The following is a 575,943-nucleotide window of genomic DNA, read 5'->3' on the forward strand; positions in this document are numbered from 1 at the left end:
ATTTTATCTCTTCGTATGGTCCACTTCTCACTGCCTTCAGTTTTCAGGGGGAAAAAATTATGTTAGTGGAAAAGCTTTTCCCCAACCATCATATTTTAAATAGTACAGCTCCTTTACCACCACCATTCTCTATCTGTGGTGGATTAAAGATGGCCACAAAGTCTTTGATGCTCCTCCTGTTGAGAGACCGGGTCTCTGTCCACTTAAAGACAGGTTCTGTGGTTGCTTTGAGCGATAGAAGAGGCAGATGTGGTGCCGGGACAGTTTCCAGGCCCAGGCCTTAAGGGATTGGAAGCTTCTACTTCCTGCCTCTTTGAGCAGTTTGTCCTAGGTTTTATTATTTGAGAACCCAAGCTGAAGTGGCCCTCTGCAGGTCCTCCAGTCCATGGTTCCGGCTGAGCCCAGCCTTCTAGTCATCCCCACCAGGACACCAGACACATGAACAAAGCCATCCTGAACCCTAAAGACTACACCGGTTGCCAGTTGATGTTACTGATTAGAAGGACTGCCCTAATTTCTGAGCCCTGCCTAAATGTCTGGCCCCCAAAATTGCGAGATGCAGTAGAATAGTTCTTATTCCAAACCACTAAGTCTTGAGGTGGTTTGTCACGCAGAAATGGATAGCTGGAACACCCACCCTCCACCTGCTTTTATTTTCTTCACCACCAGTAGACTCAGATCTGGCTCTCACTGGCTCGTGAGAGCTCATTATTCAATTCTCGGGAATCTTGTGAGCCAGGTATTAAACAAAGCCATCGTTAAAAATTATTCAACTTACAGGGCGCCTGGGTGGCTCAGTCGGTTGAGCGTCCGACTTTGGCTCAGGTCACGATCTCGCGGTTCGTGAGTTCGAGCCCCGCGTCGGGCTCTGGGCTGATGGCTCAGAGCCTGGAGCCTGCTTCCGATTCTGTGTCTCCCTCTCTCTCTGCCCCTCCCCTGTTCATGCTCTGTCTCTCTCTATCCCAAAAATAAATAAACGTTAAAAAAAAAATTAAAAAAAATTATTCAACTTACAATGAAATGGATTATATCTTAAAAAGGTAATAAATCCTCAAAATGCATCGCTTCCTGGTTATTTTATTACATTTTACTCTTGTCTATACCCTAGAGGTTGTGTCTCTTTTATCTACCTGTGTGGTGACGCTACTCTGCAATGGGATGCCACTGCATGTTTCTTTCCAAACACAAGTTCAGTGACATCACATTGGTAGTTGACCATGGTGGAAGTATTCACACTACAGAAATAATCCATTACCTTCCAGGAAGCTAGTTATTTAACATTTACCAGAACGCTATTACAACCATTTATTGTACTTATTAACCATCTGATACATTAGCTCTTTATTGATTATTTGCTTACCGTTCTCCCCACAATGGAATTTAAGCTTTCCAAGAGTAAGAGCTTAGTCTTTTTTTGTTCACTCTTATATCCCCAGAACCTAGAAGAGTGTCAGGCACAGAGGAAGTATTCCATAAATATTTTTGCGTGAAGGCATTCTGCTCCGTTACCATTTGTGTAGTGAATGTAGTTTGCCACATTCCTCTTCTCTGGACACTGCTGGCATCTCTCTTGGCCTCTGTGTGACTGCCACAGACACCTGATTTAAGCTGTACCAGTGCGTATCACCAAACTATGCATTTGGAATTGAGTGAGAGAACCCAAGACGATAGTTGATTGTGTGCAAGAGGGAGAGTAAGAGGCTAGCTAGTAATTGGATGGCTGTTTTCTTTAAAAATTTTAAATCTTTATTTATTTTCGAGAGAGAGAGAAAGAGAGAGAGCAAGAGAGAGAGAGGAACTCTGAGTGGTCAGCACAGAGCCCGACACGGGGCTCAAACTCATGAAGTGAGAGATCATTACCTAAGCCAAAGTTGGATGCCTAACCACTGGAGCCACCCAAGCACCCCCGATGACCGGTATTTTAAAGTGTGTGAACTTGAAAGATATTGATGGCCATTTCTTATTTATCATGAGGCCTGAATAGCAAAGAAAGCCTTCTTCTAGGAAGAATGAGCCATACTCAGAGACAGGAAAGGAGAAGATTCTCTGATGTTAGTCCCTCCTGAGGTCTCCTATATTCTTGCCTTTCAGGTCTGGGAGACTCCCCGTATCACAAACATCCTTGTTGTGTGTATTCATTTACTAAAGTTACTTGCTGTTACTTGCAACCCAAAGCATCCTAAGAAACACAACCTCCATGTTTGTTTTAAATAAGCTCTTAAATTACTTAGAAAAAAAATAACAAAAACACTTCCTGTGGGTCTCTTTGGTAATTTTGGAGGGATGGGTCACATTTAGTCTCTATTGTCTGAAAACACGTACGTCAGGTTTGGCTTCCACAATTTGTGTTCCCTTCTCAGAGTCACGGTGTGTTGAAAATTAGGTTAATACATGATTGTGGGTTCAAAGAGCAACAGTTTTATTTTCCACCGGTTCACAATCTCTACCAGGGCCATGACTATGGAGAAGATGCTAAGAACTGACAGGTTGTGCAGGGCTCGTCAGAGGAAGTTTTCCTTAACTGTATCTTCCTCAGGTCAATTTGGGGGAGAAAATCTAAGTTCAGATGGTCTCTTTTGGGGGTGTCAGGGTGGCCCAGTCAGTTGAGTATCCGACTCCTGATTTCAGCTCAGGTCTTGATCTCACAGTTCATGGGATCAAGCCCTGTGTCACAGTGCTGAGCCTGCTTGGAATTCTCTCTCTCTCTCTCTCTCTCTCTCAAAATAAATAAACATTTAGAAGAAAAAAAGTCTCTTTTGCTGTATCAGAGAAGTACTGGTCAGAGGGCTGTTTTGTGAACAAGGTTCGTTGTTGATGCTATTCTTTTCCTGCCACTTATTCCCTGAAATTTTCATCACAAGGAAATGAAGGTCTCAACCAGCTTGAGGTTCCCCACAATCAGTACTGTGTGGTTTTTCAGATTTCAGTTTCGCCACAGCAGCCTTCTTCTGAGCAGGGAAAGTGTTTAGAGTCTGGCCTGACACCAGAGGATGGCGTGTGCGGTGCCCTGGGCAACATTTGCTGAATAAGCCGGCTCTGGGAGGCACTGTCATGGTGAGGGGGAATGCGGAATTCATTCGTTCACTCTGTCTGGGTTTTTCTGCTTTGTCCTGATGTGTCGTTTTTCTTCTTTGCTCGTGAAGAAACATAACAATCCAATTCTGAATTTGTATCCCGACCATGTTTTCTTGGTTATACCCACCGATGTTTTCGGAAAAGAGGGTTTTCCAAGTTACTTGCCATTTCATCACCATTTTGTCTAAACCAGTTGTTTGGTGTTATTGCCTATTTGTTCGCTTACTGCGAATGGTATTTCCTTACCTCGCTGAAGCCGGGAAGAGAAGCCAGGGGCTGCCACTGGTGAGTTCAGGGGCGGCTTCCCTTCCTACAGGCCACAGTCCCAGGGCTTCTGCTCCTTTAACTTAAAACACATTTGGCCGCATCAAAGGGAAAGGTTTTCCCTTTACACGAACTGCTGGGTCCAGAGTCCTTTTGAATTTTTTTTTTTTTCCAACGTTTTTTATTTTATTTTTGGGAGAGAGAGAGAGACAGAGCATGAACAGGGGAGGGACAGAGAGAGAGGGAGACACAGAATCGGAAACAGGCTCCAGACTCTGAGCCATCAGCCCAGAGCCTGACGTGGGGCTCGAACTCACGGACCGCGAGATCGTGACCGGGCTGAAGTCGGACACCTAACCGACTGCGCCACCCAGGCGCCCCCAGAGTCCTTTTGAAAAGCTACCTCAAAGGAAGCTGGCAGCTACTTCTCATTTACTCTATTTGCTTCTTATTGTGCTGTTTTTAGCAAAGACTCCTCCCTTGTTGGTTGCCAAAAACCCTGTTGCCTTTCCTTCAAAATCTACACAATTATCTAAAAATATTTTGGAAGTCTTTTCAACATACAGCCAAGGGCAGAGAGAAACACAGCAGATACCTGTGACTCATCACCTAAATATAACAGACATCTAGCACGTTGCCATACTTGCGTTAGGTCCTTTTTCTTAAAGAAATCCAAGATTACAAATGGCAGTAAAGCCCCTTTTGTAGCCTCCCCTTGCCTATTCCTCTTCCTTCCTCCTAACTGGTTTTAAAATGTCACTGCACAAGTGACAGCTTCATGCTGTTATTCCTCAGGGCTTTCTCACGTGAGAGATGCTGTGATTTAGGCCCATTTACGTCTTCATGATAATAAAACCCATATTTGAAATGAGCATCCAGGTACGGATCCTCTGCTTCGTAGAGTGACTAATTGTAGTGGGGACTGTGCTATTCTCTCCCTTATTCCCAGTGCACGTGAGGGTCCTCAGGCACCTCGTGTCTGTCACAGTCTTCAGTGGTTTCTTTTGATTTTGAATTTCTCTTGTGTTCCACAGTTTCACCAGGGTTCAGTTTATGCTTCAGACTTCCTCCGACCCATGTTCCCAATTGAAATTATTACCCTGTTAACAAGGTAGATGAAGAATGACATTAAGTTTACAAAACTGAGAATTTCTGGTACCTATAGACTTGAACCAGCAAGGGGGAGATAGCCAAATGCTGAATCACCTGATTGTCTTCAAAGTGGATTCCAGGGGCCGGCTCAGCCTCCGCGAGTCCTCCCTTGCCAGCTGGCCATCATCCGGTCATCTTAGGGGCAGGAATGCTATGCTTACCAGGCTCTGGGCTCAGACCTACCTCCTAGACCTTTCAGGCTGTATCAGGCTGTGACCATATGAGAGAGAGAGAGGGCAGCCGTGAGCCCAGGAAAGAGTGTCTGACAATGTATACTTTTCCTTTGGATTTAAGGAAGACATTGTTTCCTGTCTCCCTCCAGCCCAGCCCGAGAGAAACTGTGTGTCCTTTTCCCCACATCCACCCTTACCTTAATCTTGGAGTCCTGCCCCCATTCTAGGGGATATTGACACTGCCCAGAACAGGGGCCCTGGATTTCTGGGGGTTTTACATAGTTTTAAAAAATAAGATACATGTTGGGTTTTTTTTTTCAAAAATAAAATCTAAAGAATTGCAAGAAAAAAATGTAATTTTCCACACAGACCAATATGCTCTTGTGTTTCAGCTACAAACAGGTGGCATAAGGCAGCCCGTGTGCTCACTTTCAAAAAGGTGGATCCCATTTAAGATTAATGAAGAATCTGGAAAAAAAATTGCACACAACCTGCCGCGGGGAATAATTTCAGGTGCCGTCTACCCAATCTCTGATCCTGAAGCTATAAAATATGCAAAAGGTGTCGGAAACAGGGACGCCAATTCAAACGGTACGCGTCCCAGGTATCTAATATTGGCACAAAGCACTCTGTATCTCTAGGAAAGAAAGTACTGACTTCAAGAGGGCTTTGTTCCAAGGGACAACTTTCCCTTCACCACGTAGCACGTGGCCTCCGAGGGCCAGCCCTTCCAGGGTCCCATTCACTAGTCCTCTGGGTGATTCTGGCCTGGGCCAGCTCCCTGCGGGGCCTTGCCGAGGAAATCCTCACAAAAGTAGCAAACATTGGCGGAGTGCTTAGCAAGTGCCTGGCACTGCCCAAAGTGGTTCATATGCCTTATTTCTCTTAATCCTCCTAATGGCCCCGGGTAGGCAGGTATTATCATCCTTGGGGTCCCACAGGAGTGGGTTGGGAGGGAGGCAGTGTGACCGGGAGCTGAGACCCCGTGGTGGTATTACTGTGCTCCCTTCCACCCAGCCCTCGTCCAATTACCATAAAACCACCTCAGCAGCCAGACACTCCTAATAGCTAACTGTCTAGCAAAGGCTGCATTGTCTTTGGAGCTTTAAACACAGCCCTTTTAATTGGAATTGCTTCCTAATTCAGCTTCATATATCTTCTCTCCTCCCACACAAAGAATCCATTGTGTTGGTCTCAGGGACGAACTGGATGCTCCTTTGATATACTTTGCATGTAAATGTAAGGAACAAGACTCATTTGATTTCATTATATCCTTTATTGATGCGCCTGCAGCATTTTATTGTAGGTTTTTGTGACTGGAATTCCTAACAAAGGAGAGAGAGGGCTTCTAGGCTGGCAGCTCCTTCGGAGAGATGGTTTACCACACTGGGCTCTAAAGGGACCCTCACTCATTGCTGTTGTCATCTCTAAGCTTTTCAAAGGGCTGGGTGTTTTCGAGAGCGGCTGCTATTCTGTAACTGTAAAGTGTTATCAAGCATGAGGCAAATGCAAGACATCATCCTTGCCACTATGCAGCGGGTGGGGAGTTTACTGAACCTGCCAGAAAAGAGGCTGGATGACATCCGTATCACTGGGGGAAAGACGCTCATGTGCCAAGACTGACAGAGCTGGTACCTAATCCTTCCTACCTGCAAAGACAGGCTCCTGGGACTATAGAATGGGGTTAATTATTCCCAACATTCTTCATTGTAATTCTAAATGAGATAATGATTGGAAATAGTACATCGTCATTGAACTGAAAATGCCCGAGGCATTCTCCTGCTGGAGAAACTAGCATTTTTTCCTATGGCGTGTTTATTTCCTTCAGCACTTTTTTTTTTTTCAGGTTTACTCAATGTTTTTAATAACTGGAACCTCTATCACTCCAAACAGAAGCAGCTAACACTGATTAACAACTTAAAAAGCACCCTGTACTTTATTGCGTTCTTGCATTTAATCCGAGCAGTGGCCTTATGAAGTTGGGATTTTTAAAAATTTCCATTTTACAGGCAAGAGATGGCAGAAGTGCTACTACCCCCGGGGGACACAGCAAGTGCCCCGAGGTTCCAGGACTTGAACCCTTGGAATCAGACAGCAAAATGTAAGACACTGTCTCCTAAGACCTGAGCTTTCTTTCGTTAACATCCTCATTTAGAGGTTTGTTCGTATCCCACCTAGAGGCCTCTGGCATCCATGGCCCTCCTGGTGCACATGGCTTTTAAATGGCCCATCAGCCTTCTCTTTTCCAGCCTTCTCTTTTCTAGATCAAACCGCGTTCATATTGCTGTCTTCCAACAAGGCCCATCTGGGACCGTTCCACATTAGCAGAGGCCTCTGTGGGCACCGCGCTTCGCAAAAACGAAACGTTTGTGCGTAGCGTTTGGTGACCCAGTTCTCCACTGTAAAAAGGCTTGATATATAAAAATTCATATCAATACAACAGAAGCCTTGGTGTTGCCTAAGTATATACTCTACAAAAAGCTAATTTACTTTACTTTGATTTACTGTAGTGTTCCTCCAAATACTGAGCTCCCTGATGCATTTAAAATGAGATTCAACTGATGACAAAATTGATTCACAGCTTTTCAAGAACTAAGGCATAAAGAAGGCAACCTGCTTTAGGTAAACTCTTTCATATATATTCATATATTTCCTTTAGCCTGGGAGCTCCAAAGTTAAACATGACTAAAGGTTTCTCCAGGTTTCCACACATGAGTGGAGCCCGATTCTCTCCCCTTCTCTTCATTCTAGTTCCCGCTGAGCATCAGAATGTTAGCAAATCAGTGACCACGTAGTGCTTTTCAGTGATCCCAGGACTCCCACACTGCTCTCTTTAACTCTCTGAAAGAGTATCTTCAGATTTTCTAGCTGATTAGAGAGTTGGATGGGAGTGCAGTAGGGTCTAAATACTATTGTCTTTCAAAGACATTGCAAAGGAGCCAGAGTTGCTGACTGCTGCACATAAACACTTTTGAACATAATCAATAACCTTGAGATTATGTTTCTGTTTTCCCTTCACTCTGCAAAAAGAAATCGGACTTAAATAGCAAACTAACTATGATTATGGATGCACTTCAGATGATAATCAGATGAGTGGTGGTATTTATTTCAGATCTGAAAAGAAATCTATTCCTGCCTTTCTCACTTCTGTTTCCCTGTCAAGCAGGCAGTCCCATGCTGGGCTTCTTAGTGGCTGAGCATTTCTAGTTAGCTTTATCATCTAGCTCATGATTTCCTTGGTAGGTTGGGTTTCCTATTTGACCCTCACTCCTAATTTTCTACTCTTCTCTATTAAGTTTCTATTGTTGTGTTGCAGATTACCAGAAACATAATGACTTAAAATGGCATACATTTATGATCTCACAATTCCATGAGTCAGGAATCTGGGTCCTGCTTAGCTGGCTTCTTTGCTCACAGTCCCACAAAGCTGAAATTAAGGTGCCATCTGGGGGTATGATCTCACCTGAGGCTTGGGGTCCTCGTCCAACTTCTGTCATTGCGGGCAGGATTCATTTTCTTGCAACCATAGAATCTACAGCAGCTTGCTTCTTCAAAGTCAACACCTCTGAACTATAGCCTCTTTTAAAGGGCTCACCAACTTAAATCAGGTCCACCCAGGATCACTGCCTTTTGATTAATTTAAAGCCAACTGATTGTAGACCTTAACTACATCTGAAAAAAAAAAAAGCTCTTCATCTTTACTGTGTAATATCATCATGGGAGTGATGTCCCATCACCTTTGACACATTGTGTTGGTTAGAAGCAAGTTACAGGTCCCACTGACACTCAAGCATGTGGGGCACTGAAGGTCATCTTATATTCTACATTCTCCTTCTGGATAAGAACTAGAACGAGGCTAGTGAGCATCCACTGGCATGCATTCAGGACTGTATAACATAGATTAATGCTCAAGCAAATGCCCTATGTTGTCTGTGTACATCATTGAATCATATTCCAAAGTTGAAGGTCCTTGTTTCAAGAGTTTAAGGTTTTCCCTTATTGTACAACTTTGACATTAATGTCTTTCCATGTAGTCATCCTGGACGTTGAATTGTTCCTTTCCAGAGGATATTAGGGAGTAAAGAAAGCCGAGTCTATTAGCAGGACTTTCTTCAACCTCAAATGGAAAAGCAAAGGTGTTTCAGGATAAGAATATTGATAAGAGCCAAAGATCCAAGGGAAGGACTCAGCCTCTCCTATGTTTGGAATAAACTGAGTTCTTTCTGTTCCCTAGTGTCCTCAGAGGAAAAATGCCCCAATCATGATGTTTGCAGTAAGGCTGGGCCATAGCTCTACTATTTGTGTTAAAAAACATTTCTCCAGTGGTGCCTGGGTGGCTCAGTCAGTTAAGCATCCGACTTCAGCTCAGGTCATGATCTCATAGTTTGTGGGTTCGAGCCCCACATTGGGCTCTGTGCTGACAGCTCAGAGCCTGGAGTCTGCTTTGGATTCTGTATCTCCCTTTCTCTCTGCTCCTTCCCTGCTCACGCTCTGTCTCTCTCTCTCTCTCTCTCTCTCTCTGTGTGTGTGTGTCTCTTTCTCTGTCTCTCTCTCTGTCTCTCTCTCTCTCTCAGAAATAAAATAAACATTAAAAATTTTTTTTAAACATTTCTCTGTAAACACTTAGAGTAGTATTACTTTCACTGCCTGTACCCTTCTACTTTCCTATAACACTTTCTTTTCATTGTAGGTCTGGCCCTGGAAATCCTGGTATTAGAGGGGCACCCAAACACATGTGTGCACACATGCAGGCATTATATTCATACTTTCACACTTTCTCATTACTGCTATAAGTGTGACCCTAAAATGACAATAATACCAGCCATTTATTGAGCATAACCAGAGAACAGCCATGTTGGATACAATATTGCTAATATATATAGTATATACTGCCAATTTATATAATTATATATAATAATTATGTTATATTAATTATATATAATAAATATGTTATATTAATATAACATAACATATATTAATATAATATTCTCTCTCTCTCTCTCTCTCTCTCTCTCTATATATATATATATATATATATATATATATATATATAGTTGCTAATGTAATATAGAAAACATTGGACTTGCCTACTTTTGGAATTTATAAAATTGGGTTGAATGTCCTAATAGTCCATGGAAATCCAAAGCTGTTACCAAGATTGGGATAGATTCTTGTGGTCATTGTTAGCTCTGATTCAGCGTGCCTACTGAATTCTCATTCTGGCCTTTTGGAGCTCTTCCTTTATCTGCCCCACAGACCCATAGACCCCAACAAAGATATAGATCCTCTTTCTGGAACAGAACAGGCTACCTACATAATTTGGAGCCCCTTGGCCAAAACTAGTTAAAATTTCAAGATGGCAACAAGAGAGCATTAAAGCAAGCCTAGGGCCTTTCTAAGCTTGGAGTGCGATGCAACTGTACAGGTCACATACCCACAAAGGTGGTCCTGTTCTAGAATTTCCCAAAACACAACTCCTACAAGGCAGTCACATGGACCACACATTTGCTAAAGTGCCTAGAGTAATAGCAGGAGAGGGGTGGGGCTGGGGACCACGGCAGCTCATAGAAGAGAAATTAAGATTAAATAGTTCCCATAAATTGCTGTTTGTATCTGAAATTTAGCCTCTCTATAATTCCCCCTTTTTCTCTGATATCTTTCCAAACCATGGCCCATGCTCAGGGACAGAGTTTGAGGCTCCCATCAAAATATTTTGCTGGGCAAAAACTTGAACTACTCCTAAGAGAAAATTGTTTCCTTCCCTGGGATGGAAGTAGGAATAGTTGTGTTTTAAATAGCAAATCCTCCTCTCTGCTGCAAATTATTCTCTTACATATAAGGTATTATAATTATCATTCTCATTGTACAGATAAGGACTTCCGATGCTCAAGACAACACAGCTGGTGAAATGGTATCTAACTTCAACATTTATATTCTTTCTACTATGCTTGCTGCTCTTTAAACCTGGAAAGTTTGTGTGAAATTACAAATTAGCCCCACAATGTGCCAAGACTATCTCAGTGGGGTGCAGTCTGGTATAAATCATTCAGTGGCTCCACTGGAACGCAACAGTTTGGACTATTGAAGGGAGATTATCATGTAAAGCCTGAGGGGTATCATGGAAGAAGTTTCGGCTGTGCCTCTCCTTCCCTCCTGGGCTTCATGGGTTTAAGGACTATTTGCGATCCCTTTCTTCAACTCTTCATAGAACTGAAGATCATCTCTGATCCCCTTATGCTCTGTGTATGGTGAGAAATATAGCATTCTCTGGGGGCTGCCAGAGCCACTTTTTAAACTGAGTTTCATTCTTTCTCCACAAGGCCGGAGGAACCCTTGAACACTTACTTGGTGGACATCGTTGGAGGCATTTTGTCCATTGTTGGTGTAGTCAGTGTTTTGTAGTCCACCCATTACCTCATCTTAGGATCACCTAACTCTGATCTAACTGAGCCACCAAACGATCTGTAGTCCAATTTTTGCAATAACTATCAGTCCGAAAATGCCTCTTTATGGAAAGAGTGATCACATAATTCATCATTTAAATCTTGACAGTTTTGTCTTGTTTTTTCAAATCTAGACACTTAAGAATGACAGGGGTACTAAAAATCATTACGTATTTTTAAAAGTGTGTGTGTATTGACCTACATGTTAATTTTATTAGAATGGCAGATCTATAAAGTCTGTTCACAAATGATTTTTTAAAATGAAATTATGGGGCACCTGGGTGGCTCAGTTGGTTAGGCGGCCGACTTTGGCTCAGGTCATGATCTCATGGTTTGTGAGTTCGAGCCCCACATCAGGCTCTGCTCTGACAGCTCAGAGCCTGGAGCCTGCTTCAGATTCTGTGTCTCCCTGTCTCTCTGCCACTCCCCTGCTCATGCTCTCTGTCTCTCAATGATAAATAAATGTTAAAAAAAAATTAAAAATAAAAAAATAAAAAAAATAAAAATAAAAATAAAAATGAAATTATTTCTACACAATGAAAGAAGAAAGATATCATCATACATAAAAAATTTAATTATTTATATCTATTATCTGAACTTTAAAAATGACATATTCTTGGTATATGTTAATGTGCTTTAATCAGTTTCATAATATTCTAATATTCTGCCATTGGTATTTTTCTGATGAATATATTTTGTTCAACATGGTCTTAAGTTAAAGTTTTACATATAATTACAATCATCTTAAAGATTGCATCTTAAAATTAATAAACTTTAAAACTGTTAACACCTTTAATTGACTTTTGTCTGAGAAAATACTCACTGTACCAATGCTGAGGCACTTGTTAAGCTCAGAGTAAATTTTGCTAAATGAAATATTTTTCAAATTAATTTTTTACTTGTTCTCAACTGAAATATCCAGTTGAATATTTCAACTCAAATATTTTCATATGGACCATCTTTTTGTCTCTAAAGTAACTATTTCAACAAATAATTTTACAAACCAAAGCCCACTGAATAAAGTTTTCTCTATTTATGACTCTTTTGAATGTTTTGCCAAGTTTAGGTGTTCCAAAACTATAGACGTTCTCAAATTTCTTTCCATCCTGGTACAGTATATAAATTTATCCTGATAAAAACAGGAATTTTATGAAAAGATGCTTCGTACAAAATGAAATATTCCCAACCACAATGATAGAATTTGAAATCATATCAGAGAATCATTTAAACTCTCCTAAATTGTTCATTTCCTCTCTTGCTTATATAACAATACATTTCAAAATCTTTGCATTGATAAGCTTTGGTTTTCAATAGATATGATTTCATTACACTTCAGAAGCTGAAATATTTGGCATTCCATTCAATAAATACTCTGATTAAATATTTCCAACTAATTTTTAATAAAATGCAACCCAAATTTAGAAAATTTCTTATAAAAGTGTTCAATGTCATTGACGGGCATATAGGTGGATACAGAAAATATTTCTTCAGAGGCTTCAGCATTTCTGAAATCTTGTAAATATCAGAAAAGAAAGAATGCATGTAGTACCATGCTGACATAATTTAGAGTGTTCAACATCAGCTTTTTGTGGTAGTTCAGCAAAGTTATGTATATGTAATCATATGTGTCCATTTTGTTAATTGTAGCTTCTTTTTCAATTGGTAGAATCTAATTTGTTAGAATTGATAGAATCAGTTTGTTTCAATATGGCTACAAGATATATAAACACTATCATAATTCATAGTACATTTCTGCTCAATTACTGGAGAACACTGGTTTTTACCATGATGTTCTGCCCCACCAAAACTTGTACAGTTGGCCCTTGGAGAACATTGGCTTGAACTGTGCAGGTCCATTTATACACAGATTTTTAAAAAAAATTTTTTTTTAACGTTTATTCATTTTTGAGACAGAGATAGACGGAGCATGAATGGGGGAAGGTCAGAGAGAGAGGGAGACACAGCATCCGAAACAGGCTCCAGGCTCTGAGCTGTCAGCACAGAGCCTGACGCGGGGCTTGAACTCATGGACTGCGAGATCATGACCTGAGCCGAAGTTGGACACCCAACCGACCGAGCCACCCAGGCGCCCCGATACACAGATTTTTTTTATAGTACAGTACTATGAATGTGTTTTCTCTTCCTTATGATATTTTTAATAACACTTTCTTTTCTCTAGCTTACTTTATTGAAAGAACACAGTATATAATACATATAACATACACAATATATGTTAATTGAATTTATGTTATCAATAAAGCTTCTGTTCAACAGTAGGCCATTAGTAGTTAAGTAACACTCTGTGGAGAGTGTCAGTGCCCCATACCTGTGTTGTTCAAGTGTCCATTGTGTTATTACCATCATAAAAATAATTTTAGTTTTAGTTTCAAACTTTTTTTTTCGGTAATCATTTTTTTCAATATATGAAATTTATTGTCAAATTGGTTTCCATGCAACACCCAGTGCTCATCCCAAAAGATGCCCTCTTCAATGCCCATCACCTACCCTCCCCTCCCTCCCACCCCCCATCAAGCCTCAGTTTGTTCTCAGTTAGTTTCAAACTTTTAAATGGAATTTTCAATAGCATTCGCAATAATATCAGGTGTGGAAGAATTAAAATCTAAAAGCTTTACTCTGATTCCATGAATTGGATGAAAAATATTGAACCAATATTACAATTAAAAGATTTCTTGGGGCGCCTGGGTAGCTCAGTGGGTTAAGTATCCGACTCTTGATTTTGGCTCAGGTCATGATCTCACGGTTCGGGGGATAAAGCCTCGTGTTGGGCTCTGTGCTGACAGCACTGAGCCTGCTTGGAATTCTTTCTCTTCTCTCTCTCTGCCCCTTCCCCTGCTTGTGTGCTCTCTCTCACTCTCTCTCAAAATAATGAAATTAAACGTTAAAAAAAAAGATGTCTTATTTGATGTAAGTGAGGACACTAATATAAAACTGGTGACATTTAACTATGATTCTGTTCATGGGGACAACACATAACATCTCTTGTTTTACTTTATGTACGCAAGAAGACTTGGAATACAAAAGATATCGAAACACGTTTAGAAGAACAGTCATTTGATTTAAACAAAAAGTCATGCTTCACAGAGTGATGTGTAAAAGCATCTCCTGAAGCTTTAGTAGTAAACTTTTCTTCCAGCACATTCTTCTTAACATAACGATTACCCAGGGTGCCTGGGTGGCTCAGTTGGTTAAGAGTCTGACTCTTGGTTTTGGCTCAGGTCATGATCTCGCGGTTTGTGAGTTCAAGCCTGACATGCTGACAGTGCAGAGTCTGCTTGAGATTGTCTCTCTCTCCCTCTCTCTCTGCCCCTCCCCTGCTCACACTTTCTCTCTCAAAATAAATAAACTTAAAAAATATAACAATTAAGCATTGGTACTGTTTCCTTAGCAGATTTAGTGTTTTGGCTGGCATCTCATCAGTGATATCACGATGATCTCCATGAAGAATGGTAAATGTCAGCAAGCGTTTTGTCTGAAAAACATGTTCATGAACAACTTTCACAGACTTTTAGTACTTATTGTTTTTATTAAATTTACTCCTATTGAGTTCATTGCTGCCAAAAGGATTTATTGCAGTGTAAATACATGTTATCAAAATAAATAGTTGCAGATTTACAATAAATGACAAAACCACCATGTTAAAACTTTAATTTCTAGACTCTCTCACACACAGTTACAGTCGTGTGTCCCTGTGTTTCATGTTACTCATTGTTGATCCCACCATCTCTCTGGCTCTGACATTGGCCGTAGCACCACTGGCTGGCATACCAAGTGGCAAGCAGGTCAACGACTTCAAAAAACTTCTCCTGCCATCCCTAGGATCTGAAATAGTTAGAAGTCCTTGGTTACTTTTGTCTCAGTTGCCTTTGTTATATCAGTCAGTGCCCTGTGTACATCCTTCAAGGGAGATGTTAGTTACGTTTCACATGGAAAAGATCAGGAGAAGAGAGACAGAGTGTCACTAGTGGTCTTTGAGATATAACCAGGGGTTTCAGTGAGAACTCTGTTCACTGAACATGCATCTCACATACTGTGAGATATGGCCTGACAGAAGCTGGAAATACGAAGTGTGGGGGCCTCTTGGATCTACCCCAGCTTATTTGAATGCAGCTAACTATATCTCTTTAAGGAATGAAAAATCTAGGGAAAAAAGCTAAACCACATGATATATTGCACAACGAGCATAAATCAGGACTGCCGTAAGCAAAATGAGACATAGGGATATCCTACTGATGAAGAACCCAATCCTGCTCCCTGATATTCTAGTATTCACCCATAAACCCTGGACACTTGTCAAAATACCTTCAATTAATGTTTTTACAATGTGACACACGAGTGAGTTAATTGCCAATGCCAGACTGAGCTCTTCTATTATTTTTTTTCAAGTAAGAAAAGCTAAAGAAATATTTAATGGTATAGAATCTGATATAAACATTACTAGATAAAACTTTGCATATTTGAAGTGAAGATTATTAGTCTTTTTTTCAAAAAAAAAAAGGAGTAAGAAAGTTAAATTTCATTGTGTTCATCTCCAAGCTTTCTGAGATACTATTGCTATTAGAAATGCCTTTGCTTGGATGAGCTAAAATAAAAATAGTGCCAATACCAAATGCTGGTGAGGATGTGGAGAAACTGGATTTCTAATACAGCCATTCTGGAAAATAGTTTGGCAATTTCTTATCAAACTAGAAATGCATCTATTGTACAAACTAGCAATTGCTCTCAGGCATTTATTCCAGAGGAATAAAAACTTATGACCAAACAAAAACATGTATACAAATGTTCATAGAAGCTTTATTTGTAATAGCTTAAATCAGAAACAACCCCACTGTCCTTAAATTGTTAAACAAACTGTGGTATATCCATAACACAGAGTAGTACTCAACAATGGAAAGGGATGAACTTTTGATACATGCAACAAATAGGAAGGCTCTCAAGGGCATTATGCCAAGTTTAAAAAGCCAGTCTCAATAGGTCATATACTGCATGATTCCATTTCTGTAATAGTCTCAAAAGGGCAAAATTATGGCTATGTAGAAAATATTCATGGTAGCCAGGGATTAGAGACAAGGGTGATGCCAGTGTAAAGCAGCATGAGGTGGTTCCCTTATGGTTATATGAATCTGCATGTGATAAAACTGCATAGAACTACACACACACACACACACACACACGCACAAATGAGTGCAATTTCCTGGTATTGATAGCACACCATAGTTACGTAAGATGCTGATAGGAGGAAATTGTGTGAAAGGTAAATTTCTGCAACTTTCTGTGAGTTTATAATTATTTTCAAATACAACGTTAAACACACAAAAGTGTATTGGCCCTTTTATATTGTACGTGGTATTATGATATCTGTTTATCTGGAGAGAACAAGTCATGATCAAATGATTTCAAACACCAATTGTCTTTATTTTTTCTTCCCATCTGTATTTCCTATTTTGCAGTGAGAATGTATTATTAACATAATAAAAATACTAAAGGAGGTAAAGGTTGAACTGCTAACTGTCAAGTTTGAGGTGAGGGACGAAGCAGCAGCAGAAGTCGTGGCCACCAGAAATTTTTCCGTGCCATGCAGAATGCATGACCCCTAGTAGGTGCCCGGTGACTGTTTACTGAATGAAAGAATGAATGTTCAAGAGGGACTAGACAGAATGCAGAACAGATGGAAAGACATTCACAGAGAGGCTAGAGAGCCAACAGCTAGCAATAAGATGGCTTCCTCTTAAACCCGGGCACATAACCGGAATCTGTCAAGAAAGGACTGATAATCTCCAAATGTGGATGAAACCTAGGTCAGAACTGTCTACAGGCTTAAATGCCCAATAAAATCTCGTTAAATTCAGGGGTGCCTGGGTGGCTCAGTCAGTTGCACACCTGACTTCGGTTTAGGTCATGAGCTTGCAGTTCGTGAGTTCGAGCCCAACGGGCTCTGTGCTGACAGCTCAGAGCCTGGAGCCTGCTTCAGATTTTGTGTCTGCCTCTCTCTCTGTTCCTCCACCACTTGCGCTCTGTCTCTCTCTCAAAAGTAAATAAAAATTAAAAAAAAAATCTCACTATGTTCAGAGAATAAACCTTGGGCTACTAATACACCTACTTCCATGTTGGTAAGCCAAGATTATGTCAGGTAAGAAGGTAGCTTTGTATTATTAAAAGCTAACTAATCTGAAGCCTCATTAGGCATAGGTGCCATAACTTAGAGGAAAGACCAAGATCCCAGTCTAAAGAAGGAAAATTCCAAGTCCCTCAGAACAGAGCTGTGAAAGTTTCAGAGTTTCTTGGAGCAAATCATTACCTTAATCCTACAGGTCACGTTGAGTTTATGACGAGGTAAGAATGGAGATTGGATTCTTTGCTGGGCTTAACTAACATGAGATTGTCCCACAAAGAGTCCCATTAGCCCTGTGTTCACTACTGCTTGCCCTACCACCAATAATAATTTGTGCCTCACCTTGGTGTCCTCAAGGATGCCCAGATAAAAAGCTCATCTTGTGCACCATATGTGGTGTGGGCTTCTCTATTACTCATACATCAACTGTACAGGCACCTGAACAATGCCTGCCTTCCCCTCTTACAGTAATTGTTATGCAAACAACCTAATCTGAGTGCTGATACATGTAATTTCAACTGAACTGACAGTAATGAATCTCGAATGTGCTGTTTCACCAACTTGCCTCTTTCCTAGGTGTGGGGCAGCAATAATGAACATCCCATTCTATGACCACATGGCATGTGTGGGTTTTCAAAGTTTTCAAAGGGGCAGGGAGTACCTTTTTGAAGGAGCACATGCATTCAGGTCAGTACCTCTTTTCTTCATGAATGTTGAGTGAAAATTGTAATAAAACATCTAATTGGTGGTAATGGAGAAGCAGGATACTGTAATTCAAGAGCAGAATTACAGACGTTTAGAATTATTTTTGGTGGCTCTTAGGGACATTATTCTGGGTGAACAATTATTTCCTGGGAGCATGACTTTGTAAGCCAACCTGGTTTTACCAAATAAGCTACCAAGCTTCACATCTAGCGTGTGGTCAGGTAGCTTTAACAGTTAGTGCCCTGGCTGACTCATATGCTTGGATTTTTGAGTTCCAACCCTTGCATTTGAGAGTTTAGAGAAACTGAGGCCATAGATATAGTCGGGCAGAGCTAATCCCAGAATTTGTCTCTTCCTTCTCACTATAGTGCCATTTCTCCTAAGCCATGCTCTTTATTGAGGCCCCACCTTTACAGGCTGCAGAACACTGGAGGATCAGAATCTGATTATTAGGAGTGAGGTGAGTAAGACAGTTGGAAGTGATATTATTTGGTGGCCTCCAGACCTATGAGGAATGATGGTAGCAAAATGTATTCATTCAGTTCATTCAACAATGATTTATCGAGTACTTTCTATGTGCCAGGACTGTTTTAGGTGCTTGGGATACAGAAACGAACAATACAGCAAAATCCTTGCCCTCCTGGAGGCCACATTCTAGTGACAGTAAAAGGAAATACAAGCACTGACTATGCCCCAGTGCTGTTCTCCATGCTTTACGTGTGGTGCCTACCGCCAGACTTCTCTGGCTTCTCAGTCCCCACCCCATTATACCCTGCACCCTGCTCAAAGGCTTTACAAAAACCCAGAGAAGAAGTATGGAAAACTAGAGAACAAACCTGTGTAGGTCAGTCCTAGGAACTTAAAGGCGTTGTAGTATTAATTTTAGCAGAATAACCCAGGACTTTGTGTCTACACCCCGAGAGCGTGTGTTTGGGGGCACTCTCTTACCCTTTGAGAATAAATGATGCTGTGGTGGTCTTCTGTGACTGATGGGAGAGAGCTTTATGGGGGAAAGAGGGAGAGGTTGAACGCATATTAAAAACACGGGGATGCTTTCTCCCCCCACTCTCATAATTCCTTCCCACCTCATCAGTCTCTGGCACTGCACTCTAAAGCCACAGACAATGCCAGAAGAGGCCTCACAGCGCTCAGGCTGATGGTGTATATATCTATCTGAACATCCATTGAGGTCAAGGTCTCATGGACTTCAAAAGGCTACTATGGCAGTAGTAGGTGCCATCATTTCATCATTGTCTTCTAAAAATGTAGAATAAATCCTACCTCTCTTCTTCCCAAGAAAGCCTGCCCAACATTGCCAGATTCAAAGAGCAGGCCTCCGGGGCAGTGTGTGTGGTGTTTTGTTCTGGAAGGTCCTTGAGTGAACAGCTGATGACGTCATCTCACTGGACCTTCCTCCCCTGTTCCCAGCCCTCAGTCTTCAGCGGGGAGTTTGGAGATGTCTTGCCTGGGGGCAGCTGTTCCCCTTTGAGTTGTTCATTTCTTCCCTGAAGGCACATCCTAACTTTGTCAGCAGGTCTGACACTGTCTGGCTGCTTGCTTGAAGAGAGCAACTAGCACCAGTTAGGTGACAGCAGTGTTCTGGGCATGGGAGACACAGACCGGGAAAGAATCCTTGTGCTAAACTCAAGTTGCCCACAGTCTAGTGGGGAAATGGCCAGGCGAATACGTAAATATACCATGGTGTGATATACTGTAATTGTCAAAGGAAAGGTGGAGAAGGAGAGGAACTGGAGGAGGTCTAATCTGCTTGGGAGAAGGAGGGAAGGCTTTCTGGGGTGGAGGTGGGGGGCAACCTAGAGCTGAAACTTGGAAGAAAAGAAGAAGCTTCCAGGGGTGTATGGATCATGTCGGAAGAAAACCATTACCAAAGGCTGTGTGGCATTACGCCATATTGAAGGCACTGGGCTGTGCTACGGAAAGAGAGGCAGTGATTTCCTATTCCTGCCTGTCTACAACAGGCGCAATCAGAAGTCTTTAGTTTAGAATTTGATCGTTGCTTCGAATTCTCACCCAAACCTCCTTGAGAACAGATGCTTTCTAAAATGTCACTTTCCCCCCCTGCCTATCCCACCTCACCCGAGGGATAAATACAGTGCCTTTACCAATTAGCACTAAATAATGGGAGTTGAATAATGAAACTGAATAATGAATTGATAATGAAAGACTAAAATGGGAAATAAAAGTTGGAGAGTGGCTGGGTCAGACTGTAAAGAGCCTTCAATAGCAGGCTGTGGAAACTGGGCTTAGTTGGTTGGCAGAATTAAAGTCTGCCGTGGACTAGGATTTAGGAGACCGGTCAGAGCTAGCGATATGGTAGAGGCATCACCAACATGCTGCTGGGCCATGAGTTGAAAACAGTGAAATGGAGACCTTCTCAGGGAAGAGAGAACCAGAAAAAAAGTGAGGGCTACAGCTAGAATCTTGAGGGCACCACAGTTAGAGAACAGACCGACCCAGAAAATTTATCTTTTTTTTTTTTTAATGTTTATTTATTTTTGAGAGAGGCAGGGAGAGGGACATTGAGAGAGGAAGACACAGAATCCGAAGCAGGCTCCAGGCGGTCAGCACAGAGCCTGATGCGGGGCTCGAGCTCACAAAGTGTGAGATCATGACCTGAGCCGAAGTCCAATGCTTAACCGATTGAGCCACCCAGATGCCCCCAGAAAAATTTGTCTTTAACAAAAGCTGCCTGAAGCTTCGGCTTCCGCATCCGTATGTGGATATTAAAAGCACTACCTGGTCTGGCTGCTGCAAGGATTCAGTGAAATAATGCAGGAAAAACGCTTAGCACAATGCCTCAATAAATATTAATTATTATTATTGTTACTATAAGAGAATGATCCTCTTTTCCTTGCATTGGGGTAAGGTCAACCGATGTAATTAACAAATACTAATTGTTAATATATGCATTGATGATTTGTTGCCAGGTGACTACGATATTTGAAGTGACAAACTCATTTCAGTGTTTGCCTTTTAATTAAAACGGGTATTTCAGCATTCTAAAATTCATTTTCGAAGGAACCCCCTACTGAGCTACAGCATCTCAGGCACAGCAGGGGTATACTACCATTTTTAAAAAGCCAGCTAACCATTAATGTCATAATTTTATATTTATCCTGCTAATTACAGCGGAGACAAACCCCAGTTTGTCCACGATGACTGTGCAAACAAACAAAGAAGCCTCAGCACCAAGGGGCAAGTTATTTGCAAATTTGCATATTAATTACTGTTTACTGCCTTTGCCCCCGTGGCTGATTACTTCTAACAAAGTGCATGGTGTTTACAGTGGCTTGGATTGTCTGAGACAACCTGAAATGCAGCTTGTCACCCTCTGAGCAGGCAAGGAGAAGGCCACGGTGCTTACTTGCTAGTGGTGAAATGACTAGAAGGAAACAGTCTATGCCTCTGGCTCAAGAGATCTTTCTGTAAGTAGCCACAAAGAGTTCTGAGGTGCATTTGAATAAAGACCAACCGAAAAAGACAGTCCTAGAGAGTCTTAAATAAGACGATCTTTGCTTTAACATATTGCTTTTTTTAAATGTTTATTTAGTTTTGAGAGAGAGAGAGAGAGAGAGAGAGCGCACACGGGCGCGCGCGAGAGCACAAGCGAGGGAGGGGCAGACAGGGAGGGAGACAGAGGATCCAAAGCAGGCTCTGCACTAGGCAGAGAGCTCAGTGTGGGGCTCAAAGTCACTTGCTGTGAGATCATGACCTGAGCCCAAGTCCGAGGCTCAACCGACTGAGCCACCCGGGCAGAGGGCGGGGGGGGGGGGGGGGGGGGGACCCACTTTAACGTGTTTTGGAGCAATGTTATTCTTGATATGTGCTATGCAATGTGAAAGATAATATACATTGTTTTGTATGCTTTGAAAGGTTACTTGTGCCTTACAATTAAACTGTGGTCACAGTGCCCTGCAACGGAAGATTTCCTGAAGGTCAGGAATGGCCTTTGTTTCCTCAGCGCCTGCACCAGCAGTCAGGACAGGGTGCTCTGGGAGGAGCCACCCGCAATTCAGTTCTGTTTTCTCCTGAGGGCATTGGATAGATGGGGACACTCTCGTGCCTAGCTTGGGAAGGGAAGTCTAGTGCGTACTGGAACATTTTAACTTGGTTGTAACTGGAGACAAAAATCACATTCGTTGGCTTCAAGGCACCAAGTCTGAAAGAAACTCTTTGTGCTCACAATTCGGAGAAAGCAAGAGCAGCCTCCTCTTGACACAAAGTCCTGTCTGACAAAACCCTGATGGAGGCGGGAGAAAAATCAATGGAAAAAAAATTTAATCTTGACATAAGCATAATACATTATGCATGATAATCTTCAGAATTTGAAAGCCACTTAAAGGCAATCATCTGAAAAAGCGGAGACTGGTTTACAAGGTGAGTTCAGCTTCCAGTAATGTGTGAAAAATGTTTAGGAAGTACAAAAGTATAAAAACAGAACAACTCCTCTCTGTTTTTAATCTCTAGAAGTAAGAAAACAAATACTCTCACATATTGTATCAATAGCTGCTCTTTGGGAAATTTCACGGTAATACAATGATAATAATAATAATAATAATAATAATAAATAATAATAATAATGATAGTTCATCGTTTTTCGAGTGCTTGCTTTGTCCCAGGTATTTAACATGCATGGTCTCCCTTAATCCTTCCTTTTTTTTTTTTTTTTTTTAGCGTTTATTTATTTTTGAGACAGAGAGAGACAAAGCATGAACGGGGGAGGGTCAGAGAGAGGGAGACACAGAATCTGAAACAGGCTCCAGGCTCTGAGCTTTCAGCACAGAGCCTGACGCGGGGCTCGAACCCACGGACCGTGAAATCATGACGTGAGCCGAAGTTGGCCACTTAACCGACTGAGCCACCCAGGCACCCCTCGATTAATCCTTTCAATGAAGAAGGTTATATTTTTTATTCCCATGAAAACAGCTGAGACTGAAGCTCAGAGAGATTAAGGAACTTGCCCCAAATCACAAAAGTAGAGGGTGGCAAGGCTGAAATTTGAACCCATGCAGTCTGACTTTATGGGCCACCATGCCATCATGCGTCTCATTTTATGCATTAGGAAACTGTAATTTATTTTCCTAATGCCCCAAGATTTGTTGTAAATTTAGGGTTCTATACCAGCTTTCTGAGCTCCTTAAACTCATTGTCTTTATATTCTTCTACGCTACTCCTCTAATTAAAACTGAGTGTTGCATTTACAATATCCTAACATCTTAGAGCAGAGGTCAGTGAACTGTGGGCCGAATCTGCCTACCACCTGTTTTTATAAATAAAGTTTTATTGGAACACAGGCATGCTCACTTGTTTATGTGCTATTTGTGGCAGCTTTTGTGCTGCAACTACAAAGCTGAGTGCTCGTGACAGATAGTATAAGGTCCACAAACCTAAAATATTTGCCGTCTGGCCATCTGCAAAAAAAACTTGTTGACTCCCGACTTACAGAAAACATTTCCTTTCTTTTTCTAATTAACATGTGACCAGGTCTTCAGGAGCAGCAGCTCTGAGCAAGACTGTTGGCATAGTGATGCCTAGCCTGGCTAGCTGTGCTTATTTTCATTAAATCTGAGGTTGTTTGGGGCTAGAAGTGGCCAGGTGGACTCCAGGACAGAGGCTGTGGGTGGCTTGTTACTGGTTATCGTTACTGGTCTTTGGTGCTTTCTCCTTAACTGTTCCCAGAACCCCACCAAATAACTACTCTCCACTGTATCCCCAGAGATAAGGTGTGCACATGATAGATTATTACTGAATTAATAGTTAGAAATATCTTTTTGAATTAATAGTTAGAAATATCTTGCAATTAGTTAGTCCATGAATTCTGGCTATAGCCAGTCTCCCTTCCAATGGCACCTCCACCCCCTCGCCATACTATGTTTCTGAAAACACCATTTCCGTCTCGTTGTTCTCCTGATGTACGTGACTTCTGGCGGCTTGCCCTTCTTGGCTTCTGGGATGGGGTTCAAATTCATTAGCCTGGCCGTTATGATCTCTCCTCTGCTCCTTTCTCCACCCCTACTTACCATAATTCATTTGCCATGCAACACTTTCTGCTTTTTCAAGATTTAACTCCTGACCATTTGACCACTCAGGGAGGTCAGGTTTGCTGGGTGGGCCAGATCACAGCCAGCTCTGGAAGAGGATTGACATGTTCAAAACGATGCTTATGATATGCAAAAGAACCTGTAGGGGGGAGAGACTAGAGGCTAGGAGGCCAATTAGGAATCTATTTGAGGTGATAATTGTGTAGACAGGGGATATGAGAATAGAGAGGAAGGGACAACCTGGAGAGATATTTGAAGAAAGCATCTTTAAGGATTTGATAAATTAGTGATCTAAGGGATGAAGGAGAGGTAAGGGTAATAGAACAAGAACTTTAGTCTTAGGAGTAGTCGATCGTGTTGTCATTGACCACAATTGATACTCTGGGGAGAGAGACAGGGTAGAGGGGATGAGAGAAAGTGAAGAGCATCTGGAAATAAGATTGAGATAATCCTTGTGACAATTTAGTGGTCTATATGGAAAAGGACATGTGACATTAGTGTTAATTTGGGGGTCAGGACTAGAGATTTTGATATAATAAAGGGCTGACAAACTGATTCATTCACTCAACAATACTTATTTGGGCAAGCATAGTATACCAGGTACAGTTCTAGGTTCTTGGGGTACATCAGGCAACAAAACACAGATCCCTGCTTTGGGGGCATGCATTCTGGCAAGGGAGACAGGCAATAAACAATGAACATAATAAGTAAATAAATTATATAGTGTAATAAGGTATTAAACACTGTGGAAACAGAACAAGGGAGGGCAGGGTGAGGGCTGTTGCAATTTTAAAGCTGATCCCAGACAACACCTAGAGCTTTTTTCTATGACCACTGGTTTGTTATTCATATTCTAACTACGGTGACACAGGAAGAAATTATAAGGTACTGGCTACCGTGTGATATTTTAATAAAGATTCTTCTGCGTGTCACATCTGGAGGCAATTTGGAAAAATGGGAAACTTCTCATGGGTTCCATTTCCTGAATGAGTAGCACTACAATGAAATTCAGATGAGTTGGGGCTGATAATTTCCAGCAATTTAAATGTCGTTGCCTTTCCTAGAAGGAAAAGCTTTGTTTATAAACAGCTAGGTCAATAGGAAAGGTAGCGTCATTATTCACATTCTTCTGATAGGCTCCCAGTTCGGGCACATGGGGAGAAGGGGGTACACAGAAGACTGGAACATAATCACCTGGCTTGGAGTTTTTGTTCTTTTTGATAACATGGGGGAAAGGTAAAAAGCTAATTTTATTCTTTCTTGGAAGACAGATTTTATGGGATGACAAATTTTTTTGTAAAGACTAAGGATTGGAGCAAGTCCCTAGTGATGCCTGGGAATACAGACTCTGTGTTACCTGCACTCTTCCCCTCTTGGGTTATTAATGATCAAAGCCTGCATTGGGGTCACATGATCTCTGTTTTCTGGGTTTCTTCAACAGGCTCTGTTGTGCCAAAGATCCACTTTAGTTTCCATGGCCTTCCATTGCCAAGCTGCTGCTTATTTGGGATCCGCAGAGGAGGGGAGATACTTAAAGAGGAAGGAGGGGGTAAGGGTGGGATGAACATGATTTGGACAATGTCAGATGGCACACTGGTGTAGATAACCAGAGTGGTATGTGTTATAATTTGAAAACTGGCTCCGCTCTATTGAAAACAGGGAAACTTAATTCTTTGATGTGGAAATGAGCTAAAAGGGAAAGGAAAAGGTGTGCATGTCAACTCTGGGCTTTTTTAAAATCCGTGTTGTTTTTTTAAGCCTGTGACTCCCCCAGGTGCAGGTGCGTGGGGCAGCCTGATGCATAAAGGGACACCCGTTGTGCACCAGAACCAGGTTTCCCTCCCTTTGTGCTGACTCAAGCAGCTGCAGCCACAGCAGCCGGCAGTTGGCAAGGTAAGCTCTTGGCTTCCTGGAAAAATCTTGGGAAGAGCCCAGCGTCAGTCAGTCAGAGTATATATGGGTCTGCCAGGTACATGTTCAGTAGAACAGAAGGACTTGGGGTTTGAATGTTTTGGGTTTTTTTTTTAAGTATTTATTTTAATTCCAGTTAATTTACAGTGTTAGATTAGTTCCAGGTTGAAGAGTTTAAAAAAAAATCTTTTTAACGTTTATTTTTGAAAGAGTGAGCATAAGTGGGGGAGGGGCAGAGAGAGACACGGACAGAGGATCCCAAGCGGGCTCTGTGCTGACACAGGGGAGCCCGATGCAGGGCTGGAACCCACGAACCATGGGATCATGACCTGAGCTGAAGTCAGACGCTCAACTGACTGAGCCACCCAGATGCCCCAAGGTTGGACAGGTTTTTTTGTTTATTTAAAAAAAAAAGGTTTTTTTTTTTTTTTTTAATGTTTATTTATTTTTGAGAGAGACAGAGACAGAATGTGAGCGGGTTAGGGGCAGAGAGAGAGGGAGACACAGCATCCGAAGCAGGCGCCAGGCTCCGAGCTGTCAGCACAGAGCCCAAAGCGGGGCTCGAACTCACCAGCAGTGAGATCGTGACCTGAGCAGATGCTCAACTGACTGAGCCACCCAGGCGCCCCGAGGTTGGACAGCTTTTAGTGTAAACCTTTCTGTGCTCAGAGAAGTGGGCTCCCATGCACCCATTTTCGGAAGGAAACCACTTTCAGTTAGAAGGGGCCTCGCCGGAGTATATCCTTGGTGGAAATGGCATTTAATATTTTGTTAGTGATTTCTACCTCTTGCCCCTGTTTAATTCAATTACATTTGTTAAACTCCTAGTAGGTGCTTAGGACTCTGGGAGGTGCTCTGGATTATCACGAAGGAGTAAATCTGAATGAATGACAAAACAAAAATGAAACCATTTTTCAAGAATCTTCATCGGAATTCCACTACCAGAAGTAATGAGAAAATATGAACCCCAAATTAGTGATAACCCCTTCCAGTCCTCGTCCTTACATGTACACATGACACAGAGAAGCCCTCAGGTAGAAGTGCCCTCTGGATGAAAACCCCCGGGGCTCTTTGCACAGGGCCAATTGGCTTGGCTGGGCTACCTGGTGTTGCCTCATTGATGAAATGCTGATTAGGTTGCTTTGTGCTCCATAATGGACCGATGGGTCATTCCCTGTTTCTTGTCAACTTCAAACAGGCTGGGCAATCTGAGTTTGTTTTAACTCTACTGACCTCAAATGCCTTTTGTCTTTATCAGACTTTATTCTTATCTTTTCAGAAATGGAACCGTTTCTCTTCTTCCTGTTTCCTCATTTTTTTCCCCCAGAGGCACAAACTTAAAAAAGACAAGAAGAGCACCCAATTTTGTTTTGTTTCTAAATATCTATACATAGAATTTCCAAAGTCCTTTTGGTGTGTCATAGGCAGGGGATTCCGTCTCAATCTACCCTGAAAGGTGATTGAATTAAGCAAGCATTTGGTGAGTGAGTATCTGCTTTGTATCCAGCTTTGTTCTGAGGGAGTTAGAGATGCAGTAGGATTTGGCCCTGCCCTTGAGGAGTTTAAAATCTAATTGAACAAGAGAGGCAACACTAATTAAGCCAAGATTTACTTCTGAGTTTTTGAGGTCGCATTCTTGGCTTCAGTGTTTCTATGCATAACGGCCAAAAGGATCTGTTAGTTTTAGTCTATGTATCAGTAGATTTAGTTGTTCATGAAAAAACATCTCTCTGACCCAAACAAAGGGAGTGCAATTTAGACACTGGGGATGCTTTAACTAATTTTCAAGTTATTTTGGTTTACCTAGTTCTTTTCCTAGTAGTTCTTTGTTCCAGACTCTACGACTTTAAACAAACAGTAAGCACTCCCCCGGTCGTCCTGCTACTTGTTCTGGAGGGTAAAATCGCATCAGGCATGAATTCAGCTCTCAAGGAGCTCACTTCCAAGCTTAGTGGGTGAGACAGGACAGGAGACAGGAGGGAGAACGCCACTGGTGCACGGGAGTTAGGACATGAGCGGGGAGGACGTCGTTGGTGCACAGCAGCAGTCAGAACCATGGGGCCCGTCCCTGGGGTCTTATCCTGGGAGGCTGGGAGAACCACTTCACTGCTATTGCTTCAGGGTGACTTCATCTTCCCACATCATGATATACTGTAAAGATTGTGGGAAATGCTTTGTGTCCTCTGGATGAAAGGTGTATTATATAAGGTCTGTAAAAAAATTTCTGGATAAGTTAAAAAAAAATGATAATGATGATTATAATAATATCTAGCATTTATTGAGTGCCTATTATATGCTTGGCACTAAATTAGTGATGGGGATACAGCTTTGACCTGTACGCTGTTTTATATCTGCTAGTCCCCAAATTATGAAAATATGCATTTCCAAATGGGGCCTGTTTATAATCTGTCCATAATTGTTAATCTAGGTCGCGGTTTCATGCAAACTCATTATACTGTCCTCTCTACTTTTGTGTTTTGAAATTTTCCATAATGAGAGGCAATGCCAAAAAAGGAAGGAGCTAAATAAACTTCAGTAACCTAAATAATGCCTCAGATAAAAGATGAAGGAGAAGAAAGAAGGAAGTCAACATTTGCTCTAGTGTTTACTAACGTGCCAGGTCCTTCACATTTACTCTTCGAGAATGAACTGTGAGCCCATTTTACGGATGAGGCTCAGAGATATCACAGGACTTTGTTAAGGGGTTGAACCCTGGTCAGAGCTTATGCTCTTTCCAATATGCCACGTTGCTCTAGTGGTCCATATGATTTCTAAGGGCAGATCCTCGGGTCCTACGTGGGCAGGCCAAAGTGCTGGTGGAAGAAAGAAACCACAGTGCTACTCCTCAGAAATCCCTCGGACCTACTTCCAGTTCAAAACAAAATGGAGTGTTCTGAAACAATAGGACACGTAGGCTTTAAGAAAAATTTCCAAACAGTGTATGAAAACTGCCAAAGCACTGGTTAATTATGATTTCTATCTGATGGGGTGTCTTTCAATGCTCATCCTGTGTGGGCGTGTATAACATTTGGGACTTTGGGGTAACCAACATTTATTCCCAGACGTTTCACAACCTCTCTCCACGGTTAGCTATGAGCCCTATTTTACAGATGAGAACAACGAGGCTGAGAAGGGTCAAAGTTGGCAGTACGAGCGTTCCTGGCTAACGCTACCCAGGAGCCGAGCCGGGTACAGCTGGATTCAAATTCAGGCTGGCCTGACCCCGACTGTTTAGACTCTCACCACACCAGTAAGTGCCGGGTTAGAATCAGCTTCTTGGTCCTGTGGAAACAGCTTCTATGAAAGGCAAGAGAGGGTCAACCAAATTCCTCCATTGGGCCTGGGAGGCGGAAGAGTTGGCTCTAACAAAATGTCAGTTTCTTCATCATCAGGCAAAACTCCCTCAAGACTCTGAATTCAGTCTGCAGGAACCAAAGCGAACAGAAGTGAATTGTCCCATCTGTTGTCAAAACCATCCTCCCAGACTTCAAAGGATCCTGGCTCTGGAGGGAGAGACCCCTGAGGTGCAGAGAGAGATGGAAATGGAGCCCCCAGCCCTCCTATCAGCCGCTTCAGTCTCTGGGGGCTGGAGCCGCATACAGCCACTGCCTGTCATCCCAGCTGACTTCTCTTTGAATCTGACGCTCTTCTCAACCCCCAGCCTTCCCCTCAGCCCAAACATACCCAAGGCCCAACTTCTGTTTGAAGTAGATGTGCGACTCTTCACACGCTGCGGCTGCAAAGGTGCAATGGGATTAGAGGAAGCAGGCTCCCCGTGGGGCCACCTAAGCCTCAGCCCGCAGTGAGAGCTTTCAGCCTCTCACAGGGTGATAATGGCATTCTGGGCTTTTCCACAGGGATCCCTCGGCCCTGAGGGATCTTAATTAAAGCCGCTTTGTGGGTGTTGGGGGGAAACATGGGCCCAGAACTCAGTGTGGAAGCTCGTTTTGAGTTCTGGTTCGGTTTCTGCCTGGCCTCAGAGAGGCTAGGTTCATAGGAGCCAAGGGAACGAAGGAACTGGACCAGTTGTCTCTTTCCTAAAGCAAAAGCCTCTGCTTTCATGTTAGTAACCTAGAGCTCTGCTGCTCCTCAGTCATTTCTCTTTGCTGGTGTGGAAATGATCCGGAAACCACACTGGAAATTGCTCATAATACTATGGGTTGGAGTCATGCTTTCTCTTTCGCCTTTCTGAGATTGTTCTGAGGAAAAGGTAGTCGATTTGTAATTCATTATCTTGAAGTTTATTTGTACATACTAGTTACTACCTTTCAATGAATGATATTTAGGTGGAAATATTGAATTTTGCTATACAGCAAGTATCTCCTTATAGACTTTTTTTTTTTAGAGAGAGAGAGAGTGAGCATGAGAAGGGCAGGGGGAAAGAGAGAGAGAATCTTTTTTTAAAAATGTTTTTATTTTATTTTTGAGAAAGAGACAGAATGCAAGCAGGGGAGGGGCAGAGAGAGAGGGAGACACAGAGTCTGAACAGGCTCCAGGCTCTGAGCCATCTGCACAGAGCCCGACGTGGGGCTCGAGTTCAGGAACAATGAGATCATGACCTGAGCCGATGTCGGAAGCTTAACTGACTGAGCCACCCAGGCACTCCAGAGAGAATCTTGAGCAGGCTCCATGAGCCCAATACGAGGCTTGATCCCAAGACCTTGGGATCATGACCTGAACCAAAATCAAGAGTCGGACGTTCAACTAAGCTACCCAGGTGCCCTCCCTATAGACATTTTAAGTATAGCTTTTAGGGGAGTACATTTTTTTTAAGACAATAAAAAGTAAAATATAAGATCCCTTTCCCTGTAAAAAACATTTTTTATAAATGCCATAATTTTTTTGTGATTTTACTTGAGTATGACTTTTTAGATATAATTACAGCATATATCTGCTTTGAAAACATTATTTTGCTGATTCAGTGGTAGTTTCACAATTTGGAATTGTATATAAATTTGGAAATATATTTAGAAATACAGGTATTTGAAAATATATGTAGAAATATGTATATATTTGAATATATATCATACATATATGTATATAATTATTTAATTAGTGCCAGTTAAAATCCTAGACCATAAACTTCATGAAGGCAGGAATTATGTCTGATCTGTTCACAACTGTATTGCCAGTGCCTGTCATGTATTAGAAATACATATCTGTTGAATAAATGAATGATTACTCCAAGAGGTGTAAGGCAAGGATAATGGCATGTATTTGTTTTTATCTTATAGGAGCGCCTGCTTTAAAATGTCTTTCTCTCATGAAAGCGACTCAGGCTATAATTAGATTTTGTTACTTTAATTAAGAAATCACTAATGCTCATCTACAAATAAATACGATTGAAAATGTTCTGTGGGTTATCAAATTACATGTGTAATAGTTTGAGTTCATGAGGTGGAGAATTTCACTGAATTAGGGATCAGTCCCACTACAGCAGAGTAAGGGCAAAACCCACTGACCAGAATTGTTTCAAGTGACTACTTGTCTCTGAAACACCTTTAAATTTTGCCTGGGAATGAAGTAGTTTCACGGTGTTAGTAAAGGCCATGTTCTAGGGTGTTTGCACTCTTGGTACACACCAACTTCCATCTGTAAATGTCAGAGCTAAGGGACTGAACTCTGAGGTTGGTGGAGACATCAGTGATGCAGACCGTCGGGGGATGCACGTTACCCCCACAGTGAGAGTCTGCAACTTAGGGTGTGCTGTATCAGGAAGCTGAGCTTCCTGAAGAACTCACCCTCAAACTTCATGGAATCATCCAGTGCTTCTTCAACAGAAACCCGGCGACAGGGAACCTTTATAACGACGCTAAAACAGTTAACAGATAACCTTTTCTTCCAGGAGTAATGAAGTGTGTGGTTGTGCACGAGTCAGTGAGGGTGGAAAGAGCTGTTTCATGGGCTTGCAAACAAGACCCGCATTGTCACAAGTTTGCTCTTTCCACCACCATTCCCTGATTCCCCCCTGCCCTCAAAAGAGTTTTAAAGTAGTCAGGGCCATGATGTTGCCCAGTTTTGCTACCAACTTTTCCTTTTTCTTGATCCTTTGTTTCAATGTCTGCTTTCTTTCCCCTATGTGCTCACTGAAGACTGATTGTGGGGTCAAGCTATAATTAGTTTATATATGAAGTTTAATTCACTGTGGCTCTTTTGGCATTAGACTCAAATGGGCTTTGATGTCTGGCTGGAGCTTTGATCCCAGACCCTCGAATGGTGGTCATCACCCCAACTCAAAGGATTGCCCTTTATTTTTCTCCCTCCTATTTGGAGACAGCTTTTCCCAATTACATCATTTGTGTTTGTTTGGCCATAAAAGCTGCAAGGCATCATTTTGTTGCTTTGCTGGAGAGCAAAACGTGCAATTGATGCTCCTTATTTTTCCCGGCTGCAGTAGAATGTTCACTGGTGGAGAAGGCATTTGTAGGATTCTGAGACTTTGGTGGGGGTGCTGGTGGGAGGGTTCTGCCCAAGGGCAAAGGGTCAGACTGTGTGATCTGAGGGACTCTTCCTGGCTGTGCCCAGGAAATATGTTGAAGCATAAACTACCCAACTACGACATATTGAGTCAAGACTTTTCCATGTTAGCAACTTTAATCTTACCCCCCAGGTGCCCCAGGTGGCAGATCCACTCCATCTTGAGTGCCACACTCTCAGACTGGGGACTAACAGCTTTTCTGAGAAACGGAGGCTTGGGTGGGGCGTGGAAGCAAAAGAACTAACTAGGGCTGACCAATACTAGAAAGGAGATAACAAAGTAGCATCCGTGGAGGAAGAAGCACCCAGCACCTGCTTTAAAAAGTAGAGAAAGAAAAATCAAAACAGTAGGAGGAAGTGAGATCCTTCTGGCAGCAGAAGGGAGCTGTGAGCAGTGGGTGATTACCTTCAACTGCCTCCGGAATACCTGCCACCAAAACAAAGAATCAAAGAGGAAGGAAAAGCCAGGCCTAGACTGGAGAGGAGAAAATTTGGCTGTTAAGAAGAGAATAGGGGCAACCCAGCTAGTCACACTTAATCTGATGACGTTGGGAGTTTTCAGAAAAAAACCAAAACAAAACAACCTACACAAACAAAGAGCTACAGCATTGAGCTCCTTGCTTCTAATTTCACTTGACGGCCCAAGTTTGTTTTAATTGGCATGTGAATGAACAGCATTATTTATTAATGTGTAATGGATACTTTGGAAAGCATAACCTCTTTTTCCTATTTGTGACCATTTTACTGGTGGAACCATTTGAATACATTAGTTTTAATACTTAAACTTGCTGGGAACACTTTTTCATGGAGATGTACAAGCTGTTATGGCAAATGGTTTGCTTGGGACTAATGAGCCAGCTCCAAGTGGCATTTGGTGGGGAGGGGGTGGGATGGGGTGGAGGTTCCGAGACACAGTGACTTGTCTGTCTGCTCCAGCAAGATTTATTAGTAGGGTGTAAAACATGTTTCAGCTTTTCTCCCCCCTCAACTATATAAATATAGTTGTCGATGTGTGACATAACCCAGGCCACAATAATAGACTCCACCCAGCCAAAAGGAATCTAATTCAGAGCTAGAAAGCAGGAAGCTTGCTTAGAAATTAATAGAATGAGACAATGATGAGGACGTGGGTGAGTGGCCTTTGGCATGCAGGATCTGTCATTATTCCTCAGCGCCTCACTGAAGTTATGGAAGAAAATTAGTTCCTGTGTTACCGAGAAAAGTGTTTGGCACACAGTTGGCATAAAGAAGAGGTGACCTGAATAGAAGTGATTTTGTATGCTGATGAACACTTGAACAGAATTCTGTTTTTAGACCTGATAAACAACCTTGTTAATTATGAATCATGGTTGTAGTTATAGTTTCTTTTATGTCTGTGAGGGACAGCAATGGAGAGGTCAGTGGAGGGTGGCAAGGGAACTTTTGTATTTTTGTTTTGTTTTGTTTTTAGTAAGTATTGAGTTCATTCTACTTGTCGCAGAGATTAAATGGGTGCTATTAATTTAGATAGTACGTTAAGGTAGAAACAATTGACAATCAACCTCCATTTTTTTGAGTCTCTAGAGAACTCAAAGTTGGATCCTTGCAAGGCACTGTTTTGAGTACAGTAATACTAAGAGGGTATTAAAACAGTCTCTGCCTTCAGGCAATTTTTATAACATAATTGGAGAGAAGAAATACACATAAAACCCTACATACGTAGATATGTATGTACACACCCAGATAAATAACCAAACAAATAGCATTTGGTAAGAATCAGATATTCATGCAATTAACCAGAGTGCAGAAGAGGGAAGTGAACTGATCTTGGAGGGAGGGTTAGACCACACAGGGTAGAAGGGGCAGCTGGGCAGCGGTGGTCGAGTCTGACATAATGATATAGGATGCATTCCTTCACACAGCACTTTGCCTGAACTTCAGCAGATTGTAACTTGTTGGATTTAATTTATGAGGCTTTTTGATGTATTGCTTTTTAAAACAGATACGTTGCTTTTCCATAGACAAGCCAGCTAGTGGCATTTCCAGACCTCTCTATCCCACTGAAATTCCCCGTGACCAGTGTTCCAAGAGGGACAGAGGTGACCATACCACAAATGCTACTTCAGGGGGAAAGTTTATAGGTCTCTCTGGAGTGGGGGGGGTGGGGGGGTGGGAGAAGCCACAACTCATATAATCCTTACTATCTACGAGCTTGCCACGTGGTAAACGCACACGCTCACCCCGCCCCACAAATACATATTATATAATGTATATTACTTATAACAGTAATGTACATTACTTATACTTATAACAGTATATTACTTATATAATGTAATTCTTAGAACAGGCAGGTTCTGTTAGTAGCTCCATTTTACGGTTGGGGAAAGAGAGGCATAGAGAGGCGAAGTAACTTGTTTGCACAGCTAGTCAAGGCTGGAACAGGATTCACATTCAGACAGCCTGATTTCGGAGTCTGAGCTCTTGTGTTTGCCCAAGATAGCAAATAACAACAATAAAAAGCCCAAACAAAAACCAAAGCGCGCAGGCGCGCGCGCGCACACACACACACATGAAACCCCAGGCTTGTGAAAGAATGGATGCAACCCCTGGCTTTACAGCGACATCCTCCTGCCTAATTTTATATGCCTTTCGTGAAAAGATAAAACAGCAACAAAACTAAGACTGAGACAGTTTTAGAACGACATCGCACTGTGCTTTGGGCATTGCCTGTCTTTACAGAGCGGAGCCAAAGAAATGGTCTTTGAATGCACTCTCAGTACCTTGCTCGGCAAGGTGAAAGAAAGCGAAATCGGTGTGAGTGGATGTGAACAGTGGACGTGGGGGGAAAGGGTTAAGATTGTGTGCTGCAACTCGGTCGAGTTTCAGAAAGTTCTCTGGGGAGCCCAACTGCCGCGTCCCTTCGCGACCCTGCCTGCGAGGCCGACTGTAACAGGATGCTGGGGCTCGAGGCGCTCGCCCCTTGCTTTGTGCGAGGGGAAAAGAACCAATAAGGAGCGAGGCAAAAAATTGGGTGCAGTAAACCCGAAAAGGGGGCGAGGAGGCCCGCGGGAAGAGCGGGGGAGGAGAGAGGGAGGAGCGGGGAGGGCGTAGCGAGGAGGAGGCCGGCGCTGAGCGCCAGCGGCGTCCCTGACAGGAGAGGGGGAAGCCTGGGGGAGCGGGCCTCGGAGCGGAGGGGCCGGCGCGGGGAGGCGGGCGCCAGGCGGGGGTTTGCCGGGCCGCCGCGCGTGACGTAGCGCCGAGCAGGGCGTTATCAGCTGCGGGGCCGCGGCGAGGGACGCGCGGCAACAGCGGACGGCGCCGCCCGGGCCCGGACGGCTGCAGCCCGCGGCCGCGAGCGGGTCCCGGGCGCTTCTGGCTGTCGCCCCGTCGCTGCGCCCCGACTCGGGGGCGGCATGAGCCCCCGACCGCAGCCCTAGCGCCCGCTCCTCCGCCCGGGCGGCCCGGCTGCGGTGACGGGCGCTCCTGCAGGGGTGGGGGCCATGAAGCCGAGTGCGGCCGGGACCGCGAGGGAGCTGGAGCCGCAGGCGCCGGCCCGGGGCGAGCCGCGCGCGGCGGAGCCCGAGGGGCGCTGGCGGGAGAAGGGCGAGGCGGACACGGAGCGGCAGCGCACCCGGGAGCGGCAGGAGGCCACGCTGGCCGGGCTGGCGGAGCTGGAGTACCTGCGCCAGCGCCAGGAGCTGCTGGTCCGGGGTGCCCTGCGTGGCGCCGGGGGCGCGGGGAGCGCTGCGCCCCGCGCTGGGGAGCTGCCGGGGGAGGCGGCGCAGCGCAGCCGCCTGGAGGAGAAGTTATTGGAAGAGAATATCTTGCTGCTGCGGAAGCAGTTGGTAAGCGGTGCCTGGAGGAAGGGGCACGGCTGTCCCTGTACGGGGACTGGGGTTCGGGCAGGTGGCCTGGGGGTGGGCGTGAGGGCGCCTCTGGCCGGCGAGACGCTCCACGTTCCGGGACCCCCATTCCTGCGTGGGCGCGCGCGGCGCGTGGGCCGCCGTCGCCCACGCGTTCCTGGCGTGTCCCCGCTTTGTGTCAGGTGAGGGGCTGGCGACCCCGCGCGGATTGCCGGGAGGGGTGGCAGCCCTCCCCTCCCGCTCTGCCTTCGGGATTCTTGGAGTCGCCTGGTTGTAACCTTCAAATCTCTCCACTTCGACGAATGCAACACGACGAACGCAATGCAACGTTCGAATGCAATCCCCGAATGTTTGCAAACCCTCCTTTAAAATACCCTATCTTTTGGAGGTCTTAGCTTCGTGTCCTCCCGCCGAGAAGGGACAAAAGCCGAGGAGGGGGCTTGTGGCGAGGTTAACTGTCCAATGCAGAATTTTACGATTACGCGGAAGCTCACGTAGGGCGCCCTGCCACTCCCAGGGCTCTCCCCCGCATGCCAGCTTTTGCCCGGGCTGCTGCTTAATTTCATATAGAAGCCCTTTGTATGAAGTAGCTAACGCAGATGCAAATGATAGAAATTTGGCTGGGGAAAGTGCCCCGTCCCCTCATATTTTATGTGACTGGTGGTGGAAGGGGGAAGAAGAGAGAACCTGCTCTTAAGACAGCGTTTATCTTACTGGATTTCCGTCAGCGTCTCAGCCAGCCATCCTGTGCCATCTTCGTTAATGGGGAAGGAAAAGAACTTTGGCGCTTAATGTATTGATGAACAGCTTTTGACCCCGCCTCAGAATAATGGCGGCAGCTTTGTTACGGTGACCTCAAAAATGTAGTTTTAAAAACAGAGGAAAAAAAAAATCTTTTTTTGGCCATGTGATACTGTCTGAAACTAGACGCATGCTAGATAATGTCCCTCCTCCTACAACAGCGAACATAGTGATGCCGTGTGGTTATTTGTCAAAGGGTTTCTTGTATTATCTCTTTTCAGATAATTTCTCTCTCCAGTCTCTCCCTCTCTGTCTCTCAGCATCACAGGACTTTTACTGTGGTTCATTTCTCCTGAAGAAACTCATTGTAGTCAAAAGGCATATAAGGTTTTTGCCTACAAGCTTTTTAAATCAAAGGACAGACAGGAGGAATAGATACTCCTGTTACATCTGTTTTTCAAGGATGTATCCTGCTTTGTACAATACCTGTTTGGCATTTTACCTTTTCTTTGGTCGCCGACCAGATGTGCATGTAACATTGGTTTGACTCCATTCTTGCTGGTGATGCCTTGTCATTGACATTTTTGTGCATTGTCTTTTACAATAGCCCCTTTTTGTCTTCACGAATCTCAAGATTGTGAGTGGCACATTCCTGTTGTCCCCTGGAGGGGAGCAAGGCAGCATGTCAGGAGAATTTCAGTCCAGTCAGTGTTTGTGGTACTGTTTTCATTTGTAGACTCGGCATTCGCGATTTGAACCAGATGCCTTTTTAGTCCTTTTGCTTTTCCAGCAATAGGAAGCACTAGGTGGCAGTGTGAGTTAGCACTGCAGATCTGTCATCTTTGGAAACCTGAGTTGAGTTCAAATCTTGATGGACCTTCCCTTGAGGGTTTTGGATTTTGCTAGCTCACATTATACTTGGCACTGGCTATTAGTATTCGTTTCTCGCTTTCAAAGGCCCTAAGACTGATTAAACCCCACAAAGCAACTAAGAGAAGACAAAACTCTGCAGGACATTTGGCCAGAAAACCTCACCTAAGTAAGGGTATAGTGTATTGTAGGGAATCTGTTACACTCTGACTTCAAATTAAAGAGTCTGCTGTGAAGCACTGGTTTGCAAGAAATTGGGTGTACATAGAGGATTTAAAAGAACCTCATTGTGTTTTCTTATCCTTAACCTATACAAAGTGAGTTTGTATAAGTTGAAACAAAAAGCAAGTCCTGTTTTTATGAAGAAACTTTATAGCACTGCAAAATGTGAGAAAGTGAAATGAAACATAGGACATATTCTTGAACTTTTTTTTGTTTTGTTTTGTTTTTTGTGTTTTTTTTTTTTTGTGTGTTTGTTTGTTTGTTTAATGTCAGGTCATCCAGTAAAAGTTTTGGTTTTGGAAGATTTAGTGAACTTTCCAAATGGCAATTTGAGTACTTAGAGCAGACTTTCTGATTCTTTGTCACCAAAATGTGTTCATTTCTGCCCCCCCCCCCCCCAATCAGAATTGTTTGAGGAGAAGAGATGCTGGTTTGTTGAATCAGTTGCAAGAACTTGACAAGCAGATAAGTGACCTGAGACTGGATGTAGAAAAGACATCCGAAGAGCACCTGGAGACAGACAGTCGGCCCAGCTCAGGTGAGTGTGTGACACTAGGACAGAATTCTGCACTTGAGTTCTACTTCATTCCACTGTTTAACTTTCCCACACCTGCAAAAGGCAATGGAGTTTGTTTCTAGTGCAGAGAGAATAAAAAAAAGCAGTCTGCCATTCAGTTGTATGAGAGGGAAATAAAACCAGATGACCAAATTTTTAATAATGAGATTGATCTGACTGGAGTCTCCTGAGTTTAAAAATAAAAGCTTCTATTCAAATTTCTGGAAGAGCAGTCCTCCTTTGAAACTTGAGAAAGTCAGAACTGGGCTAGAAAATTAGTCACACTTCAACTTCCTGAGACCACTTCAAAAGTTTTTTTTCTTCTTCTTCTTCTTCTTCTTCTTCTTCTTTTAAGCCATTTGGCTCCTTAAATAGATTTTTTTCTTCAAATTATTCTTTCTGAAACATTTATGATAAAGTTGGGGCTTTGACAGATCTAAGTCTCTTTCCTTGCACATCTTTAAAGGTGGGGTCAAAAAGGCAGGTCAGTTTGAGGGTGAGAGTAGCTTTGAAATGTATCCATAGATATGGGCTCTTTGCCTTTTCCTAAGGATTACTTGAAATAAAACTTGAAATTCACACTAAATCCAGTGAACCAGAATCGCTCCCCACCCCACCAAAGTGTCCCCTTCCTACCTTTTCTAGATGATTAACCCTTTTCCTTTTAAACACAAATGTATGCTATTGCTTGACATGATCTTAATTCCAAATGGTGTTTTTATTTGTAGGGTTTTATGAACTGAGTGATGGGGCTTCAGGATCCCTTTCCAATTCCTCTAACTCGGTCTTCAGTGAGTGTTTATCCAGTTGTCATTCCAGCACCTGCTTTTGCAGCCCCTTGGAGGCAACCTTGACTATCTCAGATGGTTGCCCCAAATCTGCAGGTAAGACTTTTTAGAATTGATAGACATTTTTAGCTGGAAAAGGTGAAAGGCCCTTAACGGTTATCTAGCTTTAACCCCTTCTACTGACAGAAAAACAAAAGGTCAGAGAAGTTCATCAACTTGCTACGTTTCATGACATAGCTTTATATTGTGATGGTAGCAAGACAGCTTCTCTTTAGAAATCCTGTCCCAATATTATAGGTTTTGAGCTCTGTTTGTGAGCCTTTGCTGTGAGTTTGACTTGTTTGTATTTCTTTGGAAAGCCACTTTGGATCTCTTTTTTTATAATCATTTAAAGCTAAAGCTTACAGTAAGTTAAATATGTCTGTCAGGCTGCTTGGCACTTCAGGGAGCAGTGGTCCCTCCACATTCTCCAGAAAGTCTTGCGTGATGGCAGCTTGTCTTTTCTTTTAGGAGGTGGGTGGGATGAGATTCCCGTAGGCCATGTGCCATTGTTTCCACTTTGGGCTATCCTTGGAGTGACCTCAGGAGAGAGTCATGCTATTGTCGGTATTGGAAGTTTCTGCATTTCCACTATGTGTCAAACACGTACTGGATGCTCTGCATATATTTATCTCCTTTGAATCCTCCCAGTAGTTCTGCAGGGTGTGCAAGTCTTGTTAGCTCCCGTTTGTATGTCAGAAAAATGAGGTCTAGTTAGGTTAATTAACAGGTTCATTGTTTAAGGTTAATATACTAGCAAGTGGCAGAGGCAGGATTCAAGCTCAGGACCAGTTGTCAGGTCCATGTTTTCCCACCACACTAGGAATTCAGAAATTTCTGTGTTCAACCTTCTCATTGAACAGAGGAGGAATTTGGTTTTATAAAACAGTTCTCCAGGGGCTCCTCATTTTCTGAATGGCAGAATTGTTGCTGAAACTTGGGACTCCTTTCTTAGTTTTGCTTTACTGTGATTCCTCAGAAGAGCAGAGAGGATATGGAGAGCTGTAGGTGCTATAGCACAAGTCACTGCACTCTTGGTTTGTCTGTGTTCTCCACTTGGGCCTAAGGCTGAACTTTTGAGATCCAAGCAATGCAAACATAACGCCAAACAACTGAGGCTGCTAAGTGGCTGGTGTCTTTGAGTTTGTACACTGTGCTGTCAGCAGCAATCATTTGGGGAAGCACACATCTGTGTTATCTAGAGTGTCTAGCCCTCAAGTTCATTGGTAATTGCTCCCCTTCACTCTGCAGATCTGGTTTCAGAGGGAAACTTTAAAACCCATTAAAGGCGTTTGGTATAGGTTTTCTTTGAAGACAGACTCCTGATCTCCCAAATGCCACATCTTCACATAATTGAGACAGTTGTACTGGGCCTTGGAGACTGAGATGTCTGTCTTGTTCCTTAACTGTAAGTTGGGAAAAGGGACAGAATAGTAAAGTGTGGGTAAATGTAGGGCAATGCTTTAAGTAGGGCGAGTATATGGTAGTACAGGAGGAAAGATGAGCGACGATATTAGCTAGAAAGGTTTCTTCTCCTTGTTGCCGTAAGCTATTGGGAGTGGAGGTGGGGGGTAGGGACACAGCACATTTTATATTATAATAATCTTTGCTTTACAAATGAATCGTATCATTACTGGGTCCAGACTGTATTTTTCCCCAGGACTTCTAATTATCATTGAAGGTCATGGAGCTTTCCCTTAACTTAAATAATTTACATAGAATCCGGCACATAGTAAGTTTTCAATATTTGAGTGAATAAATATAATATAGGATATCTTAAGTAGTGATAAAAACTTTGATTTTCTCTAAGTTCATTAAAGGGATTTGATATTTACAACAGTCACCAAGGAAAGACATCAAAATCATTTAATTCAGCAAGAAAGCTTGATTTCATTGTATTTTGGCATTTACATTTTTGAGATGTGAAAATTTATTCATTAATACAACGGCTCAATCTCTTAAAACCGTATCAAGAATTCCTTCCCAGTTAAAGATATTGCCTTATTGGGGCGCCTGGATGGCTCGGTTGATTGAGCGTCCAACTTCGGCTCAGGTCATGATCTCATAGTTTGTGAGTTCAAGCCCCACGTCGGGCTCTGTTCTGACAGCTCAGAGCCTGGAGCCTGCTTCAGATTCTGTCTCCTTTTCTGTCTGCGCCTTCCCACTTGTGCTCTGTCTCTCTGTGTCTCAAAAATAAATAAATGTAAAAAAAAAAAATTAAAAAATATTGCCTTATTTTTTAGTGTCATTCTTAAAAATATAAAGTGATTATTATACATTTGGTTACTCTCCAGTGAAATTTGATCAGTTTCTTTGACCTTTCAACTGACTGTTATACTGGAACATATGTCATTAAGAATGGAGCCTAAAAAATAAAAAAGAGAGAATATGAGGAGAAAGCTCAGAGAAAGTACAGTTTATCTGCAGTATTTCAAAAGGAAACCAGGAATAGAACACAGAGGGCCCAGAGAAAGAATGACTCAAAAAATAAGGGTTTTTTTTTTCCTAGTTATAAATGCAGTGCATACTTACTGAAAATTTAGAAAATAGAAAACGAAGAAGAAAGTAAATCTCACTTGCTTTCTCACTACACTGCAGTGGTATTGGCATCTTGGGGTGCTTCATCTCATACTTTCTTTCTTCACATATATAGTCTGGCTAAAATTGTAATCATAGTCTGGTATTATATCATGCTTTTCACTAACCTTTAAAGCATATCCCCGTATTATTCAATAGTTTGAAAGGATTTTTAATGGCTGAATATTTTTCCCTCGGAGGATGGAGGATGTATCATATCTTGTTACAAATATCTTTGTTAAATATTTGTTTCCCTCATCCAATAGTATGGGCTGTAGAGCAGATTGCTCTCTCTGTCTCTCAAAAATAAATAAACATTAAAAAAATTCTTTTTAAAAAAGGGGCGCCTGGGTGGCTCAGTCAGTTAAGCCTCTGACTTTGGCTCAGGTCATGACGTCATGGTTCGTGACTTGGAACCCTGCGTTGGGCTCTGTGCTGACAGCCTGGAGCCTGGAACCGGTTTCCGATTCTGTCTCCCTTTCTCTCTGCCCCTCCCCCGCTCTCTCTCTCTCAAAAATAAACAAACATTAAAAAACAAAACAAGACAAAAAAAAAAAACCTAGAACAGCTTGTAGGAATAGTTGTTGATTCTTTACCATTCTGTCTCTCCCCCAGTGAGTGTGTTTTCGTAGAAATTGGCCTGAGTCAAGCTGGTGCTGACCGATTCAGTTCTTCAGAGTGTATCCTTTAAATGTTTTTCAGATCTCATAGGACGGCTGGAATACAAAGAAGGCCGCTGCGAAGACCAGGCCTCAGGGGCGGTTTGCCGTTCCCCCTCTACATCACAATTTAATTCCCTTGGTGTCATTGCAGATGTGCATCCCAAGTACCAGTGTGATCTGGTGTCTAAAAACGGGAACGATGTGTATCGCTATCCCAGTCCGCTTCACGCCGTGGCCGTGCAGAGCCCCATGTTTCTCCTTTGCCTGACGGGCAACCCTCTGAGGGAAGAGGAGAGGCTTGGTAACCATGCCGGTGACATCTGTGATGGATCTGAGCCGGACGCCATCAAGACAGCCACTTCCTTACCATCTCCAAGCAGTTTGTGGTCTGCTCCCCATCCTTCGTCCAGTAAGAAAATGGACGGCTACATTCTGAGCCTGGTCCAGAAAAAAACACACCCCGTAAGGACCAACAAACCAAGAACCAGTGTGAACGCTGACCCCACGAAGGGGCTTCTGAGGAACGGGAGCGTTTGTGTCAGAGTGACCGGGGGCGTCTTACAGGCTAACAGCGGGAACCTTAAGAATCCTAAACAGGTGCTTTTGCCCCCTGGCGGAGGCCCTTCTTTGGACAGTGGGACGTTCTCCCCGCCGAAGCAGTGGTCCAAAGACTCAAAGGCAGAACCACTGGAAAGCAAGAGGTTGTCCCCGCCGGAGGGCGCTGCCACTGAACTTCCGAGTAAGCATCTGCCCAAGAATGCCAAGCCAGCTTCGCAGGAACACGCTCGGGGGCCCGCCGCTGTGACGGGGGACTCCCCCAGAGACAGCATTCAGGTCCTCGCTGCCTCTCCGAAGGAGAGCCCTGGGAGGGGCCCGGCCCCGCCGCAGGAGAACAAAGCTGGGCAGCCGCTGAAAAAGGTGTCCCAGAAAGGCGGCCTGCTGCCCGCCCCTCCGGCAGCGCCCCCTGTCGCCCCCGCGGCGCTGCTGGCCGCGGCTTTCGCGGTGGAGGAGCGGCCCGCGCTGGATTTCAAGAGCGAGGGCTCCTCTTCGCAGAGCCTGGAGGAAGCGCCCCCCGTGAAGGCGCAGTCGGGCCCGGGCCCGCAGCCCGGCGGCCGGCCCCATCGCGGCGCCCGGACGGCGGCCGGGCCGCGGGGCTGCGGCCCGAAGCACCGGGCCCAGGCCCTCCACGGGCCGGACGGCGCGCTGCCCGCCGTGAGGGAGAAGAGCCGCGCGGCCGGCAAGAAGTGCCGGTTCCCCGACGACGTGGATACAAATAAGAAGCTCAGGAAGGCCTCGTCGCGGGGCAGGAAGGGCGGGGGCGGCCAGCCCGAGGCGGGCCTCCCCAGCCGGCCGCTGGCTGGGGGCCACAGGGCGGGGGCGGCCAGGGCGCACGGCCACGGCCGGGAGGCGCTGGTGGCCAAGCCCAAGCACAAGCGAACCGACTCGCGGCGCTGGCGCTCGGCCGCGGAGGTGTCCCTGGAAGAGGCCCTGCGGCGGTCGCGGCGCGGCCGGCGCGAGCACGTGGGGCTGTACCCCGCCGCCGTGCCGCTGCCCTACGCCAGCCCCTACGCTTACGTGGCCAGCGACTCGGAGTACTCGGCCGAGTGCGAGTCGCTCTTCCACTCCACCGTGCTGGACACCAGCGAGGACGAGCGCAGCAACTACACTACCAACTGCTTCGGGGACAGCGAGTCCAGCGTGAGCGAGGGGGAGTTCGCGGGCGACAGCACGAGCTCCAGTGACTCCGAGGAGAGCGGGGGCCTCATCTGGTCCCAGTTCGTGCAGACTCTCCCCATCCAGGCGGTCGCAGGCCCAGACCTCCACGGCAACCCCACGAAAACCTTTGTCAAAATCAAGGCTTCCCATAACCTCAAGAAGAAGATCCTCCGCTTTCGGTCCGGCTCCCTGAAACTGATGACGACCGTTTGAGGGACATCATTGGGGGGGGGGGGGGCGGGGGGGGAGGATGGGCTGTTGTCTAGTTACCCAGGAGCAAGGTGGCAGCTTCTTTTTCTGTGTGACAGTTCCCTGGAATGCTTTTCCTTTTGTTGAGGTAAATTATGTCTCGTCTTCATCATGTAGGGACACTAGTGCCTTTAATGGAAGGTAAAGAATGTTTTGCTGGTTAGGAGTAAATACTGAGTTTTGCTGGTGGTGGTAGTGAACGAGTTTTGTGGTAGCAGGTGATTTTTATTTGAAATACTCTGAGCATCGGTGAAGGCGCAGGTTTCGATGCTCAAGTCTTACTGGGATGAGATTCAGATTACTTTTGACCTGAAGGTCAGGTGGATGGAATTTAGGACATACATTTGCTTCTTGGGTCTTTAGGGCAGTGTCTCCACGAGAGTTTTCCGGTTGAGAGGCATCACATACAAGTGTGTGAAGTAGGTACGACGGACAGTCATTGTTTTCCGGAATTTTTTATATCGTCTCCCTTTCTTAGCTGTATCCCCATTCTGTTTTCTTCCCAGAACTGTTTGGTTAACTGGACTCAGAACTCGAAGACCAGACCCTAGATCCAGAGCTGGTGACCTGGATAAGGGAGGCTGGTAATAACCTTAAAAGGATTCACTAAAACTTTTGCCGCACTTGGTGCCTAGGCCCTGGTTACAGTTACCCTTTTAGGGCCGATTAGCCAACATTTTGATGCCTTTCTCCTCCTCTCTGAGTTGCAGCAGATCCAGCCATTTCTTCCTGGAAGGTCTTGCCTTTGGGATAACATTTTGGTCCTTGGGTACAGAAAAATTCACTTCTAATGACATAACCTTTGAGTGCGACTCCAAGCCCAGAATTGCTCACTGAACACTGTGCCACCTGAACATTGGCCCGAACATATTAGTGCAATCCAGTCCAGATTGGACCACTGACCCTGTCTGGAAGGGCTTTTTTTAAAAAAAAATTTTTTTTGGTAAACAGTATTGTGTAAAGCTGTTTTTTTTATACCAATATATGCATGTTTTGTGCATGAGTAGTAAGTGTTTTTTATATTTCTATTGATGTTAAATTACTGTTTGATATAAACAGTATGTGTTTTTATATATCATTGTGTAAATTTAATATAACGCATTTTATGCTGTAATAAACAATTTGTTTTACTGCTGTTAAGTTTCTTATTTGGGTATAAAACCAGTTACGCATCTAAATCTTGTGCTGATGATTTTGGTATTTCTGTTTCTATTCTAGCATTAGAATATTTGCAATAATTAAAGCAGGTTTTAGGTGTAGTCTTCGAATGAATGGTGAGTAAATAAATGAGGGAAAGCAAACCACTTCTTTAGAATAGTTAAGGTAGGGGCGCCAGGGTGGCTTAACTGACTGGCTCAGGTGGTTATTTCCTGGTCCCAAGATCAAGTGCATTGGGCTCTGAGCTGATTGTGGAGCGTGCTTGGGATTCTCTCTCTCTCTCTCTCTCTCTCTCTCCCTCTCTCTCTCCCTCTCCCTCTCCCCCTCCCCCTCCCCCTCTCCCTCCCCCTCTCTCTCCGTCTCTCCCTCTCCCCCTCTCCCTCTCTTCCTCTCCCTCTCTCTCTCTCCCTCTCTCCCTCTCTCCCTCTCTCTCTCTCTCTCTCTCTCTCTCTCCTCTCCCTCTGTCCTGCTCCCCTGTTCTCTCTCCATAAAAATAAATACCCATTAAAAAAAAAAACTAGTTAAGATACTTCTTCAAAATTTGAAGTAAATTTGGTAGATGTTTTCTAAGGAAGATAATTTTTGAGAATTTCACCCATCCCCCAACTTTTTAGTACAAAAAAATTTCCAACATGGAGAAGTGGAAATGATAGCACAGTGAACACCTGTGTAGTAATTCAGCAGTTGCTAACGTTTTGCTATACTGCTTTAACTCTGTATATATTAGGTTAAACCATATTGCTGATTTTAAAGATCAAAGACAGATTTTGGCAATCCTCCTTCCACCATGCTACTGCATTATTTTAAAGTAAATTTCAGGCATTGTGATATTTCATCTAAAAACTTAAGCATGTATTTCCTAAGAATAAGGAGACTCTTTTGTATATAACTACATCATGATCACACAAGGAAAACTGATAATAATTCTTAATATCATCGAATATTTAATCTCTATTCAAATTTTCCAATTTGTTTCAGAATTTTTTAACAGCAGCTTCCTCCCTTTTGTCCCAGCCAGGATTCAGTCAGTATATTGCATTTGGTTTTAGATCTCTAGTCTTTTTAGCCTAGAATAGTCTCCCCTCCTTTCTTAAAAATGACATTGGGCTATTAAAGTCAGGACAGTTGTCTTGCAGAAGGGCCCACATTCTGGATTTGGGTGTTTCCTGATGCTGTCTTTTAACATCTAGTCCCTCTATTTCCCATGAACCCAGTAAAGCTTGATTGGATTCAGGTTAAACATTCTTGGCAAGAGGATTTCACTAGTGATCTTGTGTGTTTTCATTGCTTCATAGTGGGAAACAATATCAGGTTGCTGTACTATTACTGAATTTAAGAGTGATTCCCTTGATTAAGTTGGTGAGCAGAGATTTCTCCATTATAAAGGTATTTTTCCTCTTTGCAAGTGGTTAGTATTTGTGGGTGATTCTTCCATATTATATGGATATTCTTCACAACCTTCCACTTGATGGATTTAGCTGATACTGCTGATCCTTGCCTGAACCAGTTGTTGCCTTAGGGATTCCAAATGATGGTTTTCTAGAGAACTTTCCCTCTAGCTTTATTAGCTAGCATGCTATAACATTCCCTTTTTCTTTTATGAATATCACAATGGACTCCTAGATTTTTATTCACTTGGTATCTTGCAATCATAGTTACTGTTTATTTTTGATGCTCAACATGTCCCAAATTTGGCCAATCGGAGGATGATTTTGTGAACAGGAAACTAGAATCAGCTCGATCTCATAATTCTTATGTTTAGAATTATGTCAGATACTAAATTTCAATGTGACCAAAATTCCTTAACTATTCGATTTTTAAATTTTGTCTTGGAAATATTTTATATGCCTTTTATCTCTAAGAAGGTTTTTAACTTTGGAACATAGCAAGTGATTCTCCATGGCTTATAAAGGTAAGATATCTTTTTTTTAAACAAGACTTTTTTTTTTTTAGCAAGACATCTCAGACAACTCAATTCTTCAAAATGTTGTTAGTCTTTTAGTATTCATATGTTTTTATATGCAGCCAATCATTCTGCTTAGACTAGAATTTCTTTGACTATCTGATTAATTTAAGCCAAGCACAAGCAAGGAGATGATCTCACCATCTTTTCTAATGCTGTGATCCCATCTCTTTGGGGGGAGGCTATAAAGTTTATCGTGTAAGGCAACTGTGACCTGCAGTCAGTTTTTGAATCATTTCCAAGTTGTTCTCAATGAGCATTATTCTCGGAAGGAGACGCTTTCTGAAAACCAGCCTCTGAATAATTACATTTTAGGTGACAGAACGCCAAACGAAGAGAAGCGTGAAAAACAGGATTTTCAAAGAACCCTGGGTTTGTCCTCCTCTATCTACTGCTTGACTTCTCTGTACCCAGCAGTTGCACTGCGCTTGGAAAATTGGGTTTTGTCTGTTTCAGTGACGAAAATAGTTGCCATTGTTGTCACACACACAAAAATCTCTTTATTTTCCTTTATTGAAATAAATTACAAATGCTCATTTTCAAAAGAGAAAAAATAATATCTGAACAAAGCACAGGTGTTTAAATTCTCTGTTAATCCTCCTCAAATCCTACTCCAGCAAGTTTGGTATATATATTTCTATATTATATGCACATAGAAATATATAATCTTTATATTTTTTCTTCAAAAAGAAGTCTCAAGCTATATGTATTATATATTATTCTGTAACTTGCTTCCTTCATTTCATGGACCTGTATAGTAGATATATTTCCTAATTCTTTTTAGTGGGGTTCTAAGTGTGTCCTCACTGAGAAAAAAGGCACGAGATTTTATGGCCTACTTGTTTGCTCTGCTTAGAAAAATTCTACTCTTTAGCAACAAAAGTGTTAACCCAAGTGCTATACCTTTGCACACACACTGCCTTTCTATGTTTCTAGTGTATTTTGTTATTTTGTATTGTGAGCTCACTTCCAGTGGGGTATTATTGGGTGCATCCTGTGAGGCTTGATTCAAGATTTTACCATACATGGAAGTTTTGTGTTTCTTTCCCGTCAGGTGCTTCAGGGACATTTTCAGCCTGGGCCACATTTTATTTTTTTAATTTAAAAGATTTTTAAAAGTTTGTTTATTTATTTATTTATTTTTAGTAATCTCTACACTCAGTGTGGGGCTTGAATTCACAACCCTGAGATCAAGAGTCACATACTTTTTCCACTGAGCTGGCCAGGCGCCCCCTGGGCTACCTTTTAGATTAATTTCTTTACTTTGGTTTACCTGACTGTGGAGGTAGTATGTATTCAAACCCTGAGCCCACATGAGGATAGGCATGTTCTCAGAGAAGACCTTTTCCAAGGCAGAAGAGCTTCCTCATTTTCATCCTGGGCTAGCAAGTAGAATGTTTTCCTGGACCAACCTTTTACTGAGGGTGTAGCCCTTCATTGCTTTCAGGATTATGGGGAAGTCTCAGTCCAAAATCCAAGCCAACTTCCTGTCCCTGAGCGCCTGTCTAAACCAAGGCCCCTTGCTTAAGGCACCAGCAACCTCTCTCCCAACTCTTTCAGAGTAGACTAAACTTGGGTGTCTTTCTTTTTAGTGAAGTTAATACACAGGATATTTGTTAATAATTTATCAATCATTTCTAACTGTTTTGCAGTGAGATGATTAGGTTATCCAGTTCACCATATGGCTGGAAGCAATGGACTAACTACTTGTTGCCTTTGTCAATAAGTTGGATTTTCCCTCCCCCCTCTTATTTTTGGTACAAGTTTATTGAGATGCAATTGAAGTCCAGTACAACGCACATATCTGAACTGCACAATTTGAACCGTTTTGACATATGTATACACCCATGTAACCACTACAATCAATGCAACAAACATTTCCATCATTCTCAGAAGTTGCCTCTATACGTTTTCTAACCCGTCTCTCCCTCCACACCTTTCCCCAGGCAACCACTGATTTGCTTTCTGTCACTAATGATTACTTTGAATGTAGTGTACTCTTTTTTTGCCTGAATTTTTCATTTCACATAATGATTTTTGGATTCTTCCATGCTATTTTATGCCTCAATAGATCATTCCTTTTTTATTGCTGGGTTGTATTCCTTTGTGTAGATACATGACAGTTTGGTTATCCTATTTACTTGTTGATGGACATTTGGGTTATTTCCAGTTTGGGGCTATTATAAAAAAAAAAGCTGTCAAGAACATTCACGTACTGGTCTTTGTGGGAAAAGACGTCTTTGTTCCTTTTGGTTAAATGTGCAGGAGTAGAATGTCTTAGTCTTGTGGCAGGTATATTTTTAACTTTTTAAGAAATTACAAAAATATATTCCAAACTGATTGTACCATTTTACATTCCTACCAGGAAGGTAGGAGAGTTTTGTTTACTCCACATCCTTGCTATTGTTTGACATGCTCAGTCGTTTTCATTTCAGCCACTCCAGTGGATGTATAATGGTAACTCATTGTGGTTTTAATTTGAATTTCCCTAATAACTAATGATGGTGAGTATCTTTTCATGTGCTTATTGGCCATCTCTATATATCTTCGGTTAGTTGTCTGCTCAAATAGTCCATTTAAAAAACTGGGTGATTGGTCTTCATATGGAATTGTAAGAGTTGTTTATAAGTACCATGTACAAGTCCTTTGATAAATGTTGTGAATGTTTTCTCCCAGTCTGTGGCTTGCCTTTTCACTTTCTTAATGGCGCCTTATGAAAACAAAAGTTTTACACTTTTATCAAGTCCAATTTTCTATCTTTTCTTTTATGGTTTGTGGTTTTGGTGTCTCATCTAGGAAATTTTTTTTAATCCACGGTTGCAAAGTTTTTCTTCTAGAAGTTTTATGATTTTAGGTTTACACATAGGCCATTGACCTTCTTTTGAGTTAATTTTTGGGTATGATGTGAAGTAAGAATAGATGTTCAATTTTTCCAAACAGATATCCAGTTGATCTATAACTATTGTTGAGGAGTGCCTGGTGGCTCAGTCGGTTAGGTGTCCGACTTTGGCTCAGGTCATGATCTCGTGGTTCATGAGTTTAAGCCCCCCATTGCACTATGTGCTGACAGCTCAGAGCCTGGAGCCTGCTTCAGATTCTGTGTGTGTGTGTCTCTCTCTCTGACCCTCCCCTGCTCGTGCTCTGTTTCTCTCTGTCTCCCAAATATAAAATAAAACATAAAAAGTTGTAATTATTTGTTGAAATAACTTTCCCCTATGAATTGACACTTTTGTAAACACACACTCAACCAAACAATTGATACATGTATGTATCTATTTCTGGATTCTGTTGTTGCATTTATCTGTATGCCTTTTTTAATACCAAACTGTCTTGGTTTTTGTAGCTTTATAGTATTGAAATCAGGTAAGGCAAGACTTCCAACTTTGCTTTTCTCATTCTCCTTCTTAATTCCTTTGATTGGTCTAGATTCTTTGCATTGTCACATACATTTTAGAATCAGTTTGTCAATTTCTACAAAACAAAAATGAAATAAAAACCCTGCTTAAATTGTTATTGGTATCAAATGGAATATAGTTTGCACAAGTATACTGCCATTTTAAAAATAATGAGTTTTTGGGTGCCTGGGTGGCTCAGTCATTTAAGCATCTGACTCTTGACTTTGGCTCAGGTCATGATCTCATGGTTCATGAGATCAAGCCCCAGGATGGGCTCTGCACCAACATTCCAGAGCCTGCTTGGGATTCTCTCTCACTCTCACTTTCTCAAAATAAATAAACATTAAAAAAATTAAAAATAATGAGTTTTTAATCCATGAGTATGCTGTATCTTTCCATTTATTTAAGTCTTCAATTTTCTTCAGCAAGGTTTTGTAGTTTTTAGTGTACAGGTCCTGGTCATCTTTTGCTAGATTTATTCCTATGTATTTTATGATTTTTGGTGATAATATAAATTTATTTTTAATGTGTATTCATTTTTGAGAGACACAGAGCATAAGCATGGGTGGGGCAGAGAGAGAGGGAGACACAGAATCTGAAGCAAGCTCTAGGCTCTGAGCTGTCAGCACAGAGCCTGACACAGGACTCAAACTCACAAACTGTGAGATCATGACCTGAGCTGAAGCCAGATGTGTACCCAACAGAGCCATGCACGTGCCCCATGGTGATAATATAAATGGAAGTTTTGTAAATTTTATTTTCCAATTGCCAGTGGTATAAAAGAATACAATTGATACTGTATATTAACCTTGATCTGTGTACCTTGTTAACTTCATTTATTTGTTTAGTGATGGGTTTGTAGAATTCTAATCCTTGGCTCTTTGATATTATCCTAAAGATCTGGAAAATGTTCATTTTTTTTCAATCTTTTCTTTGTTCTTTAGTTTGGGTAATTGCTTTTGATCTATCTTCACTTTGCTTTGTTATCTACATTCTATCGGACCCATCCAATGAAAAGTTTTTAAATAATTTTGGATAATGTATTTTTCTGTTCTAAAGTTTCCAAATGGGAGTGTTTTGTTGTTGTTAATTTCTATTGCTCTACTGAGATTTCTGTCTTTTCATTCATTTCAAATGTGTTTTCCTTTACCTCATGGAGCATAGTTATAATAGCTCCTTTGTTTTTTATTTTCTTTTTTAAAGTTTGTTTATTTTGAGAGAGAGTGTGTGCACGTGAGTGGGGGTTAGGGAGTGTGAAGGAGAGAGAGAGAGAGTGCCAAGCAGGCTCTGTGCTGTCAGTGCAGAGCCCGACATGGGCGGGTCTCAATCCCATGAACTGTGAGATCATGACCTGAACTGAAATCAAGAGTTGGACACTTAACCGACTGAGTCACCTGGGTGCCCTATAGTGGCTCCTTTAAAGTCTTTGGTAGTTTCACCATTTAGGTGATCTTCAGGTTGGCATCTATCAGTTGTTTTTCCCTTAAAAATTGATTACATCTTCCTTTTTTTTTTTTTTTTTAGTTGTCAAGTAATTTCAGATTGTATTCTGAACATTGTCAATGTAATATTATATGGGTTCTGTCTGAGCTTTTTATAATCCTTAGGAGAATATTGATGGTTTTGCTTTAGCAGGTAATCAACCCATTTAGACTCTGACCTAAGTTCTTCACACCTTTGTGGGCAGTGGTTTAAGTCTCAGTTAATTCATACAAGCTTTTGCTGTACCACTTTGTCCTGCACGTATATAGTTCAGGGATTAGATTGCAACTTGTGCACGTGGTTCATATCTCATTTAAATTCTCAAAGCCTTGGGGCACCTGGGTGGCTCATTCTGTTAAGCCTCTGACTCTTGATCTCAGCCCAGGTCATGCTCTCAGGGCGGTGAGTTCAAGCCCAGTGTTGGGCTCTACCCCTCATTGGGCTCCATGCTGGGCATGAAGCCTACTTAAGACAAAAAATTCTCAAAACTTTTGCTACATCTGTACCTTGCATGCTTGGCTCAGATGGTAGATGGAGCCAATATACAGAATTAGGGAACCTCTTTCTATACTTCATTCCTCTTTGGGAATTTTTCCCACTCACTCCACCCCGTAGGCTTAACATTTCCTGGTTCCTCTGGATAGAAAAGACACATTTCTATTGGACGTTTAGCTCCCTATAGCACACACTGCTCTGAAACTGGGTCCTGTCCTCAGGATAAAGCGGCATGAGAAAAGAAAGCAAATGGAAAACTCACCCATACCCCCAGAGCCACTTGCTTTTTGTTACTTTCACAGCGTTCAGGTAGTTCCTTCCAGCTCTCATATTTTTATCAGAGTTTTTAATTGTAAACATTAGGAGGGCTAGGCTATAGTGGACTCACACTGCCATGGCAGAACCAGAATCCACTGACCCGTTTATCTTTATATGGATGGAATTCAAGGACCCAGAAGAGTTCTACCAGAGAGCCCATCAATGTGCGCTTCCCCACCCCCCCCACCAAATTTCCCACCTACTCTGAAAACACATAAACACATATAGGCTTTCAGTGTTCTGGTTTTCAAATGTCATATAATTGTATGAGTCATTAAAAGCAAGAAAATCTTTTATCAAAGTTGAGGAGGGGAGTGTGTTTAGGATTGGCACAGTCAATTTTGTTTTACTTATATCTAGGTGGAAACCTTTAATTTGGAAGGTAGAGGGCAGCTATATAATTTATTTCTATACTACTTTTTCTTTTGGGGCTAATATATATATATTATTATTATATATATTATAATATATATATATTATAATATATATATACATTCTTTATACGTACATATAATGCTGGAAAGGTGACATAAAAGTGCCTTTTGTTTCCTTGGGATCATTTTGTTTGATTTTAGACTTGTCGCTTTTAATTATTTACCTGATCATCGTATCTCTAACTATAATATAACTATGGTATATTATTATGCTTTTGAAAATGGTTATTTACTCCTTGGCTCATAGTGCTTTTTTGGAGCTGATACAATCTATCTGTTAAACATAAGGAGTAGCAGCACGGAGCCAAGAGCTGATTCAGAGAATTATTTTAATATGAGGACTGTTGCCTAGGTAAATAACAGCTGCTTTAGAATCATTATAGCTGAAGTGGTCAATGAATAATTTACCTTTATATTTAAGTATAACAGATGAATATTTCAGGCTTACCAAAATATGAAAAATGTCCTATATATCACTAGTTCCTCTAGCTGTTATATTTTAAAGGGAATGCTATAAGCAGACATGAGGATATAGAGTTGCAGCCTAGAGAGTTTCATGAAACAAAATGATCAGAGTAGAATTTGGTTTTCGTAAACAATCCTAAAGTCTATGTATTTATTAAATTCTTATGCAAAATGTGTTAAGTCTTTGAACTGGCAAACTCGGGCAGGGAAATCTTGCAGAAGCATCTTTTTCCCCATGAGATTTTCTTTTTAAATTTATATTCCTTAAGTGGAGGCTATTCCCACATTTCTGGCTTTCTAGTGGGTTCTAACATTTTATTCTGAATGTTGTACTTAGCTAGAAGCAGGAAATAAATCTATTTTCAACAGTAAGAGGAGTTTTTTTTGACAATAATCTTTTATGATTACAAATACAGTATATGTGTATTATAGAAAATTTAAAAATACAAATAAGCAAAAAATAAGAATATGAAACACTATTTTTATTATTCAGAGAGGATTCCTATGTACCTTTTGTTGTATATCCTTCCAGACCCCTAGCCAATTATGCATATATATGTATTTTGGTTCTTAGAATGAAATCATACCTTACTTGCTATTTTGCCACTTGATTTTTAAAGTGAAAGGTCTCTGCCTTCCCATGTAAATGCATTTATATGTAATATCTAGGACACATTTACATTTCCTCAAGTGTTTAGAGGAACTTTTAAAAAAATTTAAAAATTCAAATAAATAAAATTAAAAAATTAAATTCAAAATCAATCCTTGATAAAAGGATGCTATTCTAAATATTTGCCTAAATTCAGTTGATTCAGAGCATTCATGGGAAGTGTTTAGTAGGCCTAATGGTTGAAATTGATAATCATGTGGTGAATCTGTTGTATGGATTGATTGATTCTGATCATAGCTACAGAGTTGACAAAATCAAAGATGAACTTGTGCTCTGGTGAATTCAGAAACTGAAATGACACCCATTCTGTCAAGAAGTTCCTAATAGGAATGAAAAGAACATACAATGTGATGAATGTAACAGTCCTTATATTTGTAACCTTTGCTTTCTTTTGTATTTCTTTATGTAATGTGTGAATAAGGTTTACGAAGTTAGAATCTTTGGAACGGACCCACTGATTTGCTGGCCACTAGCAGTTATCCCATAAATGACTTTTTTGAGCTTTGTCTCCTAAATGATATCCCATGTTAGGAAAGAGTTACAGTTATTCCCCCAAAGCCAAAACTAGGCCAAGGGAGAAACATTCTTTCTCCAGAATCTCATTAGTTGATATTTAGAGGAAAGGATTTAAGAGGTTGAAAATATGGCTGATTGCCTAAGACACACATATTTTATTCTTAAAAAACAAATTTGTGGAAGATAGCATTGTAACATTTAGATAAATGTGCCTAATTTTCTGTTTGTCCTCACACCCAAGTTTTTAAGTTAAAAGTTATTTAAAACCTACACATTAAATAAAATTTAAAAAAAGGCAAATCAGGGTGCCTGGCTGGCTCACTCAGTTAAGTATCTGACTTCCGCTCAGGTCATGATCTCATGGCTCATGAGTTTGAGCCTCACTCAGAGCCTAGAGCCTACTTCAGATTCTGTGTCTCCCTCTCTCTCTGCCTCTCCCCTGCTTACACTCTGTCTCTGTCTCAAAAATAAGGCAAATCAACATTACTCTACTAATCAAACAATTCTTAATATTTTGATGTGGTTCCTCTAAGTATTTTTTCTATGCATATGCCATAGTTGCTATCCTATACATAAAAATATGTATATGTATATACACATACATATATATGCTTATATATAAACTTATATATAAGTATATACTGTATATATGTGTGTATATATATTTATATATATTTATATTATATATTAAATATATATATTATATACGTACTTAAATGATATATAATATTTTATTGTTGTATTCAATAGTTTATTTAGCCATTCCTCCCATGATGGAAATTTATTTTATTTCTATTCAGGACCCAGCAACTCTGGCCCACCCACCAACTGTGCCTGAGATGTTCTTCCTTCCTTTCCCCACCCGTTCTCAGGGCATGTCTCCAGAATCCACATTCTAGACTGTTCCCTCAAGGAGCTTGATCTCAGAGGTCAAGCTTCATTTTGGCTCTCTTGCTCTGCTCTACCCTGATGTACTTGACATTTTGAACTGTTCCTTCTGGTAAGGCTAACTTGCCAGGAAGCTGAACTTAAATTCTCTGTTCATTTTGCTTCTAACCCTGTCTATATTTTCCCAGCTAGTCCTAGGTTTATAGATCTTGGCTTGGGCCAGAGCACAAGGCCTCAGCTCTCCACTGGATAAAAGTCAGGGTGGCAGGGAAAGGCCACTAAATCTCTGGTTTGTGCCTATTAAAAATGACTCTGGGATGAGCAATTTTTTTTCATAAAATTTCCCCTCATACTTAGGATTATTTTTTTAGGATAGAATCCCAGAAATGGAATTACTAAATTAGGGACTATGACTATTTTTAAAGCTGTTAATATTAATTATCAACTGAATATAGCTAACATTTATTAACTGCTTCTGAGACATTATCTCATTTACTTCTCACAACAGTCATATACATATCCTCATTATGGATAAAGAAATGGATGCATAGAGAGTATGTTTAACACTACAGTGCATTATTTTGAGCTATCAAAATGGCTCTGTCATTGTTTATTATAACTCAAAAGGCAACAATAGGCTTTGTTAATGTGTTTGCCTATTTTTGGTGGGGGAGGTATGGTAACAGGAAAGGTTGGTTAAATAATTTTGTTTCTTTTTAAAAAAAATTGTAAAAAATGTTTATTTATTTTTGAGAGAAAGAGAATGCAAGTCGGGGAGGGACAGAGATAGAGGGAGACACAGAACCCAAAGCAGGCTCCAGGCTCCGAGCTGTCAGCACAGAGCCCGACGCGGGGCTCGAACTTATGAACCGTGAGATCACAACCTGAGCCAATGCCGGACACTTAACTGACTGAGCCACCCAGCCACCCCAATGATGTTTCTTTTTAAAAAGTAGTTGTGAATTTTCCCTTTGAGCGTTATTTGTACAAAGGTTGTCAGATTTATGAACACAAAATCAGTTTTAAACCAAAAGATAAACAGGAGGGCTCATTGTTGAATTATTCATCAGGTATTTCAGTACCTCCCATATGCATAGCACTGTGTTAGGAGCTATGTGGATGCTGAGCTAGAATGTGGGCTCCATGAGTGGAAAAGAGGAGAGGGATTCTCTCTACTTTGTTCAGTGCTGTATTACAGCACCAGGACAGTGCTTGGCACACAGTAGGTGCTCAAGAAATATTTGTGGAGTGAATAAAAATGTGTTCATCATTTTTACCAGTTAGGATTTGGTTCATCAGTGAGTGACAGAAACTTCAAAATAACAAAGACTAGGGGCACCTGGGTGGCTCAGTCAGTTAAGTGTCCAACTCTTGGTTTCAGCTCTGGACATGATCTCACTGTTTCGTGGGTTCGAGCCTCATGTTGGGCTCTGTGCTGGCAGTGCAGAGCCTACTTGGGATTCTCTGTCTCCCTTTCTCTCTGCCCCTCTCCCACTCGTGCTGTCTCTGTCTCTCTCAGGATAAATAAATAAGCTTAAAAAAATTTTTTTTAAGTAACAAAGACTTAAGCTGGACGGAAATCTATTTCTTACATGAAATTAATCTAGAGGAAAACAACCCAGGCAATTAGGGAAGGCTCATAATATCATCAGGGCCCAGTGTATCCATGTCTTACCGCTCTGTATTCTCTGGCATCTGACTTTCACTTCAGGGTCCCAGCTGACTGCCTGAGCTCCAGCCATCACATCAACATTTCCAAGAAAAAGGAGAAAAGAAGAGCACGCTTCCTTTCTTGAAAGGCACTTCCTGTAAGTTGCACACAGCTCTTTTATTTCTCTCACACTGGCCAGAACTTAATCACATTGTGACTTCTAACAGCAAGGAGGCTAGAAAATGTGGACTTTGTTATGGCTGGCTATGTGCCCCAGGTAAAATTGGAAGTCCATTACTCTGGAAGAAGGAAAAAATGTATTTGGGGACAGCTCGCAAGATCTCTTGGTAGTAAACTTAAATCTTCTTAGGAGATGAAGCCTCCTTCATTAAATTTTAAATAATCACATAAAGGTTTTATATTATTGAAACCGAACAAGTTGTATAGATGATAGGAAGCACAGAAAGAATACAGTTAAAAACAGCATCGTGGGTGAGGCGTGGGCCTGGATACATGGAGGGTAGTGGGCAAATTGGAGGATAGTCCAAGGGCAGCAGATGTTTTATATTATGTAGTGGTGGTAAAAATAAAAAATGAAAATTATGGTGGTTATGAATAAAATTCTGCTTTTGATCATCAAGAAAAGGTCATAGTCAAGGTTTCAAAATCAATATATTTTATTTAAAGGGTACTTTTATTTCCTTTAAACAAATTTTTAAAGTCATGTTACTTGGACTTCTCCCTTCAAGCCTCCTGCAATTCTGCTGTGTTTAATCAGTGGTTCTCCAAGGCCTCAATTTTCTTTATAAGGCTCCACTGTTCCTTTGTGGGGCACAGTACTCTTAGGGAACTCTTGTGGCCAATGGAGATTTCTCCCAGAGTTAGGGAACTGTAGTGTCCCTGTTCAACAACTGCTGTCTCAAAAGTCCCTAATGTAAAAAAAAAGGGAAAAAAATTGTTCCACATATTTAGAGACTGGATTTCTTTCTCTTAACTTATTTAAAAAATTATACACACAGTACACATTCATCAAAGAATTAGAAAACATGGGTGGGCAAAATGAAAAAAATAACCTGTAATTCCACTCTCCAGAGATGACCATGGTTAATATTTTTTATGCCTCAAAAAATATTCACATAAACATTTATTTAAAAAAAAATACTGTCAGATCAACGTTCACTACACTTTCAATTTAATGATCTAGCGTGAACTCTTTTTTGGTCAGTAAGTATAATTGCATCATCATTTCAAAAGGCTACATAATATTTTGTGGGGCAATGTGGAAAGCCTGACTTTCAGTGATATGAAATATGTCTGTGTTCCTTTTTATCAGGAATTTAGGAGAACTGCTTACTTACAGGAGCAGACAGGGAGCAGAAGGCTTGAAAGAAGGTCATCAGAGAAGGTTAGTTTCACGCTTGCCTGAGGGTGAGAGACTGAATCTGATACCTGGACAACTGGTCGCTCCCAAAGGAGGCCCTCTGGAGAGGTGGCTATCAGTGGGGATCAGTATTGCTCATAGCCTGGGGCTCCCCCAGGAAGCAGCCTGGAGCCCAGGTGAGAGCCTGTTTGGAGGCAGATGGTGTTGGAGAAGTCTCGTCAGGCCAGCTGGTGTTCTGTAAGCAGCCCTCATTTGTTGGATCCTTCCTTTTTCTCCAACTGGCGTTAGGGGGTCAGAGCTCTGTCGCACTGGGTGTAGATTTGTGCCTTCTTTGACTGCTACCTCATTCCTCAGTTACCTCACCCCCTTATTCACCAGTTGCTCACATTCTGCTACCAATATCTGGTGTACATTGAATGCAATTACTTCATGAGCTAGGAATGTGCCAGCGCTTAAGTCTTCCCACTCAGGAGCCTCTAGAAATAAAACTCAGATTAGGTAGCAGCTAGGGTGGGATAATCAAGTACATTTTTTAACAGTGACATAATAACTTTTCTCAGTGATTTCCTATTGTTTGAAGGGGATCATTATCTCTCTGTGAAACCACATCTGACATTGAGGCTGAAGTGAGTTGCTCAAATGCTGGTCCTTACCTCTGAATGGTAAGAGCCCACCTGCCTCCATCTAATGGGCTTTGTACCATCAGGGCACCAAATGGATGCTGGGCGCTTGCAGGCTGCCCTGATGTTGTGCATTGAGGGACATGTCTTATAATATGAGAACTGCACCTGAAATAGATTCTGCTCCACAAGACCAAACTTGTTCTTTCTAGAGGATAAATGACCTCAGGGATCATTGGCTTTTAAGTGTTATAAATTTTTATGACATTATGAAAGAGATGGGGCTGCAATAAATCACTTAGAATTAACTATTTCCATTTTCTGGATAATGGATTGGGTGTAGTGTCCCAGCAACTGTGGGTAGACTACAGAGGGGAGTCTAGAAATAGGATACAAAATGTGTACAACAAAATTGTCCAAGTAAGCCGTGTTACCTCTCCCCTGATATGGCTGATTATTTAAATAGAAGTTCACTGCTCAGGAGCAGTGCTAATCATTGATGGGAAATTAAATGAAACTAAAACCTGGTTAAGTTCTTAGAGGATCCCAGAATGGGAATTTGGAAAGGTAAGGGTAGCCTTAGGCTAGATAAGCTGGGGAAGTAACTGAAGATAAAAACAGAAGAATTCAGGGGGGATTAATGCAGAGATATAAACTTGAGGGAAATGAAAGAAAGAAAGGAAGGGAGGAAGGGAAATAATTGCAGATATAACTTTTACATAGTATGGAAATAAAAATATTTCAAAATGCTAAAAATGGTTTTTTAGGTAAAAGAGCCAGAGTTGGAGTAGGTTTCACATGTTAAGTAGAATTCTGCATATTCAGAAGGATCCTTTTAATTTTTTTGGTAAGGGAAAATTCAGAGACTGAGAAAGATGCCACATGTTTCCAGGGGACAGTCTTTTGGAGGTGCGTTGCCTGGAAGCTATTCTGTCTATTAATAGTCATGGAGTTTAAGCAGCTTTTTAAAGGGGAATTGAGATCAGGGACTAAGGGGAGTCTTGTGATTTGACAGTCAAGGCTATTGGCCACTGGGCTATGTGTCCATAGGTGCCAGTGCTGAGAGAAACCAAAAAAGTCTGAAAACAGATGAGGAAACAGAACTAGAGAATCATAAAGCACTTTGTTGAAGGTTACACTGCTAACTATTGGCATAGCAAATTCCTTGATGATTTAGATATTGCTAAGGAATCCAGTGACTTTGGGATAAGTTGTGGATCAATCAGCAGAAGGCAAGTAGGTAGGATGTTTTAGGCCCAGACAGTGAAACGTACTTTATATTTTTCTCAGCTTCTGTGAAATGTTGGCATCGAACAGGTGGTTGTAACCCTAGCAAAGGCTGGGAAAGGGGCCATGGCTGTGCAGTTGGGAATGTTGAGTTGGGTGTTATCGTCCAAGATAATGGACCAGTCATCTAGGTAGAGCTAGCTAGAAGTATCAAATCCTCAGGAGTCGTGAAGCTTAAGTGGTGGTGGGTCAAAGACGGAAGAGGCAATATCTGGGATAGAGTCTCCAGAAAGGGTCAAATGGTCAAATGCTTTAGCATTTTGCTATTAAGAACTTCTTTCTGCCTTGCTCTGTACCTGGGCCTTGTCAGTCTTAAAGCAGCCGTATTTGGAAGCAGCTGTTAAACACAGATGTTGTACTTGTGAGAAAAAGTTTGCAAGTGTCAGAAAATAGTGAAGTCAACCTAAGCAAAAGTAGCTATTATTAGGAGACAAGGTGCCTTGGGATCTTGGGACTAGCCTAGAAGCAAAGACTGGAAGCCTGTTGGGCCTTTCTGTCTCTAGTGTTTGTTCCTCTCTGTGTCTCTGCTTGGTGTGTTGGGGAGCAACCTTATTCCAATCAGCACTGTCAGCACACCAGTGGAATACAGTGTCCAGGCCTGCACTCCGAGTTGGGAGGGGACAGCATGAAGTCTGTTCGAAGGGGAGCCATAGGTACGATTGAAGAGCTAAAAACAGTTAGGTCTGAGAGGAGAGGCTAAAGGACTGGGAATAATTCATTGAGAAAAAGTCCACAATTCGACAGCAAAATCATCTTAAGTATATGATAGATTATCAGTGTGAGAAGATGGCGACAGACTGACTGTTCTTTGTCTTCACTGAGGATAAACCAAGAGGGAACAGACTTGAATCATAGCAAAGACGGATTCAGGCTGGATGAAAAGTAGGAGGTAGTGGCGGTGGAGGCTGCAGGCATCTTGATGGCTTTTGGGAGAAAGTGGAGGAGCTCTTTGGACAAATGGGTGATTCTTGTCTCTCTGGAATGATGTCTGCTCTGTCTTCAGGCAGGGTGGTGACCTGGAAGGGCCTGTCAGCCCTTCTTAGTTTGGGGACAGATTGTTTGTTGGGTCAGAGAAGCTCTTGTTTTGTCTGGCCAGTGTCTGAAGGGACTTCTTAAGCTCTTTGGTATTTTCTCAGGGTTACAACCATATTGTGCCATTAAATAATTTTCTACCTTCTGTTCATTAGTCTCAAGTTTCAGTGTCTAGCTGACAAAGTACATTTATGTTAGACTTTTAGGTTTGGGACATATGTTGCTGTTTATTTAGAAAATGATTAAATAATATGACGTCCAAGCTGCTTCCTGCCTTCAGAGCATCCAGCGACTATTTCACAGATATGAGACTGAAATGCTTATTTGTTTTGTTTCCAATCATATGATTTAATTTTTAAAATAAAATTAATTAATATATACCTTCCAATTGCAAAAGAAAAATGATTTATATCTCCTCCTCTTAATTCTTTAAACTCAACATTTACCTTATTCAGGTACATGTGATTTAAGTCTACCGCTCGGCTCATAAAGTGAAGGTGGTGGGGGGGGAGTAACATTTGGCGATGAAATCCTCAAAACTAGCTTTGAATGTTGGCTGTCTTATGCATTCAACGGAAACCTTCAGATGATAGCAAAAAGTCCACTGAAACTTGAAACTTTCATCTAGTACTTATCAAGAAAAATGTCTTCAGATGTTTCCCAGCCAAAGACACCATGGCAAAAAAAAAAAATTACAATGAAAGAGGAGTGTTGTAATGGGTTGTTTAGCGCCTAGAAAGTCATTAGAGTAAAACTCAACCTCACATTTTGATTCCTCTCCCGGGCCCATTCATCTCTCAACTGCAAGTCCTTCTCTAGGTTGCTGGTGTCTCTGACTAGCTGAAAGTAGTTTAATGGTGAGCAGGATTCTTTTCTAGAAGAACGAAGCTGTCACAAAAAATAAGGCCTCAGAATAATAATAAACAACGTCTGTTTCTGATAATTACCCACAAAATTTGTATGCACCACCCATTTTGACACCGATAGACTGTTTTGCTTCCAGATGGACGTCAATTTAAATCACGCTATATAATGCCTTCTCTTCCATTCTACTGACTTCCTCACCATTTTAGTCCTTAATGATAGAAACTTCATATCTATCACAAGTTGTTATGGACCCAATAGTATATTTACTCCCGTTTTGTTTTATTTCTCTGTATTAGGTTTGGGTGAGATTCCAAAGAATTGTGTACAGAGGTGTGCTAGTGTTGCACAGCACCCATTGCTCAGGGGAGATGTATCTTTGAAGACAGGGTGCTCCTTGAACCCACCAGATGCCAAAAGGGTTGGATGACAGGGGACAGCAGAGGCGTCAAGGCAGCCTGGGCTGCTGCAAATGGCTTGTGTGGTCCAGGAGTATATAGTGGACCCAGATCTAAGAGGCTAGGGAAGTGTCTTCCCTTTGGGGTGGGCAGGCAGTGAGAGGCCAGAGAAAAAGTCAAAGGCCCAGTGAGGGTGCCAGAAGTGGAATTCAGCCATTCTTTTTTGTTTTGTTTTGTTTTGTTTTTAATGTTTATTTATTTTTGAGAGAGAGAGAGAGCAAGAGAGCGTGCTGGGAAGAGGCAGAGAATCCGAAGCAGGCTCCAGGCTCTGAGCTATCAGCACAGAGCCCCATGTGGGGCTCGAACTCACGGACTGCGAGATCACAACCCGAGCAGAAGTCGGATGCTTAACTGACTGAGCCACCCCGGCACCCCACAGTCATTTTTTTTTTTTGGACGAATAACTGATGTTGGCGTCGGAGATCTGGCTGCTACTCAGGCAATGTCTGCCCTTACAGCCCTTCACCCAGAAATCTTTTTAGAAATGTTGGTACTCTCATTAGACAGGGCATTTCATACTAATTTCAGATTATCTCCAAGGACTAGTCTTAAAACCGTTAAGCTTCTCTTGTTTTTCTTATGATAATGTTCTTTATCCCAGTACCAATGGTTTCCAGCTTACAATCTGACTTAAGATTTTTTGACTTTATGACGGTGCAAAAGTGATGCGCATTCACTAGAAATCATACTTCGAATTTTGAATTTGGATCTTTTCCTGGTCTAGAGATATGTGGCACCATACTCTCTTGTGATGCCGGGTGGTCACAGCCAGCTGTAGCTCCCAGTCAGCACGGGGTCACAAGGGTCAACGACCCATACACTAACAAGCATTTTGTACCCATACAGCTGTACTGTTTTTCACTTTCAGGACAACATTCAATACATTACCTTGATTGTAGAATGGGCTTTAAGTTAGCTGTTGGTTCAGAACTGTTGATTCTGAGCATGTTCAAGGTAGGCTAAGCTAAGCTATGATGGTCAGTTGATTACATATATTAAATGAATTTTCAACTTATGTTTTCAACTTACGATAGGTTTTTTGGGATGTAATCCCATCATCAGATGAGGAAGATTTGTATGACAAGATTTCGCAAGTGGCCCAAGGCAAAAACTGAGTGTCAGGTCTCCAGTATTTATCCAGCCCTATATCCCTTGGGTGCAAGGCCATCCTGGGAGTTACTTAGATACTCTCCCTCTCCCTTATCATGCTTAGGCTTTACTTTCAGTTAGGCACCCCAAATCTAAAACTAAGGGTCCTTTGAAAGCAACTCCTGTCCTATGTAAAGTAAGTCCATGGCACTATGAATGTGAGGCTGTCTCGATACATTATACTTTAGATGACATACATTCCCTTAATTGGTTAAAAAGGTAAAATTAAGGTGATTACTTTGTAAACATTTTTACAACAAATAGAAATGCACATTTTTGTGCGTGCGTTTCTCTCAGCAGGGAAAAGGGCGCAGATGTCATGTAGCCATTGAAGCAATAGTGCTTTTCCCGAGTCCCCTGGTAAGGGGAGGCAGTGTTCACGTCCTACCATTAAACTGTGCTGTGCTGTTAGGGTCTGTTGGCTCTAAGCACTGAGGACACAGAGTGAAATAGGAGTGGGGGTGGGTGAGTGGAAGTAATTGGCAGAATCCTGAAGTAGATATGCTTAGCTTTAATCTCTTCCTGACGTCTGTTTTTAGGTTCGCTAAAGAAAGAAGCTTTGAGAGGGAGAACAATGCAGGAGAGAAAGCATCTTGTTAAAGAGGTGTTGGGGTGATGAGGTCAGATGGCTTCAGGAGAGCAAAGGAGTTGTTCCTAGAGGTAGGGCTGGTGTACTTTCGGGCCACCTATGGGCTTGTGAGGAGTGAGCCAGCCAGCCCAGAGACAAAGCAAAATGAAATAGGGAGGACTGTGGGAATCCTCAGCAGTTGGACTGACCCCCTACTGCCTGACCTCTCAGGTCTGGTTCTTAGCACAGTTGAACTCAAACGTTCTAAGTTGCTGATAGCATGCCCTCCCAATTTGGAGCTAGGGAGGGAGGGTTGGTCAGAAGAGGAGTCAGGAAAGTCAACATTCCAAGTTCTGGAATAAGTAGAAGACAGCCTTGCTACCCTGCATAGTGACAGCTGAAAATCCCAAGGGAGACTTCTGTTTGGGCGTCATGACCTTTCCTGTCACATCTCGACATTCTGGCAGGCTGTTGAAGAGACTTGTGTGACAGGCTCACCTTTCAGCGGGCCTCCATCACACCACAGACTGCAGCAGGGAAGAGGCAGGAGAGAGAAGAGAGCTGGCCCCTGCTTCCTAGACACTTTCATCCCCCAGAGTCGGGACCAGGTCACAGAGGTCACCAGTCATGTGGTAACATCCTGATGATAAAGTGGAATGCCTCTCCCCTAATCCTCTGAACGTGGTCTTTGCATGGATTATTAAAGAAAGGATGTTTATCTCACTTGGGCCATCGTCCACACACATCCCAGCCCCTTTTCCAACTCCCTCGGCAGAGACACCTGCCACAGTTAGAATCCTGGCATCCTCAGGGGGAGCTCTTGATTCTTAATTATGCGTAAAGCCTCTCTCTCTCTCTCTCTCTCCCCTTTTAAAAATGATAAATGACTTAGGAGAAGCAGACACAACCATGTCTTCTCAGGATTGTTTAGTAGGAGATGTGGAGGTAGAAATATGATGGATTGGATTCAAATTTGCTTAGCTCTGACAAAGATAAATTGTCACTAAAACCATAAGTTTGCATATTTTCACAATCAAGCCCATTTCACTTTTGAAACTAGCTATTCTCTATAGGCTTTTTGTCAGCAATGGAAACGGAATGGGGTAATAATGATCAGATTAGAGGAATCTCATTAAAAGCACTAAGGCAGTTGGTTTGCTTGGTTGAAATATTTGGTTAAGCTGCTTGTGTCGTTGCTTCTCTTGCACCAGGAAGAGTGAGAAAACCACTGGTGCCTGCGGCCACCATGACAATGAAATAGACACATACCTGTTGTGGCAAGCATCATGTTTTTCCACAATAAATTGAAAGTGACTTCTGTTCACATTATGTAAAAAAATACATTTTGAATATATTTTTATAATACTCAGATAAAAACAATGGACTTGTCATGGGCAACATTTTCTCAAAGATTATATATTTATAATTACTTTAATGTATAGGCTACCTCTGAAATAATATGTATAAAACCTGATAAGTTTGGTTGCCTCTGTGTCAGGGAACTGGATGATTGTGGGAATGGGCTATTATTAAATAATTTAAAAATTACCTATTAGAATATTACCTATGAAAATGAAAATTAAAGGGCTCCTAGGTGGCTCAGTCAGTTAAGTATCTGACTCTTGATTTTGGTTCAGGTCATGATCTCGTGGTTTGTGGGTTCGAACCCCGTGTCAGGCTCTGCCCTGAGAGCACAGAGCCTGCTTGGGATTCTCTCTCTCTCCCTCTCTCTCTGTTTCTTCTCTACTCATGCTCTCTCTTCCTCTCAAAAATAAATAAATGAACATTAAAAGAATTAAAGAAAATGAAAATTTAAAAAATTTCTCTTAAAATATTTCCTTTATTGTGAGGTGAACACCAGGCCCGCTGGCGTGCTTTGTCTGTTAATGTGCATGATCTATCCATAGTATACATTCACCTGCCCTGGCTGGTGTTGAAGACAGGTACAAAGGCATAGGCACAGGGGTAGCAAAGGGCTAACAGAAAGCCAAATCTATCAGGTTCATTGTCCCATACCTCCCTGGAAGGGCCATGATTGTGATTGGTTAGAGACTGCTAACTCATGTTAATTTGAACATGAACTTAAGATCAACCATCTTTTATTATTTATTGTATAAATATGCTATCTGTTTAGAGCAGGACATTTAGAAATGTGAGAAATAGAAGTCACCCATAATCTAGCTACTCAGAGATCATTCTTGCTAACCCTTCGAAATATATCCATATATATCTGTAAAGGCCGTTTCTATGTTTATCTGTTTCCATATATGGCTGTGTCTGTGAGTGTGGGCATGTGTGAGGCTGCCAACTAAATTCCCCCCAAGGGCCAGGCAGATAAATGTGTGAAATCAGCTGGATATAAGGCTAATTAGAGACTGACAAGCATTATGCCGAACTGGAGCACTTATACTTCGTCTAAAGATATTCAAAGTTTCAATAATATGTGGCCACATACAACAATCTGTAGGCTGCATTTAGCTTGTGGGCCATCCGTTTCTTTCACAGCAGGTAATCAGGGTTATTATTTTCTTCTCTATCCTTTTAGTGATATTCTGTGTGTATGTCCATATTGTATACATGCAAAAACACATAAATCCATGCTTTCTCCCACTTTTTTGTAAAGCAAATGATAGCATGTCAGTTGCAATTTTAACTCCAGACTCAGTTGAACCTTTTAGATGACAGTTTGTTGTCTTGTTTGCATGAACACTTGTTACCTCTCTTCTGATCATCTTCTATGTTCTTCTTGGTCCTCTTCCAAGAGTTTAGGGGTTCTGGGGCGCCTGGGTGGCTCAGTCGGTTGGGCGTCCCACTTCGGCTCAGGTCACTATTTCATGGTCCGTGAGTTCAAGCCCCATGTCGGGCTCTGTGCTGACTGCTCAGAGCCTGGAGCCTGTTTCAGATTCTGTGTCTCCCTCTCTCTCTGACCCTCCCCTGTTCATGCTCTGTCTCTCTCTGTCTCAAAAATAAATAAACGTTAAAAAAAAATTAAAAAAAAAGAGTTTAGGGATTCTTTCCTACTACTTTCTTTTCTGGGGAAAAGTTGGCCAATTTTTTTTTTCTTTTTAACTGAAGTTTAATTGACATACCATGTCATATTAGTTTCAAGTGCACAGCATAGGGATTCAACAATTCTGTACATTATACAATTGCATTTCTTTTTTGGGTGAAAAATGTTTTCACGTTTTATGCATTTCTTCAGTTAACATTTTAAAGTAATCTCTATACCCATCACGGGGCTTGAACAACAACCCTGAGATCAAGAGTCGCACACTCTACCGACCGAGCCAGGTGCTTCCTAAAAAATGTTTTCACTTTAAACCTGATGCAATTCCTTACCCTCACTTCTTTTCTTTAAACCTTAAACCACATCAACCTCCTTTTACTTTCTTTCCCCTGCCTTGTTAGTATATTTCTCTCACCAATCAGTTAAGATTGTCTTCAGATTCTATTAACATTTGGTTATGCATGCTGAAAGAATCACAAGAAATGATGAATAGGACTAAGCCTGAGTTTGACCCCGGGGTCACCCTGTTAGGCTCAACTACCTTCCCCAAATTGAATATTATGTCGTCCATCATTGTACATTCTAATGCTCTTGCCAACAGCTTTTAGCTGTAAGGAGCTGCTTTCGATACCTACCATCTGCTACCGACCCCCATCTAACCATGAAACAAATTTAGTGAAGAATCTTGTTCAACTAAGAAGATTATTAGGCATGATTCTGTTGACAGCGCACACGTTGGCAGCGTTTCTCGAGAGCTTTAAAAAAATTGCTTGGCTGCATGTAATTTGTGTAAAGTAGCACAATCTTCCAAAGCGTGTAGTGTGAACAAAACGAGGTGAAAAGAACAGAGTTCTACCTTGAGTTGATGTACCACCTTGGAAGGCCTTTAACTGCAGCACCTTGATTTCTTCATTTACGAAACGTAATTAGTGAGATCCATCCCAGTCGTGTCACAGTTATTGGAATGAAGTTACCAAACAAATGCACAAGCAACCTTATTAAATGCTATGTAAATCGATCCTTTTTACTCCAGGGCTGCTTGAGAATCAATTGAGAAAATGGAGTAGCAGTCGATTTCACTTCTATTTAAAATCGCAATTTCCCCCTCCACCTCTCTTTTTTTCAGCTTGTGCCCTGTACTCTTTCTTCAGCAAATGACTTTGATTCTGACCTCCCAGAGACTCTAGGTGAAGGCTTCCTCTGTGTCTCTCTCCTCTGTCTCCCAGATCCTCACTTTCCATCTTTCTCTCACTGCTACCCTTGAAGATGGTAGGTTCAGTTCTTCCTCCTGGTGCACCTCTCCATCTATGGCCTGCATTGTCTCTCAGCTCCTCCCTGGCTTTCCTCCATCCTGCTAGAGTGTACTTTTCCCTCCTTCTCCATTGGCTCCTTCTCTCCTACAAGTGTGCCCATGTTTCTTTTTCTACAGTCCTTCCCTTTAAAAAAAATTTTTTTTAATGTTTATTAATTTTTTGAGAGAGAGAGAGAGAGAGAGTGAACAGGGGAGGAGCAGAGAGATAGGGAGACAGAATCAGAAGCTGGCTCCAGGCTCTGAGCTGTCAGCACAGAGCCTGACGTGGGGCTGGAACTCAAAAGCTGTGAGATCATGACCTGAGCTGAAGTCTGACGCTTAACTGCTTAACCGACTGAGCCACCCAGGCACCCCTACAGTCTTTCCCTTAGTGCAGCTTTCCATCAAGGCTGACGCTCACCCACCTTCCTCCTCCTCACCTCCACATATCCATTCCTTTTCTTCATTCCCACTCACTTTGGCCTTAGCTTTTTGCAGTCCTATCCCTCCCTAACTGTCCTGCTGAATCCGATGCCTTGAAGGCCACACACCTAATAACCACGTTTGCTGGTTTTTACTTAGTTCTCATCTTTCTTGAACTCCTTACATCATTTAACAGTACCGGTAATAAAGCATAATTCTGTTTCCATTTCCACCTTCCCAATAAAGGCTCTTTTCCCCGCTCTTTACATGTAGGTATTCTCCAAGGTTCTAAGTCCACAAACCTTATCAGGTCACACGTCTTATTATAGATAATCCCCAAATACCCAGGTCATTTGCTAATAGCAGTCCCACATTCCAGTCCTGCATTTCCAGCTGCTGGCAAAACTTCTCCACTTGAAGGTCATGATGAAGCCATTTAAGTTCAGCGTTTCAAAGTTCAGCTCATCATCTCCTCACAAATAGTCTGTACGCTTGATTTTCCTATTTTTGTTCAGATTTTTTTTTCCCTACAACTTGACAATTACTTCTAAAGCTGCAAAATAAGCTAACCCATAGACCTCTAGGCTGGCGAGGAATTAGATGGAAAGCAAATCAGGAAAAATATTAGAGTAGTAGCAGGCCCAGTGAAATTAACATGAGCCAGGAGAGAAAACCAGCAGGGGGACAGGAAATCAACATCATGCATTTTGCTTACAAGAGAGTTAGAAGACCAGGGCTACCAAACACATTAGTGTTCGAATTTCTAATTTTCTATCAAGGCTCCTGGCAGATACAAACCCCTCACCACAGTGACTCATTGTTTAAAACTTGCTCTGTGATTACAACATCTCTTTAGACTCTCTAATTCTTTACAGTCAGATTTTAGGTTTACCCATCCTTCATTTTTTTCTTACCATAAAATATTTTAAATACACAGAGTATAGATAATAGATACTTCCTTACCATTAAAACTTTTGTCATATTTGCTTCAGCTTTTGTAAAACATTTTATTTTGAAATAATTATAGGCTTAAAATATTGCAAAAAACAAGACAGAGACTATATAAACCCTTCACTTAGATTCCTCAAATGTGTTAACACTTTACATAACCATAGTACAAAGATCAAAGGCAGGAAATTAACGTTGATACCATACCCTTAACTAGTGCACAGACCTCAGTCAGATGTCACCAGTTTTTCCCCACTGAAGTCCTTTTTCTGGTTCAAGATCCTACGTTGCATCTAGGGTTGCTCCTCAGTCTTCTTTTTTCTTTTATGATCCTATGCTTTTGAAAAGTACTGGTCATTTGTTTTGTGGACTGACTCAATTTCGATTTGTCTGCTGTTTTCTTATGTTTAAATTCATGTTATACATTTTAGCAAGACTACCCAGAAGTGACTTTGTGTCCTTTTCAGTGCGTCGTATCAGGTTTTCAATGTTGATATGTTCCACTAGTGGTTATGTTCACTTGGATCACTTGGCTGAGGAGATTTTTCCGGGTTTCTCCCCTGTGAAGTTACTCTTTTCCTCTTTGTAATTAGTAATATTAATAAATATCTTGTGCAGAATACATCGAGACTCCAAACATGTCCTCTTTTTCATCATATCTTTTACCTACAAATGTAAACCCCAATTTAGGCATCCATTGGTGATTCCTGCATGCAACAATTATTACTTTGGTGTTTGTCAAATGGTGATTTTTCTATTTCCATCATGCTTTCTCTCCCATTTAGTTAGTTAGTTACATCAATATGGACTTATGGAATTTGCTTTATCCTATAAGCTATGTCCCACTACTGTCATTATTTTGCCACTCAAAGTATCCTAGATTTGGCCACCGGTAGCTCCTTCCAGATGACTTCTACATCCTTTCGAGATGCCCCATCTGTTTTGAGTACTTCCTTACTTTCTGTTATCACAAGGTGTTCCAGGCTCATCCTCTTTTTTAAAATAAACAAAACATCATGGAAATCCCCTATGCCCTGTAAACACTTTCTTATTCAGATTTCCTAGCTTCCTTCATCAGATGTTTCCACTCTCCTGGTATCAGACACATCAACCCTAAATACATTCTGGTCCATGACTTTATATATTAGCTACATGTATATGTATCCATAAATAATATAGTTCTTTGCACATTTTATAGCACTAGATAAATGAAATAATATTATAAATACATATGACTAGACATTTATAAATTATTGTTGGTACATGTGGCTGAAAAAGCTCATTCATTTTGTTTTTACTTATTACTTAAAATTTTCTATCTGAGTATAGTTGACACACAATGTTATATTCGATGTATAACATAGTGACTCAACATCTCTATATCTCTATGTGTTTTTTAATGTTTATTTTATTTTTTATTCTTTTTTTGGGGGAGGGGCTCTTTTATTTTTTAGTAAAAAAAACATTAAAAGGGGCAGAGACAGAGAAGGACAGAGGATCCCAAGTGGGCTCTGTGCTGACAGAGGAGAGTCTGATATGGGGCTCAGACTCACTGTGAGATCATGACATGAGCCAAAGTCAGACAGTTAACAGTGTGAGCCACCCAGGTGTCCCCATCTATATCTCTACATGTTGTGCTATGCCCTACACACTTGTGGCTACCGTCTGTCACCATACAACACTATTACACCATCATTGACTATATTTCCTATGCTGTGTTTTTTATTCTCACGACTTATTCATCCCGTGACTGGAACTCTGTGCTCCCCATTCCCCTTCACCCATTTTGCCTCTTACCCTACCCCCTTCCCTCTGGCAACCATAAATTTGTTCTTTGTGTTTGTTGATCTGTTTCTGAAAAGCTCATTTATTTTAACTTCTGCGTAATATCCCATTATAGGATTATACCAAATTTATTTACCTTTTCATTATTTGATAGACATGTTGATTGTAACCCATTTTCTGCAATTGTAAATATATTCTTGTAAGCTATCAGCTTGAGCTATTATGTTAGAGTGTCCCTGAATTATATACTTAGGAATATAATTACTAGGCTTTAGTGTATGTATGTCTTCCACTTCATTAGATTTTGTCTCCAAAATGTTTTTTTTTTTTAAATTTCTTTAATGTTTTTATTTATTTTTGAGACAGAGAGAGACAGAGCATGAGCAGGGGAGGGGCAGAGAAAGAGGGAGACAGAATCTGAAGCAGGCTCCAGGCTCTGAGTTGTCTGCACAGAGCCCGACATGGGGCTCGAACTCACAGAGTGTGAGATCATGACCTGAGCTGAAGTCGGACACTTAACTGACTGAGCCACCCAGGTGCCCCTAAAATGTTTGTTTTTGTTTATACTGTGACCAGCCATGTGTATCCCTATGTCTACACATCTTCACCAACCCTTGGTATTGTCAGTCATTTAAATTGTTGCCGAAGTGATAGCAGTGAAATAGTCTTTGTTGTTTTTAGCTGCATTTCCCTGATTATTAGTGAGGCTGAGTATTTCTCTGAAAATATTTTTTAATTTTAGTGTGTTTTTTTTTTGAGAGAAAGAGAGCATGTGCACATGCATGTAAGGGAGGAGCGAAGGGAAGGGAAAGAATCTTAAGCAGGCTCCATGCCCAGTGCAGAGCCTGACTCGGGGCTTGATCCCAAGACCGTGAGACCAAGGCCTGAGCCTAAATCAAGAGTCAGAAGCTTAACCGACCCAGCCACGCAGGCACCCTGATGCTGAGCATCTTTTCATGCTCATCGGTCATTTCTCTCTTATAAAGTGTAATCTTGTGCCCATTTTTCTTTTGGAGTGTGGTCCCCTTACTGATTTGCTGCTTTTTTTTTTTTTTAATTTTTTTTAATGTTTATTTATTTTTGAGACAGAAAGAGACAAAGCATGAACGGGGGAGGGTCAGAGAGAGGGAGACACAGAATCTGAAACAGGCTCCAGGCTCTGAGCTGTCAGCACAGAGCCTGACGCGGGGCTCAAACTCACGGAACGCAAGGTCATGACCTGAGCCGAAGTCGGCCGCCCAACCAACTGAGCCACCCAGGCACCCCTGATTTGCTGCTTTTAAAAACATGTCTCAGCTACTAGCACTTTACTCGTTGTCTGTGACGCAAGTACTTCTCTCAGTGGATGATTTGTTTTCTCATTGCTCAAAGTGTCTTTTCACCCTTCTACTTTCAATTCCATCTTCCAAGTGGGTTTCCTAATTGAACATGTTAATGAAGTGACCTCTGGCATGCTACTCATAAATCATTTCTTTTAACTAAATTTGTTCACCAGGATTTTGAAACAACTGGATGAGTTTAAAATGAATTTTTGGACTCAAGGATCAGAAACCCACTCAGGAATGTTTAAAAAAAAGAGAAAGAAAGAAAGAAAGAAAGAAAAAGAAAGAAAGAAAGAAAGAAAGAAGTAGCTTTGATCCTTTCACAAGTAAGATGTGGCCTTCATCTGTTTCTTTGTAATAGAATCTGAGGCTGGGAAGGGGGCTCTTTGATATCTGTAATATCCAATTTAAAATTCACTGAATTCTAGAAATAAAGTACTAGAAGGAATCACAGGGACCATCTGGTTCAACCCTCTCATTTTACAGGAAATAGAAGCTCAGGGAGATGAAATAAAATATTCAGGGTTGAGATCTAGTTTCTTTTCCCCCGAAGATTCCAATTTTTAAATGCATGGATTTAGACCTTCATTCTACCAGGGGAATGGGACTCTCACAAGTTAGCTTGGGCACACATAATCTCTTATAAGTTTCTCCCTTCTTTTGAGGTATAAGGACACCCACCCCCATTTATTATCACTCTTGGAATAGAATATAAGTCCTGGTCAAATGCTTTGGACACATAGCAATTCATATTCCTCTGAACCTAATGGGTATTATAAATCAGTCTGCAGAATGGATGGGGGACTTCCGTTTTCTCTTTGTTTTCTTTCTTTTTTTAAAAAAAAATTAAGATCCATTTCCCTTCTCTAGAGAGAGAATACAATAATATTCTTTCTTGGATTTAGGAAACCTTGGTTAGAAATAAATCTCTCCAAATGGTTAGGTGAGAGTCCCTTGAGCAAGACTAAAAAGCTTCAATATTTTTTTCCCATTTATTTTTCTTATGCACAGTCCACATCTAAATGGCCTAAAAATGTATTTTGGTTAATCAGTTTTCTTTTCTAAATAAAGTGCTAAATGAAAGGTTATGTTTCTAGTTAGAGTCCTTTTTAGCTCTAAATGTCCATGAATCTAGGATAAGGTATATCAAAAGGACTTTGAGAAAAAACAGAGCAAGCAGCTGAACCACTAGTAATGGGAACCCTAGTAATGACCATTGATCTTAACTGCTGACTGTTGTTCAATCACCCCTGGATTTCCCTTAAGCTACCTTCTGTAGTAATTGCCAGCTTTCTCTGGATCCTTTCTTTAAAACACAGCTCTCCACAAACAACTCAGCATGCTAGAAATCAGATGGTTAGCTCCTACAGGACATTGGCGTTGTCACCTTTGTTTACTAGTGCTGCCTGATGTTGACAATGATGATGACGATGGTGTAGAAATAAAAATACAATAATTATGCATACCACATACCAGGCATTGTTCTAAATATCTCACACATATTAATGACTCATTCAATCCTCAGAAGTCTAGGAGGTAAGTTAGTATTATTATCTCCATTTTATATAGCTAGAGGCATGGAGCGGTTATATAATTTATCTGGAGTCACACAGTTTATCACTCAGGGTCCAAACGGAGTACAGATGACACATGAAAATAGTTAACTTGGGAGGGTTTGTTTACAAAATGGGCTAACTCAGGAGGAGGGAGATGTGTGTGAAGCCAATTGCACTTTGTACAGAGCAGTGAACTCTGGGCAGGGGCACTGTTAGCCCGTGGCAACCTTGCAGAGAAAGAGCCCAGGGAATAAACACCCTAATCTCCCTCTCCTTCCTCCTGTGGACTCCTGCCAGGAAACTTCAGAGGTGGACTTGGGCAGAACTTAATCAGAAGTTTTTTGAAGCCTATCGATGTCAATTGTACAGTCCAGCATCAGGGCAGAGAGCCGGGTCCATCTGGCACACACCCCATAGTAAGTAGCAGAGCTGGGATTTGAATCCAGGCAGTGTAACTCCAGAGTCCCAATTTCTGGCCACTGTGCCATATAGTGCCTTGTAGATTCAGGGGGCACAACTGCACACAGTGACTAGAATATAACTGGGATGTGTAACTCATGTAAGAGGTAGCGTGTGGTTCAATAAATCACTGGACAGGTGCACATGATGGTGATGTTTGTTCTGAAGGCAAAAGAACCAACAGCACCATGTTGATTTCATCATTTATTTTTTTATATGTTGCTAGCTTGATCTGGGAGGGATTTGAAGCTGTTGGACTCATCTTCTCCATCATTAATTGTATATTGATTTTTGCTTTTTAGGTTGAACAAAAATCTGATTTCCCTCCAATTATATATAAATTGCTTCCTTTTAGTTTCCAATTTTGGGGGAGATCACATAAATTGAGCTGAAGGCAGAATCAAATTTTCTTGACTCCATTACTTGAAGAATCACCCATCACTAGGATAAAATATTTTTATGTCGTTGTTTTTTATTTAGTTCTCTGTGTTACATAATGGGAAAATTCTAGGGCACTGTGTGATGGTTTGGGAGTAGGAAACCTGGCATAAGGAATTTTGGGTTCTCTATGAAAAGTAATTGAGGCAGGAATGGAGGGTGAGTTCCATCTCGATAAAGTGCCTACAGGCAGATTTCACATCAGAGACTTCATCAGGGAGGGAAAGCACAGTTTTTAAGGCAGGGCAAAGAAAATAGCATTAGGAGGAGAAGGCAGAGTGCTGTTTTAGAAAGATATGTATGCCTTTGATTTTCTTTTTTAAACTTTGGGAGTTGAGAAATTGCCAACAGGAATAAGAATTCTAATTCCAATAAGACTGTACGGGTTGCAATTTATTCTGAAGTTTCAAAAGCAGAGTGATGCAAGAAAGGCAACTACAACATTCTCCAGCTTTAATTGTGCATCCTGTCAGCATTTGCCCAGAAGCTCCACCTGGGACTCAAAACCCCTGGGACGCAGGACAGATAGTTCTCTTTAAATAAAGGAACTCCCTACGTGAGAAAAGAATAGCTAAGGTGCTGTACTTGAAGATCTTTCCTCTCGATTGGAGAAACACAAAGCAGAGTACTGAAGTGTGATTCATTTTACTGTTTTTGAGGTGTGAGGTACATTAAATTGCCAAAGAAGGTGGGGAAGTGTTTCAGCATCGTGGGCTGCAAAGCCCATTTTGAGTCTAAGTAGCATTATTCGGTGAAACTCATCAACAATGATGGTCTTGAGAACTGGGGTGTTCAGTGGGTGACACCCTGCTGGCAAGGTCTGGCGAGGGGAGCAGAGGCTCTGGAGTGTGGTGGGGTGCTCTGCCAGAGAAGCTTCTGGCCAGAGATTACGTTTCTGTGGCCCCCCACCTTCCCCTTTCTCCAGGAAGAGGAAGCTGCCAGCCGCTTCACATGTAGACCAGTCCAGGACAGAATTTTGAAGCATACTTTCCATGCTCTTTAACAGAATCAAGCTCTTCTTAGTTGAGTGTGTGAATGAGTGGGTGTCATGACCTGAAGAGAGGGATGGGTGAGATGTGGGAGCTGGTCTTCATTCAGCCCTCCTAGGGTCAGCTTGCTCACTCAGATATAGATATTTATGTGAACTGAAACAACTGATCACTAAGAGGGAATTGCCTGGGGACCAGGCCTTTTGAGGAGGGATTCTGGTGGGGGCGGAGGGAAGGGTCATCATGCCTTGAAGAATTCTCATGATGGAGTTCTCTTTGGCATTCATGGTGGCCTTAGCTGTGACACCTTGATTTCTACCCAACATTTTGGATAGCTTTCCTGGTGCAGGTAGCAAGCCCTTCCCCTCCTCCACTCATATCTTCTTGGCTGACCAGAGCCTGCATTCCCATTTCCTCACACCTGTAAGAACTGACCTATAAGACCTCCCCACCTGACTTACTTGGGAAGAGTTGGCTCCTGATGGATGGAACAGGGTAAGAAAATGAAAAAGTCTGAATCCAAAGGGTAGTGGCTGTTTTGGCAGAAAGCTTCTCTTTAAAAACAAGTTTTTTTTGTAATGTTTATTTATTTATTTATTTTAAAATTTTTTCAACGTTCATTTTTTTTTTTGAGAGACAGAGCCAGAGCGTGAGTGGGAGAGGGGCAGAGAGGAGGGAGAAGCAGAATCTGAGGCAGGCTCCAGGCTCTGAGCTGCCAGCACAGAGCCCAGTGAGGAGTTCAAATTCACAAACAACGAGATCATGACCTGAGCTGAAGTCAGATGCTTAACCGACTGGGCCACCCAGACGCCCTGGCAGAAAGCTTCTTTATTTATTGAATTTAAACGTGAAGAGTGGACAGCCCACCCCTGAAGAATTGTTACCAACTTAGCCCCTGTGGTTCCTGTGGGAACTGGAGATATAGCCCATCTTCTCTGCACTTGGGAAATGATTCATCAACTGTAGGCTACCAGCAACCCTCAGCTTCAGTCTGTGCCTTGTGATGGGGGTCTGCTGGGTTGAACTTGCTCTTTATTTATTTATTAAAATTTGTGTGTGTGTGTGTGTGTGTGTGTGTGTGTGTGTGTGTGTGTGTGTTTATTTTTTTTTTTAATTTTTTTTTTCAACTTTTTTTAAATTTTTTTTTTTATTTTTGGGACAGAGAGAGACAGAGCATGAACGGGGGAGGGGCAGAGAGAGAGGGAGACACAGAATCGGAAACAGGCTCCAGGCTCCGAGCCATCAGCCCAGAGCCTGACGCGGGGCTCGAACTCACGGACCGCGAGATCGTGACCTGGCTGAAGTCGGACGCTTAACCGACTGCGCCACCCAGGCGCCCCTGTGTGTGTTTATTTTTGAGAGAAAGAGAGACAGAGCATGAGCGAGGGAAGGGCAGAGAGAGACAGAGACAGAATTTGAAGCAGGCTCCAGGCTCTGAGCTGTTAGCACAGAGCCCAATGTGAGGCTTGAACTCACAAATCATGAGGTCATGAGGTGAGCTGAAGCTGGACACTCAACTGACTGAGCCACCCAGGCACCCCTGAACTTGCTCTTTAGACACCTTAAGGGCCTGAGCAGTTTGAGGGCACAGAGTAGAAAGGGTGTCAGGGCCTTGCATAGATCAGAATTCCTGCTATCGTCACCATATGGTGTTTCAGCCTCACTCTTTAGGAATTAATGGTGTGTGTTATTTGTACCCCAAACTGTACAGATTGGTCCTTGTTTATAGAGCATATAATCCCCACTCCCATAAAAGATGCACTATTTGTAAAAATCGTTAGTGAAAAATATAAAGCATAGTCACACATCTCATCCTGTGTCAAATGACTTGAATCCCTGGTGCAAAACATTAGGTGAGTTAGTTTTAATACATTTTTTAAAACACATTTTAATAGGACATAGGTGCAGGAACAAAAGCCTTTATAATATCACTGTCTTTGCAGATGCTCATTTGACATTTGGTTGAAAAACTTCTAGACTTCTCTTAAAAAGGTTTTTACCGGCCTTGACATTTTCCAGCCAGCATTTGTGGGGAGCTGGTCGGTGTTTCTTGGCACAGTTCGTGATGTAGACATCACAAAGAGCATATTTCCACTTGACCGAGTGGCTTAAGTGGTCAACATTAAGTGGGTTTGGTGGGGATACCCAGATGAAATAATGCTCTGCTTTATGATTTGGGGCTGAGCAGCAAAGCAGAATCAGAATTGGACTCAAGGAGAGTCCAATTGGGCACTAATGTTTTTTTCCATGAAATCATTAAATCAAAGAGAAGGCTAGAGTATTAAGATTTAGGGACAGTGGGACTGGGCTGAATCACACAATTGCACACTGTTCTAGGGAAAAAGAAATCCATAGGTATGTTCTGATCAACTGAGAGAAAGTTGCTTTTTCCATGACTTAGAAGAGAGTGAGCTTAAGCACCACAGTATCTTCTTTTGTTTCCTTAAGATGAGAGGGCAAGTTGTAATCTCTCTCTCTCTTTTTTTAACGTTTTATTTATTTTTGAGACAGGGAGAGACAGAGCATGAACAGGGGAGGGTCAGAGAGAGGGAGATACAGAATCTGAAACAGGCTCCAGGCTCTGAGCTGTCAGCACAGAGCCCGAGGCGGGGCTCGAACTCACGGACCGTGAGATCATGACCTGAGCTGAAGTCGGCCGCTTAACTGACTGAGCCACCCAGGCGCCCCAAGTTGTAAGCTCTTTTGAGGTGACCCAGAGGCTCTATCTCTGGACTTGAAACAAGAGGTCTTCTTCCTTTTTTTTTTTTTTTTTTTAAAGTTTATTTATTTGAGGAAGAGAGAGAAAGAGAGAGCAAGCAAGCATGAGTGGAGGAGAGGCAGAGAGAGAGGGAGAGAGAAAAAAATCCCAAGAGGCTCTTCACTGTCACCTTAGAGGCCAACGTGGGGCTTGAACCCACAAACCGTGAGATCATGACATGCGCTGAAATCAAGAGTCGGACACTTGACCAGCTGCACCATCCAGTCACCCCAAACAGGAGCTCTTCTAAAGTAGGTCATTTTTCCAGACATGGGCATTGGGTACTTTCTCTTCCGTAAAGTGGAGATCTCGTAAAAAAAAGTAGGGCTGGTGAGACAGGCTGGTCAGTGTCAGTACCCTGTGGAATGCCTGACCCATGCCTGGTCCCAATTCAGTGGGCATTTATAGATCATCTGTGTCAGGCACCGTGAAGATTGTAAGATATTATCCTTGCCCTCAGGACACAACTTTTTGCTTTCTCCTTACAACATTTTTGGAGACCAGAAGTCAGTAGTGCTACAGTTTAGTGATAACCAGATTCCATTAAACTCAAAGTATTTATTAGGTGTCTGTCTAGGAGCTGCACCTGGCTCCACACTAGTACTCTTCAGATATTTGGCAGAAAGTATCCTAGCCTTTGGGGCATCTGGGTGACTTGGTCAGTTAAGTGTTGGACTCTTGATTTTGGCTCAGGTCAAGATCTCACAGTTCGTGAGATGGAGCCCCACAGTGGGCTCTGTGCTGACAGTGTGGAGCCTGCTTGGGATTCTCTCTCTCCCTCTCTTTCTCCCCCTCCCCCACTCATTTTCTCTATCTCTCTCAAAGTAAACAAACATTAAAAAAAAAAAAAAAAAGAAAATTGTCCTAGCCTTCAAGAGACTTGAACTTGAGAAAAGAAAGCATCAGAAAATAATATCTGAACAAATATCGTTGAATGCTTTAGTAATCAGGCACCCAAAGGCTATTATTGCTTAACAGTTTTGTCCACAAGAACATTATTGTACTTTCTGAAGGAAAACAAATCTCTTTAATCTTCTTTTCCTCTTCTGCTCCTCAGATGCAGAGTTCCTTTACTGGCTTTCTTTGTGTTAGTGATTGGCCCTGAACACTTTCCATTTATTCATGAGCTCATTTAATCTTGTTATATATTCAATAGCTACACAAGAGCCTTCCATATACGAGGTATTGTGCTAGGCGTGGGAGAAGGGGTAGAGAGCAAGACAATGCTTCCCTGACCCATGGAACTTACTTTCATGCAAGGAAGACAGATGCTAAACACACAATTCTGTACTGAGTTAATTGTGTATGTCAAATGGGTGAAGGCAAAATACCTGTTGTTAGAACATATAAAGAGGACTTCCCTTGTTTGGTGAATCAGGGAAGATTTTTAGAGTGAAGGATGCTTGCGCTGAGCTTTGAAGGACAAGTAGGAATTAATTAGACAAAAGAATAGGGGGGAAATATTTAAGCCAGAAAGAATAGCATGTGCAAAGGTCTGGGGAAGGCAACATCATAAAGGGACTTGACGGAGTTTAAGCTTTCGTTGCTTTTACAGTGAGAAGCCTTTGAGAGTTTTAAAGTATCACAGCATCATGAGTCAATTTGCATTTTGAAACTATGGTTCTGGGCACAGTGAGGAGAGTGGGTTGGAAGGAGGAGAGGGTGGAAGCTATTGTGTCAGTGCAGGGAGGAGATGAAGGTTTCTTAAATAGTGTGGAGAAGATGGAAGGAAGAGAACTGATTTGAGACATGCATGGGGGTAAAATAGGACTTGGAGATCGATTAGGTCCAGGGGTGAGGGAAAGAAAGGAGTCAAGGAAGACAAGCCTGGTGTGGAGAAGGACCAGGCTTGCTAGGAGGGTGAAGATGATGAGTTGAGAGTTGGGTATGGTGATTTTGAGGTGCCTGGCACACAAGTGGAGATATTCAGCAGGCACATCTCCATTGGAAGCACATTGTTAGTTGGATGATCCAGTGGTCATCCCCAATTCCTTTCTTCCCTTTCTCAACTCCCATAGTAAAATAAACCAGGAACATTTATCAGTCTTTTCCAGTCTCATTAGACAAAGGTGATCATTCAAGTGAACTCTGGCCAGTGAAAAAAGAGGAAGCATATTGGCAAGCCTTTGACTTCTCTGATAAAAGAAACAGATACAAGCGAGGAATTGCTTCATTAAGAGAAATGAAAACATATCTTCATACAAAAATTTGTACCTGAATGTTCACAGTAACAGTATGCATCATGGACACAAAGTAGAAATTACATACATGTCCAAGGACTGCAGAATGGATAAATAAAAATGTGTCCGAGTGTGTGACTGGCTATTTTAGTTTCATTGTCTTGTCCAATCCTTCCATTGAAAACAGATTCTCACAGGTTGAAGTGGGAGTAGGGGGTGACGGACCGAGAAAAGAAAAGGGATAAATAATGGGAGGAAAAAATCAGTTAATATTTTAAAATGTGATATTATCTCACGCATGGCAGTTTGCAAACAACACTCTTCTCACTGTGAGGTACCAGTTGTTAATAAGATGAACCATGTGCTTTTCTTTGAGGAAGGTTAGAATCTTCATAGTCTGTGCATTTTCCCCTGAGATATATTACAAAGCAAATAATTCAGAGACACTGATTCAGCCTTCCAATGGGATGGTTCTACCTGAAACAAGGTGTTTCACAGCTCCCCTATTACAGCTGACCTGTCCAAACAGCTATTTTTTATGCTGGGAGGACTGGATCTGAGTCCCAGTCAGAAACAGAGGAAATCCACGACAAAATCAACATCTAAGTGTCTAAATCAGGAATGGTAAATATGTGGCATGGATACTACTAACACACAACTCTCCTCGCCTGTGACAGACATCACTATCTGTTGATTTACTTTTCCCATCAAACCCAGAGGTATTCTTGGAAACTGTCAACATTGGGCTTAAGACAATTGATCAGATTAGCTCCTGGGGAGAATCCAGTTTGCCCTCATTGGTCCAGGAAGTCAACTTAAGAACTCCAATTTTTCAGGGGCACCTGGGTGGCTCAGTCAGTTGAGTGTCAGACTTGAGCTCAGGTCAGGATCTCACAGTTTGTGAATTCTAGCCCCTCTTTGGCTGGCTGCTGTCAGCGCAGAGCCTGCTTTGGATCCTCTGTCCCCCCCTCTCTGCCCTTCCCCTGCTTGCATTCTCTCAAAACTAAATAAAAACATTAAAAAAAAAAAGAACTCCAATTTTTCATAAGTACAAATGTATGCTAAATAATTTAGTATTGTCCATTTAAGAGTCACGCACTGCAGACACTTTATCTTTGAACGCTTTCTCTCCAGAGGTCCCATTCTTTTTGAATTAGGAGCAGTGGGTGCAGGGGAAGGCTGCTGACCTTTGGGTTAGGATGCCTCTGTGACTGAATCAGTTACTTAATGCTTCCTGACCTTGCTTTTAATCATCCACAAAATGTGGAGTCTTCAGTGGAAATACTTAAGTGTGTCTGGTCATTGTCATTTAAGTAAAAGTCATAATATGTTGTTTGTATTTGTTGGGGCATGAATAGCTGTAAAGCACCCTATTTAGCGTTAAAAAAAATGATTTAGAAAGTTCTACCTCAACTTGCCAATTCTTGGTCAGATTTTTCTGTCCTAATAGTCTTATTAAGCTCCATTTAAAATCTAACCAGAATCCAGGATGCTTATTAACTTTTAATCCTTATATTAACTGCATATAGATTTGCCAACATGGCCCTATTTACTTGAAGCTTATACCCCTTTTCTTTTCATTGGCATTCATCAGTGTCTTTAGAATCTAGTCATTCTAAAGAAGTGAGAAGTGAGCTGAACTCCCCTTAGCTGAATGCTTTCTGAGTTAAGCCTATTGACTTGTTTCCTAGGTTAGTTTTTATATATTTAAAGTCAGACACTTATTGGCCTGCTACTTGCATGTCTCAGCATGGATACTAATCCCAGGGTCCTGCGAGATAAAAAATAATAATAAGATCAATAATCATATTGATTCCCTTTTTGGTGCCTATAGCCTTGTTCTCAGATACTGTTTTGGTGACTTCCCAGGAGTATCGAGTGTCATGGTTTGGAGGTAAGCAAGTTTGTTTTAGAGACAGGATTTCACATTTCTGTAGGTGGTGTTTACAGTGTAGAGCCCCTAATCAATTATTTAATTAGTGAGTACCCAGTAAATCCTGCTAAGTTTTACACATTATTACAGGGTCAGAAGGAAAGTCAAGGTCACCGTCCAAAGATGTATAACTGTCAGTTGGGTTGTGTCTAATCAATAACAAAAGCAAACAATTTATGCATACACAGGTCTGAATGTCGGACATGTACAGAGCATCTACCATGGGGAGTCATGCCAGGTCCTCGGGATATAAAGTTTTACAAAACATGACTTCTGCCTTTGAAAGGCTAGCTCTCTCTGGATATGTGGAATGTGCATGCAGAGAGAGGACAAGGTGAGGGATGTATCTCAGTTTGTAGAGCCTGTATCATCTGGGTGCAGAGACGTTTGGGTTTCTCCAAGATTTTGGAGAAAAGATCATGAGAGGTTGAAGGGCATCTGTAGCAAGTGTGGGGTTGGTAGGTGGAGGAAGGAAAGTAGGAGAAGAACTATTGAGCTGGGGGAGGCATCCCAGTGTCCTGAGGAACAATGAGGGATTGTGTCTGACTGGAGCCGGGGTTCATGCAGGGAGTTACAGGAGAGGAGGGGGCAGAAATTGGTTGGGGCCAGGCCTTAGACGCCTTTGACTTCCAGCCATGGCGCTTGGAGCTGCTTCTGGGTATATGGATAGCCTCTGATGATAGTTTTTAGGTGGCATTTAAAAAAGATGAAATCTACCATGTTATGTGGAAGGAGCTGGGGTGGCAGAGACACTAGATGCAGGGCAAATATTTAAGAGACATCTAGCTACCACTTGAGTTGCAAGATCAAAAAAAAAATTTTTTTTTTCACTCTAAGGACAAAGAAATAAGTTGAGTGTCACTAAGCTGCTGGGATGAAGCAAAAAGAGAGGCAGACAAGCATTTACCACTGTGAAAAGAGGTTTTCCTTACGATTTACTACTTGTGAAAAAGAAAGGATTCGATCTGGACTGCCATAGACCTGTGTATCCACAGGTCATCTCTGATTGCAGGTGGGCTTTTAGCATTAAGTTAGGGGTGTTCCCGTTGCTGGAAGGTGCAGTGAGAGCATGGTGGGCTCTTCAGTGACTGCGTGTGCTGTGCCCATCTCTGTGCCCTCTGGACTGCAGAGTGCGTTTCCTGGTGACCTTGTGGCACTTGACAATCTTCCTTGAATAACTGAAAGCCATTAAAGGGAAAAGTGGATAAACAACAGAATTGCCCGAGGAAAGATGAAGGAAGAGAATAAGGAAGCCGTCCACAGGAAAGAGGCCACTAAACATCCCCCGGGTGAGGGAAGGTGGAAAATAAAAAGTATATAACATGTCAAGGCCATTGTGTTGCAAGTGGCAAGGACAGAGCCAAGTCTGCCTACCTTAGTGAAAGGGCGTAAGACAAGGATTCAAGGGAGAATCAAGGAAGACAGGAAGTGATCCCGGTATAGTCAGTCCTTGATTATATGGTCACCTGTTCATTTATTCCCCCAAAGTTAACAAGGTCTTCTCTGAGGGAAACTAAGCAGCTGGAATGCTTGGATTGAGGGAATAGCATTTGCAAAGGCACAGAGGTATGAACAAGCAAGGTGCTGGTAGACACTCCAAGTGTTTGGGTATTGCTAGAACATACAGAAGTTATAAACAGAACTTCTGGGGGCACCTGGGTGGCTCAGTTGGTTGGGCAGATGACTCTTGGTATTGGCTCAGGTCATGACCTCACGATTGTGAGAATGTGCCCTGAGTCAGGCTCTGTGCTCAGCGTGGAGGAGTCCACTTGGAATCCTCTCTCTCCCTCTGTCTCTGCCCCTCCCTCACTCATTCTCTTTCTCTCTCTCAAAATAAATAAATAAACTTTAAAAAATTAAAAAAAAAATGCAGAACATCTGGCAGCCCACGGAAGTGTAGAATTTGGCTGAAGCAGTGTTTTGTGTTCTAAATTTGTATTTGTCAATGCTGTAATTGGAAGACTTCACACAAAAGTAGCTGTTTCATAAGACATCATCACAAAACTTAGTGATTTGAAATTGAGCCATTACTTTAGTAACTCTCATGGTTCTAGGAACAACCGGGCTCAGCTAGAGATTCTCATCCAGGGTTTTTCATGTGGTTGCAGTCAGCAGGTGGCTGGCATTGGAGTTGAAATGGAAATTGAAAACATCTCACCCACTTACCTTGTGGTTGCTAGGACTTTAGCAGGGGCCATTAGCCAGAACACCTACACATGGTACCTCCACATGGCCTGAGCTTCTTCAGAGCATGACTCTTGGGTTCCAACAACAAGTTTGCAGAGACAGGAAGAGGCAGCTCCCAGCTTTTTAAAGTTTGGGCCTAGAAATAGAACATCACATCCACCATATTCTATCGGTCATGTTCTATCGTGTATGAGCTGAATTGTCCCCTTACCTGTTCGTATGAGTAGGAGTGTATTGGGAGATACAGTCTTTAAAGAGGTACTTAAAATGGGATTATTAGGGTCAACCTTAACCTAGCGTGACAGATGCCCTTGTGAGGATGCCAGACATGTGGTACCTACAGACTGAGGGGTGACCATGTGAGGACATAGCAAGAATGTGGCCATCTGCAAGCCAAGGAGGGAGGCCTCAGAAGAAATCAAACCTGCTGACACCTTGATCTTAGACTTTTAGCCGTCAGAACTGTGAGAGTATACATTTCAGTTGTTTAAGCTACTCAATCTGTGGTATTTTATTTTAGGAGCCCGAGTGGACTAATAATATACCACGGAAAGGTTTTGGGTCATAGGGTGACATGACTCTCTCAATCCTTCTCTCTCTCTCTAGCCACTCACCCATCTGTCTGTCTCTCTAGTGACAGTGTGAAGGTCATACTAGAAGTTAGTGGCCAGAGGCAAGAATATAGCTAAGCAGTCTTTCAGTGGTCAGATGAATGGGCAGGTGATGAGCAGTATATTGGGAATGGGAGAAACAGAAAAAGCAGGTGTCCAATTCTGAGGTGTAAAGTTGGCAGTGTTTGGTGATGGGATATACGGGGTGGGCGTTCCTCAGAGGGAAAGGCCAATGAATGCCAGATGCAGGGTAATGGAATCCTACGGAGGGGGGGGGGTTGGCCACATTTAATAACCCCTTTCACTGGTGGAAATTTATAATGGTGTGAAGTACCGTGAGATGCATATGCCTGTGCCCCAGAGCTCAGAGCCTCTGACTCCACCCTCTTCCTTCTAGGCAAGGTGGACTAAGGCTCTGTTTTGCAGAGGAGAGGGTGACTGGCAAAGGACATTCTTTCCTTTTTCAGATAGCCCTGTGCCAAGGGGACTCTAAGCACACCCACACCACACCCGGGATGCACCAGCCTGCAAAAGTAGCTCTGTGTCGAGCTGGGCTGAGCTCTGGCCCCACAGACATGTCCAGAATCAGGGGCACACAGGGAACATTCTGCGTCTCACTGCTGTTGCCACCAAGCCAGTCCTGAGGGTCCCTACGTCATCATCCTCTCAATGACCTGGCTGACTTTGTTCCCATGGGAGCCTATTAATAAAGCACCATTATACAATAATTATGATGGTAAAACCATGTGTGTGGGGCAGTATTTAACCAGTGAAAATAGATTAATTTGAAATATGTGATCATTCCCGATAGGAGTTAAAGTTGACCTTTTCTTGACATATATCAGGAAAAAAGTGGGAGGGAGGATAACCAAGTGAGTAGAAAAGGTAAGATATCAAGAAGTTTACCTCCTCCAGGATAAAATTTTCTAGTGCCTTTAGAAGAAGTCCTTTGCATATTGTAAACAAAGCCCTTTCCAGCTGAGGCCAGCCTGGCTCAAGATGCTATTTTAGAGTTAATTATAAGTCCTTTTTCTTCTTTAAAGCATGTCTCTTCCACTGCACCTCTCCTGCTTTGATGCCAACCGCATTTGAACTTGAAAAAGCACATTTCCTTATCCACAAACACCATTTCAGACTTTCTCAATTTAAGCAAGTCCTCTTTCTCAAGAACTGGAATACAAATTGGGGGTGGGATGGGGTGGAAAATGGATGAAAAGAATTTACAATACAAAACTTTAAGTACAAATGAATGTTGTTGGATCTGCTGCCCCACCACCCCCACCTCCCTTAATTTCTACTTGCTACTTGGAAGGCCCGGGCAGGGTGCGGTGCCCTGGGCTCACAAGAACATGTCACAGCCAGCCAGAGGGGTCCTCTTCCCACATTGTGTCTCTGGCAAGCTGTAAACCCACTATGCCTTACATGGGAACCATGCCAGGAATTTTCCCCTTAAAAGATGCACAGAGATGGTGTATTTTGATTAAAAGAAAAAAAGTCTGGCTGGTTACAATGAAGATTACAACACGCTCTACTCATGTTATTCACATCCACAATGCCACTGCTGTTTTCTCTCCTTGATCCTTAGATTCCTGGTCTGGCACTTCCATTCTAAAGTTTGAACATGAACACAATGACTTCTGAATCACCACTCTGGGCACAAACAGCCCTCAAGCTCTCGCCATGTTTTTTTTTTTTTTTTTTCTCCCTTATATCTGTTTAAACATTTCAGCTCAGAGTGCAGTGCTTAGGTCTAAAAACGGCTTGAATGTAATTACTAACAATGTTACCTCTCTGCCGAAGCCTGTAATTCCCTCTTGATGAAGATGGCGATATTGATTTGGCTGGGATTGCGTGCAAATAAACCGTGACATTGGGAGAGGTGTAGTCTTTCAGTTTGCAGTGTGTCTGTGATTTCACTGTAGTGGTCAAGTTTCCCCCACCCATATGGTTTGGCTACAGCATTTATAGGGATTAATACCTGTCTGCTAGGCTCAGATGTAAACTGTAGCCATCAGAAGTTCTCAACTGGAGCCTTTGTTTAGGTTGTGCCTATCAACTGCAGCCATCTCTGCTCTTACATTTATCAAAGTAATTGAAGAGGAATGGGCTCTCTCTGTCAGGCTGGCTGTCCAAAGGTCATGGTACTTCAGAAGGAGACAGGTGGAGGAGGGGATTGGAAAATATTTTCAGGCAGTGAAGTGATTTGGTAATTCACCACCACAAAAGAATCTGTACCACTGTTCCCCAGTCAGGCATTGAAGAATATGTTCTCTTAAAGTAAATGGTCACCACTTCATGTTGATTTGCAACAAAGTTTCTAGCCATGAGTCCTTTTAAGGCTAAGGGGGAAAAATGTTTGGGGAGAACATAACTATACCTACCACTCAAACAGATTCTGTGTTGCCTGGCAGTACCGTGTAAGAGAGGTCAGACAGGATGAGTGCCATTGAGGGCAATCTCCTGGCAAAACTAATTTGGAAAGTGTGTAATTCAAATGAAACTGATGTCTAAATGGAGAAGGTATGCCTCTGTGTGTGTGTGTGTGTGTGTGTGTGTGTGTGTGTGTGTAGCATAAATTAATCCTACAAATTAGCTGCATATAAAAGGAGACTAAAGAGACATAGCAACTAAATGCAATACCTGATTCTAGGCTGGTCTAAGAGGAGAGCAGTGTTACAAAAGACACGATGCAATCAACTGGAAAATTTGGAATATGGGCAATAGATCATATAAAATTATAGCATCATCAGGTCATGATCTCACGGTTTGTGAGATTGAGTCCCGCATAGGGCTCTGTGCTGACAGCACAGAACCTGCTTGGGATTCTCTTTCTCCCTGTCTCTGCCCCTCCCCTGCTCACATGTGTCTGAACATAAATAAATTAACACTAAAATTTTTTTGAATAAAAAAAATTGCTGAAGTTGATAGACAACTGTAGTATGGCTACATAGAATATCTTAATTTTGAAAAATACACATGATATACACAACTTATTTTTAAGTAATTACAAATTACATATATGTTTTGCATATATATTTTTACATATGTATATGAGAGAGAAGGGAGAAAGGGAAAGAGAAAGAGAACAAATGATAAAACAAATGGGTAAAATGTTAATAGGTGAATTTGGGTGAAGGGTACTTTTTTCTATTCTTAGTTTTACAATTTTTCTGTAAGTTTGAAATTGTTTCCAAATAAAAAGTTAAGAGGGAGGGATGCCTTTAGATATCTGAGCCAAATCTTGCCTCATCCAAAACTCTTTTGCCATGGGGTAAATGAAAATTCTGACTTTGGTTTTTTGTTTTTTTGGATTTTTTTTTTGGTATTAGTGTTCTACTTTTTTTCTGTGTTCCCCCTTCTACAAAGATACTTAACTGGGAGAAGATACCAAAGCCTCATTTGTTGACCAGATAGATGTTGAGTTGTTCAAGATGCATGACCAGAGCAGAAGTGTTTGGCAAAAGTCAAAATCCTGACAAGGTGGAAGAAACCTAAACCATGGAGGTGAACTCACGTACATGTTGACTTAGCTGCCAGGGATATTGCAGAAGCCCGTTAGTGCTTCTCATTTTCTCTCCTCTCTCCACCAGACTTCCTCCTCGCAGTTAGAATTACCTGCATCTAGCACCGGTTTCCTCTTGTGATTGCCTTGTTCAAGCACTTAGAATTCCTTCTGTTCATGATTTCTCCACTCTCATCCTGAAGTTACTATTGTTTCCCACACTCCATTCCCAAATAGAACCTCCCTCCATTTCTGCTAATCACTCTAACTCCAGCTTCATACACTTCAACCAACCACAGCTCTCTGATTACTTAATCTCTTCCTTTATGAATGTGACTTTTTTCTGATAACTTATGAAAATAGTCCCTGTTTATCATGGATGATTTGAGAAGCACTGAAAAGCACAAGGACAGGAAGCAAATGACTCACCCAAAATGCCACCAGTCGAGACTGATTATCTCACCATTCAAGACAACCACTATATTTCGTATTTTCCTTCCTTTTTCTATGCGTACATTTGTATGTGTGTATATAATGAGGTCTATTCTCTTTTTTTCTCGCTTAACTTTACACTGTGATATCATTAAACATGGTTTTTAAAAGTTGTATGATTTTCAATTAAATGGAAGAACCCTAGGCTGATATCCAGCCGTTAGGTAACATGGTTGGTTACTAATTGGTTGGTGCATCTGTTATGATTGGTTAGTCTATTGGTTTTGATTGGTTGGTGTGTTGGTTGTAGTTATAATTGGTTGGTGCCTGTGTCATACCAGTTGTTAAATATTTTGAATATCACCAGTAGTTATATCATTACAGTGTTAACATTTTCCTTATTATTGGACATTTGGGTTATATTTAATTCATGCTATTATAAGTAAATCTATAAAAGAACACACAATAATTTTTGTATAAATGGCTAATAATTTCCTCTGGTTAAATTTCTAGAAACTCAGTAACAGGCCAAAGGTATGATTATTTTAAAGCCTTTGATGCAATAGCTCTGCAGAAAGATTAGATTCATTTCCAATATACTCTGGCCAAAAGGGCACTAGGGTATCACTGAACCCTGCAAGCCCGAGTATTATCGTTTTAAAAAGATCTTTGCCAATCTGATGGTTGAAAAATAATGTCTTGCTTTAATTTGTATTTCTTTTGCTTGTATTTTTAATGTGAGCATTTGAATATTTTACAATGTGTTTTGCCAGTTTTTCTCTGCTCACTTTTCTGCTTTACAATTCATCATGTTTCTAGGCTCTGTCTTTACTTTTTTTGAGGATGTGACAGCTGTCCCCCTCACTGACTGCCAGGATTAGTTTGGCTACTCTCCTTGGCAAGGCTGGTGCCACTTTCTTCACAAACCCACTTGCAGGCCTCCTGAAGCAGTTCCTTAGTTGGAAAAGATTGTTTTCATATTTGCAGATGAGTTATGTTGTAGGGTATTTATGTTGCTTTCTGTGGGTGTGTTGTTGTTTCCCTTATAATCCAAGTTCTTCAAAGGCCAGTTCTTTGGCTTTCAATAAAAAGAAAATATTTCTTTGGAACTGGTTTGATTATCTATTACTATGTAACAGATCTTCTTGAAACTCAGAGGTTTACAATACTAATTTATTACTATCTCTCACGTTTCATGTGTGTGTGTGTGTGTGTGTGTGTGTGTGTGTGTGTGTGTTAGCTAGGCTATTGTTGCTTGAGGTCTCTCTTGAAGTTGTAGTCACATGGTGTTAGAGACTAGAGTCATCTGAAAGCTCGACTGGATTGGGCACCCAAGATGGCTTTTTGTCTCACATGTCTGACTCCTCGTATGAGATAGCTGGAGCAGGTAGGGGCTCTCTGGGCTCTCTATCCTCTACCTTTCTTTCTCTCCCTCTCTTTTGTGGCTTTTTCACATGGCAACCTTGGGCTTTCTCAAATCATGGCAGTCTTATGGCATTTGAACTTCTTATGTGGGGCTACCTTCTCCCAGAGCAAGTACTCCAAAGAGATCAACTTAGAAGCTGCAAGGCTTCTTGTGGCATAGTCTTAGAAATCATGTAGTATCACTGTAGCCACATTCTATTGATCAGAAGGGAGTCACAGAGTTCTCAAAAGTGAGAGCCCTGTTTACAGAGGAGGGGACTACCCAGGGGAGTAAATACCAGGAGGCATGGTTGGAAGGGCATCTTTGGAGACAAGCTACCACAGGTGCCTCACATTGATTGCATTACATCCATACTTAGCATTCAATAAGTTCTTATTAAATGAGCAACCTAGAAACTAGGGATAAATGGTTTTTTAAAAAAGCCATTTGACCTTAATTTCCTTTACTGATGGGGAGGGCCCAGGGACTGAGCCATGAAAAATGAGACTTTGGCATAGCTACAATCTAATCTCAGAGGAGCAAGTAACCTCAAAGAAATTCACTTATGGGCGTAATTATATCCTACTGACAACTGGGTATTTTATTCCAAGATTCTATTATCCTTAGTTATCTAACCAATATTTTCCTATTTATCCTCATTTTCTGCCTCTGAATAGGGAGGCAACTGCACTAAAGCTAAATCTCCCATCACATATGCTGTTGTTAAACATAATAAAGTTACTCCAATGCCATTGCATATCCTTTCTAATTCATACCATTAGAAGTTTGGTGTTAGTTACAGGGACAGCCCATCTTTTCATAAGAGATCTAGTCCTCAAAGTTTATTTTTGAATGTAGGTAGGGGAAGGGGCCACCATTGTGTCTCTGTCTGACTCACTCAGGGGAAGTTTGGGGTCAAGTCTGCTTTGGCCTAAAGTGTAAAATTGATCCATTCCTTTCCCACACAGTAACAACTTCTTCTGATAGCCTCCAAATGGAAAACACATGATGCTTTAAGATTTCATTAATTCAGTTAAAGATAATTTCTCACTAACAACGTTTAAGATTATACCACATGCCTTCTAGGAACTTACAGCAGAGAGGAGAATAGACGTATATCTTGATACGAAAAGCCATATAGAGGATACAGGCCTACACTAAAGGCCATATGGAGGATACAGATGTGAAATGCCACCGGGATTAAGAGATGGAAAAAATTACTCAGGATGGGGTGGCATTTGTTGTCTTCTGAAAAGGATTCTGATAGATAAATGTGCCCAAGTTTAGAGCTAAACACAGTCTCAACACAGAGCCCAGCGCAACTGGGAAGGGAATGGAGCTTTGTTTCTCTGGCAGCACTTTGTAAGCATACTGAAGCAGCGTGGGGAGACCAAAGTGAGTTAACCCCCTCTGTGCCCTCTAAACAGAAACCAGACAACCAGAGGAGGAGCCTGCGTGGAGCCCCATGGAAGGCGGCCTCATGTCCTCTCAACTGGTGCCAATATTTGAAACATCAGTAGGTGTGGTGGTTTCTCTGCTGTAGGTTTGCAGGTCCCCTGATGGGTGGGGAGGCCTGGCAGAGGAACAATCCCAGCACACATTGGGAAACAAATGTACAAATGTTCATTTGGGCGCCTTGAACAGCACACATGGGTTTCAGCTCTGGAGACTGCAAAGGTTCTTAGCAGGGAAGCAGTTAATGTGACACAGCACACTTTTAAAGCCAGAAGAATCTCACCGCCCCTTCCCCCCATCTGGGGCTGGCTTCTAGCTGAGTTTAAGAGATTTGGAAAGGATTTGAGTGAGGGGGGTGTGGTTCTGGTGGTTCAGTTCCTAGGAAATAAAACAATCCTTTTCTTTGACCTTTAATGTGATTCAGATCAGCGTCTCCTTGGCACAAAGCTTTTTCTGTGCAGTCAGTTTGCTGTAAGTGCAGCCACTTGACTTCCAGTTTTATGTTTCTTCTGTCACCAGCAGCCTGAATTTTGAGTGGGAAACCTAGCGATTCAGAGCTCAACCTCTGACTCTTGTATTGGTGATGCTTGAGAAGTTCAAAACCCAGCTCAAAGCCTGAATCCTCAGATAATTGTTTCTCCTTCCTTTTCTATAAATGATGAGGGGGAACAGGCTTCCTTGTGAATGACAAAACTGCAGGGGCTTAAGGAAGGACTTAGAACCAGTGATTGGATGGTCTGGAGCCACACTTTGGAATTGTCGCCTGATCCCAGATGACACACATGCTCCCCGGAGGGAAGTCAAAAAGCAAGAATTTAAGAAGTTAGGGACAAAGGAATGTACATTAAACTCCCTCACAAACCAGGGATTTGACTAATCCCAACGGAGTCATGAATCTGACTGAGGGAAGTTCTGTTTTTCATGTACTTCAGGACGCATGGTGCCCTTCTGTTGAAACAAAAATCCTGTCATATTGGTGCTGCCATATTGGTGGTTCTCTTTTGTGATACCATGTTTTGGCTGTGCAATTTGTAGCTAAGAAAGGTGAACACATTTTTACATAGCATCCACAATAGAAGTCTGGGCTGGGTTTTTCAGGTAGCTTTTGAAATCTGTAAAGACTCAATATAAAAAGATAATTTTTTTCATTGTTAAGAAAACACGGATTTAGTTAGTTAAGGGGGCACAAGGAGGTTTAAGTACAAAATCAATAGAACTTGAGATAGACAATCCACCCTAAGTGATAAAGGCTAATCGTTCAAACTAAAGTCAATATACAGAGAAGCATTGTAAAAGGCAGGAACGACTGCAGTGGTTCTCAAACTTCAGTGGACATAAAAGCCTTCATGAAGACTTGTTAAAGATGTAGATTCCCAAAGATTCTGATTCATCCAACCATTTCAAAGGCAAGGAACCAGAATTTAAAACAAGCACCCTAGGGGATTCTGATATTCTGGGGTCATACATGGAGAAGTGGACTAGTGCTCTAAAGGGGATCTTGCTCTTCTATGCAAAAGTGCCAATGCAAAGATTCAGAATCTCAGCATTTAAACTATAATCAGGATCCATCTCTGAAATCCTCCTAACGTCCTCACTGAGTTAAGCAATCTATTAGTTAGGGAGAATTTGGCTGTAGGTTATAGAATTCCTGGAAAACAGTGGCTTAAGCTAATAAGGACTTTTTTTTTTTTTTTTTTTTTTTTTTGAGAGGGGAGGATAAATGAGAAGTCTTGAGATAGGCAATCCAGGTGTAGTGGCTGGCCCCCCAGTGGTGGCTTCCCAGTGGTGGCCCAACAGTAGATGTGTGAAGCATCCAAACTCCTGGAAACTGAATGTTAACCTTATTTGGAAAAAGGATCTTTGCAGATATCAGTAAGTATCTTGAGATCATCCTGCATTACTCAGGTGGACCTAAATCCAATGACAGGTGTCCTTGTAAGAATGAAACACAGGGAGATAAGTCAGACAGAAGAGGAGGCAGCAGTGTGACTACAGAGGTGGAGATGGGAAGGATGTGGCCACAAGCCCAGGGACAGCCACCAGAAACTGAAAGAAGCAAAGAACAGATTATTTCCTACAGCCCCCAAAGTGTGTACAGTCCTACCTGATTTCCAATTTCTAGTCTCCAGAACTGTGAAAGAATACATCTATGTTGTTTTAAGCTGCTGAGTTTATAATTTATTACAGCAGCCCTAGGAAACTAATACACCAACATTGGTAGAGAGAGGTTCCACTAGGAACCAAATTTCCTTCTGTCTTTCTCCTCAGCCATTCTTAGCATGAGCTTGTTGCTTCATGGCCATGAGATGGCTATTCTATCTCTGTATGGTGTGTGTGTTCCAAGAAGCAAGAGCAAAGGGAAAGGCATGGATAATTTAGTCTGCCTCTACGTTAAGGAGATTTCCTGGAAGCCTCACCTAATAATTTTCTAGTATCTCTCATTCGCCTAACCTGTGTCAAACAGCCACTTCGTCTGCAAGAGAGGCTGGGAAAAATCTCCTCCCTATTTCTTTTTTAATGTTAGGTATCTTGTCATATCATACAAAACTGGATTAGTAAAAGGGAGGATGGATACTGGATAGGCAACCAGAAAACTCTGCCAAGGCAAGTATGCCCAACAAACGCCAGTGTCCCAGCAAAGTGGTTCTTCTTTAGAACCTGGACTGGCTGAGACTGGTTAGTCTGAGTTGCTTGAGAACTCTACATGAGGGGCAGAGATTCCTTCTTGACCTATCCTTGGTGATGAATACTTTATATCTTAATGACATCAACCTAAGATAAAGGAACTTCTGGGACCTGTTTACCTTATTTTGTCCTTAAAAGGAATTTCCTTTTGACCAAAAAAAAAAAAAAAAAAAAAATGGCAAATTTCTTGCCTCTGGCCCACAAGTTTTTGCAAACTTGGATATCTAGAATTTTTAATGAAGGTATCTCCTTTTGGCAGTGTATTTCTCAATGCCACGATTTTTCTAATTATTATTAATATATATTTTTTCAATTAGAGGGTAATGCAGTTGGCACAGCATTCACCTAGTAGGGCTGATGTGATTGAAAGCAGTAAGGTAGTCTTTTTTCCTCAGCTGCAGAGGTTTAGAAAGACTGAATGTGGCTAAGGAGCTTGTGATTTTTCAAATGAAAGTTTGACTTTTCTTGGCCAGCCTTTGGTAAATAAACAGTCAGGTTCCCAAAAGGGCCATTGCAGTGGTGGTGTAAGCTCTGGACCCATCATCGCTGGACTGTAAGCAAAGCTGCCCGACCAGTGCCCTGAGATAGGCAATGGCTACTGATGGCTCCTCTCTGCCTCCATTTCCTGGTTTGACAGCCATATTACTTTGTGGCAGAACATACTTATATGAAACAGGATTCCCTGGGCCAAACTCTTACATTTGTTGGTTCTCAATGGGGAGATATTTGGCAATGTCTGAAGACATTTTTAGTTGTCATAACTGTTGGGGAGGGATTTGGAGGGGGTGCTCCTGAAATCTAGAAGATAGAAATCAGGGATGCTGCTACACATCTTACAATGCACAGAACAGCCCCTATGACAAAGAATTATCCAACCCTAGATGTCAGTAGGACTGAATTGGAGAAACCCTGGCATACATAAACAATAACTTTTCAGGGGCGCCTGGGTGGGTCGGTCGGTTAAGCGTCCGACTTCAGCTCAGGTCACGATCTCACGGTCCCTGAGTTCGAGCCCCGCGTCAGGCTCTGGGCTGATGGCTCAGAGCCTGGAGCCTGCTTCCGATTCTGTGTCTCCCTCTCTCTCTGACCCTCCCCCATTCATGCTCTGTCTCTCTCTGCCTCAAAAATAAATAAACGTTAGGGGCGCCTGGGTGGCGCAGTCGGTTAAGCGTCCGACTTCAGCTCAGGTCACGATCTCACGTTCCATGAGTTCGAGCCCCGCGTCAGGCTCTGGGCTGATGGCTCGGAGCCTGGAGCCTGCTTCCGATTCTGTGTCTCCCTCTCTCTCTGCCCCTCCCCCGTTCATGCTCTGTCTCTCTCTGTCCCAAAAATAAATAAAAAACGTTGAAAAAAAAAACTTAAAAAAAAAATAAATAAACGTTAAAAAAATTAAAAACAACAACAACAACAACAACAACAAAAAACCCAATAACTTTTCAGGGTAAAAATTAAAAACCTTAAGTTAAAACAAAAGCAACCTTTTCCTAATGTCCTTTCACTTCTTCATGAAAACCAGACGCAAGTGAGACCCAGGTTGGTTGCTAGCTATGGATGGAATTATTATTATTATTTTAAAGTTTATTTATTTATTTTAAGAGAGAAGGACAGACAGTGTGTGAGTGAGAGGGGGAGGGGCAGAGAGAGGGAGAGAAAGAATCCCAACCAGGCTCGGCGCTGTCAGTGCAGAGCTCAATGTGGGGCTTGAACTCAGGAACGGAGGTTTGAGACCATGACCTGAGTTGAGATCAAGAGTCAGATGCTTAGCCAACTGAGCCACACAGGAACCCCTGGAATTATCATTATTGGTTATTATTATTATTATTATTATGAGAAAAATTCTATTTCTAGGTATGACAACAAAAATTTCCAAAAAATATTTTCACAGTGTTATCTTGTTTAACTTTTGTGAAAATTTTAAATGGAGAACATTTGAAGTTGCCATGACTTTCTGCATTAGTCATTCTGACAGCACTTCCAGCCTGTAGAGACCAGCCTGTAAGGATCTTCTGATAAGTCCCAGACCATCTCCTAACCTTCAGGAGGGGGTGATTTGCTTCCTATTGAGTACAAATGGAATAAAGGATTTTGAGCCAGGTAGTTGCTAATCATTGTGAATGCATCAGCACGTATTGGTCAAAGGGGTGAAGGCTGTTGCACAATGTAACCAGTTTTGAGAAAACTTGTGTAAATCAATGGACTGATGCTGTTAGTCTATATTGTGTGATTTTTCCTTTTCATTTGCTGGTCTCTTCAGTTTATGTCCAAGTGAGGATCCGTTAAGTAGATTAACAGATAGCATTACTGTTTGCAACATTACAAACAAGTGTGAGATGGCTTCATCTTTTAAGCTTCAGTTAATTTACAATAAAAGTTGTATTACGATAAATTGCGTAGAAATTAAGAGCATCAAATAATGTTCCTTGACAGTTTTCAACTTTTGTTTCATCATCTTTCTACTCCTACTTTTGCCCATAGTCCTCCAGGATTAGTAGACAGACAACTCAATAAGATGCTTAATAATAGTTATACCCATTTGGGTGATCTAAGAGAAAAAGTTGGTAAAAACATCTATGGAGAATCTAGTCCCTTTCTATCTGGAAGGATTAACCACATGAAACAACCCTTATGAATCATGTTTATCCCTCTCACAGGCACTATTTGTATCTGAGCTTTGCGCAAGCCCAAATTCAAAAGATAAGTTCTCTTTCCTGAGTATTGTTATTTACATAAGTCTCTGGACCTTGGAGTTTAAGGTTATAAAAGCCAAAACGTAAATGTCCTTCTTAAGCTTTTTAAAATTGTGGGTGATCTTTGCCTACACTAGAGCATTAGCATTATGGGAAGAGAGGTCTATTAAATGTCTGCTTTTTCCAGTAAAATATAACTGAGATTGGCTAACTGCTTGATGATTAAGACTGAATTCTCTCTGGGCAGACAAGTCTGTTCAAATCTCTGACCCATGGTCAAGAAGTGCAAATATATGTGGGCTTGTGTGGAAAACTGTTCCTTTACCAATGGAGAAATATGTGGACTTGATTTTGTTTTCTAGTGTTTCATTGGATGCATCTTTTCTATTTCTTCTCCCCCTTTTTTCCTTCCTGTTTTGTTTCGTACCATTTCTTTTAACCTATTGACCCAATGTGGAGTGAATTCCTCATTTTGAAGGGGGACTTGCTCAGCCAATTTGGATGCTGAGATGAAAACAGTTAGGCTTTGGAGGCCTTTGGTTTGATAGGAACCCTTCCTTCCTTCCTTGCTTCCTTCCTTCCTTCATTCCTTCTCTTTCTTTTCTTTCTCTCCATCCATGTTAGTTAGCATATGAATTAATGATTTCAGGAGTGAATTAATGATTTCAGGAGTAGAATCCAGTGATTCATCCCCTACATATAACATATGAGAATCCAGTGCTCATCCCAGCAAGTGTCCTTTTTAATGCCCCTTGCCTATTTAGCCATTCCCCCACCTACAACCCCTCCAGCAACCCTCAGTTTGTTCTATTTAAGAGTCTCTTCTGTTTTGTCCCCCTCCCTGTTTTTATATTATTTTTGCTTCTCTTCCCTTATGTTCATCTGTTTTGTATCTTAAATTCCACATGTGAGTGAAGTCATATGATATTTGTCTTTCTCTGACTAATTTCGCTTAGCATAATACCTTCTATTTCCATCCACCTACCTGCAAATGGCAAGATTTCATTCTTTTTGATTGCTGAGGAATATGTCATTGTGTGTGTGTGTATATACATATATATATGTATAAATATATATATACACGTATATATATATATAAATACATATATATGTGAATATATATATATATATATATATATATATATATATATATACACACACACACACACACACACACCACATTTTCTTTATTCATCTGTCAGTGGATATTTGGGCTTTTTCCATACTTTGGCTATTGTCGATAGTGCTGCTATAAACATTGAGGTGCATGTGTCTCTTTGAAATAGCACACCCGTATCCCTTGGATAAATACCTAGTAATGTAATTGCTGAGTCATATGGTAGTCTATTTTCAATTTTTTGAGGAAACTCCATACTGTTTTCCAGAGTGGCTGCACCAGTTTGCATCCCCACAAGCAGTGCAAAAGGGTTCTTCTTTCGCTGCATCCTCTCCAATATCTGTCATTGCCAGAGTTGTTAATTTTAGCCATTCTGACAGGTGTGAGGTGGTATCTCATTGTGGTTTTAATTTGTATTTCCCTGATGATGAATGATGTTGGGCATTTTTTCAAGTGTCTGTTAGCCATCTGGATGTCTTCTTTGGAAAAGTGTCTATTCATGTCTTTTGCCCATTTCTTCACTGGATTGTTCTTTGGATGTTGAGTTTGATAAGTTCTTTATAGATTTTGGATACTAACCCTTTCTCTGATATGTCATTTGCAAATATCTTCTCCCATTCCGTCGGTTGCCTTTTAGGTTTGCTGATTGTTTCCTTCACTGTGCAGAAGCTTTTTCATGAGGTCCCAATAGTTCATTTTTGCTTTTGTTTCCCTTACCTCCAGAGATATGCTGAGTAAGAAGTTGCTGCGGCCAAGGTCAAAGAGGTTGTTGCCTGGAGAGGAAAGCTTTCTTAAAGCCCATAGTACTTTATGTCTTTGGGTTATATTAGAAATTCCCACCTGGAACTTTTGTTATTTTTCAAATATCTCAGTTATTTGAAAACACATGAAACAGTTTGTGCTGACTTAGGACATTTCTTCTTTAATTAACTACAAGAGGCCTGCCTCTTAATCACTAATATTTCAATAAAGAGAGATCTCCACAATTTGCACAGGTAGAACCATGTTATTTAGGCAAATCACTTTAACTCTGTAGGTCTGTTTCTTAAAAATTTTTTTTTTTATTAACATTTATTTATTTTTTGAGAGTCAGAGAGAGACAGAGCATAAGCAGGGGAGGTACAGAGAGAGGGAGACACAGAATTGGAAGCAGGCTCCAGGCTCTGAGCTGTCAGCACAGAGCCAGATGCGGGGCTCGAACCCACAAACCGTGAGATCACGACCTGAGCCGAAGTCAGTCGCCCAACCGACTGAGCCACCCAGGGGCCCCGGTCTGTTTCTTTATCTATGACATGAAAGATTTAGAGTCACTAAGTGACCTCTAATGTTTCTTTAAGGTCTAAAATTATATGATTCTATGATTTTTTCCCCCACATGCGTATTTATGTCTTTTGTTTAATTGGAGTCAAAAGTCTGTAGCACACATCAGAAATAAGTAAGATCTGGTTTATAGACTTGGGATAATATCCTAGCTCCCCACCCCTTATTTGAATTTGAACTACTTATGTATTTCTCTGAGATGTCTTCTTTTATCTGTGAAATATTACCAGTCTCACAAGATTTTCATGGGAATGAAAGATAATTTTAAAGAGATAATTTTAAAATTATCATTGAAATCGTGCCTCATACTTAGTAGATGTTCAATAAATATTAGTTCTCTGATCTTTTAGAGTCTTCTCATGAAACTCTTAAATGCCAATTTCTTCCCAGTTTGTGAATTATTCCTCATCAAAAGACATTGGCATGGCTGCCCTTCTTTATTGAGGAAAGGCTAATCAGGTCATGATCTCATGGTTTGTGAGTTTGAGCTCCACGTTGGGCTCCATGCTGATAGCATGGAGCCTGCTTGGGAATCTCTCTCTTTCCCTCTCTCTTTGCCCCTCCCCTGCTCTCTCTCTCTTTCAAAATAAATAAACAAACTTTAAAAAAAAAATAAGAGAAGGCCAAGTGGGACAAGGTGAAATCAAGCTCAAGGAGTCTGTCTCTTGCTGTAGACACAACTTCCTAATTTTTGTCATTAAAAACTCTTGGCAACAAAAAGCAACTTGGGATTTAACGGGAAAAAGCTGTCAGCCAGATTGATACCTGTCAAAGGCTCCATGTCAATAAACATTTACAAGACATGAAGCTCGATAAATGTGACTTAATTCCAAGAAATGAGGGGCAATGGCAGCTTTGTGTCGGGTGTTAAGATCTTTCAAGGTTATTATACTTTTTCAAGGTTATTTTTCCATTCTGAAACAATTTCTCCCCAGTACATAAGTAATTGAAGCTGAGTGCCTATGAAGTTCATAGATAGCAACACTGACTAATTTTAACTAAGGAAAGAGATGTCCTTCTAAAATGAGATAGACTTCTTTCTGCACCTAAGGCCAAAAGATCCTTGCCTTCTTTGCTGAAAATGAACCTGCCATTCTTCATGCTGCTCAAACACAGCTAAGATTTATTTTGGCCAAAGAAAACTTTATTTGTTCAGAATTTGTTATGCTGATGGATTCATAGGAGTCTGGAAGTGAAAGAGGACTCAGAAATGATTGTCTGAATTCTCTTCTTTCCCCCAACTTGAAACTGAATGAGGTGGGCACAACTGGGATGTTAATGTAGCAAACTAGGGCCCAAACTAGAGAGTGGTTCAAGGGTGAGCCAAAGTCATTATCCTTTTAGGAGAGTCAAGAGCACAACCAACCACCAAATCAATGGAGCAGCAGGGACACAGGAGTAGTCAAGAGAGGGGAACTGAGCTAGAAGAAAACAAGGAGGGTCCTTGCTTAAAAGAGTGGGTACATGGATGCCTTATATTTTGCAGGTACCTAGGATACAGGAGGGTCAGCCTGGCTTGAAAATCCAGGCAGACAATAAAGTCCAACCTCATCATTTCTTTTTTTTTTTCAACGTTTTTTTTTTTTTTTTTTTTTAATTTATTTTTGGGACAGAGAGAGACAGAGCATGAACGGGGGAGGGGCAGAGAGAGAGGGAGACACAGAATCGGAAACAGGCTCCAGGCTCCGAGCCATCAGCCCAGAGCCTGACGCGGGGCTCGAACTCACGGACCGCGAGATCGTGACCTGGCTGAAGTCGGACGCTCAACCGACTGCGCCACCCAGGCGCCCCCAACCTCATCATTTCTTAGAAGAGGAGATTACTGCACTGAGAAGCTAAGAGATAATGCTAATATCTTTGTGGTGGCACAAGGGACTAGCTCTGGGGCCTCCAGATTTCTTTTTTATCTTTCTTCCCATGGCTCATTTTTTCTTTGTTGTTTCATTAATGGGCCTCCATTTACATTTGAAACATTCTTATTATAGTGATTCTCTGTTTATTGTTCAAGGGGAGTATGGGATGGTATCTGTTAAGGGTAGCTTATCTCTTATTACAAGACAATAGTACCACACTGTCTGAATGGAAAGCTCAAGGGAAATGTAAGGAATTATTTTTATTGTTAGTGGGTTGTTGTTGCTATTATCATTTAGTCAAGGACATAAAGGGATCTTCTGGGATGAAGAGGCTGTCATAGATAACCTTCTCTGGGGGGTGTCGTTCCTAGCATATTTAGGTCCTTATTTGAGGGTGAGGGTGAGTCCACCAATAGAACTGTCAGATATCAACAGATGCCCAGAGAAAGATATCTTGGGGCACAGGGGCTTTGTGGGGCTTAATGAAAGGAGCCTACTGGCTCATAACATCCAAGGCTGCTCCACCAGTGTAAGAATAATAATAAGACAGTGGACTGATGGTGCCCTACTATGTGTCATGGTGGCTTCTGGAAAGCAAAGACCATGGTGTACCTAGCTTGGCATACCCAGAGCCCATGTTGGTAACCTGCCACCTAGGAATGAATGGTACTGTATTTCCCCTTTTTACTGGTAGAAGTTAGTGATGATCTTACCTATTGTGCCAGCATAACCACTCCATAGCAATTAACTAATTAATTCAACAAATAATTATTGAATAACTTCCACATACCAGGCACAGTTATGACTTGTTTTGCCTCTTAAAAACTACACCTGCCTCCACAGGTCCCATAGATTTTGCATGGATGAGCCCATTCCTAAATCATCTTGCTTAAAAGGCCCCTGAGTCCTGGATTACATGGACTAAAGTCACTATATGGTGTTTGCCAGATTTTATGATTTAAAAATTTATTGTTTGACTGTTGAGTTCTGAATTTTATTGGCTATTTATAATGATTTATGTTCTACTTATTAAAAGTTGTTTCATTAGCATGATAAGTCTGGATTAAGTATCCGTTTTAAAAGTTCCTAGCATTTGCTGCAAATCCAAAACTTAACAAGTTCAAGGTTTATTTTGAAATCACAGCAGTGAAATTGTATGGTCTTCAGTGTCCATGAGGGAACAGACTTTCCCCTGCATTCTGAACCACAATTTATTATTGTTTAAATCAATGCATGACTCTTTGCATACCAGCCTGTACTTTGGGTCATACAGATTTAACCTCAGAACAAAATCACTTTGTTCAATAAAAAACAGGGCCCCTCCAGTCCTCTGGACCTTTCTTCATGTATTCCATAAGAAAAAAAGTTTATTTGACTGCATGATAACCTCAAGCATAATTCCTCATAGATACAAACCTGACAAACATCTTACACCCCCCCACTCCCCCTCCCCCCACTACAGAAGGGAATTTAATGCCAGCTTCAGCGTTAACTCCTGAAAGGCAGGTAGACAGTACTCTAAAAAACAAGAGCCTAGGAGAGTGAACACACTTTTTAAAAAAAATTTTTTTAAACTTTTATTCAGTTTTGAGAGACAGAGAGAGACAGAGCATGAATAGGGGAAGGGCAGAGAGAAAGGGAGACACAGAATCTGAAGCAGACTCCAGGCTCCAAGCTATCAGCTCAGAGCCTGACACAGGGCTCGAACTCAGGAACAGTGAGATCATGACCTGAGCCGAAGTCGGACGCTAAACTGACTGAGCCACCCAGGCACCCCATGAACACACATTCTTAATAAAGTAGTAATAATGTAAAAATTCTCATGTTTGCACATAGTTCTTTTACATACATTCTCAATTTTATCCTTTCAATAGTTACAAGTCTTTCATGATATTACACTTCTAAAATTTTCTAGATTATGGAAAACACTTCAGTTTTAATTCCCCTAAAAGCAAGGTGGTTAGTAGGTGGGTAGGGTTTTAAAAGTTTCTGACATGTCTGCAGTTTACCTTCACTTTGAAGAAGACATTTGTTTTAAAGCTCCCCATTTTGGTATCATCTTGGAGATGGAGGTGCTGCTGCTTTCTTTTCTTAAACTTTATTTACTTATTGAGAGAGAGAGAGAGAGAGAGAGAGAGTGAAAGAGCAAGCCCAGGGGGGTGGAGAGAGAGAGGGAGAGAGAATCCTAAGCAGAGCCCACGCTGTCCGCACAGAGCCTGATGTGGGGCTCGATCCCACAAAGCTGGAGATCATACCCGAGCTGAAATTAAGAGTTGGACGCTCAACTGACTGAGCCACCCAGAGCCCTGGAGATGTTGCTTCTTAAGGGGCCACTACATGCATTTGATTATACACTGGTATAGTATTTGTCATCTTGCTTCATTAAGGGTACCTAAGATACTTAGGTGTGATGGAAAAACACTTCGATGTGTTTCTCCTTTACTCTCACACCACTACCACACTTATGACACTTCTGATATCAGATGTGGGGTTTTTCCCCACACCAGGCAATTCTCTGTGGTACCAGCTGGGTGTCCTACAATTCAGTTCTGACACTAACTAGGGTTAATGCAGACCCCACAGGTTAAGAACTCACTCAGTCGCACAAGACTGCCCCCCACTTAAGATATCATGGACAAGTAGTAGTTCTCCAGATTACCACAGCTTCTGTCCAACTTGGCTATAGATCAAAGGTTCCCAAGACCTACTCTGTGGATTCATTCATTTCCTATAACAGCTCACAAAATTCAGGAAAATATTTGCTTATGTTTCCCAGTTTATTATATAATAAAGGATATCATAAAGGATACAGATGAACAGCCAGATGAAAGACACATGGGGGAAGTCTGGAGGGGTCCCGAGCACAGGAGCTTCTGTCCCCATGGAGTTGGGGTGTGCCACCTTCAGGTTCATGGGTGTGTTCACCAGACTGGAAGCTCTCTGAATCCCGTACTTCTGAGATTTTTATGGAAACTTCATCACATAAGCGTAATTGATCATTAACTTAATTTCCAGCCCTTCTCCCCTCTTTGGAGAAGAGGGGGTGAGGCTGAAAATTCTAACATTCTAATCATAGTTTGGTCTTTCTGGTTACCAACCCCCATCCAGGAGCCCACCAAGAGTCACCTCATTAGAACAAAAGACATTCCTATCACCCAGGAAATTCCAAAGGATTTAGGAGCTCTGTGTCAGGAATCAGGGTCAAAGACCAAATATTAGAACAAAAGATGCTCCTAGTGCTCTTATCATGTAGGAAATTACAAGGGTTTTGGGAGGTCCGTGTCAGGAACTGGGGGTGGAGACCAATATATATTTTCTGTTATTTCATATAGAAGAGATGATGTTACTCAAACTACTTAGACTTTGTAGCTTGGAAGCTCCAGGGTTCTATATGTCTGCTGTTTTGGGTCTAGTAACCTCTGTGTCTGAGAAGCCAAGGAGAAGAATAGGGTTTTATAGAATTTTGATAAAGGCACAGCTTGCTCCCAACCCCTCCACCTTGGGCATAGATTATCAGTGCCTCCAGGCCCTTCAGGTCTGGTATCTTTGGTACTGTTTGTTGTTATTCCTATCATTCAGGGTCTGTGTGTAATAGGCACTCAGTGTTCTGTTTGTTCAATACATCCTTATCGTCTGAACACAGCATCCCCTTCCCCTACTAAATTTTTTTGAGAACTTCTCTTCCTCTTCCTCTCATCATGCGGCTCCAGTGTAGCTGCCATGATGTTTTGTGTATTTGAAGTATGGCCCAGTGGCCATAGCTAATTAGTTCAGAGTCGGCATTGACTGAGTCTGGGCCAATCAGAGTCCTTCCCTGGGAACTTTTCAAATTAGATGAAGAGTAGTGTCAGTTCCTCTATGGAGGTCCCAGAGGTGGGTTGTAAAGTTCAGGAGAGCTCTTGGGGTCTTTGTTTCCTAGCAGAAATGGTACTGATATGTAGAGAGAAGCAGAAATGAGAAGGGACCAAGATTTGTGTTTCTGGTTCCAACCAAGTGCTCCTAAGCAAAGCTGGATCCTTGCCTCTCTCTCACTTTGGTACTTCAACTCTTCCTTGAACTTTGTCAACTAACACATTCCTGCCTTCAATTCTGCTAGTTCACATTGGATTTCTGTCACTTGCAACCAAAAGAGTCCTAACAACCCCAAGCCCCTCCCTCCAGCAACTATCTAATTTGATTAAAGAATCAGTTACTCATGGTTTAGAGGAAGCGTAGGTGAGTTCCCTTGCCACTAGGCTCTGGAGAAACTTCCCTGTTTTGTTATCTTATCAATTATTGATAGTAAGGTGGGATTTGGGGGCTTGGCAGAGGGTGAAGAGTCCTGGCAATATGCCTCAAATCACACAGAGGTAGCTTAATAGGGCTCTGCCATTGCATTAACTCCTGCTGCTCTTGGAATAACAGGGCCGTTGACTTGGCATACTTTGCTGACCAAAGTAATAAGGAAACATGAACCTGAAAGAGTCTGATTGTAGTTTTTCTAAACTGTGGGCATTTTTTCTAAACTGTATTGTTTATACCAATACAATATCTTCATAATATCTGGATCAGACTTTAAGGAATTCTAGCTGTTGTATCTGATGGCTTTCTCAAACTTGCTTATCTTTTCTCTATCTAAATGTTGTAACTTTTCAGGTTGACCTAACTTTCTGGAGCAAAAATATTAATACCTCAAATGAAAGAAAGCCTTGGAAGTGGTGAATTGGGTAGAGAAGAGGGAAAATGTAGAACTTGAAAAAGACAGATAGAGAAGGAATACAACAAAGGAGGTGGGAAAATGAGTTAAGGAGTCATAGGGCAAACATCATGAAACAGGAAATAGGGTAGAAAGATCAGTGAAACCAAAAAGAAACTAAATAGGGAGTTTGAATCCTCTTCATCTATTTTGGAAGAAATGGAGAGTTTCTCATGCTTCCAGAAAAGAAAAAAATCAAAAGTAACAGCAAAGTTCCAACCCACGGTTTCCTGTCCAGCTGGAGTGAGTTTTAGCTAAGAAATGAATGCCAGCAGTAAGACTGAGTAGTATTTCCCACTCACTTGCCATCCAGGTTGGTCTTGACTTGGCTTTGGGCAGGATATTCTGAGCCAAAATAAGTTCTGCCCAATTTGGGATGGGTCCAATTGCACCTGGTTTCTTTGGTTCAAAAAGATGCTGTCCAGAACAGTCAGATATCCTGAATGCCATTCCCTAGCCTCTCTTGATGGCAATGACTTGAACCCAGGAACTCAGGTAATACCCTGTAAGCTTCCTCCTTGACTTAAAAATTGGGGCATGCATCTGCCCATCTCTCTGGAAATACAGCTCCTAGTTTTAGGTCCTGGAGTGAGTGAAATAAGCAGTATCTCTGGAAGATGATATATCTGTCTTGTAGTGTCATTTTCCTCCTTTATTTTCCTAATGTTGGTTACATGAGCTATTTTCTTATATTTTCATTAACTAATGCCTTCACTGGCTTATAAAGCACAAAGAATCAGCTGATTCATCTAGAAAACAGCTTCATGCTCCATACACACTGTGGATTCAGCATTAAGTGCAGTTTAATCCTATCACCTCTCAGACAAAGTCAGTCTTTCAGTTCTTTCTTAAAGGCTGAGCAAGAACAATATGAGTGTGTTTCAGAATAGCCTGGAACAAGAATGTTACAAGTCATGGAATATACAAAACCTTTGCGAACCAATATGTTTGATAGATGATAAATGTGTTTGTAAAATAAATCCACACTTGGGCAGGCACCCATTATCAACAGCTGCAAAGCTTAAAGAGGATATCCTGCAGGGATATCTTTCACAAACACAAACATATGTAAATAAATATCAGGGTTGTTTCAGATGGACTTTGTCATTACTAAAAATTCACTTTTCAGAGATAAAATGTCACCATGAGATTTTCACTGCTTCAAGAATGATCTTAGCTATGTTATTTATGGACTAGGAAGGATGATAAGGACTTTTCCTCAATATGCTACTTTATGGAGCTGGAAATCCAGTGGAGTCAAGATGGTGGAGAGGAGTTGTTTGTTTTGTGTTGTGATAGAATAGCATGAGGATCCCAACTGCTAAAACAGCTGCATCATAAATAACCCACACAGAACAGATGCACTGTGGGTGGGTATGTGGGTGGGTTGGAGGTGCTGCGGGACAAATTTGTGAATGAAATGGTTAGTCACATAAAACCCTCTCTAAATATTGAAAGTAGCTAAAATCACTGACATATATTTTTATTGAAGACCTGAATGGGAATGTTAGAGCCATAGCTTAACGATGATGTCGTGGCTGGTCCTCATGGATTCGGTATTTTAGTGAAACTGCATTCCATTTTATGCACTCCTCAAGCCAGAAACTTAAGCAGAAAACTTCTTTCTTCTGCATCTCCAACATCCAATCAGTCACCAAACCCATCAGACTTAGATATGTATTAAGTCCATCCCCACTTTTTCTTTTTCAGTTTTATTGAGATATAATTGACATATAATACTGTATTAGTTTAAGATGTACAATGTAATAGTTTGATATATGTGTCTGTTGTGAAATGATCATCGCAGTAAGTTAACTTTCATCACTCACACAAATATACTCTTTTTCTCTTATGATGAGAAATTTTAAAATCTACTCTCTGAGCAACTTTCAAGTATACGATGCATGATTGTTAACTATAGTCACCATGCTGTGCATTAGATCTCCAAAATGTATTTATCTTATATCTGCAAGTCTATACCTTTTGAGTACCTTCACCCATTTCCTTCACTCTCCACCCCCACCTCTAGAAACCACTAATCTGTTCTATTTTTAGGAGTTCAGTTTTTTCTATATTCTACATATGAGTGAGATTACACAGTATTTATCTTTGTCTGACTTATTATCCTTAATAATAATGCCCTCAGAGTCCATCTTTGTTGTTAAACATGGCAAAAATTTCTTTTCTTCTTCTTTTTTTTTTTTTTGTTAGCTTCACCTCTTAATCTCCATGAAAATGACTTTGGTTCAGATTATATGAGATATTTTTGACTGTGATTCCATTACATTCTCATAACCCTTGTCCCGTCCAACCAACACACCAAACATCCTGCTCAAGAGCTCACATGCTGGGTTAATGTGTCTATTTCAGTGCTCTAATTTATTCATGAAGGATAAAAATCTAAAATTTTTTTTTTAAATGTTTATTTATTTTTGAGACAGAGAGAGACACAGCATGAACGGGGGAGGGGCAGAGAGAGAGGGAGACACAGAATCCGAAGCAGGCTCCAGGCTCTGAGCAGTCAGCACAGAGCCCGACGCCGGGCTCGAACCCACGGACCGCGAGACCGTGACCGTGACCTGAGCTAAAGTCGGACGCTCAACCGACTGAGCCACCCAGGCGCCCCATGAAGGATAAAAATCTAAATTATCCTGGGTATGGCATAAAAATCCCAACAGGATTAGCCAACTTTATAGCCTCAAATATCACAAACTTCCACAGGTACATTTATACAGAACTTACTTGAATTTCCCGGAAAAGATCATGACACTTTGCCTGTCCACTGCATTTGTGCATGGTGTTCTCCTAGCTTTGGATGGCCTACTACTACTCTCATCCTAGCATTCTTTGGCCTGTCAAACTCCTACTGATACAACTTAGAGTTTCTTCCAGTTTCCTCTATGAAGCATTTCTTGCTCATCCCTGAAGAGTTGGGGAAGCATAATGAATGCATATTAACTTTATCATTCAGCACCTGCACACCCATCTTGGGAACACAAATTTACTTTCATGGTACCCCTTTCTAATTTCAGTCTATGTGCTTTGTGTGAGGCTGACTTTATCCTGGGCCTGAGCTGGTAGAACATGTGACTTCGGCAGAGCCAATCTGTGTAGTCCATTCCCTTGGTCACAGCCATTGTTTAGGTTTGAGCATATGATCAAAAGTGGGCCAATCAAAGTCGAATGAAATTCACTTTGACACTGCTGCTTGAGCTACTGGGGGGAAGGGGATTTTCTTTTTATTGAATTAGGGTTGTGATGATATGAGCAAGTAGTTTAGGAACCATCCTGTGGAGTCAAATTTTAGAGCCTATCCACAGTAAGAAGAACAGGAAATAGGGGCCCAGAGACATTGTGACTGAACCAAGCTTCTCCAGTAGGCAAGATCCAACATGGACCTTTTTGTGAGCCCATAAAATATCCCTTTTCTCTTCTTTTCCTTAAGCCAGTTGGGATTGGTTTTTCTGTCATATATAACTCAACCCCATCTAATATCTCAGTTATTACTCTCTCCTCCGTAACACCTTTTATATCCTTATATTTTGCCCTTGCCGCACTTGAAGAAGAACAGATAAAAACTGGAGAAGGCAAAAATAGGAGAAAGTAGGGCAAGGCGAGAGATAGTTTCCATACTAAATGAGACAAGATGGAATTATGTATGAGTCTTTGTTTCTATTCAAATACAAAGTAAAGGATGAATTGAGCTGGGAAGGGAAGGAACATGGAGGTTTCTACTCCAACCACTCACAATAGGGAGGACTAAGGAAGAAAGAATATGGAGGTGGGAGTCTGATGAACCTAGACTTGACCTGCCTCAGTCATAGTTCCCATGGAAATTATTCATGAACATAGGCATTTTCACAACTTTCACAAGGAGAGTCTTTGACTTTTTTAGTATTTAGGTAAATCAAGGCAATATAGTTTCCTAAGTGGCAACATGGAGACTACATGTTAATTTAATAGGTCAGATTAAGAATGACAGCCTAATGATCATGATGATGCTCAACAGGGCCCTGTTGGCCCTCTTCCAACAGTGGATTTTCTCCAGATGCCCCTAGGAGCTCTGTTTAGTAGTCTTACTATGTCTTGGATTAAGATGGATTCTTTTATTGGGGAATTATGAGTTTAGATATATCCTCAACAGATTATTTGGTGGATGCTAGAATAGCACATGCAGAGGAAGTAAGTTATTTCAAAATTCCCTTGGATTAAAGAAGAGACCAACCACTGTTAGATGTCACTGCTAAACTAGTGTTCCTTATTCTGGAAGGAAGAGGTACTATAGTTAATAGCAGAGTCCCTAGTTAGCTGGTTAACCCTGCACATGGACTCTAGAAACACTTTTAATTATTTCAAATCCAAGTGCTATATTATATTTCCTTCCAAGTCGTTAGGGTGGTGGAAGTTGGAAAATTCAACTTGTCCTTGAACTTTGCCTCTGGGACTTTAGTCTTAAATGCTTGGGACACATTATGTAGTCAACCACATGGATAAGTAAGACTCTGTTTTGTCCCCTTTCCCTTGTAGTCTCTCTGCCTCTTTCCTTGCCTTGCTTGGCTCCTTTATTTTTCTGTTCTTCTGACCTCCTTCCTGTCTAACTTTGTGTCTAGTTTCAGGGGAGAGTTGTCTGTTATTTTTTGCTTTCCTGGGGGAGGGAGCAGGAGTGAGGTGGGGGTTTTGGGTTCTAAATGCAGAGGAGGATAAGAAGATTACCTTAGGGTGGAAAATTTAAATAATCGAGTTGCAAATATTAGTTTTCTGCTAGCACTTCCTGTTGTTATATTAAACGAGTTTCTTTCTCCTACTTAGCCTTGGATTACCTTACAGCAACACTTTATTCTTGGTAGGTACCAGGGTCCAAAAGCAGGCATGGGTAAAGATTTGTTACATGAGAAAAGTAACTGTTCAGAGAGGAGGATTACCATACCCCTGAGATCTAGGTCAGGAGAAACTGAGATATTCTTTTAGACTTTTACTTGCTCTGTTTCATGGCTTTTGGATTAAAATGCCTGAACTGAGAAATCAGGTTTTGGCTGGCTTATATTTTCTTGGCTTCCACTAGGAAAGAGAGTCATGGTCTTGACAGGGATAGCAATATTTTCTTGATTTTCTACCATTTCAAAACAGATAGAGCCCTTGCTCTACTAGATTTTTGGTTTTGCTAAGCAGTTGGTATGCGGAAGTTAAATGGGACTCTACTTACATTCATTATATTTGTCCCATTGTGTTTTAATGATTTGTTTACTTATTTATCTCTTCCCATTAGACTGTAGGCCCCTGGAAGTCTGCCTTTTCATCTTTAAGACCCCATTGCCCAGCACAATGGCTGGTGCATGTTTGGTGCTTGTATCTATTGAATGCAAGGGTAATATAACCACATGATAGGGAACATCAGGGATGTTTATTTGAAAATTTCAGAATGGATTTGAGCAAATCTTCTTACTTTTCTCATGTGTGGAACATCTATTGACAAAACTTTGTTTTTAAGGAAGCAATTAAAAGTAAAGAGGTTGAATAAGCTGAAAAAATAGTCACTGTTGACAGTGTTTCTCAAGATGTGACCTGCAGACCACCAGATTCTCCTGAAAACATGTTTGTGGTCCACATAGTGGTTTTTTCCTCTTTCATTCTATCTGTGTCCCTTACCCCCCAAAATCCTTTTACAATTTATTAAGTTTAATTTATTTTTGCTTCAAATCAAGGAAATCATGTAGACTCTTTAGTTATTATTTTTTGAGGAAGAAATTGAGGCCATGGAAATGTGGTTAATGTCTTAATGCCCAATGAATCCTTAGACTCAGACCTTCAGGCCTTACTCTGTTTTTTGTATTTTTTTTAATTTCAAGTTTTCATTTAAATTCCAGTTAATCAACCTATAGTATAATATTAGTTTCAGGGGTAGAATTTAGTGATTTATCACTTACATATAACACCTAGTGCTCATCAGCACAAGGGCCCTCCTAAATACCCATCACGCATTTAACCCATCCCCCCACCCACCAGGCCTTATTCCGTTCTTACTACCTTCCCACCCTGATTTTAAACATACTGTTTGAAATTGGGCTGAGTGCCCAATCTCACCTGGTCCACTTTATAGTGGATGGAAGAAAGGGCAGTGAGAATGATGTGGAGATACATAACTTTGTTTTCTGAAAAATAATGTAATCCAAGGATTTTTTAAATATTTGAATTTTATTAATATGATCACTACAAACACCCATCTGGATAAATGAATATATTGCAAATACAAAATGGCTTATCCTCAGATATGTCAGCTGTTTGTAAATTTTACCCAGGAAATTAAAAAAAGGAGAATATGTATATTTTATGTATTTTTCTTTAAACACACATTATTTGTTTCCTTTTTAGTCTCTTCTTAGTGGGCAGTAGAATTATTTTGCTTGGCAAATTATGGAATAATTGCTTAGCAAGTTCACAAAAGAACTCAAAGTAGAAAATGATTAATTCCTAGGCATACAAACTTTGCTCTAAGTCACAGTGCAGTTGAGTCTGATATTTTGTAAGCATTATCAATGACCAAAATGTGTCCCATTGGTTTAATAGTTGCTAAAAATGTATTAATATTGGGAGGTTTCTTTATACCCTCTTCTTGTCTCTTCCCCTCCCTTTCTTCCTCTCTTCTCCCTTCTTCTCCCTTCCCCTCCCTTCCCTTCTTCCCTTCTGTCCTCTTCCCTTCCCTCCCCTCCTCCCTCCCCTCTCCTTCCTCCTCTTCTATATCCTCCCCTCTCCTACCCTCCCCTCCTTCCCTCTCCTTTCTCGTCTCCTCTTATTTTCTTCTGAAGAACACTTCATATACTAAGGATACTTATCAGGATACTTGATTGAAACAACATCTTGTCCTCACTCTCATTTGGAGACCTATTCGTGGCTCAGGTAGTTAGACTGCCTGATGCCTTTCAAGTTGTACTGAAACACTCATGTTTTGAGTAAGCTGAGTTTATCCCAGTCCTACATGAGAAGCATTTGGATTTCTATATTTTATATTTTCAGTGACTATCAGGGGTCAAGCATAACAGATGGGTGAAGAGTGTTTTTTGCCTGGAGACAGGATAGTGGTAGAGGGGATAAGAAATACTTCACTGGGAATAATGTTAAGGTGAAATCGGAACTTTACATTTTCAATCCATCAACATTTAAAAAAACATTTCAATAACTTAAGAAAGTAGTGCTTAACCTCAAGGGGTTCACAGTATTACTCTCTTCTCTTGGCTTTATGTTTTCCTGGACGAGAGTTTCAAGAAAATGCATATACCATTAACCTTCCTCTATGGGCATCTGGAGGAAAACAAAGAAATCATAAAAGTTTTCCTATTTTTGCATGAAAAGCGCTATAATATTACACAGTGCTGCTCTGTTTTAGTGGGAACCATGTAGTAATACAGTCTTCATGAAGAGGTTTCTTAGAATTTTTGTAATGCATGTATGTGGATTTGAAGATGCAGATGGGACATAAGTTGTTAAACATGAAGACCATGGCAATAAAAATGCCACTGTTCTTTTGATAATATGCAGAACTTTGTGTGTGTGCATGTCTGTGTGGGCTTTCATTTCAAAAGATAAATATATTTTTAAAGCTTTGGCAAATGAAGTGTTTTTTTTTTTAAGTGTTTGCAAGTTAAGGCAAAACCTGCCCCAAACCCCCAAAACCCCGATGGCATGAAATCACTCATGTGCCCAGTGATTGAGTGGATTCAGACTCATACTGAGAGTAAAGCCTTCTTGAGATGCTCCTATGAAAAACATTTTCCATATGATATATCCAGTTTTGTACATCTATATTTTTCATTTTATTCCTAATACATTTTCTCTTTTATATTTTTGTTTTTGTTTTTAGCTCCTATTTCTTGGAATAACCTTTAAAAAAAGGGTTGACTATGTATATATATAGTAAATTATAAAACTTTATATTAACTTATTATAAAATAAATATATTAAGTTTATATGTTTATATTAAAATATAAAATATAAATAGTAAAAATATTCAAATTCAAATATATATGATATAAATATTTTGAACCTTTCTTCACTTTTCCTCTTTTTTTCTAGTTATTTATTTATTTATCTGGTTGGTAGGGGCAGAGAGAAGGGGAGGGAGAAAATCTCAAGCAGGCTCCACACTGTCAGCACAGAGCACGATGCAGGGCTTGAACTCAACCAAGCGTGAGAACATGACCTGATCCAAAATCAAGTCAGATGCTCAACTGACTGAGCCACCCAGGCATCCCTTCACTTTTCTTCTCCGTAAAAGTCAAGACTGATCTGAAGATTAAAGAAATCTCTTTTTCAGATTATCCAGGAGTAGAATTTGGGAATTTGGGATTTTTATCTTAGGAGAAGTACATTCAGAAAATATAAAAAGAAAACAGCAAAACTCCCAGCTGGAGTGAGAAATATCAAACCCTCACATTTTTGTCTGTAGCCAATTGGTGACTTTCCAGCAGAGTCTGTCTTTTGAAATCTCGTTTCCTCTCTCCAAAATTAAACCCCGGTTGTGTCTTAAAAGGGAAAGGCTCCACTGTTCTGTCCATCATGATTCTCTATAAACTTTCTTTCATGAAGGAAAAGGAGAGTGTTTTTGAGAATCTTAGAATAGCCAGCAAAGTGATTTCACAGTTGAATTCACATTCTCTGCATTCTCCCCTACAGTAATTCCTTAGCCTAAAATAAATTCTGTATTGACACCTCAGTAGCATCAGAAATCTTTGAGAACAAGAAGTCTCCACTGTCCGTTATAACACAATATGATATTCATAGAGTGTTTACATGTGGCCTTGAAGTTTCATATTATTAACTATAACTGATGATCACTTTGGTTCATCAGACTTTAGAATAGTGAAATGTTTGAGGATTTTAGCTATAAAGAGTGGGCAACCGGTATAGCTGAAGACAAAGTGTAACCAATCTATCTGTATGTATCATGTACATTCTCTGGACCTGCCAATGTTCAAGGAGCTATGGGGAATTCAGCAGATGGCACACCCCCTGTCTATGAAAAATTGGAGTCTGGAAAGAGATCCCGAAGCAAAAGAGGTTTAGCATGTTGTAGAAGCAGAGGTCTTAGCAGCAGTTGCAATAGCTAATAGGGAAAGGAAGGCCAGAAACAATTCTTAGATGTCAGAAGACATATATAACAGTAAAATATTAGAGTCTTACTTATAACATTCTTTGAATTTGCTTTTCAAATGACTTCAGCTTCCTTTTGGCATTATTACTTGTTGATCCCTTTTATATCTTGTATCTGTCTCCTAAGGACCCTGGAGCTTCCATAATGAGTGTTTTCAAGTATCAGTAATTACTACCCTCCTCACTTGATAGATCTGCTCTGCTATAGGGCAGGTGAGGGGTTAGTAGAGATCACCGCTATCAGAAATAATTAGCCATTTAGCTACAGGAGATGGCTTAGTGACCTAACTCTGGACTTTACCCATCCAGGTGGGATCAGGAGCTCTATTCTCTAGGGGGCCTATATTAGCCTCTTTGTCTCAGAACCAGAGTTTGCTGTTTGTGTCTTTTGGCTAAGAATTTTTTCTTCTCTCAAAAATCTTTTGGAAAGTCATTAGAGTCCCAGCTGGGAGAAGCATACCTGATTTTGGAGGGATAAGTGTAGTTGCCTTTTTCATTAGGGTACTCAGTGATGTTTTCCTATAGTTCCTCTTAAGCAGTACTTGGTTTCCTGGTTTAACTGCTCCAACGGAGATGTCTATGGATCCCCAAATAGCTACGTAGTCATTCCTGCAAGAACAGTGAACAAGGATAACAATGGGCAGCGTGTGGGACATCTGGAAGGGGAGACGTGCCATATGTATTGAATCTCCCAAGAACAGAGAAAATGAAGAGTGGGGTTACATAGGAACCCCAAATTGAAAGACGTAAGAGCAGACATGCTGAGATACAATAGCTCATTTAGGATAAATGAGCTGATTCATGTAGGATAAAGCTGTCTCTCATATGGACATTTCTATCTAGGGTGCTCCAGGATGAGTAGTCACAAGTACTTACTTATTTAATGAACATTAATAATTTTTTAAAGTGACACCTTTTAATAGAAATAAAATATGCATGGCACATGTTATTTAAAATTAGTAGTCACACTAAAAAAGTAAAAAGAAATGAATGAAATCAACTTTAATAATGTACTTTATTTAACCTAATGTATCTAAAATATCATTTTAGCGTGCAATCAGTATAAAAATTATTAATGAAAGGAGCCTTGGTGACTCAGTTGGTTGAGTGTTCAACTTGATTTCAGCTCAGGTCATGATCCCAGGGTCGTGGGATTGAGCCCAGAGTCAGGATCTGTGCTGACCATGGAGCCTGCTTAAGATTCATTCATTCATTCATTCTCTCTCTCTCTCTCTCTCTCTTTCTTTCTCTCTCTCTCTCTCCCTCCCTTCCTCCCTCTGCCTCCCTCTCTCCCACTTGTACATGCACACTCTGTAAAAAAAATAAATCTTAAAAAAAATTTAAAATTATTAATGAAGTCTTTTACATTTCTTTTTGGTCTAGGTATTCAAGATTTGATGTAAAATTTACAATTACAGCACATGTCAGTTTGTTCTAGCTGCATTTCACATACTCCATGGCCATGTGTGGCTCACGGCTTCTGTATTGAATGGTGTCACTTTAGGCTTAATATGCCAGGTGGTCTTCTTTATGAACAAAGTGTTTTATTTTTTAAACCTGCATTACTGAACAGCAATAACCAAAAAATTACTCCCCCAACCAACCAAATAAATAAAAGAGTATTAAGAACAGTCAGCTGGATTCTCACCAAATTTGAATTTGTTATAATGGGGTCCAGAGGCGGGACTTGGTGAGACAGTCAATTCTCCACAGAAGCTTTGGTGAAGGTTTTGTGGTTAAATCACCCCACCGGTTCAACTCTATATGGTGTGCTCCTGGGTGACAATAGCAATGTATTAATTTATTGTCAGTTAGAGGTTCTTGTAAGTGAACGAGGGAGGATTGGCTAGTGTTTTTGATACTCAGGCAGCCACATAGGTCTTTCACACTGGGACAGACCATTGGGAGAAGAGCTAAGTCAAATTTATTTTCTTTTCTGCACTGAGATTTAACCCATATGGTTTGGTCTGTCAACCAAGGTCTGTGTGCCACAGTGCCTTGGCTGAAGGATGGCACATTGTTGGAATCACTTGAGGGCTAGAAATAGTGAGGGGATTTGGAATAAAGGAGGTTTAAAATAGAAAGAAAAATGACTGTTGGCTCGCTATCCCTGTTTTCCCCCATACCAAAATAAGCAAAGTGGGTATTTTGAACTTATTTTAAAAGCAGTTAGGAAAAGAGGAATCTTAGTGGGCAAGCTGTTACAGCACTAATTCACCAGACACGATTGTTCTTCCTTAGAAAACCCAGATAAAACAAAAGGATACATTTGGTTTTTGTATTGCTGCTGAGTGAGTATGACTTCTAACAAGAAGTGAACCCCACTTATAGGTAAAATTTTGCTTTTGCTTTAATAGTGAGTTTATATAAAACTGGAGAATTCAGAAAAGTATAAAGAAAAAATATACTCATTATCTCACTTTCCAGTGATGTAAATATATGGCTCTTGAGTTGGAGTCATTATTTCCTCGAGTTGTGTTTTGTCCACAAGTGTGAATATATTTAAAAGAGTTGGCATGATGAATAAATTTGTGTTCTTTTATACTTGACATAGATAGCATAAATATGTTTTAAATCATTCTTTATAAACTATACTTTTCCAGAATGTGCTGTATGACAATGTAGTCATTCTTTCCCTTGTTGGACCTGTTAGAATTTTTAAAAATATTTTTTAAGTGATATGGAGAACAATTTTAATTTCCTCCATTGAAATCTTAAATAGCTTGGTTCCAAATCAGTACTGGCATTTACAGTAAAATAATAAGCTGTAAGGTGAAGATAAAAGAAAGAGTATTTTAATTTCATAACCCTTTACCTTGTATCCAGGACTTACCACTGAAGCTGAGTTGTGCTGTGTCTTAAATAAAGCAACCAACAATTGTGTGCAAATCAATGAGAACTTTTTTTCTGGTGCTAGGCTTTTTGGGTTATGGGATACAATGATGGTGGACAGTATATGGCAAGAGAAAAGCACTCCCTCTGCATTCCAAATTGTGACTTGTTCTGCCTCATATTCAGGAGATATCTAGCTGGTGGTACTTATTCTTGCAATGGCCTTTGATTCCTAGACGTACTTTTTCCTCGGAAAAACTGCTGATGACATTGACTAAATGGCAAGAGACTTTATTTACTTTCTAATTTTGTATCATATAAAATTTCAAATAGATACAAAGTGAACAATAATATAATGATAGTCATGTACCCATCATCCAACTTCAACAGGTATCAGTAGTGTGCCATCCTTGCTTCACCTATGCTTTTTTTTTTTTAATGTGTACGTCTTTTGAGAGAAAGAGCATGAGCGGATGCAAGCAGTGGAGGGGAAGAGAGAGGGGTGACAGGCAGATAGAATCTCAAGCGGGCTCCCTGCTCAGTGCAGAGTCCAATGCAGGGCTCGACCCAGGACTCCAGACTGGGCTCCATGTCACAAACTGAGAGATCATGACCCTAGCTGAAATCAAGTCAGATGCTTAACTGACTGAGCCACGCAAGTGCCCCGCTTCACCTATACTCTTATCCTCTCCCCAGACCTCCTACTTAGTACACTTCTATTACTCATATACCTATAGTGATATAGAACATTTTTAGCTCCCCCGAAAATTCCCTCATGTCCCTTCCCATGAAATTCTCCTGCCCACCTCCCTTTCCCAAGGAGGAACCATCATTCTTCTTCTTCTTCTTTTTTTAAATTAATGTTTATTTATTTTTGACACACACACACACACACACACACACACACACACACACACATCATGAATGGGGGAGGGGCAGAAAGACAGGGAGACAGAATGTGGAGCAGGCTCCAGGCTCTGAGCTGTCAGCACAGAACTTGACGGGGGCCTCGAACTCAAGAGCCATGAAATCATGACCTGAGCCGAAGTCAGCTGCTTCACCGACTGAGCCACCCAGCTGCCCTGGGCAACCACCATTCTGATGATCTTCACATTAGACTTGCTTTGCCTCTTTTACAATTTCATGTAAATGAAATCATGTGGTACATTCTGTTTGTGTGCAGTTTCTTTCACTTAGTAGTACGTCTGTGAGCTTCATCCCTGAGGTTGCGTGTCAGTAGTTTGTTCATTTTTGTTGCTGAATAATAGTCTGTTGTAGAAATAGACTACAATTTATTTATGCTTCTACTAACTGACATTTGGATTCTTTCCAGTTTGGAGCTATGAGCATTCTTGTATATATCTTAGTGTGAACATGTTTTCCATTCTCTTGGGTAAATACGTCAGATTGGAATTTAAAAGGTAGTATATTTTAAAAGTAGGTGTACTTTGACTTGATAAGAAACAGCCAATCATTTTTCCATTCTTTCCAGTCCTGCATGATGGTTCTGGTTGTTCTACATCCTTGCCAACATTTGCTATTGTCAGTCCTTTTAATTTTGGCCATGGTGGTGGGTGTATTGTGGTATCTTGTGGTCTTATTTTGAATTTCCCTGATGGTAAACAGTATCAAGCATTTAAAAAAATTTTTTTAATGTTTATTTATTTCAGAGAGAGAGGGAGAGAGAGAGACAGAGAGCAAGCAGGGAAGGGGCGGAGAGAGAGGGAGACACAGAATCAGAAGCAGGCTCCAGGCTCTGAGCTGTCAGCCCAGAGCCCAATGTGGGGCTCGAACCCACAGACAGCGAGATCATGACCTGAGCCGAAGTCAGACACTTAACTGACTGAGCCACCCAGGCGCCCCTATCAAGCATTTTTTTATGGGCTTATTGCCCATTTGTGAGGTGTCAGACTGTTCAGCAAAGATTTCTAAACCTTAGTTCCAATCAGAACCCTTAGTTCAGATCTACTGGAATAAGCTCATGTCCTAGGCACTATTTCTTTGTGCCAGGGTTTAGGCTAGAAGTATATTTCTCCAAGTAGGATGTATAGGAAAGCTCTGTAGGATCACACTTTGCTTCTGGGCCTTGTTATAGATTTTTTCCTCCATTTGTATCCCTCTTTCAATTCTCTGGAAGCACTCATTCCCTAGTACTTGCCTTCTGTGACTTCTACTTTGTCTAGGATTGTGATTCCCTTTGCTTTTGCTCTGTCTACTTAGTACAAGTTTCACTGGGAAGAAGCCATTGCCAAGCTCCTTAATGCTATGTAGCATTAACTCATAATACATTTGTCTCTCAAAATGCCCACTAAGAACTCAGGATCCTATTCTAATCCAGTGCCATGAGAACTAAAAATACCTCAAATAACTCTATTTTGAAACATTGGAATTGAGTCAAGGAGTAATATATTTTGGTATTGCAATGTGACACCAACCTTATTCATAGAAACTTAAGAGCATTTGGAGAGAAGTTGTGATTTATATCTAAATCACTATGCTTATGCTGTAAGCATAAGCTAAAAAATGTTCCTCAAACTCTGGTGAAAAAGAAGATTTAAAAAATTGCCAATCCAACATGGACCAATGCTTCTATAAATAAAATGTGTTGTAGCAAGGTCAACTTGCTATGAAGGTTTCTATACACATATTTTCAGTTTCTCCTCCCACATGGTTAAGAGCTTATAGACTGCGACCAGTCTGCAGGCCACTCTTTGACCAGCCCTGATTCACAGGACTGACTTGGAGCCAGATTGTTAAGTGTGAACACTGACTCCATCACTCATTAGCTGGGTGGCCTTAAGGAAGGTTTTTGCATTCATTTTCTTATTTGTAAAATGGAGATGATGATGACGATGATGATGATGAAGACGACGACATCTACTGCATAGGACTGTGGTGAAGATAAATGAGTTAATACATGAAAAGTGCCTAGCACACTGTATAAGCACTGTATAAGGGTTAGCTGTTATTATCATGATCATCTCCTAAGTCCTCTATCAGCCAGGGCACTTGTAGTTATAACTAACAGAAACCTAGTTCAAGTTAAACAAAAAGAGTATGTTGGTATTTTAACAGGTGCTCATAATGATGGTATCTCAATCTGATACTTCTTTCTTCTGTGTTAGCTCTACTCTCAGATGGGCTCTCCCTGTGGGTGCCAAGATGGCTTCCATCTTAGCAACCCAGTGGAAAGGGAGTCCTACATTCCTAGTTTTCCACAGTGTTGGTTATTACTTTCACTGGCCTGGATTAGCTCATATTATGAGCCCACCAGGACCACAAAAACTAAGAGTTCGAGACAGGTAATCTGAAGCAGAATGCAGTGCTGTTCCCAGAATGAGGGAATGGTTGTTTTTGTCAAAAGATTGAGTAACTGGGTTAGAATCTACTAGCTCCTTCAGTTGTATAATGGTTTTGATTTATGGTGGAACTTTTAGGAAAAGATGCTCCACAAGAGGAGAATACTATTTCTTCCTTGGAAGAAACTTCCAGCATATGATGTAGAAGGGTGTATATAATGACATAATAAAAACCATGATTCGAGTCTTCTAAAACGTGGTCTTCTTAACAGCAGGATACAGTGTGTTGGAAATATTTAGTAAAAATGCACTTATAAAATTAGCCAACATAAACCAAAAGAACCTAACCTACCACCAGTAAGAAATTTACATAGTCCTATCATGGAAAAGCTGAGTCCAGTGGTCACATATGGGGCACCTGCAATCTGAGGCGAAAGAAGACATCAACATTTTGCTTAGATCATATGAGAAGGTGGGGGTGCCTTCCCATTGCATCATTTGTTGGGGAAAATCTGTACTGAGAACTCTCTTGGTTTTTTGTGTGTGATGTGATTGAGGAAATGACCAGCATTATGAATGTTCTTCTCATTTGTGCCCTTAACACTTGCCAGGTTATGAGAGGTTGGGAAGAAATTGGTTGATGCAGGGTATGGAAACTTAGTTTATTTCTCTGCATGCAGATGGCCAGGTCATGGAAACTTTTTGAAAAGATGGGATTTATTGAGTGGCTTTCTTAGATCAAGGGCTTTTGGGGATTAAGGGGCTTTGAGAGACCCAATTTATTGGGTCCCAGGGATTCATAAGATTATACTTTCTTCCTGATGAGAGAAGAAATCTGAATACATTCACCTTGAAACTGTAAGGGAAAAAAGTCAAGGCTTGCTGATATGGTTAAAGAAGTGTAGGTATTCGTGTTCAGGCACCATGAATAGGTACTATACTCATTTTTCATTGCTGAATTGCTCTGAACTCCACAGAATCACAAAATTTAAAGAAGGACATGGCTATTTAACAGAGATAAAGCCCCATTTTCTGACTGATACCACAAAATTTGATCCATTAGAATCCTACTTTAAATTTCAACAACTATCTGTTGGAGTATAAACCTCAGAGTGTATCCCAATTATCAAGCATCCCCATTCAGGATACCTTAATTTAAAAAGGCAATGCTTGAGTCAAATTTCAAGTCTGTCTACCAAAATGAAAAATATCTCTGGAATTTTGGGGATCATTATGTGAATTTCAAATGACCTATAAATAAAGCCAAACTCTGGGAAATGTTTGCATCAATCTAGCTTTGTGATGCAAATTAGAAGTAATGAAATTAAATCTGCATTACACCAATAACACTGGAAACACGACATAGGAGTTGAGTTGGGCCCAGACTGAAAATAGTGAATGATTTTCAAGCATGGTTTAAGACCCCTTGCTACTCAAAGTGTGGTCCATGGACCAAGCATCATAGGTATAACCTAGAAACTTGTTAGAAATATAGAATCTCAGCCTGTCCTCCTTTCCCACAGACTACTGATTTGGGATCTGCACTTTAATAATATCACCAATAATTCCAATGCATTTAATGTTTGAGAAATTTTGGAATGTGTGTGTGTGTGTGTGTGTGTGTGTGTGTACACACACATTTGTTGTTGTTTTTATCAGACACCTAGGATGATGATTAAAACTAAATTTTTATGCCCTACCCCATTACTGAATTAGAGTGGAAGACTTTATAAATCTGCAGGAAATTCTGTTCAATGGTCTGATTTGAGAATTTCTAGTTAGTCTTTTAAAGGGGATTCTCATCAATTTGATTAAAATTCGTTAACAATTAACACCAGACCCCTGTGTGATTTTATGTAGGTAAAATTGATGGAACTGCTTTAGGAGCTGCTTCTATATTACTGCTAAGATTATATATTTTTGAATACTTAACAAGTAATATTTTACTGGTGTTATCAGTAAAAACTCATGTGACTCCCTCCTATCCCTCTATACATACTTTTATGGATTTCTAATTCTGTGGTGTCTAATGGAGAAAAAAATTTGGGATGCTTTGGTCATCAGGAGACTGCTTTGATCACAGCTGTTTGGATACATGTGTATCTTTGCTTCTAGATTATAAAGTAGGCACTACACTCTATTATGAGTTATTTTGCAAGCTATTATAAATAACTTGAGGAATAAACTATTAAAGATACTGAAGTACAACTTCTGGAGTCTCAAAGCATGGGGAAGAGAGATCCTTCCTGATTAATACAGAAAATTGGGGAACTGAGCTTGAAGTTGGGGAGGACATTTCAGACAGAGGAAGCATGAGTAGAGACTCAGAGGTGGAAAAGTATAGTGGATGTTCATGGGATAAAGAGCAGTCTAGTTTGGTGGTTGCATAACAGGGTATAAATGAAGCCGATGTGGTGTCTAAAGCTTAGAAAATAAGTTAAGGTCATTGTGTGGTGAGTATTAAACAGTAGGATGAGAAGCTTGGACTCCACTATTTGGGCATTTGAGAACTAGAAGTTTTGGAGAGTGATATGACCAGACCTCTGTCTTTGGAAGATCTATCTGATAAAAAAGAGGAAATGGAGGAAGGAAGGCACTGAGAGATTATTAAAGCAATGGCAGTGAGAATGGAAAAGAGGAAACAGATTAAAGGCCCACCAAGGATTTGAGATGTGGTGGTAGTAGTAGAATAAAAAGAAGGGGAGAGAATGTGAGAAATGTTGGGGAAGATCTATAGGATTTGACACTCTCTTCGATCTTGAGGGCTAAGTATTGTGAGATGACACGTTAACTCTAGATGAATGGAAAAATAGCGATGCCATTAAGAGAAACTGGAAAATCTGAGCAAAGATTTTGTTAGTTTAACTAGTATTGCTCCTTAGAAGATGATGGTTGGAAATGTTTGGTTGCCAGATGGAAATGTAAGTCAAGAGCCAAAAAATTATCTACCTACAATATGATAACGGAAGCCACTGCAGGGGAGAAACTCATCAAAGGAGGGAGTGCCAGTGGAGCAGTGATGAAAATCAGGGGTCATCCACACTTAGGGATGAGAGGAAGAGAAAAAATCTTAGAGGAGATCAGAGGTAAACCATAAAGGTTGGAACAGGATGAGGGACTGCTGCATTTTGAAAGTCAGAGGGAGCTTTTCAAGATGAAGCAGGTGGGCAACAGTATTAAATAGTACCACCAAATTAAGAAGGATCAGCCATGAGATAAGATGGCCAGAAAGAAAAGGTGGTTAAGTGGCTGTGGGTGACCATGGAGGGGAGCAGTTTTAAGAGAGCAGTGGGGACTGAAGTCAGATCACAAAGACTTAAAACAATGAGTGGGTCTTTCAGTTGTGAAAGCAAAGAGCAGATATACTTTTCTTAAGGAGCTTGTGGTGAGGGAAAGGGGAAATAGAGAAAAGGAGAAGGTAGTAGGACTACAGAATTGATAGTTTTTTTGAGTTTATTTACTTACTTTGAGAGAGAGACAGAGACAGAGAGAGCACACATGTGTGAGCAAGTGGGAGAGAGGCAGAGAGAGAATCCTAATCAGACTCCATAGTGCCAGTGCAGAGCCAGAGATGGGGCTTGATGTCACAGACCATGAGATCATAACCTGAGCCCAAAGCAAAAGTCAGATGCTTGACCAAGAGAGTCACTAGCTGCCCCTTGATGCAGTTTCTTAAATGAAATAACTAGAGTTTATTAGAAGCCTGGAACCAATAGTGGGGAAGAAACTGATATAATCATGCTTTAGGTAATTTATAGCACATAGGTATCAGGAGGCTGAGAGGAAGTGGGAAAGGATGCGATGAAACACAGGCTGAATGTGGTTTCTCCTTCAGAGACAAGCTGGTCTCAAAGAAAGTCTCCCTGCTCTCAAGGATTCCAGCCTAGTAAGAGGGATTAGAAGTGCCCCAAGTAAGGCACAGAAGGGCTTCACTACATGTTATACAGACCCTCTTCTGCCCTATATTCCTGAAGATTCTTTTTCTGTCTTTGCATCCAAAGCCACGAGTAGCTTTATAAATAGATTTATACTCTTCTGAGTCATAGATGAGGCAGAAGCTCCTGTCTGTCTCTGGCACTTTAGTGGGCTTTTCTATTTTTTTCCAGTGTTGTGATAGTTTGTGTGATAACAGAGACCTGAGCTTGCAGGGGGAAGTGATGGATCGAATTCACTTTATGTAAATTGCGAAAAGTTAGCCCATTTCTCTGTGCCTCAGTTCTGCTCATCTGTAAAACTGAGGGTGGTGGCTACCTCCAAAAGTAGTCATGAGCAGTTAACGGGAAGATGGATGGACGGAGTACCTGGCTCATACATTCATGTCAGTAGGCATTCTACAAAGGCTCTTTGAGAGGAGATTCAGTGAATTCCGAGGTGGTATGTCTGTTTCTCACCCCTGTGGGAAAAACATCTTCTTTGACGATGTCCCTCTTGAAGATTGATCCTATTGTCTCTTTTTTTTTTTTTTTTTTTTTTTTTAATTTATTTTTGGGACAGAGAGAGACAGAGCATGAACGGGGGAGGGTCAGAGAGAGGGAGACACAGAATCGGAAACAGGCTCCAGGCTCTGAGCTGTCAGCACAGAGCCTGATGCGGGGCTCGAACTCACGGACCGCGAGATCGTGACCTGGCTGAAGTCGGAAGCTTAACCGACTGCGCCACCCAGGCGCCCCAGATCCTATTGTCTCTTGCTGGATCCCTTTCACCTCCAACAACTGTTGCTTCTCCTGTTTCCCTTCCCTTTGGGTGTCACTCTCTTTCCCTGTGCTCTTATTGCTCTCATGTTGCACATTCTGAAATTGTCACCAGTTCACTGTTCACGACGAACTTGTTGACCTTCTGAAGAATGTTTTCATTTCATTTTATTTTTTTATTTTTATTTTTTTTAAATTTTTTAATGTTTATTTATTTTTCAGACAGAGAGAGACAGAGCACGAATGGGGGAGGGTCAGAGAGAGAGGGAGACACAGAATCTGAAACAGGCTCCAGGCTCTGAGCTGTCAGCACAGAGCCCAACGCGGGCTCGAACTCACGGACCGCGAGATCATGACCTGAGCCTAAGTCGGACGCTTAACCGACTGAGCCACCCAGGCACCCCTGAAGAATGTTTTCATTTTAGGAGAAGATGGTGGGAAGTGTGGAATGCTTGACACCTGGCATCAAAAATGCTCACGAGAAGCAGAATTTTCACATCAGCCTCTCAGTCACATAAAAATACTGCCACTGTTCCAATACAGGCCAAACCTGCAAATGTAGCCCACAGACGTACCTTGAGCATCACCTGGGAGCTTGAAATAAATGCAGATTCTCGGGCCTCATCCAAAATCTTTAAATCAGAATCTGTATGTTAAGATCACTGAGGGATTTATGTGCACGTTAAAGTCTAAGAGGTAATGGTTTAGGGAAAGAGCTGTTTTATAAGGTGGTTGTAAGGATTTCATGAGAAAGCAGGCACAGAGTATCTAATACATGCAGGTGTGTAAGTGGGTGCTTAATAAATATTCTTGGTAAATCCCGAGAGGGGAGAAGGAGGCCTCTGTCTCCAGGGTCAGTAGCGCGTAAGGTAGACAAAGAGAAAGAAAAAGCGATGTAGCACACTTTAGCGTACTAACAAAGGAGGATTTTTTTTTTTTTGTCTGTTTGTCTGGGAAAGGAAAATAATAAAGGCAGAGGAAGGAATGAAGGAATAAGTGGCATGCAAGAGTGAGAAAATATGGAATGGAAAAAGAAGGCACTTAGGAATGAAATACCTTGAGGTGGTGAAAGAAGAAGTAAACAGGGGTAAAGGGCTCTTAAAAGGCACACTGGTGAAAATCTGGACGAGGGGAAAAAACTTGATTTCTCCAGGAGGGCGGGGAGGTGTGCATGTGTGATGTATAGAGAGAGACAGCCAAACCCAAGTGATTTAGCAGCAGGCTGGCTCAAAAAGTTTAATAGCCTTCGTGTAACATGGTAAGTTTGTGTTTTGAATTTTCACTCAAGGACATCTTTGTACGGAAGAACAGCATGGCTTGGTTTTGTGCCCAGGTGACTGGAATGAGTGGGAGGCAGGTGGCCAAAAAGGAGACTGTGGGGTTGTGTTGAGGTGTCAGTAAACACACAGGGGAAGTGCTGCCTCTCAACAACAGATCCTTTTTGGGGCCCTGGTGACTGCGTGAGTCTACTGTTAATCATATCCACACAAATGGATGGTAACTAAATCACAGTCCTCCCCCCCCGCCTATATACGTCATGCCAATGGGATAGTTGCCAGCACGGGGTGAGTTAGGGACATGGCTACTTCTTCAGGAAACCTCGTGACAGTAGAGAGTGAGGGATGGCGGTCAGCATTAGAGCAGGGTGGAGAGAGGCATTCTGGTTCTTTTCGGCCTCCCCTCAGCCAATGTCAATGAAGTATCCCAAGGCAGCATGGGGAAGGAGGAGGCTCTGACGATACATGAAACAGAGGGCCATTAGTCCTTGACCCTGTGCTAAAGTGCTGAGTAAAGTACCTAACTTTTCTGAATCTCTCCCTTTTGTCTGCAAAATATGTCATACCTCTCCAGGATGTCATGAGGTGAATTAATATCAGTTCTGAGAGATTTTAGCCTTAAACCAAGTTGGGAACTTAGAAAGCTTGTAGAGTCAAATCCCTTCCTTTTGCAGACAAGAACTGAGGCTGGGGCAGTCAAGCAACTTGCTTTAGGGACATAGTTACTTCATAACTGATCTGGGAGTAGAGCAAGGTCTCCTGAGTCCCAAGCTGGGGCTTAAAACATTGGGAAGCTTATTCTACTGTCTTCTGTGTTAAACTCTTGAGATAAAGTAACTTGTGCTTTGAATTTCTGGATCGGTGACTTTTTTGACCTTCAGAACTAAGGAAAGGATGCTTAGTAGTGTTCTAACAGCTGGTAATTCTGAGCCTGACTTTCCATTTGGCTGGAAGAGAAAACCTTTACATTTACCGTGCCTTTTAACTTTTGGCTTTCCTCATTTTTATTAGCCTGGAACTTTCAGTAAAGTCAGCACACGTTACTGTAGTGGATATTGATTGGTGTCGTGGGAAGAATATGGATAAGCTTTAGAGTCGCACAGAACTCCAAATGGCTCAAATCCTGCCCCTGCCACTTACTTGCACTGTAACTCTGGGCAAGTTGTTTAATTGTTCTGAGTCACAGTTTTCTTTAAAACAGTGTATTCTCCAGAGAAACAGATCCTACCAGATCTCTCTCTGTATATGGAGACTTATTATAAGGAATTGGCCCGCAAGGCCATGGCAGCTGACAAGCCCTACAACTTGCTGTCTGCAAGCTGGAGACCCAGGAGAGTCAGTGGTGTAATTCAGTCTGACTACGGAGGCCTGAGAACCAGGGATAACTGATGGTGTGAATCTCAGGCTGAGGGCAGAAGAAGATGAGATGTCCCCGTTTAATCAGTGAGGGAGGAAAAAAAGGGTAAATTCCTTCTTGCCCCCCTTTTATTCTTTCCTGGTCCCCAGCAGATTAGATGATGCCCACCCACATTACAGAAGGCCATCTACTTTACTGAGTAAATTCAAATGCTAATCTCATCCCTCACAGGCCCACCCAGAAATAGTGTTTAATCTAGGCGCCCTGTGGCTAGGCTAGTTAACACACCAAATTACCCATAACAAATAGGTTCTACCTACCTATCTTACGGGGCTGTTTGGTAATTATTAGAAATAATATTTAAAGTGCTTAGAAGATGATCTGGAATATAGTAGGAGCTCAATAACTGTCAGCTATCACTATCAACAAGTGCTCATCGGGGCGCCTGGGTGGCTCGGTCGGTTAAGCGCCCGACTTCGGCTCAGGTCATGATCTCGCCGCGGGTCCGTGAGTTCGAGCCCCGCATCAGGCTCCATGCTGACAGCTCAGAGCCTGGGGCCTGTTTCAGATTCTGTGTCTCCCTCTCTCTGACCCTCCCCCGTTCATGCTCTGTCTCTCTCTGTCTCAAAAATAAATAAACGTTAAAAAAAAAAACAACCAAAAACAAGTGCTCATTGAGTACCTAACTGCAAGAAGTACGATGGAGTTCGGCCCTCACAGTATATATAATATATAAAATATTTGCCAATTGTCTTTACTGATCTGTCACAGATCTGTCTTTAGTGATCTGTTTACATTACAGCTAGCAAAACCAGTAACTAGTAGCCTCTCATCCAGCTCCATCTGAAAATTGAGGGTGAGGGACGCCTGAGTGATTCGGTTGGTTAAGCGTCTGACTTCAGCTCAGGTCACGATCTCATGGTTCGTGACTTCAAGCTCTGCACTGGGCTCTGTGCCAACAGTTTGGAGTCTGGAACCTCCTTCAAATTCTGTGTCTCCATCTCTCGCTGCCCCTCCCCATTTGTGCTCTCTCTCTGAAAAACAAACACTAAAAAATTTCAAACAAAATAAAAAAATAAAAGTTGAGGATAAACCTCTGACTATAGGTAATTTTTTAAATACTCAAAAACACATCCTATGGTGCCTCAGCCACCCTTCTTTTCCGGTAGTTCATCTAGGTAGTCGTGCTTGCCTTCTTCCTTTTGGCTCCCATGCTAGCTTGGGTGGCTGCTTTTGCATCAGGTTCATCAACTGGACTTGAGCTACAACACTTTTCCAGGGAGAACAAGGGGAGAGGGATGCTCTTTTCCTGGGTCATTTATTGTTTCATTGCCTTTCTAGATAGACATTCCCCTTGCATTTAAACTTCAGTTTCTAGTTTCCATGGGGAGTTTCCTGTTTGGGCCTGATGTGGGTAGGCTGGCAATTCTAGGAGAGAGAGTAAAGCTGCAGAAGCAGCTGCTTTGACAAAGAAAAAGGGCAGAGGTGATCTACTTGCCTGCTTTTATTTATTTATTTTTTTTAAAGAAAGGACAATTCACTTTTACTATTTTGCATAAAGTGGGTAGTTTGGGCTTCATCCATATTGATAAGTGGTAAAGGGGCTATTCATGCAGGACAACTGAGAAATGACTTTTTGTGACTGAAATAGGAAGAGACATGCTAATGTGATATTGAGCAGAATGTGGATTCCCATTTTGTCCTCTGATTGGTCTCTCTGTCCAGAGAGACACAGAAATACAGCTCTAGGAAACTGATGAATGGCAGCATTAGTATTCAGTGGAAAACCCCGATCTGTTGGACATGGAATAATGGTGTGAAAAGGGATATAGAATACATAATTAGAATGTAATCTCATATTAGCAGCTATGGACTGGCTTCCTGTACAGTGGGTTTAGGGATGCTTCTTATTACCATCAACACACAATTGAAATACACACACACACACCCCACATGCAGGGTCATAGCTGGTATGCCATTGAGTATTTTCAGGAAAGGAAATAAAGGATTTGCAAGGGGCAGAAATAAGTAAGCCATATTTCCCCTTGTCTGTATTATGCCAGACAGGGAGACTATATATTTGTAAAATGATTCTTTCACTATATATTTCTTAATGTCTTCATGTACACAGACAAAATACCCCTCTGAGGTGAGTAAAGGCCCTACTGACTCTGGGGTGTTAATGTATCAGAGAATAATCTCATATGTTTTGAAGACCAGCAGACCCAACTTGGAGTTATCTTACCCATCATCAAAAGCTTGATCCTAACAGAAAGTTGAGAAATAGACATTTAAATTTCAGAAGCAAATTCCATTTAATATCCTAATGTGACATTTAGGACTTAAGGAAGTATATGGAATTGTTTCTGGGAGACATGAAACAAAAGAATGATACCCTGATAGTCTCCACACTCAGAGTAGGGCAAAGGCAGTGGATGTCAGGGTTTTGTTTTATTTGTACCAAAGTATCAGGCACTCAGCATGCTTGAGAACACAGACTGAGTTATGACTAGCATCCAGTGTGATTGATTTATGTGTAAATGGAGCCATACAAACTGTTGGTAATCATGAGTCAATTCAGCAAGGATAAAAAAAAAAAAAAAAAAGAAGTTAGCTCTCAGACATCTTGTCTCACAAAATAGAATTAGTACTACAGTAGTTTTTTTTTTTTTTTTTTTGGCTATTATATTGATGGTACCAGGCTGATGTATTTCTGGAAAGCTTGTCGATCCATTACTCAAGCAGGTTCCTGCTAGCCTTGATTAATTTGTTCTTTTCCAGCCACATTCCACTGTTGCTTGCTTATAAAGCTTTTGGAAAGCCTGCTTGGTGGGTGGCGAATAATCAAAACTCCAAACCATCAATCTTTTCCTTGCAGAAGGCAGAAGATACCCTCAGATAATCTTCTCTTCAACTTGTAGATTTTAAGGCAGATAAACCTGAGGACAGCTCTTACTGGTATTGTCTGGGGCTGATTTTGGCACCCTCAAGGAGTTGGGGGGGTGGGGAATATGACATAGCATACCTGAGTAGAACTTGTTTCTCAGGAAGAGGCCATAGAAACACAATTCCATTGATGAGTCTGTAGCTTAGCAATCTCTCATGTCCAAAAGGGAAGCTAGTGTGGTTCTCTTCTTGGCAAGAAATAATGGTTTATGTCATGGCAGAACAAATAAAAATGGCCCTCAGTGCAAAATCTAATATCCCCCTGCTAACAACAACCAGAATGCCTCCCTGCCCTTTTCTCTTTCGAGCAGGGGCAGTAGTTTTGGTCAAGCAAAGATGAGGTTCTTGTTTGGTGGATAAGCTGGGTGTCCTTTGGTGAGGAGGGAGGGTTCTGTGGGATAAGGAGAGGCTGTAGGGAACCCTGGAGAAGGGGAAGAAATGCTAAGATGGAGAGGACAGAGCTGATGGGAAGGTCTGCCCTTCTCATCCCATCCCCAGAGGGGGTGAACAGACCCCGGGATGATCACACGCCTTATCCAAAGGCACCAGAGTCCATGTTGAGACTTACCACGCTGGCATAATTGTGCCATTGCTTTACCCCTTGTGCCCAGGGCACTACTACCTTGGTGTGGCCTCACCATTGGGTTTATGCAAGACTGAAGCAAAGTTAAGACAACTCACCCTGGCAGTGTTGAATCTAGTAGTTTCTGAGACTGCTTCTGTCCTGGTAAAATCCCTTGTTTCGAATTTGTCAGGGATCTTGTTGGATCTCTCTCTTTGTCTCTGTCTCTGTCTTTGTCTCTCTTTTCTTCTTTTGAGTTAAGTCACACAATCCAGAGGAGTAACTTGTATAGTTACTCATCTCCTCTCCTGGAAGAGGAATAGTGGGAAATATCGGAGGTGTCTCAGACTTACCTGGGTATTTATAACAAGATACCAATCCAAGATAAAGGACCACTGTATCTATAAATGGATTCCTTAGAAGAGCTCTCAGGAAGATTGGTAAGAATGTAGTCTGATTTGCTGCATTTGACTTCCTCAGAGAAGTGGCTTGCATAATAAATGACAAGGACTTAATGTAGTTCACACTGAGGTTACTGTGTCATCTGAGTTTGCAAATAGAATTCTAGGAGGTAGTTACGCTGCATTATAATGGCTTTTGTCCAAGAATTTCATAGCCCCAGCAGCTCATTATGCTGATAGCATGTTGATGAGCAGGTAGCACATAAGAATGTCCTTGTTTTGCAGATGAACTGAAAGCAGAGAAAGATGCTTTTAGGACTAGGCAATGTGGGTTTGTGCCCATTTCTTATTAATCACAGATTCCGGAAAGCTCACTTTTCCGACAGGGCTTCTTTGCTCCAAAACAGCAAGTATTGCCAGTGGTAATATGGATTGCTAATGGTGCTTGTGTTATTCACATGGGGATTAACTGAGAAGATCTCAGGTTTCTGAACAGAAAGTTGGCTCCTAAATGGCAGAGACTAATTATATTCAGCATAGAAGGGGAAAGAGTGCAAGAATTTCTATTTTTGGCAGTAAACTGGTAAAAGAAATAGAGTCAATTCAATTGGTCATTTTTCACACAGCAGACAACAGACTAAACACTTCTAAATCAGGCAATTATTTTAGTAATGGTAACTTAGGTTTTCCTTGAGTGATTTGAAAATAGTTAATAAAACAGAACTATTTCTTCATAACCGATTTCCTTCATTCACCTGTAGGGGTGTTCATGAATTTACTGACCTCTGGAATGCGGGTGAGCAGAGGGGAGGCCCTGATGAGCAGTTCTGGATGACTTGGGCAGTGGGCAAAGCTTTCTCGGAGGAGGAACATCACAGCCACCACATCGCTCCCTTCTGGCTTAGCTCACCCTGCTCTTACTCTGCTAGGTTTTGCCAACCAGGCCAACCATAAACAGACCTCCCTGGATCTTGGGTAGCCACAGTGGCTCAGAAGGGACATACAGAAGCTAATTTTATTTGCTGGAACAAGCAAGAAGACTGGGGTTTATTCAGCAATAATTGAGTTCTATTAAACTTGCTTCAGCATTGCCCAAGACCAGCAAAATAAACATAGTAATGATGGAGAGTGACCAATTTTCCACTTTGCCGTGTTGGAGGCTGACAAAATTGTCATTTACAAAATTGCAGCTGAATAAGAGATCATGACTCTGGGGACTTCCTCCCCCTCTGTGTGAAATATTATCCTGAATGGTAGCTTGATTTTATTATGAAGAATGAATTCTGAGCATGCCAGGGAGAGGAGCAGTGGGGAAGCCACCTACAGTGGTTTTTAACCTTCTCTCCTACTGCTACAAAGATGTTCTTATTAGATTTATATTCAGCACAAAGGCTCAGTGGATATTTGTGGGGTTATCACTTGCTTATTTATTTTATATATTGCCATCATTTGTGTATGCATGACCCTTTTAAAAATTAACTGATACCATGAACTCCTGTGAAACCTTCACCCATGGCAGAACGAGAACATGATCAACCACTTGTACCAACCAACTATTTCTCCTTATTCTGTCTTCTTCCCCCATTCCCAGAGGCATTTCTTACTTGATTTTTCTTTTGGTTTACGGCAATGTACTATTTAGTTTTACTTACTTTAAAACTTTATGCAAAGAATATCATATTACATGATGTCTTTTGGAACTTGCTTTCTTCACACATTATATACTAAAAATTTTCTATGTTGTTATGGTTAATTTTCTCTGCTATATAATATTTCATTACATCAACACATTACCATTTATTTCTCCTACTGTTGACGGTATTTGGTTATTTCCGGTTTTTTAATAGTACACTGTTCAAGGCTAAGAGTAATACTTCACTTCTAACAGCAAGTGTTTCCCTTGAGTATATATCTAGGAATGGAATGCAGGGCATAAAAACGGTCAGCTTTAAAAGATAATGCCCATTGGTCTTCTAGGAGTTGTATTTTTAAGAACAAGTCTAGTTTAATTCTTCGCAGGGCATGAAGCAGATCTGTTCTTTCTGAGATCTCATGAGAACTGTGAATAATTTTTTTTTTTTTCAACGTTTTTTATTTATTTTTGGGACAGAGAGAGACAGAGCATGAACGGGGGAGGGGCAGAGAGAGAGGGAGACACAGAATCGGAAACAGGCTCCAGGCTCCGAGCCATCAGCCCAGAGCCTGACGCGGGGCTCGAACTCACGGACCGCGAGATCGTGACCTGGCTGAAGTCGGACGCTTAACCGACTGCGCCACCCAGGCGCCCCGAGAGAATTGTGAATAATCTTGAGGGTGAGTGCTCAGTGGGTTAAGGTGGTGGGCAAACGCAGCAATATGGAAAAGTTGGCAACGTGTTCAAAGAGGTCTTGTCAGACAGATGTTTTCAGAGCTTAAATGAGTCAGAGAGTTGTTTACCTTTGGACCAAAGCCCATGTCTCCTGGAGCTGGTGAGGAGTGATTTAGATGGAGAGGGATCAGTAGAGTATCTGCCACAGCAGTGCCAACAAAACGAGGGTTGGAATTGTGATAGGGGTGGAGTCAGCAGCAAGGACATCTGCAAACTTGATCACAACTGGCTCCTCTTACCACATAGTTAAACTTTCTACTTCCAACTCATAGGGCCACTCACAAATTTATTATTTGATCTCACCAAAACTCCAGAGACCCTCCATGCTGCTGTTTTCACAGAATAACATGCCATGGACAGAATAACACAGGAGAAAATTCCAGATTTGTCTTCTTTTGTGTTTGTGGAATGGTTGAAAATGTTTGAGTTAGGAAGGAAAATATATCATTCTATCACAACCTCCTTTTTAATAGGTGGGGCTATTTCCCTCTCCTTGATAGTTATCTTTTCATCTCCTGGGGCTCCCTATGGAAACACCAATCTGTTGGGCACTTTTCATCTTTTTTTCAAATTTCTGTGGCCCACTGCCCAATGGTCTGTATATTTTCTTTCAAACCAAAGAAACAGATTTCTTACTTTTCACGATGTTTATTCTTATACAATAGACATCTTTCAGTGGCTCATGGAAATTTGAAATAAAGACATGTCATTGGATTTCTGTTGAGACCTGGAGCTGCTGGCTTTGACTCTTCCCAAGGATCCTTAAGATCTGAGACAGATCACTCATTCGTTTTGAGGGTTACGGTTAAATATAGTCCTACTTGGAGACAAAGGAACTAAAATGCGACTGCTGATTTTTCCAGCTATAAGAGTCTCTGCATGATCTGCTCTGTTAACCTCCCTTCTCTGTCTCTTCTTCTTATCCTGCATCCTTGCCTTCATTTCTTCTAGTAGCTTTGCAGAAGCCAGAAGAAAACAATTAGCTAAGAAGTCATCAATTTGGACAGTATTCTGTTCACATTTATTTGGAACTTATTCTGCAGTACATGTGAGCCAACTCAGATCACAAAGGAAATAGAATAGTGAGCCTCAACACTGTAATAAATGATGGAGTTTCTACCCATTGTGAGCATTTAGGGTGGGGGTGAGATTAAAAGCTGTGTGTGTGACTTAGTAAACGGAATAAGGTAGACGACTAATTTTCTCTGTGCTTTAGGGCAATAGTATCACTCAACAAATAGCCACCACAGTGCCAACCTCCCTTTCTTCATTCCAGTCGCATCATCTTACAGGCACGGTCCAATTAAACCATTACAGAAGTCTTAAAAGGAAAATACAATTATTGTGGCCATTTTTCAGATAAGGAAACTAAGACCTAGAAAAGTTAAGTACCTGGCCCAAAGTTATATATTTAGAGAGATGACGGGCTAACTTTAACTGAACGTCTGACTTGGCAAACGTCCTCTGAGCAGCTTGCTGCTGTTTGAAAGAATAGGAGCCTGGAACTAGCTGATGAAGAAGGAAATGTCATGGTAACCTTTGAACTACTAAAGGTCGGACACATGAGCTACAGCTTTTGTCACTGGGTGCTAAGGCCCACGCTGATCTCAATACTAACTCAAGCCACAATGACCTGCTTCAGTGTGTTTCTTAATTCAAATTGGGAATAGTTTGTTTTGCTCCATAAAACAAGTCATTTAAATTATGAGCATAGTTGTTCTATGTCTCTTTCATGCAAAACACATACTGTATTTTGAGGGAAAAAAAATTGGCCTCTTCTAAGTTAAATCTATGAAATGATGTGATATTTTAATGAAAACCTCAGTAAACACACAATTATTGTGAATCCAGTGTTTATTCCAGGCTCAGAGTATGGCCCATACTCATTGGGGTTTTATTAATACTTCCAGTCAAGTGCTGTGAATCAAGGAGTATTCCTGGCAAGGTCTAGGCTAAGTTACAGTTATAGGCAATGGTAGGAAACATGGTCCCAAGCAAAATGCAAGAGCAAAAAAGTGTTGCTGATAGATTTGGCAGGCAGTGGCAGGGAACTTTCAGAAACTTTGCTGAATGGGTTCCAGGTTGCCCCAAGAGTCTTGGAAGCTAAGAAAACTGAAAGAAGGCCCCTCCCCACATTAGTCTACTATGTGACTTCTGAGGATAGATCATCACATGTTTTATGAAAGAGGTCCATACCCATGTTACTAGTTCCTATTTTTCTAGTAAATGTTACTGTTTTGAGCACCCAGCTAGCTCAGTCAGTAGAGCATGAGACTCTTAAATGTTACTGCTTAACAGATTAACCTTCCTGGTGCTGATTTAACCAATAAAAATAAATGTAATGGGATCTTAAATTATTAAGGTGAAAGAAACAGAAGATAGAAATTCTTGCAATAAAATGCGACCACATATAAAAGTGAGGAGGCCATAAGCTCTATATTTTAATTACAAGTTAAAAAAATCTCAACCTTGCAATTTTTTTTGAAGGCAATTGTTACTCAGTTCCTAATACTTCTTATATCCTACACCTCTTCAATCTCTGTCTTCACTTGTCCTTCACAGAAGCAATATTTAATTTACAAACATAATTTATTCTAAAATATTCTTTGTAAACTGATAGCTGGGAACTAAAAATACATACCCATAGAATATTGCAGGTAGCAGTTAGAATCTCAATCAGCTATCAATGCAGTAAAATTTATCCTATTAATAATATATAATTATTTCTATAGGAAAATCAGTTTCTCATTCCAATTTTAAATAAAATCTCCATCTAATTAACCAACTCCTCTGGGCTTTTTGTTGTTCCAATCAAAAGTAATAGAACAATTTAAAATGAAAAATATCTTGTGTTTGTGTGGAATGCAATAATAAGCTCAATGAGATGTTTCAAGGAGTGATGTGAAGACATTAGGCCAGGGCTTGTGTGGGAGGTGCTTTGGAGAATGGCTAGCATTTGAAGGGTGAAGGGAAAATGGGAAAGCATTTCAGGCAAAATGAGCAAAAACATGAAAATGGAAATAATCATGGCTAGGAAACCGGGTATGTTAATAGGAAAGCTCTGGTGAAATTAAAGACTTGTACTGAACCATAGTAGAAAACCATACTTGGGATGCTTCAGCATCTGGACTGCTTTTAATGAAGACTTTGGAATTTAAGAATGGGAGAAGGTGTTTAACAAATATTTATTGAATGAATGTCTTTTTTTTTGTATTATATTTTGGTCCCTATCTTTCTTTCCCTCTGGTTTATTTGAATTCATCTTCTTCTGTTCTCTTCTTCCCAGGCCTCTCGAGCCTTCCAGTCGCTTCCTCCTTTTCCCAGCCTATGAAAGACTTTCTCTATCTACCCACGCAAGGGAATGGAAGAATCTTGGCTATTCTTAATGATATCCAGTTGTTTTTTGGAAGTCTTGCTAAGAGACTGCAATACATTGCCTCTCCATTTTCTGGCCCTTCCTTTCTGTCATGAGCCTCCTATTCTCCCTACTGTGGATCTGGACCTAGGAGAGAGTGCTCTTAATATCTTTGCAAACTGTTCACTCACAGCAGGGATCCCCTGCCCCCTGCAGGTCCCCAGCAGCCCAGAGCTCTGTGGCTTTGCCCACATGGCAGGTTTCAGTTGAACAAAGCTCAGAGTAGAAATAAGAGGGATGAGTACCCCTGTCTTTAGATTCTGGCCATGACACTGGCAGTGCAGAATGCATAGGAGTTCTAGGAAGAAAGATCTTCCCTAGGCACCTCCATTCTCCTCTCTGCTCCTATCCTTCTACCTCTTTCAGTCTTTCTGGCTCAGATGCCTCCAGTTCACCTTATCAGTGCCCTCAAATATTTCTTACTGCTTCCAGCTTCCCCCAGCCAATGGACTCTACTAATTTGAGGTTTCCTAAACTATTTCACAGGGTCATCTTATACTAATAGTTTTCAAATTACAGTACTCAGTACACAATTGATTTCTCAGTTGAAAAAGTCTATCATTTTTTTATTCCACTGTTTTGTTTTTATTTGTTTTTTAGTTGTGGTCTTTATCACAGTAAAATACGATTTCACTTATAGGTGGAATCAAAGCAAACAAACAGACACTTAAATGAAGAGAACAAACTTGTAGTTGCCAGAGGGAAGGTAGGTACGGGGGTGAGTGAAATAGATAAAGAGGAGTAAGAGGTACAAACTTCCACTTGTAAAATAAATAAGTCATGGAGATGAAAAGTAAAGCATATGGAATATAGGAAAAATGCTGTAATAATATTGTATGGTAAAAGATGATGGCTGCATTTACTGTGGTGAACACTGGAGTAATGTATATAAAATAGTCGAATCAGTATCTTGTACACCTGAAACCAAAATAACATTATATGTCAATTATACTTCAATAATAATAATAAAAAACCTGAAAAAAATGTTGACAGGGGATTTTAAGTAAATAGAGGTCACTTCTGGGCATAGAACACATACTTTCTATATTCTCAGATTGGGTCCCATGGCTTTTAATATGTGAATGCTATGGGGACTATGGAATAAAACATTTGAAATTGGGATGGTTGAGCTGTATCTTGAATGTGGATGTGCTATATCTATGTTCTCATCAGAATAATCTCCATGAACCCTATAGCTGGATCTGAGTTTTCACTCTTTAGAGAGTCATTTCTTTCCTTTAGGGCAGAGTTCAGTCAAAATGTAGGAACCTACATGGTTAAGCCTTCTTGCTTGTTCAATCCCAAATGTGAATTAGTTTCAGATCCTTTGAGCTGTTGGACTCTGGAGAAAACAGGCTCCAAAGAGTATGAGGAGGGGCCACAAAGGTTTTTTGATCAGCTGTTGCTCTCAACCTGGGGAGCTCTTAAAAAAACCCACAAATTCTTGGGCTTCACTCTTGGAAATTCTGGTTTGACAGGTCTAGGCATCTGCTTTATAAACACCCCAAGTGATTCTGATACTTAATTGAAGTGTTGTAGTCACTAACTATAGCATAGTGCTTCCCTGTGGCAGAGAATCATTATGTTGACTATTTGAAAATGGGACCTAAGCCCGAATGTGTGGACAAGCCTAGTGGGATTCTGCAATAGGGGGCTTGTTTTTAAATGGGGCTTGGTGTTCAAATGGAAGCAGTCTTTATAAGAGGGTTTCTAGCTAGCGTGGGCTAGTCATTTGGGAGATAATTTCTGCTGCCATTAGAAAAAGAGGGAGATTCCTTACCACTTCAGAGGCCTCCTTTGGGTGTGCCAAATTGAATGATATTTAGGCTCTGGGCTGTGCAGAGCAGCTGGGGAGAGGAGGAGCTAGCAGCTGGCAGCTGGCCCTGAAATTAGCATCAGTATGTAAGTATATCAGTACTTACAAGCCAGCAGCTTTGGCGCCTTTTGTGACACCTCCTCTCGGGGACATTTCTACCCAGTGACCGGGTTGTGCCTGCTGTTTGCACATCAGTCCTTTCATCAAGGCCTTCTTTCAGGCTTGTGATCACCATGTTTCTCTAGCATGGAAATAAATGTCCCCAGCATAGAAATACTTGGTGGGGGAAGGGAGTCTTGAGCAAAGTTATTTGGTAATCTCCCTGGGGATGGCCTTTTACATGGCCTTTCTCCTCTCACTTCCCCCAAAGTATCCATATAGGAAAAATACAAACTCAGCCCTCCTTCTGGATCATTATAATTTGGAGAGTTTGCCCAGGCTGGGTGTAGACAGAGGAAAGAAATGATTCAGAGCAGATGTGCTAGTCTTATGTAACCTGAGCTTGAGATACAAAAGGGAGACTTTTGAATCACTTAGGTCCTGAAACTGCACTTCTGAGGATCCGTTTTCTTGACAACCACCTTCCTTCTTCTGCCTACCCCATCCCCACCCTATCCCTCAGGACAAAAGGCAATTGTAAACTCTTGCCAAGAGAGAATTCTGCAGGCAAAGTTCATCAGAGCAGGGTGTGGTTCTGCCTTCTGCCCAGGTACGGGGTGGGAAGTGTTGGTATGGCCAGCAGAGTGGCCCCCAGCAATGTCATACCTCTGCCATTCTCCTGCCTTTGACTCAAGAACTAATGTCCTTCCATTTTTGCTCTTTTAAAAACACGTTCCACTGAAGGCCCAGGGGAGATATTCCAAACCCTTGGAGGGGGACTGTGGCATGTTTGCCATTGTATCCCAGCATCCACCATGGGTCTTGGCACATAGTGGGTGATTTAAAATGTTTGTTGAATAAATGGTAATGACGTTTCCACATTCTAGTTATAGTCAGATGAATGCTGATTATTTTTCCATTTCATAGCTACCAAGATTTCCTCCTTACTTCAGGAATAACCTTCATGCTCTGCCTGCTCCCCTCAAAGACCAAGTATGAGCCTGGAGATGGAGTATAATTATTTTCATCTGGCCTTGGTGAAGGATTGCCCCCTGTCACTATGAAGACGTGTGGATACAAGTCTGACTTCTCATTTTACCTATTTTTTTCTTAGCAGCTCCTCGCCCACCACTGACAAGCTGAGACTTGTAAAATGCTCCTTAAATAAGCCAAAGTGGGATGTCACCAGCACAAACAGCCTTAGCTCTAGTCCTAGCCTCCAGCCAAGCTTCTTGGACCAACGTCAGGCCCAAGTACATATTCTTTATCTGTAGAATGAGAATAAAAATACCACTTCATTTGTGGTGAGCAGACAAATGTGTTTAACAACTCGAATAGTGTCATGGCTGATTGTGGGCTCAGGATCCAACTGCCTGGGTGTGGATACGGGCTTTGTCACTTCTTAGCCTTGTAACCTTGAGCAGGTGACTTAATCTCTCAGTGCCTCAGTTGCCACCACACTAAAATCAGGTTCATGATAGTACCCACTTTGTAGGATTGTTGTGAGAAACAAAAAGAAATTACACGTACAGTGTGAGACCAATGCCCAGCCTATGGTGAGGCCCAGGATATGTTAGCTTTGAATTGAGAGCAGACACTCATTGGATGATAGCATTCAATGATTACTATTACTTGGCCAAATTGGCATTTTATCTATGACTTTTCCCACCCTCCTGCTCAAGCAACAGAGAACTACTACTACCATTCTGACTTTGGCATTTAGAATCTGCTTAAAGTCTACAGTGGACAAGAATAATGGAGGATTACGTGACTTTTCCCCCTTTACAAACAGAAAGGTAGAGTGTCTTTCTTTAAGGTGAAATGGTACAGACGAGTTGTCAACAGACTGGAGGATTAATTGATGGATTTTTGATCTGAGTTAGAAGGAATATGTATGCTTTCTCCTTAAAAAGATAGTAGATAGTAAATAATAGTAAATAGTAAATAATAGGCGTGCCTGGGTGGGTCAGTCGGTTGTGTCTGACTTTGGCACAGGTCATGATCTCACGGTTCGTGGGTTCAAGCCCGGCATTAGGCTTTGTGCTGACAGCTCAGAGCCTAGAGCCTGCTTCGGATTCCGTGTCTCCCTCTTTCTCTGCCCCTCCCCTGCTTGCGCTCTGTCTCTCTCAGTCTCTCAAAAATAAAAGTTAAAAAAAAAGTTTAAAAAAATTTGTGGCTGCCATCTTCCTGTTTCACTGTTTTCCATTTTTGTGAGAGAGAAATATGTCATGCACACAAAAGATAATATAACATGTACAAATAGTTTAAAGCAGGGGTTTGCAAACTATAGGCTGTGGACCAAATTTTGCCGATGACCTCTTTTTGGGGGGCCCTGGAGCTGACAAGGTTTTTACATTTTTAAAGGATCGTGAAAAAAAAAAGAAAAAAGAAGATATAAGAGAGATCATACGTGGCCCTAAAATATTTACTATCTTGCTCTTTACAAAAAAAGTTTGTTAACCCCTGGTTTAAAGAATAATAGGGGCGCCTGGGTGGCTCAGTCAGTTGAGCATCCAACTTCGGCTCAGGTCATGATCTCATGGTCTGTGAGTTCGAGCCCTGCATGGGGCTCTGCTCTGACAGCTCGGAGCCTGGAGCCTGCTTCGGATTCTGTGTCTCCCTCTCTCTCTGCCCCTAATCCACTCACATTCTGTCTCTGTCTCTCTCAAAAATAAATAAACGTAAAAAAAAAATTAAAAAAAAGAATAATAAATTAGCCCTCCTTTCACCTCTACCTACTTTATAAAACAGTATATCACCAATATCTTTGAAGTTTGTGAGTGCCCCTCCCTGAGCACATCCAATGCCTTCTCCCAGAGCTAACTACGGTTTTGAATTTTATGTATTCATTCCTTTGCTTGAAAAATTTTTATCATATGTATATGTAAATATATAAGATGTTTAGTCTTTTTCTTGATCTCTGAATAATTGAAATAATACTCTATATTTTCTTCTATCACATGCCTTATTCTCTCAATATTATCTTTTTTTCTCAGTATTAAGATTTGAGAACCATCCAGGTACCTATATGTAGCTAGTGTTTATTAATCTTCTTTTTCTTTCTTTTTTTTTAAGTTTATTTATTTATTTTGAGAGAGTCAGAGAGAGAGAGGGAGAATTCTAAGCAATCTCTGTGCCGTCAGTGCAGAGCCCAACAAGGGCCTTGAACTCATGAAACTGTGAGATCATGACCTGAGCCAAAATCAAGAGTCAGATGCTTAACTGACTGAGCCACCCGGGTTCCCCTAGTTCATTAAAGATAGCTGTTGCATTTTTGTGTGTGCATATACCATGTTTCTTTATTTGTTTCTCCCTTGATGGACATTTGTGTTGTTTCCTGTGTCTTTTTTCTGTTTCCAATGCTTGTTATCAGCATTCTTATTCCTACTTCGTGGCGTTTATGTGCTCGAGTTTCTGTAGAAGTGGAATCACTGGATCATCAGTATATGTATGTTTAACTTTATACAATGATGCCAAATGGTTTTCTGAAGTGATTGCATTGATTTCATCCTTTCGTGGTTATCTAATGCTGTATAACAAACTACCCCAGCTTGAGTGGCTTAAAACAACAATATTATTTTGCTGATGATTTTGTAGGTCAAGAATTTAGGAAGAGCAGTTTGTCTCTAATTCATATGGTATAAGGTGAGGCTGCTGATACTGGAGCATCCACTTCTAGAATGGCTTCTTCATTCATGTATCTATGTCTTGGTGCTCTTCGGTAACTGTCTTCACATGGCATCTCGTACTGTAGGGCCTTTCCACATAGCTTGGGCTTGTCACAGAATGGTGGCCACAGGGTAGCCTGACTTCTCATATGGTAGTTCAGGGTCCCAAGAACAAATGTTCTAAGAGTTTGGAAGTGGCAGGTCTGGACCTAGAAACTTACGTGGCATCCGTTCTGCCACATCCCATTGGTCAAAGTAATCACAGAGCCTGCCCAGAATCAAAGGGAGGGGACATAGACCCCCCAAATCTTTTGGTGGTAAATATAAGAGAGGGCAATAATTTCTGGCCACTATCTTAAATCTGCTACATATTTCCTGCAGTCAAATAAGGGAGTCCGTGTTGTGCATATCCTTGTTAATGCTTAGTATTGACAACCTTTAAACTTTTTGCCAATCTGGTGACTATAAAAAGATAGGAGGAATTTTTTTAATGTTTATTTATTTTGAGAGAGGGCAAATATAAGCAGGGGAGGGGCAGAGAGAGGGGGGTAGAGAGAGAATCCCAAGCAAGCTCTGTGCTGTGAGCGCAGAGCCTGAGGTGGGGCTTGAACTCACAAACCTGAGCTGAAATCAAGAGTCAGACGCTTAACTGACTGAGCCACCCAGGCATCCCTAGGAAGAATGTTTTGAAACAACTTTATTGGATATTTACTGTGTGCCGAGCATTCTGCTAAATGCATTTCCTCCTCATTTTAATCTTTTTTTTTTTTTTTTTTTTTTTTTTTTAATGTTTATTTATTTTTGAGACAGAGAGAGACAGAGCATGAACGGGGGAGGGTCACAGAGAGAAGGAGACACAGAATCTGAAACAGGCTCCAGGCTCTGAGCTGTCAGCACAGAGCCCGACGCGGGGCTCGAACCCACGAACCGTGAGATCATGACCTGAGCCGAAGTCGGACGCTTAACCGACTGAGCCACCCAGGCGCCCCATCCTCATTTTAATCTTAACAATAACTATGTAAAGTAGATACTATTACCTTCGGAGAGGCTAATTAACTTGAAAACATCATATAGCTGATAAGTGGCAGGATATAGATTTGAGCAGAGATTTACCTGACTTCCAAGCCCATGTATTTAGTTTTTCCTTCTTGTTCAAGATGTGAACTGAGATGATGATTTGAGGTACAGGTTAAACTATGAAGAAAATGTAAAATATTAAGAAATGATGATTAAGTAATACATGAAGTAATAAGAAAGAAAATGTGACTTAAAATATTTTTTTGGTCTTAGGGGCACCATTTCCCCCTTTGTCAAGCAATAAAAAAATTTGACTCTAAAGTGGAAAACATGAAACAAAAAAATGAAACAAAACTTTTGAATGCTCAGTACGAATCAGTATTAAGTTCTCACAGATGGGCTGGAACTGACCTCATGGTGCATAAAGCTTGGTGGAAGAAGCAGATACATTCCCTTCATCTAAATCAAGGCAACACTGCAGCTTTTGTGATTTGACCAACCCCAAAGGGAAGGATGAGAATGCCCTTGCCACAGTAGATTTTGGATCACACTTCTCTTAAAGCCGAAATCAGAATCTCATTGGTCAATTTTCTGTTCTTTGTTCTTCCTTTTCCCAATGAATAAGAGCAAAACTGGTGCCACATCCACATATCATTCACCCGCCAGATGTTTACATCGAAAATTCCACTTTTCCATAGTGTGAGGATTCCCAAGGTAAGAGCCAAAGACCCACAAAGACACATGAAGACGGTTCATGGTAGAGCTTTGTGACCTAGCATAACACATTTTTCATTTACGGGTATGGATTCCCTCATCCTGAAGGAATCCATTTCATTTATGGGTATGGATTCCCCCTTCATTTACGGGTATGGATTCCCTCATCCTGAAGGAAAATACATTTCTTGGATACATTTCAGAAACAACTCATGAGTTCCAGTGAAAACTGATTTCCATGGGTACATTAAGTACTTAATTCCTGGGATCTTAGATTCCAAACCATTTGGAATCATTCCTTAGGTACACTATGCTTCAAATTTTAGTCTCTTTTTCACTGATTAATCTTCCCCATACTTCTTTCCTCAACCTGTTCTTTTCTAGGCACCCCTTATGACTCGCCTTTCGTACTCTTATACTCTTTGAGAAGTCTCAATATATTGTGTTCCTCACCTTTATTGCATCTCATCTTAACCAGCTTCTGTTTCATTAAAAATCAGTACTTTCAGGTTCATACATGAATCTGTTTCCCTGAATGTTGCCCAAGGTGCCTAAAGTTAGAGTTTTATCTACAATATTTACCCAAGTTTGAATATCACCCAAAGGGATGGGATGTGGGCTATGTATTCGAACATTTGTCTTTTGTGTCCTTGCCTTTACTATCTTCAAGAATTTTGAATTAGTGGTTCATTCACCAGCCTGATTTCACTTTCTTCTACCCTGTTATTGGTTGAAAGTTGGACTGGAAAAGTTCTGATCACATGGAAAATCTACAGCTGCAACTATCACTCACACACACACACACACACACACACACACACACACACACATACACACGCACACACTATTGACTTAAAATAGCAAAATTGGAAATGCTTTAAGTTTTAGAATCTCACGTAGAATTCTATTTGTATCTATAAATATATTTTTGGCTTTAAAAACAATAACAGAACTAAAAGCTTGAGGATAACACACTAGCCACTTTATTGTAAGGATTCTTTCATGTGAAGCTCTCAGGCCTGTAGCTATAGTCTCCTAGATGATTTAGTATGAATTGAATTTTCAGTTGGGGTGACCTCAAATGGTGACCATATGACATGAAGTCAGGGAGGAGCTGCAGGTGTCTTGTAGATGTAGTGATGCCAATGAAGTGTGAAAATGTGTCTACCTTTCCTGTAAATCAAAGCTAACAGTTCACTCAAAAAGATCGGCAAGTATTGGGGCGCCTGGGTGGCGCAGTCGGTTGAGCGTCCGACTTCAGCCAGGTCACGATCTCGCGGTCCGTGAGTTCGAGCCCCGCGTCAGGCTCTGGGCTGATGGCTCGGAGCCTGGAGCCTGTTTCCGATTCTGTGTCTCCCTCTCTCTCTGCCCCTCCCCCGTTCATGCTCTGTCTCTCTCTGTCCCAAAAAAAAAAAAAAAAAAGTTGAAAAAAAAGATCGGCAAGTATTAAGAGCTTTAAACTTAATTTTATTTTAATCTCAGTAGAAAGAGGGGCTTTGGTTCTACTTAGCCTGGGGAAAAATGTCTGGTAAGCTTTTCTCAGGAACTAAAGGAAATACCTTATTTCGAACACAAGAAAAATGTGTGAAGGGATTTTTTTTTTTTTTAATTTTTCTACCTTGAATCAGAAGTGTTTCCTGGAAAATCTCTAGGATTTCTTCTTGTTCCAGTTCTATGATTCGGTATAGAGTCGAGTTTTATGACATAGAGTCAAAATCTTCATAAGCTATTTTTAATTCATTCTGGCTTCTCCAGTTTATCATGGTTATTGGGTGCCCCTCTTCAGACTTTTAGGGATGTTAGAAATAAAACACAACACAACAAAATGTTCTCTACAGGCCTCATTGTTCTCTACAGGTTACTGCTAGCCTGATACGGGAGAAGGGTGGTTTAATTCAGAGCCAGCCACCTTTAAGATTGGTGGAAGAAAATCTCATTGTATAATGTGTTTCAAAGGAGAGTCCTGTGGGGAGATGCTGGAATCAGGAAGGCTTGAGGTCTCCGATACTGTGCTCATCTCACACGGGTGCTCCAGCAAGTGGCTTCTGTTTTCTTTTTTCCCCCCCAAAAAGGCTATGAATGATTTATTTGTGTTTGTTTTTTTAAGTGCAGTCCCATTTGCTTAACTACTACATACTATATATACCTGAATATAGGAATAAAAGACAATTAAGAGCCAAAAAAAAGGGATCTGGTCAGTTTGAAAATTCCTTATATACTTTCACGAATGTTAGTTGAGCTAGTTAAATATTAACTGATATTTACTTAATACAAGTACTCATCTATATTTAAGATGATATGTCTAAAATAATAAAACAGAAATATTACTTTTTCCATTCCCAGTTTCCAAAAATAATTTTATTTATTTTCTCTTTACATGTATGTGTGTGTGTGTGTGTGTGTGAGAGAGAGAGTGAGTGAGTGATTTCTGCTTCAGTGACCTGATACAGCTTTCAGAGCTCATAATTCTTACTTCTAAGTTATTTGAAAAATAGCACTTTTGAGTACCTGTTTAATGTGGTCATAAGAACCACTGTGCCAAGCAACAAGTATTTATTTGGCTAACATTAGGTAGTTGAATTTTTATGGTCATGTAGGTATGTACTTGTGATCTCTAAAATGTAGCCACCTAAGGTCCTACTTTTAAAAGTTACTTTTAAAGGCTTGTTGGCTTATTGTTAACTATGTTCAGTAGTTGCAAATGTAAGTCTTTACCTACGAGAACAAATGACTAAATTTGGGTTACATTTCTTTTGTTTCCTTTTTTTAACCAATTCCACACTGACATCTGTAAGTACCCCCAAACAATCATGGACTGGGGTTGTTTTAGGGCTTTTGTGCCTTACTCTCAAAGCACTTTGAAATTCAAAATAAAATAAATGAGAAAACACCTTAGTATTGTGAGATTTTGTAAGGAACCTAACGTACAACTCCTGTTATAAGGGACATCCCAGGGAGGTGAAAGAAAATCTTTGCTTTATAATAGACATTCGCAATATAATATTGTGAGTTTCCCTAATGAAAGGAATACAAACACTTTATTTTCCTATTTAAAGTGTCCATTTAATTTGCTTAATATGTGGAAGTACCTGTTAGTCTATCCCTTTCTTTTATTTTCTTCTTACAAATAAGGTTGATTGACCAATGGGATGAAACTTGGAGAAGGCGCCTCTGCTTATTTGCTGTTGTTTCTCTTAGGGATTAAAAATCCTTTAGAAAAGAGACAGGGAGGATTATGTTTGCCGAGCAAACCTGTTTGAACCTAGCTAGCACTTTGGACAGGGAAAGAGACTGAATCGTGTTAAAACAGTTTTAACTGTTGAAAATATCATGAATAAATGAAAGGCCTGTGGTGCACCTGTCAGATTGTATGACATTTTCTTTTCTTCTTCTTCTTCTTTTTTTTTTTTTTATTGATGAAGTTGGGTAGCATTTTCTATACAATGTTTTGGAGTGACCTTGGGTCATTTCTTGATTTGGTCCTCACCATCGTTGTCATCCACACTTTAATCATTGCTATCATTCACTGATCACTTACAATGCCAAGGGCTGCACATAGTGATTGACACAAATCCTCTCTCCTGGGTTGCACAGTTGCTTGTCTGTAGTCAGAAGACACGGAATAGAAATAACAGTCTTGCACACCTCAGTAGCTTGTTTCCAGACCCATGATGATTTGTGCCATGTTGAAACCCCTAAGGTTGTGAAGGGAACTGGCCTTACACAAAATGACAAAGGGGGACAAAGGGATTTTCAGTGCCTTTCACTCTCCTACAGATGCATCTTCGCATCTCCTTGTCCATCCTTCCCTGCCCCCTAACTCTTGCTTTCTTCTGTCACCTCTTAATGCTAATCTGAGGCAAGTGCTTTGTCCTGAAAAGGACCTAAGCTTGAAATCTTGACAATTTGGCCTTGAAACCTGGGTTTCCCCCTCAAGAACCATTTTTTCTTGGGCAAATCACTGAAGTTTTCTCACCTATGTTAAAAGTGGTTGTGTGTGAATGAAGAGATAATCCATGTTGCTGAGGCTAAGGTGTGATTGTGGTCCCAGGTATCGTTTGCATTTTAATGTGGCATTTAATCTGAAGGAGTGTCCGTTGGTGACGATTGAGCTATGGAAGCCTTGTGGGGGAAATAGGTGTGTGTTTGGGGGTTAGGGCCATGTATGAAGAGATGCCAGCACCCTTAGAATAAATTATAGTTGGGAGGTAGCATTTGTTTACCTGCCCACATCTGCCTTGTTTTCTTAATTCTCCAGTTTGAACCATAGATTCTCAAACTTAGACATGAAAGGTCTTCTAGGCCCAGATGAAGTAGCTGAGGCCCAGGGATGTGAATGGTTTTACCCAAGATTATGTCACTCACTAGGCATCCAAGCTGGGGAGAGAGCCAGCCTCTCCCAGTAGTGGAATTGACAAAAGACCAGGTTTGCAAGTATCCATGTTTTAGTCTGAAGGAGGCTTGTTAAATTCCATTTCCTCCTAAGAATTCCTAATGGGAGCTTTTAGATACCTAATGCTTGCTTTTTCGTGACTCCTTCAGATGAAATGATTTCACAAGTGCCTTAAAAAGGCATTCCCGCACCCAAGGCTGGTTAGGGTTGTGCTAGGATGAAGATTGCAGCCCTCGCACCACAGAGGCCCTATCTGAGGTCCTTGAAGATATTTGGGGAAGTACAGGAAGTCCTATAATTGAACTCAGTGGGTGTCTGAAGTTGTGCACTGACTTTCATATGAAGACTCTTGCCTGAGATTCTTAACATATTTATGATGAAATGTCTCAAGCATGCAGTAAAACACTAAACACACACTAACGAACACTTACTCACTGAAGCTCCTCAAATCCTTGTTATTTTTTTTTATTTTTTATTTTTTTTGCCATATCTGTTTCACATCACCTTTAAGAGAAATGAAACAGGTACAGTGAAGTGCCCTGAGGATTCCTTCCCCCTCCTTCTTCCCCAGAGGAAAACACTACTCCGACTTTGGCATTCATCATTTGTTTCCACACATTTTATACTTTACATATGTATCTATAAATATATGTACTTATCTGTAAATAGTGTACAGTCAAATTTTGCATGTTTTTAAACTTGACATAAATAGCATCAGACTGTATGATTCCCATACTTTGCTTATTTTGTTCAACATTCTGTTCTGGGGATTTATCCGTGTTGAAACACATAGTCCATAATATTTTAACTGCTGTAATTTACATTGTGTGAATATGCCGCTACTTTTTTATCCATCTTTGTGTTGCTCACCTAGCTCGCTGTCTTCATGCTGTACTTTAATCTTTTCTAAATCGTTATTTCATTCTGTGACTCCTTAAAAGTTGAATGGTAAACCACAGCTTGCCATTGTAACAGGAAAATTCAGGTCATGACCCAGAATCCAAAGGTGAGCATGTAGGGTTTTGAATGGTGATAATGTGGAATTCTATTCTGGATGTGGTAAGGGCCCCCTCTAAGCTTTGTGGGCAAAAAAATTATTTTTGTGATGCCAGGTTTCCTTATTTCCTAAAGCATACTTAAAGTAGACCTCTGAGTGACTTTAAGGTTGTATTTTTAAGGAACATTTTTTTTTTTCCCCTTAAACAAACCATTTCTCTCCTTTGTTCTTGTTTCTTCTTTCGACTTGTGAAAGAGGCCCAGTTGGATCTGAATTGTTGCCCAGGAACTTTTTTGGGCTGATTCATTCTCTATTTCCTACATATTTTTGAAAAAAATTAATACAAAAGAGGGAGGGAAAGGCTGTAGGAATTTAGTTTGGTTGCTTCAGGGAGGAATGTCAGGAAAGACTATTTCCCCTCCTGATGGCTCCCACCAAAGAATCTTCCACCTCTCCCTAACCCTGGTGCTTCTCTCTGTATGCCCCTCCCTGAGCAGACAGGATCATTTAGTAGGGCTTTATTTTCACGAGGAGGTCCCCTTCTGTCTGTCCTTGTGCTCTTTTCCTGGATGCATTGACCCCACTGAAGTTATCTCATCTGGTTAGGAGACTTCTGAGAGATCTCGGTTTAACTATATTTAGTGAGGCTGGGATCAGTGCTGTGTGGGGAGAGCTATTTCCAGGAAGGCAGAGGGCCAGTGGGGGGTAAGCGGACAGCACAGCTGCAGGGGAAGGTTGTAAAAAAGATTAAACCCTCCCCACAGCTGAGTGTATTTTACCAATGTAAATGTTGATCTCCTTTTTTAAACCCTCAAGGGACCCTGAGGAGAGGGATGTCTCTGGAACCTTAACTAGGCAAAAAAAAAAAAAAAAAAAAAAAAAGGCATTATGTCTGGAAATGCAGCTGACCCAAGGCAAGAAGCCTCCAGAGCTGAGAGAGGGTCGCAGAAAGGTCAAGGGGAAAGAAGGTGGGGGGGGGGGGGCTAGGGGGTGATGAGGGGCCTCAAATGGAATATTTCAGGCACTGTAAGCTTTTAAATAAATATCCCCACCCCTGCTCTTGGCTTATCAAGTCCTTCTAACCTTTTGAAGTTTACTAATCTTGCCATCCTCAAATGCTCTGTTGTAGTTGATAGAGACTGGATCTGGTTTGAACTGTCACATTGGCCCAGGACAGGGGGCAAATGAATGTTGGGAAGTTTGTTATCAAGAGGGCAGTATTTGTGGGGGCCCCGGGGGCTGCTGAGAAAGTCAAAGTAAAGTAAGTGCCCTCCTGACCTTCCAATCACAACATCTCACTCTGTTCTTCCAGCCTGGTGTTTAAGCACGGGGATGTTTATGTGGCCCCTGGCTAGGGTCTTATGCCACCTCTTAACAATTTCTCAGTTTCTCTTTCTGGGATAAGCCAATGATTTATTTATGAGATCTCATCCAAGATGTTCCTCACTGAATTGCAGGATTATCAAACCAAAACAGCAAGATCCAGGTTTGATAGAAAATGGTCATAGGATTGAAAATGTTTGAGAATCATTATTTTTGAGTATTTTCTGCTGGCTGTATGGATTCTACACTTGATTTCAGGACACGATGAATGATATTTGGGAAGAGTTAACATTTTCTTTTTTTTTTTTTTTTAAACAATTTGATTTAATGTTTTATTTATTTTTGAGACAGAGAGAGACAAAGCATGAGCAGGGGAGGGTCAGAGAGAGAGGGAGACACAGAATCCGAAGCAGGCTCCAGGCTCTGAGCTGTCAGCACAGAGCCCGACGCAGGGCTGGAACTTAAGAACAGCGAGATCATGACCTGAGCCGAAGTCGGCAGCTTAACCGACTGAGCCACCCAGGCTCCCCATGGAAGAGTTAACATTTTCTTAACACTCTCCATATTTCCCACACTTTGCTAAACACTTGGGATGTATTCTCATTTCATCTTTCCAACAGTCCTATGAATGAGTCTTATAGATAAGAAAGACTGAGGCTTAGAGAGATTCAGCAATTTCTGCAAGGTCACAGAGCCGTCATGTGGAAAAGCCAAGGCTTGAACCCAGCTCTGAAAGGATCTGAAGCACATGTTTTCACTATTACCCTGCCATGGTGTGGGCTACGCATCTGGGTGCCGACCACAGCACATGGGATTATATTTCAGTTTGGTGGCACAAAGGATGCCCGGTTGATTTTGAAATTGCCTTTCTATAGAAAGCCCACAGGGCTTTGTTCCTGGTATTAAAATTAGAAGGAATATTTAGGTGTTCTAGGCATTTCACCTTTTTCCCCTAGTTAAGCAGATCACTTAAATCATTCACTTACTCATTCAGTGTTTGTTAGGTGTCTAACATGTGCCAAATGCTAAATGCTGGGCAGACACTGGTAAGCAACAGTAGTCATGGATGATGAGCCCATGAAGCTGGAGTCTAGTATACTCAAATAAGCACACAACTGTGCAATTTCCCTTGGGCTAAGTGCCATACAAGGGAGGGGTACGGGGCATAAGTGCTCCTGATATGGAGATGTGACTAGTCAGAGAGGTTGGGGAAGGCTTTCTGGGACTTGATGCAGGAGCAATGTATACATGGGCAACTGCATGACTCTGTGGGGGTATAGTCTTTGGTATAGCTTCAGCAGAGGAGCTCCCTTTGGGAAATTCCTTGGATTCTAGCCTCATTGGCCTGGAAAAAAAGGATGTCCAAGGCTTTGCGAAGTCCAGGCTTATTCAGAGACTCAGCCAAGCATTTCATGCGCTCAAACACAAGTTAGCATAGAATGCCTAGAGAGCAGGAGGCTCCCGCTTGTCCAGCCTAAAAATGGACTTGAATATCTCTTGTCTGTTGAAGAGTGGTTAAAATGGAGACTAGTCCAGTTTATCTTGCCTGTTTCAGCAGGAAGCCAATCTTTAGGATATTCTAACATTGGGAATACGTATCCTGTGAAGTTTCTGCCATACACAGCAATAGTCATAAAATCCTGGAATGTTAACGGTGGAAGGACGTTACTGAATCTTAATGGAGAGGGACTATGTTGGGTTCTAACTCCCTACTTGGCCAATGAGAGAAGTAAAGCCCGGTGGTCAGATTTACGAAGCTGGGTTTACACATTCATGCACCGTTCTCTGTGATGTGGCCACTTTGGTGATCCAACCAGACAGAACTCCTGCCCTCACTGAGGCACTCTCTAGTGGGTCTCCAGCATCTCCCAGTCTCCGCTCAGTTCTTTATACCATACTCACTTTCCAGATCTCACTTCTCGCTGGAAATGAGTTCATGAGGCAAGAAAGAATGTTTATTTGTTTTTGAGAGAGACAGAGAGAGAGCAGGGGAGGGGCAGAGAGAGAGAGAGGGAGATAGAGAATCCCAAGCAGGCTCCACGCCATCAGCACAGAGCCTGATGTGGGACTTGACCTTAGGCGCTATGAGATCATGGCCTGAGCCAAAACCAAGAGTTGGAGGCTTAACTGACTGAACCACCCAGGTGCCCCCAAAGAAGGCAGTGTTTTGACCAATGACCCTTCTGAAATTTGATGCTAGAGTTATAAGGACCAAGGCAAATGTGTGGGAGAACCTTCTGTAATAAAATTATATGCTGACATTTTCCTTCACTAACATACAGTTGTTCTCTTGAAAAATTGAACATTACCACCCGCTGGCAAAGACATGCTCTTTTTTCAACTCATAGCATTGACTAATGTGGGCTTTAGCTGGGGACTGTTGAGAAAATATTGCTTTTTTTTAATTGCTGTTTTTTATTTTATTGCATCAGCAACAAAATATAGATTTTTTTAGTGGCTGTTTTGTTTACTGTTCTTAAAGTAAGAATAACCTCTGCACTGGAGGTTGAAAAATTATATTTCTCCTTCAACTCATGTAGGCCTAATATCTGCTTTTCAAATGACTTTTTCCCCCATTTTATTATTTCTGTGTTAAGCGAGAATGAAGTACTAACAGGTTCCCCCGTCCTCCCATAAATGTCTGTCTCCAACAAGTAGTATCTAGTTGAGTGATTGTCACCAGTTTTAGATTAATAGACTGTTTTCAGTGGATGACTTTCCTAGTGAGGCCCCATACATTTTCATAGCTTATGATCCTTTTGTGTTGGAACTAGATTCTTGGATATCCCAAATCAATGTAATATAAGCCTAATAATATAAATAACGAACTTACAAATCTTCATTAAGTATGATGAAATCTTCTCCAAGTCAGCTGTTTCTGGTGCAAATTCACATGGATATTTTTCAGTCTGTCAAAGTTGGGACGGATAATGACTTTGGCTACCAACTTGTTCGACTGCCCTCCCTCTGCGACTCTTCACCAAACTTTTTAAATTTTTTTTTATTTTTTTTTTAACATTTATTTATTTTTGAGACCGGGAGAGACAGAGCGTGAACAAGGGAGGGTCAGAGAGAGGGAGACACAGAATCCGAAACAGGCTGCAGGTTCTGAGCTGTCAGCACAGAGCCCAACGCGGGGCTCGAACTCACGGACCGCGAGATCATGACCCGAGCCAAAGTCGGTCGCTTAACCGACTGAGCCACCCAGGCGCCCCTCTTCACCAAACTTTACAGAGAAATCAAAAGCTTCAGGTAAAAGCTCCAGCACCCTCTTCAGCCGGCTTCAGTTGCCTTTTATCTAAATCTCTCTAATGATATGCTTTTAATGAGCTGGTCTTTGCCATTGAAATTCTGCTTTTGTTTTGCTTTATATTGTTGTGTTGGCTCTAAGGGAGGTCATTTAACACATGAAAATACCCCTTACCTCCTCCGGGTTGCACACTGTGCCACATTTTATCTAGTTAGGCTGCTGGCTTTTTGCAAGGAGTGATTGATGTATGGGATTCAGAGGTCAGAAGTTTTACATCCTTGCTGCTCAAAGTGTGGTCCGTGAACCAGCCGTAGTGGCATTATCTGGAAGGTTGTTAGAAATGCTGACTCCCAGGCCCTGCCCCTGACCTACTGAACCATACTCTGCATTTAAAAGGTTTCCTTCCCATTAAAGCGTGAGAAGTACTGGTCTACTTTGTAGTCCAGAGAATGGGATTCGTTGGATGAATTTTAGGATTTCACCCTTCTTCACCTCTGTGTCTCATCTCTCCATCCCCAGGTGTCCAGGACGGATCTTAGCTACAGTGATTTATTTCATATGAATGCTCTTCTAGAAGTCTTAAAAATGAAAATTGGATGTTCCCTTTGGGGGTTTTACGCTTGTTCTTGTTTCATGAAATGTAGTGTTTCTAGGCATCTTATATTTTTAGAAAGTTCTGAAATTCTCTGTGTATTCCACGTGTGACTCTATTTCCCTGAAGTTTTCAGGAAATATTATCCTTGTTTTCCCATGCTTCACATCGGTTCAAAAGAATTGTTTTCTTTTCATAAGCTGAGTATGATACAGCTGCTTTTGATGTGAGATTAGAGCGAACATTGCGAGCCAAATTATTTTGCTTTGAAGTCCTGTAATTGCAGCTTGATTTTGACTCAATGTATTTCTTATCTAAACACACCAACAGTTAATACTTCATTGGGGGCATTTTACTGTTGTATGTTTGGAGTAGCACTTTACTTATCAAACCAGTTATTTATTTTTCAAGTGGAAAAGAATATATTGCATCTTTAGCCATATTTTAAAGTTCCCAGGATTTAAGTGAGAGCCCTCAGGTTTTATTTTGTTTCGTTTTGGGTTTTTGGTTTTTTTTGAGACACACACACACACACACACACACACACACACACACACACAGAATGAATCTCAGGCAGGCTCCATGCCCAGCACAGAGCTCCATCTCAGTCAAGACCCTGAGATCATGACCTGAGCTGAAATCAAGAGTCGGATGCTTAATGGACTGAGGCACCCGGTTACCCCAGGTTTCAGTTTTAGATTTAGTTTAAATCTCAAAATGAAAACAGTGGTACTTAAGTTGGATGGACCCAGCAGAGGCCTGTAGCAAATCAGCATACTCCTGGGTTCTGAAGGAATTTAGGGTTTAGAAAAAATTCTAGCTGCAGATAAGATTTTTGAAGAAAATTCAAAATGCCGTTTGGAATGCTGCTGTGATTTTCAATGCAGGCATTTATTAGGCACCTACTGTGTACACAGTGCCAGGTTGCTACAGCTCTGGAGAACATATGTCCTAGATTTTCTGGAGCATTCTTAATTTTCTTAATTTCATTTTTCATGGCCAGACCATGTGTCTCAATTTTTGATCCAGCAAATATGTTCACAACGGGGGAAGCAGGAACAGAGGGTAAAGGAGCTGACTCTCAGTGAGGAGTCATGATGTGTGTGCTTCCTTCTTCACATGAGCCCTTGCTCCACCTGCTAAATGCAGGAAATGGTTCAGAGAGCACACTAGGCTGGAAAAAAATTTGTGCACATGGAAAGATTTTTAGGGAACTCTGCTTCCCTGGTTCCCTCTTTATCCATCCTACTTCAAAAGAGTTTAGCTGTCTGCAAAGCTCAATTACAGGCCAAATTAAACCAGTTGCATTGGACCTTGGAAATTTTTTTTTTTCAATGTATGAAATTTATTGTCAAATTGGTTTCCATACAACACCCAGTGCTCATCCCAAAAGGTGCCCTCCTCAATACCCATCACCCACCCTCCCCTCCCTCCCACCCCCCATCAACCCTCAGTTTGTTCTCAGTTTTTAACAGTCTCTTATGCTTTGGCTCTCTCCCACTCTAACCTCTTTGGACCTTGGAAATTTTTGCAAAGGAATTGTGCAGGCAGCAAAATGGGCATTGGGCAATAAGGTACACACAATAAAATATTTTTGTTAATTCGTGTACAGGACTAACAGTTCAATCTTGCCTGGTTTTACCAAAACCTGGTTTTAGCCAATTGGGGTTAAGCTAGAAGAAGGAGTTTAAAGGAGTTTAAATTTAAATTTAAAGAAAATTACACACATTTTAAAAAACAATGTCCTTTCAACTTTCTTCCCCATCTGTATCCTCCTAATACTCCTCATCTCCTGAAAGATAAAACAAACCTATAATTGGTTACAAACAGCAATAATACCCCCTTTGAATCTATTTGTTCATTTATTTCTTCTCTAACGTCTCTGGTGGAGGTGCTAGCGAGGGGCTTTATTTGCTGGTTTTAGAGCAAGAATCTGAGAGTAAGGAGGTTAACTGCTGGGCTCCTAGTGTCTGCTTTTCCACCAATCGTGCACTAACAGGGCAGACTGCACGACAGGGATGTGCCCAGCCCTCTCTCCTCTGGCTGGTGATGTTCAAAACAAAAAGATTAAGAACTTCCAGGTTAGTCACAATGTGGCCTCACTTCCATTTTAAGTGGTTATAGTTCTCTTCTTTGCAAAGTGATTTGGCATTTACCTTTCTTCGCAGAATTGGAGGTCCACTGCAGCGTCCTCCTCAGCAGAGAAACATGAACTCCTTGAAGGTGTGGTGAGGGAGAGGGAGTGCGCTCAAGAGCCTTCACCAGAGTCTGGATTGGGGCTTCACTGCTTTCTTGCTCTGGGCTTTTTGGTAAGTCACTTAAACTCTATAAACCTTAGTTTGCTCATTGTACAAGGTGCACAATAGAGCTTTCATAGTCTTATTGTATTAAATGAGAGAACACACCTCCATGTACCTAGGCAGTATGAAGAAAGTCCTCAGAGGTTATTTTTTCCCCGTGATGAATTCATTTAAGTTTGCTTATATGCTATGCAGTTGGCATAGCATGCTCGTGGCATAGCCTAGGAAATGCCTCAGCTTGGAAAAGCCTGCAAATCATTCATTCATTTGCTTCTTCACTCAGCACATGTTACATCTTGGGCATTAGGAATATAAAAACAAATAAGACATAGTTTACCCCCAAGGGGCTCTTTATGGACCCATCCGAATTTACCTAAATTATCCTTTTAAAAAGACTTATTTTATGGTCTCAGATTTGTGGCCTTGCTTTCATTTTGAGTCCATTGATTGGTCAACTCCACCGAGCAGCAGACCATTAAAAAAAATACTGTTGATTTCTCTTTATTTAAATTAATTTTAATTCATTCTGATTATCACTGCGTATCGTCTTCAAAGAGAATTATTACTTATGGGAATTAAAATCCACAAATTTCAGAGAATGATACAAACAGACTCTTGGTCTGTCTAATACTTAGTGATGCCTCCTGTAGTATTTACAGTGAGTATTGCATGGAATAATATGGCCTGGCAGATAGCAGGCATATTATATATATATTTTTTACCTTTATTTTTTGTTTTTTAAAATTTACATCCAGATTAGTCAGCATATAATGAAGCAATGATTTCTGGAGTAGATTCCTTAATGCCCCTTACCCATTTAGCCCATCTCCCCTCCCACAACCCCTCCAGCAACTCTCAGTTTGTTCTCCATATTTGTGAGTCTCTTCTGTTTTGTCCCCCTCCCTGTTTTTATATTATTTTTGTTTCCTTTCCCTTATGTTCATCTAGGAGTGAAGTCATATAATTTTTGTCTTTCTCTGACTGACTAATTTCACTTAGCATAATACCCTCCAGTTCCATCCACATAGTTGCAAATGGCAAGATTTCATTCTTTTTGATTGCCGAGTAATACTCCATTGTATATATATACACCACATCTTCTTTATCCACTCATCCTTCGATGGACATTTGGGCTCTTTCCATACTTTGGCTACTGTTGATAGTGCTGCTATAAACATTGGGGTGCATGTGTCCCTTCAAAACAGCACACCTGTATCCCTTGGATAAATGCCTACTAGTGCAATTGCTGGGTCGTAGGGTAGTTCCATTTTTAGTTTTTTGAGGAACCTCCATACTGTTTTCCAGAGTGGCTGCACCAGCTTGCATCCCCACCGACAATGCAAAAGAGATCCTCTTTCTCTGCATCCTCGCCAACATCTGTTGTTGCCTGAGTTAGCCATTCTGACAGGTGTAAGGTGGTATCTCATTGTGGTCTTGATTTGTATTTCCCTGATGATGAGTGATGTGGAGCATTTTTTCATGTGTCGGTTGGCCATCTGGATGTGTTCTTTGGAGAAGTGTCTAATCATGTCTTTTGCCCATTTCTTCACTGGATTATTTGTTTTTTGGGTGTTGAGTTTGATAAGTTCTTTGTAGATTTTGGATACTAACCCTTTATCTGATATGTCATTTGCAAATATCTTCTCCCATTCTGTTGGTTGCCTTTTAGTTTTGCTGATTGTTTCCTTCATTGTGCAGAAGCTTTTTATTTTGTTGAGGTCCCAATAGTTCATTTTTGCTTTTGTTTCCCTTGCTTCCGGAGATGTGTTGAGTAAGAAGTTGCTGCGATCAAGATCAAAGAGGGTTCTGCCTGCTTTCTCCTTGAGGATTTTGATGGCTTCCTGTCTTACACTGAGGTCTTTCATCCACTTTGAGTTTATTTTTGTGTATGGTGTAAGAAAGTGGTCCAGGTTCATTTTTCTGCATGTTGCTGTCCAGTTTTCCCAGCACCACTTGCTAAAGAGACTGTCTTTATTCCATTAGATATTCTTTCCTGCTTTGTCAAAGATTAGTTGGCCATACGTTTGTGGGTCAATTTCTGGGTCCTCTATTCCAGTGATCTGAGTGTCTGTTCTTGTGCCAGTACCATACTGTCTTGATGATTACAGCTTTGTAGTATAGCTTGAAGTCTGGGATTGTGATGCCTCCGAGCAGGCATCTAGTATTAACTGGAGTGAAGTACAGTTCTCAGAGGGCAGATAATACAACATTTCCTATTCTCCTGCCCTGTAAATTAAGATTTCAATAAAAGAACTGAAGAGCAGGATCATCGTAGCCTCTGGATGAACTGGACTTTTTTCTTTTTAACCAAATAGGCACTTCGCGGTGTGATTGCTGGGGAAGTGTGGAACAGGGGTGAAAAGCATAGACTTTGGAGTCAGGCAGACATGGTATGCTCTAAGCTGGGCCACTCACTCTTGTGAACAACTCAGCAACCAGTAGTTGTAATTTTGAGCAAGTCACTTGATCTCTCTGAGCTTCTGTTTCCTCATCTGTAAACAGAGCATCCTGAGAATATATGGCTCTCTGGTTTGTGAAGGGAATTAAATGGGATGCTGCACGTAAAAAGCCTGGCTCACAGCTCATGGGAACAGCCAATGAAAGTCAGGTGTGGAGACAGAGGAGGCTGGAGTTTTGGATGAATGGCTTTGCCGTTGGAGATGAACATTCCCATGATTATTACATAAATCAAATGGACGGTCTTTGAGGGTTTATGGCCCTTCCATCTTCCTAGGAGGCACTGCTTCCTCCAGATGTAGTTCTTAACCCCGAGGCCACCTGGAGGGATTCCCAAGGAATCATCTATTAACAGGCTCTGGGCTGTATATACCCGAGAGGGAGGGGGCAGCCGTTCCCTGGGGATGAAGGCAGCGAGTCTAGGGCCACTCCAGGTTCCTGCCCCCTCCCTCATACTTTATTTAGCTTCAGTTCAGGGACAAGGGCACTCAGGCCTGCAGATGGAAGCTGTTTCATCTTAGCTGGGTCAGAGGTTAATGGAGATAAGTAGTGTCTTCTTACCAGGAGTCCTCAGGAAAGCCCGGTGTGTTGTTGGACTTGAATCAAGACCTCAGATATTGAACAGATGCATATTCTCCTACCTTGGGGAGAGAGAGTGAGGCCCTGTGTGACAGAAGCTCCAGAAGACCAGGCGAGAGGCAGAGGTGGCTAGAGGCCCGTGTGCATCACTGAATGGCTCAGGGTGAAACAAGAGAATTGTCCACAGAACAATCAGAAATCTGAGGTCAGTGCACTTCACTGTACTAAACTGGGAGCTTCTGCACGGTCCACTTTGAAATAAAGGCTGCTCCCACTCCCACCTCCTGAGCCTTGGGACCAGATAGGTTTCTTTGCACAGACTACCATTGTAGTAGCTTGTGGTCTGGCTGCTCCTGTGACTCATGGGAACAGCAGCCTGGGGTCCCATCCAATGCTCCTCCTGGCCAGAGTCTGTTCTGATGGAGGGAGCATATTTGAGCAGTCTGTGGGCTTTAGACCTGGACCTTCTCTTTTGAGATGAAGCAATCTCGACAAGTCAATCCAGGTTACTAAAGAGAGGGCAAATATTTAAATATCAGGAGTGTTTCTAAATATCCAGTAAGCCTCTTTTCTTCTGAAAAGCCTTCCTTGGGGCGCCTGGGTGGCGCAGTCGGTTAAGTGGCCGACTTCAGCCAGGTCACGATCTCGCGGTCTGTGAGTTCGAGCCCCGCGTCGGGCTCTGTGCTGACAGCTCGGAGCCTGGAGCCTGTTTCCAATTCTGTGTCTCCCTCTCTCTCTGCCCCTCCCCCGTTCATGCTCTGTGTCTCTCTGTCCCAAAAATAAAAAAAAAAAAAAAAAAAAAAAAGCCTTCCTTGGTCATGCCACATAGAAAAATTCTTCCTCTGTATTCCTAGAGCACTTAGTATCGCTTCTCTGTGGCTTTAATCACTGGCTGCCCTGCATGCCAAACTCCCTGTCATCTCTTGCTTAATGTTCTAGAAGGGACTGAAGCAGCCTGCCTGCCTCTCTCCCTCCCTCTTCTCACTCTCTCTTTCCTTTGTTCTATCCTTCCTTCCATTCAACAATATGTAATGGGCGTCTGTATGCTTGGTACTTTCTAGGTGCGAGAGACAACTGTGAACAGAATAGATATAGTTCCTGTCCTGGGAAGCTCATGTTCTAGGGGGCATGTTCACTCACACCTCCCACTAGACCATACTCTCTGGGAAGCAGGAGCCATATCATATTTCTCGTATCCCTGGTAGCAGCTTATGCCTTGCCAGCCAAGGACCTAAGATGCTTGTTGAATGAATATTTGCTTCTTGGTACATATGTAGAGGTTGCCAACTCAAAAGCTCCTGGAGCCAAGTAAATGTCTGAATGCCTGGGAAAGACTGGGACATGGTGGTGACCCTGGGGAAAGACTAGCACACGGTGGTGATGCTGGGCAAACTGGAGAATGTAGATCCTGGCACGCAGCCATTACTGTCGGTTCCGCTGGACCTGGCCATTTGGGAACATGAGCCTTGTCTTGCTGAATCTTCTGATTTCTTGAGAGAAGCTAGAAATTGGGCTTTTAATGTGAAATCTCATTTTTAATTGTTGAAGTTTAATTCAGTTAAAAGACCCAAGAAAATTCATCGGTGGGCCAGTTGAAGAAGACCACAGGCTATCTGAGTGTTCTTGTGGTTAGGGATTTACTGCTTTGCAGTGTTTGTGAAGAGATGGGATACCCTATGGGAGGCCATCAACCTGGAAATCTATACTCACTCACAGATTCCTCCTCTCCATCCCCTGGAGCCCAGCAGTTACCTCCAGGCTCCAGTCTATTGCTGAGACATGCTTATCACCTGCCTCCACTTTTAGCTCCTCCCACATTCTCCAGTGGATACTCATATATAGCAGGGGGGAAGGGAAACCTGTAGGAAGAAGTATAGCATGGCAATGACAGGTCTGAGAATGGAATTGCTACACCATGGTTATTAGATTCCTTTAGGAGAGAGACAGACCTGGATGTGAATCTTGGCACCCCTGGCTGCTGGACATTTCGTCACGTCTCTGGGCCTCAATTACTTTATCTGTAAAATGATCATGGTATCTACCTTGTAGGGTGGTGATAAGAATTAAATAATATATTAAATTATTTAAGTTATAAATTACTTAAAGTTATTACTATAACTAAAATTACTGTTAAGTTATTAATATTAAGTTATAAATTATATATACAAAGATTAAAGATTAAAACATGTATAATCTCCTTATTTGGTGTTCAAGGAAGCTCTGGAGAGCTACTTAGCTTCTCAAGAGTCATGACTTAGGGCTAGCCTTGGATTTTTCCTGGGGTTTGGTAAGGTGCTAATGATTCAGGGGTTTTGATGGGGTTTGGGGGGCAAAATTGGGGCATAAACTGCAGCTCACAGTTTAGGCCAGATTCATACCTAGTGATGGCTTTCAGTATAATCAGTATTTTTAGTTTTATTATTATTTTTTAAATGTTTACTTATTTTTGAGAGAGTGAGTGAGTGAGTGGGGAAGGGGAAGGGAGGGAAGGAGACACAGAATCTGAAGCAGATTCCAGGCTCTGAGTTGTCAGCACAGAACCTGATGCAGTGCTTGAACTCATCAGCCATGAGATCATGATCTGAGCCAAAGTTGGATGCTTAAATGACTGAGCCACCTAGGTACCCCATTATATTTATTTTCTTAAAATTTATTTATTTATTTTGAGAAAGAGAGAGAGAGCGCACAAGCAGGGAAGGGACAGAGAGAGAGGGAGAGAAAGAATCCCAAGCAAGCTCTGTGCTGTCAGCACAGAGCCCAATGTGGGGCTTGATCTCACAACCACAAGATCACAACCTGAGCTGATATCAAAGGTCAGAGGCTCATCTGACTGGGCCACATCGTATATAAAGCCTGCCACATCAATGCTGTTAGGGTTACTGGCTCTTGAAGTTCAGCCTGAGAGAGAAATCTCAGGGAGTTTATGATAATGAGGATTTACTTGATTGGCTTCTACCATGGATATAAAATAAACAATATGGGTGAAAGTGTCTCCCAGTCTGAATGGTGGGTAATCGCTTTTCACACTGTGGAACTTGGAGTCAGACAGAAAGCTCTAAAGCTTTCTAACTGTGCATCTCATGAAGATCGCTCAACCTCTCTGGGCATTAGTTTCCCCAGCAGTAAACTGGAGATGATACTACCCATTCTATAGGCTATGGCAAGCATTGCACAGAACAATGGATGGAAAGTGTTTTCTCTGTGGTTGCCCCTCTTGGAAAGACTCTGGATTCTTTGTATACTTACGTACGTATTTGAAAGGCAGGACTGCTTCCATTAAGGTACACAAATGTAGAAGAGTGTTACTTCAATAAACTGAAGAAAGAAGATGTCCATTTTTATCCCAAGCCCCACCTCTAAACCCTCCCCTGAAGGGGGAAATAGCATCTCTAGAGCTAGAGACGAAGAACAATGAAAAATGTGCATGGCAAACAGTATCTAAATCCAATCAGTTGCAGAGAAAATGACTAGTCTGACAGCCTTCTGGGGCTTCTTTGGGAGTGAGGGGTGCCTCCCTGAAGGATAAAGCCCCCAACACCCCTCAGTTCACTGAGTACCCCACCCCTGAGTTCCCATGGCTGCTTGTGAACTGGGAAGTGAAAATGAAGATGGGGGCTGTGAGAGCCTCCTGGGGCTCCTACTGGTGACTTCCTCCTATAAATCAGCCACAGACAGCTGCATCCACCAGTGCCATGGAATAGAAAAATAGACCCTGTTGCTAGACAGTAACATAGGCTCCACAAACATTGTGGGATCAGAGGGCAGGGGGCTTAGCCCAAGCATAGCCAAACAGCCCCTCAACCCCACAGATCCATTTGTTTATTTTCACAGCAGCTTTGCCTGTCTGTGCCACAGGAAGGAGGAAGAAGACCCCCCCCTGCTCCACTCTGCTCTGCACATGTAGACCACTTACTGCTCACCCCTGCAAAGACCTGCTAGCTAATTTATTTGTTTGAGTTGCCCACAGACTGTCTGCTAGGTCTAAGTTTCAAAGCTAATGGGGAAGTGCTCAGTCTATGGAATATTCAGCTGTTGGATTTCATTTGGTCTGCCGAATACTGGATTGAGCAAGAAAGGGAAGCCTTGTCCTGATATATTCGGCACCCCTGCTCTTCCCACCATGCACCCTACATTCCCCCACCCCTGATACTTTCATCGGGGTCTTCACTTTCCAGCTGGCCTCTGACCCACCCAGAGAAACCGGCTGTGGGAGTTGCGAGATTAAGCTTCAATCCTTTGACTTGAATCCATGTCGTGTTTTCCTTTTTTTTTAAACATTTATTCATTTTTTGAGAGACAGAGAGAGACAGAGAGTGAGTGGGGGAGGGGCAGAGAGAAAAGGAGACACAGAATCCAAAGCAGGCTCCAGGCTCTGAGCTGTCAGCACAGAGCCCCACATGGGGCTTGAACTCACAGACTGTGAGATCATGACCTGAGCCGAAGTCAGACGCTTAACTGACTAAGCCACCCAGGTGCCCCTTGAATCGATGTCTTCTAAAATAAAAGCACCTTCGCAACATTTTTAATGAAAAATTAAAAGCCTACATGAAAGTAGAAAGGTTTTTACAGTGAACACCTGTAAATCCCTACCTAGGTTCTATTAACATATTATGTTACTTGCTTTATCATATATCTATCCATCTATTCGTCTCATTTTTGACACATTTCAAAGTAAATTGCAGATGTCTGTACCCTAACCCCTAATTACTTCATTATGTATATCAATAACTAGACTTCAATATTTGTTTAGTTTTTATTTTATTTTTCTTTTTTAATATTTGCTTTATGTATAGTTGCTTCTCTCTTGGGGGCATAAAGCATTTTTTTTCCTCGTAACATAAAACTTGCATACAATGAAACGCACGTATCATTAGTGTATGTTTGTGAGTTGACAAGTGCATACATCTGGGTAACCCAAACCCCTATCAAGATATAAAACATTGGCATCACCTAGAAAGTTCCCTGCTCAGTCAATACCGACCTCTATTCCTTCAGCAGCAGCTAGTGCTCTATTTCCTCCCATAGATTAGGTTTACCTGTTTTAGCACTTCATAGAAATAGACTCGTGCACTTTGCTTCCTTTGTGTAAAGTCTCTTTCATCCAGCATAATGTTTTTGAGATTCTTTTGTTGTCTGTTTCAGTAGTTTGTTCCTTCTTATTGTTGGGTAGAATTCCATTGCATGAATATTCCATTCTGTGTTCTTCCAGTCTTCCGGTTTTGGGGCGGGGCTGTTTCCAGTTGTCAGTATATAAAAAAAAAAGTTGCAATGAATATTCTTGTTCAAGTCATGTTGTGGACATATGTTTTCATTTCTCCTGGATAAATACCTAGAAATGGAATGACTAGCTTACAGAGTATGCGTAGACTTAATTTTATAAGAAACTGGCGGATATTTTTTCCGGAGCGATTCTCACATTTCACACTCTACCAACAATGTGTGAGGGTTCTGGTTGCTGCACGTGTTTGTGAACGTTTGGTGTTGTTGTTCCTCTTGATTTTAGCCATTCTGCTGCATATATGGTGATATCTCATTATGATTTTAATAAAAGTTTAACTTTAATATACATGAATTTTTATATATATTAAAGATTTAACTTTCATACTTGTTTAACTACATAATTAAAGGTTTGACTTATATAGTTTTGAGTTTAACTTAGGTATATAATTGTTCTAAATATTGACATTTGATTGATCAGTATCCCTGGTTGGACTTTTAACTTTAATTTTCATTTTCCAGAAGTAGATTGGAGCATATAGGCACTTTTCTTAAATTATCCTGAGGCTTAGCTAAATATATTTTTTACAAATCATCCTGATTGCTGTTCATTAATACTCACTTGTACGAGAATATCCATTGTAACACTTCTTTGGGTGGGAGGTGTATCTTAGGAAGCGAATAAGGGATGTGCTTTTAGGAATAGGCTTTGATAAACAGAATCCTGAGGATGTAGTCTTTGAATGAACGAAGACAGCAAGCATGTTAGTTTTCAGGGATGTTTGCTTTGCATGTTTTGCAGCAACACTTGGAATGTTATTTACTTAGCTCTCAGAGCTTTTCCTATAATTTATGGTCTGCAATATTCAGAATGGGACTCCAGTCCTCCCTGCAGGCATCTTTGGCTTTCCCAGCAGCCTGTGCTGATTTCTGTCCTGTCTCTCTTGCTGCTGCTGCTCGGGCTGCCCTTAAACAGGCCCCTTTCTCACTCTGTATGCGTTGCCCATGCTTCAAGTCCTGGGCTCTTGCCTTTAAGTCTCTTGTAAATTTCCCTCTCCAGTGTTAACCTTTCTCCAGAAAGGAGACACCTCATCAGAGCTATTTTCTAAAAGTATAAATCTGTTTACGATTTGTTAATAATTTCCCATCCCCTGTAAGAGAAAGCCTGTAACAACAAATAATTTTTCTTTTTTTTTGGAAAGCCCACTCTGAGCCGAGTTCTCTACAAAGCACTTTATGTGCATTATCTTATTTAATTCCCTAGCAATATCTATGAGGTAGGTCATAGTTTTATGTTCATTCTTAGATGAGGAAACTGAGGCTTGGGGAGATTCAGCAGTTCACCTGTGGTGACGTAGCTGGTGAGTTGTGGATTCGACATTCAAACCCAGGCAGTCTGACACCAGAATCCAAGGTGTGTGTGTGTGTGTGTGTGTGTGTGTGTGTGTTTATTTTTAAAAATGTTTTATTTTTGAAAGAGAGAGAGAGAGATTGAGAGAAAGCACGAGTGAGGGTTGGGCAGAGAGAGAGGGAAACACAGAATCTGAAGCAGGCTCCACGCTCTGAGCTGTCAGCACAGAGCCCGACACGGGGCTCAAACCCATGAACCGTGAGATCACGACCTGAGCTGAAGTCGGCTGCTTTAGCCAACTGAGCCACCCAGGCGCCCCCAGAATCCAAGCTTTTGGTGAAGTTCTAGATTATCCCTTAGTAATAGCACTTATCCTGCTTTCTGAGCTTCGTTTCTGACACTTTCTATCTCCCCTCTTGCCTCATGGTATGCTTCAGCCACACTGATAGGTTTACCGTTACTTGAAGCCAGCCAGGCTCCGTCATACCTTTCTGACTTGGCCAATGCTATCGCACCCACCTATAATACTTGTTCACCTTGTCACCTTTTCCATCAGTTGAACTCATCCGACAAGGGTGAGTCCCAGCATCGCTGCCCCTGTGGAGTCTTCTAAAGTAAGTGCTGGTGCTCGCTCCACCTTCTGCCTATATACAGCATGTGTATTTTTGTGTTGTTTTGGTGTTTCAGCCTCTGAGTAACTTGAGACAGGGACAGGACCATGTTTTACTTACCTGGTACTCCTAGAGGTTCACCTAGGATCTCCTAGGTGGGGTTCCCTGGGAAATAAATGCTGAGAACACTGGGAGGGAGAGGGGAGCAGAGCTGGACAGAAGATAGTTGAGCTAAGTACAATTAATTCAGAAGCCTCAGCCGGTCCAAGAGGAGCTCTGCACATGTGACTGTTCTTTGGATTTGTTCTTTATTGAGACAGGAGGTTAGGCCTTCATCCCCCAGTGCCTACCAGTCATAAGCTGTGAGCTGCCCCAGGAAGGAGCATAACTTTAGATGGCGCTTAGAGCACTTCTGGGAGAGAATTTAGCTATGAGCCCACAGCACCCAAAATACTTTGAGCAGCTCAGGAGACGAATCCCTTAGGAGTTGACCGTCGCATGCATGCACTACACATGCAGAAAGCAACACATGCAGAAAGAACAAGCGCATGAAGGGAATCTCTCTTAAACAACTAGATTAGCTATACTGTGGAGCTTCTGCTGCATGTGGAAGTCTTTATAAAAAAAGAAGAAAATTTTAGAGAACTTGGAAATGGATTAGTAGAGCGTTAATGGATTAAATATACATTAAGAAAATAGATGTTTGTTTGATTTTTACCAGGATAGGAAAGTTCCTCATATACTGAACATTGCTTAGCAATATATTTGGCATTTCTAGAGGATGGAGGGTATATGTCTGTAAAATAAAAAAAGGCTTTTATTTGGCTTTATAATCTGCTAAGCGTGCTGATAAGTATATCACAGGCATGTTTATTAATCATTACTAGATTCTGAGGTCATAAATGTGACTTTAGTGCATCTATTTTCTTTTCTTACTAAGGTCACTTAGGGAAAAAAGGATCTATTCCAGCTTTTCTTATTGATTTCCTTTCTCAAATGGAATTGGTGCCTTGAGGTCCAAATGTACTTTGAACGTTAGGTTTAGTTTTATTCCATAGAGTTTATGAGTCAGCAGCATCACCCCTGCCCCAATTCCTGTAGTTTTGTTGACCTAATCCTAGGATGTGGTTTGGGTGGTTTACAGTCCCCTTATGATATCCTCATCAGCCAGGATTATCATCCTGGTTCCTGTCTCCCAGAAGGAGGCAGAAGTAGCCCTTTGGGTTAAGACCCTGGCCCAGGAAGCCACAGAACCTTTGATCTCAAGCCATCCTGTGGAATCTGAACCGCCTCTGGAGAGACTCAGAATGACTGAGCCTGTTAATGGCTCCATCCCCTTCGTGGAGTATCTCAAATTGTGGTCATTTAGAGCATTATTATGGAATTGTTTACTGACCTGTATAAACACATATACCATTTATCACTATAAAGGTAACAGGTGCTTCCTAGGGTGCCAGCTGGAGGTACATTACGGTCTCCAAAATAGTAACAGAATGCTATTTTTCAGGCTCAGCTATCTTCTCAATGAACTGCAGAAACTTTAGCTCCCTGTAAGTTCTCCCTTTAGCTTCAGGGCAGGAGGATTGGGATAGGGGAGAGGGACTCTGTGGCATCTTGAAAATTGCCATCTTTCTCCACATTCTACACAGTTACCTGATTTTCCATGGAAAATGACAAATGTAGAGCATCTACCCACTGCAGCATAATGCTCTTATTTGTCTTTTTCATCCTGTTGGAGGGAAGTTCTCAGTACTTCATACCAATGGCCCCATTAATTAATTTATTCAACAAACACTTAAATTGAGTGCCTATTATGTGCTAAGCGTTGTTCTAGGTAGTTTGGGTATGTCTATAAATAAAATAGATCCAGTCCCTCCTTCCATGATGCTTACAATCTAAAGAGGGGAAAGAGATGCTCCAGGAATGGATCGGTACAAGTCAGGTGGTAGTACGTGATACAAAGGAGAGTAAAGCAAGAAAAGGGGATAGAGCAATGGTGGGTGTGGGTGTTCTTTAATACAGATGAGGTGATTTTGGGGCAGAGATTTGGAGGAAGTGACAGAGGGAACTATCTGGTTACCTGAAGAAAGAGTATTTGAGGCAAAGAGATAGCGAGTTCAAAGCAGTACAAGCAGGCTTGATATATTTAAGGAACAGGAAGAAGGCCAATGTAGATGCAATGGAATAGTGGAGGGAGAGGACAGTAGGAGGCAGTAGAAGCAGGTCCCATGGGATTTTATAGGCCATGGAACAACCTTAAGTCTTTTTTAAAATTTTTAAAACATATTTATTTATTTTTGAGAGAGACAGAGCATGAACAGGGGGAGGCAGAGAGAGAGGGAGACATAGAATCTGAAACAGGCTCCAGGCTCTGAGCTGTCAGCGTAGAACCCGACACAGGGCTCGAACCCACGAACTGTGAGATCATGACCTGAGCCGAAGTCGGACACTTAACCGACTGAGCCACCCAGGTGCCCCATGAACAATATTAAGTCTTACTTCGAGTGGGACAGGAAGCATTGAAGGGTTCCAAGAAGATGAGTGACATGATCTGATTTCTAATTTAACAAAATCTCTCTGACCGCTGTGTGGAGAATACACTGTAGGGGGCGAGGAGAAGGGTAGAAGAAGGGAGACCAGTTAGGAGATCAATGCAATTGTCAAGGAGAGGGATGGTAATGTCCTATAATATAGAGGTAATGGTGGGTGTGCTGAGAAGTGGTCAAATTCTGAATATATTTACAAGGAAGGGTTAACAGAATTTGGTGATGGATTGAATGTGAGTATGAGAGAAAGAGAAGATGACTTTAAGGATTTTGACGTTAGCAATTGGTTAGAATGGAAAAGTCATTTACTGAGATGGGGACAACTGGAAGAGGATAGGGCTTGACATAGATGTTGAGTAGGTGATTGGAAACATGAGCTTGGCCTAAAGGGAAGATACTGGGATTGGAGATGTACATTTGAGAGCCACAGCAGATAGAGAATATTTCAAGTCAGGGCACTAAATAAAATCAAAGTGAGTGTAGATAGAGACGATATGAGGTCTGGGGCCCTCCAATATTTAGAGGCCAGAGGAGACTGAGAAAGAGTGACCAACTCAGGTTTTTTGGAAATAAGGTGAAGAAAGTATTTCAGGAAGAAAGGATCAATTACGTCAAATACCTCTGATACATTAGGTAAGATGAGGATTTAGAAATGAGCATTGCTTTTGGCCACAGAAGGTTATTGGAGAATTTAAGCGATCTTGATGGCGTGTAGGATTGAAAGCAAATGGGGATGAATTCAAGAGAGAATTGAAGGAGAAGTAGAAATAACAAGTATATACAAGTCTTTGTGGCAGCTTTGATATAAAAGGGAACAGAGAGATATAGCTAGAGGAGGAAAGGTGGGATCTAGGGAATGTTTTTTACAAAAAGGTGAGGGTACAACACAGTGTATAATAGTGGGGTGATCCAGTGCAATAGAAAAAAATTGATGAAGCAGGAGGGAGATGACCTAACTGTAGGAGCTCTGTTCTTGAGCAGATGGGAGGGAGCGGGATTCTGTACAAGAGAAGAAGGTTTGGCCTTTGCTAGGGCACAGATAACTCACTCACCAACAAGACGGAAGGCAGCCTATGGGCGCAGATGCAGGTAGGATGGCTGACTAAGTTGTGGGAGAGTCTGCAAGCCCTCTTTTGATTGCTTCTTTTCCCCCTGGTGAAATGAGAGGCAAGTTCCAGGGGCTAATCAAGTGGATGCAGAGTGCTGTGCCAGAGATTTGAAGAGAGATGAGAGGAAGTGAAATAGCCTCTCTAGAAGAGAGGCAGAGGAAACTGATAAAATGGTAAATCTGATGCAGAGCCAAGGTCTTATTTGAGAATTTGAGGAAAGATCTGTCAGTGTGGTTGCATACTTTTTTCTGACTATGCTCAGTTACCTGGGTAGGTATGTGGAGTAGGCAAAACGTTGGAGTTTTGTCAGGTGATAGCTGAAGGAGACAGTGACCAATCGGTCATGGACTCCAAATGAAAAATTAACAACTAGTAATTGTTTGTGTACATTAAGCAACAGAGCTCACCACCCGCCCCCCCCCCCCACCCCCTTGAAGTCTGTGAAACTTGACCAGAGTGAATGGGGGAAAAAATATGTCATTTCATCCAAAAGGCCCACCCATGTGACACTGTATGCTGCCACAGTCATGTGCCCCAACATTCTCTTTCATCAGGACACAGGTGATATAAGCTCGGAGAAAATGTCATTAGAGGACAGTTCTTGTTCCCCAGGGACTGAGGGGGCCTAGTACAGGGGCTGTTTTACCACCGTCTCCACACTCCACTCCAGAATCCAGTCATTTCCTTTCTCAGCTCAGCCAGGCTTTGGTTCCTCAAGTAGCAGGAGCCCTTTAGTTGTGCCTGAACATTCTGTGGCTGCATACACACAGAAGGAGTCTGAATGCTGGGACCTCTGTCATCAAATTACCCCACTAATTTGTTTTCCTTGTGTGTGGATCCTATAGTTCCCAGGAAACTTGAAGGATAAATAAAGTGGATATTTATTTATATTGTTGCAATAGAGATTCACTCTTGTATTTATTTAGTGATCGACTTAGGAATGACAAGAGATCCTTCCTTTATTTTGAAAGCCCTTTGAAAACGTTTGTTACAAATAAGATTTTATATTTAAATCAACGATGATATCCCTATTAACTGAGAGTCAGGGATACATCATTTGGAAACGACTCTTCCATCATTTTGACACTTAGCACCTATTTTTTCCCCAATTAGCTGAAAGTTTCTATTAAACAGTGATGATCTCATAAAAATGTTCTTTCACATTTACAGTATCTTGACAGTGTCCAACAGTCAGTAATGTAAAATTGGAATCACAGAAATAGCCTTCTGTTATTGTCCTGGGGTTAAAAGTCCAAAATCAAAAGGTATTGCACTGATTCTGCCCATTGTCCTTACATTTTTTTTTTTTCTTACTATGTGCTCAAGCCAGCTAAACTCTTGTGCATGTTTCCTTGTGTGGCTTGGAGTTATACATTTTCTTACCAATCAGATGCTTCTTGTATCTGTGCTGTTCAGCTCTCCTGAGACCCAGCCCTCTTCCGAACTGTGCACCGTTCAAGAGTTGGAAATGGGATTGATATATAACTACTAAGGAAAACAGTATGGTGGTTTCTCAAGGAATTAAAAGTAGAACTACCGTATGATCCAGCAATCCCACTTCTAGGTTTATATCCAAAGGAAACAAAATCATTATCTTGAAGAGATACCTGCACTCCGAGGTTCATTGCCGCATTGTTCTCAACAGCAAACATATGGAAACAACCTAAGTGTCCATCTATGGATGGATGAATAAGAAAACTGGGGTGTGTACGTGTGTGTGTGTGTGTGTGTGTGTGTGTGTGTATACACACACGCGCGCACACACACACACAATAGAATATCATTCAGCCTTAAAAATGACAATCCTATCATTTTCCCAACTCATCGAAAATGGTGCCCAGTGACTGGAGGGTGGGGGAAATAGGGAGAGGTTGGTAAAGGGCTACAAACTTTCAGTTATAAGGTGAGTAAGGTCTAAAGATCTAATGTATAACGTGGTGAGTATAGTTGATAACATTGCATCGTGTAGTTGAAATTTGCTAAGAGAAAATGTTAAGTGTTCTCACCCCCCCACCCCCCAAAAAAGTAAGTGTGAAGTGATAGATGTGTTGATTAAGTCAGTGGTGGGAAACCTTTCACCATGTATATGTGTGTGTATGTGTGTGTATATATATATATTTGTTGACATATATATTTGATGATATATATATGTATATCATCAAATTGTATACTTTAAATATAATTTTATTTGTCAATTATACCTCAGTAAAGCTGAGGGGAAAAAAGAAAAAGAAATGGGACCAAGCTGGCTGCAGAGCAGAGACCGGCACTGCTCCATCCATTACTGCAGTTTGACTCACTTAAGCCAGACCTGGGCCTTCAATCCCCCACTGCTAATCCTTCACGGCCAGATCTCATTCAAATGCCTGTGACTTCTGTGGTTCGATTTTTGTCAAGGGCTTGGGATAGAGGCTCCCTATCTGAGCCGTCCCTGAAGTCAGAGGAGCAGAGGGGAAAGGAAGAGAAGGGTGATGGATGATCTCGCCGCTCTGAGTCTGTGAGGCAGTGCTGAAAGGAGACTCCCAGAAGCGTTGCCATTAGCACCAGGAGCCTGGGCAGCTCTGCTCTCCCCCAAGTGTAGAAAGAACTAGGAAAGCCATGTCTGTGGAGGCCAGAGAAAAAGGCTTATGCAGAGCAAGGATGCTTGTGAGTTCTTGCAGCCCGTGCTAGTATTATTCATGACAAATCTACTCCCCTGCCCCAAATGGTCCACCTTCAGAAGGAATGATGAAAAGACAATGGTCCATTTAACAAAGCAGATGCTTTCAGCTTCTGTTTTAACCTCCTTCACATCCTGTCATCACTCCTTAAAGTGCAGAGTTTTCACAGATTGGAAGGGAATTGTCTGGAAGAAAGGCATGTCCCTGCATGTGTTGGGCATGGGAGGGTGTAGACTTAGTATGTAAATACAGGTGGGGGTGGTGAATGGGGGCTGGAGGGGCACATGAGGGACAGTCCTAGCTCCTACTCAAGTCTCTTCAAGGGCTTTCCGTTGTGCTTAATGTGCCATCTAACCTTTCCACCATAACTCATTCCTAGACCTGTCCAGCTCCCTCCTGCTCAGGCCCTCACAAATGCTCTTTCTAGAAACATAAACCTCCTGGGGCACCTGGGTGGCTCAGTCGGTTAAGCTACCGACTTTGGCTCAGGTCATGATCTCACGGTTTGTGGGTTTGAGCCCTGTGTTGGGCTCTGTGCTGACAGCTCAGAGCCTGGAGCCTGCTTTGGATTCTGTGTCTCCCTCTCTCTCTGTTCCACTCATGCACTCTCTTTCTCTCAAAAATAAATAAAAGCTTAAAAAATAAATAAATCTTTAGAAACATAAACCTCCTATGATTTCCGTGGCGCCTGTCATATTGGTTAACATCTTTTAAGTGCTTAGGGCACACCAGACATTGTGCTAAGTATTGTATATGACTGATTATTTCATTTCGTTCTCACAGCTGTGAAGTAGGAATTCTTATCCCCAGTTTGCTGAGGATGAAGCAAATGCACAGAGAAGTCAAGAAATCTGTCAAGGTTATCATAGCCAATGAGCAGCTGAATTAGGATTTGATTCTAGGTCTGTTTGGCTTCAGAATGTGTGCTCTGTTTTGTTTTATTTTATTTATTTAAAAATAAACTTAAAACATTTTTTTTTACATTTATTTATTTTTGAGAGACAGAGCACTAGTGGGGGAGAGGCAGAGAGAGAGAGAGAGAGAGAGAGAGAGAGAGAGAGAGAGAGAGAGAGAGAGAAACAGAATCCAAAGTAGGCTCCAGGCTCTGAGCTGTCAGCACAGAGCCCAACACAGGGCTCGAACCCACAAATCGTGAGGTCATGACCTGAGCCGAAGTCAGATGCTTAACCGACTGAGCCACCCAGGCACCCCAAAAATAAACGTTTAATCTTTTTTCTTCCATTAGATCTAATTTCTGTGACAGCAGGAGCTATGTAGGTTTTATTCATCATCTTTCCCCTGGGACCTAGCATGGTCCTGGCATATAGTAAATATTTATTAAAATAATGAATAAAAAGTGAAATGAGTATAGTTGCCTCACTGTGTGTGTCCTGCTATTTCATTATGGTTCCTCTTCCCAGGGTACTCAACGATCCTCAGCTCCCGGTGGGCCTCACTACTATCTAGTTTGAGCAGTAATTTGGAAGACAGATTTAGGGAAGAGTCCTCTCCTTTGAGAACATATACCCAACCACTGTCTTGACATGACCACTTGAATACCTAATAGATTTCTCAAATCTGTTATCTTAACTGGTCCTTTCTCATCCTCTTCTGCCTTAGTCAATGGCTATGTCATCCATCCACTTGCCAAACTACAGAAAACTGAGAGACATTCTTGATGCCTTCTGGATGTTATTCCTCACATCTAACCCAATTGCAAGCCCTGTTGTTCAACCTCCAAAATGTATCTGTAGATTGCCTATCTGTTTCATTACCACCCTACTTGAAGACACCATTGCAGTAGCCTTCTTACCTAAAGGTTTCTGGTTTTCACTATAGTTTCTGGATCTTTGTGGATTCTCATTGGTTCATGAATTCCTATGAGAGGAAAAAGGTATATCTTGTTAGGTAAGACCCACCAGTTATGGCAGCATGCAACATGGATGGTTGGGTTGGTTTGGTTGAGCATGATATTTATGCTCAAATATCAGTGTAGGCAGGAAGAGGTAGGCAGGACTTGGTGATCAGAGCACGCCTCTGCTTGGCAAAGAGAGATCACAACCCTGGAATGGCTGTGGGTGCTGCTTCTCTCTCCCTCCCACCATGTCTGTGAATCTTCTCTTGGCTGGAGTCAGCTCAGAGATGCAGAGGGTCCTGATGCCAACAGTGTAACCTTTCCTGCTTCCTTCCCCTCCTTCCTGTCCTTATCTTAGCCTACTTGTGTTTTTCCCAAGGCACATAGGTAGACAAGACCAGGACTCCTAGCCCCCAGAAGAAGCTCCTAACAGAGTTGAGAGGTACCTGGTAACATCCTCATCAACTTTTCTCTTAGAATAACCTTGGAAACTTAGAGCCTTGGGGTAGATATGTGGGTTGTTTGAGGAGACTGAGCTGACCTGTTTATTCTTTTTATTTCCTGGTATGTCTCAAGCCTGAGACTAAAGATAACTCTGGCCTCGGGGGTGGGTGTGGGTGTGGGTGGGATGAAGAACAGTCTGGAAGAGAGTTTACTGGTATACCCATCTCTTAACAAACACCCCACCCCCAACATGTATAAACATTGCCCCCCATCTCCCCTCACATCTACAACTATCCCCCTTACCTCCAGCACACTCATAGCACCCAGACATTTCTGGAATCTTGGCAAAGCCTGAACAATAAAGGAGTCAGAAGTAATGTCTTCAATACAGGGTAGAGAGTACTGAGACCAAAGACCACATGATGGTGGCCAAGGGAAGATGAGTTCGTATGCAGATAAGAGAAAAAGATTCAAGGATGCTTGTGGGAGAACAGGGGTTAAGAAAACCTTTCATATGTAGTGATTTTATTTTTAATGTTATATAAGAAGAGATGATTATTTCTTTCACATTGGGATATAGGTTTCTTGAAGGCAAGGGTCATGTATGGGTCATTTTGTATCCTCCCCACCATCCCCAGTGTCTTGTACAGGATTATCAAATAGCTGTTGCATTTATACAGAGCCTTAACATAATTGACAGACTCTTTATGAAACATTCTAAGCACATCTTTATAGTAGCCCACCATCTGAGCTTCCATAATTTCTATGTCAGAGTGCCTCTAAGATTATTCAGAACTGGCATAGGGAGGATTATAAGAGTGAGAAATTTTGTAGTCAGGCTCTCTGGGGTCTCTTTGAAGAAGGTGTTTATAACACATTTTGCTGACTGCTTTCTATAAATCCCAAGAGCGCTGATAATTTTATTTAAAAAAAAAAAAAAAGAAGAAGCGAAAATGAAGCAATTTGGCTGTGAAAACATCCTTGCATTTCTACTAGTTGCTTTGGATTGTAGTTTGGCTGTGAATAAATTTTTACTGTTAGTATTATGGTATGGAGAAACACATATCCTGATGTGTTAGAACACAACAGTGTCTAAAACACCCTGAGTTTTAGGGAGAGGAGAATTCTCTAAAACAAGCTTGGCCAGAGCTCTTGAGAACACAGGGAGGAAAGTTTTTATTCCAGCCCTCTTTTGGCCTTTGTAGTGCAAATACTGTATTTGCAGAAGCATTTGGAGGGTCATTACTTAGAAGCTGGTGCTCCTTCAGATCCTTCAAGGATCTGAAGTTTTAGAGGAGGCTTGCTCTCAGACATTGTATTTTTTAATTGTTCTTTATTAATTAAAAAAAACTGCTTTGGAATAATAAGGCCAATAAGAGCGGGGAATTGAAATAATAATAGCTAACATTTCTTGAGGGCTTGCTAGATGCTAAGCACCATTTTATGTACATGAACTCATTTGATCCTCAAAAGATCATTGTGTTTAGAGATGAGGAAGCCTGGAAACAGAAAAATGAAATAAGCGGAGCCTGATGCCAAAGCCGAGTCCCTACCCTAGTGATACGACTTTTTGTTAGTGCCAAACTGACTGTAAAGGTGGGGGAACTAGGACAACGGGCTTTATACTTTGTGCTGGGATCTGGTATCTATGGCCCTAAAAAGTTAACCCCAGTAGGAAAATAAAAATTTTAAAAAGGCTGAAACCGAAGGGTCCACCCTGTGTTTTCTGCTAGTCCAAGGGCAGGCTGACAAAGCCAGTTTAAGGCAGTTTAAGATTTTTTCCCTTTCCACGGCCAAATCTGTTTTAGATAGAATCTTCCAGCTGGTTCTGATTTGCAGGACGGTGCTCAGTTTTCCAAACAAGCCATGCACTGGCATCTCAGAATTCCATTCCAGTTAAGGTTAGTTCGGTTGTGCCACAATTCCTGTATCTGCGCCCCCACCCCCTGCAATTTTTTTTGTAAAAGTGGAACATAACAGTTCATTCTTACTGTTGCATGTTGTAATATTTTTACATGCAATTTTCTCCATCAGTTCATTGCTTCCTACAAAGAAGGTTGTGGGTATGATTAGTGTATTATGTTTATAATTGAAAACAGCTGACTTCATGGATTTTTACATTTTACCTAGTTTTCCATCTGGGTCTGACTCTGGCTTATCATGTGAGGCATAAGGGAAGGTGGTTTGGAGGAGAAAGTGGGAGAGGATGTCAAATCATTGTTTCTGTAGCCAAGCTCTGGAGAGAAAAAGGATTCTTCTAGTGTACCTCCTTCAGAGCCTGGGAAAGGTTTCTGGAAAGTAACTTTCAAATATAAAAAGGTAAAGAGAAAAGTATAAGGGAATATATAGGTAATGATGCCAGAGCCACGATCCTATTGAGTGCTTATTATACACCAGGCACTATGCTAAGCACTTTATGCAAGTAATTTCATTTAATCCTTACACCAACCCCATTTTGAAACCCCGTGAGACGGCTGAGGCTGGGGAGGGAAAGGAGTAATGTCAATGAGGGATCTGGGATTCAAGTGTGAGACTTCCAGGGTGTTAAGCCCTCATCGTATTTCCCTTCCTACTGGGATTTCCGCCTATGTGAAGTTCTATCTGGGAAACCATTCAAAGACCCATCCAGAAGGGCGCTCAGCCTTGCTCTACCTCAGTGCTTTCTTGGATTTCCCAGTGGGAATGTGTCACCTGTGATGGAGACCTCTCCTTTAGTCTGATAAGAGCTCTTATTATGTCCCACTCTATCACGTTTAATATTTATGTATACCTGTACACCTTTGTCCAAGCCCTGGGGAATTGTAAGGGGCAAGGTGTTCCCATTTATTGCGTTCTCTTACATAAGTATTTGTAGATGCTGAAGATGTGGGCCATGGATGGCTTCCTCTGTGTATTGTTATATTTACTAGAGATTCTTAGCACAGTGAATCATTGGGGGTGACCTCTTGGTCCAGCTACTTGCTCATGAGGTGAATTCTTTGTGAATCATTCAGGATTATAATAGTTACTATGGTCTGAATGTTTGTGTCCCCCTTAAATTCCCATGTTGGAATCCTAATGCCCAGTGTGATGGTGTTAGAAGGTGAGGCCTTTGGGAGATCCCACAGAGGCTAAGGATCCCTAGCCCATTCTGCCATGTGAGGATATAATGATAAGTATTTGATAAATTTTTGCTGTTTATAAGCTATCCATTCTGGTATTTTGTAGGGTGGTCTGAATGGACCAATAGAGTAGTAGAGATATCTAACTTGATTGCCCACCTTTTCTCAGACACCTTCTTTAACTGTCATTGAATATACAAAGGAAGATGTGCCAGAACTTGATGTTGACTCAGAAACAAAAAGGAGCCATTTTCCTTATCAGTCAGTCCTGGGTGAATGGTCCCAGGGGCAGGCTGGCTTCCAAATGCTTGGCACCTGTGGTCTGCTGTTTTCATCTGTGCTTCTCAACCAACTCCCTTGGCTGTTGGGCTTGCTTCTGGCAAGTAATGTTAACGTATCTTATTTAAGTTAGAAAGGGGGCTTAAAGCTTGAGAAGAAGTATGTGCAACTCATAAGTTTGCCTTTAGTTTTTTGTTCCCTTTGTGTGATGGCAGTGACATTGAAAATGATGAGATTATTCTTGGCCAGAATCTATCCTGTAATTTCATATGATTATTCTAGATTCTGTGTGACAGATCTGAATCATTGAGATAAGTGTATAGATTTAATGACTTGCAGTCTGGATTTCTTATAGAAAGAGACCTGAATGATTTGGATACTCTTTTTGGCTTTTTCATCATAGATTTGGCCACAGATTTACCATATTTTCTTGATTTAGTGAGTTGCTTTATGCCCCTTCAAAAAATATTTTCATCTGCTTCTTTCTTTCTAGAATGTAAAAGAAAACATCTTAATTTTTTTCCTTAGTGGACAAATTATTCTTTAAAATATAAATAAACATTGGGTATGATGCCATTAGTCAATGTGGTTTTTCCATTGGTGGGACGTTTCATCTGTCTTCAGTGATGGGGTCTTTCCCTAAAGGAGATAATTCACTTCCTTCTGGGTGTAGTATGTTTGTATTTAGGTGATTCCATATTGTTTAGGTTACAGACCCAAGGTTCAAAGGGCAAATCTTTCTCCTTAGGTGAGGGTAACTGAGGATATAACATATTTTTCACTGAAATGGAAGGAAAAACTTTATTCATCAGAAATTTTCCGTTAAATTTATTAACAAAAAGAAGTCAGAAGAATTCCCAGAAAGTTGCACGCTTCCTTCTCAGGGAATTGAGGAAGGATCTGGTGACATGGGGTTATACAGTCAGTTCTCCAGCCAGGTGGCCAGGTGTGGGTCAATCGGGATGGTCACACCTGGCTAGTTAGCCTGGGAAAGGGCTCAGAGACAAATGGAGGAAGTGAACAGAGGGCAGAATCATGGTGAGACAGTCTCAAAAATGAGAGGACAGGAAAAGGTTTTGAAGCAGCTATACTGGGTGTGAAATTTGGGAGATAAGGACTGAGGTCTAAGGTTAATTTCTGGAAAACTTCCTGGTTGGTACTCTTTATGAAACTCCTGGATGATCCATTAAAAAAAATAACAAATATTTACAATATAATCCAAAGTTTATGAAGTCAGATTTGTGTTTCTTTTGAATGTAATTCCAAGATGAGTCACATGGGACCTTGGAGATTATTTAAATTACATATTACAAAATACAAATATATTCTTTAGTAAAATATCAATACATTAATGTCAATTAATCATGGTACCATGGCATTTAAAGATTGTTTTGAGCAGGATCGAAAGAAATATGCGTAACTGGGCACAAGCAGGAGTTTTTACATCAATCTCTGCCTGTTATCATTTTTTCAGCATACTCAATAGATTTTTTTAATTAATTAATTAATTAATTAATTTATTTATTGCATGAGCAGGACAGGGCAGAGAGAGGGGGAGAGATAATCCCAAGCAGGCTCTGCGCTGTCAGTGAAGAGCCCGATGTGGGGCTTGAACTCACGAACTGTGAAATCATGACCTGAGCTGAAGTCAGATGCTTAACCAACTGAGCCACCCAGGTGCCCCTAGTCAATAGATATCTTGAAGAGAATTCAGTAAAAGGACAATTTACCGAGCTGTGGCAGAGTTAAAGGGACCAAGAAGGAATGTTGATGCACCCAGGGACCAGCAGCACGAGAAAGTGTTTCCTGGGACTGAGGGGGCAGAGAAGAAACAGTGTTTCTGAGGTCCTTTGAGAGCTCATGCTATGGAAGAGTAGCTGCCTGACAGGAGCTGTAGTCAAACCGGGACCTAATCATTGCCAGAACCATGGGGCTGAGCAGGAACAAGCATCTCTCTTTCCCACCCTCTGACCTCCTGCTACTTTTTTCCATTAACAGAACCCTACAGGACACTAGAGCTGAACCTAGATAGTATTGCCCATGAGCATCAGTCTTGCGGGGACACAGACAGCCAGAGAAACACAGAGGAAGGGCCTGGGCTGGTGAACAAATGGAGAAGAATCAGCATCTTGCATCTCACTCTAGTGAATTTTGACCCTTCTCTAAGAAGCCACTCAATTTTGGAACCTTTCTTGATGTGCACAGTCTCTGACTAAGGCTCTAAGACCTTCGTAACTCTCAGCCACATTAGGCTTTGTGTTCCTTAGAGTTTTTCTTCTGCCAAAACAGTAGTAGTTTTCAAACCTTTTTTTCTGTTTCAAAAGACAGGAATGGGAGAACACAGTGTCAGTACACATCACACGTTGGTGATGCTAGTATGCAATGGAGGTCTACTGCTCTGTGGAAGGGAACATGCTGCCTCTAGAAAGGTATGGAGAACTCTGTGGGGTGTTGGTGTACCATTTGAAAAAGCCCCTCCAAATGATTCTGGTAGGCCTCTATGCTCCTCTGAGAATCACTGTGCTTTAGTCAGGAGTCTCTTGAGGACATGACCTTCTGCATTCTGATAGGCAGCTTAGTTTCTCTTGTAAGCATTCAGTTTTATTCTAATTGTGTGGACCAGTCAACATCCCTGAGCCTCAGGATGTGAGTCTGTGAAGTGGGAATAACCGTACCTCCCTTCCAGGGTTGTTGAGAAGAATAAGCTAAAAATCAACTGAAGTGTTCCATAAATGGGAAAATGCTGGTATTTTTTACTTATATTACCATTATTGTCATGATGTCTTTTTTGCACACAGGAAATACTGATTTTTGGTTCCATGTAGCTAGCCCCAAACTGGAAAGAAGATATTATAATCATTTGTGGAATCACTCCAGATTTGAATCCCTTACGTCAGTTATTTTCTAGTCAGAAGGGGGCATAGACTTCTGGCTATTACTGTATTTCTTGCTCTGGTTTTTGAAGTCCTAAGCTTATATAAAGATGGGTTTTGAATTAACATAACTCTTTTCTTAATTACAAACAGCTAACTTCCTTTGAGTTTTACAGCTTAACACCCCAGTCACAGACACTTTTCCCTTAGAAGGTGCAATTGCTTTTATTTAAAACTTTAAGATATATGTATGGTAATACTCAAAAAGTAAAAAAGTCATGTCACCAAGTGATTAGATTATATGTGACTCCACATTTCCAGTTTGCCTTAATATTGTTAAATTACTTCTATAACTAACAAGGCAAAAATTCCTTTAAATCAAACATGGTAAGCTTTTCTTTGTAATTTATCTCCTTTTATAGAAGCAATATAGATGCATCTTCATTGTAGCAAATTTGGAAATTTAAGAAACATTGTGCCTTTAGACTGACTCTTCAAAAAGAAGCTTATTTCTTTGAAGGTTATTTTCACTCGATTTCCTTCCCTCCACGAGCATATATTTTAATAGCTGTGAAAATTTCCATCTCATTTTTCTCTTGCCTTACTTGGAACATGAGTACTTCATATTGCTACTACATATTTTTCATAAACAATTTTAATGGCCTTATAACATCCCCTTAAATGGATATACCTTAACCTTAAGCATTAAGGTGACTTGTTTCTACTGGATCTTAATATATATATTAAGAGGAGTTCAAGAAGGACTGAGGAACTTTTCTTCATCTTTTCACAACGTCCTCACATTTTACCTGGATCTTGCCCATGTCTCATTAAAATTTAACGGATTTGTTTTACAGCAGCTCTTGGAAGCTGTGACAGTGTGATAGACACATCTCGTTCACTCCTGATCACACACACAAAGCTGTAGTACCACTCTGGTAGAGGCAGTGAGCCAGAGGTATGTGTTATTTTTGGAACTTCCCTAGAGAAAATCTGAACTTTCAAAAGTCTGGGCTTAGCAGCTGTTTCTGTTACACACATATACAAGCACACTCACAAATGCTGAATATTGGGATTGTAGATAGCTTGTTTTCATTATTCAAAGAAACATTTATCTTTCCCAAGATGTCTAGAATATTATGAATTCCAAGAATCATGGAAAGTTAGGAAGTTTACAGGATATCTGTGTAGGATTTTTAAGTATATATATATATATATATATATATATATATATACACACACACACACACACACACACATATGTGTATATATATATGGAATTTTAAATATGTCACATGTCTGCCATGTTTTTTCTAACCTAAATATGTGGCAGACATTATTAATCAGTCACCCTTTCCTGAGACAGCTTCAGACTCCTTCCCAAGATAGCACAACCACAGTCGTGACCAACAGCTCATAAACGGTTCAAGAGAACAAACCTACTCACCATCAAGAATCATCACCCCCCTTTATTTTATAGATAAGGAAATAGAAATATTTTAGATTCTATGCAGCAAAAAATAATGCACCTGTTTGGCTTGTGAAGCATCCATAGAGGTTTACAATTTAAAAGGAATTTCAGGTGATTTGAAAGAACATTAAAGTTTGAGAAAGACTGATCTAGAGCACTGGATCTAAGATGCCATGGGTAGGAACGGATACAGAGGCTGTGTGGCAGATATGGGCAGAACCCCATGGGAATCAGTACCTTGGAGAGGGCATCACATTTGATGAACAGATTCTCAACTTCACAGGTCCAGAAATGATTTGTTCAATTACTCAGAGATGACTAGTTGGTGTCTCATTAATAAAATTCACAAGGCATTGGTTTGAAAATCAGATTCCTATGCATTAAATTATGGTATATATGATATCTGTCAGAATAATTTTTTGTAGTCATACATAGTTTTGGGAGTCTTCCTCCTGGTGAGTAATGTACCTCAATGCAGGTACCTAAGTTAGAGGCCTAAATGCCTCTTGGTCAAGACAGAATGATAGTGATCAGAGCAGATATTTCTGAGGGATGGATTCTTCAAGTTAGGGTTGTTTTGCCTTCAAGAGAGCTTGATAATCATGAAGAGATTTTCAACATTATATTGCCTTTAAAAACTTTTCACCAAAGCTATCCTTGCCCTATAATACATAAGTTTCACTGAGTATTCTTTTCTATCAATTACATTTCAGCTGTTTTCCTGATGATACTCACTGATTTGCCCAGTTTTAGGAACAATATTATTATAAACTATCTCATAGGGGTGTCTGCTTCTATAATTGTTTAAACTCCATGTATAGTGGTTCCTACTGGCTTCATTCTCCAAGGAGAACTTTTACCAATTTTATTTTTCTAGGAGCTCCTTACTGTGGCTCCCCAAAATGACTATTTTAGTGAAATCTGGGCTCCCCAGATGATTTGGGACAAATCACTTAGCCTGTATATATTGAAGTTACCTTTTTGAAAAGCAGTGATGAGAAAGTTGGAAAGATTTATAGGAAAAGTCAATGCCCTAAACGTAAATTGTACTTGGAGAGAACAGAGTCAAGATGTTCTTTAAATTCAAGGCACAATTCTCTTCCAGATGGGGAAAGGCACAGTCTTATGGTCATGAAGGGATCTGTTGGGTCTACATGGTGCTTTTAACTCCACTTAAAGCCAGACTTCTTAGTTTGCCAAGAGTAGCTAGCTACTACAGACTAAAATGCTAAGGAGCAATTGGGGTACTATAAAATTGCTTGACATGCATCATTTCCAAACATTTCCTAGCTCTGGTAGAAGGGGAACATTCTACTTCTCTAACAAGTTGGTTATGGGAGGACATTTTTTGGAGAGCTGCGTATATTATGGTACATCTATTTCCATAATCAAAAAAGACAACCTTTACTATTTTGTATTATTGGTCAATAAAAAACCCTTAATGCTCTGCCGTTCTTTGCGTCTGGATCCTTATGGAACACAGCTAAATACCTACCACTCATTACATGAGGGAATTGATGATGTGGGAGTGCTTATTTCGCTTCCAAAGGGTCTCAAATCATATCTAAATGTAAGAAGGAAACCAATCAATTAGTCAGTGATTATATAACACTAAAGGTCTTTCTAAATCAAGGCAGAGTTTACATTTCCTAGGGGCCCAATTCCATTAGCAGTGCTTTCTGACTCAGTGAGGGACAGGCATGGATTCCTTAGCCAGTGTTTTAGGACTCTGAACACTGAACTGCAGACACCGCTTCAGGGCTGGAAGGGAGCTGCCTTATATGCAGCCACTAGCTACAGTTACATGGCAGACTCATTGAGCCCACACAGCAAGGACTTTGCCAAGGTAAAAGTACTAAATAAATGCAAGGGGATTTGCAGCTAAATCAAATGTTTTTTATACCTTCAGTTTCCACTGGTCCAGGAACCAGCGAATTCCCTTTCTCAAGCTGCTTTAGGAAATACATTGTCTGAGGACATTGTTCCTGATTATTGTATCCATAGTAGTGTTTCCCCCACTATACTAAACACATTTGCTTTTACCTCTTTGAGGGAACAATTTTGGAATCTGAAATTAGATCTATCTGTACCTTTATTATCCTCTTCAATGTAATGATGCTCAGCCTCTTCCCTGTAATCTTGTTTCTTGCTATGAAATTCCTATCCATTTTGAGTTTAAGCTAAAATCCAAGTTTCTCCAGAAAGTCCAATTTATCCTTAAAAGTTCCTCTGAATTATTATATTCCTTTTAGTACTTATTGTCTGGTCTATGTAGTTGAGCCTAGTTACAGGCTTTTTTTTTTTTTAATTTTTTAAAATGTTTATTTATTTTTGAGAGAGAAAGAGCACAAGCAGGGGAGGGGCAGAGAGAGAGGGAGACAGAATCCAAAGCAGGCTTCAGGCCCTGAACTGTCAGCACAGAGCCTGACATGGGGCTCGAACCCACCAACCAAGCTGAAGTCGGAGGCTTAACCGACTGAGCCACCCAGGCACCCCCAGGCTTTTTTTTGTTTGTTTTAAAGATTATTTATTTATTTTGAGAAAGAGTGTGCATGAGTGAGGGGGTAAGGTGGGGGGGGGGAGAGAGAGAGAGACAAAGAGAGAGAGAGAGAGAGAGAGAGAGAGAGAGAGAGAGAGAGAGAGAGAGAGAGAATCCCAAGCAGGCCCTGCTGTGAGCACAGAGCCCAATGCAGGGCTCCATCTCAGGAACTGTGAGATCAGGATCTGAGCTGAAATCAAGAGTCAGATAATTAACCGACTGAGACATCCAGATGCCCCAGGCTACAGGCTATTTTACCTTGCTTTTTAAATGGTTTTATATGCATAAAGCTTTTAACAAAACTATATACTTATTAAAAGCAAGAGTTTCTAATTCCTTTTCCCTATTCTCTTATTTCAATTGTGTTTTTGTTATGGATGTAGAAATCATATTTCATGAATAACATAATGAGACATGTATTGAACTCAAGGGTCTGTCAATGGGGCAAAATATTTGAAATCTAGTTATCCTGGAATATCCAGAATATAATGTTTCTGCATTTATGATGCCATTTATACTCTTATTACAGCCACATATGTTCCCTGCTAGATTTTGACCAAACTGAGGTCAATAAAAAAATATTTATCTTTTTTAAATTTCCATTGTCCACCATTGTTGTCAACATTGTCATCCATTGTTAGCTTATATTTGGCACTTTTTCCATGTCAACCACAGCACATTCCTTTCATACCTTATCATCATAAGATAATCATGTTTACTTACGATCTCCATTTTAAGAATGAAGCCTCAATAGTGCATAAAGAGTAGGCATACGAATCATTTTGGAATAATGATTGAATTGAGGCTGAAATGATTGATAAACAAGACATTCACATGGGAATATTCTTCTTGCACCAGTTAGATTATCTTAGAGACGCAGATCATGTGTTTTTTTGAGGCAGATTAGTGAATGTGAGAATACGAGTGTTCATTTTGATTCTATAATTACTTACACAATGTACTACTTTCTTTGTAGCATTTTCTTTTGAAATAGTTAACTGCTTTTCCACATTCAAGGATACTTCAGTATTAGGAATCATCAACTTTCCTGTATTAAATGGAGGGATTTGTGAAGGAATTATGTGGGAGTAAATGGCTGAGAAGAGAAGGGACTAGGAAGAATCAAACGGTTGTGGAAATAATTTATGTTGTTGTTATATGTTTAAACATACCTTTTACCCATGGGGTTCTAGAATCATTTAGTGAAATATAAATACCACAACTAAATGAAATTAAATCTTGGGATTGAAAACTGAGATTCCATACCAAAGAGAAGGAATAAAATAAGTTTAGAAAATGTTGATTATTTCATGCCTTTTGTGAGTGAAAATTATTTGATAGATGAGTATTTCAGGGGAATAGAATTGCAAATACTTTAGTTTTATGGAAATGATTGCCAACTGGTAATTTATATTGCTAGGAAGAAAAAAATAGATGACATATCTCAAAATCATAGAAGCCTCAGGCTTTATAATTCTTGTTAAATATACCCTGAGATTACTACACTGGAAAAAAAGTGAATTTCGGTGCAAAACTCTACTGCATGTAGGGTTCTCAAAACTCTACACGGCCAAGGATTTGAAAATTCTTATGACCTTGTAAGAGCAGATGAGATAGAAATCTCTCATATGTCATGGTGCAACCTGGAGATACATTGCTGATTGTGATTAAGTCTTCACTGGAGAAAAGTAATATAACAAAGCAGAAGACATTGTTCCCTGCTCATTGGAAAGGAATTAGTCCTCAGTCATGGGAACACTCCTTAACTACTGCAAAGAGCTGAGGATAGAGAATTCAGTGGTTTTCCAGAGATGTGCTCTGTTTGAGGCCAGTTTGGTTTTGCCTGCTTAATTTCAGTTTGGAGGTATGGATTAATCGTCTCAGTTGGGCTCTATGAGGAGAACCCAATATCGTGCTTTTTCACCTTCCTCCAGGGAAGGAGGAATTCTTCATTAGGTTTGGGCTCATCTGGACCTTCCTTTAGAGTCCTGGTGATTTGATCTCTGAAATGCAGCCCTTACCAGCCATTGTCTTGGGGTACAGATAATGAAAAGAGACCTTCCCAGGATTCAGTTAGCACTGAACTGGCTTTAGACAAATTGTGAGCTGCTCAGCTGCTTAAGAGATGTCAAAAAAAAAAAAAAAAAAAAAAAATCCAACCACTTCTGTTTGGCTGGCGTTGCAGTTAAATGTGGCATTTAAGTCGACTGAGTGTTGTCCTTCTGAGGAGGAAACATGATATAATAAAGACCGCGTTTGTTAATACTGAATTTGGAGAGGGTATGGAGAATGCAAACTGAGGTGAGTGTGGATTTTAGCTGCTAAGAGAATAGATGGCTGTTTTAAGAACTCAGATTAAAAGATTACTGCAATTATAGGATAACAGAATAGTCCTTTATTTGACTGGACAGTTGTAGGATTAAACTCTGGAAAAGGGCAAGAGAGAATAACAATGTGCTCACTAGGAAAATACCAACTCTACTTTAAGAATGTTTTAGGATATTAATACTTCTGAAATTATATAATATCTTAGAAGCAAGGTCTCTGGAAACAAACTGATTGGGGTTAATCCTGCTTCTGCCTCTTAATAGCCCTCTGAATATGGATAAATTACTCTACCTCTCTGTGCGAGAGTTTCCTCATCTTTAAGATGGGGTTATTGTAGTTATGGAGTTAAGTGTGATAGTGGATACAAATGCTTTTTTAGTACAGTGCCCAGCATACAGTGAGGGCTCAGTAAGGCATTTCTCATTCAGTTCTTACAACCTGTTCACTGAATAGGTGTAAGTGAACTGGTGGTCACTTATGACTAAACAGGCTGTGGTTATTTCTTTGATTTCTATCCCAAAGAGCTACAGAACCCCCAAAAGCCTGTGTATTTCAGTAATTTTTTTCTTCATGTCCTTCTCTCCTGTATCTGTGAGGTGCAAGAGTCTTTAGATTCTCAGACTATTTTTAGTTTAATTCAAAATGTCATCTATTAAAATATTGCTGTTGAGTGGCTTTGGTGACAATGACTGTGATATTCATGTCTGTTCAGAAGCTGGGCCTCTCAGTGGCATAACCTCCATATGTTGGGTCAGTTGAGCTTAGCCATCCACATTCCAGAGGAATTTAGAGGACTTTGCTGCTCCTGGATTACTGAAGAGCCTGGCACATCTTGGCTCTCTCCATTTCTTCTTTCGGTAGCTTAAGTTTAAGGGGGGAGTTTTTGGATTCTCTTTCACATTACTTTTCTCTTTTTTCAGGCTCAAATTCTTACTCTTTTCAGTTTCTCTCTGCTCTATTTTGCCAATACTGAATTTTCCTAGAAATTTTGATTGGCAGTTTTTTGAGTTAATACATCATTTCAGAGAGGACTTTGTTCTTATATAACTATATTCAAAGGATGGTTAACACGTGTATTGCCTTGAGAAACTAATTGAAATCACAATAGGCACTGTGAAAATAAGGACTGGGCCAAAATGACAGCAGGGGAAAGAGTCCCTGGTGTTCAGTTAAGTGACAAGAGAAATTAGCAACAGATGTTTAGAAGGGGAGTAAATCTATTCTAGAGTGGTCATTTCAATTGTTCTCAATATTCTTCAGGGCCCCGCAGTTTTATGGCTATTGCTTCTAAGTACATTTTCTCAGGGGTGCTGTTCAGATGACTGAACAACTGGTATAGCTCAGGCACAGATGGGTCAAGATGGATCAGAGTGGATGCCAGCTCTAATGCTGGAGCAGAGAACGGACTAGGTTTACCCCTTTAGTTACTGCACGGTAGTTACTGAATCAAAGATTCAGGGAGAGGAGACAGGGTAGCTGGGTGTTGAAGCTGGAGGAGGGAGCTTGGGGCAGCCGCTTCTTAGCAAGAAATATAAAAATATTTCAACATTTTGACTATCACTGTGACTGTACTAGTTTATATCTGCTAGATTTCAGTTCTACATGTTCTGTGGTCTATGAAACTGTATCTAGCACGTTGCCTAAGACCACAGTTGCAGTTGGCCTTAGAGCCAGGATTGGCACTGCAGGGGCCACATTTTGTGTTTGTCTCACCACGATACATTTCGTTCTATTAAGATGAGCACAAACTTTTGGTTACAGCGGAGCCAAATAGAAAGAATTATAGAAGAAGGGGCTACTGGGAAAAATGGGCCAAGGGGGAGAGCTTTGGCCATCAATCGCTCATTCCAGCAGAGATTTCAGCAGAAATGTAATAAGTCAGTCTCCATAGTGATCGCAGAGCTCTTAGGCACAGTTCAGACTAAATCAGGGTATAGATGGAGGCCAGCTGCTTTTGATAAATGATGCGACATGGTAGAGTGTTCCACAAAAAGGAACCTTCAGTACTGCGAGCATGCACAGATGATGTCATGAGCCTTTCAAATGGATGAAGGCTGATGGATCAAACGCAAGCCTGATGCCAAAAAAAATGGCTTCACAGAGGGAGAACTCAGGAGTGGAGTTGCTTCTTTACACAAGGGATCTAGCAGCCTTTCTCTTCCTCAAGGCCTTAGTTCAATGCACTGCTCCAGTTTATTTAGCTTTAACTTGAAAACACTAAATGTTCTTAGACTTTTTTTTTGCCTCATGGCTTTTGATACACTTAGGTATTTTCTTAATCTAAATTTTCCAAGGTGAGTAATTGCTCTAGGGACTGTTAACATTATAACAAAAGATTAAGGAAACTGGATGGTAAACCCCAAATGCTTGTAACCCTTGACAAAATTCTGCTGGTCTCTACCAATATCTTATCATGTGTGGTTGGATCTGGATAGATTGGACTTGGGTAGATGTGTTTCAACATTTAACTGTTCAAATGAGTGGCAGGATTTACAGGTAGATTTGTTCCACAGGGTACCTAAGGAATGATATATATCATTCCAAATGATAGTGTCGAAGTGGACCAAAGCCTAGAAAGGTTCGGTGAGTGTAGTTTTCTGCTGTTAGAAAAGCTGTGTTGTGCCCCTAGACATTTGTGTAACCTCTAGTCCATCAGTGTTCAGTTTTATTGTAGGAGAATAAATTCTAGTAGAGAATTTAAGAATTGTGGTCACCTACCCATTTTAAGAGACAGATCATACTAACTCTTACCTGGCTTAGTTTATCTGGAGTTAGATAGGGCTAGTTGAAATACTTAATTCATGAGTCTAGGTGAATTAGCCAAAAGACTAAATAAAGGTGAAAGACTGATGACACCAGGCCTTAACACAAATTGCCTGAAGAATTGTACAAATAGTAAGCTTTTGAAAACAACCCAAGCTAAACAATTCCTTGGACTGGTCTCCTCAAACTCTACCCAGACATAGCAATTTAGCTTTTGGGAGACATGGTAAACTAGTAGCTTGGACTAACGCCCAGCGTTCTCCAAGATAAGGTAAAAGGAGAGTGTGTGTTTTGGACCAGAGCCACTTCCTCAGAACATGAAATCTAAGGCAGAGAGAGTCTTTGGAGGATCCTTTCTTATTATAATGGAACGCCCCTTCATGTATGCCGTAACAACTGGTCTCCAGGGAGAAAGTGTTTTCTAAGCCCTTCACCCTGGTTTAATCTAGCTGCGCTGAGGCATAAGCCTTGTGTCTTAGGTAGTAAGTCTTAGATTTCCATGGCTGCTTCTTTTTTTCCTGTCAGTGGACCCCACCCTCAACTGGTAGCCCCTGCATTTTTGGACTTGACTAAAATACTGCTCTGCAGGTGTGAGATCTGGAATCTTGAGGGACTGCAGAAGGACTGGATGATACCAAGAAGTGGGTGGGTATTGGCTTCCTCTGGGTGAGCCTTGACCAATGAGAAATGAGAGGGGGGCCGGATAGATAAATTCTCCCTCCATCCCAGCTTCCACGGACCATGTTGGGGTACAGTTCCTCCTTGTCCTTTTGGACAAATCTCAGGTGCTATGTGAACGTGCCTGCCAAGTGACCTGCTGTGTCCCTTCCCAGCTCATGTGTGGGGATGGTGCGGGGAAGGGAGATAGCAACCTGCATCATGTTGTTTCTTGACTCATTCTTTTCCTTCCTGCCCTGGGCTTACATGTCCCAAATAAAGTGTTAATACCTTAAATCCTTGTCTCAGGCTCTGCTTTCTAGGGTATCTGGGCTTTGGATACCACACTAATCACTAAACCTTTAACCAGCTCATTAGCAGATTGGCTTAATCAATACATGACATTATTTTCCCTAAGGTCAGACAGAAAACTGATTTAAATATTTTTCATATTCATATTTTAAATTTGTGCAATAGCGATCAATACCAACCCTTCTCAACAAGAGTTTGAGAGACTTAAGCCCTAATGCCCTAAGGAACTATTGTATATAATGAACTAATTAATTTCTCTTCTATGCATCAAGAATGTACCATCCTTGAGAGAACTGAAAAAACGAGCATGCAAATCATTTTCTGCAGGGCTGATTTCTCTTGAGGAATCCTGGTTTTGAAGGGCTGAGATTGTTTTGATTACTAGACAAGAAATGTGTAATTAATTTATTTATCAGTTTTTCCAGTTTTAGTCCTTGTTTGGCTACTAAGTAACAGTAGAAGTGAACTACCTGATTCTTATTTATTTAATAAATGTTTGAATACTTACTAAGAACTAGGTCCTAAGAAAACAAAGAAGACCAAGGCTTGCTCTCTATTCTCCCAGAGCTGAGCTTAGTGGGAATATAGGGCAGACAGATAGCACACCATGTGTGTCGTAACAGAGGTGTGTGGAAAGCGACATGAGACTGAGGAGGTCGAGGTAATATTCTCTTTCCGTGTTATATGTTTGCCTCACTTTTGTGCCATGTGTAGCATATATAACAGAATATAACTAAAATAAACCATCTTTAAAAAAAACTGTGATGGAATTTTCTTGACCATTTATATTGCAGCCATTCTAGATTCTCTAGCAAAAAAAAGTTTAGTTCTGTGTGATATTAGACAGGAAAAGAGGTTGAAACTTGCTAACACATGCAATGTGTTGCTCATAATGTTCTTGGTAGAGTACGTCAGTTTTGTCCGACTTCTCATAAAAAGAAAGGTAGAATATCAAAAGTTCTATGTTTTGTTTTTTTGTTATATCCCCGATTGTGCTATTCATAAACACTGGGAGACTAGAAGTTTGGTGCCAGAATCAAAAGGATGTCTGTCGTTTGTATGTTTTGTCAAAGAAAAGGATCTTCAAAAAGTTTTTGCTGAGGGCCCATTTAAACTCTATTCACATAGTCATAACTTAAAATTGCTCTGTTAGTTCTAGGGTGGAAGAAGTTTATCACTGAAATTTGCAATTTCAGAAAACACTCTAAAGCATTTTAAAGTATATAAATAGATCTAGCCAACTCCCTTGAGGAGATATTGTCAGGGAGGTGGCCTTGAGCTATGTTAACTTATATGCCTCTAAGGCAGGGTGGAGTTAATTGCAAAACCTGTGCTGTTTAAGAAAAACAATGTAAAGACTCATTTCTCTCATATAATGTTTCACACAACAGATTTACAAATCCCTGACATTTATAAATTAAAGGTGTACCATAAAGCTAAGGAGGATGAATGCTGTTATTTCAAGTGTGATGAAAATTTTCTAAAATTAAGAGTGGAAAATAGAGACAAGTTCGTTCTTTCTTTCTTTTTTTTTCTTTCTCTTTCTCTTTCTTTCTTTCTTTCTTTCTTTCTTTCTTTCTTTCTTTCTTTCTTTCTTTCTTTCTTTTTTTCTTTCAATACATTGGAACACAATTTCATTCTTGGATCTTAAAACAAATAATTAAAATTCTATCGTGGGGCAGTCAAGTATGGGAAGGGACCATAGGTAATAAAGTATACCTGTCCCCTGGAGAGGAAAGGAAGGATGTATGGAAAGTCTTACTGAAATCTGTTAGAATCCGCCCCCCCCCCCCCTTTTTTTTTAAATGCCATAGAAGAGAGGATAGAAGTTACAACTCATTAGTCATGATGAAACAGATCATGTCCCTAAACATCCATGGAACTTCTCTCCTTATTTTCCATTGTGCCCATTGTTCATTTTCATCTTTGCCAATGCATGCAAATCTACATTCTGGACCCAAGTCAGGGTCACAGTTGGAAAGAACACCAATCCTAATCAAATCCTTATTAAACACACAAATCTTGTTAATAGTCATTCTTTTCTCTTGGGCAAGTATAGGAGGGGGATCCATTTTTCATGTCTAGAAACAATTCCATGAGAAATATAAGCAGCAGAAAATCATTTCAATGGTGATTCTCTGTGATTTCATAATTACCTAAAAATCTGATGCTAATTAGCTCTGCTCTATTAGAGAAAAATGAGTTCTGCATTCCCCTTCCTCCAGTGAGGTTTTCTTGTTTATCAATCCCTCATCAAATTTTGGACACAACCTCTTATGCCGGCAGGAATGCAAGGAGCACATACAGGCAATTCATCCTCCCCAAATTCTCTAGCAAGCAATGTAGGAGAGAGTTGAAGTCAGAGCTTTTTCTGCGTGGAATCAAAGCTTCTGTCCTTTGGGCTGTGTGATTTGCCTTTCTAGGTCAGCCTCTCCCTTGAATCAGTCAAGAGTTCACAGAATGAAATGTTTAGGGCTTTCTTGTTCCTGAGCCAGGGGTGGCTAAGCCTGTGAAGCAAAACAAATCACCAAAAAAAATGTGTAAACAAGGATCAGCTGACTAAGCCTAGTACAAAATGATGCCTGTATCTGTAACTTTGGTGGAAATTTGTGCAAAGGACCACCATGATTTTTTTCTTGTTACCACCTTTTTCCATTAGATGGGTACTGAGCTTTCTGGAGGGGCATCATTAATTCAGAATTCAAGTATGAGATAGAGTTAGGCTGCCTTTGCCAAGGAATTTTCCCCCTTGTATATTTGTATCCTTCGTTTGTTCCTCTTTGAGAACATTAGGACACTACTACACTTGTTCAGAAAAAAAAAAAAAAAAAGCACCACCTAGACCTATTAATTGTTTTCTTTAACATGGGCTCATTACCCCTCTGAAGCTTTGGAATGCCTGTAGGTCCCCATGGGAAGTTGAGGATGAATGACAGGCACAGGAGACATGAGGTACTCAGGAAGCCAACTTTCTGCTGGGAAATATTGACTCATCTGTGTTTTACAGTACTATCAGTTGCCTTTTAATGAGCACATACTTTGTAATAGGTAATGTAATCATTGCTTTAAAAAAGCTCTTAGTATGTGCCCAGTACTGTTCTAAGTGTTTTGCATTTATTAATCCTTTAAGCTTCAAAGCCTAAATAATATCACCTCATGAAGTAGGTGATATTATTATCCTCACTAGAGTATAACCTCCATGAGGACTTTGTTTCAGTCACACGTACTAGCTGTACAATAAATAAATGACCTCATTTTACAGCCATGGAAACTTAAAGGTTAATTGTATTGTTCTAGCTCAGTTTCTCAACCTCAGCACTAAGAACATTTTGGGCTGGATACTTCTTTGTTGCGGGGGCTCTCCTGGACATTGCAGGACACTGAGCACCCCCTTCACTGTGACAAGCAGAAACATCTCCTTTCTTCCATCCCTCTTCCTTCTCTTCTGCTTTTCTTCACAGGTGTCAGTCAGGCACCACAGGCTCACATCACTCCCAACATTTTCCAAATCCTTCCCCCATTTTTCCTCTCAGGCTATATTAGTTTACCTTGGCTACTGTGCCCAAACTGGGTGGCTTAGCACAACAGAAATCTATTGTCCCTGGTTTTGGAGTCTAGAAGTCTCCAATCAAGGCGTGAGTAGGGCCAGTCTTTCTGGAGGCTCTGGGGGAGAACTTGTCCCATGCCTTTCTTTAAACCTCTGGCATTGCCAGCAGTCTTTGGTACTCCTTGGCTTGCAGCTGTATAGCTTCAGTGTCTGCCTCTCTTGTCCTGTGACCACCTTCTCGCAGTGTTTGTGCCTTTATACATGTTCTCTCTGTGCATGTCTCTGCTCCTTTTCTTAAAAGGACACCAGTTATATTGGATTGAGGGACCACCCTATTCCACTATGACCTCATTTTAACTAATTACATCTGCAACAAACCCATTTCCAAAGAAGGTCACATTCTGAGGTACTGGGAAGGCTTTGAATTTGGTGGGAACACTATGAAACTCAGTACACTAGTGTTACCCTCCTGACAAATCTCTTGTATGTTAATCCTGTCTTGGTATCTGCTTCACTGAGAACCCAGACTAATACACAAAATTATAGACCTAAAAATTGGCAAATTCTGGATTTGAACTCAGGCTGTGTAATGGATTCTGTGATATTCTCCCTAGATCCTCCTTCAGGTCTGCCTCTGGAAGTGTTTGTGGCTAGAAGATAGTTCCCAGTTACCAGATGGAATTGTCTTGGATGGAGAGTCTCCTAATCCATGGTCACACCTCCTTCCTAGGTCAGCTCTTCTCTGTAGACTGGTCTACGTGGGGATATACAGATCTGTACCCCTCACCTCAATTTGAAGTAACTCTGAATTGTCATCCCAGCTTCAGATTTCCCTGTGAAGGCATTCGGCACCTCTCCCTCAGTTTACACCTAAGGGACGTAGGAGTAATCTCTTCTGACCAACTGAGAGAAGGAAAATCCTGAGCTTGGTTTGCAGATGGGTTGACTCAGAAATAGAATGTGAGGAAATAATACAGCTGCATGATAGTCCATTCAAGCGTTGGCCTTCGATGGCAGTGATTATTAGGGAAAATGCCTGAATAAGCCTGTGAATACCAGCAGTCATGGTGGTTGAGATGGGGACTATGTGTGAGCTCAACAATAAGGGCTCCCAGTTACCACAGCGATCTAGCTACTGATTCAGCACATGCTCAATGGCCAGAAGCACAGACTATCATTTGAGGAAACCATCCAGCCTCTCGGTCATAAGTTAACCACATTGGACCCTTTTCACCCTAAAGGGGCAGTGATTTATTTTGACAGATATCTATACTTATTTCAGGCATGAGTTTGACTCCTCTGTCTTTGGGACTTGAGCTCGCACATTTTCTTGAGACTTTTTTGGAGATATTTGAAGCGCACATGGGCACGCAGGGGTAGGAAACATGGAGAATGTCTCCTTCTTGACTTGTTCATAGGCCTCCAGGATTTGTTGTTTACCCATGGAGACACAATGATCTGTTTGATATTTTTATTGTGGGTTGAGATGTTTAGAAAAAACACGTCATGAGCCCTAAGTTATATTTAAAGTAGCAACCAGGGGCATCTGGGTGGCTCAGTCAACTGAGCCTCTGACTCTTGATTTCAGCTTGGCTCGTGATCTCATGGTTCAGGAGATGGAGTCCTGTATCAGTCTCTGCACTGACAGCTCAGCTTGCTTGGGATTCTATCTCTCCTTTCTCTCTGCCCCTCACCTGCTCATACGCGCGCGCTCTCTCTCTCAAAAGAAAGAGATAAACTTAAAAAAATAATAAAGTAGCAATCAGACTCTGGGGTTAGGACAGACAGTGTGATGTAGGATGCATGCATAGTACATCAAATTGTGGGAACTGCTAATTACTCGTTGCCTTTAGCCTTAATCTTATATCTCTTTATTAAAAAGGTTCTTGAGAACCTGTAAAAGATCCATAATAAGGTAACAGAAATTATTAAAATAGAAAAATAAGATCAAAGAAGAAATGTTAAAGTTATAGCTATTTTTAGCTTGCCCATCTTTACATCTAGAAGCTAATTGTAGATGGGATGAAACAAGAGGGACTCTAAATATCTTCAGAGTTATAGGCTGGGCTGTGCTGGATGAGAGTGATCACAGATATTGGTGGCATGGTTGTTACAACCCAAAGTTGAAAATGAAGGAGCCAGAGCAGAAAGAGATCTTCCAAAAAAGAAAGAGATGTTTCAAAATTTGAAGGCTTCTCGATGGCATAGCTGCAGGAGAGAATAAGAAGACGTGGTAAAGGCAGATTTTATTGGCAAGTTTAGGACTGGAGATAGGAGGGAAAAACAGTCTGAGTTGTGAAGACAATCTCTCGGGACTTTCTCACTCATATTCAAGTTCCTGTGTCAAGGTCTGAAGGGAGACCCTGATCTTTGGATTAAGAAGTCTGGAGATGCAAGGACAATGAAAAGACAAAGGATGGTGTGTCTGGATAGTGGAGAGGTACCATGTGGTCAGGGAACACATTGTGTATACATGTTGTGTGTTTTCTAGGGAGAAGAGTCATAGTTTCCAACAATTAATTGAAGCTTTTTGTCACTTAAAAATAGATTAAAAGACACTGGCTTTTATAAAAGTGAGCAGAATTATCCTGGGCATATAAGATCCTTCATGATTTGTTTTTTGAATTTGGCTTTCTAGCATTTACCCATCCCCTATGCTATTGTTTTCTGATGATAATGGCCTATGCATCATTTGCCCACTGTTTTTCCCTCACCATGCACAGCTATTCCTGCTGTCTGGAATGCCTTGTGCTCATATTTCCTTCAGAGAATATCTCCTTATCTTTCAGAGAACCAGATGAACTATTGTTTTCTCCATATGTCCTTCTTCAGCACCCAGACAGAGTTGGCTGGCCCTCCTTTGTAACTACCTCTGTTGTATTCCAGATAAAGTGGCATTAACTTGATTTGTTACAGGTCTATTTTTTTCTCTAGATTGTGAGTTTGTTTCTTAGGCAAAGGACTGCCTTTTTTTCCCTGTAGGCCCAGTGCTGGGCCCAGAGAAGGTCAGAGAAATGCTTCTTGAAAGTGTAAACTTAGAAACGAGTAGTTCCAGAAGTGGCTAATTAGGTATCCTCCAACTTAAGTCACCAAATAAGGGAAATATTTCTAGAAGCATAATAGAAGTGTGAGTTTGCACAGGGAAGATGCTTATTAAGTATGTGTGAAATGAATCTTAAATAACATTACAAAAAATACCTGCTGGGGAATCTAAGACCAAGATAAAAACCCATTTGTCTTTGCCGACAGAGGCATGGTCTGGCTCTCACTCTTTTCTGTGATTCTGTGACCTAGGATCTAAATTTTAGAAAGTGAATAGTTTAGTGATAAACTAGACAAATATAAGAATACAGATGATAAGAAAAAAACATTTCCTTTATTTTGCCTTCTTTCCATTGTGTGACTCAGTCACTATTTCTAGGGTGACATGTTGGTCATAGTCAAGGAGAAAGGACAAGAATTGGTATTTGCAAAAGAGTTGTATGTTTTGGTGTGGAAGCATTCTATTTTTTTAATCCCATATATTTGGTTAAGCAGTATTATTTGTGTTCATAAGCTCAGTGTTTTCATAGAACAAAACCTCACCAATTTAGACTAAATTAAGATACTATAAAGCGAAATACTGTGGATTACGTACTTCGCACTTTTTAGTGCATCATTAAAGGTAACAGACTACAACAAAGCATTGATGGAGAAATCCGGTTAGCATGCTTTAATAAATATATGACTGTCTTTTTGATAAAGCCTAAACCTTTTGGGGCACCTGGGTAGCTCAGTCGGTTAAGCATCTGACGCTGGCTCAGGTCACGATTTCACAGTTCATAAGTTCAAGCCCCGCGTCGGGCTCTCTGCTGACAGCTCAGAGCCTCGAGCCTGCTTCAGATTCTGTGTCTCCCTCTCTCTGCCCCTCCTCCATTCACACTCTGTCTCTCTATGAAAAATAAATAAACATTAAAAAAAATTTTAAGCCTAAACCCTTTTATGTATAAATATTATAAAGATATTTGAAATTTTAGGTTTCACAGTAGGATTAGTGAGGTCTCCTATAATTTTATTAATATATTTGCTTATATATACTATGTATTTGCTTAAACAATTTCTTTTGTCATAGATGTGAAAGATAGAAACTTTGGCTCCTTTCTGGTCCAGTTATTATGAACAACAACAGCAAAAAGAATGACGATTTGAATAAATTTTTAACTGTGCTTGTGTTTATTTTAACTGAGCCATATGCATTGCATTAGCTACTGACTCTCATCAAGAAACTAGTGAATATGTTTAGAAACATTTTGAATGCTCAGAGAAGAATCTGGCCAGCAGGATGTCTCATAGTCTAACCAGCATGAGCGCCTGTTTGCTCCATGGTGGGGGTATCTGCTTTCTCAACAAATTCTGAAGGTGAAGAACAGGAGTTGAAGGATTCATGTCCTGCCGTGTAAGCAGATAATGGCACTTGAACTGCTTCTCTACACAGGCAGGAGGCCAGACTTCACAATTTTGTTAGAGACTTCTTATTTCTTAATATCTGTATCATTAGTCAACAGATGGAGTTCTGTCTGAAATCTTATTTCAAGAAAGCCGCCCCCCCCCCCCCGCTAGATAATCTCCTTAAACTATAATTGACAAGTGGAATGAATTTCAATTCCCTAAATTTTGGATGAGTATGCTCAAAGTTGTCCAATCCTTCAAAGTGTGGGGCACATTGTTTCCATAAATATTTATTGAACATTTACTGGGTGCCAAACATTTTCCTAGCAACTGGGATACAATGGAAAATAAGAAAGACACTGTCCTTATTTTTTAATGACAGTCAAAAACCAGGATTTGGGTACAAATACTCTTAAGTAGTAGAATTTTTCATAGTCAAAAACCAGGATTTGGGTACAAATACTCTTAAGTAATAGAATTTTTCATGTTTATCAAGAAGGTTGGGACTACAGTTCTGTTCTTGTTGTTCTTCACCTTTTCGGGTGAAAAAGAGGGAGATTTTTCTAGAGTATAAGAACTTTGTTTTCTCCCCTATAAAAAGAGTAGTCAACCCCTCCAATCAGCTTTTTCAAACCACATTTTGTCAACTCAGGAATTGTTATAGCTGAGTTCGGAGAGAGATTCTCTTTCAATGTTTTGAAGGCCAGTTATTATAGATGCGTCTAATAAACCACAGCCCAGGTTCTCAGTCTAGTTTTGGGGGCTTTACTGCTCATGGTGGGACAATCTATCTTTATATGGTTCTCCTGCCACTTGCCAATGACATTGGGATACGAAGTTTTGTCTAAAATTTTGATCTGGTTCAAGGGAGATGCGCGTAGCACGGGCAGAGCTTCCCTACAGGTATGCTGGGGTTCCTTGGGGGTGTTATGTATAGAGTAGGTACGTGCCAAGGTACTGTTCCTTTCTTACTCTGGGAGGCCAGATGGGGCCTGGGGCAGCCTCTTGCCATAAACGTACTAGTCCATTTGTTCTGTTGCACTATATGAGTTTATCATACTATGAGTTTATTATGTGCCATGATCAAGATTGGGAAGGACTGTCTTAGGGTATTACTCAGGCAGAGAGGAATTCTGCTGTTATGAAAGGTCCTCTGATGTGTTCCAATGCCCAGGCCTAGCTGGGCTTCCAAGAGTCATCAGGAATAGGGAGCTGATGAAAAGGGGAACTAGTATCACTATGCACGAAAACATAAATTATTCTTCCTGTTGTGGGTAGACAAAGCTTGACAGATTTCTTGTTTGAAGAAAATATTTTTCTTTGTTCTTCTAAATTTAGACTGCACTGCTTCAGAGAATTATTTTTGTTCTTGTTATGTGTATGTCTGCATCATACGTGTGTGTTTTGTCCAGAAGTTATCTGTAGTACCCTAGAAGACTAAAGGAAGAACCTGGGGTATAGTAGATCATGTGTCACATCACACTGTGGAGAAATCTCCACGGGAGACTATATTTGAAATACCATAACCTAACTTGGATTATTGACCAGAACACATTCTGGATGAATAATCCCAGGATTGGGAAGGTATTGTTGGAGACTGTGGAGGACCACAGATTGCCTTGGTACGGTTGCAGCTCCGTCCTAGAGAGGGGATGGAGAGTCACTCTGGGAAGGACAGAAGAAATAGCTCTGTCTTCAAAGGGTAAGGGAAAGATGGACTATAAGACAGGGAATTGAGATTTGGAATTGGGCTGTATCCTAGGGGGAGTCCCTAAGAAGAGTTTATCTTGGTAAATTTCTACAGACATTGAACAATCATGCTCAGTGTTCAGTATTAATTTATTTCTATGCTGTAGTATCTTCTAGCTATCTCCAAACCTTCAGTAAAGTCTATTGCACCCATACCAGTTGGTGTGTTAGATGAGGAACTAAAGGAAGGAGCACTGAAGAGTTCTTCTCCTGGCCCCATCTGCCTAGGCCAGCCTCTTGTTAAGGACAAACCATGTTCTAAGCCTTCTTCAGGGGATTCCCAGAAGCATCACAGGTGGAGGTCCAATGTTGTCTTGAGACCAGTGAGAGGGTCACGTGATAAGTACACAGGGACATGTCAAAGCTCCCTTCCCCTCAAGTGTGCTAGATAAAGGTCAACCTAGAAAGGGTGGAGGGTCAGAGAGGGAGACACCAACCCTCACTTCAGCTCACTGAAGTCCTGTGCACATGTATCCTTCCTGGGTCCACTCTGAAAGATGCCTGCTGTCTTCATGTCCTGGGGGATGTGTGTGAGTGTGAGACACACAGTGGCAGCCATACTCAGCCACATATGTGGAATGCTGAGAACCCTCATTAATATACATATTCTATCTTCAGCCATTATATTTTAGGAAAAAGTAATGTGATGGTTTTATTTTATTTTATTTATTTTATTTTATCTTATCTTATTTAATTTTAATTTTATTTTATAAAGAGAGCACGTGAGCAGGGGAGAGGGGCAGAGAGAGAGAGAGAGAGAGAGAGAGAGAGAGAGAGAGAGAATCCTAAGCAGACTCCACACTCAGCATAGAGCCCGACATGAGACTCGATCCCATGACCCTGGGATTATGACCTGAGCCCAAATCAAGAGTTGGATGGTGAACCAACTGAGCTACCCAGGTGCCCTGTGATGGTTAATTTTAATGTCAAGTTAGCTAGGCTATGGTGTCAAGTTGTTTGGTCAAACACCAGTCGATATGTTGCTACGAAGATAATTTTTAGATGTAATAAACATTTATAATCAGTAGACTTTGAATAAAGCAGTTTACTCTCTGTAATGCGGGTGGGCCTCATCTAATCAGTTGGGTTTTGCTCTGAGACCACAACATAGAAACCTTGCCTGAATCTCTTGCCCACCAGCCTGCTGTGCAGATTTCAGTCTGAAACATCAACTCTTACCTGAATATAGCCTGCTGGCCTGCCCTACAGATTCCAGATTGCCAGTGCCCAGACTTACATGAACTAATTCCTAAAACTCAATCTCTTTCTCTTTCTCTCTCTCTCTCCCTCTAGATATATTATATCTATCTTTCTATCTCTCTTAGTATCGATATAATATATAATTATGTATAATAAATATAACATAATATATCTACATTGTATCTATTATATAACATAAATATATCTATGTATATTGTATCTGTATCCTTATTTATCTATTTACGTGGCTACAGACATCTAGATCTAGATCCATCTGTCCTACTGGTTCTGTTTATCTGGAGAACTCTTACTAAAACAGGAAATCTGAAAGGGAATAAATATTTAGTGTGTGGTACTGGAATTAGTCAACATCCTAATAGATTCAGCATATTTTGCTGACTTCTACCTAGACTTCCCATGAACATGCGGCTAAAAACCTTTGTCTGCTTGGGAAACCACATAGAACTCTGCTCTCGGTCCAGGGCTTCTGGTTAAATATCTTTGAAAGCATTGTCTACTTGCCTCCATGTCCTTCATTCTTATCCAGGAACTAGAAAATGGCAATGTCCACACCCTTATGTCGTCCCGTATTGTCTTTGTCCCATTAGCAACCGCATGTGGCTGTCTGTGGTGAGTAATTGAACAATCGCTCAGGGAAGTGAACGCGCTAATGATGTGTGGCAGTTTTACAAACACTGTCTGTTTGAGTTAGACCCGAAGTGTCCTCTGATTTAAAGATTCTTCTGTGACTATCAGAGTCTTGGGAATGACGCTGGCCAGAAAGAATGTGCATGGCCATTATTGTGCCAATTTTATAATTCATCTTTTAATAATCTGTAACTGAAGAGCTGAGTGGAACTCATCAAACCCTGCCTTGTTTCTCACTGGGGAGCTTTCTGCGTTTTGTTACTGAGCCAAAGCTGAATGCAGCTGCTGGAGCTGTCACCGGTATTCTGGCTCCCCCAAATATTGGTAATAATTACTCTTGCTTCACGTGGAAAGCATTTATTTAAATATGTGTAATGGAAAGACCGTTATTATTGATATTAAAACTCTGCAGTGAGTACATCACAATGTGGATACGACATTCATAAACTGTGTTTGGGAAAAGCTGTATCTTCCCCTGCATAGTATGCAGGACCCTGGGCTGGTATTGTTGATCATCTGTTCTTTATAGAAATAGGGAGAAGTTATTATCAGAGAATAATTAAACCCATGGAAACGTCCAACTGTTGGCAGGCTCTTGCCATCCCCAACACCATACTACAGCTTGTTAGGATCAGCAAAATCAAACAGCTGGGGCATTCAGTCCGAGGGGGGTAAATAGCATAATGAATTTTCTTTACCCTGTCATTATTCCTCTTCTGGCTTTCCTGGATTACAGACACAAGTAGGTCACGTTGCATTTACCCAGCCTTTATGCAAAGTGCTTTGGAGTGGAGCCCGGGGCCTGGTCCAACTGGGAATGACCATCTTATCGTTGCCGGAATGAAAAGCTGCTTTTAAACCTTGTCAGCCACATTACCAGGAAGCCCTTTGCTGGCACAAACCCACTGCTTTCTATTTCCTTCTTATATTTTTCCCTTTTTTGTTCTCCTTGCCTTTCCTTATTTGCCTGCCCTGGTGGTCTTTTGTTTCCTGAATCAAATCCTCTTTGTTCTTTATGATGTGGGACATCTTAGTTCCTCTAATCAAGACAATTTTACATCATAGATCGTGTCTGATCACCTCCAAGGGAACGTTTGGAGCCTTGTCGCGGTAGGCTTTGAGCAGCAAGGACCTCATCTGGGCCTCAGCTGTATCCACAACAGGTAAGTTGACCTGATGACCGTTTGTAGGGGGCTAAGGAGATCTTGTGAGAAACAGCCCTTGGGGTGGAGGGGGATTTTATCTGATCGTCTTACTCATCAGAGAGAAGGAGGAAGATGGAGTCCAGCCATGGAGTTGATATGAGACTCGAATCACAGCCCAGCTCCTGGAGCCCTTCTGGGCTTGGAAGAGAGGGGCAACTGTAAATAAAAGCCATGCCATGCCAATCTGTGACACATGGGGGCTCAGTGACCTACTGCGTAGGGACCCATCTATAGAGCGTGCCACAAAGGCAGGGAGCCTCTTCTCCATGGGAGGATTGCAGTGCTGGGAGCAATTGCAGGCAGCATTTGCCCCGTCTGCCAGGTGGCCCCCAGCAGAAGTGTGCTGTGCTTCCCAGAGCAGCCTCCGCCAGCCATGCACTGTGGGTGCTGTGGGAACCGCACATGGAAGACAGACTCTGGAGACTCCCAGAAATACATGAACGGGGAGCACTCCTCAGGCAGCTGGAAATTTCTTATTAGCACATTGGACCGGTGTCAGAAAAACGGAGAGATGAATACTAATGATTTAGACCATGTTTGTCCAAATGGGATGGTGATCCTTGGGGGACCCTGAGTTCCGTTAGAATATGCCTGAACAAATGGACAATACACCTTTGCCCTTCTCTTACACATGTATTAGGTGGTCCATCTTGGGTGGTCAGATCCTTATTCCATGTTTTCTGAGTTCTTTGCCAAAAATGGTGAGCTAAGTTCCTTAAGAAGCGCTTCTGGATTTCCCAAGTGATCTTAGATCAAAGCAAGAATAAGAATCGTTTTTGCCTTAAAATAGAGCTGAAGTCTAAAATTTGACCAGCTTTCTAATTGCCTATTGGCTAATGAAGAAGTTTGTTTCCAATGAGTAGCTTTTGTGACTTAAGTGGATTCACTGGAAAGAAAAACTGGAGAAAAGTTTAGGAGACGTAATATCTTTAAGACAGAAAAACACTGGGTAAAAAAGAAAGTGATGAAAAGAATGTTATGCTTAGCCAAGTCAGCCATTTAATGACAAAACTTCTCTTGTTTAAATTGGGGACTGTCTATTTTGGCCGATTTAAGTAGTCTTAAAGAATATTCTTCATTTCTGAAAGCTTTGTTATAAGAAAGCCAAGTAGTCGGAATGTACTGATAAGTTTCAGAGCACTTGTGTTTTTGGGTAGACTTGAGGTTCAGAAAGATGCATCGTGTAATTTCATAGAAATCCCTTATAATGCAGTATGAAATTATGCTCACATGCTCTGAAGTGTTTCATAACAGCTCTGGCCACATTTTGGATATTCATTGTCTGAGAATGCATAATTTAAGAAATCGTAAAGATATGGTAGAATTCTGATCTAAAGAATTCTCAGGGAATGGATTGCCACTCACTTGAAAGTTATGTAAACTCTTCTAAAACAATTCTCAACCTCTGCTACCTTCATCCCCCCAGTGCAAAAATTTCAGAGCTCTCAAGGATGTGTTCTTCCAGCTTGGTCTGGTGATCTGTAATATCGTAAAGAATTTGTTGGTTCATGGGATACTTCCTACTCATTTGCTGCCATGAATTTAGGGCTTGCCTTCTGCTCTGTTTTTGTGCTCAGCTGACTGTTAGTTTCTTGCTAAGTTGCTAAGTGATAATTAAGGCCTTAGCTTCAGGCAGGGGGACTGACCGACCCTTCAAAAAAAAAGAGGCCAAATTTGGTGTATCTCTGGTAGATGAGCATATTTTAGGGGAAATTTTAAATCAGAATTTTAGGGGTGCCTGCGTGGCTCAGTCTGTTGAGCATCAGACTCTTGATTTTGGCTCAGCTCATGATCTCTTGGTATGTGAGATCAAGCCCCATGTCAGGCTCTATACTGAGCATGCAACCTACTTAAGATTCTTTCTCTTTCTCCCTCTGCCCCTCTCTCTGGCTCATGTGCTCTCTCTCTCTCAAATTAAAAAAAAAAAATCATAATCTGAAAGAGTTTTGTAACAAAAATCTTAAAAACAAAGGACTTGAGGAATTGTACTTAGCATTGATGTTTCTTGAGAACTTGAGTCTCAATCTAGTGATGAAATGAATGGTAATGTGATGGGTGCTTGGGGGCCTGGGGACATCAAACAATATCCTTTAAATTCTACTATTTTTTTTAAAGTTTATTTATTTATTTTGAGAGTGACAGAGACAGAGCAAGTGGGGGAGGGGCAGAGAGAGAGGGAGAGAGAATCCCAAGCAGGCTCCACACTGCCAGCTCAGAGCCCAGCACAGTGCTCGAACTTACGAACCGTGAGATCATGACCTGAGCCAAAACCAAGAGTCAGATGCTTAATCGACTGTGCCACCCAGGTGCCCCTCAATTCTACTATTTTTAAGGTTGGCTTTCTTGTGGGCTATTCCAAGAAGCTAACAATTTTCTCTTTGTCTTTCTTTTTTAATTTTTTTAAATGTTTATTTATTTTTTTAAGAGAGAGAAAGACAGAACATGAGCAGGGGAGGGGAAGAGGAGACACAGAATCTGAAGTGGGCCTCAGGCTTTGAGCTGTCAACATAGAACATGATGCAGGGCTCCAACCACAAACTGTGAGATCATGACCTGAGCCAAAGTTGGTTGCTTAACCGACTGGGCCACCCAGGTGCCCCTCTTTGTCTTTCCTGTGAATCAGTGGTTGGGGTTTCTTGACTTGAACTTTGCTTACAAGTGTACTTCTTTCAGAGGAACTATTCCAGTCTGGAGAAGTTGTATGCAAATGCATATATGGTGAATTGAATACTGCTTTAACTCTTTAAGGTCAGCACAAAGAATTTGTGTGTGTGTGTGTGTGTGTGTGTGTGTGTGTGTGAGACCTTTGTATGGTGAAGAATGACCAAATAATTCATTTACTCGGGGGAACCCAGGTTTTTCATGTACCAGATCCACTTTAAATGGGATGATCTTTTATAGTGTGTTCTGCTCTGGGGGCATCTGTGTGGCTTAGTTGGTTGAGTGTCCAACTTTGGCTCACATCATGATCTCATGGTTTGTGAGTTTGAGCCCCACATCAGGCTCACTGCTGTCAGCAAAGAGCCTGTTTTGGATCCTCTGTTCCCCTTCTTTCTGCCCCTTCCCCACTTGTGCTCTCTCTCTCAAAAATAAATAAACCTTTAAGATATATATATATGGTGTGGTCTACTCTGCACCAGAACTTTTATCTGGAAAGTCAATTAGGGCATCAGATTTCCCATACTGCTGCTTCTCCTGAATATAATTCTTTTCTACTCAGATATTGATTAAAGAAAGTAAAGCAGTGGAACTATGGATTTGATCTATAAGGAATGTAGTTCATTCAAAGAAAAGTGTCAGAGAATTAGAATTACTAGTTGTTTGTTTGTTTGTTTGTTTGTTTGATGGAAACCATAAAAATTCCTACAATTCACAGGGGTAAAGATAGGTCCCTAGTGGCAATCTAGTTTTAATATCTTGTATTTCTTTATCGAAGGCATACACATTTGGATACAAAAGTGTCACGATACTCAGCACTTTACTTAATTTTTAAAGTTCATTTTTAAACATACACATTTGTGTTTCTGGAATATATTTGACTCGATAAATGTTTATGCCTTCCTCTTCCATTTTTCTTTTGTTGCTATTGTTTATCCCCTACAGGGCATTTGCAGGCATCAACTTTCATGCAGGCCAGACTGAGGCAAGGGTGGGGCCCATGCCCTGGGTGGGGGGAGTGTAAATGGTGAGGGTCCAGGGTGCACAACCCACCTGATACTGGAGGCCTTTGGGGGGCTGGAGTTGGTTGGGAGAGGGGGACTGGAGAGTAGGAGGAGCCCCAAGGTAAGCACAGCAGGGGAGCTATTGTGGCAAGAAAATGAGGAAGGGCTGAGAAGAGCTAAATTAAAGAAAATACAAAGGAGCAAAGAGATGAGAGAGAACAACCAAAGAGAAGGGAGAGACTTGACAGAAGAGGAAGTGAGGGGTATGTAAAGTACACAAAGATGAAAGGTAGGGTATGAAAGGAGGGGCTGGCCTCTGTTTAAGAACATTAAGAATAGGAAGTGATTAATACAAGACTGGGAACAGAGGATTGGTCTCAGAGGGTGAGGAAGTAGTTTTCTAGAGTGTTCTGTGTCTGCTTTCTTCTCTCTCTCTCTCTCTCTCTCTCTCTCTCTCTCTCTCTCTCTAAAACTGAGAACAAGGATCAGGGGGCTATGAGGAGACCCTTCTTTATCTCTTCCCAGCTTAGGACAGGGTGTGTGGGGACTGTCCTGCCGGTGGTAAGAGATACCATATAGAGCCTGTAGGGTCTGACAGATGTGTTATTCCTCCCTCTGTGACCTCAGGCAAATAGCTGAGTCCTCTGAGCCTCAGGCTTTTCATCTGTAAAATAAGATGAGAGTATTTACCTCCCCAAGTTGCTGCTGGAAATGAGATACTGTGCCATGTGCCTGAATTTAATTCTTAATCTCCTCTCAGCCTCTTTCAGAAAACTGCCTCATGGGTATTGGGAGTTACTGCTCTGTGAGAATGCCCAGGGACAATCACTGAGGGGCACATGATTCTCTGGGACTGGAGTGGCCATTCGTCCCTCACAGGCCTAATTCTAGTTCCCCCACATCTAGTGGAGATGGAACTTAAGGACTTCATCTGTCTCCAGCACAGTAGCCTGAAAAGCACTGGTTCTCCAGTTCACCCTCCATAGGATGCAGCTCAATGTGTTGCTTATACATCTTTTTGGGCTAACCTGCTTAATTACTCTACAATCCAAATGTATACAAAAATCAACATAACCAGTCAACTTCTAACTTTTAATTTTGATTGTAATAATCACGTACTCCCTCTATAATAGTCTCCTTGGATATTTTAGACCTCCTTGCCATGAAATCATGATGAAAAATGGTGGAATAACTGGTCATGGCATTGATATTTTGGGGCCTGGAAACCTTAACTGATATCCTTTAAATTTAGTGAGGCTGGCTTGCCTGTGGGTTCTTAAAAAGAAACTCACAATCTTTCTCTTTTATAGGATAAGTGATTTTGGTGTTTTGAACTTAGAGTTTGCCTCCTGGTGCATTTCTCTTCAAGCTCAGAGTTGATTTCATTTATTTCCCTCTACCATGTACTCTCCCCGGCGCTCATTCCCATCTTCCTCCTTTTCACCTTTTTTTTTTTTTTAAATTGAATAAATTTGACATGTAACGTTGTGTAAATTGAAGGTTTAAACAATTTAAATTTACCTTGAGACATCTATATATTATAATATGGTTGCCATTGTAGTGATAGTTACCACATGATGCAATTATAGTACAATATTATTTATATTCTTTATATTATGTATTAGATCTCTATTCACTACTTGTTGAAAGTTTGTTCTCTTAAACACCGTCCATCTTATCCCCACCTCCACCCCACCTCCCAGTAACCACCATTTTACTCTGTTTTCTTTCTTTTTTTACAGTAAGGTTTGACTTTTTTTTTTATATTCCACATATAAATGATGTCTTATGGTACTTGTTTTTCTCTGACTTACCTTGCTTAGCATAATGTGCTCATGGTCCATCCACTGTTGTTGCAAATGAAAGGATATCCTCTTTTCTTGTGGCTAATTTCCATTGTGTATCTGTACCACATCTATTTTATCCATTCATCTGTTGACGAACATTAGTTTCTGGGTCTTGGCTGTTATTTATTCATTCTTTCTATCTGAGATTCAGTGTGGATCTAGAAAATAGACTTGATATTACTTCTTTTGCCAAGCAATCATGAAAATAAAATGCAACTATGTAGTCGTTAAGTACACAGAAGATATCTAGGAGGTCTTCAATAAATAATAGTTATGAATGAGTACAGTATAGATTTTGCATATATTTGAATTATTAATTTACAAATAACAGGATAAGAGAGGCACCTGGGTGGCTCAGTGAATTGAGCTTCCGACTTCAGCTCAGGTCATGATTTTGTGTTTGTTGGTTCAAGCCTTGCATCAGGCTCTGTGCTGATGGCTCAGAGCCTGGAGCCTGCTTCGGATTCTGTGTCTCCCTCTCTCTCTGCCCCTCCCCTGCTTGCACTCAGTCTCTCTCAAAAAAACAAACAAACAAACAAAAAGTGAAAAAAAATTGAAAAAAAAAAAACACCCAAAAAGCAGGCTAAGAGATGAAGCAGAAAAGGCAACACAACCAAGAGTGAGGAGTTCTAAATTCTAGATTCACATGGAACATTTTGTCCCCTGCTCATTTTCTGGGAATTTTCCTCCCAACCACATTGTTGTGGTGGAAGCAGTCATGTTATCATGTGACTGTGTTCCTGGGTTTTGAGTTCTTGACTGAGAAGTTGGGAGCTGACTTAGCTGGGTCAGTGAGTTTATTCCCTGAATTTGGGCTTCAGGTGGGGAAGTCAAGGAAGCAGGTTGAGAGAGAAAGAGAGAAAAAACACATTGAAGCGGCAGGTGTAGAGGAAAGGGAAATCAAGGCTGCAGACAGGGCTTGGATTCCGTCAGGTTCCTGAGTCTGCTTATATTTCTGCCCTCAAGATCCTGGAGGCATTTCTGTATCCATGTGGTAATTATTCTCCTTTTTTTGCTTAAACTAGTCTAAGGTAACATTCTGTTGCTTGCAGCTAAAGGGCCTAACTAATACGGTGACCAAGTAGACATATATGTATCTCAGGACCTCAGTTTTTTTTTTTTTATCCATAAAATAAGCAGTGTAAACTGAATTATCTATGCGACTCCTTTGATTTCTGTAATTTCATAAATTTTTTTTAATGTTTATTTATTTATTTATTTATTTATTTATTTAAATTTTTTTTTTTTCAACGTTTTTTATTTATTTTTGGGACAGAGAGAGACAGAGCATGAACGGGGGAGGGGCAGAGAGAGAGGGAGACACAGAATCGGAAACAGGCTCCAGGCTCCGAGCCATCAGCCCAGAGCCTGACGCGGGGCTCGAACTCACGGACCGCGAGATCGTGACCTGGCTGAAGTCGGACACTTAACCGACTGTGCCACCCAGGCGCCCCAATGTTTATTTATTTTTGAGACAGAGAGAGACAGAGAGAGACAGAGCATGAATGGGGGAGGGGCAGAGAGAGAGGGAGACACAGAATCGGAAGCAGGTTCCAGGCTCTGAGCCATCAGCCCAGAGCCCGATGTGGGGCTCGAACTCACGGACCGCGAGATCGTGACCTGAGCTGAAGTCGGACGCTCAACCGACTGAGCCACCCAGGAGCCCTGATTTCTGTAATTTTAAATGTTTGTGTGTGTGCTTATCTGTGTGCATGTGTGGTTGTGGGAGGTGATAAGGGTTTAGGCAATCATGAGGTTCTCCATCTGTTGCCAGATAAAAATGTTAAATGGGCCACAAATGATAAATGGAACCCAAACCAGCAAGTTTTAGACAGTAAACACTTTGAGGGGGTTGTCAACTGCATATATGACATGGTTACATAGAAACACAGCTTTCAATTATTTACCTGGAGTCACTTCTTTTTTTTTTTTTTTTTAACATTTATTTATTTTTGAGAGAGATAGAGCACAAGTCGGGGAGGGGCAGAGACAGAGGGAAACACAGAATCCGAAGCAGGGTCCAGGCTCTGAGATGTTAGCACAGAGCCCGACACGGGGCTCGAACTCACAAACTGTGAGATCATGACCTGAGCTGAAGTCGGACACTTAACCGACTGAGCCATCACCCAGGCGCCCCTTCCTGGAGTCACTTCTTAACTTCAGGTGTTGATGAGCATAAGTTTCAATGTGTCAAAGAAGGGTTTTTAAATTGCCATTCAGGACAAGAAGGAAAAACAATTGGAAATTGGTAAATAGGATGCTCCAGAAGGAGGTAATATCAGCACCGATTGATTGTCCCTGAAACCTGAATCTGGGACAACTCTCTTCAAATAACTCCTGACTTTGAAGCAGGGAAGAACAGGTGTGCTGCAGCTGTCCCATCAGGAGAGAGTGTGGCAGGTGCAATAAGGCGTCCTGGCCTCTTGATGATGATTTATGAGCTTTGGGCTTCAGTTACCATGTGCTTGATGGAGATGTAATTTGTCATTGTTTTAGGGAATGTAGTTCCAAAGATCTGAGAAAGTAAAACCCAGCCCCACCATATTAATGGTTTATTTTTAGGAGATCTTTCTGCTAATCACTTTGGGTGGGTGAGTTTTGTTGCCTCATATCTGGAGTGGAAGAGAAGTTTCTTTGTTTTTTAGTGAGAATTAGCTTTCGTCTATTCTAAACTCAACTTTATTTCCCATACTCACATTAAAAGCCATTAATATATCAATATGCACTACTCAAGTTCAGCCTGTAGGGTGGAGTCTGCCAACTATGGGGGTAACACTCTCTTATCCCACAAGCTGTCTTGGTTAGTGGCTAAGAGCCCAGACTTAGCCTTGGACTGCCTAGGTTCAAATCCTGGCTCTGCCACTTATTTGTGTGACCTTGGAGTTGTATAACATCTCTGTACCTGAAGCTCCTCATTTATAACATAAAGGTAACCTTAACAGAATGGGTAAACATATGCCAAGCACTTGTATGAGTGCCTGGCACCTGGCAAATGCTATGATTATTCTGAATTAGAGACAGTGATTTATTTCTTCATTAGAAGAACAGGCTTAAAAATCAAGTCTCCCCTGCCCCCACCGCAACCGAGACTACCTTAAACCACACTAAGGTAAAATTTGTGTGATGTCTGATGCCTTTCTCAGAATGGATCCTGATGGGAAGGACTGGGAAATCTGATGTTGAAAGAAGGTCCCCGGAAAAGAATCCCAGACCATCCCTGGGTAGCAAACTTTCACTTTCATGGAAGGAGCTTCAGGGCAGATTAAGAGATTTGCCTCTTCTTCTGGTTCTTGCTGCCCTGTCCCGGGAGCCTGGCAAGCCAGGGTTCCCCAGGGAGACCCCCAGTCAGAACTGTGACACTGTGCTCCTCTCACAACAATGGGACGGTTACAGAGTGGGTTTGAAATAAGCCGTCTTTTGCTTTTTCAACAGTGTGTCAATAGAGAACGGGGTTCGGGTGAAAAAAATCACCTATCATTCTTCATTATCCAGGGAATCACTCACCCACTGCAAAGAACACGCCCTGGGCAGCTGTGAGGATGCAAAGCATCAGGCCCCAAACCAGCTGGCACATCAGAAGGGGTGTTTTCTGGCTCTGCAAAGCTGGTGGTTAGTACATTGTTAGAGCTGGCTCCTGCAGTGATCAGCCCAGCTTTAGGCAAGGGGAACTTAGAGTAGGGAACATGAGGCCTTGATAGATGGGTTTCACAATCCTAAAGAGATTTTTGTGAGTGGCATTTTCCTTCCCAACATGGGTGACTTGAGAAGCTTTTATATGCATCTTGCCGCATTGTTAGGCAATAATTCTCCGTGGGTCACTCACATGGCTGCATATCTTGTGAGCAGTGACACTGGCTGACCTTCGTCCTGAACAAGAATGTGTGCATAGTGATCAGCCTGGAAGATAGGATCTCCCTCTTGGGCGAAGGGCAGGCATGCTTATTGTCCCTTATAGTAAAGATCGCGTCCACCTCTGGAGAAAAGGGCAGGCCAACATCTACTACCTATTATTAAAGATTTGGATTTCCTCAGCTCGGACTTCCCTCTCACAATGCAACCTCCTGTGTGTGCAGATGTTATCATCCCCCTTTTTTTTGCACAGCCTTAAAATTAGGCATTGGAGTTTGAGAAACTTGCACAGCCAAATGCCAATACTCCGGCTACTGCTACTGCTGCGAGTAATTAACTGTCCTTCATCTCTGACCCGGGAGTGTTGCCTCTTCTATCAGCATCCATGAAACTGTGGTACGCTAACTTGCTAGCTTGCAAGTTGGATAAAATACCAGATCCTTTATAATTTTTGACATGCATTCCTTCGAGGCTTGTTGAGATCGTGGAGCAAGTCATAGCATCTGAGCGGTTCGTACCGCTGGATGTGATTCTCAGTGGCACACACTAGCTGCTTGAATCAAAAACCCCTTTTCTTCCTGCCAGCTTTCTGGTCTATGTCACTTTTTGGAGAACTTTTTATTTCCGCTTAAAAGTTCAATATCTTTGCTGGGGTTGAAGATTTAGCATGACAACTTATACATTATCACGGCTTTCCTAGAAAAAAACTACTTTCATCCCTCAAGATCTATCCTGGCTTTACCCTTAGAACCCCTCCAATAAAGAATCCAACCTCTCCAAGATTTCCTTCTTGGAAGACAGTTTTGTATGTGCTTAGTTCCATAAATAGGAAGTAATTGAATGAGGCCTTGTATATCCTATCCAAATCTCATATGCTTTCTGCTAAACCATTCTACTTTTCCATAGTAAAAAGAGTAACCACGAATATTTATTGAAGACTTATTCTGGCAAGGCACTGAAATAAGAGCTTCACGTGTATTCTTCCCTAATCCTTACAACAACTCCGCGAGACAGATTCTTTTATTATCATGTCCACCCAGATGAAAACACTGAGGCTTAGAAAGTTACCTAATGTGTGCAATCTAACACAGCGAATAAATGGGAAAAATGCAATGGGAACCTAACTCTGCTTTCTTAACCATCATACCGCACTGCCTCCCAGGGGGTCCCTGCCCAGTCAGCCTCCAAATAAAATAGGGAACGAAGTTGGCTTTATTGGAATAAATTATACCACCCGCAAAATATTCATTTTAGGTTTTAAAGGTGATCTAAAGTTAATTGCAATGAAATGAAGATTACATACCTTCAATTTTCTATTATAAAGAATCAAAAAGAAACAGTTATGTGCCTTATTATATTTTTTTCAGCCTTGTTATTTTGGCTTTTGATGATGTCTTTATTTTTATTATTTTTTTAATGTTTATTTTTGAGAGACAGAGAGAGACAGGGCGTGGGTGGGGGAGGGGCAGAGAGAGAGGGAGACACAGAATCTGAAGAAGGCTCCAGGCCTCCTGTTAGCCCAGGAGCTGTTAGCACAGAGCCCCACGCAAGGCTCGAACTCACAAACCCAGCGAGATCATGACCTGAGCCAAAGTCAGACGCTTAACCGACTGAGCCACCCAGGCGCCTCACCAGTGTCACGTATCAATGACTATTAGATGGCCCATCAACTGGAATTTATTTTTGTCTGTTTGCTTACTTGCACAAGTTTTGCCTTGCACACTATTCTTTTATTTAATTCCTTTGTTAGATCTCTCAAGTCCCATTCAGTAAATGGTGTATTATTTGAGCTTTTTTGTATGTCATAATATTTATGAGGCATTATTCCAGACAAAAGGAATTCTGCCTATTGAGGCACATGAGGTACTTCAAGGTACTAGAGCGACAGCAAAATTAACAAAGAAGAATAAGGTGGGTCAAATACAGGTCGGAGCTCAGCTCCCCTGTTTATCATTGGGCAATTTTGTTAGTTTATGAGTCCCTAAAAACTTCATTTTTTTTCCATTTGTAAAATGGGATAGTATAATGTAACCCACAGAGTTTCTGTGAAGATTAGAATTAATGTGTTTGAGGTAGCTAGAACATATTCGGCGCTCAAGAAATGATCATCATTGATTTTTAAAGGTAATTATGATGATGATTATTAATGTGTATGATTACTAAGTGGCTAATAGGCATGCGATATTGTTCAAAACATTGTGCACAAATCAAATTTAATTTCATCCTGACAACACCCCAGGGAGGTGGGTGATTATTATTTCCTCAGATCACACAGTGACCAGAGGAAAGAGCTGGGATTTGAGTCCATTTCCTTTTGATGACATAGTGCACACTCTTCGTAACCACAGTAACAAGAAAATTTGGTTTCGAATAAAATAGCCCTTTCGCTGAGAGTACCAAGGAACGTGTATATGCAAATATGGTGTTGCCTATGAGGATGCACGAGACCTACCTACTCTGTGAACACCACATCTCTGAAGTAAGAAGCTCTCTCCATCGATCTCTTAGATCACCTTGCCAATGTTCCACCAACGTAAGTGAATTACAAGTTTAACTCGGGTTTGGTTATTAAAATGATTAGATTCTGTTGTAAAAAGTGAACTTGAACGTATCCCAACATGTAAGGAAAGTATTGTCGAGATGGAACTGTCCATCCACGTACCAATGAAAGTGGTGGTATGGTGTGTGTGTGTGTGTGTGTGTGTGTGTGTGTGTGTGTGATATGCTTCTGTGCTGTATCTCTGTATTTCTATAGATGTACTTAAATATACAGCCATAGAGTCTTACTAACTAAATCATAACCATAGAAAGAATTCTCCACACCCCCCCAAGCTAATTTATATATTTCTCTGGCTTTTTGCCTTCATGGAACTTAAATTGATATTCTCTGGGTGCAAAAAACATACATATTTTACTATAAGTAGACATTCCATACCAAGCATTTCAAACTTTAAATATGAGTACATTTGGCCCCAGACCTGTCGCAGTTTGAACTTTTCGGCTTTGGGATACCATTTTCTTGCTCCTGCCACCAGCTGGGCGCCTACCTTCCTCTATGGCATGTGACTAATGTATTTCTATGGCAGCTGGCTTAGCATTTTACAAGACTCACAAGACTCCACCCTGATATGTTAAAGGCATCAAACAGCAATTGTCATTTAAGATGAATTCCAGTCTTTCCTCCAATTTTTTCCCTGCTTCAAACACTTCCTTGCATTAGCACCACACTGGTTACTGAAAGCATATCACATTTTCTTGTTTCATTTTGTTCCCTTTCCTTAGAATGTCCTCTCTCTACTTTTCTTGTGTTAAAATCCATCCACCTTTCCAAGGAGAGTTACAAAATTGTTTTTCCTGGAGGCCCATCCCACTATTACACAAGCCAGGTTTTTCTACCTTGATAACACTGAGGTTTTCCTACTAATTAGACACTTAACTCATATATCTTTAGGTGGGTTAGCCATTTGTGCATTTTACTCTTCCAGAGAGAAAAATTGTTGTCTGCATGTCTTTATTCCTGCATAGTGCCTAAGAGAGTCCTTCACAGTCAATAGTAGGTTTAGGATTGACTGATTTAAGATTCTGGAAAGAATAACTAAATAAATGATTAATTTGTTTGGAAACAGAAGAGTCAGATTCTGGCTAGTATAGCAGGAAAGCTACAAAAACAAAAAACAAAAAACAAAAAAAAACCCAAACTGAACTGGAGACCTGGTCCTATTGCCTATTATGTGCATGACTTGGGAAAGTAATTTAACCTCTCTGAACTCAGCTTCTTCATCTGTAAAAACAATGATCCTGCCTCTGTCCTTGCCCTGCCTACTTACGAGATAGTTGTGGGAAACAAATAAATAAATGTAGGCACATGCTCAAGTACACTGTAAATCCTGACCTAAGCTCTAAGCTATTAGATGCATAGACAGCCAGCCAACTCAGCTAACATGAGACACTTTAATAGCAAGATTTACACATTGTTGTCTCACCTCATCTAAGAATATGGTATCAAACTCTTTTGCAACTATGTAGCAAAGAAGGTTCACTTACTCCCCCAGCTGCTTTCTGTTCATTGGTTCATTTGGCAAATATTTATGAAGTACCTACTACTTACCAGACACCATGCTAGGCATTAGGGTTTCAAATATGAAAAGACAGACATAGTACCCTCCTCTCCAGAACCTTGCATTCTTGTAGGGAGACCTAAAATACATGGACCTCCAAACCAGTGAGTCCACAGGCAAGATAATATTAGATAAGGACAAGTGCCAGTAAGAAAATGAAAGAGGGAAATGTGCTTCAGAGGAAGTGGGGATGAGTATCATTAGCATGGTTGGGAAAGGCCTCTCTGGAGTGACCAGAAGGAAGAGAAGAAAGAAGTCCTACAAAGGTGTGGGGATAGCAGGTGCAAACACTCTGAGGTGGGAATAGAGTGGAAAGAAGGCCAATGGGCTGAAGCAAAACAATCGAGGTGTTGGATGGTGGAAAGATGATCTATTTGCACAGAATGATCAAGAAAGAGGAAATCAGTGTATTTTCTCTGACAGTCGAGAGCAAAGCATTGAAGACTTGTTTAATTCTGGTGAAAACTTAGCTCATTGAACTGTACTTTAGTGTATTTACAGTTACAAAACCATACCATTAAGGATTTTTGAACTTTACTAATTTTAATAATTATTTTAACATTAAAGCCAAGAGATCTTATCATTGTCCATGATTGCCAATATTTTACCAGAATAATATTTTTCCTTTCAATGTATGTTATTATTTGGGTGATTTGCTGTACCCTTTACTATCATTTCACTATAACCAATATGTAATGGAAAGTCTGAGTTAAAGTAATTTTATTGCACTCATAGGTACTAGCTGAAGGAAAAAAAAACACAGTCCCTCAGAGAATCCTCTTGGAACACGCAAGCACACATACATGGAAAATTAAATCAAATTGTTAACTCTGATAGGTGCTGAGGAAAAGAGGTTGTATGGTATTATGAAAATACTTAATAGCAGGAGTTGACCAAATCAAAATGTCAGGAAAGAGTTAACCCACATAAGTATTATATTCTAGCAGTCCTACTTTATTTTTATTTATTTATTTTTTAAATTTTTTTTTTTAACGTTTATTTATTTTTGAGACAGAGAGAGACAGAGCATGAACGGGGGAGGGGCAGAGAGAGAGGGAGACACAGAATCGGAAGCAGGCTCCAGGCTCTGAGCCATCAGCCCAGAGCCTGACGTGGGGCTCGAACCCACGGACCGCGAGATCGTGACCTGAGCTGAAGTGGGACCCTTAACCGACTGAGCCACCCAGGTGCCCCTAGCAGTCCTACTTTAACGAGTGGATTGGAATGATCTCAGTAAGCTTTTATCCATCCCCACCATAGCCTTACCTTTCCTTAGAGATAAATTGCACGTAAATAAATACATACTAAAGCGCTTCCAATTAATTTGATCTCCTAAATATATAATATTTTCTTTGTAAGATGCTTCTGCTTTTCATTTGCTCAGCAAATCAATACCCTCTTTCCCCTTTTTTCCTGGTCACAAAAGGGAAGTCAGCCCTTACATATTGCCACTAATTAATGATCACTGATATTTGGCTTATGGAGAGATTTATTCTGTGTCCTTGGAGTTTTCTCCTCCCTTTCTGCACGCACGGTCCTAGACATTTAGGACATAGTTGTCAGCAGCTACTGCGTATTCAAACAGCACCTTCCTCCCTCATTGCCTTGCACTCTGTGTCTCCCCACATGTCAACCCTCTGGTCACCGAGGTGCCCCAACCTGCCATGGTCCCTGCGGCTTCCTGATGCTAAAACCCATTCAAGCAGATGGGATGGCTCCCTCCAGGCCTCAACTCTTTGCCAGGCGTTGGTCTTCCAGCCTCATAATGTGGAATCTGTCAGGCTGAGAACATAAGTGCTCCAGCCCATTATTAGCCGACAGAAAGCATATAAAAAGGACTTTATAAACCAAGGCATGAATAAATAATTTCACGAGCAAGACTGCAGTGTGGCAGTCCTCGGTTTAAAGCTGAAAGCCTTTCTAATGTGTTGCCAGAGGATTAAATGCTATCACCATGTTTCAGGCAGTAATTTTTATTGCATGTTTCATTCAGGATTTGGCATTGGAAAAGAAAGAATTCTGCACACGTCAAATTGAAATTAGAAGGCAGTCACTGCTGTTTGAAGCTTGGATGCTATTGTTTGAGGGCATTATCTTCTGTTGAGGTGTTTTTTCCCCCTTGTTTCTCTCTTTCTGTCCACCTTTGTCTCTCCATCTCTCCCTCTGTCTCTCCTGTTTCTCTCTCTCTCTCCCTCTTTCTCCGCAGATAGTTACCACCTTTCCAGTTCCTGATAAATGCTTTCCATAATTCCTGGCACTGTTCAAAATTATTCTTCATGATGACATTTAGTAGTGGGTTTGTAGTATTAGGAGAGTAACAGCTTGTGTCAGACTGCATAGAAGATCTGAGATTAAAATAGGCAGAGAAAAAGATCTGGGACACTTGTCTCTTAACTTTTTTTTTTTTTTTTTAAGCATTCACAGCACAGGCCATTGGGTGCAAGGTTATGCCTTTGGGTTGGTCACTGAGTCGGGGAGAAACTTGAGGGTCTGAGTCTCATCGAAAGTCAATTCAAGCCCTGGTTGCTTGAGCCCTTTGAGGGTGTCCCACACTCAGACCTACCTCAGGGATGGCGAGCAGAAACTCCTGAACTCTTTACATCATCAGCTCCCATCCCTCTTCTTTTTTTTAAAAAAAATTTTAATGTTCATTTATTTTTTGAGAGAGAGAGAGAGAGAAGACTGTGAGTGGGGGAGGGGCAGAGAGAGAGGGAGACACAGAATCCCAAGCAGGCTCCAGGCTCTGAGCTGTCAGCCCAGAGCCCGATGCGGGGCTTGAATCCATGAACTGTGAGATCATGACCTGAGCCAAAATCAGAGTCAGATGCTTAACTGATTGAGCCACCCAGGGCCCCAACACAAAGTAAATTTCTTTGTTGGGAAAAGGGGCCACGATAATGATAATAATAGTTAAGGGCAGAAGTTGAGGTGTGAGGCTGGGGGGTGGACTGGTGCCCACACCTCATCAAGGAAGACGAGAGAAATGGTGCCTGATGGGGTGGGAAAGGAGAGCACAAAGCAGGGAGGCCTGCCAACTGGGAGTGTGGGATGGAGGGCCCCTGGACATGGAGGGGCTGAAGCATACAGAAGAACTGTAATGACAATGTTTCCATTTGAATTTCTAACATGGAAATACCCCTCCATTTCCCTCCCAACACCTTGAGTAAAGAAGGTGATGTTGATTTGTTCCTGCTGTGAGTGAGCAGGAGGGCCCCAGGAGAGGTGGAACAGCACAGAGCCATCCTGGAGCCACAGGAGGCCAGGAAGCCATCACAAGGGTTAGGCCCTTAAGGGGCTTTGTGGAAATCTTGCGGTGAAATCTGGACTTCTCCAGTGTACAGAATCTGGAGACTTGAGTCAATTTTTCCTAGGTCTCCAAAGGGCAGAAGACCCTTCTATTGACTTTGGGTTACACTAGACTTTCAAGGGACCTACAGTATAGTGCTTTGTAATAAGCATTATGAAAATGAATAGTAGTGAGGTAGTTTGCAAAGATCTTGGCTTGCAGCCAGACAAAATTGGGGCAAAAATGTGCTTAGTGCATATAAGCAATAAAGAGATTTTTTTTTATTCCAGTGGACTGGTTCATTATAGCATAAAATACTACTGCACTCTGTTTATATAAGCATTTTTCTATTGGCATATATTAGAATCCGTGGAAAATCAGTCTGAGAAAATCCAGTTATAACTCTTCACGGGCTCATGGTCTAACAACATTCTTAGGAATAAGACTTTAGGAAAGAAACTGTTATATTTCTTATTCCACATACTTTGAGGGACCATTCTCCTACACATTGCTTCTTTCCTGGGTTTCTCCCTGGAACCCTCGTTCCCAGGTTCTCTCCTATCTGGTGCAAATACGGAGGCAACAGTTTTCCTGTGGACAGCCACAGTGGAGGGCTGCCCCATTTCCCTCCCGGTCCTGTCCTCTAGAGGCTGCCCAGGGCCACCCTCACACCTCCTTCCACCCTCTTCGTGATCTGCCCCAGAGGCCCTGCCTCACCTTCTCCCAGAGGACTTCAATCACTCTTGACTTCAGAGCTTCTCGCCCAGCTTCTCCATCTACCTAGAGACCTGTGTGGAGAACAGCTCAGAATAGCCTGAGGAGGGTTTTCTTCCAACACAGAGATAACAGAATCTGAGTGTGAAACTCTTTGAATGGATGTTCTTCCATTCTGTTCAGAAAAGTACTGTTAGCTTAAAGCGGTGGCTATACCTTTCTCTTTTGCTGTGAGGGAAAAATAAAGCAAGGTGTGTAGCTGTGAGTGAATGCATTTGCAAGTGAGCACGTGTGTGTCTGTGTAGAAGGATAATAGAAAAGGAGAGGGGAAACTTTCGTGGCTTAACTCAGTAGTGAGCAGTCATTTTTCATGCAGGACACTTGAGCTAATGTAAGAAGCGTTGTCTTTTCTGTCAATACATGCAGTACCTACAACAGAACCTGAAGCATTCTTTTCTCATTACCTAAAGGATTTCATCTTAAGGGGGTCAAATATCAAAATGACATAAACAGCACAAATCGCAAAACTCGATTGTTATACTGTGCCTTTGTACACTTTTTGTTTAAAGCTGGTGGAGCTGAGAGGAGGAATTTGAGGAATTTGGGGGTGAGGATATGAATTGGTACCAATATTCAGCCACAGATCAGGGAATGATCCTTCGGTACTTGGGAAGCGGGAGGACAGAAGTTATCACTTGAGAGAGTGCTGTAACAAGAATGCATTTTAAGTGCTCTGCAAATCCCTGCCTTTGCTTTTTTACCCACAGCCTGTACCCCTTAGGCTTCTAGGTTTCAAGCAACAGAAACCAGTTCTGTTTATCTGAAAGTAGTTTTTAAAAATGCTTCTTTGTTTATTTTGAGAGAAAGGGTATGCACGAACAGGGGAGGGAGAAAGAGAGAGGGGGAGAGAGAATCCCAAGCAGGCTCCATGCTGTCAGCACAGAGCTGGATGCAGGGCTCCATCCCAGGAGCCATGAGATCATGACCTGAGCCTAAATCAAGAGTTGGACGTTCAATTGACTGAGCCACCCAGGCACCCCTGCCCCCCCCCCAGCTGTGTTTATTTTAAACCAAAAAGAATTTGTTAGAAGGATATTTGGGGTTCACAAAATCACTGGGAAGCTGAAGAATAGTCTTGAAGAATGGGAAGTAACCAAAGTCTCCTCAAGACAGGCCGCAGAAAGAACTATAGCTTCTCAGGTCCCCTGCAGGGACAGGCTGCCCCATGCACCACCTGCACAGCTGTGAGAAGTGTGACCCCCAACCATCCGCCCTTTTCTCACATGCTCGAGATTCAAAGTTCTGGGAGAAAAACCTTCATCTGGCTCAATCTAAACTCAAGGCCTCCCAACCCTCCATGAGAAGGCTACGCGGGCCGGGGAAGAGAAGGGCCTGGCCTTCTAAGGTGCAGTAGATAGCAGTTGCCCTTCTCACCGGAGCCATACAAAATGGGGACTCTCCAAAAAGGACATTTGGATAGAAAAGCAAGGCAGTGGGAAGCTGGAGGCTGTCAAGCTAAAAAATGATTCAAGTCTACCACATGCCTCCTAACTTAGCCAGAAGGGACTGGCATGCTGCTGGTGGGGGGTGGGGGGGTTCTCTGCTCCCCTCTGCTCCAGACCTACTTCCAAATGCCACATTTCTGGGGGTAGCTGTCCAGGTGGGGTCACATCAATGAGAGGCTGGCTTCTATTTGTTTACTTGTAAAATGAGGATAACAACATCTATCTCATCTAGACAGAGTTTGATTGTGAGGGTGAAATGGGATATTCGTAAAGTGCCTAGTACTGTGCCTGGCAGCATTTAACAGATATTATGCCAGTTCCCTCACTGTGCTATTTCCCAAAAGACAGTGTGCGGGGAGGTGTCTCCCAGTTGTTATTTTACTTATTTAACAAATATTTATAGAGCACCGTTGTCCTTATTTTTCTCAGTTCACTAAGGACTGATGAAGACTTTGTCCAAGAATGTTACCCCTTACTAGTTGTGCAACCCTGTATAAGTTACTTAACCTCTATCAGACTCAGTGAGACTGTCCCTAAAGGAGAGATAAAAATCCCACCTACTCTGAAAAAGTCTTCTAAGCATTAAATGAGACAATCCATGTCAAGGGCCCAGCATGGTGCCTAGCAATAGGAAATACTCAATACACATGAATTATTAATCAGAACCCAAAGAGTTTCAGATTTTTTTTCTTGAATCCACCTATATATTCAGCCTCTTCTATCAGAGTAATATATTCTATAAGTTTATCACAGGTTCTTTGTGGTAAATACAGTTTATTTTCAAAAGACCCAAGTAACCACCGTGTAGCTTTGGAGCTGGAAGGATCTTAGGAATGTAAAGGTTCAACCTCTTTGCCGTCTGAAGGAGGAAATGAAGGCTGGTCAGTGGAAGATTTGCTGACTCCCAGGCTAGTGCTCTCAGCTCCAGTCTAGTGCTCAGCCCCATTTCACTGAATTGCTATCAATGGCTATAGGATTCATTTCAGTTTCTATCCAACCTCAGCTAAAGCAAACAAATCAGACATTGGTATGAGGCAGGGTTCAGCAACCATGGGGTTCTGCTGAAAATTTTACCATTTTCCTTCCCACTGTCTGTGATGGAAGTGGTCAGACTATGTAGGTAGGAAAGGCCTGCCAATCTAACCTTACCTAATCACTGACATCTACTTGTGGCTAATGGCCACCACGGGAAAATGGACATGGACAGTTTGGAAAATCAGCACTGGCCCGCTTCTATTTCCTACCGTTCTCTAAGTGGGTACTTAATATTCTGTCTACTATTCCTTATGTTTTTTCATGGAATTGAATTAGTTTCAAATTCTTTTTTGCATGCTATGGTAGCTTGAATTTTCTAAGCTGACTCTAGCTTATCATTTTTTGGCTTTAGATCCAGTCCCTTCTGATCTTTGTGTATTTTGAGCACAATCTTTGCCTATTCAAAACAGAACTTCTAATATCAATAATCTAATGCTCATTCTTTATTCCAAGTCACTTATAAAATTTTTATTGAGACCAGAGAGAATAGACCTTCTGCCAAATATCTTGTCTCAGTTGGATACGGAGCCATTTATCAATTTCTTTTGTTTAAAATAATATAGCCAACTTTTAGTTTATTTGACAATGTTTATTTCCAAGCTAATTTAAATTTTCTTCAGAAAACATTTTATTAAGTGCTATATTGGATGCTTTATTAATGCTCTCCCCTGTATAATTGTGTATTATTTCCTAAACAAACTTCATAATTTTGCCAAGAGCAATTATGTGATTTTACCTGAAACGATTTGTTTTAATAAATGCTTGCTACCGCTTGGGATTTTAAAATTACTTTTCCTCCAAGTAATTGTTTTAAATTAACATTTACATTTGGGATAAAATTTTGAAGGGTATAGTTTCCATTTTTCTTATGCTTTTGAAAAATATGTGAGCCACACTGTTCCCTTTAATCACAGATTTGCAAGTTATAAAAATTCATATATTTCCATACCAATAAAAAATAGATAATTCCTTATAAATTGATGTGTACATGGAGACAGTGATTATTCTTTCTTGTGATGTCCTTTTTGGACTTTAGGAACCATGGATTTTTTGTTATTGCTGCAATTTTTCTAACTCTGTAATATACTTCAAATTACTCTTCAATTTTAAAAGACAGATTTTACATTGATCAAACCTAGTATATAAGCTTTTTAAAAAAAACGTTGTCACTCATTTCATACAGGTACTTACTTATTTATATTGTGGATATTCTCTGCAATTCCTATTTTCTGATATACTTATTAAAAGCTAGGATTTCTTAGGTGGCTCTCATCAATGCAAGATTTAATGTAATCATCAAGTGCAGATTTTCTTTGGGTTTATTTTTGTGCTCACTGGCTCAAAATTGCTCTTCATGTAATGTGGGACTTTTTGATGCCAAGTGATGGACTGTGAATGGTTTAATATGTCCATTCATATAGCATCTGAGACCTATACCTTCTATATAGTCAGTCTCATTGCTCTCCATGGCCGGGGGTTTAAAATCAGCATCTACTGCAATTTCTTTTCCCTGTTTTCAATAACATACATACTATGTTATTGGACAAGAGATTATTTATTTCAGCATGCATCCAAATAGCCTCTAGACACTTTGCAAAAGCACAGTCCTTATATGTCTAAGCACATAGTACTGATATTAAAAATCTTTCTGTGGTGCTATGCTCTTTTGCTTATTTTTTGTTGATTATTTTAGTGTAATGTAAAATGTAGTGATTAGGCCACATTTTTAACTTTATCTCCACATTCAGCTTAGTAAGTATCTCACATCTTTAGCAGATGAGAATGTATAATGACCTGGAATTTTTCTTTTTCACAGAACTCAACGTTTTTGATTAATCTAACATTCTTATGCAGGATTCATTGCATTTTGGGAAATAAATGTGTAGATGATCGTATCTCTTGTCCTTTACTTACTTGTATCGTAAGTTCCCTTCTCTCACCTGGTAATTATGTCTAGCATTTTATTAAAAATCAAACTCTCTGCGGTGCCTGGTTGGCTCAGTTGGTTGAGTGCCCGACTCTTGATATTGGCTCAGGTCATGATCTCACAGTTGTGAGATCGAGCCCTGTGTCGGGCTCTATGCTGACAGCATAGAGCCTGCTTCGGATTCTCTCTCTTTCTCTCTCTGCCCCTCCCCTGTGCTCCAGCTCTCTCTCAAAATAAATAAATAAACATTAAAAAATAAAATCAAACTCTCTTCTGAGTCAACTTTCACTTCCATCAAAAATGTTCACTGATTTTTTTTTTTAACTTCTCGTTTCTTGTTCTCCCCCAAAGGGATTTCTCTTACCTTTTTTTCTCTTTGTTCTAGTAAAAAACCAGCAAATACATGAAATTTATTCAAATTCTACCAAGAAGGAACCATTTATGGAAATGGCCTTTTGGAAAAGGAAGAGACCAGAATGAAATAGAAAATGACTCTACTCCCTTTGTTGCTTAGTTCAGCTTCACAAGGCAGTGCTCTTATCTTGGATGTCAGGAGAGGTCTGTTGGTAGCTGACCCTTTGGTGTGAGACTGGGCTGAGCCCTCAGCATGGTTTTGGGGAATCTGAGTTTCCCTGATACCCAGTTCCAATTTAAACATCACTGATTATTATCACAGCTGAAAATGCCACATTTTTTAAAATTGTAGTAAAATATACATAACATAAAATTTACCTTTTTAACCATTTTTAGGTGTATACTTCAGTGGCTCTAAATACATTTATATTGTTGGGCAGCCCCCACCACTGTTTATCTCCCGGCCACTTGCCCTCTTGTAACAATGAAATTTCGGCCTGTTAAACAGTAACCCTTCAGTTCCCCTTCCCCCCAGTGCCTGGCAACCACCATTCTGCCTTCTGTCTCTATGAATTTGACTACTCTGGGTACCTCATATAAGTGGGATCATACAATATTTGTTGTTTTGTGTCTAATTTATTTCACTTAGCATAATGTCTTTATATTTTAAATGTTTATTTATTTATTTTTGAGAGAGAGAGAGAGAGAGAGAGAGAGAGAGAGAGAGCACCCCCCAAGAGGGGAGGGACAGAGAGAGAGAGAGGGAGACACAGAATCTGAAGCAGGCTCTTTGCTGTTATCTCGGAGCCCGAGATGGGGCTCAAACCCACAAACCGTGAGATCATGACCTGAGCTAAAGTCAGATGCTTAACCAACTAAGCCACCCAGATGCCCCCAGAATAATGTCTTTAAAGTTCATCCATGTTGTAGCATGTGTCATAATTTCTTTCCTTTCAAAGGCTGAATAATAGTCCATGTATGAATTTACCATATTTTGTTTATCCATTCCTCTGTCAATGGACATCTGGGTTGTTTCCACCTCTTGACTATTTTGAATTATGCTCCTGTGAACACTGGTGGACAAATATCTTTTTGAGTCCCTGCTTTCAGTTCTTTTGAGTATATACAGAAGTGAAATTGCTGGATGATACGGTAATTCTTCTTATTATATTCCCTGTTTAGCAAAATTTTACTCTCTTTGGACTTCTGCATTAGTTCTTTTGTTAATGTGCAAAACACCTGGTTAAATAAAGAGTGTTTGTGGCACTTCTGGTTTAGTGATTTTCCTGAAAGACATAAAATTAACCTTTAGAAATAACAAGGTATAATTTCTTTCTGTAGAAAACGGGTTAACAGACTAAAGCAAACAATTTTCTTTATTTTTGTCAAAATTATACTTTTAAAGACTGAATTTTACTCATTGTTGTCTTTTTGTATTGTTCTAATATTTGAAGTTTTCAAAGTCCTTTTTGCTATTCATAAAGCTTACTTTTAGGGAGCGCCTATGTGGCTCAGTCAGTTAAGCATCCAACTCTTGATTTCAGTTCCAGTCATTAACTCAAGGTTCATGGGATTGAGCCCCATGTCAGGCTCTGGGCTGACAGTGTGGAGCCTTCTCAGGATTCTCTCTCCCCCTCTCTCTCTGCCCCTCCCCTGCTTGCGCTCTCTCTCAACTCTCTCAAAATAAATAAATAAACTCAAAAAATAAAATAAATAGGCTTACTTTAAAAGGAAAGAGAGAGTGGGGCGCCTGGGTGGCTCAGTCGGTTAAGCGACCGACTTCAGCTCAGGTCACAATCTCGCGGTCTGCGAGTTTGAGCCCCACGTCGGGCTCTGGGCTGATGGCTCAGAGCCTGGAGCCTGCTTCCGATTCTGTGTTTCCCTCTCTCTCTGCCCCTCCCCCGTTCATGCTCTGTCTCTCTCTGTCTCAAAAATAAATAAACGTTAAAAAAAATTAAAAAAAAAATAAATAAAAAATAAAAGGAAAGAGAGAAATGTATGGTATCTTGATGAGCCAAAATTACAGGTGTGACCTTTTTAAAATAATCCATTGCTAAATGTCTGAACTCACAAAACAAGTCCATCAGAAGATAATTATCAGTGTTGTCAAAAATTCTTGGATTGATCAAAGGTTTCTTTTAATGAGATCCTGGTGGATTTTTTTTTTTAAAAAAAGAATTTGATTTATTAATAATTTTCTAAGAAAGCACCATAAAGACATTATAGTAAAATTGCCTTGATTTGTAGTTGAGTAATTAGAATTTGTGATATTTTTACTGGGGTCATGAAGTTGGCTTTTTTTTTTTTTTTTTTGCAAATGTTGTTTGGAGGAAAATAAAAGCCTGTTAACAAGACTATGAACAAAGTTCAAAGGAAATGATTGTCTATTGAAGAGAACCAAAGTGTTTTCAAGCATTTAAGAAATAGTAATTTAGAGACAAACTGCCATGTTAGTGTCCTGTCGAGGCTAACAATGCTTATGCTGAAGCTGTAATATGTTAGCTTTAAGCCATTCTTATTGATTAATGCTTTAATAGGCTTTTTGCTAGGCAACATTTGGTTAGCACAGTAATTATATGTTTGACTGTATAAAATTACATTTACTGAATATCCAGTTTTAGGAGGTAAAGGGGAAAATTACACTTTTCCTGAGTTGTCTCTGGAACTGTGTTTAGGTTAGCACATTTTGAATGTTTGAAACGAAAGCTCTCGTCCTGAATTATCAAGGTATTCCTACTTTATTTTCTGATTACAGTCTGTTAGTCATAGCTGCAGACAAAGAATGTGATCTGGCTGCGGCAAATTTGAGAGAAAGAAGAAAAAAACTGGTTGGACTCCCTGTAGATCAGGACTTTTGGTTTTAGGGGTAGACATTTACCGACATCTGTTTCAAAAGAGAAAATAGGAGCCCACCCTAGAAGTCTAAGGGTCATCGGGAAATAGACAAACATCGGGATATTATATTAAAGCACATCTGTCTCCACTTTGGCATGGAAAGCCTCTATTTAGATATTATTTTAAGAACTGCGTTTAAAGTGCTGATAAAGTGGATTCCACACTCATTTTATGGTTGACTATGTTATTTTTCTTTTTCACCGATGTGCACACTTCGTACTATACTCTGAAATATATGTTCTACCAAGACCAAAGTTTGAAAAACGAACGTGTGGAATTTTTCTCGTTTATAACCGGGCATATAAACTTCACAGCAGACCTTGAATAGTTTGTGGACCCTAAGTGGAAAGCCCTCTCGTCGTTATTTTGCCTCATGTATACACAGGCATGTGAATCCCCTCTGTGTGCTGCAGTGCTAGTCTTTGATCACCATTGGTGCCCCTTGGAATCAAGGCTGGTAGCCACCTTCCTCCGATCTAACTCTTGTAGCTCTGCGTTGTCATAGAAAAAAGGAACTGTTTGAACTTGAGATCTAGGTCGGCTCTTGCCAGCTGCCCAGGGTTCTGGGTAGAGATTTAGGCCGGTTATGGAGGTATCCACTACACATGCCAGATTTTGGCACAGTCATGGAGACATGCAGAACGGCGTTTGCTTCACAGTTCTAGGCTTGAGCAGCCTAGGATGGGCTGGGTGCACCGTTACCATGTGATGTTCAGTGCAGTTTTCGGTTCTTACGACATAAAATGTGTTTGTATTTTTCCTCTTCTCTTCCTACTCACTGGTTTGCTCTGTCATTTTCAAGAAGACTAAGAGGTAATTTTTTTCCCCATCATAATTTATCTCTGGAAGACTGACGAACCTGTTACAACAGTAAAAATTCCTCTGTGAGGAAGCAACAATTAAAGGACCATGATTGGGGGCGCCTGGGTGGCGCAGTCGGTTAAGCGTCCGACTTCAGCCAGGTCACGATCTCGCGGTCCGTGAGTTCGAGCCCCGCGTCAGGCTCTGGGCTGATGGCTCGGAGCCTGGAGCCTGTTTCCGATTCTGTGTCTCCCTCTCTCTCTCTCTGCCCCTCCCCCGTTCATGCTCTGTCTCTCTCTGTCCCAAAAATAAATAAAAACCGTTGAAAAAAAAAATTAAAAAAAAAAAAATAAATAAAGGACCATGATTGGCTTTGTTTACTGAAAGAAAAAAAAAAGTTTATTACTATTATTCAGTTATTAAGAAAGGAAGTTTATTACCATTATTCAGTTATTAAGAAAGGAACGTCTTTAACATCCTTCTATAATCTCCTTTTCTTTCCTTTCCTTTCTGTCTTTTTTTTTTTTTTTTAGAGAGCGAGAACATGTGAGTAAGGGAGAGGGGCAGAGGATGAGAGAGAGAGAGAGACAGAGAGAGAGAGAGAGAGAGAGAGACTGAGAATCCCAGGCAGGTTCCATGCTCAACATGGAACCCAATGCCAGGCTTGGTCCCACAACCTCAGGATCATGACCCAAGCTGAAATCAAGAGTTGGATGCTCAACGATGGAGCCACACAGGCACCCCCTACAATCTCCTTTTCTTATGAAAAGAGAGAGCAGACCTCAGGCTCTGTCGTCAGCAGGCAACTGTTTTCAGTGAGAATTTAATAGCATTAATGTACTTTCATTGATTTTATTTCTTTAGTTTGCTTATATTTATTGCAAATAGTATTTTTTTTTTTTTTTTTACCATTGCTGGTGTCCTATGGGTAGCCCAAGATTCGTGGATGCTCAATTCCTCCTGGCCCCAGACTAGTTGTGGGAATGTCATGTGCTTAAATTCAAGGCATTAACATTCGCACGGGGTCTTCCTTTTTAGAAGTGGAAGCGGGTTAAAATAATGCTCCTTTCCCCCACCAGTGGTGTGTTTTTATATAGAGAGAAAGATAACATGGAAGGAAAAATGTAAAAATATTCCATCTGATTTATGGTTAGTCAAGAATACCTCCTGGCTAGAGAAGAAGAAACATTTGATTGTACACCAGGGAGGAACTCTGGTTCTGGACTCAGTGCACACCCCAGTTCTGTGTGGGCAGGTCTAGAAACCACTGGGCACTTCTGCTGCTTCACAGAACTAAGCAATGGCTAGATTAAAGCAGTGATTTTCAGGGGCACCTGGGTGGCTCAGTCGGTTACGGGTCTGACTCATGATTTTGGCTCAGGTCATGATCTCATAGCTCATGAGTTCCAGCCCACTGACAGCACAGAGCCTGCTTGGGGTTCTCCCTCTCCCTCTTTCTCTTTACCCCTCTCCTACCATATAAATAAGTAAACATTTAAAAAAGTGATTTTCAAGGAGTTTTTAAAAAAATCAAGTGTATATTTCTTTTCTGAAAAAATAAGCTTCATTTTAAAATAGTTTTAGGTTTACAGAAAAATTATGAAGATAGTAGAGAGAGAATACCCCACAACTACTTCTCCCTATTAATAATATGTTAGCAGGATATTGCCAAAATTAATGAACTAATATCATTATTATTATAAACCAAAGTCCATAATGTGTTTGTTTTTCTCTAATGTCCTTTTTCTGTCCCAGGACATCTCATGACATTTAATCTCCATGTCTTAGGCAACTCTTGACTGTGACAGTTTCTCAGGTTTCCTTGTTTTTAATAACCTTGATAATTTTGAGGAATATTGGTCATGTATTTTGTAGAATGTTTCTCAGTTGGGATTTGTCTGGGTTTTTCCCCCAGCTTTATTGAGCTCTAATTGAAAAATAAATATACTTCTCAATCTTATGTATAAAAGCGAATAAAAGTGGAGCTGTTCGGGGGCGCCTGGGTGGCTCAGTCGGTTAAGGGTCCAATTTCGGCTCAGGTCATGATCTCACAGTTTGTGAGTTCAAGCCCTGTGTCAGGCTCTGTGCTGGCAGCTCGGAGCCTGGAGGCTGCTTCAGATTCTGTGTTTCCCTCTTTCTCTCTGCCCCTCCCCTACTTGTGCTCTGTCTCTCCGTCTCTCAAAAATAAATAAATGTTAAAAAAAAAATTAAATAAAAGGAACTGTTCTGATTTCTAAATTAAGAAGTTGGGATAGTGCTGGAAAGAAAAATAGAGTAAAAATATTCAACCTAATTTATGGTCAGTCATGAACAGCTGGATATAACGGAAGAAAATATTTGACTGTATGCTGTAAACTGTAAACTGTTAACTTAGGTTTAAGTCCAGACTCCCTGACTTCCTGTCTGTATGATCTTAGCAAGTCACTTAACCTAAGTCTTGGTTTCCTCATCTATAAAAAGGATAATTATAATCACCTCATAGAGTGGTTGTGAAGATAAATGTCCTAGTCAATATAAAATGCTTGGAACAGTACTGGGACATAGGACCATTGTTTTTCATTGTGGTTTTACTTTTATTGGAAGCCAAGGGAAGAAAATAAAATTACATTGTGATTTTAATTTTATTAATGAGCCATTTGGCCAATTGATCTCTAAAATTTCAGAATTCTATGTTGTTGTTTTTTTTCTAGATTTTTCTAAAGTGTAACCTCAGAAAGTCAAATCTAACAAGAATCATTGGAGTGCCTAGAAGCGTTTTTGTGCTTGCTTCCTAACTTTATGTTTTAAGCTCTAGGAAATGTTGATAATCGTGTGCCTATCACTGTTGGGCTCTTTTTCACAATGGGATTAGTCCTTGGGAAGCTGAAATCAAAATGTTTTGGGAGTGATGCCAAAAAACGTACATCTAGGCTTTGTTGATTATTCCTATTTGTTGTGATCAGAGGATGACACCTGCACAGAGAATCTGCTGTCCTTGATGTCGTGTATCATGTTATTTATCCTGTGGTGGAAACAACAGTATCTACACTACAGTGCATATTGCTGAAGTGTTTAATTAGCTTAAGGGCCTTGATTTCATCAGTACCTCTGGGTCCTCGACCCCTGACCTTTTCGGCTCCAGAAAGGCTGCAGGTACAGATCTATTTGCCTGTCAAGGAGTTGCTACCGAGGCTCCTTTTTGCCCCATTCCTAACCCTTTTCAGTAACAATACATTCTAATATAAAATAGATGGGATGATAGCTTATCGGGGAAACTACCAAGACCTCAGAGTCTCTGTCTCCTTGGAAAATTACTAAGCCACATTTAATACTATAGAAATCAACTTCCTGAGTCCCAGAATTAGCCTGCCCTTTGGTATTAAGCGGCACTGCTGATATGATCTATGCCGAGGGCGAAAGAGAAATGAGGATCTCTATCCTACCCTCTTAAAATAAACACAGGCAAATCTGTTGGAGAAAATCATCACATTTTAAAATTCAGAAGGGTGTGAAAATAAGCATAAATAGGTAACTGTGAATGCAGAGAGGATATATGCCTTTGGCACAAATTCTTCATTAGATTGGAATTAGACTAGACGCTAAGAAGAATCAAGATGTTATATATGCCCTATCTCCAAGAGTTAATTATAATTTTAAAAGAATTCAGTTGAGTGGCTGAGATTATAGGCTTTTGAGACAGGCTGCCCGAGTTGGAATTTCAGCTGCACTGTTAACGAGGCATGTGATTCAGAACCCCCTACCTCACTCACTGTGGTTTTGCTTCTGCATCTGGGATATGGAATCCCAGTCGTCTCTTGCTGTATTACAAATTATCCCAACATTTAGTGGCCTAAAGCAATGGCCATTTTATTAAAGCTCATGATCTTGTGAGCCAGTTAATTTTAGGGAGAGCTCTACTGACAATTCTTCCACTCCATGTGGCATTGACTGGGTCATTTGGTGGTATTCAGTTGGCAGCTGCTTTGGTCTAGAGGCTCCAAGAATTCCCTTAGGGTCTGGCACCTCGGGGGGGACCAGAAGGGAGGCTGGGGTCAGCTGTGCCCCTTTCTCTCTCCAGATGGGCTCAGAGCCTCTCCGGGTGGTATCTTCTGCAGGGTAGTTGGGCTTTTACAGTGGCAGCCTAGGGCTCTGAGAGGGAGCCTACGTGAGGTGGGAAAGGGCGACTCTTGAGGTTTGGGCCTGGAAACTGGCACTGCATCACTTCTGCCACAAACTACTGGCCAAAGCAGTCTCGGAGCCTGCCTAGATTCAAGGGAGGGGTTTTAGACCTCCCCTCTCAATGGGAGGAGGGTCAAAGAATTTGTGGGCCTTTTAAATCAACCACAGGTGGTGATTACAATAGTTCTAATCTAAGAAAGTAATGGAGAGGATTAAGACAGTATATATAAAGTACTCGACAGCATCCATCACAGACTAAATGTTCCATTAAGTGTTAGATGTTATAACATGTCTCTCTCTATATACTATTACTACATACAAATATGTTATATATACGTATATATATACATGTATATACATATGTATATATATATATGCATACATACATATATAATTATAAAACTTATAAAATATATTTTGTGACTATCTGACATGTACAGAGGCTATAGATATGTATAAATTGCATGTTTAATTATATTTATATAATTACCAAAAAGATGGCCATTGTGGATATTAACAATCCTTAGGTTATTTGCGTATCTTAGTATTTGCATGGTGAATCTCTTTCCTTACTGTGCGAAATAGACAGATCCCTGCAGGACGAGTCCTGTTACTTAGTTGTTTTCTTTTAAATGCTAAATGTAACTAAACAGGAGGGCAACTGACCTGCTCCTTTGTGTTAGATTCCTGAGTTGCTAATGGCAGAGACACTCAGCCCATTAGCCTTTAAGAGAGGAGCCAGAACATCAGGCAGTAGGTTCTCACAGGGAACAGAGAATGCTGGCAGAATTATTTTCCTTTGGAATTGTTTTACAGTTTTGTGCTTTCAAATCTCAATTTTAAGAAGATGGAATATAATTGGTTATTGGAGAACAAGCTTCCATGCCCAAAGACTGGGAGAAGGAAGGTGGTGGTCCCCTAAGAGAAAGGTTTTCAAATAACACAGATCACACATGAAAAGGTTATTGTGACAGGGGTGCCTGGGTGGTTCAGTCCATTAAGCTTCCGACTTCGGCCCAGGTCATGATCTAACGGTTCGTGGGTTTGAGACTCTGCCAGCCCAGAGCCCGCTTGGAATCCTCTGTCCCCTTCTCTCCCCACCCCTCTCCCTCTTGCTCTCTCTCTGTTGCAAAAATAAATCAACATTTAAAAAAAAAAAAATTAAAGGCTATTGTGACAGATGTGCCACAGTCCTATCTGAAGGTGAAGATCTGGAAAAGAAATGGAAAATCTTGTACATAGAAACACCAGGGGCAACCTATACTGAAAAGAAAAAGTGTCAGACAAGAGAATCGGGACATTCAAAAAACCTTAAGAGGTTTCAGAAAGAATAACTGCACTTCAGCAGAGACCCTACTCAGAACATATTACATTACAAAACTGTTAGTGTAACATTTCCGCGCATGAGATGGAACACTTGAGGACAGAAGCCTACAGGAAGGATGAAACTCAATCAGGTTTAGGTGACCAGGACACCAAGATACAGTTCTTTTTAAAGTTGCAACTTGAGGGACGCCTGGGTGGCTCAGTCGGTTACGCGGCCGACTTCGGCTCAGGTCATGATCTCGCCGTCCGTGAGTTCGAGCCCCGTGTCGGGCTCTGTGCGGACAGCTCAGAGCCTGGAGCCTGTTTCAGATTCTGTGTCTCCCTCTCTCTCTGACCCTCCCCGTTCACGCTCTGTCTCTCTCTGTCTCAAAAATAAATAAATGTTAAAAAAAATAAATAAATAAAGTTGCGACTTGAGAACACCAAACTAAAAAGTCATTCCTGACAGTAAAGTAATTCATTATTGTTCACACCTAGCTCATCCACGTGAGTTTGACTTACCATACTATGCTGACATGAAAGCCATTCCAAATGATCATCCCAGTAAAAAAAGCACAGAAAAGGTGTGGCCTACAGCTTATGGACTTGTTGGGCCCATGAACAATCCATGCTCTGTGTCCTGTCAAGTGAGATGTCTGGTCCTCGATCCCCTCTGTCCTCCCTGAGGTCCTGCCTGATTGTTGGGACTTGTTTGTACTCTTGGATTTGCTCCTGGTGGTTATGAAGTTCTACTTCATCTGTACCAACTGTGTTCATGAGCTGATGGTCTTCATTCATTTTATTTTTCAGTTTGGTTGTCAGATTTTTTTCCTAATTGACTTGCATGAATTAAGGAATTGTAGAAATTGGCCCTTTTAATATCCACCAAAAATATATTTTTGGTTTGTTGTCATTTGACTTTATTTATGATGCGTATTTTTTTCTAAACAGATATTTGGATGAAGTTGACCACGTAAATATTTTAATTTCCTTTACGGTGTCTAGGCTTTATATGTATTACTTAGAAATCATTCCTTATTCTAAGATTATAAATTCATCTATGCTTTCTTCTATTCCTATACTAAGTTGATTTTCTTAAATCAAAGATTAATTTTATAGTTTTAGTTTAAAAAAAAACCTCATATTAATTTGAATTTACTTGGTAAAAGAATGAGGAAGGCATTTATGTATTCCTAAGTGTTAGCTAGTTTTGCATTGTGATTTACAGGTTAACTCATTTTTCTCATTTTGATTTGAATATGCCAAATTCCCATATGAATTAGAGTCTATTTCTGGATTCCATCTATTCTATCCTTTGCTCTTCTCATTTCCTCTTCAGAACCAAACTGTTTTTAATTATTATAGTCCTTTTAATACATTTTATCTGATAGGGCTCATCCCCCTCATAGCTTTCCTATATACAAACAACATCAAGTAAGATGAAATAATGGAAGAAAAGATCCCATTTACAATGTTAACATAAAAAAGAATTTTGCAACAAACCTAAGAAATCTGCAGACCCAAATAAAGAAAAAAAATTAAGTATACTGAGAATGTAAGAAAAACTTGAAGGCATGCCCTGATCTTGGATATGAAGGCTCAACAGCGTGAGAGTGTCTGTTCTCCCTCAACAAATCCAAAAATTTAATACAGTGCCAAGTAAAATACAAGATTTTGTGGAAAAGCAAAGTGGCGCTGACACTTTCCTAGAGGAACAAACATTCAAGAATGGAGAAAACTTCTCTTTATTTTTATAACTTTATAAATCTTCTCCATTCTCCTCACTTGGGCTTTTTAAAGATTTACAGAAGCAACTTAGGCTTGTGGTTACATGACGGCAAACATTACCGAGGTGCAGCCGTCACACCAACAGGGGACAATGATGGAGAGTTCTAGGTGCTAAGCCCTGTTCCAAGTGTTATTTGGATGAAATGTTCATGATATTATTTTATCCTTATGACAGCCTTATCAAGCTAGTATCCTCATTTTACAGATGGGTAAACTAGGCACAGAGAGGTTAAGTAACTTACCCAGGATTACATAAGTGGTGCAGATCATTTTTTTTAAAGATTTATTTATTTTTGAAAGACAAAGCGCAAACGAGGAAGGGGCAGAGAAAGGGGGAGACAGAAGATCTGAAGCAGGCTCCGCACTGACAGCGGAGAGCCCCATGCGGGGCTCGAACTCACAAGCCTAGAGATCATGACCTGATCTGAAGTTGGATCCTCAACTGACTGAGCCGCCCAGGTGCCCCCAGATCCTGGGTTTTTAACCACTGTACCATTTCACCTTCCTCTGGGTAAATAATAAAAAGGAAAAGTCCCTCCCATACCCCAGCCCCATTTCCTAGTCTGTTGTGTATCTGATTCATTTATGTACATATAATCATATAAAATATTCTCCTAAAATAGGGCATTTTAATATACACAATGTTCTGCAGTTTATTACTAAGCACCTTATAGAAGAGTTATCCCATGAAAGTGCATGCAGAACCATTATATTCTTTGTAGCAATCTCTGAGGATACAGACGAACCATAACTTAGTTAACTAACTATCCTTTATTGATGGGCATTTAGGATGTGACTGCAAATTGTCAATATGTTTCCTCTTTCCTCAAGCAGCTCTTGTTAACCCTCATTATTTCACGTGGATCTTGTTTCAATCTTCTCTCATACTTCATTGAAGGCAGGATGCTGGACATTGTCAGTTGTCTTCTTAAGAAACCAGTAGTAAGGGGCGCCTGGGTGGCGCAGTCGGTTAAGCGTCCGACTTCAGCCAGGTCACGATCTCGCGGTCTGTGAGTTCGAGCCCCGCGTCAGGCTCTGGGCTGATGGCTCGGAGCCTGGAGCCTGTTTCCGATTCTGTGTCTCCCTCTCTCTGCCCCTCCCCCATTCATGCTCTGTCTCTCTCTGTCCCAAAAATAAAAAAAAAATTAAAAACGTTGGAAAAAAAAAAAAAAGAACCCAGTAGTAAGTCAGCTAGACCCAGGAATCCTTTCCCATCAATAAACAATTCAACAGTGAGGCTCACTTGTTGAGTTGCATTTGCTAAATAAATTATTTGAGAGTTGTTCTTTTTTATTGATTCTCAAACATGAGTCTGCATCTCTATGCGTTTTCCCCCTTGAAACAGTTCCTCTGTCTGCAGTTTCTCTTTCAGTGCTCTTTGCTGGTTTTTATCTTCCAAGGTTATCATAAATAATTAATCATCAATCATGAACATTTATTGACTCTTCCTGATGAGCCAGTCCCCATGTTAAAAGGCTCATATGTATCATCTCATTTTATTCCTCATTTTTTATCATCTCTAGCCCAGGCTAGTAAATGTAATATATAAGTATAAAAATCTCCCTTGTCTCCAATTTTATACATAAAGAGAAACTAAGGCATGGAGAGTTAAGAAAATTCCTTCAAAAAAAAAAAAAAAAGAAAAGAAGAAGAAGAAGAAGAAGAAGAAGAAGAAGAAGAAGAAGAAGAAGAAGAAAAAGAAGGAGGAGGAGGAGGAGGAGGAAGAGGAGGAGGAGGAGAAGAAGAAGGAGAAGAAGAATAAAAAGAAGAAAAAAGAAAAGAAAAAGAAGAAGAAAATTGCCTAAGACCTGGGGCTGGGAGGGAACCCCATGTGTCTGACTTTTAAACCCAGTCTCTTAACTTCTCTCCCAATTTTATTGCCTCTCTTTTAACCCATCACCATTTTCTCTGCTCTCTCTCTGAACACTAAAATCTTCACAAGAGGATAGTTCACTCTTTCTTGATCTCCTTTTTCATTTCTCATTACCTCGACTTTGCCTCCAACATTTCCTATTTGTTCGTTTATTTGTTTTTTGGCTTCAGTTTCCATACTTTCCCCTTTCTCTATGCATTTTATTAGCCATTACCACAGCTGGGAGCATTTATTTGTTTTTAAAAAAGACTTTGGCTTTCTTCCTTCCTTTAAGTTTCTTTGTATCATTTTTTAAACATGTCCTGCCATTCTTTTATCCTTTCCAAAGCCAGGAGGGCTCTCATCAACTCAGTCATTCTTCTTACAAATGTATTTCTTCTTGTTTGAAGATAATTTGATTACCTGCCATATACCTCTGTAAAATATCCCTCATTTTGATAAATTATTTTCAGTTATTTCCTTATCATTAATAAAGTGATTTTATTCCTTTTATGCCTCTCAAACTTCCTGGGCTTAAGGCCTTTCTGGGGGACGGTTAGCATGTGTGCTAAGTAAGCAATCTTTAAGTTATCTGTTCTTATCGAGGGATTCTAAATGTTTCGATTTGGGGGCCACTTTGATTTATTTCCAGTCCCATCACCTTTTCAAAATCTCACTTGAAACTTCTTGCCACTGCTGCTTTTAGTATTATATGTAGGAAATGAGAGCTAGGGCCTCCCTCTCCTTCCCCCTTTCCAATTCATCCCTGTGACCATGCATATTCCCACAAAAATCTTGGCCTTTTAAGCTTCCAGATTGTATGTTTAAAAAGGGGAAAAAAGAAACAAATCTGCCCTCCAGTCTCATTTCCCTTCTGTATTGACTAGAATTCTGGAGCCCTTGTTCTAGGCCTTTCATTTACAGCACATTTTCTTATTTATATTTAGCCCTGCTTTCCCATTCTAACCTTTATGTTATGGGGAGGCCCTGTGATATCCTGGAAAAGCCCAAAGCTTTGGAGCAAGACAGAACTGGTTTTGAATCTGGTTCTGCCATTTACTCTCTTATGTGACCCTAAATAAACTACTGAATGTCCTCCAGCCTGATTTTTCATCTTAGTGGTAAGAAAATTTACTCTGTGATGTTGTAGGGATGAAAGGAAAAGAATATATGCCTGGATATAGCAAATGTTGTATAACTGGCAGCTGCTATAATGAGTGTTGTCATGATTACTTGGTCCCGATGGCCTGTAGCGTTTACATTCAGTAACTTGGATTTGATTAGTTGGACTTTGTGATTTTTGTTCCATTAGGTTGTTCTTTGCACTTTCTCTGTCCTTTTTTTTTTTTATTCCCTCGTTGATTCTTTGCACCTTATCTTTTACCTGTCAGGTTTTTTTTTTTTTTTTTTAAGCCACTGTATTGTATCATTGACTCACAAAATGTTGTACCTATTTAATAAATACAACTTGCTGAATTTGGAGATAAGTACACACATGAAACCACCATCACAATCCATGCCGCAAACATATGCATCACCTCTAAAAGTTTCCTCGTGCCCTCTTTATTTTGATTAAAATTTATGTACATATAATCATATAAAATATGTTATTGTTATTTTGTGATAAGAACACTTAAATAAGATCTACCCTTGATAAATTTTTATATTTCACTTCTTTGCATCCGCTATGATCATGTAATTTTTTCCGCACTTGTCCTTCTATTACCTTTTCTGGATGCTTCCTTTATTTCCTTCTCCATTTCCTTTTCTGCAGGCATTTTCTTTTCACTATATTGGAGTAGTGGTAATGTACTTATAATAATCAGATTAAAAGAAATTTACCAAAATCTCCAACAATTGAGAGAACAAAGAGACCATGAATACGTGCTTTGGAAAGCAACCAAAACGTGCATGGAAATGATCTGAAAGTAAAAGAAGGGAAGCTAGTTGGTAATATGATTGTAAGAGAATTATAAAAGAACATTTAAACTGCGTAGCTCCCAGTTTAGAAAAAGACCATGAGTAGAAGATGATAAATGGTCAGCCTGACAGGATGTTTCTCAAAATGTGGTCCATGGACCTATATGACAGAAAAAAGTAAACCTTGAGGTACCTACGTCTGGACCCCACTTCATATCTACTAGTCAGAACTAAATAGGTTTTGCCGAAATGTTCATGGCTTAATACAACAGAAGTTTATTTCTTGGTAACCCAAACTCAGATCCATGTCTGGCAACTCTCTACAACAGCCTACTTCCATTCAGGGACTCACTCACCTAAGTTGCTTTGTTCTTAGGGGCCCTCCATCTCACATGAGGACTTTGCAGTTGTGGCAGCAGGGCAAGAGGAATGAATGGAGAAATACACTAGGGTTTGTCACTGCCTCTGCCTAAATGAGTGGCACATGTCACTTCTGATCACGTTTTATTGTCTGGAACCAGTCTTGTAGCCCTGCCCAACTCCAGGGGAGTTAGTAAGTATAATGTCGCTTATGCCAGGAAGGAGGGGAGAATTAGATACATGGGTGAGCACCAGTCATGTCTTCAACCCCTACTGAATTGACACTTAATGTGGGTGTGAGTTTGGGGGGAGGAAATCCATGTTTAAACAAGTTACCCCCACACAGGGAACTCTTATGCACTGTTGGTGGAAATATAAATTGGTGCAGTCACTATGGAAAACAGTATGGAGTTTCCTCAAAAAATTAAAAATAGAAATACCCTATGATCCAGTAATTCCACTCTGGGCACATGTCCAAATAAAATGAAATCAATATTTTGAAGAGATACTGGCACTTCCATGTTCATTGCAGCATTATTCACAATAGCCAAGATATGGAAACAACCTAAGCATCTGTCAATGGATGAATGGATAAAGATGTGAGACACACACACACACACACACACACACACACACACACACAGTAGGTTATTTTTCAGCCATGAGAAAAAAGTAAATCCTGCTATTTGTGACAGTATGGGGTGAACCTTGAGGGTATTACGCTAAGCGAAATAAGTCAGATAGAAAAATAAATACTGTATGATCTCACGTATAAGTGGAATCTAAAAAAGCCAAACTCATAAAAACAGAAAGTAGAATGGTGTTCACCGGGGGGGGGGGGGGGGGGGGGGGGGGGGAGTAGGGAAAGTGAGAAGATGTTGGTCAAAAGGCACAAACTTCTAGTTATAAAATGAAAAAGTTCTAGGGAATCTAAGTACAGCATGATGATTATAGTTAGTAATAATCTTTTCATATACTTGGAAACTGCTAGGAGAGTAGATCTTCAATGTTTTCACCAAAACAAAGAAATCATAATTATGTGAAGTGATGGAGTTATTAACCAACTTTATCATGGTAATCATTTTGCAAAATATAAGTACATCAAATCAACATACTGTACACCTTAAAATTTTTTTTTTCAACATTTTTTATTTATTTTTGGGACAGAGAGAGACAGAGCATGAACGGGGGAGGGGCAGAGAGAGAGAGGGAGACACAGAATCGGAAACAGGCTCCAGGCTCCGAGCCATCAGCCCAGAGCCTGACGCGGGGCTCGAACTCACGGACCGCAAGATCGTGACCTGGCTGAAGTCGGACGCTTAACCGACTGCGCCACCCAGGCGCCCCCTGTACACCTTAAAATACACAATGTTTTATCTCAATTTTATCATAAAAAATCAAATAAATAAGAGCCCCAGGTGATATTAAATGCTGGAAATCAGTTCCCTAGAGGACAAAACATGAACACTGCAGGGGCCAGAAGTTGGCAGTTCCCCTACTGAAGTACTGTCCAAGGCAGACGTGACTGTATATGACTTGGGGTGAGGGAAATGTCCTGATGCAATGGCAACTGCCAAGAATACTACCACATGGTGACACGGCTACCTGAGGAGTCACAAAACAGGCCCACAGGCCACATTAATAACTCTAATAACCCGATTTATTTCCACAGATCAATTTAAAACTCACAGCCAGAAGCAAGGTACCTTAGTCTCTTAGAGCTGCCATACCAAAATACTACACACCGGATAGCTTTAAAACAACAGACATTTATTTATCCTCTCATAGTTCTGGAAAATGAAAGTCTGAAATCAAGATGTTGGTAGGTGCATACTCCCTATGAAGGCTCCAGGGGAGGACCTTCCTCGCCCGTTCCTAGCTTCGATTGGTTCCTGCCAATCCTTTGATGCCCCTTCTCTTGTAAATGCCTCACTTCAATCTCTGCCTCCAGCTACACATGACATTATTTATCTGTGCGTGTGTCTCTGTGTGTCTTTGCTGTAAGAATGCTAGTGATTAGGTTTAGGGCCCACCTTACTCTAGTATGACTTCACCTTTACTTGATTACATCTGTAAAGACCCTACTTTCAAAAAAGATTCACCTTCATGGGTACGTAGGGCTAGGACGTCAACACATCTTTTATGGGTGGTGGTGCACAACTCAACTCACAACACAGGGGAAAGAAATGGTGGAAAGCTCACACCACAAAATTCCCGAGTTATACAATGATCACATGACTTTCCATCTCTCTGCCACATTAGCCTTCTCCGCTATTGATGTGGTTATAAGGACCAGTGTTGAGGTTTGAGTAAGAGGATCCAATAAGAACGTATCTGGGCTCCGGGCCCCTGGGTGGTTCAGTCAGTTAAGCGTCCGACTTTGGCTCAGGTCATGATCTCACGGTTCCTGAGTTGGAACCCCATGTAGAGCTCGGTGCTGACAGCGCAGAGCCTGGAGACTGTTTCCAGTTCTGTGTCTCCCTCTCTCAGCCTCTCCCCTGCTCACCCTGTCTCTCTCTCTCTCTCAAAAATAAATAAATGTTGAAAAGATATCTTTTAAAAAGAAAGTATCTGGGCTCAATGACAAGCACTTGTTTTATTAGATACAACTGTAGCTTATCAATTAGTCTACTGAGCAGCTATGGGCAGAAAACACAAGGGACCAGGATGGATGTCACCAGTGGATGATCAAATTAGCCTTCGGGAATGGAGTCTCATATCTAATGTTTGGTTTTGTTTTGTTTTTTTAATATTTACTTATATTTGAGAGAGACAGAGCGTGAGTGGGGGAGGAACAGAGAGAGAGGGAGACACAGAATCCGAAACAGGCTCCAGGCTCTGAGCTGTCAGCACAGAGCCCGACGCAGGGCCTGAACCCACGAACCGTGAGATCATGACCTGAGCGGAAGTTGGACGCTTAACTGACTGAGCCACCCAGGTGCCCCTCATATCTCCTGTTTTAATGTATCATGAATATACACTAATATTTATAATATTCATGACCAAGTGTTATTTGGTCCTTCCATACTTTTTATCTCTTTTATCTTCCATCCTATTGTTTTCTTTTTATCGAGAAAATGTAAGTGAAGCATATTGAACACTCATTATGCTCTACTTATGTTTCCTATTTCTAAATATGTCATCCAAGTTACTAAATTGCATGCGCACACACACATATACTTGAAACATCTTGAGTCTCATGCATCCCATTTGTTTTCTTGTCTTCTATAGCAATATTGAATATTCTCAAGCAATACATCAAGCATCTATCAAAAGCATTTAAATAACAGAAAACCTTTACCGAGTCCTTATTATATGCCCTCAACACATTATAGGTGTTAAGTTGATCATCACAATTCCTCTCTAATGACATAGTTTTTAATAAAGTATGAATTGATTCATAAGAAACCAAGATGATTTTGCTACCTGGAGGGAGGGCTCTGTATATCAAAAACTTAAAACATGTGGAATTGGTTTGAGACCGGGTGGAGGGTACAAGGTGGTTGGGCCTCTAGGAGGGTGTTGGCAGAAGCCTGTAGAGCCTGGAGGAAGCTGCTGGTTGAGGGCAGAAAGGAAATTAAGGAAAATGTTATTGGAAGCGAGAATAAAGGGATCCTTGTTATGCAGCAGTAGAAGGTTTGGAAACACTGTTGCCTGAAGTAGTGTGGAAAATAAGAAATGTACCTATTGAGTGCTGTAGCTAAGGAGACTTTCAGGAAGAATATTAGAAGTGCTGCCTGGTTTCCTCTCATTGTCTATGGTTAAAAAATGAGAAGAGATAGGGAGATAAAGAATGAACTATTAAATATAAAGAAGCCAGGACTTGCTGGATTTGAAAACGAAGCCATTTCTCTCCTAGCTTCTCCAGATGGCATACAATTCTCAAATTAAGCGAGGGCCTCAGGCCAAAGATCAAATCCAGGGTGGGACTATCAAATCCTTTGTTAAGACTTCAGAAAGATCTGAGGCAGTGCCTCGTAGAATTTTTCAGACAGACAAAAGGTCCAGTAAGGATTTGAAGGGATGCCTCTTAGATGCTCCTCATTAAAAACAAAAGGCTTCTAAGTATCGTAAGGATGTTTGTTCCATAGCAGCCTCACGGGGAGCCCAAGTAAAGAAGGACTTATTTTGAAGAGATTTGCGGTTAAGGCTTATGTCAAACAGAATGACCCCAATGTGATTTATACAAAACCCAAAATGTCAGAAAATTGTTGTAGTGGAATACCAGCTTGGCCTAAAGAGATAGAACAAAACAAAAAGAAGCATGATGCTGTGATGGGGGTCTTGGAAGGGTGCATGTATTCTGCACATGAGAAGAATATAAATTGTGTCCAGAGGGCAGACTCTTGCAGTTTTTTTTTTTTTTTTTCAACGTTTTTTATTTATTTTTGGGACAGAGAGAGACAGAGCATGAACGGGGGAGGGGCACAGAGAGAGGGAGACACAGAATCGGAAACAGGCTCCAGGCTCCGAGCCATCAGCCCAGAGCCTGACGCGGGGCTCGAACTCACAGACCGCGAGATCGTGACCTGGCTGAAGTCGGACGCTTAACCGACTGCGCCACCCAGGCGCCCCAAGACTCTTGCAGTTTTAAAGCATTACCTTCCAGTTCTTTGACACGTTCCCCATTGAGAGGCATGCGTGGCCCTACACCCGCCCCTTTTGCATCTGTGTGCTGTGGCTGCTGGGCTAATAGAATATGGCAGGTGCCAGTTTCTGGTCAAGAGCCTTAGGAGAGGAACAGCTTTTACTTTCTGTCACTAGGGGCACTTGCTCTTGGAATTCAGCCACCACAGTTTAAGGAAGCCCCAGAAAGAAGCCTACGGGAAGGCCCATGTTGAGGAACTGAATCCTGGGACCATAGTCCCAACTGTGCTCCCAAATAACAGTCAGGACCAACTTGCCATCTTGTAAATGGATCCCACAGCCCCACACTGGGCCACCCCAACTAATGCCATGGGTTATATATATGAGTTGTCCCTGTCAAGTCCTGCCAAATGGCAGATTCGAAAGAAAAAAAAAAAGATTATTGAGTAAAGTCATTGAATTTTAGTGATTTGTTACGTAGGACTAGATAACCGGAATGTCCCATTTTACAGAGGAGAAAATTGAGACACAGAGATTAAATCAAATGCTCAGGGCCACATAGCGAGCAAGTGACAAATCCATGTGCTACGCAGTGTGGAGTTTTAGTTCTGTGCCTCAGGACTTCTCTTGTGCCAGTGCCATTGAAAGGGCGGGCCTACGCCGGCCGACTCCATCTTGTTCTGTGTCCTTCACCTTGACCACACCTCCTGCCCTTGAGTAACCGCCCCCCTCACCTGCCTAACAGGACTCGGACCCTTCCCCAGGACCCTTCCCCAGCCAATCGGCTGAGGCCATAGCCATTACCTCACCAACTGCCCCTAGGCCCCAATAAAACCTTTGTCCTTTTGAAACTCGCTCTCTCTCCCTGGTATCTCACCACTTCGTCGTTGCAGGTAGGGGATTGAGCTCGTGCTAGCTCGAATAAAGGCTCTTTCGCTTTTGCATCGGACTCGGCTCCCTAGTGGTCTTTGGGGATCACGAATTCTGGGCATAACACCATCTACACCAGGCGATACTCCAGTTGTTTGCTTTCCCCTGGAGACTGTCTGTGGGGAAGACTGTCCTTGTGCGTGTATACACGGACATTTGGGTTCATATATCTCTGTGAGCCTGGGCTTTGGATCCAGTCCCAGTGTTGACAAAATCCAGCTTTTTGCAAGGCTGAAGGCCAGACCCTGGAGTTGGGTGAGCACATCAGCACATGCAAAGTCTTCAAGAGGCTGGTAGCCAGCAACCTCTCTGGCCCATGGGCTGGCATGTCTTAACACACACACACAGACACACACACACACACACACACCCACCCACCCACCTCACTTCTGTAATATGAATCCATGCATCTCTGTTTTGTTTCCTAAGTTCTGTAATTCCTGCTAGTTTAGTTATTAGAATGTTGTACTTGCATTTATTAAAATGTTGTACTCTCTGACCCTTCCACTCTCACTCCTAAATCCTAAATTCACCACCTTTATTTTTCTCATTTTCTTCCGGAAGCCTCCTGTCTGCCTTCTCCTCTTACAACCTCTGGAGTCTTGTCTAAATTCATCTTGGCAAATGTTACTGGCTCAGTTGTTCATTCATTCATGTTAACTGGCCCAGCTGTGTAGGCCTCTTCTTGTTTTGATGTGAATTGGACCGTTTGCCTAAGTATGTTTTAGTTTTGCCATCACCAAGGTTGTATAAAATTCTATTTTTAAAAGGATGCAAAACTGGAAACTGAATCTCTTAAAATACCTAAATAGATTTTTCTGCACATTGCCCTATCTTTTAATTGTATCCATTAGTCTTTTGACTTATTTATCCATCCATCCATCCATCCATCCATCCATCCACCCATCCATTTCTGTTTATCCCTCTGTCTTGCCTTTGGCTATCTTGTTGTACCTTTTCCACCTCTAATTGAAAAGTACATCATGGGCATTTAATTCCACTTCTCTTGCTGTATTTTTTTCTCATGCATATCTCCATGCATAAATTCCAAATGTGTTTTTACTTTCCCACAACTGTTAAAACATCACAATGTCCTTTTACCTGAGCACAGATGGCTTACTTTCGTTGTCATCTTTGAAGAACTGAAACATTGACCTTGGACTGCTAAACAGAATTGCCACAAATTTATTTTTCTAGACCTAGTCTTTTTCTTTGAAATAGGCTTTACATAATCTAGTTATATTGATGATTTGAAGCTCTTCTGTTTCCTGGAATTTAAACGATTACAAATGACACTCTCTGAGTTCATCCCGATTCCATTAATAACCAGAGTTCCTACCTCACTATCTCTCTCTGGGGAGCTGCTCTCATCAATGCTGAGTGAATCCACATCATGACCCACCCCCCAGCCCCCACCCGCAGGCCTTCCTGCTTGTCCTCCCTTCACTGAAGTGGCTTAGATTTCCTTATCTTCTGCTGAAGTCTTAATGGAAGGCAAAATGAACAGTCTTGGCTGTTCTGTCTGGCTTCTCTTCCTGGGCTGCCTTGCCCTTCTTGGTATCTCTCCTTCTTCCTCCTACCTCAGTTGTCAGCTTTATTCAGTTTCTCTCCTTTGGAGTTCCCATCTGCTGCTGACCCGATGCTTTCCAGATCCCTGTGGGAATGGGGAAGCAGGAATATTTAGCCCAACTAAACATTCATAGTCCTGGCGCCTGGGCAGCTCAGTCTGTTAAGCGTCCGACTTTGGCTCAGGTCATGATGTCCAACTTTGGCTCAGATCATGATCTCACAGTTCGTGACCTTGAGCCCTGCATCGGGCTATGTGCTGACAGCTCAGAGCCTGGACCCTGCTTCGGATTCTTTGCCTCTCTCTCTCTCTACCCCTCCTGCACTCACGCTCTGTTTCCCTGTCTCTCTCTCTCTCTCTAAAAAACAAATAAACATTAAACAAAATTTTAAATATTTCTCCAAATCTTTGGGGCACCTGGGTGGTTCAGTCAGTTAAGCATCAGACTTCGGCTCAGATCACGAGCTCACAGTTTGTGGGTTTGAGCCCCACGTCAGGCTCTGTGCAGACAGCTCCAAGCCTGGACCCTGCTTCAGATTCTGTCTCCCTCTCTCTGCCCCTCCCCCACTCACACTCTGTCTCTCTCTCTCTCTCTCTCTCTCTATCTCAAAAAAAAAACATTAAAATTTTTTTAAAAAAAATTTAAACATTCATAGTCCTTTCTACTGTTGTGCCTGAAGTTCTTCCTTTCCCACACAGGTGTTCACCTCTTTGTTCAGAGCTTGCTTCGGGTATCGCTCTCTTCCTCTGTGTTAGCTGGTATTGAGTGCTGCTCTGAGTCTTATATTAGCATATCTTCTGTAAATTGTCCAACTTTCTACCCTTACCAAATTAGGAGTCGAGTTCATGGCCTGACTTTCTTACATACGTAACAATCCGTACGGTGAGTTTACCCAGTATGCACCTAATTCTTTCCAGTGCAGTGGCCTATTTAGGGCTGTTGGGCTATTAGGGCTCTGTTTGCTTTGCCTTGAGATGAATGCAGTCAACTTATTTATTATCAAGTACAGCTAGTTTTTTCACTTTCTCTGTGTTTTGGAGTCATTAAAGTATTTTTTTTTTTAAGTTAGAAATGAAAGACTTGGAGATGACAAGATGAACTCCGTGTCAAAAATATTTGAATAGAAATTCCACTTGAATAAACATATTTTGATTTTATATGATGGGTTAAGGGGGGGGTGAATGACTTTTGTGGATGTTAACTTGTAGAAGATAATTACTTTCTCGTTCATGGGAACATCTTTAAAAAGAGAATATTTTTCTCTCCCGTTTATTTCCAGTGAAACCAATATGAAGAGGCTTTTCTTCATAGTGTGATTTTATACGGACTAACCCACTGACACACTGGTAACTCATGTGGGACGGGTGTACAAAATTCTTTCACAAAAGAAAGGGAACTTTGCTATAAATGCGACACGTTGCTAGTTGCCTACACAGCTGAGAAAGGCCTGCAAAGAGCACTTCATCCTCTGTGGTCCCTGGAGACTGGGCACATGCCTATGTATAAAATTGGGAGGCCCGAGAGCGCATATTTCCTGAAAATTGAGAAGCAGCTTCAGTCTACTGTGTGGACAACAAAGCTGGAATCAATAGGCTGTTTTATTAATTTATTGTAGGTTGAGTTGCTTTTGCCTCTGGGCATTCCTGTGTTCAACTGGGGCTTTTGCCAAAAAAGCCAGAACTCCCTTAATCTCTTCTTTCCTCATTAAACTCACAGCTTTGGTTCGCCACACATCTTGCGGATCTTAGCTGTGTTCTCCTCTCCCCAGTTTTGTCTCAGCACCAGATGGCTTTTGACAAAGTCAGTCCACAGCTCCAAACTAAACAGTTTAACATTACTGAAAGCCCAGCCTACTGAGGAAATAACCCTTGTGTGTTCCTGTAGGTCCTGGAGTCGTGAGTGGGAATAGGGTAGGGCAGGCAGCACAGTGAGGGACAACAAACCGTGAAAGAGGGGAAGAAAATAGGTCGGTGTGGGGGCAGAGGGGGTTCAAACAGACAAGATGGAGTGGAGTCTGAGCAATATTCTCCCAGTCCAAGAAAAACACTTTGATCACATTAATTTCTTTCTGAGGATAAGGAACTTTCACCTGGATTTAGAAGAAATAAGGATCCAAAGTCTGGTTTCAATTACCATGTTTTAGAATACACAAGGAGTGTTTTCCATATTGTTTCCATAGCTTACATTTGATGTTTAGGATATAACCATATCATATATGCTCAGACGTGGGAATGTGAATGTCGAAATCCTCTGGGCTGGGGTGGGGGTGGTTGCTGTTTGCCTGACTAGGGTTCTGTGTTCCAGACCTCACCCAACTATGTGCTAGTTTTGGCTTGTAACCTCCTTTAAGGCAAGGCTGATGAACATCTAACATTAAGGAAAAGGGAGGGAGGGACAAATGGAAGGAGCCAGATAGCTCCTACTCCCACGTCGTTTCATTTAACTCTGTAAGACCTGGAGAATGAGAAGCAAGCTTCAAACCTTCCCACTAAGATCCACAACAAATTGTGGACCCTGAGCCAAGATGATTCTAATGATGGCTAGAAACCAAGAAGGCCAGATGCATCTTTTTCTGGTCTTGTAATGAAGAGACAAATGATACATCCGTCCATAGTATGATTTCATGAACTAGAGGAATACTTGGCTTAAGTAAATAAGAGGTTCACAAAAGCCAGAAGCAGAGAAAGCAGCAGAGAAAAGCAGTTTTAGTTTTTACATCCACTGATGAATTCGAAGTTGAAAGGAAAACCTGTCATCATAATTACTTTCAGTAAAGTTGTGGTAATTAACTAGGCTACATTCCTAGCAAGCTGAGGAATGAGGACTCAAGACTGAGTTAATATGTTGCTCTTTTACAGGTATGGAAACTGATAAGCAAAAGGAGTTGGCTTCCCCAAAGTTACCTTTAAAAGCTCAAGCCTTGGGGTGCCTGGCTGGCTCCGTCGATAAGAGCATGTGACTCTTGATCTCAGGGCTGTGAATTTGAGCCCCATGTTGGGGGAAAGATTACTTAAAAAAAAACTGTACAAAAGTAATAACAATAAGTAAATATTTAAAAAACTTAAAATAAAAGCTCAAGCCTCAAACAATGCACATGTCATTCAGCTTAGGCAGTGCCCTCTCACGCTTAGAAACCTGCAGTGGCTCACTTCTCTCCTGGACTGCGTTGGCCTAACAACATCTGGATCTAACCCATTTCACTAACTGGATTTCCCACTTTGACTTTCTTTCTCTCCATCTTCTACGTATCTAAGCCACATTGGTTTACTCACTCTTCTCCCAGGGTACTAGGAATTCTCTAGACACCGGATTCTGCTCATGTTTGCTTCCTGGAATGGGAATGTCCCATCCCCATCTCAAACGTGGAAGTTTACCTTCCGTTTGGGAACTGGATTAAATGTCATGGCTTCCACCAAGCTTTCTCGAGTTGGCCCATTTAGTCTAAAGCCTAGTACAGTGAGTAAGAGTACAGGCTCCAGCTGCCAGGCACAGGGTCAAGTTCTTTCTTCCTTACTGAGCGGGTGACCCTGGCAAGGTATTTAATCTCAATCTGAGCTTCTCAGTCCATCATCTGTAAAAAGGATAATATATTTAGAACCAACAAATAGTATTAATAAAACTGAGATGAGGGGCGCCTGTGTGACTCAGTTGGTGAAGCGCCAACTTTGGCTCAGGTCATGATCTCGTGGTTTGTGAGTTCGAGCCCCGCGTCGGGCTCTGTGCTGACAGCTCGGGGCCTGGAGCCTGCTTCAGATTCTGTGTCTGCCTCTCTCTCTGCCCCTCCCATGCTCATGCTCTGTCTCTCTCTGTTTCTCAATAATAAATAAACGTTAAAAAAAAAATTTTTAAAAACTGAGATGAACTGAACAAGTATCGTTTCACAAGTTTAAATTCCAGCAATAAAAAGGAACATCAAATCATGAATGAAATTAGGCATTTATCTTTTTAGACTCTTCCAAAGAAAAATTTTAGACCTCTGAGACTAATTTCCCAGCAATTCCATGTAGTGCTCTTTATTCGTACATTGATTTGACAACCATTTATTTAGCAGCTAATATATACCAGAGATAGTGCTGGGCACTGGGGATGTAGCAATAAATGCCTAGCTTATTCTTTCATGGGGTTTCTAGTTCAGTGAGGAGCACATACACTGACTAAAGTTCCAGCTATGTAAGAAAAGTGCAGGGTATTTGAGAATAACGAAAGGAGGAGTTATCTTGGGTTCTGGTTATGAAAATAATCTCACTGGCCTTTCTGCCTCTGTTTTTATTATTATTATTATTATTATTATTATTATTATTAATATTATTTTGGAGCTACCCTGAAGCCAGGGTGATCCTTCTCAAGGTAAATCTACCTAGTAACACCTCCCCCGCCTCCAAATCCTTCTATGGTTCCCTAATACTTTTGCAAAGCTGTCTTTGAACAAGATCCATCACAGAATTGTATTCTGCTTTTCTCAGACAAGCCATCTTTCCTTTTTCCTCTGGTGGACCTGACTGGCAGAGGAGAAAAACTTCCTGCTCTTGGGGGCTGGAGGTATATAGCCAGCCCTAACCATTCTACTACAAGTTCTACATTTCATGCAGCTCCTTGAACAGTTATGCAAATATTATAGTCCACTCCACAATATCTGAGGTTTTTTTGTAATAGGGAAATAACGATGCAAGTTATCATACCTATTGTTGAGTGAACTATGCTTCTGACGCCTGGAAGATCTTGGCACATGCTCCCAAGACCCCAGGGTGAGAGAAAGGGAGACTTTACAGGATAAAGCGAGAACCCGCTTAAGCATGAAATAGGAGGGACTTCACGAATAGATCTCTGCCAACGTTTCCCTGCTCATCTCCCCTTCTCCCCACACCAACAAGTCACCTGCAGTCCACCTGACTCAGCTGAATTCTCCCTGCATAGCTCCTCTCCATGAATTCACGTGAGTTGTGCTGCCTGAATGCCCTTCCTCCCCTTTTCTGCATGACAAATTCCAACCTACCCTAAAGACTCAGACTCTCAGGGGAGAGAAGAAACTTTCCCCAGCATCCTTAGGCAGACTTAAATACTCCTTCTCTGCGATCCTGTCCTGTCGCGCCTTCTTCACATCTACAGTATCACACTTAGCACGCAGCCCTAATGATTTGTTTACATAATCACCTTCTCTATTGAAAAGGAAGCCTTGGGAATCCAGGGAATTTTTGTCTTCCGTGTCTCTAGTTTCTAGCCAGCCCCTGGGTACGTAGGAGCAATAATACCTGGGATTTATTGAGCCCTTAGGTTCCAGACATTGCTTTATGTAAGTTCTAAGTTAAGCAAAGTAAGGAAAAATATAATGTAATCTTCACAGAAATGCTCTCCTGTATCACTTCCATTTTACACGTGAGAAGACCGAGGCACAGAAGGAAAAGTAGCTTGTGTAAGGTCACATAATAAGAGCTGCAGCTGGGATTAGAACCCAGGTAGTCTGACTCCAGGGGTCATACTCTTAATGTCTCTACTGCATGCGATAATTATTTGATGAGTGAATGAAAGAACGAGAATCAAGTGTATAATTTGTAACCCACTCTAGAAATACTAGATAACTGTTTTCCATCCCAGAACAGAGTTTGACGTTTAATTATTAAAGAAGGTACCCTTGCATATGGACTCTTCTCATTTGTACACTGGCGGGGGAACCCGCCCCATCCTGCCAACAAAGAAAGGCTTTGACAGGAAAATGGGGGTGAGCTGTAGGGCTCTGGGGGTACCAGCCTGAGCTAATTGACACTGGTTCAGGGGAACCTCTGAGTTCCCCTGAGGGGCTAAGGAAGGCATGTTTTCCCAATAGTCTGGAATAGCCTCTCCAGGAATCCATGAACCTGGGCGGCCCCTGATATAAACTTGGCTCACGAGACCTTTGAAATCAGATCTGTACCTTTGACTGGAATTCACCTTGACCCAACAAGCCCACTGTCCTGAGATGAGTGATCACAGACAAGCCAGTTCCTACTTGGGGTTCCTTTCCGTGACTTGGGGTGCTGGGCAGCCCCTGTGGGAAGAGTGCCCTAGGGCAGTGTCTGCAGGGGCCCACACCTACTCCCTCTGAAAAAGAGCAGAATGCTACAGCAGTGTGGTAAGGTGTGAGAGCTCATTGTGGCCCTCTGTAATTGTGGTCACCAATGTCAGTGGAGCAAAGCAACGGTGCGGGCTCCTGAAAAGTATTTCTATCTGACTCTAGTATATGTAAGATTTTGATTAAGAAAAGAAAAAAGGATACTCTGAATCACTGTCGGTAGAGGGTAAATTGACATTTTCTGGAAAACATTTTGAAGCTATGTATCAAAAGCCTTAAAAACTTACATACCCCTGGATCTGGCAAGATCACCTCCAGGAATCAATCTCAGCCAAATCACAAGGATGTGACGATTTATATTCAAGGATGGTCCATAAAGTATTTGTGCAAGCAACTCAAGGTTCAACAACAGAGGATTTGGCTGAAGAAATTGTGATTTAATCCTATAAGACGAACCATACAACTATTGAAATAACAGCACAGATGAATATTATTGCTGTGTAAAGGTGTTCACCATATAGGAGATTTATAAAAACAATAGGTGTATCATAATCCATTTTTCTTGAGAAAAGGAAAAATAGAAAAGTTCTGGAAGCATACGCACTAAATGCTATCTCTGTGGAATGGGATTATAAGTGTTTTAAATTTTCTTTTAGTTTATTCGTCTTTTCCAATTTTCTACAATGTAATTATTTTTTAAATTTTTTTTTAATGTTTATTTATTTTTGAGACAGACACAGAGCATGAACGGGGGAGGGGCAGAGAGAGAGGGAGACACAGAATGGGAAGCAGGCTCCAGGCTCTGAGCCATCAGCCCAGAGCCCGACGCGGGGCTCGAACTCACGGACCGCGAGATCGTGACCTGAGCTGAAGTCGGACACCCAACCGACTGAGCCACCCAGGCGCCCCTCTACAATGTAATTTTTGTTATCTTAAATTTCAAAACTAAAAGAAAGAAATACCCCCCCCCTCAAAAAACCCAAAGTAGACGTCACTAGGCTCTGTCGTATGCACCCCATGATCAATTGCTTTGACACTGCTTATTCTGCTCTTGTGTGGGTTTGTGCGAGTGTCTGTCATTAGCAGGGAGAGAAGCCCTGCAACCTGGGGCTGGAAGGCCTTCATGGGACCACGAACAGACACTTGTTCTGCTCTCTAGGATATGAAATGAGGCGTTGCAAGACTGTAGAGATTATTCAAAACCTTGCTTTAGTGGGTTGGAACTTTGCCACACGCTACTGCCTGAGGCAGTTTTCTTTTTCAAGTGCCATACTTTTATTTAATGTTGGGGAAAAAAAAAATCCTTATTCTTCTAAAACTGCCCAGGCCTGGCCCATATTGGCTTAAAAAAATCCGACAACAAGATGCATTCTTTGGTCCTTCAGTATCATCGGTTACAAAAGGCATTCTAAAATCTGCATTGTGAGTCCAGTAGAGGAAAATAAACACAGTGCGTGGCAAGTCAGGAAAAGAGACAAGCTCTCAAGCGAAAGAAGGATGTAAGACAGTGGCGTTCCAGAGACTCCTGGAATGGCCAAAGGCCAATAGCAGCATGTCTTTAAAAAGCAAAAAGCTTTCTCAATCTGGAATCAAAAAGTTTGTTCCAACCTGTGCGTATCAAATCACAAGCGATAAATCACACGTAAGAGGCTCCCTAGCTGATAACTATTAACCCCAAAGCAATTATTTCTGTTGCTGCTTACTCTCTCTTCTGCCCATCAAGTTTTCAAAGTAGCCGAGAGTTTCCCTTGCAATTGGGCCAAAGCACGAGCATGTTTTTATTTTGGGCACAGAACTAACAAGGGATATTAGTTGCAAAATCCCAGAGAAATTACTTGGGTCTATTATGTCATGTTGGAGTCGGGAGGGAATAGACACGGCCCCCTGGAAACGGAAGACAAAGGGCTATCAGTGGGCACTTGAGGACCGTATAATTTTGAAAATGGACTTCCTTTTCATTCTTCTTAAGCCTACCACAGCACGAGTCATGAATGGAAATTGTTTGCTGATGAATGAGAACGTTCCCTGAAGGACATTTGGTTTCCAGCTCACATGAAACTTTTAAAAGCTATGCATTTATTGTTTCAGCAGGATGATGAATGTAGGTTCTCTGTTCTTGCAACAGGTTTAAAAACATCACGATCTTGAGGTGCTCCAGGAACCATCTGAGGTGGTCACCCAAGATAAGCCAGTCCTTTGGGTTTCCTTCAAGAAATAGAATTAAATGATTTGGCTGCCGTACTTTGTTTCCACCTGAGATGTGTTTGTGTGTTCAGACTTACAAAGAAACGCACTCCATGGGTTCTACGGCAAGGTAGCTACCACAGAGTGCACACGTTTGTGATTTTAGTGTGAGTTTAGAGCTTCTAGATAATCCCACTGGGCTTCTGAGAGTAGGGCAAAATGTAAGAAAACAGCCCCGTGCTCTGCATTTCAGCCTCAGCCTGAAATCTGACTGCCAAGGTGTTGAGGGGACAGCTGTGGCCCTACTCCTGCCGTAAACCCAATTGCAGATTATCTCTGTCCAGCGTGTTTTGTATCCCATAGGAACATATCATACCCCAGACACACCTAGATTGTGGAGCAAAGCATAGAAGGAAAAACGTTTCAAATGTCCCTGAGGCATATCCTAGTTCATGAGTTAAGTGTTAACCAGTTGAATTAAAGTAAAGAACTTAAGTTTTAACCAAAGACCCAAGTTAGGGAAGCTTAGTCAAGTAGCATTTCACCACAGTGAAAAGGGCTGGGTTTGTATGAGGAATCTCCCTCACAGGTCTTACTGGCTGTCACCTAAAAGCTGGCCTGACCAGCTTCCTTGTCATCTCAGCAATTGGATATGGGATGAATGCAGGGACCAGCTGCCATAGCAACAGCATCTTCCAGTAAAGGTGATGAGAGAAATAATTTCTCTCTGAATGCTAATAGGTTGTCACTTTCATTTTAAACCAGCTGTTTCCCACTGTTTTCCTGATTGCCACAAAGCCAGAGAGATTATTTACAGATTAAGGGCTGCTACTTGATCCGATCATCTATGTCCTTAAATTTATGCTGTATCATCAGGAGAAGAAAAAAAAGTTTTAAGCAAATGTTAAAGGTTGTGTTTAAGAAATGTAAGGTCTGGGGGCACCTGGGTGGCTCAGTCAGTTAAGCATCTGACCCTTGATTTCAGCTTAGGTCATGATCTCACAGTTTGAGAGTTTGAACCCCAAGTTGGGCTCTTTGCTGATGGTGCAGAACCTGCTTAGGATTCTCTCCCTCTGTCTCTGCCCGCATTCACACATGCTCTCTCTCTCTGTCAAAATAGATAAATTAAAAAAAAAAAAAAGAAAGAAATTTAAGGTCTGTGACTTTTACTCCAGAGAAGTAAGATTTTTCTGTAGTACCTAGAAAGTCATTCTGTGAGCAGAAATCATCTAGTGTTGAAAGCCAGCCATTGTCTGCAAATTACCTGTCCTGCAGAGCCTGGCTTCATTGGTCACCTGTACTGAGCTTGGGGGCACAGGATGTGAGAGGTGGCTCTCTCGTTAAAAGGCAGTGTGAGGTGGTGAAGGAGATCATTCTTAAAAACATCTACACATGAGACTGTATTTTTAAATCTTAGAAGTCACTTGCAACAAAAGATTTCAGTTTTTCTTATCATTTGTTTCAAAACACAAAGTTAAAGACTCCATTCACAGACACAAGTAAAGGATTATATGGTTTTTCCCACTTTATGACCTTTTGAGTAAATTGTGTGAAGGGATCAGGAGTTCATTTTAACGTGGGCTATCCTTTCATTTCTTGGAGAGTAGAAATTCTTTTTTTTTTTTAAGTTTATTTATTTATTTGTTTTGAGAGAGAGTGCATATGAGCAGGGGAGGGGCAGAGAGAGAGGGAGAGAGAGAATCCCAAGCTGACTCTGCACCAGCAGCACAAAGCTCGACGTGGGGCTCCACCCCAACAACTGTGAGATCATGACCTGAGCTGAAACCAAGAGTTGGCTGCTCAACCAACTGAGCCACCCAGTTGCCCCGAGAGTAGAAATTCTTATTGGAAAAGCATGGGATGAATTATACATGAGTCCAGTTCTCTGGATTAACTGGGATGAGCGCTAGGTCTGTCATATAACTCAGTAAGTCTCAGTTTCTTTATGGGAAAAATATGGAAAACAACAGTCCTCCTTATATTAAAGAGTGTTGATGAAATTGAATGAGATAATGCATGGGACTTGCTTGGCACAGTGCCTGGCATATTTGAATGCAAAAAAAGTTAGACGTTATTATTTCTATTTTTTAACTGAAGTGTAATTAACATACTGTTATATTAGTCTTAGGTGTATATTATACTGATTCAACAAATCTATACATTTGTCAGTACTCATCAATATAAGTGTACTCTTAATTCCCTCTTTCTATTTCAGCCCCCACTCTCACCTCCCCTCTGGCAACGGCTAGTTTGTTTTCTGCATTTGAGAGTCTGGCTTGTTTGTTTGTCTGTCTCATTTTTTCTTTGTTTGCTCATTTGTTTTGGCTCTTAAATTTGACATATGAGTGAAATCAGAGAGTAGTTGTCTTTCTCTGACTTATTTGACTGAACATGATATCCTCTGGGTCCGTCTATGTTGTTGCAAATGGCAAGCTTTCATTCTTTTTTATTGTATATATATATATATATATATATATATATATATATATATATATATATATATATGACATCTTTACCCATTCATCTATGGATGGGCACTTGGGTTGCTTCTTTATCTTGGCTATTGTAAATAACGTTGCAATAAACATAGAGGTGCTTGTATCTTTTTGAAATAACATCTTTGTTTTCTTTGGGTATATACCCAGTAGTGGAATTACTGGGTCCTATTGTAACTCTCTTTTTAATGTTTGAGGAACCTCCATACAGTTTTCCCCAATGGCTGCACCAGTTTGCATTCCCACCAACAGTGCAGGAGAGTTCCTTTTTCTCCACATCCTCACCTGCACTTGTTGTTTCTTGTGTTTTTTATTTTAGATATGGTGACAAATGTGATGTGATATCTCATTGTGGTTTTGATTTGTGTTTCTCTCATGATTAGTGGTGTTGAGCATCTTTTCATGTGTCTGTTGGCCAACTGTATGTCTTCTTTGGAAAAATGTCAATTCAAGTCCTCTAACCAATTTTAATAAGATTATTTTTTGGTGTTGAGTTCTATAAGTTCTTTATATATTTCTATTTTCTTGACATAAAATATCTCTGATGACCTTGAGCTCTGGATAAAAATATGTCTGAGGTACAGAGTTATGAAGAAGTTTAGCAATATCTATTCCAAATATTAGAATCCATCAGACTGAAGCAATGCCTGACCAGCCCCTTTGTTCTGCCCTATGAATGGCTCGCAAACAATAGTAACCTTAGGTTGATGCAAATATGTTTTTAAAGTAAAATTTGTTTTTGAATGCTAAGAATCCACTAAAAACAATATGGGAGAATCTTTAGTGATATGGGAAAATGTCTATGATATACTGTTAAGTGAGAAAAGTTGGTTACAAGATGCTAAGTACAGCACTATCCCATTTTAGGATGGTGGAGGAGAAAAGAATATATGGGAATAAAAAAATACATACATATGCATGCAATATATGCACATACATGCACATACACTGATTGAAGGCATATTCTTGAAAATGTCATCTATTATTAGTAGTAGATATCTCTAGGTCTTGGGATCATGATTTTATTTTATTTTTTATTTTCATCTTTTCTTTATTGTATTTTCTCCAATGAACACGTACTATTTTTGCAGTAAAAAAATGGTCACTTTAAAAATGACCCTAAAGTGTGAGTTAATCAGAATCTTCCTGTCTTTTCTCTTATTTTTTTAACAAAATGTTTAAATGTTGATTTATTTTTGAAGGAAGGAGAGACAGAGCATGAGTGGGGGAAGGGCAGAGAGAGAGGGAGACACAGAATGTGAAGCAGGTTTCAGGCTCTGAGCTGTCAGCACAGACCCCAACACGGGGCTTGAACTCACAAACCGCGAGATCATGACCCGAGCTGAAGTCGGTTGCTTAACCGACTGAGCCACCCAGGTGCCCCATATCTTTTCTCTTATTAAAACACACCTGTAGCTGGGGAGCGGTACCAGAAGCTCCTGTAAGGCTTGCATGCTAGTGTGATGCTTGCTTAGAGTTTGTCTTGTGTTCAGAAAATGGTGAAGTCAGCTGCTTCTGCTCACGGGCTCGGGGCTCAGGAAGACTGAGTCACAGGTATCACTTTGTCATCTTGAGGTCTTTCTCGAAAGTGTCCTCTTTGGACAGGGCACCCCATCCATTTGTGCTGATCTCTGTACCATAGCAGTGGAGTCACAGCCCCTCCCGACTGCTCACCAGAGCTCTGAGCCCAGGGAACTCTCGCCTGTGAGTCTGCAGCCAGGTGGAGTGGAGCTGCTAAGGCAGCTGGAAAGGAGTCTCCTTTCTTTTATTCCCGGGTCTGGGTGGTAGAGACTGGAAAGTTCCCTTAGAGGCAAGCCGTGCCGTTGGACTCAGAGGCGCGCTTGGACCGAGCAAGAGGTTGCCTTTCCAAAGTGGCACTTTGGGCTCCCTGGGTTGAAATCCAATTACTTTCTACTGGTGACCTATATCTCACTCATGTGGAACAGTGCGAAACTGCAGCCTGCGGCAGGGACAGAACATCTGTGCTGCCTTTGTGAAGGGGAGTCAACCTGGAGTCAGTTGTGGACTCAGAAGTCTGCTAATGAGACAGAGCGATTAGTAGGACTGTGTTAGAGAAAATAAACAGACCCATGGGCTCTGGTTTGCAAGTGTTTTCCCATGATTGCCAATTACTGCGGTGTGTCTAATAGCTCATATTGAGAAAACGGAATCTCAGGAAAGGAATTTGATGTGTAGACGCGAGTGGAATCTTGCTGTGGAACTAGTTTAAAGATTAAGAAAAAAAAATCTATTCGAATAGAAAATTTTGTTTCAGGGGTAGACATTTCGGAGGGTGGTGTATGAAACCGTTTTTCTTCTATGATTAGAAAATGCATTATCCTAGGAACATGGGCCTGCCTTATGTGTTACACACAGTAACAAATTAAGTGAAAAGCAGCTCTTGCCCAAGAGCGCTACAACTGATACTTTGGTGAAATGCTACTTTCTTACTGCTTTGGGAGCACCTTAAAATGATGAAACGTGAAAATGTCTATCACTGGGTTGGGGACACTGTCAGGACCCCACTGAACACTGTTGCCCTGGGCAGAGACAGAATAAAATGGAGCTTTAAGCATGTGTTAGTAAACCCGTGTTGCTGGGAGTTCTGGAGGTGAGATGAAGTGAGGGATTAATTTAGGAAAGAGCTGGCTGGAGGGATGGAAAGGAGGGGTGGGGGTGAGAGATGACAGGAGGGTGAATCGAGGTTTACTCAACATGTTCCAGCAGCGAACTCTTGTTGTGGGACTGGATTACTGAGAGGTTTAGGGCTGGGTGGGAGGGTATTAAGCACAGAAGAGGAAGCCTGGAGGAGCTGGTTTGGTTGGAAGGTAAGGAGAGGATAGTTTCACATCTGAAAGCTAACTTGTGATCGTGGTGAGAGAAGCGGCCAGAGGTCTCTAGAACGCAAATTGAGAAAGTGTGCTTGGAACCCATCGAGATACTGGCTATAAGGAAATACTCAGGCATCATCCACATGACAGTTGAACAATCAAAGGATGTGAAAATGTCATGCAAAGAGTTTAGAAAATGAAAAGAAGATAAAAGAGAACACTTTTGGAGTAGGACATGGGAGGAGAGTTGGCAAAGAACCTCTACGTCTTGGGTGCTAATATAATTATTTCACTAGTCAACTAAGTTTAAAACTTTCAGTCAATCTTGATTCTTCCTGATCTCCAAATTTCTATATTTAATTGGTCATCAGGTCCCATTGATTGAAGTGATTAAATCACCTTGAGGGGACTCATATTATTTTTCCTTCTCTATTATCAGAGCTATTCCCACAGCTCTCACTGAGACAGGCTATGAAGCAAATCAAGAAGAAACACAGGGTGGGGCACCTGGGTGGCTCAGTCAGTTGGGCGTCTGACCTCAACTCGGGTCATGATCTCACGGTTCATGAATTTGTGAGCCCCGTATAGGGCTCCCTGTGGTCAGCACAGACCCCACTTTGGTACCTCCATCCCCCTCTCTCTCTGCCCCTCCCCCACTTATGCGCGCGCTCTCTCTCCTTCTCTCTCTCTCTCTCAAAAATGAATAAACATTTTTAAAAAAAGGGAGAAGAAACACAGGGTAGGGCTTATGTGTCCTAGGACATTGCACCAGCTGAGTTGTATTTCTGCATTCTTTTTTTCTTTTCATCTTCCATGCCATTTCTAGAACTGTCTTTCTAAAACATAGCTGTTACGGTGTCACTGTCTCAATATCTTTCAGTAATTGTTCGTGGCCTACAAGGTAAAATTCAAATTATAAGCATCCTCTTTTAGATCCTACACAATTTGGTCCCAGTTCTCAATGGTGTATGTATATATATATATTTTACCACTCTCCTGCTAGTATCTGTCACCACACCAAGCTATTTTCGATACCCACATAGACCACACTTTTATGCATTTGCTGGTACTGTGTGATCTGCTGTAATGCCAGCTCCCTAACAATTTACTGCTGCTGACACGTCCTCATCTTCAACACTCAGGACAGTGTCACCTCCTTTAGGCAGCTTTTTTTGACTCTCATTCCTGCCCTTTGCTAGAGATAATATTTTCCTCTTCTCTATTCCCATTTTATTCATTAAAGGTGGGTATAATGTACCGAATCTATAATAAACACCTTTCTAGGACTGAAAAACTCGAGGGAAGGAACTATGCCTTTGGTGTCCTCCGTGCTTGGCAACTTGCCTGATATGCAATCGGGGTTCAAGAAGTGTTTTGTATATTAAATGAAAGCAGAGAATGACCTGTCAGAGATATAAGAGGAAAATCAGGTTAGTGTCAGTGTAGCTCAGGGAATAGGGTTTAAAAAGAGAAGGTGCTTGGCCATGGGATCAAATGGATTCCAATAAGGGACGTTTCTTGAGTGATGGTGGCCTCCACTTTCTTGCCCCCCACTCACCTCTTAGCCTCCTGCAGCCAGGGATCTGTTTCCACATCTTTACCATAGCTGCTCTCTGGAAGCATATCACCACTGATATGCTAACTGCCAAATCCGACAGACTCACCTTCTTTCCCCATGTTTTCAGCATGGGACACACATGGCAAGGTTAAGCAAAGTAGAGGGACAATAAACACTCTCGGAACTGGGGAGGCTATTTAATGGTTAGATGTTATAAAGGCCATCTTTCTGGACACTGATGATAGGTAGCAGGTAGCAGGGGTTTGGGTTGGAGAAGGACATAACTATCAGTGGTAAAGTCATGGAGGAAATGGAGAAAGGGTACCAGAAGTAAGCAGGTGAAGGCATAATGATTGAGGAAGAATGGGTGGTAAAGGTGAGGAGGAGAGCCTGTCCAATGATAGCAGAAGCGCAACCTGAAAAGTACGGAGTATGCTCAACCAAGGAAGTGGCTCCACTGATGGGAGTCAGGTTTCAACTACCCGGAGGACTGGAAGGAAATACGGATTATGATCATGCTTTAACCGGCATCTTGCAGGGGAACATGAAAGGCTAGTGAAGGAAAGGGCAGGGAGGGAAAGGACTTGCAGTAGAGCTGGATGGGGGCAACCAGGGGGCAGGGTTTGCTTCTCAAGCAGGAAGGAGGGTTCAGTGGATTTAGATTTTTATGGGTCTGTTTAAAAAAAATGGTGATTGTGTAACTTCCTTAGACTATCATTTCATGAAAGCTTAGACATTTGAGCATAATCTCAGAATACAGGACAGTTCTTTAAATTGTATGTGTTTTCGGGGCGCCTGGGTGGCTCAGTTGGTTAAGCGTCTGACTTAGGCTCAGGTCATGATGTCACGGTTTGTGGGTTCGAGCCCTGCGTTGGGCTCTGTGCTGATAGCTCAGAGCCTGAGGCTGCTTCAGATTCTGTGTCTCCCCCTCTCTCTCTGCCCGTCCCCTGCTCATGCTCTGTTTCTCTTCCTCAAAAATAAATAAACGTTAAAAAATTTTTAATTGTATATGTTTTCATGTACAATTATATTTTTGAAAATCAGACATATTTATCAGAAATCACTACCTTATTTTTTTTTCAGTTTGACATATAATAGGGAATATTTTGTCCATTCACTACCATTTACTAGCCATATAACCTTGGGACAGTTATTTAGCCATTTTGTGACTTGGTTTCCTCTTCTACAAAATGGGAATGGGGTGCCTGGGTGGCTCAGTCAGTTAAATGTTCAGTTTTGGCTCAAGTCACGATCTCGTGGTTCGTGAGTTCAAGCCCCACGTTGGGCTCTGTGCTGAGAGCTCGGAACCTGGAGCCTGCTTCAGATTCTGTGTCTCCCTCTCTGCCCCTCCCCCACAAGCACTGTCTCTTTCTCTCTCTCAAAAATAAGTAAAGATTAAAAAAATAATAAAAGGAGAATAATAATAGTACCTGTTGCATGCACAGTGTTATTGTAAAACTTAAGTGAGTTAATATTATATAGAGTACTTAGAACAGTACTTGGCACATCGTGGGCAATCTGTAAATCTTAGCTATTATAAATAATTTCATGAACCATCACTTGGGGATAAATTGGCAAGATAATTAGGATAAAGGAAGCAGAGGTGGGGTAATAGATTGAAAACAACTATTAGTGATAAGGAAAGGGAATTTCGAGAGGCAGAATTTTGCTGCTGGAAGACATTTTAGGATGAATCATCTCTAGGCTCTCAGTGGAATGTTGGGCAACTTTGGCTCACCTTGAGGGGCTCTTGGATCATTAATTAATTAAACCCAAGATCCATGCTTCCTTTTTTCCCTGCTGCAGTGGCTCTCTGTCTTCTATAGGTCTTTGCTGTTTCCTCCTTCAACATTATCTACTGTATCCTGTCTCAAAGTGGCTTCTGAGTGGACATCTCATCTTCTTCCCAAATCATAACTTCCATGAGAACACAGACTTCCACCTTGTACAAACTTTGCACCTAACACAGGGCCTTACACATTGGTCATTATTTATTGAAGGAATGAATAAAATACCAACTGAGGTCAATACACCTCTCAGACCTTCTGGTGATTGCATTTCTTTACTAGGTATTCCAACACCTTGTAAAAGACTTCAAAATAAGTGGCTTACTTAATTTTGTGTCTAGAAAAAAAAAGTTTAATATTACCCACTTTATCTGACATTAATGGAAAATGCTAGATTTCTTGATAAAGATTACTATTTTTTTTTTTTTTTTTTTAGCAAAGTGATACAGAGTTTTTTGAACGAAAGTACAAAGCTGTCAAGAGTGAGGGATCCCGACTGGGTTGCTGCTAAATATTTTTGTCTCTGACTTCTTATTGGGAGACCTTACTATCTCATAAATGCTAAGACTTATTTTAGCTGTATTCCTAAATATTTTATGTATAGATTACATATACATGTAATCTTTACTAAATGTATATGTGTCCTTGGCAAAGAGAATTTGTCCTGATATAGTGATAACTCAGGATCACTACTATCAACATCAGTGATTTCCCTTAAAGGCTATAGAGGTATGTGAAATTGCTCCTTTGCTACATTTGAGTTCTTCTGTCTGGTTTTCATAGGGAAGGGTGAAAACTAAAGTTGCTGAGTTCAGAAGATGCCTTGTTAATTTGTGCTATAATACACATGCTTTCTCTTGCAATCTTTCATCCTTCCAGTGTGCTGTATCTAATTGCAAGAGAGGCTGAGAAATGTAGCCTTTGTTCTGATATCCATGTGTTCCAATAAATACTGGGGGCCTTTTTGATCACTCAAAAGCCTTTATTCACTCAAAACTTTTTTAGTTAGGACCTACTACACGCCAGATACTCTTTTAGGTGCTTGGGGGTACATCAGCGACAAAGAGTTCAGCATCAGAGATAGAAATGCTGGGAGCTGTCAGCATATAGTGTTTAAAGCCGTGAGACTAGATGTGGGATCTCCAACGGATGAGTGTAGATGAAGTGAGGAAAACCAAGATCTGAGCTCTGCGATGCCCCTATATTAAGAAGCAAGGAGGAAGTGAAAGAACCTGCCAAAGACTAGGAAGGGGTGACTAGTGAGGGGAACCAAGAGGAGAGGATGGACACTCGTGGACAACCAGAAGTTTTTGCCACATGGCTATCTGTACGCTTGTTAGAAGTGAGTGAAAAAGGTCAGTAGAGCCCAAGAGGCTTCCCTATGGCTACATTTGTAGAAATAGTAGTTGTTGCAGTAGTAACAACAGTAATAAAAATGATAACAATAAAATTAACAACAAAAGCATTGAGTATTTTTACCGTGTGCTTTATATTTGTACCTCCTTCAACAGATGAGGAAACTGAAGCACAGAGACGTGATACAACCTGCCTGAGGTACAGATGCTGTGGGTCACACATCTGTTGTGGGTGCTCAGAGGGGCTGACTTTCTAGGCTTGAGTCCCTCAGTTATATTCTGAATAAGTGCCACCACTGGGTAGGACTCTCAATTAGATGGTGTATTTCAGCGCAGTTTTTTGTTTTGTTTTGTTTTGTTTTTTTGCCTATTAACTCAGTTGATAGGCCCACATGCTGAGTGATTAGTTTTTATGTTCAAGTGACTCTGTAGGAGATTTTTTTATACTTGCCAGATAATTACTTTGAAAATTCCCCCTAAGTTAGTTCCCAATTAGGACATATTCAGCTCATTTCTATCATGATTTCTTTTTAGATTGATCTTGGTGCCTTTGAAATAGCTGATAAATGTTCTTTCATCTGGGGGAAGTTACTAATATTCACCCTAAACCTTCCTTTTTCTCGGTACTCCCTCCCAGCTATCCCTAGGCATTGCCTATGAATTATCACTGAAGTGTGATTATCATTTCTATTATTACCTCTAACTTCAAAGATAATAAGTTCCTGAGAAGTGGAACCTGGGAGTTCTTTAAGTGCTAAGACATTTCTCATACTTCTTTTTCTTGGCTGTTTCGATTTATAAGGCAGTAGGACCATTCCAATACTCGGGGTTTTAGGGGATTAGTGGAGAGCAAAATAGGGGCCCAGTTGAAAATATTTGGGGAGTGAAAGAGACAAAGATTCATTTGAAATGTCATAATGATAGAATAGAGGTTGCCTTAAAAAAATTTTTTTTAACATTTATTTATTTTTGAGACAGAGAGAGACAGAGCATGAATGGGGGAGGGTCAGAGAGAGAGGGAGACACAGAATCCGAAACAGGCTCCAAGCTCTGAGCTGTCAGCACAGAGCCCGACGTGGGGCTCGAACTCACAGACTGCGAGATCATGACCTGAACTGAAGTCGGACACTTAACCAACTGAGCCACCCAGAAGCCCCTAGAGGTTGCTTTTTAAATTGTTTTGCCGAAATGGATTTCTCATATGCCCTGATAGATGCACCACACCGATTAGAGGCCTTAAGGAAAAATTTGGCGTGTGCTGTGTTAACAAAGGCAAACTCCACTCACATATGCCAACAGCTGAAAGGCAGATTCTTGTGGCAACATCTCTGAATTATAAACGATGCCATATTAACACTTGTAATTTGCAATGTCATCCACTAAAATAAGAAACAGTTATTACAAATCATATTTGCTAATATCTTGAGAAACTGGAATCTAATGTTGCTAAATCAAATTCCTATGGATTCCTCAGGGCACTGAGCACATTATAAGATTTCACTATGCTCTGAGCATGTCCTCATTAAGACCGCTGGCTACTGCATTTTTATTGCACCCCTGGGAGGTTTATTGAGTTAATGCTGCTAGTAAAAAATAGTGTTTTCCTAGCCTTCCTGGTATACTGGCCTCCCAAATAGGTCTATAGCCAGTGTATGTGCTAAGTTAAGTTATGGCTGTATGTCTTTGTCACCTTCATGAAACATGAAGGCAATTAGAAGTCAATGTGAAATGTGGTGTAGCTACAAAAAAAAGTGTAAATATCTAAATAATCTTACCACATGAGGAATGCTATAATAGATCCAGGATAAACATGTTGAAGGATAAGAAAGTCAACAGCATTAATGTTTTAGATTGATGCTCCATATAGTTTGTGCCTTCATCATTACCATCACTATTATTCACCATAATGGTTTTATAATTTAAAAAATTTTTTAATATGTATTTATTTTTGAGAGAGAGAGAGAGAGAGAGAGAGAGAGAGAGAGAGCACCAGCAGGGGAGGGGCAGAGAGAGAGACACACACAGAACCCAGCAGGTTTCAGGCTCTGAGCTGTCAGCACAGAGCCCAATGTGGGGCTCGAACTCACAAACCACGAGATCATGACCTGAGCCAAAGTCAGAAGTTCAACTGACTGAGCCACCCAGGCACCCCATACCATAATGTTTTTATTGGTGAATGGCTCTGGAGCACCCACTGAGCACAATGTTCTACTTAAATTATTTGATTTTATCCTTACCAGATTTTATAAGCTAGGTACTGGTACCATGTTACAGATAAGAGAACTAGAGTTCTTAGTTGTTTACAAACTATGTAATTGCATGGTAAGAAGAGGCTAATCTAGACCCAGATCAGCTAGACTATGAGCCTTTACTATTAACCATTGTGCTATACTGCCTACTTTATGGCAAAGTTATAAATCTGAGGGGAAACTACCTCAACTTAGATAGTTATAAAACCCTCACTCATCCATTCCTATCTAGCAGTTTGAAAGAGTTAAAAATTAAGGAAAAAAAAGTTAAAAAGTCTTAGAAGAAGACAACTTTTTTCGGTAACAATTGTATTTATCCTGCATAGGGCATATTTTTTTAAAGTCTCATAATAAAATCCTAAGGTAGGTATCATTTCCCACCAAGAAAGAAACAAAGAATTAGAGATTATTTAAATTGTTCAAGGTCATCCAACTAACAAGCAATGAAGCCCAGCAGTGCTTAGCTGTGAGTCTGCACCTACTTAATTCCAAATCCTGGGCTCTTTCAGCTACCTCCATACATCTTCCATTCAGTGTGTGTGTGTGTGTGTGTGTGTGTGTGTGTGTGTGTGTGTGTTTATGTGTGTGTGTGTTATTTGTATCTCCAAGAATATGGGTTATATATCAGTTTTATAAGAATATCCAATGAGTCTTATACAATTTTTGCTATAAAAAATTACTTGCTTTGAGGGGCGCCTGGGTGGCGCAGTCGGTTAAGCGTCCGACTTCAGCCAGGTCACGATCTCGCGGTCCGTGAGTTCGAGCCCCGCGTCGGGCTCTGGGCTGATGGCTCGGAGCCTGGAGCCTGTTTCCGGTTCTGTGTCTCCCTCTCTCTCTGCCCCTCCCCCGTTCATGCTCTGTCTCTCTCTGTCCAAAAATAAATAAAAAAACGTTGAAAAAAAAAATTAAAAAAAAAAAAATTACTTGCTTTGGAATAAGCCTCAAAGGTTACTTTCTTGGACCAGCAATTCATCTGATGCTTGAGTGTGTCCGACAGTCACCCCATCAAGTGAATCTCCAGGTTATTTTTGAATACTCAAAATGTTGGAAAATTCATTGCCTCCCAGAATAGTCCTCTCATATTCTGACATCTCTCACTGAAGAACCTTTATCTTGCCTCCCGTATCTCCCCTCTGTTGGTCCTGGTTCCAAACCTTTGAAATGTACAGAGCAAGTCTAATGAATCTTTCACCGGAAAACCAGGTAAATATTTAAAGATGTCTGTCATGGTCCACCTTAAATCTCTTCTAGTCTTCAGGGTATACTTCTCCCATGGTCTTCAAGCATTTTTTTCTGTGATATAGATTCAGGTCTTCCTTGATTTAATTTAATCTGTTATTTAGGTTAATTAATCTATTTAGTCTCCCTTGAAGGATCTCTATTTTGGCTGTATCCCTCTTAAAGCACAATGCCTAGGATTAATCACTATTCTCTAAGTGTTGTCTTAACCAGAATAGACTAGTGGAGCATGTCTAATCTTCGTTTGTTTGTTTTCTGATACCGTGTTAGCATCTTTGGTGGCCCCTTTCTTGACTTTTCTTACATGAAGCTGCTAAGTTATATTTCCTCTAGCCTGTAGGTGTGCAGTGACTTTTTGGACCTAAGCACTGAACTTCTCCACTTCTCCCTATTCAACTATATTTTATATTTGCCTTTTACCCTAATTCTGCCATTCAACATACTATTTATCAACACTGCTATGTCAGTCAGTATCCAATGCAGGAGGAGAGAGAAACTTCTCCAGGCACTTTCAACAGGAAGAAGTTTAACACATACAGTTAGGTGCTTGGAAAATTACTGGAAGGAGGGAAAGAATGGATCCTAAGCTGAGTCTTTAGAGATAGCTCCAGGAATATTACACAGTTGTCTCTAAGGCCACCTCTGAAATTATGAATTCAAGAACACGGAGCCCTAGCTGTGATCCAGGGATAAAGATGCTACCACCACTGATGTGCAACTCCTTACATCTAGAAGGATGTAAAAGAGACACTGGAACACAGCTGCAGGAACACTCCTGCTCCACGACCTCACAGGGTACTGAAACAATGGAAAGGGGTAGGAAAATGGGATCTGCTTCACTTCCATCTTCCAAATTCGACGTGAGCATCCCTGATTGGTGGAATGCAGTTTGCACCCAGAATCCTACTTATAAGAGGTGTTTTGTTTGTTTGTTTTGACTGTTCTTCATCTTTAACAGAAGGAAAGTGAAATGGAGGTTGAGAAGCTTAACCTTCAGTCTCTATCACAATTCCCAAATGTATGTGATCCGCAAATTTAGTATCACCTGGCTTCAGGTGAGTGAGCATTTTGTGCACGTAAGATGGTTGTGTGTGTGTGTGTGTGTGTGTGTGTGAGAGAGAGAGAGAGAGAGAGAGAGAGAGAGAGAGAGGAGGAGGGGAGGGAGAGAATAAACAGAGACACTAAGTCATTAATAAAAATCTTGGTAGGAACGTTTTGGCATGCCACAAAGATTTTTCTATAGATTAATATCCATGGAGACCCATGGGCATGAAAATGTTGAATTTGTTAAGCTCTGTCTTGTTATGTTGAAGAACATCCTACTTGCCTTGCATACTTAAAGGGCTTGCAAGAGGAGCTGCATAAACTTGAGAACCTTGGTCAGATTGTTTGGCTCCTCCTCCAGATTTGCAAGCCTCTCAGGGGAAGGGTCGAAGCCTTTCTCTGCATGTTGAACGTCCTTTTATGTCCTCTCACTACACCTGTGTGCCACAGGGTCAGTGGTATTGCATAGCTCTAGTCACATTATATTCTATGTTCTGTTCCAGGGGGCACCATTCGCCCAGAATACTATGTAGATTGCACTCTTTGAAGTTGTACCACCTGATCCTGAGTAAACCATTTGCTTATGGCAGTTTCTGATTCAGCTTGGTCAATTTCATGTTATTCAAAGAACCTAGAGCTGCATACATCAGTTAGATTGGTTCATCCTATTTCCCTCACTTCTCAGTTTAGTGGCCTTGTTAAAAAAAGAGATACGACATTAATCTGATGAGTCTCTTGTTAGATTCCCATCACTTCTGCTTCCTCTTTTAGGTACCCCAAACTGACCCTGTAACAGTATGTTTTTGCCCCCACAATAATGGCAAGATCTCCAAGATTGGTTGTAGAACTCCACTTACCCTTTTTGAAAACTGGGTCTACATTGGTTTGTTACTAGTTTTTTGCCCATTTTCTCCTTGCCACTTGTAGTAGGCATTGTTGGGGGTCCCACTCATATTCCCTCAGCTCTCACCCATTCCTGGTGTGCCTGTAGAGTCTTACCACAAACACCTATGACCCTACATTAAGGTTTTCTTTTAGGCAGTGTGACAGGTTGGAATGGTGAAGAGTGAATGACCCAGGAGGAGAAACTTCTAGAGTTAGAGAAAACTTCCCGCTTCCTTGTGCCTTGGATAGGACTACTCTGAGACATTTTCATACTGTCACACAGTGTTCCCTAGCACAATGAGGTCCTAGTTGCTTGTGGAGATCACCTGCTTACTAACCCATCTTATATTGTCTTTTTTCTCATTTCTGTCTCTCTTTCTCACTTCCTTACCTATGCTTTTTGACATCACCTCCAAAATAAACCACTTGTATCAAAATCCTGACCTTTACATCACCTTCCTGGGAAATTGGCCTAGAATACTCTGTACTTGAAAAATCATGTGCTTGGGCTGTGGTGATCATTCCTAATCATCTAGAAACCCTGAGAAATATTCACTGGAGTTAGGGACTCCCTTATAATATCCCCAGCTGCTTGTGATCTTTTCTTAGCTGATACCAGTGCTGTTCTTTTCCATCTGAAGATCATCATCCTCATAAAAGAGAAGCAACATAGATATTCATCAGTGTCTCTATTTTAACACTCCCCTGTAACTGTTCTACAGCTGGTCTCTCAAGAGCAAATTTATTACTCCATCCTTTGTGCTTGAGTATAACAAAGTTTCTATGCATCATCTTTGGTGTTTTCCTCAAGTTTCAATGCAGTTAATTCTGAAAGCTTCCTATATTTTGACACCGTTCTTCCAGGTCTGTGACATCCTCTTATGATTGCTTTTGGTCACATATCCCTCTTACTATCTTTGTTTTCTAAATATGCCACTGAAAAATGAGTTAATCAGAGAGTGTCCTATCGTTTTAAAGAGGAGAAAAAGTGTAGAAAGTACCTACTGGGAATTGTGAACCATCATTATACTGTGATGTCAATTTATTGCTTTAGGAATAAAGAACTAAAGGTTGCTCCAAAAATGTGTTTCTATTCCTTCCTGTCCTCTCCATCAGGCTCACCTAATGGTTTGAGTTATGTGGTTAACCACACTTGGCCAGAGAAACATAGGTGCTTCAAGGATCCCCTCAATCCTGTGAGAAGAATGTGAAAGAATATTAAGACCTTTATATGCAGGCAAATTTCAACACCTTTAGACAATCGCATTAATTTCTGAATAACTGCTACAGTTCACTAGCTGACTCAGTTTATCCTCTGCTGCTCTGTAGTTACTAATTTTCACATTATTTTAGTGCTTTTATCTCATACCAGAGTCCTCATTGCTCTGCATTGCAACTATGTTTAGTTTATTTCATTACTTGGGTTGTAGGATTTTTTGAGTCTTGGTCACAATTGTGTGCCCCATTGCCCAGGGCAGAATCAAGGGCACAGTGGGTGCATAACGGATATATGTTGACAAAGCAAAGCATAACTATGGATGCTGCTTGGGAACGGCAGGCTTTTCTGTGGGGTAGGTGACTGGCCTTGGGAAGCATAATTGTCCTTGTAAAATCGCAAGCCTGCTACTGGTTATTACAGGGAAACCAACTCAGTGACTGGCATCTTGCCATACTTTGTAATCCTCTGGAAATTACATTTTGAGAACACAATCTCCTCTTTGTGACAGGCAATTAAATAACATGTGACTAACCGTATATAAATTATACAGGTATTTTGATTTTAAAAATGTTAGGAGAACTTTTGATTTAAAAATATTTTTGAGGGGCGCCTGGGTGGCGCAGTCGGTTGGGCGTCCGACTTCAGCCAGGTCACGATCTCGCGGTCCGTGAGTTCGAGCCCCGCGTCAGGCTCTGGGCTGATGGCTCGGAGCCTGGAGCCTGTTTCCGATTCTGTGTCTCCCTCTGTCTCTGCCCCTCCCCCGTTCATGCTCTGTCTCTCTCTGTCCCAAAAATAAATAAAAAACGTTGAAAAAGAAATTAAAAAAAAATATATTTTTGATGCTCATTATACATTTATGTTAGTCCACTTGGGCTAAAATTCTTCTTGCCTACATCTTTTCATGAACCAGGACTTGGGTAATGGTACTGGGCAAGTAGGATTTGGTCTCTGTCTTTCTGCTAAGGCAGGGTTGAGAGTGGCAGGATAGAAACCATGGTATTATTATCCAAAATAGGCAATGGTCTTCATCTGAACTCAATGAGAAAAGTTGTGGCCCAAAAATTTGGGTCAAAACTCATCCACTTGGAGAAAATATGTACTTATTTCTTAGAATCTTTAATGGCATGTGAGCTAATGGTGAAAGTGGAATTAGGGTTTTATTGGCATAACCAGGATGTGTTTGTTTTTTTTTTTTTTGTCCCAATCATTACCCCCTACCCACCTGCTTTAACACCACTGCATACTGAATCTGCCACATTTTGTAAGATCTTATTCTTTATTCTTCTTGAGCATTCTAATACTTTGGTAGAGAAATTTATTTATTTTTTTAGTGGCTGGGTTATCTATAATACCTAGGTTAAGGTTAAGGAATCACTGATTTTGTTCTTAGTTTCCCTGTACGTTGTTTTCCAGGTTCTGTGACTTTTTTGAATTTTGTCTCCATGGTCTCCCCAGACCTGACCAGGAAGGAAGTCTGTTATTCAGATTTTTTGTTGTCCGGTTCAGTGGTTTGACATAATAGTTGCACGGACATGGTCAACTACCATATACTCTGTATGTTGCAGAACTGTACTGTGAGTTCCAGAATAATCAGTCTGTAACTGTGAAGTTTACTTCATTAATGTATGTGAGAGTATAATTATATCCAAATGTTTTAAAAACTTTGATTTATGTTTTGATTGCATCAATAAAAAGAATACTTATAAAATGTGAACAAGAAATATTGCTAATCTTTCGAGAGCCAGTGGAGTTAGATGTCAGCATAACTGTTGATTGATTTAAGAGTCCAAAGGCAAGTCTTCTACAATTTGCAATTCAACAAATTACATTGATTTATATGCTTGGGATACAGACATGAAGTCTGGTTGCATGGGGAGACAGATAAATAAAGAGAGCACAACACATTAGTGTGATAAGCTCTGTGATAGAGATTAAGTCTATGAATATGTAAAACAAGGACACCTTGCTCAGTTGCTGGTTTTAGCAATAAGCCTTTTTTATTGAGTGTTTATTATGTGCCAAGCTTTGAAGTACTTTATGTATATTATATTTAAGCTTCACCATAGCTCGAGGTACTCATCTATTTTATGGCCAAAAATCTAATGGGGGCAGTGATATCCCATCAAATATGAGTGCCATTTTTTTACTGGCATCCTTTTATTTGTCATTTGTCATGAAGTAAGATCACAGCAATGACTCTCTGACCCACAAGTTGGCTGGAATCAGAATGATACTCCGTATAATTCATTTCCCCTTATCTAGACAAAGAAGGAAGACAAATTACAATAAGACTTCTGAGCTAATTACTTAGTAGCAAGCTATGATTCCAAAACCACGAAAGAAGAAGGTAGAAAAAATTGTAATAAAAGTATGTTTCAGCATGGCCTCAGGCCATATGGCAAAACATTTGCACGAATTTTTGTTTTGCAGCCTAAGCTCCATGTTATAATCAGAAATGTGTGGCACACATTGAACAAAAGAAATATATACCTAGCAAAGCATAGAGACTGAGCTGCCAACAAGACAAATCCTAGAAACATGTGGTCACTTAGCAGAGCAAAATTACATGTGTTCCCAATGTGGAAGGTGTTCCGGGTGTGCATACAGCCACATTTACACGTGAGATTGGCTTCACTGTCAATACACTATCAAGAATGCCAGACAATAAAGTGCAAATTATAGCCTTTCAATAAAAGAATGCATTGACTTAATTTTTTGTTGTAGTCATTGAAAGTGAACAAAAACTAAACCCCTGATAGAATCTTTGCATTTCAAAGGTATAATTTTGACAACTTTCCAAAGGCCAGATCCCAGGGATTCTGAAGGTGTTTTGTTTCTTTCCAAATCTCCAGTGGCCACCCACCTTTTCTGAGATTCCATTCCTCCCAACAGCCTGGAGTTGTTTTGGGGCCAATATATTCCATTCATTACTGACATCCATCAAAATGTACTTTTATTTCACAATACAGGTAGAAACATATTTACAACCTAATAATCAGGTTGACAATTAGTTAGGCAGAAATGTAATTCCTGAGAACTAGGAAACAACACTGAACCCTTCCTTTTCTCAGATGAAAGCCACAACAAAAAACTCTTTGCAAATCTTATAGTGGGTAGGAGCCCTACGACTGATAGAAATCAAGCTTCCCATCTTTATGAAACTCGTCCCCCTCATGTTTTCCCATTACTGATGTCCTGCCTCCTTTTTCTTACCTCCTAGCTATAGTTGCCGGTGCCCATTTCATGAAATCACAGAGCTGTGGAGATGAAAATAAACTTAAAGCAAATGGTTCCCCTTTGATCCCCTACCCAATCCACACATTCACTGGGCCCTCTATGTCATTCCCAGCAGGTGGTCATGAAGCCTGCGGCTGAATATTCCAGGTGAGGAGGGAACATACTACAATTTCCATTTTGAACAACTTTGTTTGCAGGTCTTCCTTCTGCCCAGCCAAATTTACCTGCTCATCAAAATCTCTCTATAATATATTTGTTGACCCTAAGCTACCTCCCTGGAGTTAATTCCTCTTATACACAATAGCTAGTCTTCCAAATATTTGAAATCAGCTCTTGTAACCTTTCTGTTTTTGTTTACTTAATTGATTTCCCCTTCTCCATTTCCTCAGACTCCTTTCATAGATATACCTATGATATCACACAGTCTAGCCTCTTTGTGCTCAGATTTTGGGGGAGGGCTCTACTGACTGGGCCATCAGATCTCTGGTTTTGCTCCCCAGCTTAGGACTGTGCCCTTCCCCACACCTTCCCTCTGCAACTACAAATTATCTTTGTCAAATTATCTTGTCTTAGATAGACTTTATATTTCAGTGGCCCTCCTAGATTCCAGCTTCTCACAGGTTCCAGTAGCATGGTGAACTACTTTGAGGCCCCTGGGGCATGGCTTGACATCTCCATTCTCTTCTCTTTGTACATCACTCCAGGCCGTCAAGTTTAATTTTGGTTTTTATTTTGAATTTTGTTTGTTTTTTTTTTTTTTTCAACGTTTTTTATTTATTTTTGGGACAGAGAGAGACAGAGCATGAACGGGGGAGGGGCAGAGAGAGAGGGAGACACAGAATCGGAAACAGGCTCCAGGCTCCGAGCCATCAGCCCAGAGCCTGACGCGGGGCTCGAACTCACGGACCGCGAGATCGTGACCTGGCTGAAGTCGGTCGCTTAACCGACTGCGCCACCCAGGCGCCCCTTTATTTTGAATTTTGAAGTGGTCCATCACTGTGCCTTTTGTGTCTTTATCCATAAAATTATGGAACAGGACTGGGACAGGCACAGAATCACATAAAAGGCATTGGCTAACAGGGCAGGCCCGGGAGTTTGAGGTTTGGGGTGGAATCATGGTTCTGCCTCCTGTGTGGCCATGGCCAAGTTATTGAACTTCTTTAAGTTTCAACTTCCTCATCTGTGAAATGGTGTCAATAATAGCTCCTCCCTTATGAAACAGTTGTTTGAATTAAATGAGATAAAACATCTGGCAGCATGTGGCCCACGGTGACTCCTAATGTTAGCCGCTATTGGGATTTTGACAACATTAAAGACCTTTCCTTCTGTAATTTGAGGTAGATGTGGTTTTTCTAATATCTGTCTTTTCTGGTCTCTGATGCATTGATGGGAAGCAAAGAGCAAGACATCCTGGAGATTCAGGGATGCTGGAAAAATAAATCGAAGTTGCGAGCAGGGGTCTGAGGCCCCGGGACTGCTGTATATTAACTGAGTGACCTGAGTAGGCACTTAATCTCTGGGTGTCTGCCTGTGCTCATTTGTAAAAAGGGAGTGGCAATAGCACCGACCCCATAGGTGGCTGTGAAGATTTAATGAGTTAATAAATGTAGACCAGCACCTGGCACGTTAGAAATACCCCATAAATCTTTATTATTGTTGTTGTAAGAGCCTCGATGTGGTCACATTTCAAGATTTTTACCAACTGCTTGTTTTTTTGGGCAAGTCAATTCTGGAGGCGTTGAGATATTAGACTAAGCTAGATTTTCAAGCGGAGAGAATCAACTGAAGGTGATCTTCAGTCTTTTTTTTTTTTTTTAATTTTTTTTTAACGTTTATTTATTTTTGAGACAGAGAGAGACAAAGCATGAATGGGGGAGGGTCAGAGAGAGAGGGAGACACAGAATCTGAAACAGGCTCCAGGCTCTGAGCAGTCAGCACAGACCCCGATGCGGGGCTCGAACTCACGGACCGCGAGATCGTGACCTGAGCCGAAGTCGGCCGCTTAACCGACTGAGCCACCCAGGCGCCCTGATCTTCAGTCTTTTAAAAGTTGTTTCATTTGAGTCTAAATAATCTTCAGTGTTAATGTAGAAAATGTGATATCTGGGGACGTTATTATGGTGGTGGTGTTACAAGTGCTATCAATGGTCATCTATTGAATGTGAACCTAAATAAGAATTTTGGAAGAGATGAGACGATTTACAGTTTTCTTGGTTTTTTTTTTTTTTTTAGTACATCTTTATATATTTCCCAAGTTTTTCAAAATGAACATATATTCATTTTATACTCAGTAAAAAATTGTGTTAAAAATAAAATAAAGAATATAAAATCTCCCACCTCCCACAACCCCTTTAATGTACCGAGTCCCTGCCATGAGCCTAGCTTATTTCTTCTCTGCTATAACGGACAACCGTAGACTCAAAGTCACACTCTATTAAGTTATATTTGTGTAAGTTATCAGGTGTGGTATGTGAATTTCTTTTATGCCATTTAGAATTGTAGATTCCTTCACTGGGAGTCCTGGTTATCAATATGTAATTCTGATAAGTGTTTGAAGTACTTAAAATGTTGGTCCCTAAATCAAGATCATGCTTTCATTCTCATTTACAGGAATAATCTGTCCAGGGCATCAAAGAATAACAATTGATAAGAATGGCAGGCAGAATAATGGTCCCCCAAAGATATACATACCCAAATCCCCAGAGCATGTGCATATGTTATGTAGAAGGCAAAAGGGGTGATGAAGGTTAAGAACCTTGAAAAGGAGAGATTATCCTGGATTAACCAGGTGGCCCAACCTAATGACATGCATTCTTAAAAGTGGGAAACATTTCTCAGCTATGAAGAATCAGAGAGATGACAATGTGAGAAGGATTCATTCATTGCTGACTTTGAAGATGGAAGAAGGGAGTCATAAATCAACAAATGTGGGCAACTTCTAGAAGCCAAAAAAGGCAAGGAAAAGGATTCTCCCTCAGAGCTTCCAGAAAGGAATGCAACCTTGCTGACATCTTGATTTTAGTCTAGTGAGCCTATATCTGGCTTCTGATCTACAGAACAGTAAGATAAACGTGCCCTGTTTAAGCCTCTAAGTTTGCGGTAATTTGTTATAACAGCGATAGGAAACTAGTACAATAAGGCAAAACTGCAAAAGTCTTATATTACTGCTTATGGACTTTCTCAGTCAGAAAAGCAGTACAACAGTTATGTCTAAAGTTCAATTGTTCGTTGTTCAGGGTATTGGAAACAGAGAGACCTCAGTTTATTTACTGTGAGGTTGAAGTTTACTGACAGTGTTACAATAGGCAAGTGGAAAAATGACCCTTATCAGTGAGATTCTTGGGCAAGATGGCCAAGAGGAACCAGCACAAACATGAGCAAAGGGACCTCTGAAAGCTTAACCTTTGCCCTCCACTTTCAGCAGAGGGGAGTGAATTACAGTGATGCCGTGGTGATTCAATTTGAGGTCCTGAATAAAAGCGTTATTCCAGTCAGTCCTCTGATACTCATTTACGATGGAAATTGTAGCTATGTTATATCATAGACGTACATGCACATACGTGTGAAACACAGCACTTAAAAAATACTATCACATTTGTTAACTTGATTATTAGAAAGATGTAGATTTGATGTATTTTGCAGACTAAAGGTGCTAATGAGTTTTTGTGAGAAGATATTTCATAATTAGATTACACAGAATGTGTGAGTTCATAGCAATGTGACCAGAAAAAAAGAAAAGATGGGAATAAAAAAGGAGTGGGGATAGGGTAGAGAATAGAACCATAATCAACATTTTATGAAATATTGCTTAGCTAGGAAAAGGCTGTATTAGATAAACTGCTGAACATACAAGTGTCCAGTTTTTCACTGTTGATGACATTTCTTCCAGGTGGAGAGCATGTAGCTATTTGAAGAATGTCCCTAAGCCCAGTGAAGGTGGATATAACTGTGATTCAGGGGGTTGGTTTTGAGATTTAGGAATCTTTGAGAAGAGTTTCCTTTTTAATTATTATGAAAATAATACACTTACATGGAGATAAAATTCATAGTGCAGATGATAGAAATAAGTCTTCCCCTACTGACCTACCCACGGCCCTTCTTGCATTTTCTATTTATCCTTCCAAGTTCAAAGATAACCTCTTCTGATTATTTGTGTGTCTTTTTCTTTTAGTAGTTAACTGCATGATGTCGCATAATAGACATTTATCTTTATTATCTTCCTGTTTGGGATTGAGGAATTTAGCTAACCAACAGTAATCCTGCTCTGCCCCCAATTTAGTTTTTCCATGTGTTTCTTTTTGCAGATAATCTACTGGTAGTGCTCATAATTTCAAATCATATAGTTAAGTGTCTATATCTTAATTTATTACATTTACTTAAGGGTTTAAAAATAGCTAACACAGGCAATTCATGTTCCTACAGTTCTCTCTGCCTCTACCCCTCTTTGCCTATTCTTTTCATTCTTTGTTTTGCACAAATACATCCCCACCTTTAAACAATATTTTCCAAGTTTTTATTTAAATTCCAGTTAATTAACATACAGTGTAATATTAATTTCAGGTGTACAATTTAGTGACTCAACACTCATAAACAACACCTGGTGCTCGTCACAAATGTCCTCCTTACTCCCCATCACATATTTCACCCATCACCCCCCTGCCTGAGACCTCCCCTCTGGTAACCATCAGTTTGTTCTCTATAGTTAAGAGTCTGTTAAAATTATTTTGTAAAGAAACGATTCGTGGAGGGAGACTTTGAGTATGTATATGTCTGAAAGTCTGTATTTCACTTTTGCACTCCATTAGAATTTTTCTGCATAGAGAATTCCATTTATTTATACCAAATATTAGGGTCAAGACCATTCTTTCAAACTTTAGAGGCCTTGGTCCCTCTTTTACTAAACTTCAAGGTCGCTGATAGGCAGTAGCACGTTAACCTGATTCTCTTTCCTTCGTGAGTAACTTGATTTTTATTTCTCAAAATTTGGGCAACTTTTTCATCATTATTGATGTCCTGGAGTTTTGCGAGTCTTTTTCTTCCATTCAGTTCAGTGCTGTCCGACTTTCTCAGTCCGAAGACTGGTCTTCTGGAAGATTTCTCTTCTGTTGTTTCTCTGATAATCCCCACGCCTTTACTTTTATTGTCCTCATCTTCAGGAACTCCTGTTAGAACGCTATTGACTGTCCTGGTTTGTTTCCTTCCTTTTTCTTTCATTCAATTTTTTAAAAATATTTTTCCTTGATTTCTGTATATCTTTTTTTTTTAATTCTATTTGGTATTATTTTCTCCCCCGTCAATGATCTCTGAATCCTCTGGAATCCCCCTCTCTGACCCATGTCTGTCTCCACTCTGGATTATCCATCATCTGGTTTCCAACTGTATTTTGTTTTCCAAAAATTTATGTATATCTTTTTTTCCTTCTTACCTGTATTCCTTTAATGGACTGAATTGTGTCCCCACACTAAATTCATGTGTTGCAGCCCTAACCTTCAGTACCTCAGAATGTGACTGTATTTGGGAATAAGCTCTTTAGGTTAAATGAGGTCATTAGAGTGGCCCTAATCTGACCAGTGCCTTTGTAAGAGGAGGAAATTTGGGCATGCCAGACACAGAAGTCAGACCACGTGAAGACACAGGGAGAAGATGCTTATCTACAAGCCAAGAAGAGAGGCTCTCAGAAAAGACCAATCTTATTGCCACTTCAATCTCGGACTTATAGCTTCTAGAACTGTGAGGAAATAAATTTCTGTTGTTTATGCCATCCAGTTTGTGATATGTTGTTATGGCAACCCCAGCAAACTAACACCCTTCCCATTTTTTTAGGGCTTTCACACAGGAATTTCTTTTAAAAAAATTATTCATTTATTTATTTTGAGAGAGGGAGAGAGAGCACAAGTGGGGGAGGAGCAGAGAGAGAAGAGGAGACAGAGAATCTCAAGAAGTCTCCATATGGTCAGTGCAGAGCCCAACATGGGGTTCGTTTCCAGAAACCATGAGATCATGACCTGAGCCAAAATCAAGAGTCAGATGCCTAACTCACTGAGCCACCCAGGCACCCCATGTGAATTTCTTCTTACGCCTCTTTACTGTGATTCATTGGGTTTGGGGGAGGAGAAGTCAATGCCTATTTTCTATCATATTGAACTGGAAGGCCAGAGTTAACTTTTGAGTTGCTGTCCCTGTGGATGACTGGGTATAGGGAGGTAGGTTAGGAGGCCTGGGATTTGCATCATTCTCATGGATAATTATAGCTATACCTTTCATTTCTTAAATGTTTACTATGTGCCAGGCCCTATGCTAAGGTCTTTACAAGCATCCTGGAGGGATAGTACTGTTAATCCCCCTACTTTAGATATGAGAAAACTGAGGATGAGAGAGGATAGGATACGCTGACCAATTGGCCAGGTACTTTGATAATTGAGATAATTCATCCCAGGTGTATCTTTTTGATTCGATATTTGTAAAACTTTAAACTTTGAAGTCTTTTTTGTATCTCACCTTTAACAAAGAGTCATTTAAAGGGAGGAATCATAGAACTGATATTTGAGGCAATCTGTCATTGACATCATCTCTGCTGCTAAATTAATTGCTAATCTCTTATTTTTTTAACATTTGGCTAGCCTCCCTTGGAACATGAATGGGACAGATTTTCATATAATTACCTTTGATTGACAATTCTGGCTTCGTGGCGCGTCTGAGTGAAGGGGAATAGACAATTCTCCCTTATCTTTTATTCGCTTCAACAAAGTTCCATCTATGTGCAAACCATTGACCTAAAATTAGTATGGTGCAGTCCCTACCCTCCAGGAAGATAAGATGAGTACAAATAACCCTGGGAGGAGAGATATCTAGTATGGTTTGTTTTCAGTCTGTTTTATGGTACTAAAGCTAGAAAAATGACGAAAACTTCACTCTGTTCTCATAGTTCCTTGACCGTCAGGTCCTTTGACTTTGGTCTCCATTTCTTTTTAATTTTTCAGTCCTTTGGACATGTCCTAGATTTAATATCTCCAGTAATAGTTTGATTCACTTATGCGATTCTCATAGTTTTCTTTTTAAAGATTATTTATTTATTTTGAGAGAGAGAGAGAGAGCATGCGTGCATGTGAGCAGGGGAAGGGCAGAGAGAAAGGAAGAGAGAGAATCCCAAGTAGGCTCTCTGTTACCAGCGCAGAGTCCAATGCAGGGCTCGAACCCACAAACGGTGAGATCATGGCCTGAGCTGAAATCAAGAGTCAGACTCTCAACTGATCGAGCCACCCAGGCACCACAGATTCTCATAATTTTCCTATGTGTTCCCTTGCTTCTTTCCCATCCTAATTCTTCCATCTGACACATCCAAAACCCACACAACTTAATGATTTTCCTTTTGCATTTCTATATCCGTTCATTTGTTTGTTCTTTTAATAGGTATTTATTGAGCACCTACTCTGCACAGTCACTGGATGTAGTGGTGACCAAGATCAACACAGATCCTACCCTCAGGGAGTTTGTGTTTCCTGGTGGAAGATGGGCAATGCATGGATCAACCCAGGGCAATGAGAGCAAGGCTCACTGCGGTGCGGTTTGGGGCCATTGCACATCTCTGGTTTCCAGTTTCAGTGACCCCCTCAGCAATGCCCACCTACTTAAATTGTCTTTGGTCAGCACTGTGTCCTGTTCCTTTTGGCAACTACTCTATCCCCTCACACCCCTTATCTTCCCCCACCCGTTTACTGTCAGCAGATCACCTCCCCATGTACTTGCCTAATAGATCCAGGTTTTCAGTCACACACTTCAGTTTCACGGCTCTTCTCCCTCCAGAGGCAGCCTTCTGTAGCAACACTTGTCCCTCTCCCCTTCTCTTCAGTCTGGGGCCATGATATTCCCGTCTTTCTGGTCAAGGCAGCTTCTCCACCTACCTGCTCGATCTCATTTAGTAGGGTCACAGGACCTCTCTTTACCGTTTTTCTCCTGCACCCATTATCTTCAACCCCTCCCCATTAGTTTCTTCCTGCCAACTGCAAATGTACTCTATTTCTCATGTTCATCCTTTAATAACAATAGCTATCATTTATGGAGCATATGCTACATGCCATACATCTTCTCTTCCTCATCTAACTTAGCCTTCACAATAAGTCCGCCAAGTAAGTGATTACTCTTACTACTTCACAGAATTGAAAACAGGTGCAGAGAGAACGCTAGTTGCTGCTTCATCTCTCTCTTTTCTTTTTTTTTTAAGTTTATTTGTTTATTTCGAAAGAGAGCAGGGGAGAGGTGGGGGAGGGGGGAGAGAGAATCCCAAGCAGGCTATACACTCTCAGTGCAGAGCCTGATGCAGAGCTCGAACCCATGAAGCATGAGACCATGACCTGCACCGGAACCAAGAGTCAATGCTTAAATGACTGAGCCACCCAGGCACCCTGCTCTCTTTTTCTTTTATAGGTAAGCTTCTTAAAAGAGTGTCTCCATTCCTGTTCTTTTTTTCTTTTTTTCCTCTTTAATTTTTATTTATTTATTTTGAGAGAGAGGGCTTATGAGGGCAAGAGTGAGGGAGGGGCAGAGAGAGACAGAGAGTAGAGAGAAAATCCCAAGCAGTCTCTGCACTGTCAGCACAGAGCCCAATGTGGGGCTGAACCTCATGAACTGTGAGATTGTGATCTGAACTGAAATCAAGAGTCAGATGCTTAACCCACTGAGCCACCCAGCCACCCCTCCTGTTGTCTTTAATCAGCCTTTTGCTTCATTATTCTGTTGTGCTTGGGTCACCATCCACTTCCTACTTCCTAAATCCAGTGCACCCTCTCAGTCTCAGTCATACATGAGCACTACATGAATACATATAAGCAATAACACATGTATTATTGTTCACTTGGCTTCCATAATATTGATCTCTACTTATATTGTAACCATGCCTTCTCAGTCTTCTTCAGAATTATTTTTCACATCCCTTCCATGTGTTAGCCTTCTCTGAAGTTCTTTCTTCTGGGTCTTCTCCCTTCCTCTCCCTCCCCCTGTCTCTCTTGGTATTCAGGATTTCTCCTTGAAGGATCTCTGTCCCTATTTTCACCCCTAAAACTATATCCCTAGATCTGGCACCATTTATAACAAAGACTGAAAAATATCTACAAAAATGAGCACTACAGAGGTCTGTGTTTTCCTTAGTGAATGCTCTTTTGGTGAGTCAGTAAGATGGAAATCAAATGGGGCTGGCTTCAGAGTGGGAAGGAAGTGAGGAAACAGAAAAAACAAGGATAAACAACTCTTGACAAGCATGGCTATAAGGGAGGCTATCTTTGAGGTTGGACAATCAAGTACCTTTTTTTTTTTGTTAAGTTTGCAAAAACATGGACTTTTTAAAAACTTTATTTATTTTGAGAGAGAAAGAGACAGAGAGACAGAGAAAGAGAGAGAGAACAAGTCAGGGAGGGTCAGAAAGGAAGGGAAACAGAGAATCCAAGGCAGACTGCATTGTCAACACAGAGCCTGATGTGGGGCTCAAACCCACGAACAGTGAGATCATGACCTGAGCCAAAGTTGGATGCTCAACTGATTGAGCCACCCAGGTGCCCCAAACATGAAAATGTGTAAATGCTATTGGCATTGTGAAGGATTCACTAGACGGTGCAAGCCTAAAATGCAGGAATGAGAAGAGAATGGATACAAGAATGGACTCCAAAGTAGAAGGAGAGGGAAGGCAGATGAGGCAGATGCATGTACATTTGCTGAGGATGAGGGAGTTCCCGTCCCCATGGCAAGGTGACAGTTGAAATGGGGGATATTGCTACAGCCACCTTTGGGAAATGCAGTCTGCCACAGAGGTTGAAGATGTTTAAGAGGTTAAGGCATGTTTAAGAGGTTGAAGGGTTAAGGCATGGGGGAGCATAAAGCATACCACCAACCCTGGGTGCTTGGTGTATGAGAGAGAGTAAAGAGCCTCATTTGACAGAACTATATAGAAGTGGATATATTTGAGGAGTGTCAGCTTTCCGTTCATGAAAGGAAGTGGAGGAAGCCCCTGCAGGGTAGGTTGAGGTGGTAGGAGCAGTCTGATAACAGAGAGGGGACTCAGAGAGCTCAGGGGAGGGACAGGTCAGGTTATCAAGTTGAGGATAAGGAAGGACAGAGTATTATAGCGACTGTAATGCCTGCAGAATAGATTAAAGGAGCAGGAAGCTTAGACTTGGGCATTGACGGAAAAGAACTGGGATGAGAAGATTGAATGGGTTTAGTCCTGACCGTCTCCTATTGGAAGGTAGGCGCTGGACCCAAGGGTGGATATTTTGGTTCCTTGAACTTGAGGTAGTTTCAACCTGGTCTGACAGATTTTAGGGTAGAAGGCTTGGAGGATATAGGGGCCTATGGGTTTGGGTGTCTTGGAGCATCGGCCTGGTCTTGTTGTGCCCCGGTGATTGAAGTGTCCCCCAGTAGACGGGAGCCTTTGAGGCTAAATTATAGCTCACTTACCTTGGTATCCCAGCGTCTAGCACAGCGCTACGTGTATCCAGACACTAAAAGGTGGCTGAGTAATTTAACGAATTAATGATAGAATGTGGATTCAAGCCCCAGACTGCTGAAGCCAAGCTTCCGCTGACAGCATGCTGCTATGTTTCAATTCTCTGTTCCCAAGGCCTATAACCAGAGTGTTAAAGGGACGTTTCCTCTTAGGTTATGTGTGAACAGCACAAAGTGTTGATAAGCCCTGACAGTTTCCCAGGGAGTTTGATCAACATAAACATTCAAATCAGATATTTCAGGCCAAATTACATTGACTCAATGTAATTACTTGAAATCTACTCCATTCCATGCTGCCTAAGGCATATGGCTTCTCTTCAAAATGTAAAAATCCACAAACCTTTAGGATAAATGCTACACTACAGGATTTGTGACAATGTGCTTGATTAACAGCTGCTACCAATTAGACAGATATCTGTGAAAGAGATAACTCTCTGAGAGCCAACCCATGCATATAAGACACGCCTAACAATTTAAGGCCATGGGAGCAGATGGGCACGGTCTAAAAATATGTTTATGAGATTTTATCTAGTAGAAAAAAGAATGTTGCCTTGGTATCAGTTACTGCTCTCATACCATTGCCTACAATACAAGTAAAAGCCTTTCATGAATATATTCAACTCTCATCCATCTGCCAAATGTGAACTGTTACGAAATATTATTTTCCTATTAATTCAAACTTTGGGCAAGCCCTGCTATCAGGAAACACAAACGTACTAAATCTGAGACTCTAAAGCCTCCAAACGAGAGAGTGAGGATTCAAGTTCTAAAAAGGATAGGCCTGTGCAAAAGAGGCTTCCTTCTTTCAATGGTGAGTTCCCCTTGGATATTTAAAATAAAACTTGAATTATAAACTTAAAAAAAATTATATCTACACAGATTTTCAAAGGACACATATATGAGGTTAAACATACACACATGTTACAGTGAGAGCCATATTATTCAGTCAATAGCCTCACACTAGTTAAATTTATTGGATTACTTAGATATTTTCATGTCTTTTTCAGGACCCAACTTTAAAATTGATACCTCTTAGAATTAACCTCCATTCACTGTGGTGGCATCTGATCTTCTAAAACAGAGTTCTATGCTGGCAGTGTGATTTATCCCAGGAGATAAAATACCAATCTGGGAACCATAACAACTAGATCTGCAACACACTCAACTTCTCTTAATCCAATCTTCTAATAACTGTTTGTGAGTTACTTGCCTCATAGGGATGTCAAGCATTCCTGAAACCACAGGTGCTAATGGGCTATTACAGATAGTCATCAGAAGCTTTGTTCTTGTAGGTTTCTGGACTGATAAACTAGGACCTACACAATTTGGGGCTTGAGGCTTTGGAAGGTGTTGAGGAAGAAGATAGTCCTTTAGGTTGCCCATCTAAGAAAAGGAAAAGTGGTCTTAACGTTCTTGAGAGAACACTGTTGTTACAATAATGTTTGTAAAACTCCTGCAAAGTAGTATAGCCATATTGGTGTTTCATTTCAGATGTTGAACAACATTCTTTCTTGCTCAAGGATAATATTATGTGACCTTTTGTACTGGAAGGGTAAGGTGACGTAAGATTTGATAAATATTATGATTTCTGTGTCTGCCTCAGTATTCTCCAATGTTTTAATTCCCTGGCTACCATTGCAGATTTCAAATCCACCTTTAAAAAGTTGCTGAATCTGATTTACTTTAAGTCCACAATGTGTCCTTGTATGTAGCTCAATTGCCCTCTGTAAGATGGAAGGCCAGTAGCTTAACCACAGTTCCTTTTAATACTTCCTTTAACAAGGCTTAGAAGCCAATAACCCACATTTACTTTCAGTTTGAAAGCCTCAGAAAATGGCAGGAAAGTCAGGAATCAAAATATAGAAGATAAAACTCATCAAACAGTGACAAATCATAATGCTGTTCTAAGACCTGCTTTCCCACAAGAAGCTCTTTGTTCTTTGCTCAGGTCAATGTTTAGTGGTTTCTGAACTTTAAGGAGAGTCCATCAGGCTACAGCAGAGGGGTGGATTTAAAAGAATAGCATAAGTAACATTGTGTTTCTTGTCTTGGTGGGAGGGAAGGAGAAGTTCAGAAGAATGTCTCACTGGTCAGCTAGTGATTAATCCCGCATGACTTGTTTGCTTCCTGGTCTTTTCTCCTGTCAGATTCCAGGTATCTTCTGGTGATTGGGATGAGGAAGTGTGAAGGCAGCAGGCTAAGCCTTTCCTCAGCTGAGCAAACACACACACAGACCCCCAAAGGATGTTCAAGCCGTTTTTTGCCTCCAGCAACAATCTGACCAGTACGGAGTCCCTTCTCATACTGACTTACCTATGTGTTGTCTGGGGCCTCTGTTCCTGGACTCTCCAGGTGCCTTACCTGACTGCTCCCCATTCAGAAGCAGAAAGCACCCCCTTTGACACATTTCTTCTTTCCTTTTCTGCTTCCTCCGCTCAATCCCTTGGCCTTGTGGCCAGTTCTCTTCCTCTGAAGTTTCTTTATCCTCCTGTGCCACAGCCTCTGGCACGGGTGGCCATTTTCTGTTATGAGCTTGACAGGGACAAGTGGAAGCCCAGGCACGAAGCGTGTAATGGAACAGGAAAGAGCAGACTCTCCAAAGGAAATCAGAACACTTCTATGTATGAGTTTTTTTTCTAGCTTACATTCTTACCTTATGCTGAAAGAGTGCCTGGCTCCCGCTCAGATGAGTTCCATACAAAACTTTCCATTCTATTACTTTATTATTGGGTTTTCCGGGCTCCAGGAACAGGAGGAACAGGGAAAAAAATTTACTTGTAACATGCTTGTATAGCACTTGACAAATTTCCAAGTTCCTCCCTCAGTGTAGTAGATACCTAAGAAGTATTTGTTGAACTGAGTGTAAAACTGCTTACATGTGCGTCCTCGTGTATTGCTGTCGGAAACACTTGTGACATAGGCAGGACTGCTCATGAATCTTCTCTTTATAGACTCAGATTGTTGTTTCCCCAAGGTGACAAAGCTGGAGAGTGGCAGAGCTGAAACTGGAACTCTGATTTTTTTTTTTTTTTTTAACTCTGTTCAGTGTTCTTTCCGATTTTTGTGACTTACCATCCACCCACAGACTTATTTGTGATGAGTTCCTTTTGCTCTGGGAGACTGGCATGGAGATTTTATGTACTTGAATTCAGGTGAGCCTTTTATCCCCCATTCATCTCTCCCTGCTTCTTCAAAGTTTTCTTCTCCAGATTTCATAGCTGGCCATTTAAACACTTAGTTTCCTTCATTCCATCTTATTCATACCACCTTTAAGTTCAGGCCTTCACCCATCTTTACCCAGCCTGTTGTCATGCCTCCAAACTGGTGCCCATTGGTTTCCTAAGCGTGATCTTTCTCAAAAATAAATTTGATTTTTAAGAGTTGATGGCATGAAATTCTTCAATGGCTCCCCTCCACATTATAGCGGTGTTCCCAGACCCCTGGGGTGACATTCTTGTGGGAAGAGGGAGGTCACGTTTAGGTTGCCTGGGATCTTTCTGAATTTTGTGTTTTAATAACAACGAAAAAAATCATTTGAAAAAATAGTATGAGTATTTCCCGGAACATCTAAATGACTGTCTTATCACTGTCATAAAATTTCACTGTCTGTGTTGCAGATCTCTTTATGGTCTTATTGGCGCCAAGTTATACGATTTTAAATGTCATGCATTAATGAAAAATGAACAGAAGTGAACAAAATTTGTCATGAGTTTGATCCATGTAAAGTCCAAACGCTGTGACAGTAAACTGTTTGTAGGCAGGTTTTCAGTACAATGGCTCCAGTAGAGAAAAGTGTGGGGAGAATGTAGCCACTATCTGGTCACATCACAGACCTTGTGGGAAAACTACGTCCCACCCTCCTGACTTTAGATTTGGCTGTACCACTTGATTAGCCAAATAGAATGTGAATGAACGTGAATGTGCCATTTTCAAGAGGAAGCTTTCAGAGCCACTACGTATCTCACCCTTTCCTTCCTTCCTTCCTTCCTTCCTTCCTTCCTTCCTTCCTTCCTTCCTTCCTTCCTTCCTTCCTTCCTTTTTCTTTCTTTCTTTCTTTCTTTCTTTCTTTCTTTCTTTCTTTCTTTCTTTCTTTCTTTCTTTCTTTCCTTCTTTCTGGCATGAGCCCAGCAATATTGTAGAAAAGGATTTCTTCTTCAACCCTGACCCCATAATGAAGATAATGCAAGGTTAACCATGAGCTTCAGCCAACCATGCAGAACACGAGCGGGGAATTTTCATACATACATGTAATACACGCATATGTTTTACATATGCGTGTATTACATGTATATATGTGTGTGCATATATATATACACACACACATATATATATGCACATGTATCTATATCTCATAAAGTTAACACTGGGATAATTGTTTCCTTTAAAAAGGCATTAATGGGGTGCCTGGGTGGCTCAGTTTGTTAAGTAACCCTTTTTTTTTTTTTAAGTTTATTTATTTATTTTGAGAAAGAGAGAGAGAGAGCAGCGGAGGGGCAGAGAGAGGGAGAGAGAGAGAATTCCAAGCAGGGTCTCGGATGTCAGCACAGAACCCAATGCAGGGCTCAATCTCACAAACCATGAGATCATGACCTGAGCTGAAATCAAGAGTTGGACGCTTAACCCACTGAGCCATTCAGGTGCCCCAAAGCCACCAACTCTTGATTTCGGCTCAGGTCATGATCTGGAGGTCATGAGATTGAGCCCCCCCCCCCCCCCCCCCAGTCAGATTCCCTGCTGAGTGTAGAGCCTGCTTGGGATTCTTTCTCTCCCTCTCCCCTGCTCACCCAAATGCACGTGTGTGCTCCCTCTCAAAATAAATAAATACTGACTAAATAAATAAATAAATAAATAACATAAAATGGCATTTGTAAGGTACTTAAGGAACTACAGCCTGCAGAAAACATGCACACTTTTCAGCTTCGTGTCTTTCTGACATCCGATCTAGCCTGCCTTTCCAAGTGTTCTTTCCCTTTACCCTATGACTCTGTCATCGTCATTGTTCTTAACCATATCCTGTTGGTCTAAGCATTTCTACTTGTGTTTATCCTTTCTCTTTGGGGAGAAACTTAGAAAAACCACAGCAGTCGAATCAATTTTGTGATGATAACCGAGGTGAGGAGGGCCTGAGTAAGTCCCCAAGGAAGGCAGAGCTTGGTTCCGCCGCCATACCCACGTTTCTTGCGAGTTGCTAACAAGTGGTAACCATGGTGTGGGTCCCCAAGCCCAATCTAGCCTCGCGCGGAGGTGCCAGCAAGTAATGAGGTCCCCAGACAAGAGCACCGGCCTCTGAACAGTGGAGAGTTTGAGTGTATTCAATTTCCCAAGCTTTTTATAAAAGGTTTCTTGGTGAACTCTCTCTTGGAGTTCCCACAAACTGCATAAAGAAGAGGTTATGAGTTATCACATCTGAAGCCTACTGCTATGTTTCCAAATTATCCCTTTCTTGGATAGCTTAGGGACTGTGGTTAGGCATATTAATCCTAGGAGAAGTTAGGTAATTGTAATTTTAGAGAAGAGATTTTATGCCCTCAAGGCCTTGCAACCACACACATCAAAATCTCACATTTAATTTATATCAAGCACGGAATTAATAAGAGTGGGTAGTAATAAAGTGTCAGGGCAAGAAATGGAAAATAGATATCATAAAATATTTATGTAATAAAAAATAATCCCCTTCACTAATATAACCCACATTTTTTTCCTTGATAAGACCTAGTAATAAAAGCATTTAAATCACCGTAAGAAGGAATTACTATACTCTGGATGACACGCTAAAGTCCCAAACACAGTCCACTTATCAAAACTACAATATTTTGAAATAAATGAACTCTGAGAGAGAACAAAATGTGCTCCTGGTACTTGTCAATTTCTAACAGCAGAGTCAACATCCGTTCAATAAATTATCCTTCCCAGAACATTTCTGAAATTTTGTAATGAATGCAGCTGGCAGAAAAACTGAAATGTAATTGAGTGACATCTTTTAATCATATATGCGGGTGGGAGATGAGAAATATAAACAGGAAAAGGCGGCGCTCGGATTTCTCTCCAATGCTCACGTTAAATGGCTGTCTGCATTGTTTTAGCCCCTGCACAAACCCGGCAAGCTTTTATACAAAGGCGAGCTCGTTTTGTCTTGGAAGGATGAGTTAGAAATGACACCTTTGTATATTCAACTGTGAGTTTCTATCTTTCTGCTGGCATATTATGTCATTTCAATTTCAAAAAAATCTCAAGAGAAGCTATAATAAAATCATTTCCGAGTGGAAGGAATATGATTAGGGAGTGAAGGATCTTAAACCTCATTTAATTGCGGGAGTTTGGGGAAGCTCAGGCGTGTGTGGGTGTGTGCGTGTGCGTGTGTGTTTCACCATTTACCACAGTCTTTTGATACGTGACCTAAACTGAAATGTTAAAGGCTGATAACAATATATGGCATTCTCGAGTAAGCACCATTGGTGACACTTTCATATGTTCAGTGCATGCATATGAGAAACAATCGGGCTTTCTTTGGATGCTTTTCCTGTTGTAAGTTACACTAATAGAGTTTCCTGTGATAGAAATATGGAAATAAGCGGCTTATGATTCTGAAGTTATCGTCTTCTGTGTTCTAATTTTTTTGTTGACAGCCTTTTCTTTTAGGAAATTACACTTAAATTGTCCTTCATAATTCCCTCGGAGTCCACACTGCACAGCCACATACTAACAAGATGCTTTTGATCCTTTGATAATTAAATGCTCCACTGAATGGTAAGAGAGACAGAGCTGCCTTGTATTAAATTCTCCTCTGAGGAGAAAGGAGGTTAATGACACCTCCAGATAGTAATAGGTAGTGTTACTATAAGAAAATGAGCTAATTGCCACAGGCAGGGTCTGGTGTTTTTATACCATGAATGAGCAAAGCACATCATAGTTCAACTTCTGTTTTAGAAAGAATGCAAGTGTCTATAATTCTGTGAACCAGTTGTCTTAAATAGTTTTATTTGTGGCTACTAACTCCATTTACCATATAGATTTTTCTCTGAAAATACTGTTCTATAAATACCTAAATCCAAGCCTGTAGCAATAAAGTAGCCTGATTGCTGTGGACAGAATGGGTGTGCTTTTTCAGAAGCTGTAGCCTCTCAGAGGTCTGTAGGAGGAGGTGATGGTTCATTTCATGTGTCAACGTAGCTAGACTATAATGTCTAGTTATTCAATCAAACATGAATGTAGATGTCACTGTGAAGGTATTTGTAAATGTGGTTAACATCTATAATCGGTTGACTTTAAGTAGAGGAGAGGACCCTCGATAATGAGGGTGGAGACTCACTCATCCCAACAGTTGAAGGCTTTAAGAGGAAAAACTGAGGTTTCTCAGAGAAGAAATGCTATTTCTGCATTTCTAAATCCTAATGCTGCTTTTCTAACTGTTATTACTGCAGCATCAGCTTCTTTACCTGAGTTCCTAGCCTGCTGACCTTCCCTGCAAATTTTAGACTTGCCAGGGCCCCACAATCCTTTAAGCCAATTTCTTAAAATGAATATTTTTTACGTACATATATATCCTGTTGGTTCTCTCTGGGGAACCCTGACTGATACAGGTAGTGAAAGACAGATGGAGACAGGTGACCTGCAAATCACAGGAGAGTTTATTGGGCCCTTGACGCAAGCAAGTGTCACAGAGTTAGCCAAACTTAGCTGCTCAGAGTCAGTTTTGGGGACAGTTTGTAGAGGAAAGCATGGTCGTCACTGAAGCATGCTTAACAAGCCCCTCCCAGTTGGAACCACCTTTTCAAACACCTTGCCTACCACATTATAAGCAGGGAGAAATATGCTCTCAAATAGAATCGTTGCCACCAAAAGGGAGGTGCTAGTGTTTTCATCCATGGCAGGTGTATGAATGAATCAAGGGCCATTCAGTATGGAGAAGCACCAAAACATGCTATGTGCTTCCAGCTTCTTGACACTAAAGCCCTGCATAGAATCGATGTTCTCTCCCATAGCTTTCTTGTCTCGGATCTCTGCACAGCTAAATGTCCTGAGACTGACCTACACTCATGGTCTTCATGCCCTTATGTGCTGCTCACTCTGTTACCCATTGCAATATGGTCCTAGCCCTGATCATTCCATAGTCACAAACTTCCCTGCTGTTCAATCCAATGGATACCTGGTTTTTATTTTACTTAATGTTTTAATTTAATCAACCCACTGCTATTGGCCACACTCTTCTAAAAGTCTCTTCCTCTGTGTTCTGCAGTGAATTCTCTCATAGTCTGCATCCTATCCATCTAACTGAATTGTTCCAGCCTCCTTCAACCAAAGTGGTCCGTTGTGGGTTGAATAGTGTCTCCTAAAAGGTACATCAGGTCTTAACCATTGGTACCTGTGATGTGACTTCATTTGAAAAATGGGTCTTAGCAGATGTAATCAAGTTAAGATGAGGTCATTAGGGTGGGCCCTAATCCAAAATGACTGGTATCCTTATAAGAAAAGCAAACACCATGTGAAGACAGAGACACATGGAGAGAAGAAATCCAGGCAACCACAGAAACAAAGGTTGGAGTGATGCATCTTTAAGCCAAGGAACACCAAGGATTACTGACAAATACCAAGCTAGCAGAGGCAAGGAAGGACTCCATCCTAGAGATTTCGGTGGGAGCACCATCCTGCCAACACCTTGATTTCAGACTTCTAGCCCCTAGAACTATGAGACAATGTTTTGTTGTTTTAAGCTACCTGGTTTGTGGTACTTTGTTACAGCAGCCTCAAGCTGGACCATCCTACAGGATGTCCTTAAAATCAAAGTATTGTTAATGTTTTCTATTGGATGTTCCTTCCTCAGGCTAGTAGTATCTAGGCTCATGTATGAGTGGTCTTCTTGGTGGAAACAGAGAGGGCGTGCTTAGTCCAAGCTGATACATACACAGACTGTGGTTCAAAATCACACTGACTTGTTGAGGAGTGGTATTATCTAGCTGTCTTTACCTTCAGCAGTGGGGCTTTCCACTGCCTATCTGTCTGGAATGTTCTGTCCATGGATTTGCCCTGAATGGCATCATCAGTCTGCCTCTTGCTTGTTTATGGTTCCTAGGGATTTGGCGATGATGGAAGGCCAATATGTTCTCAGGAAGGATCCTACCGTTCAAGCTTTTTAGCTCAATCACTCTCTGCAGCTGAATTTTAATTCATAATACATTCCGCAAGAAGCATGTCCTTGGGCAACTCCGTCCTCAGTGGAATTGTCTGATGAAGTGGATTCTGTTAACCACTCAGGAGGCTTCATATGCTTTGATTACTGCTCATGAGGTTTCCATTTCTTCAAGGAGCTTAATGAGGTTTTTCTGGGGGGCAAAAATCATAAATTTCCATTTTTTAGTAGGTCTGCTGATAGGAGTACAAATTTTACATTCCCTTCACAGCCCATAAAACAATGCCCCTCATTTATTTCTTTTGTGAAGTAGCAGTTCAGATGTCTTCTGGCCTATCATATCGAAGAAATATTGAGAAGAGCATAATTAAATATAAATATTAATTATCTTTTAAAGGTGCATACTTTAAAACATGTCGTTTCTGGCATTTGCAACGTATGTGATGCCAAATGTGCCTTGAGCAGATATCGAGATCAATGGCCCAATAATGATTTTGTAGCCTGGAAAAAAAAAAGTCTGCATTCATTTACTTTTATTTGGACATAATTATAGAAGAAAGGCAGTCTTTTCAGTAAATTCTAACTTATGAGATGAAAACTCCCCCCCCCCCATTTCTTCCTTGATTTACTTATTTATTTTTGGCTCTTGCCTGTAAAAGCACTTTTATGACTTAAATGATTCTGACCAAATTTGTGGTTGACGGCCAAGTGTTTTAATAACTTTCCCCTTTAGTTTGATCACAGACGCGTCACTGTGTGCCCTGCTGCCTGTCAGATCACCAACAGCGGCATGCATTTCTCTGAGGGGGCCAGGAGTATTAAAAGTGTGCAATCAGAAGCATTCTAAACGAAATGGCAAATTTAGCTGATGGAATGTGCAGAATACTAATGGGTTGTGCACAATCAGCTGGGCCTGCCGTGCACTCCTGCATCGCAGACTGAGGATAATGACCTTGCTCAAGACTTAAGCAGCGAGAATCGGTGTACTTGGTAATGAATAGATGCCTCCTGGTACATTGCAGCCACTCACCTCTCCTGGGACCTCCACAGGCCAGCTCTACACGTGAAAGCTGCCACTGCAATTCAGGTCACGTACTTGCTCCACTCTGGGGGACAGGGCACAGAGTAGGGGAAAGGTGAGGGAACAACCTTCACAGCCCACAGCAGACTAGCTTCGAAATGCCTGCCTCGGACAGATTCTTGAAATTAATTTTAAAAATTAAATAAAACACCTATTCACTGCTTTCCTTTGCTGCTCATAGCCTTCGAACATTGAAAATAAAGAATCTCTTAAGAAACATCCCCCTTCTATAGAAAACAAAAAGGACTAAATAACTTCCTTAAGATGAAAGGAGAGGGAGGGGTCAATGAAGTTGGAAAAAACTTCCTAAAGACCCTTTTGCCAGCGTGGGTTCTATACCAAAACACAAAAGCCTTGTTATTAACAGTGATCACACTTGGCTATGCACTTGCCTGGTTTTCAGGCAACAGAGCTCAGAATGTGCCCATTTTATAGATAAGGAAATTGACACTCTGAGGCTCAGTTTGTCCAAAGTCAAATAGCAAGAACAGGGCAGCCCTAGGATTTGCACATAGGCCAGCATGACTTAGGATCTGAGTCTTAATTGCTATGTATCATTGCCTTCCAGTCTTTTAAATGGTTTTTCCTATTAGCATGGTGTTACTATTTTCTCTTGGAAATCCAATTGTACCAAAAATTCTAACGATGTCAACAGATCCACAGTCTTATGGCCAGTGAAGCTAATTAAAAAAGGATCAAAATGTATTTAGTTAAAAACATGTTTTTAAGTTAAGACAGCGTTATTTTGGAAGATTGTACTTTAAATACATTTCCTTGGCTATCATCCAGCTGCTGGTTAGGTTGTGGAAGAATGTGAAAGACTTTACCGCCACTGAGACAAGGAGAAACCATTGGATAAACAAACAAATCACACTTTCTTTAAAGGCCGTGGTAGGCAGCATCCAAAATGGCCCCAGCAATCCATGCTGCTTTAATGTTCATGCCTTTGTATGGTTCCCTTCCATGTTTTACTGGAGTTCCTCTGTGTAACCAAGAGAATATGATAGAAGCAATGTTATGTCAAAAAAGAGACTATTAAAGACTGTGTGACTTTTATTTTGGTTGCTGTCTTACAACCTTGTTCTTTCTTGGGTCATTCACTGTGGGGGGAGCCTGGTACCATGTTGTGAGTAGTCCAATGAAGAGGCCCCACAGGATGAGGGTTGAGACCTTTTGCCAACAGCCAGCAAGGAACTGAGGCCAACAGCCACAGCTGTAGTCAAGCTATCAGGTTACTGATGACCACAGACTCTGTGACAGCCTGGGTGCAGTCTCATAAAGCGATCTTGAGCCAGAACCACCCAGCTGAATGACTCAAATTCCTGACACTCAGAAACTATGTGAGATAATAAATATTTGTTGTCTTAAGCTTCTAAATTAGAGGGGTAATTTGTTATGCAGCAATAGATGACTAACACAAAAGCCAGCAAGAGCCATGGACACAAATAATCAGAAGAAATTAAATAGAGACCAAGCCATCCTAGGAAAGCAAGAGAAGGAAGACACTAATTGCAACTCAGACAGTATAATCATATTATTTGATTAGAAGAATACACAATAATTTTTATTTGAGAGGAGAGAAAATCACAACCAACTTATTTATCTTATATATAAATAATGCATCTTTTACTTCTAGTAGGAAAATTCTATATTATATAAAACTTCTAACTATTAATCAAGAAGCCAGAAAATAAGTTTAATTTTGGCTTTGCCTGTGACTGCTGTGGCATTGGCTTTCATAATATTCTTGTATATTTCAGAGGCTAATCATGCTAACAATGCTGTTCAGAATGATGAGGAAAGTTACTAATTATTGTTGGCAGGATGCCCCAGAATAATAGAATACTCTATGGGTGCTAAATAATAGCAATGAACAATACTGCAGTTTCGCCAAGTTGATAAGATGTGCCTTCAGAAACTAGGAGGTTCAGCACAATATGTATCTCTTTTTGTCCTTCACATCCTGAGCCCGTGCTGGACAGTGACTCAAAGGATGACTTCAAAGGGCCATGCTTGTTCCGCCATACTTACTCTTCTGAGATCAGGCCATTTCTGACAAAGTCTGGTTTGAAACTATTCTCAGCCTCCACCTTCATAGCAATGGGGATCAGTTGCATAGCTATAGCCTACTGATTGTATAGAAATAAATCATTGTTGGGGCACCTGGGTGGCTCAGCTGGTTAAGCATTGGACTTTGGCTTAGATCATGATATTGCCGTCTGTGAGTTCGAGCCCTGTGTTGGGCTCTGTGCTAACAGCTCAGAGCCTGGAGCCTGCTTCGGATTCTGTGTCTCCCTCTCTCTCTCTGCCCCTTCCCCCATTTGTGTGTGTTTTCTCTCTCTCTCTTTCTCAAAAATAAATAAACTTAAAAAAAATAAATGTTCACATTTTGGATAGGTATACTGGTGTTATTGGATTATTTTCGATTTATTTAATCATTAGTAAGGTTAAAATTTTTAATGTATTTTTGGGTAATCTGTTTATCTCCTTATATAAATTACTGATTGACTTTCTTGCTGGGTTTTCATGTGACCAGACCCAACAGTCTGGTAAAATAATTCTTAGGGGTCAGGAAAAGATAATTTGGTACTAGAAGCAGATGGGTTTAACTGCACTAGTGTCCTCCAATTTGCATATTTGCATATAATACTCTCAAATTTGAATGTTTGTATGTAGTTTGCACCCAGAGCTCTCACATCTAGCTGATGGAGCTCTGTGATGGTTTGTTAATTTCTGAAATGTATCAATTATCATTTAATGAATGAAGGAATGTTTGCGAGAGGGAAGGTCAGACTCTGCATCTCTAAAGTAGAAGTCTATAACAATAGCTATTATGTATTGACTGCTTATTGTGCTTATCGAATTCTTTACATAAATTATCTCATTTAATTTTCCCACAAACTCAGAGAGGTAGGTATATTATTCAGTTCAAGTGATAGATGAGGAACTGAGGCTCAGAGAAATTGAATAACTTGTCCAAGGTCTTAGAGCTAGTGAGAGGTAGAGCCAGAATTCAATCCCGGTTTGTTCTACCATAAACCTAACTTTTTTTTTTAACCCAAAATCTTAATCATATAGTAAGGTGGCAGTAGGCTGAGCTAGAGTTGAATGCCAGCCAGTTCCTGTGTCAAGGCCCTATTGTCTCCTTGGTCAGAAGCTTGATCCAGGTGGAAGGGCAGAGGACATCCGGAAGTTCTGAAGGACGGAGGCTGTCACAGTTGCTGGAAATGCTACAGTAACTGCCACCCCACCCCCCACCCCATCTACAGTTTCGCTTTCCATGGTCTCAGTTACCTGTGGTCGACTGCAGTCCAGAAGCAGATGATCAATTCCGATAAATTGTCAGAAGATCAGTACTAACCTAAAGCTATGTCACAATGCCCGCATCAGTCACCTCCCTTCATCTTGTCACGTGGGCATTTTATCATCTCACATCATCACAAGAAGAAGGGTGAGTATAGTACAATAAGATATTTTGGGAGAAAGAGAGAGCAACATTCACATAACTCTTATTACAGTATATTGTTATAATTGTTCTATTTTGTTATTAGTTTTTGTGTTAATCTTTTACGATGCCTAGTTTATAAATTAAACTTTATCATGAGTACGTACGTATAGGAAAAAACATAGCCTATGTAGGGTGTGATAGTATCTGCAGGTTCAGGCATCCATGGGGGGTCTTGGGATGTATCCCCCATGGATGAGAGGGGTACTGCTGTACTTTGAAAGGGACTGGAATAATGCTGACCATGGAGGGGAAATGCTTTGCCTGTTGAGGTGCTCTGCAGGATAATTAATGGTCTCAGGGCTGTAAAGCATTCTTTCTTGTCTTTCCAAGACTCCTGGGGCTCTTCCAACCTCCATGGCTGTGGTGAACACAGAGTCATACGTTTTAGGGGTTTAGTGCAGCCAGTTTGGGGCAACCTCATAAAGCATGTTGGAGTGAGGGAAAGGATAACTCCCCTGGAGTCATGTACAAGAACTTCCACAGAAGCAATAGTCTCTTTGATTATTTTTTTCCAAAGCTGGTGAAAGGAATTCTATGTTAGAGTTAAGCATGTGTTGAACTGCCATTGAAAACATGTTAAGCCACAGAAAATCACTTGGGTTAGATATGTAGGAACACTCTGTCTGGTTTCTAAGCTCTTTGTAACAGCTAGTTTATCATTATACTGCATGGGGAGTGTCTGTGTTTATGACAGATTCGAAAGATCTTTGTGGCAAATGAAGGGCAGCATGTGAAAAAAGAAAGCCAGTGTGAACCAGAGAGTGAGGAAGAGATTATTCTTGCTCCAGGCAATATACTGAAAGCAGCAAAGAATAAATTTTTCTTTGCAAATACATTTAGAATATGTTAAGCATATCACTTGTGTCTCTTGAATTCTCCTATAGAGTCTACTTTTTCACCTCCTAGAATGCATGAGTTCTGCTTGAGGTCTAGACGTGGCATAGATTTACTGCTAGGGCACTGAGTTTTTTCAGTCTTCTCATCTTCCCACCATAATAAAGGCAACATTCTAAATTTATTAAGGGATCATTGACTTGCCATTCTAATGAGCTTGGGAAAAAGACTAGTTTTCAATGCAAATCTTTCATTTAATTAAGTATATTTTCCAAAGTCTGTCTATTTTTATGAATACATTTAATATGCCCCTTCTTAGATTTGCCCTAAGAGGTTTAAACTGTGCCCATTTAATTGTTTTATATACACTATGCTCCATTCTGTCCAGGGAGACCCTTTATGCATGCTTCAGGCAACTATTTAATTGGCTCTTCCTGATTGGCCACTTCCATAGCCTCCCCATTTTCCAGTTCTTAGTTTTCCTTGCCTTCCTTTGTGTTTACCCTCTTTGAGTGTGACATAAAGTCCTGTCTGATGAGCAAAGGCACAGCTCCTCATTGAGACAGATTTCTAGAGAGTTGTTCTAATAAATAGCTAACAGTTACTGCGTGCCGACTAAACTAAACTAAACTAAACTAGACTTAGACTTATGTGAATTATCTCATTTAATCCTCACAATATCCTTATGAGGTTGTTGTCAGTAATCACGGTTTATAGACAGAAACACTACATGTCAAAGAGGAGAAGTAACACTGCCTCTGTTCACTTACTGTAAGTGTTATTGGTTAACAAAGTGTTCACCATTAGCCAGGATTTGAACCTCTTAAGCTTTACTCCAGAGCCCTGCTCCTTTTCCTGGGGACAGAATGGGATGGGGAGCCCAGCTAGAGCTTGTTGCCCTAAGGCAAATAGGCAATGGATAGCACAGAGATGGTACTCTGTTATAGTAGGTCAAAGAAGACAGTCTTAGGCCAGTATTCTACTCCGCAATGAAGATTCTGGACATAGTGTGAAATGATGTGAGTTAACACATCCTGGATCTAAGAAGTCAGGGGAGATCAACACTTCCTCATATGGCCTTCAAGGGTCTGGTGAGGGCCTTCAAAGGTACATGATACCACGTACAGAAGAGACGGCAATTTTCTTTACTCAGTCCACCAATTCCAATGTTAGTCTCTTCTGGAAACATACCCAGCAATAATGTCTAACCAGATATCTAGGCATCCCAAGGCCCAGTCAAGTTGACACATAAAATTAATCATCACGAATCCACCCCTTATCGACTTGATTCTCATACACGACTCCTTAAACCATACTTAATCTCCAAATAAAGACATTAACAAGGTCATAATTCCACCTACCATGATACAACTATCTTGTATGCAGCCAAAAACATGCAAATTCCTTTCATAGAAGAGGCCCTTTCATAGATAATGCCCTTGAGCAATATGTGCTTTCTCCTTTGATATCGTAACTGAAATACAATGATTTAAAATTGACAGTACCCAAATACTATGATAAAAAGTGAATATATCTTATGTTGCATGATAAAGGACTAAGAGAGGAAAGAAACAAATATAAATGTGTGTGTGCATAGTTACATAGATATGAATTCAGAATAAGTATACTGGGTGCCAAAGCTCTGGGTACTGGGTTCATAAAGCACCTGACACTAGAATGTCACTGGCAGTTGACTTTTGGAGTGATTGGTTACTGCTTTGGAGAAACTTCAGGGGTGTGAAATTACATTCTGGTGTTTCTGAATTCACTGGCTGGAGTGCTGTCCTTTTTTGTTGTAGTTTTTTACGTGGAGTAACGAGGTGAAATGAATCTCAGGATCTTTCAAACAATGGAGTCAGCACTTTGATGGGGTTTGATGTGTCCTCAGCCTCCATCTCACAAAGGCAATTCTTTTTTTCAACGTTTTTTATTTATTTTTGGGACAGAGAGAGACAGATCATGAACGGGGGAGGGGCAGAGAGAGAGGGAGACACAGAATCGGAAACAGGCTCCAGGCTCCGAGCCATCAGCCCAGAGCCTGACGCGGGGCTCGAACTCACGGACCGCGAGATCGTGACCTGGCTGAAGTCGGACGCTTAACCGACTGCGCCACCCAGGCGCCCCTCACAAAGGCAATTCTTATCCCGTCCAGTGGTATACTCCTGGCCTCCTTTCCTGAGGCAGCGGAGGGCAAAGGCAGCAATGTGGCTAAAGTGGGCGAAAAGTGGGCTCCTTTTAGCTCATTTTGTGGGGAGGGAGGCGCATCTTTCTGAGTTTCCCTTTCACTCTCTGAGGTGTCTCTTGTTAGTGTTGGCCGTATTTGATGCCATATTATTGTTTCCTTGAGTCCCAAAGAGGCCTCATGCCAGTAGATTAATCTTCTATTCCAATGCTGAGTGGTGATTTCTTTTCTTTGAAAGAAAATTTGGTGAAATATTTTAACCTGAGTGAAACATACACATTTGCTTTCCTGTTTCTCAATCTTTGTATTCACCTGCCTTTTTCTTTAATAGTTTACCCAGTTGTCCTTCCCAGTTAGCCACCTCTACTGGTTTTGTTATTTTTACAGTTTACACGAACTATAATGAGGATGAGATTTAATCAAAAATTGTATTGAATTGATTTTCTCTGGAGCCTAAAGCTGATGGAGACAGGGGAGCAGAAATGAGTAGTGAAAATGCAGATTTTACAGGTAGGGTTCTTGAATTCCATCCCAATGCTAGTGTTACCTTATCCTGTGTGTATAGAGTGGACATTTTACCATTCTGTGCCTTAGTTTCCCAACCTGCAAAATAAGACCTTTCTTATCTCTTAGGGACGCTGTGAGGATAATGTGATAGCATATTTGAAAGAGTTCTGAGCACTTAGCAGGAAAGGCATGGTAATCTGTCTCCAATTATCTTGTATTATAAAGGGGACTAGCATAAGGAATAATTTAGGACCACAGTGCTATAAAAATAATTGCATACACTTATTCAACCTGTCTCTTACTCTTTCTCATATATGCCTATTCTATTAATGCCTGTCCTGGAGTGGGTAGATAGGGTGGAAACACTCCTAGATTGGTTGGCATGGAAACTAACCCCAGAGCATGCTGGGAGCAGGCAGGCAGTCCTTGGACCCAGCTGTGTGGCAGGTGTGACAACACCCCTCCCCCCCTGAAAAATCACTGTGGAACTAAGGAATGTCTAATTGGACTAGATGTAGCATAATAGAAATATAATTGAGTTGTAAATATACTGTTGTTCCTTCTCTTCAAAATAAAAAAGCACTAAAATACCTTATGACAAGATGGACTTTAAATCAGTCTTTCTTGGCACCTCAAAATCTGCCTTATGAAATTATTCCTTTAAAGAAAGACTAACCAGGACCTATGATCCACTGTAATAAATACTTTTAGGGATGTCTGCTCATCTTACACCAGTACCCTTTCCCTGGAAACTTCCTTTCCCCATAGAGTGTTGAATTTATAGGCAGCTTGTTTGGACTGCAAGATACCCGGACTGGATTAGAACTGAATACCCGATTTAGATGGACAATCAGATTCTTTGTCCATCTGGCACTGGGAATTGGAAGTGATGATTTTTTAAAAATCATTTACCAGATGTTAATGAACAGATTCTGAACCATGCAGTTCTAGTGCGGGAGAGAGATGAGGTGGAACAGACATGAGTTTGCTATTGTTTTTGAATTGCTTGGAGTTCAAGTCTTGCCTCCCACATGGGCCAGCTGTGTGGTCTTGCACAAGCTGAAGTGCATCCCTGAGACTTTGTTTCCTTTAAACTAGGGTTTTTTGTTTTGTTTTTTTTTTTTTGGTCAGTCTTCCCCCCCCCCACCCACCAGCCCAGTTTTATTGAAATATAACTGACATATGTAACATTGTGTAAGTTTGAGGTATACAACAGGTTGACTGGATACTTTTATATATTGCAAAAGCATTACCACCCTACCATTAGCTAACACCTCCATCCCATCATATAATCACCATTTCTTTTTTGTGGTGAGACCATTTAAGATCTACTCTTTAACAACCATTCAAGTACATGATAAGATATTGCTAGCTGTAATCACCATGCTGTACATTAGATCCCCAGAAATTATTCATCATATAACTGGAAGTTTGTACCCTTTGACCAATATATCCCCATGGAAATGATTTTTATTCATTCTGGACTATTTGCTTAAACTGTGCCATGCTGAGGTATGCCAGAGATTAGTCTGATGGGTTTTACTGTTAATTATCCACAAGTTTATCTACCCCTGCCCTCAACTCATGAACTAGTTGGTAGCAAGAATTTAGTTTCATTCCCCTGAATTCATCTGAACCCACTGGACTGTAATCTCTGACATAACCGAACTAACTAAATGTACTGTGAGAGCCATGAGCCATCTTGGGGGTTTGATCATCCCCCCTGGAAAACGGAGTGCTCCAGATTTCACAGAAAAGTCACGAGAATTGTGAAGAAATGGTTTAAGCGAGGGTGGTGTTTACTGATTACGTAGTCAGGATCCCGGCAGGACTCAGTTGGCAAATTTAATGCATAATTTGGGAACTTACTAAAGGGACTATTCACAAAGGGCGCAGTGTAGGGAAACCATGGGGATAGTGAGACACCCTATAGGTAGTGGGTTGTTGTTACCACTCCCATGCTCAAGTGGGGAAGGGCAGGGAATGGTTCTGGAGACAAAGAGAACAAAGAAAGCCAGGGCTTTGGGGCAGAGAGGAAACGTGCGAGAGCTCCTGCGGAGATGGGAACACTGAAGGAAAGCATGAAGCCAGCCCTGGGTAACTAACTCCATGGGTAGGGAACCTGACCTCACTCTCTGAAGTTCTCCTCCCCACTAACCTCCTTCTGTCGTTCCCCATTGGGCAAACCCAGCTGGAAGTCAGAGGACAAGAGAGCTGATCGATGCCGTCCGTGCAATTCGGACTTCTGGGCAGTGGAGCAGAGAAGGTCACGGTGTGGATCAGGATCAGGGGGGAGCAAAGGGGGAGCTACAGCTCAGTGACCTCTCTTTCCACCCACTTTATGTCAGGCTCTCGTCTCCTCCTAACTAGGCATTTGCTGTAACCTCTTCTCAGGTTTGATCATGTGACTCTCCAGCTGTCTCTGTCCTGATCTGGGCCTAATTTTCCACCCCTCCACACACACTTGCATCCTGAACCCCTAGACTGAACTACGTGTGGTTTTTCTTCATGCCTCTTTATATCTGTAGGTACCCTATTCTCTGGCAAGAATGCCCTTTGCAGTTCTTGACTCCCTGTCAAAATTCTGTTCAGTCTTTACAAACTAAAGTTCACTTTTCTCTGAAATTTTCTGGTCCCATCCCAGGAGGGTTAGACACTTTCTTTTCTGCCCTCCCAGATGACCCTGGACCTTCCTGTGGTCACACGTGTTGCAGAATACTGTTAACACTGGTTCACGTCCCTTCCTCTGCTGTGGGTCCTTGAGGGCCCCTGTGTCTGTTGCACTCCATTTGGTATCCTTAGCACTTCCTGTAGCGGGCGGTGTAGACTTGACATTCAGTAACTGCTTCGTAAACGAACATGTTTTCTGCTTTCCGTAATGCCCATCTCTTCCATTATCCTTCCAGTATCCACACACCCTCCGGAGTTATTATTCAAAACACAAATTCATTGTGATCCTCTCCTTCCTAGACCTCTCCAGTGCTTCCTACAGAGCACAAGCTCCCTAACCTGTCTCCATTTCCGTGTCAACCACCACTCCTCCCTGGCTCCCTTCCCACACCCTCATCCCCATTCCAAGCCCCGTGGAACTGCTTAGAGCTCCCTAGCAAGCCATTTTGTCACATTTGCATTTGTTCCTCCTTCTGCCTGGAATGCCTTCTCTACTTTCCCACACTCTCCGACTCTTGTCTCCCCACCCCCACCCCAGCTTTTCTCCACCAGTATACTTGACGAAGTCACATTTTTGAAAGACTTACCTTATATGGCATTTCCTCTGTGCAATTTTCATTGAAAGCTCTCCTTGCAATGCAACAGTTAGCTCCATTTATTTTTTTCACCTCTCTGAAATTCCCTACACATTGTGCCAAAGTGATTTGTTTATTTCTGGGTCGCTATCATCTTTCTTATCTCCAGAATCTAACACAGAGCCTGGCACATGCAGTATGACTGATCATTGTGTCTTGAGTGAACATACGACAAAATGAATGAATCAATCAAACCTGAGTCTGGTGGTCCCCTGGAGTTGCAGTTGCAGGAATAGTTTCCTCTTCCTCTGGCTATTTTTATACAACACGCGAGGTCCTGCTTGTCCTTGGCACATAGGGGCAGACCAAGTCACATCTGACACGGCCAACGGGGTATAAGTGGAAGTGTATGACACTGGAGAACCATGTCCTTAAAGGGAACGGGAGCATCCATCTTCATTCCTCTCTCCCTTCTGTGGGCTCTTTTGTGACCGTGTGGTCTGCCATCCCAATAACCATCTTGGTGCACATGTTGGAAGTCGCATGGTAAGAGTGGTGGAAGGACAAACCGGGGTGGGGGGGGGGGGGGAGCCTGGGTCTCTGATGGTTGTAAAGCTGTTATATCAGCCGTAGATGATCTATGCAGACTTTTAAATAAGGGAGAAATCAAATTCTGCGTTGTTCAAGCCCTTGTTACTTTAGGCTTTCTGCCATTCGCAACCGAACTAAATTGTAATTAACATTTTTCCTAAATCATTTCTGCTGGCTGAGCCAGAGTCATATGTCATGAAAAGAATTGGCACATCACATCGTCCTTTGCTGTACCTACTGTTCTTGTTTCACTTTTCTTTTGTGACTTTTCTTTTTTTTTTTTTTTAATTTTTAGTATTAAAGAGAGAGAGAGAGCAAGCTTGCATGAGCAGGGGGGTAGGAGCACAGAGAGAGGGAGAGAGAGACTCTTAAGCTCAGTGCAGAGTCCAATGTGGGGCTCGATCCCACAACCCTGGGATCATGACTTGAGCCAAATTCAAGTGTCAGACACTTAACCAACTGAGCCACCCAGGCACCTCTTTTGTGACCTTTCAAATCAGCTTTTGTGGAGGCATATTAAAGAGCCTAAATGTAGATAAGCAAGGACATCACCCTTTTTTTTTTTGTATATAGACGTATGCTTTATTGAATTTCAGAATTTCATCTTACTATGACAGCTGACTTTGAGTTGACAGAGTCTGCGTCTCAGCAGTACCAGAAATCCTCAACAGAGTTAAATCTGTACTGCCAAGGAATGTTTTATTTTGATTTTGGTGAAAAATGCTGCCTTCATTGTGAGAGACTAATTTACATTTGCCTCTTTATCTCAGTGATATTTACCACTGCTTTCAGTCAGTGCCCGTAGCTCTCTCCCCAGCACCTCCTCATCTGGCTTTTAGGACAAAAGCATCCAAGGCATCGTAGCCCCTTCTTGCTTTTCATTATTACTTTAATTTTGTTTTTGGTTTTGTTTTTTTATCTTGGTTCACTTCTCAACAGGCAAAGGGTGGACAGCAGTTTAGGAAAAGAGAATCATTATCCACCCCATCTGGCAAAGTTCAGTTTACTGTGTGAATTGGGATTTTTGTATTAGAAAAGCTGTGGAGATTTTTGATTAGATGGATTTTTCAGGGAGTTTTCCATGAGGAGTCAGCAGCCTGTGGTTATGTTCTGCACTTATTAAAAGATGGAGTTGTAAAATTGATGTGTATGTAATCTCTTCAGGTTTCCATGGCAACAGTGGTAGCAATTCAGTGAGTAGCTTTTCCATTCTTCCTTCAAGACCTTCAGGCTGTAAGATTGTTTCAGGGAAAAAAACCAAACAAACAAACCCTTTTCTTCCTTTAAAATATAATACATGCATTTAAACTCATTGAATGAGATACTTATGAAGCTGGGAATACACAGAAGATGTGAGTTCAGGAAGCAAGTAGTTCCGATATTAACAAGCTTTGTGACCTTGGGCAAGTCAATTACCCTTTGTAAGCCTTGATTTTGCTCATCTATAATATATGAAGAGAAATATGCCTACATTGCAGGATTGTGAGAGGACTAAATAAAAGGGTGTACCTGAATTGTTTAGCACAATTTTTGGCTTCTGGTAACTATTGGTCATCATCTTAATGAGTATTTAGCCAGTTGGGATATAATATTAGGTTGTAAGTCTTCAATATGAACATAACTGGCATGGTCCTTTTAATAGCAGCAGGAACAGTGAAGATATCTCTTCTTTCATTCTTGATATTGAAAATGTGTATTTCCTCAATTTTTTCTTACCAAGGATTTATCTGTGTCTTTATATTTAAAGTGCATCATTTGCAAACAGCATGTATTTGGGTTTTTCTAATCCCATAAGATAAGCTGTCTTGGACTGAAATGTTTAGTCTACTTACACTTAATATAATTTTTTTAAGTTTATTATTTATTTATTTATTTTGAGAGAGAGAGAGAGAGAGAGAGAGAGCACGAGCAGGGGAGGGGCAGAGAGAGGGAGAATCTGAAGTAGGCTTCATACCGTCAGCATGGAACCCTATGAGGGACTCAAACTCAGACCTGCAAGATCATGACCTGAACTGAAACCAAGAATCAGACACTTAACTAACTAAGCCGCTCTGGCGCCCCATGATATGGTTGAGTGTAAATCTGTTTTCTGTTTGTCCCCTCTTCCTTTTTCCCTTTATTCCTTCTTTCCTGCCTTATTATGAATTAGTAAAATATTACTTATTATGGTATTCTATCTCTACTGGATTTTGAACTAGAACTTTTTGTATTCTTATTTGTTTTAGTGGTTGCTCTAGGGATTACCATATTCACCTTTATTCCATTACCTCCCATCTCATCTTTGTGATATTGGTGTTGTACATTTTAGTGTCTATATTTGTTACATTGTTACAAAGTCACATGGTTATTATTTTGCTTTACATAGTCAAGTATCTTTTAAAGAATTTAATTAAAAGTAGTCTTTATATTTAACCACATATTTATTATCTTTGGTGGGTTATATTCCTTCCTATAAATCTGGTGTTATTTCTGTTCACCTTGGATAATTTCTTTGGTTCTTCTGGTTGTGAGTTTCCAAGGACTTTATTCTCTCAGCTTTCATTTATCTAGATATGTCTTTATTTTGCCTTCATTTCTGAAGAATATTTCTATTACACAGAGAATTATATCCTGACCAATTTTTCTTTAAGCCCTTGAAAGTTTTATTCTTTGGATTTACATTGCTTCGAGTAAGTCAGTAGTCATTCTTAAAATGTATGTAATTTATCTTTTTTCCCCTCTGGCTGCTTTTATCTTCGGGCTTCAGCAGCTTGATTATGATGTGCCTTGTTTTGATTTTCTTTGCATTTACCTGTTTGAGGATCACTAAGTTGATTATGTCTGTTGATTGATGTTTTTAATTAAATATGGAATATTTTTGACCAGTACTTATTCAAACATTTTTATCTCCCTATTCACTCTTTCCTCTCCTTCTGAAGCTCTAAGTACATTTGTTGCTTAGATAGCTGGATACTGGCCCTGAAGTCATTGAGCCCCTATTCATTTCTTAAAACTTTATTATCTTCGTGTTTTTAGTTTGGATAAATTCTATTGATTTGCCTCCTAGTTTATTGATCCTTTCTTGTTGATGGTCCAATATGTTTTAATCCCATCAAATAATTATTTTAGTCGGCTTTAGAGAGATGTAGTTAACATACAATAAACTTTACCAATTTTAGAATTTACCAATTCTATGGGTGGTGACAAATATATTTAGACATGTAATGAGGATATGGAATATTTCTACCACTCCAACATGTTCTCTCTTACCCCTTTGCAGTCAATTTCCTCCTACCACTCCTAGCTCCTGTAACTGCTGACCTGTTTATGTTACTATAATTTTGCCTTAAAAGAAAAAAAAAACATGTAAATGGAACTAAGCAGAAAATAGTCTTTTGTGTTTGACATCTTTAACTCAGTATATGCTTTTGGTATTCATCTATGTTCTGGCATGTGTCAGTGGTTATAACTGAGTAATATGTGTATGAACCTGCCAGTTTTTCTCTTCACCAGTTGATGGATATTTAGTTTCTAGTTTGGTCCCTATTATTTCCTCAGGTTAGAGTATAGATACCTCTGTCAGTTTTGTTTTGTTTTAAATTTGAGCCATTCTTATGGGTATGGAGTAGTATTTCACTGTGATTTTAACTTGCATTTCTTTGGATTTTAATGTTTATTTATATTTGAGAGAGAGGAGGAGGGGGGAATGGCAGAGAGAGAGGGAGACAGAGAATCTGAACCAGGCTCCAGGCTCTGAGCTGTCAGCACAGGGCCTGAAGTGGGGCTCGAACTCATGAACCATGAGATCATGACCTGAGCTGAAGTCGGATGCTTAACTGACTGAGCCACCCAGGCACCGTATTTCAAGTTAATTTTTGCAAATCATGTGGAGTAAGCCTCAGGTTTATTTTTCCAGTAGGGATATAATTGTACCTGTCAGTTCTGAAGAAGACTGTCCTTACCCTATTGAATTATTTTGACCCCTGGGTAAAAGTCAGAATGTCTCATTTTCCCTTTCACTCTTTCATGTCTCCCTGCTTCTCTTTCTCTCAACCCTCATTTCTCTCCATCCATCCATCCCCTCATCCATCCATCTTCCTGACTGTCTCCTCTCTTGGTTAGAAGAACTTTAAGTCTTTATATCACAATGCTCAACTCTCATAGGTAGAAAACCCTTGACTTTGTTATATTTCTGTAACCAGTAGGGGGAATGTAACTTGCAACTTCTAATTTCTATCATGTGTTTTGAAAAGTCCAGAGAATTTTATCAGGTGGTATCTTAAGTCCCAAACCAATAGTTTCCCCCATAAAATTCATCAAGCAACACTTTTTTTTTTTAAATGACAGCATCAGGCTGTGACTTAAAAGGCAAATAGAACGAAGCCAGGACTATTTTTTAATTTAATGCAAAATAATGCCAGTTGAATTTAGAGTTATGGCATGATCTGAGATGGGAAAGTCCATACAAAAGCCATCTAGTTTTAGAATTACTTTTTGAAAAAGTACTCCTGAAACAGTTTGAAAAATTGCTGTGAAAATCGTTTTGACAATTTGAAGAGCCATCATTCGGAGAAAAAAAAAGCATTGCTATATTTCACTCGCATTCAGTTTTTTATGGTGCTTTACTGCCCTTAATTACAGTATTAGACACTTTCAACTTTAAATATCGAAAAGGGGAGGAGGAAAGGAGCCATCTGGAGTTTGTTTCTGTTAGAAGCAAAATTTCTAGTTGTGCTTTTGCTAAATCTTTATTGCTCATTCAATGTTTTTCTGTTTCCTTTTATTTTCAGAGACACTTACAGTTTGACAAACACTTTCATACCCATAATCTCATTTGGTCCTCATTAATTTATTCACTTGACAAATATTTATTGAGTGTCCTTACTGTGTCCAACACAGTAACATTCCACAGTAACAGTCCAACATTGAGTGTCCAACACCAACAGTGATGAAAGAGATGGTTTTAAATTTTGTCTATTTGCTCATGTTGCCCAAATTTCTATCTCCAGTCTTTATAGCTTCCTTTAAGCTAACTGATTCAACATTTCTACCTGGATTTCTTTTTTTTTTTTTTTAATTTTTTTTTTAACATTTATTTATTTTTGAGACAGAGAGAGACAGAGCATGAATGGGGGAGGGTCAGAGAGAGAGGGAGACACAGACTCTGAAACAGGCTCCAGGCTCTGAGCGGTCAGCACAGAGCCCGACGCGGGGCTCGAACTCATGGACTGCGAGATCGTGACCTGAGCCAAAGTCGGCCACTCAACCTACTGAGCCACCCAGGAGCCCCTACCTGGATTTCTAATATGTATCTTAAATTTAACTAATATGTCAAACCCAAACTCACCCTTGCCTCCACCCTTCTCATATAAATCCTCTCCTCCCCTAAGCTCTCTATCTCTGTGCCAGTTGTTCAAGTCAAAACCTTGGAAACACTCTTGATTCTGCTCTCTCCCTACTCCCTGCTTGCCCCTATACATTGAGTCTGTCAGGAAATTCTGTAGCCTCTACCTCTAAAATGTGTCTGGAATTGAAGCCCATCCCACGACTGCCATTGCTGCCACCATTCAAAACACGTTTATTTCTGGGGCACCTGGGTGGCTCAGTTGGTTGAGTTGGACTCTTGATTTCAGCTCAGGTGGTGATCCCAGGGTCGTGGGATTGAGCCCCATATCAGGTTCTGCGCTGAGTGTGGAGCCTGCTTGGGATTCTCTCTCCCTCTGCCCCTCCCCTGCTCTCTCTCTCTCTCTCTCTCTTTCAAACAACAACAACAAACACCTTTATTTCTTATCTGGATCATTGCTATAAATAACTTCTACAGTCACATTGCTTCCATTAAGCCCTTCTTAAATCTCTTCTCCACACAGCCATCACAGTGAGCCAAACAAAACAGAAGTTACTCCTTCACCCCAAATTAGCCCATCTTCCTATCGCACTCAGTATAGAATCACAAGCCATGACCATAAATCACGTGCACCTCCAGGAGCTGGGCTCCTTTTCCATCTCCTCCCCTCAGGCCCCTCACTCACTCTTCTCCAGCCCCCTGCCCTTGCTGTTTCTGGAAAAACCACATGAGGCCCTTGCCCTTCATGCTCCTACTTCCTGGAATACATGAGCTCCAAGTTTCTGCACATCTCGCCCTTCCCTTTCTTCAGGCCTCTCTTAAAATGTTATCTCCTCGGGGGAGACAGGCAACAAATACATTTGAAAGCAGAGTTTGAGGAACGGAATTGGGACTGGATGATGTGACATGAAGTGGCCAAGTGGTTGGAAGAAGATACTTCGGATAGGATATCTCTCTGAGGAGGTGGCGTTTAAACCAGGACCTGAATAACAGTAAGAAGCCAGCCTTGAAGCAGCATCATTATTTCTTCACTTTATGAATCAGGAAACCAAGGCTGAGAGACTGTGTGTGTTTTTGCCTCAGTTGAATACTCGAAGTAAATTTATAATCCCGAACTCTGACCACAGTTTGTCGTCTTTCCTGTGAAATTTCAAAGCCTTTCCCAACTAAAGCGGCTAAAATGTAACACAAACGAAAAACAACAAGAACATGCAACCCATCTCTCTGCTAACTTGAGGGCGAGAATCCCCACCCAGGCCAGCCAGATTGGCAGCCGGCCACATGGAGACAGTTGGAAAACATATTTATTTATTTTTTTCTGTTTCCTTTTATATTCAGTCTTTGCATTTCAGGCTAGGGAGCATGCAGCTCAGCCCTAAAAGAAAAAGAAAGTCCCTGATTGTTCTCACTCAGACAGCCACTTCTTAAAAGTCATTTCGCTCAATTCCACAAACCAGTCCCAGAGGAGTGATCTCCTTTGGCTGCACAGTACTGAGCTTGTCTTCATGTCTCTGGAATGCTCCAGGATTTCTTTTTTAAATGGTCACGTCATGCTGGTTGTTTTCAGGTCCTCAGAGCTCTCTCAGGCTTTTTCTCAAACACAGACACACGGTGCAAGGCCAAGTCCTCCGGTTTTAGCCCTGCTTCCTGTAGCAGATGGTAATCCTGCGTCTGAGACACTGAGGCTCCCTTTTGCTTTGCTAATAGCCCATGAGCCTTTGGGAAAACTTGATGGATGACATCTTTGGAAAAAAGTAAAAGAAAAACCTACTGGGATGACCTGTTCTGGTAATGGCTTGAGACCTAGCTTGGAACGTACCCAGCAGCGAAAACTTTGAAGGGCAGAAGCAAAAATTCAAACATTTTCTGACCCCAGTGCTTAGTAATTTGCCACCTCACTGTCCTGTTTTCTTTCTCTAGTGTTCATTTTTTATATATGTGACTTGACTAATTTCTAGGCTCGTTTCCAATGACGTAATGTAGAAAAGGAGTGGGAAGAGAATAAAGCAAAGAATGCACAATTCCTACAGTGAGAAATGAGTTTCACAATGAACTTAGGGAAAGGACATTCTTCTCTTTCCCTTTTTTATTCTGTATTTTGGGTGGGGGAGAGGTTCAAAGAAGAAGAAAGACTGTCGGTTGATGCTAGTAAGATTAGCTTAAGGTATTATTTAAAAAGAAAAGGGATTATTGAGGGGTCTGCCTGTGAGGAACAGAGACGAACATGTTAGCATCAGAAGAATAGGAAATGGTTAAGGAGGAAGCCCAACTAAGGGCACCTCTGTGCACGAAAGCAAGAGAGGAGTGGTGAGCAGACACTCAACACTTCAGGGTCTCTGATGCTGGTGAGAAAGAAAATTGACAGGGGAGCTGAAGTCACACAGATTGAGCACATAGAAATTGGGGGTGGGAGGACGGACCACTACCTGAAACATCAGAGCAAGAATACGAAACTCCGATTGGCTTTTCTGATGGGGGTGGGAGGCTGCAGGTGGGCCTTTTGGCATGCTGGAAATAATGGCGCTCTGTACGCTTGATGGAAATAATTTAGCGAAAGCACATGATTGCGACACGCAATTAGAACTTGGAATAAAACATGATTGCTGTTTTCATGTTTGCATATGTAGGATTATATTATAATTAAATGGAATTAAGTAACAAGAGGTGTGTGTAAATTATCTTCCTGGCTTGTGTGAAAAGATAGAAAGAAGCACGAGTGGACCTAGAGCAGTGGGGAAAGCTCTGTCTATGGACCATTTGTTGCAGGAAATCCTAGCACCTTGCTAGGAAGCTAAAGCTATTAGGGAGTTGGCCTCAAGTAAGACAACTGCTGGGATCCTGGCTTTGAATCATCAAAGGACCAAACTTTCACAGTTTAGGGAGAAGCATGAGCTCCTATGACTAGGTTGAGAGAATTTTTAGAAGGAGATTATCCTGTCTGTGTCAGACTGTGCCTTGTCTAAAGCAGCGTTCCCTATGAGAGGTCTGTTCCTATTGGCGTATAGATTTGATCAAGGAGACACTTCTCACCTACATCCTACCAGCTAATGATGTCCTACAACTGGCATTTCTTCTCTTGCTGTCTCGATCTCTTCGCTTAAAGCTAAAGATTAATTGGCTGACTCTTCTTCATTAAATGTTAACTCTTCATTATTAACCTAAGTAATTTGGGTCTCAGGCTGTGAGAATGAGAATTCGACATCCAGAATAGATAGATTTGTAATTAACAATTGGTGCATGGTGATAGATCCCAGATAAGGGACCAAGGGGGAAGAACATGGTTTGGGGAGCTGACATGTTGAGTCAGAGGTACCAACAGAACATCCAACTTGCACTGTTCAGAAGATGGTTGTATGCACATTCCTAGAGCTCAAGATGTGAATGGATTAGGGATAGACATTTAGGAATCATCAGACATGTGGGTGATGAAACCAAGCCATAGGAGTGAATGAAATAACAACGTAGGATGAATGGAGACAGTGAGAAGCTGGTCAAGGGTGGTTCATGGTGGAATACCAATTTTAAAGGTGAGTAGAGGCAGGCAGTCTCAGAAAGAGAAGGAGAAACCGGAGATGTAGTAGGAAAAGCAAGAGAGGCTGGTATCAGGAAAGCTATGAGAGAAGTTTTGGCATATAGAGAGAGTGACGGTGTCAGTGCTACAAATATGTCAACATAGTAGGGCTGAAAACACTGAAATTCAAATGCATGAGATTTCAAAGTGATAAGTGGGAACACAGTGCAGGTCCAATAGGTATGTGTCTAATCTTTTAAAATGACTCAACCCAGTATGATTCTTTTCCAACAAACTGAAATTGGGCCAGTCTGTTTATTTACTTTTCACCCACCATCTCCTGTGACTATCTATTTGGCTAGAGCCTGCTGTTTTTCTGTTGGGATCCCTGGTCACGGACCACAGCTCGCCCCGGGAATACCAGTAACACCCCTTCCATGTAGTGTAGGAAGGACCTTTCTGGACCGTTCTGGTTTCCACCTCCTTGGACAGGGAGAAAATGGGTTCGTCAACTGGCAGAGGGGTTGGGCAGCATGTTCAGTGGGGCTAGAGGAGCCTGTGGGGACTAACGGTGTGGCAAGAGCAGGTTTCCAAGAGAATACAGGGTCACATCCTTCATCCTGAAAGGCAGAAGGACACATGTGGGATAAGAAGGGAGAAATGTGCCCAATGTGCCGCTACCATATGTTGTTGGCCTGGTCAGGGACACTCACCGATCTCCTTGTCCTCTTCCTAGAGTGGGTTCGGAGTGGAGGAGTAAATTCTGAGCAGCAGATCCAAAAACAGCAGATGGAATATGGCTACCAAATAACATATTAAAAATTGCCTCAGGGGCATCTGGGTGGCTCAGTCGGTTAAGTGTCTGACTCTTGATCTCAGTTCAGGTCTTGGTCTCATGGTTGTGAATTCAAGCCTCACATTGGGCTCCATGCTGGGTGTGGGGCCTACTTAAAAAAAAAAAAGAAAAGAAAAGAATTGCGTCAGAATTTATACATCTGCCTGAACATTATTCCCAGCTCTAGTCATCTCCTCCCCTTATAAGGGGGATGCTCGTTCCAGAGATGCACTTATTACTCTGAATGCCTTTGGGGCTCTTCATCTCCTTTAAAGGTCCCCTTTATCTCCTTCTATATTAATTTTCTTTTGCTGCAAAACATAATGCCATGAACTTACTGGCTTAAAAGCAACACCCATTGATTAGCTCACTATTTTGTAGGTCAGAAGTCCTTGTGAGGTTTGGCTTCTTCTTATCTGGAGGCTTAGGGAAAGCATCAGCTCCCAAACCCATTCAGGCTGTTTAAGAATCCTGTTTAGGGTGGTGAGGTGGTGAGGTGGGTTGAGCCTCCAACTTGGGCTGTGGTCATGATGCCACGGTTCGTGGGTTCCAGCCCTGTGTCAGGCTCTGTGCTGACAGCTCAGAGCCTTAGAGCCTGCTTCAGATTCTGTGTCTCCCTCTCTCTGCCCCTTCCCCACTTTCTCTCTCTCCAAAAAAAAAAAAAAAAAAAGAGTCGAGTTCAGTGCTGGCTGCCAGCTGGGGACCATTCTCAAATTCTAGAGGCCGTGCTCATTTCTCATCACGTGGTCCCTCCATCTTCATGAGCAGTAGTGTGTCCAGTCATTCTTAGGTGGGAATTTCTCCGACTTCTTCTGTCACCAACCAGAGAAAATGCTCTGCTTTTAAGGGATCATGTAATTAGACCTAGCTCACCTAAGTGACCTCTCTTTTAAGGTCAAACCTTAATTATATCTTCAAAATCCCTTTTGCCATGCAATGTGACGTTTGATGTCCCATCATATCCACAGAGAAGGGTCTTATACAAAAGTGAGAGTCTTTAGGGGTCATTCTTAGAATTCTGCCTACCACAATTTCACAGCCAATGTTCTTTTTATAGGCCACCAGGAGTGAATTAACTCTTTGGACGTGCACAAAAGTCATTTTGTGATTTGAATACAAAGAAATAGGTGCATTTTGTTTGCATGACCCATAAACAAGATCTAAAAGTAATTTCAACGTGGAAGTTTTCTTATTTCATGTTTGATTAGGCTACTGAAAAGGGAATGCTTTTTATGGGAACTGATGTGTTGGAAGAAAAAAAAAAGAAAGAAATATTTGAATGGAAGCACAGTGCATAAGTATGTGAAACCCAAAATTCCCTTCTCAGTTTTAGATAAACTGGTCTCCTGGGTCCCACATGTATTCACTAGCAATGGAATTTGTGTCTTAATTTCCCTTCCCCTCCCACCTGCAAGTGACACTGGGCCAGAGGAGTAAAATTCTTGTCCAGCTCAGCAGTTCTAAAGGGGAGCAAAGCCTCCTGGGCACTATTTGGAGAGATAGCAAGAGGCAGGCGTTTGCATTTCTGTGGAGTTTAGACAGACCGTGCATCTATTACAGGTGGGTGGTCTAAATGATCTGTAGCCAGTTTAACTCCTTGGGGTCTTGGGTCCTGGAATATGACTAATATTTTTAAATCAACTCAGTTCTGGATGGTTTTCTGGAGACAAAACATTTAGAATCAGAAGTGATTTTATTAAAACAGAGAAGCAGTTCCCCAAGGGGAACTTAGCTTCCTTACCTCGGACTTCCTTTATCTGCCTTTCTTTAACCAAAAAATTAAATAAATAAACACATGAATACACAAATAAGCAAACAAACAAATAAATGCCCACTCGTTTTAACTAGTATGTAAGCAACCAAGCTCTCGAGCTTTGTAATGTGCTGTAGTGAAAGGGAGGGAAGGCTTCCACCTACCAAACCTACAGGATTAAGTAATGAAGACAAATTAGGAAAACAACCCTGGACTTCAGGATCAGTGTTACATAAACATGTCAAATTCTATGCTAAAAAAGAAGAAGCAGAATATATCTGTCAGAGATGAAAACCATCTCAAAGAATGAGGTGATACAACCCCACATTAATTTTTAAATTTGTAAGGCTAGGATTTGTAAGACATGTGTTAGGTGGCAGAAAGGAAGAAATAACACCGGATTAAAATGAATGCTCCTTCCCTTTTGGGATGAGCACTGGTGTTGTATGGAAACCAATTTGACAATAAATTTCATATATTGAAAAAAAAAATTAAAAAAAAGAATGAATGCTCCTTCAAGAGACTAGCTGGGTATAATAATGGGAATACTTTTATAAAATCTGTATATATAATATATATATATTATACACACACACACACACACACACATATATATTCATTTTTCAGATTGTTCATTATTTGTGTCTGCCTGACGTTCCCTCACTACCATCATGCACTTTATGTAACCTGGCATTTTCTATTTTAATTTTATCAATGTGCTGGCCTTAAAATATTTTGTCCAAACCTATACGGAAACAAATGATTAAATTAAATATTTGATGAAATTAATTAAATATTAAACTCCCTAAACTCTTCCTCTTGCCATCTCTTTCTTTTCCTTTCCTTTTTTTTTTTTTCCTGGCCCAGGATAAATATTTCCAAGTTTAAGATATCATCCTCTCAGTAACGGAACTTCAAGCAAAACTCGGTAGGTGGAGAATTTGATCTTTGATCATGTGTCTTTGAAACATGAGTGTTAGTTTACAATGTGTATTTAAAAATTACTCCAGAATCTTTTGTGACCTGAAGGTTTAGCTATCAGCAAGAGTGAGGAGGGAAGATAGTATAATGTAAAGATTGAGAATATGGGCTTCTAAGTCAGCCAGACCCATTTACAAATTCTGATCCTGCCTCTTCATATCCATGTGTCCTTGAACAAATTACTTAACCATTTTGAGCCTGTTTCCTCAACTAAAAATTGGGCATAATAATAAATTCTAAATATGATAATATGTAAAACTAAAGCAAATACTCAAGTATTAGCTATTATTATTTTTCCCACTCTGAGGACTTCAAGCGCGATTACTTTAAAGTTAGGCTTTTAAAACTTCGTGAGTTACCAAAAAGAAAATCCCAGAAGAACTGGATCATTATGATCTAGTAGATGAAGCCTCTTCTCTGTGAACCCCATTAACTTCAACCCTGAACTTGAACCTTTGCCTCAAGGGTCTAGAAAGAATTTCACCCTTTGTTGCTCTTCTAAATATTCCTTTCACCCACTCCCTTTTTTTCCCTTTAACCACCCACCAGTTCGTCAACATAACATTGACAGTCTTCTCTGTTTGTCTTGGCTGATTGATTTTCCTGAGTACCATTAGAGGCATTAGCCTTCACCTGTCTTTGTTGGGTTATTTGGTTTGTAATGGCCTGGAATGCTCTTACACTTACCCTTTTGGAAGAGGTTAAGTTAGAACTCAGGCCTTGCCCATAAATGATCCCGTTAGTTACAACGTCTTGCCTTGACATACAACCCTAGCAAATAGGAAGTGACAAAATGGCACTAAATTCCTTTCTGTATGGGCATAAAAATTCGTTGTCTCAATTCAGGAAGCTGAAAGGAAAAGGACAACATTTTGTGTTTTTATAGGTATAATATGTGTAGGTTATTATGTAGAAGGCTGGGAAAACAGAGCACAGATTTTTTGGTGGCATGTTTCTTTTTATATAAAAGTGCATTCTTGGATATCCTAGAACAGGGGTTGGCAAACCATGATCCATGGGCCAAAATGGCCCTCTTTGTGTTTTGGTGTTAATTGAACACAGGCTGCTTCATTTACATACTATCTATGACTGCTTTTATGCTACAACAGCGAAAGTTAGTAGTTAAAACAGAGTCCATGTGGTCCACAAAGCCTAAGATATTGGTTCTCTGGCCCCTTATAGAAGAAGCGTGCCAACTCGTATGTTTAAAGTAGAGCGAAGCTTCTGCAAAGTCTCTGTGGGCTTGCCTGGTGTGTTTTACCTAGCTGGTAAGGATACAGAAGCCATAATACAATTTCCTGGGACAGTCCTGGCCAGTGTCATTTCTCTGTTGCCCTCATAATGTATACATGAGGGAATTTATACTGATTTGATAGTGTATTTTGTTCTTTGGTTTAACAAATATATCCCCCACGGGTATGGATGCCAGGGTTCTCTAGGAACAGAGAAGAACAGACAGAGGCTACAGTTATCACTGTGTTGAATCAATATGACCATCATCAGTCCTGAGGCCTTCTAGGTATTTTTTAAATATCCGCATCCTGCAATTTAGCTCCTCATGTTGGAACGTATATGAGAATTTTTGTTTTTTTCGGCCACAGAGAAAGCAAGAGAATTTACATCAGTGGCTAGTTCCCCAGCCTCCCTCTTTGCCGATGCCTAAGGCTGTAAAAACACGTTTACCAGAAGTATTCTTCACACGAACAAGATTCTTGACATGAATAGGACCTAAAATGTTATTATCTTATACAGGATAACCTGATAAGAGAGCACTTTGAGAGAGTATATTTATTCCCTAGCATTTTTTAGTGATTGTGGGATTTATAGTGACAGGTAAAGGAAAGTCGGTTAAACTAAACCAGACAGCCTAAGAAGAGAAGCAGAGATAATGGAAGAGTATTATGAAAGGAAAGATAATGTCTCCAAAAAAATTTTTATTTTCCATGGCTTCTCATTCATGAACACACAAACAATTTAAATATGGCATGGAATAGATGAGGCAGAAAAGAAATCTTGAGTCTGTGAAAGCAACCTGGAAATGTGTGAAGATGATGTATTGCCTGGAAATTAATCTTTGACTACACAGCTAAGTGCACAGTTATTTCAGGCATAAAATTCCTGCCTTACTAATTAATTAGTTTTCTTATATTAAATGTCCCACCTACTCCAAAGAATTCCCCCTGCTGCCATCAGGAGAACAAATTGGAACTATTTTATGAACTTGCAAGCTACAAGAGTAGAAAGCTCTACAACTTTGAAAAAAACAACAGCTTGATAAAGGGAGTTGGTTTGAGTATATAATTTTAGATTATGACTCTTATCCCATCTGGGAAAACGTGGGACTTAGGGAAGCAGTGCAACCAGTTCTGAGGCAAGAATACAAGAATTTGTGTTTTATACACAAAGAGAACCAAAAGCCAGCAACATCATCCAGCTGGGTAAAGGGAGAAAGAATCCAGATAGAGGACCGCTGCAGGGCAAAAGTGGAGACCAGCCATGAGCAGAAATGCAAAGTGACAGATGGGAGTTGGTAGAGATGCATTTGGGGCAGATGAAGGCTGGGAACTGTGCTACTGGCACTTCTATAAAGTATCTGTAGCCACAGCTGGGGGTAACTTGGAATTGTTCATATTATATCAGTCAAGGTCCAGTCAAGGGTCAGAAACCACAACCACCTATTTCAGGAGAAAAGAATTAAGATGAAGAATTGACTAGATATTGAAGAACCTAAAAGGCAAAAAATGAACATCAATTATCAGAAAGGTGGCAACTGACAGGAACAGCTACTACCCCCTGGGTCTGGAGGCGCAAAGGGAAGGATTGGAGAATGGGTCCCACGGACTGAAAACCGACCACTGAGGAGGGTGCCATGTTAGTTTGCTTGGGCTGCCATGAAAAAATAGCACAGACTGGGTGGCCTAAACAACAGGCATTTATTTTCTCAGTTCTGGACACTGGACATCCAGGATCGAGGTGCCAGCAGAGTCATTTTCTAATGAGGGTTAGAAATGGCTCTAACCTGGCTGGCTGATGGCCACCTTCTTGCCGTGTGCTCACGTGGCCATTCCTGAGAGCATATTAGTGGAGAGAGAGAGATTAGGATTCAGACCCCGACCTTATGACCTTGTTTAACCTTAATTATCTCCTAAAAGCCTAGTCTCTGAATGCAGTCACAATGGGGGTCAGGGCATCAACATATGTGCTTTGAGTGAACACAGTTCAGCCCATAGTAGGGGTGCCAGCTGGCCTGGCACTCGTGTATGTGAAGTGAGGAGTGAGGAGGCTGGTCTATGAGTGCTGAAAACCAGCAAACTGCTCCCGGAGAGAACTGCCAATGCCAAGGTGGAAGAAGCAGAGCTGTGTAACACAGAAAGGGACGGCATCCTTCCTCCTCAAGTCTTCTAGTCTCCCTCCAGAATCCCCTGGCAAAGCAGAATGGGGTGTGCAAAGCCCCCATCTCCATCAGCACAAAGCAGACTATAAAAGGAGAAATTGCCACTGAGAGGCAAGAGCTAAATGAGAAGTTCAATAGAACTGTGACAGAGATTGCTTGTTGCTTATTTTTAGCCTCTCTTCTTCCTTTCATTTCTAGTAATAGAACCCTCAATTATTAGGGAAGCAAAACTCAGCTAAAGGATGTTTCTCAGCCTTCCTTGCAGCTAGATATGGTCATAGTCATGCGACTATATTTTAACTAAGATATGAAAGTGAAAATTTTATGTGGGGGCTTCCAAGAAGTGTTTTGTTTCTATTTATTTTTTATTTTTCTGCTCCTTCTTCCATCTGCTCAGAATGTAGATATGATGGCTGGTGCTCTATCAGCCATATTGGACATGAGGACAAGAAGCACTCTCAAGGGGGCACCTGGTAGGCTCAGTCAATTAAGCATCTCTTGATTTCAGCTCAAGTCATGATCTCCCAGATTCTGAGATCTAGCCTTGCATCAGGCTCCATGCTGACAGTGCAGAGCTTGCTTGGGATTCTCTTTGCCTCTCCCTCGGTGTGCGTGCATGTACTCTCTCTTGTTACCCCTCTCTCAAAATAAATAAATAAACATTTAACAAAACAAACAAGAACTACTCTCAAGGATGGCAGAGGAGCTGTGGACTTTGCAAAGTAACCATGCTCGTCCTGGATTGCTAACTTCCAGACTCCTTTTATGTATATGAGAGAGATTAACTTCTATCTTGTTTAAACTGTTACAGCTTTTCTCGTATATGCAGCCCAAACTAATCCTAAGGCAGATGACTCTAGGCTAGCTTGGACAGGTAGATCTATCTTGCTTAAAAGATGGTCATCCCTTTTCAAACTAAAGTTTGAAATTACCCTCATGGTACTTTAATTTGTTTGAATGTTTATTTTTGAGAGAGAGAGAGAGAGCACGAGCAAGGGAGGGACAGAGAGAGAGGGAAACGCAGAATCCGAAGCCAGGCTCTGAGCTGTCAGTACAGAGCCTGATGCAAGGCTCAAACTCACAAACTCTGAGATCATGACCTGAGCCAAAGTCAGATGCTTAACCCAACTGAGCGACCCAGGTGCCCATCATCATGGTACTTTAAATTTTAGTTGGCTTTGTTATTAAAAGAATTACTAAAAAATCTCTTTATTTAGAATTTAGTTAGATCAGAAATACTTCTATGAGGATTAAGGGAGCATAATAGTCCATAGCTTACAATAGATTTGTTCAATCAGATTATTTTTTCCAATGCTGAGCTAAGATCAATTGCTAAGATTTGAAGCATTTTATAGAAATTGTTTGGGTGCCTTATAAAAATGATACTAATCCTCACATCTGAAGATTTGGGTGACTTAGGAAAATTGTTACTAATTCTTACAACAAACCCAAGAAAAGATGTTCTTATCCCCATTTTACATATAAGGAAACTGAGGCCCCGGAAAGCTAAGTATATAGCTGAGGATCTGCTGTGAGTAATGGTGCTTGGGATTTGAAACACCCTTTCTCTATACAACTCTGGCACCAACTAGACTAGTTAGAATTCAATAATATTATGAATTATATAGACTTGGTGAATGAATATGGGATACTAACCACTATTTATATCATTTATATGGAAAAATAAATTTTAAACCACCAGTTGAGGAGTGCTCGTTATTATTAGTGGCAAAAACATCACCAAAATATTTTTAGTAGAATTTACAGAATATCTGGTTAGTTGTTGAGCAAGAGATATAGGATGTACAACTAGAATTTTGAAATCTAAATCAAGCAGGGATCTTTCCATTGCAAGTGTAATGGAAAAGTGCTTTAAATGTGTATCCCTAAGCTAAGGTATAACCAAATCTCCCTTTAACTGAATTCACCTAACTCAGGCTGGTCTCCCACACAGGCAGTGTGCAGTCGACCCCTGTGGGTCCCACTGTCACCACTGCTCCTCTGAGCCTCAGCTCACGCTTCCATGTGGCTCGGGCTTTTGAGCTCTCCACCCTGAGACTTTTGGTTTGGGACTTTGCCCCTGGCCTTGGTGGCTCTTTGGCAGGTCTGGAGCACTCAACTTGCAGCCACCTTCAACATCCAACATCTTGGGAGATGTGGAAATCTTTGAATCTTATCTGTGCTGCATGCTGGCTTGAAGAAATCAGAGGGGACCGTGGGAGGTATCCATTCACTGGCCTAGGCTCTCTCGCTTAAATACACGGAGCCGTCTTGTCCACTTTGCTGTCACTCTCCTGAATTGGTGTGAGATGGACTTTGAGTTAGTCCCTTTAGCACCACAGATGGGAAGTGGGGAACAAAACCCTTTAGCTGGGAGGTTTTCAAAGTTGCCTGAGAGTCTTGGTCTGCCCCACCCCAGCAGGGCTTTCAAGGTTGGGGGAGTGGAAGGTAGAGAAGAGGTTGAAGAGCAGGCTGGGAAGTCTCCTCACCAGCATCTCAGAGCTGATTTCTCTCTCCAGCCTTTTTCCTGCCCAGGAAGTGATCTTGTCCCCCTCCTGGGGTAGGGGTGGGGCTGGAGGTGGGGACACAAGAAACTGCTGTCAATCCCTGTCTTACATTATTTCCTACAGGACTTTATGTTCTACCCTAGGCTCTGGCTTACTCTTCCCTCAAACCCTTTTAGAAATCCAAACCAAACCACTTCTTTCTCGTACTCTTAGCTCTCACAAATCAAAAATGCTTGGGTTTTAGACTATTCAGCCTCCATGACTTAAAAAAAAAAAAATCACTGAGTCAGTGGAAGTCTTTGTCTGTGTTTGCCCTCCATCCATGCAGCCATAGATGCTCTGGACCCAGCACATGGAGAGCCACAGGGCAACAGGGATAATTTTCAGAAAGGAAAACCTCTCCTTAAAATCTCTGTGTATTATCTAATTACATATATAACAGAAACCAGCTTAAGCTAGGTTAAAGAGAAAAGAAAGGAATTTATTGGCAGAAATCCCCGTTGGTTCTTGTACCTTGTCAACTCTTGCTCGTTCTTCCTGTCTCCCTGGATATAATCATTAGGGAGCCCCAGAGCTTTTTCCATTCTCTGTCTGTGCTCCCTGGAGGATTTCTCTCAGACTCAGACATCTCAAGTCCAACTATACACATATGACTCCCAAATTCATGTCTGTAATTCAGTGCTCTGATTTCAGCTCCATATCCATACAGCCAACTATCTACTGGATGTTATCCTTGTGGCCAACTAAAACCACTCTCAAATGTGGCATGTCCAAAACCAAAGTCCTGATTTTCCTTAATCCTCTTCTTTCCCCATGCCCATTAATGACTCTCCCTTCAGTTATCAGACCAAAACCTTACAGTGTTCCCTTCCCCCTCATTAATTCACGACCATTACCAAACATTTGCAAATTCTGTGGTCACTCCTGTAGGAACACATCCAGAATCTGCTAGCTCCTCTGTTAATATGTTGGTCCAAATCATCATCATATCCACCAAAGTATTGCAACTGCCTTCCAATTGGTCTCCCTTGTCCATCTAGAGTTTATTTACAGTCATCAGGGTGAGCATTCTAAAATGTGATTCCTTTCAGTTAATTACTGTGATTGAAGCTCTTTAATTGCCTCCCATCTTCTCAGAGTAAAACCCAAAATTGTCATCATCACTTTCAAGCTTCCCATGACCTGAGCCCTGGTCACTGCTCTGACGTATCCCTGGCCCCTTTCTACTCCAGGAAATTTACCTCCTATTTTGCAAACACAACAAGCTCACTCCTGCCTCAGGCCTTTTGCACTTGCGGTTTCTTCTACCTGGTACGCTTTTTCTTCAGACATTTCTATGACTTACTCACTCACTCCCCTTGGGTATCTACTCAAATGTCATCTTATAAATATACCTTTCATCTGAATTCTTTTTTTTTTTTAAGTAGGCTCCACACACAAATGCAGAACTTGAACTCATGATCCTGAGGTCAAGAGTCGGAGACTTAACCAACTGAGCCTCCCAGGCACCCCTCATCTGCATTCTTTATAAGATACCAATTTCTTCCCTTGACAGGACACTCCCTATTTTCCTAATCCTGTTTCGTTAATTCTCCATTTGTTATATTTGTTCATTGTCAGTCTTCTCACCTCTCCCACGATGCCCACCAGAATGTCAGCTTTATGAGTGTGGGAACTTTGTTTTATAGTAATGTCATAGTAGTCTCATATTTTTAACATAAGAACTTATCTTGTATTTACTAGATGCTCAACAAATATTTCTTAAAATAAGAGAAGAAACACACAAACAAATTAGGGTATATCAATTAGACACATTGCTTCATGATAGATCACCCCAAACCCTGACTTACAATGATAAAAAAAAAATTACTTGTACATCTATGAGTCAGATGGATGGATCTACTGATCTGGGCAAGATTTGGCTAATCTTGGCTGGGTTTGCTCATAAATTTGTGATTAGCCTAGTGGGTCAAATGAGGACTGGCAGGTCTAGGATATCATCAATGCCTCATTCACATGTCCAGTGGTTGAGTGGCTCTTGGCTGGGACAAAGGCTGTGAGTGGGTAACATGTCTATTTACCTTGAAGGCTACACTGAGCTTGTTCTCATAGGAAGCAGGGGAGAAGAAAGAGAGACAGACAGACAAACAGACTGAGGAAGTGTGGAGACTTCTATATAATTTTTACCGCATTCCACTGTTTAATGCAAGTCAGAAGGCCATCCCAGACTCAGGACAGGTTAACTTATTCCACCACTGAGAGGAGCTGAAATCCCAAGAGTGTGGCAAGAGTACCGGACAGGGGGAGGGGTGAGAATTGCTGCTATTTACACAAATCATTCTGCCACATAGAGTGTCTTGTGGAATCCAAGGAAGACTTTAACAACCAGACCTAGGAAGACTTAACATTCACCTATGGAACGTATGGAACCTCTGTCTACATTCTGACATTAAAGTAACTCTGTTTCCAATTCCCAGACTCTGAATCTTGCAGTTCAGATTTTAGATTCCCAGGAGAAATAATTGGCCTAACTTGGATCAGGAGTTCCTCTTGGCCCTTCCTTGTCCCAATTCAGACTGACTAGAAGGAAGGATTAAATTTAGACCCTGTAGATCAAGGGGCAATTCCCAAAGAGGTGGAAATTATCAGGGAAATTAAAGGAGAATCCAAAAAAGATGTATCACAACATCTAAATTCAAGTTTTGAAATCCTAAAATTTTAAAGTTATTGCCTTTAAAATATTCAGATATCCAAGAAATACATGGAAGAGATTTCTCTTCGGGAACTGTAGCACATATGAATCTGTAAGAGGCACTGAAAATATTTAAATAAATTGAATTAACAAGTAACCAAGGATGGTTCTAGGCTAATATGGCATAAAAATTATAGTATTATTCTATATTTCTCTTACTTTCATTTGGATCTATGTGATATCTTTCTCACGCTTTGTTGAATTTTCCTTCAGTATTGAACTTGGCTGTTAGCCTCTCTGTGAATTTATGAGACAAAGAAATGAAGAAAACAATAATGAAAGATATTAAGTGTCTTAATTTGATATTGCTGGTGTAACAAATTTAAGTGCCTGAAAATATTTATTTTCTTACAGTTCTGGAGGTCAGAAGTCCAAAATGGGTTTCAGTGGGCTAAAGTCAAGATGTTGCCAGGATCATATTCCTTCTTGAGGCTCTAAGGGAGAATCCATTTCTTTGCCTTTTTCCAGCTTCTAGAAACCATCTGCATTCCTTGGCTTATGGCCCCTTATTCAAATCACTCCAACCTCCGCTTCTCTGGTCATCACACACATCTCCTTCTCTGACTCTAATTCTCTTATTCCATCATTCTTTCATTTATAAGGACACTTGTGATTACATTGGACTCACCAAGATAATCTCTCCATCTCAAGGTTTTCAACTTAATTACATTTGCAAAGCCCCTTTTGCCATATGAGGTAACATATTTACATGTCCTGGGGATTTGAACCTGGATATCTTTGGGGGGCTGTTAGTCTTCCTACCACATGAGGTAAATATAAAAACTAGACCAAACCATCTTTGGTCATGTAGATTCCACATTTTTCCAAATGTAGGAGGTTCTCAATCTTTATAGAACATTGGAATCTTCGACAAGTAGGGTTCTGCCTATACATATTTAACTGATTGATTTGCCTCCTCATACCCTCAGGTAGAAGACTAAACTCGAATTTGTGAATTTGATATCATTATGCTATTGCAGAAATAATAACATTTCCAAGTATGTATTCATCATTCAGTAATGGTTGTTAAACCGCTCTGAACTGTGTGGTTCATAAATTATCCTACAGCATTGGCAGGCAGAACTGCCACTGTTGTCGAGTCTTTAAGACACTTTCATTTTTGGCAGGGTGGTTTTGCTCTAGCTTTCTTCATTCATCACTGAGAATCATAATTCTTCATAAAATCCTTAACCCTCCATCTGAATCTTCCCAAGAGATCAACTCTACACAAGCTCCTGGTCAGTACCGGTGGGCCTCTGTTTCTAGGTCATTATGGCACTCTGTGGGCCCTCAATAATCTTGCAGACAGTTTGTCTGGCTTGAGAATATACATTGCAATTTAATTTACATTAAACTGGCCTCCAGGTACTAATGTGGTGCTTAGAGGAATCTTGCTAAACTAGTTGACTTTTCACAGAATACCTGCCTTATACAGAGTCATGCATTGCAGAGTATCTGGAGAAATTGTTTAGTCCTCCCCAGAGGATTTTGTCCTGCTTTTAAAAATCCATCAGTCCTTTAAAGGACAACTAGAGTCTCACTCTTGGAAACGTTTCTGTCAAATACACATTCACCTAATAGGAGTACTTGGCAAGGTTCAAGTTCTAATGATTCTGGTCTCCCAAATTCTAGTGTGTGTGTGTGTGTGTGTGTGTGTGTGTGTGTGTGTGTGGTTTCCCCATACCACCAAGCAATTTTCAGACAGCAGCTAGGTGTCCTATATTCAACTCAATTCTGCCACTCTCTACCTGGAAAGTGCCAGATCCCTCAGGTTAAGGGCTCCATCCTAGAAGACTGACCCTCTCTCCTGACTTCATGCCAGTGCAAGTTATCACCTGTGCTTCTGACTTACTGGCTATAGATAGAAGGTTTCCATAACCCCCTTCTTGGGTTCAATTAATTCCTAGGGCAGCTCACAGGACTCAGAGAAAGATTTTACTTACTAGATCACCAATTTATTATAAAAAGAAATAACTTAGGAACAGCCAGATGGAAAAGAAGCATAGGGAAAATCATGGGGAAAGAGTACAGAGCTCCATGCCCTCTCCAAGTACACCACTCTCCCCAAATTTACTTGTGTTTACCATTCCAGATCGCTCTGAACCCCCATCCTTTTGAGTTTTTATGGAAGCCTCATCACACAGGCACAACTGATTAAATCATTAGCCATCGGTGACTGAACTCAATCTCTAGCCCCTTTCTCCTCTCCCTGGAGTTGGGGAAGAGGGTATGAGACTGAAAATTCCAACCCTCTGATCGCACAGTTTGTGCCTTTGGTGACCAGACCTCTCCTTAGGGGATCTAGGAAGATTCCCAAAGTTACTCATTAACATAACAAAAGGCACCTTCAAAGCTCTTGTCACTTAGGAAATTTCAAGGATTTTAGTAGCTCTATGCAAGAACTGGGATGAAAATCAAATATATATATTTCTAATTTATAAATCACAATATCACAAGTGTCCAAAGGGAGTGCTTCTCAATCACATTTGATGGTTATGGAGCCAAAAGGTGATATTACAGTTGGGTCCTGGGAAGATGCTGAGGGCAAGGACAGGAGAGCAAGTCCAAAGGAAGTTCAGTCATCAAGGGGGTTAAGCAAACCATGGACGATAAGATGGCCTGTGAAAAATCAGGGGATTAAGGACACAGGAAACTAGAAATGAGGAGAAGCTGGCAGGAATGGACAATGAAAGATGATGAATGGACTCTGGAGACAAAGTGCATATTCTTAGTTAGGTTCACTGTTAATAAGCCTATAAGGTTAAGCTATATTCTTTGAAAGAGGCTCACATATGCACCAAAGCATTGCTTATCATGACAAAAACAAATAAATAAAAAATGGCTGGTTAAATAAATTATAATCTCTGCGATGGACTCTTCCTCTTGGTAAAAGAATAAAGATTTGTATGTGTGGAGATGGAAAGTCCTCCAAGATATACTATTAAGTGGGAAAAAACAAGGTATAGAGTATGTAATGCAGACAAATGCCTTTTTTTTCCTATGAAAACTATGCAAAAAAAATACTAGAGGTGGGCACTTCAGGGAGTGATTCCGGGGGTGGAGAAAGAGACTTTCTTGTGTCTTTCTATATACTATTTGAACTTTGTGATCATGTATCTATATTTCTTTTGTTGTTTTTAAATATCAGCAATGGTGATCTAGGATAGGATTGTGGGATCTTTTTTTTTATTTCTTGTTTGTACCTCTGTGCTATTTTTTTAACCCAATAAATATTTTTAGGAAGAAATTATATAAAGGAGCACAGTAAGACAGACATCTCTAAACAGAATTATTCTCCTCCTTTTCTCCACATTCAAAGCATAATTACCTCTCCTTTGGGACTTACTTCCTATATTCCATTTTTTTTTCACACAACTAGTAAATTCAGGTTCATGACTTGAATTTAGGACTTTCTGACTCTAAAATCTTGAATATATTTCATATCAATTCTAAGTGAAACCCAATGCGGGGCGCCTGGGTGGCGCAGTCGGTTAAGCATCCGACTTCAGCCAGTTCACGATCTCGCGGTCCGTGAGTTCGAGCCCCGCGTCAGGCTCTGGGCTGATGGCTCGGAGCCTGGAGCCTGTTTCCGATTCTGTGTCTCCCTCTCTCTCTGCCCCTCCCCCGTTCATGCTCTGTCTCTCTCTGTCCCAAAAATAAATTAAAAACGTTGAAAAAAAAAATCTAAGTGAAACCCAATGGAATGTTCAAGTTCAAGCCTAACTCGCCTTGTAAATTGCTACCTGGTCTTCTTACCCAGGGAAATTCATTCATGGAAGAGAATATTTGCACTCATAACATTATTTATTTGTTTTATGTTGTCTTTTCTTCATAACTAGATTCTAATCTGTGAACAGGATTATATCTTCCTTTTCTTTATAAAGTGAGTAGCTCCTCATCTATAAATTTGCAGAGTAAACACTCAAACCTATGCTGAAAAAATGAAATGAGATGCATACACATGTAAACAGTAAGTGTCCTAAGGTACCAATTATATGATTACTCATAGTTTTCATCTCTGAAGGGCTGCCTGGATCCCTGTGGAGAAGGGTAGGATCAGTGAGCATTGTCTACTGTGGGACTGCCCTGGTTTACAAACCTGTTTGTCTTCATGTAATTTAGCCCTTCTTTTCACTCTCCAAGCATCCTGGTTCAGACAATAAATCAAATGATCATCCTAACTATGGGTGTAGGAAAGAGAAGTAGCAGTGTATGTGCAATGTATTTGTCATCCTGTGCTAACTCTTTTACTTCTATAAATAGAAGAATTCAAGGGACAGGGTCAACTTCTCGGGAGAAGAGTCTATACACTAGTCATGAGCCATCTGGGCTCTAGTGATGCAGCAGAGATGATAGCAAAGTCTAGCTATACCAGTTGGAGTAGAATAGAAATCCATAGTATCCATCACAGATACAAAGATCTTGGGCAAAAAGCTGTTAAGATAAATGACCTTCCCTGAAGATGAGATTAGGAGTCACTCCAGAACTGGCCAGGATCTCAGCCTACAGATTTCAATCTCTGGGATTCCAGCTGAGAAGTTCTGGGAAGAAAAGTTGCAGAAATGGAGCATTTGTTCTCTAGGGTTTGGGTAGCTGGAGAGATTCAGAACTTAGAAGCTTCTAGAACATCAGCAGATATGCTATGACTCAGTCATTAGGACTGGAGAGGTAACAAGAGTTCACTGATCATTTGCACTCAGATATTCATGAAGAGAACCAACAAGCAATGACTCTGTTTACTATCTCTTCCATAAACCATGGGTAATGAGATCAGTGATTGTTTGCGATGCTGGCTAGCACTGAACATACAAACTGTCCATTGAGTTTCCCTTAGAGTTGATATGCAGGATAGTGTAAAGGGGAAGAACTTTGGATCTGAGGGAGAGACAGACATAGGTCTGAGTCTCAAATCTGCCACTTCTTAGCTGTGAGATGCTAAACAAATAACCCAACCTCAAAACCTCAACATCTTCATCTGTGAAATGGGGAAAATAAGAATGGTGACCAAAAAGTGCTGTTGTGAAGTTTCAATAAGACAACAGAGCGCCTGGCACATAGCAAGTGCTCAATAGATGCCAGTTATGTCACTTATATTAAAGACAATAGTTTCCTTCTGTATTCAGATTGACCAGTGTAGTGTCTGATCTCCACATGACTGGCCCAGACCTGCTGTCCCCCTCTATTGCATGTGATGTCCCCCTCTACTGCAAGCATGTGGTGTCCTTGGACGTAGCAGCTTCCTTTGTGATCTAAGGCTCTGGTCAGTGGAGAAGAGCTCAGCACTGCCACACAGCTGGGAAGTGTCCTGGGTATGCATCTAAAGCTGGGAACTGGCCTCAGGGAGAATTGTTTTGGAGATAAAGAAGTTGCTATTTTGGCTTACTCACAGTAAGGATTCACTGATGGCACAAAAAGAGTGTTTTTTGTCCACTCCTATTGCAGATACATTCCAGCTGTTTTCGGCTGAACTGCCCTTGTTCCCCACCCTTAGATAATCCAAATATTTCTCTTAGGTATATCCTTTCTTCTTAAAAAGGAGGAAAAAAATGGAAAAGGAAAAGGTGTTTTCACTCTAGTAAAGAGGACGGGAGAGGTAACTCACCACTCATTTACATCAGTTTTTTCCTCTTTTTCTCTCCCTATACCTCAAAGCTCTGGAAGATATACATGATAAAAGCACCCTGTCAACCACGGACACATGCCACAGCCATTTCCCCTTGTGACAGCTCATAAAATGCTGCATAAGAGTTCCTGTGTAAGTACGAGAAAATACTGAAACAACGTCAAGAGAGTCAAGCAAAAGGCAACTGGTCCCCTGGATCCATCTTCATTGGGTCCCACTGGACAACTTTTTGCCAGATGAACTGTAGAGACTGGTAGGTAATATGACAGGTGAGTGGTACCGAGTTAGCAGGTAGGCGCAGGGCAGAGTTTATTTGGTGGCTGCAGCCATTCAGGACTCAATCTTCCCCATTCCCCAGTAAGCTAGAGATTTTCTGTCAGGAATATTTTTTTTTTTTTTTTTTAGCTTTGAGAATTCAGAGAATGATCAAGAAAAATGCGAACTCAGTGTGCTCTCAGATTCATTTCCCATCTTCTTCTCTGCTCTCCAAGGTGGTGAGGCTGAACCTGCCTGCAGGCTGATTCTTAGACTCTCATGTTAGTTGGCTTCTGGCTTTTGAGCATTGCAAGATACTGGCCAGAGGCTATAGTGTGGGGTTAGGAGTAGGGGTGCAGGAGGAAGGGTACACACAGGACAGCTCTCTGCTTTGGATGGCTTCTCCAGCAGTGACTGCTTCTTTCCTTTGGCTCAGTTCCCACTGGACAGGTCTGCTGTGGTACCAGCTACTGTCTGGTGACCTTGGCTCTGGGTTCTGGGACCTCCATTTACAACCCTTTGTCTCTCTGCTGTTGTTTATCTCTGCTTGGCTTCACTATCTCTTGTTTGGCTTCCAGCTCTTCTATCACCCCTGTAACTATCTCCCAGCATGGATTTCTCTTTAAAAAAAGATAGTGGTTTCCTTGTTGGACCCTGACTATTACAAGTAGATGGGTGGGAAGAAAGCAAGTATATTTAAATACTTTTCAACCAATAAATACAGGGAACATTTGTTACTACATTACCTTGGAAACAAGCTGACTTGCTTAACACAAACATTTGGAAGCCACTCATAATTAGACCTTTACCGTCTCAACAATGTAAAATAGTTTTGAAATCTGAAAGTCAAGGAAAATGTATTAGATATGCAACAGAGAAAGATGGAAGGGCTCCCAGTATTCCCTTTCACCCCATCTTGCAGAGCTCATGTTCACTGCCTGTATTACTTCTTCCCCTTTGGCTCCCTGTGCAGAAAAAGAGCAGGGGCATGGGTACATGTGAGCAAAGCATTCTCTGGAACTTCTTGGGTTCTTTTGTTCCTTTGCCTCAAGGGCTGAGTGAGTGAGACAGATTTATTTGTGCCAGGAAAACTGTATGTTGTGGTAAGCAACTCCCTCTTTTTTCTTGGCTCCATTAGGCCCTCATTCTATTGGAGTCTGAGGTTTGAGTAAAAATGCAAAAACATACTTTCTATTATGATCTGCAGTTTTTCAGAGGAGAACCCTCATAAATGTTCAATACAGCTTTTATATATGAGATGCATAAAGTGCGGTAAATATACACACAGTCATTTGTGTTTTTGCTGCTCTGAAAAGCATGCTTTAAAAACTAGAATTTCAAAGTAGCCTACTTGAGGACATTTAATTCCACCTGGGACGTGGGTGGCACGAGACCCAGGGGCAGCTCAGGCACTGTATTGACTTTGTGCACCTTTAGCCACAAGGCAGGAATTCACAGCAAACCAGCTTCTTAGTATAGTTCCAATAAAATCAGAAGCATCCAGGCCAGTTATAAAACAAGGCTTTCATTTATAGAAGGAAAGTGTTATATAGAGTGATATTCAACTGCTGAAGAAGCCATCTTGATTCATTTGATAGCAACAGCCTGTTGGGATTTTCTGGGCGCTTTACAGGTCCCTAAACCTTCTAAATGAACAAAACTGACATGAGTTGTGTTACTTACCTATACTTAACAAAAATGAGCTTATCCCCAACTGTACTTTAAAAAAGGTAGAAAGATGTATTTCAAAGAATCATTTATGGATTTAAAAAGATCATTTCCCATACCAGAGCCGAAAAGGCACAGAATACCATACAATTCAAACAAGGGCTTTTGTAGTAGTTCCACTGCTTAGAATTCTTCAGCTAGCACGATGCTTACATGACAAGATGATTTGTTGAGACATTATTTTTCCGATGTTCCTCTTTTCTCTAGTTTCGAGCAGCGAGGCAGTTTTCTGTGTTCTCTTGACCCAGGAGATGTCCCTGTCTCTTGTCAGCAGCCTTACCTCATTAAGGGGATTATGTTGGGGGTGTGCAAGGGGAAGAGTTGGATAAGTGTATGCTCCTTCTCACTGGTGTATCTACTACTAAGTAAAGCAGAGGAGGGACAATGCAATTCCCATGACATACTTTCCAGAACTGAAATGCACGATAGCAGCTTATTGAATGAAGCTTCCTCACGGTCACACAGTTAGTAAGTGCTATAACAGAATTTGAAATCTTATAATAAATACAAAATAAATATGAAATAATAAGTGTTAACTGTGATTGTGAACATCATTATTAATTATATATTATATATTATATGATTATATATAATTATATTGTTAATATTATATATTATTATATATTAATTATATATATATATATTAACCTTGTGACCCCCAGTTCTATCCCTAAAACTCAATTTTCTTCATATATTCTGTGAACATAACAACACTTCTTGGGATGTGGAGAGCTGATATTTGCAGATCAGAAAGTCGTGATCATTGCTTAAAGTACACCACCAACCTTATTCCATTTTCTTTTCCTTATTTCCATAATCAAATAATACAAGCTACCAAAACATTTTTCTAAGCTACCATTTAAACCTATCACTTTCTGCTGTCCTCTCTCCTTTACCTATCCCCCCCACCCCAGCTTGGCCCCAATTCTCCACTCCTTTCCCCACCCCACCCCCAACGCATAATTCCTGGTAGGTTGGCTGGAGGTTGAAACAGTCTCATATTACATGGCTTCTGTCTTCAACAGTCCTGAACTCTTTTTTTCTTTAAATCTATATTTAAATGTTTATTTTGAGAGAGAGAGAGAGAGAGAGAGAGAGAGTGAGCAGGGGAGGTGCAGAGAGAGAGGGAGAGAGAGAATCCCAAGCAGGCTTGCCCTGTCAGCAAGGAGTCTGAATCAGGCTCAATCTCACAAACTGAAATCATGACCTGAGCTGGGCACTTAACCAACTGATTCAGGCGCTTGACCAACTGAGCCAGCCAGGTGCCCCAACAATCCTGAATTCTTATTGTCATTTGGGAGTTTGTTTGTTCATTTATACCAACAATTGAGAATAATTCACATGCCATAAAGTCCATTCTTTTAAAGTGTATAATTCAGAGGTTTTTTAGTATATTTAGTGTTGTGTAATCATAACCACTAATTTTAGAATATTTTCATTACCACAAAAGAAACCCTGTACAATCCCATATTTTATAGATATTATGAAAAATATCTGAGAACTGATTATTGCAATTACACGTGGATATCAGGTAATCTACAGAACAAATACTTTTTTAAAACAAACTTTTTTTTAATACTTTGTAGAGCTGTTTGTTTACTTGGCAAAACAGCCTAGAATAGAAAGTTCATGTTCATGTCCTATGTCCCAACAATCCTATCTCTAGCTTTTTGTGAAATAGAAATATAAGACTATGTGAACTAGAAGATAGGTATGAGAAAGTTCATAGCAGCATTATTTATAACAGCCTTAAACTAAAAACAGCCAAATGCCCATCGACAATAGAGTGGATAAATTAATTATGGTGTATTCATAAAATTGAATGCCTTATCAGGGCACCTGGGTAGCTCAGTGGGTTAAGCATCTGACTTCAGCTCAGGTCAAGACCTCACAGTTCGTGAGTTCAAGCCCTGCATTGGGCTTTGTGCTGACAGCTCAGAGCCTGGAGCCCGCTTCAGATTCTGTGTCTCCCTCTCTCTCTGCCCCTCCCCTGCTCGTGCTCTGTCTCTCTGTCTCTCAAAAACAAGTGAATATTAAAAAAAAATTTTTTTAAATTGAATGTCCTATAGCAATAAAAAATTACAAACTATAACCATATGCAATAGCACATAAAAATTAAAAATTTCACAAAAACAGTATTGGACCAAATGGCTGCAGTACTATCCCTTTGATACGAAGTCCCTCCAAAAGGAAAAAGAAACTATAGTGTACTGACTTATATATAATACTTTCTAGAGTACAAGTATAATGAAAAACAAGGGAGTGATTACTATATATGTTAGTACAGTGATTACCTTTGGGGTGGGATGAGGGGGTTGTGTTTGGCATGGGATGTTAGTAGGGTTCTATTTCTTCATCTGGGTAGTGCCTATAGAGGTATGTGCATCATGCTATTTTATTAGGCTTTTACATTTGTTTACAAAATGTTTATATTTTATGTACTTTTTAGTTTGCATATCAAATAATAATAATAAAGGCAGCATGGGGAATCTAGCTGGTTAACCTATACACCTGATATGAGGAGAAGGTATTGAGCAACCTCATAGCCTCACAAAGCCAAAGCCACCAAGAAAGGAGTAAATCTCAGGCCTGTGGTTTTCAAGCTAGGCTCCAACCCCTGCAGAGCTCTGTGAGGATGCCCGAAGAGCTCTGTGGAGATGCCCCCAGGACTGCCTTGGTCAACAAAGGAATGGAGGCAACTTCTAGATTTCCATCCTCGTTTAAAAAGCAACTTTACTTATATCTGTTTTATACCCTTTGGTATATAATTTCCATTGAAAGGGGAGTTCTAGTCTTGAACCCCACTGCTGCAGTGTCTATTAACATTTTAAATGTGCATACTCTTTTGAGGAATTCTATTTTGAGGAAACCATTATATGGAAATATTGTAAAATGTACAAAGATACAGTATGAGGGTGTTCTCCATGATATTTCTGTAGTAGCAAAAAAATAAAAAACAACAACAGAAGTGTTAATTAATTAAACATATTATTGTATGTTCATATATGGTGGGCGATTAAACCATTACAGTAGAATGCAGCATATCCAGATGAGTGCTTCTCGATCGTCTATCAGCCAGTGACTCCTCTTTGTAATGAATATTTTGTAATTCCCCCTTTACTATTGCAAAACAAAATGCACAGATAATATAACCTTAGGTAATTAGTTTTTTAGAAACCAATATTTCGTTTAACTAAAATACGAGGTAGAAATGAAAGAAAAGCAATTGGGGTGCCTGGGTGGCTCAGTCGGTTAAGCCTCCGACTTCAGCTTAGGTCACAATCTCACGGTCCGTGAGTTTGAGCCCCGCATCAGGCTCTGGGCTGATGGCTCAGAGCCTGGAGCCTGCTTCCGGTTCTGTGTCTCCCTCTCTCTCTGCCCCTCCCCTGTTCATGCTCTGTCTCTCTCTGTCTCAAAAATAAATAAACGTTAAAAAAAAAATTAAAAAAAAAAAGAAAAAAGAAAAGAAAGAAAAGCAATTATGTCTGAGATGTATTTATTCTATGTGTCCACTTGATTGGGGCACAGAGTGCCCAGATATTTATTTGGTCAGTCACTATTCTGTGTGTGTCCGTGAGGGTATTTTCGGATGAGATTAACATTGTTTAAATTTTTGTTAAGTTTATTTGTTTATTTTGAGAGAGAGACAGAGCACATGAGCAAGGGAGGAGCAGAGAGAGGGAGAGAGAGAGAATCCCAAGAAGGCTCCACACTGCCAGCACAGAGCCTGATGTGGGGCTCAGATCCACGAACTGTGAGATCGTGAACTGAGCCAAAGTCAAGAGCCAAGTCAAGACCGGATGTTTAACCTGCTGAGCCACCCTGGAGCCCCTGGAGAGGACTAACATTTAAATCAGTAGACTAAATAGAGCAAATTGTCCTTCCTGTGGTAGGTGAGCTTCATTCCATCAGTTGGAGGCCTGAATAGAACAAATAGGCTGATTCTCACTAGGTAAGAAGCAATTCCTCCTGCCTCACTGCCTTCAAACTGGGACATGTTGTTGTTGTTATTCTTGTTGCTCTTGTTGTTTTTCCCACCTTTGGACTTGAATTGAAATGTCAGCTCTTCCTGGGTCCCAACCCTGCTGGCCTTCAGACAAGAACTAGGCCATTGGCTTTTTTGGGTTGCCAAGTCACTCTTGGGACTTGTCAGCCTCTATAACCACGTGAATCAATTCCTAACAATAAATCTCTTTACATTAATCAGGAGAACCCTGATGAATGCAATATCTTATTTAATTATGTAAATGTTCAGGCACAATGAAATTACCAGGTAAAAAAGAGTGCTATCTGATGCTTTGAGGCAATAGCTACAAATGCAGACAAGTCGCATAGATATGATTCCAAACAAAAGAAATGCAAAGTTCTCTCCCTTTATAGTAATTGTATTTTTTGAAAATTCAGAAAGCATTATGTATATTAAAATGATGGTTTGTGTTCACTTGAATAACAACATAAGGTTCTTGCCTCAAATAATTCTAAATTCACAAACTGTGCGTGAGATCATGACCTGAGCCGAAGTCAGATACTTAACCGACTGAGCCACCCAGGTGCTCCCGTTTATTCCAGTTTAATAACTATAACCATTTAGGAAATCTCTCTGCCATAAGCAAGGGCCAAGCAGCTTGTAAGCAGACATACCGAGGTCTTTTTTTCTCGGCTAATGCCTACTCAGAGAACTATGTAATTAGAATTACGCTTTGGTGAAGAGCCATTTTTTTGTATTTTTATTTGTGTGTGTAGAAGGGAAAGAATCTCCGACTCACTGGGGAGGGCACATTGTCCCAACCGTGGGGAAGAAAATAAAACTCTGACTTTTTGTTTTTAATTTTTAAAAATTAATTCACTCATTTTTAAGAGAGACAGCATGAGCAGGGGAGGGGCAGAGAGAGAGGGAGACACAGAATCTGAAGCAGGATCATGAAGGCTCTGAGCTGTCAGCACAGAGCACGATGTGGGGCCTGAACTTACAAACCACGAGATCATGACCTGAGCTGAAGTCGGAGGCTTAACTGACTGAGCCACCCAGACGCCTCAAAACTCTGGCTTTTAAAAGCCGGCCATAACTGAAGCAAGAAGCAGCTGGCATGGTCAACGGAAGAGCATCCGACGTCCCTGTGGTGTAGCTATAGTTGCCATCGCTGGGGCATCCTAGCAGGAAACACGTGTGAAAATGATCACCTTTCTTAGGAATTTGTAGGTATAAAAATCAACTCACCGTACTAGTAAGCTAGTAGAAATGCAGGATAGGCTCATTCAAAATTGGGACGATCGTGCAGCATCATTTGGAACAGAGAAACTTTTAAACTGGCAAAGGGACACACATGCAGTGCTGAGGCCACTGCTCTCTTTGAGTTTTGGAACTAATAGATTTTTCCTCCATGGTTCATTTCCTGCTTATCTGTATGTTGCAGCACGTACCTCCCCCTATCAAAACGTGGCTTCAAAACCAACACCTGCAGGGGGCGTTTTGCAATCAAAGCTATAAGTACAAGGTGATGCTGAAAAGCAAATATATATTCTGGGGATCTTGATTTGCTTTCAATTTTCCATGCTTTGGTGCATGAATGATGTTGGGTTATTTAAAATCATTTCCAAGGAGTCTTTTAAAAATATTTAAGCTACAGAGTTCAAAGTGCATATACAATTTAATTCTGCTAAAATAAACCATAGCCATGTGAACTTGAAAAGATCTAGACTTTTATTTTGATGTTGATTATTTATTAAGAAGTCAAACAGTCATCTATTTAATCAAAGGGCATTTGCTTCAAATTGCTTCCATCCATTGTCCTTACCATGAAAGACTGATTGTGCTTTGAACTAGGCTCCTTTTTTTTATGGGAGAGATAAAGAAAAATTCTTATAAAAGAACATGCACATCAAAGAATCAGCTCCCTAAAACATTTTCCTTTTATACATGTTGGCTACATGCCTACATCTGTTCATAAATTGATATGCAATCTCTTTTTGTGTACATTTGCCATTACTGAATGTTACCTCCTTCAAAGATGAAAATACCAATAGATTGGAAAGTAAACTTAAGATGAGAAATAGCATAGAAAAGTCTGTGGCTTATGGCTATTTGTTGTCTTGTGTCTTTGCATTAGGTCTATCATAACCTTCTGTTTAATCTGAGATTGAGTCTTTAATAATTTATTAGCAAATAAAAATATGATGAGAAGTGGCCAAAACCAAGATATGAGAATGTACCAGAAATCTGGTATTGACTATAATATTTAATAAAAACACCTTATTTTCTGGCTAGGCCCAATTAGATCCCAGATCCTCATCTTAGGTAACAGTTGAGATAAAAGAAAAAAAATTGTCCACAAACGACATGAAGGAATGCAAAACAGAGGAATCTTGATTATTTTTTCCCCTTCCAAACAACCCAGGGGAAGGAGAATTTTGCAAATGGAGGCTGAAATAAGAAATGGATGGGGAAAAGTTCTCTGAAAGAGCAAAGTGGAGGAGGGGGTGGGAAAGCCTTGATGGAGGTTCCTCGTAACAGACAAGGGTCAGTGAACTTTAGGCACGAGAGCATCTAAAATTAAAAATCAAGTGTTTCATTTCCCTCTCTTGGAATTTTCCCCATCACCACCAAATCTTTCATATGTCAGATACTTATAACACTGTGATAGTGCCACTATGGGGAATGAAGTGAGATCTTCAGATTTGGGCCATAGATGCCAAGAGAGAATTAAGGTTGCCAGAAGTGGTAAGATCACTAAAGGAAACAGATCACTTAAGCAGGAGTAGGAATTCAAAACAAAAGGAGACATTTGTGCAAACAGTCTGGTCTGGGGATCCTCAGAAACACCAGCAGAGGACACATGTATAGGATGGAATTATATTTCTCATATCATCATTCAGTAGGACTGCTGAGGGTCACAGTTGACTGACAGTTTCCAGCTGCCTCACCTAGAGCCACATGGCACTCACACCCAAGCCACGCTTCCCAGGCTGCTCCCGTCCAATGACTAAGCCAGTGACCAAGCAAGGTATCCTAACTAAGCCAATGACTTGAGCTGGGCCATGCCTCCCTCCTGCAGGACTCCTTAGAGGCAGTCTTCCCTGGGGCCCTCCACCAGCCCCTCTGAGGCTTTCTCTGAACTACACTGTCATCTGAGCCTCTTCCCACCCAATCCTTCCCTACCTCTCTCCTTCTGCAGGAGTTACCTGCACTGCAATCTGAAGGTTCTCCATACCTACTCCTGCTCCCTTCCCTTCCTCCTCCCCCAGGAAACCTCTTGCATGGCTAACACAACTTAGTGTGTACTTCTTGAAGGACCTAGACTAACATAGGTGGTACCAAGTGTTGGGTCTGGGAAAACGAACATTAAGACAGGGCTTGGGGGGTGCCTGGGTGGCTCAGTTGGTTAAGCGTCCAACTTTGACTCAGGTCATGATCTCACAGTTCATGGGCTCGACCCCTGCGTTGGGCTCAGTGCTGACATCTCAGAGCCTGGAGCCTTCTTCAGATTCTGTGTCTCCCCCTCTCTCTGCCCCTCCCCCACTCATGATCTGTCTCTCTCTGTCTCAAAAATAAATAAAACATTAAAAAGAAAAAAGATGGGGCTTGGGACTGGCACCCTCACTGGCTAGCTGTCACAAAGGGCTCTATCCTGAATAGAACGTGGGGGCCGTGATAGAGTCTCTGGCATGAGGTGAGAGCCCAGTTGCTGAAGGTTTCCCCAATGGTGACCTTAGAAAATGTCCCATTAGAGAGAAATGCAGTGATTCTGACATGTGAAAGATATCAGGGAGTAATGCCTACAAGGAGTGGAATTGCCTTATTTTTAACAAGCCATATTGATGTCCTTTGATGGGATAATGAGAAATTGAGGGCAGTTAACAAACCATTAAAAGCTAAGTGTGTGAGCCAGAGGGCCCTGACAGCTTAAGAAAAGATCTTTATCTTCTAAAATGGAAGAGTAAAAACAGCCCAGGAGCAGAAAGAAGCTATGACAGAGTCACAGAGCTCCAGCGATGTTTAAATGCTCAGACCGGACAGGTCTTTCGTGCTAAGGTCAGGGCCTTGGCTGGGAACCCCTGGGACCCTGAACACTCAGGGCTTTCAGAGGCGGCTACCCTTCCCTAGTAGGGAGCTATCCCCCCTCCTGCCTGCAGTTGCCAGGGCAGAGACATTTCCCCTGCGAGGCAACAGGTGCTCCTGCTCAGGATCTACTCCTGCCTCCTCTCCTGGCTACCAGAGTGATGAGCAGGGCTAAATAAATCTTCACGTGACCTGGACAGGGATGTACGGGGCCTGATAAGAGAAAGGAAGAAATTACACCCTAAAAGAATTATAAGAATTCACCAGCATGTACCATTAAGAATGAGTGGATTACCCCTGGAATTAGATTGAGAGGGTGCTTGATCAAGAGGGTTGGAACAAAAGAATGGTTAAGTGAGAATTCATTGATTTGGGGGGCTCTGGTGAGGCCCCAGAGGATCAGGTAAACTCACGGTTAGGGTGGCTCTTAGAAGACTAGCGATGGCTGATGCCGGGTCAAGTGGAGAGGCCAGAGTTATTCTGGCCAGCAGAAAAGGGGAGCAAAACAGGAGGATAAAGCTGCTGGAAGGGAGCGTGCCGGCGTGGATGTGTCGTGGAAGGCCAAAAGGTTTCGACTTTGAGCACCGCATCTTCACGTCTATCTACTCGCACCAAGACCACACTTCTCCGGGTCACTCCCGGGCTGGAACTCAGTGTGGGTACCTGAGCTGAACCCGCCCAGCATGAGGCTCCTCTACCACACAGAGCCCAGACTTTCTCAGAACTGCACTGCGATTTAGGGTCCCCTAGCCAATCCTTCCTTTTCTGCTCTCATTTCATAGATCCCAGACCTGCACTGTGGACCGAAGTCTCTCCCTACCATTTCTTTATTTTATTTTATTTTTTTATTTTGAGGAACAGTGAGAGTGAGCACAGGGGAGGGGCAGAGAGAGAGAGAGAGAGAGAGGGAGTGAGAATAGGAAGGGGACTCCAGGCTGTGAGCACAGAGCCTGACTCGGGGTTGGGGCTGGAACTCATGAACCGTGAGATCATGACCTGAGCCAGAATCAAGAGTCAGACTCTTAACCAACTGAGCCACCCAGGTGCCTCTCTCCCTACCCATTTCTGCTGCTTTCTCCACGTTCACAAGCATTTCCACCACCAAATCTCTTGTGTGTCTAATCTCACTTCGGACTGCTTCTTAGAGGACGTGAACTGCCGAAGCGCACAACTCAGCTACATGTGACACGTTTTACTGGCGCCTTTATTTCCCGAGCATGCACCACACCTCCCTGTCTCCTTGTGTGTCCAGCAGTTTTTGTTGAAATCTGGACATTTCATATAATATATTAGTGCAGCTCTGGATTCTCATTTTTCCGCTCATGAAGATTGCTGTTGTTACGGTTTTGCTTATTTCTTTGTTTCGTGCTTTCCCTGGCAAGATCTGTGACATCGGTCTCCTCTCTGGTCTGTGAATGCTGATGTCTCTGCTTCATGGGTTTTTGTTTGTTTGTTTTGTTTTTAAAAATCTTCTGGTTTTTATTTCTAACCTTGCTTCTGTGAAGTCACCCCTGTGTCTGCATTGCCTTGGTTAGACAGAGGTTGGATCGAGGTCGTACTCAACCACTTCAAGCCCATAAGGCTTCTGTTCTCTGCCGATAAATATATATGAGAGTACAGGGGGGCGACGTTGAAAGCTCATGCCATGTTCACGTATGCCCAGGCTTCTGCCCTTTGCTGGGCCCTTTTATGTTCAGCTTCAGTGTGAGCGAGGCATTGTAACTGGTTTGGGTTTTCTCCATTAGAAGCGGCACGCGCGCGCGCGCACACACACACACACACACACACACAACCACACAAGAAATATGCCTTCTCCCACAATGACTACAAACTCAGGCTGGCAGAGCTGTGAGCCTTTCCTACTCAACTAGGGCTGTGTTGTCACTCTTACCAATAACACTGCTGGGTGCAGGCTTTTCCCACCACACTGCATTGAGGAAGCCCCTTCCCCCAGTCAGGGAGAAGCTGCTGGTCCTTAGGACCTGCCCTGCCCTGGAAAGCCTCCTTGTCCACCTTGTCCGAGCTGGAGGAGGGATGGGGGCGGCCAAGTCCAGAGAGCACCACAGATTCCCATGTTCCTACTTGGGAAGTTCAGCAGATTTTCAAATATAAATGCTTCTCGGATTGTTGCGTGCTTTTCTTCATTTTCAGACTGTTAAAAGGTGTTTTTTTTGTTTGCTGTTTTTTTCCAGCTTTATAGTTGCTTTTCAGGTAGAAGATTTGCCAGTCTCCTCACTTGGCTATAACGGGAATTTCATCTCTAAAACAGCTTCTTTATACATGTATATACTTTTTTTTTTTGAGAGAGAGAGTGTGAGTGGGTGAGGTACAGAGAGAGAGAGAGAGAGAGAGAGAGAGAGAAGGACAGAGGATCTGATGATGCCGGCTCTGCATGGACAACAGAGAGCCGGATGAAGGGCTCGATCTCACAAACTGCAAGATCATGACCTGAGCTGAAGTCAGATGCTCAACTGACTGAGCCACCCAGGCACCCCTGCAGCTTTTTTTTTTAAAGTTTTTATTTAAATTCCAGTTAGTTAACATACAATGTAATACTAGTTTCAAGGGTAGGATTTAGTGACTCATCATTTCCATACGACACCCCGTGCTCATCACAAATGCACTCCTTAATCCCCACCACCTATTTAACCCATCCCTCCACCCCCTCTCTCCTCTGGTAACCATCAGTTTGTTCTCTGCAGGTAAGAGTTGGTTTCTTGGCTTGTCTCTCTCTCTCTTTTTCCCCCATGCTTGTTTTGTTTCTTAAATTCCACATATGAATGAAATCATATGGTATTTGCCTTTCTCTGACTTATTTCACTTAGCATGATACTCTTTAGCCCCATCCATGTTGTTGCAAATGGCAATATTTCATTCTTTTTTATGGCTGAATAATAATCCATTGTATATATATACCATATCTTCGTTATCCATTCATCAGTCGGTGGACATTTGGGCTCTCTCCATAATTTGACTACTGTATATAGCGCTGCTATAAACATTGAGGTGCATGTATCCCTTTGAATCAGTATTTTTACAAATTAGTAATTCTACAAATTTGAAGGGGCACATGCAGCCTGGTGTTTATAGCAGCATTACCAACAATAGTCAAGTTATGGAAAGAGCCCAAATATCTACAATAGCTTCTTAGTTCTTATTTCTGACTCTAGCCTTTCTCCCCTCCAACTCCACACTGAAGAGTATGTGATCATGCTAACATATAAATATGATTGTATCTCTCTCATAATTTAAATCCTTTCATGGCTTTCCATTTTCCTTGGATTAAGCTCCTTATAAGACTCATAATCTGGGTTCTGCTTGCTTTTCTAGCTTTCCTTTTACTACTTCTCCCAATAAGCCTTTGTTCTCATTGGACTAGACATTGCTCATGCCACACTTTCATCTACCCATGGGACTCAACATATGTCTTTCTCCCTGCAATACTCACAACCTACCTCAGACTCCTTCCTTCTCTGCCTCACCCCTCCCAGCCCCGGGTTTTACTTTCCTGACTCTTGTTCACTCTTCAGATTTCAGTTTAGGTATCATTTCCTTCCAGGATCACCCTTACTACATTCACTCCTCTCAATTCCAGCTTGGTGCCTTTGATCTGGGTTCCCATCACCTGTTACATCTTTCCCTATTCTGGACCTGATCACACTGTTGATGTCATTGCTGTCTAATTGTCTCTTCCACTAGAATGTAAAGTCCACAGGGGCAGAGACTAGGGCTGTGTGTTCATGGCTGTGGTCCTAGCACTGAGGCCAATGCCACTTCGACTGCAAAATACTTGTTAAATGAAAACAAATGACTAAAGGCCTGCTTAAATCAGGAGTCAGCAACCTTTTTCTGTAAAGGGCCTGATAGTAAATATTTTAGGCTTCATGGACCAGAAAGTCTCTTTTGTGACCGCTCACTCTGATTTCTTAGCAGCCATGGAAAATATAACAAATGGGCACGGATTGGTTCCAGTTCAACTTTATAGAACCTGGTGGCTGTCCCATGGGTTGTGCTTTACAAATCTCTGAATTAAGTGAATGAGTGATAGGTGGTTATGAAGTGAGTCAATGAATTAACTAAACTCTAATTTGTAGTTCTTTTGCAAATAATTAAAGCCCATCGTTTTCTCTACCTTTGGTCTAACCAAGAAAAATAAGGAATTAGCATTTCACACATAACAATTCCCCCTCAGGAACAAAATTTATGTCGTTTTATATTTTAATACAGAACTGTCTCAGGGAGTGTTGGTTTCTTCTTTGTCTCTCTTCCCTTAATCTTTATTTTCTTATTTCTTCTTATTTCACGTAATCCAAGGCATAAAGTTAAGCAAAGAAATCAAGATGGTAATTAACATGGTTAAATGACAATTTACATAGTGTACTGAGCATAACTGTAGAGAACAGTGAAGATATACGTAGGGGCACCTGGGTGTCTCAGCTGGTTGAGCATCTGATTTTGGCTCAGATTGTGATCCCAGAGTTGTGGGATCAAGCCCTGCATCAGACTCCATGCTGAGTGTGCAGCCTGTTTGAATGTTGTCTCTCTCTCTCTCTCTCTCTCTCTCTCTCTCAAATTAAAAAAAATAAAGGGGATACCTGGTTGGCTGAGTCGGTTGAGGGACTGACTCTTGATTTCGGATGGAGCCCTGTGTCAGGCTTTTTGCTGGATGTGGAGCCTGCTTAAGATTCTGTCTCCTTCTCCCTCATCCCGTCCCCATCTTGTGTGTTCTCTGTCTCTCTCTCTCTTTCTCTCTCTCAAAAAAAATGCAAATTAGGAATATCATTGACAGATGACAATTTGATGTTTTGAAGTTTCGTCTGTTTGGCATTATACCTTGCTTCCCTTTATCTACTTAATAATACCATGCTTTACATTATACACTTACTTTTTATTAGCACTGTAGTCAATTAATTAAATAAGAATTGGTCCATTAATAGATTTTACTTGCTCTTTAAGAATCACTGTGTTCTGGGGGCACCTGGGTGGCTCAGTCAGTTAAGCATCTGACCCTTGGTCTCAGCTCAGGTTATGATCTCACAGTTTGTGGGTTTGTATGTTGAGTCAGGCTCTGCACTGGCAGTGTGGAGCCTGCTTGGGATTCTCTCTCCCTCTCTTTCTGCCTCTCGCATGCACAGGTGCACTCTCTCTCTCTCACAAGGAATTAAATAAACTTAAAAACAACAACAAAAAGAATCACTGTGTTCTGTTTTATGACTTTACATGTATAATTATGAAGAAAACCTACTTTAATTAGGAAATATTTTTAAAATTATTAGCAATTACATTATTATTACTAGCAATAATATTACATTATTACTAGCAATATACATTATTATTGTGGGTACAATTCATTATATGCCTTATAAAACTGGATTTGTATTTCCATTTTTTGATCAGGTATTGGGGCATTTGCCCTAAATGTGTATGTATATGTGTGTGTATATATATAGATATATATAGTTATAGATATAGATATAGATATAGATATCTATAGACATCTATATCTATAGATGTCTATAGATATCTATATCTATAGATATAGATATATACATATAGATATATCTATAGATCTATAGATATACCTATAGATATATCTATAGATCTATAGATATACCTATAGATATATTTATATATCTATAGGTATATCTATAGATATATGAGAATAGAATACTAGAATTAATCAGTAACATCTGAATACACAATGGTTTGTGAACTTTAAAAATTAGCACTCTCTGAATTCACTTCCAGGAGGATGTGTTTTTATCACTTAAGAAATAAGACATCTTACTCAAGATTTTTATTAGAATTTTTTTATGAAAGAAAAATTGTTCTCAACTACTTCTTAAAATTTCTCAAAGTATTCACTTGTAGCCTTTTCCACTAAACAAAGCATACAGTGAGAATTCGTATAACAGAGATTTCTTTATTGATATAGAGAAAAACCTGATGTTATATTTCTGAAGTCACCTTCTACTCTTAGGGAATTTTGAGGAAAAAGATTCCAGGGAACAAGCAGAAATTACCTGGATCATCTTGCCTCTAGCAATCATGGGAAAAAGCCAGCCATCTTACATATTTACATCAGGTAGTTCAAGATCAACAGATTCACAATAGGTGGCTGAATTGATAATTTGTTTTATCTTAGTGGTTCATTTAATTGTAATCATTAAGGCTTAGTGAAAGACTGTTCTAAAAACTCAGCAATTAGTCCTGGGAAATTGCATAAACAAAAAGCTATTTATCTCAGCATGAAATTCAATAAATACCACATTAAGCATAAGAGTTTCCAATTAAAAGAGGAGCCACATGTCTATACCTTCACACAATGATCTCTGAGAACCAAGTGGAATTGCATCTGTGTAAACTCAGGAACATATAATGCATTGCAAGTAGACTCCTTCTTCTAAGTGGGTTTGCACACATCGAGATAATGTTCCTTATCTCACAATGGCATTTCTGAAATCTCTATTTTAGTAGATGTTACTAAAAAAAAGAGGTGGGGAGTCAATGGTCAAATGCGTTGGGATATTTTGTATTAAACATTATACAGTAGTTGGTTTTATTTCCTACGGGACTTCTCTGATCTTTGAGTGTGCTAAAATGTACATTCGACTGGGAGAGGTGCGTGGTATATATTTTGCGAACTTATAACTGTGGAGCTCCATTTTCCTCTAAATATCTATTAGTGTGATGAGGGATCATTCCTTTTAAAAATGACGTTGGAAGTCCCTTTTATAACATGACTTTTTAAATGAACTAGTTATAACCACTTATATGTTCTATTTTCCTACTTTTTGTAGCATCTTTAAAAAGTAATTTCGAACTTAAAGTTGTAAAAATAGTACAAAGAAATTTTATTTGCCCTTTACCCAGATTTCTTAGTTTGCCACATTGTTTTTTTATTCTGTTTCTCTCTCTCTCTTCTTTTCTTCACCCTGATCTTCATCTATGTAGCTAACTACTTAACCTACCTACCCACTTATCAACTGTTTTCTCATGAAGCATTTGAGTGTAGTATTTTTTACTCCAGTGCCCAGCACAGTGTCTAAAACATCACAGAGAATCATGAAATAATTGATGATTAGTGAGTGATGCCTTTCAGAATTTTACCTAAACAAAGCTCAGTTATAAAAGGCCATCTTGGAATACCATTTAAATGTGAAGTCTTGGGGCACCTGGGTGGCTCAGTCGGTTAAGCATCTGACTTTGGCTTAGGTCACGATCTTGTGGTTTGTGAGTTTGAGCCCCGTGTCAGGCTCTGTGCTGACAGCTGAGAGCCTGGAGGCTGCTTCGGATTCTGTGTTTCCCTCTTTCTCTCTGCCCCTTCCCCACTCACACTTTGTCTCTCTCTCAAAAAATAAATAGACATAAAAAAATTGAAATGTGAAGTCTTTATCTATTATGAAAAGCCAGTGAATCAATTTTAAAAGTCAGAAATATCATCTTACTATTTCTTTTTTTTTTTTTTAACGTTGATCTATTTTGAGAGAGAGCGTGTGCACACGCTCACACAGGGGTGGGGGAGGGGCAGAGAGAGAATCACAAGCAGACTCTGTGCTGTCAGCACAGAACTGGACTTGGGGCTCAATCTTACAAACTGTGAGATCATGACCTGAACTGAGATCATGACCTGAGCCAAAATCAGGAGTTGGACGCTTAACTGACTGAGGCACCCAGGCGTCCATCATCGTACTATTTCTTCACAATTGCAGCATTTGAAAGTTTCCTAACCAAGAATAAGAACAAACGCCTGACTGTGTTTTCTTTTTCTGAATTATGAATGAGCCCCTGTGATGAATCAAAGCCAGATACCTTGCCTTCTATTCCAGTCCAGGACGGATATGTCCAGCCCTGTGGTTTCAAGGCAGCCGGTACACTTACTTAATGACTAAATTAAACCTACACAATCCACTGAGAGACACTGACTTCTGTTAGCTGGGTCTTTTCTGTGATTCTTTCCTCTCTGTAGAACTCTCTCAACTTTCTCTTTCAGTTTTATTTCTCCATCCAGAATAAATTTTCTCTAGTATTAGTATATTTAAAGCTCAGAGAGACTTGCTTATTGGTACCAAGAAAAGCCCCCTGTAACATGGTTACAATTGGGACTTAAAACAAACCTCTTTCTAATCAGTCTGGAGAACAACAAGAATGGTGAGTGTGCAACGTAGAGGTTAATAGAAAAATAAAACGTGATTTTTAAATTAAATTAAATTACATTTTCTTTTAGTTTTTTTTAGAGAGAGAGAGCACAAGCAGGGGAGAGGGGCAGAGAAAGAGAGAGAGAGAGAGAGAGAGAGAGAGAGAGAGAGAGAGAGAGAGAGAGAATCTTAAGCAGGCTCCACACTCTGAATAGAGCCTGACCCAGGGCTTGATCCCACGACCCAGGGCTTAATCCCATGACCCTGGGATCATGACCTGAGCCAAAATCAAGAGTCACACACTCAACCAACTGAGCCCCCCAGGTGCCCCTAAAATGTGATTTATTTGATTTTAACAATGCTAAATGCTTCTACTTATATGAGGGGCCTAAAGTAGTCAAATTCATTGAGACAAAAAATGTTGAGGGGAAGAGGAAATTAGGTGTAATTATTTAATGGGTAGAGTTTCTGTTTGGAAAGAAGAAAAAGTTCTGGAGATGGATAGTGGTAATGACTGCACATAAATGGGATTGTGCTTAATGCCAATGAACTGTACCCTTAAAATGGTTAAAATGGTAAAATTTTATGTAAATTTTTAACACAAGTTTTTAAAAAGAAAACTAAATGAGGGGCGCCTGGGTGGCTCGGTTGGTTAAGCCCTGACCTTGGCTCAGGGGATGATCTCACAGTGTGTGAGTTCGAGCCCCATGTCGGGCTTTGTGCTAACAGCTCAGAGCCTGGAGTCTGCTTTAGATTCTGTGTTTCCCTCTCTCTCTGCCCTTCCCTCTCTCATGCTCTGTCTCTGTCTTTCTCTCTCTCAAAAATAAATAAACAATAAACAATAAAAATAAATGCTACTGAAAATAATAATTTTTTGCCTATAGTTATATAAACATCCTTCTGGTTTTTGAATCCATGCAATTACTGTTATCTTTTGCTTACATAAAATCAAATTTTACAACATTTATGTTTTTCTTTCATACAGTATATGTACTTGGTAATTTTTCTGCTTCCAAAAGAGATTTGATGGAGGCTGTGGGAGGTGAGCATCATTGGGACCTTTCAAGTGTGTGGTGACTGGCTCATACATGGGAAAAACAAACCAGCCTGGGAAGAGTAGAAAGGCCGAGATTGGGAGGTGATGAGACTCCCACCAAGAGCTAGACGAGAAAGGTATTTCCCCTGGAGTAGGTATGAGAAAAGACCTGGAGTCACATAAAATGAGGCACTCCAACAGCAGCAGTTCCTGTGTGGAGTGAACATGATTTGTAATTGCTTTGAGATAATGAACTCTTGCCTCATTTAGATTTTCATTTTAAAAGCTGCTTTATGGGGCCCCTGGGTGGCTCAGTCAGTTAAGTGCCCGACTCTTGACGTTGGCTCAGGTCATGGCTCATGAGTCTGAGCCCCCTGTCGGGTTCTGTGCTGACCGTGCAGAGCCTGCTTGGGATTCTCTCTCTCCCTCTCTGTCTACCCCTCACCGGCTCTCTCTCCCTCTCTTTCTTTCTCTCTCTCTCTCAAAATAAGTAAATATTTTTAAGAAATAAATCTTCTTTGTGATGTAAGTTTTTAATTTGTCTTTTGTTTATGTTCCTTTCCTCTTTTCCACTTAGATCTAATATCTGTGCACAGGTCCAGTATCAGTGCTTGTCTGATGATTGCTCATCTTGGAGGAGTGCTAATTTCCTACTAGAGAATATTCTGGGGAAGAAGGAGGAGGCCCAAGATGGGCAGTCCAAAGCTGTTTTAGGGTTATCACAAATGCCATCTTATCTGTTTGTTTGTTTCTTTTGCCCTGGGAAATGTCTCTCTCAGTTTTTGGTGTTCAAGGGCAAAGACCTCTGGCCCAAGTTTTTTGTGTATGATCTGCCCATTGTCACCTTCCCTCTTTCTCTTACCCAATTTCACAACATCTAGCCCCATAGACTGAAAATTAGATTTTAGACACATGGAAATACAATATGAGTACATCTTCTTCAGCTGCAGCCACTTTCTCTGTTATTCTCACTCTGTGCAAAGGATCAAGATGTGTCTTTCAGCACTGTGACACTAGATTTTATGAAAACCCTCAAGATTTTAGGGAAATCTATTTTTAGTTTGAGGTATACAGAGGTCTGGGTCAGTTCTAGTCTCCTTTCTAGTCTTAGGTCAACTTTATTTTTTTTTTATTAATTAATTTATTTTGATGCGGCGGGGGTATGGAGAGGAGCCGAGACAGATAGAGGGAGAGAATCCCAAGCAGGCTCTGAGCTGTCAGTGCGGAGCCCGATGCAGGGCTTGAACCCACGAACTGTGAGATCATGACCTGAGCTGAAATCAAGAGTTGGACACTTAACTAAGCTACCCAGGCACCTGAGGCCAACTTTCATAGCATTTCACAGATAATGCAGTAGGCATACAGGTTGTGGCTACCTCCTTATTACATTGTCAACCAAGTTTTATCTCTTGTCTTTTCATTTTTAGACAACATTCCAAGATAGCAAAAATTTAAGATGTTACCTGAAGGAATTTCTGGAGCCCTACTCTAAACCCAATCCTGAAGATGTCACAGAAGGGAGAAAGAAAATGGTGGATCTAAGAAAATATTGGAAAAACTGAAAAGTCCCTGGAGAGACAGAAGTTGGCTCCGTTCTGAGCCCTAGCTGAAGTGAGAGCCTCGGAAGGGAAGAGGCGATGGAAGATAGCATGGGTATAGAAAGAGAGCATTGATTGGCTCTTGCCTTCTCCGTCTAAACTTGAGGCAGCAAATTAGAAGCCCAGATCAATGAGATTAATGCAAGGGTGATCTTTGAGCTGAGGAGAGATGGGGAGGAATAAAATGAGTGCAAACAACTAAACAGGGCCTGGGCTTCCCCACCTTCCCTCCTTCTCTACCACTGCACACTCCAAGGACAGCTGGTTACAACTGAGGGAGACAATTCTTGGAAAACGGTGGCAAATGGAGAGGCCAGATTGCAAAGTTATTCATCTTTCTTTTATTATGCATTCCCTTTAAGACTGGAGACAAGACTAGACTTTCTCTATCCTTGACCCCGTTCAACACAGCATTAGAGTTTTAGCAAAATAGGGCAATGAAATAAATGAGTTTAAGGGTTAGAAGGGAAGAAAGGAAAGTCATTATTTGAAAATGAAAAGATCAATCTACATTTTAAAAAGTTGAATCAACTGGGAAGCTGATTGAATAAGAGAGTGTAGATAGTATCCTTAGCTCATACTATTTCTTTATACAGGCAACAACCAACTAGAAAATGCATTAGAAATCCAGGCATCATCCAGAAGAGCATTAAAAAACCTGTAAGTAGATATTTATACATAATACGTTTTTAAATTTTTTTCTTTGTCATTCCCTTTCTATTTTACAGTTGTCATATAATGTGGTTATAATGGTTAACAAAATAGGGTTCATAATTTCCTGTATATCAAACAGGATTATTATTGGACTAGAGGAGAAATGGACATCACCCAGAAATGAAAATAATCCAACAAAAATCCACAAAGCTTTTATGGAGAACTTTTTAAAATATTATTATGGGTCATAAAATAAAACCCAAATAGAGAACCATACGATGTTCACTGATGGACAAAATATTGTAATAATGTCAATTATCCCCAAATTGTTCTATAAATTCAATATGGTTTTACTAAAAATCCAAGAGTATTTTTGATACTATCATCAAATCTATTCCAAAATGTATATGGAAAAATGAAAGTCCACAGATAAAATGCTGTAGTGACCTATATTATAATGGAAAGCAGATCCTCACTGCTTTCACGCTTAACCTATCTGAATAACCTATCCTTGATTCCCATTTTATTCCTTGAGGGTTTGCAACCGCTTATGGTACCGATTACCATATAAACCAGCCTTCTTAGTTGCCAACAAGAAAATGCCTTCCAACTATTTTAAGCAGAAAGGGGTTAATTAAATGGTATGTGCAGTTTACAGAATCATTGGGAGGACTGATGGAACAGTCTAAGCTGGGCATCCACATCTGTCTGGAGCACCTCCTTCGGCTCAACACTCATACAGACTCTTTCCCATTCTCAAACTTTGAAGCAACAGCAAGCTCGTACTTAATGTAACTATCCTCACACAAGCAAGATGAACTCAACCTCCCTGGAAAATCTCAGCGTTGTTAAAACAGCAAGGTGCTACCTTATTCCCATTAAATTATCAAAAATTAGAAGGACATCAAATATTAATGAGAATGTGAGGAGGCAAACTGTGTACCGTCGGTGGAAGAGGAAACTGGCCTGGCTGTTCTGGAGAAGCAAGAGGGGTAGGGCTGAGGGTACTTAGTAAAATTAGCTTGGCATATATAATTATGGAATCCTACTCCTGGATCCATACTTTAAGTTTTTAATTTTTTAATTTTTTTATGTTTACTGACTTTTGAGAGAGAGGGAGAGAGAGAGTGAGAGGTGGAGGAACAGAGAGAGAGGGAGACACAGAATCTGAAGCAGGCTCCAGGCTCTGAACTGTCAGCACAGAGTCTGATGTGGGGCTTGAACTCACGAACCGCGAGACCATGACCTGAGCCGACGTCAAATGCTTAACCAGCTGAGCCACCCAGTTGCCCCACTGGATCCATACTTTCGCAAAATTCTTGGGGTACCTGGGTGGCTCAGTGAAGTGTCCGCCTTCAGCTCAGGTCATGATTTTGCAATTGGTGAGTTTGAGCCTGCAATGGGTTCTGCGCTGACAGGGCAGAGCCTGCTAGGGATTCTCTCTCTCTCTCCCTCTCTCTCTGCTCCTCCTCTACTTGCACGCTCTCTCTCAAAATAAATAAATATACGTAAAAAATAGCAACAGTTAAAAAAAGAAAAAGAAAAACTCTCTTACAGATCCATGAAAGACTGTACAAGGATATTCATCAAGTGTTGCTTATTGTGGTGGAGATTGAGGCCACTGAAGTGTCTGTAGTGGGGAATGATAAAGAGAAAATGATAAAGATAAAAGATAAAATGATAAAGAAAGCAGTGACTGCACACCACGGACTACTATGCAGTGGTAGAGACAAAGCATCTGATATGCATAGAGCCAAAGAGGTAGACCTTAAAAGCAAAATGTTGTTTTTGTTGCGGAGTATCTATACCACAATACCATTATGTAAATTAACACACATAAAGTATATTTATAAGTGTCTATTCATACATATGAACACATATCAAGCACATTGGAGAAGATGACCACACTACAGAGAATGAAAGTGGAGAAAAATGATTTAAAAAGGATGGGCCTTACATAGACGCATAATGATGTGGGTTGAGGTTGATGCGATGAGGCTTTTTGTTTTTTTAATGGAGGAAATGTTCTGTGATGTATGACATCCCATTTTCCAGAGTTAATCATAATAATTAAAAATTCAAAAATTGCTCCAAAGGTGCGGACACACTTCCCTTTCAAACATCGCGCTGACTCGTTTACGTCTTCAGTCTTATTCATCTCCAAGCCTCTTATTTTCTTGATTCCATCTAAGTCTTGGCAAAGGAAGGGGTGAGGTTAGAACAATCTTTCAAAACTTTGAAAATGGTTCTAATTGCTCCACATTTAGGCAGAGTTACTGGTTGCTTAATAGCCATTTAGAACTCTTTTTTGGAAAGCAGACAGCCATTCCAGGCTATAAAGGTAGTTCCAATGAAATGTTCTTTTTGACAGAAGGAAGACATTGGAGAATTCGTATGCTATTTTAGCTGGCTCTGTGATTGCAATCACACAAATCACTACATTCCAGAGAGATTTCACGAACAGGAGGTTTTTCCATTTCAGCCTTTCAAGGTAAAACATTATCTTTTCATTTTCTATATACTCCAGGGAATCAAGAAATTATGAAACGTAAGCCATAATTATAATAGCATTTCTAAGTCTTCCTTGATGGTCACAGTTAAGAAAAGGAAAGAGGAGAACTCTTTTGTTCCCAGTGACATTAAAATGCCCAGTCAGATAAAAATAATATTGAATTGGCTTTCCTTTGTTCAACTGTTGTAACCTCCTGCAATCTCACTGCCTATTTCACCCCAAAATGAGTTAGTGTTGCAGAGCAAGATAATGACTCTCCCATAAGCTTATGAATTGCTATAGAACTGGGACTGTTCGGTGCAAAGAACTGAAATGAAATCAGAAGGTGAGTTGACTATAGATTTGTCATACATTTCCCAGCTGTTCAATCTGGCCTTCTGTTCCTATCTTTGGTACTTTTATTTATGCACATGTAACACCATGAGGAAGCAGAGAGTATAAACAGCAACTATCTCTTGGGTCATTCAATTTTGGCTTTATATTTTCTACTACACTTATGACTGCTGGTCACATTTCTATTCCATTTGGGTGGTCTAATTTAAATGCGGAGTATCATATGAGGGATGGCAAGAATGCAGGCTTCCTGAGGACTGATCTTTGCTAGAGCTAAGACCTAGTGTCCATGGCTTCCATTCACTGCTGAAGGAAGACAGTCCCTTAAGTGTAGAGCCATGTTTAGTAGTTGAGAATAGAATTCTTTTTAGAAATAAAGATTGTAGGGGCGCCTGGGTGGCGCAGTCGGTTAAGCGTCCGACTTCAGCCAGGTCACGATCTCGCGGTCGGTGAGTTCGAGCCCCGCGTCAGGCTCTGGGCTGATGGCTCGGAGCCTGGAGCCTGTTTCCGATTCTGTGTCTCCCTCTCTCTCTCTGCCCCTTCCCCGTTCATGCTCTGTCTCTCTCTGTCCCAAAAATAAATAAAAAACGTTGAAAAAAAATTAAAAAAAAAAAGAAATAAAGATTGTAAGAGATGAGCCATTGGATATTAAAAATATCATTGGGGCGCCTGGGTGGCTCAGTCGGTTGAGCGGCCGACTTCAGCCAGGTCACGATCTCGCGGTCCGTGAGTTCGAGCCCCGCGTCGGGCTCTGTGCTGACAGCTCAGAGCCTGGAGCCTGTTTCAGATTCTGTGTCTCCCTCTCTCTGCCCCTCCCCCGTTCATGCTCTGTCTCTCCCTGTCTCAAAAATAAATAAAAATGTTAAAAAAAAATAAATAAATAAATAAAATAAAATAAAAATATCACTCAGGTTTGCCTGGGTGGCTCAGTCGGGTGAGTGTCTGACTCTTGATTTTAGCTTAGGTCATGATCTCACAGTTGGCGACATTGAGGCCCGTGTGAGGCTCTGTGCTGACAGTGTGGAGCCTGCTTGGGATTCCCTCTCCTTCTCTCTCTCTCTCTCTCTCTCTGCCCCTCCTCTGCTCCCGCTTTCTCTCTCTTTGTCTCTAAATAAATAAATAAACATTAAAAAAATAAAAATAAAAATAACCCTCCATGTGATTAAAAAAAAAAAAGATAATCCAAAATGATTTCTTTTCCAGGATCATTTCTTCATTAATGTGTGAATACTGTAAGAGAACAGGTGCAGTAAGTTGAAATCCACAGTTGAACTGTAACCTATGAAACCTTTCTGAACATTCCCTCATTGAAAGCTCTTTTCCTCTTCATTGCTTTTCCTGCTTTCTATTTCTACATGGCCATAAGCAGCTGAAATCGCTGGCAGATCTGGACAGTATTTACTAAAAACATGTTCTACTGTTTTACAGATTTTACAGAATCTACAGATTCTACTGTTATTAACTAAACATGAAGCTGGAAACAAATGAGAGATGCTGGAGATATGAGTTAAGTCCCAGTCTCACGGTAAATGGCACCAGACTCTTTCACCCATAGTCTGCTTGTTTCAGGAAGATAAAACCCAGTATCAACACTGTGTGGGTGATAATCTTCTGCTTTTTCTCTTTCAGACGGCAAATAGCATTCACTCTTCAAATCCCTAAATATTTTTGTGTTCACATTTTCCAAATACTTAAGGCTGCTATTCTGAGATAGTGGGAACCAGCCCAATCTGTCATCTTATCTCTCTTAAATAATGAAACCCAGATTGCCACAATCAGCTAAAACAGAATCCAGAGGTTGCCATCTGAGAATGTGGGATGTTGCTAATGGGTGAAGTACAACTTCCATAGCCAAGGCTTCAAAGTCACAGCCGATGTGTTAATGAACTTGGAGGTCTGAGATAATTGTAAGTATACAGGAATACACATAAGCCAAGAGGTTGAGGAGTCCTATAACATTAGGGATACTCTATTTGAATTATCTTAGTTTCCTGAAGTGAAAGAAAATAAAAAATAATTGAAGGGAGTCCTCTTTAGACTCATCACACTTTTCAAAGTCAAGTTGATTTTACTTGCATTGATTTAAAAAAAAAATTTTTTTTTTAACGTTTATTTATTTTTGAGACAGAGAGAGACAGAGCATGAACGGGGGAGGGTCAGAGAGAGAGGGAGACACAGAATCTGAAACAGACTCCAGGCTCTGAGCCATCAGCACAGAGCCCGACGCGGGGCTGGAACTCACAGACCATGAGATCGTGACCTGAGCCGAAGTCGGATGCTCAACCGACTGAGCCACCCAGGCGCCCCTTACTTGCATTGATTTTAAGCGTCCATCATTTCATTTCTAGTACTAATGTGAATGAGGTTAAAATGCAAGAAATTACAAGTCTTGTGTCCCTCAGCAATATTCCACCATTTGACAGAGATATACGTAGGTAGGCATAAAAAATTTCTGGATGCCTATGTCCATATTGTCACTTTTGTATAATTTTAGTTTTGTATTAATTGTATTTTCTAACTTTCCTTCAGTAAACACGTACTTAGGTTTTATATTTTAGATTTTATAAATATATTTTTATTTGTATATTTATTCTTATTGAATAATAAGAAAGTTTAAAACATATTTAAGAGGATCAAATGAAAAATAGAAAGCCAATCATTATCGTTTAAGACTCAGTCTGTAAAATTCTAATGCAAGGACACACACACACACACACACACACTGCATCTGAAGCCAGGAGAAACACATGATCTAATTTATTCCTGTGGGAGAGTATTATGATTAAGACAATGTTTTGGGAAACACATGATTTCCATTCTCGTATGTATAGTGAAGGGGTGAAGGGTCAGGAGCGCCCCCAATGGCTTATGGTTCTAAAGGAAAGGAACATAGTCAGTGTGCCCTGCAAACCTGTGAAGGCAGGAAACATGTCAGCCATCTTCACTAATGTATTTCCAGAGCTTAGCACAATGCCTGTTTATTCGCTGGCAGTATGGAGTTAATCATACCTACCTTTCAGTTGTTAGGAGGATTAAATGAACACAGGATTGAGATAATATAGTATTTGACTGGTCTGGTTGTCTATTGTGTAACAAACAACCCAAGGTGTTGTGGCCGGAAATAACCACAATTATTATTTTGCCCTGTCGTTTAGGCCGGGCGCAGTGGAAATAGCTTGCTCCTGCTTCATTCGGGCTTCAGGTGGGGCGGTTTGAAAACAAAGCCTGTAATCACCTGCAGGCTCAAGGCTTGCTCACTCATAGCTGTGGTGGTGATGCTGCCGTCAGTTGAGTCTGATTGGGGGGCTGTCAAGCGAGAGCACTTACATGTGACCTCCCCTTGTGGCCTGAGCTTCCTCACAATGTCATCCTTGGGTTGGAAGAGTGAATGTCCCAAGACTGAGAGCCAGAGAGAACTCCTGTGATCTTGCCTTGGAAGTTTGCAGTGTTACCTCTGCCGCGTTGTCTTTGTTTAGGCGACATTCACAGTGGTCACCTCAACTTCAAGAAGAAGGAAAGTAGACTCTACTGCTTGATGAAAAGTGGTGTGCAGGACCAGGAATATGGCTGTGGCCTTTTATTTGAAAATACTCTTGACATCCTGACGCACAATGGGGTACTGAAAATTTAACATAATTTTTATGTTAAGATGAGATGTTGGCTAGGTGTGATTAATCATTCTATTTCTGGTTAGGCTAACTTTCCTCAAATATGTCACTTTTTAATGATGGTGTAGCCTTTTATTTATTTATTTTAACGTTTATTTATTTTTTTTTAATTTTTTTTAACGTTTATTTATTTTTGAGACAGAGAGAGACAGAGCATGAACGGGGGAGGGGCAGAGAGAGAGAGGGAGACACAGAATCTGAAACAGGCTCCAGGCTCTGAGCTGTCAGCACAGAGCCCGACATGGGGCTCGAACTCACGGACCGCGAGATCATGACCTGAGCCGAAGTCGGCCGCTTAACCGACTGAGCCACCCAGGCGCCCCATAACGTTTATTTATTTTTGAGAGAGAGAGAGAGAGAGCCAGCAGGGGAGGGAGACATACAGAATCTGAAGCAGGCTCAGCACAGAGCCCCATGCAGGGCTTGAACTCACGAACCACAAGATCATCACCTGAGCCAAAGTTGGATGCTTAACTGACTCAGCTACCCGACAGTGTGGCTTTTTATAGCAAGAAATTAGATTTTTCTAGTGTGAGAAGGTCCTGGATTCCTGGTGAGTAATCTGAATTTCCAGTAGAGATTTGAGAGTTAGATCATAATCACGCCCTTTCATTCTGGAAAATTTATTTGAAATGAGAATGAAAATGAGCAAAATTACGGATGCATTTTCAAGCAAAGGCAAAAATAAGATTACTTCAGTACACGGGCGCATTTTGCTCAAGTGTGACAATGGGCAAGGGGTTGGGGGGTAGCTCTATGGAAGCAGAGAGTGAGAACAAGTGGTTACTGTAACTACACAAGTTTTCCTGGGAACAGATTTTTAAATCCTTTTTTGCGTTCACATTGGACTTCTGGACTTCTGAGCAGAATAAAGTAAAATTCCCTCCAGTGTTGAGGTAAAGGAGAGGTCTCTGCCTCCACTATTTGGACAGCTGGAACCCCCTCTCTTTAACCTCCTGGAACAGACGGGGTGCCGGCTTCCAGGCCCTGGGAGTATTGCATTTCCTCCTGCTCCGCGACTGAGAAAGGTGTGAGGAAAGCCTTTGTTTTAGTCCTTTAGAAGCTAGAATGACCACAAGCAAACAGTTGTTGGATTCAGAGACCACACAAATGAAATAACCTGGGCATTAAAAAAAATCATCTGTGTTTCTGAAGTGGGAAAAAAATGCTTCAGGTCTCTGTTTAATTGGTAAGTTAGGACATGTTTCAAGATGTGCATTCATTTACTCATTCATTTAATAAGTATTTATTGAGAGCCAACTATATGCTGGGTACCAAGCTGGATGCTCAAAATAATAAGCAAAAGGAACAAGGTTCTTGCCCTCGCAGGTCTTATGGCTAGGAGAGACCAAATATGGGAATTCTGTTAGTTTTGAGGTTTAGAGTAGCCACAGTCTAGCACAGGCTGGGATAGGAGCTGGGAAGAATTAAAGTCAATGGGTCAGTTATACTATGCCACCATGCATGATAGTTTCCCTGGGGACTCATAGCCTCAAAGGAGACCAGAAAACAGAGGTGAAGTTTCATGTCCATGGGGCCTGTGTCCAGAGACTGGCAGAGACTAGAATCTGAACCTGTAATAGAATCCCCATTTCAGGACCTAGAATGGGTAGATGTGACCGCTTTCCAGAAGGAGGCAGAACACTACAGCTACTTGTAGTTGGTGATTAAGATACAGGCAGATATTGGCCTACAGCAGAGGCAACATACTTTTTTTTTTTTTTAATTTTTTTTTTTTCAACGTTTTTTATTTATTTTTGGGACAGAGAGAGACAGAGCATGAACGGGGAAGGGGCAGAGAGAGAGGGAGACACAGAATCGGAAACAGGCTCCAGGCTCTGAGCCATCAGCCCAGAGCCTGACGCGGGGCTCGAACTCACGGACCGCGAGATCGTGACCTGGCTGAAGTCGGACGCTTAACCGACTGCGCCACCCAGGCGCCCCAACTTTTTTTTTTTTTTTGAGCCACAATTATTTATTCCTAGAAATGGACTCTGAGGAAATAATCATAGGTGAGTGCAAAGATTTATTTACAAGGGTGCTTAATACAGATCTCTTTATAAGTAGGAAAAAGGAGGAAGAAGAAGAGTTGAAGGAGAAGGAAGAAAAGGAAAAAAATGGGAAGATATTGAGCACCCCTATGAGGTAAATAAATGTGATACTTGTTACTGAACAATATTACACAATCCTAAAATAATGGTTACTAAAGACTATGAGAGGTCTTTTTTGTTGTTTAAATTATACCTATGAGGGATACACAACAAAATGTTAGCAATAAGTTTAACTGGCTATTAAGATTCCAGGTTATTTTATTTTATTCTTTTTTTTTTTTTTAATTCGGATTCAAGTTAGTTAACATATAATGTAGTATTGGTTTCAGGAGTAGAATTCAGTGATTCATCACTTACATGTAACACCCAGTGCTCATCCCAACAAGTGCCCTCCTTAATGCCCATCACTCATTTAGCCCATGCCCCCACCCCACACCCCTCCAGAAACCCTCAGTTTGTTCTCTATAATTAAGAGTCTCTTATGGTTTGCCTCCATCTCTGTTTAATTTAATGTTTATATTTCGAGAGAGACAGAGTATGAGTGGGCAAGGGGCAGAGGGATAAAGGGACACAGAATCTGAAGCAAGCTCCAGGCTCTGAGCTGTCAGCACAGAAACTGATGTGGGGCTCAAAATCATGAACGGTGGGATCATGACCTGAGCTGAAGTCAGATGCCTAACTGACTGAGCCTCCTAGGCACCCTGCTTCCCTCTCTGTTTTTACCTTATTTTATTTTTCCTTCCCTTCCCCTATGTTCATCTGTTTTGTTTCTTAAATTCCACATATGAATGAAATCATGTGATATCTGTCTTTCTCTGACTGACTAATTTCGCTTAGCATAATACACGCTAGTTCCATCCATGTTGTTGCAAATGGCAAGGTTTCCTCCTTTTTGATTGCCGAGTCATACTCCATTGTATATATATACCACATCTTCTTTATCCATTCATCAGTCGATGGACATTTGGGCTCCTCCATAATTTGGCTACTGTTGGTAGCACTGCTGTAAACAGTGCATGTGTCCCTTCGAATCAACATTTTTATATCCTTTCAATAAATACCTAGTAGTGCAATTGCTGGGTCATAGGGTAGCTATATTTTTAACTTTTTGAAGAACCTCCATACTGGTTTCCAGAGTGGCTGCACCAGTTTGCATTCCCACCAGCAGTGCAAAAGTGTTGCCCTTTCTCCACATCCTTGCCAGCATCTGTTGCTTCCTGAGTTGTTAATTTTAGCCATTCTGACATGGCCGCATCATGCTTCCTACCAGAGGAAGAGACGGAGAGAAAGAGAGAGTGGACCCCCTAACCCAGTGTTGAGATCATCTCTCTCTGTGGCCCTTTCCTACCCAAAACACAGCGAAGCACTCAAAGCTCCTTATGTTCCATTTTGTCTTCTGTCTTCTCTGTGGTAAAGAATGGGTTTCAGAGTGAATCACATGAAACAAATATGGCTTTCCCTGAGTCTCTAGAGAGACCGAGTTATCCCCCAAGCTTTATTCCAAAATTTATTATTTTTTATAGCGTCACTAAATGAAAAGATCACCTGAGTGCCGGAAATGTATCCAAAATGCTTAAAAGGGCACCAAAATGTATTGGTGTCATCAAGATACCTGACAAACTTTCTCATGGTACCCTTGTACATAAGCTTGAGAAATTAGATGCCTAAGTGGCAAAAATATATCTCAACAATACTGATAAATTAACCAGTGCTAATCTGGACCTATGTTTCTCAGACTTGAGTAATATGTAGAGGTAGAGCCCTTGTAAAGGAAATCTAGTCTTAGACCTCTCAAATATTGATTTAGAATTTTAATTGTGATATTACTCAAGCATAAAAACCTAAAACTAGAAATAAGTAATTTACGCTTACAGGCCTATTCAACAATAAATATTAAAATCATAACAAATACATACAGCAAATAAAAACACAATATAAGTTAATAGTATTCATTTAACATGACAGATAAGGTTCACTGACACTAATGTTGAATTTAATTTTAAAATGATGAGGCTTCATGTCAGGTTCTAAAACTTGCAACATTCTGGCTTCACTGGTTTCCAGTGCAGAAAAGGCTTACTTGCATAAATATGCTGTACAAACTGAAATTTAAAACTCCAAGGATTTGTTTGATAGTGCGAGCTGGTCAAATGTTGTAATTTGTCAAAATTCTGTAAGCAAGAAATTCTTACATGCCAATTTTTATTAATTGCTAAAGATTAGCATCAAGGTTAATATTTTTAGGGAATTGGAATCCACATTAAATAGGAATTTAATCCATTTAGTTCTGGAAGTGGGAACAGAATTTCTTTACACTTACTATAACATTTGCTGCTAAATTGGCATTCGGGAAGAAAAGTTAAATATTATTTTCAAAACTACTCAATCAACAACAAGGATTTTTTTTGAGCACATTTCTCAAGCTACTCTGTGCTCCGTGAACACAGATCTGTCATTACATTTCTCCAGTTGGACTGCCAGAAACCTTTCTTTGTGTAGGATGCCATGAAATTATTTAGTTTCCACACGGCATGAGCACAGTGGCGGGGATAAGCGTGAGCTCAAACACTAAGATGAAGTAGCGACACTCAGTGTTAAGACAATCACCAGATGATGAAGAATATGTTCACATTATTTTTTAAAGATCATCATTCAGTGTGAATCCACATTTAAAATTCTGATTTCAAAATTATTGCTCCGAGTGGATTTTTTGAGCATTTCGTAGCTTAATGCTTGAAACTGCTCAACAAATGGTAACTATTCTATTATTGTTGTTGCTATTTATTTATTTAAAACATTTGGTTGGCAACATAGCCAAAAGAAAAGGGGCCAGTACCAGAGCAAGGATTCAGTCTTTTTTTTTTTTTTTTTTTAATCTTGCATTGACTCACTAATTCAGCTTGGATATCAGCTTGGATATCTCTGTACCTAAGGTTTCCTATCAATGAATGAGACTGAAATCTTCTAGAATTGTTGGGAAAATCGTATGGGTTTAAGATTTGATTCAATAGATGTCTATTATGTAAGATCCCCAAGGTAAATCATACGGCATTTATGCCAGTGTCTGAAAATCAAACAATGCTGCACAGATCTTAGATATTCCTTTAATAGACATGAGCCAATTTGTAGAAAATAAATTTCTCAGCAATAATAACAACAACAATAAACCCACTCAGGAACAGAGCATCAAATCATCGCCCCCTGGACAACTTTTTTGTTATTCTACCAAACTATAGTGATTATTCTAAAATGAGACTTTCTGAAGCTGAGAAAATATTCAGTGAAGGAATTCTTTGAATTCATGAATAGGCTTCAGGGAATGTAAGTTTCTGAAATGTATCCAACATTTAGTGTGTGTGTGTGTGTGTGTGTGTGTGTGCGTGCGTGCGTGTGTACACATGCGTGCACGTATCTGAGGGAGAAAGGTTTCCATCTCATCAGATTCACAAATGTGTATAAGAACCAACATGAATACGGACCACTGTTTTGGAATGAAACTCCTAACTCCTAATACCACTTGAGAATTAATGCTTCACTTTAACCTGAAACTAGGCTGTTTTTATGGAATCATTTTTCTAGGAATGCTCTCTAGGGTGCTCCAGTATTAGCTCTCACCATAATTATGTGATGCAAAGCATTAATAAATTTAATAAGGGCTTATAACATCCTTCTTTATCTTGATCAACTATAAATAAAGACTCGAGATTAAATATTGGTACATACTGCAAACCCTGAGCTGATGCACTGGACTGTGTTACTTGATTTGGAATTATAGTATTAACTAGCCAAAAATTTGTGGTGCTCCATAAACATGAACTTGACCTTTATAGATGAAACCCATTGAAATGACAGAGCATCTTTTTAGTTAAGTGAACACGAATCAGCATTTATCTGGGACTTAATAGCTGCAGCCTGGCTCTAGCCTTGTTCTTTTATTGAGGCATATTGTGAGATCCTAAGTGTGCAGTTCAATTTTGAGAAATGCTTACACTTACACCCGGTCAAGGTACAGAGCACTACTATTACTTTAGAAAGTTCCCTTGTTCCCCTTCTCAAGCATTCTCCTTTCTAGAGACTGATTTGGTTTCTCTCATGATGCCTTCCTTTATTTTAGAGTTTATCCTAATTTCTTATTTAGAAAACCACCCGACTGTAGCATAGACAATGTTTCCAACCTGTGTTTCCTAGAGTCTTAAAGATCCTTGAAGTTTGCATGGGAGCCACTTTTGGAAGATGGGAGAGAGAGCTGAGGGAGAAACTCAGAGAGATCTAGACTATTCCTCAACTCCTATTTCGACTGGAGCAGCTTCCTTTGAACTCTTTTACAAATTGGAATTCCATGTGGGATTGGTTGTAAAAGGGGTTCTGCTTCTTTTAAAATATTATCTGGCAAGGCTACTGTGCCAAAAATAACTACAGTGTTTAAATCGAGCCATTATAGAATCGAACTCTTACAATGACAGTTTAGGCTTCGTAAGACCCAAGTGAGTGAGCGGAAGTTAGCAGTTGTGCAGAATGAAGTCTGACAACACAAGGTGGTTGCACGTGGAAGCGAATAGCATAGGAATTGGGAAGGCAATTCCCGATTGTGTTCTCCAGGTCATGTAGAGAAGTTTATTAATTCTGAGATGATGCTCTCGCATTTTAGATCATATTTCCTCTAGTAAGACGATCACTTCTCCAGTACGATGATCAAGTCAATCTTTTGCCTTAAAATCAACTAAACTCAGACTGGCCAGAGACTCTTGTGACAGTATCTAACTAGGCATTACCCTATTTTCTCCCTAAAATCCAATTTCATTGCTTTGTGAATTTCAACCTAAAGTCTACTCGTACTTAGAAGTTTTCCTTCAATGTAAGAGACCATCAGTTGTGCACACTACAAATATTCTTGCGTTTATGACAGAAAAATACAGGAAACTGTCTGGAATAAAATGTATTTGTATGAATTATCAGTTCCTAGTTGCTTAAGTTTTATAAAGAACCTATTAGAGGAGGATCTTTGTTGGTTGGCTGTTTTGATGTAGCTTTTCTTTTAATTTTATCTCCAAAATGATGGGGTGTAAACACTACTATTTTATATTTGTATCCCAATTTATAGTTTGCAAAAATACCACATACTTGTTATAACAGCCCTTCAAAGTATGTATTATTACCTCCATTTTAATTTTTTTTTAATGTTTACTTACTTTTTAGAGAGAAAGACAGAGAGTGAGCAGGGTAGGGGCAGAGAGCAGGGGAGACACAGAATCCGAAGCAGGCTCCAGGCTCTGAGCTGTCAGCACAGAGCCTGACGTGGGGCTCAAACCCACAAACCTTGTGATCATGACCTGAGCCGAAGTCAGATGCCCACATGACTGAGCCACCCAGGTGCCCCTTATTATCTCCACTTTAAAGGTGAGTGAACTGAGGCACTGATAGCTTAAGTGACCTGCTCACAGAGGTAGAGAATACTAGAATTTAGTATCCATTTGAATTGCTAACTCACTAGTATTGTGTCATGTATCCAGTACCTACTACTGTTTACCTGCGTTTTTAGTACTGGTGTGTTTAGTTAAGAGACAATGAGTAGGCAACTGCCCTTATCCTGAGATCTCTGTGTCACCCCATTTATTAGCCCATTTTTAATGTTGTCTTTAGCTTTTAATGAAATTGGCATCTTCCCTCGTAAATATTTTTCAATTTTAATTTTAAAAAGCTGTTTCCATTGGGAGAGAAGAGGAAATCATTTCCAAAAACTTGAGAAAGTGCCAGGAAAAGCTAAATGATTAATTTCCCATAAACTGCATCAGGCATTTCATTTTGGCAAGTGACTCTGAATTAGAAACCTTCCTTAGATTGGAGATAAAAATCTTTGCGAGCTTCTCTGAACCAGGAAAAGGCATATTTAACTGGATGGTGGGAAAGACAAAAACATAGGAAAAGGGCTTCTGGGAAAAGACCCCCCTAGAATAAGTAGCCCCAGAAATGCCTGTTAAATGCTCAGTGAACAAGCCAAGCTTTGCTAAAAAAATGTGTCCAGCCTGATAAGCTGGCCAATGAAGGGCCAGATGATAAGCAAGGACTGAAAATATCATTTTGAAACAAATGATCACCTCACCGAATGCACCATTACTAACAGTGTATACTCTCCATCAAAGAGGAAGCAAGCATTTAGTCACACGTGGGAGAATCGGGGCTGGAAAGGAGATAGGAGTCTAGCAGAGGATAACATTACAGTCTTGGGTCAAAATGGAGCCATGAATCTGGATGAGTCATTGAAGGACTGAATTCCTTCAGATACCGTAGAGGAGAGTCAGTCAGGAGGAGGCTCACTGGCAGAGAAAGCCATTGACAAAGGGGGAGACGGGCAGAGGGACAAAAAAGGCTTTGCAGGTTGTTAGGATCCAGGACAGCCACAGGAGGGCAGCAAACGCAGCATAGATGGAAGTTCTTGAGTGTCCTTGAATGAAGCGTTTTTTCAAGATATAAATCCACCACAGAATCTACATTTAAAACTGCTGGGAGTCAATGAAATATTTTTTCATGAGTTTAATGCAATTTAATCCAAAATAACTTTTATATGTAGTTTAAAGATTCAAAGATTTATGTAGAAGTGGGTCTTGTGAAAGGATTTTCCAAGTAGGGAAAAACCAGAAGATGCTTTCTTCCTTTCCTTATTTTCTCTTTGTCTGCTATGATGGGTAGAGAATTCTAGGATTAGTAATTAAGAATTCAGGACAAAGCCTATGGCCTTTCTTCGATGTTGTGGAAAGCAGGCAGCTAAAGGTATACTAACATTTTCAATCAAAACATAGGATGAATGAAAGTGTACCTGAGGAAATTGACAATTGGTTGATGAAACTACTTAATTGCCTAATTAAGTAGTTAGTTAAACTGCTTAATAAAATTATGCCTGGGGGCTGCAATAAGGCTCCTTCCAGAAAGGACTCTCTTACCTACTCCTTGTGCTCCTATGAGTTTTTCAAAAGTTGTATGGAGGAAAAAGCCTAGATTTTTGTTTAAATCACATTTCTCTTCAAAAAGGAAAATGAGAATCCTTAACTGAAAAAGAAAATATGATTCTAGTAGGTCATCTGAGTGGTCCCCAGAATAGACATATTGATATGTTACTAGCTAATTTTGACCTGTGAACAGACCGGATTACTTCAATTTAAGGACAGGAAGACTTCTTCTTTAGGAAGACTTCAACTTTAGAGGAAGTGGATGAATCTACTCTATAATGTTGGGAGAGTGACCAAAAGACCAACTAAAATGAAAAATACTAATTTTTTTTGATAGAATATATTCCTCTCACTCTTGTCTCTTGAGGCCTGAATTCCCTGCTTTTTTTATTTTTATAAAACTCTGCTAAGGTATCAAACACAAATAGACATTAACCAGGAATTCCCATCCTAGGAAAGGATTCCCAGAAATGATCAGAGATGCAAAAGTGACTTACGTTTAATGATGTCTTAAGAGATGAGTGTTTTACTTACATTTGAGAACGTGAAAATAACACAAAAATCCTATTTCAAGCCTTTGCATGATTTGTTTTTCACAACAAACCTAGGAGAGAGGTGTTACTATTATATCCATTTTACATATGAGGAAACTAAGGCTCCAAGAGGTTAAACAACTTGTCCATGACCACAGACCGAAAAAGTGGAGTTGGAAGGGCACCTGGGTGGCTCAGTTGGTTAAGCGTCCAACTCTGGCTCAGGTCATGATCTCGTGGCTCGTGAGTTTGAGCCCCACATCTGTGCTGACAGCACAGAGCCTACTTCTTCAGATTCTCTGTGTCCCTGTCTGTCTGCCCCATCTCCTGCTTGTGTTCTCTCTCTCTCTGTCTCAAAAATAAATACACATTAAAAAAAAAGAATAAAAGGAAATAATAGAAGAACAAAAAGATCAAACACAGTGTACAACAAATTCAATTAAAGGCACATAGCTAAAATAAGATTTTTTTAAAAAGGAAGAAACAGCTCCAGAAAGCCTGGGGTTCATATGATTTTAGTTCACAGCTCTTCAGGCTGTAGAAGTTATACAAGTCCAGGAAAAGTCTTCTTAAATTTCTTATAGAACTCTGTGAGGTAAAAAACAAAATAAAACAAAAACAAAACAAAACAACAACAACAGAGGTATCCCTATAGCCTCGTGATGAAGGTAGGTCTGTCTAGATTTTTTTTTTTTTTAAACCTTCTGTTAAAGAAACAGCCAACTAACTTTGGTCCAGCTCCAACTGCTCTTTCCCCGGTCCCAGTGGAAATGCAAAGCCTCTGCCTTCTTCCTGCTCAGGCAGACTGGCAAGTCCATATTTTGTTCTTGCTTTTTTCACGAAGGCATCATTTTTCAAGAGCAAACGCGTAATTGATTGTACGCGTGCACGTCACACCCACGCCCGGGGAACCCTAACTGGATAGTCCACAAGAGGCAGTTGCCTAATTTGCAAGCACAGCCTCAGAAAGTAAAACGAGAATAACCATACCCATCAAGTTCCCAAATGATTGGGACTATCTATACTTTGCATGCCTTCTAGGATCCAGCAGCACCATGGAATTATTTTGGCTTAGAAACTCTGCTTGGGTTTTACTTTTTATTTGTTCAGTCTCCCCTTCTCAGCGCCTTGAAATGGTAGAAGTCTACCATTCTACCCAGTAGAAGTCAATGGTCCTGCTGAGTGAACCGACCCTGTTTGAGTCCCGAGCAGAAAACGATGAATCGTAGTTATTCTCAACATTAGGTGTTTTCTAAACTCTTAGCCTTGAAATGTATTGAGGCTTTTAATCTCTAAATAAACATTAAGTGAAAGTGGTATTTTGGTTACGTGACATATGTTAATTTTTAAAGTTAGGAAAAGTAGGTAAGTCTGAATGAAGAAAAGTAAAAACCACGTAAATGCTATTAGTTTAAGATAAATTCTGTTAACATATTGTGACAGGTCCTGTGGTTTTGTGTTTTTGTGTGTGGGTGCACATTTTTATTTATTCTTTAAACATTTAACAGGGATTGGTTGTGTGTAAGCCGTGCTGTAGGAACCAGGTATAGAAAATACAGTGCTAAAAATAAAGTCCTTCCTTTCATGGAACTTATATTTTAGGATATTTTATAAAAAGTGAATCCTCCTGGGGCACCTGGGTGACTCAGTCAGTTGAACGTCACACTCTTGATTTCAGCCAGGTCCTGATCCCAGGGTTGTGGGATTGAGACTCATGTCAGGCTCCGTGCTGAGCATGGGGCCTGCTTAAGATTTTCTTTCTCTCCCTCTGCCCCTCTCCCCTGCTTGTTCTCTCTCTCTCTTTAAAAAGAAAAAGTGTATTCTTCCACATCTGCAATTTTAAAACTTGCTTTTTGTCAATTTAAAATATACTTCACATCATTCATGCTAAATACAGATCTATGCAGTAATTTTAAATGACTGTTTAATAGGTTAGCATTAGAGTGCTAGCTTTTTTTATCCAGTTCCATAATTTGAACAGATAGTTTCCATTGTGTTTTGCTATTATTGCAGGAACAACTTTTTGGAGGAATTTTGTACATTGGCACATAAATAAACAGACACGTTTACTCAATTACATCTATAAGATAAATTTCTTACTCCAGTGTTTTGAGTTCTAGACTGCAGGCCTCTTTCCACACCAGTATGTAGACCTATTTTATCATTATCTTCATATTGTCTTCTATGCATAGTCCATTTTCTAAAAGCAGTTCCCTACTTATTATTATTATGAAAAGTGAAGAAATAAGTATTCTTGTGCCCATACCTGGGTACATTTCTATGAGTACTCATTCGCTTGTTTAAATAAACTTTAAAAATGAAATATAGACTTGGTATAAAAAAAAAAGTAGAGAAGTGTATTAAATGGAAAGTCTAAGCTCTATCCCATCTCCTGTTCAACTCCTTGGAGTTAAGGAGTTCAACTCCTGGGGTTAAATCACAGACATTATCTATGCATTTATTTCTTTTATGAATTTCCTCCACATATCCTGTATGCGCTAATGCTGTTTTCAATCACATAGCATCCATTCTCTCTTGTTTGCAACAGCACTCTGATTTTGTGGAGTGCCCACTCTTCCCCCAGTAAATCTGCTCCAGCTACCCTGGCTTCCCCAATGTTCTTCACACACATAAAAATGAACTAATATTCTAGTTTCAGGGCTTTTGCATTTGTCACTGCCACTGCCTGGAAAGCCTACTCCTAGATCCTCACAACTCTCCTCCTTAATCCTTTAGGTCTTTGCCCAACGTTTATCTTGTCAGTGAGGTATTCCCTAGTTGTGCCATTTCAAATGGCAGTCCCCACCATGGCAACATCTTTCTAGATAGAGCTCCTGATGTCTCTTGGGACTACATCAAAATAAAAAGCTTCTGCACAGAAAAGAAAGCAATCAACAGAACAAAAAGCCAACATTCTGAATGGGAGAAGGTATTTGCCAATGGCATATCTGTTAAAAGATTGGTATCCAAAATATATAAAGAACTTCTATAACTCAACACCCAAAAAACAAATGGGGAGAAGACCTAGACATTTCTCCAAAGAAGACATCCAGATGGCTCACAGACACGTGAAAAGATTCTCAACATCACTCATCATCAGGGAAACACAAATCAAAACCACAATGAGATACCACCTCACACCTGTCAGAATGGTTAAAATAAAAGACACAAGAAACAACAAGTATTGGCAAGGATGTGGAGAAAAGCGAATCCTCTTGCACTGGTGGTGGGAATGTAAACTGGTGCAGCCCCTGCGGAAGAAGGTATGGCGATTAGTCAAAAAATTAAAAATAGAACTACCATATGATCCAGTAATTCCACTACTGGGTATTTACCTAAAGAATATGAAAATACTAATTCAAAAACATATATGCACCCCCATGTTTATTGTGTATTACAGCATTATTTATAATAGCCAAATTATGGAAGCAGCCCATGTTCATCTGTAGGTGAATGGATAAAGAAGATGTGAGTATATATATGAATATGCACACACACACACACACACACACACACACACAATGGAATAATACTCAGCCTTAAAAAGAATGAAATCTCCATTACAACAACATGGATGGATCTAGAGAGTATAATACTAAGTGAAACAAGTCAAAGAAAGACAAATACTATGTAATTTCACTCAAACATGGAATTTAAGAAACGAAACAATCAAAGAGAAAAAGAAATAAACAACAACAACAAAAACCCAGACTCTTACATAATAGAGAACAAATGGGTGGCTACCAGAAGGGAAGTGGGTGGGAGGATGGGTAATGTATAGAATTGTTGAATCACTATATTGTATACCTGAAATTAATATAACAATGCACATTATACTGAAATTTTAAAAAACAAGCAATTTTCTAAAAAAGTGGCAGCCCCCTGGCCCCTCACTTCCACCACTCCCTTCGTGATTCTACTCTCCTCTAGGGCATTCTTCATCATCTCACTTTCTGTGTATCTTACCGATTGATTGATTGATTGATTGATTGATTTGTTATTTGAACCCTCCCACTAGGATGCAAGTTCCAGGAAGACAGGAATTATTGTCTATTTTGTCCACTGTTATATCCTCAGTGCCAGAAGAGATAATAAATAGGTACTCAACTGATATTTATTTAATACATGAATGAATAGTATTGAAGGGCACACATAAGTTTGGGGCTATTCAGACATTATTTTGAATCTCACCTTATTGAGGTCACAATGGCTGTGTGATCTTGGACAAATTTCTTAATTTGTCTAAGCTTCAGTTTCTTCATCTATAAAAACAGCAGAATTAAAATTACTTTATATGGTGTTAAAATGGATCAGAAAGATTCAATCATGATAAGTGTCTAGAACAGCAGAGCTTCCTTTTTCATCCTCTTCCTCCTTCTTCCTCTGCACTTCTTCCTCCCCCTCCTCCTCCCTTTCCTCCTCTTCTTTAGGTTACTATTTTGAAGTAAAAAGCGTAACACTGATAATTTTCTTCCCTAGAGTTCCAACTTGTTATTTAGCATCTGGGAGCTTCCCTCTGTAGTAAGCTGACCCATCTTACCCTTCAGTGTGTCCCAGCATTGCAATGCAGGTGACACTGCCAGTTCAATAGTGATCTGCCACTAGGACATTTGAATACAGGGACACCGTGACCTCCTTCTACACAGTTTGGGACAGCCATAAGGGTTGATTCAAGTTTAAAGTCACTCATGTCCACAAAAACCTGGAACAGTTCCAATGTTTCCCTCAGAGTTTGGGAGACACATTCTTGGTTCACACACTCAAACAGCTGTCTCATTCCTAGTTCACAACAGCCAGGAATAAGTTAGTGGAAGAAGAATCCCACTTGGTTCTTTGGGATTCAAGAGAAGGAGAAATGACGCATTCACATTTCTCACAGACTAATTCCCAGAAACTTCGGGTCAAGACCCCATCTCCAAGTTTGTTCATTACCACATTTCCATTCTCTCAACGAACATTTTTTTTTAACGTTTATTTATTTATTTCTGAGACAGAGAGAGACAGACCATGAACGGGGGAGGGTCAGAGAGAGAGGGAGACACAGAATCGGAAACAGGCTCCAGGCTCTGAGCTGTCAGCACAGAGCCCGACGCGGGGCCCGAACTCACGGACCGCGAGATCATGACCTGAGCCGAAGTCGGACGCCCAACCGACCAAGCCACCCAGGCGCCCCACATTTTTTTAAAAAGTAACACTAGAGGGAAGTCACCATCAAATGTGCCATGCAGATTCTTTCTGCAAAGACAATTATTACACCTAGTTATAAAGTCATGAAACTATTTATTGAGACGTTATTTTGTGTCAGGCAGCCTGCACAGAGACTCAAATCCAAAATGATAATGCAAGGGCGTGATGAAATCTACATTACAGATGAGAAAGTAGATTCAGAGGCATTAGCTATCCAAGGTCACAAACTACATAATGACTGAGCCAGGAATCAAACCCAATGCTGCCAAACTCCAAAGCCTATGATTTTTGCAATAGTTTATATTGTCTCTGGATATTATAATCTAGAGAGGAAAATACGAAGTTTGTCAATAATACAAGCTATATGGAAATTATTCAGTTGCATCCAAGAAGCATTTCTGGGTGTGTAAAACCCTATTAGGTATTCAAAGGGGGTATAACTTGAATAAGGTAAAGTCTATCTACACCTTTTGTAGGGGACGGAGCTTGAATATATGCTATAATTGAGTTAACAGCAGAGAAACTTCTCTCTACTTAGGATCAGAGAGGTCATCACAGATGATGTCAGGTATCCAAGTCTGGAAGACTTAGGAACATTTCAGCATGCAGACAAAGGTAGAAAGAACACAGGTAAAGCAGAGGCCTGACAGTATTGAGCATGAGTCTGCAGGGACAAGAGTTGAAGTGGTCTGAAGGAGTGAATGTAAAGAGGTTCCCAGTGGGAGCCACATCACTGCCAAGAAAGGGATCTATTCTGGCCTGATAGAACAGGAAGCGTGAGCCGAATGAGGCCACAGCAAAGATGTAGCAGGTGAGGACAGTGTGGGTGTAGAATGTCTGTGAATCACATTCCTGGGCATGGCCAACGGGAAGGATGTGGTAATAATATGGAGGCGACTGTTTTAGAACTAGCTGTCCCCAAGGCTCTAGGTGGAACTGTGGAGTGAAAGGCTCATTTAGATGGGCTCAAAATGTCCCTTTTCAGCAATCCAGCCTACAAGTCTGAATCGCAAAACTTTCGATCTAGCGGTAGGATTACTTTGAAATTGCCTCACTAGAGTGGGGGACTGGTCTTAGGTGACAGGGATGGTGGGGAGCAGCCTTGGCTTGGTAGTATGACCGGAGAATACATCTCCAAGTGGTACTAATGAAAGGTTTAAAATCTTCCAGGCCAGTGTGTTATCCCAAGAGATCAATGAAAGCCCTGGTGCAAAACATGGCTAAAGCAGATGCATTCGTTTTTAATGCTCTTCTAAGTAATGGCTCCTGAAAGTATTCTTTTTTTTTTTTTTTTTTTTTTTTGCAATACAACTGACATTAACATTGTTGTAGTTTTAGGTCATAATTATTTGATTTCTCCTTCTTCTTAATATTTTACTGAAGCCAGGCAGACCTAAGGAAAACTCAGAGTAGATTTAACTCAGATATTTTTGTTTTTTTTTTTTAGTCACAGTATTTATTGTTAGTTTAAACATGGAAATAGAAGATCATAAAAGCATATTATTATTCTAGTGGAAATGGAAAAGTGAAAGGACTGCTTAGACGAAATCGTACTGATATATTGTCGTTCTGAATTATTTACATGCAGTATGCTTAAACGTATTATTTGACATTGGAAATGTATATTAATAACTGACTCTGATATGTTTACTTGTGTAATGTTGCTATTAGGGTACATATCAGATGTTTTAAGCATATGGGGTTTAAATGTGCTTGTGATTGTCATGTTTTCTTAAGAGTTCTGGATATCACATACAAAATATATAGTCACATGCTTTCATTAAAAAAATTTTTTTTTGACATTTATTTATTATTGAGAAACAGAGAGAGACAGAGCATGAGCAGGGGAGGGGCAGAGAGAGAGAGGGAGGCACAGAATCTGGAGCAGGCTCCAGGCTCTGAGCTGTCAGCACAGAGCCCAACACAGGCCTCGAACTCACAAACCGCGAGATCATGCCCTGAGCCAAAGCTGGTCGCTTAACCGACTGAGCCACCCAGGCGCCCCAGGAGCTTTATTTTTATTTATTTTTGGGACAGAGAGAGACAGAGCATGAATGGGGGAGGGGCAGAGAGAGAGGGAGACACAGAATCGGAAACAGGCTCCAGGCTCTGAGCCATCAGTCCAGAGCCTGACGCGGGGCTCGAACTCACGGACCGCGAGATCGTGACCTGGCTGAAGTCGGATGCTTAACCGACTGTGCCACCCAGGCGCCCCTAGGAGCTTTATTTTTAAAACCCCATTGGCAAAGAAAGCCCAGCCGAGTGATGAGGGTCAGTGCTACTGAGGTTTGCCCCATTCTCTAAAGTGGAAGAGGCAGATTTGAGTGGAGAACACTGCTTCTTCAAAGCTACGAATGCCTGTCTCAAAGCAATGTTCCAGAGGCACATGAAACACACAGGGGCTTCACCTTTCTTATTATCAGAATCCGGCCTCATTCAGCTAAGAGTCTCCTTGATCTTGCCGGCAATGATACCGTTCCCTTCTGCTTCATGCTTGCAGAGCTAGGGGTAAAGGAATCCGGATACAGACTAGATACTCCTGCCACACTGCTGCTGCTACTACAAACATCACCCCGGCTTCAACCACTAGCTAAGATTTCCTATTTGCTAGGCTTCATTCTAAGGGTTTACATGTCTTACCTCGTTTAACCATTGTAACAACCCTATCAAGTAGCTATTATTATCTCCATTTTACAGAGGAAGGTAACACAGCAAGGATACATAAGTTACTGCTAGTAACTGGTACAGTGTGAATGATCTAACCTAATCCATGTTATCAATTAAAGCATCAACGTTGTACTCTTTTAAAAACGTTCGCTGGACATACTCCATAGTAAAATGTCCTCTAAGGAAATTGACTGAATAACTGAGTCATTTGGTGAACTTCGACCCTGTCATATTTCCCTATCCCCCCAAATAGCACAATTCAGCTTTTTTTTTTTTTTTTTTTTTTAAAGTAAGCAGATTTCTAGTCAGGAACAAAGTGGAGTTATTTTTCTGTTACCATGACTATTTAGGATTGGTCTCTTTTGTATAGTTGTTTAAAGGTAGGTTAATAAAAGGGAGTTCACATTCTGTACCTGAGAATTTTGTTTTGCTTTGTTATATTGGATTTCTTTTGAGAGGACATTACACTTGACATGAAAGTGATTTGAATTCTCTGACCCTCATTCCAGTATATAAAGAGGAGATAAACACCAGATTCCAGAAGGGCACACTGTTGCTCACCTATATACTGTAACTCGTGCTTGGGGCAATGATATTTTAAGCCTTGGAGAAAGACTTGGAAGTACAGCAGCACCAGCTGGCAGTTAAAACAAAAATTGCGGGGACGCCTGGGTGGCTCAGTCGGTTAAGCGTCCGACTTCAGCTCAGGTCACGATCTCGCGGTCCGTGAGTTCGAGCCCCGCGTCGGGCTCTGGGCTGATGGCTCAGAGCCTGGAGCCTGCTTCCGATTCTGTGTCTCCCTCTCTCTCTGCGCCTCCCCCGTTCATGCTCTGTCTCTCTCTGTCTCAAAAATAAATAAAACCTTAAAAAAAAATTAAAAAAAAATAAAATAAAAATTGCATTTCTGGAAAAGCATTCTAGTATGACTCAAGAAGATGTGGAACTCTTCGTGCAGGTAAGAGATGAAGATACGGTTATTTTCAGAGTCATAAGACTGCTACCTATGCAGAGAAGCCATTGGATGTGAGATTCTGTGCAATAACTTCCTTCGTTGAGACTACATATAGTTTACCGAAACAGGAAACTACATCTTAGCTGTGGGCCAGACAGGGAAGAGTAGGAATAAGAAATCATGCAGGCTGGAAAGAGGAAAGAAAGCAGCAGATAATAGGAAGGTGGAAGAAGGTGGAAGTCAGAGAAGGAATAAATTACAACGCAATCACCACATGAGTATAAAAACTAAAAATATTCTGATTGAAACGATCCTTTTCAGTATTCCATATAAAGTGCAGACAGATGTTCCGAAAAGGAGATCAGACTTTGGCAGGAAATACGGCTTAGTTCCCTTCCACTTTTTCCAGAGATTGTTATGGTCTAAATTCTGGGCACATTTCCCTTAAATCTTTCCTTATGCTATCTTTTGTGGTAGAGTAAATATAATTTTAATGTAGGCATTCTTATCACTCTTTTTCTTTACCGTTTGTACAGTTTATGTCTTTCCCGACTTTAATGTCACAAAAACATCTTCTTAAACGTTCTTCTAAAAGTCTTAAAATTTTGGGTTTTTTTTTACATTTAAATAGTTAATTTCTAATTAAATTATTAACCTGGATTGTGTATGCATGTGTGTGTATGTGTATGTGTAAAGTACGATCTAGCTGAACATATTTTTTCTCTATAAAGAGTCCATTGTTCCAGAACAATGTATTGATTAATTCATTATTTCTCATTACTTTTAGTGTTCCCTCTAGCGTATTCTGGGTTCTCATTTGGACATAAATTTGTTTCTGGCTTTTGATTCTATTCCCTCCTGTTTAAATTACAATAGCCTTGCAAAAAGTCCTGGAATAAACTTTCTTATTCTTGGGTTTAAATTTCAAGGTCAGATTGTCAAATTTATGATGGATTCTGCTGGGGTTTTGACTGAAATTTCTTTGAACTTGGGGAGAACTATTATGTGATGATATTGACTATTCTTAAGGACAAACTGGAATCACTTAGTATAAAGGAATCATGTAATGCAGTCTTTTACGGCTGGCTTCTTCCATTTGGCATGCTTTTGTTTCGTTTTATTTTGTTGGGGGGTTGAGTTTGTTTTTTTAGTATAGTTGGCATACAATGTTACATAATTTCAGGTGTATAACAGTGACTTGAGAAGTTTATACATTATGTTCACAAGTAGCTACAGTCTGGATGCATCACTATTACAATATTATTGACTATATTTCTTATGCTGTGCATTTTATTCCTGTGACTTATTTATTCTGTAACTGTAATCCTGTATCTTCCACTCCTCTTCACCTATTTTCCCAAACTCCCACCCCCTCCCCTTTGGCAACCATAAGTTTATTCTCTGCGTTCATAGTCTGATTCTATTCTTTGTTTGTTCATTTTTTTTTGTTTTATTATATATTCCGTTTATGAGTAAAATCATGTGGTATTTGTCTTTCTTAATCTAATTTATTTCACTTGGCATAATACCCTCTAGATCTGTCCATGTTGTCTCAAATAACACAAGACATCCTTTTTATGGCTGTGTAGTATTCTATAATGTAGCTGATAGATGGATGGATAGATACATACATACATATGTACATACATATGTACATACATACCAACCACATCTTCCTTATCCATTTGTCTATTGGTGGACACAGGTTGCTTCCATATCTTGGCTATTATTAACAATGTTGCAATAAATATAGGGATGTGTATATCTTTTCCAATTAGTGTTTTTATTTTCTCTGGGTAAACAATAGTGGAATTATTGGATCATATGGTATTTCTAATTTTAATTTTTTGAGGAACCTCCATACTGTTGACATTAGGCTACATTACTGCATTTATCAGTATGTCTTTTCTTTTTATTGCTGAGTAGTATTCTATTATATATCTATACCAAAATTTGCTAATCCATTCACAGTGATGAGCCTTGAGTTGTTTTTAGGTTTGTCTATCATAAATGAAGCTGCTACAAATATTTTTTATGTAAGTATTTGTGAGGCAACGTGTTTTTATTTTGTCTTGGTAAATGCCTAGGGGAAGGAATTACTATGGAAATTACTATGTGAAATGAACTATGCGGGTGAGTATGTATGACTCTATAGGAAACTGCCAAACAGAGTGGTTCTCCAGAGTGGTTATGCCATTTTACACTCCATTCAGCAAAAGTGAAAATTCAATTGCTCTACACCCCACCAAAAAAATGATGTTGTAAAGTCTTTTAGCCCATCTAATGATATCTCAATGTGATTTTAATTTGCACTTCCCTAATGACTATTTATCTTGAGCATTTTTATGAGATTATTGGCCATTTTTATATCATCTCTTGTGAGTGTCTGTTCAAATCTTTTGCCCTCGTTTTCATTTGTCTTGTTAATGCAGAGTTATAAGTGTTTGGTATACATTTTGGGGAAAAGCACTTTGTCAGGCATATGAATTGCCAATATTTGCTCCTAGACTGTGGATTGATTTTCATTTTATTTGTGGTTTCTTTTGAAGAGAATTGTATTTTTTTTAATAAATTCTAGTCTATAATTTTTTCCTCTTAAGCGTTGTGCTTTTTGTGTTCTATTTAAGAAGTTTTCAGCTACACTAAAGTCACAAAGATTTCCAGAAGTTTTATAGTTTGCTTTTTATATGTATCTATGCGATACATTTCAAGGTATTTTTGGTGAATTGTGTGAGGTAAGCATCAAGATTTGGTGGTGGTGTTCTTAATGCGCACAACCTGTTGTATCAAAATCACTTGTTGAAAAGACTATCTGTTTTTTCATAGATTGCCATGGCAACTTTGTCCAAAGTCGATTGACCGGGCTCCCGTAATGGATAAGGTAGAGTAAGCACACTGCACGCTTTCTGCCCCGCCCCCCCCCCCCCCCCCCCCCGCCGAATGTAACTATAAAATCTAGAGAGAATATATGGATCAGGTATTTGAAGAATCTGAAAAGTAAATAGTAGCAGCAAGATATTGAGGAAGAACACCAGAATTTGAAGCACTGTACTGGTAGCGAATTAACCGTTTTCCCCGCTCTGGTATCCCGCCCCCCCCCCCCCCCAGACTAATCTTAATGCACTCAAAAGTCAGAAGTGAATAGTCAGAGAGCTCTTGGAGACACCGTCTAGTTCTGGCTCAGGAGCAGGAAAGGGAGCTCTTATGGCTCAGAGAACGTGTGGAAATTCTCCCATTTATTCCTTTTCTTCATTGTCTTGCACCCAAGCTGTCAGGCCATCCTAGGGTGGTGACAAAAGCAACAGTAGAAGCAATAGGAAGCCACAAGAGGCAAAGTTCTGAGGGAAATTCTGTTCCCTGAAGTTGTAGTTTCAAGGCCAGAGCCAAATCCGTCACCTTTTCTTCCTTCTTTCTCTCTCCCCCACCGTCTGGCCCCAGATACGGTGCAATCATGAAAGTAGTAGCTGGTTTCTGGCTAGAAGACCAACAAGGGGAGCCCCCAGGAATAGGAAAGGGAGATCACAGAGAGGAAGCTGTTTGGGAAAGTGAACCTATCAAATTGCTGAAGATCTGGACTCACCCGGACATGCACATGCCTGGATCTGATCCTAATTTGCACATCAAAGACTTTGAGCCCTGAACTAGTGGGTAGGCCTGAGTCTGGGTCTCAGACTGACCCCTGAGGGATGGACATGTGGGACAGGTCCAAATGATACTGCAGAGGCCATGGGAGGTGAACACATTCCATAGAATGTGAGTTGGAACTCGCAGCCTGAATCTAAACAGGTGGATTGCCTGCTAACATGAAAATATCAGCATCCAACATACGATTTAAATTAGCCTCAGAGTCTCATAACATAATATTGAAAATGTAGATGATACAATCCAGAAGTACTCAGCATATGAAGAATCACAAAAATCTGGTGATATATCCTCTCAGGTTCTATTTGCCTGAAAAAGTTTTTGTTTTGCCTTTTTTAAAAAGACATTTTCATTGGATATATAATTCTAGTCCAGCACCTTAAAAGTGTTCCATAGTCTTCTGGTTTGCATTGCTTATGATAGTTTGGATAAAATCTACTTCTGTATCTTTAAGTTTATTAATCTTTTCTTCTGAAAATCTCACCTAGTGAAATATTCTTTTTTTGGATATTGTATTTTTCATTTCTAGAATTTTCATTTGGTTACTTCTTACATGTTCCATTTCTCTCCTCATTATGTTAATGATTCCTTACCTCTTTGGGCATATTTATATTAGCCCGTTTAAGGTCCTTGTCTACAAATTCCATCAGTTTAATGGAATTACTATTTATGGGTTGGTTTCTCTTAAGTAGTTTTCCTTTTGGTAATGGGTTGCATTTTCCTGCTTCTTTGTATGTCCATTGATTTTTAGAAATCAGATGATAGATATTGCAAATTGTTTTGAGATGCTTTGTTTTATAATATTCCTTTAAATTCCTTAACGTTCTGTGACAGGCAATTAAATAAGTTACTTACACATTACTTTAATCCTTTCAAGATTTGTCTTAAGGTCCTTTTAGGCTTAAAGTAGCCCTTTCTCAGGAGCAAATTGTGCTGCACTCCTTAGTCCCTGCCTTTTTGGGTTCTCTACTGAATGCCCTGAACACACAACGAAGCCTTGTTCACCCCAGCTGAGAAAACTCAAACAGTTCCTAACCTGGTGTGAACTCCAGGAATATTCCAGTTTACAGGCCACAGTAATTGGTTTTTCCCAATACACTAGTTAACTGTTGCTTCAGAACAACATTAACACAAACTTAAAACATATTTATTATCTGTTTCTGTAAGTCGGGAGTCTCAACACAGCTTAGAGGAGTCCTTTGCAAGACTACAGTCAAGGTATCAGACAGGGGTGTGGTCTCATCCAATGCTCAACTGAGGACAAACCTGTTTGCAAACTCATGTAGCTTTTAGCTACATTTAGTTCCTTCAGCTGTCAGACCAAGGATCCCAGTTTCACAGTGGCTGTCTGCCAGGGCTATCTCCAGGTCCCTGCCCACGACAGTTCACAACATGACAGCTTCCTTCTTCAAGGCCAGCAAGGTAGAGAGAGACTAGCAGAAGCAACACACAATCTCATTTGATCTTAATCACATAATTGGGATCATGGGTGTCCTACCACTTTTGATACATTATGTGTCACTGGAAATAAATCACAGGTCCTACCCACTGTCAAAGGGAAGGGATCACTCAGGGCATGAACACTAGACCATGGGGGCCACTTTGAGAGTCTGTCTGCCACACTCAGCAAATTGTTTTTGACCAGCCTTACAAAGTTGCATCTGTTTCATGTGCAGAATGTTTTTCAGCCAGCCAAAGATTCAGTGTAGATATCTAGAACTCATTCTCTGTGTAGCTTCCTCCACTGTGAAACTCTGCCCACAAACTGTAGCCACCTCAGCTTTACAGAAATCCAATCTCTTTCTCCTCAACTCAGCAACATCGTCATGCTCTTTGGGGATCCCCCTCTCTATGTCCCATTCTAGAAATTACTTCCAAACCATCTGGACAGTTGTGCTCATTTCATTTGCTTCCCTTCTCTTAATGCTTACAGTCTGTCTCTTGGGGTATTGTACCTCTGGTTACCATCACCCTGTTCTCATCTAACATGTCATCACAGAGTGTTCTTGTTCAGTCTCATTTTTAAAACTCCCATGTGTATTATTATACATGTAGTTTCTGTTTTGACTTGCTCACATTTTATTGGTTTCTTTATTAATTCTTTCTTCATCTCAGGGGTTCTTTCAGGGATAATTTTCCTAGTGAAATATATCTTTTTGTTGTTGTATGAATATTAAATGTCATTGTATTTATTTTTTTAATTTATTTACCTAAATTCAAGTTAGTTAACATACAGTGTAGTATTGGTTTCAGGAGTAGAACCCAGTGATTCATCCCTTACATATGACACCCAGTGTTCATTCCAACAAGTGCCCTCCTTAATGCCCATCACCCATTTTGTCCATCCGCCCCCACCCCACAGACAACCCCAACCCCTCCATCAACCCTCAGTTTGTTGTCTGTATTTAAGAGTCTCTTAAGGGGGCGCCTGGGTGGCTCAGTCGGTTGAGCGTCCGACTTCGGCTCAGGTCATGCTCTCACAGTTTGTGGGTTCAAGCCCCGCGTTGGGCTCTGTGCTGACTGCTTGCTCACAGCCTGGAGCCTGCTTCAGATTCTGTGTCTCCTTCTCTCTCTGCCCCTCCCCCGCTCACGCTTTATCTCACTCTGTTTCTCAAAAATAAATAAAATGTAAAAAAAAAAAAAAATTAAAAAAAAAAGAGTCTCTTAAGGTTTGCCTCCCTCTCTTTTTATCTTATTTTTCCTTCCCTTCCCCTATGGTCATCTGTTGTGTTTCTTAAATTCCACACATGAATGAAATCATATCATGTTTTGTCTTTCTCTGCCTGATTTATTTTGCTTAGCATAATACACTCTAGTTCCATCCACATTGTTGCAAGTGGTAAGATTTCATTCTTTTTGATTCCTGAGTAGTATACCATGGCATATATATATGTATATATGTATGTATCTTCTTTATTCATTCATCATTTGATGGACACTTGAGTTCTTTCCATAATTTGGCTATTGTTGATAGCACTGCTATAAACATTGGTGCACATGTGCCCTTCAAATCAGCATTTTTGTATCCTTTAGATAAATACCTAGTAGGTCACCCAATTGCTGGGTTGTAGGGTAGTTGTATTTTTAATTTTTTGAGGAACCTCCACACTGTTTTCCAGAGTGGCTGCACCAGTTTTCATTCCCACCTACAATACGACAGGTTTCCTCTTTCTCCACATCCTTGCCAGCATCTGTTGTTTCCTGAGTTGTTAATTTTAGCCATTCTGACAGGCGTGATGTTGTATCTCATTGTAGTTTTGATTTGTATTCCCCTGATGATGAGTGATGTTGACCATGTTGTCATGTGTCTGTTAGCCACCTGGATGTCTTCGTTGGAAAGTGCTTTATTCATGTCTTCTGCCCATTTCTTTACCGGATTCTTTGTTTTTTGGGTGTTGAGTTTGATAAGTTCTTTATAGATTTTGGATATTAACCCCCCTTTTTTTTTCTTGCTCATATCTTCTCCGATTCTGCCATTTGCCTTTTGGTTTCCTTGATTGTTTCCCTTGTTGTGCAGAAGCTTATCTTGATGAGGTCTCAGTAGTTCATTTTTGCTTTTATTTCCCTCACCTCTGGAGACATGTCTAGTTAGAAGTTGCTGTGGCCAAGTTCAAAGAGGTTGCTGCTTGTTGTCTCCTGGATTTCGATGGTTTCCTATCTCACATTTAGGTCTTTCATCCATTTTGAATTTATTTTTGTGTATGGTATAAGAAAGTGGTCCAGTTTAATTCTTCTATGAAATACATCTTTAATACATTTCTCTGGTGAGAGTCTGCTAGTGAAAGCACTCTTTTTTTATTCGTTTTGTTTTGGCCTGTGTATTCATCTCATCTTCTTTCTTGAAATGTAATTTAGCAGAGTATGCAATACTAGGTTGACAATTGTTTTCTCTCAGAACATGGGAGACTAAATTATTTCACTATTTTGTAGCTTCCTTCAGCTGCTTTTAAGGCATTTTCTGTCGATCTAATTGCCTATACTATTGTAGGTAATTTATCTTTTCTCTCTGGCATCAGAAACTACTTTCTCTGATTCTATGAGCTTCTTTTGATCTCTGCTCTTTTTCAGTTTTAATTTAACAGTCTAGATGTAACTTTTGTTTTTATTTTGCTTGGGGTTTGCCTCCTGAATCTTCATAGCTGTTTCTCTTACCAATTCTGGGAAATTCATTAATTTTTTCTAAATGACCAATATTATTGACCTATTATTTCACTCCTCTGTCTTCTCTTAACTCCTATTTTACATTCTCTGCTATTTTGTCTTTTTTGCTGTATTTTGAGTAATACAATAAGACATACCTTTCCTTATTTTCTTTTTGACTCCATATTCTTTTCTAATGTTTTGAATTTTTAATTTCGAGAATTATATTTTCCCTTTCTGGAAGTTCTATTTTATCCTCTTTAAATTTGTTTGGTATTTCTTGATAATCTTGTATTCCTACCTGTCTCTATTTCTTTTGTCTCATTAAACAAATTAAACATATTTTGTACTTTGTATCCAACCACTACAATATTTGAAATTTTAGGATTTTAATTTTGCTATTAGATTTATCTGTGACTCCCATAATGGCATTCTTACCTTGCTTTTAGAGGTATTTGAAATAGAATACCTCCAATATTTCACTATTAAACATGAAGCTGCTGGGGTTTGTTATAGTTACTTGTTTTATCAAATTTAAACATACTGTTCCTATTTCTAACTTACAAAATATTACCCTAAAATTATTTCACCTATTTTTGTACTAATTAAAATAATTAATATATGCTTTCATCTTTATTATTATATTATTATATATATTTATATTAAATTTATTATGTTTTTAGTGATTTCCTATTCAACGTTAGTACATGCTTTTAGTCATAATGTATTCTTTTATAACTCTGCTAGATTTTATTTAATAATATTTTATTTAGATTTGGGCTTCTATGTTTATAGGCAGTTTATAATGTCCTTCCTTTATTCCTTTCTCCCTCCTTCCTTTATACCTCTGCTATCCATGTCTAGTTTTGATATATTAGTACCAGATTTATTCTGACATTTCATAAGGAATCAGAAAGCACAGAAAAAAAAATCTTTCAATTATTCTCCTCATTTTATCACTTTCCACTTTGTCCCTGACTCTGTATTTGCAGTTTCTCAGGAGCGTTTAGAGAGTTAAGGCACTGACCTCTTGAACAGGTCACTACTATTACTCTTTATTTATTTATTTATTTGTTTGTTTATTTTATTTATTTATTTGAGGGAGAGAGTGTGTACATGCACAAGGACACATGAGCAGGGGAGGGGCAAGAGGAGAAGGACAGAGAGAAATCCCAGCAGGCTCCATGCCAGGCGCAGAGCCTGATGCAGGGCTATCTCTATCTCACGGCACCATGAGATCATGACCTGAGCCAAAGTCGGAGGCTTAATCAACTGAGCCACCCAGGTGCCCCATGCTAGCACATATATCTGTCCTGAAAGGTGTTACTGAAACTCGGCTAGATCAAAAATCAAAAATTAAGCTATAGTCATCTAGACATGAGTCTACTCTGGCCAGAATTGTTTTAGTCTTTAAATTCTGTGGTAACATCGGTATTATCCTTATGTAAAACAGGCAACAATACATTAAAAGATTGCAACCAAAAAAAAGATTCCAACTGTGCAATCTTAATTGTTACAGGAAAAGGAAAAAAGTCTGATTACTTATAAGACTAACTTGTATTGATTTTCTAATGGAAGAAAAATAACCATATAACTTAACTTTCTTGAAAAGAAATATCTAGGTAGCCTAAAAACGTACATTCTTTTTTTATTGTTGTTTTGTTTTAAAGTTTATTTATCTTGGGGCGCCTGGGTGGCTCAGTCGGTTAAGTGTCCGACTTCAACTCAGGTCATGATCTCGTGGTCCGTGAGTTCGAGCCCCGCGTTGGGCTCTGGGCTGATGGCTCAGAGCCTGGAGCCTGCTTCCGATTCTGTGTCTCCCTCTCTCTCTGCCCCTCCCCCGTTCATGCTCTGTCTCTCTCTGTCTCAAAAATAAATAAACGTTAAAAAAAATTAAAAAAAAGTTTATTTATTTTAAGAGAGAGAGAGGGAGGGAGGGGCAGAGAAGAGGGAGAGAGAGAATCTGAAGCAGGCTGCACATGGTCAGCACCAAGCTCAATACAGGGCTGAAACTCACAAACTATGAGGTCATGACCTGAGCCACAATCAAGAGTTGGACGCTTAACCAACCGGGACACCCCATTGTTACTGTTTTAGATTTAGATTTGGCCAAGGTTCTTTCACCAACAAAATTCTATGTATTTTAAACTTTCCAGAAATTGCTGGCTCTGTCATGAACTCCTTTCTTTTCTCCAATGATGTGATAAAATCACTGTGCTCTTATATTTTTTTTCTTTTATGTCTCATGATCGCAGTTTGCTTCAACTGGAAGTCTCTCTGTAGCTATCTATGACCCAGATTTGCTGATTACTTTAAAATAATTGAACTTTATTAACATTTTAATCCTTATGCTAAATTTATATACACACTCTCACCAGTTTCCTCCAAAAATATTGTTATAGTCCTATCTAATCCATATACAACTTATTAAAGTTATGACACCCCAAAAACAAATAGGGTTCTTCATCACAAATGATCATCCTAAGCATTTCTATTTCACCTGAGCCTAAGGAAAATTTCTAACTTGACCCAGTTAAATATGGGTTTGTTTTTAACCCAACTAAATGAGACTAATTTTCTTTAGTGTTCTTCTTGAAGAAATATAAATTACACAACCCCAAACTTTGGTTTTTGTTTTTTCTCTTAATTTGCAGATGATGACTTCTCTCATCTTATCAGGAATACCTCCCTTAGGAAATAAGACTAGTGCCTCCTTTTGGACGTTTAGAAACTCTTTAATGACTTCTTTAATCATCATATCTACAATTGGTAGATATTGTGCTTTTTTTTCTGAGGATGTAAATATTTGATAAATGTTTTGCATAAGGAACTGCCTGCATACTGCCCATATCTTTATATGTTTGGTATCTTAGATTTAATGAAATAAAGTAGTCAGTTTAAGGGGCAGGTACCCTTCCAGAACTAGGTCTACTAAGATAAAAAAGGGAAGCTGGCAATATTCATGGCTGTCTGTGAAAAGGACATTTTTTCTTCTTTCCTACACTTGGGTGTCTTAAAATCTTGGCCTAAAAGTATGGTCTCTGAACCAGAAAGTGTGGGGAGTAAAAAAGTTGTCCCCCACCCCCACCCCATCTCAACAAAAAAATGTTTCAAAGCTAGAAAAATGTGCCCAAATAAGTCAATTGGGACTTCATTCTCTTCTCGCACTCCCCCAAAAGGTGCATCATCAACTCGTGGGCAAAAAAGGACCCATGAATAAGGTTTAAAAATTTTTTTTCTTAGTAAGGAGCTCCCCAGAGGGGTAGGTTGTAGCTGCAGAACAGGGTGCAAATGCTATTACAGATGATGATAAAAAAGAAACCAGAGGGGCACCTGGGTGAGTTGGTTGAGGGTCTGACTCTTGATTTTGGCTCAGGTCACGATCTCACTGTGTGAGAGTTCGAGCCTCAAGTCAGGATCTGAACTGATAGCTCCGAGCCTGCTTGGGATTCTCTCTCTCTTTCTTTCTCCACCCCTCCCCACCTCAAAATAAATAAACATTAAAAAAAAAAAACTAGAATATGGAATGATTACGAGGGGAAGGAAAGATAATAGGGAAGATAAACTCCTTATTACAATATCGGGAATCAAGAATTTATAAAGAATATTTAAACAGTGTTTTTTTTTTTTTTAAAGTTTATTCACTTTGAGAAAGAGAGCATGAATTAGGAGGGACAGAGAGAGAGGGAGAGAGACAGCAGGCTCTGGGCTGCAGCACAGAGCTGGACCTGGGGCTCCAACTCACAAACCATGAGATCATGACTTGAGCTGAAACAAACAGTTGGACGCTTAAGTGACTGAGCCACCCAGACACCCCTAAACAGGGGTATTTTTTTTAAGTACAAAGGCAAACATAGAAGAATGAGAAGTGGTAATATAAATATCAAACTTGGAGAGATGGAAGAAGATGGTTATAGGGGTTGAATCCCTTTCAGTTACAAAATACCTAAAATTGATAAATCAACAAAGGGAGGTATGACCACAAACATTAGTCTAATCCAACGGAGTAGCTCTGAAGCAGCGATTGCACCACAGATAATTTATTACTAAATTACACCACAAATGTTTTTTTTTAATGTTTATTTATTTTTGAGACAGAGAGAGAGAGAGAGAGAGAGAGCACGCGTGCAAGCAGGACAGAGATAGGGGGACAGAGGATCTGAAGCAGAATCTGCATTGACAGCAGAGAGCCTGATGCAGAGCTCGAACTCACGAACCATGAGATCATGATCTGAACTGAAGCCTGATGCTTAACCAACTGAGCCACCCGGGCGCCCCCACAAGATGTGTTTGTATAACCCTCTGTCAGTCAGCTGTTGGTACTCGTGCCTCCCAAGGTGAGGTGTGGGCAGACCTCCCAGGTGCAGCATCTCCAAGGGGCTAGGGACACTTACTTCTCGAGAGAAGGACACGCTGCCTTCGCGGTTGATACTTATGGCACCTGGGAATGAGAGTATACCAAAAGGTTCAAAGGAATCTGGGTGAAGGCCTGAGCTCATAAACTGTGGCATGCATTTTAAAAATTAGTTGATAAATAAAGCAAATGCTCTTCACTTTCTGGTTTGCTTGCAAAAGTAGAATGTGCTACCTGCAAAACTTGGATACATAGAAAACCACAATTTTTAAGCAATTAAGCATAATCTCACAGCTCCCCATACCTGAACTGTCAATCTTTTGTCTCAGAAAGTTCTTCATGTATAAATGACAATAGTCAGTTTTAGATGGCTTTCTCAGAGCAATATGTCATCAGTATCTTTCTAGTCATATATATTTCATTATGATCCTTAAAGATCTCACAATATTTCGTTGCATTGATATACCATATTGTACATGATCAGGTTCCTTTATTGCTGAACAGGTATGCTGATTCCAATTTTTTTTTTTTTAATTTGTAACACTGACACTGTGAAAAATCCTTTTCGTTTTCGTTCACATTTCTTGATGATTTTCTTAGAGTGAAATCTGAATTCTCATGTTTTTTTATTTGTTTTGTTTTGTTTTTTAATATGTGCTGTGTGTGCTAGGCCTCTTAGAGTACCAACGACTAAAGATTTGTTCTCAAAGCCCAGTGTCAAATGTGCAAATTATACCAAGTTACCATATTTTGAGGGGGATCGCATTTATCCTTTTTTCTTTTATCAGGTTATGGAACAATATTTCCTAGAACTGCTGGTGGACAGATGTTCCGTGTTGTCTTTGCTGCAATTGGAATCCCTCTAAATATCATATTCTTTAAACATCTTGGTAAATTAATTTCTCTGCCATTTGAAAACCTTGGAAACTACCTTAAATATAAGGGAATAAATGAGGTAAGTTTTCTCTCTCTCTTCACACAATCACACACACACACGTATCTGGGAGAGAAATTTTGTTTATGGATTCACAACCTTAGATTGACCAGGCACATGACATTTTATATTTACTGGATTCATGTTGAATGAAATTTGTAGGAGTCGAAAAAGCAAAGCACCCTGTGTTATGAAACAGAAGAGAAAATCCAGCATTCAAGAGACCATCTGTTTCCTCTTAGGTGATTTGCCTCCAATCATTTAACTTATAAGATGAGCAGTGGTGAATTGGTATGACCTAAATGTTCTGAAAGTCATTTAGCCAGCTCCTTTATTTTACAGAAGAGGAAAACATTTTATAAAGGCTGAATGACTTACCCAAGATTACCTAAAGAATTAGAGGTCGTGCAGACCTGAGAGGTGCAAAGCTTTGTCTACGTATCAGGTTGAAACATGTGTGGTCATAGGGCACCTGGGTGGCTCGGTCAGTTAAGCGTCTGGCTTCGGCTCAGGTCATGATCTCACGGTCCGTGAGTTTGAGCCCCGCGTCGGTCTCTGTGCTGACCGCTCAGAGCCTGGAGCCTGTTTCAGATTCTGTGTCTCCCTCTCTCTCTGCCCCTCCCCTGTTCATACTCTGTCTCTCTCTGTCTCAAAAATAAATAAACGTTAAAAAAAAAAAAAGAAACATGTGTGGTCACCTTAGTAATTAGCACAGGTTTTACTCTTTTTAAAAAATTAGAAACACAGTTCTTTATTTAAAAATTCAATAATTTATTACCACATTGCTAAGTTGTACACATTCTTCAAGAAGCTACAGTTAACCCTTGAACAACATGTGTTTGAACTGCATGGGTCCACTTAAATACTTTTTTTTTATTTGCTAGGGGTTTTTTTTTTCCCTTACTATGAAAGCTTTATTGTTTCCATTTGGTCCACAGCTTAGGAGAGGGCTCTAGGGTATTTAAAGAGCCCTATCATGGCTGAGATAATCAGACAGAAACCATGATGCCAGGAGGATGCCAGAGGGGCCCCTGAAGGGCTGTTGGGTCCTGGAGGCTCCCAGTCACATGAAAGAGTGAGCCTTTCTGAGAGATCCTCTTCCACCCCTGAGGACTGGCCAGCCTGCGGACCTTAGCCAGATGGTCCCTGTCTTCTTGATGCAGCTCACCTCCTCATCCAGGAAGTGGTTTTCCACAGAGTCACAGGGATGGGAGCCTGCCAGCGCAGAGCCCAGGGCATAAATATCCAGAAGGGCCTGCCTCAGGAGCATCTCCAGGACCTTGGCAGTTTCCGTGGCATTGGGGGTTTTACCCCCTTATCCTGGGCTGGCTTCTGCCTCCTGGGACAGGACATGGCTGCCGTGCTGGTTTTGCATGAAGAGAGGCTTGGTGACCTAGTGTTTCTCCTCAGCCAGCTCACAGAAGAAGTGGCCCACACCCTCCAGAGCCACATGGTGGAATTTGAAACTGAAGCCCAGGGAGAGAGGTGTAGGAGGCCGGCAGATGCATGTTGACCAGGTAGCTGATGGTGGCCTCCACCTGAGTGGAATAATTCTGATGGATCTGGGGGCTCATGGTTGATCAGCAATAAGAAGCTAAGCTCAGAAAACAGTGTTGGCTGGTCCCACAGACAGAGGGTAGCTGAGAAGACAATTCTGAATATTGTGACTGGAAAAGAGGTTGGAGGGTGGTGGGAGGCTGGAAGAGGGGCATCCCTGGGCCTGTTCTGCCCAAATACTGTTGAAGCAAGAGACAGATCTGAGGGACCGCTGGCTGCACTGCCTATACGCAGATTGTTTTCAGTATCATGCTGTAAATATATTTTCTCTTCCCTATGCTTTTTTTTAAATAACATATTCTTTTCTCTAAATACTTTATTGTAAGAATACAGTTTACAAGGCATATAACATACAAAATATGTGTTAGTTGACTGTTATCAGTAAGGCCTCTGGTCAACAGTAGGCTATTAGTGGTTAAGTTTGGGGGGAGTCCAAAGTTATATGGGTTTCCCACTATATGTGGTCAATACCTCTAGCCCCCACCTTGTTCAAGGGTCAACTGTATTTTATTTTCTATAAAGGAACATAAAGATGGGATCCTGTTCAGAATGCCCACAGGGAGTAGATGGGCAAGATGAGAATCCCATTAATTGATATAATCAGAGTCCTTACTCTGGGGGCAGAGAGGCTTCAGAATGTGGGGTGTCACTTTCTTTGTTTTTTCTTGTGTTATTTTTGGAAGTCTATTGTTACTATAAAATCTGCACAGGTAATTAGAGTTTAGACCAGTGGTCCCAAGCTTGGTTGTACAATATAATCACCTTTGAGCTTTAAGAAATCCTGATGCCTAGGCTCCACTTAGGGCCAATTTGATCTGAATCTTTGAAGGTGGAAACTCAATGGTTTTTATTTTATTTTATTTTACTTTATTTTATTTTATTTATTTAATTAATTCTTTAATGTTTATTCATTTTTTTGTTAATGTAGCATTTATTAGAATTAGATTTGACTGCATTATCCTTTCATGTTATTATTATTATTTTTTAATATATGAAATTTATTATCAAATTGGTTTCCATACAACACCCAGTGCTCATCCCAAAAGATGCCCTCCTCAATACCCATCACCTACCCTCCCCTCCCTCCCACCCCCCATCCACCCTCAGTTTGTTCTCAGTTTTTAAGAGTCTCTTATGCTTTGGCTCTCTCCCACTCTAACCTCCTTTTTTTTTTTTTTTTCCTGCCCCTCCCCCATGGGTTTCTGTTAAGTTTCTCAGGATCCACATAAGAGTGAAAACATATGGTATCTGTCTTTCTCTGTATGACTTATTTCACTTAGCATCACACTCTCCAGTTCCATCCACGTTGCTACAAAGGGCCATATTTCATTCTTTCTCATTGCCACATAGTACTCCATTGTGTATATAAACCACAATTTCTTTATCCATTCATCTGTTGATGGACATTTAGGCTCTTTCCATAATTTGGCTATTGTTGAGAGTGCTGCTATAAACATTAGGGTACAAGTGCCCCTATGCATCAGTACTCCTGTATCCCTTGGGTAAATTCCTAGCAGTGCTACTGCTGGGTCATAGGGTAGGTCTATTTTTAATTTTCTGAGGAACCTCCACACTGCTTTCCAGAGCGGCTGCACCAATTTGCATTCCCACCAACAGTGCAAGAGGGTTCCTGTTTCTCCACATCCTCTCCAGCATCTATAGTCTCCTGATTTCTTCATTTTGGCCACTCTGACTGGCGTGAGGTGGTATCTGAGTGTGGTTTTGATTTGTATTTCCCTGATAAGGAGCGACGTTGAGCATCTTTTCATGTGCCTGTTGGCCATCCGGATGTCTTCTTTAGAGAAGTGTCTATTCATGCTTTCTGCCCATTTCTTCACTGGGTTATTTGTTTTTCGGGTGTGGAGTTTGGTGAGCTCTTTATAGATTTTGGATACTAGTCCTTTGTCCGATATGTCATTTGCAAATATCTTTTCCCATTCTGTTGGTTGCCTTTCAGTTTTGTTGATTGTTTCCTTTGCGATGCAGAAGCTTTTTATCTTCATGAGGTCCCAATAGTTCATTTTTGCTTTGAATTCCCTTGCCTTTGGGGATGTGTCAAGTAAGAAATTGCTGTGTCTGAGGTCAGACAGGTCTTTTCCTGCTGTCTCCTCTAGTGTTTTGATGGTTTCCTGTCTCACATTCAGGTCCTTTATCCATTTTGAGTTTATTTTTGTGAATGGTGTGAGAAAGTGGTCTAGTTTCAACCTTCTGCATGTTGCTGTCCAGTTCTCCCAGCACCATTTGTTAAAGAGACTGTCTTTTTTCCATTGGATGTTCTTTCCTGCTTTGTCAAAGATAAGTTGGCCATACGTTTGTGGGTCTAGTTCTGGCGTTTCTATTCTATTCCATTGGGCTATGTGTCTGTTTTTGTGCCAGTACCATGATGATGACAGCTTTGTAGTAGAGGCTAAAGTCTGGGATTGTGATGCCTCCTGCTTTGGTCTTCTTCAAAATTACTTTGGCTATTTGAAGCCTTTTGTGGTTCCATATGAATTTTAGGATCGCTTGTTCTAGCTTCGAGAAGAATGCTGGTGCTATTTTGATTGGGATTGCATTGAATGTGTAGATAACTTTGGGTAGTATTGACATTTTAACAATATTTATCCTTCCAACCCATGAGCACGGAATGTTTTTCCATTTCTTTATATCTTCTTTAATTTCCTTCATAAGCTTTCTATAGTTTTCAGCATACAGATCTTTTACATCTTTGGTTAGATTTATCCCTAGGTATTTTATGCTTCTTGGTGCAATTGGGAATGGGATCAGTTTCTTTATTTGTCTTTCTGTTGCTTCATTATTAGTGTATAAGAATGCAACTGATTTCTGTACATTGGTTTTGTATCCTGCAACTTTGCTGAATTCATAGCAGACTTCTGGTGGAGTCTATCGGATTTTCCATGTATAATAACATGTCATCTGCAAAAAGTGAAAGCTTGACTTCATCTTTGCCAATTTTGATGCCTTTGGTTTCCTTTTGTGGTCTGATTGCTGATGCTAGCACTTCCAACACTATGTTAAACAACAGCGGTGAGAGTGGACATCCCTGTCGTGTTCCTGATCTCAGGGAAAAAGCTCTCAGTTTTCCCCATTGAGGATGATGTTAGCTGTGGGATTTTCATAAATGGCTTTTATGATGTTTAAGTATGTTCCTTCTATCCCGACTTTCTCCAGGGTTTTTATTAAGAAAGGATGCTGAATTTTGTCAAATGCTTTTTCTGCATCGATTGACAAGATCATATGGTTCTTATCTTTTCTTTTATTAATGTGATGTATCACGTTGATTGATTTGCGAATGTTGAACCAGCCCTGCATCCCAGGAATGAATCCCACTTGATCATGGTGAATAATTCTTTTTATATGCTTTTGAATTCGATTTGCCAGTATCTTATTGAGAATTTTTGCATCCATATTCATCAGGGATATTGGCCTGTAGTTCTCTTTTTTTACTGGGTCTCTGTCTGGTTTAGGAATCAAAGTAATACTGGCTTCATAGAATGAGTCTGGAAGTTTTCCTTCCCTTTCTATTTTTTGGAATAGCTTGAGAAGGATAGGTATTATCTCTGCTTTAAATGTCTGGTAGAACTCTCCTGGGAAGCCATCTGGTCCTGGACTCTTATTTATTGGGAGATTTTTGATAACTGATTCAATTTCTTTGCTGGTTATGGGTCTGTTCAAGCTTTCTATTTCCTCCAGTTTGAGTTTTGGAAGCGTGTGGGTGTTTAGGAATTTGTCCATTTCTTCCAGGTTGTCCAGTTTGTTGGCATATAATTTTTCATAGTATTCCCTGATAATTGCTTGTATTTCTGAGGGATTGGTTGTAATAATTCCATTTTCATCCATGATTTTATCTATTTGGGTCATCTCCCTTTTCTTTTTGAGAAGCCTGGCTAGAGGTTTATCAATTTTGTTTATTTTTTCAAAAAACCAACTCTTGGTTTCATTGATCTGCTCTAGAGTTTTTTTAAATTCTATATTGTTTATTTTTGCTCTGATCTTTATTATTTCTCTTCTTCTGCTGGGTTTGGGGTGTCTTTGCTGCTCTGCTTCTATTTCCTTTAGGTGTGCTGTTAGATTTTGTATTTGGGTTTTTTCTTGTTTCTTGAGATAGGCCTGGATTGCAATGTATTTTCCTCTCAGGACTGCCTTCGCTGCATCCCAAAGCATTTGGATTGTTGTATTTTCATTTTCGTTTGTTTCCATATATTTTTAAATTTCTTCTCTAATTGCCTGGTTGACCCATTCATTCTTTAGTAGGGTGTTCTTTAACTTCCATGCTTTGGAGGTTTTCCAGACTTTTTCCTGTGGTTGATTTCAAGCTTCATAGCATTGTGGTCCCAAAGTATGCATGGTATGATCTCAATTCTTGTATACTTATGAAGGGCTGTTTGTGACCCAGTATGTGATCTATCTTGGAGAATGTTCCATGTGCACTCTAGAAGAAAGTATATTCTGTTGCTTTGGGATGCAGAGTTCTAAATATATCTGTCAAGTCCATCTGATCCAATGTATCATTCAGGGCCCTTGTTTCTTTATTGACCGTGTGTCTAGATGATCTAGCCATTGTTGTAAGTGGGGTATTAAAGTCCCCTGCAATTACCACATTCTTGTCAATAAGGTTGCTTATGTTTGTGAGTAATTGTTTTATAAATTTGGGGGCTCCCGTATTCGGCGCATAGACATTTATAATTGTTAGTTCTTCTTGATGGATAGACCCTGTAATTATTATATAATGCCCTTCTTCATCTCTTGTTACAGCCTTTAATTTAAAGTCTAGTTTGTATGATATATGTATGGCTACTCCAGCTTTCTTTTGACTTCCAGTGGCATGATAAATAGTTCTCCATCCCCTCACTTTCAATCTGAAAGTGTCCTCAGGTCTAAAATGAGTCTCTTGTAGACAGCAAATAGATGGGTCTTGTTTTTTTTATCCATTCTGATACCCTATGTCTTTTGGTTGGCGCATTTAGTCCATTTACATTCAGTGTTATTATAGAAAGATACGGGTTTAGAGTCATTGTGATGTCTGTAGATTTCATGCTTGTAGCAATGTCTCTGGTAGTTTGTCTCACAGGATCCCCCTTAGGATCTCTTGTAGGGCTGGTTTAGTGATGACGAATTCCTTTAGTTTTTGTTTGTTTGGGAAGATCTTTATCTCTCCTTCTATTCTTTTAAAGCGTTTTTTTTTTAAACATTTATTTATTTTTGAGACAGAGAGAGACAGAGCATGAACGGGGGAGGGTCAGAGAGAGAGGGAGACACAGAATCTGAAACAGGCTCCAGGCTCTGAGCAGTCAGCACAGAGCCCGATGCAGGGCTCGAACTCACATACCGCAAGATCGTGACCTGAGCGGAAGTCGGACGCTTAACCAACTGAGCCACCCAGGCGCCCCTCTCTCCTTCTATTCTAAATGACAGATTTGCTGGATAGAGGATTCTCGGCTGCATATATTTTCTGTTCATCACATTGAAGATTTCCTGCCATTCCTTTCTGGCCTGCCAAGTTTCAGTAGAGAGATCCGTCACAAGTCTTATCAGTCTCCCTTTATATGTTAGAGCATGTTTATCTCTAGCTGCTTTCAGAATTTTCTCTTTATCCTTGTATTTTGCCAGTTTCACTATGATATGTCGTGTAGAAGATCGATTCAAGTTACACCTGAAGGGAGTTCTCTGTGCCTCTTGGATTTCAATGCCTTTTTCCTTCCCCAGTTCAGGGAAGTTCTCAGCTATTATTTCTTTAAGTACACCTTCAACACCTTTCCCTCTCTCTTCCTCCTCTGGAATACCAGTTACGCATAGATTATTTCTCTTTAGTGCATCACTTAGTTCTCTAATTTTCCCCTCATACTCCTGGATTTATTTTATCTCTCTTTCTCTCAGCTTCTTCTTTCTCCATAATTTTATCTTCTAGTTCACCTATTCTCTTCTCTGCCTCTTCAGTCCAAGCGGTGGTCATCTCCATTTTATTTTGCAGCTCATCAATAGCATTTTTTTAGCTCCTCCTGGCTGTTCCTTAGTCCCTTGATCTCTGTAGCAATAGATTCTCTGCTCTCCTGTATACTGTTTTCAAGCCCAGCAATTAATTTTATGACTATTATTCTAAATTCACTTTCTGTTATATTGTTTAAATCGTTTTTGATCAGTTCGTTAGCTGTCGTTATTTCCTGGATGTTTTTTTGAGGGGAATCCTTCCCTTTCATCATTTTGGGTAGTCCCTGGAGTGGTGCAGAACTTCGGGGCACTTCCCCTGTGCTGTCTTGAATAACTTGTGTTGGTGGGCAGGGCCGCAGTCAGACCTGATGTCTGCCCCCAGCCCACTGCTGGGGCCACAGTCAGACTGGTGTGTACTTTCTCTTTCCCTCTCCTAGGGGCGGGATTCACTGTGGGGTGATGTGGCCCATCTGGGCTACTTGCACACTGCCAGGCTTGTGGTGCTGGGGATCTGGCGTATTAGCTGGGGTGGGTAGGCAAGGTGCACGGGGGCAGGAGGGGCAGGCTTAGCTCGCTTCTCCTTAGGTGATCCACTTCAGGAGGGGCCCTGTGGCAGTGGGAGGGAGTCAGATCCACTGCCGGAGGTTTGGCTCCGCAGAAGCACAGAGTTGGGTGTTTGCGCGGAGCGAGCAAGTTCCCTGGCAGGAACTGGTTCCCTTTGGGATTTTGGCTGGGGGATAGGCGAGGGAGATGGCGCTGGCGAGCGCCTTTGCTCCCCGCCAAGCTGAGCTCTGTTGTCGGGGGGTCAACAACTCTCCCTCCCGTTGTCCTCTAGCCCTCCCATTCCCATTCTGAGCAGAGGTGTTAACTTATTACCTTCCAGATGTTAAGTCCCGCTTGCTGTCAGAACACACTCCGTCCGGCCCCTCCGCTTTTGCAAGCCAGACTCGGGGTCTCTGCTTTGCTTTGTCGGCGGGCTGCCCCTCTGCCCTGGCTCCCTCCTGCCAGTCTGTGTAGCACGCACCGCCTCTCCACCCTTCCTACCCTCTTCCATGGGCCTCTTGTCTATGCTTGGCTCCGGAGAATCCGTTCTGCTAGTCTTCTGGTGGTTTTCTGGGTTATTTAGGCAAGTGTGGGTGGAATCTAAGTGATCCACAGGATGCAGTGAGCCCAGCATCCTCCTACACCACCATCTTCTCCTTTCATCTGTTTATTCATTTTTGAAAGACAGAGACAGAGTGTGAGCAGGGGAGAGGCAGAGAGAGAGAGAGGGAGACAGAGAATCTGAAGCAGGGTCCAGGCTCTGAGCTTTTAGCACAGAGCCCGATGTGGAGCTCAAACCCATGAACCATGAGATCATGACCTGAGCTAAAGTCAGACGTTCAACTGACTGAGCCACCCAGGCGCCCCCTCAATGGTTTTTAAACCACTCCAAGTCATTTCAGTGTGCAACAAGGTTGAGAACCATGGATCCAGACCAATGGTTCTTAACTGGAGTGATTTTTGCCTTCCAAGAGGGACATTAGGCAATGTCTAGACGCATATTCAATTGCCACAACTCAAGAGGAAGTGCTACTAGCATCTAGATGGTCAAGGCTGGGGATGCTCTTAAATATTCTACAATGCATAAGTCAGGCCCTCACCACAAAGAATTATTGGGTCCAAAATGTCATTAGTATCAAGGCTGAGAAACTCTGATCTAGATGACTGGCTCTCAAAGCATGGTCCCAGGAATAGCAGCATCAATGTTATCTGGGAATTTTTAGGAATGCAGATACTCAGGTCCCATCCATGAGTTCTGAATCGGGAACTCTGGGATAGGTCCATGAGTCTGTTTTAACAAGCCCTGCAGGTGATAAAGATGCACACAAAAGTTTAAGAGACACTGACCTAAAGCCTGATTGACACTTAAGATTAAAATGTGAAAAACTTCTGCCTTTCAAAAGAAACTGTTAAAACAACGGAGAGGCTAACTACAGACTGGGAGAAAATGTTTGCAAATTATATACCCAGTAAAAGGGTGTGCATCTAGAATATTTAAGAATTCTTAAAATTCAGTAATAGTTCAGTATTTTTTAATGGGAAAAAGACTTAAACACACCTTTACCAGTAAAAAAATATACACAAGGCAAACAAGCACATTAAAAAATGCTAAGAAAAAAATCCTAAGTATTAGTCATTAGGACAATGCAGGATAATAACAGCAATGAGATACCAACACACATCTAACATAACAGTTCAAAAGAAAAAAATTGACCACACCAAGTGTTGGCAAGGATATGGAGGAACTGGAACTCTCATACATGAAATGGGAACATGAGATGGTACAATCACCTTTAAAAACAGTTTTTGGCAATTCCTTAGAAAAATTAAGTGTACATTTACTTTATGATCTAGCCATTTCATTACTAAGTATTTGCTTAAAAGAAATGAACGCTTATGCCCTTTCAAAGATTAGTACATAAATCTTCATTGCAACCTTATTTGTAGTAGCTCAAAACTGGAAACAACTGAAATGTCCATGAACAAGTGAATGAATATACAACTGTGATTGATATATGAATAGTATATATATATATATATATATATATATATATATATATACACACACACATATATATACTTATCAATAAAAGTAATGAACTATTTATAACACTACACAACATGGATAAACCTCAAAGTAATCATTCTTACTGAAAGAAGCCACACCAAAAAAAAAAAAAAAAAGACTACATACCATATGATTTACAGAAAATTCTAGGAAATGCAAGCTATTGTAGAGTGACAGAAAGCAGACCTGTCAGGGTCTAAGGTCAGAGGTCAGGATAGGGTGTGGCGAGCTGGGTAAGTCAGACCATCAAAGGAAATGAGGAAACTTTTAGAGTTGGTAGACAAATTCATTATCATAATTGTGATTGTGGTTTCACAGGTGGATACATATGTCAAAACTTATGAAGTTGTCCAAAGTTTATTTTCATCAGTTAAACCTGTTTTTAAAAGAAGGAGGGGAGGGGCGTCTGGGTGGCTCAGTTGGTTAAGCATTTGACTCTTGACTTCAGCTGAGATCATGATCTCATGGTTGTGAAATCAAGCCTCACATCAGGCTCTGTGCTAGCATGGAGACTGCTTGGGATTCTCTCTCTCTCTCCCTCTCTCTCTATGCCCCTCCCCTGCACGCACACATGTGAGTGTACATACCCTCTCTGTCTCTCAAAATAAATAAATAGCCATTTAAAAAAAAGGAGGAGGGGAGGTGCCTGGGTGGCTCACTCGGTTAAGCGTCTGACTCTTGATTTCAGCTCAGGTCACGATCTCACAATTCATGAGTTCTAGGCTCTGTGCTGACAGCATGGAGCCTGCTTGGGATTCTCTGTCTCCTTCTCTCTCTGCCCCTCCCAAACTCATGCTCTCTGTCTCCAGAATAAACAAACATCTAAAAAAAAAAAAAAAAAAAAAAGGAGGGGAAGCTGTAAAACTCCTATCAAGTTAAAAACTGGACGAGCTAAATTAAAGTGTATAGGGATCCACATAGGGTGATAAAACCATAAAGCAGTAGTTCTCAGACTTTTTTTGTCTCAAGATGCCTTTCCACTCCTAAAAATTATCGAGTGCAAACAGCTCAAAGGCTTTTGTTGATAAACTATTCTTTAGGAAAAGCACAATACCTCAGTAATCAGCAGAAGTGCACTAAGCATACTTTCTCATTTTCTCCAGAATATTAATATCAGAAAAAATAAATTAATTTTGCAGAATATTAAAAACTCATGTACTCAAGACTCATAACTTAATAGTTCTTAAATTACTGGATTAAGACATTCTTAAGTGAGGCTGGCTTTTTTTTTTTTTTAACCACGCATGCCTCATGTTCAAGAATATAATGACTGCTAGTACAGTCAGCTGCCGTCGCCTTGATATTTGTGGTGTCAGCAGTTTTAACACCATCTCTCTCCATCAGTACAAACGTCAATACAGTAAAAAAGGCAAATTATGTCTTAGTATTATTATGAAAACAGTTTTGATCTTGCAGATGTGCAGAAAGGTTTTGGGGCTCCTGGGAGTTACAGTCCACGCTTTAAGAACCACTGCCGTTAAGAAATGCAAGGAAGTGATTCCTGTATAAGTCAGTACAGGGGTTATATTCGGGAGGATGGAAGGATGGGGCACATGAATGGTATTCCGACTTGTATTAACACCTTATAATTACTAAGCTGACGCAGTTCATTATATATCTTTCCAGAATTTTCTCAATGTATACACAAACATATGTATACAGGATTTTTCCAGCTTTATTGAGATATAACTGACATAGAACCTTATATAAGTTTAAGGTGTGCACCAATCTATGGTACTGCACTGTAAAAAAAATCCACATTTAAGTGGACCCTGTGCAGTTCAAACTAGTGCTGTTCAACGGTCAACTATTTATCTTTCTCTCCTACTTATTTCACTCAGCATAATGCCCTCAAAGTCCATCCATGTTGTTGCAAATGGCAGTATTTACTTCCTTCTCATAGCTGAATAATAATTCATTGTATATGAATTATATACAATACAATAATACAATACAATACAATAATAATTCATTGTATTATAATGTATCTACAATTGTATGTGTGTGTATCTTTATCCATTTATCTGTCAAAAGACACTTAGTTTTTTTCCATGCCTTGGCAATTGTGAGTAATGCTGCAGTGAACATGAGAGTGTAGCTACCTCTTTGAGATCGTTACCCTTTCCTTTGGACATATACCCAGAAGCGGGATTGCTAGATAATATGGTAGTTCTATTTTTAATTTTTTGAGGAACCTCCATACTATTTTCCAGAGTGGCCGCACCGGTTTACATTCCCACCAGCAAGGCACAAGGACTTTTTATTCTCCGTAACCTTGCCAGCATTTGTTGTCTGGTCTTTTTTACTTTTTAAGTTCTTTATCTGGTAAATTGCAGAACACTGTCTTTGGGTTTGGGTACCAGGAAATTATTGTGATCCTTTAGCGGTGTCACATTGCTTTGATTTTTCATGTGCTTTGAAGTTTTGCGTTGCTGTCTTCTCATTTGAAATAGCAGACACCCCCTCCAGTTTTACTAGCTTCAAGATAGAAATACTTTCTGTCAACCCTGCTGGAGATTCCGAGGCGATCTCAGACCTTGTAAGTGTGTACCTGTTCTTTCTCGCTCTTTTGGCAGAATGCTTAAGCCAATGTGCCTTCTCTGGAGCCTCAACACATCCAGCTGAGTGCTGACAGCCTCTCTTTTGTTCTTCCAAAGCTGACACTAAAGCTCAAATTTGTGGTCTCTGTCTGGCCCACATATTTGGCTGACTTTCTGCACTTGTTCAGTAGCCTTGACACATGACTTGATACATGTCAGAAATGTACACAGGGGGCTGGCCATAGGGTAAGGAGAGTGTGAGGGTGAGACACAGAGCCCTGGGGGGCCTGTGGGCCAGTGAGGCATTCCCAGTGGTCAGAGCTGGGCTTCTTGATGGAATCTGAGACGCAGTTAGGATCTGTGTTCCTTTAATGCGCCAAGAGTACTCTTCAGCCTCTCCCCACACCCCTGCCCCAGTCACATAGCTCACAATTCAGTCCTCTGAATGTGGTGAGAGAGAAATGAGCCCCTTCGGCAGCATCCCACACAGAGAAACTCGAGTGCTCACTCTCATTCTTTCTCTTTCCCCCGTAGGGTAAAACATAGGCAGAGAAAGATCTTTTTTGGCCCTCAGCTGGGCCACTTTAAGGTAGAGGTGATACAGGCAAAGTCAAATTGTTCCTCTTATCAATTCAAATGTGGCCAAACTTGTTTTGTTTGTCTGTTTTTTTTTTTTTTTTTTCCTCCAGTGGAGTGCTGGAACTTTTCCTCTGGAAACCTAGAGGTCCACAAAGGTTCTCTCACCTAGGAGTGATTGTCTTAGTCAGTGTTCTCTAGAAAGCACAGCAGCCAAGGGGAATTAGAGGTGGTTCATAGACCACTGGGGGGTCCACAGCTGGGACCAAGGCTTCTCTGCCTATTACCTGGCATACAGGTGGGCTAGATGCCTCTTGGGTCCCTTGGTATATGGGGCTGGATCCCACAGCTCCCTCAAAGGCACTCTTGTCCATGGATGGATGCCAAATTTTTGTTGTGGGGAACAGGGCCAAAAACAAGGGATATCTTATGCTACCATGATGCTGATATCACTCCCTACACAGTATTTTTTAAACTTTTATTATCTCTTTAGCTTCAAAATTATAGACACCTCTCTGTGATCGTATTTTAAAAAGCTACTTAATGAAGTCTAATGACTTAATTGTATTCCATTTTTTTCATAATTTACTTATGTTTAAATTATTATTATAATGTACCTACAATTATATCATGTTAAATTATATTTATATTAATAATTTAAACAAACCATTCACGAACTTTTTACACTTGATCTTAGCCAAAAGGCCTAGAGGCGATTCATTCACGAACTTTTTAAATCTCTCCTGCCCATTCACAAACTTGTGAACAGAACTTTAATAGTGGTTAAAATGGATTTGTCATGATAATGAAACATGCTAAAAAAAAAAAAAAACTGTATATATTCTGTATAACTTCTAATCGTTTTACATTTTTTTTTTTGTTTTTTTTTTTTTCAACATTTTTTATTTATTTTCGTTTTACATTTTTTAAGCATCTAGCAAAACTTTCATATTATTATGGGTTCATGTGAATTTTCATCTTTAGCATTTAACAGTTAGTTTGTTTTTATTGCTAGTTATATATTATTGTGTAAAGAAGTTTTATTTTTGAGTGAGGGGCCAGAAACTGTTGTATGCAGTTTGTTTGCTATCTTATCCCCAGTTGTAATAATTCTCTGGCTTACAGAACACAACTTTATTCGCTATAAAATTTAAATATGTAAAAACTGATTTATGTAATCTTGTTTCATAAATGGGGAGACAGGGAGGCAGTAAGAACAAAAAACTAAGTCTAAAATATTTTAAACATTTGGGATCAAGTGATTAGTCTTTAGCAGACAATTACAGAACTCTGGGGGTGGGGGAAATATTGTAATAGCTGAATAGTTTTTTTTTAAGTCACATGTATGAATAAGTATTTGTTTAGAGATTTGCAATGTGTAGTTTAGTTTTACAATATTATCATCTGGTCCTCAAGACAACTCCATTTGTGGTGGGGGAAGGTGGGGAAGCTATTACTATCTAAAACAATAGAAACAAACTGATAGGGTCGAGATTTCTAACATCAGAGCCAAAATCTAACTCTTCTGCTTCTCTCCATATCACTACTCTGTACAATAGATTGTTTAATACATTCACATACAACAATATTTCTCAGGCCTATAGAATGAAAGAGTGCTATGTGAATTGTGTTGAGCTTAGGGCAAGATTACTCAATAATAAACTTAGATAAGCAGGCTTACAAGATCTTGTCCATTTTTGCTAAAACCAGCACTCCATGATGCTTTATATAACTTTGAAGTGTTTGGACCAAATGGATGTGGTCCTGTGGCGACTCAGGATGGATCATAAAGATAACTTTGGTCAAACTTAAATGGCTTCTTTGCTGTCCTTTGCCCTGGGCCCACATTCATGTGTAACTGATAAGAGGGAAAGAATGGCAGGTTTAGACAAATGCCTGTTAGGAAAGTGCAAGCACCAAAAAAAGAGTGTTTGCCTCAATACTGAGTGGAGACTAAGACTTCTCAAGGCCATGTAGCCTCCAAGTTGATGCAGATCTTTCGGCCTGTGGGACAAAAGAGTATTAGTCAGCTAGGACCACCATAATAAAATACTACAGATTTGGTGGCTTCCACAACAGAAACCTATTTACTCCCATTCTGGAGACTAGAAGTCCAAGATCAAGGTGCAGACAGATTTGATTTCTCCTAAAGCATCTTTCCTTGACTTCCAAATGGCTGCCCTCGCATTGCCTCTTCACAAGGCTGTCCTGGGAAGCCCCTGGTGTCAGCCCCTGCTGTCTTTCCTAATCTGTTTTTATGAGGAAATCACTCAGATTAGACTAGGGCCCACTCCACTGACCTCATTTTAACTTAATTACCTTTTTTAAGGCCCTATCTTCAAATATGGTCACATTCTGAAATAGTAGGGGTTAGGGCTTCCCCATGAATTTGAGACGATAGAGTTGATCCTATAACTGAATCCGAAGATAGAAAAACTTCCAGGAGGTAGACACAGTGAGTACACACAGCGAGCCCTTGGTCCTGGAGTGTTCCCTACCTGGACACGATGGTAGGGAAGAAGTGGATTGGGGATCCCTTAGCCCTCACTACAAGCTAGCTTTCTCAGCCTTTTTGTTTCTTCTGTTAACCCAGTGGACATAAAGACATAGGGTGTGATCAGCCAGGCCTGCTGCTGTGCCTCTCAGGGAAATCTGTATATGCTTTCAAGGACCTCTTCAACGACCTTTCTCTCCTCTCCTGTAAATCCACCTAATAACAGAAACGATCAGATCCTTAGGTCAAACCCTCCCTGGTGTGGTCTTCAGAAGCCTTGAAATCAGGTTAAGATAGTCCATAATCACTGTCAATGCTATATCACAACAGGGACAAATCCAACTCATTCGATTTCCCCTCTCAAATAAAGCTCCACAATCTTGCCCATCCACACTCAGGAAAGCTTATAAAAACTACACTAGATATTATCAGAATTCAAATAAGACATTTCCAACATTTGAAATGCTCAACTTCTGTCTGAATGTGATTTAATGTAATAAAATGAGAACATTCTCATTATGCTCACAGAGAAATGAATGCTTCAACACGTCTTGATTCCACAGAAAAATAAAATCCACAAAATCTATACCAAATGTCTGTCTGCTGCCTTTTTTCCCTAAATTTTCTCTGTATCATCCAGGAGGGCTTGGGGGAGGGGGTACTTCCCAGTTGGGGGCCCTTCCAATGTTGGTTGATTCCAAAGCCCTTCCCCATGTGTCCCCCTTTCTAGCGTTCAGAATAATCCACAAATATTAAATTGTACCCCCACAAAAGAAAATACAGTACACATCAGGATCTAATGTGACCACTACAACTAATTACTATAAAAACCTAAATCTCCTTAGGCAATAGTGTTTTTAAAACTCAGCCCTGTCATTGTGGTACTTAGAATTCACAGTCCCTGGTGTTATGAAGTAAATTATATGTAAATATAAGTAAATGATATTTTTTATGTAAATGAAAAACAAGTTTTCCAAATGTTGATTTATCAAAGCTCGGTGAAGGCCTAAAATATGTCTTTTTTCCCCCCTTTTTTTGCTTTGCATCTCTTATAATGCTGGCTGGCAATATGGGCAAAAGATGCTGGATGAGTGATGACTTTATAATAAGTGGGTAGATACTTGAGTCATGATAAAAAAAAGAAAGTGAGAAGGAAGAAATTAAATTACAAGATGAATGTCTTGATTCTGCTTGAAAATGTAAATATGGTTTATTTCTGTGGGGTTCTCTAAGCAGTAAATGATCCATTCACTGATGCCAGTCAGTGACCTGATCTTCTACGAAGCTGACACTTTGTTTAATTTACCTTATAATGCAAGCACACAGAAAGGTGTAGAGCTTAGTCTGGATGAGGTGTCTTGGAGTAGGCTGGGGGTATGTGGGCCGCACCTAGAACAATGGAGAACTGTAGCCTGATACCTAGGCAAGGGCAATCTTAGAAGGAAGAGGGTCAAGTTAAAGTGTTACATGGAAATTAATCTTAAATCATGGTGTAGACGCAGAGACTAGGAAACAACAGGAGAGAAGACCAGAGATGACAGAACACAGGATGATAGGAGGTAGACTGGTAGAGCCTGGACAAACTCCTAGGGGCAGGATTTTTCAAAGGCATGATCCCTTTATAGTAAGGGCCCCAAGCCTTTCAGCAGTGAAGGAGTAAATAAGAACTCTAAGTTAGTAGAACAAACAGTTTTTTAATGCTTCTGGTCTATGATGTAAATGCTAACATTTTATCTCTTTTTCTAATATAGTTTAGAAAAGTGTTTACCTTGGGTATTTTTCATCATGATTGGATTCCTTTTCTTTCTGGTATTACCACCATTTGTTTTCATGTAATTAGAGAATTGGACTTAACCTGAAGGAGTTTATTATTCATTCACCACCATAACTGCAATTGGTTTTGGAGACTATACAGTAGGTGAGGCTTAATAATTTTGAAATAAGGTTAGCTATCATAGAAACAGATTGAAACAGGATGTAAAATAAGTGATCCAAGGGAAATTTTAACAGATTTCTTTAAGAGAGAAGATAGAGGTCAACCCCTTTTACATAAATGATCTTCATTGTATAAATAAACTCACCCTGTCCAGCTCCCTCTCTCGGCACACCACAGTGATCACTGACTATGGGAATAAGATACAGAGTAATTCCTGTAAACTAAGTATCTCTGCTTGATCACACATAAGCAAAAGACATATATAATCAAAACACCAGGCTTAAGTGATTAACCCTATATCCTGTACCTTATATAAATTTTTCAGAAAGCATTTCAGATTCCTTCCTAAAATAAAGGGGGGAAAGGAAATGGATAGATCCATACAGACCCTAAATGTTTTCATAAATATCTGAGTCAAGATTAAATAGCGCATAAGTCCTTTTGGATATAGATTTGTAAGCTAGTACTTTAATAACTCCATTTCATTCTCTGGTTTCGATCGATTTCTGATAAGTCAACTGTTAGTTTTATTGTTGGTTCTTTGAGGTCCAGAGCCGTCCCCTTGCACCTAATACTTCCCCAGCACCATACCTGCTTTTAAGCTTTTATCTTTGTCTTTGATTTTCAGCAATTTATTACCTACTTCAATGGGGTTTACTTTGTCTTTATTTTGCTTGGGGATCACACAGATTATTGAATTGAGGAATTGATATTTTTCATCTGTTTTGAAAATTCTCAGCTACTATCTGTTCAAATATTGAATATTCCTTGTTGTCTGGGACAGTAATTACATGAATGTAAGACCTCCTCACTGGGTTTCACATGTTCTAATGTACTTTCTGTGTTTTCCTTTTTTTTTTTTCTTTTGTCTTCTCTTAAGATATTTTTTGCTAACCTTCTAGTTTACTAATTCTGATTTCTATATGTAATGTGCTTTTAAATCCATTTATTGAGTTATTAGTATCATATTTTTTTTTAGTTCTAAATTGGGCTTTTGTTCTCCCACCCTTTTGGTGTATTTGAATTCTCCGGTGAAATTCTTCATCTTTCCATCTATTTTTCCATATTATCTTATATTTAAGAATATATAATCATGGTTATTGTCAAGTTCTTATCTACTAATTTCAATATCTGGAACACCTGTAGGCCTATTTAATAGTCTTTTTTCTTCTGATTTTTGGCCATATTGCCCTGTCTCTTGGCATGCCTGATAATTTCTGGTGGGAGGCTGTACATTGCATATTTTAAAAATTGTAGATGCTTCAGGTAATGTTATCTTCCTGTGGAGAGGTTTTACTGTTTCCTCTGTTAAACATATAGAGATATAGGAGTGTGGGAGGATAACTGAACACTTTAATTCAGTCAAGGAATGATCTGACTTGAGACTAGATTGAAAATTTGGTAAGGCTTAGTCTCCTTTTGGTTTCTTCTTATTCCCAAATCATAGTTCTTCGTGACCTTCAAATAAAAGCCTGTTGTGTTCACAGGGTCATTCCCTTAGGTTGATCTTGAAGCTAATTCTTTTGTGTCCTGATGCTTGGATCTACTGGAAATTCTGTTTTGCTTTTTAAGGTCTTTGGCTTAACTTTTTAGCCTTCAACCTCATGCAGCTTCAGAATATGGCAGTATATTGGAGGGGAAAATGAACTGTAGATTTCAAACCCTTAAATCTGCAACTTTGTCAATCTAGCCATGCAGGACTACCAAAAGGTCTGCTGATGTCCCTGTTCCTCAGTCGTATCTTTCTTCTTAGATAAAGCCCAGATCCATAACCTCTTGCCTGTGCCCAGAATTAGCAAAAATGCCAAGGGAAAAAACAGTTGCAGATTTTCTGCCTTATTTTCCTTACCTGGTATCTTAATCTTTTTAGTCTTTATTACTTTAGCAACTCTCTAGTGCCTTTAAACATACAATCTTTTAAAATTTATCTGATTTCTCTAGTTCTCATCTGGAGCATTGTTCTATCACTAGCTACTCCATTCTACCCAGAAATGAAAGAGTCCCCATAATATTTATTTTTAATCTAAATAGGACTAAAAATTAAATCATGAATAAGATCTAGGTTGATAACTTTATAAAAATAAACATATTTTGAGGCTACACCTAAAACTGTAAGAACTGTGTTTTAAATGTTTATTTATTTTGAGAAAGAGAGAGCATGCACAAGCAGGGGAGAGGCAGAGCGAGAGAGAGAGAGAGAGAGAGAGAGAGAGAGAGAGAGAGAGAGAGAGAATCCCAAGCAGATTCCATGCTCGGTGCAGAGCCCAAAATGGGGCTTGATCCCATGACCATGAGATCATGACCTGAGCCGATATCAAGATTCAGATGCTCAACTGACTGAGCCACCCTGGCACCCCTCTAAGAACTATTTTTAAATGTCACTCAGAAAAGTCTGTTACATTTTTCCCAGAGCAGAGATAGTTGGTACTTTCTAGGCATTCCCATAGAAATTCTCTACTAATTTTATTCTAGAATTTTTCATCTTATATTTTGTAGCTTACTACCCATTTTTCTAATCATATTCTCTTATCATAAAAAGAATAATAATTCAGGGCACCTGGGTGGCTCAGTCAGTTGAGCGTCCAACTTCAGCTGAGGTCATGATCTCGCGGTTGATGAGTTCGAGCCCCGCGTCGGGCTCTGTGCTGATGACTCTGTGCTGATGGCTCAGAGCCTGCAGTTTGCCACAGATTCTGTCTCCCTCTCTCTCTCTGCCCCTTCCCCGCTCATGCTCTGTCTCTCTCTGTCTCAAAAATAAATAAACATTAAAAAAAAATTTTTTTAAAGAATAATAATAATTCTATCAGCTCCTATCAATATGTTACCTGAATTCTCTACATCTAAAAAAAATCTTCACCCACTTGACATAATTAGTATATATAATTCTGTATCCTGTTATGTAGATCAGGATTTCCCTAAGTCATTAAAAACTCTTCATAAATGGAAATACCTGCTATTTTAAATAAAATTTAATATTGTACTTACAGCTGATTTTAAAGTTCCTGTCAGCTATTTCAACATTTTCTATCATTTCTGAGTTTATTTCTATTGATTGATTTTTTTTCCTCCTGGATAAGGATATTTTCCTGCTTCTTTGCATGGCTGGTGAGATTATTTCTGATTCAAATATTGACTTTGTTTCATGTTGCTTTTACCACACCACCGGGAGCTGCCAAAACCAATCCTCTAGTGTTCTAGAATTGGAAAATACCTTCAAAGAAAAAATGGCTTAGGTACTTTGGTATTCATAATGTGGCCCAGTATTTCCCTAAACTTTTATGTTTTCTGATGACTTTAACATTTTAAAATATGTAATCAAATGTTTTCATTTGTCTTTAGTGTAGAAAGTTGGTCTAAATATCCTTGGTTGCCAATACCATAAATGGAAGTTTCTTTAAATATGCTTTCTTTTGAAATTGAGATGTAACTTAACTATGGCAAAATACAGATATAAGTATTCAGTTCAGTGACATTTGGTTAGCATATGCCTCGGTGTAACCGCTCAGAAAACAGTATATAGAATATCTCAGTGTTGTGATCGCTCTAGAGAGGCAGAATAGACCTTGTAACAAAAGTTGGTTTAGATGTTGAGACGATGCCACGCACATACCCCAAGAGTAGTGGTAGACTGTTGTATGTAGAGTAATGTGTAATACAGTTGACCCTTGAACAACACGGGGGCTAGGGGCACTGACCCCTGCACAATCAAAAAATGCATGTACAATTTTGGACTCCCCCAAAACTTAACTACTAATAGCCTACTGTTGACTGATGGCCTTACCCATAACATCAACGGTTGACTAACACATATTTTGTATGTCCTATCTATTATATACCGTATTCTTACAATAAAGTAAGCTAGAGAACAGAACATTTATTAAAATCGTAAGGAAGAGAAACACATTTACAGTACTGGACTGTGTTTATTTTTTAAGAAGCTGGGTATAAGTGGACCCATGCAGCTCAAACCCATGTTGTTCAAGGGTTAGCTGTAGTGGTATAAAGTCATCACACATGATGAAGCTTTTTGGGTAGAGCAGGACAACTCTCAAGCAGGTCTACACATTGCCCGAGAGAGCAAGAAAGAGTGGCTGGCTTTGGCTTTTACCGTGATGAGGGCGTGGGGAAGGGATGAACCCCCCCCCCCCCTGCCGAGTGGGCCAGTGTTGGTGTGGTTGAACTTCCCACCATCAACAAGGGAGGGAGCATGAGGGCTTTCTTGTAAGTCTGCCCAGATGTGAACCAAGACAGAAAGAAGGAGGGATGAGGCTTGGAAACTGTCAGCAAATACCAAAAATGAAGCCAGACTTTGTCACATTCCATCACCTCAACAGTATCATTATGATCCTTTACTATCAATTCCTGCAATGAATTCAGGTTCCCGAGCTGATCGAGGGGTTGGATATGACCCTAAGGTGGCAGTAGCATGCATGAGCTTTACTTGAGCTACACTCTGACAGGTTTGCAGGTAGGGTAAATCCCTCACCACATGAAAGCATCTAGAGGCTACAACGTGGAGGCCATTGCCCAGGAGAGGAGAGAAAGGGAACTTCTGAGCAGAGGAGAATCAGGGGGTCTTGTGGACCTAGGCAGTGTTGCTCAGCAGCCTGGAGTTAGGGTCTCTGTGTCGGAGAGCTCTAAGAGCAGCAGTGGTTTGGAGGCTTTTATAGCTACTATGTTTATCTTATGGTTACCAGGTGCTGGGTACAGTTTCACAGGATGTGCAAAGCATGCAGGTGCTAAATGACTAAAAATTGGCTTAGTTAGGCTATTTTTAAAACAGTCAGGTGTAGAATAGTTCGAGTTAGTGCTTGTGGGCTTTTGAGCCAGTGGCCCAGCCTTCTGTGAAGAAGTAAATAACATAGGGCTAATATACAAAAATTTCCTTTGGCTCATTTCTATAACACTTCCCTCTCATTCAAAGAAGCAACCACTTTCTGATTTCTGTCAGCGGAGTTATTTTGCATGTTTCAAATTTCAAATGAATAGTAGTATAGAGTATGCTTTTGTGCTTGTCTACTTTTGCTTGATGTGTTTTTGAGATTCCTTCACGCTTTTGCATTGTTAGTTCATTGTTTTTGTATTGCTGTATAGTATTACATTGCATGAATATACCACAATTTAAAAGATCTAGTCTCTGGTTGATGGACATTTGGGTTGTCTCCAATTTTTGGCTATTATAAATAAGGTTGCTACGAACATTTCATACAAGTTTTTGTGAATCTATGTTTTAATTTTTTCTGAGTAATTAGGTAAGGGTGGAATTTTATCGGATCATAAGCTGATGTATATTAACTTCATAAAATAAAGCTAAAATTGTTCTTCAAAGGGATTATATCATGTTACGCTTTCATCAGCAATATATGAGAGTTCTAACTGTCCTACAAACTTACCAATATTTGGTATCGTTTGTTTTTTTTGAATTTGACCATTGCAATGGGTATGAAATTATATGTCATTGTGGGTTAGTTTGCATTTCCCTGGTGACAGATATGGCTGAGCACATTTTTATGTGCTTATTGGTCATTCACACATCTTGCAGTGTGAATTTTTTCCAACTATTTTATTGATCTTAGGTATTTCTTCTTTTAAATTTACAGATAGTAAAATTCACATTTTTATATGTAATTCAATGAACTTTGAAAAATTCATGAAGTGCATGTAAGCACTACAAAGAGGATACAGATAGTTCCGTTACCCCACCCCTAACACGTATGTGCACGCACACATACAAATTTCTCTTGTGCTAACCTTTTATAATCGAATCCCCTCCTTCTCATTAGCCCTTAGCAACTACTTATTTATTCTCAGAATGTTATTTAAATGGAATGATACAGAATGTTGAGTTGTTAGACTGGTTTCCTAGCATAATGTGTAGGAGATTCATCCTTATTGTTGCATATATCAATAATTCTTTTTTTTTTTTTTTTTCAATGCTGAGTAGTTTCCCTGGTATGGGATATACCATTTGTTTATTCAGTCCCTAGATGAGGGACAGTTGTGTTGTTTCCAGTTTGGTGCAATTATGAATAGCACTGCTATAGATATTTACATATAGTTTTTTGTAACAAACTTAGGTTTCCATTTATTTATTTTTTTAATACATGAAATTTATTGTCAAATTGGTTTCCATACAACACCCAGTGCTCATCCCAAAAGATGCCCTCTTCAATGCCCATCACCTCCCCTCCCCTCCCTCCCACCTCCCATTAGCCCTCAGTTTGTTCTCAGTTTTTATTTATTTTTTTTTATTTTTTTATTTATTTTTTATTTTTTTAATATATGAAATTTACTGTCAAATTGGTTTCCATACAACACCCAGTGCTCATCCCAAAAGGTGCCCTCCTCAATACCCATCACCCACCCTGCCCTCCCTCCCACCCCCCATCAACCCTCAGTTTGTTCTCAGTTTTTAACAGTCTCTTATGCTTTGGCTCTCTCCCACTCTAACCTCCTTTTTTTTTTTTTTTTTCCTTCCCCTCCCCCATGGGTTTCTGTTAAGTTTCTCAGGATCCACATAAGAGTGAAACCATATGGTGTCTGTCTTTCTCTGTATGGCTTATTTCACTTAGCATCACACTCTCCAGTTCCATCCACGTTGCTACAAAAGGCCATATTTCATTTTTTCTCATTGCCACGTAGTATTCCATTGTGTATATAAACCACAATTTCTTTATCCATTCATCTGTTGATGGACATTTAGGCTCTTTCCATAATTTGACTATTGTTGAGAGTGCTGCTATAAACATTGGGGTACAAGTGCCCCTATGCATCAGTACTCCTGTATCCCTTGGGTAAATTCCTAGCAGTGCTATTGCTGGGTCATAGGGTAGGTCTATTTTTATTTTTCTGAGGAACCTCCACACTGCTTTCCAGAGCGGCTGCACCAATTTGCATTCCCACCAACAGTGCAAGAGGGTTCCCGTTTCTCCACATCCTCTCCAGCATCTATAGTCTCCTGATTTCTTCATTTTGGCCACTCTGACTGGCGTGAGGTGGTATCTGAGTGTGGTTTTGATTTGTATTTCCCTGATGAGGAGCGACATTGAGCATCTTTTCATGTGCCTGTTGGCCATCCGGATGTCTTCTTTAGAGAAGCATCTATTCATGTTTTCTGCCCATTTCTTCACTGGGTTATTTGTTTTTCGGGTGTGGAGTTTGGTGAGCTCTTTATAGATTTTGGATACTAGCCCTTTGTCCGATATGTCATTTGTAAATATCTTTTCCCGTTCTGTTGGTTGCCTTTCAGTTTTGTTGATTGTTTCCTTTGCGATGCAGAAGCTTTTTATCTTCATGAGGTCCCAATAGTTCATTTTTGCTTTGAATTCCCTTGCCTTTGGGGATGTGTCAAGTAAGAAATTGCTGTGTCTGAGGTCAGACAGGTCTTTTCCTGCTGTCTCCTCTAGTGTTTTGATGGTTTCCTGTCTCACATTCAGGTCCTTTATCCATTTTGAGTTTATTTTTGTGAATGGTGTGAGAAAGTGGTCTAGTTTCAACCTTCTGCATGTTGCTGTCCAGTTCTCCCAGCACCATTTGTTAAAGAGACTGTCTTTTTTCCATTGGATGTTCTTTCCTGCTTTGTCAAAGATGAGCTGGCCATACGTTTGTGGGTCTAGTTCTGGGGTTTCTATTCTATTCCATTGGTCTATGTGTCTGTTTTTGTGCCAATACCATGCTGTCTTGATGATGACAGCTTTGTAGTAGAGGCTAAAGTCTGGGATTGTGATGCCTCCTGCTTTGGTCTTCTTCTTCAAAATTACTTTGGCTATTCGGGGCCTTTTGTGGTTCCATATGAATTTTAGGATTGCTTGTTCTAGTTTCGAGAAGAATGCTGGTGCAATTTTGATTGGGATTGCATTGAATGTGTAGATAGCTTTGGGTAGTATTGACATTTTGACAATATTTATTCTTCCAATCCATGAGCAGGGAATGTCTTTCCATTTCTTTATATCTTCTTCAATTACCTGCATAAGCTTTCTATAGTTTTCAGCATACAGATCTTTTACATCTTTGGTTAGATTTATTCCTAGGTATTTTATGCTTCTTAGGTTTCCATTTATGTTGAATAAACAGCCAGGAGTGAAACTTCTGGGTCCTATGATAAATGTACCTGTATAAAAAAATTACCAGATTATTTTCTAAGTATCTGAACAACTTTAATTCCCAATAGCAATATAGGAGAATTTGTTATTGTTCAACCTTTGGATTATGCCTTTCCTCTCTCTCTCTCTCTCTCTCTCTCTCTCTCTTTTAACTTTAGCCATTTTAATGGATTAGTAGGGGATCTCTTTGTAGTTTCAGTTTGCATGTCCTTAGTACCTAATGATATTGACTGTCTTTTCATGTGCTTATTTGAAATCTGCATTCTTCTCTTTTGAAATTTGTTCAAACCTGTTGTTTTCTTACTGAGTTTTAAGAATTCTTTGTATATTCTGGATACAAGTCCTTGGCTAGATATAGTATTTGAAAATATTTTTTAATATAATTTATTGTCAGGTTGGCTTCCATACAGCACCCAATATTTACTTCCAGTCTATAATTTGTCTTTTAGTTCTTTTATCAATCTCTTTTGCAGATCAAAAGCTTTTAATCTTAACTGAGAACAAACTGAGGGTGGATGGGGGGTGGGAGGGAGGGGAGGGTGGGTGATGGGTATTGAGGAGGGCACCTTTTGGGATGAGCACTGGGTGTTGTATGGAAACCAATTTGACAACAAACTTCATATATCGAAATAAATAAATAAATAAATAAATAAATAAATAAATAAATAAATAAATAAATGCCAAAAGGAAAAAAAAGCTTTTAATCTTAATCAAATATCACTTACCATTTCTGCCTGATGGACCGTGCTTTTTATATCATAAGAACATCTTGCCTAGTCCCAGGTTCCAAAGATTTCAAACGGAGATCCTGGAGATTCTGTTCTTTTTTGTTAAGTTCTTTTTTTTTTTTTCTCTTTGTCCTTAATGTTGAATAATATCTATTGAACTGTCTTCAGTTTCACTGATGATTTCCTTTGCTGTATCCACGATAAGCCCGTCACATGATTTCTTCACTTCCCATTCTAGCATTTCTATTACTTTTACATTTCAATTATTTCTAGCATTTCCATTTACTTCTCATTAGTTTCTTTCTCTCTGCTGATATTTCCCCAACTGTTATCCCCTATAGGTTACCCATTGTTTCTACTATATCCTTTATCATATTTGTGGGAATTATTTTAGATGTCTATCTGATCATTCTAATACTTTGTCCATCTCTAAGACTGTTGACTGCATTTTCTCTGGAGCGTGTGTCACATTTTGTTTCTTCTTTAAATTTTTATTGTATGCCAGCCTCTGGTAGTAGAGACTGCAGAGAATAATGTTTACCTTCAGAAAAAGGCATACCCATACCCTTTCTTTTTCCAGGCTACTAGTATGGGCAGGCGGTGGAGGGGTAAAACTATTGCATTTTTAGATAGTCTGGATCTGGGCTTTGTTGCATGAAGCATTGGCTAGATTTAGTCCACCACTGGCTTGTAATATTTTGAGGCAAAAATGAAAACATACCCTTTGGCAAGGTTTGGTTACTGAATGCCAGTGAGACAATCATAGGATTGCATTTTTTTTCTAGTTTACAGCCTGGTTACAGCCATTTGCATTCTTGGGTTGTTCTTGTTCTCCAGCTTCTCTGCTGTCCCAGCTGCTGCCTTCACTCAGTGAAACCTGGTGTGCTTCAGGCAGGTTCCCTCTGTTCTCCTGCCCCGCTTCCAGGCTTCAGCGGACAACCTCTCTTGTACTTGGAATACACCCACAGGGGGTATCACTCCACAGGAAAACAAGTAGCCATGCATAGCTTCTCTCCTAGGAACGGCTGTCACTTTCTAACGTTTGGTTCATTTAGGATTTTTTTTCCATCTCCTCAGCTCTCTGATTTTTTTTTTAAATAAAATCTGATCTTGCAGCTTATCTGGTTTCTTTCTGTTAGTGTGGCGATGATCATCTCTTGTGATTTTCCACATGCTAATGCAGAAATTCCTTACATTTGCTTTTTTAGCTAGTAAACAATGCACTCAGATTATGTCAATAGATTGGACTCTCAGTCTTAGATATATTTTCCTTTTATTAGTGGGTGTGTCTGTGCATGCACACACATACACACGCACACATGTTTTGGGAGGCGGTATTTTGGAGAAGCTACATCAGGGACAGTTAACCAAATATCCTTTTAAATCAAAAGTGAGTGTAGCCTTCCAGTTGTACTTATTCAGTTTACTCTCTGATGATTATACTTCACCGATCTTAGCTGATTAATTTATGAAATTATAGGTAAATACTGAATAATTTAATGTCTGATAATTTAAAATATTTTCTGTTATTTTATGCTCTCATAAGCACAGTTAAATTGCATTCTTGTGATAAATCACAATGTGTTTATTGTTGTTGTTTTTGGTTACTTCTCTTTGCCTTCAAAGTTCACACTCTTTTCACTGCGTCTCTTCAAACATGTAGATTGCAGTCATGAAAAACAAATGACAAGACCCAAAGGGAAGGTAAAAGTTACAGTATTGAAGTATTAGGATAATTGAATTATGAGTGATTTTCTTTTCCTTCTTCAGAGAGTTCCTCAGGATTTCTAATGACAAAGGCAATGAATTTCTAGAATTTTAAACTCAGAAGTACAGATAAGTGGCACAGTGAAATGAACCGTAATTTTGTTAATAAAATCTGAATCCCATTTTAAATGATTTTGTTACATACTTATCTTTTCCTTCCCTCATTTCAAAGGTTTCCTAGCAGTAACAATGGTAAATAAATTACTTACTGCAAAATATTATACTTATTATGGTATTCAATAGGATAATTTTCAAAGGGAAAGAAAATTTTTACCCTCTAGATGTGCTCTAAAAAGCAAGAGTCTGAATATGTGTAATTTATAGTCTTTCCTTGAAAGCAATGATAATTTTAGATATACCTTATTTTATTTTATTTTTTAATGTTTATTTTTTTTAACATTTATTTATTTTTGAGACAGAGAGAGACAAAGCATGAACGGGGGAGGGTCAGAGAGAGGGAGACACAGAATCTGAAACAGGCTCCAGGCTCTGAGCTGTCAGCACAGAGCCCGACGCGGGGCTCGAACTCACAGACCGCGAGATCATGACCTGAGCTGAAGTCGGCCGCTTAACCGACTGAGCCACCCAGGCGCCCCTGATGTTTATTTATTTTTGAGAGAGGGTGCATGCACACAAACAGAGGAGAGGCAAAGAGAGAGGGAGACACAGAATCCAAAGCAGGCTCTGAGCTGTCAACACAGAGCCAGATGCGGGGCTCGAACCTATGAACCATGAGATCATGACCTGAGCTGAAGTCAGATGCTTAACCGACTGAGGCACCCAGATATACCCCTATGCCCCATATGCCCCTAGATATGCCTTATTTTAACTAATTTGTCCTCAGAATCAGATTCTAAAAGGAGGCATTTTTCTAGGTACTAATGAATAGAAAGAAAATATGGAGAAAAGTCACCATCTGAGTATTTGCATGTTATTTCCATTCTGTCTTTAGTTTCAAATCCTGTGAAAGAGAATAGGAACATCATTTATTCAATCTTATTATTAATTTGGAATCTCCAAGGTCTTGCCTTGATTGCTCTTCTGTTTAACTTAATAACCAATTTTTTTCAAGAAATGGAATCAAAGCTACATAAAGACACATCTGAGATAGAAGGTAGAGAAGGAAAAAGAAGTCAGGTGCTAGATATCAATATTTAGGAGGTTTCCTCTACCCAAACTGCAAAGGGTTTATATGGAACACATCCAAAAGTGTCAGAACAGGAAGAAGGAATAGTAAAACAACCAAGTGTTTCCCCATAAACCTCTTGTGCACATTATATTTGCACAAAAACATTTATTTATTTTAATTTTGTGTTGTCATTAAGAAAAATACCTTAAAAATATAATGCAAATCTCAGCTCTTCTTGTCAACTTTCCCCATATCTGCCTTACCCCACACTTGGACTCACATTGGCATTTGTATACAATAGAAGCTCATTCTGAAAGCCGGGTTTGCATTGTTTTTGTCCCCTCATGTATTTCAGTAAAGGTAGAAATACACACGTACAAAACTGTATAGGGCTCTTTTCATTGAGATCTGTTTCTTCACATATTATTTCTAATTATCAATCCATTGCCTCTTAAAATTTTGTGCATTAAACAAAAAGTATGTTAACCCTAAAGTTATGGCATGAGAGATTTATTTCAGAAGGTATGATCCATAAATTATAGCATTACCCTTTTTGGGAAAGTGAGGAAACTTAGTCTTTAACGCTATAAAATATTGTTCACCGTGTTCCTTTTTTTTAAAAAAAAATTTTTTTTAATGTTTATTCTTTGAGAGAGGGAGAGAGAGAGAGAGAGAGAGAGAGAGAGCACACAAGCAGGAGAGGGGCAGAGAGGCAGAGACACAGAATCTGAAGAAGACTCCAGTCTCTGAGCTATCAACACAGAGCTATAGCTCTGAGCTATCAGCACAGCACATGGGGCTCGACCGCAGGAACTGGGAGATCATGACCTGAGCTGAAGTCAGGCGCTTAACTGACTGAGACACCCAGGTGCCCCACACCGTGTTCCTTTTAAAAGACCAAAGTGTGATTTCTATGTAGACATAGGTATGGGTATGGACATAGACAAAGGTGTGTTTGTGTCTACAGTTAAGAGCCTTTCTGTAGCTTACAAAAAGACCTTTATCTCCTACAGTGGAAGGTCATAGCTGAACAACAGCCTGAAAACCTTGTTCTTAGAGTCGCAACACTCTGGAAACCTTTGAATGCTCAGTCAAAGCAGGTATATTATGCAAAAGCTAGGGCCCTAGTGTGCATCCTGAAACTTGGGACAGGGAAATTGGGATGGATACTCCTGAGGATCTTGACTCTACATCCTTCAAGCCTGGACCCCCTGCGCCTGCAGAATTGATTCACATTTTTCCCTGTTAAGAGAAGCTGTTCTGCTAGAAAATGCTTCAGGGGGTCTCTCTCAGACAAGCTACTAAATGTTCCCCTCAGAAGTAACCTCCACTCCCTTTCCTGTCTGCCAGGCCAACAACTAGAGTTAAATCCCTGCATAAACTTCCAGGGGACATGGTGGTCTGTTAAGGAAGAATAAATATTGTAAAACCAAAGAATTGCAAGAATCATTGGCCTATACTTGGGACTGGATGTGAAGTGTATGTGACCAAGGTGTACAGAATGTAAAACTGGTCATTCAAGAATCATAGGCTCTTGACAGCATTTGACCCTGTATTAGTCTGGGTTTTCCAGAGAAGCAAAACCAATCTTTTGTTTATATATATGCATATGCGTATGTATGTATATATATATGTATATACACATATATATTGTTAAAGTAAACAGGGAGGCCATTAGACTGGGGTGATTTCTAATGCCTTGGCAGCCTAAGGAAGCAAACCCAATCTAAGCCTGCCAGTGCCTCAAGGTTAAGAAATCAAAAAACCTGAGGGCAACCAATTACAAACAGCCAATTAGATTTTCCCAAGTAAGGCAACTTGCCTGAGCTATAGCCAATCAATTAATTTCCTTGCTTTGCTTCTGGGTCTTTCCTATAGCTCTTTTTTTTTTTTTTTACTTCTATGCATTTTATTTTTTTTTATTTTTTTTGAGATATCACTGAAAATTTATTTATTTTTTCAATATATGAAATTTATTGTCAAATTGATTTCCATACAACACCCAGTGCTCATCCCAAAAGGTGCCCTCCTCACTACCCATCACCCACCCTCCCCTCCCTCCCACCCCCCATCCACCCTCAGTTTGTTCTCAGTTTTTAAGAGTCTCTTATGCTTTGGCTCTCTCCCACTCTAACCTCCTTTTTTTTTTTTTCCTTCCCCTCCCCCATGGGTTTCTGTTAAGTTTCTCAGGATCCACATAAGAATGAAAACGTATCTGTCTTTCTCTGTATGGCTTATTTCACTTAGCATCACACTCTCCAGTTCCATCCACGTTGCTACAAAAGGCCATATTTCGTTCTTTCTCATTGCCACGTAGTATTCCATTGTGTATATAAACCACAATTTCTTTATCCATTCATCAGTTGATGGACATTTAGGTTCTTTCCATAATTTGGCCATTGTTGAGAGTGCTGCTATAAACATTGGGGTACAAGTACCCCTATGCATCAGTACTCCTGTATCCCTTGGGTAAATTCCTAGCAGTGCTACTGCTGGTCATAGGGTAGGTCTATTTTTAATTTTCTGAGGAACCTCCACACTGCTTTCCAGAGCGGCTGCACCAATTTGCATTCCCACCAACAGTGCAAGAGGGTTCCCGTTTCTCCACATCCTCTCCAGCATCTCTAGTCTCCTGATTTGTTCATTTTGGCCACTCTGACTGGCGTGAGGTGATATCTGAGTGTGGTTTTGATTTGTATTTCCCTGATGAGGAGCGACGTTGAGCATCTTTTCATGTGCCTGTTGGCCATCCAGATGTCTTCTTTAGAGAAGCATCTATTCATGCTTTCTGCCCATTTCTTCACTGGGTTATTTGTTTTTCGGGTGTGGAGTTTGGTGAGCTCTTTATCCTATAGCTCTTGTACCCAGCTCCTGTTGGCAGCGTGCTCCTAAGCACTTCTGTTTTGGCACTGACATTTATTTTTGCTCACATAAACTCCTAAAATATTTAATATGTCTCAGTTTATCCTTTAACAGTATAGACCTTCCTTGACTTACAGTGAGGTTGTGTCTGGGTAAACCCATCATATGCTGAAAATACCATAAGATGAAAATACGTTAAGTATACCTAACAAACATCATAGCTTAGCGTAGCCTACCTTAAATATGCTCCGAACACTTGCATTAGCCTACCTTGGCCAAAGTCATCTAACACAAAGCCTACTTATAATGGAAGGATGAGTATCTCATGTAATGTATTGAGTACTGTGCTGAAAATGAAAAACAGAATGGTTGTATGAGTACAGAATGGTCGTCAGCGTATTGGGTGTATGTCCTTGTGATTGCGTGGCTGACTGGGAGCTGGTTAGTTTGGGATTAGCTGTCTTGTTGGAGAGATCCCACAGAGATCCCCAGCCCCCTTCCACCATGTGAGAAGGCTACAAATCAGGAAGAGAGCCCTCACTCCACCAAGCTGGCACTCTGATCTCAGATCTTCCAGGCTCCAGAACTATAAGAAATAAACTTCTGTTGCTTATAATCCACCTAATCTATAGTATTTTGTTACAGCTGCTTGAACAGACTGAGACACATGGGTCAAATCTGACCTGAATGGCCTGTTCGCCCCAGCAGACCCCAGGATCAAGGGGAGAGAGGCGACAAGGAAGAACACTGCAGCCTTCTTTTTTCTTTCCACTTCGGGATGTATTTACAGGTATGATATAGAGGGATCAGATGCAACAAGTAACTTCTATCTTCTGGTTTCAAGAATGTTTAATGAAGCCCTGTTATTCCCCTGGCTGCCTCATCATGACAAGAAGGCAACTATGTTGCAACAAGCAAATCTGTCCAGTAATGACCCTGGGAATTCATTCCAGGTAGCATGGAGATTAAGGTGGCAGGAACTAGGGGTATCTACCCTTGTGCCAGAGCTTCCCTCCCCTGGCCCTGACACCATCCCCAGAAGGGGCTACAACTTCCCACAGGTCCCAGCATCTACAGGTGCTGGGCAGCCATGTTTCCCAGGCAACTCCCTAAAGGGCTGCATCTAAAGCCAGAATGCCTGGCACCTAAACACTCATGTTTGTTTCTAGTAAAGTCAGCCTCATGCCTAACCAGTAAGAAGTGTGGAAAGAAATGAAGACAACTCAGCTGAGAACAAACAAGGGTTATCAGAGCTCCCCAAACTTTTAATGGCTGAACCCTTAAAGAAAGATCTGTGTCATTAATACATTACTAAGCTTTAGGCTGAGTGTTTGGGTGATCTCTTTCTGCTTCGTCGTACTTCTCACAAAAGGTTTAAGGTGCCAAGCCAACCTCCCTAAACCGTACAAATGTATCATGCAAGTGTATTGCCCTAGACTTCAGAGAGGATAAAAAGAATTTCTTTGAGGTCTCCTTCGCTCAATTACCTATGAATCCTCACTAAACTATTTGCCTCCTTAATGGAAAAGTCTATTTATACGCCTACTGATAAAGATTCTCTAGGAATCTTTTAGACAGTGGGTACACGTACTTCACCTAGAAGCTAGTTTAGGGATTGTACACATAACAAATATTACTTCCCCCACTGCCGTGTATATGTAATAATTTGATCCTTTACATTGCTGAATATAACCCCATACGGCCCAGACTTTACTCAAAGACTGAGTATGTGATCTGAGTGTTGTTAATAATTTAAGTCTGTAGTTAGTATCTTCCATGGAAGGCAAAAACTTGTCCTGGTGATCCTAGGTAGCTAGAAGTTGCCTTGTTCCTTAAGAGGAAATGGTCTTGAAGAAAGTAAAATTATACTATCACCTATGAACAGTACTGGACATTATTAGAATCAACAGAATCAAGGGAACCATATTGGAAAAGGAGAGAAAAGAATCAACTAGCATCTTTTAAGTAATTGTTGTGTGATCCTTTCTATTTCTTAGTCCCTGTTAAGCTGTGTGTTCAGTCTTCATACCCAAAGTTTTTGAGCCTACGGCTAACCCAAAACATTCTTCTGTTTGACCTCAAGGACTTTCTACTTTGCTTTAATCCCTTCCATGATTGGTAATATCAAGACGCTCTGTCCAGGGTTAGTCAGTGTGGTTGACCTAAAATGGATCTCTCTGATTTTGTAAAACAAAAATGTATATGGCTATTTCTGTCCTAACCAATGTTTGGGGTTTTTTGTTTTTTTGTTTTTTTAGTCAGATTTTTTTTCTCGTTGAACAATTTCCTCTTTATCATGGAAAGTAAATGAGGCTATTCTAATTTTACTTCAAGTTCAGGGCTCTTTATTACATATTTGCAAAGTTCTTCACGGTGGGTGTGGCCAAATACTACCCAGACTATTCCCTCTTTTGTCTTTTTCTACTACGTGCAATAGACAGAGGATCTTGTCCTGATGCCATCTTCCTGAGAAAATAATCTGGATAAGTGAACATGAAGAGAGTAGAGGGAGAGTAGAGCCCAGGCCAGATTCACCCTGGACTACCTCATAGTCCTGAGTGTATGGAGGTAGAGGGCATGCGGTTCATTCACCATTAAGCTTTGAAGGGCCACTGCAACTCAGGAATTCACACAGGGGACTATGGCAGTGAAAAGAGCAGGAGCTCAATGGAGGTGTCACTTTGGACACAACGGGGGACGAGTGCTTTGGCTGTGGCCAGAGAGGCTGCCTGCTCAGCCTCTCTGAGTGTAGCTTTGATATAATTTCAAAGAACCAGCTTCGAGTAGTGGGTTGTGGGTTCAGCTTTCGGCTTTGTCCAGCAGAGCTGAGGACGACAAAGGACTAGTGAAGACTCCATGCAAGTCAAGAGAGGTGAGCGAGAGGCTATGGGAAGTCTCCCCAAGCTGCTCTCAAGCTCCCATAATTATTAAACATACATTCAGGGAAACAATGTGCAATAAATTGGTGGGCTACGTGCCAGTAAGAACGTATTGAAAATGTGCAGAAAAGCAAATTAAGACAGGATAAAATATTCTATGTGACAACATGGTCTAAGGAATTTGTAAGCATAGGTAGGACCCAACCTCTAGATATTTGTTAACTAGATAAGTGAAGTATGGCCCGCTGTTTTCAGCAAGTCCAGAAAGCAGTGTTCTGCTTTTCAGTGCATTCCCTGTAATCTCCCAACCCAGGATATAGCTATTTGATTTCCCACAGTGGCTGTGATGTTCTATAGCCTTAAGGAGATGTATCTGAGTTCTAGATCCTGGGGCAAAGCAGGAGGAACCAATGTTAGTCCTTTGGACAGGAAATGCTTCACAAAGACTTCTGGGGATTACCTACAGAAGGAGGAACCCCGGGAGGAACAAAAGCCATTTTAACCACTATCAAGACAGGGACTCCAGCAGTTTGATCAGAACATTGACAGAAGATCGGGTGCCTGGGTGGCTCAGTCAGTTAAGCGTCTGACTCTTGATTTCAGCTCAGGTCATGATCTCGTGGTTCATGAGATAGAGCCCCACATTGGGCTGCTTGGGATCCTCTCTCTCCCTCTCTCTCTGCCTCCTCCCCACTCATGTGCTCTCTTCCAAAAATAACATTGAAAAAAAAAGAACATTAAAATTTGTTGAACTCTCTTGTCTACTGATGGCCTCCCTCCCCTTTTCTTCATCAGTCTGGTTTACCTGAATAGAGTATTGCCTTAAAGAAAGGTGAACTTGGTAAGTTGAATGCCTGGGAAAATCTGATCTATGAATCTGGGTCAAGTTAGAGTACACGATTCTGCAAATCAGTGTGTTGTACATACTGGAGGGCTGGGACTAGGATGATATGAGTGAGGCACTTATTCATTGCCTTGGGTACAAAATTTAAGGGGACATGCACCAATTGAGTCAAAATTATTAGAAGTATCAAAATTTATAAGTTTATTTATTTTGAGAGAGAGAGCATACGTGGAGAGGGATAGAGAGAGACAGAGAGAAAGAATCCCAAGCAAGCTCTATGCTGTTAGTGGAGCCCGACATAGGGCTTGATCTCACGAACTGTGAGATCATGACCAGAGCTGAAACCAAGAGTTAGATGCTTAACTGACTGAACCACCCAGGCACCCAGAAGTATCAAGATTTTAAATAAAGACAGGGTTAGTAACAGTGCCATTGTAAGCCATATTGAAGTCTGAAGCAATAGGAAAAATCGGTAATACTGATCCTCTTTATTTAAAATTTTAGTATTGTGTTTATCATAGATTTTTTGTATAATTTTTTATTTAAAAAATATTATACTCACATATGATGGATCTTGATTAATGAGATTTTTGGAGCTCCTTAAATTTTGTGCAAGCCAGTAAGATTGAAGGAGCTGGCACAGGGGGATCTGGGTGGCTCAGTCAGTTAAGCCTCCGACTCTTGATTTCAGATCAGGTCATGATCTCATGGTTTATAATTTTGATCCCCTTGTGTGGCTTCACACTGACAGTGCAGAACCTGCTTGGGATTCTTCCCCCTCTCTCTCTGCCCCTCTCCCATGTGTTCATTCTCTCTCTCTCTCAAAATAAATAAACAGGAAAAGGAAGGAAGGGAGGGAAGGAAGGAGGAAGGAAGGAAGGAAGGAAGGAAGGAAGGAAGGAAGGAAGGAAGGAAGGAAGAAAGGGAGGAAGACCTGGCACATAAGTAAGTGTTTGCAAAGTATAAGAAGTTTTTTATGACCAATCAAGAAATTGTCACCCTGCCATTTCCTAAAATATTTCCTTCATTCACAAGGTTGAGGATGGCTCACTATACAAAGGCAGAAATTTACCTACTTGTCTCTTCCCACTTAATCTACTTCTGGTCCAGTCTGGGGATGGGAAAGGTCAGAAATGCAGAAGCACAGTATCTGGACATTACAGGAACTAAAATGCTAAATCAATGAATGAATAAATACTTGCAATGTCGATACCACTACCAATAGTGCATAAACTAGACTCATGTATAAATAAGGCAGAAAATGAAAAATTATGAAACCTATGATCAAAATCTATAGTTCAAAAACTGCTTGTAAGCACAATGGTTCAGTTATAGCCAGTTCTATGGAAAGTAAGAACTGAACACTTGTATCAAAACCTTTGGTATATCTTTTTTTTTCTTAATTATATATATTTTATGCATGGTAAACGGTAAAAAATTTTCATTAAAAATTCTAAGCACTCAAAAGAAATAGCAAAGCTGACATACAAATGGCCACCACTGAAACAGAATTGATTAAGAAACAGAAAAGTAGTTTAATAGTTTAAATTTATCCTTGAATTTGAAAATATAAAATATCAGGCAAAAATAAAAGTTATTCAAGGTATTAAAAATAAAAAAGGTAACAGTATTAAATACACACTAAAGAGAATAAATATCAGAATAAACACTGCTTAAAAATGCAAATTAGAAGAATATCAAGAAAAATTCATCAAGAATTTCTAAATTCATCATCTTGAAGATAATCTTCTACCAAATGCTATCTACTAAAATTCAGTGTCTTTCTGAGAAAGACATGGAAAATCCCATTGCTTGATGGAGAGCATCTTTCAGAAATAACCAGTATATAACAGAGATAGTCCTATCTAAGTAAGGAAAAAATTAAGTTGCCTTTAATTACCACTTAAACAGTATTCTGGAGGTATTTAATGTAATAAGGAGAAAGAAGTAATGGATAAAGAAGTAATAAATTCTAAGAAGGATGTCAAATATTGGTTCCCTAGACAATATAAGGAAACAATGAATAAACTACATTAACCAAGAACAACTAAAGTATTAAATCAAGTAGGAATCAACCATAATAGTGCCATGTTGGGATAAAAATAAATATATAAACTTTAATGAATTTTAATACCAAAACTGGATTTAAATATAATGACAGCTGTAAAAAAATATCCATCTTCCATCTTTCTCAATAGTCTACTCAGATAAGCCAGATTGACGAAGAAGAGGGAAGGAAGGCCACCAGCAGATGAGAGGTTTCAACAAATTTCTGGAAGAAAATTTCTAAATTATAGGAGAAAATCTAGGTAACCTTGGGTTTGATGATGAGTTTTTGCATGCACAATCCATGAAAGAAAATATTTGCTAAATTGGACTTAATTAAAATTAAGAACTTCTGCCTTGGTGCAGGCAATGTTAACAAAATGAAAAGACAATCCACAGATTGGAAGACAATATTTGCAAAACATAGATCCAACAAAGGACTTGTATCCAAAATATACAAAGAACTCTTAAAACTCAACATTAAAAAAAAATGGGCAAAATATCTGAACACACACCTCATCAGAGAAGATATTCAGATGGCAAAGAAAGTTAGGAAAAGATGCTCAACATTAAAAGTCATTAGGGAATTGCAAGTTAAAACAATAATTAGATAAAACTACATACCTATTAGGATGGCTATGACCCAAAACACTGACAACATCAAGTGCTGGTGAGGATATGGAGCAACAGGAACTCATTTCTTGATGGTGGGGATGCAAAATGGTACCTTCACTTTGAAAGACAGCCTGGTACTTTCTTAAAAGGCAAACTTAGTCTTACCATACAATCCAGCATTTGTGCTCCTTCATATTTACCCAAATGAGTTGAAAATCTCCACACAGGAACCTGTGCATGAATGTTTATAGTAGTTTTTTAATAATTGCCAAATAGGTGAATGGATAAAGAAACTAGTGTATCCACACGTGGAATATTATTCAGCAATAAAATTAAATAAGCTATCAAGTCATGAAAAAATGTAGAGGAACCTTAGGTACATAATGTTAAGTGAAAGAAGCCAGTCTGAAAAGATCACATATATATAGTATGATTCTATACAATATTCTGGAAAAGGCAAAACTATAGACAGTAAAAATCAGTGGTTGGATGAGGTTCAGGGTAAAGCATGGAGGGAAGAGTAGGTAGAGCACAGAGGATTTTTTGAACAATGAAACTAATCTGTATGATAGTGTAATGGTGGATACGTTAGATTATGCATTGTCAAAATCCATAGAACTGCACAACACAGTGAACTTGAATGTAAACTAAGGACTGTAGTTAATAATGTACCAATATTGGTTCATCAATGATAACAAATGTATCATGATGCTAATGCAAGATGTTAGTAACAGAGGAAGCTGCTTTGGAGAAGAGAGGAAGAAGAGGTATACGGGAATTCTCTATTTTATGTTCCATTTTTTCTATAAACCTAAACTGCTTTTTTAAAAAAGTCTATTAATTAAGGAAAAAAACCACTGAATTGGCATTTTTGTTGTAAGTGCGATATTTAAGAAAAACTAAGATTCCAGAGAAAATAGAAAATTCTTTATGAATGAAATCTCATCCCAATATTTTTGCCAGGGTCAGAAGAAACCTTGCACTTTTTGTCTCCCATAAAAATCACTCTGCTCTATGTATATTTAATGCTGACATTTTTTCTGTTTTTTCTTTTTGTACTGTTATGAAATAAAAATTTAATTGTCTTGTCACTTCAATATAATCTGCTCCCCAAAAGCAATCCATAAGCATAAAAGGACTATGAAGTCTCATTGGTTGGTTGGTTGGTTGGTTGGTTGGTTAATTGGCTGGTTTTCAGAATGGACTTTAATTTAAAACAGCTTCATCCTTAACCTAGAAGGCCTTTCCAGTTACCAGAAGCATGCATAGATCCTCACTGGAACACTAATATTTAGATGCTCCATTCAAACCTCTTCCTCCAAACCACCAGAGTCTCTAACTTAGAGTAATACAGAGGCTTCCTAATTGATTTCTGCCCTTTCCAGGCTTACAGTCTATTAGCAGAAGAACCAAAGATGTTCTAAGTCAAATCGTGTCACAACTACCGAAAATCATAAGGAGTCTCATCCCACTCTGGTATCCCACTCTGGTCCAGCCCCACTAGCCTTCTTGCTGTCCCTTGAGCCTTCACCTTTGTAGATGCCTCTGGCTGGAGTGCCCTTCCCCTGGGGCTTGTTGGCTTGCTCCCTCAGTCCCTTCAAATTTTTGCTTACATGCCACCTTTCAGTGTGGCCCACATTAACTGCTACACTTTAAATGTTTCCGTCTCTTCTTTGATTTGTAGAAATTTTTAGTTTCTAATACACTATTGTTGTTTATTTATTGTGCTTATTGTCTTTCATTTCTAAGCTTCAAACCCCTTTAGGGCAGGGATTGTGTTTGCTTTCTTCACAGCTGTATTCTCAACACTTAAAACTTGCTTGAAACATAGTAGGTGCTTGGTAAATATTTATTAAATGAGTAAAATGGATAACAGTGCCCTCTGAGAGCAAACTTCTTGAGATTTCTGTAGCAACACCTGCAATAAATCTGAGCCACTTTATAGAGGGATTGACATGGTTTTCATAGACATGAAACAATTATCTGATTTACCTCTCTAGTAGAAATAGCTCTGTGTACTGCACAGCCATAGAATGTAAAAAATATTAGATACGGTCTCTGATACTCTTGAATATTTTTGAAGACCCATAGGCTATCTATCACAATCATATAATTTTTTTTTCCAAGAGCAAGTGTTAAATATAACCCTCCATCCATATTTTTATTTGTGGTTAAAGGTGTCCAACTTTTCAGTACTATTTTTATGGTACAATATTTTAGGAAGTCAGAGAAGCTGACCTATTTATTACCTTCCTAAAATCAAAGAATGGTTATTGTACATTTGTAATTCTATTGAAGGCAGTAGAGGAACCTCAACCCTCCTACTATTTGTTAGTAATTGCCTCAATCAGTTGAGTTCATACTGACATCTGGAGGTCAAGTTTGGTACTACATGAGGGCTATTTCACTTCAGAGTTCTTCGTGCTTTCAACCCCTTTAAAAATAAGTAAAACATCTGAAACACTAAAAATGTCAAAAAGTAGTGAGAAAAAGTTTGTATTTTGTATATTCTACAATATCTATGTTGCTTGGAGAATTTGGGTATAACTCTGGGAAAGAATAACGGCAACCATGATTAACTTTGCTTGAGTACCAGCTAGATGTCAGGCAGCACACTAATGCTTTGCTTGCAGCAACTCATTTCATCTTCAGACCACCCTATGAAATAAAGACTATTATTATCCTTATTTTCCAGTTGAGATGCAGGCTCAGAGTGGTTGGTAATTCCTCAAGGTCACTTAACTAGTCATGGCAGAGCAGAAGTGGAACCCCAATCTATGTGACGGCAGAATCTAGTCCAGTTGGCACTGTTGCAGAGAGGACTGTGTTGTGGGGTTAAAAGAAATTCCTGTGAAGAATAAATCACTCTGGGCCATTCCCACAAGGAGCCAACTTGTAGAACTTCCCAAGTCATAAGCATTCAAAATATCCCCCCTGCCCCCGGCCCTGCCAAAAAAAAATCTTTCTTAGGAAAAGAGTTGACAGAAAGGGGCAGGAATGTCTCAGAAACATTATCATTTGCCAACTAAGTCTGAGGTCTATTTGTAAACTACTCTCTTGGGTCAAATGAATTAGGCCCAGCCCTACCCTAATGGGCACCTGAGATGCCATTTATTTAAGGCCCACATTTGTGAAGGGCCTCAAATGTGGATCTCCAAATGGGATGTACTGAACCCATTGCAAGACGATGACTTCCATCATACAATTTCATGCTTGGGTCTGATTAAATGATGGCCCAGCCCCATCATGTGTTATGAATATGTAACTTTTGCCAATGTTGTAATTATCTTCTAAAACGGCATAGTTCTGTTGTACTGTATTTCTGCATTAAAAGTATTAAGTGTAGACATGTTACACTTCAAGTGTTAGAACTCTTTAGCATTCAAAGAACGTTTTTAATAAACTAAGAGCCTCCAAAGATGGAAGAGGGCCACATCACTCTTGAGCTTTTAAATGCCCTTGCTGAGCAGCTCCATAATCCCACAACTGCACTTGGAGCCATTAGCTAGGAAAGTGCTAATCTTTGCTTTAAGGCCCCTCTTCTAAAACTCAGCCTTCTTTTCTAGTGCTGTCTCCAAGGTATTGGCAGGACTTGACTGATGAGTCAAAACACCTCAAAAGCTAAGACATGGTCAAAGATAATGTCTAAGAAATTAGAAGAAATACTGTGCTTTTGGAAGATGGCTGATTAATGAAATTGACTCAGAGCATTTTGGCCAGTGTGATTCTTGTACTTGGCTAAAGGGACTTAGTTGATTTCGATGTCTCTTACTGATTTTATACTCCCAATAATGAGTGTGTGTGTGTGTGTGGTTTTTTTAAGAAAAAGGAAAGTTTTCTGTTATATTAAGGTGGTAACAAGTAATAAACATCTCAAAAGAAAGAAAGTTAATGAAGTTTTCTATCAAAATTCATGGTAGGACTGGCAAATGTCAGTAGTCACAATGTTTTCTCTCTTCTTATTCCTAGCCATATGCCCAGAGATCATAAATGAGGGGATTACTTCTTACATTTCATCCCTCCATGTTTCCCTCTGTTACAAACTCATCAACTCAATATGTTGATGATAGCAGTCTGGCAAGAGCCAGTGTCTGTCTACCAGTTTCAGAAAGAAAGGAAGATCTGTTAGGATTAAGACTGTTTCTCATTATTGCACTATATATGGTTTCTGTAAACCAATTAAAGACTCATTTCAAAACTCTTCATGTCTCCTATTCTGGAAAAATGCAATCTGCTATTATTATTACTTACATGAGAATCAAATGTAATAATTTGAGTAGTTGGAATAGAAGATATTCAAGATGGAACTTCAGTCACCCTTGGCTCCTTGCATTCCTTCATACATACCCACTCAATCTCTGATATATAGTGTTTTTGATTCTTCTTCATAAAAACACTCAAATCATTCCAAGATCTCCATCCACACTGTCACAAGGTTGTAATAGTCTTCCTGCCTCCAGCATACAACCCTTCAAATGTTCCTTCCATGCTAGAGTGATCTGGTGAAGGGTGGTTAAATAGATGAGTTTGAACCACAACCCTGTCATTTACTAGTTAGGTAACCTTGGGCAGGCTTCTTACCCTCAATTTCCACTTCAATAAAATGAAGATAATAATTATATTTAGTTCATAAAGTATATGAGTACACTCTCGTATGACTAACAGAGGCTTCTGTAGAAGTTCATCGAAATGTTAAGGGTTTATATTCATAAATTGACTTTTTAAAAGGCAATTTTGTGATAGAAACTCTGATGATTAATTGTATGTATCAACTTTATTAGAATACAGGGTACCCAGTTACCTAGTTAAATATTCTAGGGATGTCTATGAGGATGTTTCTGCATGAGATTAACATTTGAATCGGTAGACTGAGTAAAGCAGATTGCTCGCCCCAGTGTGGATGGATCTCATCCAATCTGCTGGAGACCTGAAAAGAAGAAAAGGCAGGGTAAAAAGTATTTGCTCTCCCTGACTGTTTTTGAACCAGAATATTGGCTTTCCAGATCCTCAGACCTTTGGACTCAGATTGCAACTCTACCAGTGGCTCTCCTGGATGTCTGGCTTGCAACAGCAGGCCATGGGACTTCTCAGCCTCCATTATCAAGTGACCCAATTCCTTATAATAAATCTCTTTATATATACAGGTTCTAGATATAGTCTCTCTCTCTCTCTCTCTTTCCATATATATATATTTAAATGAATGGTATATGTACATATATATATATATATGATATATATATCATATATACATATACATATGTATATGTATATACATATATACATATACATATACATATACATAATGGTATATGTACATATATATATATATGATATATATATATAAATGAATGATATGGCCTGTTTTTTCTGGAGAATCCTGACATAGAAACCAAGCTAGATTCTACACTAATTTGTGTAACATATCTGAAATGTTACTAAGTTAGTGAGGAATTCCGAATGAATTAATGTTTCTAAGCATTGTAATTTATTAGATCTTATCCAAAAACATGTAGAATGTTAGTTTTTGCCTATTTATTAAAAGAGGCAAAGAAATTATGAAGCCAATTGAAACGGTCTGTTTTTGTATACTAATTAAGGAAGCTGCCAGGGTATTAGGGTGATATTCACTGGAAAGTGCCAAACACTTTTGTTTGCAAATTTACTCAATTTGGTAGTCATAATTTTTCAAAGTCACCACTTTGGAATTTGTTATTTTGATGTCCTGAATCATAAGTACTTGAAAATGGTCTTTGGTGTTAGACTACAAAAAGAACAAAGTAAAATGTTTGGAATATATAAGTCAAATCCCTTAAAATTGAACACCATGTGCTGAGATAACCTTATTGAAATTTCCAATACTATTCAACAACTCTGGTGTACTAGATCTCTTAGAAATCCACCTCTATGTAAAATACGTCTATTTTTTTTATTACTAAGCTTTGTTTTCAAAATATATTGTTTCATTTACCAAAAGCATCGCTCATTTAGATAGCTGGCTTTAGATATTCTCCCAGGAATGTTATTATATTCACTTATAAACAACAGGATTAAACATTGCACTTCTGGCTGTGTTTTGGAAGAGTTCGTATCAGGACACCTTGCTCTGTCACTGTTACTTCTGTTGATGGTATATATTGAGGCAGTGACACTGCTGGTTTGCATTTTCATTCCCTCAAAGTCTCTGCTTATCTGTGAATATTACTGAAATTAAGTAAGCCTCTTGAAAATAATTCAGTATACCATTTCTTTCAGGATGCCATTTAAAACTTCCTAAATATTGTGCCGCTTCAGTATGTTCTGGTTAGCAAGTATCTATTCTGTTAGCTTTCATACTTGCTTATTGTTGAGAATTTTTTTGTAAGTGCTTCAAACTTTTTTTTTAATGGACTTCATTGTTATTTCAGTTTCAATGAATGAATATCTTTACATTTAAATTGCTGGTGAAATTTCATAGCTATGGGTCCGAATGATGACATAAAGCTAGATTTATTTAACTTAATTAATTTATTTTATTTTATTTTTTTTAATTTACATCCACGTTAGTTAGCATATAGTGCAATAATTATTTCAGGAATAGATTCCAGTGATTCATCCCCTATGTATAGCACCCAGGGCTCATCCCAAGTGTCTTCCATAATGCCCCTTACCCATTTTGTCCATCACCCATTCACAGCCCCTTCAGCAACCCTCAGTTTGTTTTCTGTTTTTAAGAGTCTCTTATGTTTTGTCCGCCTCCTTGTTTTTATATTACTTTTGCTTCCCTTCCCTTATGTTCATCTGTTTTGTCTCTTAAATTCCATATATCAGTGAAGTCATATGATTTTTGTCTTTCTCTGACTAATTTTGCTTAGCATAATACCCTCTAGTCTATCCCCATAGTTGCAAATGGCAAGATTTCATTCTTTTTGATTGCCAAATAATATTCCACTGTATGTATGTATATATATATATATACACATACACACACACATCTGATTTAGGACTTCTCCAGTGAATCAATAAAAATGAATGTGTTAAGTATATATTTGTATTCATAATGGAATTTAAAGTTCTATATAACTGTGATTAATCAGAAAAAATTCAAGAACGTTGCAGGAGGTGAGAAGTTTTCTATAACTTTAATTTAGTGAGATTAATATCCTGCAGCTAGTAACACATATGAACTATTTTACCATGAACCATAATTTATACAGGTATATATTTAGTATAGCTTGCACAGAAATATCATACAATAAAAATACAGAATTTATCTATTTGATAAGGAATTAATGTCCATTTTATGGATATACTACATATTCATTCATTAGTTAATGGGTATTTGAGTTGTTTCCACTTTTTGGCTATTATGAGTAACCCTGCTATGAACATTCATATACAGTTTTCTGTGAAAGCAAATGTTTTTATTTATTTTGGGTATATACCTAAGAGTACAACTTCTGGGTCATATGGTAACTCTTTTTAGCATTTTGAAGAATTACCAAACTGGTTTTCATAGTGGCTGTACCACTTTACTTGTCCCACCAGCAAAATAAGAGAGTTCCAATTTCTCCACGTCCTTGCTAACCCTTATCATGTTATTATTACTATAGCTGTCCTAGTATGTGTAATGTGGTATTTTATTGTGGTTTTGATTTGTATTTCTCTAGTGATTAATGATGTTGAGCATCTTTTTTATATGCTTATTATTCACTTATGTATCCTTTTTGGAGAAATGTCTATTCAACTCTTTTGCACATTTTTAAATTAGGTTATTTGTATTTTTATTGTTGTAAGAATTTTTTACATATTTTGGATACTAGATCTTTATCAGATATATTATTTAATAATACTTTCTCCTATTCTGCAGATTATCTTTTCACTTTCTTGATAGTATATTTTGACTCATAAAAGGTTTTAATTTTTAATGAAGTTCAATTTACCTTTCTTTGGTTGCTTGTGCTTTAGGTATCATGTCTAAGGAACTATTGTCTGATCAAAGGTCACAAAGACTCACTCAAACTTTTCTTCTAAGAGTTTTAAAATTTTAGCTCTTATACTTAGCTCTTTGATCCAGTTTGAGTTAATTTTTCTATGGGATGTTAGCTTAGATAGGGGTCCAAATTCATTCTTTTACCTAATACTATTTGTTGAAAAGGCTATCCTTTTCCCATTGAATCATCTTAGCATCCTTGTCAAACATCAGTTGACCATGACAGGATATACAACACAAAGAGTAAAACCTAATGTAAAACATGGACTTTTACTGAATAATAAATATCAATATTGATTCATCAGTTGTAACAATTGTACCACACTAATGCAAGACATTGATAATAAGGAAAACTATGGAGTGAAGTAAGGGGTATCTGGAAACTGTACTCTCTTCAATTTTCCTGTAAACCTAAAACTGCTCTTAAAAAATTAAGTTTATTAATTATTTAAAAATCAATTGACCATAGATGTATGTGTTTATTTCTCCACTCCTATTCTTTGATCTGTATATCTATCCTTATGTGAGTAACACATTTTTTTTTATTGCTGTAATGTTGTAATTTTTTTAATCGAGGAAGTAAGAGTCCTCAAACTGTCCTTTATCAAGGATGTTTTTGCTCTTTTGAATTTCCGTATGAATTTTAGGATCAGCTTGTTAATTTCTGCAAAAAGAAAAAAGCCATTGGAATTTTCATAGAAAAACTCATACATTGAATATGTACATCAACTTTAAGAGTATCTTCAAGAAGGGGTGTAGCACCTGGGTGGCTCAGTCGGTTGAAGGTCTGACTGTGGCTCAGATCATGATCTCAGGGTTCCTGGGTTCGGAGTCCTGTGTCTGGCTCTGTGCTGACAGCTCAGAGCCTGGAGCCTTCTTCAGATTCTTTGTCTCCCCCTCTCTCTGCCCCTCCCCTGCTCACACTTTGTCTGTCTGTCTCTCTCTGAAAAAATAAATAATAAAAACATTAAAAAAGAATTTTTTAAAGAATATCTTCATGGGGCACCTGAGTCACTCAGTTAGCATCTGACTCTTGATTTCGACTTAGGTCATGATCTCACAGTTCATGAGTTTGAGCCCCGCATCCGGCTCTACACTGACAGTGCTGAGCCTGCTTGAGATTCTCTGTCTCTCTCTCTGCCCCTCCCCACTTGTGCGCGTGCTCTCTGTCTCAAAATAAATAAACTTTAAAAAAAGAGTATCTTCTTCTTACAATATTGTCTTCCAATATATAAACATAAGTCTTTCCACTTATTTAGGTTTTCTTTAAAAATTTCAAGAATATTTTGTAGTTTTTAGGGTACAAGTCTTGAACTTTCTTCATTAAATTTATTTCCAAGTATTTCATTCTTGTTGGTGCTATTGTGAATGGGAATTTCCTAATTTTATTTTGAGATTTTTATTTGCTGGTGCATAGAAATAGAACTGATTTTTATATATTCCTCTTATCTCCTGCAACTTTTCTGGCTTTCATTCATTCTCCTTTTGATTACTGAGTCAATCACCTTACTCCTATAGATTTGTTCATATTTTCTATTTATTTATGATTCGGAGTTGGTACGTTTTATATTTGTAGGAAATTTTTTCTTCTAAGTTATCCTATTTGTTGGTATATATTTGTTCATAGTAGTCACCTATGACTTATTTCTGTGGCATCAGTTGTAATGTCTCTGCTTTCATTTCTGACTGACTGTATGTATGTATGCATGTATGTATTTGGAGAGAGAGAGAGAGCAGGGGAGAGGGACAGAGGAGGGGGGGGGAGAGAGAGAGAATCTTAAGCAGGCTCCACACACAGTGTGGATCCTGACACAGAGCTCAATGTAAGAGGAATGAAATGAGCCAAATGAAATGGGATCATGACCTGAGCTAAAATCAAGAGTTGGGCACTCAACCAACTGAGGCACCCAAGCATCCCTGTAATTATTTGGTCCCTCTCTTTTATCCAAGTGTGTTTAGCTAAAGTTTTGTCAATTTTATTTTTTTAATCAACCCTTAATTTGTTTTTGTATTCTCTATTTCATTTATTTTTGCTCTAATTTTTATTATTTATTTCCTTATGCTAACTGTGGGCTTAGTTCAATATTTTCTAGTTCCTTGAAGTGTAAAGTTGGGTTGTTTATTTGAAATCATTTTTTTTTAATGTAGGCATTTATTGCTATAAACTTCCCTCTTAGTACTGCAGTGCAGCATCTCCTAAGTTTTGGTATGTTGTGTTTTCATTTTCGTTTGTCTTAGGCTATTTTCTAAGTTCTTTTTGATTTCTTCTTAGATGCATTGGTTGTTCAGGAGTGTGTTCTTTAATTTCCATATATTTATGAATTTCCCAGCTTTCTCTCTGCTATTGATTTTTAATGTCATTCCCTTGTAGAAAAGATATATGGTATGATTTCAGTCTTTCTGAATTTGTTAAGACTTGTTTTGCGACCCAACATGTGATCTATCCTGGAGAATGTTCCGTGTCCACCTGAGAAGAATGTACAGTCTGCTGCTATTGAGTGGAATGTTCTGTTTATGTCTGTTAGGTCCATTTGGTCGTTAGTGTTGTTCAAGCCCACTGTATGCTTATTGATTTTCGGTCTGGATGTTGTATCCATTATTGAAAGTGGTATATCAAGTCTCCTGCTATTGTATTGCTATGTATTTCTCCCTTCAGTTCTGTCAATGTTTGTTTATATATAGGTGCTCTATAATTGTTATGTTTTCCTGGATGAATTGGCCCTTTTATCTTCATATAATGACCTTCTTTATCTCTTGTAACAGTTTTAACATCTACTTTGTCTAAGTATAACCACCCTTATTCTCTTTTAGTTATCATTTACATATAATATCTTTTCCCATCCTTTCGCTTTAAGCTCATTTATGTCCTTAAATCCAAAATGAGTCTCTTATAGATGGTATATAGTGAAATCTTTTTATAATGTTGTTTTTGTTTTGTTTTGTTTTTAAATCCATTCAGCTCTCTGTGTCTTTTGATTTGGGGGTATAATTCATTTGCCTTTAAAGTAATTACTGATAGGGAAGAACTTGCTATTGCCATTTTGTTATCTGTTTTCTATCTATCTTGAAGTTCCTTCATCTCTCTGTTCCCCTCATTGTCTTCCTTTGCATTTTTGTTGGTATATTGTATGAATATGCTTGATTTCCTTTTCTTTTTTGCATCTTCTCTAGGTATATTCTTTGTAATTACCATGGAGCTTACAAAAAAACAACTTATGGTTGTTATGACAGTCTATTTTAAGCTGATAACTTCCATCAGACACCAAAACTCTACACTTTTACTTCCCCCAAACACATTTGTTATTGATGTCACAATTTACATCCTTTTATATTGTGTATCCATTAACACATTTTTATAGTTATTAATGCTTTTGTCTTTTAACTTTATGCTGGAATTAAAATGGGTTTACCCATCATTATAATTTACATTATCCTATATTTGTCTTATATTACCTTTAGCCTTTACCTTACCTTTACCAGAAAGTTTTGAAAGTTCATATGCTTTCCTATTACTGTTTAGTGTTGTTTCATTTCAACTTGAAGAACTCCCTTTAGCATTTATTATAAGGCAGATCTAGTGGTGATGAACTCCCTTTGCTTTTGTTTGGGAAATATTTTCATCTCTCTTTCATTTCTGAGGGACAGTTTTGACAGGTATAGCATTCTTTCAACACTTTGGATATACCATCCCATTCCCTTCTGGCCTGCCAAGTTTCTGCTGAGAAATCTGCTGATCGTTTCATGGGGGTTCCCTGGTATGTGACAAGTTGGCTTTCTCTTGCTTCTTCCAAAATTCTCCATGAGGGTAGATTTTAGGTGTTCTCATCACACACACACACACACACACACACACACACACACACACACACAGAAATTATGTACCTAATCAGCATGACTTTTTTGAATTCAAAGGGACAAGATAAATTAGAATGCACTTTTCTTTATGTAGAGCCCTGCTCTTCACTCTCTCTTACCCATCCTTCCAAATAGCATTCATTAACTTCTTTCCCACATTTCTTCTTTTTTTTTTTTCAACGTTTTTAATTTATTTTTGGGACAGAGAGAGACAGAGCATGAATGGGGGAGGGGCAGAGAGAGAGGGAGACACAGAATCGGAAACAGGCTCCAGGCTCCGAGCCATCAGCCCAGAGCCTGACGCGGGGCTCGAACTCACGGACCGCGAGATCGTGACCTGGCTGAAGTCGGACGCTTAACTGACTGCGCCACCCAGGCGCCCCAACTTCTTTCCCACATTTCTAAAGTGTATGTCAGTGTAATGTCTTTATTAAGTAATTGCCTTACAAAAATTTTAAAACACTCTATTTGATTTTTGACAATTTGATTATGTTATGTCTAGGTTTGGATTACTTTGAATTCATCATATTAAGATTTTGTGGGGTTTCCTGGATCTGGATGGCCATTTCCTTCCCCAGATGTAGGCAGTTTTCAGCCATTATTTCTTTGAACAAGATTTCTGCCCCTTTTTTGTCTCTCTTTACCTTCTGGAACTCCTATAATGCATATATTGATACGTTTTATGGTGTCCCATGTGTTCCTTAAGCTTTTGTCAGTATTTTTCATTATTTTTCCCATTTGTTCCTCTGACAGGATAATTTCCAGTGACTGGTCTTCAAGTTTTCTGACACTTTCTTCTGTTTTAGTCTGTTGTTGAGCTTCACTAGGGAATTCTTCATTTTACTTATTGTATTCTTCAGCTTCATAATTCCTGTTTGGTAATTTTAAAAATTACCTGTCTGTTGAAGTTGTCACTTCATCCATGCATTGTCCTGATCTTGTAGATGATCCTTATAATAGTTATTTAAAATTTTCTGTTAGGTGAATCTTATATCTCCATTTCATTAGAATCCGTTTTGGGAGATTATCTGATCATTTTGTTTGGGATATATTTCCTTATTTCTTTATTTTCCTTGATTTTTTGTGTTGGTTTCTATGCATTAGACAAAACAGCCACTGCTCCCAGTCTTCAGAGACTGTAGGAAGATATTCTAAAGTATTCGTGACACCATGCCAAAGCTGCTTCTGCTTCCTACCCAAGGGTAAAAACCCTAAAACAATGGTAGATCTTGTTTGGCTAGATCCCTCACTCAAGCATTTATACCAAAAGATGAAGTCCTTGGCTTCTTCTCCAGCACAATACTGGGCAATGATTCATTCATCTTTTAAGACTTTTACACCTGAGTGGACACTTTGAGCCTGCCTAAATGATTTTTCCCTCCACTTCATAGTTCCATTTGAAGCCTTGGCTAGTTCCTGCTCCCAATTATTACCATGTCTATACAGTGGCCAACACCAAGAAACTTTGTCTTTGTGATTAACAGACTCTGAGCATCACAAACCTTCAGAGTTTCTATTTTCTCCTAAACTCTTTCAGTTAAATCTTATCTCATCATCACTCTTTAGTCACAGATGGGTCCTACTTCCATCCATGATGCAGCTCTCTTCTGTAGTCATCAAATCTTGTATTCTCAATCTCACCTCCTGCCCTACTGGTCTCTTTTCAAGTCTCCATTTTCTAGGCACTGTTAACCTTGTGCCTTTGCCCCTCAACCTCCCAACCTGCTAGACCTACTAGAGTCATTTTCAGCCATCCAAACAGAGGTCATTTCCACCTTCTTATTGATGCTAACTCTGATTTTCTTCCACTATATCCTAGGCATCTCTCTCTTTGATCCCAAAGTACTTTGATCCTAATTATGGTACTCACTTACTTATATAAAATGGTATGTAGTCACCAAAAGACATAAATCAGTGCTCTTTACCTAGCAGTTCTTTAAATGTAAATGCTAATTTATTTGGATTATTTCATGTTTTTCTTACAGTATATAAAAAATGACTTGGAAACATTACTGTGTCTGAGTGAACTATGTTCAGCACCTAACCTACTGAGTGACTTGGGCAAATTATCATAGATCTATTGCTTCATCTGTAAAAAGGCATTATTTACCTACTTCTGAGGTTATTATGAATATTAGATAAAATGATGAATGCAAAATATTTAGCATATGAGTGCTCAATACATCTTCGTTATTCAAAACATTTACCAGAGTGACTGGCACACAATCGGCATTCATTCGTCTGCTTCCAATATTAGTCAATGTTTAATTACCATTTAAGACAGTGACTATATTTTCATATTCCTCACAATGCTTAGGGTAGTCACTTACATAAGTTAGGTCTTTAATTAATTTGGTTTAAATACATTAATCAGAAAATATCTTTGTCACTTTGAGGTATGGAAGAAGTTCTAAAACAAGATTGGAAAAGTGGTGATTTTAAGAGAAAAAGATGAACTACATTAAGAGCTTGTGTTTATCAAAAGGTATTCTATAGACTGAAAAGATAAGCCACAAACTGGATATGATATCCTCAGTAAATATAACTGAAAATGGGTTAGCATTCAGAATGTACCATAAAGAAAATACTCCTACAAATTACTAAGTAGAAGACAAGTAACCCAGTAGAAAAAAATGGGCAAAATTCATGAAGTGGCAATTCACAAAAAAACAAAAAACAAAAAAACAAGAATGACCAGAAACACAAGGTGCTCAACTCTATGGTAATTAGAAATAAACAAAGCAAAACTACAATTAAATAGTATTTTATACCCATTATATGGGCAAAAAAAATTTTTAATCTGCCAATACCAAAGTGAAAATATGGAATAATGGAAATTCAAATGCACTTCTAGTATAAGCAGAAATTGAGTAGCTACTTTAAAAAAATAACTTTGTACCTATGCAATAACAACATGGATGGATATAGCTCTTTCCTCTGGGGAACAAGGAGGCTAGGATTGGGAAGGTGCACACAGGTAGCTTCAATTATATTGTCATTAGTTTTACATCACAAGTTGTATGATGGGTTCATGGATATTTATATTTTTTTAACTTATGTGATTACATAAATTGTTTTAAATATATCAAATATTACATAATGAGAGATTTTGAAAATGGAAGATTTGGTGAGGATGGTTGAGATTTTGTATTTTTAATTATTTATTATAACTCAAAATAAAATATGAATTACAAAACTTCACTGTGGGTGTGACCCATATGGCAGGTAAATTTTTAAAGCACATGTATCCTCTTTTGGATCATCTTGTCCCACTATTTCAAAAAGAAAGTTGAGATGTTCTCTTTGATTGTGAATCCAGAGAAGGCCAGAAATATGAACTTTTTTCATAGGTGACATTCTTCTGTTTGACATAGCATATTGCAAACAAGCTTTTTTTTTTAAGATTTGTCCAATATTTTTGAAAATAAATCAAACAGAAGAGTAATCCAAGCAAGACCAAAAGTACACCAAAGTATTATTATTGCTGGTTAAATTTTTGAGTAATTCTGGGAAGGATTTATACCTAAAGGCAAAAAGTAAATCCCAAAAAATAAGTCATTGGAACATGACTTTTACTTCTGATCTTTTCTTCTCCCTCATAAACGATACTACTTTATTCTAAACCATAAAACTGTCCACATTTAGAGTCTAATTGCTGATTATTAAAGATCAACTGGAAATAAGAATACTTCTGAAATGAATATTATATTCCATATGACTATTTATACCATGTTGTCTTTTCAGCGTTACTTTTCTAAATAAGGGACTAACAGATCGTCCCACTTCTGTGACCTAGTAATCAATAAACAAAATTCCAGATATCAATACATGTTCCTTCTGGGAAATTAGAGCCTGGAGCCTCCTTCAGATTTTGTGTCTTCCCTTCTGTCTGTCCCTCCCCCACTCATGCTCTGTCTCTCTCTCTCTCTCTCAAAAATAAATAAACATTAAGAAAAGAAAGAAATTGGTTGACATTAGAACTAAAGGGGTTTTATAAGTATTCTTCCTGGACTGTCAGTTATTTCTCACTCTCAGACTGCTTAGATTATGCTTCTCCTTGAAGACTCACCTGTAGCCATAGCTGAAGCATGTGGTAAGCCTTTTTCTTCTTCCTTGATGACATCATTGCACTATACATTGAACTCAATTATGGCGTATTGGAACTTGAATTGTAACTGTCTATTTACATATCTAAATCTTCCCTACTCCAGTGTGTGCTCCTTGTAGACAGGAGCCAAGTTTTAGTCATGGCTAATTCCTCAGCATACAACAATTAATATTTTCACATGCAAAAAAATCAACTAGTTCAAAGTTTTCCTCACCCCAGCTATTTTATATTAGATCAAATTGAATCCTGTTGGCCAAGTAGCTTGTCCAAACTGACCCAGAGAGATTGTGGTAGAACATACATCAATGTTCTGCTTCTTGCCTTTGTCCTTATTATGTAGAATACTAATTCTTCTATATAAGTGTGAGGCATATGCATGTATGCAAAATGGGGTGGTATACCTATGTTCTTTGGGCTAACTTTTAAAAAATATGTTCATAGTAAGAATAATGTTTGATATGACTCTTAATTTGAGGCAGAGATGAGCCAAGAACAATGGTAGTTTCCCAAAATACATAGCCTAGAGACTTACTTTGTTCCTTTAAAGGATTTATAAACACAAAAAGCCTTTATAAAAATAATCTTACAAAATACTTTTTTGACATTACTGTTGAATTTTAGGTATGTATGTAAATACTTAGTGTCTGGGGTCTTTATTTCCTTCTTATACAGTATATTTAATCTAAGGTGAAAGTGGATTTATCTATTGGGAAAGACACTAAGTGCATGTTGCATGGGATTTCTTTTGTACTGGTATTTTCATTACACATGAATTTTGGATACCTGTATCAGCAAATGGTGACATGCTTTAATAGGAATTCCTCTGTTCCATTTTCCAATAATTAGTGTACTCTGTGGCCTCAACAAAGAAGGAAGTTGGATGGAAAGGAATTATTTTAGATTCTCTCATGGATTGTCAGATGATTGGAGTTTGTAAAATAGTTTTGGCCTCTACCCTAACTCCTATAGTTAAATGCTATGTTTCTGGTGATAATTTTACTTCAAATCTTGTTAATTCTGTGGCTATGAATGCTAATACAATTTCAAGATTCAATTGACTTACCTAGTACATAGTCACCAAACCCAATGGTACTTAAGGAGATAAATGCAAAATATAGTCCTTCCTTGTAAGTCCAGCCCTCTGTATGCATGAAAAGTAATGGTGGTAGATGAAAATGACAAGTCCAGTCACCAAAAAAAAGAGGAGTGTGTGAATTTTAATTTTTCTCTAAAAATAAAAAAAGAAGTAAGGAAAAAGGGGACAAAGGGAAGGAATGAGGGGAGGGATAAAGAGGGAGGGAGGGTGAAGGAGGAAAAAAGAGAAAGATGATTATAATTTATGCATAAATTATAAGAGAAAGTAAATGAATTTTCCCATCTTAAAATTGGATATTCCATTTACAGCCTATGTCATATTAATTAAAATGTTTTTATAATATGGGGCACGTGGGTGGCTCAGTTGGTTGAGCATCTGTCTTCAGCTCAGGTCAGGATCTTACAGTTCGTGAGTTCCAGCCTCACATTGGGCTCTGTGCTGACAGCTCAGAGCCTGGAGCCTGTTTCAGATTCTGTGTCTCCCTCTCTCTGCCCCTCCCCCACTCACACTCTGTCTCTCTCTGTCTCTCAAAAATGAATAAACATTAAAAAAATAATTAATTAAATAAAATAAAATGTTTTTATAATATAATTCAAATTCATTCAATAATCATTTATTGAGGTTTTTTTTTCTATTAGTACCATGAGAAATACTCAAGATACAGAGTAAAACTAAGACAGTTTTTCCACACAGAAATTACAGTTTTGTGGAAGGAGAGAAGAGACAGATAAGTAAACTGATACTAGAAATAACATGTTTTAAACTTTCACTTATAAAGCACCTCATACAGGACAGACGTTACTGACAGCTCTACATGCCTTTTGATTTATTATTGTAAAGGGACATCTTGTCAATATTTGCTTAAATTTTAGTATTTATATAATATGTTTATTGCAATAATTATATTGCATTGGGAGATTTGCAGTATTTTTTAAATTTGTGGGACTATGGAGCTGATGTAATGAAATTCTTATATGTCATTTTTTTCCTAGAAATTTGAAAACAGAGATTCATTTTCAACTTTAAAGATGCTCAAGCCTATATAACCCACCCATAGAAGATTAGGGCAGAATTAGAGGAGAGTAGAAGAACTAGATAGCTAACTTTTAGTATATATTTTGGGACTGTTAAGGAACTTTAGGAACAAGAGATTAATATTCAGGATTTCATTTTCTAAGGTTACTTCTGTTAATAGCTCCTTTTGTTTAACTTTGTATGATGGTGGCAAACTCAGGGTATGCTAGGTCACTGATATAATTGTATTTGGGTCATTCTGTTATCTGGTGTACCTCAGTGACTCTCTCTGATGAGTTTCTTTAGATATATCTAATACCATGTAAATAAGGTACAGCCTTGGCCTCCGATAGGCTTTGGAAGGCAACATCCAAGAGATCCTGAGTTTCTGAAATGGCCAAATCTTTGATATCAGACATAATTACAATTGTTGATAACATGGTCCCAGGTGGGTGGAACAGGTAGAATCTTTTCAGATGCTATATGATCTCCTTCCTTGAAGGGGCAAGAAACTTCTCTGGCTGAGCTATTTCACAGAGAATTTTTGGTCCCTAAGATATGCTCAAAGCTCTTGCCTCTCTATTCACCCCCAAGAAAGAATTGCTGGTAGGAATGGGTAAAGTACAAGAGCATTCATTGACCGCTACTGCACAGTAAGTGGCCAAATAATCTCCAAGGAGTTTCTTTCTCTGGACTCCACTTCCTTGAGACTGGAAAAGTAACCACCAGCTAGCACTCTTACTCAGCACTGCTCTGTCCTAAGAAGGCCTGGGACAACTGGCTTAGAGCAGGCCTGTTTAGACATCAAGCTGGCCTTTCAAGTATCACTCTTAAGCCAATGCATATGAGTCCAGAGAGGAAGGGAAGGGAGCATCCTGCCTCAGTTGTGTATTTTAAATGGATTAGTTAGGCTTAAGGGGTCATTGCTAAGGTGTAGCCTGGGTCGCAGGAACACCTGATCCAAATCCTGCTGGCAATAAGAACAAATATTTGCTTGTCTTTATCTTCTCTGCATACCTCTTTCTGGGATATCTTCAGCATCAGGAATGGGCCATCCTCTCACATCATCTCTCTCTTTCTCACTTTGCCCCAACTTAAGACAAATTGCCTAGCACTTTTCCCAATAGCTCTTCCAATGATATACTTTTGTAACCTATAACCTTAAAGAATTTCTTGCCCTTAACAGTATCAAGAAATGGATTAGGAGGCAAGGGAGCTCAGAACCTAGACTCAGAAGAACTGAATTTAAGAGGATAAACTCCTGTAGAAAATCTACATGTTAGGTTTTACCATACTTAGCTCATAAGGTGGTCCAGGGAATCAAAGAAAATCATGGTTATAAATATATGTATGTAAATCTATGTAGATACATTATATAACATTCTACAAGTGTTCTTTCAAATAATACTTATGTTTTCTGAAGAAGAAAAATAAAGCGCTGCTGTTATTTTGGTCTGAATACCCTTTTCTTGATCTAGGAGTTCCATAAAAAATACAGCCAGGGCAAGCATAACAAAAACACATACAAACACATATATACCTGCACACACACACACACACACACACACACACACACACACGCACACACACACACGCACAGATATTTTAGCATGCATTTAACAAGAATTTATTTAGTGTGTGTACTTACTCTATGTAAGGCTATGAATCCAAGCATATATAAGAGAACAAAAAAAATCATTTAGTAAACATTACTTCTCTCATTCCCATAGTCTGAAGGTGTTTACTAAGTCCAGAAAATGGTTGTGATTACTCACAAATTTCAGTAATGTAATAGAGGAATCCCCAATAAAGCATAGAAGAGACAGAATGTCTGACCCCTAGGAGTTCTGGGAGCAATTGACCCATAACCTGATGGATGATAAAAAACAAATTTATTATCTGCTCAATACTACTACTCCTTGAAACATGCACTTTTGATGTTTTGTTGTCAATGCTTTGTTGTGACTTATAACTTTTAAAAGTATTATCCAGCCATTTTATATCTGGGAATTTCTCCTAGGGAAATGATCAGAAAAGTGTATAAGAATATCACTAAAGCATTATTTGACTAAATAATGGAAACTAACATAAGTATCTAACATTAGAAGGCATATGCTGAGTAAAATGGCCCAATAAAATACTTTCCAGTCTTTAAGAATTACATTGTGGAAGTATATTCAATGATATGTGAAATTAATCATATATTGCTGCACACAAAAAAGACTTTTTTGTGGATTCTGCTATAACCACTTTTAAAACCTATTTATGGGATAACAAAAATGGAGAATTTTGCTACTTTGCATATAGTTAAACTTGAATATGTCAGTCTTGCCACTGAATCTAATTTTAATCTATACATGTTGGTATTTGGTGCCTATAGATAGCACAAAATTTAACATAATTTTATTTCTGTAAGTTGTGGATTTTGGTTGCTTTTGTGAAAGCAGTTGATGAACTAAACAATTTTATCCCTTCTATGCCTGTGGCTCTTAAGTTCAAGTTTTATTTTATTTTATTTTATTTTATTTACTTTTAACGTTTATTCATTTTTGACAGAGACAGAGCATGAGCAGGGAGGGGCAGAGAGAAAGGGAGAACCAGAATCTGAAGCAGACTCCAGGTATTAGCTGTCAGCACAGAGCCCAACACGAGGCTCGAACCCAAGAACCATGAGATCATGACATGAGCCGAAGTCAGACACAACCGACTGAGCCACCCAGGCACCCTCAATTTTTATTTTCAATGCTACAAAAGAATAGGAATACACTACACTACACACACACACACACACACAGGTTGGAGAAGAATGCCATACCAAAGTTTCACAATTTTTCATGGACTTCACACAAAAGCTCCCTTCATTGCCTGTGGTGATATTTTAAACAGCCTGGCAATGTTAAAGTCATTACAACATGAGGAGTTCATGCCCATTTAAAGTCATGCCTGAACTCCTACAAATTCATAGTTCGCCTTAACTCACATTTGTTTAAAAGAATGTGTCTTAAGAATAAAGGCAAAGTAGGCTTATTGACTGGTTCCAGGACTACAAAATAAGGACTACGTCCATTCTTCAGGCAAGCTGGTACTTTGATTCTGTCTCATCAAGAAGAAAATATGAGAACATCATATGATAGAGAATGGTCAAATGGTTTCACCTCCCTTAACTCCCTGTTAAATAGAACCAGTGAATACGGTTGAACTGCCTGAAGTTAGAATTATTCATCTACTGTGGCCCAGACTGGAATGGCTTAGGGATCAGATGACAAAATCCATGCCCACTGTTGCAAGCAGGCTATAAAGGTGCATACATGAATTGTGTCTTTCCACAGTGTCAGCTTTATTTAATCATAAAGCAAGGCTAACATAATTGTTTTTTTTAATTTTTTTAACATTTATTCATTTTTGAGAGACAGAGAGAGACAGATCATGAGTGGGGAAGGGGCAGAGAGAGAGGGAGACACAGAACTGAAGCAGGCTCCAGGCTCCAAGCCGACAGCACAGAGCCCGACACGGGGCTCACACTCACAAACCGTGAGACCATAACCTGAGCTGAAGTCAGACGCTCAACCGACTGAGCCACCCAGGCGCCCCGCAAGGCTAACATAATTGTAAAGCAGGTTCAGTATTCCAAACCCGATGACATTTCACTACACATTTAACTTAGCTTCTTATGTATCACACAAAGCAGAGCATAAAACAAAGTCACAACAAGGAAGATACAACAAGGGGTAAGAACTTAGTGAAGCAAATGTGGAGTCTGTGCATGAGTGCACAAGTGAGATGAGGGCTCGTTTCAGCCTGGGTCAGCTCTCCAAACACACTGCTTATTATATTCAAGCAGTGGAAGATCTCTGTTATGTTCAGAGATCAGTCAGGCAGACCTTTCATCAGCAACTGCCTTTCTGATGCAGTCAGATATGGAAGGGTCAGCTTCTGGAGGTCTGACCATTTGCTGCAAAAGTCCTCTCTTTTTGAAGATGCTTAACCAGTCTTAGGCCTTTATGGGCCTCTTCTGGTTCTGCTGTGTCATCAGCCTGTGCTGGTTTCAGCAATATCTCATCTTAGCACCAATGCCCTTGGCTGCCTATGTCCCTGCTTGACATGAGTGACTCCATCTTGCTCTCTATATCCACCAATCAGTTGGACTTCTGTGCGCACCACCAGGCCATATACCAAAGGAAGTGGTCATTCAGACCTTGTTGTTATTATCCTCAGGGCAGAAACCATGGGTCACGGTGACATCCATTCCCAACAGTCTGATCTTATGTGGACCCCTAAAAGTCCAAGGTTCTCCCAGTTCTTTTATTGAAATATAATAAGCAAGTAAGAACAGTTTCTAACAAATGTGATTATTTTGCTGGGAATTTGCAGGCATCACATTCTCCATAACTGTAAATGTGCACCCTATTTTTAGTGAAGGAAATATATCTGAGCATGCCATACTGAAAATAACAAGTCATTATTAACCTTCTCTAGTCCTAGTCCCATGAGGAGGAAAATTCCACAGCAGTGCCAGAGGTCTCTGGCAGTCTAAACTGGTATTTCCTAGGAGTCTCCTTACAGTCTTTGGCAATGGCTATCTTGAGTTATGCTTATTCTTTTTGTAAACCCTAATAACTCTTAGTTGAAATTAAAATACCCTATAATTGTCTAAAGTTTAGTAGAAACCTATGGTAACTTTTTGTTTTAAAAATTACAAAATTGTCTAGCCAAGTTTGAGCTGAATTCCAGAGAAACTTGTAGACATCTTAGATCTATCAGCAGTCCTGGAAAATGTGGCTGGTTCTTGCTTTGCTACTTATCTCACTAGTATGTTGGAAGACAAGATGGAAATGCCATTGCCAGGACCACCCACTAAAGAGAAAAGACACATCAAATTTGTTATGGAAGTGGCAAATGATCTAAAAATACAAATAAAGGGGAGGTTGCATGTACTGATGAAATGTCATCTTAACAATAAAAGCAGGTTCTGAATTTGTAGGTTTGAAGGGGTTATGACTCATGCAGACAAAGTTCCATGCACTGGTATTCTAAATTAAAAAAAAAAACTAAATTAAACTTAAAAAAAAGCATCTTACTCACCTATTGTGCTTAATATAGATGCCACAAATGAAAAAGAATTCTTAAAATTCTGACTAAAATAAAGAATTTCATTTCTTAAGGGGATTATTCCATTTTTGTACAGAAAAGGTCAGTGTCCACAAGGTAAAACCAAAACAAGTAAGCATTACCTTGGTGAAATGTATGAACTTTCCCTTAAAGCAATATGGAAAGAAATATGCCACTGTGGAATTTAGATTCTAGCTTAGGGAAATAAATATAAATATTGTATAATGTTAGGAAGTGATAAGAGATAAGTAGAGCACAATAAGGTGGGACAAGGGAGATAGTCAGAGAAAGCCTCACTGAGAAGGTAAGACTTGGGCTGGACTTAGAGGCAGTGAAAAAGTTAGCCAAATATTTGAGAAAAGAACATTCCAAGCAGAGGAAACAACTAGATCAAAGGGAAGAGCCTGGACTATTCTAGGGACATCAAGCACAGTGACTAGAGCAAAGTTGAGGGCAGAGTAATGGAAAAGGAAATAGAGGAGGAAGACCAGTTCATGTAAGATTCAAGAATTTTACCTGAAGGAAATGGGGGGAGTCACTGAAAGTTTTGAGCACAGGTGACTTACCTACCGAAGGGATACCAGAAAGATCACTTTGGCCGCTGTATTTAGAAAAGAATATAGAGAGCAAAGTCAGAACCAGGAGATCTGTTGGGAGAATACTGCAGAACTCGAGAAGTTCCAGAAGAGACCAAATGGCGGCCCAGTGAGACCAGGTGGCAGCAATGTTGGGGGAGGGGAGGGAGGGAGGAAAAGCAGTGGGAATCTAATATGTTTCCAAGGCCCAGCCAGTAGGTTTTCCTGAGAGATTAAAACTAAGAGAAAGAGCACAGTCAAGGATGATGCGACTCTTCACCTGAGCAACCAGAAGAATGGAGTTGCCACCAACTGAAGTGAGGAAGGTGGTGGTTGGGGTGGGTGGCGGATTTTCCTTTTGAAAGGAAAAGTGTAGGTGCTCATTGTTGTAAATGATGAGCCTGAGTGGTTTGTTGGACATCCAAGTGGAAATTTCAAATAGGCAAGTGGATTTACAGTCTGGAATTTGTGAGAAAGGCTTCAGCTGGAGATAAAAATTGGGGCGTTCTTGGCACATACATGATATTTACAGCCATGAGAGAGACGAACCACAAAGGAAATAAGTATAAAGAGAAAAGAGAAAAGGTCTGAGGACTGCACCCAAGAGCTCTTCAACATTATTGAGAAGAATAGAACCAGCAAAGGCAACCAAGAAAAAACCACCTGTAAAACAGGAGGAAAATCAGAATTAGGAGTGTGGTTTCCCAGAAGCCACGTGAAGAAAGTCTGTCAAGAAGGAGAGAGTCACTGTTGGCAAATGATGCCCATAGGCTATGTAAGATAAGGACAGACTGTAAACAAATTTTAATTACGGCCATGTCTCTGAGTGACTCTCTAGGAGGGCTGTGTGTGGATTGCTGGTTGAAATGGTGGACACCAAAATCATTTGTAAATAGTATACAAAGAATGGCATAAAGAAGACATTAGGGCTACCTGTAATTTTAAGTAGTGAGATGGGCTCTTTTTTCTTGCCTACTTACCTGAAATTCCCTTAAAATAATGCCAAAAACACACAAAACAAAATAGTAAAACGCGGCATTGAAAAGCAAGATTATAGTTAAATCTGAATTGTGAAGTACTGCTAAAAGCCATTAAAGAAATGAAATTGATTACTAAAGAAACAGACAAAAAGCTCAAATTCAAGAGAAAAATAGACACAATCTGCCAGGAGTATGAACACTGCTCTTCACATAAATTTCCCAGAGGTACCTCAAGTTCAGCATTATTCATTAGACATGGGGCAGGCAGACATGCACAATAGTTATTAAAGGAAGGAAGGTAGGAAGGGAGAAAGGTAAGGAGGTTTTGTTCCCAACGCTCTCTGTAAGACTTGCATGACTGATGGCAAAACCAGACAACAGCAACACAAAATGATTGCACAACTCTGAATATCCTAAAAACCATTGAATTGTGAGCTTTAAATAAGTAAATTGTACCATATGTGAACAGTATCTCAATCTTTTATTTTTTTAATGTCTATTTATTTTAGAGTGAGAGAGAGACAGAGTGCAAGTGGGGGAGGTGCAGAGAGAGGGAGACACAGAATCTGAAGCAGGCTCCAGGCCCTGAGCTGTCAGCATAGAGCCTGATGCAGGGCTTGAACCCACAAGCCGTGAGATCATCACCTGAGCAGAAGTCGGACACCTAAACAACTGAGTCACCCAGGTGCCCCTATAAAGCTTTTTTTTTTAAAGAGCATGTAATGACTTCTGTAATTACCACTAAAATCAAGATTCAGAACTATTGTATCAACAAAACACAAATATATCCCTCATGCTACCCCTTTATAGTCACATCTACCAAAACAACCCCTATCCCTAGCCTCTGTTAACCACTAATCTGTTTTCCATCTCTATAATACTGGTTAGACAGTTTTTTAAGCATTCCAGATACTTACAGTAGAAAAATTTTCTGTCCTTTCCTAGATTTTCTTAAACTATTAACCATACTTATTTTAATGTCTTTAGATGATGACTCTTCATCAAATTATTGGTCTCTTTCTAATGCCTGTGGTTCCGTTAGTTTCCCGTCAGTTGTTTCCATTTTTAATCATACTTCCTAATTTTTCATTGGATGCTGGCCATTGTATATGAAAATATGTAGAGACTCTGGATGATGTTATCTTCCTTAAAAAAGAGGGTTTGGAGTTTTATTTGGCAGGCAGATGGAATACCAGCAGATTTCCTTACTCCTGTTGAGGGTAAATGACATAATTTGTTAGAGCTTGCTGTATTTTCAGTTTTACTTCTAGGGTGTGGTGTTTCTGGGATCTCAACAGACAACTCAGGGTGGTTACCAAATCCCTCTAAGTTGGTGAGCCTTGAAGTCCAATTTCTGTCTCCCCAGCAATAGATGGCTGCTAAAGTCTCTACACAGCTCTTTAGAATCACAGATGCTGCTTTCATTTGTTTCTCTAAGGTCTTACTCTGCAAATGCATAACTAAGGAGTTGTCCAACAGCTTGAGAGGAATTCATAGCAGACTTGGAACTTGTGGGCTTTCTCACTTTGAGGAATCCTCTCTGGGATTTTCTTCTCAAATCTCAGCCACTGTTAGAACCCCACATTCTGACTTCTTGTCAGTTCAGCCTAGTAAGGCTGCTGCTTTCTGCTAGGACTTATTACCTATCACCAAGGTAACTGGGAAGTAACTCACAGAGGAAAAGACAAGTAAATGTGGACTTCAGCTCACGTGCTTGCTTTAAATGGTCATTCCCTTTTGGGGACCCACCTGCTTTGCTTATACTCCTGTGTTTTCAGACAGTTATTTTTGTAATATTTGTTTTGTTTTGCTTTACAATTAGTGTCAATGGAAGAGTTAGTCCAATACTAGTTATTCTTTCCTGACCCTCAGGATATCTTTTAGAGTTCCTGTGCCCTTGCTGTATCTGCTCTGTCATTTTTGCTCTTACCTGTATCTATCTTACTCCTTTGCATTCTCTTACTGTTTTCCTTATGTCTCCTACCACTAGAAGGGCTTATACCTTTTTTCCCTCTCCAGATGACAGAAAACTAGTGCTATTACTTATGCAAGTTTAGGTAGAACAAACAAGAAGGCATTCTATAAAACTTATCTACAGCTAGACACATAATTAGCAAATTTATAACTTTCAAAACAAAACCCCTTTATCTCTTACCTGCAAAAAGATTTCAAGCTCTTCTGGAGTGATGTTGGCATAGTTACTCATTAAAGCTTCTCTGGCCTCCAAAAAGGAATTTTTCAATTCCTCCTGAATGTCTGTCTCCAAAGCTTGAAATATCTTCACCCCCATCAAGTAGCAGCCCACAAAAGCAATCAACAGTATGTACCTATAGACTGGGAAGCAACCATCTTTATTAAATAGTACAGACCGGTAGAATGAGAGGCACAGGAGGCCAGATTGCTTTAACATAAGATGGCTCCTCCCCCAAAACACAAAACACACAACAAGAAAGATCTCTTTCCCATCTCTTTCCCAGAAAAATGTGATCTCATATTTAAACAATATACAGAAGTAAACAATCCCAAAATATTCACACAAGGCGAAATGAAATTTGAACTCCAGTTGTATCCTGACATAAACTATTCTGGTCTGTGAAAATTTAGGGGGGAAAATCTGTTTCTGAGGAATGTTAGTCAACTTAAGAATAGAGAGGGGACTTTGTTCAAATATCACCGTTTAATCACTTATATGCTGGCATTTAAAGGCAGATGAGTCCAATATAGCTTATTCTTGGGAAATGTTTCTGTAGGCTCAAAAATATGTACTATTAGTTAGTTTGCCCAATCAAGATGGATTATCTACCCTGAGGTCTTTTTCTAGTCCTCATTTCCTATTCTTTTCCTTGCTGCTCAGCATGAAGGAATAAATACTACCTATTGGGGAGGAAAATAACCATTATGTTGATGCAACCTGACTCTAATATGAGACCTGACAATGCAGCCAAATGATTGTCCTATTTCTCAGAGAAATTCTTTGGAGATAGCCTTGGTGTTTATATAGCTGTTCCTATCAGATCAAACCTACCTCACAACTTACCATTCTCTTCCACCAGTGAACAAGATCTTGTGAATCACAAGCCCTTGGCACTGTGGAATAACTTTTGTTATTATCTGATTTACAAACTAAAAATATATTTTGGAAGTGTCACAGGACAATTAGAAACACTTCCTCAAATAAGTACATATTAAAGTCAATATACCAATTGGAGTACATACTTTGAAATAACAAATGCATCAATAGAGAAATGATAGATATTCTTCAAAGGACCATAAATCTAATCTCTCTATATACAGATATTTCAACTTACGTTGAAACAATAAAAATTGTAACTTTTTTTCCAGATTTGTGGTATGAATAGATTGTTTGCTAGCGTGTGTTTAAAAAATGGTATTAGACTTCAAAAAGAAAAGAGACCCAAGTAAAGTAGGATTTATCAGATCTTATTTTATTTTTATTATACTCTATGAATAAGGAAAAAAAAACATTCTAAGATTCACTGTAAGAGTATAAAAAAGGAAAATGCATCCAGTGATTTGTCAAGAAACATTATACTATTAGGAGAAAACAACCCCCAGGGAAGTCTTCACCCAGGATCAGTCCCTAACTCACTAGGCGAAGCTTCCATTCAAATAGAATATCTTTAAGCAGTCCTACCTTTAAGTGTAAGTTTTTCCTTATAATTTTCCATGGTGTGCTGAGGCAATACTTCTTCAGGATCTGAATGGTAATGTAACCCTTCTAAGTGATCTCACATCAACACCACAATTATTTCTGGAACCTTGGGAATAGCTAGTTCTACAGATGGTCTCTTCCCCCACCCTTCGTTGCAGTGGATTAGTTTCCCATGGCTGCTGTAACTAATTACCACAACCTTAGGGGCTTAGAACACAAATTTATGATTATAGTTCTGGAGATCATAAATTCAAAAGGGGTCTCACTGAGCTACAGTCAACGTGTCAAGGGGCTATATTCTTTCTGGAGGCAAAAGGGAGATATCCATTTCCTTGTCTTCTCCAATTTCTAGAGGCTGTCTGCATTCCTTGGCTTGCGCCTCTTCCTTCATCTTCAACATAAGCATCTTCAAGTTTCCCTGACTCTGACACTTCTGCCTCCGTCTTTTACTTAAAAGAACCCTTGTGACTACATCGTGCTCACCGTGATAATCCAGAGCAATCCCCCCATCTCAAGGTCAGGTTATTGGCAACCTTAATTCCTCCCTTGCCAAATAAAACAACATATGTATTAAACAAAAGAATACAATTAAAAATCTTGGCTCAAGTTAAGGACTATAAAAATATAACTATTTTTAGTACCATGTAAACGGCTAGCATAAGGACCAATGTGTAGCAGATGGCCACTAAATTCAAACTATAACTATTAAGAAGTGCCAAGTGTTATTCATCATAGTAATTATTATGTTTGATATGGGTCCTGTATCACATTCTTCTTAGTATTTCTCACAATTTTACAGTATATGTAGGTATGCAATGTATGTCTGCTATATGGATTAGTCAGGATTCACTTGGTTAAAAGTAACATAAACCCAACTCAAATTTTCTTAAACGAAAATAAGCAATTTATCAGTTCGCACATCGGAAAAATGATGTCATGGATGACCCCTGGAGCAGGCATTATTGGTACTTGCCCGAGGACCTACCTCTCTGTAGTCAAAGTCTGAGGGTTTGTATCTGACTCTGGGAGCAATCCCAGCCCTTGCAAAGGGCAAGGCAAAAGTGCCAAAGGGTTAATCCCTGCCCTGAAAGCAGCCACAAAACAAAGATACCTGGGGAGCTGGTGAAAAACTTCTCCAGCTTCCTTGCCCCTCAGAGAGGATGACAGTGACACATGTCCAATACTGTCTCTCAAGATGCTCGGTGGGATTGAGCTTCAATTGCCTACAATACTAATATGCTCAAAAACGCATCCTTTATGGTTTTCTTTCATTTTTCAATCTCTTTTCCTCACCCCTTACCAGCATTTTCTGGGTTCATCTCCTGAATAAGTTACTTGCTCTCAACTTCACAGCATTGCCCCCAACATTTGGGGAGCAACTATAACCCCCCAGGTATTGCCCTTAGCTGGTGTTATAATCAGGTCTTAATAAGGCATTTTACCAAGTAAGGGTCAGAGTGATGGAGAATGAACTCAGAGGGTTGAGTATCTTGTAGAGTCAGAGTTGGAGGAGTGTGAAGATTTAGGAAGTCAAAGAATGATGGAATTCATCCTAATGGTTTCTTAGTTTTATAATCTTCGTAGTATTTCTTAATTTTAGGGGAGGTGGGCAATCAATTTAATTGTAGTGTCCTTTTTGCGACTGGTCTGTTAGGAACCTTGGAAGAATCACATGAATAATGTTGAAGAAGCAGGAGTAGAGATCTTCTCTAAGGAGGTGACAGGCAGCATATCTTCCTGGGATTGTTTCACATTCTGTAGACGGGGCCATCACCTACAGCCTGGAAAGTTGTGCATGAATCCAGCATGAACAGCAACCCTGGAATTGCTTTGGGCCACATCTACATCCGTATACAGTCCCTTTCTATAGCCATCTATCAAACTCTGATAAGAATTAAGGCTTGGGAAGGGGTGGTCTCACCAGGAGCACTGTTAATAATAATGAGAAATTGAAGCAGCCTAATCAGTAAAGTGTTAGTTAGTAAATGGAATCTTCTGCAGACTTTTAAGACTATAGTCAATCTATTTAAGACACAGGAAGAGTCAGAGACATGTAAAATAGAAAAGAAAGGGTATAAAAGTTTTGCTGGTTTTATATTGACTTCTGTATTTAAATGCATCAGTATGTTTTGGTGTTGGCTCAAAGCAACTCTTTCTAACAAAGTGACAGCAAGACAGAATTCTCATGGCTATGTCCCCTGGTGCCAATCTTTAAAGTAAGAGTCCTTTAAAACCTTTAGTGCAAGCTTTCTGTAACAAGCCGCCTGTCATCTGTCCAACTCTGGTGAGGATCATACTACCCATGTTAACATAATCACATCTGCTAGACACAGTCTTAGAAAAGATAAATATGATGCTTAAAATTAAATGTAAATGCAAAATGTTGAGTGTTTCTTACCATGTGAAATGAGATATAGCCGGTTCTGCTCTGTGAAATAGGGCTAGGAATTCGGATCACATTTGCACAATTAAGTAATGCAAGAATTTCTGAATTCTCGAGACCAGTGCACCTGTCTGCCAGCCCTGGCTCACCTTCTCAAGTGGACCAAGAGACTGGAAACAGTACCTTAGGTAAGGACTTGGTCTATACATGGCAGGTCTCATTTTGATTGTCTTCTGTGTTTGAACTGGTGACACACACACCTTCCTTGCACCTCCCACCCCCACCCCCCCCGGCCAAGAAAGCCTCAAGTTTCATTTAAATCATCTATTTTTCTACTCTCTTGAGAATAACAGGTACCCATCCATACTTCAGCTTACCTGTTGTGCCTGCATAGTTTGAATCCTCAAAAATAAAAAGTGGTGTGTCAATGATAATTTCAGTTATTCATTTTTAGGGGTGAACTGAGATTCAAGGGAGCAAATTAATTGGAATTCAATGAATTTCTTACTCTTACTGTATGAGAAAAAGAATGAAGCCCTTGGGGAAAAAATCTTAACTGAGTAGTTGTAGGGAATCTCAGTTGAATCTAAGAGATTCGCCAAAGTTCTTAGCCAAAAAAGAAGTGAAGCTGACCCAACCTGATGCCAAACAACTGCTTTAAATGTACAATTAAAAGAATGTCAGTTTGTGCAAGATATGACAGACAAGGTTGATTTTTACGTTTCAAAATGAAAGGAGAAAAGTTACATGCCTTCATTAGTTCTAGTACACTATTTTTAAAAATGATTTATATTTAACATGTGCATGTTATTATTGTTTGTTTGCTTTTAAAAATAAGTTCTTGAGGGGCGCCTGGGTGGCGCAGTCGGTTAAGCGTCCGACTTCAGCCAGGTCACGATCTCGCGGTCCGTGAGTTCGAGCCCCGCGTCGGGCTCTGGGCTGATGGCTCAGAGCCTGGAGCCTGTTTCCGATTCTGTGTCTCCCTCTCTCTCTGCCCCTCCCCCGTTCATGCTCTGTCTCTCTCTGTCCCCCAAAAAAAAAAACAAAACAAAACAAAAAAAAAAACAAAAAACATTAAAAAAAAATTTTAAAAAAAAATAAATAAAAAAAATAAAAATAAGTTCTTGAGCTTTCTAAAAGAACTCTAAACTTAGAGCTCTGAATTTGTAGGTTTAATGTAAACCATTTGGGTTTTCAAATGCTCTTCAAAAGTCTCTATGCTTAAAAAAATGTTTCTGCTTGGAAAAGATACCTTCCAAGCAACCAATTAAAATATTTGAAATATAAAGCTTCCATTTATAAAAGGATTAAAAACAGTTTTGTTTTTCAAACTGGTGTTTGAAAAAATACATGCAACTGTTTTTTCATGAAAAATGAAAAAATATATATGACATTTCTCAGTTTAAAGATAAATCCCTAATCAGTACATCTAGGATGTTATTATAAATTAAATTGTATTTTAACTTATACTTTGGTTTCTCAACAAAAATTTATGCAAGAAAATTAATTCCTATGCATTTCAGAACTGTAGCATGGCAAAATACACTAAGACGTAATCTTTACATACATAAATTGGAATATAGGTTCAGCTGTATATTCCAGGGGTCCAACACAGTAGTGTATTGACTAAGTTAGTTAGAAGTTTATTTTTCTCTGACTCACCAGACTGGAAGTAAATGGTGCCATGCTGGTTTAAGAGATCTGCTCCATAAAGTCCCTCAGGGACCCAGAGACCCAGGGTCTCATGTAGGTGCAAAGGAGGTAGGGACTTGGTGAAAATTCAAGATGTCTACTATAGAGGAAGAAGAGAATGGGGACTGGGGATCACTAACAAGCAGTTTCTTTCACAGACCTCTTTTGCCACCCAAACATCCAACTGCACATGACTTACCATCCCTCTTCCTATAGGAGATGTTCCCAAAGTCCCGTCCAGTTATATCCTCAAGTTCCAAGTCTGTGATCTGTTGGTGAATGGCACTGCTCTCCATTATGTGGCTTTTTTGGTGTGATCACCTACAGTTGAAGAGAAAGATCTTTTCCCACCAGCAGTGATAGATTCAGAACAAAAAAGGGAAAAAGAGGAAATATACCACAGTCACTGTTTCCAAATCCTTCTAGTCAGAGATAGTGAAGACCCCCTGTCCTGGTGAGGGAGCAAGTTCCTGATTTAGCTCTGAGAGGCACTCCCTACTGTCTGTGACTCTTGGCTGTGGAAGGCGATTCCTTGCCCATCAGCCCTGTGGCCACATTTGAAGGCATTGAAGAGTAAACGTTTCCTGGGGACTGCAGAACTTGTTTGTGCAATCTGCTAATGCTGGGGCATGTTTACAAATCCAGAGGTTGCTTAGAGAGACTAATACATATGAAATTATAAGTTCATATTAATACTTCCAATTCCAATTATCTCTTCATCTCCTTGCCCCATTTTAATTTTGTACCATCTTTTCTCTCAGTCAGAGTCTGTTTCTCCTACTTTGTGATTTATCTGCTACTTTTGACCAATAGAAATATCAATAAAGACATAGCCCCAGAAAAGGACATTAAAAGGAAAACGTTGACTGCCTTAATGTTTACAGTGTACTTGTACACAAAGAGAACTAGGCAAAAGACATGAACAGAAATTTGCCCAAAACATTATAAATGGCCAATGAACTAATGGAACCTATGTCACTGCACTATCCTTTTTTTAATGTTTGTTTATTTTTGAGAGAGAGAGAGAGAAAGAGCAGTAGCAGAGGAGGTACAGACAGAGAGAGAGAGACAGAGATCCGAAGTGAGCTCTGTGCTGACAGCAGTGGGGCTTGAACTCATGAACTGTGATATCATGACCTGAGCCGAAGTCAGACACTTAGCAAACTGAGCCACCCAGGCACCCCTGTCACTGCACTATTTTGAGAAGATAAGATGTGTGATTATCATAGCAGTTGGCCACATACTAAGTCCTAAATAAATGTTGTGATAATGATTATCATGATGATTATTCTGAGGTATACCATTGACACTGAACAAAGTGATGGTGTACCATTTGTCATGTTTTGGATTAGACAGTTTTGAAAAAATTGTATTTAACATAATGGTAACACATGATGTTGGTGACACTTTTCAGAAAGCAACTATTCTCATACACTTTCTGTGGGATATAAATTATTATTTTTTGGAGGGCAACTTAACAATATAGATCAAAAACTTTAAAGTTTTTCAAATTCTTACTCAGCAATTGCATTTTAAGGCAATTATCTTAAGAGTATAATCAAATAAATATGACAAGATTTATGTACAGGAATGCTTGCAGGCCAAGAAACAAACAAACAAAAAAGAGCCCCAACCCCCCCCCCCCAAATATCTATCTATAAAGAACTGGCTAAATGAATCATGATGCATCCAGCCTGTTTTAATTTTCTTTAGTCCCCCTGAATGGTTCAACTATTTTAAGCTTTTACCACCAGATATTTAAAAATAAAAATAATTCTAATTCTTGGATATAAGAGCAAAATAAGTGACATGTCCACTCCACCCCCAAACTCTCTCACCCTTGTCCTAGTAAAAGACTTTCATTGGTCCAGATATACTTCCTTCAGAATAGATGTGTTTTACTCCTCTTGCTCATGGACCATCTACATAAATCCACAAGATTTCCAACATAGAATGATCTAGAAAGAGAACGTTGGGCAGGATTTCATTCAGGCAAAATAAAAGTAATACTGACTGCAACAGCTTCAGTGTGTCCAGAACGTAGAGCATTTATAGTGTCTCTCCAGATTTCTGTCCACCAGAATAGCTTGTTATCACAGCTGAGGGCTGTTACGTTGGGAGAGGCAGAGGTAATTTCTCTCTTTGGTCTATATTTCACTTTAAGACTCAGAAAGACAAGAGCAGGTCAAACTAACATTGGCTCAACTGTTTTATCTGACATAAGGAGATAAGTCTAATAAATTAGAATATTCTTCTGCCTGGGTCCAGTTGACCTTCACCAAGTTATCTTTTAATTCATGAGAATTTCTATTCTCTCTTAGCTCTGAATATGAGTATGGCCCTGGTTGCGGTATTTATACAAGAAGAAAACCATCTATAGAAGAAAGTTCCCACTTGCAGACAGAATCCTCTTCACCATCATAATCCCAAACCTTAAGTTAGATCATCACAATCAGAATATTACAAATTGTCACTACACCATAAAATAGAATCCTTCACAGACATTGAAAGAGATGGTGTAGATCCATATTTGCTGATGTACAACAAACACATCTGGCAAATGTTTAAGTTAAACTGCAAACAACTATGTATGGTATTATAACATTTTTATGGAGACTTTCAAAGGACATATGACAAAATACTAACAATATTTATCTAGGATATTCCTTAAGGTAATTATTTTTATTGCTATTCATATAATCATTGTATTTTTAATCTCGTTTTATTTTACAATTAGCGAAGATTTTTTTCTAATCTTAATCATTCTGGCTTTTATTATACCATTTCATCTCATTTTATAGAAAATTTTATAGCGAATTTTATCCCTTTATTTGAAAAAAAAATAACAACTGTTAGGTCCCATTTTATCAGCTCGGAGGTCCAAAATAAGTCCACATCTCCTTTTAAGGTTCTAACGCAATGGTTTGATTCTACATCTTCCCTTAGAAAAATTGTCTCTTCTTAGCAGGGAGACAGCTTCAATGACAATACCATATGTCCATGGAATACTCTTTTTAGTTTATAGCATTAGGCCAGAGCTAGAAGATATCCTGGGTCAAGGCAGGTTTCTGTCTTCATCCTACCATGACCAACACATCAGTCCTCTTTGACAACCACTGTGGGATCCTCTCTATGTCCTTGAGATGATTGTGTGTGGAGTTTTATTCCCCCCTTTTTTGTCACTGGGTCATGGTGACATGACTTATGAGCTATCCAGCCCACCCAAAAGTTTCAATTACTTTGAATATCAGGAAAAAGGGAATGAGATCTGGGTTTCCTCCTTTTCCCGATGCTCTGGGAATTCTCAGGTAAATTACTTATCTCCTCCCTAGAGACCGCAAGTTTATTTCACCCATATATTTTTTCATAGAGAAAAGCATGTCAGCTTCTGCCTGGACAAGTGCCTTGTTACATAATTAGTTTTTTCTGAGTCTAAAAATCATGCTTTCTCTTAATAAAGAATGTGTGTAATAAAGGAATATGCAGAAGTAAAAAGCACTTACATTATTTCCAACACATGGAGAAAATATTATTAATATTTAGATGAATTTCCTTATTTTTTTATTTTTAAAATTTTTTATTTAAATGCAAGTTAGTTAATATATGTTATAATAATGGTTTCAGGAGTAGAATTTAGTGATTCATTACTTACATATAACACCTAGTGCTCATCTCAACAAGTGCCCTCCTTAATGCCCATCACCCATTCAGCCCATCCCCTCCACCTATCTCCCCTCCAGCAACCCTCTGTTTGTTCTCTGTATTTAAGAGTCTCTTATGGCTTGCCACCCTCTCTGTTTTTATCTTATTTTTCCTTCCCTTGTGTTCATTTGTTTTATTTCTTAAATTCCACATGTGAGTGAAATCATATGATATTTATCTTTCTCTGACTGACTTATTTTGCTTAGCATAATACACTCTAATTCCATCCATGTTATTGCATATGGCAAGATTTCATTCCTTTTGATCACTAATATTCCATTGTGTGTGTGTGTGTGTATATACATATATACATATACACCACATCTTTATCCATTCTAGATGAATTTCTTTATTATCTTCTAGATAATAAGGAAATACTATATATACAGATATACTATATAAATATTATATATATGGTATATATAAGGGTATACTATATATATAATGATATACTATATATATCACTATATATATAATGATAAAATTCTATATATAGTAATAAATTCTAAGTGTTTAATATATAGTGATAAAATTCTAAGTATATTAACATTTGCACTAAATTAGTTTTATAATAATATTTACTATATACGCCCTTAACATTTATATCTGAATTTTCTAAAATTACTTGTCTTCAAAAGTGTAATTTTAAAGGGCTGCAGAACATTGCAATACATGAATGTACCATAATTTATTTAACTCAATTCCCTTTGCTAGATTTCTATTGTGGTTTTCTATTCTTTATTACAAATAAAGCTAAAACATTCTTGTACATAAATCTTTTTTCATCTCTAAATATTTTTTAGAATGTATTCCTGTAAAGGACTTTACTGGACAAGTCTATCTGTAAAACATTTAACATTCTCCTTTGTAGGACAGATCAAAGAGGAATGAAACTTTTATCATCAATGAGCAATAATGCTGCTTTTCCTTTGACTTCTTACTTTTAATTTGTGATCTAGAAGTTTGCCCTGGAATAATCCATGAGTAGATAGGACTCTAGTTTGTAAAGTGTCCTTTTCCACCCCAGGCTTATTCCCTTCAAAGATGAGAACAAAGCATACAAATTGATACTTCCCTTTTTATTATTAAAATTTTTTTGAGTATGGTTGACATACAATGTTACATTAGTTTCAGGGGTACAACATAGTGATTCAACAACTTTATATATTATGCTATGCTCATCACGAATGTAGCTACCATCTGTCACCATACAATATCAATATTCCCTATGCTGTGCCTTTGATTCCCATGCCTTATTCATTCCATAACTGGAAATCTGTATTTCTCACAGCCCTTCATCCATTTTGCTCATTCTCCCACCTCTCTCCCCTCTGACAACCACCAGTTTGTTCTCTGCATTGATACATCTGATTCTGCTCTTTCTTTGTTTATTTGTTTGTTTATTTTTAGATTCCACATAGGAGTGAAATCATATGGTATTTGTTTTCTTCGGTCTGACTTAATTTCACTTAGCATTAGTGGATCTATCCATGTTTTCTGAAGATCTATCCATGTTTTCTCAAATGGAACAATCTTATTTTTTTTTGGCTGTATAATAATTATTCCATTGTGTGTGTGTATGTATAGTACATATAACATATGATTACTTCTTTCAAAGAGCAATAATCAATGAATTGTAATCTACAGATCAAATAAATTAGATTCTGGCATAAACCTAACACTGAACTTAGCCATAAAGACTGCTTCAGGTTCTGTATCACATTATAGCTGATTTTGAGAGGAACACTGCAGTAACCTCCTTAGAGATGACATTCAAGCATGATCATCACTGGCAATGTACAGTTTGGATGTGATCTGGGAGTTTAATGACGACTTCCATGTTGATTTTCAGGGCATGGCAGGGGAAGGGTTCCCCACCTGGGAACTGCTTTCCCAACCACCACTGCTGACTTTGTCATTCAGGCCCACCCAGCTTGTGCCCTTTGGTTATGCACATTGCTAACTTTGGCTCATCTCTGTGTACCTTAAGAAGTATTAACTCCCTTTTCGAGACTACATTTCATAATGCTTTAACTACATAGGTTCTTTAGCACAATGCTCTCTACAAACTGATTTCAGGTGTATTTTTAAGCAGTAAAAATCCCCCATACCCCAGAAAACCTTGCATGAAACTCCAGCATATGAGAAAAACCAAAGCTGCTCTGATTGAAACCAGGCAGGGTTTCTCCCCCAAAACTTTACTCATCCCTAGTCTCAAGGCAAATGGCCCCCCAAATCGTTTCAGAGAATCTGTAAGTTTAAAAAGCAGAGGCAAAAAAACCAACCAACCAAGGGCTTATCCCAAACACGAATTTGGTTCACTGAAAAAGGAAGAAAGGGCAGTCATCAAGGTATCCAAATGCATACCCGAAGCACTCCCAAGCAATTGAATTTCTTTTAAAAAAAAAAGATCTTAAAACTTCCATTGTTCCATGTATGCAACTGAAGTCAAAAAGGAAGCCAACAGCATATTTACTTTGCAGGTGATTGCATCCAGTTCAGCACAGACTTCATTTTGCTAAGCAATTCTAAGGGCTAATTAACCAATCTTACATGTTGTAAGTGTTAGATAATTATTCCGTCCCGTCCCTCTGGCATGAGCAAGTCAGACTATAGTAGCTTTATTTGAAGCACAAAGGAATACTAAAGTAAACATCTTTGTTTTACACTTGTGGTAGTCTAGGATTTAGACAGCAATAAATCTGAAAGGCAACACAATGTTTATCCAGGGCCCAGTAATTTATGGGGTCACATGACTTCTTCCATACTTCTGGAAAGAAATGATAATGTAGCAAGGTCTTCTAGGCCTAGAATTGTTAGTTCCTATTCATTAATATTATCTTAATCATGCAGACGTTTAGGTGTCATATTGTGGTACATTATGGTCTTCTTTTTATTAACATTTATTAACAAAGCATGTTGCTAGTAATTATTAACATGGAATATACAGGTATAAGCCAACTCAGTTATGCTTCAGAACTGAGAGCAAACCACAAGATATAGCAGCACAGCCTAATATACAACTAAACAGATTATCTCACACCATCTGTAATGCTCTGGGATTTTCCTTGGGTACTAGCATAGAAAGAGGCACTTTGTAGTTTGCATGTTCTTTTTATTGCATCAGAGGATTTTGAAGTCATCATCTCCTAATTCTTAGAAATCCTTAACATCTATATAAGAACTGAAAAACATAGAAACCCTTGAGTCCATGCAGTTCAAATCTATGCCCTCTTCAGCCATAGAGTTACCATAACTGGATAAAGAGGGGATTAACAGAAAAATTCCAACGGACCCAGTTAAAGCGCACAAAAGTGTTTTTAATGGCAGTGCATAAAAATGTATGGATGTAGCTACACAAAGCAGGAGACAATGCAGCATGCTCTCCAATAAAGGTACAGCTTCCCAGATTACCACAGACTGTCACCAGCACTGGGCAAAGATTCCACCAGGCATGAGCAGTTGCCCTTGTATTTCTCAAAGATGACTTTGCACCTCTCTGCTTGCCTCTGCTCCTGCCATACTACTGCTCTACTGCTGCCAACTGCTCTGAACACTACACCTGTTCCCCAGGTGCAAGTAACATACCAAACAACCCCAGGCCGAGAGTTCCAGCCCACTGGAAATATATGGTCCTATAGGATGATCACACAGACAGAATAAAATGGCTTGTAAGATAAAAGCTAAAAAAATGTAAACAGGAAGTGAAAAAGGAGACAAGTGATCTCACTCTGACTTGTTTTGAAGATACTGAAACTTCTCGTAGGATATGTTGCCTAAGTTAATCTTGGCCAACTGGTTGGCGTGATCATCATTTTACTTATTTAATTTTAGCAAGTCTTTTAGCCCTGAATGCACTACATAATGAACAGAACCAAGTTTACATAGTCTACTCTGTCCTTGTTTTGGAGTCTGTTCATAAAAGCAAACTTCATAAAAAAGAGGCCGCATATAAACGGTAGAAGGAGGAAGACGAATTTGATGGTTTATAAATGGTTGATGGTTGGCCAGCTGCTTAAAGACCCAGTTTGAAATTAAAAAAAAAAAATTACACATTTTCTCTGATTGGTCACAAATACTAATTTGAAATACAAATTGAAAACGAAATATAATTCCTTAATTGAGTATGCACTATGGTAAGACTCAGCATTAATAACCAGGTAAGAATCAAACCTGGTACACAAATGTATAATAAGAGGTTGAAAGACTTTAGTTAGAGAGTGGTAGCAGGTAAGGACAAGCCTCAAATGACAAATGGGCTTCTAGAACACTATGTTACACATAAGTATTTGATTGGTCACCCATTTGGTTATTTTATTAGCTATGTCCTTTGCTGCTGCAAACATGCATTGGGCAGCATATAGAAATAAGTAGTGTGTAGTGTGATTTAGAGACGGAAAGCTATGTTCTTAACCAGACTTTTTGGAACTCGCCTATTTGTGGGATGTTAGTAATCCCAAGACGATTGAAATCTGTTTCATATTAACAGATAATTATAGTGATGCAAAAATTTCCCTCTTTACTCCTCTTTTTCCCCAAGCAATTGAAGTCTGTTTGTTTTGCATTTTGGGTCTCCAAATACTACTCACAAAACTGGATTTGTTCCTGTGACTCATATTGTTTTTAATTAATATCATCTGTTCTTGTTCTAATTTTTGTTATTGTCTAGTTCAATTTTTAGAAATTAATTTTCAGTCACTAACATAGTAAACTTAAATAATGGCTTGTGGCTGAAACAGAACAGCATCTGTGGGAAATTTATAAAGACTAGGAAATCATCATGCACCCAGCAGGTAGAGTGACAAGATTTCCTAGAGAAATCTGGCATTATTATGCCAGGACAGGCATGGCACATTCCAGACGGCTAGCATTTGCTGAGCTCTGCTGCATCCAGGGTTGGCCCTGTCATTCATCCTACTTAAAGGGCAACTGGGAGGTACCTGGGGGGCTCAGTCGATTAAGCGGCAAACTCTGGACTTCCGCTCGGGTCATGATCTCACGGTTTGTGAGTTCGAGCCCTGCACCAGGCTCTGCGCTGAGAGCGTGGAGCCTGCTTGGGATTCTGTCTCCCTCTCTGCCCCTCCCCCGCTCGCTCTCTATCTCTCTTTCAAAATAAATAAAATAAATAAGTAAATAAACTTTGAAAGGGAAACCCGAAGCACCCTCCCTTCATTTGTGTCCCTTAATCTATATTTGGCCAAAGGAAGCTCAAGGACCCCCAAATGTGGCCATAAAACATCATATATTAAATAAAGTGGGAATGGAATTGATACAAGATAGTTGTCCTTGTCATTCTTCTAGGCCCCTTTCATCTGGTGTGTGACCATACTGAAGGATGTAGTCTGTCCTGGGTCAGCTTTCCAAGAGAAGATAAAAATCTCATTTTTTTTGCACATATCCTCAATTGACTTTTTTTTCATGAGAAGTCAATCCTAGCTTCATTTCCTGAGTAGGAAACTTCCTATAATATAAAATGCAGGCACAAAGGAAAAGAAAGTCTTTTTATACAGTACTTCCCTCTCCCTTTTTTTTTTAAACAAAATACTGCATGCCAACTTGCAAGTGAAGTTCTGAAAGCTCTAATTTTCCTCTTTGAAGCCGCAAAGGGTGGCATTGGCAAGGATAGATCCTCTTTCACACACATAGCCAGCCAGGTTTCCTCCCAATTGCTAGAAACATCTGGTATCACCCTAGGGTCTCTTTGAGATCCATAATTATTTCTTTACCATGTTAATGATGACAAATACCTCTTTCTCACTACCCTGCTTCTTCCAGACTTTTCTTTTCTTTACTGTTGACACACCATTGTAAGAAAAATAAATAAGACAATTCCTAATTCCATGGCTGAGGTCTCTGCCTCACAAAATGATAATCTTCAACAGGAAGAATGGTTCCATAAGTAGTGGTCTGAACCAAGTGACTCTAACACCAAATGTAAGATAATTGCTTTTCTTAGAAACCATCAATCTATTGTTCTATCTTCACTACTCCCTGTGGATCCAAAATCCTTCTCTCCATGGACATATCTTGGCCTCCAATGCTGTGGGGAAAATTTTTTTTAACAGTGCCGGTAATTTAGAAGAAGACCACCCAATCTTAATCTGCCTTCCTTCCATGTTTTATCTTTCTATTGGCAGGGAAGCCAGATTTTCAAACCAACACCTCATTTAGGCCTGGGAAGATATTTAGCCATAACGGATCTGCCAACCCATGACCCCTGAGTATAAAGAAGTTCCTTTAACCAACCGGACACATTCAAGCTGGGACAGGAAAGACATTCCTTGTACATGAAGGGTTATCTGCTCCATAAACATCTCAGAAATCACCAATGGCCTTTTTACTAAGCGAGAGGAGGATTCTATAACCCTAAAATTCTTCAGCTCTAAGGTCAAAGGAAATACACCAAAGTCAATATTTCCATGTTATGTCTTTAGCAATAATAATGACAAAATACAAATTCTATGATGGAAAAAATCTGAGATCTCACTGTGCCTGAGACTGAAGGTTTATAGAATCCTACCTGACCTCTGTGGACCATCTTTCCTTAATTAGCTAGTATGCTCAGATATTCCAGTATATGCTGGGGAGTTTGCAATACACCATTTCTTCTTAGACAGTGGTCCAAGAGCCTAAGTGTTATATGACATTTCCCTTCTCATGACATATAATTAGACTGGGACAAGACAGGAGCTATCATTCTGTCTCTTCCCTACTAGAACATGAGTGCCCTGAGGGCAGGATTCTTGTCCCCGTGTACACAATAGCCTCCCCAGTGCCAAGAACAGAGACTGGCCCACTCAGCAGGAATTCAATAAATATCTGTTGAATGAATGGATGAGAGAAAACTTTAGGACAATAAATTATCAAAAGCCTCTCTGTCTGGAGCAATCTGTAAGCACGGGAGGGGTTCTGAGGATGAGCAGAATAAGTGGACCAGAGTTGTTGGAACAAACTTAGCAGAGATGGCAGGGCTTGAACTGGCCATGAAGGCAGAACAAGATTCCAGTAAGTGGAAGGCCCTCCATAGGATGGGACTGAGGTCAGGCATAAGAGCCAGCACTAGCATTAAAAGGAGATCTGCAGGGAGATCCCTTTCTCTTTACCTTCTCCAAAGCCTGTTGTGACTGTGGAGGGTGTTTAAACTTTGGTTCACCATCTGGGGTCTGCATCCCTCAGCATCCAATGCAGCCACCCTCATTTATGGCCACTTTTTTGTACCACTTCTTGGAAGTCAGTTACCAATCCTCTCACAACTCCATCCCATAGGTGAGCAGAGAGGAATGTGCAGGACCCCCAGCCCTCCATCCATTTCCAATCCCCAGTAATGTCTCCTGTATGTCTTCCTCTTGCTCTCTCCAGAAACTTCTCTGTCTCTTCCCTCTCTCTGGAAAGCCAGCATCATCTTATCACCAGTGGGGTTGAGCTTTTGTGAAATCTAAAAGCTTCTAGTGCTTATGCTTTCCTTAATACAAAGATTCCTGAGGTGGGCTTCCAGTATGTCCAGGTAATCTTAGCAAACTGGGGAGAGAAGAAAATGCAGGGAGAAAAAAATATGTAAATATTTCAGTAAATTATGCTTCTACAATTTCTGCCAGTGGCTATAGACCTCTTTCTGCTTTCCTAAAGCACTTTAGATATAACTAAATAAATGTAAAATTTGTCAAAAAGAGTTGGAAAGCAACCCAAAATGCTGGGTTCAAACCTGATCTGTGTCCTCTAGGGCACTTAGAATCTAACAGAAAATGATACAGCACAACCAGGACCTTTCTTGTCTGTGACCTTGTTAATTAAGTACTACAACAGTGGCTGGTGTGAGAGTAGGACTGCATGTGACTAAGATAATTAAACTAAGGAAAATACAAACTGAACTGAAGCAAAGAGATTTAATTTCCTGGATGAGTCATCCAAAGCGAGTGAGGATTTACAAATTTTCAAATTTTAAAGTTTTTTTTAATCAATGAATGGAACAAAAACAAAAATAGGTGAGCTAATTTAGACTGAGAAAATGGAGTCAATTCTTCTTTATCAAAGGAATCTCTGGGGGTTTGCTGGGAAGGCAGTTCACCCTCTCGAAGCCTCTTGCCTCTCCTTCAGCTGTGGGCCTCCTGGCAGGCACATAACAGCATCATGTGTAATTGCATTAAATTAGAGGACACCCAGGGGTGGTGTTAATAGCATGTCTTCATATTCTTTCGTGGCTTAAGGAGCAATAACTGATTAACTACTATAAGTCAGAATTGCTTTGTGCTGGAGATACCTGAGAATGGTCAGTTCTTTCTGTTTATCATTAATCTTTCTATCCATCTATTGACCAGTCATTTGATTTGTCAACCACTCAACAAACTTATCTCTGAATCTTCCTTCCTTCCTTTCTTCCTCCCATCCACCCTCCCTCCCTTCTTGTCCCCTCTTCCTCCAAACTAAACCTAGAGTCAGGAAGTATCTTGAAAGTTGAGCTCTGAATTTTTTAATTTTACCTTGGGTCCTCACTAATAAGATAACACCTAATCTGAGTCACCTGTAACTTCCACACCCATTGAATGAAAGGATTAGATCAGCTCCTTACACTGTAGCCACTAGTTAAAGGCATACCTAGCCTCTGGATCAGAGTGCCTCCATATAGATCCCTGACTTACCAACCACTTCCTGTTTATGTGAGCTTGGGCAGTTTATTTAACTTCACTGTGCCTCAATTTCCTTATCTGTGAAATTTAGGTCATAATTGGTCCTGTTGGATATAATCTTCTAAATCTCATAATCTTCTAAATAGCCAGTAGGACCAATTATGACCCAAATTTCACAGATAAGGAAATATATATATAAAACTTAGAACAAAGTGTGGTACATATTAAATGCTCAATAAATGTTAAGATTATTAAATTTTTATTTTATTAATTTTTTTACTGTTTCATTTTTTATTTTAATTCCAGTACAGTTAATATACAGAGTTATATTAGTTTCAGATGGGCAATATAGTAATTCTGCAATTCTATACATTGCTCAGTGTTTATCATGCTAAGGGCACTCTTAATCCCCTTCACCTATTTCACCCATCCCCCCACCCACCTCCCCTCTGGTAACCATCAGGTTAACAGTCTGTTTTTTAGCTTGTCTGTTTCTTTGCTTTTGTTTCTTAAATTCCATATATGATTGAGATCATATGGTATTTATCTTTGTCTGACTGGCTTCTTTCACTCAGCATTATACTCTCTAGATTTATTCATGTTGTTGCAAATGGCAAGATTTCATTCTTTTTAATAGCCCAGTAATATTCCATTGTATATGTACACCATTTCTTCTTTATCCATTCATCTATCAATTGACATGTGGGCTGCTTCTATAATTTGGCTACTGTAAACAATGCTGCAATAAACATAGAGGTTCATGCATCTTTTTGACTTCATGTTTTTGTAACCTTTGGGTAAATTCCCAGTAGTGGAATTACTAGATCATATAGTAATTCTATTTTTAATGTTTTGGGAAACCTCTATACTGTTTTCCATAGTGGGTGCACCAGTTTGCAGTCCCACCAACAATGCACGAGAGTTTCTTTTTCTCCAAATCCTCACCACATTTGTGGTTTCTTATGTTTTTGATTTTAGCCATTTTGACACGTGTAAGGTGATACCTCATTGTGGTTTTGATTTGCTTTTCCCTGATGATGAGTGTCGTTGAGCATCTTTTCATGTGTCTGTTGGCCTTCAGAATGTCTTATTTGGGGAAATGTTTGTTCATGTCTTATGCCCATTTTTAATTGGATTATTTGTTTTGGAGGTGTTGAGTTGTAGAAGTTTTACGTATTTTGGATACTAATTTAGTGTTGAGTTTTATAAGTTCTTTATATATTTTGGATACTAACCCTTTATCAGATATGTCATTTGTAAATATCTTCTCCCATTCAGTAGGTTGTCTTTTTGTTTTGTTGATTATTTCCTTTGCCATGCAGAAGCTTTTTATTTTGATGTAGTCCCGATAGTTTATTTTTGCTTTTGTTTCTCTTGCTTCAGGAGATCTATCTAGAAAAATGTTGTTACAGCCAATGTCAGAGAAATTACTGTCTGTGCTCTCTTCTAGGCTTTTTATGGCTTCAGGTCTCACGTTTTGGTCTTTAATCCATTTCAACTTTATTTCTGTGTTTGGTGTATTAAAGTGGTCCAGTTTCATTCTTTTGCTTGTAGCTATCCAGTCTTCCCAGCACCATTTATTGAAAAGATTGTCTTTTTCCCATTGCATATTCTTGCCTCCTTTGACAAAGATTAATTGACCATGTAATTGTAGGTGTATTTCTGGGCTCTTGATTCTCTTCCATTGATCTATGTGTCTCTTTTTGTGCTAGTATCATACTGTTTTGATTACTATAGCTTTATAGTATATTTTGAAATCTGGGATTGTGACACCTCCAGTTTGTTCTTCCTTTTCAAGATTACTTTGGCTATTTGGGGTCTTTTTTTTTGGTTCTATACAGGTTTTAGGATCATTTTTTCTAGCTCTGTGAAAAATTTTTAAAAACATTTTGATAGGGATTGCACTGAATCTGTAAATTGTTTTAGGTAATATAGAGATTTTAACAATATTTGTTCTTCCAGTCAATAAGCATGGATTATCTTTCCATTTGTGTCATCTTCAATTTCTTTCATAAGTGTTTTATAGTTTTCAGAGTACAGGTCTTTCGCCTTCTTGGTTAAGTTATTCCCAGGCATTTTATTATTTTTGGTGCAATTGTATATGGGATTCTCTTCTTAATTTCTCTTTCTGATGCTTCATTATTAGTGTATGGAAATGCAACAGATTTTTATATATTGATTTTATATCCTGTGACCTTACTGAATGCATTTATCAGTTCTAGTAGTTTTTTGATGACATCTTTAGGGTTTTCTATATATAGTATCATGTCATCTGCAAATAGTGAAAGTTTTACTTCGTCCTTACCAATTTGGATGCCTTTTACCTCTTTCTCTTGTCTGATTGCTGTGGCTAGGACTTGCAGTAGTATGTTGAATAAAAGTGGTGAGAGTGGATATCCTTGTCTTGTTCCTGATCTTAGGGGGAAAGTTCTCAGTTTTTTTCTATTGATTATAATGTTAGTTGTAGGTTTTTCATATATTGCCTTTATTATGTGAAAGTTATGTTCCTTCTAAACCTAATTTGTTGAGGAACATTCATCATGAATGAATGTTGTACTTGTCAAATGCTTTTTCTGCATCTATTGAAATGATCATATGGTTTTTATCCTTTCTCTTATTGATGTGATGTGTCATGTTGATTGATTTGCAAATATTGAATCACCCTTGCATCCCAGGAATAAATCCCACTTGATCACGGTGAATAATTTTTTTTAATGTATTGTTGGATTCAGTTTGCTAATATTTTGTTGAGGATTTCAGAATCTATATTCATAAGGGGTATAGGCCTGTAGCTGTCTTTTTTTGTAATGTCTTTATCTAGTGTTGGTATCAGGGTCATGCTGACTTAATAGAATGAATTTGGACGTTTTCCTTCCTCTTCTATTTTTTGGAATAGTTTGAGAAGAATAAGTATTAACTGTTCTTTATATATTTTGTAGAATTTCCCTGTGAAGCCATCTGGTCCTAGACTTTTGTTTGTTGGGAGGTTTTTGATTACTGATTGAATTTCACTGCTGTTAATCAATTTGTTCAAATTGTCTATTTCTTCTTGCTTCAGTTTTGGTAGGTTATATGTTTCTAGGAATTTATCCATTTCTTCTAGTCCAATTTGTTAGCATATAATTTTTCATAATATTCTCTTATAATCTTTTGTATTTCAATGGTGTCAGTTGTTATGTCTCCTCTTTCATATATGATTTTGCTTATTCATGTTCTTTCTCTCTCACTTTTGTGAGTCTGGTTAAAGGTTTATCAATTTCATGGATCTTTTCAAAGAACCAGTTCCTGGCTTCATTGATCTGTTCTATTGTGTTTTTTTGTTGTTGTTGTTAGTTTCTATACCATTTATTTCTGCTCTCATATTTATTATTTCCTTACTTCTATTGGTTTTGGGTTTTGTTGTTCTTTTCCAGCTCCTTTACGTATAAAGTTAAGTTGTTTGAGATTTTTCTTGTTTTTGAGATAGGCCTGGATTGCTATCAACTTTCCTCTAGGAAAGGTTTTCCTGCATCCCAAAAATTTTGGACCATTGTGTTCTCATTTTTGTTTTTCTCCATGTATTTTTTTGTTTCCTTTTTGATTTCCTGGTTGACCCATTTGTTGTTTAGTCACATGTTATTTAACCTCCGTGTATTTGTGTGCTTTCCAGAGTTTTTCTTGTGATTGATTTCCAGTTTCATAGTACTGTGATCAAAAAGGATGCATGATATCACTTCGATCCTTTTGAATTTCTTGAGATTTGTTTTGTGTCTAATATGTGAACTATTATGGAGAATGTTCCATATACACTTGGAAAGAATGTGCATTCTGCTGTTTTAGTATGGAATATTCTGGCGTGCTTGGGTGGCTAAATCAGTTAAGTGGCCAACTTCAGCTCAGGTCATGATCTCACGTTGGGCTCTGTACTGACAGCTCAGAACCTAGAGCCTGCTTCAGATTCTGTATCTCCCTCTCTTTCTGCCCCTCATCCACTCACGCTCAGTCTCTCTCTCTCTCTCTAAAAAAATAAACAAACGTTAAAAAAGAATTAGATTTTTAGGATGGAATATTTTGACTATATCTGTTTGATCCATCTGGTCCAATGTGTTATTCAAAACCATTGTTTCCTTGGGGCACCTGGGTGGCTCAGCTGGTTAAATGTCTGATTTTGATTTCGTCTCAGGTCATGATCTCACAGTTTGTGAGCTTTAGGCCCACATCAGGCTCTATGTTGACAGTGTGAATCCTGCTTGGGATTCTGTCTCCCTCCCTCTCTACTCCTTCCTATTCACACTTTCTCTCTCACCTCAAAAATAAATAACCATTAAAAAGAAAAACACACTGTTTCCTTGTTGATTTTCTGTTTGGATGATCTGTCCATTGATGTAAATAGAGTGTTAAAGTCCCCTATTATTATTGTTTAACTGTCAATTACTTCATTTTTGTTTGTTATTAGCTGCTTTATGAATTTGAGTGCTTCCATGTTGAGTGTATAAATATTTACCATTGTTACCTCTTCTTGTTGGATTGTTCCCTTTATGATTATATAGTGTCTTTCTTTGTCTCTTGTTACAATCTTTGTTTTAATGTTTATTTTGTCCAAAAACGTACCGGCTTTTTGTCACTTCCATTTTCACGATAAATGCTTTTCCATCCCTTCACTTTCCATCTGCATGAATCTTTAGGTTTGAAGTGAGTTTCTTGGAGGCAGCTTATAGATAGGTCTTGCTTCTTAATCCATACCATCACCCTATGTCTTTTGATTGGAGCATTTTGTCCATTTACATTCGAAGTAATTATTGATAGGTACCTATCAGTTGCCATTTTGTTACTTATTTTACGGTTGTTTTTGTAGTTCTCCTCTGTTCCTTTTTACTACTGCTCTCTTCTGTCATAGGTTGCTGGCTTTCTTTAGTGATACACTTAGATTCCTTTCTCTTTAGTGTTGCATACCTATTACTGGTTTTTTGATTTGTGGTTACCATTAGGCTTGTATATAACATCTCCTGCATATAGCTGAAGGATGGAGGAGGACCATCCTCCAGCTATGGTCACTTAAGTTTGAATCTATTCTTTACTCCTCTCCCCCACCCCACATTTTAGGTATATGGTGTCATACTTTACATCCTTTTATTTATAAATCCCTTGACTGATTTTTATAGACATACTTAATTTTACTGCTTTTCTGCTTCCTATTTTTCTTGCTCCTACTGATGGTCTTTTCTTTCCACTCAAAGAGTCTTCTCTAACATTTGTTGTAGGACTGGTTTAGTGGTCATGCATTACTTTAACTTTTGATTATCTGGGAAATTCTCTCCTTCTATGCTGAATAATAGCCTTGCTGAATACAATATTCTTGGCTTCAGGTTTGGTTTTTTTTTTTTTTTTCCTTTCAGCACTTTGAGTAAATCATGCCACTGCCCTCTGGCTTTCAAAGCTTCTGCTGAAAACTCAGCTGATAGCCTTATGGGGTTTCCCTTTGTAAGTAACTGTTTTTCTTTTCTCTTGTTGCTTTTAAAATTCTCTCTTTACCACTACTTTTGCCATTTTAATTACTATGTATCTTGGTGTGGACCTCCTTAGATTGATTTTGTTGGGGCTCTCTGTGCCTCCTGGATATGGATTTCTGTTTCCTTTCCTGGATTCAGGAAGTTTTCAGCTATTATTTCCTCAAGTAAATTTTCTGTTCCCTTCTGTTTCTGATTCTTTGATTCCTATAACGTGAATGTTATTATACTTGATGGTGTCACTAAGTTCTCTAAATCTGTTTTTATTTATTATTTTTTCTTTCTCTTACAGCTTGATTGTTTTCCACCCCTCTGTCCTCCAGGTCACTGAGCCACTCTTCTGCTTCCCTTTTTATTAATTAATTAATTTATTTATTTTTATCATTTATTTTTTAACTTGCATCCAAGTCACTTAGCATACAGTGCAACAATGATTTCAAGAGTAGAATCCAGTGATCCATCCCCTGTATATAACACCCAGTGTTCGTCCCAACAAGTGTCCTCCTTAATGCCTCTTGCCCATTTAGCCCCTGTCCCACCCACAATCCCTCTGGCAACCCTCAGTTTTTTCTCTATATTTAAGAGTCTCTTATGTTTTATCCCCCTCCCTGTTTTTATATTATTTTTGCTTCCCTCCCTTTATGTTCACCTGTTTTGTATCTTAAATTCCACATATGAGTGAAGTCATATATTTGTTTTTCTCTTACTAATTTCACTTAGCATAATACACTCTAGTTCTGTCCATGTTGTTGTTAATGGCAAGATTTCATTCTTTTTGATTACTGAGTAGTGCTCCACTGTATATATATACCACATCTTCTTTATCCATTCATATGTTGATGGGCACTTGGGCTTTTTCCATACTTTAGCTATTGTAAATAGTACTGCTGTAAACACTAGGGTGCATGTGCCTCTTCAGAAAAGCACATCGGTATCCTTTGGATAAATACCTAGTAGTGCAATTGCTGGGTTGTAGGGTAGATCTATTTTTAGTTTTTTAAGGAACCTCCATACTGTTTTCTAGAGGGGCTGCACCAGTTTGCATCCCTATCAGCAGTGCAAAAGGGTTCCTCTTTCTCTGCATCCTCACCAACATCTGTCGTTGCCTGAGTTGTTAATGTTAGCCATTCTGACAGGCGTGAGGTGATATCTCGTTGCGGTTTTGATTTGTATTTCCCTGATGATGAATGATGTTGAGCATTTTTTCATATGTCTGTTAGTCATCTGGATGTCTTCTTTGGAGACGTGTCTATTCATGTCTTTTGCCCATTTATTCACTGGATTATTTGTTTTTTGGGTGTTGAGTTTGATAAGTTCTTTATAGATTTTGGATACTAACCCTGTACCTAATATGTCATTTGCAAATATCTTCCCCCATTCTGTCGGTTGCCTTTTAGTTTTGCTAATTGTTTCTTTCACTGTGCAGAAGGTTTTTATCTTGATGAGGTCCCAATAGTTCATTTCTGCTTTTGTTTCCCTTGCCTCCTGAGATGTGTTGAGTAAGAAGTTGCTGCGGCTGAGGTCAAAGAAGTTTTTGCCTGCTTTCTCCTCAAGGGTTTTGATGGCTTCCTGTCTTGCATTTAGGTCTTTCGTCCGTTTTGAATTTATTTTTGTGTATGGTGTAAGAAAGTGGTCCAGGTTCATTCTTCTGCATGTCCCTGCCCAGTTTTCCCAATACCATTTACTGACGAGACGGTCTTTATTCCATTGGATATTGTTTCCTGCTTTGTCAAAGATTAGTTGGCGATATGTTTATGGGTCCATTTCTGGGTTCTCTATTCTGTTACATTGATCTGAGTGTTTGTTTTTATGCCAGTACCATACTGTCTTGATAATTAGAGCTTTGTAATACATCTTGAAATCCAGGATTGTGATGCTTCCAGGTTTGGTTTTCTTTTTCAGGATTGCTTTGGCTATTCACTGTCTTTTCTGGTTCCATACAAATTTTGGGATTGTTTATTCTAGCTCTGTGAAGAATACTGGTGTTATTTTGATGGGGATTGTATTAAATATGTAGATTGCTTTGGGTAATATCAACATTTTAACAATATTTGTTCTTCCAATCCAGGAGTATGGAATATTTTCCCATTTTTTTGTGTGTGTCTTCTTCAATTTCTTTCATAAGCTTTCTATAGTTTCAGCATACAGATCTTTTACTTCTTTGGTTAGGTTTATTCTTAGGTATTTGATGCTTCTTGGTGCAATTATAAATGGGATTGATTTCTTGATTCCTCTTTCTGTTGCTTCCTTATTGGTGTATAGAAATGCAACAACTGATTTCTGTGCTTTGATTTTATATCCTGCGACTTTGCTGAATTCCTGGATCAGTTCTAGCAGTTTTTTGGTGGAATATTCTGGGTTTTCCATATACCGTATCATGTCATCTGTGAAGAGTGAAATTTTGACTTCCTCCTTGCTAATTTGGAGCCTTTTATTTCTTTGTCTGATTGCTGAAGCTAGAACTTCCAGTACTATGTTGAATAACAGTGGTGAGAGTGGACATCCCTGCCTTGTTCCTGGCCTTAGGGGGAAAGCATTCAGTTCTTCCCCACTGAGGATGATATTAGCATTGGGTCTTTCATATGTGGCTTTTATGATCTCGAGGTATGATCCTTCTATCCCTACTTTCTTGAGGGTTTTTATCAAGAAAGGATGCTGTACTTTGTCAAATGCTTTCTCTGCATCTAGTGAGATGATCATGTGTCTCTTGTCCTTTCTTTTATTAATGTGATGTATCACACTGATTGATTTGCAGATACTGAACCAGCGCTACATCCCAGATATAAATCCCACCTGATCGTGGTGAATAATTCTTTTAATGTATTATTGGATCCAATTGGCTAGTATCTTGTTGAGAACTTGAATCCATGTTCATCAGGGAAATTGGTCTGTAGTTCTCCTTTTCAGTGGGGTCTTTGTCTGGTTTTGGAATCAAGGTAATGCTGGCCTCATACAATGAGTTTGGAAGTTTTCCTTCCATTTCTATTTTTTGGAACAGCTTCAAAAGAATAGGTGTTAACTCTTCTTTAAATTTTTAGAAGAATTCTCCTGGAAAGCCATATGGCCATGGACTCTTGTTTTTTGGGAGATTTTTGATTACTAATTCAATTTATTTACTGGTTATGGGTCTGTTCAGATTTTCTATTTCTTCCTGTTTCAGTTTTGATAGACTATAGGTTTGTAGGAATTTGTCCATTTCTTCCAGATTGCCCATTTTGTTTACATATAATTGCTCATAATATTCTCTTATTATTGTTTGTATTTCTGCTGTGTTGGTTGTAATCTCTCCTCATTCATTCTTGATTTTACTTATTTGGGTCCTCTCTCTTTTCTTTTTGATCAAACTGGCTCTGGGTTTATCAATTTTGTTAATTCTTTCAAAGAACCAGGTCCTGGTTTCATTTATCTGTTCTACTGTTTTTGTTTTGTTTTGAGTTTTTTTGTTCTTTTTGTTTTGTTTTGATAGCATTGATTTCTGCTCTATCTTTATTATTTCCTGTCTTCTGCTGGTTTGGGGTTTTATTCATTGTTCTTTTTCCAGCTCTTTAAGGTGTAAGGTTAGGTTGTGTATTTGAGACCTTTCTTCCTTCTTTAGGAAGGTCTGGATTGATATATTCCTCCCTCTTATGACTGTCTTTGCTGTGTCCCAGAGGCTTTAGGCCGTGGTACTATAATGTTCATTGGCTTCCACGTACTTTTTAATTTCCTTTTTAACTTCTTGGTTAGCCCATTCATTCTTTAGTAGGATGTTCTTTAGTCTCCAAGTATTTGTTATCTTTCCAAATATTTTCTTGTGGTTGATTTCGAATTTCATAGCATTGTGGTCTGAAAATATGCACAGTATGATCTCGATCTTTTTGCACTTGTTGAGGGCTGATTTGTGTCCCAATATGCGATCTATTTTAGAGAATGTTCCATGTGCACTCGATAAGAATGTATATTCTGCTGCTTTAAGGGTAAAATGTTCTGAAGACATCTGTTAAGTCCATCCAGTCCAGTGTGTTATTCAAAGCCATTGTTTCCTTGTTGATTTTCTGCTTATTTTATTTGATTTGTCCATTGTTGTAAGTGGGGTGTTGAAGTCCCCTACTATCATGGTGTTATTGTCAACGAGTTTCTTTGTTTGTGATTAATTGATTTATATATTTGGGTTTTTCATGTTGAGGGCATAAATGTTTGCAATTGTTAGATCTTCTTGGTGGATAGGCCTGTTAATTATGATATAATGCCCTTCTTCATCTCTTGTTACAGTCTTTATATTAAAATCTAGATTGTCTGATACAAGTATGGGTGCTCCAGCTTTCTTTTGGCGACCATTAGCATGATAGATGGTTCTCCATCCCCTTACTTTCAATCTGAAGGTGTTTTTAGCTCTAAAATGGGTCTCTTGTAAACAGCATATAGATGGATCTTGTTTTCCTATCCATTCTGTTACCATATGTCTTTTGATTGGAGCATTTTGTCCATTGACATTTAGAGCGAGTACTGAAAGATATGAATTTATTGTCATTATGTTGCCTGTAGAGTTGGAGTTTCTGGTGGTGTTCTCTGGTACTTTCTAGTCTTGTTGCTTTTGGTCTTTTTGTTTTGTTTCATCTTTTCTCCCCTACAAGAGTCCCCCTTAAAATTTCTTGCAGGGCTGGTTTAGTAGTCACAAACTCCTTTAGTTTTTGTTTGTCTGGGAAACTTTTTAACTCCCCTTCTATTTTTAATGACAGCCTTGGTGGATAAATAATTCTTGGCTGCATATTTTTTCAATTCAACATGTTGAATATATCCTGCCACTCCTTTCTGGCCTGCCAACTTTCTGTGGATTGTTCTGCTGCAAACCTGTTCTGTCTTCCCTTATAGGTTAAGGACTTTTTTTTCCTTGATGCTTTCATAATTCTTTCCTTTTCTGTGTACTTTGTGAATTTGACTCTGATATGCCTTATTGATGGTCAGTTTTTGTTGAATCTAATGGGAGTTCTCAGTGCTTCTTGGATTTTGATCTGTGTCTTTCCTCAAGTTAGGAAAGTTTTCTGCTATGATTTCCTCACATAAACCTTCTACCCCTTTTTCTCTCTCTTCATCTTCTGGGAGTCCTATTATTCAGAGGTCGTTCCTTTATAATGAGTCACTGAGTTCTCTAATTCTTATATCGTGCTCTTTTGCCTTAGTTTCCCTCTTTGTTTCTGCTTCATTATTCCCCCTAATTTTGTCTTCTGTATCATTGATTCAATGCTCTGTTTCCTCTATCCTTGCCACAGTGGCATCCATTTGAGATTGGATCTCAGTTATAGCATTTTTAATTATGTCATGTCTAAATTCTACTTCTCTTATCTCTGCAGAAAAGGTATTCCATGCTTTTTTCAACCCCAGCTAGTATTCTTATTATCATGATTCTAAATTCTAGTTCAGACATCTTGCTTATATCTGTGTTGGTTAAGGCCCTGGTTGTAATTTCTTTCTGTTCTTTCTTTTGGGGTGAATTGCTTCATTTTATCACTTTGGAGGAAGAAAAAGAGTTAAATAAAATTAAATTAAAATTTTTAATTAAAAAATTAAAAACGACACAAAACATTGGGGCGCCTGGGTGGCTCAGCTTGTTAAGCACCCGACTTTGGCTCAGGTGATGATCTCATGCTTCGTGGGTTCGAGCCCTGCGTTGGGCTCTGTGCTGACAGCTCAGAGCCTGGAGCCTGCTTCGGATTCTGAGTCTCTTTCTCTCTCTGCCCCTCCTCCACTTGTGCTCTGTCTCTCTCTGTCTCTCAAAAATAAATAAGTATAAACACACACACACACACACACACACACACACAAATCAAATAAAAGAAGCTAGATCCTAGACATGTTTTGGTTTGGTTGTTGAAAGAAGCTTGATAGAATAGAGAAAAAATGGAAAGAAAATAAAATAAAAGAAAGTAAGACAATCTTTAAAATTAAAACAAATATATACAATAAAATAGGATAAAATGAAATGAAGAAAGTAAAATAGAATTTAAAATTTAGAAAAAATTTAAAAATATAGTAAAATAAATAATTTTTTTTTACAAAAACAGAAAATAAAAATAAATTTTTTCTCTTTCCGTATCCAAGAATAATAAAAGAAAAAGAAAAAAATGAATAGATGGACCAGCAAACAGAATGAAATCCAAATGAAATTGCATCCAGTTCTGGGGCACCTGGGTGGCTCAGTCAGTTAAACGACCGACTTCAGCTTGGGTCATGATCTCATGGTTTGAGCCCTGTGTTGGGCTCTGTGCTAAAAGCTTGGAGCCTGAAGCCTGCTTCAGATTCTGTGTCTCCCTCTCTCTCTGCCCCTCCCCTGTTCATGCTCTGTCTCTCTCTCTCTCAAAATTATATAAACATTAAAAAAAAATTTTAATTTGCATCCACTTCCCCCTAGAAGTCCAACTATGAAACACTCTATAGTCCATACACTAAGCAAGTAGAGAGACTTGTGGTGGCCCTATAGGGCCTTGGTTGACACAGTTGAACTGGGTTTGGTGTAATGACTCTGTTATCCACTAGGTGGTGCTGCTTAGCTTACTGGGGTGGATAGGTGTGGTGCGCATGCATGTGCACGGGTATGCACATGTGCAGGAAAGGGACCCAGCTTCCCAGTCTCTGGCACAGGAACACTGCACTCTCACCGACTGGCAATCAAGCACCCCTCCTTTGTCTCCAGCTTCCATCCATTCCCTGCTTCTACACTGTCCATGTCCAAGCCATCAGCCTGCCAAGTGGCATCTCCCTCCTGCATTTTATCTCAGATGGGTGTGTGTTTCCAAACCCCTCACTTCTGAGGGCCTTGTGCTTAGACCCTCTCCAAATCTCTAGAGTTGGGTCTTGCTGAGCAATGGCTGGGTGCCAGCTTTCCTCGGGAACATTCATGGTATCCTGCTGCTGCAGAGGCTCAGAGATTGTGGCCAGGTGCCAGCTTGCTCCAGAAAAAGTTTGTGCAATTGCATGGCAGCAGAGGTTCAGGGACTATGGTAAATTACAACACACAACTGGAGCCAGGTGTCACCGCACCCTGGTGTCTTTGTTCCAATGCCAGCAAGTGTGGCTCTTCTCCGGGGTCAGCTGGGACCTTTGCCTATGGGGAGGCCCTATGGTCTCTACCAAATGCCCTCCTAGCAGGGGAACCACTTCTTTCCATGTGGCCCACATACCCCTTGGGCCTCGCTGACTGTTCCTGGGGATTCACCCTTCCCACCAGAGCACTGCCAGATATTGAGCTGTGGAATTTCTGACTTTACTGTCCCCTGTTTATAGAGTCCTAATGGTATTGAAACCCTCTTCTTTCTCCTTCTCCCTTTCTTGTTCAATCACTTGTGGGCATTTCCACTTTTTCTCTTTCTCTCCAGTTACTTTTAGGGGGACTGCTTTTCCTATACTCTCCCCGCTTTCTCTGTCCTCTCTCCACAAAAACAGCTCCCTACCCTCCGTGGCTTCTCTCACCCATAGTTCCCCTGTCCACACTATGTACCTGCCAAATTCTGTGGCTCAAGTTATGCAGATTGTTGTGTTAATCCTCAGATCAGTTTTCTAGGTGTGCAAAATGGTTTGGTGCTGATCTAGTTGCATTTCAGGGATGAGAGAAGCAGAGAACTTCCATGCTGCCCCGCCATCTTGGCCCCTCCCCTGCTTCCTCTTATCTACTATTTACTCCAGCTAGAGTATTTTTTATTTCAGTTGTTGGGTCTTTCATCTCTGATTGGTTCCTTTTTATGTTTTCTATCACTTTGTTAAAAGTCTCACTGAGGTCTTCCACTCTTCTCTAGTCCAATGAGTATCTTTATAACCATTACTTTAAATTCTCTATCAGGCACATTACTCGTCTCTATTTAGTTTAGATCTCTTGCTCTGATGTTCTGTTCTTTCATTTGGGACATATTCCTCTGTCTCCTATTTTGTCTAATTCTCTGCATCTGTTTCTGGGTATTAGGACAGTCTGCTATGTCTCCTGCCCTTCAAACCAGTGGCCTTATGAAGAAGAGGTCCTGTAGTGCCCTGCAGTGCAATGTCTGCTGTGCACCAGAACCTTGCACTTCATGGGTGTCTCCTAGTGTGTTACATGTGCCTTATGTTGGGGGTGAACCACTTTTGCTTTCAATTCAGTTGCCTGCAATGATTTTCTTTGCCTGTTGTGGGTAGAGTTTGTTCCCTGTGTTGTTTGTGGGCCACTCTGGGACTGCCTTGGGCTTGAGTTGAGTCAGACCAGGTGTTTTCCAGAGATGCAGTAGCACCAGACTTCAGGGCACTTTCCCTGTATTGTCCGCTGAGAAGCTTTCATTGGTGGGCAGGGCCTATGGTCAGACTAGATGCCTGCCCCAGCCCACTGCTGGGGCTGCAGTTGGTGTGTGTAGTTATCTTCCCTTCTCCCCAGGATAGGAGTCACTTTGCGGTGATGTTAGCCCCCATTGGGGCTGCTTGCACCCTGCACACTTGTGGCACTGCTTTAGATGGGCAATAGCCAAAGGCACATTGGTGAGGGGGAGGGCTTCAGGAGAACAAGGGGGTGGACACATGGTGTTATCAAGATTTGCAGGATCTGCTGTGGAAGGAGACCTGGAACCAAGGCCTGCCTGGAGGGAGTATGTCCACAGGAGAATGCAAGGTTGGGCATGCTGTTAGCAAGCTAGGTGGAGAGCATTGGTGCTAGACTGGTTCCTGTAGGTGTCCATGTATCTAGGCCAGAGGACAGAAGGCAGACATACCTGCCTGCTCCTTTGTTAGTAGAGAACTCTCCCAATGATTCCTGCCCCTCTAGAACTCTGAGATTAGTAAAAAAAAAATCTCCCTCCCCTATACCCCAGATGTTTTTCAAACTAGTGCTTCTACACTATATCTCTGCAGGGATGTTTATTGTGCTGTCTCTTTAAGGGTGCAGACCTAGTTTCCTCTTACCCTCCCAGCTCTCCCAGAACCAAGCCCACTGATTTTTAAGGTTTCAGGTGTTAAGCTTTGCTAATTGTAAGAACTTGCAAAATTCAGCTCTCTGTTTACAAAGCCAAGTGTTATGGGATTTATCTTCCCCATGTGCATTTTCCATGTAGGTTCCTAGTGTGAGAGTCTGTTTTTCTCCCTGCTCTGACCTGCAGTGTCCCTTCCTCCCTCAGGACAGTCCCTCAGTCTCCATCCTTCCTACCCTCTTCTCTACATTAACCTATGGATAGACTGTTGTGCTGGTCTCTCAGGTCATTTTCTGGGTTATTTACACTCATGTAAGTGTTATCTAGTTGCATCCGTGGGATGAGATGAGCTTATGGTCCTCCTATTCCACCATCTTTCCCAGAAGTCAAGATTATTAAATTTTTCTAAGTAAAAGCAAAGACATTTGCCTATTTGAGAGATGACACTAAATAACTCAGATTAAGTGACACATGGAAACGTAATACCACTGATTTTCTCTCTGTAGCCTGCTTTTTAGTCTCCTGAGACTCTCCATTGTCCTAGAAATGAATAAATCAGGCATGTGCTGCAACAGTGCTAAGCTGATTAAGAGAAATATCATGTTTGAATTGTACAATAAAATGGCAATTAGCTGAAATGCTTGAAGAATAGAATATAATGGTTACCTCAATGTTAGCTCAAGAAGCCAGATATATATATATATATACATGCATATGTATACATATATATGTATATACGTATATATATATATACATATGCATGTGTATACATATGTATATGTGTATATATACATGTGTATACATATGTATATGTATATATATATAATTTTACATAAAAAGCTAGAAAATGCATTATGAAATCATTCGACTCAGTGAGCCCACTTTCCTGCCTCAGTAAGCAAAACACAGTGAATATAATTAAATTCTTGTGTGTAATTATATATGGAACTTTATATAGAAATATATAAATATATATATGTCATTTATATATATAATATTTAATTATATTAAATTCCTTTTAAAACAATAATTCTAAAACTTACACTGCCTCCAGGTCATGTTTAAATGCACTCCTAAGGGGACTAGTCTGTACTTTCCACTGTATCCTAGCAGAGTTCAGAATGTTCTCTGAAGAGGAGTGTTGATGAGGAAGGGGATTCATGCCTCCAGTTCCAGTACACAGAAATTATGTTGCATGGTCATCTACCAATTCACACCAAGCAGTTTTTTTTTTTTTAACTCACCCTGGAAATGTTTTTTTAATGCTCAAATCCATGTATCAGTGGTTATTTTTTATTCTTTTATTTTTTATTCTTTTTATTCTCAAGTTAGTCAATATACAGTGTAGTCTTGGCTTCAGGAGTAGAACCCAGTGACTCATCACTTACATATAATACCCAATGGTCATCCCAACAAGTGACTTCCTTAATGCCCATCACCCATTTATCCCACCCTCATTGATCCTCAGTTTGTTCTCTGTATTTAAGAGTCTCTGAAGGTTTGCCTCCCTCTCTGTTTTTATCTTATTTTTCCTTCCCTTACCCTATGTTCATCTGTTGTGTTTCTTAAATTCCACATATGAGTGAAATTATGTGATATCTGTCTTTCTCTGACTGGCTTATTTGGCTTAGCATAATACCCTCCAGTTCCATCCACTCTTGCAAATGGCAAGATTTTGTTCTTTTGCATTGCTGAATAGTATTCCATTGTATATCTTTTTAATCCATTCATCTGTTGATGCACCTTTGGCCTCTTTCCATAATTTGGCTCTTGTTGATAGTGCTGCTATAAACATTGGGGTGCATGTGCCCCTTCAAATCAGAATCTTTTGTAGTTTTTTGAAAACTACAGAAAGATCATCCATTTAAGTGAGAGTTCCAATCACTTGAGCTTCAGTTAACTGGGGTTTTCCAGTTTTCCAGGATTCTGTTCTCTCCATATGTCACTGGTCAATCCATCTCAGCTGCTAACTCAGGAAATGAAAGGGTAAACCCTGGCACTGCTGTGGCCAACTTCTCTGTCCTGGGGAGTCCTAAGGGGGCTGGACAAATTGGGAGCACAGATCCTGGCTGGGTTTGCCAACAACGTCATCCAACAAACTTGGATAAACTTGTCATAAGAGAGACCAATGACTCACGAGACAAGTGTTGGAAAAGGAGAAAGGGAGAGATTTATTTTAGGTGCCAGCAGCCAGAGCAGGTGGCAACCTTAAGCCTTAACAACTTCTTCTCCACTGGCAAGATGGACACCCAGAGATTTATAGGGAGAGAGAGGCTTTGGGGGGCATATGCAGGAGAGCAGGCAGAGAACGTCTTATCACAGGTTGGGGTAAGTATGTGTTCAGTGGTGATCATGGACAGAAAAGAAGACATACAGGATGTGGTCTTCCAGGCATTCCAGAGCTTTTCTGGCCTAGTAATTGGAATGTTCCAGTCATTGCAAACTATCTTCGTCCATGCCTCAAGAGGGTGCTGTAAGAAATAAGAACAATGGGTTTCAGCTAGAGCATGAGTCAAGTGGTCTTGCCTATTTCTGGTTTTAACTACTGGGGTCTGTAGTTGAGCAAAGGGGCTCACTGACATCTATGGCAGCATTTTGTAGAACAAGATAAAATGGCAGCCTCCCTAAACTGTGGTCAGAAGGGAGGACCAGGAAAGGAGCATGCATTGATTTTACCAAAGAATTATTCATACTTTGGTTCTGAAGCCAATCAATCACCATCTGTTGACATATTTGCCACTTGGTATTCTAGGGAACTTCAATTTAACTTGTTCTCATGGTTGTTGCCCTGTGTGTATATCTATGTTTATATGTGTGTATGCATTTCTTTGTGTCTGTGTGTGTGTCCAGTCTGAGCCTCTGACCAGTACTGAGGTCAGCAGTGGAGCAGGGGTGGAGGCTTTTGCTAGAAGGTTGAAGAGAGTTGCCAATCATCCATCTCTGACATGGGTGGGCATGGTGCTTTTGGGGGTGTTTGGAGGGAGCAAAACTAATCTTATACAAAGGTGAGATCACTGATGTCCTCCTGTCTGCTGAAGCAGCACCATTTCCCTTATCTGGTTGGTATCCCATCTCCTGGTTTCCCTATGATGCTTCTCCCTCAGGGCTGTCATTCCTAAACCTTGCTTCCCCATTCCCCTCAGCCACTCCCATGCCCCAGCCATTCAAAATGCCTGTTGTCTTAGAGGAGCTTGCTCTCAGCTAGTTATCCTGTGGGATAAGATTTGCTAAGACTCATACTAAGGTTCTAGAGATTGTTAACAACTTAATATGTAACTTCTCCCATGTAACAAATTCAAAATTAAACTAGAAGTCCTCAGATGGTGTTTTAACTTCCCTTCAACTCCCCTTATATAATCATCTGATGGTGGACTTCGAGAAATCTCATTACAGAAGAAGTGTGAAGGGAAAATAGAACTAACTCTTCTGACTTCCTCTGTTGTCACCATGATAGTGCCTTCCTGTTTTTACAAGCAAGCCAGGGCCTGTGCAGTATCCCCCAGTATTCAGAGGTAGCTGCTGCCATACTAGGATTTATGGTGCATTTGGCTCATTACTTTCTACTGAAGCCTGAAAGCCAGAATACCATGTAAGAGACGTGGTGGCCAGAAAGTTGTGACTGAATGCTCACATTGCGTTGTTCTCACTGGCTAATAGCCCGGTTTTTACCATGCTTATTGCAATATGTTAACATCACCAAAGTGGGTCACAGAAATGAGATACCTCAGCTGACCTGGGTAGACCTAGGGTGACAAGGATCTGTTTATTTTAATGTATTTTAAAATAAGTCAAGCCCTGTTTACTGTCTCTGGCTATGTTTCTTAGAAACCTCATAATTCTGACCTAAATCCAAGTTAAAATGGAACATTTGGGAAACTATGGAAAAAATGTCTTGGAACTCTATCATTATTCAGGAAAGTTTTTCCATGTGAATTCTGCATGATTCCCCTACATAGGTGCAACTTTGTAGGTAATAACATAAAATTATGTATTTTAGGGTGTTTGTCCCTGTATCATAAAAGAGGACACATTCTCTTCTGTTCCTGACGTTCGTGTCTCAGATGATTAAAGAGACACTTCCACTGTGTTGGGAGTGTTGGAAAAGAACTTTTCTCCCTCCTTTCCATCATTCATTCTCCCTAGGGAGGAATAGTAACCCAAACTAATGAGCACACCCGCCCTCTATCACACAGGGGTCAAATGTCAACAACAACTGCCCACGTGTGGCTCCTTTCTTCCTCTCTGGCCTCTATCTAGAGAGATGGCCTCCCTGAGGCTTATAAACTTTGGTTTGGATATGGGCATATGACCCAATTCTAGCTAACAAAGGGAAAGTTTTAATAGGGACTTCAGAGGGAAAAGCCTCCTCCTTCTCTGAGAAAAATAATAGAACCACTCTCTTTTCTCAGTGTGGAAAAGAAGCACGTAACCCTGCAAATTTTAGGCAGCTATCCTACAGCTATATAAAGGAGTCAGGCTTTAGAAGGAAGCCAACAGTACATAAGGTAGTGCCCAGACATGAGAAGAAATTGAGGAGTTAATGGCATGATTAAACTGCTGAATCTAACCACCTCTGAGGCCCACATTACCACTGGGCTTTGTCATTTCATAACCGATTATTGTTCAAGACAGTCTGGATTGGCCTAATTATTTACAACCAAACTCACTGTTTCTGACTCAATGGCCTTTAATTTGTGAATTTCCTCTAGGGTGTGATTGTTTTTCTCTTCCCCATTTTCATCCATCTCCATGACTCTAGTAACCATTTATATGTTGACAATCAAAATTATATCTCTAGACCAGACCTCTCTTCTAAAGTCTAGACAGATATACTCAACTGCTGACTAAATATCTCCCCCTGGGTAGCTCACAGGTAACTTAAACTCATCAAGTCCAAAACTAAACTGATCTCTGACCCCACAATTCCCCCACCCCACTCCTGCAGGCACTCATATATAGCCTGTGTCTCCTACAGGGTTCCCTGGCTTAATAAGTGCTCAAAGCCTGACACTTCAGAGTTATCTCTACCTGACTCCTCATAATCAATGATCACTTCCTGCCAATTCTTCCTTCTAAGTGACTTTAATCCATCAATTCCCCTCTATGTTTACTGCCCCTACCTTAGTCCAAACCTCCAACATCTTCGCCTGAAATATGCAATAATCTCTTCTAAGTGATCTCCCTGCCTCTATACATTACCCACTTTGCAACCTGAAGGAGCTTTGAAAAATGGAAATTTGATCATGATGTTCACTGCATTCGCTTTTAGAGAGTCCAAAATCGTTATAATGAATATCATCACTCACGTTAATTCTGCCCCCTCAAATAATAACAATAGCTTTCTATTTCATCTATTTCGTTTCTCAAACTCCTAAGTTCTTTGCAATATTTCATTTACTCTTCCCAATAACACCACAAAGAAGCTACTACATTGTCATTCATTTGCAAGAGGGGAAACTGAGGTATAGAGGGGAGACCAAGTAGCTCTCCCTAGGTTACCCAGTTGGAAATAGGAAAGTTAGGGTTTTGGGGCGCCTGGGTGGCTCAGTCAGTTGGGCGTCCGACTTCAGCTCAGGTCACGATCTCACGGTCCGTGAGTTTGAGCCTCGCGTCGGGCTCTGGGCTGATGGCTCAGAGCCTGGAGCCTGCTTCCCATTCTGTGTCTCCCTCTCTCTGCCCCTCCCCCGTTCATGCTCTGTCTCTCTCTGTCTCAAAAATAAATAAACGTTTAAAAAAAAAAAAAAAGGAAAGTTAGGGTTTTAGCCCAGGTTTTCTCAGTTCCAGATACTGAGTTCTCAATTGACAGATCACATGACTACAAGTCCTATCTATGATTTGATCCCTCCTCACCTTTCTAGCTCCATCTCAGGAAACTCTTTCCAAGGCAAATAATCGAGCCATACCAGTCTTCTTCCTGTTCCTCAAATATGTGACCCTTCCTTACCAGTTCCTTCTGTCTGAAGCATTCTGTTTCTCCCTGCTTCTCTGAGACAGGTCAGATATCAGGACTTGCTGATGCAATATCTCAAAGATATCATCAAAAACTCAGGTTTTTATGCCCTTTGCTGTATAGTCCACAGCCTCTATTTCATCCATCTGGGCCATGAAACAGCACATGCAGCACTTGGCCATGCTGTGAGAAAGGCCAGCTTGGTTGACTTATTGGATTTCCTAGGTCTGATTTTCCTTACAGTGATTTGGGCCATTTGTCCTTGAGACATTTTGGCACTTTGGGGCCAATGAATACAATCTGAATTGCAAGAGTATATGTTCCAAACAGTGGAACACTGGAGGCTGAAGCTGACAATGGCTTGTGTATACATGGCAGCCAGTTCAATGTTTTTGGCAGCAGCAGCTGGAATTTGCAGATAGCCTCCACGATCATCCCAAGTAGCTAGAATTGTTAACAACACACCCTTCTTAATGGAAATTGACCCAAAGACTCGATAGACACCTACCTCAGGCTCTCAAAATTAGAGATATCTGTGATTTCCTATGACGTTCTGGATCAGACCCTCAATGACCATTCAAACTCAGCATGAAGCATTTTGTTGAAGAATCAGAGAAAGAAGACCTAAATATCAGTGTTAAGGAACAGAAAATGGATACGCTTCCCATCCAAAAAACAGAAGCATATACCATTAGCATACATGGTTGAGAAAGGAACAGGTAGTTGAATTAAAATTTAGAATACGCAGGATGTATGAAGAATGCAGCAATTCTTATCATTTTTGTGTTAGTTTTTTAAAAAATGATATTTGAAATGAAAAAGGATATTTGGAGTCAAATCATGTATATTATAGGTATTATCTAAAATCTTCTACTAGGTAGTTATTTTTCATGAAACACTGATGTATTTTAAAATATCTTCAATGAGGAAATGTCACAGATAAATGTATATTATACATTTTTAAAAACTCTCATAAACTCTCATAGTTATAAGATGGCTGCCAGTGACATATGGCAACATCCTTCCTCTTGCACATCTGGCTGAAAGGAGAGTAAATCCTTTTCATTTTGTTTTGTTTTTAGTTTTGAAGTTTATTTTATTTGTTTTGAGAAAGAGAGCACACAGGAGGACAGAGATAGGGGGAGAGAGTAAATCCCAAGCAAGCTCTGCACTGTGAGCGCAGACCCCGACCTGGGGCTCAAACCCACAAACTGTGAGATCGTGACCTGAGCCGAAATCAAGAATCAGATGCTCAACCAACTGAGCCACCCATGCGCCCAAGAGAGTAAATGTTTTTCCCCAACAATGGAACAATATTTCTGCCCCTCAATCTAACTGGGTCAATTTAGTCATGGGCTTTCTACTGCTAAACAAATAATTGTCACCAGAGGTATGTCATATGTGACAGGGGATATGGGATAACTAATGTGGCTTAGACCAAATAGTATCTATCCTGGAAGCAGAGGCCAACTCCCCAAACTGTACTGTGGTGACACATGGCCAATGGGTGGAATAAAGGGTGCATTTGTTGGTCCCATAATGTTCTCAACATCACCCCTTGCCATGCTAAGTCCCGTTAATGTTTCAAGTCTATGTTTAAAATAACCCAATGAATTCATTCAGTAAACATTTTTTGGATGCCAGACAGTAAGCTAGTACTAGGTTTAAAACAGTAGGCAGCTCCCCAAGGGCCACAGCTGGGGAGCGGTATGGGAGCCAGAGGGTTGAACTTTTAGGGTGCAGCTTGCTCGTGAGGTATTGGAGTCGGCATCTCACCGCTACACTTCTTCAGTCCAAGAGGTAGTCTGGGATCTGGCATTAGGCCCAGACCTTTGCGCAGGCACTTCTGCCTTGTTACTTACCACCTCTGCACCTGCTGTCTTGAGATTCAGCCCAGCCCCAGGCATTTCCACCTGTTCCCGAGCCCCCACCATCTCCCTGTGATGCCTGAACTTTGTGTACTGTGTCTCAGATCCAATATATGAATTGCGAGCAGGGTTCATGTATTTTAAACACAGATGTTTGCAGAATAAAAACTATCTCAAACCAGAAAAAAATAAATAAATAAAACAGTAAGTAGAATAGACAAGCTCTCTGCTCTATGAAGTTTATAGGTTAGTGGGAGAGACAGAAATAACAGAAGAAGAACACGTGGAACAAACACGTAATGACAATGTATGTTGGGTGCTCTGAGAACAGGCTACTGTGACAGCAGGGGTCACAGTTAAGGTTTGGTGTTAGAAATGGCCATCCTGAAGAAATGCAGTTCAGCTCAGACCTGAAAGATGAATAGAAAAAAGGCAGGCAATGGGAGAAAGAAACAGCAAGTACAAAGAAACAGAAGAAACAGCCCAAGGTTACTGACAAACTAGCCGGTCTCATCATGTGCCGCTCCATTTTTCCTTTCCAAACGATGTGAACATCTCAAACATCTGTGGAGATTTGTAATGTAATGTAAAACTTTTAAACCTAGATATTGTCAGAGTAAAGGCATCGCCTCCAGCAGGTGAAAGGTAGAAGCATGGAGGGAAGGTGCAGGACGGTAAAGGTAGCTGATGTCATGAGGAGAAGGCTAGAAATACTTCCTACATTGATGGGACTAGAAATAAAAGTATAAATATGTTATTTAAATATCTTTAAGGGAGCGGGGCACCTGGGTGACTCAGTCGGTTGAGTGTCCAACTTCAGCCAGGTCATGATCTCGCGGTTTGTGAGTTCGAGCCCCCCGTCGGGCCCTGTGCTGACAGCTCAGAGCCTGGAGCCTGCTTCGGATCCTGTGTCTCCCTCTCTCTCTGCCCCTCCCCTGCTCACTCTCTGTCTCTCTGTCTCAAAAATAAATAAACATTAAAAAAAACTTTTTTTTTAATCTTTAAAGGAAAACTTGAGTTTTAAGAGACTAGGCACAGGCTTTGGCTTGCTGTCCCTTCCAAGTTCCAGTGAAGGAAAAACACAGAAGTGCTAAGCTGAAAGGAACCACACGATAGCAGGGAACAAAAGAGGGAGAGAAAGGCCTTGTCCCAGCACTTCAGGCTACTTGACACCATGGTTAACAATATAGAAAAAATTTTTAGTTGTTCCTAACAGAATGTCTTATAAGCTCTACTAACAGAAGTTTCTCTGGGCACCTGGGTGGCTCAGTCAGTTAAGCATCTGACTCTAGATTGTGGCTCAGTTCATGATCTCAAAGTTTGTGAGTTGGAGCCCCACATCAGGCTCTACACTGACAGTGTGAAGCCTGTTTGGGTTTCTCTCTTTCTCTCTCTCTCTCAAAGCAAATAAATAAACTTTTTAAAAAACAAAGAAACAAACAAACAAAGGAAAAAAACCCAGAAGGTTTTCTGCTTTCTGTCACATAAAAGTAACGAACAGAGCATTCTTTTCTTTTCAATTATTCCTTTTTCAATTTTTTTATTAAATTTTAAGGCTTTTTAAAAAGTTTTATTTATTTTGCAAGAGAGAATGTGTGAGTAGGGGAGGGGGAGAGAGAGAGAGAAAGGGAGAGAGAGAGAGAGAGAGAGAGAGAGAATCCCAAGCAGGCTCCACACTGTCAGCACAGAGCCCCATGCAGGGCTCAAACTCACCAACTGTGAGATCATGACCCTGAGCTGAAACCAAGAGTCAGATGCTTAACCGACTGAGCCACCCAGGTGCCTCAATTATTCCTTGTTTTTAAACAGTAAATGCCTAGACCCAAAGCCAGACAAGAAAGACCTCCCCGTGTGCTCCTTCTAATAGTTGGTGTTGCACCATCATGATAGTGTGTCACTGGTCTCTGAAGCAGAAAAAACCTGAGATGTTTCCTTTAAGACTTCAGAAGCATTTAAATATTTTATTAGCTTCATTTGAAATTTGAATATCTGAAATTATATGCTGTAGTCTACAGTGTGCTGCAAAAAAAGTATATTTAAAAATAATATAATTTTAAGTAATAGTGGTAGAAATTTACTGAACTAGTGGAATCATCATTTAAAGACTAGTGTGGTTTTGGAGGAAACATGAGAAATTCTTCAAGCAGGGAATTGAGTTTGCCCCTCACCCACTTGGCAACAAAATTTAGGAAGTGAGGTGAACCACACATTTGGCAATAGCTATGAGAATTATCAAGTCCTTGGTGAGGAAATTTAGAAGTACCATCCGTGGAAAACCTGAGAAAAGCAAGGCCTTCCAGAAGGAAAGTTCCATGCCCTAAAGCTCTATGTTTTCCTGGGATGGTCTCAGTTTCAAGTCTCTGCCTTTCTCCATTTAAAGTGAGCAGGGTGCAGTTGCATTCAGAATTGTCAACAAACAGAGCCAAAGAGTATTAGATTTCTTTTTTTTTTTATTTTTTTAATGTTTATTTATTTTTGTAAGAGAGACAGAGCTTGAGCAGGGCAGGGGCAGAGAGAGAGGGAGAAAGAACCTGAAGCCGGCTCCAGGCTCTGAGCTGTTAGCACAGAGCCTGATGCGGGGCTCAAACCCACAAACTGTGAAATCATGACCTAAGCCAAAGCTGGACCCCCAACCAACTGAACCACCCAGGCACCCCAAAGAGTATTAGATTTCTCACCTAATGGTGGAAATGGGCAAAGTCTATTTTAAACAATTAACATTACCAGATATTTCACACATCAAAATATTCAGATGGCAATCCAACAGGACAGGCCTAAGATTCACATACATGGAAATTATCCAAGTCAAGTCTTGGAAAAAACTCAGATTTAGGCTCTGACAACCTGAGATACCCCCCCGCCGCTGGAAATTTTCTAGCTTCGAACATAGCCATAAAGATAATGCATACCTTACAGGGTTGATTTGAAGATCATTTGAGATAATGTGAACATTTCGTAAACCATGGAGCACAGTGCCAAGTATCCTCCTCTATCTCCATTTACCTGTTTCTGGATGATATCCTTTCCACCACCTCTAGGTTTTTGTTCTGTGAAGAATTCCTGATACACACGGAGAAGAGAACCATGTGAGGATAGAGGCAGAGATGGGAGTGATGTGTCCATGAGCCAAGGATTGCTGGCTACCACCAGAAGCTGGGAGAGAGACATGGAACAGATTTTATTTCAGAGCTTTCCTCCTGGAAATCCTTCTGGAATCCTAAGATTCTCCTTAGGGGAGTCTCCTTAAGAGAAACCAGCACTGCGGACGCCATGATTTCAGGCTTCTGGCCTCCAAAACCGTGAAAGAACAAATTCAGTTGGTTCAAGCCACTGGATTTGTGGTTGCTTATCACAGCATCCCTAGAAAATGAATACAGCCTTTCATCTGAAAGCTGAACCTTCAAATCCCTGAACACGCAGCAACCCCAGTCCTCAGAAAATGCCCAAATAGGAAGTTTTTGCACGTGAACACCCTATTCATAAAATGATGCATTTTACTCACAAAATGGCACAACTTATTCCATCACTGATTGGATAATGTGATATGGTCACAAAGTGAAATATTTATACAGCAATGAAAATGAGTGAACTACAGCTACATGAAACCACATGGAAAAATCTTAGAAATCCCATGAGAGAAAAAGTCAATCCCAGAAGACTACCTACGGTACAATTTTATTGTTATAGAACGAATACTAACAAGGTTAAACAAAATATTGAACGTACACATATCTGTGATTAAGCAGTTTCTTAAAAACTTAAATATGTGTGTACCATATGATCAGCAATTTCACTTTTAGGCAGTTATCCCAGAGAAATTAAAAGTTAGGTTCACACTAAACCTGTACCCAAAGGTTCATGGCAGTTTTATTCATAATACACAAAACCCAGAAACAAACCAAATGTCTCCAACAGGTGACTAGTTCAACAAGCTGTGGCATATTTCTACCATGGAATACTACTTAGCAATTAAAAAAAAAAAAACTTGGATGGATCTCAGAGAATTATGTTGTGTGAAAAAAAAGTCAGTCTCAAAAATTTTGCATATGGTATGATTCCATTAATTAGCATTCTCAAAATGTCAAAAACTGGAGGCAGAGAACAGGTTACTCATTACCCATGGTCAGAAAGAAGTACAGGAAGAAAGGTAAAACTGGCTATGAAAGGCTGGCAGGAGAATCTTTGTGATGTTATTATTCCATTTCTTGACGGTGCTGGTAGCCGCACAAATCTATACATGTGATGCAATTGTATAGAACTAAATATATATACAAATCCATGCATGTAAAACTAGTGAAATCTGAATAAAGTTGATGGATTGTATTAATGTTAAAAAAAAAAGTGAATTCCCTTTCTCCCCTGTGACTTCAGACTCTCTTCATTCATTGATTCAGTGACTCATTGAACAAATATTTGCCGAGTGTACTGTGTATGAGCCACTATGACATCAAACTGATTCATCGAAGTTGTAAAATATGCTACAATAGAAAAATGTCCAGTTCCTTCTGAATGTGAAATGGGGAGACCTCACCTTGTCATTTGGGACAGTGAAGGCTTTCCTGAGGAAGCATTGCTTAAGTTAAAACCTAACAGATGAGTAAGCAAAAGTTAGGTAAATAGCTAGGATCTTGGCATTGTTTCAGGCAGAGAGAATGTATGCATTCACCCAAGTGTTGTCTTGAGCTGGGAAGCAGCATGGATTAATGGTTTAATTAATGGATTAATGAGCTGAAAGACGTTCAACAAGACTGGAGCAAAGAGACCGGGAGAGACAGATACAAGTTATTCAGGAGGAGCAGACAGAGAGAGGAGAGGGAGAGAATCCTAAGCAGGCTCCTTGCTGTCAGCGTGGAGCCCTATGCAGGGCTTGAACCCGTGAACTGCAAGACGATGACCTGAGCCAAAGTTGGAAGCTTAACTCACTGAGCCACGCAGGCACCCCTTGTGATGAAATTCTGAGACTACAGCAGGATTTTTTCTGCCTAAAGGCTACTGCATGTGGTGTTCCCACTGCCTGTGTGATTACCTCAAATGTGAATTCATGAAACAGGGACTTTGTCTGTCTTGTTCTCCAAATGATCACTCATGCCTGCCACAGTGCCTAGGACAATGGGGACTCAAAAAGTACTTGTCAAGTGAATGTTGAATGAATGGTAGAAACAGAGTAGAAAGTACTAAGGCTTACCTCGACAGCAGAGGCTGTAGTTGGGAAGATATAATTACTGATGTCCAGTTTATTGCCTGAGCATATCTCTTCCTTTGTTTCCTACTACTGGTGTTTTTCACCCCTATATATTATCAGTCAACATTTTGTTCCCATTTCCAGCTTCCTCTAAATGTCTTCAACTGAACTCCCACAATGATGTCAGGCTGACACTTATCTCTCAAAATTTTACCTCCTCCCATATTCCTTCTTTCTTATGACTTCCCCTTTAATGACTCACCAAAATCAGAAACCTGATATTTATCTTTGCTAGTTGCCTTTATTCACCCTTAAATCAATTCTCTTATAAAATTCTTTTTATTTTCCCTTTTCATGTATTTTTTAAAGTTCACTTATTTATTTTGAGAGAGAGAGAGAGAGAGCAGAGGAGGGGCAGAGAAAGAAAGAGAGAGAGAATCTCTCTCCACACTGCAGGCTCCACACTGCTGGCTCCATACTGCCAGCACAGAGCCTGATACACAAACCCATGAACCATGAGATCATGACTTGAGCCAAAACCAAGAGTTGGATGCTCAACCAACTGAGCCACCCAGGTGCCCCTTATTTTCCCCTTTTCAATAGGTTTCAAATCCATTCTCTCCTCCCCAGCCTTATGACTGATCCCTGCCCACCCGTCTTGCTCCATTTCCTACTCTCCTCTCCTCCCCTGGTACATTGTTCTCCAGTAATATTGAATGCCTACTCTTAAACGTCCTTATATTTATGTTCATTCTGTTTCCTCTACTTGGAATGCCCTTCCCACCATCCCCTTTTAACCTGAAATTCCCAGGAGAACAAGGCAAACTTCAAACACTAAATGGGCACTCTCTTAGAAAGAATGATGAAGGGAGTTGAAATGGGGGGGGGGGGGAGAATAAGGTTCCTATTGTGCCTGAAGTCTTTAGGAAAAAGTTTCAAATTTTTTGAATACGTGAAGCCCAAGTGCCTGTGCATTCCGCCCATAGGAGACTCCTAAAAGCAAGAGGGAAGAACTGTGAAAATACTAAGTACTATCCCCCCAAAAAACTAGCAGATGAAATTAGAATGATTAGATTAGCAAGAAAAGCTGGCAATGACTAAGTTCCTGTGGAGCCCACATTAACATTTGTCATAGGGATCAGAGGTACCCATGACAGGAGCCCTTAGGTCCTTAGGTCTGAAAGGTGTTACAGCCCCTCACCATCACCAAGTCTCAGTAGCTAACCTGCTAAGCTCAACTCAAATCTGAAGTCAATAAATGAACTAGTTCTCAGCATCATTATGACAAAAATCAAAAAGCACGTTGTCTTGATGCCTAATCTTTTACAGCACAATCACTCAATAATTCTGAAATCATCTGTACAAAGGATATGATTTATGATATCTATATAGTTGGAAAACATTTCAAAGAGGCAAACAACTTACTGTGGACTGTAAATCATTTTCTCCATGAGATGGAAGGAAGAGACTGTTCCTAGACCAACTGCAATGTGTTGTGGGATGGGGTGGGGACGGGGAGCATCCCCACACCACCACCAAGCAATGCTCTGGACACCAGCTGGGTGTTCTGCAATTCAACTCAATTCTGACACTATTTACCTGGGGATAGCATCGGGTTCCACAGATTAAGGGCTCAGCTTACAGGACTGCCCCCACCCCTCCACATCAGAGGCCAGTCACAAGTCAGGTTATGGGCTGTCCTTCTGGCCAACCAGCTATAATGAGATTCCCACGGTCCCCCTTCTTCCCTGGGTTCGATTAATTTGCTAGAGTGGCTCACAGAACTCAGGAAATATTTTACTTACTAAATTAATGCTTTATTATAAAAGGATACAACTCAGGAATGGCTAAATAGAAGAGATGCATAGAGTGAGGTGTGAGGGAAGGGTGCGAATGTTCCACAGTCTCCCAGGGCAACGCTCTCCCAGCGCTTCCATGTGTTCACCAACCTGGGAGCTCTCCAAACACTGTCCTTTTCAGTTTTTATGGAAGCTTCATTATATAGCCATGACTGAGTAAATCATTGGCCATTGGTGACTGATTCAGACTTTAGCCTCTCTCCCTTCCCTAGTGTCTGTAGGTGGGACTGGAAGTTCCAACCTCCTAATTACTTGGTTGGTTACCCGGACAGCCAGCCTCCATCCTTACAAGCTTCCCAAAAGTCATTTAATTAACATAACAAAAATGACTTTATGGTTCTCTTCACTTAGGAAATTCCAAGGGTTTGGGGAGCTCTGTGCTAGCAAGAGGACAAAGGTCAAATATATATTTCTTAGTATAAATCACAATATCACAGAGACCATCCATTTTTTTTAAAGGACATGCTGTTAACAGGGGAAATCAAACCATTGTAGATCACATTAAAGAATGAGGCCAAGGATCTACCAGTGACATAGATGTCACCTCTTCTGTGAACCTTTTCACTACCTTCTACTTCAAGATAGAATTAAGCCTCCTGTGACCCTCTTCTGCATCTCATAAATTCTTATATTATTGTACATATATCACCCTATTATTCATTCATATATCGTCTCCCATACTGGATTGGAAGCAATTTAAGGACAGAGATACTTTGCATGCATTTGTACTCTCAGTGTCCGCTCAGGCTTGACCCTATAGCTGCCTGATGAGCTAATTATACACAACTAGAGAAAGACTCTGTGTCCTCCCAGAAATTGTTCCTGGCACAGGAACACTGTAAGCAAAAGTAAAGAATATGCATGTATTATACTGACTAGAACTCTGATACCTAGGTAAAAGCAATTTCCAAAACAATGCCAAGTTTCCTGACAGAAGTTTAAATCAAATGTTCCTTGCTTTGAGACCCTATCTGAACCTCTTGCTTCCTTTGTCTAACTCTTGGTGATTGCTTAATGCTTTCCAGCTGTTTTTACTTCCAAGATTTTAAGTTTTTCTTTCACTGACCAAAAGGCACTGAGAAATTTATAAAGAAATAATATTTTTTCTATTTTTTTAAAGTTCATTTATTTATTTTGAGGGAGATAGATGGCATGAGTGGGGGAAGGGCAGAGAGAGAATCCCAAACAGGCTCCATGCCGCGAGCACAGAGCCTGATGTGGGGCTTAAACTCACAAACTATGAGATCATGATCTGCTCTGAAACCAAGAGTCAGACGCTCAACCGACTGAACCACCCAGGCACCCCAAGAAATAGTATTTTGAATAGAATTATTTCTTATATTACCTCCCAATTTTGTACCCCATCACGATCCACCCCAAACAAAATCTGGCCTCTCTCCATTTATAGCTATGTGTATATTCTATCACCTTAGATTCCAGTGTAATCCAGAATTCCTCTTATATAACAGCTTGGCACATCCATCCATCCCAAGGCTTGGATGTAGTTTCTACTCTGCTTTCCTTTTATACATGCTAACATCACTGCTCAATCTATGAACTTGAATGGTCTATGAAAATGATACCAAAAGGTGCAGTCCCTCCATTTTTTATTAAGTTTTTTATTTTAATTCAAGTATAGTTAATATTCAGTATTATATTCATTTCAGGTCTACAACATAGTGATTCAACAATTCTAACGTTTATTTGTTTATTTTTGAGAGAGAGAGAGAGAGTGCATGAGCAGGGAAGGGACAGAAAGAGAGGGAGAGAAAGAACCCCAAGCAGGCTCTAAGCTGTCAGCACAGAGCCTGACACAGAGGCTTGAATCCACGAACTGTGAGATCATGACCTGATCTGAAATCAAGAGTCAGATGTTTAACCAACTGAGCCACCCAGGTGCTCCATGGTTCAACAATTTTGTTACTCACTGTTCATCATGACAAGTGCACTCTTAATCCCCTTCACCTATTTGACCCATTCCCCCTCCCCCCACCTTCCCTCTGGTAATCATCAGTTTGTTCTCTATAGTTAAGAGTCTGTTTTTTTGGGTTGTCTCCCTCTATCTCTCTGTTTTTTCTTTTGTCCATTTGTTTCTTAAATTCCACATTTGAGTGAAATCATATAGTATTTGTCTTTCTCTGACTGGCTTATTTCACTTAGCATAATACTCTGTAGATCCATCCCAGTTGTTGCAAATGGAAACATTTCATTCTCTTTATGGCTGAATAATATTCCTCTGTGTGTGTGTGTGTGTGTGTGTGTGTGTGTGCCAATTCTTCTTTATCCATTTATCTGTCGATGGACACTTGGACTATTTCCATAATCTGAGTATTGTAAATAATGCTGCTATGAACATAAGAGTTTATGTATCCCTTTGAATTAGTGATTTTGTATTTGTATCATTTCTCAGCCTTTTGGCTAAGATCAAGTGTAGTGATTTTGTATTTGTTTGGTAAATACCCAGAAGTGTGATTGGATCATAGGTAGCTGTATTTTTAACTTTTTAAGGAACCTCCATACTGTATTCCACAGTGGCTTTATCTGTTTATATTCTCATTAACAGTGCACGAGAGTTCCTTTTTCTCTACATCCTCACCAACACTTATTGTTTCTTGTGTTTTTTTTATTTTTAGCCATTCTGATAGGTATGAGGTGATAACCTCACTATGGTTCTGATTTGCATTTTCCTGATGATGAGTGGTGTTGAGCATCTTCCCACTGTAGGTTGTCTTTTTGTTTTGTAGCTTGTTTCCTTTGCTGTGCAGAAGCTTTTTATTTTGATGTAGTCCCAATAGTTTATTTTTGCTTGTGTCTCCCTTATCTCAGGAGACATATCTACAAAGGTGTTGCTATGGCCAACGTCAGAGGAATTACTGCCTGTTCTCTTTTCTAGCATTTTTATGGTTTCAGGTCTTAAAGTTAGGTCTTTAATCCATTTTGAGTTTGTTTTTGTGCATAGCATAAGAAAGTGGTCCAGTTTCATTCTTGTGTGTGTGATGTAACAAAGCTGTCCAATTTTTCCAACACCATTTGTTGAAGAGACTGTCTTTTTTCCCATTCCATATTCTTGCCTCCTTTGTCAAAGATTAATTAACCATATTGATTGTGGGTTTATGTACGGGCTCTCTATTCTGTTCCATTGATCTATGTCTCTATTTTTATGTCAGTACCACACTGAAATTTTTTTAATTACTACAGCTTTGTAATATAAATTGAAGCCTGGAATTGTGATACCTCTAGTTTTGTTTTTCTTTTTTAAGATGGTTTGGCTATTTGGGGTCTTTCGTGGCTCCATATAAATTTTAGGATTGTTTGTTCTAGTTCTGTGAAAAATGCTGTTGGTATTTTGATAGGGATTTCATTAAATGTGTAGATTTCTTTGGGTGGTATCAACATTTTAACAATATTTGTTCTTCTAATCCATTATCACTATTAGCATAGATGTCTTTCCATTTCTTGTGTCATCCTCAATTTCTTTTGACAATGTTTTATATTTTTATAGTATAAGTCTTTACCTCCTTGGTTAAGTTTATTTCTGGATATTTTTATTATTTTTGATGCAATTATAAATGGTATTCTTTTTTTAATTTGTCTTTCTACTGCTTCATTATTGGTATATAGAAATTTAACAGATTTCTGTATGTTGATTTTGTATCCTATGACTTTACTGAAATCATTTATCAGGTCTAGTAGTTTTTTGGTGGAGTCTTTAGAGTTTTCTACAGATTATATCATGTCATCTGCAAAAAGTGAAAGATTTACTCCTTCCTGACCAATTTGGGTCCCCTTTATTTCTTTTTCTTGTCTGATTGCTATGGCTAGTACTTGCAGTACTATGTTGAATAAAAGTGGTGAGAGTGAAGATCCTAGTCTTCTTCCTGAGCTTACAGGAAATGCTGTCAGTTTTTCCACATTGACTATGATGTTAGCTGTGGGTTTTTTATATGTGGCCTTTGTTATGTTGAGGTATGTTCCCTCTAAACCTACTTTGGGGAAGGTTTTTATCATGAATGGATGTCGTTCTTTGTCAACTGTTTTTTCTGCATCTATTGAAATGATCAGATGGTTTTTATCCTTTCTCTTATTGATGTGACATATCACACTGATTGATTTACAAATATTGAACTACCCCTGTATCCCAGGAATAAACCCTATTTGATCATAGTGAATAATTTTTTAATGTGTTGCTGGATTTGGTTTGCTAGTATTTTTTTGAGAATTTTTGCATCTATGTTCATCAGAGATAAAGGCCTGTGGTTCTTTTTGTGTGTGTTGTCTTTATCTGGTTTTGGTATCAGGGTAATGCTAGCCTCATAGAATGAATTTAGAAGTTTTCCTTCTTCTTCTATTTTTTGGAGTAGTTTGAAAACAGTAGGTATTAACTTTTCTTTAAATGTTTGGTAGAATTTGCCTGTAAAGCCGTCTGGTCCTAGAGTTTTGTTTGTTGGGAGTTTTTGAAATTACATATTCAATTTCATTGCTAGTAATTGGCCTGTTCAAATTTTCTATTTCTTCCTGCTTCAGTTTTGGTAGGTTATACGTTCCTAAGAATTCATCCATTTCTTCTACCTTGTCCAATTTGTTGGCATATAGTTTTTCATAATATTCTCTTACAATTTCTTTATGTCAGGTGTCATTTCTCCTCTTTCATTTGTGATTTTGTTTGAGTCCTTTCTCCCCCCCACCTCATTCTCTGTCTCTCTCATGAGCTTAGCTAGAGATATATCAATTTTGTTGATCTTTTCAAAGAACCAGCTCCTGGTTCATTGATCTGCACTATAGTTTTTTAGTTTCTATTCTGTTTATTTATGCTCTAATCTTCATTATTTCCTTCCTTCAGCTGGTGTTGGGTGTTGTTTGTTCTTTTTCTAGCTCCTTTAAGTGTAAGGTTAGGTTGTTTATTTGAGGTTTTTCTTGCTTCTGAAACTATTGCTGTAAACTTCCCTTTTAGAACCTTTTGGAGTCCATACATTTTTACATGGAAAAGCTTCTTGAAGAAATGGCCTAAGAATAACTCTGTTCATATCCCAATTGCCCAATAGAAGGCATTTCTTTTCCATGATAATATTTCTAGCTATCCTGATAAAATCGTGTTCTTTTTCTGTATTCTTTGCCCGAGATGTTTAGCCAGATATCCCTGCCTATAGAAAAAAAGCAGAGGACTAGAAGTCATGAGTCTAAGTTTCCAGACCCAGCTTGGAACTAGCTCTGTGATCTTGGTCAAGTCACCTACTTCTTTCTGTTGTCATTGTTTTGTTTTTTAATTTTTTTAACATTTATTCATTTTTGAGAGGCACAGTACAAGCGGGGGAGAGGCAGAGAGAGAGGGAGACACAGAATCCGAAGCAGACTCCTGGCTCTGAGCTGTCAGCACAGAGCCTGATGCAGGGCTCGAACCCACAAACCATGAGATCATGACCTGAGACGAATTTGGACACTCAACTAACTGAGCCACCCAGGTGCCCCTCTGTTGTCATTGTTGATTTCACCAGACAAGCACTTGGGCTATTAAAAAAAAAAGTAAAATGTACAAAACTTGTAGTAAAGGTGCTTTTAGTTTCAAGAGCTGTGAAGGGTCAGGGCACCTGGCTGGCTCAACGGTTAAGCATCCGACTCTTGATTTTGGCTCAGATCATGATTTCATGTTTCATGAAATTGAGCCTTGCATCAGGCTCCATGCTGCCAGTGCAGGGCCTACTTGGTATTCTCTCTCTCCCTCTCTTTTTGCCCCTATCCCCCTCTCAAAATAAATAAATAAACTTTAAAAATATATTTTTTAAAAGAATTGTGAAGTGTTGAAAGACATTACCATACTTGAAATCCAATGAGTTAGCCTGCCACAATTTCATGAATGCTGGCAAAAAGACACACACAAACGCACACACACACACATACACACACACGAGACTTCTGGATCAGACACAAAGGACTTTATTATTATGGCCTAGCAAGCAGCTTGAGCATCAGCATATTTCTATCACTTGTTCTTGCCCCCATGTTGCATGGGTAAGACACAGATGGACCCAAAAGGAAGCCTGCACACAGTTGGTTGCATTTCAGGACAGGAACTCTGAATATAGGGTACATGAATCTTTTATAATGAGCAATAAACATGCCTGACTTTGCTCCAGAATAGACACTCTATTTCCTAAAGCTGTTTGCTATATAAATATCCTTGTAAATATAGTACAGAACAAAAAGCAATCAATGCCTTCCTCCTAAGACATGCAGAAATGGAAGAGACCCATGCAGAATTGTCCTCTAGAATTTGGCAACGTTTGCATAAAGGAAGAATTATGTTTATCTATCATTTTATTGGGAAAACTATTTCCAGAAGACATACTTAGTTATGATCTTTCATTAGAATTCAAATTTAATGCAAATGATAGCATGCCTTTTCTATAAGCATATAGTAAAGCTTCCCTTTCTTGGAGCCCTATTCTCTCAAACACCAAATATTAGTATTATATCTATTTAATGGGATTTCATGTTGAGATATTAACATCTACCATTACCTGAGGCTTTAATATGGACCAGACACTGTGCTAGGTGGGTGCTTGACCTGTATTATCTCACTTTATCTTCAAAAAATACTGCAAGATAGGTATTACTTTAATATTTAGAAACTGAGGCTAAGTAAGTAATCAAAATCTAGGTACGTCTGCTTCCTCAAGCCATGTTTTTCCACAAACTTGTGGTGGCTTGGTAGCCAACCATTAACACATGGAAGTTGAGGTGGTCCAATGCCTGAAGCACTGTCACTGACAATTAAAGTTTCAGTAAGTGCTGCCTGAGCATCAGTTCTTCTCACTAAGCCAGTTCTTCAGTTCTTAGTGTGTACGAGAAATATCTGGGGGAGCATGTGAAGTGGCAGTCTCTTGGGCTTCAACCCAAGATTCTCTGATTCAACTGATCTTTTTTGTGATCCAATAATCTCTATTTTAAAAGCATCTTTTTTTGATGTTTATTTATTTTCAGAGAGAAAACGTGAGCAGGGGAGGAGCAGAGAGAGAGAGAGAGAGAGAGAGAGAATCCCAAGCAGGCTCTGCACCATCAAAGCAGAGCCCAATGTGTGACTCAATCTCACCGAATTATGAGGTCATAACCTGAGCCAAAATCAAGAGTTGGATGCTTAACCTGAGCCACCCAGCACCGCCCCCCCCCAATAATCTCTATTTTAAACAAACTCCTCAAAATGTTTTAATGCAGGTGGCCCTTGAACTTCATCTTAGAAACACTGTGACCCCAAGCTATAAAGAGAATGATATAAGACAAGGTTGCCACTCTAGAACAGATGACAGATTTCTTTTATGAATATGAGAGTGCTGACGAGTTTGGAGAGTCACTAAGAAGCTAATCAGAAAGGAAAACACAAATCAATCAATTAATTAATTAGAAACACATTATTATCAACTAGATACAGGATTTGGCTATAAAAAAATACAGGTAAAGATAATGTGCAAAATATGTAAATACAGAAGTGATCAGGCTAGTTATTTCATGATCTAAATTAAGGATTCTAGATCCTGGGGCACCTGGGTGGCTCAGTTGGTAAAGTGTCCAACTCTTGGTTTCGGCTCAGGTCATGATCTCACAGTTTGTGGGTCCAGGCCTCACATCAGGTTCTGTGCTGACAGTGCAGAGCCTGCTTGGGATTCTCTCTCTCTCTCTCTCTCTCTCTCTCTCTCTCTCTCTCTCTCCTCCCTCAAAATAAATAAACAAATAAACTTTTTTAAAAAATGGATTATAGATCCTGAGTCTGTTCATAAGGAAAATTTATTTCTCACTTCCCAAGGTTTTATGAGAAATAGTGAAGATTGCCAAACAGAAATATGGTGAAATTTGCAGCCTCTCTGAGATTCAGCAAATTGGAAAAAGTAAATCAGCTTCTTAGAGTTGTTACAAAGAGTAAAATTATTTTTCCAATGCCTAGCATAATGTCTTTACTAAAGTTTCATATAGTTTTCGAGTTTGTCTCTAATACAGCTGAATAAAATCAGTGATATTTAATGATTTTGTGTATTTTATAAATATAATAGATCTAATTCTAGAGAAATGAGACATGTATTATATTTTAAATGAAGGGTATAGATAATAAGAAAAAGTAAAGGTTGCAATGTATTTTAGGTTGGTATTTAAAGATTACTTGTGGTTCTGTGTCTGAAAGTTGCAATATATAGTCTATTTGCCTTTGCTTTTTCATTTTTGCTGCTCAAATCCAGTCTTCAATACAGTGAGCTGAACGATTCCTTTCATGCCCTCTACTGGATATTTGAAGTTAAACGTCAATAACACAGCCGAGTAACCAAAATAATAATACACATGATCTTCAAAACCTTCTTTTATGGCTTTTGAATTTATTTATTTTAATTTTTTAAGTTCATTTTTTTGGGAGAGAGAGAGAGAGCGAGCAAGCACAAGCAGGGGAGGGGCAGAGCAAAGGAGAGATGGAATCCCAAGCAGGCTCTGCCCCATCAGCACGGATGCCTGATGCAGGGCTTAAACCCACAAACCTTGAGATCATGACCTCAGCTGAGATCAAGAGTCAGCTATGGCCCCCAGGCACTCTACAGCTTTTGCATTTAAAATTCAGCTCTGATGGTTCACTGGTGTAAGAATTCCTTTTTCTGTGCCTGAGATGTAAATTTCAGAGTCAGCCCTTCCTATTGTGTGGAAATTATTGGGGAAGGAAGTGAATAGATGTGGTTTGTATCACTGCCACCTTTGAGGAGTCTCTAAAGGGTACTGTGCTGCCGTGGTATTTAAGAAGGCTCTATTTAATTACATCCTGGTTTAGTAGTAATATCTCCCAGCCCATGAAACTTGTATTAGAAGGGCAGCGTGGTAAAGCCAGCCTATTACTAAAGAACTTCTCCCTACCAGCTGTTCGTCGCACACATAAAATCTATCAGGAGGAAGGTAAAGGAGTACTTTACTCGGTCATCTGGCTGCCTTTGACCATTCCTACAGAGTATGCCTGGGGTGTGTCTGGGAAGGTTTCCTTCCCACCCCAATTCAGCTCGTCCACCCTTTCCCAGGGCTGATGTTAACTCAGCAGAGCCACACCAGTTATTAAATATTGAAACGTTTTTATAGTGGTCGGTCTGCACCCACTTCCCTTGTCTACTGCATGCCTCTCACCACATTTTGACCTCTGGGACCTCCTCCGGGACTCCCTGGACTTCCCCACAATCAAGCAATTAAAAGGTTACGGGCTGGTCTACTTGCTTCACGAAATTGCCTGACCCAGTCCACCCAGCCCCTTAGATCCTTCTGGCCCTGTGAAGGTTATATGGATACAGTGCTGTCTGAATTAACCATGACCTTCAAACTTCACTCCCATAGTGTCCCTGCATAGTTGCAATTCAGCAACGCCAAAGAAGAAAGGAGAGCCTCCAGTTCCCAGCTATGTTTTTCTCTCTGCATAGCAGTAATAGGTAAGATTTAGGAAGCGCTTCTGTGTCAGACACATATGCATTATTTCAACCACTCTTTACCACAGCCTTACTTTACAGTTGAGTAAACCAGAAACAGCTAGTAACTTGCATGAGAGCCCACAGCTAGTGCATGGGAAAGCTAGAATTTGAAGCAGATCTGACCAATACCAAAACCAGGTGTCAGGTGAAATTCACCAGTGTTGCAAACCCAAGAGAGTCCAAAGAATATGCAGCAGGCTCTGAAGAAACTTCCAGCAAAGGAATTCCACAAATAATTTTACACGGAGGCAGGATCACTAGGATGATTATAGAGTCACCCAGCCGGGGGTAGGGAGCATCACCCTGGGAGATGGACAGTCTCCTGCATTTTGTCACCAGATGATCCCGGTTAGTCTCAGCAGCACCCTCTGCTCCCAAGAGGGCAAGGGAACTGAATTTCAGAATACCCGTGATGCAGTTCCCATAGAAACAAAATGGAAAGAGGTCCCAGACTTCTGTTTTAATGTCGAATATTAAAGAAACTTAAAAAACAAAGTACAGTCATAACTCTAATATAAATATAAAACAAACAGGTAACAAACTTTCCATTTAACTCATTAACTAAATGAGGAAATTAGTAAAATGAGGACCTCAAATAACTCAACAGGAAACCCAGTTAAATGGACATAACACATTGCTTGGTGGTCAAGAGAATAAGGCTTTATTAACAAGTAGTTCAGAGGAGAAGCCAAAAAGCAGAGATGTTTATAAATCAGGAACACTGAAATGAATTTGCAAATGGAAACAAAACTGGTGCTTCCGGGGAGGGAAGTGGGAAGAAAGTCAACCCTCCACTGGACAGAATTTAACTGTATGTCTCTTGACATATTTGCATTGCTCTCTGTTATCTACAAGCTGCCTTTCTCCCTCCGGAATTACAAGATAGCCTAGTCAAAGGCAAAGGTGCATATTACTGTAGGCGGATAATTCCCCAGTCATTATAGCATTCCCTTGAAAAGATACTGATCTTGTTTGCTATTTCAGTGTCTTCAGTGTTTCCTTACATGGATCAAGTGGAAGAAAAAGGAATCGGATTGGTCCATGAGCACTGTTTGGCCTGGGGAATAGGTAAGAAAAATCAGGAAAATTCACAATCTACTCTTCAGCACCAGTCCCTCAGAAGTATTTCAGAAACGGGTTATAAAAGCAAAGACATTTTCACATGCATTCATTCATGCAATCGATTCTTATTGACACATACTATATGCCCCAGCTCTAGGAAAACCACGAGTCCACATGAGTTTCCAGAAAACTACTCAGTAACTGTAAATGGAAACATTTAACTGCAAGTAAGGTGAGCTACAAGTCTGAAAACACACTGTGGAAAATCCTGTTTACCTGTTCACCTCTTAGGCAGGCTGTCTGGCCAGCTTGCTCATCCATTTTTTTTCACGACTGATACAACTTGTCTGTGAATTTTTACCATACTCTTCCTGCATCCACTCTTTCATCCCCAACTCTAATTCCAGAACATTCTTGGTCATGATAAATGTCTATTAGAATATCTCCAGTAAAGTAGTAGTTCTTAAAGCTAATATCATAGTGGTCTTGGGGTAAGATTTTCTTTAATATCAAATCATAGCCCTCTCCAAAAAAAGAACAAGTAAAGGGAATTAGAGGCCTTTATCTTTAGCCATATTAACTAAGATATTATTTAGATTTTATTTAAAGGCTACAAAACTTCAAATCAGATCTGTATTTATCAACACACTAGGTATGGATGGGCAGGAGTGCCATTGAAGGGCCGGAAGAAAGGTAACATGTATCTACCAGAAGGTGGCAGTGTTGCTTCTCCAAATACCTCACAGATTAGACAGGCTCTTGAATCTAAGGCTAGAAACAAGGTTAGGCTATTTCTGGACTTTCCGCACTTAGTTCATGTGTATACTTTACAGAAAGGAATGTGAATTAGCTGTACTTTAAAGTTCATCATCGTAGTAATCCTCAAAATATACACAGAAGTAAAATATAATAAGAATTTTTTAAAGCACAATATGAGTCTCAGTAGACATGTATTGAACCTATGTGGAAGTTTCCTTGCTGGGAGTTCTATGTGGAGGACATAGAGAAGCCAAGGGCCTTAATTCTTAACAACTTTGGAATACACTTGGGAAGCAGAGCTATATTCATAAAATCATCAGAATTTCTCTTAGAATTCTGGTCCTGATCTAGATGCTCCTAGATCTTTCCTCCTCTGAGACACGACACTGGTTGCTTCCTGTCTAATCTGTAGGGTCTTTCTCCATCCTTAGCCTATCATGGCCATATTTGCTTTATCATTTTCATCTATTTGGCTTGAAATATCTCCGCACTCTTTATGTTTGGGACTGGAAGGCAAAGAAAAGAAGTCTTGGAGCAGCCCCACTCCAGTGGAAATAAAGGACATTTTGCAGCCTGTCTTCCCGGACAGCCAAAGAGCTCTGAACCCCAAGATTCTGGATGATTCCTGACTTGAGCCTCACAATCCTCCCAAAGCCAGCATGATATTTCCCGCAAAAACCGCAGCAGCCTGACCGCCTCATCAAAAGTTTAGTAGCCGAGAACTTAAAAAGATAAAGAAAAAAAAGGCTACTATTGCTTATGTTCCCAACATCAACCATTTTACAAAGTGCATTTCAGAATATTTACTAACATGTTCTGACAAAGAATAATAATTGATCAGAAGCTCCCCAGCTTGCGTGAAGAACAACAACAATAATAGTCATTAAGAGCCTGTTCTGGGTCTTTCTCTCTCTCATGCTAAGGCTCGAGTTTGGTTGTGATGAAAAGAAAGTCACTGTAGGAACATTACGTCTACGTTACTCAGCTCTCACTCAGGAAGCTTATTAATCTCAGTGAGTAGATCTAGCACAACTTTGCAGAACTCTAGAAGTCACACAGCTGGAGTAGAGGGAGCGATTCTGTGTATGTTATTTCACCACATTTACAGACCATAGAAATAATGTAGCCAATTGACATGCCCTCACTGACATCTAGTGCTCCGATTTCTCTCCACCAGCTCTGATTTGAGATGGTTTGACTAGTTAAAGCTCATTGCACAATGGCTGGTGCTACAGAGCCGGAAATGCCAGGTCAGCAACCAAACCACTAAAGTCATAAGCGCCTGCTCCATAAATGCCCATTTTTCATCTTTAGCGGGCTTCAAAGTTAAATAGCGAAGACAGACAATGCAAAGAAAAATATGACTGCGGTCAAACACGGCAACTACACGATGGCTAAAATTAAGTCTTCATATCAATCATGCATTTTTAATGTGAACATTTATGGAAATCTCTCTTAATGTTTAGGCAGTATTTTTCTTCATTGGTTATTTATGATGCTGTGAGCCACAAGCACAAGCTAAATGGGAAAGCCAGAGAATGGGATTTGCTTAACAGTCGGCAACCTTGTCCTACTGTAAATAAAAAAGAGAAAGCCCATCATCTCTTCAAGCGCATCTTCATAAATAAACTTAAAAAGAAAAGCCGTCAGAGTCCATCACATCTTTTTTCCTTCCTAACCTGGAAGTCCCTATTCCATAATGCCTGATTGGTTTCTTTTCTCTACTAGGGGCTCTCCACCATGCGATTTAGTTCACTGTGCCACTTTTATTATTTGGCATGTGAATATCAGGGAAAACATTTTTTAATACAATTGAAGCGCTAATAATTTAATGCCTTCAGCCAAGTGAAAATAGCTTGGGGGGGGGGGGAGGGAGGGTAGTGCTGGAGTTTAACATAAAATCAGATCTGAGAGTAGAAAAAAAGGAAGGGGCTTGAGAACCCCAGGAGTGAAACTGGCCCCCTCGTTTGTTCGGTTCTTCAGTGTTGATGTTGACCTCTCTTTGAATGCGGTCTTTAGTTTGGAATGTGAGTGTGAGATTCCCTGGGAGAATATTAAAGGTCTGCAGTGGACATTGCCCTGGGACTGAGCTTCGGCAAACAAATTCTCCCCTGTAAAAATGAGTAACCGAGCCCACGTGCTGAGGCTCAAGGCTGGACCGTTGTTTATTTATTTGCACATCTCCCAAATGAAGATATATGTCCCAAACAGCCATCCAAGCTATTCTGCCACCTTTGGAGACACTGAGACTTGATGCTGCCTCCAAGTCTTGAGAAAATGCATTAATGCCCACTTCATACTCAGAATAATCCCTAGAAATACCATAAACAGACTTAAGGTGCCTGGAGTAAACAGGAAAGCTGGAACCCACCAGAGGGAACTTGTGAGGCAGCTGACTTGTGTTTCAGGAGGTGATCCCGTGAGTCACTCGTGACCATTCCCATGTCTACAAGAGCCTTTCCAAGTTCTGTTTTTACAAAGCCAGGAGATTTTGCCCCCCAGGGGAAATAGAATACAGCAAACAAGATATAATAACTGCACTAAGGAGTTCCACCAGCCCGTTACCTGGCAGGCATGATGGCTTTCCTCTAACCAGACTGTCATGATTCCAAATCTTAAGAGCAGATCTGCGATAAAGGTGAACTTCACTTAGCCCAAACCTGACAGACTGCGGGCCTTGCTGATGTCTACCTTTTGTTGAGCTCATTTCTAAAATTGCACCTTCCCGCCTGGGCACCACCTGAGGTTGATGCGTATTGCCAGAAGAGAGCAAGATAAGAGGGGGTAAAGCAAGTTAATGGAAACTACACGCACTGTCAGCCTCTTGGAAATGGCTCCAAATGTGAGCATTAGCTGGGCTGGCCCAACAGGCAGGCTGATTATCAACACAGAAGACGTTTGGATCAAGCAGATCTCCTTGCTGTGTAAACAGAGAGTAAAGACTTCGATTTCTAGAAGGATTTCCATTTCCATTTCTAGAAGTATTCTGTAGATTCACACCTAGACTTGGTGCTAACCATCTGTGGGTCAACACATGTGACACCAAGAAGTGTTTTTAAAAATAAAATCGGGGGGCACCTGGGTGGCTCAGTTGGTTGAGCGTCCGACTTCGGCTCAGGTCACGATCTCGCGGTCCGTGAGTTCAAGCCCCGCGTCAGGCTCTGGGCTGATGGGTCGGAGCCTGGAGCCTGTTTCCGATTCTGTGTCTCCCTCTCTCTCTGACCCTCCCCAGTTCATGCTCTGTCTCTCTCTGTCTCAAAAATAAATAAACGTTAAAAAAATTAAAAAAAAAAAAGAAAAGAAAAAAAGAAAATCGCAATTATTTCTCATTCTGAGTTGTGTTACATGAACGTGTTCACTTTGTGAAAAATTATCGAGCTCTCCACTGAAAGTTGTGTATGCTTCCCTATACTTCAAGAAAAAGTTTACTTTTTTTTTTTTTTTAAGGCAGAGGATTGTTCTAGATATGGGGCCAGCAAATTATGGTCTGTGGGTCAAATTCTGCCACCTACTTATTTTTATGACTGTGGGATACAAATGGTTTATATAGTTTTAAATGGTTGAAAAAGAACAACAAGAAAACATCAGGTGGCATGTGAAAATTATAGGAATCTCATAAGCTCATAAGTAAAGTTTTATTGAAACAGCCACATCCCTTCCTATCGCATATTATTTATGGTTCCTTTCATGCTGTAACAACAGAGGTTAGATAGTTGCAAAAGAAAAGTATGAGCTGCAAAACCCAAAATACTCATATTTATATTATTTCTATATTGTAGTATATTATTTATATTACATATAAATATTTGTATTTATATCTGGTCCAGACAGTGTTTGCTGAAGAGGGTCAGCAGATTTAAGGAGACCAAGAATATGAGACAACCAAATACATGATTCCTGACTGGACCTAGATCAGGAAAAAAAAAAAAAAAATACTATAAAGGACATTTTGGAAACAATTTGGGAAATATGAGTAAATTCAGTGTATAACTGGACAGTGTTTTTATAACAATGTTAATATCCAGTGTGATGGTGGTACTGGGGTTATGTGGGAGAATGTCCTTGATCTTAGGAGATACTGCAACTTGCAAATGGATGGGAGAGATGTATACACAGAGCAAACAAATGTATCACAAATGTGACAAATGTTAACAATTAGTAAATCTAGGTGAAGGATATGAGGGTTTATCCTACTATTCTTTAAACACTTTTTTTTTTAACGTTTATTGTTGAGAGAGAGACAGAGACAGAATGTGAGTGGGGGAAGGGCAGACAACAAGGGAGACACAGAATCCTAAGCAGGCTCCAGGCTCTGAGCCGTCAGAACAGAGCCTGACGCGGGGCTCAAACTCACAAACTGTGAGATCATGACCTGAACCCAAGCCAGACGCTCAACCGAGTGAGCCACCCAGGTGCCCCTAAACACTTCTATAGATTTAAGAGTTTTCAAAGCAGAAAGTTGGAGAAAATGAAAAATACAAACCTAAAAACTATAATAACTTAAAAAGAAGTCACCAGGCAGGATATAAATGATCGATCGGTAGTCCACGCTGAGGGTCAACCAGTTAACACGAGTGGCTTGAGGTTTACGCATAAACCTCTTCAGCAGTTATACTTCATCTATCAGCCCATGGCTCTCATCCTTGTGGCTTTTCTGAATTCTCCTTTCTGTTTTTGCTGAGCTAATTCCAGACTGCCAGGGGTTTACCAAAGATTTACTTGTTATTCGATCTCCACATTCAATGCAAAAAGGATAGTGTTTATGCTGCCTTTCGAGAAACTAAAAAAATTACCTCCCACGTAAATGTAGTTTCTAGTTTTTTCTGGCGGGACATAGAAATCATCGTTAACTGTCACTTTGCCTTTTAAGAATTATTTAATTCCTTGAAGATTTATTATCTCTTTAATCAGAGCAAACTCAACACGCCAGTAATGATCAGTAATGTACCAGTAATTATACACCATTTTCAACCTATATTTCATCTGTGTATTTTTATGGGAGTTTCTTTTCTAAATTATGCTTTTGTCTGTGGGCAGTAATTTTGAGGTTTAGGAACCAGCTGAGGTATAGATTATCTTGAAAGGTTGCATATGGATCTGCAAGGGCTTAGAAATTCCATCCAAAAGCCCTTGCGGGCAGGGGTCATGAAGGATTTGTGGCTCTGGAATGTAATGTCACTCTCGTGACATTATGTCATTGTCACTCTTCAGGACCAGTCCCTCGGCTCCCATGTTAACTTGTAATATAAAATTTCTCACAATTAATTTTGTCTCCGTTTGTCAAGCAGAGACTATGCAGGTTGTAGCTTCTCAAGGAAACCAAATGTGTTTCAGCATTTGTTTTATTAATAGAGTCTATGGTCTCTTCAAAGCAAAAACGTACATCAGAAATGATTCTTTACCTACTGGCTGAGATTTAAAACAACTCTCCAACTGTCACAGAAAGGAACTCGGCTTAATTCAATGTAAAATGCACGAACCGGTTTCTAAAAATAAAATTGGAAGTACTTTAGTTGCTATAACCTTCATTCCAGGAAAGTGAGTTATAGGAGCGTCTTATATTGTTTTATGGGACTTGAAGATTAAAATGATTTTTGGTAGACATCATGTCGGCTTCCTATTTGAATCAGTCCAGAATGAAGCTGAATAGAATTATAGGGAAAAAGTGAATGACTATTACTGGCAGTGAAAGAACCAGGCATTGCCAATGACTTCTTAAGCGCATATATACACACTTCACACTCCCTTCAAATCTTTTATTGGCCATATCCACAGAGACTGAAGGGTCTATACCAGTGGCACCTCTCAGAGCTGATGTCTGATGACTCAAGCTGCTTTATGGCACGATCCACTGCAAAGTTTGGAAGAAGATAATAGCAGTTAGCTCCTGGTGACCCCATTTCTCTAATTCCCGTTCAAGGGCAGCAACAGGTAACTTTATCTTCCACCTCCAAGGAGATGAAGCTCTGATGGAAATGAAATGTTTAGTGAGCCCTGTAAACGGCTTTTGCAAAGTAAAGTGCAACAGTTAAACAATCAGATGCATGTAGTGAGAATAGTATTTTATATCTTTCCTTCTTGATAACTTATGTTTATTCTCCTATCATTTATGCTGAATCTTTTTTTTTTTTTTTTGAGAGACAGAGTGAGACAAAGTGAGAGCGGGGGAGGGGCAGAGAGAGAGGGAGACACAGGATGGGAAGCAGGCTCCAGGCTCTGAGCTGTCAGCACAGAGCACGAAGTGGGGCTTGAACCCACATACGGTGAGATCATGACCTGAGCCGAAGTCGGACACTCAACCGACTGAGCCACCCAGGCGCCCCTCATTTATGCTGAATCTTAAAGCTGAGGCATATTGCCCCCAGGGAAGAAAGGACACCAAAAATGCCAAGAAGAATGAAAAAATCAGATAGTAGTCTCAAAACCCTCTATTGAATTCCAAAACAGGTTTTTAAACCTCTGGTGGAGGCATGTTTGGGAGGGAAAAAAGAAAAGGTTTCTTGAGCTCTGGAAAGGAAAGAACATGAGGTGCTCAGGGCATAGTATTTAGATGATAAAGCACAGTATCTGATTACAAGAGTAGTTTTCCTCAAGCACAGAGGGAAAGAGGGAACACTTCAGGGACAGAGCTGCAGAGACGGGAGGGTGGAAAGACTGAAAGGGAGTGAAGGACGTGTGTCTCTGTAGAAGGGCCCTCGAGCTGCCACCTCTGGGTCCAAATCCCCAGAGGGTGTTGACGGCAAGCCCCAGAAAGATGTGGGAAGACAAGGCTGGAGGGGACTGGTGCCCAGCACGCTGTCTGAGATGCTGGGAGGAAATGGCCTTCCAGCGAGCCCCAGGCCAACACCGAGTAGCCACAGTAAGACGGGAAAGATGGAGCAGGTGCAGAGAGAAAGGAAGTGAGATGGATCCACTGCGCACAGATGCTACCGTGAGTCTCCTACACCTGCAGCACCTGAAGGAAGCCCTGTGTGATCAAGGCCTTGACCACAGTGCCGGGTTACAGAGGAGGGAGAAGGCCTCCCCCGGTACAGGCTGCAGGCTGGGCAGCCAGCGCCAGAGAAGTGATGGGAAAAGCTGAGTTTCACAAGCTCAGCAGCCAGCAGCCAGAGTTGAATCAGAAAGAGTCAATAGGGGAAAAAGCTGAACCCAGCAGAGCAATTGCCCTGAGGCGAGCCTGTTGTGTGACTAGGCTTTGAGTTACTGTCAACACTGGATGCCAGCAGAGAAGCGATTGTAGCCCAAAGGTTTCTCTTTCAATGCCAAGAGTAAACACAAATCCCCCACAGCCTCTGACCCCTCCTGGGGAGATGGGAAGGAGAACTGGGAAGAGGCGAAGTGAGGAAATGTGTATGTACCTCTAAAGAGACTGACTTTAAACTGGATATGGCGATTCCCAACCGGGGCAATTCTGCCCCTCCAGGGACACTTGAAAATGTCTGGAGAAATTTTCTGGTTGGTACAATGGGGGTGGAGAAGTGACTGCTGGCATCTGTCTAGTCAGCAGAGGCCAGGGATGCTGCTAAACATGGTCCAAGGCACGGGACAGGCTTCCCAACAAAGAGTTATCCTGCCCAAAATGCGAATAGTGTTGAGGTTGAGAAACCCCAAGTCAAAGTGATTGAGTTACCACCATCAGCAGAAATAAAAATATGAGAAATGTTGTTATATTTTTGCACACCCAAGTTCCTATAACTAAACACACGCCCACTATAATACAGACATGGAGATTAGAAGAAAATGGGGAGCGGAACTTCAAATGGTGAAGTGTAGTTCTGAGAACTGTCAGCATTTAAAGGTTAGGTGGGAAACCAGTAAGGAAGACTTGGGAGAGAGAGTACAAAAGGAACAAAGAGAGTGTACAGCCTCATCAAGGCCAAGGGAAAAGAATGGCTCCAGGACGGAATGGCCAAATGTGTAAAACACTCTGAGAAGTCAAGATATTTAGTAAAAAGTATATTGGTTGAATTCCAACCTCTGACTCTGAGGGCAGGTGGAAAAGGATGAGATCCAGGGAACAAGGGAAAGGATTAGCCCTGGATAGAAGTTCCTCCTTCACTCAAAAGGGGGGAAGAGAAGGGTGCAGGTACAAGTAAGTTTTTTTTTAGTTTATTTATTTATTTTGAGAGAGAGAGAGAGCGAGAGAGAGAACGTGTGGGAGCACGCGTGAGCATGAGTAGGGGAGGGGCAAAGAGAGAGGGAGACAGAATCCCAAGCAGGCTCCATGCTGTCAGTGCAGAACCTGACTCGGGGCTCAAACTCACAAACTGTGAGATCATGACCTGAGCTGAAATCAAGTCAGATGGACACTTAACCGACTGAGCCACCCAGGCGCCCCTATACAACAAAGTTTGTAAATTTCTTTGTGAATAGATTGTGCACTTCGCATATCAGAGGCACAATCAATCATCTACTGAAACTGCAAGGGGAAGTGGAAAAGAGAAGACCACGGTTGTGGGCGATTTGAACCAGCAATTATGGAGAGTTGGTGAGTCACTCGAGTAAAAAAACGTGGTAGGGTGCATGAGCTGCGTTGAGTGCCCACTTGAGGCTGGTGATCATGAAACCGTAGTGATAACACTCAGTGTATTATGTGATAATTTCCTAGCTCTTCTTAACTGCCTGGTGCAATCACAGAGGAGAGACAGAGCTAGATGTGCCAGCATTGGGGTTTGGTAGGAGCAGTCGTTCTTAACCAGGGTTTGTGTCATTACAAGTTTTTGGACGCCCTCACACACGTGAGTAGACTACCTCCTGGGCTCCATAAGCCTGATGGTTAGTCTGGACATTTCTGTTTAGAGGAAGTTCTCCAGGGATATGCAACTTCCGGTTAAGAACCACTCATCCATCTGGGTGCAAACAAAGACAGACTGGCAAGGGAGTTCACAGGGAGGATTAGAATGATGCGCAGTAAAATCTAAACTAGGTTGGGAAGAGAAGTAGAGACAAAGAGTCTCACAGAGAGGGATAATAGATCATTAAAGATGGAATAGAGATCTATGAAGATAGGAAGCCTTCATAAAGTCAAATACCGTGTCCCATAGGGAGAGAGTTGTGATAGCAAGTTTTAGATTAAGCAGATTTAGAGTTTGTTTTCATTCTCAGAATAAATTTTAATCAAGGAGAAAAAAATAACCTGCAATTTCCCATAAAGCTGTATTTTCTTATAAAATCCCAGGAATGCTTGTCATTTCTTTGATACTAATTAAACACTGAAGTTTCCAAAGACCGGTTTTGTCATATGATGCTGCCCGCAGGGGCTACAAGCATTTCCCCTACTAGTCACACACATCTTCCCATGGTGGATGAAAGACAAAGAGACAAACACACCATAAGCACTGAAAAAGGAAACCCATGATGAAAAGGGCCGTCCCCACACTGACAACTGGAGCTGTGTGCCCCTTCAATCATCCCACATAAGCCACAGTGTCTTGTTGTCCAAACCGTGAAAAAGTAACACTAAGGGAGAGGAAACTATGTGACTTTCTTATACAATTTGTCCTTCACTATTTCCCTATAAATTCACTTGCATAATCCTTTTAGAGTAAATAAAATGATTATTAAAAAGAACATGATTTAAGGATGGAGGCAGAAAGATTTGAACATCCAGGGCCCTAGGAGATGAATTTAGGAGAATTTTTATCTGTGGTCAGTAAATTATTTGGACAGATCATCTCTTTAAGACCAGTGAATCTTTAAAGTTGTCTGGTTCTAATTCAAGAATATTGGCGATGATCACTGACGTTCTAATCCCTTCACAATCCTTCAGCCCAACTCTGCCAATGAGGGATTGTGGGGTAGGTCCTATGTCTAACTCAGCTCCAGTAGGGAGAGAACAGAGCTCTGTACCAGCCTGCATGGCTGAGCAAAGTCCATGAAGAGCAGAGAACACCCTCTGAAAATTGGCCTACTGGCCAGGTCCTGCTTTGACTTTGCTTGACTTCCCTTATTGGATTCTCCAACACTAAAGGGGTGGTTCCTTCTTGTGCCATTCTTTCAAGGACAAGTTGCTATACTAAAATTTAGTGGTGCCTCAGAGTTTGGGTTTTGTTCTTTGTGTTCCCAGGATTGGGTCCAAATACTGCTGGAGGGCAGAGGGCTGGATCAGATGATCTCTGAAGACCCCTTCTAGTTCTGCTATTTTATGATTCGAATTTAAGTTCATTGAAAGGTTATGCCAGAACTGTGGATGCCTCACAATATCTTATAAATAAAAATTAGAAAAGAGGTGTCACTGGTCTTCATTGAGAAATCTCTCTCCAAAAATGGAAAAAAGGAATCACTGAAGATATACACGTGGAGACACCAATTTCTAGACAGTAAAGAAGAGGCCAAAGTAATGCATGGCTGCAATATGCAGAGTGGCACCCAGAGATTTGAGAATTATGTTCAGGTGATGATCTATGGCTCTGGAGGGTCCAGGCCTGGGATGCCAGAATGATTTATGACTACAGAGCTGTGTATAAGAAATTTATCTGGAAGTGGAGTAAAGAATGATGAGCTAGTATCTCAAGTGTAACCCTCTGAGAAATAGCTCAGTCCTTTTAAAGGTTATAACCAAATATATGAGCATTTCTAATCTTGATCAACCTTCTGGAAATGAAAGCATATTGAATGCAACCAGAATTATTGCAGATTTCAATTAATTTCATTCGTTTGGAAATGAAATAAAATATCTTTTATTTCTGGAACTCATTTAGTTAGGTAGTGCCTAAACCAAAGCAAAGTACAGATGCCCAGAGATGCCAAAGCCTAGAGATATTGCCCGGGGTCACTTAGATAATAAAAAAACTCCTGAGTCAAACTATGCCAGACTCCTGAATCTGGACTCTTACCCATTATGCAATATTAATGTTTTACTAAAGAATCCCATTCAGTCAAATGCTTCTATTGATCAGAGAATCAGTGGAAGTTTTAGAATATAATCAGCTTTGTTTTTTAGAAAGCTCACCCTTGTAGTGGAGTGGGAGATGACCTATGTGGGGAAGAGACTGGTGGCGGGGAAACAGTTTAATGTGCTATTGCAGTGGTCCGAGCAAGACAGGAGAAGACCTCCGCTTACATAGTAGCTACGGAGGTGGAGACAAGGAATCAAACTTAAATTTTGGTTTTATGATAGAATTAGTAACAGTGTATGCAAAGCAGGATAATGAGAGTTGAGGGAGGAGGAGTTATCGAGGATGACTCTGTCCTCTAGCTTGGAGCTTGAGTGATGACATTAATGGAAGTGGGGAAATAGGGAGACAAAAAGGCCAAGAACAAGTTGATGAGGAGACAGCAGGATAATGAATCCAGTTTGGGCGCCTGAGGTTATTCAACTAGGTAAGCAGAGCTGAAGACCGTCATAGGTAGGAGTCACGACCATATGCATAGAGGTTGAAGTCAAGGGAACGGGTGAAACCACCCAGAGACAGTGTAGAGAGAGGAGAAAAAGTTCACAAACTGGAACCCATGAAACACCAGTATTTATAGTATGGGCAAAAAAAGAGGAACCAGCAGAGGACATCAGAAGCAGAGCACTGAGTGGTAGGAGAACTGTGGAAAGGGTTCCAAGAAGGAAATGATGCAAGGAAGCCAAGCAGAAGAGTTCCAAATATAAATCTTTGGACTTATGGGGCACCTGGCTGGCTCAGTCAGCAGAGTCTGAGACTCTTATCTTGAGGTTGTGAGTTTGAGCCCCATGTTGGGCATAGAGATTATTTAAAAATAAAACCTTTATGGGTGCTTGGATGGCTCAGTTGGTTGAGCGTCCGACTCTTGATCTCAGCTCAGGTCTCGATCGCAGGATGGCAAGTCCAGACCCCACATGGTGCTCCGCCCTGGGCGTGGAGCCTACTTCAAAAAATAATAAAATAAAAAAATTTTAAATAAATAAATAAACCTTTGGATTTAGCCCTTAAAAAGCTATTTAGCACCACACAAATCGAGCAGTGGAAGTCAATGTCATCAAAGCCTGTGTGGAATTAGAAATAAACTACTTTCCTGATAGAAGAAGGTTTGGGGAGTCTTACTCGCTTTAAAAAAGTATAAGCCAGACATTTGGTATTCCTATAAATTCGAAAGTATGTGTTTAACTAGATTCAGAACACCAGCATCACTTGACCTAATTTTCTATTTAAATTCCAAGTCATAATAAGAGTGTTTCAAGATAGTGAATGCTTAACATCCCATAGTGACTTTTATGTAAGGAACAGGATCATGTTGTATAAAGGATAGATGCCCACAGACTTTACTGAATTCAGTACTCACATTTATTTCAAGACTAGTATTATTCAAGACTAGACCTGAATAGACAGAGCACGTATTTTCATTTGCCTAAATGGCTAAAACGAAACTATCATGAGCCCAGCAACAACGTCAATGATCCACTGAGCCCACCAGTTTTGAAATCAATGCTATTTGTGATACATTTTTAATTTGTGGACTCTCATCTCAATTTCTGTACCTTAAGGAAAACCTTTTAATTTTTATATTGTACTATTTGAACTTAGAGAATTCAAAGTAACCACCCTGTCTATATTAAATGTTATCTTATACATTAAATACCTGGATAGGCTTTTTAGAACTTAACATTTGACAAATTCATTGGAGAATACATTTTTACTTTACCATATTACTTTGTAAGCAAGTTCTATGCAAGTTATACTCGTATTATTTTCATTCAAGTATTAAAGTAATTTAATAACATCTTACTATCTGATACACTTCTTTAAGAAGCTGAGAGGACTTGTAAGGTGTTTGTGTCACTTTGAACTAATCTCCACTTGGAATGGGCTGCCTACCCCAACCCAGTGTTTTATGTGAAGGACATAAATTATTCTGTTTTACGGTTGAGACACTGGGTCTCTGAGAAAGTGAAAAAAAAAAAAAAAAAACTTGAATTATGGGCAAGTCAACGATTAAATCAAACAAAGAATGGACAGATTTCTGTGCTTCCCGGCCTGTTCTTTCCTTCTTTGTTACACCGTAAGTAGGCTGCCTTTAGACCCAGAACCCGCTCTACCAATGTGATGGAATTAATTGCATTATTTGGATTTAAAAAAAAAGAAAAAAACTCCTTGTCATTTTCATGTGTGTAACAGGTAAGATAACAGTCTTACAGTATCTAGAACTAGCATTATCTGTTACCTTGATATAAAAAAAATGCCAATGATTAATATGTAACAGGTCAACACTAACATGTTAACAAAGTTAACGTTGATGTCGCCTGGGAAAGAATGGCTCCATGAAGTTCTTGGAGCTGTAAGTATCCCATCGTCACAGAAAATGGGAGGGGGCCCTTTGAAGTTGGAAAGTCATTTAGTCTGACTCAGAGGAGAACACTTCAACAACAGCAGCTGAGACAAAAGGAAAAACAACAACAAAAACTTTTCATTCAGGATCTAATTCTGCAAAGACTGAGTCCTGACTGATTAGAGGGTATGTGACAGCCGAACAAGCTTGAATAATGAAACAGAGTGTGTTTTAAGTTTGGGACTAGAGAACTGGAGCCTCGAACTTTCTTTAAGGTCTTGCCAATGACTTGCAGCCTGACTTTACCTTAATTATTTATGCCCCTTCTTTCCCTCCAGTGTTTAGTCTCTTTGTCTATAAAAACAGGGGAGGGGGATCATTTGTAGCATGTTTTGTATGACACACACTGAAGTAACAAACTATGATAAAAAAAATACTGCTCAGTCCTGGCTGGAGACTGCTAAACCACCCAGAGCTGACTTAGAGCATGGGTGAATTCCTAAGAAGCCATTATTTTCTTTCCTTCATTTACATTTCAATTTGAAAAATATTGGTAAGTTCAGAAAAACAAAAAGAATTGAAATTCACATGAATCCAGAAACCATCACTGTGACATTGGGTGTATTTCAGTTGTGTGTGTGTGTGTGTGTGTGTGTGTGCTTATCGCACACTCTTAAGACACACACCATTAAAGATGTTTTTAGTAAATGACAATCATACTACGTATAATGCTTTGTAGCCTGTAATGTTCACTGAATAGGTAATATCTACATTTTAAAAAATAATTTTTAAAGATTTTTCATGGGTCCCATTTTATTCTATTAAATGCACCTAACATTATTTATTTAGTCAATCCCGTATTTTGAGATATTTAGGTTATTTTCAACTTTTTGTCATCAAAAAACATGCTGTATTAAATATCTTTAAACGTGAATCCATGTAGCCAAGTTGATTATATGATTAAGATAAATTTAGGGTATTGAAATCACTGACTAAGAGGATATTAACATTCTGGGCTCTTGATATATATATATATATATATATATATATATATATATATATATATTTCCTAATGGCTTTCCAGGAAGGTTATACCAAATTGTGCTTACTTCAGTATTGTATGGGAGTGTACATTTCCCCGAATTTTCTTTTTGCTTTAATATTTAATAGCTTTTAAAAAGAGTATTTTGCTTGTTTCAGTTTCTTTGATTATTAATGAGCAGTCTTATTGAAGTAGGATAAATATCTGTGCATTTTTAACTGAATCCCTTATTTTTCAAATTAGAAGACACAATCTACTGTCTCATCACCAGAATGGCTGGCAGAGCAAACTTCTAGCTTAGAGTTAAGAAGGTCTTAAGGGCTGAAATCCCCAGAGGATACTCAGATATCTGCCAGCGATCTAGAACAGGAAAAATTGTGCAAATATATGGTGCCCTTGTTCTCCCTCCTGTCCCTCTGCCTTAACTGGCAGACGTCACTAAACGATCTGGCACCATTTTCTCAAAGAGCATAGAGATACTCTCAGCAGTCTCCTCAACACCAGTTACTGTCATTCTGAGCTATTATCCCTCTTAGCTGGTACTTGAAATGAAACCAGTCTGACCTAGAGTTTAGCCTTCAGTTCTGTGGGAAAACATAAAGGCAGGAAACCTACAATGTTACCTGGCTGCAGCCTCTCCCTCTGTCCCAGTCTCCTTCCAAATATGTCAGGTACACACGACTGTTCCTGTTGTATATACTCCATTAATGTACACACTGCACCTGTGGAAGTTCTTGCCCCCTTCCGTGTCCTCCTTAGTTTCTAGAACAGTACTCTATGAAGATACTCGATAAATAGCTGTTGGCTATCTGACGATATGATTGTCAGGATTCTTGCTAGATTTCTTCCTGCTCAGTATAAATACCTCCTCCAAAGTTTGCCTTCACTGTCTGACATCCAGTTATGTTTATTCTCCCCTACTATTCCTTTCATTTTAATGTCCATTTTTATTTGCTTTTTAAAGCGTATTTATTTTGAGAGGGAGAGTGTGCACAAGCGGGGAAGGGGCAGAGAGAGAGGGAGAGAGAATCCCAAGCAGGCTCCACACGGCCAGCATGGACCCCAACACAGGCCTCGGACCCACAAACTGCGAGAACCTGACCTGAGTTGAAACCAAGAGTCAGGCGCTGTACCCACTGAGCCACCCAGGTGCCCCTAATGTCCCTTTTTAATGCAACTATTACCATTCCCTACTAAAGAGACACCATTTTTCATGGGATCCTGAATAGCCATGTCCCAGAAGAGGATAAGCCCAGAAGAGGATGACTGCTGTGTGGCATCTTTAGAGATCAGTAAAATCATTTTTATGTAGACCAGCCATCTTGGAGAAGTGGTTCCCTTTCATTTTGTTGCAGAAGAAAGAAGCAGCTGGTGAAGAGTCAATAACGTGAGCTGCACGTTCGATGAGAAGCAGGACCAAGCCGGAGGAAATGATGCTGAATGACTAGTCAGCCTTTCTCAGAAAGGAGCTTAGCCTGGTCCCCAGTTTCTGCATCTCCCCTCTTCCAACAGCTTGGGCCACCCACAACCAATCCTGACCTTAGGCAGGAAGGCTGTTAAGATGTTCTAGTCCCATTTGAGATTCTGCGCATCTGGCTCTGACCTGGGCGCAAGAATTGATCATGGGACTTCCCATACATTCAGTCAGTCATTCAGTTCTTCAACATTTTTGAGTATCTATGATGTTCCAGGCACACAGTGAGCAAGATAGGCATGATTCCTGCCAAAGACAATATAAGGAATAGTTTTGGGGAGCTTTCGATACCCCACAGTCTCCATTAGCCTTCCTCACCCCAAATAAATTTCTAGCCCTTCTTATAACCAGATTTTCTACTCAAATCCACTCTTATGGAAATTCTGGAGCTACTATTTGTCTGATCCCTGCCTTCAAAGAACTTAACATTTTGTGGGTCAAACACCAACAAGTAAGCCGTCAGTGACAACCCAGTACAACAGGTGCTCTGATGGGGGCACTAGCTATGCTGTGGATACTCAGAAAGGACACTGAACCAAGGTTCATGGAAATGACATTCAAGATAAGACCTAAAGTGTGATATGACTTCGGTAGCAAGAGAGGTAAGGGAAGGAGTCCTCATCAGAGGATTCGGTATCTACAAAGGCTAGAAGGAAATAGGATTTAGTCTGAGAACTCTGAGTTTGGGAAGGTAGAACGTGAGTAGGTGAAAGGTAAGAGAAACAAAGTAAATCACAAGATACGAGGTTGGGGAAATGGGCAAGGCTAGATGGATCAGGGCTATGGGTTGTGGGGTTTGGATTCTATCCTAAAAGAAATGGGAAGCCATCCTGTTTTTTTAGGTTTTTTTTTAATGTTCATTTATGTATTTATTTTGAGAGCGAGAGCATGCATGAAGGAGAGGCAGAGAGAGAGAGAGAGAGAATCCCAAGCAGGCCCTTCACTGTCATCGCAGAGCCTGACAAGGGGCTCAAACTCACAACCATAAGATTATGGCCTGAGCCGAAATCAGTAGTCGGACGCTAAACCAACGGAGCCACCCAGGGACCCCGGGAAGCCAATGTGTTTTAAGCAAGCAAACGAACTGATCGGTTTGTGTTTAGGAAGAGTCCTCTAGCCACAGGGTGGAGAATGAAGGAGAAAAAAACAAAGCTGTAGAGGAGGGTTTCGCCCAGGCTGCAGATGATCATGTGGCTGGAGCCAGGGCAGTGGCAACAGAGATGAGAAGAAGTATGAGGCTTGTGTTAGTTTTCCAGGGGCTATCACAGAGTACCATACACTGGTTGGCTTAAAACAACAGAAATGTATTACCTCACAGTTATGGGGGCTAGAAGTTTGAAACCAAGGTGTTGGCAGGGCCATGCTTGCCCTGACGCCTCAAGCAGAGAACCTTCCTTGACTCTTACAGCTTCTGGCATTTGCCAACAATTCCTAGCCCGTAGATCCACTGCCCCAGTAACATAGCTACGCTTCCCCTGTCTCCATATCATCTTCCCTCCGTATGCGTCTGCCTCTGTGTCCAAATTTCCCCTTTATAAAAACACTAGTTGCATTGGATTAAAGCCCACCCTAATGACCTCATTTAACTTGACTACATCTATAAAGACTTTATTTCCAAAAAAGGTCACACTCCGAAGTAGTGGGAATTAAGACTTCAACACATCTTTTCTAAGGGATAGAGTTTAACCCATAACAGGGATTCTTTTTTTACTCTAAGTCCCATGCTCCACCTGGTGCCCAGGGTCAGACAGGTGCCTGGTTCCTCGGGCTTTGTCCACTGTCCTCCAGAACAGCAGTGGCTTGTTCTTAATAGTCCTCATTCCAAAGGCCAGAGACTTGTCTCAGCCAGGGAAACGGGGTCTTTGGGACTTTCCTCCTGCTACTGCTTGCCAGTTCAGCTCTCAGAATATTCTCTGTATCTGAATTCTTCAGCCGAGGCTCTGTCCATCTTCCACAACATCCCATTCCCAGGAGGCAACATTCCTGTTGCCAATTGTCATCCCTGACTATCATCTGTTACTTATTTTGCAATCCACTAGATTAGTGTTTCTCAGAGTGTGGTCCACAGACTACCTGCAGCAGAATCACTCAGGAGTACTGTTAAAAATGTCATTTATTGGGGCGCCTGGGTGGCTCAGTCGGTTAAGCGTCCGACTTCAGCTCAGGTCACGATCTCGCGGTCTGTGAATTCGAGCCCCGCATCGGGCTCTGGGCTGATGGCTCAGAGCCTGGAGCTTGCTTCCGATTCTGTGTCTCCCTCTCTCTCTGCCCCTCCCCCGTTCATGCTGTGTCTCTCTCTGTCTCAAAAGTAAATAAACGTTAAAAAAAATTTTTAAAAATGTCATTTATTTTGACCCACCCAACCCCATTGAATCAGAACCTCTAGGTGTGGGGTCCACGGCTCCATGTTTCTAACTAGCTAACCTTGTGGTTTTTATGAACACTCAAGTTTCAGGGTCACTACTCCTGTAGGCTCTGCCTCTCAGAGATGGCACTATATCTGAAAGCAGATGTTCTTTCCAGTCAGACCCACACCGTCATGGTTAAATCAACCCTTCCGAGCCTCCAGTTTAAGTCTCACACAGAGAGGAAAGAACAGTACTGAAATAAACCATCCCTCAGGAAGAAAAGACCCAAGTATTGGGATTTCACTGGGCCTTTTGGTAAAGATGTAGAATTCCATACAACTCATGAAAATGAGAATAAAACTATTTATTGGAGGACTCTTTAAGAATATCCCCCGAAATTAAAAACCTGAAATAGTATCCCCAATAGAATCACCTAAAGATTAAACATGGTATAGGGGCACCTGGGTGGCTCAGTTGAGCGTCCACCTTTGGCTCAGGTCATGATCTCACAGTTGTGACTTTGAGCCCTGCATTGGGCTTATTGCTGTCAGCACGGAGCCTGCTTTGGATCCTCTGGCTCTCCCTGGCTTGCGCGTTTTTTCTCTCTCTCTCTCAAAAATGCATAAACAGACAAAACATTAAACGTGGTATATGTATTTATATGTATAAAATGTATACACGTATATATTTTCTGTGTATGTATAAAACTGATAGCAGAGATAGATAATCCAGAGCCCTGACTGCTTCTCTCAAGCCCACTCATTCCCCACCCTACTCAAAAAAAACAAAAACAAAAACAAAAACAAAAAAACCATGTCATAGCCTGAAAGTTTTCTATCACCTGATATTTAGTTTCAAAGAGCAAGTCTGCCTTATTCTTGCTGTTTTTTAAATTTTAGGCTTCTGGAATTTGGCTGCAATATAAGGGAGTTATAGGATAGATGTCAGTATGTAAAAAATACTAATTTTTAGAGTTTGGTTCAGAAATGATTTCTTACAATTTTCCTTGAGGGATAAAGGTTCAACTCTGTTTAAGCACCAGAAGAGAGCAGGCATGGGGCCCAGTGCAGAAACAGCAATCCTGCGGGTACTGAGTAAATATTTGATGATGCTGACCCTATTCTTGCCCAAGGCTAAGAAACTGTCACCAACAGAGGGATAGATGATCATCCCTCAAGCGGTTTGGTCTTCTTTGTACATAAAACTCGTATCAGACTTTTACTTATTTTTTTTTTTTAATTTTTTTTTTCAACGTTTTTTATTTATTTTTTTGGGACAGAGAGAGACAGAGCATGAACTGGGGAGGGGCAGAGAGAGAGGGAGACACAGAATCGGAAACAGGCTCCAGGCTCCGAGCCATCAGCCCAGAGCCTGACGCGGGGCTCGAACTCATGGACCGCGAGATCATGACCTGGCTGAAGTCGGACGCTTAACCGACTGCGCCACCCAGGCGCCCCAGACTTTTACTTATTAATGACATTTTTGTGTTGTAATGATGGTGGGATTTTCTAAGCACAGATGCCTACCAGTTATCTCTGTCTATAGAATAGAGTTGAGAAACTCCAAAAAGATGCGTGGGTCGACAGGATGACTGATCTCACCTTTAAAGTAAAGGAAGAACTAGGGGCGCCTGGGTGGCGCAGTCGGTTAAGCGTCCGGCTTCAGCCAGGTCACGATCTCGCGGTCCGTGAGTTCGAGCCCCGCGTCAGGCTCTGGGCTGATGGCTCGGAGCCTGGAGCCTGTTTCCGATTCTGTGTCTCCCTCTCTCTCTGCCCCTCCCCCGTTCATGCTCTGTCTCTCTCTGTCCCAAAAATAAATAAATAAAAAAAAAAAAAAAAAAAAAAAAGTAAAGGAAGAACTAAAGTAGTTCTTTAAATAGGTCGAGTCTAAATAAACTGACTTGAACTTCAGTGATACTTCCTGGATATTTCAGCCAAGTTGGGATGTTATTCACTTCATTTGCTCATTTTATAAAGATGAACCCACCACAATTACACTAACTTTAAAGGAAAGGATGTTTCCATTTATTTTTTTTTTAATTCAACAAACTTGCATTTCTAATATCAACAACCAGCGTGTATGTAACCAACATCTGATATGTCTTACTAATCTGTTTTTAACCCTGCTTTCATAATCAAAAGGTGAACTCCCGATTTTTTTTTCTGTGTTTTTACATGTATGTTCTTTAAATAGTTGATGCTAGGGTGAAGGAGTTTTATAGTAACAGGCAAACCAGAGATTGTTGAACCTCTGACTCCACCAGAGACCTGGCAAATTTTACTGGAGTAAGAGGGAGCTTCTCTTTGCTGCGTTCTTGTCTCCTTTTTGACCTGGGACCTGCCGTCTTCACAGCACTCTCTTCTGAGTCTCCCCAAGTTGTCTTCTGTTGTGCACAGCCTCTTTTAAAATATCATGTAGGTTTTACTCTCCATCACTCTCCCCAAGTACCCTGTACAATGAAAAATATAAAATGCCAGGGCACCTGGGTAGCTCAGTTGGTTAAGTGCCGACTCTTGATTTTGGCTCAGGTCATGATCTCACAGTTTGTGAGTTCAAGCTCTACTTGGGATTTTCTCTCTCCTCTCTGCCCCTATCCTGCTCTCTCATGCTCCTTCTCTCTCTCTAAAACAAATAAATAAAAACTTTAAAATATTACATTCTCATTTTCCCCATTCTATTTCAAAGCATTTTCCTTAGTTAGGAATTAAGAAAACTTAGCTGATTAATTAAAGTGGCTCATATTGGTTCACCTGGGTGGCTCAGTCTGTTAAGCATCTGACTCTTGGTTTCGGTTCAGGTCATGACCTGAGTGGTTCATGAGTTCGAGCCCCACATCAGGCTCTGCACTGATAGTGTGGAGCCTGCTTGGGATTCTCTCCCTCCCTCTCTCTGCTCCTCCCACATGCACATGTTCTCTCTCTCTCTCTCTCTCTCTCTCTCTCAAAATAAAGAAACTTTAAAAAAAATTTTAAAAATAAAGTGGCTCATATTAATGTTATATTATAAAACAGGAATATGTTAGATTGAATGTGGAAAGAAAGACAATGAAATGGAATTCTCAGGAGCCCTCAGCATGGCTGGCTTCTTCATGCCCTTCCTTCTCCATGACAGAGAAACAGGGGGAACAATTGGGCACCCCATCTTTGAAAGGATCCCTCCTCATCTTCCTGTAATAGTGCATCCATTCCAATTCACTCTTCCCTGGTTAGGCTCAGCCTTTCACATATAAATATGACTATGCTTTGATGATCTTATATGAAAAACTCAGAGAGAGTTACTTTTTCACCCACTACCATAAAGCGTTCCTTCCAAAACCCAGAAAGAAGGTACGAAGAAAACTTTGGTTGTCCTTCATTTTGTCTTCTCTTGACACAGAATCATTTTTTCTGGTTTTAAGTACTGTTAGGCAATTTGGGAATTTCAAACTATGTAAATAAACACTCTCTTCTCTAAGTTTCAGTTATACATAAATTAAACTACTTCCTTAAAAGGCTTTTTGGAAAGCAGTGGCCAGCTTGGAAACGTGTGTCAGTTTTTCATTGAACTCAATTCAGAAACAGCTCTGTAGCATGTTGTTAGTACTCATTTTTAAGGAGCAGCTATAAACGAATTCACTGGGACAAACATTAGGTTGAGCTTTAAAAGGCCAAGGTTGGGGGGCCTTTTAGCAGTTGCAGATTTTATAAGCTTAAAAATTGTGAACTAGTGTCCTTTACACTCCTTATTTCTTTTCTAATGAGGCACTTTGGGTTAAGTTCTATTTTTAAATGTATCTGAGCCTATTGAGAAGAAATTTAAACAAGGGCCTAGGATGGGGCACCTGGGTGGCTCAGTCCATCAAGCGTCCGACTTTGGCTCAGGCCATGATCTTGCGGTTTGTGAGTTCGAGGCCTGTGACCTGCGTCAGCTTCTCTGTCCCCTTCTCTCTCTGCCCCAACCCCGCATGCACACGCATGCACGCGCACGCTCTCTCAAAAATAAACGTTAAAAAAAAAAAAGTCTTAAACAAAGACCAGGATACTGGTTCCAGTCAAACTTTAACCTCCAAGACCAAAATCCACCCAAGCTGGCTGAGTTTAGCATTAGAACAAACTCAGCTTAGGGACAGTGCCATAACACAGGGCAGCAACTGCACCAATCACGTTGCGCCAAGCAGCATTTTGAGTGCAAGTCTAAAGTACGGCAGGAAGGAAAGTTTATGGCATTTTCCCCCTCCATTTTGAGATTTAGCAACCGTGCTTCACAATAGAAGGAAAAATATGACTGTCATTGAATAGCAGAATGCATGTTTACAGAAGGAATTGTGGGTTTCATCATGCAAACAACCAATTCAGCACATAAGCATTTCAAGCTGATAAAAAGGTAGATCAAGGGGAATCCACAACTAAAGCACTCAGGAGGGGAGAGAGCCTGATGTAATACCGCATACAAGTAATATTTGAAGGCATGCTAACTAGCGACACTCTTCCTGTTATTATGCAATACTAGAAGTCTGCAGAAAAACCTTTATTTATTTCTTAGTTAAAAAAAATTTTTTTTCAATGTTTATTTATTTTTGAGAGAGAGAGACAGATGGAGCCCAAGCAGCAGAGGGCAGAGAGAGAGGGAGACACAGAATCTGAAGCAGGTTCCAGGCTCTGAGCTGTCCGCACAGAGCCTGACGCAGGGATCCAACTCACAAACTGTGACATCATAACCTGAGCCAAAGTTGGATGCTTAACTGACAGACAACCCAGGTGCCCCTGCCGAAGAACCTTTATACAGGTAGTTGTGATGGTTAGAATATAGATCAAGATACTATAACCCAACACTACAGTGGCTTAAGTAAGATCGGTTTATTTCTCTCACATGTTATCGGCCAGAGATAGTTGGCCATTCCAGGGCAAGTGGGGGGCTCTGTTTCAAGGTCACACAGGGAGCCAGGTTGCTTTGATTTTGCTGCCCTGCTTCCTGTTAAGATGTTGCTCTCATCTTCATGATTGACAGCGGCTCACTAGTACCAGACCATATGCCAACTATGAAAAGCAAGAAATGACAAAGTGGAGGGCAACCAACCTCTTTTTCAAAGACATGCCCCAGAAATTACATACATCATATATCCCCGCTGCTAGATACAAAGGCGTGTGGGAAAATCTAAAACTCAATGGCACTTCTTGCTCAAAGGGGAATGGATATTGGCGTTCAATTCAAACTTTCCCATAGTAGTTAAATGACGAGCTTCTGAATGTGTGTGTGTGTGTGTGTGTGTGTGTGTGTGTGTGTATACACACTCTCATACACAAGCATTTGTAAGAATAAATAGGGGCTTACATAGAAGGCAGGATTACCTAATGATTAAAATAGATCCATGGTAGATTTTAAGGCCAGGAAGACCTGAGCTTGAATGTTGGTTCTATCATTGACTAGATGTATAGCTTTTCTAAACATTAATTTTCTTACCTGTAAAACAGAGATAATTCTTACCTCATAGAAAGGTTATAAGGGGCAAATTAAATAATGTGTATTGTTGGATAATAACGAATTTTTCTGTTCTTTGTCCTGGATTTCTGGCTGGGAGTTTCTAAAACCCTTGGAATTTCCCAAATGTCTTTGTTATTCATGAGCCTTTTGGGTCGCCCCCGAATTCGTTCTATCAAGATAGAGACGGTTCAGGATAGGGGCTGTTACCAAAAAGACCAAACGTGTGATTAGAGGGTTGGGGCTTTAGAGCATGGGATATCAGCCAAATCTCCTGGCTTTTTTGGAGACTCCACAAGGAGACTCTGCATTTGGGATCCTCTCATTCCTCATCCATGTCTCTTCACTTGACTGGTCCTGATTTATGTCCTTTGCAGTAAAACTTTAATAATTAAGTATAGTGTTTTCCTGAGTTCTGTGCATTGTTCTAGTGAATTATCAAACCTGCGGGCATTGTGGGAACGCCCAAATTTGTAGCGAGTCAGTCAGAAGCACAGGCCTAGACACCCCCCAAGGTGTGGCTGACCTCTGAAGTGAGGGCAGTCTTGTGGAGAACTGAGCCCTTAACTTGCAGGGTCTGGGCTAACTTTGGGTGGTTAGGGTCTGGTTAACTTTGGGTGAATTCCAGTACACCAGTTGGGGTCAGAATAGGCATAAAATGCTTAGACCGTACCTGGAACATGTTAGAGCTTAATAAAGGCTAAGTACTTTTATTGCTTTCAATTATTGTCGTTAAGGTTGTCCCTACTCGACTGAGTTACTGGAATCCTAGCGATGTTGAAATGATATTTAACTATTATTCTGCAGTCCTCATCAGAGTTTCATGAGTGTTTTCCTCAACATGTGGCTGTCTCCAAGCCTCTTTCTCTGAATAGAAAGCTGAAACGAGGGACTTGGATCCTCATCAACTTCGTGAAGAAACCCGAGTACATCACCAGCCCTTCTCTCAGATGAGCACCATCAATAGCACCCAGTTGAAAGGCTCCCACACGAATGCCACTTACAAAGTACACACGCTTCTGTGCCTTTCAGAATTTGGAGTCACCTGAAGGAGGTAGAGTTCTAGTCAAACTAGAGGTGACCTCATGTGTCTATTCTGAGGGCAGCCACCATATGGAAGGGGAATCCCAACTCACAGCCCCCTGAATGGCTGAGGCCTGTGCTCAAAGCAGAATTACCAAAATTGGACCATGTGGGGAATGTGTTTTAAACACATAAGAGTGGTAGAAAAAAAACATGGGATCTGCAGTTTGGTAGAAATGTGTTCAAATGTAGTCTTTGCAACTAGCCAACTATATGACTGGGGATAAATGTTTTAATCTCCCTGAATCTCAGTTTCTCCCCTACATACAATGGAATAACAATGAGTCACTTACGAGGTGGTTGGGAAGAAACAGCGAGATGATGCACGTATTTACCACAGCACCCAGCTCGTAAGAAGACACTGGATGTATGTGACTCCCTCTCCCCTTTGCTTCATGGGGCATGGTGAGAGGGAAATCCTTCCATTTGCTTACTATTTAAAAAGCCCAGTGCGGACAGCTTTCTAGGATTGGGTTACCAGTTATTCTTTTCCTGAAAGGCAAGTCTTAGGTTACAGTTTTATTGTAAACATCTCCAAAACACTGCAGGCAGAAAGATCAAGGAGATTTGCAGTTCCTAGAAGGTTGCATGAAGGTTTGTATTTCAGGGTTGATCTGCTGGTGGACGGGATTCTGTCGTCAGGAGTTTTCTTTCTCCATGTGGCTTCTCAGCAGATCATCTGACCTTCACAGTTTATTCCCCACAATTTGTACCTTTGTACGGGTAGTGTTTTTGATAACGTTGGCATTTAGAGAACATTCCTGTTCAGAATCCATGTATGGGATGGAACTGAACTCTTCCAGTAATGAAGAATCTTTTTATTTAGCCAGGGCTTTCAACTCTTCATCTCTCCTATCTCCCCGATGTGAAAATCCTGCCTGCCTTTATTGCCAAAACAGAAATGACTGCGAAGTTCGAGGTCACTTTCAACAGATAACTATTTATGTGGTGCCCTAGGGAGGGGGGATATGGATCCTTCAGAAGGAATGTGCTTTTATGGCACACAGGGTCTGTAAGTTGCTAGGCTTAAAAACATCATTAGACTGATACTAATCAATGAATAATTAAGTCTTTGTAATTAAGGATGTGTGCAAACATTAATTGCAAAAATAGTCACCCTGGTATTTCTCAGCGTTTCTACCTCATAAACTAATAATTCATTAAAAAGTAGTTAATAGTTATAGAATTCTGTATTAGCCGTTAAAAGTGAAGTTGTACAAGTATATTTATTAACATATTTGTACATTAGCAATCTACATGTGCAAAATAATAAAATTATGTACTATACAATCCCCATTTTGGTAAAAAATAAAATTGCATGTTAAAAATTAAAAACCCAATTAAAAACTACATTATCTGTAGACGAATACTACAAGGAAACTGTCTAAGAGGACATGCACTAAAATGCAAATGACAGAATGATAGCTGAATTTCATATTCTTTTTTCTGGAATATAGTTTCAATCTTTCTATAGCGAACACACATCACTGACATACTTTTTTTTTTCTTAAGATTTTACTTTTGAACGAATCTCTACACCCAACATGGGGCTCAAACCTACAACCTGACATCAAGAGTCACGGCCCACCAACTGGGCCAGCCAGGAGCCCCACAGCTGGCATACCTTCTTTTTTTTTTTTTTTTTTTTTTTTTAATTTTTTTTCAACGTTTTTTATTTATTTTTGGGACAGAGAGAGACAGAGCATGAACGGGGGAGGGGCAGAGAGAGAGGGAGACACAGAATCGGAAACAGGCTCCAGGCTCCGAGCCATCAGCCCAGAGCCTGACGCGGGGCTCGAACTCACGGACCGCGAGATCGTGACCTGGCTGAAGTCGGACGCTTAACCGACTGCGCCACCCAGGCGCCCCTGGCATACCTTCTTAAAGCTATTGTTAAAATAATTATTTTCTGATCACCAGACCGGGCTCTGCGAGGTGTAAGGCAAGCGTAATAAGGTTTCACAGTGAAAAAAGAGTTTACGTGTAACTAAAGGGCAGTGTAACTAAAGAGCCAGCCTCAGCTGAGCACTAGGGTGCTTGTGTCCATCACAGACTTGCCTCTGCATGAGACAACCTTGGGCAAGCCACATCCGTTCTCTGTACATCACTTTTTCCACATAGAAAAAAGCACAATGCCATTCCACACCTTGATGCGATATCACAAGATTGGGTGCGTACCTCATGCTTGCACTGGGTCGCAGGAAAACCCCGCACACTGTCAGCACCCTGGATTTCCATTCGTGATGTGAGCAATGAGTTTGTTGGAGTATTTATTTAGTATTTCTATTTATTTTTGCTATTATTAGATTATGTTCTGGAAACTTTTCCATGCATCATGGAGAGAGGCTTCTCTGTGGGGAATCTTGAATTGGTAATCATTTCCATCAGGAGCAGTGAATCTTTGGCTTTTGCTTCTCTGTTAAGTTCGAGGCGCTCTTTTATAAGTCTCTGTACTGTTTGGTTTTGCAGGGCAGGCTTTACTAAAGTGAAATTTCACCAACAGCATGGCCTCTGACAATAGAACTGGGTAATTCAAGGGAAAGGAATTTAGACAAGGAGTTTAGACAATATGCAGGCCACTAAAGAGAAAATAGATCACAAAACACAGAAATACCATCCAGGTATACAAGTTGGTCTCCAGCTTTTATGAAGTCTTTATAATGTCTGTGTGAGACCCTATGGTTCAGAGGCTTGAGTTTTTGCAATGTCTAATGATATGGAAAAATGTTAATCTAATTATTTAAAAAGAGAGAGCAGGGGGATTGCTACCAATTGTTCCTTCAAATTAAACTTAGGGGCATGTTGAAACCGACTGGGTGGCTTGTGGGTTGAGTGGCTGACACTTGATTTTGATTTTGACTCGTGATCCCAGGGTCATGGGATCAAGCTTTGAGTCGGGCTCTGTGCTGAGCATGGAGTCTGCTTGGGATTCTCTCTCTCTCTCTCTCTCTCTCTCTCTCTCTCTCTCTGTCTTTCCCTCTGCCCCTCTCCCCCACTCACATACACTCTCTAAAATTAAAAAAATATTTAAATATTAAACTTAATAAGATAAATCTGACCTTGGGCATTTAAATCAGAATAAATAACAATGTTGGTAAGTCTTTTTTTTTTTTTTTTTAACGTTTATTTACTTGAGAGACAGAGCATGAACGGGGGAGGGTCAGAGAGAGAGGGAGACACAGAATCGGAAGCAGGCTCCAGGCTCTGAGCCATCACCCCAGAGCCCGACGCGGGGCTCGAACTCACGGACTGCAAGATCGTGACCTGAGCTGAAGTCGAACGCCCAACTGACTGAGCCACCCAGGCACCCCCAATGTTGGTAAGTCTTAAAATAGGTTAAGATTGTCTTCCTGAATAGCTCTGTAACATGCACACTTCTACCTTTGGCAGAAAACTGGAATATTGGAATTCTAAGGTCACAGATGATCAATGTCAGGTGGCTGATGATGATTCATTTTTAATTCCAATCTAACCATTAATTAAAGTAGGTGTCTTTGACTTAACACTAAGTGCAAGAAAAGCTCAAAAAGAAAACGTGACACACACACCCCCTAAAAAACCACCGCATGGTTCCACTATCACCTTTATATCTGCTGTTCATGGTAGCTATAGTAACTAGCATTTAAGATGCAAACACACAAAATCAAAGTCCTAGGCTGATGCAATAATTCTCAAATGGCTTTGTTCCACGTCTAAGATTTCCCTGCCTGCTCTTGCATCATATTTCATGTCCAAATCCTCAAGTGACTAACTTACTGCTTTGGGATGGGCAGGCGAAGGGGGAAAGGGTAGACGGGAGTCAGGATGCATTAGGGCCACCTGCCCTTTCAGAGAAAAAAAAAATGTAGATGCCCAGGGCAGTTAGAGAGACTCAGCCCCCTCGGTGTTCTGCTGGGAAAGAAAGAGGCTGGTCTGTGACAGCTGTTGCATTGTTGGGAGCAGTGCTTGTCCAGCCCCCTCCAGGAGCGTGGATGGGGTCAGCCCTGCCTTGTCCAGCCACAAACTTACCTTGCTTGGTAAGACCTTGCTTGGGGGCAGGGGCTGGAAGGTGGGGTAGGGGCGGGGCTTTCAATTTTAGCCCAAAAAAGGACAGATGATTTTCCAAGGGTTGACTTCAAAGCAAAGAAAGAGCAGAGTGGGAGAGGGAAGTTAAGCTATAAGTAATAATCTAAGCTTTTCTGAAAAACAAATTGGGCCAGTGGTTTTTAGTGGGATTTAAATGAACATTTTGGTTTATTTCATCTATTTTTGTAGCAGATACGGGCAATGTGTTTAAACAGAAAAGTGGTGAATAGTCACCCTTCCATTCAGGTGTTTATATTTTCAGCATAAAGGCATCGCTGACAAATTGTATCCAAGACTGGCCTACTATGCTAAAAACGCACTTTCCTGGTATTCCTGTAATTAAGAAAAATTAGGGCACTTCCCAAATAGGGGGAATTGCAGACCTCAAAATACCCCTCTTGGAAGACTATATATGACATTACATTACGGGGACATTAGCCTCGGTTGGAATAGTTTTACACACATAAACCCTTAACTGAATGATAAACTAGTAATTCCCAAGCATTTCCTTAAAGGGAGCTTAATATTTTGGTTGGCAAATGTGCCCGGGGAAGTATTACATTAATAATACTTGCTTTTTATACAGTTCCTTTCTTTATGTAGTCAGCATGCTTTATGGTGGATCGGATTCACAAATTGAAAAGAGAATGAATACACTTGAGCTTTTATGACTTACTCTGTCAAAAGAATGCTCTCAAAAAGCACAAAAGTAAAGCCCTGTCTCATGCCTGAGGGAAAGGCTAAACGATTAATGGCTTAAGAAACATAGATAAAATTGCGATATATATAAGGTAATAATCCATTAATCAGATATGGGAAGATACATAATATTACTTTGTTAATGAAGATTATAACTGTAATCCAGCCTTGGACCTACCCAAATCAGGTTGGACCTAAATCCAAGGCCCGGGGATAAAAAATAGAAACCTATAACACAAATGTTCCATTTCCTCAGGCCCCTAGACTCAATCACATCTGTTGGGTGAGTTCTCTGACACTGCTAAGTGGAGAGATGACTTGGGGAAAAGAGTTCTAGAACTTTCCTGTATGCCTGAAGTGCCACATATGACATTTATGTCTGAAAAGCTCATTTATTCATTTAGTTCCATGGTCAGTGCCCATGTAAAGGGTGGGCAAGGGGAGGGAACTAGGAGTCCCATTCCCATTATCTTATCTGCCTTTTCAGGGCTAAGCCTAAAAGAAAAAGCAGCATTAGTGAAAGAGGTACAGCTGTTGGAAATGCTTTTTTATTTCGGTCAATTGGAAGACAAGTACAATGTGATTTCTTAATGCAAAGGGACAGATGCCATTTAATGCAGCCATTACCAAAAGAAGGGTATGTCTTATTGATTGCCGTAGCTAAGAGCCATGCTGATAAATACAAAATCAGCATTAACAAGGCATTATGCCCTGAGCAGTCCAGATATTCACTACAGGAGACACAGGCGACTAAATCTGGGTTTCAGTTACAAGTGACTTAGTAAGGCTGCTTACCCGGCTCTTTTGAAAACCTCAGTCCAAAAACACAGCAACCTTCTAAATAAAAGTATAGTGAAGAAAGTAGTCCAGTATCATTCTTTTGCATGTTGCTGTCCAGTTTTCCCAAAACCATTTCTTGAAGAGACTGTCTTTTTTCCATTGGATATTCTTTCCTGCTTTGTCGAAGATTAATTGATCATATAGTTGTAGGTTCATTTCTGGGTTTTCACTTCTGTTCTTTTGATCTATGTGTCTATATTTTTGTGCTGGTACCATACTGTTTTGATCACTACAGCTTTGTAATATAATTGGGCATCCAGAATTGTGATACTTCCAGCTTTGCTTTTCTTTTGCAAGGTTGTTTTGTCTATTCAGGGTCTTCTGTGGTTCCATACAAATTTTAGGATTGTTTGTTCTAGTTCTGTGAAAAATGGTGGTGGTATTTTAATAGGGGTTGCATTAAATGAGTGGATTGCTTTGGGTGGTATAGACATTTTAACAATATTTATTCTTCCAATCCATGAGCATGGAATATCATTCCATTTCTTTGTGTCATCTTCAATTTCTTTTATCAGTGTTTTATAGTTTTCAGAGTACAGGTCTTTCACCTATTTGGTTCGGTTTATTCCTAGGTATCTTGTTGGGTTTGGTACAATTGTAAATGGGATTGCTTTCCTCATTTCTCTTCCTGCCGCTTTATTATTGGTGGATAGAAATGCAATAAATTTTTGTGCATTTATTTTGAATCCTACAACTTTACTGAATTTATGTATCAGTCCTCACAAATTTTTGGTAGAGCCTTTTGGGTTTTCAATATAAAGTATCACATCATCTGCAAATAGTGAAAGTTTGACTTCTTCCTCGCCAATTTGAATGCTTTTATTTCTTTCTGTTGTCTTTTTGTTGCTGTGGCTAAAAACTTTCAGGTTACTACACCCTACACAAAAAAATAAATTTAAAATGGATTGAAGACCTAAATGTAAGACATGAAACCATAAAAATCCTAGAGGAGAACATAGGTAGTAACCTCTTTGACATCAGTCATAGCAACGTCTTTCTAGATATGTCTCCTGAGGCAAGGGAAACAAAAGCAAAAATAAACTATTGGGACTCTATCAAAATAAAAAGCTTCTGCACAGCAAAGGAAACAGTCATCAAAACTAAACAACAACTTATGGAATGGGAGAAGATATTTGTAAATGACATATCTGATAAAGGGTTAGTATTCAAAATACATAAAGAACCTATAAAACTCAAAAACAAATAATATAATTAAAAACCAGCAGAAGACATGAATAGACATTTTTTCAAAGAGGACATCCAGATGGCCAATAGACACATGAAAAAAAGCTCAACATCACTGATCATCAGGGAAATACAAATCAAAACCACAATGAGATATCATCTCACACCTTTCAGAATGGCTAAAGTCAACAACACAAGAAACAACAGGTGTGGGCAAGGACGAGGAGAAGGGGGAACCCTCTTGCACTGTTGGTGGGAATGCAAACTGGTGCAGCCACTCTGGAAAAGAGTTTCCTCAAAAAAGTTAAAATTAGGGGCACCTGGGTGGCTCAGTCAGTTAAGCATCTGACTTCAGCTCAGGTCATGATCTCATGGTTTGTGGGCTTGAGCCCTGTGTCGGGCTCTGTGCTGACAGCCAGAGTCTGGAGACTGCTTCAGATTCTGTCTCTCTCTCTCTCCCTCAAAAATAATAAACATTTTAAAAAGTTACAATTAGAACTACCTTACAATCCAGAAATTGCACTACTAGATATTTACTGAAAGAATACAAAAATACTAATTTGAAAGGATGCATATATCCTGATGTTTATAGCAGCATATCCACAATAGCCAAATTATGGAAACAGCCCAAGTGTCCATTGACTGATGAATGGATGAAGAAGATGTGGCATATATATATATATATATATACACACACACATACATACACAATGGATTATTACTCAACCATAAAAAAGAATGAAAGCGTGTCGTTTGCAACAATGTGGATGGAGCTAAGCAAAATAAGTCAGTCAGAGAAAGACAAATACCATATAATTTCACTCATACGTGGAATTTAAGAACCAAAACAAATGAGCAAAGAGGAAAAAAGGGAGAGGCAAGCCAAGACACAGACTGTTAACCGTAGAGAACAAACTGATGGTTATCAGAGGGGAGATGGGAGGTGGAATGGGTTAAATAGGTGGTGGGGATTAAGGAGTGCACTTGTTGTGATGAGCACTGGTGTGGTATGAAAGTGGTGAATCACTCAATCCTACACCTGAAACTAATAGAACATTGTGTTAACTAACTGGAATTTAAATGAAAACTGTTTTGAAAAAGAGCGTATAAATGCATCAAGGTCAGGTTTGAGAGAATCAAGTGGGCTGGGGAAGGGTTCATTCCATCAGGGTACCAAAAGTCCCATCAAAGCCAATACCCTACCTGTCTCGATCCCCCAGAGACACCCCAGACTGTAGGCTTAGAGGTGCCAGAGAGACTTGATTCCAAATCATACATGTGTGATCGAGGGCAAATCACTCAATCTCTCTGAATCTCAACTTCTTGTTGATTTACGGACAAGTAATAACTCAAAGTACACAAAGTGCTTACTTAGCACAGTGCCAGGAACGTGTGAGACTTTCCCTATCCCTCTTCAACTTCACTCCCCTGCCATTTCTTTCTCTGCTTTAGACCCGCAGGGCTATTCGAAGGCTATTCTTTTGCTTATAGATACATTCATTTGCTCAGCATTTTGTCAGTTGTCGGTCTTCAGATTTTTCCACAATTGAGAAGGAACCATGAGAAAAAGCAGAATGGCATATCTTCTTTATGAGGATAAAAAGAAGTAATGCAAATAAAGTACATGTGGGAGGTGGGCTTTCCTATGCTCATTCTTTCTTTCTTTTTTTTTTTTTTTTAAATTTTTTTAACGTTTATTTATTTTTGAGACAGAGAGAGACAGAGCATGAATGGGGGAGGGTCAGAGAGAGGGAGACACAGAATCTGAAACAGGCTCCAGGCTCCGAGCTGTCAGCACAGAGCCCGACGCGGGGCTTGAACTCACAGACCGTGAGATCATGACCTGAGCCGAAGTTGGCCGCTTAACCGATTGAGCCACCCAGGCGCCCCTATGCTCATTCTTTCTACACATACTTGCTGTATGTGACCGTGCCAAGAATGGAGCCAGACTTGTCCCCAGCCTCTGTGGGGTGGAATAGGGGGATGGGACAGTGTTGAGGCAGGATGGGACACCTCGACTCAAGCACTACCTCTTTTTTAGAGGTAGTGCTTGAGTTGAATCTTGTAGGGGAGAGTGGGGAGTGTGGGTTAGAAGGCGGGGAGTGGAGAGGGAAGAAGTACTGGGTAAACACAACACACGTAGAGCTTCCAAGGCACTTTTTAGTCTCCTGCTCTCAAACATGAGCAGCCGGAGATTGCCATCCTCTGAGGAAACCTCCTCACATAAAACAACTAAAACTAAAAAAGTAAAAAAACAAAAACAAAACAAAACAACAACAACAACAAAACCCCCCACTACTTTGAGGGAGAAGAAAAAAACGTAAGAAGAACTCTTCCAAATAAATCGTTATTAATAACTTCGTTGAAATTAGGGAAAATATCCTACCCATGAAACAACAGAATTCTGTAAACAATTAAAGAACAAACAAATAAAAAAACTCTCAAATAAAATTCTTCAAAGCAAGATCAAGGTAGATGAGATGTAGAATAAAAACTAAGGAAATGAGAGAATCTGACTTTTAAGGTGGACAAAGAGGAAGGCTGTTACCACATTATAGACTTTTTTTTCCTTCATAAAAGGCTACACACTAGAATTATTTCAAATACCCCAAGGAGCTGACCGTGAGAGAGTAGAAGATACCCCAAGGATAAGGGGCTGCTGAGAAGTAAAATATTTAATTTCTATTTCTCAGTCTAGAGAGGGAAATTGATGTCTCCCATCCTGTGAGTTCTTGGTCACAAAACCATGTGGTAAAAGGCGGTGAGACTTTGTGCCTCATCTGTTAAAGAATAATTTTTACAGGAGCGCCTGGGTGGCTCAGTCGGTTAAGTGTCCAACTTCAGCTCAGGTCATGATCTCACACTCCATGAGTTCCAGCCCCGTGTCAGGCTCTGTGCTGACAGCTCAGAGCCTGGATTCTGCTTTACATTCTCTGTCTTCCTCTCTCCGTCCCTCCCCTGATCGTGCTCTGTCTCTCTCTGTCTCAGAAATAAATAAAAACATTTAAAAGATTTTTTAAAAAGAATAATTTTTACACGATAAAATAATGCTCTCATATAAATATAAAATAAACACATGTGAAAGGTTTTTTTCTCACTAATAATGAGGGAACCAGCAAGATATTAGAATGGGTTGAGAAGAAAACTCAAAGTAATACACATTTGTAGTGATAAAAGGAAAGCAGAGATAAATTTGAAGGAAGAAACTTGAAAATGAATTTTATTTGCCTTAGTTTTTAATACCTGAGTCTGAAAAGAAGCTACGAAGTGTGTTAAAAATCTCAGTAATATTTGCTCAGTTCTGAGCCTTTTTTATTAGCTTTTTTGTTTGTTTGCTGATTAATGCCTTTGCCTACAACATGAAAGGTTATTCTTTACTTTAAGTGTAATCTGCCTAGGTAGTAAAAATCCCGTGCCTTAGGAAAATTTTCGGTGCTCCATGTTCATTTTATTATATCCTTTATTATTTAAGTGCACCCCCAAAGAATCCTCACTTATGATAGAGCTATGGTTCTTTTTTTAAAGTTATTTATTTATTTTGAGAGAGAGAGAGAAATAGGTGGGGAGGAGAGAGAGAGAATCCTAAGCAGGCTCTACTTAGTCAGTACAGAACTCGACATGGGGCTCGAGCCCACAAACCGTCAGATTATGAACTGAGCCAAAATCAAGAGCCCGACGCTCAACCAAATGAGCCCCCCCAGGCGCCCCTCTGTGTTTATTTTAAACTGTTTTATTGCCACTTTGATTAAACAGGTACCACATGCACCCATAAGCTCATCTTCACTGAATATCCAAATCTTCTCTGATAACTTTTTGGATTTTTGTCTTCTCAGAACGTGGGCTGACCCATGACAAAATTGTTAATTAGGTGAATTCTTCTTCAGCTCCTTCTTATTACATTCTAATTTCTATTTTTTTTTTTTCTGGTTCCACACAGTTCCTTTCAAGGACCCAACACCAGGAAGTACACTTCCGGTAGCCCAAGGTATTCCTTTCGTCAGGCAAAACCAATGGTGAAGGTTTTCCCTTCCCCAACTCCTCCATCAAAACCCACGTGCCCTGTGTTTCCATCCCTATAATTCCTGTTATCGCTTCATTTGATGAACTATATTCCATGGTAAGGAGTTATCATTTGCACAGCAGAAGAAAACATTAAGATATATTTAAATAGTGGAGGACATATTGAGTACTGTTGTATGTTGGACATTATGCTCTACCTACATCAACAGACATGGTCAATTCCTAGACTTGAGAAGCTTATATTCTATGAAATTAAGTCAATGTGGTACGTGTTACAGTAAAGTTGTATATAAAAAGTCCCAGAAGCCCTCACCTTTATGTTCAAGTAAATTTTTTAAATGTTTATTTACTTTTGAGAGGGAGAGGGAGGGAGAGAGAGCATGAGTCGGGGAGGAGCATAGAGAGAGGGAGACACAGAATCCGAAGCAGGCTCCAGGCTCTGAGCTGTCAGCACAGAGCCCGATGCAGGGCCTGAACTCACGAACCTCAAGATCATGACCTGAGCCGAAGTCAGACCCTTAACCGACTGAGCCAACCAGGCGCCCCAATATTCAAATGATTTTTAAGAAGGGTGCCAAGATTATTGAATGGGAGAAAGAATAGTCTTTTCAACAAATGGTACTGGGACCACTGAATATTCACATATTAAAAAAAAAAAAGTTGGGTCTCTCTCTCTCACACACCATATGCAGAAATTAACTGAAAATGCATCAAAGATCTAAATGTAAGAGGAAAGTATAAAACTCAGAAAAAAAAACATCAGAATAAGCCTTCGTTACCTGGGTTAAGTGATGGTTTCCTAGATTCCCCCAGCAAAAGCAACCAAAGAAAAAATAAGTAAGTCGAATTTCATCAAAATTATTAAAAACTTCTGTGCTTCAAAGAACACTATCAAGAAAGTGAAAAGACAGCACACAGAATGGTAGCAAATATTTGCAAATCAAATATATGACCAGAGACTTGTACCCAGACTGAATAAAGGACTCCTGAATAGATATTTTTCCTAAGAAGACATAACAATGATGAATAGGCATATAGAAAGATTTCAGCTTGCTTTTTAAGAATGTTTATTTATTTATTTTGAGAGAGAGAGAGAGAGAGTGCACATGCAAGAGAGCATGAGTGGAGGGGCAGAGAGAGAGGGAGAGAGAGAATCCCAAGCAGGTTCTGTGCTGCCAGCACAGAACCTGACACGGGGTTTGATCTCACAAACCATGAGATTGTGACCTGAGCTGAAATCAACAGTAGGATGCTTAGCTGATTGAGCTGCCCAGGCGCCCCAAGATTTCAACTTCCTTAATCATTAGAGAAATGCAAATCAAAATCACAAGGAGATATTTCATCACATAAGTTAGGACGGTATCATTAAAAGGACAGACTATAGCAACTGTTGAGAAAGATGTAGAAAAATCGGAACCTTTGTACACTGCTGGTGGGAATGCAAAATGGTACAGGCACTTTGAAAAAACACCTTGGTAGCTCCTCAATCTGTTAAACATAGTGTTACCCAGACATTCCACTCCCAGGTATATACCCAAGAGAACTGAAAACATGTCCACATGAAAACCTGTACATGAATGTTCCTGCCAGCATCGTTCATAACAGCCAAAAAGTGGAAACAACCCACATGTCTATCAACTGATAAGTGGACAAACAAAATGGAGCATATCCCTGTGGTGGAATATTGTTTGGCCCTAAGAAGGAATGACATACTGTTACATGCTGCAACGTGAATAAACCTTAAAAAGATTGCACTAGGGGTGCCTGGGTGGCTCAGTCGGTTAAGCCGCCGACTTCAGCTCAGGTCATGATCTCACGGTCTGTGAGTTTGAGCCCCACGTCGGGCTCTGTGCTGACAGCTCAGAGCCTGGAGCCTGTTTCAGATTCTGTGTCTCCCTCTTTCTCTGACCTTCCCCTGTTCATGATCTCAAAAATAAATAAATGTTAAAAAAAAAAAAAAAAAGATTGCACTAAGTGGAAGAACTCAGTCACAAAAGGATAGTGTATGATTCCGTTAATGTGAAATATCCAAAGTGGGCAAAACCATACAGAAAAAAAGTAGATGAGTGGCTGCTGAGGGGCCAAGAAGAGTGAGGGAATGACCGCTAATGGATACAAGGTTCCTCTGAGGGGTGCTGAAATGTGTGGAAATCAGATTGTGGTGATGGTTGCAAAACTCAAAATATTCTAAAATATTTAGAACTGTATGCTTTAAAGGAGGGAATTTTCTAGTTTGTGAAATATGTCTCAATAGATGTGTGTATGAAAAAAAGTCTCAGAAACCTGAAGTTTGAAGAGAAGGAGAAGGCTTTAGGAAGAAAATGACATTTGACCTATGGATGAAAGGCTGAGGAGTAGTTTTCTGCATAAAATTAAAGGTCTTTTCAGCCAAAGGGAAAAGTAAGGGATGGTGAACTACAGCTGACCCTTGAACAACACTGGTTTGAAGTGCGTGGGTCCACTTATGCCCAGATTTTCCATGAAGTACAGTAAAGAATCATAAATGTAATTTATTTTCCTTATGATTTTCTTAATAATATTTTCTTCTGTCTACCTTGCTTTATTGTAAGAATGCAGTATAGAATACATATAATTAATTGACTGTTGTCAGAAAGGTTTCAGTAAGTTATTAGCAGTTAAGTTTTCAGGGGGTCAAAAGTTATATGTGGATTTTTTTATGTTTATTTGAGAGACAGAGACAGAGCGTGAGCAGGGGAGAGGCAGAGAAAGAGGGAGACACAGAATCTGAAACAGGCTCCAGGCTCCAAGCTGTCAGCACAGAGACCAATGTGGGGCTCGAACCCATGAACTGCAAAAACATGACCTGAGCTGAAGTCAGATGCTTAACCAACTGAGCCACCCAGGCACCTCTACACACGGATTTTTGACCGCTCAGGATCAGCACCCCTACCCCCACCTGCATTGGTCAAAGGTCAACTGTATTTGGGAAATATGTGACCAAGTCTTGCCTAGGAAAAGGTTAGTGGGAAATAAGAATGGAAAGGAGGGCCTGGATCAGCCAATTTCAGCAGGAAAGAGAGGGAGTGATCAAAAAGGAGTAAAGAGAATGTGATAAAGACATGGATGACGGAGGTATGGACAGAGTTAAAAGAACCCGAAAAGGATCATGACGCTTTCTCAGACCAACAGTAGGGAGTTGTCACAGTCCCTAAGCCTAAGTAGGTCCAATGGTGGGGAAAATGACCAAAATTTAGAGCTATAGCTATAGGAAATAACCAAGTCAATTTGGATGTTAGGTAGAGGAAGGCAGCCACTGCCAAACCTTGGAGGAAAGAAGCCCAAAGGTGGGGCAAGGGATGGGATACAGTGATTGCTGTCTTTCCCACCTTCCAGTCTCCCGACACCTGACCCGGAAGGCAAAGCACAGAACCTGTTGATACAGTCCCTACAGGGCTGCCTCCTGGGGTGGAGAGCTGGGCCAAGTGTGAAGAGTGAGTCTGGAGAGGAAGCAGCTCAGGGCCAGATCATAAAAGATTTGTGTGCCTTGCCAAGTGGTCTGGACTTTGTCCTGCAGACAGGAGGAAACTATAAAAAGGATTTAAGTAGGGAAGTGACTGCGATGTGATAGTTTGGACAGGGAGCACATAAAACCGGTTCTCAAAGTGTGGTCCCCAGTCCAGCAGCATCCACATCACGTGGGAACTTGTCAGAAATGCAAATTCTTGGGTCCCATCACTAAATTACAAGAGGGAGATCCAGCAATCCATATTTTAACAAGCACCATCACGGAGAATATAATCAGATAATCATCCATAAGTATGTGTTTAGTTAATAAACATTGAAAGGATGCTTACCCTCACTACCCATCTGAGAAACTCGATGGAAAACAATAAGCTATATTTCATCCATGACACTGTCAAAGCTAAACATTTTTTCCAGTGGCAAGCAATTGCCAAGGTTCTGAAAATACAGATATGTATTGTTGGTAGGAAGCTATCTAGGTATATCCTTTTTGGACGACAAATCTGACACTCTTTTAAAAAACCCTATGCTTACCCTGACCCAATGACTCTACTCCTTTGGTGTCTAACCTAGAGAAAAAGATACACATCCACAAAGAGAGATACAGAAGTACATGCATGTCCCTATATTATTTGTAATAGACCCAAACAAAAAACAAAACAAAAACAAAAACAAAAAACCCAGAGGAGGAATAGCCTAAATTTCCATGCATAAGGAACAGATAAATAAGAGATAGTAAAGTTATAATATGAAGGATTTCTTTTTGGATTGGATTCCTTTTTTTTCCTTTTTTTTAATGCTTATTTATTTTTGAGACAGAGAGACAGAGTGCAAGTGAGGGAGAGGCAGAGGGAGAGGGAGACAAAGAATACAAAGCAGGCTCCAGGCTCCGAGCTGTCAACACAGAGCCTGACATGAGGCTCCAACTCACAGACTGTGAGATCATGACCTGAGCTGAAGTCAGACACTTAATGGACTGAGCCACCCAGGTGTCCCTGGATTTCTACAGAACTACATAGGAAGAGATTATCAAAAACATCTCTGAATGAAAAAAAAAATTCAGAATGATATATGCAGAACAATACTGTTTGTATAAAAAAACATAAGACTTTACTAAATGTTTTTGATAAATATATGTTATGTATAAAAATGGATTACAATAGGCATCAAACTCATCATAGTTATTTCCTCTGCAGAGAAAGGAGAGGACAAAATTAGAAGACAGTAGCCAAGGGGAGCTTTTATTTTACTTGGAACAGTCTCATCTCTCTTTTTTTTTTTTTAAAGAATATTTGTATACTTTAAAAATATTTATATACATGGAAAAGCTGAAAGATAATGTGTTGAAACATTAATAGTAATTCATTTTGGATAGTGGGAAATGGGTATTAGTTTCTGCTCTCTGTGTTTTTCTTTATTAAAAATTCAAGCTCTTCCCCAAAAGAGATGTATATAAGAAATCTTTACGCTTTGTTGAAGAAGAGGAAGGAGGAGAAGGAGGATGAGAAGAAAGAAGAAGGAAGGAAGGAAGGAAGGAAGGAAGGAAGGAAGGAAGGAAGGAAGGAAGGAAAGGAGGAAGGAAGGAGAGGAAAAAGGAAAGAAAAGAAAAATGGAAAAGCTACATAGTATGTGAGTCTGGCTGCTAGTTGAGGGAGGAGGGATGAATAGGAGGAACATAGAGGATTTTTAGGGCGGTGAAACTACTCTGCATGATATTATCATAGTGAATACATATCGTTATATATGTGTTCAAACCCATAGCATGGACAACACCAAGTGTGAGTCCTAGTGTAAATTTGGGGCTTTGGGTGATAATGATGTGTCAGTGTAGGTTCATCAATTGCTACAAATGTACAGCTCTGTTGAGGGATGTGGATGGTGAGGGAGGTTCTGCATGTGTGGGGCAGAGGGGTATATGGGATATGTCTGTACCTTCCTCTCAGTTTTACTGTGAACCTAAAACTGCCCTAAAAAAAATTAAGTCTATTAAAAACAAAAACCCAGCTTAAAAGTTCCAATATAGAAGGTTGATAAAATTATGGTATACTGTAGAAGACACTATCATTAAAAACAATAATAATATGAAGACATTTTTAAGCTTACAAAATTATAAGGTTAAAGTTAAAAAAAAAAAAAACAACAAAACAGGTGCACAGGTGCCTGGGTGGCTCAGTTGATTGAGTGTTGACTCTTGATTTTGGCTCGGGTCATGATCCCAGGGTCGTGGGATCGAGCCCCATGTCAGGCTCCATGCTGAGTGTAAATTCTTAAGATTCTCTCTCCCTCTGCCCCTCTCCCAGGCTTGTGCTCTCTATCTAAAACATAATAATTGTATATAATAAAATATTTAAAAGGCAAGTGCAACAGAATTTATGTTACAAACCCATTTTGTGAAAACAAAGTGAATGTTTCTGAAGGGTGGATCTATGAATAAGTTTCTTTTAGCTTATTTGTATTTTCTCACTTAATCTGAAGAGAGCCTTATTAGTTAAAAAATAAAGTTGACAAAAGAAAAAGAATCTAGCAAGGATAGAGAAGACAGATAAGTCAGTGGCACACCTAGTCTTGCCCTAGGTGATACTTGATTTTTATTGGCTTCTATACATCTTTTGTTATTTTTTTTTAATTTTTTTTTTTACGTTTATTTATTTTTGAGACAGAGAGAGACAGAGCATGAATGGGGGAGGGTCAGAGAGAGAGGGAGACACAGAATCCGAAACAGGCTCCAGGCTCTGAGCTGTCAGCACAGAGCCCGACGCGGGGCTCGAACCCACGGACTGTGAGATCATGACCTGAGCCGAAGTCGGACGCCCAACCGACTGAGCCACCCAGGCGCCCCCTTCTTTTGTTATTTTTTTAAAAAACACAACTTAGCAGCTCCTTTTCCCAAAAAGACACTGAGAATTTCACGCTGCCAAGGGAAACTTTCTGATGGGCAAAAAGGGTTCAAAACATAATTTCAAATGACAGTGCAAGTGACTTATTGCGGTACCCCCTAATGTGGGACAGCTGAGGACACAGCAATGCGTTCCGTGTATAGGAACCTGTGTTCTAGTACCTTCCGTCATTTCTACACTGTAGAGAGCCAAGCCACCTGACTCAGAATTACTTGGAGAGCTTATTGAAAGGAAGCTCTGTACAAGGCCTGATGCTTGGGCAAAAGGCTCTGTCGCCAGCAGAAGCAAACCCCGTGGAAGATGTCCTGTGCACTCCAAAATTCACAAAACTTTTGCCAGAGACTAATCACCGAATCACTGGGGTTCTTCAGAAACCTGGATTCGTCATCAAAGTGCCGGTCCTAACAGTTGCGGTGAGGATAACACACAGTAGTGTCTTTGAGCTTTTGCTTTGAAGAGTCCAAATACCGGAGAGGTAGAAGCTATTGTTATCAGTTTCCACTCCCGTGGAGGCGGAGCCTTGGCATTTTAGGGACGACCAGAGACAGGCGATACCTCCAGAATGAATTATCTTTAGGTAGTCCCAGATAGGAAAGATAGTATGCGTCAGGGATTCCTCTCGATACAAAGCACAGAGGAACCATGCAGGAAGCTGGGGCCAGGCCTATCTCATAGGCGATGGTGTGCATGGACATATATCAAACTTCCTAGAATGTAGAGAATTCTTCTGATGCATCACAAAGAAAGTCTGCTTTTGACAAAGGGCCCTCTTCAGTCCCTAAGTACCTCAGAATGGTAACGAGCTTTGCTAAATATTCCTGAGAAAACTTGAAAAATGATTTGCCCTATCCCTTTCCTGCCTCCAACCAATTTCTGGCTGTAGGATATAGAGCTAGAACAAGAGAGTAAGATGTCTCCTTCTGGGTAAATATGAATTTTAGCACCCATGGAGCACCCTCTGGAGTTGAATGTTCTAGACCGACACCGTTCCCTAGGTAACCGCTGGCCACGTGTGACTACTGAGCACTTGCAGTATGGCTTGTATGAAATGAGATGTGGTGTAAGTGTAAAATGCAGATTTTGAAGACAGTGTAAAGAATGTAAATCACTTAAGATACTTAGGATATATTTGGTTAAATAAAATATATTATTACAATTGATTTCACCTGTTTCTTTGTACCTTTTTAAATTTTTTTTAACGTTTATTTATTTTTGAGACAGAGAGAGACAGAGCATGAATGGGGAGGGTCAGAGAGAGGGAGACACAGAATCGGAAACAGGCTCCAGGCTCTGAGCCATCAGCACAGAGCCTGACGCGGGGCTTGAACTCACGAACCGCAAGATCATGACCTGAGCCGAAGTCGGACGCTTAACCGACTGAGCCACCCAGGCGCCCCTCTTTGTACTTTTTTTAATGTGGCTACTAGAACATTTTCAGGTATCTGTGTGTCTCGTATTTCTGTCAGACAGCAGTGCTCTAGGACAAAAAAGTAAGCAGTTGCTGCCTAGCAAAAAAATATAAGTGGCAAGTGGGTACTCTCTTGCCTTTCAGCCTAGCCCAAACAGAAGCATGGATTCCACTGCAAAAACGTCTCTCTCTGATCTTCTCTCAAATTGCCGAGATTTCTCTCCTTTCCTTTGGTGAAGTTCCTTGTGGTGAAATGAGAGATGTACTCTTACTTTCACTTTTTTTAATCTCTCAGTTCCTCAAGGTCAGGGGCCACGTTGCCTTCTGTGTTTTGCATGGCTCTGCACCCACTATGAGTGCAAGATAAAGATTTGACCCACAATGATCACCCTCTGTGTGGGCTCCCTTCTATTATTTACACCTGATGGATGTTCATCAACGTTCGAGGTTGTTCATTAGTGTTCAGGTTTATAGATGAACAACTATAGCTAATTGATGAGCCTTTATTGCTAATGAGTAAAGACTGATTGAGAGATGACTGAGTTCTAGTTAACTCTGAATAGCTCAAAAGGCAATTCAAGCACCAGAAGACACCTGCTTTGTGCAAGGCGTAGGTAAGTATAGGTTTAAATAGGAAAAAAAAAAGAGGGAGTGAGATTAGCATCATACACAGAATACACACTCCGTAACCACAGCAGGAAGACCTTGGTCTGAGAAGGGAAGAGCTGGGTAGAAGGAATTTTAGACTTGAGTTTAGATTCTAGAGCTGATTGAGACATGTCCCCTAAACCGGGCAAAGCTAGAATCTGTTGCAGCAATTTGTGTGTTTAATTACACATTGACCTCTTCTTACAAAGTGATAAATAGCTTGTGCAAGTGTGCATACATCTACTCCAGTATACGTGTGTGCACATGCACACACATGTGCTCACACACTTGGTCTCCCGCCATCCCCCTTCTGTGGCTAAAAGCTCCACAGTTCCCACAAAACCCCCTCGGGAACTGTGGAGCTTTTCAAGTATGAATCTGAAAAATTTAGAGGATTGTAATGTTTAATCTTAAGACAGTTGTTATTCTGGGGCTGCTTGTACCAGTGGGCCATTACCAAAACAAGGATTAGCTAAAATCCGACTCTGGCCAGTGCAGGAAAATCTATGGGTCAAAGGGTGGGGTTTGTGAAAATCACAAACACATTTTAAAGGATTAAGCAACTCGCTTGCAGTGTTTTTGTGGGACCTGCCCCATTCCCTCCTACTCTAATACTCTCTCCCCAACTCTTGCTCTATCTTGGTTTTCATAGTTTGTTTGTTTTTAAATGTCACAACATAGTGTCAATTAGAGATAACCCGTGTTGGCAAGATTCATTTCTAGAAATTAAGAAATGCCTCTCGAAAATCAAGGGCTATCAGCCATTCTTACATTGTGTAAACCTGTTCAATGACACCTCAGACCAGCTGTGTTGGAAAAATAGATGGAGGGGCTCTGATGGAGGGGAGAAGAGGGCAAGTAATTAGTGGAACTTGGAGCACTTTTGGAATTTGGATAGAACTTCGAAGGTACCATGGTGGAGAACAGAGTGCCACGAGGCAGTGGAAGCCTGGAGGGAAGGGACACAAGCTACTGAGAGAGCAAGGCGCTAGGTGAGGTGAAGAAGTGGATGAGGACACATTTCACCTGGTTCAGATTTTCCTAGGGCATCATCCATTGGCTCAGGGTAAGGAAAAGGAATGGTCTTTCTTCTCTTCTACCCTCTTTACTGCTGCAAAGGCTGTCCCCTTTCCTCACCATTCAGACTTCAAGCCTATAGGATTAATGCTATGGCTAACTCTATTCTGTAATGTGTTTGCTTTTTTGGTCTAGCCTGGGAACCTAAGCACCATTATTTTTTTTTTTTTTTTTAAGAAAAAACACGTGGGGCCCCTGGGTGGCTCAGTTGATTGAGTGTCTGACTTCAGCTCAAGGCATGAGCTCACAGTGTGTGGGTTCAAGCCCTGTGTTGGGCTTTATGCTGACAGCACAGAGCCTGCTTCAGATTCTCTGTCTCCCTCTGTCTCTGCCCCTGCCCCCCCACCCCGTTCTCTCTGTGACTCTCAAAAATAAACATCAAAACTTTTTAATAATAATAAAGAAAAAATATGTATTCTCTATTGCAAGCCTGTGAAATGAGCACAAAATGGACTTTTGGAACAAAATAATTTTTAAAATATAAGCTATCCATATACAGTAAAACCTTAGTTTGTGAGTGTAATTTGTCCCAGAAACATGCTTGCAACCCAAAGCACGTGTATATCAAAACGAATTTCCCCATAAGAAATAATGGAAACTTAGATGATTCATTTCCCAACCCAAAACAATATTCATTAAAAATGATTACAATACTGTAATATAATACAAAATAATAAAGAAAGTGCAAAATGTAAAGAAAAATAAACAAATTAACCTGCACTTACCCTTGAAAACCTTTGTGGCTGGTGTAAGGGAGACCAGAGAGAGGGGGGTTATTGTGTAGAATAACTTTCACTGTCACTACTGGACTATCTATTGGCTCAATGGAATCTTTTTCTGCATGGGGGCACAGATGTTGACCACAGTACAATATTAATAAACTCTTGTCATACTGTATTTAGCGTAACTAACAATAAGGCAGCAGAGAAAAGGGTCTATATCTGCAGGCAGGCTGACCTAGAATGAAGCAAAGCATTCCTAAGTTTACTCTTGGGTGGAAAAAGCAAAGGACTGTCCGTAGGTGTTTGAAGTGACAAAAAATACACTAGTGCCGGTCGTGGGCTCCTTCCAACGTTCTGAAAACCACTGATTTCTGCCAACCACCATGGCCTGAGACGGAGCATTCAAGCATGGGAGATGATCACCCACAATCCCAAAGCAAGGGAGAGAAAGAGAGAGAGAGAGAGGAACCATTGGCTCAGTTGTGAGCAGGTGACATTCAGTGTCAGGTACTACTCATATTACAACATATTGCTTATTTATCAAGTTAAAATTTATTAGAAATGTTTGCTTGTCTTGCAGAACAGTCACAGAACAAGTTACTCACAATCCAAGATTTTACTGTATATAGTTTGGATAATAGCCTCATACTTCTAATGAAGTTGTCTTTATACTCTTGAGATGACTGATCTACGATCCCTTAATAAAAAATGGTCTTTAATGAAAAAAATTCATTCCGTAAAAACCTCACTACATCATCTTTTTAAGGTTATTTTACCATTATTCTGCGGACTTATGAAGATAGTTTTAAGAACAGCATGTGGGGTCCTGTTCTAAGCTGCTGTGTCATCATGCACTAGTGCAGTTTTTCCAGAATTTTCTCTGGAAAATGATACCTACAACCCCACGCTGACTTCCTCTCTTCCTGGTTCAAAACCAGTCCCCGCTGCTAAACCTATCACCATGTTTCTCTTTCCTGCTTGAGGGAAAAGTGCTCAGCTTCCTGCAACCAGTGCAGAATTGGTCTCTTCTGGGCTCAGGATCTGATGCCACACTTCTGCCCAAGCTGAGTAAAATGACGTATGCACTTCATTTCTGGAGCTCAGTAGCAGAATGAAGCCACAGGAGAAATATACAGAGCATTGCATAGCATTTTGAGGACCATTGTTCTCTTTTATTACAAATGCAGGGGGTGGAGCGTGCAGGTAAATGGCCGACAACTGGATCTGCGCGGGAAGCTCTAATTGGTAGCATTTGCAGATGTCCATGATGGAACTATTCCCACCATGACTGATTTCTAGCTACCAATGTGCTGTCGCTGACTGGATTGACTGGGAAGGGATGTGCAGCAGTATACCATGACTTAGTGTTTCCACTGCTCAGATTCAGGTGGAATCTCAAGATCATAGATAACTGTAAAATGTAGTAACAATTAACATGCACTGAGTTTTGAGGGTTTATCACTTTTGTTTTTAATATAATTTATTTGAGTGTAAGTTTGTATGATTAAGTTTTTAATATTAACTGTGTTTAACAACTGACTCACAAAATCCCTGAAATCTAACAATGGGTTTTTATGAGGCAGTTCCATAGGGCTTTGGCATCCCACTGATGTGGATCTGCCTTGAGCAGGGGACTCTTTAAGTCCCTTTTTTAAGTAGGGGATATGTATCAGTGAAAAGGCTTCCTGAGATGATGGCTGTAGGGATCTGCCCCTAAAACTTTAGGAATACAGTCAAACATATTTAAAATCATATATTCCTCTCAGAGACATCTGGGTTTTCTTTGTAGGTTCCCATCCTAGCGTTGACCTTACTCAAAGCTACTCAACTTGCAAATTCTAGCAGGCTCATAGCCAGAGGTGGTATAGCTTCCCGCATAGTTAACTTCCATGTGTAAGTCAAGAGGGGGACGACCCTGTTATTCAGAATCACTGTTACACGTGAGTGAAAAGTAATGGGGTTATATTTTACTTGCTTTAACTATGTTTAGATTTAAATGAGTATAATTTCCTAAAACAATAACATAAATCCCAGAGAAGAAAACCTGTCACTCGCAGGAAAGCAAAGCCAGAATAAAGCATTTCAATATCTCCTTTTCTACTTTAGCTGGGTGGCTAGTCTTCTGACAACCCAAAATATTATTTTAGGAGTTTGAGACACAGGGAGAGGGCACAGACAACCCGAGAGAAAAGGTTACAATCACAGTTTGGTGAAGAGAAAACACTCTCACAAAGATAATATGCCATGACATATTGTATTGAAGTGTGGCTTTTCATGAGAAATTCCACATCACAAGGTTCTCATGTAATACAGGACTAAAGTCGCCCCTAATCTCCAAATCCAGTGCCTAAGTGCTAGCATAACCTGCTGTGAAACAAGGCTCTTACATAAATCCTCCATGCTGTAATATTTCAGCTACAAAGGAGATTGTATCTGCCAGGATAATTCCCAATGAGGAAAGTTACAGAAAAAGTAAATAAAATTCTCTCTCTCCATAGAACACCCAGCCCATCTTTTACATGTAGATAAGGTTTTGCCACATGTAGACTGACCGTTTTTGGGTTAAAGGGCCCACGCGGAGATTTGATGTTTAAAGAGAAAAAGAAAATGAAAATTACGTGACATACTCGGTAGGGGATATTTTGAAAGCTAGCTTGGGATGGTTTATCTAAAATGCAGGGCCAGGGAATTTTTACCAATGGAAGGTCGGTAGAGTCTTCACATGAGAATTCCTGATCAAGAGTGACAGGACTGTGTACCTGGAGGCAAGACTTCAGCCTTTGAAACCAGAAACAGTCAGCCTTAAGACTGCCATGTTATGCCAGAAGTACTTGGCTTTTTCTGTTTGTTATTCTTCATAAGTTTCAGGTTGCTATCTTCAGTTGTTACTTCCTAACTTTAATTCCTAATCAGATGTTCAACTGCTTTAAATTTATGTGACTATAACATGCTGGTGTTGACATCAACAAAGTCAGTTTTCTCTTGTTTGGGTTCACCTTGTGTTCTGGGTTGAATTTTGTCCCACCCCCTACTCCCACCTTACCCCCACCCCACCTCCAAATTCTTATGCTGAAATCCTAACCTCCAGTACCTTAGCGTTCGACCTTACTTGGAAATAGGGTTTTAAATGGACAATCAAACTAAAGAGAGGTCATTAGTGTGGGCCCTAAACCAGTGTGACTGGTGTCTTTATAAAAAGGGGCAGTTTGGACACAGAGACAGCCACGCATGGAGGGAAGACTGTGGGAAGACACATAAGGAATGAAGGGCCATCTGCAAGCCAAAGAGAAAGGTCTGGAGCAGATCTTTCCTCATAGCCCTTAGAAGAAACAAACCCTACCCACACTTTGATTTTGGATTTCTAGCTTCCAGAACCGTGACACTATAAATTTTTGTTCTTTCAGCCACCCGGTCTGTGGTACTTTGTTATGCTTCCCCAGCAAATGAATACACCTAGCATATCCTAGGGGGCCAGATAACTACGGAAAACAGAAGGTGCTTCCTTTTCCCTTGGACATTCTTATCTGATAGTTCCTTCAACCATCCCATTGGCCTTATTAGAGTTCGTTTCTACCAGTTTAAATTCCTCTCAGGATATGCTTCAATTCTCTTAGGGAATACCAGACCTATGTGGGCTCATAAGAAACATCAACTGTAACATCTACAAACAATAAAAATAAGTATGTGGGACATTTGGCAATAGGTATCAAAAGCATTAAAAGCCTTTATGTCCTCCTGTGCTGTATTTCTGCTTCTAAATACATACTCATGTATGGGCACCAAAATTGAACTAGGAAGTACCAAGGAGTTTTTTCTTTTTTTTAATTGTTTTAAATTCTGAACTTCATAATGAAACAGGTGAAAGGGATTTTTTCTTTTAATGTTTATTTATTTTTGAGAGAGAGAGAGAGAGAGCAGGGAAGGGGCAGAGAGAGGGAGACAGGATTTAAAGAGGGCTCTGGTGACAGTGGAGAGCAGGATGTGGGGCTTGAACCCAGGAACCATGAGATCATGACCTGATCTGAAGTTAGACGCTTAAGCAACTGAGTCACCCAGGCGCTTTATTTTTAATACCAAAAAATTAAAAGTGACTTACTGTACAATCAAAAAATAGTTATCTTGACATAATAAAATACTGGTAGCCATTAAAATGTAGATGGAACACAACTTACTTACCAAGAAAATTCCCAAGATATATTTTTAACTAGTTAGTCAGTTATAAAATAAAGTGATCCCAGGTTTGAAAGAGAAGGAGGGCAGGGGAAGAAATGTTAATGCTTTTCTCTGGTTTGCAGACTTATGGGTGATTTTATTGCCTTAAGTAGCAGTATTTTCCAAATTCTCTACAAAGAACAGGAATTCCTGTTATAATTACGCAAAAGAAACAAAACAACAACAACAAAACTTTGGGTATAAGAATTTATAAGATAATTCTTATGGGCATGATCTTGAGATGATTTGGCCTACTTTTAAATTTATATAACTATTTTATTTTCACATAATGTACATACATAAAAGCATGCAAATCATAAATGAACAGCATGACGAATTATTGAAGTGAAATACCCATAGAACTAGTGCCCAGATAAAAAATTTGAGCAACAGTAGCACCCTAGAGACCTCCTTCATCCCCTAAAGGTAACTACTCTTCTAACACCATTATTAGTTTTCCCTGTTTTATGTAAATGAAACCACACTATATATTCTTTTACTCAAAGTTATTTTTGTGGAGACTGATCCATATTTTTACAAGTAGACATGACTCATTCATTCTCGTTGGGTAACAGGGGTTGCCAAACTATGGCTCACAGGCCAGCTGCTGATTTTGTAAATAAAGTTTTATTGGAACACAGCCGTGCCCACTTCTTTACCTCTTGGCTGCTTTCATGCTACAATGGCAGAGTTGAGTAGTTATAACAGATATAAGGCCCACATGGCCTTACGACGTAGCCCATTACAGAAAAAGTTTGCCAACTCCTGCTATATAGCATTAATTATGTGCCGATGCCACAATCTATTTATCCATTCTACTTTGCATAAACACCTGTGTTGTTTCTAGTCTGGGGCTATGATGGGGCTGCCGGATACAGTAAGTAAAAATACAGAATTCTCAGTTAAATTTGAATTTGAGACAAACCAACAATATTTTTAGTATAGCCCAAATATGGCATGGCCACCCTGGGCTATAGGAATAGCATAGCTATTAACATTCGAATATGTGTCTTTTGGTGAACACATACACTCAGTTCTGTTGGGTATGTTCCTGGGAGTGAATTGCTAAGCTGTGAGGTATGTGTATGTTCACATTTAACAGATACGAATAAAGACTTTTCCAAAGTAGTTATACAAATTGATAGTCTCACTGGCAGTGTATGATTTAGTTGGCAATCGTTAATATAGTTAGTCCTTTTAATTTTAACCAGGCTGATGGGTGTGGAGTGGTATCCCACTCTGGTCTTTATTTGCGTTTCTCTGATGACCAGTGTGAGCCCTTTTCACACGCTTATTGATCATTTGGTTACGGGATTTGTATGTGTGTATGTGTACTGCCTATTTAAAATTTTTGGTCTTTTTTTTTTTTTTTTTTGACTGTTGGGCTAGCTGTCTTTCTCATGGCAACTAATGATTTCTGGCATGATCTGGCTTAAAATGGTGAACTGGAACAATCAGATTTTTTTGTGTGTGCCTCTTTTTTCTCTTTCATTTTCTCTCTCTCTCTGGAATTTGACCTGGAAAAGATGTTAAAAAAAAAAAAAAAAAGATGGGTTTCAGCAGGACAGGATTTGAAAATTCACAAGGTGACAGAGCAGCACTGCCCAACAGAACTTTCTGAAATGACTTTCTCAAATCTCTGTATCTGAGATACTCAATATGGTAGCCGCTAGCCTCATGTGGCCTCATTGTTTGAAATATGGCAATTGTTACTGAGGAAGTGAACGTTGCATATTATTTCATTTTAATTAATTTAAGTTTAAATAGCCACATGGGGCCTGCGGCTACAGAATTGAACAATACAATTCTCATGGATTAGCCAAGCATAAGCCAGTTATGAATAAGCTAGTATAGGGATCCTAGTTAAGATAGTCAAAGAGATTCTTTTCTTCTTTTCTGTCCTTTCTTTTCTTTCTTATTAAAGTTTTTAGTTAAAAAAAGTTTTTTAATGTTTATTTATTTTTGAGAGAGAGAGAGACAGAGTGCGAGCAGGGGAGGGGCAGAAAGAGAGAGGGAGACACAGGATCTGAAGTAGGCTCCAGGCTCTGAGCTGTCAGCACAGAGCCCAACGCGGGGCTCAAACTTACTAACCATGAGATCATGACCTGAGCTGAAGTCGGATGATTAGCCAACTGAGCCACCCAGGAGCCCCTAAAGTTTTCATTTTTTTTAAGTAATCTTTACACCCAACATGGGGCTTGAACTCACGACCCTGAGATCAAGAGTCACACGGTCTTCTAACTGGGCCAGCCAGGTGTCTACAAAGGAAAGTTTCTGTTTCTGACTTCTCAGGAGCTGTTCTGAAAAGTTGAGTGGCTGGAGCTTTTTTCATGTCCCCTCTTAACTGTGGCCTGATCTTACTATAACTGTTCTTAGATTTTGGTAAGATTGCATCTCCCTTATACTGCCCCGATGCTGGTTTTTCAGCTTTTCTGAGTTCTCAGTTAAACACGATGAAATGAATCTTTTCCAAGTGACTTTGCTGTGACTAAATTGATTAGTTGGCTCCGAATATTATAACGTCCTCTCCCTAGGGAAGAACCAAATTTTACCGTTAAGACCCTTACAGATTTACCAGCTTTACTCGACACCTCTCGAGGCGGCTACCAAGTTCATAACACTTTCTCCTCAAGAGGAAGACTCCCAGACACATAGTGAGAGGTCCTGAGTGACCAGATCTAAGAAGGTCTTGTAATCTTCTTTACAGAGGAGTGGTTCGAAAACTCTCCTGTAGATCTGAATCAGCTGCAGGACTTGTAAAAACACAGACTGGGGGGCCCATTCCTGCAGTTTCTTTTCAGTTAGGTCTGTGAGTTGGGCCCAAGCATTTGCATTTATAACAATTTCTCAGGTGATACTGATGCTGCAGATCTGGGGCTCACATTTTAGGAACCACTGCTAGATAATCAACTTAGGGGTAGATATCTCAGGGATATCCCTGAGATAGGGATATCAGCTTCTCTCAGGAATTTGTGACT

At 40.4% G+C, this 575,943-nt stretch overlaps 1 protein-coding gene, 4 long non-coding RNA genes and 1 pseudogene across 7 annotated transcripts; 4 read left to right on the top strand and 2 right to left on the bottom strand.

Moving 5' to 3' along the window:
• Positions 1-35,534: 35,534 nt before the first annotated feature.
• On the top strand, positions 35,535-45,789 carry DACT1 (dishevelled binding antagonist of beta catenin 1). 3 transcript variants are annotated; one of them, XM_058739187.1, is made up of 4 exons: positions 35,536-36,216; positions 38,473-38,605; positions 39,352-39,507; positions 42,730-45,789. In XM_058739187.1, the coding sequence occupies exons 1-4, from the start codon at positions 35,872-35,874 to the stop codon at positions 44,616-44,618; spliced, it is 2,523 nt and encodes an 840-aa protein (XP_058595170.1). In that variant the 5' UTR covers positions 35,536-35,871; the 3' UTR covers positions 44,619-45,789. The 3 variants fall into 3 exon arrangements, with proteins under 3 accessions (XP_058595172.1, XP_058595170.1, XP_058595171.1); XM_058739188.1 differs by having other exon boundaries at positions 42,841-45,789; XM_058739189.1 differs by lacking the exon at positions 39,352-39,507 and having other exon boundaries at positions 35,535-36,216; positions 42,841-45,789.
• An 11,987-nt stretch (positions 45,790-57,776) lies between these two features.
• LOC131517284 (uncharacterized) lies at positions 57,777-339,979 on the top strand. The gene is made up of 5 exons (XR_009264496.1): positions 57,777-58,246; positions 59,423-59,494; positions 160,856-160,996; positions 325,365-325,425; positions 339,784-339,979. It is a non-coding gene; the product is annotated as an uncharacterized LOC131517284 (long non-coding RNA).
• Positions 85,456-86,282, bottom strand: LOC131517285 (uncharacterized). Its single transcript, XR_009264497.1, has 2 exons — positions 85,912-86,282; positions 85,456-85,715 (listed from the first exon to the last, which is right to left on the bottom strand). It is a non-coding gene; the product is annotated as an uncharacterized LOC131517285 (long non-coding RNA).
• A 20,422-nt stretch (positions 339,980-360,401) lies between the features above and the next one.
• Positions 360,402-364,659, top strand: LOC131518250 (uncharacterized). Its single transcript, XR_009264972.1, has 3 exons — positions 360,402-360,578; positions 361,162-361,225; positions 363,591-364,659. It is a non-coding gene; the product is annotated as an uncharacterized LOC131518250 (long non-coding RNA).
• Positions 364,660-369,691: 5,032 nt separating this feature from the next.
• On the top strand, positions 369,692-385,753 carry LOC131517286 (uncharacterized). Its single transcript, XR_009264498.1, has 5 exons — positions 369,692-369,877; positions 374,980-375,180; positions 381,279-381,359; positions 382,986-383,077; positions 385,624-385,753. It is a non-coding gene; the product is annotated as an uncharacterized LOC131517286 (long non-coding RNA).
• A 14,270-nt stretch (positions 385,754-400,023) lies between these two features.
• On the bottom strand, positions 400,024-401,182 carry LOC131517287 (ferritin light chain-like; annotated as a pseudogene).
• Positions 401,183-575,943: the final 174,761 nt, after the last annotated feature.

Source organism: Neofelis nebulosa, chromosome 7, assembly GCF_028018385.1.
Source record: "Neofelis nebulosa isolate mNeoNeb1 chromosome 7, mNeoNeb1.pri, whole genome shotgun sequence".
Taxonomy (NCBI): domain Eukaryota; kingdom Metazoa; phylum Chordata; class Mammalia; order Carnivora; family Felidae; genus Neofelis; species Neofelis nebulosa.

Coding starts and splice junctions, on each gene's coding strand:
- DACT1 (XM_058739187.1), top strand. CDS start 35,872: ATGAAGCCGAGTGCGGCCGGGACCGCGAGGGAGCTGGAGCCGCAGGCG. Junction 36,217..38,472: donor TGCTGCTGCGGAAGCAGTTG/GTAAGCGGTGCC, acceptor CCCCCCAATCAG/AATTGTTTGAGGAGAAGAGA. Junction 38,606..39,351: donor AGACAGTCGGCCCAGCTCAG/GTGAGTGTGTGA, acceptor TTTTATTTGTAG/GGTTTTATGAACTGAGTGAT.